Source organism: Chelonia mydas, chromosome 4 (genome assembly GCF_015237465.2).
Source record: "Chelonia mydas isolate rCheMyd1 chromosome 4, rCheMyd1.pri.v2, whole genome shotgun sequence".
Taxonomy (NCBI): domain Eukaryota; kingdom Metazoa; phylum Chordata; order Testudines; family Cheloniidae; genus Chelonia; species Chelonia mydas.
Window position 1 is genome coordinate 122,697,458 of NC_057852.1, and position 576,716 is coordinate 123,274,173.

Genomic DNA, 576,716 nt, shown 5'->3' on the forward strand with positions numbered 1-576,716 from the left:
CTTTTAGAGGGGCCTTAAAATGGGTGTAAGTATGATTTAAGTCCCTTTTCAATGCTAGAGTAGTCTAAGGGGAAGGGAGGCATAGAGTAACAGAGAATCAGGCCCAGTCTGCCATAACACACATTCCTGTAATAGTGTGCCTTAGTAGACTGAGCAGTGGTGGGGGCTCAGGAAGCTTGGGTTCTAGTCCTGGCTCTGCCACTGGCCTGCTGTGTGAACTTGGGCAATTCTCTGTGCCTCCGTTCCCCATCTGTAAAATGGGAATAATGATACTGGCCTCTGGTGTAAAGTGCTTTCAGGTCTACTCCTGAAAAGCACTAAATAAGAGGTAGGTATTATTACTAGTAACCGTCCTAAGCCTTCTCTAAGACAGCAATGAGTGAAAACAGGGCTCTGGAACTCAAATATTTTAAGTACTAAAATGTTCAGGTTTAATTTTCAAATGTAAAATTATCAAAAGCATTTTATAGACATTAACTATTTTATCCCCCCATCAGCCCTGTGAGAGAAGTAAATGTTGTCATTCCTATTATCATAGTATATCAGGGATGGAAGGGACCTCAGGAGGTCATCTAGTCCAACCCCCTGCTCAAAGCAGGACCAATCCCCAATTTTTGCCCCAGATCCCTAAATGGCCCCCTCAAGGATTGAACTCACAACCCTGAGATATAGACAGAGGGAGCACACAGACTAGAGAAGTGTGCATGACTTGAGCAGGCCAAGCATCAAGTCAGCGGAAGAGCAGCTCAAGTTCATGCACTAAGCTAGCCTCATACTGTCAGTTGCACAGTCCATTGAAGGCAGTGGAAAGGTTCCCACGGCCCCCAGTGTGTGTTGGCTCAGGCACATAGGACTAGATCCTGCATCATGAACATTAATAGGAGTTTTTCTATTGACTTGAATAAGAGCACCATAAAGGTGATTAGAACTCCGGTCTTGACTCCAAATCCTGGGCCTGTCTGACTCACCAACAATGTCCCCCCTTACCCCGGCAAGCCATAGAGGCCTATGTTTTTGAAAGTGGCCACTAATTTGGGGTTGCCAAACCTGAGACACCTTGGGCCTGATTTTTTGAGGCAGTGAACTCACTAGGAGCTGTGGGTGCTCAGCACCACTGAAAATCAGACCAAGCATGTCTCAGATTTGGCACTTAGAATCAATGACCATTGCTGAAATTGTTGCCTTCCTTAATGTCTCTGTGTCTTGGTTTCCCCATCTGTAAAACTAAGGTAACGACTTGTACCATAAGTGAAACATGAAATTAAACAGAGTTTAAGACATCCATGGCCACATACAGGGAGAAAACTGTCCTTCCATCCCTGTTTGTAGACCCCTCTTCCTATGTGGAAAGAGAACTGTACTGCTTCATTAGAGAATTAAGCCTCAGAACACCTTAAACCAAAAAACCAGAGGGACTGCCCCAAAGTCAGAGTGAAGCTCAGGTGCTGACATAGTGAAATGCCAGGGAAAGAAAAAAACAAAAATAGATAAATAACAAATAGCTACAATGCAACAAATCCTGAAACTTGGGCAAGGACTGAGTATAAAAGGATGCAGATGGTGAATTGTGAATGGAAGAGTTCCAGAGTTAAAGACCTCGCCTCTATGGTCCTTCAAAGGCCATAACTCAGGACTGTCAGTAATACTAACCATACTATCTCAAATGATATATCAGGACATAGGGCAGCCGAAGTCCCCTTGAGAAGAATGGGGCTATGTTATTTCAGACTTTAAATACTACCAATAGGACTATGGATCATACTCAATAGAAAAGAGGCAGCCAGGGCACGTGGTGGAGTGTGGCTATCACCAGCTCTCGTGGGCATAAACTCTACTTTCTGCTTCTAAGTAAAAAGTTGTTTAAACCATACCATGAGGTAAACAAGATGGATCAGATTCTGCAACCCTCACTTAAGCTGAATAGCTCTTATTCATATAGTTCCACTGAAGTCAATGAGACTACTCATGTAAGTGCTATTCAACAGATGCAGAACTTGGCCTTATTAGACTAAAGAAGTGAGCAAGTCAGATCATGGCCAGATTTTTGTTAATATGTCCTGCTCTTGTTAAAGTGACTGGATCACCAGTTTGCAAGCAGCAGCAGCTGTGCAGCCACCACCAGCATTCTGGGCTAAAAGCACAAACTAACCTGTAGTAATGCAAATAGAATGGACGTCAGAAGGGAGGTGCTGAGCACCTTCATAACCAGTCTACATTGGTATGTAAGGTTGCTCCTGTGCACAGCATATCCAGATAAGAAAAGGCAACTGGATATGCTGGTGGCATGCAGAGAGCTGTGACTACGATCCTGGTGCCCTTTAGGTGTTTTTATAATTCAGGTTAGAGAAGATTTTGAGCTGTGCCTGTTGTGGTCTTTTTTTAAATGTTAGTGCATATTTGTGCACCACTGCAATTTTTTAAACCTCTGGTTACTGTCTGGAATCACATTTTGCAAACGATAGGATCGTAGGATCAAGTCTTTATACAGATCCTAGACTGCCAGGTGCATTATCTCTTTCTTTCCAGTTCATCTCATTGACATATTATCTACTGTGAGATCTTGTTATTGTTGGGTTTTTTACATATGATATTTCTGCATACAATTTTAAATTCTTCCTGGTCCATCTCACTGATGGTTAGCAGAAGATGTACAATACAATATTAAAATCTTGAAATGTAGGTATCACTAGGGCTCTAGCTGAAGGTAAACTGGAAGTTAGGAGAAATGATACATAGTATATTTGTTTATGGCCCCAATTCTGCACTGAGAGCTGTGCAGGCAGACCCCTGCACCTGAGTAGAGCCTAAATGACATTGAAGGGTCTCTGGACAGAGCCATTTCCCTATATGGAGTCCCACTAACATATGGGATTCTGCATGAGCCAACACCTGTCCCAGGGCAACCTGCAGCACAAGGCTGTGCCTACAGGGTTATCAGTGCAGGATCAGGGCCCACCTGAAGATAGGAAAGTTTCACTAATTAAATGTTTATTAATGAAGCATTTTTCCACCTTGTGCTCCTTCATGTTAAGTAACAGGTAACAGTTCTGCTGAGATACCATTTTATCTCATGAACAGAAATAGTAGGTAACTATGCCCTAGTCTATCCATGGCAGGTTACTTTTCAGATGTGTATTCCTTAATTCCTTCAATAAAGAACTAGACTGAAAAAATCTGCTGCAATATTTAGATCTCAAGCCAAAATTATCTGTTTTTCTGTGCATCCTAAAATGCTCTTGGCTTAAGAAGAAATTTTCCATATGGGCAGGCTATTTTCCAACTGCCTTCTGCAGGGTTTCTTGCACCTTCCTCTGAAGCAGCTGGTACTGGCCACTGTCAGAGACAGAATACTGCACAAACTGGATCACTGGTCAAGTAGTGCAGTTCCTATCTTCCTCAAAGGATTAGGGGGAGGGAGCAAGAATACTTTTGTAGTCAGCCTGGGAAAGAAAATTTGTTAAAGTCTCCTGACCTACCCCAGCCTCCACAGGGAGCTGGCAGACAGCAAGTAAACGAGTTGAGGGCATTTGCCTCCTACTGTCCTACATACAGGAGGCCCATCTGGTTGCAACGCATAAAACATACATACGTGCGTAAACCACACACTGCAATACCTCCTATCATTCTAAGCAGAAGCAGGGATGGAGCATCAGTTGCATAAATGAATTGCAAAGTCATGTTTTCCCGTAAACAGCTCCACAATATTGGTTTCTTTTTTGGTAAACTAGATATGTACAATATGCTATAAGCACAGCATAAAACTTCCGCATGTGCTGTTTCTAGTGCTCTGCTTTTGCTTGCTGCAGGATGTGTTTTTACTTTCCTTTTAGCAACACCCCTATGACAGCAACAGCGGTCCAGTCAGGGGATGGCTACAAATATGTGTATTGTATATAACTGTAAAACACAATTTTGGAAATATATTTGCTTATTATATTTATATCAATTATTATATACTGCTGAAACTGTTATTAAATCTATAAAGCCCATTGGAATGAAAGATGCTATACAATAGTTTATTACCTGAAGAATTTGGACAAAGCATAATCAACAAAACAAAGCCTGTTTGATTTAGTGGAATAAGCATCAGCTCTGAAAAACAATGGGCTCATTTTTCACATATGGGTGCATTAAAAGGTTGTCATGTTTGAAATTGAGACTCCCTGGACTCATAAGTTCACATCCCATCAAGTCTGGTTCAGATCTTTCTGGGGCAGAGTGACTGTGTGGGTCTTTGGAGTAAGACTTTAAAAGCTGTTTGTGTGTTCTCTGTCAGAACTCTTAAAGCCAATATATTCAAAGCTCACTCATTTTGGGTTCTAAACTTTAGATAGCTTATGCCTGATTTTTCAGAGGTGCTAAAACCCCACAGCTCCCATTATTTTCAGCTGGAGTTGTGATAGGGTGACCAGATAGCAAGTATGAAAAATTAGGACAGGAGAAAGGGTACTATGCAGGAGGGGTGTGTGTGTGTGCGTATGGGGGGGAAATAAGGTCCTATATAAAATGAATCCCCTAATATCGGGATGGTGCTGATGATATCAGGACATCTGGTGACCGTAAGTTGTGAGAATCCAGCACCTTGGAAAATCAAGTCCAAAATATTTCAAGTTGGTCACTCACAAATCAAAGCACCAAAATTGGAACATTTTTGGCTTCAAGATCCCATGGCCCTTTGTTGTAAGAGCAGAAATTTTACCTTGGTATCTTAAAAGCAAAATCTCCTGTGCCGAATGTATTTGCCTTACTTGCTGCAGCCCTACCACCCAGAGGTGGCTGCATTTGGTGCTGCTGTATGTCTATACTATATAGTTTAGGTACTTTACCATTCTTTGTCATGCAAGGCAGTCTCTATATAACATTCCCTGGATGGTGGATACATTTGTTTTATTTAGCAGTTTTATAGCTCATGCATCTGACTGCAGCGAGGGAAGGAGAGAAAGGACCATGGGGGCTGCTATTCTAACACCCTAGCATTTATCCCCAGTCCCTAACTGAGCTGCAGCCCAGACTTCTCTTCCTCACAGCAACAATAATTCCACCAGCACCATGGGTGGATGGGCCCCTCCTCCTTCACTTGCCTGAGCCCCTCCCCCTTCACTTGCTTGCAACAAGACACACCTCTCCAAAACTATTGGCTAGTTTTCCCCTGCTTATTTGCATAGCCTCCTCATCTCCAATCAGCAGCTGCTGACTGCTTAAAATGCATAAAGCCGGCCACTCAGTGAGGCTGGGGGCTGGGCCACCACGTGCTGTTGCTAAGCTTCGGCTTCTAAATTGTTACTGTAGTGGCTGACCTATCAGGGAGAAGATTCAGATCTGTCAACATTCTGTCTCCTAACCAGAGGGCGCTTGTCTGCCCTGATTGGCTCTACCTTAGGACTAAAGCCCGCCTCTGCCTAGAAATTCTGCCCATGATTGGCTATGCCAGTCGCCTGTCGCCTGTGTGTCAAATGTAGGTTGAGAGAGGTGGTTTATATAGGGGACTTGGAAGTCCCCAGCCTGTGAACTCAGTGCAGTTTTAATGCTCATTGCCTTCCTCAGCTGTTTGAAAGGCAGACACAGAGTTTGGGGGTAACTCAAAGAACACACATAAAAATGGAGCTGAACTCTCTGTTAATTCTCCTGGAAGCAGCTGAGTATTTGGAAAGAAGAGACAGAGGTATTCAGAGAAATGACTAGCAGGCACTTCTAAACATTTCACTCTCTTTGTTGCGTGGGTATTCGGACGCCCTTTTCTCTGAGTCCATATTTCCTTCACCTGCAAAGGTGCCATGGGATTTAAACATGTTTTTGTCAGATGCATTGCGGGGGGGAACAAATGCTATTTTCTCGCAAAATCTTTGAACAAACGAGCCGTGGCTCGAGTCTGTTTGGAGTGTATGTATGTTGCTGCATTCAGTGTAGGTTACATTGTCGTGCATGTTGCCGTTTGTGATTGCATTGCAGTTTCCCTTCCCCCTTGTCACAATGTTTCAAGATGTGCATGATCTAGCCAATTTTTTTTACTATTTACTCGGATGATCCTCCTATTTTGGCACTTTTTGTTTTGTTGTCTTTCTTTTAAAAATTCCGGAATGAAATCCAAACAAATCAACCAAAATTTTTGTTTTTTACCCTAGCGTTCCTGCAAAGGAGGAAAAAATGCATGGGAAAATATATTGCCACTAATGCTGACTTTGTCCCTAGAAGCAGAACATGGCTATGCATCAGTGTTACCCTTCGATAGTGACTATTCCAGAAAGAAAACAAAGGCAGGCACGCTGGCCAGAAAATCCCAGAATAACAGGTAATAGATGTACCGTCATTTTCCACAGTGAACTGGCAACCTTTCCTATATGTCTAGCTTTGTGTGTAGCGCATAGATGCATAAAAATAATAACTAATCCTGTGTCTTAGTTCCCAGTAGTCGCCATTTTCCCCCTGTATGGGCTTGGCTCTGTTTTGATCTCTCATATAAACACTGCCACGCGTACACCATCGCCTTAGCACTCACTGCCTTTCTAAACCATCTGCACTCACGCTTCTTCCCCTGGTTTGTTAATGGGTGTGGGCGCCTTGTTTTCCTATGTATTTTTAAAATAATAATCAAAATCCTGACTTCCCTTGCAAATTCCCTCCCAGTCCTTATTTACAATCTCTTTATTGCTGCGAGATCGAATGCAGCTTCCAGTCGCAGTGTAACGCCGGGATCTTGATGGCGGGGGAAGAGTGGAGGGGAAGGGGAAAGGAGGGAAAATTTATCTCCTAGTGAACTTGGATTTATGTATGTATTTTCAAGTGTTTGAGTGAACTTGACCTTTCCGGAGGGTCTGCTGCACCTTTGCTCTGGTCTGTGCATCGCCTGCACGAGCGAGTCCCTCTGCATGCAGTTGAATTACAGTGCATGGTTACATTATTATCAGCTGCCTTTTTTGTTTGTTTGTTTGTTTTTTCTTGCAGCCACTACCTGTTCTGTGATCACCCTTAGCTCAAGGTTTTCTGCGCAGCCTCCCTGCAGCTTTGTTTGCCTGACCGGGCAGTGCTCAGAGTGCACTGTCTACGTGCAGAAGGCTGTCTTAAAGAGACAGCGCCTCCTCTTTACGTAGGAATTCCTTCTTTTCTTGCGCTTTATGTTCTTACACACACACACACACACAAAATATGCCCAGATGGTTCCCTCCTTCTCCAAAGCATTGGTGCTCTGCTCTTTACAAAACGACTCCTTTAAAAAAATTGTTTGATTATGATGAGCCCTGCAGAATAGCCTAAAATGAACAAAACTTGCACATGACTTATTTTCCAAATGAGAGGAAAGTTAGTCTGATCGGGCCAGTTGTTTGAGCTCAGTTAGTCCAGCATAAATCCTGCACAACCCCAGTGTGGTCAATGGGATTACTGGCAAAATGGGAAAGCAGAAAACAGCCCAGTTACGGATATTAAATTTTGAAAATATGAGCTAAACAAAAATCCAGCATCTCCCTTAGAAACATACAAGATCACAATGAGCTATGCTTGCAGTAACCGCTGCAGGGCAATGTGCTTGAACACAACTGAGGAAATACAGGGTGTAAATCCTTCCCTCCCCATCCCTTCCTCCAAACAGTGCTGATATTTCTGGGGATATAAATTCGGGAGGAGGGGGTAATAGTTAAATTGGTGTACAAAGATACAAGATCTGTTTATTTTAAAGGGGTGTGATCAGGCATCACAGGGGTACCTAGATTTGGAGACATTTTTCATCTCTGTACATTTCTCCATATTGTACAAAGGCAGTTAATTTAAACAGAATTCTTAGGGTTTCTAGTTCTAGAGTTCATGGTCTTGTTCTGATCCTTCTTTCTTGTATGCAAGAGAAAGAAATCTGTATTACTTGTGGAAGCATTATTCCATCATTTCCTTTCTTGGGTTTCTCGCTGTCCACAGCAAAACAATCATTTATTTGAACTGTAAGCTGTTTTTAGGAATTTTTAGCAGAAGCTATGTAATCTATCTATTTCAGCAGAATTGAAAAAACAATTGTTACAGGTTTGGTAGCATTATTTATTAAAGCCAGAACACACATCACTACTGACAGATACCATTGTCTGTCAGATATTTCTCACAGTTTTTTTTCTCACTCTGATTCTTGTCGTGCACACCCAAACACTTTTTAAAAAAATGCATAATGATATTTTTATTATTTTCCTGCCAGCTTTATCGTTTATAGACTAGAAAGGGCTCATTCATACTGGGGCAAGGCAACACCTCTGGAGAAGTAGGGCCACAAATTCAGTCTTTGTGTTTAGTTCACCATGGATATTTGTTCACACCCTAAGGAAAACAGCAACCATCTCCGCTGGGCATACCTGACAATCTCCCTATAACACAGACCTCTGGCTGGAAATAGCTGGATCTTGTGATAAGGTACACTGGCAGTCCTGCGTTGTGCTTGCCTACAACATGCACTTGTGTTTCAAGTTTAAGTAACAGGTAAAAACGGGCATCTTGACTTATGAGCTTATGATCCCAAATTCAAATCACACCACTGCTGTTATTCGTATTGGGAGCACAGGTGCCGGAATTAGGGGTGTTGGGGGTCTGCTGCACCCCTGGGCTTGAAGTGGTTTTCATTAAATGCAGGCTTTATAGTTTGGTTCAATGACTCGCAGCACTCCCACTGTAAACATTGTTCCAGCACCACTGATTGGGAGCTAATTTAATGGTTATTTAGATGTTGGGTCACAGCCTCAGAGTGCACAGAATTTGAATGTAGTGTTCAATTTGATCATGCAATCAAATCTTTATAAGCAATTCAGGAATTAAGAGGGGTAGACAACTGGCCAGAGTTCGGAGGATCCTGGGGTGGGGGCAATTGCATAGTGCAAAATTGCACAATGTTATTTTTCAGTAATTTGGTTATTTCTAAATCCGATTTCTTCCAGCAGTCTCAGCAGGTTTGAAAACTAACCTTTGCATATGTCATTTGAGCACAAATAAAAGCACACAAACAATTGTTTTTAAAGCCTGAAAAGCATCTCTTTCGTGCATGGATAACTCAAAAATCGGGCACAGAATTGTATCAAACTTAAAAAAATTAAATTAGCCTTTGGACTCAGAACAAGTATGAAAAATTTCCTCTCCCCAAACAAGTTACAGGCAACTGGACACACGTGCATATCGGGGAAAGTGTTTCTTCAGCCGTAGCTCTGGCCATTACCAGAAAGCTATAATTAGACAGTCCATTGAAAGAGTTCATAATTTTTACATTTTTTTTGTTTGTTGATGTTTGTTTAAAATATTACTTGTCAATTTTTAATTTTATGTTGATAGAGGAAACATTTTCATGTTACTGTGAAGATGGTAGAAAATGCTGCTTGATGCCATTTTTTGCCCCATCTTTGTATAATATATATTAAATTTATTTATGATGAATTGATCTATAAATTTCCTTTTATGATTTGTAGTTTCTTGCCCTTGAGTCAAGAGCGCTCTCTCTCTCTCTCTCATATATATAACGTTCCCACTTTACACAAAACAGATTTGAAAGGTTTTTTTTAGTAAAACTTCTTTGTTTATATAGCGTTCTCTCCTGAGATTTGGAAGTGTTCCCCTCAGATGATTATGACGAAAATCCCCTAGTAGATGAAATTGGATTTTTGTTTTCCAATCTGAATGGATGATTTGAGAAAGGCGCAAGTTTGTAATTGATTTTCCGGGGTAGGGGAGGTAAACCCAGGTCAGCTCTTCTTGTAATGGTGATAACTAGACAGTATTTGGTTGTAGTGCAGAAAATGTCTCCTCTTGATAGAATAATAACTGTAGTTCCTAAAAGCAATACAGTGGAGCTCGTTAACATGCTTGCTAATATGCTGTTGGAATAAAATCAGGCTAGAAAAAATGTCATATTTAGTAGAGCTGTGCCTTGGAGGTTGTAATGTTAAACTTTCAAATGTCTTTTCAGTGAGTACAGTGGGTGTAATGAAATGGATGTATTGCAGATGTCTGCAATTTGTTCAGAGGGAATATTTCACAGAAGCAGAAAGTCAATGAAGTTCAGAAGCTTACTTGGTTGCAGAAAGTTATTTGTTAATAGGAATTCACTGTAGCTTTCAGATAATTGGAGCTTTCTTGTTTTGTTTCCTGTTTGTGATGCTGACTTAAGAGAGATAAGCCTATACATTTTTGTGTTTATATAAGGGGAAAAACTGGTAGCCTGAACTGACCCCCTTGTGGACAGTGGCCCACATCTCACCACCAGCACATGTAACAACTAGACAGGCATGATTTTCCACTGCCTTGTACTTTGTGCAGTCTCTTATCACTGTGTATAGTGGGTAGCATGACCAGAAAGCAAGTGTGAAAAATCAGGATGGTGATGGGGGTAATAAGCACTTATATAAGACAAAGCCACAAATATCGGGACTGTCCCTATAAAATCGGGACATCTGGTCACCCTAATAGTGGGTGTAAAACGCCCATTGTACCTTTATGTGAGTGTAAAAGACTGCACAAAGCAGCAGACCATCAGGCCCAATGTGTGCTCTGTGCCCATGAAAAGATCAGAAGTTAAGTTAATATGCAGAGTAAAACCTTAGTGCTCAATGCCTGTCTATTGGGTCACAGTTAAATTTACTGGCAGAGCAGGAAATGGAAGTCTGTGAAGTAGCCTGCTTGGCCTGTTAATTTAGGAGCTGATAAAAAGGAGGGAAAATGAAAGCAAAACTTAGGCTTATAAATATCCCCACTGCATCTGTTGAAACTAATCAATATTTGATAATGTTTTTGTATCAATAAATAGAGTTGTGTACAATGTACTCTGCTCTGATGAAGGGATATATGTGCAAAAGAAGGTGTTGGGTCAAAACGGTCTGATGTTTCAAATGAAAACATTGTTTAATGTCTCCATTCTTTTGTTAATATTGCACGTCTGTCACTGCAAACCAGTCTCTGGCCCATATCTGGCAAGCTGCTCTTTGCAGACTAGAGGTGTGTGAAATTGTTCAGCCAAAACTTTCTTAGCCAAAAAGTGCAGATTTGGGTCAACTGAAACATTTTGTGAATTCGTGTTGACTTTGGTGAATTATTTCGGTTGCAGTGGAAAAAAGAAAAAACTCCAGAAATGTCAAAAGGAACCATTCTGACATTTCTGAAATGTCTCATTTTGATTTTTTCCAGGCTAGATTCGTATAGCAAAACCGGTGAATGTGCCCCTCTTATAACCATTAGCCCTATACTTAGAGCACTCACCTGGGTTGTGGGAGTCCCAAGTCTGAATCTCCACTCTGGAGCAGGGACTTGAATCCTAACCACTGGACTATCGAGTCACTCTGTCTCTGGCCCAATGACTATTAAAGTATTTCATTTAAAGTAGCACACCTTCAGCAGGAGAGGCTGAGAGATCCACTCCAGAATAGCCTGTGTGGTAGGGCACTCATCTGGGATGGGGAAGACCTGGTTCACGTCCCTGCTCCAAATCAGGCAGAGCAGGGATTTTGAACTTGAGTTTCCTACAGTCTAGGTGGTGCCCTAACCACTGGGCTAAAGATTATAAGAAGAGCACCACTTCCCTCTCCTCCGGCTGTGAATCTAGCCCTTTCTTTCTTTTTATTAAAAATACCCCAAAAATTTAGTTCAACCCAAAACAACATTTTTCTAACTTTTTTGATTCACTGAAAATTCTGAAAGTTTGGATTTAGTTCAGCCTGAACTGAAAGCCTATTTTGATTTCCTGTCCTCCCCCCTGAACTGTCAGAGAACTGACAATTCAGTTATGTTCCGAGCTCCAGTGCAGATAGACCTCTACACCCAGAGGAAGCAGCTTAGGGATCAGCGCCTATTTTCCTTCATTTTTAAAATGAAAGGCAGAGAATAAAATACCATAACATCCAGACTGTGGAAACAAAACAATCTGCTTTGCACTCTCTAAACTCAGTGTATCCTTCTTGTTATTTTCCCCCCAGGAAAATGAGGCATGAAGGAAAATGGTCTATATTACAGAATGCATTAACAAAATTAAATAATGCTAGTGGTACACTAATAAAATTGTAAGTTGAGCTGTTACCAATGAGGAACTATAGTATATACGAAAGTAGCAGTCTTTATGTGGTTTTGTTTTTGTTTTTTTTTTAAGAAAGTTACCAAATGAGAAGCAATATCAGGCCTTCCTCTTACACCCAGATTTATCATACAAACTTTTGAACCTCATTAGAGTCAAGGCTCTGCATAAGGAACTGCACCAATGTATCTATTTGCAGAATCCCAGCCCTCATCCATAATACTGACAAAATTCTGCTTTGAGGTGGAACTAAAAGAGAAATATTTTTAAGAGATACTATGTGGTCAATTTTTTTAAAAAAAGGGTGGGGGTGAGGGTCAGAATAAATGAATGCAGAACTGAGTGAGGTTGTGCTCTAACCACTCAAATATCAGGTAATTCCAAAGTTAGGCCCTGATCCTGCAATATACAGCCCCGCTGCAGATTGGTGTGCTGGCACCAAGTTCAAGTAAAGCCGATTGAAACCTTCAACTTGAAAATACAACCCTATCTCTGCCCCACGCATGTCTATTACATTGCAGACTCTTATTAGATGATCACATGCTGTGTCTTGAATAATGCATTGTCATGTTTATTTGTTTCAGAGTAGCAGCCGTGTTAGTCTGTATCCACAAAAAGAAAAGGAGTACTTGTGGCACTTTAGAGACAAACATATTTAAATAAATTTGTTAATTTGTGTGTTTTTCCTCCAGTGTGGATATATGTGTGTAGCATCTTGTGGAACTTACCACTCTCTTTGTTCTTGTGTTTTGGCCTGGGCTAATATTTCTAATATATTTTCAATGCTGACAGTACACCAGTAATGCTAGGTGTCGCTCACCATCATTTTAAGCATGCTTTCTACAATGCTGCTCTAATAGACCTGGGGCTTAAAATAATGGTGGCAGCCAGTAACTTATCTGTGGCTCCCAGTGTTTGAACTGCAGTAGTGCCTGGAGCGCACAGACTAGGTTTGACATGACAGAAGAGGAAGATGAGACAGATGGGTGGGGGAAGGGGAGAGGAAGATGAGTTAACAGGAAAGCAGTCAAACTACAGAACATTGTGCAGAGGTCTCTGCTCCCCACCTGCACAGCCAGTGTCAGCTGGTAGGCAGGGTCATAGCCTTTTGACCTTAATTTTGATATTTCTTTACATCTGAGCATTTTAACATGTAGTCTTAACATTGCACTAACACGATATCTGAAAGGTAACTTCCTAAGGGTACCTTTTTTTTTTTTAAAAAAAAAAATAGGAATAAAGATGAGGAGGAGAAAGAGCTTTTGTCTTCACTATTAAGAAACTGCTGGTTTGTAAAATATTGCAGTTAGAGCATGTAAATGCCATAATCTATAATTACTTGGCTAGAGACTCTTCAGGTGCTGCCATCCCTGACTCCAACTACAGAAGAAAACATGCCCCTTAATCCTGTTTGATAATTTGCATTTTAAAAGAATCAGAGCTTAGAATTTCACACCTGGTTAATCACCATTTAACTCCTTGGTACTAGATAATGAATGCTAATGCTGTCTCACCTATATCCAGTTGGGATCCAGGAAGTGGGCAGACTGCTAAAGGACCTCCCCTCAGTCTAAGGGGCGGATCCCAGGTCTGGGATTCCAAATCATTGCAGGGGACAACTAAAGATATAACAGGAACAGGAGTGAGGTCACAGGGTTAAACGAAGGGAACTGGACAGGGACGCTGAGCAGAGAACCCCAGACAGCGCCCACTGCTTCTTGAAGGTGTCAAGGGAGCCAGCGGTCGCTGCCCCGAGGAACTCTGCCAAGATACATGAAAGAACTGAGAAGCAGAAATAGGCCTCACGGCCGCAAGAAACCCTATCAGCCAACCTCCTCTCCCTGGTTTTGTAGATGGCCATTTTGGCCAGGGCTAGGAGGAGGTTGACAAGGAGGTCCCGTGACTTTGTGGGGCCATGGATAGGGAGTGCATAGATGAGAAGGTGAGGGGAAAAGTGCAACCAAAAATGTAATAATATACCTAGGAGGAATTGGAATAGGGGCTGCAACCTGGCTGACTCCAGATATACGTGCGCCAGGGTCTCCCTCAAGCTGCAAAAGGGGCAGGTGTCTGGGAGGGGAGTGAACACTGCCAAGTACATGCCTATGCTCACGGCTCCGTGAAGGAGCTGATGTCCCCGGTGGGCCGCAGGACCTGGGTGGAATATAGGCTGGCCCACCGGAGTACCTCACCCTCCAGAGGTGGCAGGGGGTCCTGCCACTTTGTGTCGGGGCGGGATGCAAGAGTGAGGACGTGAAGAGTGTGGAGCGTGAGCATGTACAGATGTTTCCTTGGCGAGGTCCGGAACCGAACCGGCTGCAATTCATGCAGCCAGCTCGCGGTAAAGGGGTGGGATAGCCGGGTAGGTCCACTGGGCAGGGACCCGATGAAAAGATCCTGAGGGCCTGTGGTGTAGGGTGGGCAGGGCACGCCCTCTCTCAGGACCCGGTCGAGGAACCCTGAGCAGTGGGCAGTAAAGCAGCCCTCAGCTCCTGAAGTATGCGCCGGGGAGTATGAGGCCTGGAGAGCCCCAGGCGTTGAGCGAGTGTCAGGGGATCCAGCCGGTCTCCCTGGTCATAGTCCAGGAGGTCTCAGACTTTGGTGACTTTGGCCAGGACCAGCCTCTGGTGCAGCGAGGGGGACTCTGCCACCTGCATATGGAGCTGGGGGTTGTGTAGCAGGGGCTCCGCGAGGAGATCCACCTCCCCGGTGGCTGCCACGGACCTGGTCGCCAAGAGCAGTTTCCAGGTCCGGAGGAGGTCCTGGTAGAAGACTGGCAGCCTGGAGAGGTCTTTTGGATGGAGCTAAAGGAGCTGCTGGTCGTATTGGAGCCCTCGAAAGCGGCGCAGGAAGGCATGTGCCAGTACACTGCACGCTGGGCTACCTGCACCATAAAGGAGCCTCTTCAGGGCCTGGAGGCAGAAGACATGGACCTGAGTGTGCAGGCACTTCAGGCCCTGTCCTCCCTCCTCCAGGGGCAGGTGGAGGACCCCTGCAGAGAACCAGTGCAGTCCTGGCCAGAAGAATTCCAGAACACCTAGATAGTAGCCATTTCTATTTGCAACAGCTGCTTTGCATCTTAAAGTAGCACAAAGTAGCCAGAGTTTCTGTGGATCTGGCCTCTCTTCTTTCTCCACAGGAAATGTTTGTGGCAAACATTCCCCTACCCAGTCCCTTCTATTCTTCCTTTGCTTCTGGCTCACCAAACACAGTTTTGTGCTGAAATAACAAAAGATATGGATTAAGATCACTTATTTATTTTGGTGCAAGTATGTGTGTAAATCTGCCCTTAGATTTCTTCCCATCTGCCCTCTGGGTTGTGTGAAAAGCAGAGGATACAGGATGAAGGGTCGCAGAAATATTGGTTCTCCCTGGGGCAGTGCTCTGTGCTTCTCAGAACTGACGTGGTGAAAAATAGTAATTACTTATATTGAGCTTTATCCTCTCAAAGAACTATACAACCTTTCCTGATGAACCCTCATCGTGTGGGGAGGTAGGTATTGTAGAACTATTAATAACTCCCATTTTACAACTGGGAAACTGGCAGGTTATGTCAGATCTCAGATTTTTTCAATGCCTAAACCACCCCATATAGCAGGGGTGCTATAACAATTTTTGTAGTGGGGGTGCTGAAAGTAGAAGCCAAGTATTTGGTTGTTGTTACTACTTCAAGCCACAGGGTGCTGCAGGTCTCTGTTTGCTTCCTTCCACACCAGTCTCATGTTGGGGGTGTAACACATGGCTAGAAAGGGTTAAACATCCTGCGAAATAAATAACCCTCAAAAGAAATGTGGAGAGAGAATGTTTGTGTTTTTGTGAATTTACATCTGTATGAGTAGGGTCCACAATGTAATCAACAGTCCCTGTCTGTGCTGTATTCTGATCATTCAGAGATCAAAAGAACATTCTAGCATTTAAATGAATTGTAAACACAGGATATCTCAGTATTCATCTCTCTTTGAAATGTACTGTGAATGGTGGAGGAACAAACAAATTGCCTTATGCTAAGTACCGGTGGTGGACCTTCAAAGTCATGCTAATTACCTTTTGAACGCCAACTTGTCAGAAGACAGGAAATTGTATAAAAGATCCTTGGGTCCTGATTCTGTTCTCTCAGATATGCTTAAGCTTCATCAGGGGAAGTTTGAGTTGCAAGACTGAGGTCCCAGTTATGCTGGTACGTCCTGAGTATGATATTTGGATATTGGACTATAATCTGTGAACTACTTCTGAAAGAACTCTTTGCAACTACAAAGCTCACCATCTATGCTGTGAATCTGAACCTCAATGAATTGAACTCATGTCTGTATGTATATTGATCTTTTAATCATACTTTCTCTCCCTCCCTCTTTTGTTTTTTAATAAATTTTAGTTTAGTTAATAAGAATTGGCTGTAGCATGTATTTGGGTAAGATCTGGAATATTCAATAACCTGGGAGGTAATGTGTCCGATCCTTTGGGACTGGTACAACCTTTTCTTTTATATGATGAAATAAGATTTTCAGAAATCATCGTATTTGACTTAGGCACCTGGATGGAGGCCTGATGCTGGATCACTTTAAGGGAGCTGTGTTGTTTGGACTTCTGAGTAACCAGTGAGATAGTAAAGAAGCTGTTTTATGCTGGTTTGGTAAATCTAAGTATTGGAATATCCACCAGCTTTCTGGGGATTGTCTGCCCCATTCTTTGCAGTTCACCCTAATGGAGTGATCATACCTGGCTCCCCACTAGGACCCTGGTCACAGTGGTGTGGTCGTGCTTGGATACACATTACCACAGGTTTTTGGATCAGAACCACACGCTTGTGAAAAATTAATTTTGATATTGGAGAGCTTAAGGGTTAAAAATCAGTTACAGTGAGTGACTCATGATCAAGATTCTGACAGAAAAAGCCTGGAAGAATTGTGCTCAAAGAGGGAGTTGTCATTTAAGAAAAAAGCCTAGAACAGGAACTGAAAAATCTGTTAATTGCCAGTGATAAAGAAGCAGACCCAGTGAAGATGCTTGCAGTGAGAAACCAGCAGCTAGCACTTGAACAAAAGCAAAAAATAGCTGATCTGGAAGGAGAAGTTGCTGAAAGAAAACACCTGTGTTTTGACCATGAACAAAGAATGGCATATATTTGATTGCAAGAACTAGAAGCTAAGGCAAAAGTGAAAAACTTAAGCTCCAACTCAACAGAATAAAGGAACAACAGGAACTGTACCATCCTGAAAAGCCAGCTCCTCTCAACAGCAAAGGTGGGGATAGAATCTATCCAGTTGGTAACAATGTTGGTATGTTGTTTGACTCTAAGCAGTTGTCTGTGTGTAACCAAATATACCCCAACACTGTCACCTTCTATGTAAATGCTTTTACTGTGAGCTCAGGTGGAGGTAACCCCATAACTTGTGCAGAGAATGTAAAAGTCAATGGAAAATGCTGTTTAGGGCAAATTACAGCTTCTAACATCACTCTTGTTAAAGCAGATCTTGTCAAAGAGGAAGATTACTTACCAAATAGGAGTGTGAATGTTGTAATCCTCTGAGTTTACTGTAAATGTGCCTTTAGCCAGAATCCATCTTGAATGGAATGGTATTAAACATGAAGTTATAGCTGGTGTAAGGAAGCTTATTGCCTAAGGATCTTTTGATTGGGGATGATATTAAAGCTTTGTTCGGTCAGGTTGACATAAATCAGTCACAGGAAAGATATAATCCTGAACCTGTGTCTGCTAGGGGCAAGGATTTGCCTATGTAGGGTTTCTCCAAATGTTTGTCTGAGGAAAATAGCTGTTTGTGCAAAAAAGCAGTGCATCTGTGGAAGAAAATTCTGAGTGTCTGGTACCTCACAAGTGAATCTGGCATTAGATAAGGCTCAGGAAGATGTTTCTCTAGAGCAAATTAAAGTTGGTGACCAGGTTAAAGCCCTAACTGAGGAAGGAAGGGGTACATTGTTGGTGAGTGATTACACTGTTGGCTGGTAAAGCTTGGGAAAGTAAGCCTGACCATGTAAAAGTGATATGCTTAAAGAAGCTCAGCGTAATACGACACTATTTGTGGAAAACAGCAGTTTATCTGTTAAGGGAGGGAAAGGCAAAGAAAGTTTTAGATGAGCGTAGGCAGCCTTTTGAGTTGATGGCTTTGTCTAATCAGCGGTTTGGGAAGGCAAGGTTAGTGGAACATGAGTATCCCCATATCTTACCTATTACCAGTGTGGAGAATTGTGATGGTGAAGGAAATGTTCCTGTGTCTGTTAGGGGTAATGACTCGCCCATAAAGGGAGCTACCCCAATCTCCAAGCAGTTGTCTATGAATAGCCATGAGTGCTGGGACAAAGGAAAGGATATCCCAAGCTATTTGTCTGTTAAAGGGGAATGTTTCTCCAGCTCTTTTCTGTCTGTAAAGCAGACAGAAGAAGCCTGTCAGCCTAGATGGTTGAAAATTTATCAGTTGACCCAAAGTTGATTCTGGATACAACTAAGCCCAAGAAGGAAGTGGTCCTAAGTTTGTATCTGCTAGGGATGATGACACTGCAACTAGGTTACATCCAGTTGATGTCCTAAATAGCTCCCAGAGACCAAGCGATTCTTGTGCTTCTATTTTGCCTGTTGCTAGTGTGTTCCTGGGTAAAGATATGACAACCTTGTCTGATCAGGGTGATGTGATATACCCAGGGCACAAGGAAAGCATGAAGGTAATTTGACTGTTACCTACTGACAGTGTGGAAACGTGGAACAAGGCAGAGAATACTTCTGATCTTGTGACTATGAAGTCGAGCAGGTTACCTGAAAGGGGGTTGTGTGAAAATCCTCCTGATGGGCCAGAGGTGATTCTGGATGTGAGTGAAATTCAGAAGAAGTTTGGTGATTTGTCTGTTGTGCCAAAGTTGGTTCTAGACATAAATAAAGCTCAGAAAAAATCTGTTGCAGTGCATGATATTGCAAAAGAAAAGGAATTTCTTAGTGAAGTCTTTGAAGTCTGTGAAAAGGAATTGTTTCCAGTGACTCTTAATGGGCCATTGTTGATAGTAAACAGTCTCTCTTCTGAGGAAAGTGTGATGGTGCCTAATGGCCAGAGTCTTTCAAATGTGTATGAATCCAATGGGCTTGCTTCAGAAAGACCCAGTGTGGATAGCTTTGAAAAGATTTCAGATGTAATAAAAAATGTTAGGGAGCTTAAACAGCCCTATAAGCTTAATCAGCTTGTTGGGGAGACGTTGTTGGAACATGAATGTCTCCATGTTGATTCTGTAAATAAGCAGTCTGTGACTCAGGTACTGAGAAAAGATCGGGTTACTGGTTTTTCAGCGCATAACAGCCTTATAACTGAACCCACAAGGATGCAGAGGAGAGCAAGTAAACTCTCATCTCTAGACAATTTGAATATGACTTGTAGTCTCTTAGTGGACTTGACATCTGTTTCCATGTGGAAGCAGAGGTTGGTAATGGAAGGACAAAAGAACCTTGAGTCTAACATGCTAGTGAAAATGGATGGTATCTCTTTAAGACCAAGTCCAGCCTTGGAATCGGTGAATCTTGAGGATCTGAAAACTAGTAAACAGGCTAGTGTCTGTGTTGATGCAAATTACCTGACTGACTAGGGGGAGAAAGACTTGCCCATAGCCCTTAGCAAAGAGGATGTACCCAGCCAGCCAATGGATTCTGTTATTCAGGAGTTCAGATTTTGACCCTACTGGACAGGGAGGAAGGGAAGGATTAAACATTGCAAATAAAAGCCACAGGTTAACCATAAAATACCAGAACCCCAAGGAAGTGGTTAAACTAAAAGCCTATGTTAAGGAAGACCCTGAGGTCAAGAAAAAGCTACAAAGGTTCAAAAGGGATATTGAACAACCTGACCTAAAGAATGATTTGCCTAAACAAAAGACTTGGCATAACAAAAAACTGATTGTAAATGTACACTTGTAATAAATTTGATGTTAATGCTAATATTAACTTTTGTGACTGTGGTGCTGATACCAAGAACTGTAAAAATGTAGAATGTGCAGGGTCTATTGGGAAAACCCTTGAACATGTTGTGAGTAATACATAAGAACTCATGGTGTAAAAGCCTTCATGGTTATACTGTTTCATTGACAACACACTTTATGTTAAAAGGCCTGTTGATACTGATATTTTAGTTAGTGCCTGTATCTAATCTTGAAACTGTACACAGCAGAAAAACCACCACAAGCTTGAACTGCTGTACAAAAGGGGAAACTGAGGTACAACTCCTCACAGCCTTCATGGCTGAATGCCAGAGTAAGTGCTCTCTAAAGAACATTAATGGCTATGTTAAGTCAACACATACACCAAACCCTGGAATCACTAAAGTGTTTCACAGAGTATGGACTAAGTTTTTAACTTGGGCCAAAGCGTGCCTCAATCATTTGCCTTACAAAGAATTCAGTGTAAACACAAATGATATCAATGTTGGAAGGTCTTAAAGGTGTATCCAGGAGCTCTGTTTGCTCCCTTCCACACGTTGGGGGTATGACGCATGGCTAGAAAGGGTTAAACATCCTGCAAAATAAATAACTCTCAAAAGACATGTGGCGAGAGAATGTTTGTGTTTTTGTGTATTTACATCTGTATGAGTAGGGTCCACAATGTAATCAACAGTCCCTGTCTGTGCTGTATTCTGATCATTAAGAGATCAAAAGAACATCCTAGCATTTAAATGAATTGTAAACACGGGATATCTCAGTATTCATCTCTCTTTGAAATGTACTGTGAATGGTGGAGGAACAAACAAATTGCCTTATGCTAAGTACCGGTGATGGACCTTCAAAGTCATGCTAATTACCTTTTGAACGCCAACTTGTCAGAAGACAGGAAATTGTATAAAAGATCCTTGGGTCCTGATTCTGTTCTCTCAGATATGCTTAAGCTTCATCAGGGGAAGTTTGAGTTGCAAGATGGAGGTCCCAGTTATGCTGGTACGTCCTGAGTATGATATTCGGATATTGGACTATAATCTGTGAACTATTTCTGAAAGAACTCTTTGCAACTACAAAGCTCACCATCTATGCTCTGAATCTGAACCTCAATGAATTGAATTCATGTCTGTATGTATATTGATCTTTCAGCCATACCCTCTCTCTCTCTCTCCCTCCCTCTTTTGTTTTTTAATAAATTTTAGTTTAGTTAATAAGAATTGGCTGTAGCATGTATTTGGGTAAGATCTGGAATATTCAATAACCTGGGAGGTAATGTGTCCGATCCTTTGGGACTGGTACAACCTTTTCTTTTATATGATGAAATAAGATTTTCAGAAATCATCATATTTGACTTAGGCACCTGGATGGAGGCCTGATGCTGGATCACTTTAAGGGAACTGTGTTGTTTGGACTTCTGAGTAACCAGTGAGGTAACAAAGAAGCTGTTTTATGCTGGTTTGGAAAATCTAAGTATTGGAATATCCACGAGCTTTCTGGGGATTGTCTGCCCGATTCTTTGCAGTTCACCTTAATGGAGTGACCACAGCTGGCACCCCACTAGGACCCTGGTTACAGGGGGGCCTAGGAATTTTACTACAAAGCTCACTTAGCTACATTCATATGTACAGTGCAGTCTGGAGTCACATCATAGCTTAGTGCAGCAACGTTGTAACTTCACTTGTACCCAGGCAGACTTTCAAACGTGTAAGACTTATAACAATTTTTTCTTTAAATTAGCAAAGCATACCCTGCACATCAAGGATTCAGTCTATGCAAAAATTCTTGTTTAAGGATTCCGCTGCTTTTTCTGTTCTGCTACAGTATACGGGTTGTTACCTTTGTCTGCTCCAATAATCCAAGTGTGATTTACGCTGTACAGTCTGTCTTATAGCAGGCTGATTTCTGGAGCGACGTTGGAGCTGATTGGCTGTGTCAGATTCAGGTCAGATTCATCCTAGGTTTACCTCTAGTGACTTCCATAAAGTTACTGTGCAGTAGGGATGATTTAGCCAACACCTGTTTCATCTGCTATGTAAAACGCTTTATGTGAGCAATTTTCTTGTAATTTAAGTGGATATGCTCATGAGAGCTTTGGAAATCTTTTCCTGCTGAAAGATTATTTCCCTGTATGTGTCTCTTTACTGAACAGTTAACACGGGCTCTTACTGGGTTTTAGCCCAACCCCCCTACCATCCACACAGAAAAACCTTTTTATCCAAGTTTGGAGGATGCTTTAAACACAGGCCAGTTTTGTGTAGAGTTTGCTTTAAGCTGTTCTAAGGCCAAAAATCACAGGCCAGTGTCCTTCTCCTCTGCCAGTGCCACCTCCTCACCCTGCAGAGGGGCACCAACAACCTGCAGCTTCACCCTCCATCATGGCCTGGTGCGGAGGTGAGGCCCTGGATGGAAGGAGGGGGTTGGAGAGTGAGCCCATCCCACACTCACCTCATAGTGGCAGCTCCTGTCTCTTCCGAGCCCGTCTCCCTGCTCTGAGCATTGCAACCTGGCACAAGGACTTGCAATGCCACTCAGGTTGGCCCAGCCGCCCCTCCTTCGTGATGGGGGGCGCAGGGACGAAGGGGAAGGGCGGGTAGGCCAAACTTGACTGAGCAGCTCTGTGACCTCGTGTGCTGGGTCACAACACCAGGAGCAGAGCTGGGCCCAGCCCCGGGGACAGAAACCACTACTATGGGGTAAGCGTAGGGAGGGCTCGCTTTCCAATACCCTTCTCCTCCTCTGGGCCTCCTCTCCGCACTGGGCCTGTGACCCGCCTAGAACCTTTTCACAACCCTCCATTCGGGAAACACTGGGTTAGAATCCAGGCTCAGCTTTAACTTGGGTTGGAACCTGCCCACTTTGCCCCTAGGATGCCGGCAAAATCACTGGAGAGCTAATAGTGCCTCAGTGCCCTTTCCACAGTTCTCCCTGAACAACCAACAGATTTTCCTGCAGTTGACTGGGAAAGAATCCTAGAGCATTTCAGCACAAAGAAGCATGGAATATGCCCACAGACACACAGGGGCAAGTTCAGAAATGATGCACACACAGTTATATGGAGAGGTTTTACAGTAGGGATGCCACACTGGTTGGTTTGTTGCAGGGTTGCTTTTTTTTTTTCTGGGAGCTAAATTCTGTCTTTGTTTTGGGGGTCTGTGTATGTAACACAACTACATAATCTTAAGTGATAAACTGATAAAAAGGCAGATCACATTTTTGGTCTACCACTGTTGGTGTGATTATGTTTAAATAGTTTTCACGTGATTAATTTGAGCAGGAAGGAATGTGTATATGTATTCCCATTGTTTCGCTTTATGATATGGTGCACTTAGTTTAAGATTTAAAATATAAAGACTTTTTTTTTCCCAAAAAGATACCAACTCGTATATGATCTGTTCAACTCTCACTAAAATCAGTGGGGAGGTTTCCACAGAAGCCTGGATTGGGCTCAGAGGCCCTGATCCTTCAAAAGTTTACATGTTCCGACCCTTATGTGAGTAGTCCCATTTAAGTCAGTGCATAAATGTTTGCAGGATTCGGGCCATAGTGGGTAGACTTGGACCTGGAAAAAAACATTTCAGGGTCTGATCATCAGTGATTACTAGGACACTACCAAATTCACGGCCATTTTGGTCATTTCACGGTCATAGGATTTTAAAAATAGTAAACTTCATGATTTCAGCAATTTAAATATGAAATGTCACTGTGTTGTAATTGTAGGGCTCCTGACCCAAAAAGGAGCTGTGTGTGTGGGGGGGGAGGGGGGGGGCAGGGGGTTGCAAGGTTATTGTAGGGGTGGTTGCGGTATTACTACCCTTACTTCTGCGCTGCTGGGCGGTGGCGCTGCCTTCAGAGCTGGGCAGCTGGAGAGCGGTGGCTGCTGGCCGGGAGCCCAGCTCTGAAGGCAGCGCCACCGCCCAGCAGCAGCACAGAAGTAAGGACGGCATGGTATGGTATTGCCACCCTCACTTCTCCGCTGCTGCCTGCAGAACTGGGCCCTCAGTCAGCAGCCACCACTCTCTGGCCACTCAGCTGTGAAGGCAGCAGCAGCGCAGAAGTCAGGGTGGCATGATATGGTATGATCACCCTTACTTCTGCGCTGCTGCTGGTGGGGCGCCGCCGCTTTCCGACCACCCAGCCCTGAAGGCAGTGCAGAAGTCAGGGTGGCAATACTGTGATCTCCCACCCCTGCAACTCCCTTGTGGGTGAGGACCCCCAATTTGAAAAACGCTGGTTTCCCCTGTGAAATTTTTATAGTAGGGTAAAAGCACACAAGACCGGATTTCATGGGGGAAGACCAGATTTCACGGTCCGTGACGTGTTTTTCATGGTCATGAATTTGGTGATTACACGATCCTAGCTTTGCTTTCCCTGTGCAGCCAGATGGGTACATTGGTTGCAGTGTTCACATCAATAAGAAATTTCAAGTATGCTGCAACATCTGTGTGGGCGGTTTGCTTAAGAGCCAGCCACATGCTTCTGTAGGAACGATCGATGACCCTGTGCTGCACCTGGTAACTACACATGTCTTAGAATGGACGGTGCTCTTTACACCTAAGGCATGAACAAAGCAACCTCTGTCAGCACACAGTGCACAGAAGCTGGTTTGGTTTCTAGCATACTGTTGGAAAACTGATTCAACAAAATCTGCTTGCATGGATCTTGATGCTGCAGTGTGTTGCACCCTAAAAGCTGCTGCTGCCGCCTTCATATTCATGATCTTCACACACTGGAATAATAAACATCTATTTCCATTCTCAGAGAACTAGAACTACTGGTCCAGGAAATGACTGGTTTTGTAACAGTGACAATAATTTCATCTGAGAAATGTTTTTAATTTCAGTTGTATAAATGTAATTAGTGTTTCTGTCTGAATCTGGTGGGTTTTTGTTCGTTTGTTTTTTTTAAACGGAGTTTGTGATAGTAGATTCAATTATTCTAGAATGGGAAATGGTCCTAATTTCTTGGAAGTTTTATTTTTTATTTTTTTAAAGTTCTAGGTTTCTCATCCATACACAGGTTTAGCAAAAGAAAAGATACATCTTTTCTGCATTAAGACTGATATTCACAATTATTCCAGCTGTTAAATGGTGATTTTTTTTTTTTAAATGCTCCCCTCAGGGTCTCCCAGAAACTAAGTTTTGAGTCTGTTCTTTTGGAATTTCGTCCCTCTCATTCTTACAGTTCTTATCTTTTACCAATTAAATCTTGCAACTGTTTTGTTTGTTCTTTTTTCCCTTTTCTCCATGGCTGAAAATGTTGTGTGGTTTGTTTCTCGTACCACTTGGGTCAGATTAAGAGGCAGAAGTGTGCTTAGTGCCTGAAGACCATTTAAGAAACTTTTCTGTACAAATTGTAGTCTGTGCAAAAAGATTTACCCATGCAAATGGAGTAGTTAGATATTCTAGGGAAACAACTAAAAAGATGTTGACACCTTGAAGTCTTTCGAAAGCTATGTTAAAAGCAACCAATTAAAAACATATATTGCATTAAAATCCATGTGAAGTCTAGGCTTTAGTTTAGTTTATAATCTGTTTTAAATTGCAGGCTTTTAACATCTCTTTTGAAAGCCATATAGGTGACATTTTTAGCTATTCTAAAATCCAGTACTCATTCTAAAATATTTTTTTTTCTATTTTTAATAGGTCATCACACAACGAACTAGAAAAACATAGGTAAGTCATGAAAAGAAAGTGAAATTATCTAGAAAAAGCATCGTAGATGTTAGGACGACCATGTATAGACAGGGATATGGTGTTAGAATGGTGTCCTGAATGAATCATCTAAACTTATAGTTGATTAATACTGTACTTACAGAAGTATAACTTTAATATTAATGATGTTATTGAAGAAGTTGATTCCCCTAGTTGTTTGCTAGCAAACCTTAAGAGTTATTAATACATTAGAAATTGAGTTATCATGATTAAGCTGCATGAATTTGGGGCTAGGGGAGGAGTATGAAATGCAGAATTACTTTACTGTTTAACAACACTTAAAGTAAACTTATGTGTCACAGAGGAAGGATTTAGTCTTGCAACTCCCACTCTATATAAACTGGTGCAAACAAATTTCCCATTAACTCAGCTTCCTTGTAGAGACAGCAGGGTCCATCCAGAGGATTATGTTCAGGGCTGGAAACCAGGGCTAGAAGTGTCTGCAACACTTTGAAAAACTATTACACCTCTACCCCGATATAATGCGGTCCTCGGGAGACAAAAAATCTCACCGCGTTATAGGTGAGACCGCGTTATATCGAACTTGCTTTGGCCCCCCCGTTCCTTGTTCCCTGACCGCCCCCTCCAGAGACCCCCCCATCCCTAATCACCACCAGGACCCCACCCCCTACCCAACCCCCCTGCTACCTGTCCCCTGACTGCTCGGACCCCTATCCACACCCTCCGCCCCCTGACAAGCACTCACCGGCAGCGGCGGGAAGCGGAGCAACGCGGCCCCGGCCCGCTCCACTATGCCACCTCCCAGCTGCAGCGCTCCGCTTCCCGCTGCTGGTGAGTGCGGGGAGGTTGGGGAAAGGATGCCCCCCGTACCCACCTGCAGCTGGAAGCGGAGCGACACGGCTGGGAGCTGGCGGAGTGGAGCGGTCTGGGGCTGGGCTGCTCTGCTTCCACCGCTGCCGGTGAGTGTGGAGGGGATCCCTTCCCCCAAGCCCCCTCCCCCGAGCAGCGCGGCTGGGGCTGGGCAAGGGGAGCGGGCTGCTCCCGGCCCCCCGCTAATCCCCCGGGCCACTCTGGGACTTTGGAGCCCCCCAAAGTCCCCCCCCCCACAGCTCCTGCCTCCTAGACCCTGCGGGGGGAGCCCCTGACCGCCCCCGAGACCCTCTGCCCCCTTATCCAACCCTGGGCCTGGCACCCTTAACATGCTGCTCAGAGCAGCATGTTGGAGCTTTACTGCGTTGTATGCAAACCCGCGTTATATCTGGTCGCATTATATCGGGGTAGAGGTGTATTTATTAATTAAAGAAGTTCACAAAACCCTTTAGGCCCAGAATTTTAAATAGACTCTTCATAACTATAGTAACAGCTACACAAGTGCACAATTTTGGGGTTTGGACTCTATAGAAAAAAGAGGCCATGGATCCTAAGGCAGTTACTGGAGCTGAGGACAATGTATGCAAACAAACTATGGCAGTATAGAATAGGTGACAAATATGGCTCATGAAATTATGCACACAGATTTGATGCATTCTTCAGACTACGTGAAGGGTGATTGATAGTTACTCTTACTGTGTCGCATCCAAAGGGAACGGTGATATTTGTAATGTTGACATTTTCTTCCTGTCCTATCCCAAAATAGGACAAAGTACCTTAATCACAATTTCTTTATTAAAGTTCCTGTCCCTGTGCTTTCACCTTGTTGTTTTTTTCCTCCTTCTTGTCTTTGATCTTCCATTTAATCTCTTAGTACCCTTCCTTGCTCTGTCACTACCAAACTGTCCATCTTTACTGAGTATCCGTTTTCCCCCATTCCTCTTTTATTATCTCAGCATGTAGTTTCCTATTTCTCCCTCTGTTCTGGTCCTGAGCACATTTAAGCAGCACGGGCTGGGGGAGGCATTAGCACTGCATGCAGGTGCAGGAAAGGAGTGATATTTTTTTTTATATGTATATAATATATAATCACATTTCAGTTTCTCACTTTGAGTTCTGCAATGCGTCTTCTCACATGCATGTCAATAGTACTTGCCACTGTGGCATTATCTCTCTGCAGTTTACTTATTTTCACATTGGAACTGGAAGATACAGCTTCTAATTGCATTCAGTTAGGAATATTTAATTGTAGTTACATACTGCAGGTCCTAAAGTTAAACTGTAGTTAAAGCCAGATTTTCAAATAGCCTTAATCCAGCCTGCAAACATGAATGTGTAAAATTAAGAACATAAGAATGGCCATACTGGGTCAGAATCAATAGTCCATCTAGCCCAGTAACCTGTCTTCTCACAGTGACCAATGCCAGATGCTTCTGGCAGTTGGAGATTTAGGGACACCCAGAACATGGGGTTGCATGCCTGACCATTTTGGCTATCTGCCATGAATTTATCTAATTCTTTTTTTGAACCCAGTTATACTTTTAGCCTTCACATCATCTCCATGGTAACAGGTTCTGTGGGTTGACTCTGTGTTGTGTGAAGAAGTACCTACTTATGTTTGTTTTAAACCTACTGCCTGTTAATTTTGTCAGGTGACCCCTAATTCTTGTGTTATGTGAAGGGATAAAATAATAATTCCCTATTCACTTTCTCTACACCATTCATGATTTTATCCCCCAGTCATCTCTTTTTCTATGATGAACAGTTCCAATCTTGTTAATCTCTTTTTATGTAAAAGATGTTCCTTCCCCCTAATAATTTGTTGCCCTTCTCTATACATTTTCCAATTCTAATATATATATTTTTAGATGGGTCAAAAGGCGTGGGCATCCCATGGATTTATATACTGGCCTTATGATATTTTCTGTCTTATTATCTATCCCTTTTCTAATGGTTCTTAACATTGTTAGCTTTTTTGACTGCCCCTGCATGTTGAGTGGATGTTTTCAAGGAACTAACCACGAAGACTCCAAGATCTCTTTCTTGAGTGGTAAATCTAATGATTAATGACCCAATAATTTTGTATGTATAGTTGGGATTTTATTTCCAGTGTACATTACTTTGCATTTATCAACAATGAATTTCATCTGCCGTTTTGTCACCAGTCACATAGTTTAGTGAGATCCCTTTGTAACTCTTCACAGTCAGTTTTGGAGTTAACTGTCTTGAGTAATTTTGTATCATGTGCAAACTTTGCCATCTCTAGGTACCTAAACTCACTCAGTGCTTACATTTTAGGGGAAATAAACGTTTACTCAATGCCTATGTTCCTGCTTCTGGGCATGAGCACCGCTGCCTCGCTCTAGGCGACTGGGTGCCTATCTGCTGCCTAAGCCCCAGAGCAGTTCATGAATGGGGATAGACGTGCTCAGAGGCTGCCTACTGGATTGGGTCCCATTCAGAATCTGGCCGGAGGAGAAAGTGGCGGTGCTCACCTTAAAACTTGTAGTCCAGTGATTAGAACATTCGCTGGGATCTCTTTTTGGCCCAGTGACTGTTTTTATCCAGTCACTGGGCCGGAGAGAGCTAAAGAGGGAATGACTCTGTAGCCCAGTGGTTATGGCACCCACCTGGGAGGTGGGAGACCCAGGATCCCCTGCCCCAGTCACGCTTTCATTGTTTATCCACAGTGGAACAGCTTCAACAGGAGAGACCTAGCGAAGCCCACATCAGAATATCCCATAACCCAGTGGTTAGAGCCCTGCTTCTGAGAGGTGTGGGAGACCCCTGTTCAAATTCCTTCTCACCCACCAGCAAAGAGGGGAACTGAGTCTCTAAAAGTTATAAGGTGGGCACCCCCCTCCTCCTCTGCCATTTCATCCTTCAAGAAATGTCTTCGGCACGTAAGCCTGCAGGCGGCAGGTTCCTGTTTGTAGAACACTAACAAGAGATAGGCGCCTCCCTGCAGCCCTGACTTAAGTTCTGGTCTCTGAGAGAGGGGCTGGGCTTTGCAACACCCTGACTGTGAGAATCTCCCATTGGCTAGCTTAGGCGGCTCCTGACCTTGTGTGCTGACTTCTGTTGATTGCATCCTAAGGTGCCCGTCTCTCTCCATTCATTGTATAGGGAGCCTGGGCGCCTGACTTGGCTTTGTGGATCACAGTGTTGTTCCTGTGTTTTTTCCACTTGCCTAAAAGTTCCATGTTACAATGCCTAAGTCCCTTTGTGAATCCAGGCCCTAAAAATCTGGAGTAGAATCTAGTCTTGTGCATCATCAACAGAACTGTTTATTAAATCGCCGTCAGTTACAGCTTTGGAAACCTACAAAGAGCAATGGGTTTACCCAGGTGTCAGGTGTCATGCGCGGCATCATTTGAAGATCATGAGCGTTCACAAGTATAACAAAAGGTCTAATTTGGTCTGCGAATCCTTAATAGTGATAATGGCATGAGAAATCTAGAACCCAGGTTGAGTGTTCAGGGCTGACCATTAGAAATGCTTCTTTTTTTTAAATTGTATACTGAGCACAGAATCCGTGATGGACAATAAACATGGAATTCCATAGTGCCTTTTCTTACAGTCTGCTTTCAGTGTGTATCCAAAGGGATCAACTTAAGTTTCAACCTTCAGTTTATTGTAGATTGAACTGGGGCCTTAATTGCAGGAGTAATAATCCTTTTCTGAACAGTGAGGCTTTACCTTCAAACTTTTTTTTGGTGTAGAAAGACTGGAAGGATAGCCTTCTTCCCAAATTAAGCTCTCTACTTACTAAGCATTGTAGAGTGTATATGTCCCTGTTACAGCTTGTGAAATATTACCCTTTTTCATTCTCGTTGGCTGGGACTTGTGCATAAAAATCTGTGTCTTAAATTTATTGCACAAAATTCTTTCGGGGTCAATTAATTTTTAATCTGCTTTTTTCCCCCCGAAGCAGATATGGTGGTTTAGCTTGTTGCAGACTGGTTATCCAAATCTGCTCTCAGTTTTAGGGAATTCAATGGGAGTTAGGCATGCTATCTGAGAACAGAATTGGGCCTGCTGTGTTGTGAAATATGCAGTTCGGGTTCCAGAAATAGTGCTAAATGTGAACATTTAACCTAGCAGATAATAAACAATGCTAGTGAAAAGCATAATGCTATCTCTTCATAGCAGTCTAAATTGGATCAGTTCTTTCAATGCTTTTGATCCAGGTAAAGCATCATTTTTTGGCAAGTTTTGTTGTATTTTTTTTTGGTTATTTTGTTTGGGTTTTGTTTTGTTTTTTAATAGATTAAACTGAACTTTGTAGGTATATATATTTTATAGCTGGAGACCAAGCCCTATTAGACAGCAATAGAAGGCTTCCAGGGAGTTCGCTGGTTTTTTTTTTCAGTGTTAAATAGTTACTTTTCCCCTACGCTTACATACATATCACTGTAGCCCACAGCCTGCCGCTCTGGAGATCAAACAATGACAATTATATCATACACAGGAGTGCAACCCAGAAATATACCCTACAATCAATGGCCATAATTATTAAAAAGGGATTTGCAAGAGGGGACTGGCCCTTGGGATGCATATATATATGTCCTAGTTTGTCCGCTCTGGCCCTTGGACCTCTTAAAGCTGGGAGCTGAGTTGCAGATCACATGCTTGCTTTCCTAGATGGGATATAATTGCTCACTGTAAATTCCATTGGGAGGGTGGGGGTAATCACCAGGGAGGGAGAAGAGCTATTTAAATTAAAGGATGATGGTTGCACAAAAACAAATGGGTATAAAAGGCCCAGGAATAAATTTTAAGTTGGAAACTAGAAGAAGGTTTCTAACCATCAGAGGGGTGGAATAACACCCCCCCCCCATAGGAATGATGGGGGCAAATAATCTTAACTAGTTTTAAAATGGAGCTTGATAAGTTTATGATCCAGATTATATGATGGTGGTGCCTGGAGATTTCAGGGGACTCAATGATCCAGGCGGTTCCTTTCAGTCCTTTGTCCCTATGTAGTCATGTGCTGCACAGGAAATCACATATAAAGCTTCCTGCCTCTTTGGCAGAGAAGGGAGACCCTAAGGTCAGGGAAATAACTGGGAGGGGGCTCTCTGAACCTGCTCGGCAAAAAGCCTAAGAGGGAGGCATGCAGGAAGCAGGAACTGGCTAGGGGGAAGCCTTGGCTGGGGATGGCTGTGACTTCCTGGAAGGACTTTAAGAACTGTGAATAGTGATTGGGAAGAGCTACTAGAGGAGAAGGGTGTGTCCTTTCCCGTCCTAGATGGTAGAAACTAGGCTACCCTAAGGGGAAGGGTATGTCCTTTCCCCTCCTGGCTGGCCAAAGCCTCTGGGGGATTAGTGCCCAGTGTGTTTCAGTTGCTTTTGTTTTGTGACCATTTTGTGGGTGGTCCAAGTTATGCTCTGTGACATACCCAGGGTACAGTCCAGACTAATGAGTAGCTGTGTCACCTCTGCCCTCTAACCTGGGGTGCCCTTTATGCTGCTTTGCTGCTATCGCCTCCAGTCTGGACAGCTCACAAACAGCCTCCAGCATGCAAGTCGCTCCCAGCAATGTCTGTATGTGTGCTGCAGCCAACCAGCCACACCTTGGCTCTTACCAGCCTTGGTTATATTGCATGGTGACCCCATGAACCAGGCGTACTCCAGAAATGTATGTCCTTTACTGCCCAGGCCTCTGCTGGACAATACAAGTTTATACAAAATCGGTCATTTTATGAAAGAACAAGGAGCAATGGTCTCAAGTTGCAGTGTGGGAGGTCTAGGTTGGATATTAGGAAACACTGTTTCCCTAGGAGGGTGGTGAAGGACTGGAATGGGTTACCTAGGGAGGTGGTGAAATCTCTATCCTTAGAGGTTTTTAAGGCCTGGCTTGACAAAGCCCTGGCTGGGATGATTTAGTTAGTGTTGGTCCGGCCTTGAGCAGGGGGTTGGACTCGATGACCTCCTGAGGTCTCTTCCAACCCTAATCTTCTGTGATTCTATGAATAGAAATGTGATACACATAGCTAGTTACCCCAAATGGAGTTTCCCAAACACTTCAATTCAAACCCACCAGATTAGCTATAACAATAAAACAAGTTTATTAACTACAAAGAGAGAGATTTTGAGTGCAAGAAATGAGGCACAAAGGCCAGAAATGGTTACAGTAAAAGTAAAGATAAACTGCAACTGTTAAATTCAAAGCAAAGTTTTTCTCACCACACACTCTCAGCAGTCTGACTAAACTTCTTAGGTCAGGACCCCTTCAATAGTTACTTCCTTTGTTCCTTCTGATGCAGTAAATCAATAGGGAGAGAGAGAGAGAGAAGGGTGTCCTTTGGGGTGTCTGCCACTTCTTTTTGTAGTCCTGCCCTCATTCTGAAAAGCATTTCCTCCTGGGAGCAACATGACAGGCAGTTTGTATGGAAGGGAACTCCATGCTGTATCTTTGCTAAGATTACTCCTGGGGGAATTCTGCGCCACTGCACACATGCAGAATTCATGTCCCCCGTGGATTTCTTTGCTTCCTTGTAGAAAAATGACTTCTGATGGGGAAGTAAAGGGAAGCTGCAAAAGTGGTCACCCACCCCTCCCCAGCAGTGTAGTCATGTCATTTTGGGTACCCAGAGCAGCTAGTGGAGAGGTAAATCACTGGGGTAAGGGGGGGCTGGGGATGCCCCGATTAGTGGCTCCTACCCTGTGGTGGGCTCAGCTGCTAGTCCCAGCTGGGCTGAGGGTGGGGGATGTTGTGACTTCCTATTTCCCTGCAAGAAAGGGCTGGGTCCAGGGTCAGGGCCAACCCCAGAAACCTCCGCTAGCTGCGGGGAGCTTCACCCCCCCGCCCATTTCCTGCCCACATTGCTCCTCAGCCACAGGGGAAGGGATCACTGTATTAATTAATTGCGATTGGTTAATCTCACTGTTAAACAATAGAATACCAATTGAAATTTATTAAATATTTTGGATGTTTTTCTACATTTTCAAATGTATTGATTTCTGTTACAACACAGAATACAAAGTGTACACTGCTCACTTTTTATATTATTATTTTTTATTACAAATATTTGCACTCTAAAAATGATAAATAGTATTTTTCAATTCACCTCATACAAGTACTGTAGTGCAATCTCGTTATTGTGAAAGTGTAATTTACAAAGGTAGATTTTTTTTTTGAATAACTGCATTCAAAAACAAAACAATGTAAAACTTTAGAGCCTACAAGTCCACTCAGTTCTACTTCTTGTTCAGCCAATTGCTAAGATAAACAAGTTTGTTTTCATATACAGGAGATACTGCTGCCTGCTTCTTATTTACAATGTCACCTGAAATTGAGAACAGGCTTTCACATGGCACTTTTGTAGCCATGTTGCAAGGTATTTACATGCCAGATATGCTAAACATTCGTATGCCCCTTCATGTTTCCATGCTGATGATGCTCATTAAAAAAAACCCAACCCATTAATCTATGTCTCCTGTTCTGTTTTACCCATATTCTGCCATATATTTCATGTTATAGCAGTCTTGGATGATGACCTAGCACATGTTTGTTTTAAGAACACTTTCACAGCAGATTTCACAAAATGCAAAGAAGGAACCAATGTGAGATTTCTAAAAATAGCTACATCACACGACCCAAGGTTTAAGAATCTGAAGTGCCATCTAAAATCTGAGAGGGACGAGGTGTGGAGCATGCTTTCAGAAGTCTTAAAAGAGAAAAACTCAGATGTGGAAACTATAGAACCCGAACCACCAAAAAAAATCAACCTTCTACTGGTGGCATCTGACTCAGATGATGGAAATGAACATGCGTTGGTCTGTTCTGCTTTGGATTGTTATCGAGCAGAACCCATCATCAACATGTACCCATGTTGTCTGGAATGGTGGTTGAAGCATAAAGGCACATATGAATCTTTAGCACATCTGGCATGTAAATATCTTGCGACACCAGCTACAACAGTGCCATGCAAATGACTGTTCTCACTTTAAGGTGACATTGTAAACAAGAAGCCGGCAGCATTATCTCCTACAAATGTAAACAAACTTGTTTGTCTGAGCGATTGGCTGAGTGGACATGTAGGCTGTAAAGTTTTACATTGTTTTATCTTTGAATGCAGTTATTTTTTGTACGTAATTGTACATTTGTAAGTTCAACTTACATGATAAAGAGATTGCACTGGCAGTACTTGTAAAAAATAAAAATAGTATTTTTCAGTTCACCTAATACAATGCAAATATTTGTAATCAAAAATATATATATAAAGTGAGCGCTGTACACTTTGTATTCTGTATTGTAATTGAAATCAATGTGTTTGAAAATGTAGAAAACATCCAAAAATATTTAAATAAATGGTATTCTATTGTTTAACAACACAATTAATCGTGATTAATTTTTTTAATTGTGCGATTAATCAAGATTAAAGTTTTTAATCACTTAACAACCCTACTTTTTATACATATTATTAATATTCCTAAATGTAAAAGTAACATAGTCTATCATAGCAGAACTCAAAAAGCTGATCTAATACTACTGGAAGTGCTTTGGTGTTGGTCTCTTACACCAAGCAGCATAGATAGAGTAAGTCAAGCATGGTTTTAATCCATTTCTATTGGGAAATCTAAACTCAATATGTTTTATTTGTTGGCTAGAAGCAGGCAGTGGTTTAGGTGTTTTTTTTTTTTTTTTTTTTTTTTTTTTTGCATTTAGCAGTGAAACCAATATTCAATCTTAGGTGCTAATGTGTGACACTTAAAACAGACTTTCAGGTGCGTGGCTGTAGGTTTAGCTGCCTGACTTTCAGTGCTCAAGTTTAAAATTTGGACTCATAACTAGTTCTGTCCTGCTATCACCAGATGTTTCTCAGGATATTTATGAAGCAAGACAATTTTTTGGGGGGGAGGAAGAGAGAAAAGATTGTAAAAGCTGTTCCCTACCTTACCACTCCAGAACGATGGTTCCAATCTTCTACCTGACCACATCCTGTCTAGCACAAAGAAATACCAGTTTCGTGCTGTTAAATGTAAAGGGCAATAGAATGGAACTGCCTTTATATCAAGGACCTACACACTCTGTGGCAAGGTAAATCTAAATTCTGTCGCAAGGCCCTTTTTAATCTGCCATGCTCCAGGTTGGGAGACAAGGAATTCTGCAGCAGTTTGGGGGAAGTATTAAACAAATGAAAGTTTACAGTTTTTTATTTCATTACATTTGAAAATGAATAATAGAATCAGTAGAGTCCTTTGTGCTTATATTGCTATTATGTTCACTTTATTTTACTCTTGCCCCCCTAAATTTTCAGTTTTCTTTGTGCTGGGGACTGCTATATTAACACCTAATTATGTTGCAGAAGCTAAAGATTTTGATAGATGGGGTTTAAGCAGTGTAGGAGAGGCTTGGGACATTGATATGTTCACATCACTGAGGAGGGTTTTTAGCTTCTCTGTTCTTGCTCAGGGCATTACTCAGTCATTGCTTTGCAGAGAGATCTACCAAATGTTGTTCATTCCAGGGGAGCAACACAACTGCCCTGTTCTGACATCAGCATTATAAATATTAACGACTTCCACAGCTCTAAACACAGGCAGAAAGCTAGAGCTGCTTTAGCATTCACTCTGCTTGTATACACTCAGGTTCCCGCCATTTGGGTGACCAAATAGAAAGTGAAAAATTGGGACAGAAGGTTGGGGGGGGGGCGGGTAATAGGCGCCTATATAAGAAAAAGTCCCGAATATCGGGACTGTCCCTATAAACTGGGGACATCTGCTCACCCTGCTGTCATTACATATGCACACCCCATGTGCTCAGACCCTGCGACAGCTAAAACTTCAGGTGCTGAGAAGGGATTATCACGAGCAGGATGGCTCCAGCAGAGAGAGAAGCTCATCTGGGCATATACAGAAATGTCGTTGAATAAAATTTCTGTTTTTTGATATTTAAAAACTCTTCCCCCAAATATGATTTGTTTCTAGTAACTAAAATGTTAGTTATATAAACTGAGTCAGAGGCCTAATCTTCATGTGTGGGTACCTAGAAGCAGTCATCTGATTAAAAGTTACCTGATTTTCAGAGATGCTGGGCACATACAACTCCCACAAAAGCCAGTGAGAGTTAAAGGCACTTGTTACCTCACAAAATCAGATGTTCAGTTAGGTGCCTAACTATAGAATTAATTTTGGGTACCCAGCTTTGAAAACAAGGTTCTGAGCTACAATAGCAGCATAGGTGTATCCTGCCCTCGCTCCCTGGAGGAATTCCTGTTTGTCTGTGACATTTGCCTGGTATATGGATAGCTCTTAGAAGTCAATAGCTGGCACCTAAATATTTAACTTGCAATAATAAGGATATTCTACCTTGCCATGATAACAGTAAAAACACACATGCATCTATCTTATCTACTTATCTATTCTCTAGTTAACTGTGGGTAGGAGAAGGGATTTAATGTGGATATATATTGCCTTCACCCACTGATCACTGTTTCTTCTGGGTGATCATCAAAGCAGGGTGTGTACCTGCCACCAACTTTGTGTTTTGTCATAAAGCAAAGAGGATATTGTTTTCAGCATTTATGGATACTGTCCCTAATTAATCTCCATATCTAACTTGGCCTGTCTTGCCATCAACTCAGTACCACTGATAAGGGAAACTGAGTGTTTCAAAAATGCCTTTTCTTTTTAGTAAAAAAACCCCAAGAAATCCTCTATCATTCTTAGACTAAAGACATGCTGAGAGCCCAGTACTGTGCGTTGTTGATTTAGTCTGTGTTGCAGCTCAGATTTGCTAGCATTACACTTTTTTTTCTAGATCCCTTCCTCTTGGCCACAGTCCAGAGACACAATGTCCTTGTTTAGCATTTTGATGTGGGGAAACACTGATAATTAAAGCAGGTTTCAAGCCATGAACTGATTTGTAAGCAGCAACTTGCTCCAGGATGTGTGTTGTCAGTCGATAAATACCCAGTTGGTGTGTGCTGAGCGACAGTGTGTCTTGTGCCTGATTATGCACAGTGTGTGTGCGTACATGTTGATTGAACCCACACCCTAGGGGGAGTATTGTTTAAATTAATAAAGTAAATTATATAGAAGAATGGAGATGTCATTCTCCCTTACACTGGTATAAAACCAGTTTAATCACACTCTGACTTTAGTGGAGTTTCTCCTTATTTACAGTGGTATAATTTAGGGCAGAATCAGGCCCTGGAGTATTAAGACGTATGTCCAGGATGTGTGTGTGTATATATAAAGTAATGGAATTAAACCTATAATGTACCAGCATCTGAATAAATAGGTCGTGCAATGGAAATCTCATTGCCCTCAAGGGTTTGTTGGACTGGGCCTTCAGTTTCCTTAGGCACCAGACTGACTTATGAAGATTTGGGATTTTCTATTTTGCAGAGTTAACAAATAAATAAAACTAAAATTAAAACAGATGGATTTGTGGAGCTGTGTTACATGGGGAAAAGAGTTCCAGCATGTTAGTGTGCAAAATGAGTGAGTGAAAGGCTATGATGTGGCGGTAAGCCTTTTAAAAAAAAAAACAACTTTGAAGAAATGAACCCATTAAAAGTCTTATTTTTGTAAATGCTTTTTCCAGCCCTCTGTACGCTTATGCATGTATATTTGTGTGTGTATTTTCAAGAGTTTGCATAGTTCTCCAAGAGGCGTTGCTGTTCATCTACCTAAATTATATAGGTGCCATGGGATGTAGGCATGCCATTGGATTTTTTTAGTATACTGAAGAGGAAATAATCTCAGCAAATCCTGTATGAATGCACCTTTTTCATTCAGATGTATTTTTATATTGTACAAGATGTCATTGGAGTTATTGCTCAAAATTTCTTATACTTAAGAGGTATTGGCCTCTTTCCTACTTCTGTTCACCATTTCGGTAGAGCCACTCATAGCCATATCAAACAGTATGGGGGCGGGGGAGGAGTAAAAAGGATAAAAACAGGGAATATCTTTAAACAGAATTTCCTTTTATGCAGGTGATAAATTTAATATACCATCTCAAACCTTCAAAATTAATGTCAGTTATTCACAACAACAAAAGAATGGTGCTTTGTTTCCAGCTGTAAGATAAATGGACATGCAACAAAAGATCTAGGCCCACTTCACACTCTTCTGCAAAAAAAAAAAGTCACAAAGGGTGAAAACTTACTGGTTTGTACAACCAGCAACAGAACCAGCGTTGTCAGACCTTGCAGATTCTCAACCAGGTATGTGCAGTTAACTATATGAAAACAGATTTATACATATATATTTATATAAGTTGATTCTTAGCTGCTGCCCAGATGGGCAAAACCACAAATGGAATGAGCGTTGCCCTATAGTTCAAATTGGAGCCTAACATTCTGCGTATAAGATGGTACCATGTACAAGTGTCAGTAGGATAAAGGTGCAGCGCTGAGATGGTGGGACAAAGATACCTTCAAGCCATTTTTATGCCTTCCATACTCTAGGTTGCTCTGAAAGTCATTGCAGTGCTCAGAGCCTGCTTTAATTTACCACAGTCTTAGCAACTGCCTCTAACTTATGGCAGTACTCGTCATTCCTGCTTGTGCCTGACATACCTCTATACCCCTAGTTTACACCTACCACCCCCCCTTTGAAACCCATACAGGGTGTCATCAAACAACTACAACCCATATAATCAGTGGGGACCCCATCCTGAAAGAAGTCTTTCCTGCATTCCCTCTTTTGGCTTCAAACAATCCCCCAGCCTCTCCAAGTTCATCGTCAGAAGCAAGCTCCCTGCAGACCAGGACATACCAACTCAAAGCAGCACCAGACCCTGCCAAAACAGATGCAAAACCTGAAGACATATTTCTACTGCTACAATGATCAACACTGCCCACAACACACCTTTCGAGATTCATGGGTCCTACACATGCTTATCACAACATGTGGTGTATACCTCATCCAATGCACTAAATCACCCAACACCAATTATGTGGATGAACCCAATCACTATTCTCTCAACAGGAAAATGATAAAAGATAAAAACACCAGATGACCTGTGGTGTGAACACTTTTCACAAAGCAGTCACTCTATATCTGACCTCTCAGTCCTCATCCTTAAAGGAAACCTGCACAACACTTTCAAAATACGAGTGTGTGAGCTTAAATTCATAACTCTGCTTGACAGTAAAAATTATGGTCTTAATAAAAACACTAGCTTTATGGCTTATTACAGCAATCTGTAAATGCACTAACCCCCTTTTTTTGTCCTATGACTACAGGGGTTTTAATGAGCCACTTCACCTTGGATGGTCCCTTAGCACATATTCTAACTACTTATACTAAACCATCTGTTCATTCTTGTATTTAGCTGTGATACTCTGAATACCTTTCCCAGACCTGAAGAAGAGCTCTGTGTAGCTCGAAAGCTTGTCTCTCTCACGAACAGAAGTTGGTCCAATAAAAGATATTACTTCACCCAGCTTATCTCTCTAATGTGCCTCTATTCTGGCATATACAGCCAGGTGTTGTCCCTGTGCTAGGGAATTCTCTGGGGCTGCTCTGCCTCTTTTATCATATTGCTCCAATTCTTTTTCTCCTAGTTTGCTGATGTGTCAGCACTTCACTGTTATTTAGGAAACATGGTGGCGTGACTATCCCTTTTTGTCTCTAAAGGGCAGCCATCAGTGGTACTCATCTGTGAACTGATTGTGAGAAAAACGCTGTAGAGACTTTCTGCCAGGCACTCTCTTTCTAACGAGTCAAGTACATCCCTGACGCAATGCAGTCTGTGTTCACCTGTCCCCAACTTGCTTCAAGCCCATCTTTCTGGATGCTGCTGCCAACTTGCAGAGCTGGGCAAGAATTTATACATTTGTGGTATTACAGATATTTCCCCGTATTTATGTTTGCTAAAAGATGTAGGAATAGTTTCTGGTGTCACACAAATATTCTTCTATAGCATGGACAAGCTTCAGACTTCAAAGGAAAAAGGCCCAAGTCAAAGTTTTGAACCTGGGCTCAGGATAGGTAGTATTTAATATAGTCCCATTTTTTTAAGAGCTGAAGTATGCACTGAATACTATGGAATATAAATTTGTGTACAGTGATCTAAACCAGATGTCACCATTCTTAAAAAGGATAAATACACAGGAGACTGAATGTAATAGGTAGTCAGTCTTTTCTTTGTCTTCTGCAGGAGGTTTTTGTAGTACAGGTATAGGTTCCCAAGTCATCAATCTTCTTGTTTTACTTCATAGCCAGTAGGCAAACTTTGACAATAATGTAATTTAATTAGGTGGTTGGAGAATGAGGTTCCATTACAACCAACCAATCAACTGGATGGTATATATGGTGGCTCTTGTTTATTCAGGGTCATGTTTTAGGGCTTGAAAAAAATACCAGTTGCCTACTTTTTAGAAAACTAAACCTATTAAAGCTAATAAAAATGACAGGGTTTCACCAATGTGGTCCCTGATAAGAATTCAGAGAATGGATAAGGTTCTACACTGTCCCTTCCTATGGTTTCCATTTTTGAGTTATCCTCCTACATGGTTAGCTCCAGTGACCCATCGCTACTTTTGCTCAAAGCTTTCTTTCCACTGAATCCATCCCTTGCTGCAGAATTGTGCTCCAAGCAAAAAGCTTTTGTTTTTAAGAAAAAACAAATTTCTAGTTGTCTGGTTGTGAAGAAAAGCTTGAAAATGTGAACCAAGCATGAACTGATGTAGGGTTGTGTTCCTGAGTCTGTAGACAGCCTGAAACGTTAGCTCAAGAGATGTGAACAGCACCACTCATTTCAGTGGGTGTATACACTGAAGCTAAAAGATCATTTTAATGTCAACATTAAGTTTTTCATTGTTGATCGTTTTAGAAGATTTGTCCAGCCAATGTGCTTATGCCTCAAACCCAAGCCACCTCCTAAACCTTTCCAAATAAAAAGCCCCAACTCATCCTTATCAAGCTGCAAAAACTGTTCACCTTCTTTCCAGATTGTTTCAGCCATGCAGATGCATGGACAATATAGAAATCTGCTGTAGAACACTGAAAATGTAGGGAGAGAATGAAATTAATGCTACTATTAAAGTAAATAACACAGGGGCTACTGCACGGATTGTATGACTGACTTTCAGAGCTATTTCACTACGGTCCACCTCTTTTTAAATTAAATTAAGCAGCTACAGTTTTTCCTGTGTGCTGTGCCAGAGTAACACACACTCCACAGACCTTGCTACAGAATTTAGGTCCAGGGGCCCACATGAGGTCTTGTGTGTGTCTTTAAGGCCTGATCCAAAGTCCTTTGAAATCAATGGAAAGACCCCTTCTGATTTCCAGGGACTTTGACTTATACTCCATGCACACAGAACAACTTGCAGAATTGAGGCCTTAGTGAGCAAAAAAACGGTACATCTACCATAAAATGTGCTACATATATATATCTTTTTGTTGTTGTTGTTGCTTGCACAATAGAAGCACGGAGGTCTGCTATAGATAGAGAACACTACTGAATGTTCAGTTTTTAGCTCTAAGGCACTAGACTGTAAGCAACTATTTCACATATCTCATAGCTATCAGAATGTTCAAGTGCAGCACACTGGGTGCCTTGCCATGGTACAGTGCCTTAGTACTAAGAGTTTCTCTTCCCTCTTCATTAGAGCGAAATTGCTATATAGCTGAAGCATATTGTGAAATTCGAATTCGACTTGGGATTCACTGTAAAATATTTGTTGGAAACATGTATAGGGAAGGCAAAAAAAATAAAAATAATCAGGACTTTTTCTGACTGGGGCCTGGACTCTTTGTGGCTGAATAAATATGGAAAAAGTAGAATGTCATGCTTTGAAAAGCAAAGTTCATACTGTCTTACATTGCAATTAATCTTTTTTTTAATTGTGTCTAGGCCACAACTGAGTTGGTTTCTCTAGAAATATTTCTTATTAGCATTGATTGATGCTTTCCTTTTACTTACAGAATACTTTAAACAAAGATAATTTTATATTTTCATCGGCACAAAATAACTTTAATTAGCCTGTAAAAATATTATTAGAACCATAAATAGGATATATTTGATACCTCTCCTTTAAGAAAAAGTGTTATAGAATTTAATAGGGATTAAGGCCCTCATTCATCAATGCCCTTGAGCACAAGCCTATCGTTGGGCAGATAGTAAAACACACACACAGAGAAAGAGTAAGGCAATTTACAGCAAAACCCTTAGCACAATACATACAGTGTGACCAGGTGTAAAATATTAGTTGCTATACAGAACGATAACTGTATTGATTAAAAAGATGTTAACTGCAGGAGCAGGCATAGTGATTCAATGAAGAAAAGGCCTGATCCTGCAACATGTAAAGCTTTTACTGACTTAACTCTTTAGGATTGGCCCGTAAGTCATTACAGGGTAAACATTCCACGAATGATTTCTAAAGGTGACCTGCATTTTAAAAAAATTATATGAAGTTACATTTAACAAGGAATGAAAATACTACATATTTTCAATGTGACCAAGTTCACATTGCTGTAACACTTCCAAACTCAGTACCTCTTCGTGAATCTCATTTCATTATATATGTAAGCGGGGGAATAGTCCTGGCTTCTGCACTACCCCGGTGAAATGGGCTAGCGAAAGGATCTGAGTCCTCGCTCCCACTTCCTTTACCCAGTGGCCTCCCTGCCCTTGAGGACTCCCCTTCTACTCTCCTGTCTGGCAGAGTCTTCGTAACCCCAACAAGGCTGGGCCCAGTATTCCTGGGGGGCTCGACCCCCAGCCCTCCTGTGGTCACTTAGGACAGGGGCTAGGGTGTCCCCACTCCAGGGTACTCTCTCTGCACTGGGTACTTCTCTGACCCACTGACCATTACATACAATTTAAAGCAAATGAAGTTATTTAATCAACAATTAATTTTAAAAAGAATAAGGGAAAATGAGAAAGGTTAAAGGAAACATTCAACCCGCTCTGTGGCAGGGAACATCCCAAACAGCGTCTCTGGAATGTCAGGGCAGTTCACAGTCTGTTCCTTGTAAGTCCCAGGCCTTCTTCTCAGGCCCTGGCTGTGCAGCAGGGATGCTGTGGGTTGGACACTTGCTGTGCTGGTGGCCACACGCTCTAGGTGGCAGGGCCCTTCTTCCCAGTGTTGCCCCTGCCCTGTCAGGGTTACCAATCCCCCTTCGAGTCTGGCCTCCAGAGCCTCTTGGCTGAGGCATCTCCCTGTGTTGGGCCCGCTGTCCAGGGTCCCCCCTTGCTCTCCTCAGCTGCTCATGACACCCGGCTCCGGACTGCTCCAGCCCTAGCTCCAGCTCCACTCTGTCTAAGCTCCAGCTCCACTCTGCCTCAGCACGGCTGCTGCTCTGCCTCCAGCTCCCTGGGCTGCTTCTTTGGCCCCTCTGGCTCTGGTTGCTGCAGCTCTGCTCCCAGCGCAAGTCTGCTGTCTCTGAGCTGTGCCTCTGGCTTTGGGGCTGCAGCTCTGCTCCCCAGCTCAGCTTGGGCCCCTGCTTTCTCCTTAGCTCGGCCCCAGTCTGTCTGACCCAGGCAATTCCAGCTCACACGGAGGACAGTACCTCCCCGGCCTCCTGACTCCCTGATTAGCCTGCCCGCCCTGTCATTCAGGCTGACCTGGAGCATTGGCCTCTCCTCATTGTTCCGAGGGACTGTCAGTCTCAGGTTCCTGATTCCCCATCGACCCTTCCCTCTTTTAGTACTGGGAGCTAGCAACTAAAACACCCCCACTGAATGTTAGTAAGGGGCAACAGTCCCCTTACATATAGCATAATGTAGGATTGCGGCAGGCTTTACGTGTGGAAAAAATAGTTTAATACCTAAGAGGTGGGACTGGAATTAGGTTGACAAATAAATACAGTACTATTATCCAGAGTTCAATAGTTGTATAGTATTGTTTCCCAGAGCTACATTTTGAGTTCTTTGTTGATCCACATTCTATGCAGTAACTCCATCCTCTGTAAACCAAACTTTTCGATACCAAAAGATATGGGTGCTTTGCATGCAAACAAGGGCAGAATTTGGTCCTTCGAATACACTCTAAGGCTCTGTCTGGACTAGAAAATTGAACCAGTTGGTTAGGACTGGTTTAAGCACAAAAGGTTCATTGTGTCCAATCTTTAATTTAAAACCCATTGCAAATTGGTGTCTCTTGCCCTCATTAGTGCTCCTCTAAACCATTTTGTTTGCAATGCACTCTGACTCCTCCTCAGTCCCACAGGTATCTCGCAGTTCCCAGAAGATTTCCCAGAAGCAGTAGATTTTGGGACATTTCAAAAGTCCCTGTTGTATGTTGAGATAGTGGGAGGACTAGTTGAACCATTTCAGCTAGTCCACATCCACAGTGGCACTAAAATGGATGAGACTGAAACAGTTGGAACTACAGTAGTTCTTAAACCTGCTCAAGAATGCGTGTAAACTAGTGAGAGTACTTTTGTGTGTAAACCTGAAGTGTTTTACCAGTATTCCAGTGACAAAAACAAGTTCTTGGAATCATAGATTTCTCTAACATACACAAGACTTTTCTGCTTAGTCTAATATCCCACTGCTTGATGTGCTAAAAAGACGTTTTTAAGATTTTGGGCCCATGTACACTGGGAGAATTTACTAAACACTTACAAAACTTGTTCAGTTAAACCAATTTTAAAATTGGTTAGAATCAAGGTGTAGATCCAGCCTAAAGGGGCCTGGCCCATTTTGTCAGAACCAGTTTCAAGAGTTGAAGTGGTCTTGAAAGCAGTTTAGTAAAAACAGCTCAGGCCACCACAAACTACCTAAAACCACGTGTACACTGTTGCTCCTACCTGATTTTGAAGTTGATTTAGCTGAGCCAGTTTTTTAAAAGATTTGAAAATTTTCCCAATAATGCTGTCACTCAGTGCATATAAATAACCAAATTGATGGCTGAATAGTGTTTGGAGTTCTTTGTGTTGTTTTTTTACAAAACCTGGGATTTAGTTTAATAATTGTTTTTTCAGTTCTGACACTTTGGTAAGAATAATCTGTTTCATTACAATTATCTAAACCTGACGTTTGCATGAACCTTGTTCACATGACAATATGTAGTTTATTTGTCCTTCGTCATATGCACACACAGTGTGTACTCAAATTTTGATGTGAAACATTTATGGCTGAATTACATGAAAAGCCATCCATGATATGGATTTACAGAATTCTTCAACTGATGTTCCTTGACCAGTAGATTGGAAAGGTACAGCTGTTCATAACATAGATATTGAAAAGCCATGTACACTTGGCCATTGCTTGGGGTCATTGCTTTACCTTTATTTTATGTAAACATGTATGTACATTTGTCAGAATAGTTTAACCTTTTAGCATCAGGAATACGTATATATTGAATACATTAGAAAACAGTTTAAGGAGATCCCAACTTCCAGGCATTAAGTTGGTTTCCAACCAGTTAGAATCTCATTTATGTGGAGCTGGCTCTGAACGTATCCATGCTTTGGAATACTTATCAAGATTATTAAAAGTGAAGACATTTTAAAAATGTAATATACTTATTGCTGTTAAGGTCATTTGTCGTTTTGTATTTTTCTCACTGATCAGTGAAAAGAGTCTAGTCAGTTTCTGTTAGTTTTTCTTTCTGGTTAGTATGCACAAATGCTGCGATCTCTGAGTTGCACATAATACAGAGGAATAGATGCTTTACAAATAAATAAATAGATAAAACTATTTCCACTGGAATTAGTGTGTATTCACTCAGAGAGCAAGTAAGCTTAGTAAAAAGGTTCCATTTTTATATGAGTTTTTCTGGATTAACAATACAAATCCCATTTATTAACAGTCCTGTATATTTCTACATAATTTAGCTACTCTTAATCTATTGATTGCTAAAGTACAGTTTATTTAACTTTTTACTGCACCACTTTGTGTTCTAGTCTCATCTGCTTCATTGCTGCTTCTTCCTTAATCTCCACTTTCCTGATGTATGTGCAAAAATCCTGCTGGTGCATCTAAAGTCTGCTACTTGCACACACAAATGATTGTGTGCAAAGTTAGAAAATTTCCCTTTTGAAAATGTTTCCCCTAGTTTCATCCAAGAAGCAAATTGTTAATTCAAAAAAACAAAACAACCCCAGACACCTTTTAGAGGTTACAGATGTATAGATGATAAATCTCCCGGGTTGAAAGTGTCTGCATTTGTAGAAGTAGACTCTAATAATGTTATTTAACCTTTCAGATTGGTTTAAAGATCAGAATCCGGGCCCTGACTCTGCAAGCTGCTTAAGTATTCCTGTGCAATGGGCTGCCCATGTTTAGAGTTAGGCATGTGCTTGAGCAGGTTGTTGAATTTGGCCCTATTCATGGGATCTTTTCCCATTTTTAAAGTTTAGATTACGAAAGTAAAGCCTTGTATTTAAACCAAAGATCCCATGCACAGACAGGAAGTCTTGTGGTGATCTTTCTCCAAAGACATCACATTTTTCAACAGCGTTCTCCTTTCCTGATTGGCTGAAGGAGGAAAAATTATCTCACATTAGCACTTTTTACGATTATGCCATTTTAGTTCACACTTATTGTATTAATTATTCATATATGTTATATGTTAATCTCTGTGCAGTCAATAAAAAGTAACTAATACGTGTGATGTATCTAGTCAGACATGCAGTACTATAGACGTCATATGTTAATTATCTGTATTTTAATAGTTCATCTGTCATAAAAAGTTAAAAAAAATTGTTCTATGTTTGTCTTCTGTCTTTGTTCATGCAAATTACATGACCTTTTATGCATTAATAAATTGTGTTAGACTTTGTTAAATGTTGATGTTGAACACTTATTCTAAATAGTAATAAAAAAAAGCAAAGTGTAAGCAATTTTTGTTCAGAAGCATATAATTACCATGCTAAGATGGTTGGATGTACTGCAGCATGTAGCAGAATTTAAATGAAAAGTTATATCTTTGCAGAAAATGATTATTTATGGCATATTTGTAATTTTCATTAGTAATTAATTATTATTATTATTACTGCTTCTGGTGGTCTTAGGCAGCTTTAGGATCATCAGTCTATTAAGACTTTAATCTTCTCTCATGTTAAAAAGGCCCATTCATGCTAACACATGTGAAGAATGCTGATTTTAATTTCTCACTGAGATAAGACTGACAGAAAAGGGCACAAGATTACAAACATTGCTTAAGTAATTACTTGGATATCCACGTCATTGTAAAGATACATGGGAACTTCATATTGCTTCTTGTTCAATTGTATGTACAAAAAAGTAGGAAATATTTATTTTTTTAAATGCAGAAATATACTCTTGGAATGTTTTGTTTTATCACTTGGTTTGTTTTAGGGTTCTAAAGTAAAAATATTGAACAAACTGTTTTACTGCCAGCCAGTTGGTGAAAGAAAACACAGAATGCTTTAAAAACACACACAGAATACCAGCTTATAGATGTTTATCTTTCTTTTTACTGATGAACTGGGTGGTGTTTAATGTAGGAGGCAGATTGTTGTAGGTAGAAGTGTTACTTACAAAGGAATATTGTAGTAAACATGACAGAATATGCCATAGTTGTAACTCCTCATTTTCCCCTTTTGTTTTTAGTGCAAACACCATTCTTGATGTATGGTGAAAGATAGAACATATATATATATTTGGAGGGGTATATTTTCCCAGGAGATAGGGCACAGGAATGGGAGTCAGGAGACATAGTGCTCGATCCAATTCCGGTTTAAGTCAATTGAAAAACTCACTCTGACATGAATAGCAGTTGGATTGAGCCTGTTTTCTCTTCCTGGCTCTGCCACTGATTCACTTTGTGGCCTTGGCCAAGTTAATCCACATCTCTGTTTTTGTTTCCCCCCTCTAAAATGGGGATAATGATTCATACTCACACTTGCAAACTGCTTTGAGATCTAGATATGTAAAGCACTACAGAAGTGCTAGCTATTATTTCAAGTGACCTGAAGCTTTGGGGCCTGAAGCTTTGACAAAGGGAGAGGAAAGGAAGCCATTGTTGTTGAATCAACTTCTGTACAGAAATCCAGGCAAGCAGATGGTGTTTGTATACAGGATATGCTATCACAGAGTAACTTTTCTACAACATTCTTCATTTTTAATAATTTCAGACGGGCTAAACTCCGGCTATATTTGGAGCAGCTAAAACAGCTTGTGCCTCTTGGGCCAGATAGCACCAGACACACCACTCTAAGTCTGTTGAAAAGAGCCAAGATGCATATCAAGGTAAAAACAAAAATATCCATCCATACTTTGTTTTCTTTAAAATAGAACCTTCAGGAATATGTATTGGTTGAAAAGGAACTTTTTTTTTTTTTAGTTTTTTACAGTAAATCCACATGTAGTATTTCTGATCTTCCCTATATCCACGTCTTTATTAAACACAGTGGTCAGACGTTTGGCTGCGTGTGTTCTTTCAGTATGCTGTCCCAGCTCTGCACAGATAGCGGAGACAGCAGACTTTGACTGAACTGCCCAATAACCACAGACTCAATTCGTAGCGAAGGAACTTGGTCAGGTTTATTGTTGATGAAGCACGGGATTGGTGTCTTATACTTGCTACAAGTACACTGAGTGCATGTATGCCTGTGACAACAGACGCAGCTCAGTTAATGATGGGACTTTCCGCTGTCCCCCTTGGCTGGCCAAAGACACTCCCTCTGAGGTAACCTCTTTATACACCAATACAAACAAGTTATGTATTCCTTCTGTGGCGTATCTAGGTGTCACCCTCTGACATATTTGGGTACCACACATTGCCTTGTACCTATTGGTTTAATCAAAACATATTGATCCATCATGCTGTCATCCTGACCTTATCGTTAAGATGGGTCAGCGTGTTTCTGTTATCTTTGAGGAATGTACTAGTATCGGGTTTTCTGGTATCACCCTTTTGGAATGTGTTTGTGTGTATATTCTTGTATCTAGCACTACTTAGGAATATATGTTTCTGCAATATCAGTTCTGTTCTTGCCAGATTCTGTGAGCAGGGCCTGCCTCTTGTTCACAACTTAACTTTGCTTTATACCTAGGGTTGCAAGGCATCTGGTTTTTGACTGGAATGCCCGGTCAAAAAGGGTCCCTAGTGGCTCCAGTCAGCACTGCTGACCGGGCCATTAAAACCGGGTCGGTGGCGCAGCGGTGCTAAGGCAAACTCCCTGCCTGCCTTGGCTCCGCGCAGCTCCCAGAAGTGGCTGGCATGTCCCTGCGGCCCGTAGGTGCAGGGGTGGCCAGGGAGGCTCCGCACGCTGTCCCTGCCTCGAGCGCCGGCTCTGCAGCTCCCATTGACCGGGCACTGCGGCCAGTAGGAGCTGCAGGGGCAGTGCTTGCAGGTGTGAGCAGCGCGTTCTGCATAGAACCACCTGGCCACACCTCCGCCTAGGGGCCGGACATGCTGGCTGCTTCCAGGAGAAGCGCAGAGCCAGGGCAGGCAGGGAGCCTACCTTAGCCCCACTGCACTGCCAACCAGGAGCTGCCTGAGGTAAGCACCGCCTGGCAGGAGCCCACACCGTGAACTCCCTGCCGCAGGTCAGAATCCCCTCCTGCACCCTAACTCCTTCCCAGACCCCAACTCCCTGCCCCAGCCCTGAACCTCCTTCCAGACCCCACATCCCCTCCTGCACCCCAACCCCTGACCCCAGCCCTGTGCCCCCTCCCACACCCAAACTCCCTCCTGGAGCCCGCACCCCAGGCCTGTGCCCCCTCCCGCACACATACTACTTCCCAGACCCTGCTCCTGCACCCCAGTCCCCTGCCCCAGCCCTGAGCCCCTTCCCTGACCCCAGCCCTGAGCTCTCTCCCACACCCAAACTCTCTCCCGGAGCCCGTACCCCAACCCCCTGCCCCAGCCCTGAGCCTCCTCCCACACTCGAAACCCCTTGGTCCTGGTCCCAATCCAGAGCCAACACTCCCAGCTGGAGCCAGCACCTGCTCCCGCACTCCAACCCCCTGCTGCAGCCCAGAGCCACCTCCCATACCCTGAACCCCTCATTTCTGGTCTCACCCCAGAGCCCGCACCCCCCAGCCAGAGCACTCACCCCCTCCCATACCCTAACCCCCTTTCCCAGCCCAGTGAAGGTCGGGGAGAGTGAGCGATGGATGGAGGGTGACCGGAGTGAGTTGCAGGCGGGGCTTCAGCAAAGGGGCGGGGCAAGGGTGTTTGGTTTTGTGCAATTTGAAAGTTGGCACCCCTATTTATAGCAGCAACGCTTTTACTCCTACTTTAGCCCAGGCCTCGGACCAGGCCTTAGATGCAAGGCCTTATGTCTCAAGCCCTCTGGATCAAGTATTGTTTCATCTGAAGTAACACTTTAAAAATGACCTTGCAGTCCCAAGCATATAAAATGTTGATTTCTGCTCAGTCTCTGCTGGTTTATACTCTGCCTTATAACCATAATGCACAAGTCAATAATGGCTGTTCTCTGATTTTTTGAAAGGCTGGGGGCAGGCAGGTATGCTACTGCACTGCTGTTAATTTAAAAGACAACCCTATTCACGGCTGAAATAACTGATGGAGTGGAAAAGCTTATTATTAGTAGTAACGCTATGTGCCCTGTACCTTGACGGTCATTAAGAAGAAACTGAAAGATGGCTTCTGCTTTCAAAATATTTTTTTATCTGCTATACTAATTGAGTATAACAAAAATTACTTAAAAAAAAAATCTGTTTTTATGTCCAGTATTATAGTCATTCAGCTGGTTCATTCTAAAGTTACAGCAGAGTTCACTGTGTAATGAGAAAAGTGTTAAAGGGAATATAATACTTTTTAGTAAAAATGTTGAAATATGATGGAAGAAGCCTGCTGTCATACAGCATTGTATTAATTATGCAGCTAACAGGAGTGGAACATATAGTTTTTGTCAAATATTGTAGATGAAGTTAAGCAAAGCCATCCTTGTTAGTAATAAATATATTAGGGAGATCCTCAGCTGGTGTAAATCATTATAACTCCCATTTCCTTCAACAAGGCTACACAAATTTATACCAGCTGAGAATCAGGTCTCTCGTAGTTTAGATTAAAGTGAATGAAAGGCCGTGAATGCTCTTTTTGTTCTGGTCTGCAAGTGATACTACCTGTATTGGGCCTTTGTACTACAGAATTCAAAACAATTTGCTTTGAAAAGTGACAAGTTTGTGTGATTAACCATGGAAACATCATTCAGATGCCAGTAAAGCAATAAATGCCCTTTGCTTGCTTTGTTCCTTGACCACACTGAACATTATGATTAATCTCCAATTTTTGGAAAGTGAATAGTTTTTCTTTTTAAAGAGTTAGACCGAACCTATTCCTCTTGAATGGCCACTGGATTTCTTCTCTCCAGCAGGTGTAGAGGCTTTTCAGATTGTCAGCACTACTTTTCTGAAGACTGGCTGGAACTGTTCTTGTAGCTGCAATGACAGTCACACTAGTGCTTGTCTTCCTTCACTATTGCTAAAATGGCAGAATCACTTTAACAGATTTTGAACATTCCCTTCCCTTCCCCCAACAGACCTATATTTTCACTGAAGTACTGGATAGAGTTTTCAGTCTGACTGTGAATCAAGAGTTAAAGTCAAAGTGTTCCTAAGAGCTCAAGTTTGTGGCAGATAAGTAGCAGCTGGAGAATAAGGAAATCTGATCAGCTGGGCTCAGGTAGTTTGATAAATCAACAAGTGTAGGTGGATTAATCTCTCTTCCAATTGGTATGTTGTGTGTATCTATGTATAATATATATATACAAATGGTGCCTGGCCTTGGACAAGTCTTAATGTGAGGCAAATGTCCAAGATCAACAGTGCACATTATTCCTTCCTTCAAAAGGTCAATACGTCTATTTTATGATGGCTACTCTGAAACAGCAGGATCTTTGAAATCATTCAGGATGGCAACCTGCTGTTTGCTCTACACTTTCACGAAGCACTCCCCTCTAGAAAATCAGGCATAAACAAATTCATATGGTGAGCGAAGAGTACTTCCAGCACCCATGGTCCTTCCTAATAAGTCTCTTGAATTCTGGTAATCATGTGAAGGCATGTAAAGTGGGAGTTTTCTATACATACCCTTACTGCTAATTCCTGCATCATTCTGGACCAACTAGCAAAAAGAATGACATATTTTTGATTGTTAATGGAGTTGGTCTCTGAGGAAAATATATTATATGTACACGTGAAAGGTCTTGATTTGTGGATATTTTTTGCATATGATTCCAAATTTCTTTATATTTACTTCCATGTTAGTGTAGTATCTTCTTCCGTTTTTTCCTCCATAAATGACCTTATGTGACTTGGCAAAAAGGCTCAAGACAAAATGGCAGAAAATAATTGACATGAATAATGCAGCCATCTATATAAGCAACACGGTACAAATGTTGGGGCTGTTTTTCTTTTGAGTATTAACTGATCAGTAACTTCTCTTATTAAAACTAGAAGGGAAATTTTGGGTAGACAATAATTATCTTATTGGCTTTTTGTCTACGACATTTGGCTTTACACCTCTATTTCATAACAAATGTATGAACAGTACATACCAAGGAGAAATTTGGGGGAAAGCAAATAGACCATACAAGTAGAAAATTCACCATTAGCAGACCATTTCCAATGTAATGATATTGCAGTATTGCCTAACTAATGAGAACCTTAAATAGTAAAACTTCTGTGACCTGTGTTACGCAGGTCAGACAGTGATCAGAATGGTCCCTTCTGGCCTTAAAGTCTATGATTAAAACCCCTTTTACACCTAAGGAACCATTACATTGTGACTGAAAACTGGTTCTTGCTTGTTATTTTATTCTGTATTAATCTAATATGGTCTGTTTTTCATTTCTTTTGTTAATGATTAGTAGAGTGATTTAAGTATTTCCCAGCACTAATGTAACAATAATTGGGTCTTAGTCTGAGAAAGCCTTGCCAGTTGCTCAGCTATTTCTAAGGGATATTTTCAAAGCATAGGTGTTCTATTATGGGCCAAACTCACTGCTGGCTTCCGCAGTTGAAACTACTGAAGTCAGTGGAACTAAAGAAAAGATTTTGGCCCAACATATATGTTTGTTTTTTTAAAAAATATTACATATATATGAGAAACAGAGATTGAAATATTTTGAAACAAGTTACTTACATTTTAAAATTGGTATATGTTAATGATTTAATTATTTATTTTTCACCCCCAAAGAAATTGGAAGAACAGGACCGAAAAGCTCTAAATATTAAAGAACAATTACAGCGGGAGCACCGCTACCTCAAACGCAGATTGGAGCAGCTATCCGTGCAGGGCATGGAACGTATCCGCACTGACAGTATGGGATCAACAATATCCACTGATTCTGAACAAGGTAATCTAACAAGAGCGGTCTCCTGGTTTATTAAAACTTTGGACCAGCTTCTTCCACCCTTACTCAAATTTAGTAGTGTCTTATGCTGCGTGCTGTCCCATTGGAATCTGTTCTATTCTGAGTAAATTCTTATGTCATCAGTGGGACTAATTACAAAGTAAGGTTACTACTTCACATGAGTAATGCAAAATCTAGCTGAGTGTATTTATGATAAATCAGTAATCAATGCAAGTATTAAAAATGAAATTTACTCCAATATAATGGATTATTGTTAAGAACTTTTATTGTCTTCTGTATTGCACATTATAATTTTGTATTAAAAATAAGATTGTAAATATGTTTATTCTAATATATATTGGTAACATATTAGAAAATGTATTACAGAGTAGATGTATTGTAGTTAATATAATCCATGACTACAGCACATTTTCCAAATGCTGTTGCCCATCGTACTTGAGACTAAGGGCAAGATCCATAGCTGCTGTAAATCTTTGTGAGTTTATTGAAGTCAATGGACCTATCCTGATTTTCACCAGTTGATGATCCAGCACATGTTCTAGTAGCTCATTTATCAGTTTCTACAAGGGGATGTGAGCAGCACTGTAACAAGGCAGGATTGTAAAGGCAGTAAACCATATAGAAATGTAAGAGTTAGAGTATTGGCAACTATCTAACTGAGTGAATAACAACATAAATTCCTCTATGCCATGATTTTAATGACACATTGTGGGGACTATTCTCTCCTGATTAGTGAGATGAGTTCCCACTAACATTAATGGGAATTTTACACCTGCATCAAGGATAATATCCCCTGGTAGATATTTATCTTCTCTGTTACTTCTTGTATTACATTTTTTATTTTGGCTTGAAGTTATAATGAAGGATATAGTCAGTGTTTATTTTCTTAAGAGGTAATTATGTCCTTTTTGAAGACAAGTCCCAGTCTTGCCAGCTGTGACTTAAGGGTGGCATGTCAAATTTAGCTTTTTTATTTCCTGGTTTTGATTACTTGCTGTCACAAGTTAAATTTATTACTTCAATAATACTTTTTGTGTATAAGTAACTGCAGTGCAGTTTTCTTTATGCCATATGCATGTACCATACTGGTGCCTTGGACTTGATCCTGCACCTTTCTAAGTCAGCGGTAGTATTGCCATTGACTTCACTGGGATTAGTGTTGAGCTCTTGGAATTAGAGGTAGACATCCTCGGTCAGGATGATAAGAGTTCAGTCCAAAAGTGGTCCCATTGGAATGAATGGGACTGTTTGTGAAACAAGGTGCTACTTGTTGTGAGCAAGAATGTCAGAATCTGACTCTTCGTTAGGACATTTCTTCAGATGGCTGCTAAGTCTCTAGTACTGCTTGTCTCCTGGTTGTTTCATGTTCTTCCTTCTCTGGATAATAAGCAGAGCTAGTTGAGATTTTTCAAACAAAAAAACTTTAACTGAAAAACAGCCTTTTCTAAATCAGAAATCATCAGAAAAATGTTTTCAGTTTTTCCACGGAAGCTGAAAGACAAAAAATTTAGTTCATTTTTTCATTCATCAGTTTATCGTCCCCTCCCATAACCCTTTTTTCAGTGGCAAAATCAAAAAAGGAAAAAGGGAGAAGGAAAATTAAAAAAAAAAAAAAAGATTTTCTTTTAATAAAAAATTGAAACTTCAAATAAACAAAACATTGTTCCACTTTGAACCCCGTGGAATGAAAATTTCTGAAAATTACTAAAATTTTGGCAAAAATGTCTGGTTTTTGACCAGCTGTAATAATACATTCAGAGTTTTGTACTGCCACTTAGTATTTGTATTGCATGCATTTTTGTCAGTTTTTTTTAAAATTTAGCATTACATGGTTAGAGTTGTTTTTGTGAAGGATTGGTAAAATGGGCATATCTTCCCTTAAATTATATTGCTTAATAGACTGTTTTATTTCTGTGTAAAGCATTAGTCAGACCAGAAAATGCTTGAAAATTTTGTCCAGGATGATATTCACCACCAAAAGTTTGGGCTTGTGATTCAAAGTATTAGTCATACAATATGGATTTTTCAACTCTATGGTACCTGCCCTTGTTAGTTGTTATTACTTAAACTTGTTACCAAATGATGGATTTTCAGTGGCTTGTGTGAAATGAGTTGTTGGTATCAGTCCAATTCTTAGGGGACAGATATACCACAGCTGTCACTAGCTGTCACCTTTGTTGGTAGTGTCAGCAGAGACAGCTAGTATTAAATTGTCTTGGGAGCTAAACTATTATTTTTCAGCCCTAGAGATGATCTTTCCACATCGTGAGATGGTCTCTTCATACCAGGGTTCGGGACAGTATGAGAGAGCCTTTAGTGCTGATGTCATGTTGTATTTGTTATGTGGATAAATATGTAGAGGATTTAATTCCTAGGGCTGTCGGTCTGGTACTTTTCACTAAGACTGAATTTAAAAATATTATTTGGGAAAACTAAGTGTGGTTTGAGTTTCACATTAGGCTTTTAATAACATGTTCAATATCAGCCCACAGTAACTGACTGTATTCTCTACGTTTCTGAAAATCTGCCTTTTGTATTTCATTTAGAAGTAGACATTGAAGGAATGGAATTTACACCAGGTGAAATGGACAGTATTGGAAGTGCCAGTGATGTTGAAGACCACTACAGTTTGCAAAGCAGTTCAAGTGATGGTGGCTATACACATTCCCGCAGACTTAATGCCAGGCTCTCATAGTGCCTGAGTTACCAATTCAGCTCAGGACCATCTAACTGAAGCACTTATAGAAGAAAATTCCAGAGGTGTCAACTGCCACTCTTCCGGGAAACCCCAACCACAGCACTCTGAAATGGAAGTTTCATACCCACGGTTCCCTGCACTGTAACCACAATATTCGATATTGTAAATCATGGTTTTGCTGCAGAGAACTGTGGTTAGGTACAGTTGTGACTTAAAGCTAGCTTGATGTAGCCATTCTGCAAATTTTAAAAAATCATATCATTCCATGCAAGAAGTATTAAATTCAAACTGTTGGAAGCATATGATGGCATAAGGAAGTTTAATAAGAAAATCATTTTGATTTTGCAGAAACCATTTTCAAATATTGAAGAATAAATGGAATCTATGATGTGTTAGTGATTCAAATCTATAAAAATTCAACTACTTTTTTTTCTTGGTTTTTTTTCTTCATGAAAAATTATTAATGCTTTATAGCAGGCTGTAGAGTATAAATTCTTTTACTAGTTGTGTTTGAGAGAGGCAGACAGAAAAAAATCTCCAAATCTCAGATGATCTTTAGAAAAAAGATCATATTTACAAGTCACTACTGTACTTCAAAATGGAGAGGAAAAAAGCCAGCTCTAATAATGACTTCATGTGGGATTATCTCAACTTTCTTTTGCTTTTTGCATTCAGCATCCAACCAGCAGCAAATCATTCTCACCGTGATAACAGAGCTAGCACAAAGCAACATTGCAGTGTTAACCTGTTATCATGGAAGAGATGACTTTTGAAACATTTCGGTATTTTTTGTAAAGAATACAGAGCTCAAATGAGCCAGATTTTGATAATTTAAACCTCTCCTTACAAGGAATGTTTGCTAATGTTTCTTTTTTCCTATTTATAGCTACCAATACATTTTTATGGAAGGCATGGCTTATAATTACAGTATTCAGCTAGAGGATAATTAATCATTTTTTCTTCTTTTGCACGCTATAATTGCATTTTCTTTTGTTACATAAAGTGCAAAAAAATAAAGTGTATGCTGTAAAACAGCAAAGTTTTATTTAGTACTCATCAAGCTGTTCACAACATATTTACCGAAATTGTAGCAATACTACGAAGCTGTATTTTAATACAACTTTGGCTTAGTGAAGTCATTAGAGCTTGGCTTGCTGGGTAAGAAAAATGGACCAGTCTTTGCATTATCTGTATAAAGAAGGTCTTTTAAAAAAAAAGAAAAAAAAAAGAAAAGAAAAAAGAAAAAAGCTACAAACACTTCTAGAGAAGTGATTTTAGCAAGTGTAGTCTATATTTCCTGTAAGAGATTTTGTATTATATTTTCCTAAATGTTCTCATTTACTTGTATAGGGAGGGGAATGGTACAGACCCAAACCAGAGTCTCAGGGACTCTTCACCCTTGTCATATTGTGCCTTGGTGACCATTTATGTATGTCTCTCCTTTTTCATTGTTTAAAGGCAACTAAGCTTTGTTTCTTTCAAGACCCTCTGTTTGAATGGTCAGTTGTCCATCTTATTACAAATGAAGCACTGAGAGTTATAAATTCTCTCACATCCAATCAGTGTGTCTTTTTAGTACAATTATAAAATTAGGTTTTGGTGAGAGGGTTAACCATTAATTACATTATACTTCATAGAGGCCCTCCCTTTGATTCTTCAGCACAGAGATCTACATTTTGTTAGCTTTTTGAACCAGGGTCTCTGTGAGACCAATATTAAATGGCTATGGAGACAAATGTATTGTATAATGCTATAGGATGTCTAACTGTGGTACCATTTTAATATTCAAATATAAAAAACTCATGACATACTGACCATAATGATCAAAACAAAGATTCAGTTGTTCTTTCAACATTAGACATATGTGCCCTCCCTTTGGCTTTTACAACAGAGAGTAGAAATATGAATACATTTTGTGGCAGCTTACAATCCTTGTTTGCACTCTCGCTTACTGCTTGGAACTTGCCAACAAGGAAAATGTATACTTTAAGGTTACATAACCTAATTTATGGCCATCCGTACTTTGGCTTTGGGGAGGGGGCCTAAGGTTATAAACTCTGGCAGCTGAATAATAAAAAACAACAATTAACCTTTTCTGTAATGCAGGTTTTGGTATTATGTTATACACCTTTGCATATTACTAAAATCCTCATTGTTGGGGAAAACACACAGCAATATACTCATTGTGTGTAGCTGACAAGCAGCAAAAATTACTAGCTCCTTTGGTGCATATGTAACTAATTTCCAAATCTGGAAAAATTAAGTGTTTACTTTAACACACGACTGTTAACGGGGGGGAAAGGCTAGTATATTGTTGCTGTTCATTTATTATATAATGAACACATTCATAAATTGTAAAGTGTTTCCTTTTGTGACAAGCAGCTCTTGCACAGAACCTCCTAATAAAAAGAGATTTGAAACTCACAGAAGGGGAGTAGAGATTTTAAATCCAACATTGTTGTACCTTATGTTGATCTGAAGTTCTCCTTTTAAAGATGAATGTGCTAATTTAATGAGTTCTTCCACGCTGGGTATCCATGGCTTTGTAGATCTTATATTTTCAATAAAAATTACTCCAATAATCTGAATGGAAATAAAAAGGGTTTTATTTGTTTTTACTCTTTTGCATATTATTATGGTAACCATTATCAAGACAAAGAAATATGGTATCATTTTCATGGAGTGTTTGTCTTAATTAAAGCCTGATGTAATATGACACTTTCAGAGATGGGACCCATTCCTGCAAATCCTTCCTCATAGAAGTAGTTCCATTGAAGTCAATGGCACAACTGATGTACTATTTGCATGAGTAAGGGTGTGCAGGATCAGACCAATAGCCCAAACAGTATCATTCCCATAGCAAAGTGCTAACGGCTCTCTCCATCTCCCTTTGATTTCTGTGGCGATGGATGGATTCCTATGATTCTGTTCCAAAACATTATTCTCCATCCTATTCAGCAGTGTTATGATATTACCTTATGGCATGGCAACTAGGGATGAATACAGTTTCCTGTTTTGCTTTGTTTTTTAAATAATTTTAAGGTGGATGTTTGTCATTCGTTTTGTGTGTAATTATTAGGGTTGTGATCAAAATAGTACAGCAAAAAAGGGAGGAGGGATGGGAGAGAGACATTTAATCATTTTCTTGGAGTAACTGCACCTAATCCAATCATCCTGCCATGTTGTGTTATATTGTTTTTAAAATTGAGAATATCACATTTCTAAGTTTCTTTCTTTTGCACTTTCTAAATGTGGAAAGTTGTGAGGTCTACAGGCGTATGGGGCTGGAGCGTCTCTCCCATGGAAGAAGGCCTGGAGGAAATTGCCATGAAATTTTCTTCGCAGAATTTTCTCAAATTGTTCCATAAGGAGACGAGGAGGTTTGACTGCTCTCCTACCCATGGAACAAGGAGGAAATTCTGCCTTCAGAACCTGCAGGTCCCAGGGTATCTGCAAGAGGCCAGGTCCCGGCCAGGATCTGTGCCTCTACACTTGTTCTGGTGCCTATTGTTCATCACCTCCTCAGCTCTACTTGGGTCACGTTGTGAGTATTTTCTGTACCACTGCCTGGGTGGGGCAATGAAAAAGTCAAAGCAGCTTAAGGCAGCATTTATTTTTTTCAGATTCCCCACAAGACTTAGGGGGACAATGGATGTCCCATCCTACCCTCCCCAGGTGTGTTTCCACAAATTAATGCATGGCTAACCAACCTACCCTCCCCTTTTTAGAAGAGTAAGATCTGTGCAAGAACTGGATACTGTATTTCCTTATGCAAAGCTCCTACTGACTTCAATGTGAGTTTTGCCAGAGTGAAGAATGCAGGAATGGGCCAAAAAAAATTAAATCTGTGATATGCCCCCCTCCCCCCCAAAAAAAGAAAAAAAAAAGAGTGATAGGGCTAAAGTTAATGTCTGGTATTTACAAAGATACTAAATGTTAATTTCTTATTGTAAAACTTTCTTCAGATTTGGAAGTATTGTCTGCTAGGACCTGGTACAACTCACATTTAAGTTAAAGAAAAGACTCTCACTGACTTGAATGGGTATTGGATCAGGCATATCAACTGCAACTTAATTTTTTTTGCAAGCAGGTAGTTTGTAACAATCTGGAGAGTACATATGACAAATGGAGAATTTTTTGTTTAATAAATATTTACGTGGTTTTTGTTTTCTTTTTTCCACAAGTTCTATCAAACCAATGTTATTTTAGTATTTTCAGTTAAAATGATAAAGTAATTAATCACAACGTTTTAAAAAACAGTAAGATTGTGTACATGTGAGTTTGGTCTACAAGTGTGCTCTTGTCTACTACACCAATGCTTGGTCAACTGTGGAATACAGTCCCCAGTTCTTTTGCAGTTGTATAAAACAGTATATACGGGTAGGACGAGTGATCATTTGACCCTTTTATCTATGTTAAATCAATTATTAATCTATTTAATTGTCACTGTTTTTTTCCTCAAAGGTCATTTCCATGTGCAAAATAAATTGCTTCTCAATTATGAACCCAGTCAGCACAATCACTGAACAAAGGATATTAATTTTATATACTTGTTTTGTGAAGTCATTACCTTATTAATGTTTAAAAACCAAATTTCAGAATCCTTCTTAATTATATTTATTTACTGCTAGAGGCCAGCGCCTTGTGTTTAAAAAAAATTGTATCAAAACATTCAATCCATCAATAATGTCCTTTCCAAAACTGAATGAATGAGATTTCACCAACAATGAATGTGTGTTAGTGTGGTTAGTGAATGAAAGGCAATATTCCTAATTGATAGCTCCAACAGAAATATCCAAGTTATGTGTACTACGTAACTGCTTAAAATGAAGGTAAAGTATAAGGTGGGACCTACTAGAAAGCATTTGGTCATTTGGGCCTGTCATTATCCTAAATTCTAGAAATGAATCCCAACGAAGATTCCTGGTGACCCAAGTACACCTATAGAAAACTTGGTAGTGAATCATAGTGAAGGCAGTCTAACTTCAGAACTTCAGCCTTCAACTTTGCATAGGTAATGTGGGTATAAAATATGGTAACATTCAATTTATGTGGTTTAAAGGGTCTGTGCAATAAGTCTTAATGGGTGATATTTCACTACATGTGAAGTACAGGGTAGGCACTGAAAAAGAGCCTCCTGCTGTGGAGGTTTATGTTTCTTGTGAAATTCTAGAGGTGTACTGGGTGCGTTCTGTGCCAGAGCCATTGGAATATATATCTGAAAAGGAACGCTTCATAGCTTCTAAGATGTATTATATTGTAAAGATTCATTTGTACACACGTACATGGTGCATGCTACGCTGTGTAGCACACGCTGAAAGAATTGTGTTATATTATTCTTTCCTTGTAATATAAATACAATTTTTATACTTGAGATTTGTGGTGGTTTTCAGTTTTAATTTTTTCTTCTTTCATCATTTGTTTTGTGTGTGTACTTTTCCTTGCAATTCATTTCACACAGGGTTAACAAACATTTTATAAAAAACTCATTGGTAAAAGACCCTTGCAAGTCTTCATGGTGGTGCTATAGCTAGTTTGGAGCTACCACTCAAAGTTCTCGGCTAAATATACTGGCCCAAATAAAAATGCTACCTAATTCCACTTTAGTCAATAGCATTACACCAGGAATTAATTAGGCCCATTATTTTAAAAGAGTTGGGTTTTTTTTTCTTAACATGTATGCCCAGAACTACCCTACAACATGCATACCAATACTGTATTTGTGTGAAACCAAACCAAACTAAAAAAATGAGACATTAATTTCTGCTCTAAATATGAAGAAAATATAACCACTTAAAATCATTCCATCTGTATACAAGGTATAACCAAAATGAGGCGTTAACACAGCATAGAAAGCTGTATGTTTGACTAAAATGTGTTTTTCTAAACTGAGCATAGACCTCACATCAAAAGTGGTAGATATCCTGATTAAAGACTGAGTTTTTGGCCTGCTAATATGAGAATAAAAATAAATACAGCAATTTAACATGCAAAAGCACATTGGTTATATCATTTCATATTGAATTGGTATTCAGCAATATGATCTCACTTGTCTTTGTTCCATAGTGAGTGCTTCTTACCTATATTTCTTGTGCAGGTTTAAGACAGATTTATTTCAATACATAATAATTTAGGTTTTAACTTCTAATGAATCACAAGAAATTTGTCAAATTGCAATTAGCCTTGATTCAGATCAGTTGTATATCAGACTGAGAGTCTTTGTTCTTCTGTAGAATCACTAAAGATTCTTACACAAAACATAACTGAACCTTCACAAACTATTCTTTCAGTAGAGCTTTGAAAATGCAGGTGGTGCAGAATGCGTACAAATGGCAATTTAGCAAATTACTAGATTATAATAAATAATTTTTAATAGAAAAAAGGATTTAATCATCTTAATTTGTTATTTTGACCTCCGCATATTTTGGGGCAGTACTAAGGTTAGGTGAGTAGTGCAGGACAGCTGCGGTAATAATGAGTAATGAAAGATAATGTGACAATACTTTCATAAACAGCATGTAGTTTGTGGATTGTACAGGCCTAATCTTTTAATGTATTTATAATTTGTTTTCTTTACAGTTAGGGTACGTTTGATCTCCCAATTAATGGTGGGCTGTTTCGCTGGTTAAATATTAAAGTGCCTACAACTTTGAAGTATTTATTAATTGGGCAAACAAACATTTTATACCACTGTGCAACTCAATTTAAATTTGAGAAAGAGCCATAGATGGTAGATTAGTCTCATGGTGATGTAGCCAACAATTTCTTTTAGAATAACCAGTTTACAGGGGTTTTAGTGCAATGTTTCAAATGATTTGCTCCAAATTCTATGCTACCTATAGCTTTTGTAATAACCCTCTCAATTCCACAATCCTTTTCAGTTTCAAAGGATACTGGTCCAGGGACTCCTCTGCCCCCAGGTGATTATGGGTTGATGGGTGAGCTAGGGATGGGGGCTGGTACTAAGGTGGGTAAGCAGGCTGGGTCTGGGTCAATAGGGTAGGGGCTTCTTCCCTCTCGTCCATGAAAGGCTCAGCTCCAAGACAGAGTAAGTGGCACTGCAAGAGGCTAGAAAGCCATCTCTACAGCTTTTTGCAGTGCCACTTCCCTCATCCCCCTCACTGTGAGGGTGGGGAATAGCTACTCTGCAATTTGATGCAAGCAGAGCCAAGGAAGCAGAAACAGAAGGGAAGGGGCAAGAAAGCAAGTTACTCTTCCCGTTCTTTGCCCTGGCTCCTAGTGTGTGTACAGAAAACATGTCAACTTGTAATGAACAAAAAGAAAAGGAGTACTTGTGGCACCTTAGAGACTAACCAATTTATTTGAGCATAAGCTTTCGTGAGCTACAGCTCACTTCATTGGATGCATAAAGCCACAAGTACTCCTTTTCTTTTTGCGAATACAGACTAACAGGGCTGCTACTCTGAAACCTGTAATGAACAAAGACCACTTAGCGATAATTAAAATGATTTTTTATTAGCCCAGCTATGGGCTTTACTCTAAACAGGGTCCAAGAGATTAACCCTCCAAGCACGCCAACTTCGTGCATCATGTATGGTAATTACACTAGCTAAACCAGTATCACTGGTAGTAAGAGATAGACAGGGTAAATAGGAACCTGAAGAAGAAATAGAATAATGTAAATGATGCCATAACACCTCTCCCTTTTTCTATTTACTTGTTTTTAGAGCCAAATTTTGCTCCTTACATACCAGTATAAATCAAGAAATTACCTCCAGATTTACACTAGAGTCTGGCTTTCTCAGTTTTTTTAGTTTCTCACTACCATTCTAAATCATATTGGTAAATATCTGTTACACAAAAAAAGTTTGTTTAATCCAACTGCACTAACATTTCAGGTTGGAAATCAGCAAACCCAATATAAAATATGGGCACATATATTCTGTATATGAAAATTTGTATCCAACAGCACGCAAGGAAAATAATAAGCACTGTGATTTTTTAGCAACACCAGAGTCTCAGCATTGAATCTCTATTGTTCCTGTAGATTTTGCTCACGGTTTGGTTGCCAAACTGTTTTACATAGTAAATGTATCATTATAGAATTGTTAGAGACCTCTTAGTAGTGCTACATTTATAATGAAAATGAATCCACATAACAATGACGTGTTCTGCACACCACATTACCAGATAATGGCTAATACAGCAAGGATCTGCTTCAAGAATTCCTTAACTACTGCTGTTTGCCTGAAGTTACAAGCTGATGTGGCTGTGAGCAAGAGTGACGACACTTCTGTTTGAAAAGGACTGCTGGGACAAATGCAAAAAAATAAGTTGCTAAAGTTACAAATAAGTTCAAAATTTTTATTTCAATGCTTTCATTTCAGTTGGTATTAACCATTGTTTTGCATAGTAAACATTTGAAAGCAACAAAAAGCCAAAGCCTTCAATGAGACAATGTAAGAAACAGCAATTGCTCTCACCTAGCACTGAACAAAGTACTTTATTAGAATAAAGAAAAGTATTATTCCTAAACCTACTTTCTCTTTCCGACGCAGAGCATCTACCTTGGACTTTCCCCATCCCCTTGCCTGCTTAGTTTCCTTCTGCAAGTTAAATGAAAACAATACACGTGCCTTGCCTTCATATCTGCTACCTATTTTTATTTACTCACCCTTTTTTCAAAGGCAATAATGATTGACAATTTTTCTTTACAAACTTCAGTGAAGATCATTTATGAGACTTGGAATGGAAATAAGAACACATAGTGGTTTTGCAATTGTATCCTATTAGTCTGGGAGTTTAATGAAGAAAATTCTCACTCCAGATGCAAGTTAGTGACAGAACGGTAAGGAAGGTGTCATTTGGTTCATAAAAATCTACAGAACCATAATTTCAATGGTGTGGGAATTTGCCCACCCACCTCCTTCCAGCTCCAAGATCCTCCAGTTGGTGGAAATTCTGATAATACAATGTCACTGGAAATGGGTCAAGTGGGGTATCAACTTTCTCACACAAACACAATGGTAACAAACATGGAAAACCTAGAACTATTATGTGGATATATATTTGAGAAAATGTTTAGAAGTCAATTGTTTTAAATTGTATTTTAACACATAGCTGCACCATATTTTATGTAGAGTTGCCGTTGCCATTCTAAGCACTGGTCTATTATGTTTCGTAGAGTGAAGATCTGGTCTCTGCATCCCCACCCTTTCCGAAAACCAGACTGCTCTTTTCTGAGAACGCTATCTATTGCCTCTGATATACGCTGGACTATGATCTTACACAATACTTTGCTTGGCACAGATAATAGTGTGATACCATGTCAGTTATTACAATCACTGAGAGTTCCTTTCTTTGGTATCTTCACTATAACCCCATTGGTCCACTTATCTGGCACTTTTTCCCTTTCCCAGACTGATGTAAATAGAGGGTCCAGGATAGACGCTGCTAATTTAGGATTTACCTTGAACAATTCTGCATTCAAATTATCCTTGCTAGGAGCTTTCCCATTTTTTAAGGCTATGATGGCTTGAATGATCTCTTCCTTAGTTGGGATGTCTCTGTTGATATTAGGATCTTCTTCTGCCTCCTAGATGTTTGCTTCCTCTTTAGGTGGCTCCCTGGTCAGCAATTCTTTGAAATGCTCTGTCCAGTGCACTTCTTGTTCTTTCTCAGTTGTTAGTGGGTGGCCTTGTTTGTTCCTGATGAGAGTGTTTATTGGTGTCTGCCATTTACCACTGATAAGCCACATCATTTTGTAGATGGTTCCTTGTTCATGGGCTTCGGAAGGAAACTAATTCCATCACCAGAGTAGCAATAAGATGTACACCTGAAGGCAAGCAAAAGCAAGGCCATCCAAAAACAACATGGCAAAGAGCTGTGGAAGCCAAGCTGAAAAACCTGGGGCACAGCTGGGGAACCACTGAAAGACTTGCCAGAAACAGACAGGAGCGGAGGAGCTTTGTATACCAGGGGCATAACAGGACCATGATGATGACACAGATGCACTCCTTACATAAAAATTAAAAAAAAACCTTGATCTCTGATAATCTTAGGGAACTTAGCCTTGACATTTAGGACTGAAAACCTTTAGTTGTGCCTACACGTCCTTCATGCCTTACAGCTACGGAACCAAGTGAGCTAGGATTAAAAGTTCAGGTTGCTGCTCTACTCTCCCCTCAGGTGTTCTCAGAACTAAGGGCATTGAGGTGTTTTGCTCCGATGGGAGTTAAGCACCGGCAGCCTCAGCTCCCTTTGTAGCAAACTTCTCCCATTTCAACGTGGAATCTAAAAATGACCCCAGTGGGTTCCTTATGCTTTGTCACCCCTCCCCCCACCCGCCAGGCTCCTAAGGCGGAGAGCCCTAAATCAGTCAGCGGCCCCACCTCCGCGAGACGGAACGCGCGCTGGGAAACGCCGTTTCCCTGCCATACCGGGCTGAAGGGGAAACCTTGCATGCTGGGTAGTTTAGTCGATGCAGGCCGCTGCGTTCTCCGGCGAGCGTTGCATTCTGGGTAGTGTAGTCTTCCCCCCCCCCCCGCTCAGTGTGCTGGAGAAATCGTGGCGTACGGCGCTCGCGCCTGCCGGCTGCCAGAGGCCCCCGAATAACTCCGCCCAGTGTTTCCCCCTCAGAGCGGTATCGCGAATCCGAGGCGGGCACCGTGCTCCGCTCCGCCCCCCCGTCCCTTCGGGGTGGGGCAGTTTTCACCGCGTGGCAGGAGTTTGAATCGCTCTCGCGCGTGCCGCGCTAACGATTTCCCCTCGCCTCAGCGCGGCCGTTGGCCCGGCCTTTCCCTCGGGCACGGCGAGGTCACGGTGCCCTTTTGGGCGGTCCTGTTTCTGAACCGGGGCGAGCCGTGTGGTGAGTACCTGGCAGAGGGGTGGCCGGGCTGGCGTTTGCGGCGGCCTCTCGACATCCAGGCCGGCAGGGACCTCTGTTCCCGCGCGGCGCGAGGGGGCGGTGGCTCGCCGGCCGCGAGTCCCTCCCCTGCTGCCGGCTAAGCCGGGAGCGCCCGCGCGCGGTAGCCGCGTCGCTCGCTGCCGGAGTGGGGGGCAGGCCGTACTCAGCGTCGCTGCCTTCGGGCCTGGCGCGGTTATGACTCCCACCCTCCTGCCCTGCCAGGCCTGCCCCGTCGGCTGAGCTGCCAGTGCCTGTGGTGGCGGCCGCTGCGGCTGTTGTCGGGGGTGGGCTGCTTGGCTGAGTGAAAGGGGCCTTCAGACTGACTAATAGGAGTGGGTTTGTCGCTTGTTTTTTAGGAGGGTCATGAAGTCCTGAAGGATTTTATAATCCCGGATTTTTTAAAGTGTCTCTTTGCTTGTTTCAGAGTAAGAGCTGTGTTAGTCTGTATTCGCAAAAAGAAAAGGAGTACTTGTGGGACCTTAGAGACTAACCAATTTATTTGAGCATAAGCTTTCGTGAGCTACAGCTCACTTCATCGGATGTCTACTGTGGAAAATACAGAAGACGTTTGTTTTTATACACACAAATCATGAAAAAATGGGTGTTTATCACTACAAAAGGTTTTCTCTCACCCCACCCCACTCTCCTGCTGGTAATAGCTTATCTAAAGTGATCACTCTCCTTACAATGTGTATGATAATCAAGGTAGGCCATTTCCAGCACAGATCCAGGTTTTCTCCCCCACACCCTCCCCCCCTCCCCCAAACAAACCCACTCTCCTGTTGGTAATAGCTTATCTAAAGTGATCACTGTCCTTACAATTGGCAGGAGAATGAGGTGGAGGGAGAGAGAACCTCTCTAAGTGGTCCCAGTGTCACTAGATGGGACAGAACACCACAACCAGGAGGCCTGTGGGTTATATGTGCACCTACCCCCCCCCCCCGCCACACAATTGACAGCTCTTGTTATTCTTAATCATTCAAAGTGGCTTTACTGAAATCTTCTTCCCTGTTCCCAAACAGGAAATAATTGATGAACATTGGAGTATTAAGAGAAAAATAAAAAGGTTTTAAAGGACACATTTCTAGGGGCTGAAGGAAAAATCTTAAGTAATACTTTGAAGTAAAAGGTAACTGACTTTTTTGTATTTTATCACATTATATAATATTGGTAGATTTTACACTTTATCGGATATCTGTTCTTAAATACCATGTTTTAAAATGTTGCTGTAATTCTAGGATATCTAGTTGTAGGTCTGGATTGTAGGGAAAGCTTTTAATTTAAATCAAGCAGTTTTGCATAAAAGTGCACTACTTTCTTAGGCTGTAATCCTGCAAATATTTACTTGCTTAACTTGACTAACACTGAGTAGTCCCACTAAAATCAGTGGGACTACTCACAGTAGTGAAGTTAAGCAAGTGTTGGGACTTCACTTGGCATCAAAATTGCAAAGCAACTGAAAATATTTTTGTTAAATGGTTATATTTAGAAAGCAATTATAATTCAGGGATGGCTAATTCAGTTTTGTAAATGTGGGAGAATTGATATACACTGTGCAAATCCTATTAGCATGGTATTTCCTTATTTGTGATCTGACACTTGCTTTTTTCTGTGCAGTGCCTTTCTTGTTAAAATCACTGTATACGTATTTTAAACAACTTCTTTTTTTTATTTACCATTGGGCTAGCAGACAGACTCCAGATTTTCCTTGTGTTTGGATATTTTTTTAAGGCTGCTTGTAGATCTTTATATTCATAGCAAAAGTGTTGCTTATAATCATGAACAGTGGAAATCAATTTGTGGAAACTCTGAAGAAAGTTGGTTATCCAAAAGCTGCTCAACTTAATGGAGAAGACTTTGACTGGTTGTTTGAAACTGTGGAAGATAAATCATTTTTGGTATGGTTTTGTGGAAATGTGAATGAGCAGCATGTGTTAGCTGAAAAAGAACTGCAAGCTTTTGATGCTCTTCTTAAATCTGGCAAGCCTATTTTAGAAGAAGAGGCTTTGGATGAAGTTCTTAAAACCTGCAAAACCTTTGATTCAAAATCAAGTAGCATGGAAGAAGGAGAACTTCAGAAGCTAGAGGAAGAGTTTCAAGCTCTTCAGAAAATTAAAAACCTAAACATTCATCGTCGTAATAAGCTTCAAATGATGGCCTCAACAAACAGCCATATGTCACTGAAGTTAAATGATAAAGCAGAAGAAGCAGCTAAAATTCTGAAAGAGGGACAAGGAATTTTCAATGCTGTAAATACTAAGATAAATAATGAACTTCACTCTCTTACTGAAGGAGTTAAGAAGTTGACCTTTTTCTTCACCTTTTCTGACTCAGAACAAGGGTTAGGTCCTCATCCAGTATTTTTATCCCAACTTGCCTTGGATAAATATTTATGTCAGGAAGAGAAAAGCACTGCAGCACTTACTTCATATACAAAAAAACAATTTTTTCAAGGTATATCAGAATTGGTTGAAAGCTCAAATGAAGAAAATTTCCAACTTGTAGATATAAGCAAACCATTAATTTGTGATGAGAACAATGAAGTCTGCAAGGAGAGACTTGAGATGGCTAGGCTGCAGATGGCATATATTTGTGCTCAACATCAGCTGATTCAACTGAAAGCTAAAGATATAAGCATAAACTCAGCTGTACAATGGGCAGAGAATAATCTTCAATCCTTAAAGAACAAGGTAAGCTGTTAAAGAGAATTATGTAATCTAGTGGAAGTCTAAACAAAACCTAGACTTGTTCTGGATTTAACAAAAGAATAACTGACGATTACTCTTTAACTTGAATTGTATTCCTTTAGTAGTAAAAACAAATTTTAATTGTTATGAAATAGCACCAGATTCTGGTGCATTTAGCAAAATATAATTTCTTAGGTATCAAATGGTAGTAGTACCACATTTGCTAGCTTTCTATAAATGTAGTAATTCTAGAAATATTTTTAAATAGCTGGTTGGTCCTTTGATTATGTACAGTTGATTTCATTTGATCGATACTATATGACAGAATGGAGAGCCTACTGCATGTATATAATATATGAATACAAGTAGAGGTTGAGTTTAAAATTTTTTGTTGCATGTTGGGCAAAAATTAAAATAGGAAACATTTTCCTGCCCCTTTTTCTTGTTTAGCATAACTTTTTAATACCTGCCACACCCCATCTATCTTTTGTGTGAAGAATTTTTAAAGTTACAAATTACTGTTTTGAATCTGGCTAATCACAAATAGGATTCTGTTTGACTAAAAAGATTTTATCTTCCTTTATTTATCAGACCATTCAGGATTTTCTGTTTACTTTTTGGAATGGTAGTTCTAGATGTCCCTTGACTTTCACAGAGGAGCCATCATTCCTTGAGAGAAAGAAGTCTGGTGGCTGGGAAAGTGGGGGGAAACAAGGATCAGATGTGTCTGCAAAAGTTTGGCTGACAGAAGGAAACATTTTGTTTGGGAGGTTTGGCATGGGGAGCTAATTTGTAAGGCAGGAGTGTGTGCAAGGGAGCTGGTTTGGCCTGAGGGAATCAGATTGGAGGCCATGCTACACTACTAATGGAAAACACTACATATACAGAACCAAGAGGAAAGGATGGGTTGGATAAGACTGGTATCTCAAAAAATTTTCAAAATAAAACTCCAGTCATTTTGGAATCACCTTATGAAAGTGTGGTGGTGATTTCCCTCCCCACCATACAACTTTAAAACCTTGGTTATTTATCTGGTACCGTAAGAATTGTTTGCAAATGGCATAATGGTTCAGGCTACATTTTAGTCACGGGTATTTTTAGTAAAAGTCATGGACAGGTCATGGGCAGAAAACAAAAGTTCACAGGAACCTTAGTCAATGGGAGCTGTGGGGCCATGCCTGGCTGCCGGCACAGGCAGCATGTGGAGCTACAGGAGCTGAGGGAGAGGAGCCCCCACCCAGTTAAGCAGCAGCTCCAAGCCCTGAGCCCCCTCGCACTCAAACTCCTGCTACTGGAGTTGGGGGGTGGGACAGAGACTGCCCCAGCAGCAGTCAGTGCGACTGACCCCGGGGCTGACTGAGCTGCTCAGGCAGCTCCTGGGCCAGCCAGACGGTGCTGCTGCAGACGTCTTGGAGATCCTGGAAAGTTGCAGAATCTGTGACCTCTGTGACAAACACGGAGCCTTAATAATGATTGATGAGTAGGACTGTGGTTCTGGTAAGAGAGACTGCAAAACATGTTTGTAAAAAGTTTTGTTGTCTTGGATAAGAACATGTCTGCCAGTTCCTACTCCTTTCCTCAGCAGCACAGAGACAGCTAGCATTGTTGTGAACGAGGTCATCAGGCACTACCTTCGGTGGTTGTGATTTTCATTGTCCTGAAAAACTTAGGTATTAAAGAACAGTGTTTAACGCATATACATTGTGATTCACTTTTAATTGTATTTACTTCTCAGACATAAAAAGGCTCACATTGTCTAAGATGAAAAGCTGCCAATTCTAAGTAAAATACAAACACAATAACTGAGCTGACAAATGACCATTTTTTTTTATCTAGCCTTAGAGACTGATATGCTAATGTTTTAGCTTCAGCACCTAGTTTATTATGAAACATTTAGAAAACCAGTCTGAAAATGTGATTAAATACGCTGCATGGTGTGCTGTCTGGACATCAGAGCAGGTATTAATTGACAAAACTCTGAACTCAACTGTTCTGTCTTCTGATTTTACTTCCATAATTTTCTACCACTTTGATTCAACAAATGGTGGCAGATTTAGGGTAGAAATCTGGATCTTCAGTTTTATGCAGTTTATGGTGTAGGATTATGTTGCAGCCTATTCGTGTTACAGAAGTCATAGGGTTTTGAACCTGAATTTGGAATCAGTCGTGTTAGCTAAATAATGGACAAGTTCCATAATTTCTTTGAATTATTTTTGATTCCAGTCTTGCTTGTTCCAAGTTTTTTTGTAATTATTAGATTATGCCAGATTTCCATGTGACCGTAGAGTCATCAGCCTGTAATCTTTCTATGTAGTCTGATCCACTTGATTTTGGAAGTTTAGTCTCTTTAGAGTTTCTTGTTGTGTAAAACATGAGCTATTGTTTTGATCAGTCCTTCTTGTGCTTACTGAAAACAGCGTACTTTAAGATAGTTGTACGCAAATATAAAGACAAAGGTTTTCTTGACTGTTCCATCTAGTGTTACTGGGAAATAGAGGATCCAGTCCCCATACAACCAGCTGTGAGGCTGATGGTGGTTGCAGAAGAATTTCTGAATTTCCAGAACGTATTTTTGGCACCTCAGGTGTATTTTCAAAAGCTCAGACACTGCATCTCTTGAGATTAAATCATCATTATTTGTTTTATAATAGGATTGGGGCACTGTACAGACAAATAAGACATTTATTGTTCAGAGAGTTAGAATCTACATGTCACGTTACTACAAGACACACAAACTGGTTGGGGGCAAGTATAGATGGTGAGAGCCATAACATTAAAATTTAGCTGAAAAGAGAATCTCAAATCACCCACCATTTGCCCAGTCAATGCCAGAGAGAAGTGACTTGTAGCCATCACATTAATTCATGTACAGTATTTCTATTTATGGATGAGTAACTGAGATGAACCTGATAAGTCTTCATGAAAAAGACACAGCTTCTGCTATCAGGAGTGTTGTGAACCCATTGTAAACTAGCTTCCATCAGCTGAGCATGTTAGTTGTCGTATTTGTACCTGAAGGATTTTCACTATGCAAAATTTAATATATATTTTGTTCAGCACACCTTTCTCATTAACTGCCAGCAGCAAATGGTTTAAATTATAACACTTTAATGTTCTAAGCTGGAATCCATTAGTAGGTATTGAAATATTCATATTTGAATCTATTTTTTATCTCTGTAATAAAATATCTGATTACTTTCCACAGTCCTATGGAAATATTTCTTTGGGTCTTTCCTTAATCTTACATCTCCTCAGCTATTTTCCATTTGACTTGTTAATTGTATGATCCTTAATATGGAGTTAAAACTAAATTCTTTAGGGAAAATGGGAAATGCATGGAACATGAATAAAAATGTTAGTCGTCTTTGAATACATTCTTACAAGTACTTTTGCTTTTTGTAGACTTTTGGAAAAGAAGAACACCTTGAGGCTAGAATCTGTAGTTTAAACAGTGAAATTTCAAAAATAAAAAAACAGCTAACTCAAATAAATAATGAAATACTGCCTTCCCTGGTGAAGGAGAATGCACAGCTATTGAACATGCCTGTGGTGAAAGGAGATTTTGATTTGCAGATTGCTAGACAGGACTACTATACATCAAGACAAGATCAAGTATGCAATCAGTTGCTAAAACAGAAAGCATCATTTGAACTTCTTCAGCTAGCTTATGAAATTGAATTGAGGAAACATCGGGATATCCATCGTCAACTCGAAAACATAATACAAGATCTGAAACAGAGCAGCAAGGCCCTAGAACAGAGACTGGAGATGATGTCTGACCCACTTATATCTCAGCATGCAGTACCAAGGAACACTGTTGATTCAAGGGATGATGTCTCTCATAGGTAAATGTTGTACAGTGGTTGTCAAACTTTTATATGAAATATTATGTGGGAGCTAGTAGATCTCAGTGTAAGTTGCCTACCATTTGCCATTATAATCTTCTTGCAATCTCTTACTGAGACACTCTAACTGCAAGAGGCCTTTAAAATTCCTACCAGGGACAAATCCCTGTGGCTAGAGACTTGCTTTTACTTGTCCTGTGAAATTCTGTTTGGATTTGGCTGAAATAGTTCAAATTGCCATTTCCCTGCTTTCCATGGTATTGCTCCGGAATACTTTAGCAGCATGCCAGAATAACTGAGTGTGACTGTTCTAAGGCCAGGCCCATGCTACAGTTGGGGCAGCAGAACACACTGAACTGGGAATACCTAGTACCGGCTAGAGCAGGGTAAAGAGGGCGAGTACCAGGCTGGAATGAACTGCCCCTTGGATCAAGTATGAGGCTCCATCAGCCCAATCCCACCCCTTTAGTTTACCATCGGGGGCAGGATCCTTCCCATCTCTGAAGGGGGTACAGAGCTGGGTTTGGCTCCCCCCAAATACTTCCAGGCCCAACATAGCCCCAGTGACCACCGCCCTACATTGGAATAATAGGATTCTCCTGCTTTTAGCTATCTAGTCCTGTAGCTCAAGTGGTCGGAATGTGGTGGGGTGCTGTAGGTTCAGGATTCAAACCCTGCTGATGAGACACATTGGGGGCTTTTGTTCCAATTGTATATTTATAGACTTATTTTTACCTTTTAAAAAAAACCTATTAAAATACATAACAAAATAACTATATTAAAAGAACACTTTGGTTATGGTGAAGCTCTCAGAAGATAAGAGAAGTTGGATTTATGGTTCCCTGTACAATTTTAATTCTGCTCCCTTGGTAAAACTGCATGTATATTCATAACTTGAGTCTCATGGTATTTGGGTTTTACTTAAAGCCTCAACTTTTTGAATCCGAGTATTACATAAAAATCTCACTTTTCATTTAAAAACAACAATGAAGTCCTCATGGTTGTGCAGAAAAGCTTGAAAACAAGAATAGAGTGCACCTTAAAGGCTCAGAAACCAAAAGGCACATGAAAAGAACCTTTGGTTTAAAAATTAGACATATTTGTAAAACGCATATCTTATGATTTTGGGGGGCATGACTCATGAGTTTTGAATGTTTGCAGTTAGCAGTAACTATGATACTGTAGAACAGTGATTCTCAACCTGAGGCCCAGTCAGCACAGAGCTCTGGCCCATGTGACATCCTCAGGGCCATACAAGTAGTATTGGATGCGGTCCACAATAGTAAATAAGTTGAGAACCGCTACAGTAGAACCTCAGAGTTACGAACTCACCAGTCAACCACATGTCTCATTTGGAACTAGAAGTATGCAATCAGGTAGCAGCAGAGATGAAAAACTAAAAAAAAAAAAAAAAAAAAAAATGTTTAACACAGTACTGAGCTGTACTTGAGTTTTTTTTAAGTAATTTGACAGAGTAAGGGAACTGTTTCTGTGCTTGCTTCACTTAAATCAATGGTTCTCAGATTTTTCTACTCGTGACCCCTTTCAAACAGAAAGCTGCTGAGTCTGACACCCCCTTAAATATATAAAAACATTTTTATATGTTTAACACCATTATAAATGCTGGATGCAAAGCGGGGTTTGGGGAGAAGGCTGACAAGTTGTGACCCCCCACGTGAGAACCCCTGATTTAAGATGCTTAAAAGCAGCTTTTTTTCTTCTGCATAGTAAACTTTCAAAGCTGTATTAAGTCAATGTTCACTTGTAAACTTTTGAAAGAACAGCTATAACGTTTTGTTCAGAGTTAGTCTTCGTTCCTGAGGTGCTCATAACTCTTAGGGTCTACTGTACAATCTTTAATAACATGATTACATACATTTTTTTCTCCCACCTAATGCTATAAGAATGCAACACAATATAGGAGACGTCATTATTTTCTGAGTAACTGCTGTCCCCTCAATGATACAGTCAATTAAAATATTAGCTTTGGACTAGTTCCCTCTTCATATTTAGTCATAAATGCCATGTTGAAAATTTAATGAAGATTAGTATGGATTCATGGCAGGTATGTCAAGGTCCAAAAGTAGATTGATTTACAGAGGTACTGAGAATCTCCCATTTCCACTGAAGTGAGTGTGAACTACAGTTGCACAGCACTCTTGGAAAATTAGGTCGTATTTTATTTGGTGTCAAAATAGGGACTGAGATTTAGGCACCCCAATTTGAAAATGTAGGCCCTAATGTACAAAACTGGCTTTGTTTTGATTCAGATTAGCAGGTACAGCAGTATGAGTGGGTTGGGATGCTAGAGAAGTGCAAGGTAATTTTATTCTACAGATCTATAAACTACTAAGTGATAAAAGAATCTTTAATACTGTCAATTACATTCAATTTTTGATTGTATTGCTAAAATAGTAGAATTTATGGCAACATAGAGCAGTAACAGTGTACCAAATTCAGATGCATCAGTGTCCCAAAAGTAAAGAATACCATTTTAAATAGGTTAGCGGTTGAGTATGTAGAGTTCTACCATTTACAGGAAGGAACATGTGTTACAAATTCACAAGTACTCTATATTTTTAGGGATACTTAAAAATTACTGTCATTAGAGAATTATCTTAAAATTCACTCCTGTCAGAATCAGTTTTACCATCTATTAAACAAGTAATTCCTAAGATTACAGCAACTGAATAGAGGACAAACATTTTTCTGATTTTTTTTTTTCAGTTTTTTTAATGTATTTGAAAGTACTTTGTAGCTAGTTTCACTGCTTACCTTTTTATACAGTCTTTTTTTCTTGTTTGTGTAGGTTTTTTTTCTCAGGGAGAATTATTTTTCAAATATAAGAAAATGCTTGCTAAAGCACAAAAATTGGCAGTGGGACTTGGGTAGGTGTACTGTCCTCAGACTACTTTTAAACTAATTGTTTTTAATAGACTAGATTTCAAGATGACAGTGTCCCTTTAATTGTAGCTTGAAATATTTCCGTCTCCTACCAACCAAGGCTTAAACCAAAAAATTAGGGTGGTCCTAGAAGTGACCAGGAGCAGCTCAGAAGTTAGCAAGACGCATCACTCTGACATTGTTGGGCAGGACTGTACTTGCCTTTTCATCAGAATGACTTCCCAGAGATGAGTGTGCAAAAGCTCTGTCTTAACTAATCAACTGATGGCATAAATGTGTACTGAATTTTTTAAGATGAATGCTGCATCTCAAATTTTTGTCACTGTAGGCTATACCAGCTTTTGGAAGGAGAGAATCCGAAACAACAATTGTTCAGAACACATGAAGGCATTCAACAAATGGCTCAGAAATTAAAGCAAGACATTACTTCAGTGCAAGATCAGCTAGCAGTATCTTCTCAAGAACAATTTCTCTTTTTGTCTAAGCTGGATAGTGATTTAGATGCACTTTGTGACTCTCTGTATTGGGGAGGAAATCAGATCTTGCTTAGTAACCAGGTAAGTCCTTATTATAGAATTACAGCTATTGCTACATTAGTAAGCATATTTTGCAAATGATTAGTTATACAGACAAAAGGGTCTGAACATGTAATGTAATATATTTTTATCTATTTCACGAATTAATACTTCCTTTAGTATTAAAGAAGTAAAAGTAGCTTTTTTCCAAATGTGTAATGATCATATATAGGTCATCATTAGCCATGGCAGTTTAACAACTGATGTATACCTCTTTGTAGGGTATGCGTTTCATCAGAATATATTATGTCATAAATTGCATCTATGAATTTCTAATAGAAAAACTTAAGATGTTTCTTTCCTGCTACTGTGGTATGGTTTGATGGAAATCTATGGGCTGAAATATAATGTTACACTACCACTTTAACAATCTATAGTAATATTTTTTCCTGGCAGCAACTCTTTCTAAGAATGTCTTTGTTCTGTGTTCATATAGTGCAGGGGAGGGCAAACTATGGCCTGCCGGCCGGATCCGACCCATCAGGGCTTTCAGTCCGGCCCACAGGATTGACAGCCCTGTGGTGCAGAGAGGTTAAGGCAGGCTCCCTGCCTGCCCTGGCCCTGTGCCGCTCCCAGAAGCGGCCGGCACCATGTCCCTGCGGCCACTGGCGGGGTGGGGGTCAGAGGACTCCGTGCGCTGTCCTCACCTGCAGGCACCGCCCCCACTGGCCGGGATCGGGGAACCGTGGTCAATGGGAGCTTCGGGGGTGGTACCCACAGGTGAGGGCAGCGTGCAGCGGAGCCGCCAGCCTCCCCTCCCCTGGAGCTGCTGCCAGACATGCTGACCGCTTCCGGGAGCGGCATGGGGCCAGGGCAGGCAGGGAGCCTGCCTGAGCCCTGCTGCGCTCTACTGCCATTCCAGAGCCGCTCGAGGTAAGTGGTGCCAGGCCAGAGCCCGCACCCCTCAGGCACCCCAATACCCTGCCCTGAGCCCCTTGCCACACCCTGCACCCCAACCCCTTGCCATGAGCCCCCTCCTGCACAACACACCCCCTCCTAATGTGATCCTGGCCAGTGACTAGGCTCCATGATAATACAAATAGTAATAACAAGACATTTGCATTGAGTGCTTATAACATAATAAAATGAATAGCCTACCTGCGCTAAAAAAAATTAAGATTAATTCAAGCTATGAAGCAGTGAAAGATGGAAAAATACAGGTGCCAATAATCTGGTTCCAGTTTAAATCTATAAAGTATTATTTTTGTCTAAGTGCGAGGAGTAGTTTGTAGAATTGTAACCACTTTTAATGTGAGTAAAATTGTTCTACCGTCTTGATCCAATACAAAACAGATGGATAGATTCTGATACCCTTGTTCACATTAAGTACTAGCTGTCTCTATTTGTAATCTCACTTAGTTGAGTGGGACTATTTGTAAAGTAAGGTACTACTCAGTGTGAGTAAGGGTATTACAGTCTGGCCCAGATGAGCTCTATAAATCAAATGACATTCATTACCTTGTACCTTTTGCTTCTTTTCATTAGGCATATCCTGTGTGCTGTGCAAACCTGCCTCCAAAACTTAATTTGTTTTATATTTTAGTTGAATTAATGTATCAACAACGCAAATGTAATAAACTTTCCTTTTTTCTTTCTTTCTTTCTGATAGGAACTAACAGAGCAACTTTATCAACTAGAAGTGAACTTAAATAAACTAAATCAGCTTATTATGGATCTTCTTGCTGATGTAAAGGCCAAACGAAAGGTTTTAGAGACAAATACACTGCATCAGATGGAGAGAAAATTGTATGTGTATTTTTTCAAAGATGAAGACTATTTGAAAGCTATTGTGGAGAAGCTAGAGCATCAGTCTCAGGCTCAAACCATTGGTCTAGAGGATTAAACATTAAATGCATCTTTGTTCTACTGTTAAGATGTGGAAATATTTAGTGTAGACTTTTTATGATTCAGTGGAAAAACAAACTGTTTTGATAAACTAATATATCATTATTAGCCTTGTCAAGAACAGACTGTAAGCCCCTGTATAGCTTTTGGCATACAGAGACTTTGGGTTCATACTTCAGTTTTGAGGGTTTGCTTTACAAGAGAGAGGGAATGCATTAAGTATCTAGATACTGCTAGACTACATATTACCCTCTATTACTTAATATGCAGAGTAAAATGCAGATTCCTGCTTCCATGATGTGCTTTTCCTTTGTCTTCAGATGTTATGAAATCCTCTTCATGTGTGAAGCGGATGGTTTTCCTAATAGTAAAATTTTACAGTAATTTCTGTCCTGCGATCCTTTGAGAGGACGTAAGGTGCAGTTGTGCAAAAGTGACAGCATGTTTGGTTATAGACCAAGTGTGTCTGCATTTTTTTTCTACAAACTGTCCAAAATCCTTTGGATTAATTGATTGCTCTTCTTTCCCCTTCTTGCTACTCTTTCAAACTCTTCCTAGAATCTTGACGCTCTAAGAGCAAGAGTTTTGAACTTGCCTTTTTTAGCAGGGTGTCCCAAGGATGTTTGTGTTCAGCAGATAATTAATCTGCTATGATCTGTTTCTTTTTCTGGCTCACTCTAGAATTTGTAGTAATACAAATTTCAGAATGTTTTAATAACTCTGCCAGAATTATTAAATTTTTAATGAGAAAGATTTTTTGACTCCTCAACTGCAACCCCAAGATATGTGTAGCAAACTATATAGGAAACTTACTACAGATTAAAGAAAATTTAATGTGATTGCACACAATTATGATGCCTTTTCTCTGCTGTGTCCATTGGATCTGGATCCTGATGGGAGAAGCAGTTCTTCTTGCTTTCAGGTCATATACAGATATGTTTATAATATGTATTTGGTAAAGGGAAGCAAATTAAGACTGACTATTTTTATAACTGCAGGTAAAACTATTTTTAGTGTATAAATAACATTTTAAATTTGTTTTTAACTGTAAAATTGTATTTGATTACCTTTCATGTTTAAATGAATAAGAGCATAACCTCTGTTAAAAGTATTAAGTACTTTAAAATATTTGACGTTTGTAAGTCTGCACTGTCTTTTTTTGAACCCTGTTAAATGTTTAATCATCTGGACTATAAACAATAAATCATATCAAGGGTAAAAACACTACAAGTTAATGGAATGTGTCCTCCTACACCCTTTATTAAAAAGAAAAAACACAATATGTGCATTTATATCCTCAATATTCAGGGATTTAAATCCACAAACATAAGAACGTTTAAGGTTAAGGGTGGGATTTGGTTGTGAAATGCATAACATTTCTATATATTCTGATCCATGGTATACTGTACCTTTTTGCCTGCCAAATTCTAAATCTAATCTAGGTTTGCCACCTGAGGTAAGACTGACCCCTCCCACAAGAGAAAAAGTTAGTTTACATTTAAAAAACCTCTTCCTCTAGGGAGAAGCTACAGACCTAAGGAACAATCTCTTGACTGTTGTTTTTCTATCCGAGGTAGGAAAAGAGGCTTGGTCATGACTATATGACCATTCTTGACTTGAGACATATACTGGACAGAGGTGACCATAGGCATTGCAAATCTTTCTCCTGAGCTAAGATGAGTGGTTCCCTTTAAAGAGGGAGAAAATACTGTCTGATAGAATTTGATTTGGAAATGTACTAGTCATGTGAAGGGAGCCAAGAGTGGCCAGTGAATAGTCAAGACCTCTGTATGGGAATAAGTTATTTAACCACTACTGAACTTCCAGTTGTATCCACCAACACTATGGAGTTTGAACCCCAGTTGAGAGCTTGAACCCCTAGAAATACTGTAAGGCATGCTATGTAAATATTTGTAGTATCTTGTAAATGGTTCAAAATGTTACCCCTATTGTCTGAATCTCCATGTATAATTTACACTGATAGTCTTTTCTCTACTGACATGAACGATTTTGCTTCTCATGCTCCCCAGTGGCCCATGTGATTACATTCTGTACTTACGTTGCATCTAGATATTATAGAATGTGATTAAATGCAGGTCAATTGAAATATAAGATCCCAGACCAGTAGTAATATATGTGGAGGTTTAAACATCAGAGAAGAATTGAAAATGCTGAACTTTGTGTCTAAATAATTGGCTCTTCTTTCCATCTTTTAATGATGTTTCAGCCTTCTGAGGTTTTTTTGCTTTTAGCCTTAAGACTTGAAAACTGTTTAGAGGTTTGTGCTTTGCTGTAAGGATAGAAAGTAATGAATATCTGCATGCATTAATTTTAGATCTTCATTAGAAAACAAAGACACACATGACATTGATTTGGAGTTCTTGTCAGACTGATTCTTAAAGGCACTGTGTGTTGCTGAATACACCTCTTAAAGGCTGTGACGACCTCTTTTTGAAAATCTGTTGGTATCGTGTATCAAACTGTTTCAATAATGCTTCAGTGCTTATTTCTCTCAAATTGGCAGCTGCCAGTACTCATAAGAAACTGTTTGACAAACCAATGTGCATACATGGTAGTAAGGGAAAAAAATCAGTTTGTATATTGATATTAAAGTCTCTAGGTCAGTGGTTCTCAACCTATTAACCATTGTGGACTGCATACGCAGCTCTCTGAGTTATGTGGGCCGTGTCCACACATATATAAAATATTACCTGTATGGCTCTGAGGATGTTACATGAGCCACAGCTGTGTGCTGATTCAGCTGCAAAAGGTCACAGGTTGAGAACCGCTGCTCTAGGTAGAGGGTGGATATACTAGATATTATGTATGCATTATCCATTCCATTTTCAGCCTTATGTAATATATGCTAATTATTTCATGATCTTAATGTCTCTTGTATAATACACATGTGATATCTTGTATTCAGGGTTGATGAGAAAAATGGAGAGTTACAAGGAGTACATAGGACATGACCTTTGTAAAGTGCCGCTATCAAATATTGCTCAAAGGATTATGTCAGCAATGCAGTCTGTTCCTTTAGAGGAAGCTCAGAATAGCAGAGAAGGTGAACAGAGTGAGTAACTTGTTCAGTTTTTAACTTTGTACTATATTATGTATTTTTGGAAATGGATCATGAAAATGGAAAGACTTAAGGAAAAATTACCTTTCTAAACACTCACTTTGGCATCTTGAGGGGTAAAAGTAGAGTTTCAATGGTTTTACGTAGAAATATCTCCAACACTAAGGCCTTGTCTAAACTACACAGTTTTGTCAACAAAAGTCAACTTTCATCAACAAACCAGTGGAGGTGTGCACACTGAAATGCTCCTTCCGCTGATGTAACTCCCCTGTTATGCCGACATAATACAACCACCTCAACGAGAGGCATAGAACTCTTTGGGATGTAGTTAGTGATACAGCATTAGTGTGGACACTGCGCTTATGTTGCCGTAATTGGCCTTCAGAGAGTGTCCCACAATGCCCATTCTGACCACTCTGGTTAGCGCTTTGGAGTCTGCTGCGCTGCAGGTACACAGACATGCACCCCATCTCTGTTTAAAGAACTGGGAACTTTTGAAATTCCTCTTCCTCTTTGCCCGGTGTGTACTGTTCACACAGCATCTTCCCAGCTGACTATGCTGGCTTTCCACAACAGATGCACTCCTGGCTGGAGTACGCCAGAGCTGTTGGATCTGCTAGGTCTGTGGGGAGAGGAGGCTAAGCAGTCTCGGCTTCACTCAAGCTGTAGGAACTTTGATATCTACGAGCAGATTGCTCGTGGCATGCGGGAGAATGGACTTGAAAGGGACATGCAGCAGTGCTGTGCTAAGATCAAGGAGCTGAGGCAGACGTACCAGAAGGCAAGGGAGGTCAACTGTTGCTCTGGTGCATTGCCGAAGACATGCCACTTCAAGGAGCTGCACACTATCCTTGGCTGTGACCCACAGGCCAAGAACCCTGTGCAATGGGGTTCTCTGGTGCGATGGCAAGTTAGCAGGGAGTTGGAGCAATCAGATTTTTGAATTGCTCCGCTCCGGCACCAATAGTGACTGCTCCGACTCCGCTCCATACTCTGACTCAAATTAATTTTTAACTAAATAAAAAAGTGCATACTGTAATTTTGAGAGCGTTATTTTTACTCACTTTTAAAACAATTTAAATGTCATCAACAATGATGCAAACTAGAATCATTCATAATTCATTCTGTAAAAAATTATTGCAGCAATCAAGTAGTCTTTCATAGCCGACTGCAAATCATTTAAAAAACTTTAAAGCCGAAAACAGTTGCTCTACACAAGTTTGAGTTGTTGGCATGCTCGAAGCAATTCTACAGGCAGCCTCAATGCGGTGTGGGTAGTCTCAAAAACAGACTTAACTTGTAGCCTACCAATAGACTCCATCGCCTCTCAATCTTCCTGAAAAGTTTCTCTTGAATAATGCTTCATTACCATTATGAATTGCAGAAACTCGCCGGCGTCTTCCTTGTTTATCCAATTCCTTTTCGAAGGCATCATCTTCTGAAGAATTGGTGCTTGAATTATCTCCATTTTCCTGTAATGGTTGAAGACATCTCAGGGACTGATGCTTGAACAAGTTCAGAGTGGAGATGGAAGTTTGAGAACAGCCTGCTATTTCTGAAGGATGTGAACTTTCTGAAACTGCAAATTCGATTGTTGACTCCTTTTTGTGTTTCGTTTTCTTCAACCTCTTTTGCAGAGTTCAAATGTAGCAATAGATTTTGGGTTTTGAGTCATCGAGCAGGAGCCCTTCCTTTTGCCTTTTGTATTTCCCTTGAGGTAAAAAGAATCCAATACCGTGGGTCAACATAAACCCCAGCAAGGAAATGAATATTGTTAAAAATATTGTTCGCATTTCTGCATGGAGGATAGAATTCCTTCTGCAATTTGTTCACCATTTTCTTGCAAGAATTTTGACAGTTTTCACTATCCCTTCATTAAAACTCCTGGGATTACATCAACAGCTTGAAGATTCACGGTTGTTTGGTTTGGCTTTGCCAAGAGGTCTCGCAGGTTCTTCACTTCGTCCCATTCAGCTTTTGTTAACTTGAGTTCTCTTGTTCCAGCAGCAGCCACTTGTTCACAATAAGATTGAAAAACGAAGCCGATCAATCATCGCAAATGTTGAACCCCAGCAAGTTACAGTATCCAATGATTGAGTTACCCCATGTAGATCAAGCAGAACACTTTGAGTACTTGGGGTTCGTAGTTTGACAACGACTTGTCGAAATTTTGCCAGTAATTTCTTCGCATTTTCTTTGTTCAGTCCGTCGAAGAGTGTGAATACCACCCCTCATTAGTTGGACTTTTGAGTCGTCCTCCTGAAGCCATGTTGGAAATATGAGGCTAGGGTCATTAACCCATTGCGCAGCAACATCCATGTTGAGTTTAATTTCATCCATTCCTTTAGTTCCTTCATCAGGCAAAATAGTTTCCGTTCTGTCCACATCCCTGTTCTCAGAGGTAGAAATGGTTTCATTGTCCTCGCTGAAATTTTTGATGGCACACATGTTTGCTGCATTGTCAACGCAGATGCTCAGCACTTGCATTTGACCCCAGATTTTTCTAAAATAGCTTTTACTTGACTTTTCACGTATGAAGAATTGTGACGCCCTTCAGTGTCGATTATGTCCAAGATTTTTACCACAGCTTTATCTTTTCCTTCTTTGTAGTATTGAGCATTGATTGCAAGGAAATTTCTGTCTCCACGGGTTGCCACATCCATTTTCAGGTAGCACAGTTTTTGCTCCAAAGCTTTCTTGAGCTCTTTGCAACCAGACTCAGCTGTGTTGACAACTAAATGACAAACCACATCGTGCCCCGTCGAAACACAAAGCTGCCGACCCATTTCACCTGCAGTTTTTTTGAATCCTTTGTTCTTTAGCCTGAATGTAGTGAGCAGTGTTGAACTCAAGCAAACCATTTCCATCAGCCCTTCATGGAAAGTATTGGCATCCATGGTGATTGTAACCTTTGAGGACTTCAAATATGAGTCAAGTTTTGTTTGCTCAGTTATGGGTTTCTTCTCAGATGAAGCTCCGCAAAAAATCTTTTCTCCAGGAGTTTTCAAAGAGCCAGATGAATGTCATTTAGCCGTGTCAGCTTTCTCTTTTTGCTTCATCTTCCTGGTCCTTTTTTGTAACCAGAGCCGCATAGTTTTCAGGATGGTTACGTTTTACATGCTGCCAAAAGTTGTAACTTTTCGGCACTTGCTTCACTTGTCTTGAAGCTACATGGTTTATGCTCGCCATTCACTTTTCCACTTTGCACGTTGCCGATTTCTTCTTTGCTTTTCCCAAAAGCTCAAATTTGGGCTTTTTTTCAAATTCAAAAGTAAAGACGTCGTTTAGATCCTTTTTCCATAAATTGGCTATAAGCCATGGCCAAATCTTCTTATACTGCTACTGCATCCAAATGTTTCTTGTTATGATCTTCAAAAAGCAATGAACAAAAGCATTACATTTGTTTATAATGTACCTGCTCTTGATATCTTAACCACTGAGGTACTTCAAATTTATTTTGGATTTTCTGGACAAAAATGATCACATTTTCTTTTTACACAATTATTAAAGTATATTTTAATATTTTAACATGTTTCTTGCAGTTTACAATACAAGTATTTTTAATATACTTTTTTTATAAATTGCAAGTTTTTTTTTAATATCTCAAACTCTTTAATATAGATATATCAATGAAATTTGGTATGCGCTGTAGCGTTAGTACATGTTATCGCTGTTCTACAACATTAATTGTTGGGAAGTAACGAGGCTACACGTTACAAGGTTGAAAATAAACTGTAACGGGAAAGTGGATTCAAATTGCAAGCACAGTCCTTTAGTAAAGAGAACAGATTTTCGGAAATATGTTTTTGCTTCATCAGCCTGATTAGATTATACCAGATAGAGCAAATAACAGGTTCTATCTTGTATAATGTTTCCAGCCTGATGAAGGAAAAACGTTTCTGAAAATTTGCTCTCTTTACTAAAAGGACTGCTTGCAATTTGAATCTGCTTTCCCATTAAAGTTTATTTCGAATATTCTATCATACAACATCATTAAAAAAAAATTATTTAAACTACAGGCATCGTGAACTGGGGGGGACTGGGCCAATTTTATTTAATATTTTTTAAATCTTCGCCTGTTTAACAGATACAACCATAGAATGTGGTTTAATGCTAAAACATGCATTAAAATGCATAAATACTCTTAATTTATTTTGTATAATTAACCATTTCTGAGAAAACTGTTTAAAAATTTTAAACTGCTTAGATGCTTAGAATGATACAAACAATTTTACTTATTACTTATTTTTAAAATTTATGGTTCCAAAGTTTAAATGTAGTATTAAATAACCAAAAATTATTAACTTATTATGGAACATATTACCGCTTGTAGCCAGGGGCAGTCAACGACAAGCCTTTCAAAGTGTTTTTGAGAGATTAATCAGCAATTAACTTTTCATCACCTCCTTGAAGGGACTGTAGCTCCCTTAGGAAGAATTTTAGGACATGTGTTCACAAATGTTTTTTCTTAAAATGACCTAAGGATTCACCCCCGAAGTTATGTTGGACATTTTCCAGTCATTCTGGATATATCACAAAAATCACTCCTAATTTATGCAAAAGTTTACTGTATATTTATATGCCTGCTGCACGCGACTATTTCAGTAAATGTAAAATTACAAATAACGCTACCAAAAGACAGTTGAACAGATGACATATAAAATAAGTCTGCCAGAGTGATATGGGAGCAGGTACAAATGAACAAATGTACTGGAAACGGGAGCCCGTGTGAGAAATGAGCTTAAGTGGTTAATATGTCTTGCGATATTTTAATATATCAATAAACAAAAATATTTTTTTCAATATACCTGTTTGATATCTAAAATGTTGCGTCTTGCCTCACACTCTTCCATAATCGCAGCACTCATCGCGTCTCGTTGATCAACCCTTACAAAAGAAGTATCAACACATACTTATCTAACTAATCTACGCGAGTACGTACTCGCCTAATGTTGGCACAAGGGTGGGAGCAGTCTGCAGTGTTGCCGGATGTCTGATAATTATCAGATTCTTTAATAAAACATATCTCCAAAAAACTTGGTAATTTTGTATCTGTACATTAAATCTTGATTTTGCCCAAAGTGAGAATAACTGTGATATATAAAATAGATGTTAATATCAATTGTTATACAAGCTGAAACTTTTGGGCACCTTTAGGACTTCCTTGCTAAATATCATTCATTTTGGATTGAAAATGAAGGAAAAAAAAAAAGAAAACTGGAACAGTCAAGATTTTCTGTGCTCTGGCTCTGCTCCAGCTCCGGGCAAAAACCTGCAGCTCCACTGCTCCATACTCGAGCTCCAGGCTCCGCTCCAAAGCCCTGCAAGCTAGGACCTATTTTTGACTCTAGAGGGGTCTATCCAGTCCCAGTACTCAGGCTCTGGCACACATGAAGCAGGAGAGGCAAGCTCTGGTAAGCACCCATTTTGCTTTCATACTGAACGGTGACTGAGGTCTCACTGTTCCTCGGACGTTCCTGTTAACTGCTGGAAATGGCCCACCTTGATTATCACTACAAAAGGTTTCCCCCCCCCCTCCCGCTCTCCTGCTGGTAATAGCTCATCTTAAGTGATCACTCTCCTTACAGTGTGTATGATAACACCCATTTTTTCATGTTCTGTGTGTATATAAATCTCCTCACTGTATTTTCCACTGAATGCATCCGATGAAGTGAGCTGTAGCTCACGAAAGCTTATGTTCAGATAAATTGGTTAGTCTCTAAGGTGCCACTAGTACTCCTTTTCTTTTTGCTAATATCTAGCCTAATATTTCCCTGGCAGCAGATTAAGCCTGTTATTTCTTGTTTTACCGTCAATGGCCATGGAGAACAATTGGTCACCATTTTCTTTATATCAGCCTTTAACATACTTGAAGACTATTATTAGGTTCCCCCTCAGTCTTCTTTTCTCAAGACTAAACGTACATAGGTTTTTTTTAATAGGTCAGATTTTCTAAATCTTTTATAATTTTTGTTGCTCTCTTATGGACCATCTCCAATTTGTCCATGTCTTTCCTAAAGCTTGGTGCCCAGAATTGGATACTCTACTCCAGCTGAGGCCTCACCAATGCTGAGTAGAGCACAACAGTTACCGCCCTTGTCTTAAATACATACATACAAAAGCAGTCAGGTATAGTATATACATGTACTCTTGTTTGTAGGTTGTTGGTCTTGAACTTTTTTTTAAAATGGAGTTAGTTGGGCACTGTTCTAAAGACGAACCAAACCAATAAAAAGTTCTTACTCAAAGGAACATAAAACATTAGGAACTGTACCACAGTCAAATATACCTAAACATGACACAAACGTCATCTAAATATTACGTTGCCATGAGGTGGACTGACAGAGAACATATTACTTATTCCAGGCCAACAGCTGGTAGTGAAGATCTGCTTTTTTGACCCCCACGTTTCCAGTTTTTAACTTTTTTTTTAAAGTATCTTGCCTAAGTAGATTTTCCTTTCCGTAGTCCATTGAGGCAGTAACCCCTGTAATGTGTTCAAACATGTCATGCTTGAACCAAACTCTTCCATTTCTTTATTTGCTTCTTGGGCAGGTGACTGACTCATCTGAGAAAAAGAACACCAATGCTTCAGGAATAATTAAAGCAATATGGAAACTTGTGTTTGGAAAAAAATTGTGATTTGTTAGCAGCAATATCTCTTGACCCAAGCTTCAAAAACTTGATAAAAACCATTGGGCTACTTGCTTAATTGTATCTTATGTATGATGCAGTAGTAGCTGGAAGGTTCATTTGTTATCTAGGATGTACTTTCTAATTCTAGAATGGTAGTGATTTGTACCTAAGCATTACATCGCAACAAGAACCTAAACTGTCCTGAGTTAGCCTAATGAAGTCATGCTTTTCATGTTATTGCTCGTTATAACTTATATATACCTTTCAGTACTCTTAAACTGTCAGAACTATAAAAACATAATTAAGAAAAAGCTACAATAGTAGATTTAGTCATAGCTGTAAATTTATGTAATACAATTTACACAAAGTGGATGACAATCTAAAGATTTCCAGTTTGAGAAACATTAATAAAAATAGTCCCTGGACAAAGGTTGCAGTTCTGACTTGGCCTGTTGTTACATCCTGACAACCCCAAACATACCTACCAAATAAAAGTATACAAATACGTATGCAACAATATCCATAACACTTTTTAATCAGTCTTGCCCTCCAAGACACCAGCCCTCCTCTCAAAGGGATAAGCTTGCTGCCTCTATTCTGTTCTCAAGCTCCTACTTCCTTGGAAACGAGGGACTGAGTTCTAGTGTAGGTCCATTTTTCTGTGTGATATTATGTTGCTCTGCTGCTAGATCTTTGTGATCTCTCTTCTCTTCATATTTAAAATGAGAAATTAAAGGTATTACTTTTATAAAAGAAAATGTAGACAATTCACAGAACTCTTTTGTAGGTGGAAAAGAGAAAGTAGATATAAAAACAGTAACTTGTAAACTTGAGGAAAAACAAAAAATAGAGTACCTACTTCTAATTAGAATTGTCCTACTTACCTAAAACTGAATACTTTTAAAAACAAACTTACAGAAAATACAACTTTTTTGTGAAACCACTTTCAACCTAGTAAACAAGGTCTTGATTATTCCTATTCTATACTTTTAAAAATAAGTTTACAATTTGTGCTCTATTCTGAGAATTTCCTAGGTTTAAGCCTGTTAATTTGTATGATAGATGGAAAAAGAAGTCAATTCTCAAGAACAGGTAGACTCAAAATGGAGAGGAATCACAATTTTCTGTTTTAACTGTTTTTCCTGTAAGACACACACAATTCAACTTCTGAGATAAGCCTTTTAGAACCCCCTCTATGGAGACACTTTTAGACCGTATTTTATTGTAATACATGGAGAATTGAATGTGATTTTGCTAATCTCTTGGAAGTGCCTGTTGGAAAGTTTGTATGTCTCTATTTCATCCAGAAATTATGGGCTTTATGAAGGAATTTACTGAGTGAAATTCTATGGCCTCTGGTATGAGAGTAGATGATCACAATTGTCTTTCTTCTAGCCTTTAAAATCTTTGAAAGCAAAGATAGGTTTATATTGCCATCTAGTGTCATTTTTTTCAGACTGCAGGAAAAAATATACAAAACAGAACTAAGGTTGGATATTAAGATACAGGTGAGAGCCACTGAACAGTGCATGGTCAGGAAGGTATAAGTGGGCAAAACTAGAGATTCCCTTGGAATAAAATCTAGAATGTTAATGGATTATTTTTTTAATTGCATTAAATGAGGTCCTTAGCAGAATTAATGTTTTACAATTTTTTCTCATTTAATATTGTCCACTGATCTTCATCCTATAATGCAACAGTGTAGTATAATTTATTTGATGTTTATTAGCTTTATGTTTTTAGTGTCTGGCCTTACTGAAGGAAAGGTCCCACTTACTACAGTAAGAGTTTTACCTGAATAAATACTTCAGAATTTGGCCAACTTGTTGCTTTTAAATAAATAATAGAACTTACCTATTGGTTGCCTGTTTCATTGTAATAGCAGTTTGATATTCAAGATATAAATAAATATAATTTGCTTTATAAATACACATACTCTGTATATATTATGGTGGAGCTGTAGTGATACCATAGTTAAGGTTGTGGCAACATTTATATTTTGACAAAACTGTGAAATGGTTATTTTTTCAGAAATGTAAAAGTGTATGCGTGGAGCAGGGAAACGCCATTGAAATTAAAATTCATTGTATTTGAATTTTTATGTTGGTTTGGTGCAGATCAATTTAATACATTTGGATACATTACATGTTGATGTAAAAATGATCGATTTTTTTTTTAATAGGATAAGGACTATTTTGGGTGCCTTTTGTTAAAAACGTATAAGTTCCAAGGGATCTGAGTTTTGCCTCACACATTACATCTGCTAAATAGGACAATATTAACTAGAAGTAGGTACTCCTATTTTTTGTTTTTTGTTTGTTTTTTGTTTATGCGTTACTATTTTTTAATTTTGTCTGCATGAAGCAGACGTATTAAGCACTCTCAACACTATCATCAGCATGTGACAAGTGTTGTCTGCATTGTAGGACTTCTATATAATATAATATATTATATAATAATATTGGTCTATGGGAAAGTTCCCTGAGCTGCAAAATAGGAGACCATGAGGTGAAATCTTCTCTACTGAGGGTGCTTTATATTTCCATTACGTTCACCACCCTTATTACCAAACAAGGCTGTGATCCTAACCCTGGAAGGCAGGTAAGTATGAGCTGCTGCTTCTCTACCACCCCCCTGTTCCACATTGATTCCAGTTTTACAAATATGTTAACAGCAAAATTACATAAGGTCATTCTGATATTTGGGAATATAGAACCCAGTTCTGTAATGTGGTAGATCCAAACCTTACCCACTTAATCCCCTTTTATATGCTTTGGTTATCTCCTCAAAATCCATTATAGTGGGAATAGAATCCAGGATTCCTCATCTCTGGTTTTCTACAGCTGTCTAGCAAAGAGTGGTGTAATCCAATGGGAAATTGCCAAGCTGTCCCCCCCCGCCTTACTGTCTGGTCCATAGAAAGGCTAGCTCAAGTCTTAAGGGTCTCGGGATTCTACAGGGCCAGGTTTCAAACCCTTGCTGATGATCCATGTTGGGGGAAGCTGTTGTGAATGTATGTGATACTAGAGGGTTGCACGTTTCATTGTTTCTGTAGCCCAAGCTCATTGTGCAGACCAGGAATGTAAGTTACATACCTCCATGTGCCATCCCCACTCTGGCTCGTGCAGGCTGAGGTCTGTGTACTGTTTAACTCTTTAAGTGCAAATGGTATTTGAGAGGAAAAAACATGCAGTGAGAATCTGTGGAATGTATGGCTAGAATAGAGCCTATAGCCATTTACAGTGTACTGCCACAGAACTTAAATTCAATTGTCATTTAAGCTGCTTGTCTTTTTCTTATATATATATATCTGTTAGTTATTGAACCCAGGGCCAAACATAATTCCTCAAATGTTTGGGCCCATGCTATGATAAATCATAAAATTCAAAAACATAACATAATACACCTACATGTGACATAAATATAAGTGGTGAATTTCAATTAAGTACCTCCAAATAGCCATAAGAAGGAGTGTTGAATAACCCAAATATCTAAAGCAGGAGTATTTTCAGTTCATCTTGCACTCACCCCACCTCATGCCAGGGGTTGTGCACCTCCCCTCCACCTCTCCTCCCATGCCAGAGTCTCTATGTGTCTCCAAAGTAAATTTAGTCTTCCACTGGATTGGAAGGGATGGGCAGATAGCTGGTGCCCTCCCCCACATGGAATAGGCTTTGGGGAAGCAAAGTACTAAGAGGGAGGAAGGAATAAAACCTCTTTCATTCTCCTCTCCCTCTGGCTCCCCCTGATATTTCTTTTCTTTCTGTCTGGGAGATAAATCTTACAGGATATCAACATTTTAAACTCTATTGGGATATGGGCAGAGCTGAGATGGAGGTTGGGGATAGTGTTGGGATGGAAGGTCAGTTACTGAGCTGGTTAAAACAGCTAAGTGAGCTAAGCAGATGCAAAGGGGCTCTGTGTGTCCCTCATTTCCACTTTCCTGTTTGCTGATTCTCTCTGGTCCCAAAAAATCAATAGGGTTCTGCCCAGAACTTTCCTTGAAATTTTGGAATCGATCAAATATGGTGCTCCAAAGTTATTGGGTTACTTACAGACAAACTGAGAAATTCTATCGAGTTGAGTATAGGGCCTTGTTCACTCTCCCAATTTTTTGAAACAATTTAATTCAGCAAACTGGGAAAAAAAAAATTCCATCATGTGCAATGGTGCTGATCCCCACATGGGTCATTAGCAGGGTTGGGATATTTAGATACACGGCACAGACCTCTATCACTTGAGCTAACTGGTAGCTGGTAATGGTAGTAAGTTGTTATCCTCTGGGCCAGCAACTAAAAGGGGCTGGCGTGCACTTTGCCAGTGGGTTTCATGTCTATTTGCTAGACAGCAGAAAAATGCTGAGACTTTGGAATACCAGTTTCAGTTCCAGGTTCTGGAGGGAGATGTTCTCTAGAAGTTATATACCCTTCTGTCCCTGTTCACCCTTTAGGCTTGTCCCTGTCCCCCTTCTGCTCCTGTTCTGTTGGTGTCTATCCTTGTTCTCCTTGGTTCCTATCTTCCTATCAACTACCCTGGCTCCTGTCCCTGTTTCCCCTCTGTTCTAACCTCTCCCAGCCTACCCCTGCTTCTTATCCCTTTGCATTTGATGCAGATTGTTCTTGCTCCTCCGTCTGTCTTGAGCTCTGGTAAGCTCAAGAGGAAAGAATTTCCTTGCTCTCAGTTCTGGTGCCTAGCACCAGAGTGCATCACCTTCCTGCCAGAAGGGTCAGTTGTAAATAAAATCCTGCTCAACCCTAGCAGTTCTTCTGGGATAAGGCATGCTCAAGCACTCTGTGGGGATGAAGCATGCGCAGTCTGGTTGACACACAGGATTTGTGTGCACGAATGGAGCCTCTTGGTGAAGGAGGACTCTTTGGAGAATAAAGCTGCCAGCCTCTAAGGGTTAGAATTGTGTATGAATTGCGATTTTTCAGATGCTTATAACTTGCCCAAATGTGAACGAATGGATTTTTCACAGAAATGGGAAAACGCACATCCTTAACACAAGAGACTGACCTCTGCCAAATGCCAAGCCCTTGCAACAGCACACAGAGGTATTAATGCATCTCAGCAAAGTTGTGCAGGTTTTTTCAACATGGGAAAAATGTATTTTTCCTTATTATTCTAGGAAACAGCCGAATCACTTTAACACAATCTTTTTTAAAAAATTTCAGCCTGAAGCATATAAAGGGCAGGGAAAATTTCAGTGCAAAAGCTTAAAGTTTGGTGAAGTTAAAAGCAACTGAAAATAGGGCCTTTTAAAGGAAAGTTTTTGGAGATCTTAGTCATAGGTATTGCTGCCACTTTTTTTTTTTAAGGTAATAGTGAGAAGATGAATGAGTATAAATTCAGGGGAAAGAAAATCACTTTGGAAAATGAAGAGGCAAGTATATTGTAAAACTAAGGAAAAAGTTCAAAAAATGTACTTTTTATGTTTTATTTTCCATCATAAATTTTATAAACAAACTCTGTGTGTATGATTAGTCACCCATTCAGACAATATGCATCCTTCTTCTAGCTTTCTGTCTTACCTCTGTCATCCAGCTAGCAGCAGGAGTCTTGGTTCCAGTTCTGCCTCCTTTATCAGCTCACTCTAATGACTCCCAAGTTGTCTCTAGCTGTTTCTCCAGGAAGAAGCTGGTATTACTTTTGAGGTGCCATTTCTTTCCACCACTAGTGTAATATGGGGCCTATGTTTACCTTGCTGCTTTGTGGCTCCTGGGGACATAGCTGTAGTCAGCCATACATTCAGAGGCGTATATTCTAACTAGCAGAAAGAGAATTATAGTGAGCAGAGGAGGAAAGGAGACATGCCCAAATTTCTGCTTCCTGTTTCCAGCCAGAACATTTTTTACCCTAGGAGCCATAGCCTGGAACAGTCAGGATTACAGTATTGCCAGCCCCAACTGTTGAGAATTCATGAGTCAAACCTTTCCTTCCTCCCAAAATGACATTTTGAAATAGAGTAAATTAATCATTTTGTTTGTCTGTTCTGCCATTGAGCCTTTACAGGAGAACTGTCACTCACAGTTTTATGTGTAATACTTTGTGTCAATTCAATTCAATTTTACATGCACACAAAGTGAACACAAAAAAATGTAGAACTCGCTGCTTGCTATTTGGCAGTAGAATTCACTCCACTGCATCAGCTGATAGAATGTTTGGGTGTCATGCTAAGGATATTCCCTCTCTTTCAGCCTTAATGGTGTCCTATTGAGAACAGGGGCTCTGGAACAATTTTTATAGTGGGAGTGCTGAGAGCTATTGAACCAAACTGTAAACCCTTCATATAATGGAAACCACTTCAAGCCAGGGGGGGTTCCAGCACATGTGATTGGGAATGCTGGTTGGGGCAAACTCTTTCTAGTGCCCCCCACTCCATTCACTTCAGATTCATTCAGTTTGTCTTCTTCCCTAATCAGATACTATCAGTCTAGGGTGACTAGACAGCAAATGTGAAAAATTGGGACGGGGTGGGGGATAATAGGAGCCTATATAAGAAAAAGACCCAAAAATCGGGACTGTCCCTATAAAATCGGGACATCTGGTCACCCTATATCAGTCAGAACCATTAGCTACATTGATGGCAGACAAGCTACATACAAGAAGACAGATTTTTCTGTTAATCGTGTTTGGTTATCAATGTGTTCCCAGAGTGTGCAGTCTCAGGCTAGAGAATTGGTTTCATAACTTTGAAGCTAGGGAGCATGAGGAATAAGCTGAGGAAGGGGAAATTAATGTCACATTTTTGGTACCCTGCTTGATAAATGAGGCAAAAGAGTGAATGGGCATGGAAAATAAACTTCCATTTGGCCTCTGTAGACTGTCTTTCCAGGTCATGGATGAAGCACTTTAATATGAATGATAGAGAAGCTTGTACAGCAGCTGCTAATACCAGTTTTGCAGTCAGTAGGCTGTTAACTTTGCACTTTCCATGAGCCCTGTAATTCACTTAAATATGACCCCAACAGTGACAACTGAAAAATAATAGTAATTTTTATTACAACTAATATAAAGGAGTAGAGTGATTTTTTTAAAGGGATACATATTTAGTCTTTATAGTGTTTTCTCTTTGTTATATAGTTTTGTTAAATTGAATCTTTCTATCTTAATAGAACTCATAAAATGCATCAGGCAGATTTATTTTAAAATGAAAGTAAGACAATATCAACATATTTGTGTTTTTTCTGCATAAATCATTTTGAAAAGCTTTTCAGGAAATGTTAAATTTATATTTGCTTAATTTTCTGACCTATAATACTAAGGTGAATAATGTATCCACTAAAAAGTTTTTGGTTCTTCCAGGACCTCCATGATTTTATGGCTATATCATTAAATATGAATACCAGCACTGCAAAAAGCAGTAGTCCATTAGCTAGTACAGAACTGACGGACAAAATGTTCTGTAATCAAAACACTAAAATAGTGAGCTCAGTATTGCTCACTTCTAGTATGAGCACTTTTATAAATTACCAGGATGTAGACCTACCAAAATGGGACTATACAGAGAGAAACTCGTCAGTACAAAGAAAGAAAAATAAGAATAGTGAAAATAATAAAATCACCAGTCTTAAAAGGAAGCAGGATATATCTACTTATTGCTCATACAAGATGGAACGGTGGTTACCAATGAAAGAAGATGTTAATTCACATAAAACAAAGCATGATTGGGCTGCTGAACAAGCAGAAAAAACATTTTATGACATCAGAAATTTAGGACATGAGGAAAAAAGCCAGTTAATCACAACTATAAAAGAGGCAGTAGCTCTGGTAGTTACTATGGTATTTCAAGATGGTTCTTCACAGCTGAGCTCAGATCAGGTTAGTGAATAATAATCTGTTTTGTTTTATGAATTTAAGAAAATGTTCATACTAGAGCTGTGAAAAATGTGTGAAACTTGCCTGATTTAGAGTTTTGTTAGGCTCTGACAAGGATCAATAAATGGTTTGAGAGAACTTGGCCAATTTGTGGAGTTTTGAAAAATATTGATGCAAAACCAGGTGAAACATAGAGGTTCCAGGTGAATTTTCTTTTTAGATTCAAAGCAAAACTCATGGAATGTAGAACCATATGGGTGAATATGTTGATGGGTATACAGATCGACTCACTCAAGGAAAGAGGCTTTATTGGGGCTGATTGTACAGAGAAGCCTGGAGTCAACATGGAACGGTGTTTGAGGACTTCAGAAATCTGCATAGGTGATGATTCTTTTGGATTAATCAAGAATTTTATGATTATCAGGCCAACAATTGGTCTGTCTCAGGTGGTTATAGAGTCTTCTAAGGCTGGATACACACTAGATCTAATGTTTGGGTTGAGAGTGCAGTATGGAGGGTTGGATAACCCGTGTCAGATACTTATGGTTTCCTTTGGTTTGAGGTTGGGGTACATGTATTCCAACTGGAGAGGGACCTGATCTAATGATCCTCCTTGAATGGTGGTTGGAACCAGGATGTTTTCAGGTATCCTTAAGGGACATGGTTGATTCCCAAATGACTACTCACAATGGTTAGGAGTTTTTTGTCTTCCACTACTGGTACAATAGCTCTTAATAGCCACCCCCCTTTGCTGGCTTTTCTCTCACAGATCAGTCATCTAGGTATGGGTATACCTACACCTGCCTCCTCTAGAGGAAGTCTGCTACGACTGACATGCATTTGGTGAATACTTGGGGGCTGTTGACAGATCGAATGGGAGGACCGTGAACTGATAGTGTTTGAGCGCAAACTGGAGAAAATGTCTGTGTGCAGGTTGAATGGTTATATGAAAGTATGCGTCTTTCATGTTGAGTGCGGCGTACCAGTCTCCCGGATCCAGGGAAGGTATAATAGTGCTCAGGGAGACCATGCGGAACTTCAACTTCACCATGAACTGGTTGAGTCCTCTCAGGTCTAAAAGGGGTCTGAGACCCCCTTTTGCCTGGGGGATTAGGAAATAATGGGAGTAGAAGCTCTTTCCCCTTAGCTCCTGAGGAATCTCCTCCACTCCCCCTATGGCGAGGAGCGATTGCACCTCCTGGATAATGAGTTGCTCATGAGAGGGGTCCCTGAAGGGGGGGGTGGGAGAGGGGGAAGGAACAGAATTGGAGAGAGTATCCCACTTCTACCATGCAAAGAACCCAGGGATCCTATGTTATTTGGGACCAAGCATGGTAGAAGTGGGATAGATAATTCAGAAAACATGGTAGCATGGTGGGTGCGCCGTCCTTGGGCACATCTTCAAAAGGCCTGTTTAGAGCCTGTTTAGACTGGCCATGACCTTGCCCGAAGGGGGGTTGGAAGTTTTTCCGCCTGCCGTTCCTGCCCCTTCATCTATAAAAATCCTGCCTCAACCGAGGAGGATATAAGCACTGTTGTTGTGGTTGAGACTTAAAGTGCTTGCATTGGGTTGCCGGCGTATGCATTCCCAGCGACTTCATGGTCGCCCTGGAGTCTTTCAAGCTCTGCAGCTTGGAGTCTGTCTGCTCTGAAAAAATCCCCGCGCCCTCGAAGGAAAGGTCCTGTAGGGTTTGCTGCACTTCCGGGTATAAGCATTAAAATATGTTAATTCGCAACTACATATACTATAATATACATATATGCTAAATATTATATATAAATCTTTACTAAATTTGGTGGTTCTCTTTGCTAACCAGGAGGAAATACTATATCTGTAAATATTTTATTTAAGCATTTATATAGCTCAATATAAATGTATTCAGATTCTAAATTTTTACATTTTTATTGTGGTAGAATATGAAAATTTACCATTGATTCTGAAGCCATAAGGGACCATTGTGATAATCTAATCCATGCGTTCTCAAACTTCATTGCACTGCAACCCCCCTTCTGACAATAATGTTACTACATGATCCGTGGGGGGGGGGGGAAGCGTGGAGCCCAAGCCCTGGGGAGTGGGAGAGAGGGCTTCAGCCCTGGGTCCAAACAAGTCTAATGCTGGCCCTGGTGACCCCATTAAAATGGGGTCCTGACTCACTTTGGGGTCCCGACCCACAGTTTGAGAACTCCTGATCTAATCTGATGTCCTATATAGCACAGCCTATAGAATTTACTCAAAATAATTCCTAGAGTATAGCTTTTGGAAAAACAGCCAATCTTGATTTAGAAATTATCGCTGATACATTTCTTATTGTACTAGATGCTTAATTTTGTATTCATGAGTTGTATCAAGCTGCATTTGAATTGAAATTGAAATTCAATTAAAAATACACAGAGCTAGCACTTAATTTTTTTTTTAATTAAACGTGGCTACCTTAAATGTGTTGGATACATAAGGGAAAAAAAGTAAATATATCAAAACATATTTTGCATTTAAAACTGATTTATGAAGCAAAGTATTAACTGTAGTTAATGAATTCTCAGATTGTTTCTGGTTTCCATGTGCCAGATTTTCAGAGGTATTTAGGTACCTAGTAGGATTTTCAAAAGTCCCTAAGCAGGTTAGGTGCCTAACTCCCATTGAAATCTGTATTTTTAGCTGTCTAGCTGCATCTTCTGGTGCCTAAATACCTTTGAAAATCTAGCCACATGCCCTTCAAGTTTTTTAGAATTAGTAGAGCTCATTGTCTCTCAGCTGGTTTTTGTTTTCCAATCTATAAATAATCTTTTCTGCTTTTTCATCTCCCGCTCTGTTTCTCAACTTTGAATGAAATATTCCCAATGAAGTAAATATTATCTCTGCACCTCTTAACTGAAACCAAAAATAACCAATGCAAAACCTTTTCTGCACAACAGAAACTGAAAATACTTATATTTGGAAAAATGTAAATATCAGCATCCACTCTATTATGAAGACCACAAGTATGGTAGATTCTTATTGTAGTACATGGTTTTGTGGCATATTTATAAAGCTTGTATTGATCTTAAAAAGTTAGTCCCCCTCTCCCATTTCTGTATATACTTTAAAAAACAGCATCCTCTAACTCACTAAAATTTGAGAAGGGTGCATTTTGATGCAGGGTGGATTTTTTTTTTTTTTTGTTGCTTATTTAAAAGATGTTAATACACTGTAGTAATGTTAGGCCATACTGCAGTTGTGAACAGGTAAGGTGCTTGAGCAGAAGCTCCCTCTACACAAACTCAGAGAGTCACTGGCAGGTATTTATTGAGATTTCCCTAACTTTGAAATTCACTGCTCTACCTTGGTCCACCAGAAACTTCTGGACAATAAGGCAAAGACCATCTTTTTCCTCCAGGTTTTTGAGAAAGTGTGTGCCAAGAGTTGGAAGGGTTAATTTATTCTACTATTCTCATATTAGTAGTTGGATGTGTATGTATTTATATGTCAAGATGTTATGACTAGTCTTTAATATTATATAGTATTTTATACTGTGTTTGTTTTTAAATGGGATGAGTATCCAGGGTTAATGACTTAAATTGTAAACTCTTGGGTCAGGGACCATCTTTTTTATTTGTGTTTGTACAGCGCCTACGACAATGAGGTTTGGTGCATGACTGGGGCTTATAGGTGCTACCACAGTAGAAATATGTAATAATATTGAAGACTGTCAAGCTATTAAAAAAATGAATTGTGATTAATCGTGTGATTAATCGCACTGTTAAACAATAATAGAATACCATTTACTTAAATATTTTTGGATGTTTTCTACATTTTCAAATATATTGATTTCAGTTACAACACAGAATACGAAGTGTACGGTGCTCACTTTCTATTTTTGAATACAAATATTTGCACTGTAAAAAAACAAAACAAATAGTATATTTCAGTTCATCAAATACAAGTACTGTAGTGCAATCTCTTTATCATGAAAGTTGAACTTACAAATGTCGAATTATGTACAGAAAAATAACTGCATTCAAAAATAAAACAATGTAAAACTTTAGAGCCTACAAGTCCACTCAGTTCTACTTCAGCCAATTGTTTAGACAAACAAGTTTGGTTACATTTGCCAGAGATAATCATGCCTGCTTCTTGTTTACAAGGGAGAATAGGCGTTCACATGGCACTGTTGTAACCAGTGTCGCAAGATATTTACGTGCCAGATGTGCTAAAGATTCTTATGTCCCTTCATGCTTCAACCACCGTTCCTAAAGATATGCATCCATGCTGATGACTGTTTCTGCTTGATAACAGTCCAAAGCAGACTGGACCAGTGCATGTTCGTTTTCGTCATCTGAGTCAGATGCCACCAACAGAAAGTTGGTTTTCTTATAACGCTAGCTACAACAGTGCCATGTGAATGCCTGTTCTCACTTTCAGGTGACAATGTAAATAAGAAGTGGGCAGCATTATTTCCTGTAAGTGTAAAGAAACTTGTTTGTCTTAGCAATTGGCTGAACAAGAAGTAGGACTGAGTGGACTTGTAGGCTCTAAAGTTTTACATTGTTTTTGTTACGTAAAAATCTACATTTGTAAGTTGCACTTTCACAATAAAGAGATTGCACTACAGTAATTGTATTAGGTGAATTGAAAAATACTATTTCTTTTATCTTTTTTACAGTGCAAATATTTCTAATAAAAAATAATATAAAGCCCTGTGCACTTTGTATTGTGTGCTGTAATTGAAATCAATATATTTGAAAATGTAGAAAAACAGCCAAAAGTACTTATAATAAATGTAAATTGTTATTCTATTATTGTTTTACAGTACGATTAAAACTACGATTAATCGGAACTAATTTTTTAATCTAGTTAATTTGTTTTGCATTAATTGTTTGAGTTAATTGCCATTAATTGACAGCCCTAAAAATGTGTGTTTTTTAAATAAATGTAATGTACGTAACACACTGCATCTAGGGAAATGTGGAAATTTCTATATAGAATGCATAAAGGTGCTCAGTAGAAAAATATTACTCATCTTAATCAATTGTACTTATAGGGCGTAGTCTCATCAGTAAGAGGAATTGTTATGTTAATAAAGAGACAGACAGACCAACTTTGTCCTTCCAATGGCTCTTCAATTGTTAATCCAATTGTTTGGGATGCCTGTACCAGAAATGATAAGTTTATTTATTTAAAAATAGAGCACTCTTCTGTTTGGGAGCAACAGGAACAGTCTCATAAGCAGTACATCAGGTGAGGGAACAGACAATAATCTTTGTTCTATATGTGTGTAAATAGTAGTGATGTTGATTGTCACTGTTGTCTAATACTACAACAAATGTCTAAGTAATTCTTCTCTGAGTGCTTATTTGCATGTGTTCCATTTCTGGTGCCGTGAATATGCCCCATGTGTAGGGTGACCATATTTCCCAAAGGGAAAACGGGACACTGTGTGGGGCCCACTCACCCAAGACATGGCCCGGCCCACTCACCCAAGACATGGCCCCTCCCCCTCTGCACCTGGGGCTGTCCGTTCCCTACCATCTTCCCCCCCTGCACATGGGGCTGGCCTGTGCCCTGCCTCCCCTCCCCACAAGCACAGGGCTGACTTGAGTTGCTGGCCCCAACCCTGCCACCACCATGCACAGGGCTCTCACCTGAGCCCAGCCTGCTCCCCATGTGGGGCTGGTGTCATTCTTCACCTGATCCCTGCTGCCTCCCACAAGGCTGGTGTCGCTGCTCGCCTGAACCCTACCTCCCCCCATGCGGCTGGCATCACTGTTTGTCCATACCCTGCCTGCCCCCTCTCCCCCGGCTGGCATTGCTGCTCGCCAGAGCCGTATTCACCCTCCCTTCCACGCCCGCGCACACACGCACATTCCTCTCTGCCTCTCTAGGGGTGCACGCTGAACTTTTGCCAAAAAAGTCACGACGGCTGGGACAGGGCTTAAAAAAGGAAGTCTCCTGGCCAAAACGGGACATATGGTCACCCTACCCATGTGCTAGAGATCAGAATGCTTTAGCCAGCAATGTTGTTTGGTTGCATCTGCTCCGCTGGTGGCCTCAAAGGTATAAAGCCGGGGGGCAAAGTGTCCAACTGGCCCTCAGTTCCTTTCAGCTGCTCCTGGATGTGAGACTGAGCCAGCCAACAATGTCCACTCTTTTTCCAGTTGCATATTTTATTCTGACTTTGTAAATAGTTAATTATTTAGACTAGATATTTAGTATAGTGATGAGTGTAGGTTTCAGCTTTCTCTAGGTTCATTTTTTACCCTGTACGGAAGGTGGGGATGGGTGGGTCTGGCATGATGTTGGGACGGAAAAACCCAGGCTTTAAAGTGAAGGATATGTAAAAGAAAAGTTTAAGAATTGTAAAATCCTTACAAGAGGACAACTAAATCTAGGGACATCAGGATGAAGTTCCTTTTAGAGAAAGCTATAAGGCTGGTCTCTGAACCAGATGGGAGACAGGATCCGTCTAGTCTGGGATTGTCCTCAGGGAAAAGTGTCCCAGTAACTGCCTTTATTTCTGGGGCTCTGCCTGCTCCTACCTCTGTGGCTGCGAGCAGGGATAGGCATCACACCTCTCAGGAGCACAGAGGAAGATCTCTCAAGACTCCCTTAAAAGAAAGAGGATTGGTTCACTTCTTTATGTCTTCAGGAAGAAGAAAGCTCTGAAAGCAGCCCCTCCCTTCTCTTTCCAGCAGGAGGCAGCCTGGAAGGCTTCTCTGGTGTCCATGTTATTGGACAATTGGTTGGGGAGAGGATCATCTCCAGAGCAGGTGATAAGCAGTGTTCAGTACATCATACTTCTGTTGTCCAGATTGGGACTGAGAGTGAACATGGAAGTCTCATTTAATTCCAACACAAAAGATAGTTTATTGGGACTCTAATCGATTCCATGATGGCTCGAGCATACCTACTGCAGGGCAGATTCAACAATAGGTCAGAGTTGATAAATGAACTGCAAAACAAATCTACTTCAAGGACATGTCTCTGGTTTTAAGGTCACATGGCTTCAGGTACTCTGACCCCAATTATAGATTTTTTTTTTCTTTCACAGATTCATAGATTCCAAGGGACCATTGTGACAGTCTAGCCTATCTATATAACACAGGCCTACTAGTGCATATCTTTTAGAAAAACATCTAATCTTGATTTAAAATTTCCAGTGATGGAGAATCCACCATGACCCTTGGTAAATTGTTCCAGTGATTAATTATTCTCACTGTTTAAAAAAAATTACACTTTATTTCCAGTCTGAATTTTTGCCTATGTTCAACTTCCAGTCATTGTATCGTGTTGTACCTTTCTCTGCTAGATTGAAGAGCTCATTATCAAATATTTGTTCCCTGTGTAGGTACTTATAAACTGTAATCAAGTCAACTCTTAACCTTATCTTTTGCTCAGCTAAATAGATTGAGCACCTTGAATCTGTCACTGTAGGGTATGTCTTCCAATTCTTCCGATCATCATGCTTGTGGCTCTTCTCTGGACTTGTCCAGTTTATTAACATCCTTCTTGAATTGTGGACACTAGAACTGGACACAGTATTCTTGCAGAGCCAAATACAGAGGTTAAAATAACCACTCTACTCCTATTCGAGATTCCTCTGTTTATGCATCCAAGGATGGCATTATCCTATTTGGGTAGTGTCATTCTGGGAGATCATGTTCAGCTGTTGATACACTAGACCGTGTCTCTGTTGTCGTAAGGGGTAGTAATGGATGGCTTATCACCCTGATGGCCACAATATAGATATGAGGGTACACATACCTCGAAGTTTTGAACTCCGTCAACTGGTGGAAAGATCCATGTTAGGTCTGCAAGGGATTTCTGTTCTCCTCAGAATTTCCCACTAAGTCAGTAGTGACGGATGTATCGTTGCTGGAGTGTACAGTACAGGGTCAATGGTCTCAAAGAGATGCTTGGGTTCATATCAGTGTCCTGGAGCTCAGAGCAATATGGCTTGCCTGCATGGCCTTTCTACCTCATACCAAATATCAGAGTGTACAGATGAGAATCAACCATACCACCACAATGTTTTATGTAAACAAACATGGGAACCAGATCAACAATGTTGTGCAGGGAAGCAGTCGATCTATGGAATTGATGTATCCTGCACAACATAATACTAACTGTATATCACCTTCCAGGACTATACGACATGCTGGCAGACAATCTACGCAGACCTATTTCTCCGAATCATAAATGGTCCTTAAAGGATTTGGTCATCAAGTCCATTTTCGATCAGTAGTGTCTGTTTGCAGCTGACCAGAACAAGAAATACAAAGTATTTTGTTCCAAGGGAGGACAAAGTCTGAGTTCTCAAGAAGATGCCTTCCTAATCCCCTGGGTTCAGGCCATATTGTATGTTTATTCCCCCAGTTCCTCTGACCCTAGGTGTGTTAAGGAAGGTCAGACCAGACAAGGCCTCAGTCATCCTAATAGCCCTAGACTGGCCCAGGCAATACTGGTTCAAGGAAATCAGAAATCTCTCTGACACCTCCAGTATCTACCAGACTTAATTACTCAGAACAATGGGACAACATTTCATCCAGATTTGTTGTTCCTAAACCTCACAGCATGGAAACTCTCTGGCTAACAGTTCTGTTGATATATACAGCATATTGATTCAGAGCAGAAAGGAGTCTCCGAGGACTGAAAAATGGAAATGTTTTTCATCCATTCAGTAAATTGTTGCCCATGAGAGACATCAGTCCCTCATATCGAGTATCTATTATTCTTAAAAACCTTTGGTTTGTTGCTAAGCTCATTACGTGTGTGTTTGGCTGCTATCTCTGCACATCATCCACCAATTCACGACCATCTCATCCTTCAGTTAAAAAGTTTGTGAAAGGTCTTCTGAGAGTTTTTCCTTCAATAACTTATTTTACGTTACTTTTATCTTGGAATCTTAATGTGGTACTTATCTCCTTGGAGGGACCTCCATTTGAGCTATTAGCCTTGTGCTCATTACTCCTTTTGTCTATGAAGATGGCATTTTTTGTTGCAGTTATATTGGTAGGCCCTACCAGTTTTATGGCCATGAAAAACATGTCACAGACTGTGAAATAAGCCTTTCCACAAGAAATGTGATCTCTCCCATGTTCCTGGGAGCACCCCAGCTGGGGGCTCCTAATTGCTAGTCCCAGCTTGGCTGGCAAGACACAGGACTTGTTCTTCCACAGCACAGCCACTCTCGGGGGGAGATCAGACCCACCTCTGCATACCTCCCGCTGCTGCAGGAAGCTCTGGGGCTGGGCAGCATCCCCGAAGCTTTCTGCAGCCAGAAGAGGCTTTTGGAGGTGGTGGGTCCAATCTCCCATGTACTGTTGGGAGCACCTCAGCCAGGTGCTCCTAGCTGCTAACCTGCGTTGGGTGGGGAGATGAGACCTACCTCCAGTGGCAGCGCAGAAGTGAGGGAGCACAGGGAGATCAGTCTCGCTTCCATCTGAAATCGTGATATTGACCAATTTTAAAATCCTCGGGCCTTGAAATCGACCAAAATGGACTGTGAATTATGTAGGGCCCTATAGATCGGCATGCAGGGTCTGGGAATCATAGAAAATCAGGGTTGGAAGGGACCTCAGGAGGTCATCTAGTCCAACCCCTTGCTCAAAGCAGGACCAATTCCCAATTTTTGCCCCAGATTCCTAAATGGCCCCCTCAAGGATTGAACTCACAACCCTGGGTTTAGCAGGCCAATGCTCAAACCACTGACCTATCCCTCCCCCCAACCCATGTTTTCCACAGTCCAGGCTAGTGCTCTAACCACTGGACCATCCTTCCTCAGATAATTGCAAGCTCTATGGTGAAACCCCCATATATAATTTTTCACAGCGTTAAAGTTACACTCTGGTCACAACCTAAATTTCTTCCCAAAGTAATCTCTGACACTTATTTAAATCAGTCCATTCACTTACCTGTTTTTTCCCAAAGTGTGAGGCTGCATTACATACTCTGATGTTTTCCAAGCTCTGTCTTGTAGGGTTGCCAACTTTTTAATTGCAGAAAACTGAATGCCCTGGCCCCGCCCCTCGCCCGCACCCCTTCTCCAAGGCCCCGCCGGCCGCTCACTCCATCCCTCCTCCCTCCATCGCTTACTTTCCCCCACTCTCGCTCACTTGCTCATTTTCACTGGGCTGGGGCAGGGAATGGGGTGTGAAAGGGGGTGAGAGCTCCAGCTGAGGTTGTGGGCTCTCAGGTGGGGCCGGGGATGAAGGGTTTGGGGGTAGAGGAGGGGGCTCCAGGCTGGGGCCGAGAGGTTCAGAGTGCAGGAGGGAGCTCAGAGCTGGGGCAGAGGGTTGGAGTGCAGGAGGGGGTGCGGGCTCCAGGTGGCTCTGACCTCAGGTGGCCCCAGTATTTCTTGGGGACTGAGGAAGACCGCATGGCTCCCAGGAAGTGATGGCATGCGCCTCCAGCTTCTAGGCGGAGCGGTGGCCAGGTGGCCTCTGCAAGCTGCTCCCGCCCACAGGCACTGAACGCTGCCCGGAGGCGCTGTCCCAAGCGCCAGCTCCACAGCTCCCATTGGCTGCAGCCACGGCATTCCCAGCCAATGGGAGCTGTGGACCTGGTGCTGTGGGCGGCGCCTGCACGCAGAGTCTCTATGGTTCCCCCTCTGCCTAGGAGCTGGAGGGACACGCTGCCATTTCCTGGGAGCCATGCAGAGCTGCTGGGTACAGAGCCTGCCTGCCCACCTTAGGCCAACCAGACTTTTAGCGGCCTGGTCAGCTGTGCTGACTGGAGCTGCCAGGGTCCATTTTTAACTGGGTGTTCCAGTCAAAAACCAGATGCCTGGCAACCCTATCATTTTGTCTAGAACAAAACCATTCAGAGAGCCTCCTAGGCTAGGGAAGTAGAGCCTGAGCCCAGGCTGCCTCCCGATGAAGGATTAGCCAGGGGTGGGGAAGGAGAGCCCAGGCAGGAGTGGGTCTGGCAGCAAGCCCCAGGCAGTGGGAGGTCTGACTGTCCTCTTTATCCCCTCCATCCCACCTCCCGGGTGTGCCCAGCTCTTCTGCAAGAGCTTCAGCCACCAGGGGCTGACAGCTGGAGCTCTTCCCCCCCAAAAAAGGGGGCGGGGGCGGCAGCACAAAACTTGTGCCTCCCTTGACACATTCCCATGCCTTCCTTGGAAGGTGCGTCCCATAGTTTGAGAACCGCTGTACTAGAGCACAGGCCACTTCCGCAGCCTCTGAGAGGGATAACTGTAGCTGATATACGTAGGGCTACTACTTATAGTAGTATACATACTTTCACTAGCCAAAGCATTTATGCTTTAGTTCAGGAATCTCATTCAGATGCCCAGTTTGGGAAGGCTGTGTTGCATTCTCTATTTAATTAGACTTGCAGTACTCTGCTCCATCTATTACTTACTGCTTGGGAGCACATGTAAACAAGCATTCAAAATGGAAAGTAAAGTTACTTTTAGTAACTGGAGTTCTTAGAGATGAATTGTTTACATGTGTTGCATAACCCACTCTCCTTTTCCCCACTACTATGCAGACCGATAGCCTGGACTTGATAGTGGTGCTGGGACTGAGGATGGTTGGTCACCCTTTTATATCACATAGTGAGAAGGCCTCAAGGTCATCGGGGAGCAGGTGTGACCAACAGACACTGCTGGCTAAAGCCTTCCAATCTCCAGTGCATGGGGCATATGTATACAAATCGAAGTGGAACACATGTAAACAACACATCTTGAATAGCTCTAGTTACTAAAGGTAAATAACTTTCCTTTCCAATTTTATTTTTCTTTCTTGCCTATGGATGTTGTACTTCATTTCTGGGAGATTTTTGATGGGCGTTCGTAAAGAGACCATATGAACAGGATTACAGCACAGCTTTTTGAACTGTATTCATAATTTTTTAAAATTTTTGAATAGAGTAGATTTTTTAAAAATAGCATTTAAGATTCCTGAGGATATTCCTTAGCAGCCGGTAGCAATTTTTATAACATTATAGATCAAAAGTTCAGTCTAAATTATAAGATAGTGTTGTTTAAAGTATAAATCTCTCTTTGCTATTGCCACTTAATTTTAAAGATTGCATTTATTTCTTTTAAATATCCATGTTTTTAAATTTAATCAAATTCCATTGTTAAATTATTTAAAAAATTTAATATATTATTATATGTCAGACTTTGGGAGACACAGGACTTAGAATTCTAAAGGGACCAGAATATAATGTTAGTCAATTTTTTAAAATTTATTAGAATTTAGCTAATTTACCCTAATGACTGGGAGGTCTATTGTGAATTACTGAATTTTGTAAATGAGCAAAAAGTAAAAAACAAAACAACAACAAAATCAGATTATAAAGTATAATTAATTTTGACAAAGTATAAGATGGAGGACAGGGACTTCGGTTCTGTCACAGTTCTTGAGTTAACTATATCAAAGGGCAAGTCACTTTATTTTTTTATGTCTCTCTCTCTCTCCATCTATAAAATTGTAAATATAAAGGTGCTAGTTATTACTATTCATATTCTGCTAGTAATTTTAATGTAAATTATTATTGTTTAATACTTACACTGGGCACTGTGCTGTGCAATTCAGAAAAACAGAATAATCCCTTCCTTAAAGCGCTTTCAAAAGTGAAGTTTCAGTAATATGAAATCCCAGCATTAATTTTTCTTTCAGATTATAAATTGTGCAACTCATCAGTGTACTACTGTATACAATAGTTCACCTCTATAAAACCAGCATATCATTTTATTGTGGAATCATTAGCATTTAGACAAAACCTATATCTATTAGTCCACTGTTATTTAAAGCTTTGTTTACTATTAAACACAATCTTTTTTGTCCATGAGAACTCCTTTTAGTGACATCCTAGTTTTGATTCATAGCAAAGTCTACATAAATCTCCCTTCTTTTTATAACTGTGCGTCATAAATTCTTAAATACAGCACAGGCAAAGAAACTGTAACTAGTTTGAGAAGGACGAAAAGTAGTGTGATGTGCTTATGCTTTCCCAAGGGATCTTAGAGCAACAAGCAGGTTATATTTAAATACCACTTTGTACAGTGTTAAAATATTGACAATTTGTTTGTAGCTTTCAGTAACTGTTTAAATCATGGTTTCACTAACGTGCCTGCATAAACTGCTGATTTAATTTATTTTAGCACCATTAGCATGGTTAAGTTTGTTATGGAGATGCCAGTTGTGGCTTGATAAGAATATTGAGTTGAGTTTTGCACTTAAAGTACGGATTTTTAACCCCTTTGCTATATAGGAAGAATACATCATATCCTTCCTAAAATTACACCTCTTTGAATATAGAATTTTCTGAGAATTTATAAGTGAATCTGTTAATTAGTCTAGGAATGGATAAGAAACAGGCCTTAAAATCTAACAGCGGGTGCTATTTTTTTTTTTTAAATTTGGACTCAGTTTCTCTTAATAACAGGTTGTCGAGCCATGTCAACAACCTGTGGCATTCCTGCACAATGTATCCATTCCGGATATTTGCAAAGCCGCCACATGGGCCTCAGACCATACCTTTGCCAAACACTATGCCAATACACACGACCCCAGAGCGGATGCCATAGTAGGCCTTACTGTCCTTTCTGCTGCTACCATGCACATAACTCCAAAGTCCCCCCAACCATAGTGGGTACTGCTCTACTTTCACCTTGAGTGGAGCACCCACAGAGACAGCACTTGAAGAAGAAGAGAAGGTTACTCACCTTGTGCAGTAATTGAGGTTCTTCGAGATGTGTGTCCCTGTCTATGCTCCACTACCCCTCCCCTCTACTCTGGAAAAAAGAGGACTCTACAGTAGAGAAGGAACTGAGGGGGTCATGCTGTGCGCGCACTGAACAGACTCCAGCAATGCCACGAGACAGCAGCTGCGCATGCGTGGCCTGGTTAGGCACTGCTACTGAAGATGTCTAATCAATGGCGCTGGGACGCACCATCACCTAGAGTGCAGCACCCACAGGGACACACATCTCAAAGAACCTCAGTTACTGCACAAGGTGAGTAACCTTCTCTTATGAAAGCATATCAACTAAGTGGTTGTTATTTGAAAAACATAATTTAGGGGAAAAAAGTTAATTTAGTAAAATGAAAATACAATCCTGTTTTCCTATTCATTGCTCAGCAGAAGCAATGGGGAGGGAGAGGGAAACCACATTTATTTCTAATCCCCGATAGCCTATTTGTACAAGAAGTAAGAATCCTTATTTGTTTTAACTAAATAAGTTATATTAATTCATGTTCAACAGAAATGTACATAATGTAAATTTTGCTTTCAGTAATATGAAAAAATGAAATGCTCAGTTAGTGAATTTATTTTTATATCTTATATAGGGAAATACTATTTCAAATACTACACTGTACTGTTGTTTGCTTCAATGCAAAGGATTTTTTGAGAACACTGCTTCATGTTTATGGTGATGATATTAACTGGAAACAAGGTAAGATGTTTTGTGCCTAATTATGCCATCTTTGCATTGGCAAAACTCCCATTGAAATCAGTGTATAATTGATGATAAATATACTTTATTAAAACAATTATACAGTGACATTAATAGTTTTACATGTAATTTTAAAGACAGAATCGTATCAGAACTGACCCTTACCCACTCTTTCTGGACCTGGGCTCAGAGACTTTTGCATTGCTCTGCCCAGATCATGGGCCAGAACCTCTAACTGTTTGCTGCTCTGTCCTGACTGTAGGCAGGAGTCAGAGACTGGTTGGTGCCTCGCTCTGCTTGAGGATCTGGGGCCCAGAGACTCATTTGCTGCTCTGCCTGGACTGCAGGCCAGAGCCATAGGCTGTGCAATGCTCTGCTAATTCCCTGACAGTGAGCAACGCACAGTGAGTGGCCTCCCACTGACCCAGAGTGGGAGGGACTACTGCTAACCCACTACGCAACTGTAAATCTCTGACTGCCAGAGGCTGGGAAGGGAAGATAGGGGTGGATCTCTCCAAAATTGTCCTGTTCTGTATATTCCCTTTGAAGTTCTGGTATCTGCCATTGTTAGAGACAGGATACTGGGCTATATGGACCATTGGTCTGACCCAGTATGGCAGTTCTTATAATTTTGGAAGTCTCCAGGATTCTTTGAGTAGTGTCCTGACGGGTGCTCCACTGTCGGTGTGTCTGCATCCCTGCACTGCTGATCGGAGAATTTTGGTAATAGTATCTATTCCGTTTGTGCATGCGCTGCTCCTCGCCTGGCACAAAACTAGCCAACGTGCCTGGGCAAGTCCTCCTCAGTGCCTTCTCAACCATCCCTGGTTAGAGATGGAGCTGGAGCTGTTCGTTTGCAGATTAACTCTTTTAGAATTGCTATTTTTTATCTTCCCTTGAAGCCTTTTTTCTTTCCCAACTTTGTTTGCATTTTATTTTGGCCTTGCCTTAAAAAACAAACAAACAGTCTTCTGCCAACACCCTGGACAAGGGTATGCCCGGCTCCCCAGGCTTCAAAAAGTGCCTCAGTTGCAAGGAATCTATCCCAGTGACTGACAGACGCTCGCAGTGTGTTCACTGCCTGGAAGAGAAACACATTCCATAGAAGTGTTTCTTGTGTCAGCGACTGAAGCCCATATCCAGGAAAGAGAACTGAGACTCAAACTTCTACTCATGGAGTCAGGCCTTCAACCTCTGGAGTCCTGGCAGGAACCCTCACCGCAACCCTCTCCTTTGAAGGGAGGTGAGTCCAGGGAGACACCTGCGAACCACTCACATAAGGCCTCTAAGAAAAGGTTTGCGAGGCCGCATAGTGAGCCCCAATCAAGCCCAAAACAATCTCAGGCTCAATCAGTATCATTGGTACCAACGGCACCAAAGCCATCTATATCTGGTACCATGGGCATGGTGGTACCGAGTTGACAGAGCAAGTTGGGCTGCCTAAAGACCCAATGGGCACAAGCAAAGAAGCACCAGTACTGCGGGGGGCATGAAAAACATAGGCGTGTGCAGCACAAAGGTGGACAGTCTCAGCCACAAATTCCCACATGACCACGAGTGGGAAATAGATTCAGTGTTCCTCCATGACATATTCCAACAATGGGGGACACCGACAGTAGACCTATTAGCTACTTACAAGAACAAGAAATGTCCACAGTACTGCTTTAGAGTGGGGATCGGACAACGCTCCATGGGAGATGCTCTCCTCCTTTTCTGAGACAAGGGTCTTCTTTACACCTTTCTCCCATTCCTTCTAATACTGAAAGTCCTGTTGAAAGTGAAAAGAGAAAAAACAAACATCATATTGATTTCTCCCACTTGGCCCAGACAGAAATGGTACCCTTACCTGACACGGTTGACACTGTGCACCTATGACTCTTCCAGTCACTCCTTACCTGCTATCCATCCCAACCTGCGGATTCTTTGACTCAAAGCCTGCCTCCTTCATGGTTCCAGCACATAGAGACATCTTGCTTTGAGGTGGTACAGGAGGTGTTATTACACATTAGGAAAGGAGGTACTCATTCTACCTACCTACAAAAGGAAAAGGTTTCAAATCTGGTGTCGGCCCAAAGGTGTCACCCCAAATGCAGCCACCCTACCAGTAGTCCTGGACTACCTGTTGACTCTTAAGAAATCGGGTCTCTCTCTATTAGCTCGCTAAAGATTCACCTAGCAGCAATTGAAACCTTCCACTAGCAGGTAGAAGGGTACTCAGTCTTTTTCTATCCAATTACAAAGAGGTTTCTCAAAGGCATAGCAGACCTCTTTCTCTAACCCAGACTTCCCAGTCCTCAATGGGTCTCAACCTAGTGTTAAAAGGACTGACTAGACCTCCATTTGAACCCATGAACACTTGTTCATTAACTCACCTTTCAATGAAGACAGCATTCCTGATCACCATTACCTCAGCAAGAAGGATCGGGGAGATAGTGGCTCTAATGGCGCATCCCCCGTTCACTGTGTTCTTCTCTGACAAAGTCACTCTTAGACCACATCCAAAGTTCATTCCCAAGGTGACTTCAACATTTCATATAAATCAGCTTATTCGGCTTCCAACCTTTTATCCCAGACCTCATCAGGATAATAGGGAAGGCATCCTCCATACGCTAGATGTGAGGAGAGCCTTGGCCTTCTGTTTGGACAGAACAAGAGCTTTCAGAAAGTCTCTGAGACTCTTCCTCTCCATTGCAGATAGGTTAAAAGGTACAGCGATTTCAGCTCAAAGACTCTTCAAATGGGTCTCGAACTGTATTAAGCTCTGTTACCTGATGCGTAATGTAACACTCCTGTCTTCAATATGCATGCATTCTATGAGATCGGTTTCCTCTTCCATCACCTTCTCCAAGGATATCAGAAAATCTTTATCAGAAATCTGCAGAGCAGCTACCTGAGCATCTTGCACATACCTTTGCAGAACATTATGCCATCCTGGGGGACTCGACTGCAGATGCCAGATTTAGTGCCATGGAGCCAGCATCTATAACAGTCTGGACTCTGAAGCCCCAGTCACTAGTGGTGGGCACTTCTCGGGAGTCACCTACAGTGTAGAACCCGTAGGGACACTACTCAAAAAAGAAGTTACTCACCTTTGTGCAGTAATGATGGTTCATTGAGATGTGTCTCTCTATGGGTGGTCCACGACCCACCCTCTTCCCCTCTGCTTCAGAGTTCTTGTCATTAACTCTGTGGTAGAGAAGGAATCGAGGAGGGTTTGCCTGTGCATGCTGGCTAACCTCCTGGTAGACGAGGAACAGCTCAGGCGAAATGTACAGTGATACCAAAGTTTTCCAATCAGCAGCACAAGGATGCAGACACATCTACAGTGGAGCACCCATAGGGACACACACCTCAAAGAACCATCATTACTGCACAAGGTGAGTGACTTCTTTCCCTAGGTTCTTTGTTCCCTTTTCCTTTGTTCTTCTATGACTGGAAAATTTATGGATTCATGGAAAACTCTCCTCATATGTTTTAATCTCTAAGCGTAGGAATCCAGTTAATATGGCTTCTTTAGAGAAAGGATAACCTGTAATTGTGCTTCTTGGAAGATATCTTCTGACCGGATTCTTACTCATCCACCTGTGTCCCCTCACTATTGAGGAGGAGGCAATAATTTTTTTCTGATGGACTCCTCCTACCTTATAAATATTCGTTGACTATTAGTTACACTTAGAATTTAGGGATAACTCCACTTCCTTGAAGAAACTACAGTAGAATGATCCAGGGAGTACTGAGGCATTGGTAATTGGTCTCAGAATAGGGCTAAACTACCTGGGCTTCAAAAACCCCAACTCTTTGAGATTTAGGGGGTTCCAACTTTCTTTGCACTAGCGAGTGGAAGTAGAAAAGTAGGAATCTGGTAAAACAATACAGTCAGACAAGTAGTATTACAAGTAAATAATTATCCCTTCACTGTAGAAACTCAACTTTGAACTACTGGCATCACCCAGTTTATTCCTCAAATTTAAATTCTCTACCTTTTAAAAACATCTCTTCCCAGGCACTCAACAAAAGTATGAGTCATAGAGTATTGACTGTAATTTAGATCTTAGTTTTATTGTCATAGGAATGTGTCCCCAAAAAAGATGGGAAAGTGCTACTTTGCAAAACCTTTTTTTTAGTCTTTTGCTATAATGTAAATAAATTTGAAATATTATTCTTTGAGTGCTTTCTTATGTCCACTCCGTGTTAGGTGTGTGCACTGTTGCCGGCGATTTTTCCCTCAGTGGTATCCATTGGGCTGGCTCTAGCACCCTCTGTTGCTGCGTGCTTATGCACCGGTAAAAGGGGCACCACCAGCCACAAACATTCTCAGTTCCTTCTTACCGCCCATGACAGTTGCTTGAATGACCCTTCTTGCTTTGGCAAGGCTTCTCCCCAGTAGTTTTTGGACTATAACTCTTAGTTTATCATTGTTTAGAGTATATAGTTATTGTGATTAATATTAGTGTACATAGTTACTGTAAATATTCCCTATCATCAAGGGACATGCCTCTATCCCTGGGCTTCAAACCTTGTGCCTCCTGTGGCAAATCTATGCCCATGAGCAATCTGCACTCCAACTGGTTGAAGTGCTTGGGGGAAACTCATGTGAAGGGCAAATGCCAGATCTATTGGGACTTCAGACCCCATACTAAAAAAGACAGACACATCAGGTTGATGACTATCATCATGGAAGCTCCCCTCACACCTGCCTCAGAGCTGAGCTGCTCTGATTTGGCACCGAGCTCTTCGGTGTCAGTGCAAAGTGCTCCTCCAGAACCAAGCTCTTCCTGGTACCGTTTGACATCTCTGGTGCTATGGAAAAAGCACAAAAAATAGCGCCCCATAGAGGGCGCTCACTGTTGCAGAAGAAGGACAAGTGGGGGGTGGGGAGGAGGAGGGAAGGAATCACGGTGAGACCTGTGCCACACTTCCACTCCTGGCTCCGTGATGGCACCATCAACTATGCCCAGAGCATTGAGTCCGGTGTGGTATCCTCCGCTCACACCCGGAAGCCACCGTGGCACCAGCAATCTGACTGTCCCATCAACAGGGATTTACTATCTCTCCCGGTCCCCCTGCCCAACTCTGATGGGATACCTGCCAGCTCTGATTACTGGAAGGAGCAAGGAGCATCGAGCTCCTTCCCAGCACTGGGCCCTCCAGCACTCTCTAGAGGCAAGCTGTCCCTGACCCTGATGTCCCAACCATCTCTAGTCTGCCACAGGTCCCTGGACCCCCGGCACCACATGGAGGCAGAGGCAGGTACCACTGTGCCATGGTCTCTAAGAGAGGACTTCTCTTCCAAGTCTGAAAGGGAACCCTGTGTGCAACCTCAGGGTCACCACCAGTACCCAGTCAACATGCCACTGGACTTTGGTACTGATTCCCCAGATGGCACCTGGCCAGCAGGTCGCTGACTGATACAGTGGCCTTACAGAACCCCTGGGGCTTTCCCCTCATACCGGGTCTTCCCTTCCATTGCCTCTCCTACTCAGATTTCCAAGAGGCAGGCTTCTGCTTCTGCTCGCCCGGCACCAGACCCTGACTTCTACAGCCAAAAGTTCCTTTACTGAGCCCCTCTCTGCTTCCTCATCATACCCCACTCACAGTGGTTGTTGGTCAGTGAGGACCCAGGGTTCAGAGGTGCATCTGTGTGAGTTCCCTTCCCACCTGGGGAAGAAGGCACCTTGCTCCGCCATCTGAGCACTTGGTCTGGCTGGCCGCTTCTCTCCACTGGCCTCCTCACCAGCTGCTGTTCCTCTCACCAGTCACCGTCTGCTACCTGCCTCTCTGCTGTGACCTCTGTAAGTCAGTCTCTTGAGACTACACCCAACCCTTAGTGACTTTCAGTTCTTAGTGAGCAATTAACATAACAAAAGACTCCTAATGGAGCCTATTTAGCTCTACCTTTGAACTGTGGGGAGGAACAGGTTAAACCAGACTGGCGACCCTTAGGGAGAGTCCACACCTCCTGGCTGGGACACCTGTCTCCACCCCTCTTACTTTCACAGGGGTCTGACGTTTGAGCCCTTGGCTTAGTGAGGTCCCTTCAGCTGAAGGTGACCCCCTCATTTAGGACAGTTAAGCACAGTTCTTCAAGTGCTGTCCCTGTGGGTGCTCCACTTCAGGTGTTGGTGCATCCCGGCACTGCTGATCAGAGATTTTTGGTTGCAGTGCCTGGTTGGGACGCGCATGTGCAGTAGCTGTCTCGTGGTGTCATTGGCGCTTCACCTAGCACTCTTGCGGCCCGACCCCCTCAGTTCCTTCTCAACTATCGTCGGCTGCAGACGGCGCTCCAATGGTAGTGTCAGAAAATAACTTACAAGATGCGTTTACTTATCCCCTTTACTCCTACAATAAAGAGAACAACATTGATAACAACATTTCACTGCCCCTGCTTTCAGTACTAAAGTGATTTGTAACCCAAAACCAGCCAAAGTTGATCACTTTGAGCAACACAGCTCTATCTGCTGGATATCTAGGCAGAATAGGTGTGTTCATGTAAATACAATTTGCTCCTGAAGTCTCTCCCCTTTTCCAGCTAGCTGTTGGGAGAGTTCATTCAGACCTTGCTTATAATTATACCCACCGATTGTGTCAGCAGCCAATGAGAGAGACAGGCAGGGCCAGCTGAGTGCTATCCCCAAACAAAAAGACGCGAAGAAACTGGGTCTTTTTGGAAGAAAGGGTTATTTGATGGGTAGCCTCCAACTACGTATCTCTAACCAGCAAGCTTTGCTGAGGAGATACAACTATTATCTGTGGGACTCCTTGGGTAAATTTAAGGACTCCCTGCCTCAAAATTAAAGGCAGAAGGTCATTGCCCTCTTGGAGGTAAGAATGGGCTGGGACCTCTCTCCAGGCAGCTCTGGATGCAGCCAACTTGGCAGCCAGGATAATGGACTCCATGAGGTGGTGATCTTGACTCCTGTCCTTGGGACTTCCTCACAAAGTCCAACCATCCACGGCCACTCCTTTGAATGTTCCTCGTTATTCTTGGAGCAGATGGACACAAGACTTCACAGCCTGAAGGACTCAAGGGCCACCCTCCAGTCTTCAGACCTTTACGCTCCGACGGCTTCCAGGAAGTTATTCAGGCCCCAGCAGCCTCCTCATTCTCAGCATCAGAAGTTATCAACTGTGCCAACCACTCCTGTCCACCTCAACCTCCCAGCCAGGGTCTCAGAGGTACTCTGAGGGGCCCAAGCGGCCCTTTTGAAGGTGTGCCGTCACTGCTTCAGATCCAACTTCCCTTTTATTTTTGGACTGTCTGTCCCATTTCAGCCTAGTGTGGTCCCACACAACCTCGGACCATTGGGTACAAAGTACAGTGACCGTCAGCTATACCCTTCAGTTTTTGTCTACCCTCCCTATCACCCACCATCCCCGTCCCTCTTCAGGGACCCTTCTCATGAGCAATACTTCGTCCAGGAGGTGCAATCCCCCTTACGAATGGGGCCATGGAGGAGGTTCTGCAAGACTTGAGAGGGAAGGGGTTTTACTCCCAATATTTCCTTATCCCAAAGGCTGGGAGGGGCCTCCAGCCCATTCTGGACCTGTATTGCCTCAACAGATATCTCAAGAAACTGAGCTTCTGCATGGTCTCCCTGGCCTCTATCATTCCCACTCTGGATCCAGGGACTGGTATGGCACCCTCGACTTAAAGGACACATATTTTCACATTTCTATCTTCCATGGCCACAGAAGATTTCTCAGATTTATTGTGAATCAACACCACTACCAATTCACCACCCTACCATTCAGCCTCTCTGCATCCCCTTGTGTTTTCATGAAGTATATGGCAGTAGTAGTGGCCTTGCTCAGACGGCGAGGCATCCAGGTCTACCCATAACATGACGACTGGCTGACCAAGCTTCGGTCAGAGGCTCAAGTACAGAACAGCATCAGCACTGTCCAAGCCATCTGCAGAGCACTGGGTCTGCTGATAAACAAAAGCCAACTCTTGTCCCAGTTCAGAGAATAGAATTTATTAGGGCAGTGCTTGACTTGACCTAAGCCATGGCCTTCCTGCCGGAGACCCGATTCCAGGCCATATTGGACCTGATATCCGATGTCATGGTCCACCCAATTACGACAGCTCGGGTTTGCCTCAAGTTACTGGGGCACATGGCTGCAAATACTTACATGGTTCAACATGCAAGATTGTGCCTCAGACCCCTCCAGATGTGGCTAGCTTCAGTGTTCTCCCCGAGCAGACAACACTTGGACTCAGTGCTAACAATTCCTCCCCTGGTCCTTGACACTTTCCACCAGTCCAGGGAGGCAAGATCAGAAATGATGGGGGTGCCCTTTGTTCCCCCACAAACCGTCAGTGTCTTTGGTCTCAGATGTGTCAGACCTAGAGTGCGGAGCCCACCTCAACAACTTCAGGACTCGGCCTTTGGTCCCAAGAACTCTCCCTGCACATAAATGTAAGGGAGTTCAGGGTGATTCACTTAGTATGCCAAATGTTCCTTCCTCAGATCTCAGGCGAGGTGATGCAAGTCCTGACAAACAATACTGCAGCCATGTTCTATATCAACAAGCAGGGATGGGCTCAGTCCTTGACCCTGTGTGGACATGAGCCAGCACCCACAAAGAAAAATTAGCAGGTGCTTAGCACCCACTGGCAGCCAAGCTACCCTCCCACCTCCCCACTCCTGCCCATTGGCAGCCCTCACTGATCAGCTCCTTCCCCTTCCTCCCAGTGTCTCCTGAACACTGTGGAACAACTGGAAGGCGCTGGAAGGGAGGGGGAGGAGTGAGGATGGGGCACACTCATGGGAGTGGGTGGGAAGAGGCCGGACAGGGTGGAGCAGGGGCAGGGCCTGCAGCTGAGTTGGGGTTGAGCACCCTGGGGTAAATTAGAAGCTGGCGCCTGTGGTCTGAAATCAAGGCCCTTATGTTGGAACTACTTTACACAGTGTTCTTCAAGGACAAGGTCCAACTGTACTCCCACCCGGCCTTCCTGCAAAAGGTGGTGTCACAATTCCATAGCAACCAGGCCAACTCTTCGTAGCGATAGAAGAAAGGAGGAGAGGGCTACCTGTGTCAGCCCAGAGGATCTCGTCCTAGATAACTGCCTGTATTCAGGCTTGCTACAAGCAGGCAAATGTCCTGCCTTCAGCCATCTTAACTGCTCACTCCACAAAAGCTCAGACTTTGTCAGCAGCATTCCTCGTACAGGTCCCAGTCCAGGACATGAGCAAGGCCACAACCTGGTCATCAGTACATACCTTCACATCTCACTATGCCATCACTCAACAGGCCAGAGACAATGCCAGATTAAAGAGAGTGATGTTGCAGTCAACATGTCCATGAACTCTGAGCCTATCTCCTGGGGTACTACTTGTGAGTCAGCTAATGTGGAATGGACATGAGCAAGCACTTGAAGAAGAAGAAAAGGTTACTAACCCTTTGTAACTGTTGTTCTTTGAGATGTGTTGCTCATGTCCATTCCATGACTCTCCCTCCTACCCCTCTGTTGGAGTAAACCGGCAAGAAAGAACTGAGAGGTTGTGTGGGTGGCGGGGTATCTTGTACCAGCGCATAAGCGCGCGGCAGCAAAGGGCACTAGTTGGCCCGACAGATACCACTGAGGGAAAAATCTCTGGCAATGGTGCATGCTGTGCGCACACATCTAACGTGGAATGGATGTGAGCAACACAACTCGAAGAACAATAGTTACTAAAGGTCAGTAACCTTTTTTTATTAAATCAGCAATGAATGATTAAAATAGTTTTTTATTTTTGTAGTGGCTGATTGTGTTGTGTTAGATCCAAGGATTGCTGCATGGCTGATAAACCCCAGTGACACTGTCCCCTCTTTTGAATATTTGATACATAAGCATTTTGAAAAGCCTGTCTCAGAGAGAACAGTGAATATGAATGCAGATTCCTTGAGAAATACATTGGTAAGTAGTTTTTAGAGACTCATAGTCAGATAAACCAAACAGTGAAATAGTAAAGATATTTAGATACTTTGTAAGGTACAGTAGAGAAAAACATACCAGAAAAATACATGCAGGATTTTCTTCTGAGAGCGAAGGGTTATCTTGGTTAGCAATATATGACAGATAATTGGTATAGAATAATCAGGGCTTGTTGTATTCTGTGGGCCAATGGAACCAAATTCCCTATGAGTAGCTCCTAAATCCTGCAGAACAAACCCTAAATTCCATGGCAACATTAATTAATGTTATCAACATGAAATCTCCTTTGTTCTCTTCCTCCCACTCCCTGGCTGCAAGCTGGACTGCAAATCTCACTCCCAGCATCTCCAATGCCCTGCTGCCTCATTGCATGGAATAGTACAGGGTGCATGCATCATAATCTAATTAATTCTCCTTTGTGAGGTAAATTGAAAAGAGAGATGCATTTGCAGGCAGAGTGCTGGTAGGGTGAGAAAATACAAAATGTTAAGCACTTGGCTGCAGCAAAATGGTGAATTCCATGCCAGAAATGCTGAATTTCATGGCATCTTGGGAAAATGTCAAATTACATAGCCATGGGATCATGGGGAACTTTATGTACAACTACACAACATGCACACAGAAAATCTGTGAATTTGTCACAGTCAGTATGATAGAAATTTTGTTTAGTTGCTGCTCTGATGACTAGGAGATTGCTGAGCAATGTTTGGTTGCCGAGTTGCTGGCATTTGTTGTGAATTCTCACTTAACAGAGTGAGAAGGCTGTCATCTTCCACTCTGGAAGAAATATATGGCATGAGGCAATGGTAATTGCCATTCCAAAGCGTGAAAAGCCCCCTGATGAAGCGGGAAGCTATAGGCCAATTTCTCTACTATGTACGACCTATAAACTTCTTGAACATATCCCCCCTCAAAAAAATACGCCCTTTTGCTGAGCCAATTATCTCTGTCAAACAGGCAGGCTTCTGGCCAAAACTTAGTTGTTGTGACCAAGTTCTGGCACTCACAACTCACGTTGAGGCTGGCTATCAAAAAACCCCCTAAAGACTGGTGCAGTATTTGTTGTCCTGTCATCTGCGTGTGATACTGTATGGATTAAGGGCCTGATGCTGAAACTTGCTAAAATTATACCTTGCTACCAAACACTTCACCTGCTGTGGACCATGCTGAGTAACAGATGCCTGCGGATGTACCTGGGTAATAAGACCAGCTCACCTTGTAACATAGACAAAGGGCTACCATAAGGCTCTGTACTTGCACCAACCCTTTTTTATATATACGTAAATGAGATACCTCCAACTAAATCATGAAAATTTGGATATGCAGATGATCTTGCCATGACAATCCAAGGTAGCTGCAAAGATAAAAATGAGAGCCAACATAATCCTGAAACTAGCAGGTACAACCTGGAGTGCATCAGCATCAGTGTTGTGAATATCTGCAGTAGCACTTGTATATTCAGTAACTGAATATTGTGCACCAGTATGGAGCAGATGCAGCCGCACGTGACTTGTGGAAACACAGCTAAATACTGTGATGCGGTGCATCACGGGAACCCTTAAGTCGACTCCAACACCGTGGCTACCTGTTCTGTCTAACATTGCTCCCTCCTGGCTTGGAAAGTAGATTGGGCTAAACAAGACTTAAAAAATAAGCACCATGTGCCAGATCCCGTGCAGAAGGTTCTTGGGTTTGACCTTCCACGCTCATCTTGGTCAGTTCTGAACTGAATTTGAACCAACCATGGTAGATGCAGATATCTAATGAACAAATGGAAAATCAAGGACTCCCCAGTGCGTGAGTGTGGTTCCCCACGACAGACCATCAAACATATCACTACCTACTACCCAATTTATAAATATGAAGGAGGCATTACTGCAATAAATTCTGCTATTACTGATGTCATTTGACTCGATCAACTTCAGGTGAAATTGTAGTTGCTGTTCTACACTAGTCATATGAAAGAAGAATAGAAATGTTTTGTCTATTTAATGAAGCTTTTTAAAAAAATAGAATTCTTAATTGTTAGCCCTGCTGCAATAGAAATGTTCCACAGAAATCATCATTCTGCTGGCAAAACTTTTTCATGAACAATGTTATGTAGCCAAGGGTTTGGGGTCATATTTTTGGCCACAACAGTGTAGTCTGAGCAAAAATTTGAGACCCAGTTTGGAGAGACAAGGCTTCATAGGATGTGTTATTTATTCTGGGAGTTTAGAGAGTTAGGGAGAACTATTCAGATCTCAATCTGTGTCCAGTAGTCTAAATGAAGTGTTACTTTTGATATCACTAAAACAGTCTTGTCTCTTGTATACCCTATAAGAATGCTTTAAAAAATTCCCAAACATCTAGCTTATCTGAGGAATTTTATTGACTGATGCTGTAGAAATCCTTCACTGAAATTAGGTTTCAGAGTAGCAGCCGTGTTAGTCTGTATTCAGAAAAAGAAAAGGAGTACTTGTGGCACCTTAGAGACTAACGAATTTATTTGAGCATAAGCTTTTGTGAGCTACAGCTCACTTCATCGGATGCATTCAGTGGAAAATACAGTGGGGAGATTTATATACACAGAGAACATGAAACAATGGGTGTTACCATACACACTGTAAGGAGAGTGATCACTTTCTCCTTACAGTGTGTATAACAACACCCATTGTTTCATGTTCTCTGTGTACATAAATCTCCCCACTGTATTTTCCACTGAATGCATCCGATGAAGTGAGCTGTAGCTCACAAAAGCTTATGCTCAAATAAATTCGTTAGTCTCTAAGGTGCCACAAGTACTCCTTTTCTTTTCACTGAAATTAGTGGAACATTTAGATTGAATGTGCAGTAATAGACATGTCTTGAAGTTCTTATTAGGTATCCTAAAACACTCATGTTTAAAAAGTATATTTTTGTACTGCAAGGTGCATGCAATACTCAGACATAATGGGAGTTTTCCTCTACTTCCTCCCATTTATTGTGTAGCTGTCTTGTTGCCTTCTGAGGGTTTCCACCTTCTGGCTACTACATTACTTACTCTTCTTTGTCTTCTGTGCCAGTCCCCTCCCTTGCTTGTGACTGCTTCTGTACTACATCATTCTATGTGAACCACAGCTGCATTTCACTCTCCATCCCATGGCGCACACAGAAGGGAATGAAGTGGTGTAGCGTAAGCAAAGGGAGGAATGAAATAATCAAGTAGTGTGTCATAGGAGGAAAAAGTGGGCAGGTTAGTAAAAGACAGAGGAATGCAGCAAGTAGACGAGAGCACATCCAGGAAGAAGAAGGGCAATAAGAAATTGGGGGAGTATGGTGAGTTAATAATATGGAGAGAACACTGGGCATGGGAATGGGATGTACAGAATGAGAATATCATTTAAGAAAGAGAGCGGAGTATAAGAAAAGAGGAGAGGTAATTGAAAATGGAAAATACTCCCAGGAAGCGGGAAAGAGAAATGGGCAAGAGATTCTACTCTTTCCACAAAAAAGAAAAATGTTAAAATTTTAGTGAAAAATATATATATATATAGAGAGAGAGAGAAGACAGAGTAGAGCCAAGCAAGAGAAGGAAATAAGAAATTAAAAAAATTAAAAAGGTAAATGAGATAAGTACATCTTGTTGCATTTCCCACACGTCTCTTATTTTGGTGGTTAGGAGTAGGAAGTGATAATAGATTGTTAATTTTACCCTACCCTACCTAATTTTATTTAACCTTAACTTTAGTCTAGTCAAGCAGTCAACGGAAGGGAAACATTTTACAACCAACTAGATTAACTGAGAAGAGTTTTCATAAATTCCATGCCAGAGTGGCAAGTAATTTTCTCCTCTTCACCCAAGACCGCTCTCACAGCCTCTCAAAATTTAAAGCTCTGCAATGTAATCTGATGATCAGCACTATTGGGTTTAATGGAAATGAACTGTATAGATTGCCTAATTAAAAATATTGGACACTTCTGCAAGAGATGAGGTGACAACAGTTACCTTGAACTAGTTTTCATGATTAAGAACTTTTTGTTTGTGAAGGCTCATTCACAGAATGAAGATCTTCATTTTAAGGAGGAAAGATCAGTTTAGTTAAAAAAAATAAAATAAAGGATGATGCTGTAGAAGAGATGAAAGACGCTAAGTCTGTCTGTACACTTGGAGCTAGGAGTGTGATTCCCAGCTCATGTAAACATACTCATGCTAGCTCTGCCTCAAGCTAATGGGCTAAAAATAATAGTGTAGACACAGTAGCATGGGCAGTGTTGAGTGCTTGCATGGGCTAGCCTCCTTGAATGTGTACCAACCAGTTCCAGGTATATTTGTACTTGGGGAGGCTAGCCAATGCAGAAACTACAGAACCCAAATCACCAAAAAAGAAAACCAACCTTCTCTTGGTGGCCTCTGACTCAGATGATGAAAATGAACGTGCATTAGTCTGCACTGCTTTGGATTGTTATCGAGCAGAACCCATCATCAGCATGGAAGCATGTCCTCTGGAAAAGTGGCCGAAGCATGAAGGACATATGAATGCTTAGCATACCTGGCACATAAATACCTTGCAATGCTGGCTACAACAGTGCCATGTGAATGCCTGTTCTCACTTTCAGGTGACATTGTAAATAAGAGGTAGTATTATCTCCCATAAATGTAAACAAACTTGTTTGTTTTAGCGATTGGCGGAACAGGAAGTAGGACTGAGTGGATTGCTAGGTTCTAAAGTTTTACATTGCTTTATTTTTGAGTGCAGTTATGTAAAAAAGATTCTACATTTGTAAGTGGCACTTGCATGATAGAGATTGCACTACAGTACTTGTATGAGGTAAATTGAAAAATACTATTTTATCTTCTTTACAGTTCAAATATTTGTAATAATAATAATATAAAGTGAGCACTGTACATTTCATATTCGGAGTTGTAATGGAAATCAATATAATTGCATGGCTATTGAGAGGGAAGCATAAGCAGTCATTTTATCCTCCAAGATGGTCAGCACTCTGCTGGTCTCCTGACAGACTTTAGCACTAAAGGCCTACTCCTCCACATGGGTATGGTTAAACTCCTGGAGATAAACAGAAATCCCAAATACCCTGGAATTCCAGCTATTCTGGATTTTCTTCAGGACAGTATAGACAAGGGACTACACTTATGCCTTTGTTTTTTATCTATCAAAACATGCTTCTTGGTCACTATTATGTTAGCTTGACAAGTCTGAGTTGGCAGCTCTATCCATACAGCAATACACTGTTCCATGATGACAAGTTGGTTCTAAGGACTCCAGAATCTTTCTTACCAAAGGTGAGATTTCTCTTTCCATACCACACAGGAAGAGATCCTCCCATTGTTCTGTCCAAAGCCCCAGCATCCTACAGAAAAGCTGTGGCATATTCTGGATGTATGTAAAGCACTTAAGAACTACTTCAGGTGCAATGAATTGATGAGAAGATCAAGCTCCTTGTTTGTATTCTTTCACCCAAAGTGCCAAAGCCTTTTGGCATTCTACCAATCACTGGCCAGATGGATGAAGTTGTGTGTAATGGAGACACATGGCATCAAGTTCACCTATTCCTGAAGACCTCTGAGATCTCTACCAATATCATCTAGCAGAAAGGATGTATGCCTCAACTGAGGAAATCTGAAGGTCTCCAATCTGGTCTTCTGTCAACAGCTTTGTCAAACATTGTAAGATGGATTTTCTATCCCCTGCAGAGGCCTCTTTTGGAATGAAGGTTCTGCATGTGGTGATACAAAAATAACTTGCCATGTACTTTCAAACAGAGAGTTCTCTATTTCAGTCTGTTTTTTTGGTCCTTTCTTTCTTATAATTCATTGCTCGTTACTTCCTAAGCATTGTATAATTGAGATGTTGGGCTACAGAATGTCGTGGCTTACCTGGTGATCTCTTTTTTGCTAGCAGCATCTCCCACAATTCTACCCGTCCCTGATGAGATTCCAGTAGCCAAAGGACAACATTTATTTTATGTCTACAATTTGTGGGCCAGATAGCCTACTGTACGTAGTTCACTGACTGGCACTATTGTTCCTAATCATATTGTAAGAGTTTCTACACAGCTTTGGAATGACTCTTCTGGTGTGCAGCTGGAGAAGGGAACATATCCAGCATGAGCTATGCTGCAACTCTGAACTGCCTTCATTTTTTCGGAGAGGAGGGGAACAGCCCAAAGTCACAGAATTGTGGCAGATACTGCTAGCAGAATGGAAATGATCAGGTAAGAAACTTTCCATTGTGTAGACATGATGGTAGAACTTTTGAAAAGGGACTGCTCAGTGCAACAAAGATAAGACTATTCGCAGGACTTCAGGCTGGGGACTTGCTGTATATCTAACTGCATCGCAACAGAGTGGGGAGAACACTCCCATGGACTAAAACAGGAAGTAAGGCACGGGGGAGGAGCATGGCTCCATCCCATAATGCTCTCGATAACCCAGTTAACCCTATCATGATCACTTTACTACAAGAACTTTAACTTTAGTATCAAAAGCCCAATGTTACAATATTATCTCTTAAAAGTAAGTACACATCTTCAATCTTCATGCTCAGATTGTGTTCCCAGGTGCGGTATGTAAAATAAGGAATACATTAAGTTCCGAATATTCCAGATCATTACTTCCGCAGGAGCTCTTGAAATGTGATTATCAGTGGCCTAAGAATATTACTAGATATGCAAGAGTTAGCATCAGTAGATGCACAAGGAAAAATGCTTTCATGTTGGTTAGTCACTTAGTATTGAAGTAATAATCTTACCAGTTTTATATTAGTAATTGAGTATTCTTGATTTATTTATTTTTAAATCAGCACCAGAACTTGGTTCTAAACTTGAAGATACTTTACAGCATAATGATGGATCTGGCTGATGAATTACAGGTAAGATTTTCATAGCAAAATATACCAAAAAATTGTACCTACATAGTGATATGGTGAATGAAAAAAACATTTGTGATTTACCTTTAATTAAAAGTAAAGTCACAGTCTATATATGGAAAAAGACAAGAAGGCCTCATATGTTAAATATTATTAGACACTGAATCCACAAGTGGTGCTGTTTTCAGTAACAGAGGCACTCCCATGATTTATGGCCATGTGTGCTAAGTGGGGTTCACACAGATTTTGAAGCAGTGAGAGCTAATGAAGGCTGTTTCCAAATCATAGTGTATACTAACACTGCAGTTGCCTCCCACCTGGTTAAACAGACTAGCATTAGTTCTGTTTGAGATAGCGCGCTTAAAATAGCAGTGAGAAGGTTGTGGCATGGGTGGTGACTCAGGCTAGCTATCTGAGCCCAAACCCGCCTGACCTTGTATCTGAGCTCAGATGGCTAGTCCAAGCTGCTGCTAGTGCCATAACATCCTCACTGCTATTTTTAGCTCTGTGGCTAGGGTGAGTCTCTCCATCTATGCTGGGAGGGATGCTCCCAGCTGCTGTGTAGACATAACCATAGAATTTGAGGCCAGAAGGGATCACCAGATCATATAGTCTGACCTCCTGTATATCACAGGCCATCAACACCATCCAGCCACCAGCCCACCCCAAGCCCAAGAACTGAAATTAGACCAAATTATCAGGAATCTAAACTACTGTGTGCCAGAGGCAGAGAATAGGAGGGACCAAGGTGCACCAATGCCTGAGGCCCCTGTAATGGCCTGTGGTTGGCATCAGAAGATTATGCCAAAAGTGTTCTCAAGGTGATTTTATTTGTTTAATTTATAAGACCACAAGAGGCACCTATTTCATCTTTCAGTGCCACTAACATTTAAGTACATGCACAGTCAATATAAATCAAAGGGAAATAAGTAAATAAACCTATAGCCAAATAAAATGAAAAGAAATATTACACACTCCTTAAATGTAACCTCCTTAAGCAAGCTTTCTCTCCCCAAAAGGTATCTTAAAAAGATGAGCCTTGCAGTATATGTCTTGAATATCAATAAATACAGACTATTTTGGACCAAGGAGGAAAAATTCCAAAAGAACGGAGCTCTCACAGAAAATGGCCTGCCAGAAACCCTCTCTCTCATACTTAGGAATGTAGGAATTGCCATACTAGAACAGACCCATTTTATATTTAGTTCAGTATCCTATCTCTGACAGTGTCAAGCACTAGATGCATAAGAGTAAGATGCAAAAAACACTAGTAGTACGCAGATATGGGATAATCTGTGCCCTGTGAAAACTTTGACCTAACCTCTAATAGTTGTTAGAGATTGGTTTAAACCCAGAGTCATGAGGTTTTATATCCCTTCCAATATTCTTCATTAGTCTTTATTGTTATAACTGAATATTCTAATTATCCACATAAATGTCAAAACTTTCTTTAAATCTTTCGGAGTTGTAGGCCTTGTGGCAATGAGTTCCATGGTCTAATTTTACAAGATGAAATTCAGAAAAGACAAGTGTAAAGTACTACACTTAGGAAGGAAAAACCAAATTCCCCAATAGAAAATGGGAAATAAGTGACTAGTCAGTGATACTGCTAAAATGGATCTGGAGGTTGTAGTGGATCATAAATTGAATATGAATCAGCAGTGTGGAGCTGACAGATATACTGGGTATACTAACAGGAGTGTCATGTGGAAGACATGGGATTGTTCTGCTCTACATTGTGCTGGTGAAGCCTCAGCTGGCGTATTGTCCAATTTTAGATGCCACACTTAAAGATGTGGACGAATTGGAGAGAGTCCGGAGGATATCTACAAAAATGATACAAAGTTTAGAAAACCTAACCTATGAGTAAAGATTTTTAAAATAGTGTATGTTTAGTCTTGAGAAAAGAATACTGAGGGTGGGGGTAACTTGATGGCAGTCTTCAATTACACTGAGGGCTGTTTTGAAAAGGATGGTGATCAATTGTTCTGTATATTCTGTATGTTCTGTATGAAGCATAGGACAAGAAGTAACGGGCTTAATCTGCAGCAAGGGAGATTTAGATTAGATATTAGGAAAAACTTTCTAATTATGGCTACATCTATCCTTGCACGCATACTCAGGTACGCTTCCACGTGTACCCCATACCTGTACTGAGTGTCCATGTATGCTGTACATGTGTATACCACCATCCACACTGCCGGTGTTTGGTATGTGATGTTAGCACTACCATTTCAGGGGCATATCCCAGGTTTCTGTGCATCAAAGGAGAAGCTCTAGGAACTGCCTTGCTATGTGGTATTGGTGCTGTCCTCCACCTTCATATATTTGCCGATGGCAGTTCCTGTTCACCTCTCCCTTCTGCCAAACTAGGTGGAAGATGTGGAGCAAGTGAATGATGATGTGGTTCTGCTTCTGCTCCGTCTTGGGGACATAGTTTTCTCCAGTGCAATAGGCAATGTGATGGGGCAAGGCCAGATGGCTATAGAAAAGTAGTGGGAGATAGCTATATTAGCTCCAGGCTAAACAAATCCCTGGTACCAGGATAAGTGAAATGGCAGCTGCTCCAGGTCAATTAAGACACCTGGGGCCAATTAAGAACTTTCCAGAAGGCAGGGAGAATGTTAGGTTGATTGGGACACCTGAAGCCAATCGGGGTAGCTGAAACTAGTTAAAAGTCTCCCAGTTAGTCAGGTGAGTGTGCATGTCAGGAGCTGTCAGGAGTGTGCATGTCAGGGAGGAAGTTGTGCTGTTGGAGAAACTGATTAGCACACACCATATCAGGCATAAGGAAGGAGGCCCTGAGGTAAGGGTGAAGTGGAGCTTGAGGAAGTGAGGGCTGCTGTGGGGGAAGTAGCCAAGGGAATTGTACATGTCATGTTTCTAAAAGGTCAGATACCATAGCTGATACTATTAGAGTCCCTGGTCTGGAGCCCGGAGTAGAGGGTGGGCCTGGGTTCCCCCCCCCCCGCCTTTGCCCCCTGATTAATCACTGAGACTGGGAGACAACAGAGACTGTGCAAGGAAGGATAACTTCTCCTCCTTTCCCTCGCTGGCTTATGATGAAAATGGCTCAGTAGACTATGACCCTTGTCTCTAGAGAGAGAAGGGTTACGTGGAGGGTCACAGTGAGCCTCTGAGGCTACCGAAATCTGCCAGGAAACGCAGAACCCATGGAGGCAAGGACAGAGCTTTGTCACAGCAATCAGTGAGAGATACTGGATGGAATTGTGCTAGAACTTTTTGAAAAGCCAAAGACAGCTGACCAAGCAGGTGACTGACAATCCACTATGGTCCCATGGAACAGATATGGTGTCTGCTGCTATTGCCATGGTATGCCCATGAGTAGACTGCCGCTACTGGTCCAGGAGAATGAGCACGATGTGGTAAGATCACGTGGTTTTGGAAACCTGGGATTAGGAGCAGTGGGTTCAGAACTTCCGAACGAGGAAGCAGACCTTGATGGAGATGTGAGAGAGCTTGCTCCAACCCTTCAGTGCCAGAGCACTTGATTTTGGAAAGCCATACCAATACAGAAGTACATGGCTTTTGCCTTGTGGAACCTGGTAACACCAGCTGGCTTCTGGTCAGTTGCAAACCAGTATGGGTTTGGGAAGTCTACTGTCAGGGTCATGGTTGTACAGATTTGTGAGACAAATAGTACTGTCATCTACCCACGAGTGGTTGCCATAATCCAAGTACTGGACATTATAGCTGGATTTCAGAGAATAAGGTTTCCGAACTCTGCAAGGGCCACTGATGGCATCCATATCCCAATACTTTGCAAAAGGAGCGAGTGAGTATGTGAGCCAAAAAGGTTACTACTCAATCATTCTTCAGGGCTTAGTGGACCACAGAGTTCATGAACGCTGTTGGAAACACAGTAAAGATTCATGACACCAGGGTGCTGAGGAGATTGGGATTGTACTTTGGGGGAAGAAGGGACTTCATTCCCTAGAAACTAAGCAGTACTCTACAGTGGGTTTGTGCCAACAGTTATTCTGGAAGACCCTGCATACCCACTCTTAGCTTGGCTCATGAAACCGTACCCCTGACATCAATGACCCTGGAAAAAGGGAACTCAACTACAAATTGCATAGATAGCGAATGGTCATGAAGTTCAAGTCTGGGTGGCTGAAAGTTCGATGATGCTTACACACCAGTCTGGATGCCAGCGTGGCCAATGCTGTTCTCATAATTGTGGCCTGCTGTGCCCTTCACAGCATATGTGAGGGTAAAGGCGGGTACTTCCATATAGTGTGGGCACAAGAGAGGACTTGTTTGCAAAGCGTTTAGACAGCCAGATCCTGCCTGCTTGCATGGTGGTCCTGGTTCTTGGAGGGCAAGAAAAATCTGGGATACCTGATGTGCATGCATTCTGGAACAGTAGGATGTAGTGGGTGACTTCTGCATTTTTGAGGGACAATATCACACCCTATGGAGCTGCTGGAGTTGCACAGGAGTGACCATAGGCACATATTTGGGTGTGAATGTACCTTTGTGGAGGATAGGTCTATCAATGGCTATTGTCCAAGATGGTCAGGGATGCAACCGCATGCTCTGAGTGTCCCTAAACCTCTGACTGCCAGAAGCTGGGACTGGATGATGGGATGAAAGATTTGATAAATTGCTCTGTTTATTTCCTCTGAAGCATCTGACACCAGCCACTTTCACAAGACAGGATACTGAGCTTGATGGACCAGTGGTCTGACTCAGTATGGCTGTTCTTATGTTTGTGAGGGTTTGGTTCCCTGTAACTGTGTAATTAGCCATTCATTTCTGTAACTATTGACTCTTTATGGACAGTTGTGGCAGGGCACCTCCACAGCATTAACACTATGGGGCTTGAGTTTTTGCTGTGGAGTGTGTTTACTCAGTTCTGTTGCCATCATTATAAAATGCTTTGGTGTTAATGTTAACATCTGTTTTGAAGACTATATTAAAGGGAGCACTCAGTCAGTTTCAATGACCTTCAAAACAATTCTTTAAGGGTTTGGGAGGGGCTTCAGAAATTCTTTTAGCATTTGACTGAGTGCAGAGATAACAGCACTTGTCAGCTATTATGCATGAGTACACCCAAGGTTGAAAACTGGCCTTGATTTCCTGAGAGTGGGGGAAAAGGGTCACTTCATCACTGTTCAGCATCTGTTGGCTTTACTGTCACTTTAATTGTGTTTCCTCCTTGTTCTATATATGAACCAAGCAATAAAGAAGTTTACTTAACCTGTTTTGTGTCTTCTGTTAAAACTATTAGTGTGTTCTGGGCACAACTTTAGCTATCCCTCTGGTGTATTCTTTGGAATTCTTATTTACGGAACTGTGGTGGCGGCGGTGAAGTGGGCATGGGAGGGACAAAGAATTCTTTGCAGTCTGATGGCACCAATGAGTTACACAAATCAAAACTGTACTATGTATCATGGGGCCCTATCTTGAACCTGAATAAAAAGTTCCCATTTGTCAGGAAGGAGGATCCACACATAAGAACATAAGAATGGCCATACTGGGTCAGACCAAAGGTCCATCCAGCCCAGTATCCTGTCTACCGACAGTGGCCAATGCCAGGTGCCCCAGAGGAAGTGAACCTAACAGGTAATGATCTAGTGATCTCTCTCCTGCCATCCATCTCCACCCTCTGACAAACAGAGGCTAGGGACACCATTCCTTACCCGTCCTGGCTAATAGCCATTAATGGACTTAACCTCCATGAATTTAGCCAGTTCTCTTTTAAACCCTGTTGTAGTCCTAGCCTTCACAACCTCCTCAGGCAAGGATTCCACAGGTTGACTGTGCGCTGAGTGAAGAAGAACTTCCTTTTATTTGTTTAAAACCTGCTGCCCATTAATTTCATTTGGTGGCCCCTAGTTCTTATATTATGGGAACAAGTAAATAATTTTTCCTTATTCACTTTCTCCACACCACTCATGATTTTATATACCTCTATCATATCCCCCCTTAGTCTCCTCTTGTCCAAGCTGAAAAGTCCTAGCCTCTTTAATCTCTCCTCATATGAGACCCGTTCCATACCCCTTATCATTTTAGTTGCCCTTTTCTGAACCTTTTCTAATGCCAGTATATCTTTTTTGAGATGAGGGGACCACATCTGTGTGCAGTATTCAAGATGTAGGCATACCATGGATTTATATAAGGGCAATAAGATACTCTCTGTCTTATTCTCTATCCCTTTTTTAATGATTCCTAACATCCAGTTTGCTTTTTTGACTGCCGCTGCACACTGCGTGGACGTCTTCAGAGAACTATCCACAATGACTCCAAGATCTTTTTCCTGATTAGTTGTAGGTAAATTAGCCCCTATCATATTGTATATATAGTTGGGGTTATTTTTTCCAATGTGCATTAGTTTACATTTATCCACATTAAATTTCATTTGCCATTTTTGTTGCCCAATCACTTAGTTTTGTGAGATCTTTTTGAAGTTCTTCACAGTATGCTTTGGTCTTAACTATCCTGGGCAGTTTAGTATCATCTGCAAACTTTGCCACCTTACTGTTTACCCCTTTCTCCAGATCATTTATGAATAAGTTGAATAGGATTGGTCCTAGGACTGACCCTTGGGGAACATCACTAGTTACCCCTCTCTATTCTGAAAATTTACCATTTATTCCTACCCTTTGTTCCCTGTATTTTAACCAGTTCTCAATCCATGAAAGGATCTTCCCTCTTATCCCATGACAACTTAATTTACATAAGAGCCTTTGGTGAGGGACCTTGTCAAAGGCTTTCGGGAAATCTAAGTACACTATGTCCACTGGATCCCCCTTGTCCACATGTTTGTTGACCCCCTCAAAGAACTCTAATAGATTAGTAAAACATGATCTCCCTTTACAGAAACATGTTGACTTTTGCACAACAATTTATGTTCCTCTATGTGTCTATTTTGTTCTTTACTATTGTTTCAACTAATTTGCCTGGTACTGACATAAGACTTACCGGTCTAGAATTGCTAGGATCACCTCTAGAGCCCTTCTTAAATATTGGCGTTACATTAGTTATCTTCCAGTCATTGGGTACAGTAGCTGATTTAAAGGACAGGTTACAAACCATAGTTAATAGTTCCACAATTTCACATTGTCAGAACTCTTGGGTGAATGCCATTTGGTCCCAGTGACTTGTTACTATTAAGTTTCTCAATTAATTCCCAAACCTCCTCTAGTGATACTTCAATCTGTGACAACTCCTCAGATTTGTCACCTACAAAAGCTGGCTCAGGTTTGGGAATCTCCCTGACATCCTCAGCTGTGAAGACTGAAGCAAAGAGTTCATTTAGTCTCTCTGCAATGACTTTATCGTCTTTAAGTGCTCCTTTTGTTTCTCGATCGTCCAGGGGCCCCACTGGTTGTTTAGCAGGCTTCTTGCTTCTGATGTACTTAAAAAATATTTTATTACCTTTTGAGTTTTTGGCTAGCTGTTCTTCCAACTCCTTTTTGGCTTTTCTTATTACATTTTTACATTTAATTTGGCAGTGTATGTTCCTTTCTATTTACCTCACTAGGATTTGACTTCCACTTTTTAAAAGATGCCTTTTTATCTCTCACTGCTTCTTTTACATGGTTGTTAAGCCACAGTGACTCTTTTTTAGTTCTTTTACTGTGTTTTTTAATTTGGGGTATACATTTAAGTTGAGCCTCTATTATGGTGTCTTTGAAAAGTGTCCGTGCAGCTTGCAGGGATTTCACTCTAGTCACTGTACCTTTTAATTTCTGTTTAACTAACCCCCTCATTTTTACATAGTTCCCCTTTCTGAAATTAAATGCCACAGTGTTGGGCTGTTGAGGTGTTCTTCCCACCACAGGAATGCTAAATGTTGTTATATTATGGTCACTATTTCCAAGCAGTTCTGTTATAATTACCTTTTGGACCAGATCCTGTGCTCCACTCAGGACTAGATCGAGTGTTGCCTCTCCCCTTGTGGGTTCCTGTACCAGCTGCTCCAAGAAGCAGTCATTTAAAGTATTGAGAAATTTTGTCTCTGCATTTTGTCCTGAGGTGACATGTACCCAGTCAATATGGGGATAATTTAAATCCCCCACTATTATTGAGTTTTTTATTTTGATAGCCTGTCTAATCTCCCTTAGCATTTCATCATCACTATCACTGTCCTGGTCAGGTGATCGATAATAGATCCCTACTGTTATATTCTTATTAGAGCATGGAATTACTATCCATAGAGATTCTTTGGATCATGTGGATTCATTTAAGATTTTTATTTCATTTGATTCTACATTTTCTTTCACATATAGTGCCACTCCTTCCCCTCTCCCCCCCCCCCCATGACCTGTTCTGTCCTTCTGATATATTTTGTACCCCGGAATGATTGTGTCCCATTGATTGTCCTCACTCCACCAGGTTTCTGTGATGCCTATTATATCAATATCCTCCTTTAGCACAAGGCACTCTAGTTCACCCATCTTATTATTTAGACTAAGGAAACTGTAACCTTTATTAAAAGCGACACATGAAATGTAAAAGTGAAACTTGTTTTTTTAAAGGAACTGCACATGAAATCACAAGTGGTCTGGCTTCCTGAGCACCATGCATGCTACTGTCTCTAAACCCATCTCATTGCCTTTCTCCTTCCCCTTCCCAACAAGGGGGGGAACAGGTGCAGAAAATTGTCTGGAGTAGACAACCAGGGATGTCTCCTGTGCAGGGTTTGGGGCTTCTGGGCTTCAGGGATTGCTGGGCTTCAGGGATTGCTTCAGGTAACGGTTCGTTGTTCCCCTCCTGCATGTTCAAGGGGTTTCCTTGTTAGGGGTTTAAGGTAGTAGTGGAGGGTGTTGTGTCCGGAGTCCTGCAGGCTCCTCCCAGTCACTTGCGGGTGTGGGTCCTCTGCTTCAGTAGCACCCTGGGCAGCAGCTAGAAGAGGAGGAGTAGCAGAGGTGGAGTCCTAGAAAGTAGCAGTAGTCACAGCAGCAGGTGGGCCCCAAATTCGTTTGGCCATCAGTTGTACTAGTGACTGCATCGGCATGCTTCCATTCTCTGTGGGCAAGCTCCTGTTCCCTTTAAGCCTGCTCCTGTTCCTTTGGGCATGCTCCCTTGCCCTGTGGCAGGGATTCTGTGTGTCCTCCTGCTGAAGAACCTGACCCTCCCATGCCAGGAGAAACTCAAATGGCTCCTGGTCCCTCCTGTCCATGCAATGAGCATGTACTCTAGAGCAGTGGTTCTCAAAGCCGGTCCACTGCTTGTTTAGGGAAACCCCCTGGCGGGCCGGGCTGGTTTGTTTACCTGCCGCATCTGCAGGTTCGGCCGATCGCGGCTCCCACTGGCCGCGGTTCGCCGCTCCAGGCCAATGGGGGCTGCGGGAAGGGCAGCCAGCACGTCCCTCGGCCCGTACTGCTTTCTGCAGCCCCTATTGGCCTGGAGTGGCTAACCGCGGCCAGTGGGAGCTGCGATCAGCTGAACCTGCGGGTGCAGCAGGTAAACAAACCGGCCCAGCCCACCAGGGGGTTCCCTGAACAAGCAGCGGACCAGCTTTGAGAACCACTGCTCTAGAGTCTTTCTCCATCTGCCTCTGTCATCTCTGTGGTGATATTCCTGCCCTCCTAGCAAAATGGTTTTCCTCTCAGCAGCTGAAGGGCCTTCCAATTCTTTTTTTATTCATTTTGAAAGAAGCTAAGAAATCCCCACACATAACATAACTTTGTTATAGAAGGCCACAATGTCTGTACTTTTTTGCATTTCAAGAATGCGACTGTTAGACTGTTCTTTGTTCTCAAACAACTTTTGCAGCTTCCAAAGAAGGAGCCAAGGCTAATAATGGTAAGATACATCTAGGAACGTTTTAAAAATATTATGATGTTTACAGTGTCTCAAGGGGGCAGTTGGAGCGGAGTTCAGTTTCTTCCAAGAGTTATGTTACCCGTTGTCAATTTCTTCTTTAAAGGCTGGTCATCAGAGATGCCTTTTCAGTCCTTGAAGGAGAGCCAACAATCTATGCCAGAGAAATGTTTCTGCTAATTGTCACCCCTCTACATATTGCTGCTTGGAGGGGTTTGGTCAGCTATGAAGTTGGACCAAGTACATTTGTGCTGCTGTTGAACTTCAAAACAAGCTGGTATTTCTGCTAAACCAGACATTTGCTGAAATGTGTTTACAGGCAGGGCCGGCTCCAGGCACCAGCGAAGGAAGCAGGTGCCTGGGGCGGCCAATAGAAAGGAGCGGCACTCCATCAGTTATTGGGGTGGCACGTCTGGGTCTTCGGCGGCGAGTCCTTCATTCCCTCCCTTCCACTTCAGCAGCAGCTCAATCGGGATTTTTTTTTCCCTGCCACTTGGGGCAGCAAAAAAGCTGGAGCCGGCCCTGCTTACAGGATTGGGAAGGCAATTTGACAGGAAACTGATGATATTCTAAGCCTGCAGATGGAGCTTCCATGGAACAGGAGAAGCAAACCCCTCCCCCCGCAATTCCCGCCCCTCGCAGCATCAGAATATCCAATCCCGGTGTCCCCCGAACAGTGGTGAAAGGCTCAGGGAAAGAAAGACACACACCACAACTTCTTTTTGTTCCTTGAAGCTTCCAATCAACACTGCAAGCCACTCACCTGTCCATTGCAAAAGGACATGGCATTGTGTTAGTGCTACCTCCAGAGTGCATCTCTCACCCACCCACATTTCTCATGGCTTCTGCATCATTGGAACAGTTTAAAAAAAAAAGTAATCTTCAAAGAGAGTGAGGACTGCTGTGATGTTCCTCAGACAACCAAAGGATTCCCTTTCCCTTCCTGTACCTAACACACGTGCACCTTTGTGCCGCGTGGCTCCCAGTTGTAAGGTGACAGGAAGACTGAGGTGAGGCAGGGTTAACTCAGGTAAATCACTTAAACTCTTTTGTAATCTTCAAAGGAGCCAAAGACTGCTGTAACTTTGGACAACCATCAGGTTTCTACAACTGTCCTATCCTCAACTGGGCTCTTTCCAAACCTGCCCTCTCCCTTTTCGCTGGTCCACAGGGCCCCAGGACTATCACTGACAGCATGCTGGCTGAGAAATGTACAGGCACAAGGGTAGTTTAAAAGTCTTTTTTATAGCCTCTGCCAATATGTAATAGTGGTTCATACAAATTCTATAAAATCATTGCTTTATAGCTGCCTCTGCTTGGGGACCATTTTGGGGTGATGCAGAGCCAGGCGCTGGGCTTAAAATCAGGTATATCGCATTAGAGCAAGAGGGGATACTGGCAGGGAAGGTGGTGGTGGGGGGTCTACTGTAATTTACCAGTCTTTGGTGCTCATTTCTGCCATGCCTCGGGATCCTCCTCAGGCTAATTGGGGGGCTTGCTCAACTGGCTTCTCTGGGTAAAGGTGCAAAATGACACGCTCCTCTTCATCTGGGTCTTTCAGGTATTCCTCCATGGTCCCTTGCTGCCTCCTTGCCTTGCCCTGGCCCTCATCAGCATCCTGTCAGATGATGAGGTTGGCAGGGTTGAGGAGGGGGCTGACCCACTTCAGGCTCTGTACTGTGAACCCTGGAGAGCACCCTGTCCAGTTCATCATAGAAAAGGCACGTATGACGATCCCATCTGGAGTGAATGTTGGAGTCCTTTTGCTCTACGGTACAGAGCCTCAGGTGCTTCATGTGTTCCTAGCATTGGGCTGGAGTCCAGAGAATGACGACTTTCTCCAGCCTCTGTAACGTTTCCTGGTACAGGAGAAGACGTAGAGGATGGTATTCTCTGACCACACATGTATCAAGACTGCTGTGTGCTTGGCAAAGCAAGTGGCTGCTCTCCAAACATTATCCATGGTCACCTGTACTGATCAAAGGAGTGCAGTGAAAAATCATTCTCAAGTGGTCAGCACAACTTGCTACTAGTGGTGACAGCAGGGCAACAGGGACCTTTTATAGATGTGGGTAAAGGTTAGGCAGAAAAGGGTTCACTGCATTGTGGGAATGGGGCTGGAGGACCACTGACAATTTTTCTTCTTCTAGTGCTTGTTCATGTCCATTGCGTTGTAGGTGTGTGTGCTCGCCACATGCCCTGGTACCGGAAGTTTTTTCCTCAGTGGTATCCATAGGGGACCGGCTCAGGTGCCCTCTGGAGTGGCGCACGTATGCACCGGTATAAGGGACGCCAGCGGCTCCCCCTCCCTCAGTTCCTTCTTACCACCAGTGATGGTGCTGGAATGTCTCCTTGCCTTGGCAAGCTTACTCCTCTCAACTGTGCCTAGTTGTGAACTTTTTGTATATAGTTGTTAAAAACTTTGTTGTTAAAAAGTTTTATAGTTCCCTTAGTGTAGAGTTAGTGATAGTTTGTTAGTTCCAAATGGGACTTAGCCTAGGGACGGGCATACCCCAGTGACTGTTGCAAGAAGCCCATGCTAGTCAGTGATCACCATAGAAGCTGTCTGAAGTGTTTAGGGGAAATCCACGTTAGCGACAAGTGTTGCATCTGCAAGAGCTTCTTCCGCGGACCAAAAAGGAGCGGGACATTAGCCTCCGAGCACTACTTATGGAGTCGGCCCTTGCACCGGCCTCAGAGCCGACCAGATCGGACAATGCTCCTAGCACCATGGCTCAGTGTGGAGTGCGCTGCTGACACTACCCTGGCATGGCCTTGCCAGCATTGGTTTGGCACGCTCATGGACCTGGCAGTGGCAGCCCCATGGCCACTTCCCAGCCGCCCAGACCTACTCTTGCGGGATTACAGTCAGCTCCTGCATCCAAACCTTGCCTCTCTCCACCTCACAGCTTGGATGCTGGGTGGCTGAATCCAGAGGAACAGGCTTGCTCTAGTCAGGTATAGCAGGTTCTCTTGGAAAGCAGAAAACCCTCCATTAGAGTGATTTACCTGTCAAAGTGGAAGCATTTCTCCTGCTGGGTGTCGGAGTGCAACATCTCCCTGACCCAGTCATCTCTGCAGTCCGTCCTGGATTACCTGTTCTACATAAAGCACCAGGGCCTCGCCTTCTCTTCGATCAAGGAGCACCTGGTAGCCATACCGGCCTTCCATCCTCACATTCAGGGTAAATCGGTATTCTCGCATGAGATGCCGATCAGGTTCCTGAAGGGCCTTGAAAGGCTCTTTCCGCCAATATGGGACCAGGTTCCCCAATAGGACCTTAACCTTGTCCTCTCCAGGCTCACGGGGTCCGCCATGGCTTCTTGTTCCCTTTCCGACCTGTTATGGAAGGTCGCATTCCTTGTAGCGCTTACCTCGGCAAGGCGTGTCTCCAAGATTAAAGCCCTCACTTCAGAGTCCCCGTACATGGTATTTTACAAAGACGAGGTCCAGCTGCGGCCCCATCCAGCTTTTCTGCTTAAGGTAGTGTCTCACTTTCGTGTCAACCAGGATATCTTCCTCCCAGTGTTCTGCCTGAAGCCTCATTCGACCAAAGAGGAGAGGTGGCTGCACACTCTGGATGTCAAGCATGTCCTGGCATTCTACCTGGAGCACACCAAGCCTTCTGCAGATCGACCCAGCTCTTTTTCGTGATAGCTGACAGGATGAAGGGCCTTCCAGTGTCCTCTCAGAGAATTTCGAATTGGATTACCACCTGCATCCATACTTGTTACGAGTTGGCTCAGGCTGTGCCTCCACTGATTGTGAAGGCCCATTTGTCTAGGGCGCAGGCATCTTCGGCTGTCTTCCTGGTGCATGTCTCTATCCAGGATATATGCAGGGCCATGATGTGGTCTTCACTACACACATTCACGATGCATTATGCCATCACTCAGCAGGCCAGAGATTATGTTGGCTTCAGCAGAGTTGCGTTGCAATCAACACATCCATGAACTCCTACCTGCTTCCAGTGGTACTGTTTGGGAATCACCTACAATGGTATGGTCACGAGCAAGCACTCGAAGAAGAAAAGACACTTACCTTTTCGTAACCGTTGTTCTTCGAGATGTGGTGTTCATGTCCATTCCATGACCCACCCTCCTTTCCCACTGTCAGAGTTTCTGGCAAGAAAGAACTGAGGGGGCGGGGAGCTGGCGGCACCCCTTATACTGGTGCATACACGCACCACTCCAGTGGGCACCAGAGCTCATCCTCATCCACTGCGGGAAAACTTCTGGCACCAGTGCATGTGACGAGCACACTCACCTACAATGGAATGGACATAAGCAACACATCTAGAAGAACAACAGTTACAAAAAGGTAACTCTCTTTTCTCCCTCCTCCTTCTAACAACCTTTTATGTACTTGAAAACGGTTACCATTTTCCCCTCTCACTCTTCTCTTCTCCAGACTAAACAAATCCAGTTTTTTCAATCTTCCCTCAAAGGTACTGTTTTCTAGACCTTTAATAATTGTGTAGCTCTTCTTTGGACTTTCTCCAATTTGTCCACATCTTTCCTGAAATGTGGCACCCAGAACTGGACACAATTCTCCAGTTGAGGCTTAATCAGTGTGGAATAGAGTAGAAAAATTACTTTTTGTGTCTTGCTTACAACACTCCTGCTAATACATCCCAAAATGATGTTTTCTCCCCCCTACCCCACAGTGTTGTACTATTGACTCATATTTAGCTTGTGATCCACTATGACCCCCAGATCCCTTTCTGCAGTACTCCTTCCTAGGTAGTCATTTCCCATTTTGTATGTGTGCAACTGATTGATTGTTCCTTCCTAAGTGGAGTACTTTGCATTTGTCCTTATTGAGTTTCATCCTATATACTTCAGGCCATTTCTCCAGTTTGTCCAGATCATTTTGAATTTTAATGCTATCCTCCAAAGCGTTTGCAACTCCTCCCAGTTTGGTATCATCCACAAACTTTAAGTGTATTCTCTATGCTATTATCTGTGCATATAAATGTCTCAGCATGAATATGAATTTACATTACAGTGAGTATTTCTCTTTATATATCACTTCGAAGAATGAGACACGTGCTCATCATTAGCATAATTGTACCTCTCCCAGGAAGACTACATGTTTATGGGCCAGATTGTGATCCTGTTATTCACATAGAGTAGTAGTTCACTCCACATTCGGTCCCATTTACTTAATAGTACTACTTGTGGATTCACGTAGTACTCATGGTGAATAACAGTATCTCACCCTGGCCCAATTTCATAATTAAAATAAGTTTTTATATTGAAAAGATTTTGTGTTCTGCCTTACAGGTTCAAGGCTTGTGGAAACTCTTTTGCACTTTGGAGCTTCCCTTGATAAAAATTTTGGCAGGTAAGAAAATGTGAGTAAAATATAAGATTGTTCAACAATTTTTTCAGACAGCATTTTCTAGTTTGATTTATAATGCTTGATAGTTAAATAGAACATTGCACCTTTAAAGTGCTATATAATCATCATATCATCCTCACAACACTTCTCTAATGCTATTTTCCTCATTTTACAGATGGAGAAACAGAGCTTCAGACCAAAACTGTCAAATTTGGGTGCCTAAAGATAGGCACTCAAATCCATATTTAGGTACCTAGAAAAGCGTACCTCTGAAAATCAAGCCATTTTTCTAGGTACTTAAATATGGACATATGTGCCTAATTCTGAACTTTGCACCCAAGTTTAAAAAATTTGTCCTTTGTGACTTACTCAGGGTCACATTGCAAGTCAGTGGCAAAACTGGGAGTAGAACCCAGGAATTCCTGGTTCCCAAGGTGGTGCTTAGTTCATTATACAACACTATTTTTTAATATTATGGCTTGAATATAGAATTGATGCCTCTAAGGTTTTTTCAAAATTATATTTTGTTCTCAGTTATATACTTGTATTTACAGTGATGGAAACCCATAAAATACATGTGAATAAAGAAGAACTAAAAAGAACATCAGAGATTCTAGGGGTAAACTATTGTATTTCCTTTTTTGAAATTGTGCTACATATAGTGTGAGGACCACTCCCCCATTGACCGGGAGAGGACAAGATTATAGTTAGAAAATTATTTTAACATTCATTTCCATTTTGACTTTGTAATATGTTCTCCAATTAACAGTCTTGTAGCCCGTAGGCTTTTGTTGTATGAAAGTTCAAATATAGGTGTGGGTCCTCTGATATATTGTAGCTAATGATGAGTTAACTTAAAGTTGGGATAACTTTAAATTTATTTATAAAAGCAAGACATAGATCTATTTGCCAAAACCCTTTATACGGCAGACAGTTTATTGTTTTATGGGTAAATTGGTTTTCTGATTTGAGTGTCCATTCACCAAACCTCTTTGTTCCTATCTTTGTTCTTATCTGTTAGTATTCCTGCTTTTGGAGTAATACTTTGGTAAGAAGGTATAACAAAGCCTAATAGGGTCAGATTTGACGACCAAAACAAGTATTTTCATAGGTTTGCCTCCACATAGGAATTGGCATGCTGCAGTATTGCCATCTCCAAAATTAAAAAAAAAAAATCATGAGTCAACCCCCCTGCCTTCCAACATCATGAGATTTAAAAGTAAATATTGTGTTTTAGTCTTTGATTTTTTGAATTCCCCTTGCCCAACCTTACTGTATGTGTGTGACAATTAGTGTTGGCAACTCTCCCAAATTTATGAATTACAGTGATTTTAGCTCCTGTTGCCTGAGGGTGCGGAGTTCCCGCTTCTCCCTAAAACCACAAAATTCTGATCTATTAAATCTCCCACCCTCACATCTGCCCATCCCCTGCAGTCGAGCAATTAATTCTGCCCCTCATTCCCCACATCAGTTCTGCTCCCTGACCTCCCCTCGGGTTTTTCAGCACCCTCTCTCAAGGCTAGGGTGTGAGTCTCTACTGGGGCTTTTCCATCCTCTTATTCCCCTCTTACTAGGCTTGGTGTTGCAGGGAAGGTGAGGATGGGGGAATATTAGGAAGTAGACTGACCCAGAGTTCGCAGAAGGGGCAAGGGGAAGAGGGAGCAGAACCATCCTGAGCTGCCAGGATGTTTCTCCTGTTTCCTCCCCACTGTCTCTCCTACGAGAATGGTCTCAGCTGCTCCCTCTCCTCTACCCCTCCATTCTTCTGGCACCTGAGAGAAGGGGAAAGAGAGATATGGCTAACTCTTGCAGCAGCTCTGATTGGAGAATGGGGAAGTTGGGGATGGCAGCCAGTCAGAGGGTGTTTTCCTCCCAGTAAGGACTGAAATTTGCTAAAGGGGTGGCACATCTTGCATCATAGTGAGACTGGCTCCAGTCTCAACCAAAAGCATGTTACTTGTGAGAAAATCGCAAGAGTTGGTAGACCTTATACTAGATCAGATCTGAGATCCAGCTGGTTCAGTATCCTGTCTGACAGTGGCCAGTACCAGATATTTCAGAGAAAGGTATAAAATCCCTGCAATGGGCAGATGTGTGATATTCTGTCATATAGCTTCTCTTCACATTCATCACAAATGGGTAATGCCTCTCACCTGTGGAATCTGTGGGTGGTTCAATGTTGATGCTGAAGGTTCCAGGACTAAGCCCTACCCTTCAACTCAAGCCACAAGAGTTTCTGCCTTTGGCAGTGGAACAAGTTGGCGGTTCAATTTCTCATCACCACTCTGTTGTATAATTGTAATTTTTACTTGTTTTAATGCAGTGGTTACTACCTTTCAATTTCTGCCTTTGCTTTCTCTCTCAAGAATTGAGGAATCACTAGAGTTTTGAGTTTCTAGCCCTCTAGTTTCTCCAGTGCAACCACCTCTCTTGTGGGTTCCCTCTGGCTCCCACCATAGCAGCAGTAAAGCCCTGCAAGCATCAGGCTAAGTCTAAGAGTTTCTATAGGCAGCTTTGAGGAGCCTCAGAGATCAAGTTATGTCTTCCTGCTGCAAGCTCCTGACCCTTCCTTTGCCAGCACAATGGGCTCTGAGTCATTTAGGCATGCAGAGGCCTAGACCACCACCCAAAGCAATGACTCCACTGTAGGAAAGCTTGATGAGTTGTATGAGGATTCCAAGGGAGAGGAAAACTCCTCACAGCTTTCTGGAGTGTGCAAAACTTGCCCACAAGAGACCAAGTTCCAAAAAGCAAGTATCCCCTTCATAAGGCAGCAACGCATATTGTTAACAAGCAAGTGGTTAAAAAAGAGGGTATAAAGTCTTCCTCTTTTGCCTTCCCACCCTGAAGGAGTGTTCGCTGGGGCGTTTCTCATACACAGGAGCTCTCACTGTGCTCTCTATCAGGCTCACTGCTCCCAGCTCCCCCAGCCCCGCCGCCCAATATCTGGGTATACAGAGAAGTCTGTTACATTGTAGTCTGATGCAGAACTTCACAGGAGTAACAGGAATTATGTCTGTCTGGTTTTCAGCCCATGTAAGCTGATAGACTCTGAGCCCTTTTCCCTACCTATCAGGTGAACATAAGAATGGCCTCACTGGGTGAGATCAAAGGTCCATCTAACCCAGTATCCTGTCTTCTGCCAGTGGCCAATGCCAGGTGCCCCAGAGGGAATGAATGAAACAGGTAATCATCAAGTGATCCATCCCATCACCCATTCCTAGCTTCTGACAAACAGAGGCTAGAGACGCCATCCCTGTCCACTGGCTAATAGCCATTGATGGACCTATCCTCAATGAATTTATCTAGTTTTTTTGGAACCCTGTTATAGTCTTGGCCTTCACAACATCCTCTGGCAAAGAGTTCCACAGGTTGACTGTGTGTTGAATGAAGAAATACTTCCTTTTGTTTGTTTTAAATCTGCTGCCTATTAATTTCGTTTGGTGACACCTAGTTCTTGTGTTATGAGAAGGAGTAAATAACACCACCTTATTTACTTTCTCCACACCAGTCATGATTTTATAGACCTCAGTCTCATCCCCCCTTAGCTGTCTCTTTTCCAAGCTGAAAAGTCCCAGTCTTATTTATCTCTCCTCATATGGAAGCTGTTCCATGCCCATAATCATTTTTGTTGCCCTTTTCTGAACCTTTCCAATATATCTTTTTTGAGATGGGACGACCATATCTGCACGCAGTATTCAAGGTGGGGGCATACCATGGATTTGTATAGAGGCAATATGATATTTTCTGTCTTATTATCTATCCCTTTCTTAATGATTCCTAACATTCTGTTAGCTTTTTTGAGTGGATGTTTTCAGAGAACGATCCACAATGACTCCAAGATCTCTTTCTTGAGTGGTAACAGCTAATTTAGACCCCATCATTGTATATGTTTTGTTGCGATTATGTTTTCCAATGCTCATTAATTTGCATTTATCAACATTGAATTTCATCTGCCATTTTGTTGCCCAGTCACCCAGTTTTGAGAGATCCTTTTGTAGCTCTTCGCAGTCTGCCTGGGACTTAACTATCTTGAGTATTTTTGTATCATCTGCCAATTTTGCCACCTCACTTTTTACCCCTTTTTCCAGATCATTTATGAATATATTGAATAGGACCGGTCCCAGTACAGTCCCCTGGGGGACACCACTAATTACCTCTCTCCATTCTGAAAACTGACCATTTATTCCTATCCTCTATTCCTATCTGTATCCTATCTTTTAACCAGTTACCAATCCATGAGAGGACCTTCCCTCTTATCCCAGGACAGCTTACTTTGCTTAAGAGCCTTTGGTGAGGGACCTTGTCAAAGGCTTTCTGAAAATCTAAGTACACTATAGCCACTGGATCCCCCTTGTCCACATGCGTGTTGACCCTCTCAAAGAATTGTAGTCGGTGGGAGGGGGTCTTTCTCATCCCTCCTTCTCAACATATACTCTCTCCACATTAAAGCATACGGAGTACTTCAAGCAGTCTGTGCCTAGAACAGAGTCATATAATGTATCATGCAGCTGCACTACTGCAAGATAACAAAGAGGTAAGAGAGAAATCCCTTCCCATATTCAAAATATCTCCTCATTACTGAGTAAAGCCCCAAATGGTAGTAGGTTTCTCAAATGGTTGCTAGGGAGTTTAATAGTCTTCAGAGTTCTGGGTGGCCTAGTGGGTAGTGTACCCAGTTTCCAGTCTCACCAGGCTTTCATTCCAGTTCTTAACCCTTGTATATGGCTTAGCTTCATCTCAGGGATTTCAACATCCTTACCTTCTCCTTACTAGAAGGGGAGTGGGGTGGAAATGAGGCTTATGCCCCTCCTGCAACAAGGGAAGTTGGTAGGGGAGCCCAGGCCCTCCTAGTCCACTGGGCTCTGACACAGGGCCCTATAACAGAGTTGCCTCCTGGCTCACTTTCTATCATTTGCCTGTCTCTCATCTCCAAATCTAATATAGGATAGCAAAAGAAAAGCACTAAACCTTCATTTCCAACCTGGCTCAGCAGGCAGTCTTCTTCCTCACAGGGAGTCTTCTTTGGCACCTTTATTCAAGAGCCCTTAGGATAGGTCTGTCTTACTCCCCAACCTTCCTTTTTGGAGCTGATTTGCTCCCTTTTAAGCTTCCTCTCTAGTTGGAACATGCTCTTCAGGTCTGGAGGGCATGTGGGGCCTACCACGGCCCAGTACTGTCATATTGTCAGGGGCACCAATTAGGGAGGGCGGGTGGGGGGGGGGGGGAGGCTCCTGCCACCCCCGAGTTTCATACATGAGGTGTACTACCAGGCAGAGCTCTTAACTGCACAAAATTAGTGTGGAATGTGAGTTCTGCAGAAAGGTGCTTCTCCCAGCTTGTGCCCTGGGGCAGGGAGTCAGTGTTTTGTTTACAAGCAGAGGCAGGGTGTTTAAGATAAGAAAGGGCTGGTAATTAAATTAAGGCTCTGGAAGTGAAGTGGTTAGATGAATCCCTGCAGGGGTAATTGAAGAGAGAACGCAGGGGACTCAGAATACAGCTAAGCCCTCTGAGCCAAGTTTACATTCCGAAAAGAGGGAGATGTGAGGGAGGTAGATGAAAAGAAGGGGCCAAAACTCAGGGAACGGATAGCAGTGGTACAGAGAAGTTCCCACTCTACTGTGGTACTTATGTGGCCCCATCACCATAGTATCTGAGCGCCTCAAATCACAGCCCCTCGGTGAGGTAGAGCAGTGCTGTTATTCCCATTGCACTGAGAGACACAGACTAAAGACCAGATTTTCAAAGGTATTGAGGCACCTAGTGGGGTTTTCAAAAGAGCCTAGAAGGTTAGGTGCTTTGTAAACCCCACTAGATGCCTAGCTGTATCTTTGGGTATCTAAAAACCTTTGAAACTCTGTCCCTAAGGCACTGACCTGAGGTCATACAGGAAGCCCATTGGGGTCGGGGAGCAGAACCCTGGTCTCACTGGACCAGCCTTTCTCTCTGCTGCAAGCTGCAAAAAAGAAGACTCAGATGGGAGCAAAACCAAGAAGTCCAGTTCTCACACTCCAGCAATTGGTCCGAGGTGATTGGGAAGGATGTCGTGGTTGATGGTATGAAAAGCAGCACAGAGGTCAGGAATGATGAAGAAAGAAAGAAACAGAAAGAATCAGAGTCAGATGAGAGGAGAGAACTTAACCTCCAATGGGTAGCATGTTGTGCCCCGGGCTCGGTTGTACAGCAATGGCTGCTGTGCAATTTTAGATTTTAATTGAAAACCATTTTGTTTTGTCATTTTTTGTTCTGCGTTTAAGAAAAGAAAGGAATGAGAAAGTTTCATATGAGTATCAAATGTAATTCTACCTCAAATTCTTAGGGTTTCAGCTGTATTCAGGCCAATTCCAGAACAAAGAACAGAAATTGCATCCACAGAGTCCATAAAGTCGATGATTATTGTCATGGTTTGTATTATTCACTGGGCACCATCTGTGTGCTCACCACAGTTCAGAATATGCCAGAAACTGTAGTCCCTGAGCCAATGCATATAAAATGTGTAACTCTGGATAAGATGACTCAGATATTTAAGTACAAAGTGTATAGTTATTGAGCACATGTTAATATCTATGAATGGAGATGCTGACAGCAATAGAAGTTTTTCTGGATTAAGGACTAGAAGATTTGACCCTTCAACTTTCTTTCAAGAGGAAGAGCTGCCCAGAGCTTCTGTGCCTGTTTATTTTCCTTTCCTTTCCTGTCCTGCTGTGGCCCTGATAAACCTCAGAAATCTTAATTTTTTTCCTCAACTTTAAAACATGGAATTTTCTTGGTGTTTCGTTTAAAACATTCTCCTGTGAAAACTGCAACTCAATCACTGTAGTGTTGTGTTTAAGACACTTCTGGAAAGTACCTAGCCTTTAAACAGAAGTGAAAGCAGCGTTGCCAACTCTCATGGTTTTGTAATGAGTCTCATGATAATTATTGTTTTCCTTAAAGTCCCAGCTCCTGGAGTCAAGTGATATGTGATGATTTCAGCCTTCATTCTTAAAGAAAAATGAAGTTTCTAGCCTTTGTGGCTGTGGAGAACGCTTCAAAATGTGACCCCAGTGCACCCTAAAGTCTCAAAAAGCAGAATTTAAATAAAAAGGACATCAAATCTATTATTTTTGCATAATCTCATTATTTTAAAGCCAATCTCATATTGTTTGGTGAGCCTGATTCATGATTTTTGAACATTTGGGGTTGGCAATACTATGAAAGTGACTTGGAAATGTCAATTTCATTCCTATTTTAAGTCAGTTTCTAGTCTATTATTTGTAGTGGGGTAACACCCCTAGAGCCCCAGGCAGGTTCAGAATAATCTCATGGGGCCTTGTCCTAATAGGATGTTTCCAAAAGTTAAAGGATCTGTTCCAAGCTTGATGAACTGCAAAAACTACAGGGACACTCCTGGAAAAAGAAAGGGTTACTTACCTTGTGCATTAACTTAGGTTCTTCCAGATGGGTGTCCCTGTGGGTGTGCCGCTACCTGCTCTCCTTCCCTCTACTTCGGAGTTCATATATACACTCTGTGGTGGAGAAGGAACTGAGGACGGTCTGGTAGCACCGCACTATGTAGCTCCCAGGAGTGGCACAAGTCTGGGAGAACGCATGTGTAACCCAAAGGGGCACTGCTACTGAAATTCTCCGATCACAGGCAAAGGAACGCACATTCACCTAAAGTGGAGCATCCACAGGGACACCCATCCTGAAGAACCTCAATTACTACACAAAGTGAGTAACTCTCTCTTAATAAAGAAAACCTAGTTGGTGACCAGCAAGTTTCTCATCATCTAGAGATCTGATTTGAGTGTAAGAAGTCTTGGGTTCATATTCTGGTCAAATCCTTAATGTGATTTGTGACAAGAACAATGGCTCTAACTCTGTAGCTATAACAAAGGCATGTTACACCCATGAATAGCAGTCAATCATCGTAAACAGATACCCTGTGTATCCAAGTTAACAGGTATGCAGTTGTTTGGGAATGTTAGAAAAATTGCTAGCTGAGAATGCAGAGGGGCCTTGTCCCTTACTGGCAAAGCCAGCATAGCAGTTCATAAGTCACTGCCAAAACCAATGGTGTTGAAGAAGGGACTGTTAGCCAAGCAGAGGGGAAAATCTGGAGCAGAGGCTCCCAAGGAAACCTATAAACATTATTTTTTCCAAACCAAGAGAATTCTCAACATGACTAAGACAAAATGTTTGCAGTGTTGTAGCCATGTTGGTCCCAGGATATAGAAGAGACAAGGTGGGTGTTATAGTAAAACACAACTTTGTCCTCCAAACCACCATCAAAACGGCCAGAAGGGTGTGGAGGTAGTGCATGGTAGTGTGGCTCGACCTGGCTAATGCCTTTGGGTCCATGCCCCACCACCACATCTTTGCCACACTCCAGGAGTTTGGGATGCCAGAGAACTTCCTTCGTGTGATCCGAGAGGTGTACGAGGGATGCAGCACCACCATTCGCTCGGTCGAAGGGGAGACTGCCGAGATCCTGATCCGGAGCGGAGTTAAGCAGGGCTGTCCCCTCAGCCCCATCATCTTTAACCTTGCCATGAGCAATCTCCAATGGCACAGATGGCTTCAACCTCCACTGTGAGAGGGTGAGCGTCCTGGCTTATGCGGATGACCTGGTCCTGACCGCGGACGACCCAGAGAACCTCCAACATATGCTAGATGCCACCAGTCGAGCTGCCGATTGGATGGGGCTCCGCTTCAATGCAAAGAAGTACGCAACTCTCCACATCGACAGCAGCGAAAGGGATTTGGTGCAGACGACAGGGTTCCAGATCCAGGGCAAGCTCATCATCCCCCTGGCAGAGGGGCAGGCGTACCAGCACCTCGGCACGCCGACGGATTTCCGTGTCCGGCAGACATTCAAGGACACCATCAAGAAGATCTTGCAGGATGCCGCCAAGATGGATGCCTCCCTGCTAGCACCGTGGCAGAAGATAAATGCCCTGAACACCTTCCTGATCCCCCGCATCTCGTTCGTCCTAAGGGGATCCACCATGGCGAAGGTACCCCTCAACAAGGCAGACAAGATCGTCCGGCAGCTGGCAAAGAAGTGGCTGTTCCTTCCCCAGAGAGCCAGCAACGAGCTGGTCTACATCGCCCACAGGCATGGCGGTGCCAATGTCCCTCGCATGGGCGACCTGTGTGATATCACGGTAATCACCCAAGCCTTCCGTCTGCTGCCGTGTCCCGACTCCATGGTAAGGAACATCGCAGCAAACGCCCTCCATGACACAACAAAGAAGCCACCTTCCTGAGCGGTTCCCTGGATGGCGAATTCGGACAGGACGGGCGTGACATCGCTTCACTGTGATCCCGTGCTCGCAATGCCACGCGTCGCCTGGGGAAGCGCATTGGCTGCCGCTGGGAGTGGTGCAAGGAGTGCCAGGAGCTGGGAGTCCTGGTGCTTCAGATCAGGTCCGACGACAACACCATCGTCACCCCGAGCACCCAGGGCATGCTGGAGAGGACCCTGAAGGCAGCCATCCACTCACTGTACATGGAAACCCTGAAGTGTAAACCGGACCAGGGTACAGCCTTCGAACTGACCAGCAAGTGGGACACCAGCAACCACTTCCTCGCTGGGGGCGGCTTCACCCGTTTCGCCGACTGACAGTTCATCCACCGTGCCCGGCTCAACTGCGTCCCGCTCAACGGAGCCGTCCGCCACGGGAACCGAGACAAGCGTTGCAGGAAGTGCGGCTACGCCAACGAGACCCTGCCCCACGTCCTGTGCAGCTGCAAGCCCCACTCCAGAGCCTGGCAGCTGCGCCACAACGCCATCCAGAACCGCCTGGTGAAAGCCATCGCACCGCGCCTGGGGGAGGTCGCTGTGAACTGCGCCATCCCTGGTACTGACAGCCAGTTGTGACCTGACGTGGTAGTCACCAACGTGGCCCAGAAAAAGATCATCCTCATCGATGTCACGGTCTCCTTTGAGAACAGGACCCCGGCCTTCCGTGAAGCCCAAGCTCGTAAGCTGGAAAAATATGCCCCCCTGGCCAACGCCCTGAGAGCAAAGGGCTACAAGGTGCAGATGGATGCCCTGATCATCTGAGCCCTGGGCGCTTGGGACCCCTGCAACGAGTGTGTGCCACGGACCTGTGGGATCGGTCGACGCTACGCATGGCTCATGTGGCGCCTCATGGTCTCGGACTCCATCCGATGGTCCAGGGACATCTACATTGAACACATCACCGTCCACCGACAGTACCAGGAAGTGTGAGCCGGTACGACATCGTGCATCAACTATGGGAAAGGGACTGAGAGACTTTTTCCATTGGACCATACGAACTGGAACCATAAACTCACTGAACATTTAAATTGGAAAAAATTTTGAAGGAGACGGTAGTTAAGGTGGTTAAGGACATTGAAGTCAATGGTAAATGGGACAAAATACAACATGGTTTTACAAAAGGTAGATTGTGCCAAACCAACCTGATCTCCTTCTTTGAGAAAGTAACAGATTTTTTTAGACAAAGGAAACGCAGTGGATCTAATTTACCTAGATTTTAATAAGGCATTTGATACTGTGCCACATGGGGAATTATTACTTAAATTGGATAAGATGGGGATCAATACGAAAATTGAAAGGTGGATAAGGAATTGGTTAAAGGGGAGACGACAACGGGTCCTACTGAAAGGTGAACTGTCAGGCTGGAGGGAGGTTACCCTTGGAGTTCCTCAAGGATCGGTTTTGGGACCAATCTTATTTAATCTTTTTATTACTGACCTTGGCACAAAAAGTGGGAGTGTGCTAATAAAGTTTGCGGATGATACAAAGCTGGGAGGTATTGCCAATTTAGAGAAGGACAGGGATATCCTACAGGAGGATCTGGATGACCTTGTAAACTGGAGTAATAGTAATAGGATGAAATTTAATATTGAGAACTGTAAGGTCATGCATTTAGGGATTAATAACAAGAATTTTAGTTATAAGCTAGGGACGCATCAATTAGAAGTAACGGAAGAGGAAAAGGACCTTGGAGTATTGGTTGATCATAGGATGACTATGAGCTGCCAATGTGATATGGCCGTGAAAAAAGCTAATGTGGTCTTGGGATGCATCAGGAGAGGTATTTCCAGTAGGGATAAGGAGGTTTTAGTACCGTTATACAAGGCACTGGTGAGACCTCACCTGGAATACTTTGTGCAGTTCTGGTCTCCCATGTTTAAGAAGGATGGATTCAAACTGGAACAGGTACAGAGAAGGGCTACTAGGATGATCCAAGGAATGGAAAACTTGTCTTATGAAAGGAGACTCAAGGAGCTTGGCTTGTTTAGCCTAACTAAAAGAAGGTTGAGGGGAAATATGATTGCTCTCTATAAATGTATCAGAGGGATAAATACCGGAGAGGGAGAGGAATTATTTAAGCTCAGTACCAATGTGGACACAAAACAAATGGATATAAACTGGCCACTAGGAAATTTAGATTAGAAATTAGACGAAGGTTTCTAACCATCAGAGGAGTGAAGTTTTGGAATAGCCTTCCAAGGGAAGCAGTGGGGGCAAAAGATCTATCTGGCTTTAAGATTAAACTCGATAAGTTTATGGATGAGATGGTTTGATGGGATAACATGGTTTTGGTAATTAAATATTCATGGTAAATAAGCCCAATGGCCTGTGATGGGATATTAGATGGGGTGGGATCCGAGTTACCCAGGAAAGAATTTTCTGTAGTATCTGGCTGATGAATCTTGCCCATATGCTCAGGGTTTAGCTGATCGCCATATTTGGGGTCGGGAAGGAATTTTCCTCCCGGGCAGATTGGAAGAGGCCCTGGTGGTTTTTCGCCTTCCTCTGTAGCATGGGGCATGGGTCACTTGCTGGAGGATTCTCTGCTCCTTGAAGTCTTTAAACTACGATTTGAGGACTTCAATAGCACAGATATAGGTGTGAGGTTTTTTGCAGGAGTGGTGGGTGAAATTCTGTGGCCTGCGTTGTGCAGGAGGTCAGACTAGATGACCATAATGGTCCCTTCTGACCTAAATATCTATGAAAAACATACCCCCATACCTCAGTGTCTGTACTTTGACCCGTTAAAATTTTACCCCAATCGGGGAGATTGCAGATTATGTATTCCTTACGCCACCTGTTCCTAAACCAAATTTTGCACCCCTTGATAATCTGTACCTTATTCCCTGATAACCAGAAACTTCTATGCTTAAACTCTGTACTGTTTTCTTTTTACTTCTACATCATCTTAATAAAATTATTAAATCTTTTATTGGTCCAACTTCTGTTGGTCTTGAATCTGAAGAAGAGCTCTGTGTAGCTCAAAAGCTCGTCTCTTCCACCAACAGAAGTTGGTTCAATAAAAGATATTACCTCATCCACCTTGTCTCTCTCAAAGACAAAGTGAACATTTGTGCATGAGTTATTACAATTCCTGTACAGTCTTGATCTTCTTTTTGATCTACCCTTTGCACCCAGAGTCTTACATGGCTGGTAGTAGTCATAGCATGGCTCATGTCGCAAGCTACACATCTATTTCCATTCATGGACAACTTACCTGTCAGTGCCCTGTCCAGAAAAACATACCCACTCGTAATTCACCAGCTGCTGAAAAGGATTCAAACCCACCAGATGTTTAAAATCAAGAAAGAAAAGGAGTACTTGTGGCACCTTAGAGACTAACCAGTTTATTTGAGCATGAGCTTTCGTGAGCTACAGCTCACTTCATCGGATGCATAGCATATCGTGGAAACTGCAGAAGACATTATATACACACAGAGACCATGAAACAAAACTTCCTCCCACCTCACTCCCCCGCTGGCAACAGCTTATCTAAAGTGATCCTCAAGTAGAGCCATTTCCAGCACAAATCCAGGTTTTCTCACCCTTCCCCCCCCCCCGCACACACACATACAAATTCACTCTCCTGCTGGCAACAGCCCATCCCCCTTTGAAACCCCTCTTTATAATGCGCATGATAATCAAGGTGGGTCACCTCCAGCACTAATCCAGGTTTTCTCAACCCCCCCACCCCCCCCCCTTTTTTTTTTTTCCCAAAAACCACACACACAAACTCATTCTCCTGCTGGCAACAGCTCATCTTACAATGTGCACAGCAATAATCCAAGTTTAACCAGAACGTCTTGGGGGGGGGTTTGCAGGAAAAAAAACAAGGGGAGACAGGCTACCTTGCATAATGACTTAGCCACTCCCAGTCTCTATTCAAGCCCAAATTAATAGTATCCAATTTGCAAATGAATTCCAATTCAGCAGTTTCTCGCTGGAGTCTGGATTTGAAGTTTTTTTGCTTTAAGATAGCGACCCTCATGTCTGTGATTGCGTGACCAGAGAGACTGAAGTGTTCTCCGACTGGTTTATGAATGTTATAATTCTTGACATCTGATTTGTGTCCATTTATTCTTTTACGTAGAGACTGTCCAGTTTGACCAATGTACATGGCAGAGGGGCATTGCTGGCACATGACGGCATCCACCAATGTGATATATGCCGAATTGCTGAATTGGAATTCATTTGCAAATTGGATACTATTAATTTGGGCTTGAATAGAGACTGGGAGTGGCTAAGTCATTATGCAAGGTAGCCTGTCTCCCCTTGTTTTTTTCCTGCAAACCCCCCCCCCCAAGACGTTCTGGTTAAACTTGGATTATTGCTGTGCACATTGTAAGATGAGCTGTTGCCAGCAGGAGAATGAGTTTGTGTGTGTGGTTTTTGGAAAAAAAAAAAGGGGGGGGGGTGTGGGGGGGTGAGAAAACCTGGATTAGTGCTGGAGGTGACCCACCTTGATTATCATGCGCATTATAAAGAGGGGTTTCAAAGGGGGATGGGCTGTTGCCAGCAGGAGAGTGAATTTGTATGTGTGTGTGCGGGGGGGAAAGGGTGAGAAAACCTGGATTTGTGCTGGAAATGGCTCTACTTGAGGATCACTTTAGATAAGCTGTTGCCAGCGGGGGAGTGAGGTGGGAGGAAGTTTTGTTTCATGGTCTGTGTGTGTATATAATGTCTTCTGCAGTTTCCACGATATGCTATGCATCCGATGAAGTGAGCTGTAGCTCACGAAAGCTCATGCTCAAATAAACTGGTTAGTCTCTGAGGTGCCACAAGTACTCCTTTTCTTTTTACGAATACAGACTAACACGGCTGTTACTCTGAAACCTAAAATCAAGAAGAATTTTTTAAATCCATTACAGAGAACTGCTCATGCAGGGGTAAAAATAGGCATGACTCTGGCCATAATTTTATCACCACAGTAAAGATTTGCAAAGAGCCAAAACTTTATTGTATCAGTCATTTCCTGTCGGTGGTCATTCATAGACAGTTATTGCCAGTGGCTAGGATTGTTGGTGCCATGCATGGAATTTCACAAAATGTGCCTCCAGAAATTCCTTCTGAGGATATGGAATCACTCACATGATGCGATGCAATGCAAAATTAAGCATCTGTAACAGGGTCAGTCGTCTCCTGAGCCCCGCTCATGGCTGAGGATGCCTCAGTGGTTCCCTGCATCAATTTCTGCTCTCAAGTAGTGCAGTAACTTCATATGCAATCTCTTCTCTATCAAGAATACCGCTCCTTGGGGCTAATTTATTATAAAAAGAACCTTTGTGAAAACTGGTCCGTAACAAAAGTCCTAACACAAAATCAGTTTCTCACTTCCAGTGCAAATAGTCATTAAGTTCACCTGACATCTCAGCCTTTTATGACCCACATCCATACACCAGTACCTTTGGCCATATCTGGACTGTCAGCCTTCTTCTGTCCCTCTGGCCTTGGGCAGCCACCTCAGCCTCTAAGCTAGACTGCAACCCTGCTCTTCCCCACAGGAACCCCCACAGCCTCCCTGCTGGGACACTTCCACAGCCCTCTCACTGTTCCTCTAGGTTCAGCTGTCTGGCCCTGGAGATGTCAGTGGGTAAACCCTTCTGCTGCTCCCCTGCCTTCAGCCTTCTCTGGCCCTTGGCTCCAGCTTAGAGCAAGTGGGCAGCTCCCTGTGCTGCTCCCTGGCCCTTCAGCCCAGGCTCTCTGGGATGGAGACACCAGACAGCAAGCTCCTCTTGCTGCTCTTCTGCATTCAGTCTCCACCCAGTAACAACATACAGTCTCTACCAGTGCTCATTTCCTACTCAGTCTCCTCCTTCTAGGCAGCCCTGACTCACTAGGTCTTCTTTTCTAGAGCGCTATTTTAAGTCCAATTGGCCAAACTGGAGCGTGCAGGTAAGGCATGAGCGCACTGGCCCTGTTCCCTCTTAAAGGGTCAATATCACCCCATGACAGCATAATTCCCAGGTCATATCCAAATGTCCCTTTGTGAGCAGTAGTTACAAACATGTTGAAAGACCATTGGTTTTCACTCTAGACTCTTGCAGGGACAAGCCTTGCAGGCTGGGCAGCATACCTGCAAGACAAACTTCCAAAATCTTTGAGTACACATCCTTTTAATTCACGTAATTCTGTCAGTGTTGTGTCCGATCAAAAACGTACGAATGGCCACACAGGATCGGACCAATGATCCATTGAGTCCGGTATCCTGCCTATGACACTGGTCAGTACCAGATGCAAGAAACCCTACAGAAGGAAGTTAGAGAATATCCCAGAGGGGAAATTTAGTCCAATAAGAGGTTTGCTTATGATCTGAAGCATGAGTATTTATATTCCTTCCAAAACCAGGGAATAATCAGGAGTCAAAGCTTCTCTGTAGCAATGGAAATAATGTTCTGGGCAGAAAAAAATCTGCTTTTTCCTCTTTTCGGTATCTGTGTCTTTAAAAAAGAGAGAGCTGAAGTCGTCCTCCTAGTTCTACATTGGCTCACAAGGCACTTGTTTGGACTTGATAGCCCAGGAACCTCCATTGCATCCGCAGAGGTCAGACCTCTTAAAGCAGACTCCTTCATCTGGATCTGGGCCACCTACTGTTACAGCCTGGGCATTGGAAGAGAAGTGTTGTTCAATGGGGATTCTCCATTATCCTCATTGCCACATTTTGGTATCCAGTCGACTCAACCAAGAAATTTCATTCATCTGCTCAGATTACATTTCTGATGTGAAGGGAAAATCTCTGGGGGCAAGAACTGTGTTTTGTACAGTTCCCTGCACAATGCAGCCCAGCCCTGACCTCTAGATGCTATCATAATAGAAAGAAATAATAACAATAAAGTTCTGGAAATCTTATCTACAGTAGAGTTGCTCCAAGATGGTTGCTTGGAGTCCTAAAACCAAGTATCACAGAAAAGTGGGTAACAGCCTTAGGAGCATTCTTTAGTTAGGCATTGAATTGAGTATAATTAAATGTCAAGATTAATCAAAATGACAAATTAAATAAAACTGTGGCTGATTTCTCTAGTTACCATTGCCTTCAAAAGACAGGTTTTGGCATTAGTTCTTCTGTCTATAAAAGAAGTACATTGCTGCTGTTGTGAGGAAAAAGTTGTTATAGCTCCAGAAATCATTCTGCCCATGGTAAATTCTTTTTCTGCAATTCCTGGGAAATAGTTCTTCCACCATTTTGCTCTAATCCAGTGATTCCCAAACTTAATTTGTTCACTTACAAGCTTCTTAAAATATGGTTGTGAAGTGATTTGATGGAACATCAAACTCATGTATCACCAGAGATAATTGTATCAGTTTAGGGAACCATTTTCTAATCCTTGGCCTTCCTTTGGAAGGCTGTGGCATAAATGGGCATTCCGAGACCTCTAAAGATACATCTCATGCATACAGAGTACACATACCAATTGTATCCTGTTTGTCTCATTCACTCCAAAGTAGAAAGGTGTTAAGACCTCAAGGTTGCTGCAGGCAAGATGTTAAGATATGTGAAACCATATACCAAGGGACTCAGGATGACTTCTTCAAGGCTCCTGGTATCACTGTCAGAAGAAGGAGGCTAAGCCACATCTGAGGAAGATTGGCAAAGTAGATTTCCATTCCTCTGCCGCGGCATCCTTTGGTAGGAAGGTGCTGTTGGCTTGGTTCTCAAATAATTATTTAAATTATGAAGCATTTACTATATGGGAGGTGGAACTTCTATTCCTATTGTTCTACTGTTTAATAATAATTAAAATTCTGCTTTATCCTTTCCTCTCCTACTTCTGTGAATCACTGCTCTTTACTTTCCATATGTGATGAACTAGTAGCTGAAGGCCCGTGCTGTCACACAGGTGTAATTCGTAAGTTGTATGTGTGGGGAAAAAAGCCAAAAGTGGCTGAAAACTTAAAAGATGGACACCGAATCAAAGTGATGATTGAACCTGGTGATATTCTAAACAAAAGGAACTCGCCATGCTTGCAGCTGTTTCCAACAGAAATTCTAGGCTTCAGAGTGATGTTTGGGGTTACTGTATGTGCTGGTTGTATATGGATAGTTATGTTGATTTGGCTGAGTAACAGTTGAGCACGTGGATGAGGCAGTTGGCCAAGTAATCCACCATCTGTGCAGTCTCCCTCATACAATGAAATTGTTGCATGCTAATTGGCTATAGAGTTAGAATGGTGATTGGTTGAGTTAAGCTGTGATATCACAATGGTTTGGGACTCTTGGCATAGCATAGATACATGCCTTACTATAGCTGTACACTGCACAAGTGTAATATGTAAAGTCAAAATGGCTGAGAACTTACAAATTGCTTGGTAACAGACTGTGAAACCTAGTGATGATTGAACCTGGTGATATCTGAACAAAAAGAGCCCTCAATGATGCTTGACAAACAGTGACAATCCTAGAATCTTGTTATATGGATAAGGACAGAAGCTGTGCAGCAGAAACAAAAAATTCTTTTCTGATAATTGTCTTTCTGTTTGCAGCTTTTCTCCTCATTCAACCCATCCGGATAGTCTAAATGACTGGAATACAAATTAGAATTTTTCTCCAAAGGGGGACTGTGACGGGGTGATCCACTCACTGTCAAGAAGGCAGCGTCTCCTGATTGTTCTGGGGAATAGCTCACCAGGTCAATGTCCCTTCCTGCAATTGCATGCCATCTCTCCACGGATCTGCGGCCCCTCTCTCATCCCACTAGCTGCTGCAGCATCTTTGTGATTCAGCCTTCTGGCCAGGTCACTAAGTTGGTTCCCCTTGCAGAGTATCACAGTTTTTCCCTGCTAGCAGTCCTAGGCAGTCTTAACATTCACTATCTCAGTGCCACTTCCTCAGTGGCTAGCAGGGAAACCCAGGCCTGCCCTCTACTCTGGTTTCCGGCTCAGTGACCCTCTAGCCAGCAGTCAAGGCCTGTTCCCTTCTAGACTTTGACATTTCCCTGAGCCCTGTCCTACCTTCCTGGTTTCCCTCCTCTGGGTTTGCCAGCCCAAATGCACCTCCCTTCTCCCAGGGAGTGACTGTAGACATTCCCAGCAGTGCCCCTCTGCTGCCAATTTCCTGTCTTTATTATCCCCGCCCAGCTCGTTTCCCCTCAGCTGGGCTTCCTCATTCGGTCAGGGGATTGCTTAGCCACCTGATTCCTCCTAGCTATGGCCTGTTGGGTTAAATAGCTCCCTTCTCAGTCTGCATTAACCCTTTCAGGGCAAATGTGGGGTGAACACCTCATCACAGAGACTTAAACATTTTTTTTTTGGCCTTAAGGTTAGGCAATATAATTTAAAGTTGTTGTTTTAATGCTAGTGATTGGTGGTTGAAGAGTTTTTACAGCTTTGTAAGAACTTTTCTGTGGCCTGAGTTGAAGGGTGGAGATTAGTCCTGAAGCCTTCAGAAACAACATAAAATCACCTCCAAAGTCCACAGGCATTACTCCCTTGTGATGAATCAGAAGAGAAAGTGATAATTTTGTTTCTGTTACCAGGTAAACTATTTTTCAGTTTGCCTCCATATTAGGGTTCATCCTGTTTTATAGAGATTAGCTTAAGACCTGCAGCATGAGATTCAATATCACTTACAATTTTTCATCAGTAATTATATCTCTGGATATTCTTGTTATCCATATAAATATCCAGTCCCTTTTTGAATGTTGCTAATTTTTTGGCCTCAGCAATGTTCTGTGGCAATGAGTTCCACAGTCTTATTGCACAATGTATGAAAAAAGTATTTTTATCAATTTTGAATTTTCTACACTTTTAATTTAATAGAATGTCCCTTGTTCTTGTGTTGTGAGACAGAGAAGAGAAGTTCCTGATCTACCTTCTTTATACTATTCATTATTTCATATACTTTTATCTCATCCCCTCCCATTTGTCTTCTTTTTAGGTAAACAGTTGAAGGTTTTTTTCAGTTTCTTCATATGAGAGTTTTTGCATGCCATTTATCATTCTTATTGCCCTTCTGTGAGCATGTTCCAATTCTGTAATATCTTTTTTTAGATGAGGTGGTAAGTGCTGCAACAGAGTATTGTGGATTCGGCCACACCATTGATTCATATAATGGAATTGTAATATTTTCTGTATTATTCTCCATCTTATTTCTTATGCATCCAAAAATCTTATTTGCTTTTTTGACTGCAACTGCTCATTCAGCAGAGGTCTTCACTGAGCAGTCCACATAATAATGCCTAGGTCCCTTTCCTGAGCTGATACAATTAATTTAGAAATTTGTAAAGTGCATGAGTAGTTTTAATTTTGCCCTCCAATTTGCATTCCTTTGCATTTATCAACACTGAACTTAATTTGCTATCATGTTGCCCATTCACCTAGATGGTGTAGATCTCTAACGTTCTTCACAGTCCTTTCTGGTCCTGACTAACCTAAATAACTTGGTCCACTGCAAAGTTTGCTAGTCACTACTCATTACTCAGCCCCTTTCCAAATCATTAATAAATTACGTTCTCAAACCAAACATAGCCAAAAATGGTGACACATACAGTGATCAAATTGCAAGTAAGTAAAATAGTCCTGAATGCTTGTTAAATTAGACTGTAACTCTAAATTGAACAAAGTAGTGCAAGTGGAATAATTATGATGTACCAATTTTATAGTTGCGATTGAAAGAGCTTGAGCAGGAAGCCCATCGAGCTGCTGGACAACAATTCCTATTGACCAGCAGTAGTCAGCTGAGAGAGGTACTGTTTAGATTGCTACCTTTCTTTAAATTATTAACACTATAAAATATTCATGGAGACGGATTATAAAGCAGTAATGCTCACAACTTTGGAAATCTTGTCCTTATTGTACTAGTTATGTCATTTTATGATGATGATGGAGGATATGTCATCAGCTTTCTCACAAACATAGCGTTGCCCCTTTTTGACTTGAGCAAAGTTTGGGGTCCTGGGGATGTTCCAACTGGAAGAAGAAATTGATGGAGACTGGTATTTTCTTTGATGAAGTCTTGTTTATTTCTTACAAGGAATGTACAAAGTCCTGTGACTCTGAATGCAGAAGGAACCAAGAACAAATGGAGCAATTTCTTAGCTTAAGTCCCTAAGCCTCGTTAGCCAACACCAGATCAAAAGCTCTTTCACTAGCTTTTTCCAGCGTCACACCATGCTTCCAACCTCCAAACTGGCTTTCTTATCTGTTCCTCTCTCTCTGTTCTTGTCTGTTCTCTGTTTCTGTGTGATCTGCCTTCACACACAACCACACATCCCAAAAAAATATTTAGCTGAAAGTTCCTATGCAGGGTCACCAAACACCATTTGTCTTAGATGGGGGCTTATGCTTGCTGTCATGTTAACTGAAGGGTGAGTTCATATCTGTCAATCTCAATGGGGTTTTAACTCAATCCATAACAAGGTTTCACCCAAGTCATAGCAATAGCAATATATTTGACTCATCTGTTTTAGGCATCTTTAAAATTAAAGATCTGTTTGATTTTGATAAATACAACAATTTTACAAATATCTAACAATTTTTACCCAATTTGTTCCCTCTTTGCTACAGAATGCTTTTTGTTTTCTATAGAGTTTAAGGCCAGATACACAATAGTAATGCTCCATTATGTTTCAATTTTCAAACGTTTTCATCACCTTGAAATATATATTTTTTGTTAATATAGGTATTGTTCGAAAAACTAAAGCTCCATATGCTGTGTGAGAAAGTTCCCAGAACTGAGATGCAGCATCTTCAATCCACTTCTGAAGTTGTGGTGAGAACTGAAAGGTTTTTTAAACATATACCTAGTTTAGAATTCGCTAGCATAACAAAACTCCTAAGTATTTATTTGTTGTTTTTTAAGTTTTAAACTTGATTCAAATTTACGGTCTAGTTTACTTAGTTCAGAAATTGTCAAACTTTTTCATATGATGGAGAGAGATGTCTTATGGATGAACTTACTGCTATTCATGATCACATTACATCCCTGTGGCTTCTACAGCAATAATGTAAGGAAAAGTACTATTAAGAAAGTGTTTAGTGTATTTCTAGCTGTCTTTTGATGCAATTTAACATCTGAAAACCAGGAGGAGAGCTGGCAGCCAGCTTTCCAGGCAGCTTTCTGCTGACCACCAGTAAGTATTCTTGGGAATTGCCTCTGGACATTGGGGTCCCTTGTCCTAGTTTAATTCTATGGCTCTCGTGTGTCTGGAACATTTGACTAACTGTATGCATGAAAGGCTGGGAAGGTGAGAAAAATTGATTGCATAACTTGGAAAAATTACACAGTAGAAAGACATTTAATGGAATGAAGTTGGAAAGGCAAAAATATAGACAGGCTTGGAAGGATTAGATTTTAATCAGTAAATGTTGGTAAACATCAATTTTACCAACCACACACAAATGAAAAAATATTTCCATTGATAATAGAAATTTACATCTAGGCAAAGTAAGAAAAATGCTGCTTGTGAACTTAGAGTTTGATCTAAGGATATTTACTTTGTATATTTTGATATCTGATATTAACAATTTGTGTTGTAATAGTTATGAAGCTTTAACTTTTTGAATCTCAAAGTCTATTGTTATTAAACAATCCTGATCTTCCCTTTTCTGATCTCTCCATAATTTCCTGCAACTGTGAAAATTTATATTGATAAAAGAAAAATGCTTAAAAATAACCATAGATATTATCCGTTGAAACTATTAAAAAAAAAATCAAATGATGGAGGCTCAGATAGAGCACACAGTGAGTGCAGTGCAAGAAAGAGAAAGTAAGAAAAGAAGAAACACAACTGTAAACTATGCAGGAAAAATTACATCAAAATCTATTATAGGAAAGATAAGAAAAAGTGAACTCAGGAACAGAAAAAAGGCATAGCAAAAATGAGAAACACAGTAAATTACATTTTACAATTATTAAGTAGAAAATTGATTGACAGTTTATTACAAATAAATATTGTACTTAAGAAACCATGCATACCTGTTTAATGCTCTCATTTTACAGGAGTATAACCTTGGGGGTCTGTTATTACATTGGTGGTTTTCATCCTTGTTATTTTCAATAATAATAGTGAGAGTTTATAGGAATACAATTTATTTATTATTGCATCAGTAGACTTGTCATTTGCTTAAAAATTTTCCTTCACTTTCTGAATTGTCATAATCTCATTTTAGTTTTCTTGTGCCAGAAATTAAAAAGAATTTTTGTCCAATGTAGGTACTGTTTATCAATAATAAAAAGGCTAGTGAAGAACTCAGTTGCTCCTGATATTTGCAGGCTTAATATAGAAAAGATTCTGATTATAATTCTATTTAGCTACTACAAGGCTTTTCAGTGATAATGGAGTACTCTCTAGCTTTTTGGTTATAAAATTCTTAAAATTCCCCAGAACCTTACCTTGGTATTGCCGGGAAGATACACCTAATGGCAGGTATTTTTTCACCTGTAGAAGGGACTCTCTTGAACTTGGCAGTGGGCTGCCTAGGTATATTTTAACTTTCAGGATTCCTTCCTTGGTTTTTAAAAATATTTATTCACAGGCACAGGCACTGGAACAGACTACTAGGTAACAATACTCACAGGCACTCATGGAGGCACTGGAGAGATTTTGGCACCAAAGTGCTCCCTATAGATCGATAGCTTGGAACTCTGCCAAAAGTCCAGTGTTTTGCCTCCATTTGGTAGAAGCACCTCACTCTGCTGTTTCTGCCTAGTTTGTTGAGAGAATCGTCAGACTCAGATCTTGGAGACAGTCTGTTTCCCGCTTTTTCTGTCATCTCTCTTCACCCTTCCACCTCTGAGGACACAGACTGATCTACCTCAATGGTGGACCAGTTAGGAGTAGGCAAATGCAACTTGTCTGCCAGTGTCTTCCTCCAGCTGCAAGATATACCGCCTGAACTATTAGCATGGGCTATCTCATTAGTGGGTGCAGCAGCTTTTGTTGGTCCCTCTCTGGAGATGGCACAATTGTTCAGCCCTGCTAAGTGAACAGCTCTGTGGGATGACATTTGATGCCTGTGGCTGGAATAGGAATCACCCTTTTTTTTTAATGTACAGCCTTCTTCACATGAGGCCTTTTCACTAGGGCTGTCAATTAATCACAGTTAACTCACGTGATTAACTAAAAAAAATTAATTGTGATTTAAAAAAATTAATCACGATTAATCAGTTTTAATCGCAGTGTTAAACAATAGAATATCGATATAATTTAATAAATATTTTTGATGTTTTTCTACATTTTCAAATATATTGATTTCAATTACAACAGAATACAAAGAGTACAGTACTCACTTTGTATTTTTTATTACAAATATTTGCACTGTAAAAATGATAAACAAGAGAAATTGTATTTTTCAGTTCATGTCGTACAAGTACTGTACTGCAATCTCTTTATCATGAAAGTGTAACTTACAAATATAGATTTTTTGTTTGTTACATAACTGCACTCAAAAACAAAACAATGTAAAACTTGAGCCAGAAGTCCACTCAGTCCGACGTCTTGTTCAGCCAATTGCTAAGACAAACAAGTTTGTTTACATTTACGGGAGATAATGCTGCCCCGCTTCTTATTTACAATGTCACCTGAAAGTGAGAATAGGCATTCACATGGCACTTTGTAGTCAGTGTTGCAAGGTATTTACATGCCAGATATGCTAAACATTCGTATGCCCCTTCATACTTTGACCACCGTTCCAGAGGACATGCTTCCGTACTGATGATGCTCATTAAAAAAAATGCATTAATTAAATTTGTGACTGAACTCCTTCGGGGAGAACTGTATGGCTCCTGCTCTTTTACCCGCATTCTGCCATATATGTCGTGTTATAGCAGTCTCAGATGATGACCCAGCATATGTTGTTCGTTTTAAGAACACTTTCACTGCAGATTTGACAAAATGCAAAGAAGGTACCAATGTGAGATTTCTAAAGATAGCTACAGCACTCAACCCAAGGTTTAAGAATCTGAAGTACCTTCCAAAATCTGAGAGAGACAAGGTGTGCAACATGCTTTCAGAAGTCTTAAAAGAGCAACACTTCAGTGTGGAAACTACAGAACCCAAACCAACAAAAAAGAAAATCCTCCTTCTACTGGTGGCATTTGACTCAGATGGTGAAAATGAATGTCTGTCAGTCCGCACTGTTTTGGATTATTATCGAGCAGAACCCATCATCAGCACATCCTCTGGAATGGTAGTTGAAACATGAAGGGACATATGAATCTTTAGCACTTCTTGCAACGCCAGCTACAACAGTTACGTGTGAACGCCTATTCTCAATTTCAGGTGACATTGTAAACAAGACGCGGGTAGCATTATCTCCTGCAAATGCGTAAACAAACTTGTTTGTCTTAGCAAATGGCTGAACAAGAAGTAGGACTGAGTGGACTTGTAGGTCTAAAGTTTTACATTGTTTTATTTTTTGATGCAGTTTTTATATACATAATTCTACATTTGTAAGTTCAACTTTAATGATAAAGAGATTTCACTACAGTACTTGTATTAGGTGAATTGAAAAATACTATTTATTTTGTTTTTTACAATGCAAATATTTGTAATAAAAAATAAATATAAAGAGAACACTGTACATTTTGTATTCTGTGTGGTAATTGAAATCAATATATTTGAAAATGTAGAAAGCATCCCAACATATTTAAATGGTATTCTATTATTATTTCACAGTGCAATTAATTGTGATTAATTTTTTTAATCTTTTGACAGCCCTACTTTTCACCTGTTTCTTTGGCCTTTCATCAGCTCCAAGAATCTTCTTCAACCTTTTTGGGGTATGATTATTGCCTCCTTCAAAGATGAGGTATCTGCATTTTTCACTACTTGTATGATCTCTCCATCGGATCTCAGTGCAGACAGAAGGTGATTTTGGGCTCACGGAGAGAGAGGTTCTTTAACAACATGAGTTTGTGAACAATTAGGACAAGATTCTTTTATCCCATTCACAAGATTTGACACCTTGGGGCCAGGCTCTGTTCACTCGCAGAGTATCTTACTTCTCTTAGAGCAACAAACATCAAGCAGCTACTTCAGACCCTACTGAGATCCAACTACAACAATTTGGTAGGCCCTTGGTCTCCTAGGATTCAGATACAGTTTGACTCCTGTTTAGATGTAGTTAAGTGAGTGATTATTTACATGAGGCCTTTTCACCTGCTTCTTCTATCAGTGTGAGTTCACTTGACCTATTCAGTCCTTCAGTTCATGATATGGAGCAGGTATAGAAACCTGACCAAAGGGAAATCTTTGTCTGAAATTCCTGAATTCAGGATCACTATGAAAGCCTGCCTGGCCAATTTGTGGGTGCACATGGATACACTTTCCTGTTGGGAAAAATGGTTCCTCTCTGGAATACAAGAGGAGCACTGTGGATAAGGGATAAGACATAAGATGCCTAGTGACCCCCGCAACTGCCACTGCCACTCTGAGTTAGTTTCTCAGACCTGAAGAAGAGCTCTGTGTAAGCACAAAAGCTTATATCCTTCACCAAAAGAAGTTGGTCCAATGAAAGATACTACCTTATCCACTTTGTCTCTCCACTCTGAGTGACAGTTGCACAGCTGTAGCTTATGTAACAAAGTAGCACCCTCAACTGTCAGTTGAGAATGGAAGTCTTTTGGACTGACTTAATTGAGTGAAAAATTGGAGTGCAGTGCTTTCAGCTTTTCAATATATTCATGCGGAAACTCGACATTCAGAACTGTCTCCAAGGAAATGAGAACTGAACAACAATTTGCAGCAGTCTATATTCCAAGATAGGGGATACCACAGACAGAGTTTTCTATATCAGTCAAAAACAAAAATGTGGACTACTTCTGATTCAGAAGCTGGGAGACAAAGTCATGGAAAAACCTGTCTTCTGTGTCACAGGAACATAGGAATTATCATACTGGATTAGATGCATGGTTCATCTAGTCCAGTATTCTGCCTCCAACAGTTGCCAGCACAGTATACGTAAGAGGAATGTGTGATAAACCTCACAATATGCAGGTATGAGGCAATCAGCCCCCCTGCAGGTGTAATCTAATCCATAATAGTTAGAAATGTGCGTAAACCCTAAAACATGAAGTTTCATCTCCTTTACTAACATACTCTGTTAGTTAGCATTAACTATAATAAATCTGGATGCTCTTGTCTGTATAAATGTCCCAATCCCTCTTTGAATCTTGTTTAGTTCTTGTCCTCAGCAACAAGTCCTTGGTAATGAGTTCCACAGTCTACTTAAGTGTTGTGTAATACTATTTCCTTTGATTAATTTTGGATTTGCCACCTTTCAATTTCATTGGATATTTCTTTAGTCATATATTATGAGACATGGAGAACAGATTCTTCTTTGAGTGGTTGCACATGTGCATTCTGCTCTTGGTGTCTCTGTGCCCAGCGCACGGTCATAGGAAACTTTTTCCCTCATCAGTATCTCTTGGGTGGCTCAAGCGCCCTCCACTGCTGCACACCACTGCATGCAGGTATAAAGGGCAGAACCACCTCTGGTCCCCGATTAGTTTTTTTTTTCTTACTACCCGTAACAGTCATTGGAATGCCTGTCAATTGCTAGAGCAGTTTTCTCTCAACCTTTATGTACATGGTCTAGTTATTGTTAGTTGTTACTGTAAGTTTTAGTAGTTTAAACATTTTGCTTTTATTGTTTTTCCCCATTTTGGGGTTCTGTTGCCAGTACCGAGTCGTGCCCTGATCACTAGGCTTCAAACCAGGTGCTTCCTTTCAAAGCCTATGCCTGTGAGGAACCTGCACAACAGTTGTTTCAAGTGCTTGGGCAAGGCATATACGAAGGACTGATGCCAGATTTGACCAGAGGAAGATCTCCACCCCTGCAAACTCTGTAAAGCAGGGGGAAAGGGAGTCGACTAGAGTGCAAGAGAGAACCAAACATTCCTCCTCCAAATTAGTGCCTAGGACAGCATCACTAATTGACCGTAGTGCAAGAATGGGCACCGTTGAGTCCCGTTCCAGAAACTACACTGTCAACTTCAGCATCATCGTATCGACCAAATATGATCTCAGTGCCAACTATGCCAGAGTGTGATGTTCCTCTAAGGTATTATCTGGACCAGTGATCTGCTAGGTCACTCCAATCTTTGACTTTGGGAGCCAGCCTTACCCTGCTCTGAGAACCCCCACTCCTGGGCTGTTCACACAGAGCCTCTAGCATGTAAGCTGCTCCTTGGATTCTGCAACTGTATGACACTAGCCAATATCTCCGGTCCCAGACACAACCCTGGGAATCTCCACCTTGCAGTGTCCAGTTATGCCTGTTGGATGCTGCAAGCTTATATGAGTTTGTCAGTTTAACAAAGAAATTGATATGGACCAGGCTTGTTATCCCAAGGGGAGTCTCTGACACACTTCAAACCAAACACACTGCTTCAGGTAGAATAAACAAACAGATTTATTAACTACAAAGATAGATTTTAGGTGATTATAAGTCAAAACATAACAAGTAAGATTTGGTCAAATGAAATAAAAGCAAAACGCATTCTAAGCTGATCTTAACACTTTCAGTATCCTTACAAACTTAGATGCTTCTCACCAGAGTCTGGCTGGTTGCCCTTCAGCCAGGCTCTCCCCTTTGATCCGCTAGCACTTCAATCACTTGCTGTTGGTGGTGTCTGTAGATGTAGGTGGAAGAGGGAGGAAGAGCATGGCAAACATCTCTCCCTTTTATCATGTTCTTTCTTCCCTCTTGGCTTTGCCCCCTCCCCGTCAGAGTCAGGTGAGCATTACCTCATCGCAGTCCCAAACTGACCAAAGGAAGGGGGGGTGACTCACTTGAGTCCAACTAATCCTTTTGTTGCTGCTGAGGCCAGCGTCCTTTGTTTCTGTGAGGCTGGGCTGGGTTTGTCCCATACATGCCTTGATGAGGTGCTGTTAGAGAGTTTTTGCCTGGACTTATTTTAAACCATGAAGACACATTTTCAGCCTCATAACTATATACATGAAATTACAACCTATAACATTACTGTAACAACAATTACTATAACATCACTATAACAACAATGTTCAGTGCATCATGAGCCTTCCGAAGACACCTGACATGACAAACTTTTGCAAGGGATACCACAAAATCATTTAAGGATGAACATGGGGGTATGCTGGGTGTTCCCGCGAGGTACGGAGAGTCATACACAGGCATTCACAGCAGTGAAGAATTTACTCTGCTTCTTGATGCCAGACAATCCAGGAAGTTTTTGGAAAGTGTATGGACAATTTCCTGGTGCAAGTGCTGGAGGAACCAACTAGGGGCAGAGCTGCTCTTGACCTGCTGCTCACAAACAGGGAAGAATTAGTAGGGGAAGCAAAAGTGGATGGGAACCTGGGAGGCAGTGACCATGAGATGGTCAAGTTTAGGATCCTGACACAAGGAAGAAAGGAGAGCAGCAGAATACGGACCCTGGACTTGAGAAAAGCAGACTTTGACAAACTCAGGGAACTGATGGGCAGGATCCCCTGGGAGAATAACATGAAGGGGAAAGGAGTCCAGGATAGCTGGCTGTATTTTAAAGAATCCTTATTGAGGTTACAGGGACAAACCATCCCGATGTGAAGAAAGAATAGTAAATATGGCAGGCGACCAGCTTGGCTTAACAGTGAAATCCTTGCTGATCTTAAACACAAAAAAGAAGCTTACAAGAAGTGGAAGATTGGACAAATGATCAGGGAAGAGTATAAAAATATTGCTCGGGCATGCAGGAGTGAAATCAGGAAGGCCAAATCACACCTGGAGTTGCAGCTAGCAAGAGATGTTAAGACTAACAAGAAAGGTTTCTTCAGGTATGTTAACAACAAGAAGAAAGTCAAGGAAAGTGTGGGCCCCTTACTGAATGAGGGAGGCAACCTAGTGACAGAGGATGTGGAAAAAGCTAATGTACTCAATGCTTTTTTTGCCTCTGTCTTCACGAACAAGGTCAACTCCCAGACTACTGCACTGGGCAGCACAGCATGGGGAGGAGGCGACCAGCCCTCTGTGGAGAAAGAAGTGATTCGGGACTATTTAGAAAAGCTGGACGAGCACAAGTCCATGGGGCCGGATGCGCTGCATCCAAGAGTGCTAAAGGAGTTGGCGGATGTGATTGCAGAGCCATTGGCCATTATCTTTGAAAACTCATGGCGATCGGGAGAAAAAGGCTAATGTGGTGCCCATCTTTAAAAAAGGGAAGAAGGAGGATCCGGGGAACTACAGGCCAGTCAGCCTCCCCTCAGTCCCTGGAAAAATCATGGAGCAGGTCCTCAAGGAATCAATTCTGAAGCACTTAGAGGAGAGGAAAGTGATCAGGAACAGTCAGCATGGATTCACCAAGGGCAAGTCATGCCTGACTAATCTAATTGCCTTCTATGATGAGATAACTGGCTCTGTGGATGAGTGTTATTCCTTGACTTTAGCAAAGCTTTTGACATGGTCTCCCACAGTATTCTTGCCAGGAAGTTAAAGAAGTATGGGCTGGATGAATGGACTATAAGGTGGATAGAAAGCTGGCTAGATTGTCGGGCTGAATGGGTAGTGATCAATGGCTCCATGTCTAGTTGGCAGCCGGTATCAAGTGGAGTGCCCCAAGGGTCGGTCCTGGGGCCAGTTTTGTTCAGTATCTTCATAAATGATCTGGAGGATGGTGTGGATTGCACCCTCAGCAAGTTTGCAGATGACACTAAACTGGGAGGAGAGGTAGATATGCTGAAGGGTAGGGATAGGATACAGAGGGCCCTAGACAAATTAGAGGATTGGGCCAAAAAAAATCTGATGAGGTTCAACAAGGACAAGTGCAGAGTCCTGCACTTAGGACGGAAGAATCCAATGCACCGCTACAGACTAGGGACCGAATGGCTCGGCAGCAGTTCTGCAGAAAAGGACCTAGGGGTTACAGTGGATGAGAAGCTGGATATGTGTCAACAGTGTGCCGTTGTTGCCAAGAAGGCCAATGGCATTTTGGGCTGTATAAGTAGGGGCATTGCCAGCAGATTGAAGGACGTGATCGTTCCCCTCTATTCGACATTGGTGAGGCCTCATCTGGAGTACTGTGTCCAGTTTTGGGCCCCACACTACAAGAAGGATGTGGAAAAATTGGAAGATGTCCAGTGGAGGGCAACAAAAATGATTAGGGGACTGGAATACATGACTTATGGGAAGAGGCTGAGAGAACTGGGATTGTTTAGTCTGTGGAAGAGAAGAATGAGGGGGGATTTGATAGCTGCTTTCAACTACCTGAAAGGGGGTTCCAAAGAGGATGGATCTAGACTGTTCTCAGTGGTAGCAGATGGCAGAACAAGGAGTAATGGTCTCAAGTTGCAGTGGGGGAGGTTTAGGATGGATATTAGGAAAAACTTTTTCATTGGGAGGGTGGTGAAGCACTGGAATGCGTTACCTAGGGAGGTGGTGGAATCTCCTTCCTTTGAAGTTTTTAAGGTCAGGCTTGACAAAGTCCTGGCTGGGATGATTTAGCTGGGGATTGGTCCTGCTTTGAGCAGGGGGTTCAACTAGATGGCCTCCTGAGGTCCCTTCCAACCCTGATATTCTATGATTCTATGAAAAGTCCCCTCCTGTCCCACTTCTCAGCTTCTAGAAATTCTGCTTGACCTTTAACACTACTGATGCTGCTCCTAACTACTAAAAGAGGTAGTATTCAGGTTTCAGCCATGTAGAAATCAGTCAGTATTCTAAATGCTAAATTAAGTTTGTTAACATAACAAAATTTAATTAAATAACTAGCACACTACTAAGTCAAATTCTTTATTTATTCTCCAGTTAAATAAACTGCAAGATCTTCATCCATTGCCTAAGATAATTTTAGAATACCGACAGGTGAGTTCATTTTTCATAAAGAACATATTTGCATTGAAAGCAAGAATTAACTGAAGAAAAATATAGCTTTACTACACCGCTTGTCTGAGAATCTTTTGGCTAGCATATGATTTCACGTATTTCTTTAAATCTTCATATTTCTGGAGCAGTAGGTAAATTCTTAGTATGAGTTCAAAAATAGGTTTGGTTTGCACGAGATTTTTTGCAGTTAACAGCTGAAGCCACATTTTTTGTTAAATGTTTGTTGCACAAACAATTTTAGAAAACTTCACTAACAAAATTGGTTTGTTGATACAGTGCACTGCCAATGAGAAAATCTGGAACAAGAAAAGAGCTCGAGATTGTAAGGGGCTACATCAATGGACTTTTTGATATGTTGCTATTTCTTATTTTTACAATAGTCTGCTGACAATCCATCACAGCATTAGTTTAGTATGCCCATTTCAGTTAACAGTTGGGTTTTCAATGGATGTGTTTCCAGAGTAAAACTAAAAAATCAGTCTTTGGCTTCCTTGTGTCATCCTTTGTTTCTGCATCTCTGAGTGCCAAACTCTAAAACTTTCACACTGCAACACCTGCATAGCCAAATATTTAGACTAGAGCCAAATATTCAACACCATTAAAGTCAGTGTATTGAACCATTATTGAATATGTCTGTCATCCTCTCTATTGAAAATGTTTTGCGGTATCTACACATTTTCTATAGTTGTCAATGGGTTGAAGAGTATGAGTTTCCACTTGAAAACCTCTTATAATTTACATAACTATATATATATAGAGAGAGAGAGAGAGAGAGAAGTACTAAACTCTTTTTCTAATTTAGGTTCACAAGATAAAGTCAACCTATGTGGATGGACTACTTTCATGCATGAAAAAGGTAAGAATGTAAAAAAGCTCCCCCTGTAAATTTGAGTATTCTATATAAGATGCTTTGAAATAATTCTGAAGTTTTTTAAAATTATAACATTTTTATTAAAAATATAATCCTTGTTTCTACTTATATGGAAATATTGATAACATAGTATATATAAGCTTTAGAGTAAAATTTCATTTTCACATATTGACTTCTGCAACAATTTACAACATGCTTTTATATTTGGATTTTTTTTTTTTACTTGACTAAAGGGATTTATTTCATCTACATGGAATCAGACAGGAACTGTGACTGGCAGACTTTCAGCCAAGCATCCTGTAAGTGAGTGTTTTAGAAGCCTTTTTCATTCAAAGAAAGTGTGGTGAAAATGCATTTCATTGTCAGCCATGTCCAATAGAGGGCTCCAGATTAGCTAAATGGAAATATACACTCCCTTTACATAATTTTGCTTCATGCTCTTTAATATGCATGAAAAATTCCAAACTAGTATTCCTTTGGCTATCAGAGGGATCAAAGAACTAGTAATTTCAATATTGTATGTAGATGGGAGAGAGGAACAAAATATATAGTTAAGTGGGTACTGTACTTTAGACAGAGATTACATTAAATAATATTGACAACTACTTTTAGAACAGAGTATAATATTCATTGCTTAGCATTTAGGTTACCTAAAAGAGACAGGGATATTACAAATCCTCTGTTCTGAGCCATGTAGCCTCTGGTTCCTGATATAGTTAGAGCAATTAGTGAAAACTTTTGACCTGAGGTACAGCCATTGTGCTCTGCAAGGACAGCAAATCACACCCACACCTTGTAACATAACCCTTCATGCCTTTAAACCCAATACATAAGATGATACTTTTTCTTTGAATTTCTGTCTCATTAACTTTGTTTCATTTCAGTGTCTGTATATTTATTCTATTTATTTTTTCTTTTCTTTTTAATTTTCTACCTTAATTCTTTACTCCTTGTAGCTAGAGCTGTAATGAGTGCCAGATCACACCCATTATATAAACTCCTGTTTTCAGTTGCTCCTAATTTTCCAAAACTTTTGTCTTTTTGGATTGCAATTCTGAGGCCTGGTCTCTGCTTCAAGGTGACTTTTTTATTTAAAAGGCTTAAGTAAAACTCATCTGCCATTTGTTTAGATTGCAGAGAGTGACTGGATTTGACTTTTGAGTCTGACATGTATTTGGTTTGTGACATTGGTCAAGTTACATAATTTCCCTTTTCCATTTGTGAAATGGCAGTATTAAGGGGAGTTGGGATCTTTCTACTGAATAGGTCAGCCTGCCATTGAGCCAGTATCTGCATCCTTCTGGGGCTTGCACGTCTTAGGTCATGTCAACTTCACTGGGTCAAAAAATGATAAACCAAAAAATAAATATGTATCAGATCTTATCAGTATGAATGTTTAAAGTTAATGACATTTTGCTATTTCTGACATTGTAGTGTACATGTACAGTAAAAAGGAGAAAAGGCTAAACCTGGTTAAATGTATTTAAAATAATGTGCCACAATTATTGCTAATAGCTTTGGGGAATGTAAAGATTAAAGAATGAGGGAACTAAGGCAGAAACCTAAAGAGAGATCAGCACTTAACACATATATTTAAGATGTGCTAATTGTTCTTACCTTTCTTATGTTAATGCAAGTGGGTCTATATTTCATTTTACATTGAAACCTAACTGGTTTTCTAACCTAATTCTGGATATCTTGAATTACTAAATCATATTAAATGTGATTACTTCTTATGACATTGATGGGACCCCATAACTACCTAGATAGACAGAAACTTTCAAGAGACATTTATACAAAACAAGTACCTTAGTTCTAATAGTACTGACATGTCTTTTAATAAATAAAACTAATTTGATTTCTGTTCATGCCTTTTTTTGAGGCAGAGGAACATGGTTGCTTATAAGTGCACTGTGTATATGAAGTTTTTAAAATGTTTCAGTATGACTTCTCTGACATTACAAAGTATCTTGTGCATGTTTCTTGCACAAGATTGTATTTTTAGACATTTTCATTGTCAGCATTAGATAACATGCCATATAAATTGGCTGTGGGTATGTGGCAAACAGAAGAAGGTTATGCATTTTTAACCTGAGCTCTTCAAAGTGTATAAATGGAGGGACAGGAGGAGAAAATAGTGTTTTTACACTCCAGCATTCAAAATTATCGTCATTTTACGTTATTTACATTATACTTTTCATGATTTTGGTTTATAAATGTTTGTGAAAAAGCACTTGTCTGACATACTACAGTCCGACAAATGAACTAGCAGAATGCTAAAAGGTTGATTATTCTGTCTGTAACACAGTATAGTTCAACTAAACATAACATTTTTCTTTTGTATTTCACAGTAAACTGATACTTGCATCGTAGTATGTATTAACACTATGACCAGAATTTCCAGATTAGGGCCAGAATTTAAAAAAACACTCTGCTGCCCTTTAGGCACCTAAATAACAGTCAGCACTCTTCAACTCTTATTGAAAATATTGAAATTATGGTCCCAGTTGTTGGTGGCTGGGCACTTTTGAAAATCTAGCCAATATCTTCCCTCCTGTTTCAAATAAACAAAACAAAATTTTTCTTATAGTTTTCATAAATATACAACTAAATATTTTTGCAATGATTGTCAGCTTCTGTTTTCACTATTATGCAAAAATATTGAAGGGACGACTATACAGGGTCTAATTTTGACCAGGATCTCACAACGTGCTCCCTTATGTGAGGTTAGTCTTACTGCCCTACCACCATGTTCTTATCAACTGTGCAAATTGCACCATTACTTATGCTGGCAAACTGTGCATTTAAAGAAGGTTGAGTTTTAAAAATCTGATCCATTTGTGTTTTCTGTGTGAAGAGTATAAGGCACAAAAGAAACTGATGGGCATTTTGTGTCTCATGTTCATATCTCCCATCATGAGCATGCTTGAGATCATCACAAGACATTAGTCAGGACTTCACGGCAGCTTTAATATTTCAACAAGGAACAGAGATATACTCCTTTGTTTTTCAGGCCAAGTCTAGCTGTCCCCCCAAAAAATCCCCAAACCCCAACACCCCACTAAAAAAGTAAGGAGTAACAATTTAATGAAGAATTTACTTGCCTGCATTGTCTCTTCCTACGGTTTGTGGTTGGTCAGACATGCTACCAGTTCGTGGTGGTCCCATTTGGCCTAGTGACAGCACCAAGAGTGTTTACAAAGTTCATGGCAGTAGTTGCAACCTCCCTCAGATGTCAAGGTATCCAGATCTATCCCTAACTCAGCGACTGGCTCAGCAAGGGCCGCTTCAAAGAGCAGGTGCAGCTCAGTGTCGCAATGTTGCGAGTCACTTGTCAAGCTCTGGGCCTGCTGATGAACAAAAATCAACTTTGGTCCCTGTTCAGAGGATAGAGTTCATAAGAGCCGTCCTTGACTCCACACAGGCCAGAGCATTTTTACCACAGGCCAGGGTCAGGGCAATGTCAGATCTGATCCAAGTCACCGCACACCTGCTCACTACAGCTCAGGTCTGCCTCAGACTCCTAGGACACATGGCTGCGTGCACCTATGTCGTCCGGCATGCAAGGCTGCAGCTAAGGCACCTTCAAATGTGGCTGTGATCGATCTATTCCCCAGCCAGACACCCTTTGGACAGGCTCTTCACGATCCTGCCCCAGGTACTCACCTCCCTTCAATAGTGGTCCAAACTGGATCCAGTGTTGGAAGATGTTCCATTTGCGACTCCTCGACCCACAGTTTCTCTGGTGTCAGATGAGTCTGACCTCAGTTGGGGTGTGTACCTCGGAGCTCCCAAGATTTAGGGCCTATGGTTGCAAGAGTTGTCGCTTCACAGAAATGTCAGAGAGCTCAAGGCCATCCGCCTGGCTTGCGAGGTATTCCTTCCCTATCTGTCTGGTCGCGTGATGCAGGTGCTGACAGACAACATGGCCTCCATGTTCTATGTCAGCAGACGGGGGAACCCACCCATCAGCCCTTTGTCAGGAAGCCCTTTGCCTGTGGGACTTCTGCATCCAGTATGCGATCTACCTGGAAGCCTCCCGCCTCCCCGGTGTTTGGAAGACACTGGCGGATTACCTCAGGAGGTCCTTCTTTCACTACAAGTGGTCATCAGGATGCTCTTCTAGAGGTGGGGAGCTCCCCAAGTGGGCCTGTTCGCTACCAGGCAGAACAGAAAATGCCACCAGTTTCACTCTCTGCAAGGCCTTGACAGTGGCCCACTATCCAATGCCTTTCTCCTGTCATGGTCGGGCACTCTGATGTATGCCTTCCCGCCAATCCCTCTGATCAGCAGGGTCCTTTCCAAGATCAAGAAGGATAAAGCTCGGGTCATTAGGATCGCCCCGGCCTGACCTCATCAGCATTGGTTCGGCACGCTCGTGGACTTGACCGTAGCAACACTATGGCCTCTTCTCAACCGTCCAGACCTGCTCTCTCAGGATCACGGGCAGTTGCTGCACCCGAATCTCACCCCTCTCCATTTCACGGTGTGGATGCTGGGCAGCTGAACTCTGAGAAGCAGGCCTGCTCCAGTCAGGTCCAGCAGGTTCTTCTGGAAAGCAGAAAGCCCTCCACTAGGGCTACCTACCTCGTAAAGTGGAAGCGCTTCTCCTGCTGGGTGTCAGAGCGAAACATCTTTCCGGTCAGCATGTCTCTGCAGTCCGTCCTGGATTACCTCCTTCATTTAAAGCATCAAGACCTTACCTTTTCATTGATCAAGGTGCACTTGACGGCCATATTGGCCTTCCACCCTGACGTCCACAGTAGATTGGTATTCTCACATGAGAGGATGATCAGGCTCCTGAAGGGCCTCAAGAGACTGTTTCCTCCAGTCCAGGATCCAGTTCCCCAATGGGATCTCTACCTGGTCCTTTCCAGGCTTACCGGTCCTCCTTTTGAGCCTTGGGCCTCTTGCGCCCTCTCTCGCACCTGTTGTGGAAGGTCGCATTCCTTGTAGCGATTACCTCGGCGAGGCAAGACTCTGAGATTAAGGCTCTTACATCGGAGCCCCTGTACACAGTGTTCTACAAGGATAAAGTCCAACGGCGTCCCCACCTTGCTTTCCTGCCAAAGGTGGTGTTGCACTTCCATGTCAACCAGGACATCTTCCTCCCAATTTTCTGTCCAAAGCCCCATGCATCCAACAAGGAAAGGCGTCTACACACCCTAGGCATCCAGCGTGCCCTGGCTTTCTACCTTACGCGTACTAAGCCCTTCCGCAGATTGACTCAACGCTTTGTTGCAATGGCTGACAGAATGAAGGGCCTCCCAGTGTCGGCTCAGAGGATTTCATCCTGGATCATTACCTGCATCCGTACCTATTATGAATTGGCGTGGCTGGTGCCTCCACCATTAATAACTGCTCACTCCATGAGGGCTCATGCATCATTGGCCTCATTTGTGGCCCATATCCCCATTCAGGACATCTGTAGAACTGCGACATCGTCGTTGGTGCACACCTTCACAACGCATTATGCTATCATCCAGCAAGCCAGGGATGACGCTGGATTTGGCAGAGCTGTGTTGCGATCGACTTATCTGTGAACTCCTACCTGCCTCTGAAGGTACTGCTTGGGAGTCACCTACAATGGAATGGACATGAGCAAGTATTCGTAACTGTTGTTCTTTGAGATGTTGCTTATATCCATTCCATGACCCACCTTCCTTCCCCTCTGTTGGAGTTCCAGAAGAAGGAACTGAGGGAGGGAGGGGGCCGGCAGCACCCCTTATACCAGCGCATATACGCACCACTCCAGAGAGCACCAGAGGCAGTCCCCTATGGATACAACTGAGGGAAAAACTTCAGGCGAGCACACACCCCTACAATGGAATGGATATGAGCAACACATCTTGAAGAACAATAGTTATGAAAGGTGAGTAACTGTTTTTTCTTTTGTGTTACAGTAAGCTGAGCTGCTCTATGATTCTTGCCCAGTGAATTGTGAGATAACTTGTCTGTCCCTCTGGACACATGGAGGGAATTTTGGGAAGGCATTGGAAGACTATCAGCACTCAAATGATTTAGTCTGCATCCTGAGTGCATGGCAGGTTACTCTCCAGAGTGAAAGTGGAAACCATGCTAATCCACACCCCACCTGTGCCAGCTAACCATTTAAAAATCACCATTTAACTTGGGTGAGAGGCTTTTGTGTGTGGATGGGAGAAGGAGTTAGGGACAGCACCCAAGTAAGAGCCAGAAATATCCCCTGTGTAATATGGTTGATATTCAGGCAGTGAAGAAATTTTAATGGGGCCATTGAGCCCAAAGATGGCATTTGCATGGCTAAACTCTGTCACTGAATTCACTCAGAAAGTAGAGATGTAATCCATCATGCTGACAATTATTTCCTTCCAAACGTCCACAAACACTGGTCTGGGAAATCAGCAGGAGAGATCTGTCCTTCTGTGGGGAAGGATCACAGACTTTAAAGCATAATATTAGTGAGTATCCATAATTCCTCATATAGTGCTAATACATACATTTCACAATGATATTAATCACCAATGTGTCACCAGTTCACATATGATACCTTATGTGACCCATTTTAGATACAGTTATGACAATAATGAGTTAGCATACACTGGGCTGGTCAAGCCAGCTGAAACTCACAGCTACGTACTAGGAAGTCCCTTGCCATCTGGCAGTGAGATACTCTTAAGGTTACACCTCCCCTCTTACAAAACTGGAGGAGGGTTAACCACTGGCTGCCCTGGAGGCAGCAGGTCAGAATCATCTTTCCTGGACAGGGCATCTGCCACCATATTTTCTTTCCCCTTTATATGGCAAATCCCGTTTTGTCCCCTTTGTCTGCTCATAGTATCCAACACATCATATAAGAATAGCCATACTGGGTCCGACCAATGGTCCATGTAGCCCAGTGCCAGATGACAGACATAATATCAGTGTCCCCGTAATTTCACCTACAGTGTTGTTCCAAACATTTCACAGTGAAATCAATGAGCAAACTATATATTACATGTCACCTTTTAAATAAATACGACACCAGGATGTGAGGTGTAGTGAGTATGTCAGAATTGATAAGAGTGGCCAAATACAGTGTTGTTGTAGGCATGTGCCAGGATATTAGAGAGACAAGGTGGGCGAGGTAACATCTTTTATTCGACCAGCTTCTGTTGGTGAGAGAGACAAACTTTGGAGCTACACAGAGCTCTTCCTCAGGTTTGGGAAAGGTACTCAGAGTATCAAAGCTAAATACAAGATAGAGCAGATAGTTTAGCATAAGTAGTAGTTAACACACATTCTGAGGGACCATTCAAGGTGATGTGGCCCATTAACATTCTTGTAGTTATAGGACAAAAAGGGGGGGGTTAAGGGTTACAGATTGTTGTAATAAGCCATAAATCCAGTGTCTTTATTAAGACCATGATTTTTAGTGTCTAGCAAGGTTATGAATTCAAGCTCCCAGGCTCATCCTTTGAAAGTGTTGTGCAGGTTTCCTTTGAGGATGAGGACTGATAGGTCAGATATAGAGTGATCGCTTTGTGAAATGTGTTCACCCACAGGTGATATGGTGTTTTTGTCTTTTATCATTTTCCTGTGTGAGTTCATTTGAGAGCATAGTGGTTGTCTGGTTTCACCCTTATAGTTGTTTGTTGGGGCATTTAGTCATTGAGTGAGGTACACCACGTGTTATGATAAGCAAGTGTAGGACCCATGAATCTTAAAAGATGTGTTGTGGGGTGGCATTGATCGTTGTAGCTGGGGCCAGAGTTACACCTTATGAACCCCAAGGCACAGCATCTGCAGCACCGCTGCTTCCTGCCTATGGCTGATCTTCGTGTTGCACACAGTTTTAGAGAGGTAAGGTGCCCCTAGAATGCCGGCGCCCCAACACACATGCCTACTGTGCCTAACTGGAAATCTAGCCCTGGTTGTAGAAGTATTGTGTTTGTTGTTTCTGGCAGGGTCTGGTGCTGCTTTGAGTTGGTGTGTCCTGGTCTGTGGGGAACTTGCTTCTGATGATGAGGTAGGAGTAGTTGGGTAGTTGTTTGAAGGCCAGAAGAGGGGGTTCAGGAAAGATTTTTTTTCAGGATGGGGTCCCCATCGAGTATGGGTTGTAGCTGTTTGATGATACACTGTATGGGTTCAAGTGTGGGGTGGTAGGTGACAATTAAGGGTGTGTGGTCGGAGTGGGTTTTATTTCTATATTGAAGCAGGTTCTCTTGGGGTATTTGGGTGGTCCTTTCCATGATGCAATCTACTTCTCTGGTGGAGTGTCCTTGTTTGGTGATGGTAGTTTCGAGTGTGTTAAGGTGTATATCCCAGACTTTCTCCTCAGGGCATATTCTGTGGTATCTGAGTGCCTGGCTAAAGATAACAGATTTCTTTGTTTGTTTTGGGGTAGTTACTAGACCTATGAAGGTAGATGTGGTGATCCGTGGGTTTCTTGTACATAGCTGTCTGTAGGATTCCATAGTGAAGTAAGAGCAAAGAGCAAAAAGAATGATAAAAGATTTAGAAAACATGACCCCTGAGGACAGGTTAAAAACCTGGGCATGTTTAGTCTTGAGAAGAGTGAAGTGGGGATCTGATCAGTCTTCAAATATGTTTAGGACCATTATAAAGAGAACAGTGATTAGTTGTTCTTTGTGTCCATTGAAGATAGGACAAGAAGTAATTGGCTTGATCTTCAGCAAGAGAGATTTTTCTGTCTATAAGGAATAGGCTACCAAGGGCAAACACTCGTCGGGGATGGTCTAGGTATACTTGGCCCTGTTTCAGTGTGAGGCGGGAGATGGACTAGATGATCTCTCAAGGTCCCTTTTCAAGCCCTACATTTCTGTGATTTTGTGACTTACAGTAACTTTCCACTAGCCCGTCCCCCAGCAGCTCCACAACTCTCCAATATTTCTTTTTGGCTTTCAGTGAACTAGACTTTACCCTGAATAGATCAGCATGCTCGACAGTCAGTGCATGTGACTTTTTGATGTTGTTTTTTATTTTGTTTTTTTGTTGTTTTATGCAGTAGTGTTCACATTATCTCCCCCTCCCCCCATGACCCAGTTTAGTTTAACTTTGTTTCTTCTATTTTTCCTCAACGCTGGTGTGTCTGGAGTTTGATTTCTTCACCTGCATTATAAATATACAGTGCATAGCTGATTCATTTCTCACTAGCAACAGAAAGCGATGTATAGTAATATAGCACATCCTTAAACAAGAGTGCATTTTGGAACTGTGATCTTTCTGTAGGCATTATAAATGTTTATTTACAACTGGATGACTGAATACATTTTGTATTTGTGAAAAGCTAAAAATAAAACACTTTAACTCTTCAGTTAAATTCCTTTATTACAGTACCATACTATTCCTAGTTATCCTCTTTTCATTCTGATGCAGATAATCTGTGTTTATTATAAATAGAGCTAATGGGGGTCCCTTTTCTGAGTATATTTTTATAACTAAATAAATTCTTTTCTTGAATGAATACATATGTTAGTCTTACCTTCCATTTCTTCATGCTGCTGTTTTTACTTAGTTTGCTGCTAATCTTCTTATTAAATGTACTGACTACATTCCTAAATTAACAGTGAAATAAAAATTCACTTGCTATTTTCTCCATCTATCATAAGATGTGACTTTCAGCCTAAGAACATTTATAGCAAAAGAAAGTCATAACAGATGTTAGGAAGATTTCAGTATGGAATGGCATATTAATTGAAATATGGATATACAAGTACCTTGCCTTTTATTAAGATGATAGTTGCTATTCTATCATGTATCACTATTGCAGTGATTCTGTAAAACAGATGCAGCTTTGATAACTACTCATGAAAGGTTGTATGATTAGTTTTTCCATGTTCCCTTGTTTTTTTTCTTTTTCTCGTGTCTTCTCTCATGTTCAGGATGGAGAACATGGCAATGTTCTGAAAATCTACAAATATATTTCAAATTATTTATTGTTTTTAATAAAATCACATCTCCAAACAATATTTGAGAACTAATGTAAATGAGTGAACAAGCTGAAATTTAGCCAAGCATACATACTGTTCGACAAGTGCATACTGTATGATTAAAAGATCCTGTGGTCCTTGCTATGGAAGATACCTGCTACAGGTTGCATCTGCCCCGGGTACGTATGCAATGAAAGACCTGATAATAGCATAAAAGAGTGTAGAAAATATTTGCCTTATGGTAGTGGTGTTATGTGCATTTAGAATTTTTGTAAATTTATAGCCAGTTGATTTGCTGATTTTCATTTAGTGAGAGGAGAATTCTCACTTCCTTTTTCTCCCTCTTTTCGTATTGTCTTTTATCCTGTATACTTGGGCTAGTCATGTGGCTCCACTGAGCATAGAAAATAAGATTTCCCTAATCACTGGGAATCCAAGTACAAACCCTGTTCAATCCAGATTAATGTGGCTGTCTTAGACTCAGGAGCCACAGAGCGGGTGAATTTTGCCTAGTGAATTTTGCAAGGGCTGATCTATTGGAATTTGATAAAGAGTTTGTTAAAGATGCCAATGTAAATGGCAAGATATGTCAAGGGTGCAGGGACACTAATGCCCAGATTTCTCTGATCAGAAAATATATGGTTTTGGAAGCTGATTTCCACCTAGGGGAAAATGTAATACTCCTTGAATTAGGAAAATTTGAAGCCACTGTGCCTTTTAGCCTAAATAGAATTGGAGTGGGAAAGTTTAAAAGGTACTTCAAATATTAGTATAAAGGATACCATTCTGGTGGATATGTTAAAGGGTAATAATAAAGGTCTTTGCGTAAAGCTGTTAAAATTATAACTCTCAGTAAGAAAGAGTATAATTGTGAGTCCCCAAACACTGACCTTGTAGAAGGAGGAGAAGCCTCCGTAACCTTAGTGGCAGCTGGTCTTCAGAGCAGGGAGTTGAGAAATCAGCCTCTTTGTGTAAGACAGCTTTGGATATAAACAAAAACGCAGCAAAGTTTGCCACAGAGCAAGATGCTGATTTTCTCTAGAAAGTATAAGGGAGGCTATCTGCACTGATGCCCCAACAGAGAAAACAGGGGTAGGCTCTTTATGTAGGAGGGCAGAGTGTACACAGAAGCCACAGTCGGGAAGAATTGATGTCCTGGGGAACCCTTGAGTCAATTTATAGTTCCCCAAAGGCATCATGCAGAGCTGCTACACTTAATGCACAATTGCCCATTTGCAGGTCACTTGGGAATACAGAGAACTTATGAGGCTTAAGAAAAATTTCTGTTGGCCCCATATTCAGGAGTTAAGTAGTATTGTAAAACTTGTGACCAAGAAGTGGAAGAAACCAACAGGTTGCCACAAAGCTCTGTTGCAGCCTTTGCCTGTGATTAAAGAATTACACTTTACAGGGTCATCATGGATATCATTTCCTAGGCCATCCAAAACTGGGAAAAGATACATATTAGTTGTCAATTTTGCTGCCAGATATCCAGAGGGCAGTCACCTGGCAAATATGGAAGTTGAGACGGTTGCAGATATACTGTTCTCTATATTCCGCAGGGTGGGCTTTCCAAAGGAAATCCTATCAGATAGAGGGTCAAATTTTATGTCCCTGAATATTGAGTGAATTGTGGAAGAACTGCGGGATAAACCGTTAAAGTCTGCCCCTTACTACCCAGAGACAAAGAGGTTCAATGGAATTCTTAAGTCCATGCTAAGAATGTATGTGGACAGAAAAGTTGGAGATTTCAGAAAGTGATATTGGAGGTTCTTATGGCTGGCCCTGCTATAGTACCTTTCATAAGGGATTAAATGTGTTTTAAATCTCATCTGAAATTTTTGCTAAGGATGGTAACAGATTTTTTTTTTATGATAATTAAAACAATATAACTCTCCCTATATTTTTTCCTAGGCCTCACAGGGGAAATGAGATTGCACAGACTAGATATTAAAAGGATATAATTAGTATTTGGAAAGAACTAAGCCGTACTGTAACTTTGTTGTTTAACTGTTGCTTATGGAGAGAAGTCCAAAGGCCAAAGCCCTCTTAGTTCATTGTCTTTGTCTGTTATGAGCAGGGGGTGAAACAGAAAGATTAAGAAATCATTCTGAGAGGTATGTCTACATCAGCTGCTTGTCTGCGTAATATTTCTATTCTTAAAATTTTATCAAGTGGGCACCTAGACATTTTTTCATTTTAGAACTGAATTATAGTAGTTGTTTGGGAGGGCAGTGGCTCTATCCTTGTTTGAGTTCTTCTAAGCAGTCCTGCTGAATCATGATACTGCTGACTTAGTTTAATTCAGTATTGATCTAAAGAGGCACTTCACGAAGGAGGAAAGAAGGTTACTTACTCTGCAGATCCACATGACTCTTCATTCTCTCTTCTGTAGAGACTTTTTTGGGATGCCTTGAGCCAGAAAGGAACTGAATAGGGATACAGGGGGAACATTTTATAGACTGAGGCCATAAATTATCTAGATACTTGCACGTGGAGAAGTGCCCCCTACTGGCTTCATTGTTATCAATGATTCTGTAGTTTATGAGCATGGTGTATGACTCCTACAGTGTGACTCTGAAGAAGCAATATATAAGAACTAACTGGTAAGTACTTTTTCTTGCCTTTAGGAAACACAGTAATCCATATATTTAAAATATCTTGCCAAGAAAGTCGCATTGAAAGGAAACATATCCTTTTTAATACTGCTTCTTTTGGAGCAGAAAAGAGAGGGGTAGAAATACACATCCATAGCATCACAACAGTTGTACAGTTAAAAGACTGTAGCACATTTTAGAAAGTCCTCATATAATAAAAGTTTTAGTTAGGAACAGATGCACGATTTCTATGCACAGTTGGAAAGAATTCTAGAACACTCAAGCGCAATAGTTAGTATTTACTTAAATTTAGGCATAGACATTCATCAAACAGTGATCAATGCTTGATTTAAAGGTATTAAATTTTTCTGTTGTTTCAGCTACAGGAACCAGTAGGCTATGACTCTCTCTTCTTTTAAATTCTAAAAGTTTAAAGATACATTGTACATTTGCACGATTATCTGAAAGAAAGAATACACTTTGTATGAAGATAAGAGTACTGTTATGCACAGCCTTCATGTAGTTAGACACACACGTTGCTTATCCAATATTGATATTGTGAAATGGGCAAGTAATGTTACAGTATAGCCATTAAACTTTGTGCTGTACCTGCTTTAGTATGTCTTGATAAATAAAGAAAAAAATGGGGTCTTTATTGAAAAACACCATGGAAATTGGCACATAAGTGACACTTCTACCATGTTCATTTGAGGCATCTAGTTGAAAGGCTTCTTTTAACATTATCTAGAGTTAGCAACAAGCATTTTTCAGATAAGTATGCTGTGACATCAGCTTCACTAAAATAATGGTAGATTGTCTTAACAGGGATGAGAAATTGGACTGACTTTGTCTAGGCATATTCTTAGACCTTTGGATCAAAGCAATTCAGTGTCATATTTTTTAGCTGATACAAAACAATGCATCACTCAGATGTGCTGACATGTTGATAGAGAAAGTCAGGACACACATGCCATTTATTATAGTAGATCTCTGTTCTTTGAGTATCCCTTGCATTCAAAGCATATTTTAATTTTGGATCATGTTCCTTTTTATTTATTTGTCCCAATACTATGTAGTCACAAGATGACTATGACTGCATTAGTACAGCCAAAAGAGTCTTGGACTTTTTTATGTACATGTTGTCAAGTTCTAATGTGTTTACAGTTCTTTTTGCTGTTTTAAACTTTAAAAGTATTTGAATTAAGGTTTTAGTGCTTGTGAAAGGAGCTGGATTTACATTCTTGGAGACTAAAATGCTCTATCCACCTTCTTTTGTTATTGTTGGTGTTTGTCTTAAAGTGAATCATAGAATCATAGAAATTTAGGGCTGGCAGGGACCTCAAGAGGTCATCTAGTCCAGCCCCCATCTGCTGAGGCAGGACCAGGTAAACCTTGACCATCCCTGACAGGTGTTAGTGTAACCCAGGGGTCGGCAACCTTTCAAAGAAGAAGAGCCATTTTTTTGTTTTTGGCTTTGACCAAAGTATTTTGAGAGCCGCATCACACACAAAGCTACTTGTAGAGTTAGAATTTATCAACTAATAATAATTGAACATATTAAAGTTATTACTACTCACCAATAGTTTCAATGCGACTAGAATCTAGGTGCTTCAACAAGGACTGTACCAGTCTGTCTACAGCCTGGGTATGTAGCCACAGTGTTAGACCATGGTGGGTCCATGCCGCTGCATCTGCACTGCTATCTTTAGCCAGGGTAGCTGGATTAAAGCTAGCAGAGCTGCAGTCATGCTTCTGATGGCAATGTAGGCACACCCCCTGTGTTTGTACAGCACCTAGCACAATGGAGACTTGATCTCAGTTGGGTCTACTGAAAAGTTACTAACATACAAATAAGTTTGGACCCATCTCTCCTGCAAATACTTGCATTCAGATTTGGGTATGTTAAAATGCATTTGCTACAGGGCGTGCAGTGATGTGACAATCCCTCAAATGAGGCTCTGAATAAGGCTAGTATCCTGGAGGGGGGTCACAGTAATGTGATGTCACTGTACAATGTGTGTGCTCCCTGGGCCCTGAGTGGTCTCTGCCCTTCTGAATCATGGGGTGCCAGGAGCATTGTGTACCTGAGATGACACAATAACTATGCCCATGCTGCAGTGGATTATATGCTTATGAGAACCTCACCCTGGCTTTGTATCGGACTCCGAAACCCCTGCATGCAAACCTCCCACCTCTTCTGATGGGTGCCAGTCTTCCTTGATTAAAAAGCAGGGGATTGGGGTGCAGGAGGGGGGAGTGGGGTCTTAGTTTGGGTGCAGGAGGGGGTTCTGACTTGGGGCAGGGGATTGGGGTGCGGGAGAGTGTGTGAGGTGCAGGCTCTGGCTGGGAGGTGCTTATCACAGGTGGCTTCCAGCCGGAGGCGCAGCAGGGCTCAGCAGGCTGCCTGCCGGCCCTGGCCCCATGCCACTCCTGGAAGCGGCTGGCTGCTGTCATGGCTCTGTGTGCCTCTGGCGGGGGGGAGGTGGCTCCACGCGCTGCTCCCACCCCCAACACCGTGCTCATAGCTCCCATTGGCTGGGAACTGGACAATGGGAGCTGCGGGGGCGGTGCTTGCAGGCATGGGAAGCACATGGGGACCCGCTGCTCTCCTTTCCCAAGGGGGATGTAGAGACATGCCAGCAGCCGGCCACTTCTGGGAGGGGCGAGGGCCGGCAGGCAGCCTGTTGAGCCCTGCTGTGCTGTCGGCTGGGAGCCGCCTGTGGTAAGCACCTCCCTGCCAGAGTCTCCACCTGGCATCCCTTCAAAAAATGGCTGCCCACAAGGGGACAGCCAAAGAGCCGCATGTGGCTCCGGAGCTGCAGGTTGCCAACCCCTGGTCTAACCTGTTCATAAAGAAACCCAATGACAGGGATTCTACAACCTCCTTAGGTAACTTGTTCCAATGCTTAACTATCCTTTACAGTTAGAAAGTTTTTCCTAATATCTAACTTGAATCTCCCTTGCTACATACTAAACCAATTATTTCTTATCCTATCCTTGGTGAATATGAAGAACAATTGATCACCATTTTCTTTAGAACAGCCTTTAACATATTTGAAGACTGTAATTGGGTCCCCCCCACAGTCGTCTTTTCTCAAGACTAAATATGCCCAGTTTTTTTAACCTTTCCTCATAAGTTAGGTTTTCTAAACCTTTTATCATTTTTGTTGCTCTCCTCTGTGCTCTCTCCAATTTGTCCACATCTTTCTGAAAGTGTAGCACCCAGAATTGGACTCACTACTCCACAGTGAATGAGCAAACTGACAAGAATGTAATGAGAATTTACATAATTAAAGCAATTGAACAAATGAAGCATTGAGAATTCTATGGTAATTATAACCAAATTATTAAAGGTTGTTATTTATTATTACCACCATAGCACCTAGGAGCCCTAGTCAAAGACCAGGACCCCATTGTGCTAGACACTGAACGAACAAACAAAACAAAAAGACAGCCCCTGCCTCAGAGCTTAATTATGTGAGAATTGCCTTTATGGATACCCACTGTAAGTTCTGTGCATACCTTTGGCAATTTTGGAAAGCAGCTTGCATAATTAAGGCTAAGATTATATCACGGAGGTCATGGAATCCATTATTTCCAGAGACCTCCATGACATTTTCTACTTCAGGCCCCGCAGTTTCCAGCTGCCACGGGGAGGAAGGGCCGGGGGACAGGACCCCAGGACTTTCAGCTGCTGCGAGTGGCAGGGGGACCCCAGAGCCACAGCTAGGGTGACCAAATAGCAAATGTGAAAAATCGGGACGGGGTGGGGGGTAATAGGTGCCTGTATAAGGAAAAAGTCCCAAATAAAGGAATGTCCCTGTAAAATCAGGACATCTGGTCACCCTAGCCACAGCAGTGGTGGGTGCTGGACTCCCCCTCCCCATTTTGTCATAGTCATTTTTAGTAAAAGTCAGGGGCAGTCAGGGCTTCCGTGAATTTTTGTTTATTGCCTGTGACCTGTCTGTGACTTTTACTAAAAATAACTGACAAAAATCTTAACCTTATGCATAAACTATGTAACATAGCAAACTGCATAATTAATATAGTGGTGTGGTCTGTGTGGAAACTACAAATCCTAGCATGCTTTGTTGCATCTTGATCTCAAAAGCTTGGAGCATCATGTGATGGGATCTGTAACACTGAAATAATAAGATGAGGGCAGAAACACAGCTAAACCCTATTTATGTATTTGGGATGATCTTTTTATATATAGTTACGTAGTTTGGGGTTGTAGTTGGAGATAAATAGTGCAAAGCTTACAAACACCTACTGTGATACAGAAATCAATACAGAGGAAAACATTTCTATTTGTAAAAAACAGACTGGTAGGCTCCATCACAAATTTTGGAATCACAATACGTTTTAATCAGTCTTCTAGCCAACAGCCCAAAACTTCAACCGAAAAGAAAAATGTAATGTTTAAATAGCTCATTCATACTTGGCAAAATTTTCCAATTGGCACCAATCTTACCTCTAAAATTAAGGAAGTCATTTTTCTGCTACAGAATTTGAGTGTACACAAACTGAATAAGTGTGCATATAAAATGTATATGCATAATTTTAGGGGCTATTTTTAAAAAAATTTCGTGCTCCATTTATTTGCTGCTATTTCTCCTTAACATACTACAAGGCTAACATATGAACAATAGTTTAGAACAATTAAAATTAGTAGCTCGGAAATGATTTTTCACACAATCCAAGATAATATGAACTAAAATATATTCACTTGTGGCCAAATTCACCGGTGGCCTTTTGCTAATGCACATCCTGACAGATAGCTCCTCAGGGAACTTTAGCCTTTTGAAGGGAGATTTATACTATTGTAAAGTACCTGTAAACCTTTTCTGTTCAGAGAGAGACAGGTGACCAGCACAGTCGCAAATGTGAGCTATTTTGACTGCTGTGTAGGTTTTGTTAAGCTAGCTGGGGATGTGCTGCTTCACTTTGTTTCCTAGACCAATGGTTTTCAACCATTGTTTCATGAACCCCTGAGGGTCCGCAGACTAAAATTTCCATAGGGGTCCACACCTCCATTTGAAATTTTTTGGGGGTCCGCAAATGAAAAAAGGTTGAAAACCACTGTCTTAGACATCCGCTGCTGGTGGTGCTACTTTGGAGCTCTGGTGCAAACTAAAACTGCCCACTCAGTCCCTTATGGAAATCCTACTTGGTGGTACAACCACTTGCCCTCTCCCAAGTGAATGCCCCTGGAGCACAGCAGCAAAGGTTGATATAAGCAAGTGTAGTTTGCATCTTCGTGTCAACAGGATGAATTTGGATTTGTAAATGCCTTTGAAATTATATTGCACACATCTATAATGTGGCATAATAGAATTTCATTAATATCTTCCCTTTGAGGGCACTAGATCTTTTCAGTGTGAAAACTGATGAGATACTTCACTCATTGAAAGATTCCTGGGCCATACTCTCACTTGCTTCAAATAGAGACCATCACCTGATTCCTTTTTCCATCAAAGAGACAGTGCTTGCAGAAATGGAGACCTCCTGCCTGGGCTACTATTTTATCCTACTCTGTGCCTGCTTCCAAACAACCATTTTGATGGGTTGGTCAGGAGTTGCACAATGACCAGACTAAAGGTTAATAGATTTGTCACCCTTCTGCCAATCAGAGTTGGCAGCAAAAAGGGCCGGGTTCAGTATCTAGGGGTTCCTTTTCAACAATACGACACAAAACCGGCTCGAGCTCCCACCCTGTGACCTGGGACAATGACACACCACTGCCTTGGTGCCTCTAACAAGCTTCCCTCTTACAAGCTCAGAGTCTGAGAGTAGCAAAAAAACTTTTAATAAAAGGAGGGAAGTAACTGGGCATTAATTTGGGAAAACATCGCACAAAGGGTTCATAAACATAAACCATTAGCAAAAGACCCATCCCCAAGTAAGTTGTGCAGTGCCTTTTCCCTCAGATTCTTAAATCCAGCAACCAAAAGTCCCTTTAATATGCCCGTCCTTTCTCTGCACCCCACTCACAGTTGTTCTCCTTGGTCAGTGCAAACCCAGAGTTCAGAGGTACATTTGCAGAGTTCACTCCCACCGTGAGTGGAGGAGGGATAAGAAGCACCTTACTCAATCCACTGCCTTGGCACTTGCTCGCTGCTCCTCTTCATTGGCTGCCCTGCTGGCCAATCACCATGCCTCTCTGCCGGGCTCTGCTCCTCTCCGCCAGCCGCCCTGCTGGCTGATTGCCACGGCACTCTGTGGGGCTCTGTTCCTCTCTGCCGGCTGCCTTGCCAGCTGATTGCCGCACCTCTCCACTGGCTGCCCTGCCAGCTGATTGCTGATCCACTTAACACAGCTCTCAGTGATTTCAGCTGTTAGTGGGGGAGCCTCACTGCTGGTGCACACTGGACAGTCTCTTGTATCAGAGAGACTGTACCAAAGCAGGTCTAATGCTTAGACCTAAGTGTCAGTGATTTCAGCTCTGGGATGTGTAACAAGATTCTCAGTTGAGTCTAAATTAACTCTTGTATTACACAGTGAAGAGCAAAAGGGTCAAACAGTGTCTAAGACCCTTAAGCAGGGCTCACATCACCATGTACAAAGCGGTTCCCACCTCCGCTCAACTCACTGGGCTTTGGAACCCATGTCCCCTGCCTAGTGAGTGCCATTTAGTTGAGGGAGAGTCCCTCAATCGGGGTATGCCAAGTACATTTCTGGTGCCCTTGATTCACACAACAAGGATGTGAACTCTTGAAGGCTAGACAGGTTTTTCCACCCCATTATGGTTAAACTTCTTAAGGACCTAATTTGTGTTTTGCCACTAGTAAGGGAACTACCTTCCCCATGGGAACTTAATGTGGTTTTGGCAGGTTTAATGAAATCGCTCCCGCCCCCCCACCATTTGAACCCATGGGAAGCTGCTCCTTATTGCACTTATCTATAAAAACTCTTTTTTGGTAGCAATTACATCTTCTAGAAAAATTGGAGAGGTACAGGCTCTCATGGAAGTATGGCAAGAGACCACTCTGGCTTAACCAGAAGATCTTCAATGATCTAAAACTCAAAAAAAAAGAGTCCTACAAAAAGTGGAAACTTGGTCAAATTACAAAGGATGAATATAAACAACAAGTATGTAGGGACAAAATAAGAAAAGCCAAGGCACAAAATGAGATCAAACTAGCTAGGGACATAAAAGGAAACAAGAAAACATTCTACAAATACATTAGAAGCAAGAGGAAGACCAAGGACAGAGTAAGCCCTTTACTCAATGAGGGGGGAAAGACAATAACAGAAAATGTGAAAATGGCAGAGGTGCTTAATGACTTCATTTCAGTTTTCACCAAGAAGGTTGGTGGCAATTGGACATCTAACATAGTGAATGTTAGTGAAAATGAGGTAGGATCAGAGTCTAAACTAGGGAAAGAACAAGTCAAAAATTACTTAGACAAGTTAGATATCTTCAAATCACCAGGGCCTGATGAAATGCATCCTAGCATACTCAAGGAGCTTACTGAGGAGATATGAGACATTAGCAATTATCTTTGAAAAGTCATGGAAGACGGGAGAGATTCCAGAAGTCTGGAAAAGGGAAAATATAGTGCCCATCTTAAAAAGGGAAATAAGGACAATCTGGGGAATTACAGACCAGTCAGCTTAATTTCTGTACCTGGAAAGATAATGGAGCAAATAATTAAGCAATCAATTTGCAAACACCTAAAAGATAATAAGGTGATAAATAACAGTCAGCATGGATTTGTGAAGAACAAATCGTGTCAAACCAACCTAATAGCTTTCTTTGACAGGGTAACAAGCCTTGTGGATGGGGGGAAATCGATAGATGTGGTATATCTTGACTTTAGTAAGGCTTTTGTTATGGTCTCACATGACCTTCTCATAATCAAACTAGGGAAATACAACCTAGATGGAGCAACTATATGGTGGGTGCATAACTGGTTGGAAAATTGTTCCCAGAGAGTAGTTACCAGTGATTCACAGTCGTGCTGGAAGGGCATAACGAGTAGGGTCCTGCAGGGATCGGTTCTGGGTCCGGTTCTGTTCAATATCTTCTTCAATGATTTAGATAATGGCATATAGAGTACACTTATTATGTTTGCAGACGATACAAGCTGGGAGGAGTTGCAAGTGCTTTGGAGGATAGGATTAAAATTCAAAATGATCTGGACAAACTGGAGAAATGGTCTGAAGTAAACAGGATGAAATTCAGTAAGGATAAATGCAAAGTACTCCACTTAGGAAGGAACAATCAGTTGCACGCTGTGATACAGGAGGGCCAGGGAGCAGTGGGAGAGTGCTAGAGGGGAAATATATAAACTCAAGGCTAATTAAGGCGGGATTCCCCGTAGACTAGGGAAGGTGGCTGCAGGTTAATTGGAGCACCTGCAGTCAATTAAGGCCCTGTTAAGAACCTAATAAAACCCCCTGCTTCAGGCAGACCGAGTAGGAGGAAGGATTGGAGCTTGGAGGTGTGCTGTGAGACTTGGAAAATCAGAGAACCGAAGTAAGGGGGACCCTGCCCCAGTAGGGGAGGGAGACTCCCTTCCCCAGCATCTAAGCACTGCAGGTACCCCACCCAAGGGGGAAGAGGGTAAGAACCCACAGGAGTTGAGAGTGGCTGGGGCTCAGAGTGAGGAGCAAACCCAGACCCCTCCCCCGCTTCCCTCCTTTACCACCTTCCTGGGACTCTAGTGGGGCCATCGATGCCCCAAGAACAGGGGCAAGGGGTGGCATCTTAGCTCCCCACCAAGAAAAGTGCAGGACTCACCAGACTAACATCGGCCATCTTGTCACACACACATACAAAATGGGAAATGACTGCCTCGGAAGGAGTACTGCAGAAAGGGATCTGGGGGTCATAGTGGATCACAAGCTAAATATGAGTCAACAGTGTAACGTTGCTGCAAAAAAAGCAATCATTCTGGGATGTATTAGCAGGAGTGTTGTAAGCAAGACATGAGATGTAATTCTTCTGCTCCACTCTGCACTGATTAGGCCTCAACTGGAGTATTGTGCCCAGTTCTGGGTGCCACATTTCAAGAAGGATGTGAACAAATTGGAGAAAGTCCAGAGAAGAGCAACAAAAATGATTAAAGGTCTAGAAAACATGACCTATGAGGGAAGATCAAAAAAACTGGTTTTGTTTAGTCTGGAAAAGAGAAGACTGAGAAGGGACATAACAGTTTAAGTATGAAAAACATTGTTTCAAGTAGGAGGGAGAAAAATTGTTTTTCTTAATCTCTGAGAATAGGACAAGAAGCAATGGGTTTAAATTGCAGCAAGGGTGGTTTAGGTTGGACATTAGGAAAAATTTTCTAATTGTTAGAGTGGTTAAGCACTGGAATAAATTGCCTAAGGAGGTTGTGGAATCTCCATCATTGGGGATTTTTAAGAGCAGGTTGGACAAACAGCTGTCAGGGATGAAATAGATAATATTTAGTCCTGCCTTGAGTGCAGGGCACTCAACAAGAGGACCTCTTGAGGTCCCTTCCCAGTTCTATGATTCTATGTACAGCCCTGGCAAACACTGCTGGCCAAATGACTCTGATTTTGAGCATATGAAGTATGTGTGTACCATAAGTGGAATACATATTTACAATACAACTCAAAGAACTCCCATTACTGAAAGATTAGTAACTTTTTTCTTTTTTATTGTAAAATAGGAAAAGGTGAACTAAATAGTTTTAAAATTTGTTTTAATAAATTAACATACAGAGTCTGTAAACAAGACAAAAGATGTATTTGTAGACTTATAAATAAATGTGCATAGCTATTAAAATAAGAATTGAAAATCAATTGCTGCATATCTGCGAAGACCTGAGGTTAGGATTCTGTGTTTCTCACCTGTTGACATCACAGTGAAGGCCCCAATTCAGTAAGGCACTTAAGCACATTTTAGATTCAAATGTGTGATTAGTTCCATTGACTTCAATGGAAGTCATGGACGTGGAAGTTACAGGAGTAAAATTTATAACTTAGTGTTATTTAATCTGTAGGGACAATACTTACAGATTACTGGAAAGCAAACTAGCCATATTTTGATTGGATTGGAATGTTATTTTTTCAACTTTTTAAACAGAATTCATAAGTAATTCAGCAACACTTAAAGCTGTAAAAATTATATTTATGTTTCAAAAATAGAAAGGCTTATGGCATATGTGGCCAACAATCATTGACACTGCAAATAAATGTCCAGGGATTTTTGATCAGGAAAAAAACACCCAACCAAAACTCCGCTAAATTATGTACTGACTAATACATGTTGTTTTCTTATGAACTTAGTAAAATTAAACAGACTAAGAAAGTAGCTGTGGGAGGGTTACTAAAAAAAAATCTGATTTATAATAGCAATTGAACTTCAAGGTTATATGGAATCAAACTATAGAATACTGAAGCTTCCAGTCAGTGAACACAGATTAATGTGGTCTGCTCTCTCTGGTGAAAACCTATTAACGAAAGTGATTTTCTCTAGATTATATAAATCTAATGCAGTCTGATACCATAGGGTAATATCATGTAAGACAGCTTCACCACAAGTCATGCCAAGGGAGCCAAAATCTCTCCAATAATGATAATTTAAACACATACGATATAAACACGTTGGGATTGTGAATTTAAACAAACTGTTCAGCACAAAAAGAAACATCACAAATAAAATTCCAGAAGTAGAAAGTATTCTTACATATAAATACCCCTTACTCTTTTCCCTGTGATTTCCTACATGGCTTTGTTCCTAGAATTATAAGATAGAAATAGTGCCTAATAAATATGAGCACTTCTTGGTTATGATACATCATTGTGGAATATAGTACTATTCTAAAGTACCACCGGATATTCTAAAGCACCAGGTAATCTGTAAGTAAATTAACCAGGAGCTGTGAGGTAAGCATCTTTTTAAGGCTGACTAAAGGCACGTAGCAAGTGTTTCAGCCCTGCTCTCTTGCCATACTGGGAAGATCCTTTGGGTTAGAGGAACTCAAATGTGTTCTGACAGCTGTTTTTAACATCTGCATGATCAGTTCAGAAGTCAAGTAGGATTAGCCTTCTTTGCAACCCAATGATTTTAGTACCAGAGACTTTTTTTTGTTCATTCCCTGCGCTGTTTATTTGTGACCTTTATAGAGAGTTCACAAGAGAGAAAAAGCTCCTTGAGCCCTCCTTCGCTACAATGCACACCCATAAAAGGGCTATGGACAGTCTGCCCCTTTATTAGAGGGTTCTGAGTAAGTGGAAAGAACTGGAATGTTTGGTGATATAAGAGAGCATATGAGTAGTCCCTACAGTCACTATTTTCCAGAACATTCAGACTTCACTGGAGGTACTTGCATACCTCAGAAGTGTAAATATGTACAGACATTCAGTTCAAATAACCATAGTTAGTGGTAAGTAACCTTTATTCACTTTCTCAGTGAAATACCTATAATCACCTCTGAGTATCTGACCTCATTTACCCAAAATGTTTATGGCTATGTGAACTTTCTTGCGTATATTTGTATTCTTCTAGTACTGGAAAAGATAATACAGGGTTGATCTAAGCTATTTCCTTTTAAATCTGGAGAAATATTACTTAGAAGAAATGAAGATGAGTTTTCTTTACCTGTGAACCTATTGCCTGTAAATCTTACCTCCTGATTCTTGCATGCCTGTAGTAGAGTCATGGTACTCTGCATGAGAAGTACGAACTTAATATACTACAAGTAGGATTTAAATAGTTTTTATAGTTTAGAGGGATATTTTTATTGTCTGTTACGTTGATTGACAACCCTTTCATACTGCAATAAATTTAAAGGCTTGATCATCTATATTTGAAAGCAAGAACAAGCTAGAAAATCAGAAATTTTGAAATCAGAATTTTGTAAATGCTGCACATAGCACATGCATGAGAAACAAAAATCTAATCTCTACTATCAAAGTGCGGATTGCTATCTTTATTGTAATGAATCTAGAAAAGAGAAGAAGGATGTAGTGAGAATTCTTTTTCAGGAACTATACTCATTCCAGTTTATTCTGTCTGCAAAACACATCTACAGCCTTCTGATTTTCAGTGTGATAAGTATCGTTATATAATCATCTATTAGAAAAGAAACATCGTATCTTGAAGTCGGGACCTATTAATGGATTAGTAATCAGTGCTTCAACTTGAACAAAGTGACGATGTGTTTACTGTTCTAAACACTAAGACTGGAACTGGTTGAAAGGTTCTTGTCCTCTATCCCTCAGGGATGCAATTACCCCATCTAAATGTTTAAAATTATTTTTTTCTATATTTCATTTTTCTAATACTTTTCAATTGTCCAATATTTTTTCCATTTTTCAAAATTTAAAAGCATTTTCTCAGCATTAGTTTTTCTTGCAGCTTTTAGGCAAGTTGTTTCTCCGTATAACCACCGTGATATGTGTAACATTACTATTTACTGTTAACCCCATATTTTATGGTCATAGTGATCACAAGTACTTTGCTTCTAAAAAGTCAGCAACGTTTCCCAGATACTTCTCCAGGCACTTTGTCCCTTGAACTCTGTGAATAGAAGCATTCTCTCAGGATTGGAGCACAGAAGTGAATTATTGCTTACCATGGTGTTACTGAAGATAGACAGAATAGGGCAGAGGTCATTCTGCTGGCTTGCATGAGACCTTGTCATTGGCTCTCCAGAATGATGAGTCTGATCACTTACTGTCTGTGGAAGATGACTGAGACAAGATCTCAGTGTAGGCCCTATTCACTTTTCCAGTACAGAAAATCCAGCTCAAACAGACTGGAGATTGAATAGCTCTAGTATCTAGGGAAGGATTTTTGTTGTGTGACAGGCACTCAACAAGCTCCACAATCTCTGAAATACTCCCTGTTTCAGGAGTACCATCTCTCACTGGGAGGAAGAGAAACATATTGACATTTATTCTGGATTTCTTCATTCATCCTCATGTCTGCAGGCTTTTCTTGACAGGGTTTTTATTGGCCTGATGGTGAATTTCCTGCTAGTGCATGCTGTCACTCTTCCTGAGTTAATTGCACCTCTGCCCCTCTTGTGGCCTCCTCGAAGGCACCTTACTTAGGTCTCAGGCCTACAGCTGTCACCTTCCTTGGTGCGGGATCCCACAATCCTCTCCCTGCAGGCCAGGGTCTTACACTGCAGGCTCCTGATGTTCACCGTGATCACCTCAGCAGATCTGACTTCAGTTCAGCACCTGAAGTTCTGTTGTCTCTGGGCAATGAAAAGTTTATCCAGTGGCACAGACAGCTTTCATAAAGTAAAGTTCTATTTATTCAGAACAAAAGGCATTTCAGAGAAAATGCCTCTCAAAAACAATAAGCAGCTTATATGCATGCTTAGCTTACCAGATGGTCAACTATCTTCCACATGGAGACCCTAGCAGGGATTAAGTACTTAAGAGCCAAGCTGCATGCAAGACTTCCATTGTCTGTTGGTAAAGGACTGTAACCTATCAGAGTGTTGTAAGCCAGTATGTTGTAGTCTTCTTTCAGCCAAGTCTCATGGAGTGTTACTTAGCGTGGGTTCTTCTTCACTTATTCTACTTTTTCATGCTTTTACAAGCTTTTCAAACCGAGGGAAAGGAACTTAAATACCACAGTTCATTGATAGATCTTGCTCCCTTCTTCTTGATAGGTGGAGCCATAATCCTGATAGTTACAGCTCTTTTGAATAAGATGGGTGAACAGGGTTATGACCAACTGCATTACTTGTGAGTAATCTTTCCTTTTTGAAAACCAGTGTCCGTGGCTTTGTCCTCAATGAAAATGTATGCCTTTAATTTGTTAGTAGCCACTAGGTGGCAACTACACACAAGTCAAACCAGCTACTTGGTACTGCATATGCGCACTAGTTCCAAGTCTGATGTTGTTACCATGGTGACTTTGATCACTGCCATACTTCCCCTATTTTTTGTACTGCATACTCTATCTCTCTAAACCTTACAGACATGACCTTGGGAAATGTATCTTTTTTTTACTGTAACCATTTGTCTCACAAAGTTCCTGTAGAAGTGTTAATAGCCACGTACTATTTTTATTCTTCTACACTGAGAAAGCTACCATGACCAATATTCAAACAATAGAATTTTTCAAATGGTAAGTCTTATAGTACATATTTTTCATCTTTCTGTAGTATAATCTCTCTAGAATAGCATTTCCCAACATAGGAGGTGCTAGTCTGGTTTAGGATGGCCCGGTTGGGGAAGTCTTCATTGTCTCCCCGCTGCAAATGTACTGCTGCAAGTGGAGTGCAATTTCCCTCCCTACTTCAGCAGCAGCCATGATCCGTAGTGAAGGAGCAGTTCATAAGTACAGGTCTTCAGAATCAGGAAGCAGCTCACCGGACCAAACTTTACATCTTTTCTCTCATGACACTTAGCTGAGTGGTGGGAGCATGTCTTGGCTCCACAGAGCAACCAATAGGTGCCCCTCTGTGATGGAGTATACAAACCCCTAGGGTTGCCAACTTTTTGACTGAACAAAACCGAACACCCTTGTGCCGCCCCTTCTCCGAGGCCCTGTCCGCTCACTCCATCCCCCCTCCCTCCGTCGCTTGCTCTCCCCCACCCTCACTCACTCATTTTCACCAGGCTGCAGGGAGGGTCCCTTTTCGACCAGTTGTTTGGTTGAAAACTGGACATCTGGCAACCCTAACCCCACACTGGACAACAAGGGGTTAAGGAGCTGTTCTGGGCTTAGGCAGCTCTGCCATGGCATAACTGCAAGGCATGCACAGGCTGGAGGAGGAACCTAAAAAGGGGACAGAGCAACTTTTGTTACTTGTTGGCAAACCAAGGAAGAAAACAGACCTTCAGCCCTCAGCTCCCGAGGAAAGGACTGACTGAAGGCAGGAGCTTCCCAGACCACCGCTGGCCAAACGCCCCTTCCTGAGGGAAGGGAGGGCCAAATTCAGATGCACCTTGAGAATAAATCCTTTCCCTCTATTTCCTATTAACTCAGTTTATTTGTGTTAATTCCCCTTACTTATTTTGTTCATGGAGGACCTTAGAGATTCTCAAGTGACCTGGCTGGAGGGTCATGTCACAGGAAGAGGCAGACTGCCACAAAGACAGATCGGCTGTTGGCAGAGATACCCAGCGGGGAGAGAGCTACTACATCACTCCTGGCCATAATGAAGTGCCAGAAATGAGTCAGTCCTTTCGCACCCCCACTTTGAAGATGTAGGTAAAGACAGCCCGCCAAAAAAAGGGGGAAGAAGAGAGAGCAAAACTTCATTTAAAAAAGACAGACAAAAGAGGAATAAAGACAAAAAATGAAAGACACAGAAACTCTGCTGGGAACATGGTACGCAAAGTTCTGGACAGTGTCTGTCCACCAGTCTGTCACAAGGATCTCCAACACAAGTGCTGGGCAGCACTGCTTCAGAAGGACAAAAGTACTAAGCATCAAAATGTGTTCTCATATGTTCCCTTGTAGGGTTTGGGTTCTTATTGGAGAGTTCTCTGCATGAATTTCACCAGAGCTCTGAGAGAGTAAAATACCCTGAAAGGGATAGGAAACAAGGGCAATATCAATATGTAATTATGTTCTGACAGTGGAACTAGCAGAGCTATCACTAGTGCTAGCATTGAAAGTGTGAATCCAATCCAGGAGAACAAGATATTCAGAGAATACGGTAGAAGATGTGACAAAGTTCCTCCTCTATCTTGGTGGGTCTTGCACTTATTGGCGGATTTGCTCTCCTTGGAGCTTCACGGTAGCCCTCAGTTTGGCTGTTTTCGTGAACCCACAGTCCAGGTCAACTCCTCCCATGTCTGACCAGGAGTTGGGAGGTTTGGGGTGAACCTGGGCCAGCCCTCTACTCTGGGTTCCAGCCCAGGGCCCTGTGGAATGCAGCTGTCTAGAGTGCCTCCTGGAACAGCTGGGCGACAGCTACAACTCCCTGGGCTACTTCCTCATGGCCTCCTCCCAACACCACCTTTATCCTCACCATAGGACCTTCCTCCTGGTGTCTGATAATGCTTGTACTCAGCCTTCCAGTAGTATGCCTTCTCACTCTCAGCTCCTAGCGCCTCTTGCTCCCAGCTCCTTACGCGCGCACCACAAACTGAAGTGAGCTCCTTTTTAAACCCAGGGTGCCCTGATTAGCCTGCCTTAATTGATTCTAGCAGCTTCTTGATTGGCTGCAGGTGTTCTAATCAGCCTGTCTGTCTTAATTGTCTCCAGAAGGTTCCTGATTGTTCTGGAACCTTCCCTGTTATCTTACCCAGGGAAAAGGGACCTACTTAGCCTGGGGCTAATATATCTGCCTTCTATTACTCTCCTGTAGCCATCTGGCCCGACCTGTCACAAAGACTTCAAAAGCATGTTTTGTTGCTGGTAAACTAATTTATTTTTGCTGAAATAGTCAAATCATGGGTTAATAAAATGGAACTTTGCTGGAAGTATACGGAAATTTTGGCTTTCCTTGAATATTAGGGAATGTGGTTGAATTTCTGTGGCAAGGTTTCTGAAAGTAATTGAACCTGGCAAGATTAAAGCAGTGGTGAATATTTTCCTTTGCTTGCTTATAAAAAATTGATTTTATTAACACTTGTGTGTTAGTACAGATCAAAGTGTTAAATGTATAAGTGTGTATTCAGATGTTTAAACTTCATGAAAACTAGTGGAATGTTACTTGTATTGTTTTCACTTACCTGTTTCTGTTATAATGTGACAGCAAACATTTACATTGTATGTACCCTGTAACTAAATAACCCCTCAAAGAAATCTTGTGGAATGCCAATGAAGGACCTAAGGCCTTTAACAGAAAAAAGCTAATTTCAAAGAAATGGCCATTATGTATCATGGTTGGAAGTCAAAAGACTAAGTGCATTCCTCACATACCATCAAAGGAAAAGCTCAGGTGTATAGAGACACTGTCAGCTTGCTTTATGTGTGAAGATACTATAAATACGGATTCAAAGAATACCTCTGAACGGTTTTGACTATTTCAGGGAAGTGTACCAGATGCAAAGTGGAGATCCCCAGAGACAATCTGGTTACCCTGAAAGACTTTTGGGAAACTAATAGTCTATTACATCACTGCCACCATTTGGAGTTACAAACTGTGATTACCAGCATTGTCTTTGGTGTAAGATCTGGAGTACCAATTGATCTGGGGTAAGTGACTGGTCTCTTGGGATTGGGAGAAACCTGATGGTGTGATTTTTTGTTTGTTTGTTTGTTTTAATAGCATTTTATCACAAAGTTGTTTGTCTCGGTGGCAAGATAGACTGGAGAGGCTAAGGGGACTGACTGTGATTCCATAGTAAGACTGTCTTGCCCTGAGGTAGGCACTCACAGTTCTGAGCCACTCCAGGCAACGTGACACTAGGACCAGAGAATATTTCCTAGCAGTGTCCATTTGGTCCATGCATGCACCCTCACTCTCCTTATGCTCTTCACTGAGGGTATAAAGGGGGATGCCGGCCTGTCACTGTTTTAGTTCCTTCTTACTGCTTGTGGTCTAGGAGAGAGATTCAGTGTTTGTGCTGACTTCTACAGTGGCAGAGAGCATACCAAGGATCTCCGGCTTCAAGAATTATATTGACTGCCAGAAACTGACACTCATGAAGCTGGTATATACACAACTGCGATGAAGCAGAAATCCAGCAAGCCCCAGTTTAGGCAAAGACACCAGCCTCCACTAACATTCTGCGTGAGCTGTCCTGCAAATGTCAGAGAATGCACAGAGACATAGGCACCAACTCCATAGTGGGCTCAAGCACCCACAGCAAAAAAAAATAGGGAGTGTTCAGCACCCAGCAACCACAGCTGTTCAGCAGTGCCACCAATCAGCTATTAGGTGGCTGCTGGAGGTGCTAGGGGGAGGGTAGAGAGCAGCAAGTGGGCAGGGAACCTCAGGGGATAGGGCAGAACGGGAGCAGGAAGAGGCGGAGCAAGGGCAGGGCCTCGGGGGAAGGAGCGGAGTGGGGGTGGAGCACTCACCTGGAAAAATAAGTCAGTGCCTGTGCGCAGGGAGCTTGCTCAGGGGCAGTCGTCTTCTGTCTCTCAGCCAACTCTGGCTCCTAAATTGGTGTTTTGATGAAACTCTCAAGAGCCAAGCACAAGCAGCCCTGTTGGATTTAGACTAGTCTCATGGTTCTTCCCCTCACCCCCTTTTGGAGAGTGAATATCCCACTATCTATTAGCCTGGACAGAGATCACCCCAGACAGATGGGTATTAGAAATTGACTCATCTCATGAGTAGGTTCTTCTGCAGGAGGCAGAGTCACTCCTTCAACTAGGGATTATAGAACTTGTGCTTCCAGCAGCAAAGGGGAAGGTGTTATTCTGGAAGTACTTCCTCATATCCCAAAAAGACAGGGGGGATGAAGACCCGTGTTGGACCTCAGGGAACTGAACAAGTTTATCCACCATGTGGAGTTCAGAATAGTGACCATGTCCTCAATTATCCCCTCACTAGATCCAGGAAATTTGTTCAGACCTCTCCATCTCAAAGACATCTGTTTTCACATGAACATCCATCTGGCACACAGGAGATTTGTGAGGTTTGTCTCCGATTAGCAACCCAGCCAGGAACTGGTGCTCCATTCGGATCCTCAATGGCACCAAGAGTTTTCATCAAGTTACTGTTAGTGGTGTCAACTCACTTACACCAGCAGGGGGTGGCAGTGTACCCCTGCTTTGATGATTGGTTCTGTCATGGGGCAGGTGTGCCCCGTCCCCTTTTTGGGATGGGGTAAGAGTTGTTATAGACCTGCTGCTAAATCTGCATGATCACTCTGGGTTTCGGGGTAGTGTGGCCTAATGTCCAAAGTCAAAATGGCTGCCCTCTCCTTCCAGGCTGTGTGGCCCAATGGCCGAAGTCTAGATGGCTGCCCTCAGGTGTGGGCTATGTGGCCTACTGACCAGGGTCTATATATCTGCATAGTCTATCGGCCAGGGTCAATATGGCTGCCTTTCTGCTGGGGTGGCCTAGCAGCCAAAGTCAGTATTGCTGCCCTCTTCAGCAGGGCTGATTGGCTTAGTGGCCAGTCAGGGAAGTGGGCCACCACTTAGGGATGGGAGGCAGCCAGGTCAAGGGGCCCTGGAAGTGGCAAGTGTGCTCACCACTGAGTCAGTGGGGAATCTGATCAAAACACACTGATGCCACCAGCACAATGACTAGTCCCTGTGAGCTACTTCCTACCCTGTCCTGGTGCATTGGCCCAGATGTCTCTGGGCTCCTTGGCCTAGGCAGCTTTCAGCCACTCCAACACTCTTTGAGTGTTCATAGATGCTTGGGCATCTACCTGGGTTTTGGCACCTCTTGGTTCCGCCAGCTGGGGCCTCTGCAGTTCCCAGGCTGGAGCCTGCAATGTGCATCCTCCCTCCTCGGTAGTCAGCCCTGAATGAGCTGGGCTGCTCCCTTTTATGCCTGGTCTCTAGCCGGAGTTTGCCCAGCAGGGCTGAGGGGTGTGGCCTCCTCAGCTGAAAGGGAGGAGTTAACCCCTGCAGTACCAGTGTGGGGCAGGTGCGCCCTGTCACAGGCTCCTACAGGTAATATTTTACCAGGTAACTCAGGAAGTGACCACAGTGCTTCTGGACTTGTTCAAGAGGCTAGGTCCCAGGGTGATCCTTGAAAAGTCTACCCTGGAACCAATGTAAACGATAGTTTATCGGGGCAATGCTAGATACAGTATTGGCCAGGACATACTTATCAAGAAAGAGATTGTCTGGTATGAGCAGACTCTCACAGTAAATTCAGATGAACCCCAGGACATCCGTGTCGTCTTACCTGGTCCTGTTGAGTCATATGGCTGCAAAAACATACATGGCCCATTTGCAAGACTTTACTTCAGATGCCTGCGAGGATGGCTACAGACAGCGTATGCCCCAGGCAGACACAGCCTTGACTTTCTAGTCATGGTTCCTTGAAAGGTCCTGGACTTCATCTGGTGGAAAGATAGGGGTGTATGGATGTGTGTGGGGGCTTCCTGTTTAGTTCCCCACTGCTAACAAAGACGATAACAATGAGTACATCCTTCACAGGGTGAGGGGCACACATGAAGGGGCAGGTAGTGCAAGGGACATGGTCTCCTCAAGAATCTATGCTCCACATCATCATATTGAAGTTTAGAGCAATCAGGCTGTCCTGCAAACAATTTCTCCTTCACATTCACAAAGCTGGTTAGAAAACCATTCCCAGAGAGTAGTTATCAGTGGTTCACAGTCATGCTGGAAGGGCATAATGAGTGGGGTCCCACAAGGATCAGTTCTGGGTCTGGTTCTGTTCAATATCTTCATCAGTGATTTAGATAATGGCACAGAGAGTACACTTATAAATTTTGCGGCCGGCACCAAGCTGGGTGGGGTTACAAGAGCTTTGGAGGATAGGATTAAAATTCAAAATGATCTGGACAAACTGGAGAAATGGTCTGAAGTAAATAGGATGAAATTTAATAAGGACAAATGCAAAGTACTCCACTTAGGAAGGAACAATCAGTTGCACACATACAAAATGGGAAATGACTGCCTAGGAAGGAGTACTGCAGAAAGGGACCTCGGGGTCATAGTGAACCACAAGCTAAATATGAGTCAACAGTGTAAAGCTGTTGCAAAAAAAGTGAACATAATTCTGGGATGTGTTAGCAGGAGTATTGTAATCAAGACACGAGAAGTAATTCTTCCTCTCTACTCTGCGCTGATTAGGCCTCAACTGGAGTATTGTGTCCGGTTCTGGGTGCCACATTTCAGGAAGGATGTGGACAAATTGGAGAGAGTCTAGAGGAGAGCGACAAAAATGATTAAAGGTCTAAAAAACATGACCTATGAGGGAAGATTGAAAAAACTGGTTTTGTTTAGTCTGGAAAAGAGAAGACTGAGAGAGGACATAACAGTTTTCAAGTATGTAAAAGGTTGTTACAAGGAGGAGGGAGAAAAATTGTTTTTCTTAACCTCTGAGGATAGGACAAGAAGAAATGGGTTTAAATTGCAGCAAGGGAGGTTTAGGTTGGACATTAGGAAAAATTTCCTAACTGTCAGAGTGGTTAAGCACTGGAATAAATTGCCTAAGGAGGTTGTGGAATCTCCATCATTGGAGGTTTTTAAGAGCAGGTTGGACAGACACCTGTCAGGAATGGTCTAGATAATACTTAGTTCTGCCATGTGTGTAGGGGAGTGGACTAGATGACCTCTTGAGGTCCCTTCCAGTCCTATGATTCCATGATTCGTAGCCAGTCAGTCTAGATGTTTTGAACAATATGATGATAGTCTGTTCCATCAACAGGCATGGAGGGGCATGCTGCTCACAGCTATACGTGGAGGCCATTGTCCTGGTGCATACCTCTGTAAATTGCCCTATGATCCATCTGCCAGGACTTCAAAGCACCCTGGTGGATCCCACGATCTGAGAAGATGGTGGAGGTGGCAGCCATGATGGTGAAGCTTACTCCTTTCCCTTCTTTCAGTTAGCAGTTGTCCCCCCAAAGGTCTAATTTCTGATACTCTAATTTTGGTTAATTCATTTCTGGTCCCCCACTTTTCTTGTTCACCAGGCATCATCTTAACATAATCCTTGAGTTATATTAGTGGGCCTTTTTGATTTTTTTTCTTTTTGCACATTTCCCCATCAACATTTGTTGTTACAGGTTATTTTGAAACTTTTTGAATTTTCACTCACTTCTACTTTTTTACAGTTGAGCTCACAATTAGGGTAAATTTGTAGGCCCAGTTATTACAACATAATCCTCTTGCGTGTCCTTTCACAAGGACAAAGTATTCATGAGGCTGTACTTGAAGGTCATCCCTAAGGTAGTGTCAGACTTTCACATCAACCAGTGTATCCACTTACCTGTGTCCTACTGTAAACCACACACCAGTAAGAAGAAGCGAAGTGGCATCTGGCATCTTGCTGTCTACAAGACCTTTCCATAAAGGTGGCAATTTTGTACCTGATCACATTGGCTAGAGGGTAGAGGAGTTAGGGGCACTCACGGTAAACCTATTGCATTAATTTAGGCTGTCAAAATGGATCTCAGGATGCATAATATTTTGCTATGAGCACTACAATGATTTACTGGGGGAATTCAGTGCCACTGCACAATGCAGAATTTTGAAGAAATTAATGTTGGGCATGCAGAATTTCCTTTTCTCCCCACAGAAATGGGCTGCAGAGATGTTGACCACCACTAGGGTCTGCTGGACTCGGCAGAGCTCAGCTTGCAAATAGAAGACAAGGCTAGGGGGAGAGGGAGGGAACTGGAGGGTTCCCAGCAGCTGCAATTCCCAACACACCCTGAAGGAAGGTCTGTGCAAGGAAAAGTCTGGAAAGTCTGAAAAGCAGGAAAGTCTGTGCAAGCCCAGAACCCAGCATCAAGCCATTTCTCCCTCTGGATCCCTGGGATCTAGGAGGGTAGGATTGGTAAGTGTCTTGGCGGAGGTGGGGGGTACAGCTTGCTCTGGGGAGGAGAGGGCATGGCTGGCCTCTGGAGGGAAGGGGGTGTGAGTGTCTGAGATGCTGGGGGTGAGGGGATGTGTGTCTGGATTTGGGGGGGCCCTGTGGCTGGCCTCTGGGGAGGAGGGGTGTGAGTGTCTGAGCTGGGGGCGGCTCATGGCTGGGCTCTGGGGGGAAGGAGGTGAGAATGTCTGGGCTGGGGCGGGGGCATGGCTGGGCTCAGCTCTGGGGAAAAGTGGTTGTGAGTGGCTGGGCTCTGGGAGGGAAGGGGCAGAGAAGCAGTAACTGGGTTTTCATAGGGGTTTCTTTAACTCTCTTCTCCTGGGGGAATTTTTGTATGTGTCTGTAGTGTTACAGACATACTTGCTGACAGGTTTTTTGAAACAAATTACCAAAATAATTGAAACTGGTGTGATTATAAAGTGTTATTTTGACAAATAAAATTTGCAGAATTTTAAAATATTGTGCACAGAATTTTTAATTTTTTGGCACAGAATTTTTAATATTTTGGCTCAGAACTTCCCCAGGAGTAGTAATGTCCTTCTTGAGGGCAGCATGAGAGCACATTCAATAAGAGCCCAAGCAGCCTTGGTAGCTTCCCTCAAGGATGTCCCTATTATTGACATCTGTAGAGCAACGACTTGGAGTTCTGTATACACTATTAGCTGCCTTGGATGCTTCCCTGGGCAGGTCAGTTCTGCATTTCATTGTGGCATAGGACTCCGGGTACCTGCCTCCTTGAGAAGGACACTGAATCACCTGAAGCACTCAAAGAAGGTGTCAAGCTTCCTTCCCCACTCTGAACTCTAGGTACAGATGTGGGGACCTGCATGAAAACCTCCTAAGCTTACTTTTATCAGCTTAGGTTAAAACTTCCCCAAGGTACAAACTATTTTACCCTTTGCCCTTGGACTTCCACTGCTACCACCAAACTTTATCTGGGTTCCTGAGAAAACGTTGTTTGGAAATGTCTTTCCCCCCAAAATCCTCCCAACCCTTCACCCCACTTCCTGGGGAATGTTTGGTAAAAATCCTCACCAATTTGCATAGGTGACCACAGACCCAAACCCTTGGATCTTAGAACAATGAAAAAGCATTCAGTTTCCTTACAAGAAGACTTTTAATAGAAATAAAAAAGAATCACCTCTGTAAAATCAGGATGGTAAATACCTTACACGGTAATTAGATTCAAAACATAGAGAATCCGTCTAGGCAAAACCTTAAGTTACAAAAAAGACACACAGACAGGAATATTCATTCTATTCAGCACAGCTATTTTCTCAGCCATTTAAGGAAATCATAATCTAACACATACCTAGCTAGATTACTTACTAAGTTCTAAGACTCCATTTTTGTTCTGTCCCCAGCAAAAGCATCACGCAGACAGACACAGACCCTTTGTTTTTCTCCCTCCTCCCAGCTTTTGAAAGTATCTTGTCTCCTCATTGGTCATTTTGGTCAGGTGCCAGCGAGGTTCTTTTAGCTTCTTAACCCTTTACAGGTGAAAGGATTTTTCCTCTGGCCAGGAGGGATTTTAAAGGTGTTTACCCTTCCCTTTATATTTATGACAGAAGGAAACTTGCCTTGTAGTAACTGGAGTTCTATGAGATGTGTTGTCCCTATGTGCAGTAGATTATCTATCTTCCTGCCCCTCTGCCTCAGGTCCTACTGGTGGAGAAGGAACTAAAATGGCAATGGAGAAGCAGCCCTCTTTATACCATCGGTGGAGCACACAAAGGAGAGTGGGGGTACACGTGCAGACCAAACACACACTGATAGGAAAAATTCTCTGGTCCCAGGTTATGGAGTGCATGTGCAACCTGAAGTGTACTACACATAGGGAACCACATTTGTTCTTGTATATAAAATATATATTTCTCTAGAAAGATGATTGAGCAGTCTACTGAAATTTGTAGGCTCTTTTTTAAAATTTTATTTTTACACATGGCTATCACTATTCTTTATCTGGCATTTCCATGTACAACTGCTGACATTTTAAACTAATTCCAGAGTTCTCTTGTTAATCATCCAGTAGAATAGCTTGCTTTTTTGATTCATAGATTCATAGATATTAAGGTCAGAAGGGACCATTATGATCATCTAGTCTGACCTCCTGCACAACGCAGGCCACAGAATTTCACCCACCACTCCTGCGAAAAACCTCTCACCTATGTCTGAGCTATTGAAAGTCCTCAAATCATGGTTTAAAGACTTCAGGGAGCAGAGAATCCTCCAGCAAGTGACCCATGCCCCATGCTACAGAGGAAGGCGAAAAACCTCCAGGGCCTTTGATCATCTAGAAACAATGAGGAAGTGCCAATGGTGGATTCTTTCATGACTTGCTTTTTCTTCCCTGTTTAGAGCCTCAATTCAGAGTAACATGACAATATTATAACTTGGGAGAGAATGGTTTTGTTTCTGTGTTACTTCTTACAATCCTGTGGATGTCTCCATCTAACATCATAGGACCATAATCACATGTCAAGATAGCATTTATGACATGGTTACAGTATTGTACTCGATACATAAATTAATAGGCTGTGCAAAGTGCTACTAGAGAAGTTATAGCCATATTCCTAAGACACATCAACCATCCACCTCTGAAATAATAAATAATACTTTTAGAGAACTGTCAGACTCAAGTAGTGAGATGATTTTTATGAAGAGGCTTCTTTTAAGTTCCTTATCTTTGTTTCTCTACCTTCTTAAATCTCTAAATGCTCTTAAAAATCAGCATTAACTTGCACACATTTTCCAAATTCTCTTCTGAAGAGTTATTTAAATTGTAATTTGCTGACTATTTTACATGAGAAAATAGGTGCAGTATACATTTTTCTTGCCTTGGGATTGCATGAATGGAATTTTAAGAGACATTAGTAAAACTTCTGAAAACACTAAAATTAGCATGATGAACACTCTACTTGCATTTGGTTTTCAGTGAGAATAGGATTGTAATACAGCATTCTTTTACTTTGGTAAAGTAATTTTTAAAGGAAATTTGTATCATTTTCACTTTGTGCAGGAATTTGGAAATTCACAAGTTCAGGCTCTCCAATCAGCAGGAATAACTGAAAGTTATTGTTTTTAAAGTTTTTGTTTACAAGTGGCATTCCTTAACATAGAGCTGGAATCACACATCTTGCTGAGCAGTGTCACTCGCCTTGTGAAAGCCCAATGAAAAAGAATATAAAATAATATTCAATATTGAATTGTCAGAAGAAAAACTTTTAAGCCAAATTTTTCAAAAATGGGTAGGTAAACTCTTAAATCTATACCTAGAAATATTTGAATCAGTGATCTGATTTCAATCAGTGATCTGATTTTCAAAAATGCTGAGCATCCAGCAGCTCGCACACCCACTTAGACTGTCCACATTATTCACATTAACAAGCACATAGACACCCATTTACTATACTTGTTTTGTGCACATAAATGTGGATTATGTGCACACAATTTATATAGCTGTCATTTTGAAAATTTATCCCTGGTATCACAAACCACATTATTTTACATCAGAATGGCTATCAACACAAATGTTTAGAACTGCTACTTTCAAATCAAGAATTAAAAAACAAAAAATTAAATTTCAAAACTTTTATTCGTGGTAATAAGTGTTTCTTTCCTTGTCAGTCTGCACATTAGTGGGCTGAGAAAAATGTTCTTAGTTTTCCTGTAATGTGAAAAAATAATGGACTTAATTTAGTAATGCACTATATATTTGTGTGTGTTGTTTAGGCAGAGGCCTATCTTGTACACATTGACAGATTGACAGAGCCAGAAGAGTACCTAGAAGTCACCTACTACAGGACAGGCCCAACAAAGAAAATAACAGAACGCCACTAGCCATCACCTTCAGCCCCCAACTAAAACCTCTCCAACGCATCATCAAGGATCTACAACCTATCCTGAAGGACGACCCATCACTCTCACAGATCTTGGGAGACAGGCCAGTCCTTGCTTACAGACAGCCCCCCAACCTGAAGCAAATACTCACCAGCAACCACACACCACACAACAGAACCACTAACCCAGGAACCTATCCTTGCAACAAAGCCCGTTGCCAACTGTGTCCACATATCTATTCAGGGGACACCATCATAGGCCTAATCACATCAGCCACACTATCAGAGGCTCGTTCACCTGCACATCTACCAATGTGATATATGCCATCATGTGCCAGCAATGCCACTCTGCCATGTACATTGGTCAAACTGGACAGTCTCTACGTAAAAGAATAAATGGACACAAATCAGACGTCAAGAATTATAACATTCAAAAACCAGTTGGAGAACACTTCAATCTCTTTGGTCACTCGATTACAGTTGCCTAAAAGTGGTAATTCTTCAACAAAAAAATTTCAGAAACAGACTCCAACGAGAGACTGCTGAATTGGAATTAATTTGCAAACTGGATACAATTAACTTAGGCTTGAATAGAGACTGGGAGTGGATGGGTCATTACACAAAGTAAAACTATTTCCCCATGTTTATCCCCCCCCCCCCCCCCCCCCCCCCCCCCCCACTCCCCACTGTTCCTCAGACATTCTTTTCAACTGCTGGAAATGGCCCACCTTGGTTATCACTACAAAAGGTCCACCCTCTCCCCCTCCCCTGCTCTCCTGCTGGTAATAGCTCACCTTACCTGATCACTCTCATTACAGTGTGTATGGTAACACCCATTGTTTCATGTTCTGTGTGTATATAAATCTCCCCACTGTATTTTCCACTGAATGCATCCGATGAAGTGAGCTGTAGCTCACGAAAGCTTATGCTCAAATAAATTTGTTAGTCTCTAAGGTGCCACAAGTACTCCTTTTCTTTTTGCAAATACAGACTAACACGGCTGCTACTCTGAAACATTTAATTGTGAATACCCTCATAGTGGTACTGGGGGAAATCATTTTTACTTTTTTCTATTTTATTCCATTATAAGTGTACATGGATTGCTAAAATTTTAACTTAATTTACTTTTTAATTTGATTGCATACCTTTTAGTTTTAAAAAAATGGTTCTGAGTTCAAAACTGCATAGGGAGTGACTTTTCTTATTTTGAAATTGTACATCCCTGCTCCCAACATTCTTGAATCCTCCAACATATAACTTTGGCACATTCATCTAACCACTGAGTTATGTACAGATGTATTATATGAACTGATAACAATTGGGTTGACACACATTATCATATGCTAGATGTTACATGTCATGTATTGTCAGATGCTGCCTGTCCCGGTGATGGGAAATAGTGTTACAAAATAACAGGAGGAAGTTATCACGGATGTCATGTTTCACACTTCACTGATAGTCCTTACTGGTTGCAGTGATACCTTTCATTGGTAACTCTTACAGGCTGTGAATCCAGGTCTCTAAAAGTGAAGGCTAAATTATTATCCCTTTGACACCTAGCCCTGCATTGTCTTCTTTACTGATAAGCTAGACAGTTCTCAGCTTTTATACTTGTAGATTTGCTGTACTTAATAAACAACCCTTTCCATAATTTATTATAAATTTAAAAATGCAACTATAGTAGGTAATGTAAGCTCATGATGGTATAATATCTGAAAATAATATTTGAGATAAAACAGGTTAAAATTTAAAAAAAGCTTTTTGTCTGAATTATTATGTTTGGTGGTTCATCCACAAATCAGGATCAACATGTAAGAGTCTTTCCAGGATAAACAATTCCTGTAGAATTCAATTTTATTCCCAAAAGCAAAGACAACTGTGTTAGAACATCTTATAACTTTGGAAAATCTTAGATTTTTACTTGAATCCTATCCTTACATAAAGCATGATTCATCCAGATATCTATTCTCATTGTTCAACATTTCACAGTACGCCAGAAATATTATAGTAAAGAAGGGCAAAGATCCACAGGTGTCTTTCTTGTTCAGTCACAGAAAAATTGACAGCAATGTATGCCCACTTGCTTTTACCAGGTGATGGTTCCAAAGAAAAGGGTGAAGAAAAATGTGGAATAGCAAATAAAATGCTAAATATAGGGCAAAACTTTGTCCTGTGTTGCAGAGGTGTGCTAGTAGAGGAAAAGAGTGTTCAGAACCCTTAATTTTCCCAGGGCTTAAATTCTCATTGAGTATTTCCCAGAGCCACAGGTCTCGGGCCTTCAGCCCTGCAAGGCACACCGGGGTTCCTGAGGGTTTGAAAATATTTACCAGAGCTCTGCTCTGGACATCTCCGGCTGAATTTAAGCCTGGCCCAGGCCCTTCCCATCGGTGTATCAGCAGAGAGGGATTTTGCTCTAGATTTAGGGTAAGATTCTGGCTGACTGCCCTGGCTGGTGCATCACAGTGCTGGGGGAAGTGATCTGCTAGCTTGGGGGTTTGATCAGCCTTTCAGTGTGTAAGCCGTAGTCTGCAGCTAGGATGAATATTGTTTCTCTAAAGGAGCAGAAAGGTGTACCCAGCCATGTGTTTCCCCCACTATTCCAAGTTGCCCTGAAGCATCCTGTTCTGCGCTGACAGATTGGCTCCAAGTATATACAGTACACAGAATGGCTACTTGGGTTAACTAAAAACATATTTTTTAGATAAGCAAAATAACAATTCTATGTATTATGATATGAAAGAGTCCAGATTTAACCTCGTGCTCTAATTTAATGATTCTTAAGCCAACATGAGTAACCTGCATATATGGCAATCACTCCACCCAAAACTTACCTCAAATCTCTCTTATCATAATAATGCCTTCTCTTCTCTTAAGCTTTTTAGACTTTCTCAATTCTCCATCATGTAAGTCTTTATAGCCTTCTTTTCTACTTAATATGGCTTTCCAGACCACACTCAATTTTCATAGTTTTGCTGTGCTTGCTTCTCTTTCTCATCTGTCGATACAATAATTTAGTTACCCTGCTTAACTCCACTTGACTCTCTAACACTCCAATTCCATACTTGAAATTTTAGTGTACGTTTCATGACGTACATGTGAGTGTATGCCATACATAATTATCATTTCCATTAATTGGGTTTTTATGTCATATAATTCAAAATCTTAATTTTACATTATGTACTGAAAAATTAAGTATATGTATATTGTCAAAATATAGTTCAAATATTGTTTAATATAAAACAAAATATGTTAATGTTATATAATCAAATTAATATTTGACGTTCTGCTAAATTATACTTTTAAAATATATTTTCAATTCCTGTAAATTTTTACTTCCTGTTATTTTATTTACAGAATATCCAAGGTATCTCCAAGCATCCAGTTCAAATTATTAAGAAGCAATATGTAAAAGGTAAAGCTAAAAGTTTTTGTTTATGTAGTTTTATAAAAGGACATGCATTTATCTAAGTAAGTGTTTGAATAAAAATATGTGATCAAGTACTATTAAGGCATACCAACATCTCAAAAATGAAGAAAGACTACATTCTAACTGTGTAGTTCTAATACAACATTATCTTTTAAACTAATCTTTCTGCTGCTTCTTGCAGGTACAGAATGTGGGTTTGCTGCCTCTTCCTTGATTTATGCAAGCAAGTTCATCAATTTAAATATTCTCTGCTCTCCTGGCCAGTCCCCCTACCTTCAGTTTGTGTTCTTTTCCCACAGTTTGGAGCTTGCATAGTTGTAATGGAACCAAGTTATCCTGTCTTATCTTACTAAGAAGTTTTCCTGTGCTTTCATCTCAGAAAGCTTCTCCTAGGGAGGTGCCAATGCTAGATTGACTAGGTCATATAAATCAAACTAATGGCTAAGGACCAAAATATCCTTTGATTGCTTGTCAGATGGATGCTATAAACTGGATTCAAGGAAGATAGTACAGACAGGGCTGTAAGTCCTAGGGAATCATGACCCAAGTGATAGAGAAAGGACTCGACCCTCAACAGTGAACTGTAGTGTAAGAAAGACTTGCTTACATAACCTTTTCTTCCCGCAGGTAGCTGCACAGGACCACTGTGTAGAACTGCTGCTGCTGCTTTGTTGCTCTTGGTTTTTGGAGGGAGTAGTGGTTGGCTTTGCACTGGAGGCTTTGGAATAGGATACAGTTCAATATAATGAAGCAAAAGGGTTTATATAAGTGCAAGTGAAAGGAGGAGCGGCGTTTGGAATAACAATAAAAACCTTAAAATGATAAGAGTCTATCTGAGATGAGAAAAAAATCTAAATTTCTAAAGCTGGCAATTTGTTTGTAATTTCCCATGTTATTTTTAACTATGTCATCTGTACAAACAGTGGATACATATGCATGCTACCCAATGTGTACTACAACACATAGGCAGACCTAGACTGAGTCTGCCAAAATTCATTAATGATGCTCATGGATCATATGTAAGGCGACAATTTAATCATGAGTATTTTTAGTAAAAGTCATGGACAGGTCATGAGCAAGAAACAAAAAATCACGGCCCGTGACCTATCCACGACTTATACCATAAATACTCCTGAATGAATCTTAGGGGAAGGGGCACTGCTCGGGGGGGAGACCTGGGGGCCAGCAACTGCTCTGGCCACCGCCGTGGAAGGGGGAGCCCTAGGGGGCCAGTGGCTGCTCCAGACACGACATGGGAGGAGTCCTGGGGGGCCAGTGGCTTCTCCGACTGCCACCGGGCGGGGAGGCCCTGCAGGGGCCAGCAGCTGCTCTGGCCACTGCCAGGGAGTGAGGAGCCCCGGGGCCAGCCGCTGCTCCGGCTGCCCTGGGACTGCTGCTGGGAGCCGCCAAGCTGCGGCAGCTCCAGCCGCCCCTGGGACTGCTGCTCAGGTGGTCCCAGGGCTAGCCGCAGCGGCTGGCTGTGGGGCCACCCAAGCGACTGGCTGCAGAGATGCTTGAGTAGGGACCGGTGTGGCTGTCTGCAGGGCCGCCTGAGCAGCTGGCTCTGGGGCCCGCTGATTGGGCGGCCCTGCAGTCAGCCACACTGGCTGCTGCAGAAGTCACGGAGGTCACAAGAAGTCACAGAATCTGTAACTTCCGCGACGTCCGTGACAAACACTGAGCCCTAATCATATGTACTTTGCAAAACTACGTTTTTTTCAGGTTTTCCTTCCCTTTGCAAACTACTCCAGACATTCTCATTTCCTCCTTTGCAACTTTTACAGTCAGTTGGTAACAATCAGTAGTAGAGGAAATATACTATGCTTCAAGCATTGTTGCCTTTCCTACACCAAGTGGAATAGGATTCCAGTAATGCATTCACTTTACTTGTCATCCTGTCCTTTCTTCTGTAAAGACTCAGCACATGGAAATAATTTCCTAGGAAATTGTGTCTGCAGTAGGAAATTAATTCATTATTTATTTGTAGAGTACAGGGTAAGTGCTGTTAGATGGCTTAACTTTTCAATTCCTTGAATTTGTGGTGGTCTGTGCTTAGCAACCTTGCCTGTTTTACAGCAAAGTTTTATTGTTGTTTTATTTTGTTTCTGTGATGTAATATATGTTTCTCCCATCTCCTCTCTAGGAAAAGAAAATGAAATAGTAACTATTTCTCCAAGAACATTGTTTGTTTCAGCTAAAGGATATACGTTCTTAGCAGCAGGTAAGAAAATTTCCATTATAATTGTTTATTATTAACAAACGTCCTGCGATATCTGCTGCTAGTCCTCTTTTGGATGCCACTACATCTTCATTGACCTTGTGAAGAAAAAGCATTGATGTTAAGTGTAGTTATCTTCAAGAGTGGCCCATTCCTCACAAGCAGAGTCTGAATGTCTGTATTATAAGCAGTGCTGGTAGCAACATCTATCTGTAAAGCTACCTAATACTTTTCAGCATAAGCACCTATAACTTTGCCAAACTTTAATCATTCATGCAGAAAGTTTTCATGCCTTGGGCAAGGTTAATTCTCACTAGAGCTGTCAATTAATCACAGTTAATGCATGTGATTATTTCAAAGCAAATTAACTAGATTAAAAAGTAGTCAGTTAATTGCAGGTTTAATCACACTGTTAATAGTAGAATACCAATTTAAATGTATTATAAATATTTTGGATGTTTTTCTATTCATCTCATAGAAGTCCACTCAGTCCTACTTCTTGTTCAGTCAATTGCTAAAACAAACAAGTTTGTTTACATTTATGAGAGATAATGCTGGTTGCTTTTAATTTACAGTGTCACTTGAAAGTAAGAACAGGCATTGCAGCTGGTGATGCAAAGTATTTACATGCCAGATATGCTAAACATTTGTATGTCCCTTCATGCTTCGACTTGTAGGCGCTAAAGTTTTACATTGTTTTGTTTTAAAAGTATAACCTTTTGTGAAAAAACATGAATTCTATAAAATTCTGTTGCCATGTAACTGAAAAATATAAGAATGGAAATAAATATGGAAAGGGTGTTAAAAAGTATAATAATAGAAAAGTTGCAAGGGTACTAATTAAGAGTTTTATTTGCTAGATTTTTCCCATATTGAATTAAGAATCCTTGCACACCTATCATGTGATCCAGAACTTCTGAAACTATTCCAAGAACCTGAAACCACTGATGTGTTTACTACACTGGCTTCTCAATGGTAAGAGTACATTTACACCATCTGATGTAAACTAGGCCAGTGGTTTTCAACTTGTCATCCGCAGACCCCTGGCTGTCTGCAGACTATGTCTAAGATTTTCAAAGAGATCCATACCTCCATTTGAAATGTTTTAGGGGTCCACAAAAGAAAAATGGTTGAAAACCAATGAACTAGACCAACAAAATGACAAAAGTACCTTCAACTTTTGTATTACTGTATATTCATAGTGAAATCTTGTATTTAGAAACAATACTTATTTTCTTGAAAATTTGTTACTTTTTCAAAAGATTGGGAGCTGACAAGCATACCAAAAGGATTTCAGAATTATGAAAGGGTATTAGAGTTCCTCACCCATGTCCTCCAAAGCAATGCAGGGGTTCTATTCACCCCCTTCTCCTCCACAGCTCTCATTACCATTGGCTAATATATGAATAATCTGTCTCAAGACTCAAATAATACTGACCTAGATGAACCTGATGACTAGAACTGGTCAAATAACTCATTGCAAATAACATGTTATAAATGTTGACAATTTTTTATTGCATAATTATTCACAAATACATTTTAAAAGGATCGGCTCAGCTGTTGACCTAAATTAGCTTCGTGAAGGATTACAAAACATCTTTTCTCTCTGTCAAGTCTCCTGATGATAATATTCTCTCTAATTACATCACAAGTATTTTGAAAACCTTAGACATCTGCTAAAGGTGTTGGAAAACAAAGTTCTACCTGTACAGAAAACAGAGAGGACAGCACTCATGGGATTCTTGTGGCTCCAATCAGGGCTTATCTACTTGTTGATACTTCAGTCTCCTGGCAGACCCTCAGAGAAAGAGCAGTGTTTCACTCCTTATTTAATTAAGTCCTTCTCAGCCCTGTCCTTGGGATTATTACTCTTTGTTGATCTCCAGAGAATGAAGAAAAAATGGTGTATTTCTAGTAACTGCATTATTTAAAGTGTATACTTATTAGTAAGGCTATGTTTTAGTCACAGGTATTTTTAGTAAAAGTCATGGATAGGTCATGGGCAGTAAACAAAAATTCACGGCTCGCGACCTGTTCATGACTTGTACTATATACTCCTGACTAAATCTTGGGGTAGGGGTAGCCTGGGGGTGCCACGGGTGTTCGGGAATGGGCGCTCGGGTGGGAGGCAGACAGCGCGCGGCCTGGGACCCCCACTGGTGCTAGGGAGGGGTGGCGGGTCTGGCAGGTTCCCTACGTGGCTCCACGCCTCCCTGGAAGCAGTGACATACCCCTCCCTCAGCTCCTAGGCAGAGACGAGGCCAGGCAGCTCTGCACACTGCCTCCACCCCGAGCACTGGCTCCGCAGCTCCCATTGGCCAGGAACCACGGTCAATGGGAGCTGCAGGTGTGGCACCTGCAGGTGGAGGCAGCGCACAGAGTCCCCTGGCCATGGCTCCGCCTAGGAGCCAAGGGATGTTGCCACTTCCAGGGAGCACCTCCCGAGATAAGCACCACCCTAAGCCCTCACCCCCTCCTGTGCCCCAACCCTTAGCCTCCTCCCACATCCAAACTCCTGCTGCTGCTGTGCGGGGAGGGCAGCCCGAAACTGCCCCAGCAGTGGCCAATGCACCTGGCCAGGCACATGGGCCACTGCAGAAGTTATGGAGGTCACAGAAAGTCACAGAATCCATGACCTCCATGACAGACTCGCAGCCTTACTCATTAGTTTGTATATGGTAGTACCTAGAGACACCAACTGAGATTGGGACTCCATTGTGCTAGGCACTTTACAAACATGCAATAAGAGATAGTCCATGCCCCAAAGAGTTTACAGTCTCAATAGACAAGATAGACAAATGATTGGAGAGAGAGGGCGTAGCGTACAAGCAGAGTGAACAAAGTGATGGTCTGCAAGCCTTATGTAAATTACCCTTTTTTTTTTGTTTTTCTTTTTTTTTTAATTTGTTTGTATGGAATTTTGTTGGGAGCAAAGGGGGGAGAGAGGCCATCCACTGTAAAGGGTGTAAAAACCAGTCAGGCACTGATAACATCATCGGAGTCCATCAGTCCCAGCATCTGCTGATTTTCTCTGCTACTGAGTTTCTACTAAAAGAAAAGGTGGACTTGTGGCACCTTAGAGACTAACAAATTTATTTAAGCATAAGCTTTCGTGAGCTACAGCTCACTTCATCGGATGCATCCAATGAAGTGAGCTGTAGCTCACGAAAGCTTATGCTCAAATAAATTTGTTAGTCTCTCAGGTGCTACAAGTCCTCCTTTTCTTTTTGCGGATACAGACTAACACAGCTGCTACTCTGAAACCTGTCGTCATGCGAGTTTCTACTGTTTCCAGATTTCTGCAGAAGCACACTTCCAACCCTCGTTCTCCCTTTCTCTGGAGTATTTACCAAAGAACTCTGAAGTAGTGGAAAGAAACTGAGGGCAGATGAAGTTGCGGTTTCCCACCTTACGATTCTTGAATCAATGCAGGTGGGATGGGTAGCCCGATGGTACAAGACTCATGGATGCACAGATCCCCAGGAGTGGAGCTCTAGAAAGACAATCGACTGATAAGAGCACACTTATTAGAAAATAATTGTTAGATTCGATTTTGAGCATCTCCTGATATAATTAACTGTGACATATTATCATGTCATTGGAACCTCTTGGAATTAAATCCTTATTTCATTTTGGAGGTATATTGTAAGTATATGCATGAATATGAATGAAATTTTGTCTCAGTTCTAGGCAGGGCTCCAGATATGTTATTCTCGTCAGTAATCTCACAGCTCTTGGCAGCTTCCAGCCTTGTATAGTTGCTACACAGGAACTTCAACTTCAATGAAATGTTACAGTCAAATATTTTTATCAGATATGAGTGTGATGATGAGTCTACAAAACTATTACATAATGATTCTTCAAACAGTGGCTGCCTTCTCTTTTCAACTTCAAGAAAACTTTCTGTTTGGAAGCAACTTTATAATATACATATTATTATGATCATTATTAATTACAGAAACCCCCAGTGACTTTAACCAGGATCGGGGACCTAGTGTACTAGGTTCTGTATGAGCACACAGACTTTCTGTAGTTTTCTCTCCTTGTTGCTGGTTAAGAAGTCTTCTATTAAAAACAAAAACTTTTAGAATATTTTGTCATTCCTAATTCTTATTCAGCTCTCGTAGTCAGAATCCTTAATTTATGACATATGTTTAGCTGCTGTGGAAACGATTATGATATTGCAAAGAGACTTATGGTTTCAGATGGGTTATAAGCTGTATGGATCCAAACTAACATTTAGGGACATATTTTAAAATTCATGCCCTACATTCTGCCTGGAAAACATTGAGTATCTGAATGTGTGCAAATATCTAATTTCCATACACTAGGGTACAGTTTGTGTATGTGGTGGTTCTATGTAAATACATCGCAAATAAAACAACAATCTAAAAAACAGTGAACAAAATAGCAAAGACAAAAACACTGAGTACACTGTGTTTAAACATAGCCAGTACAAACACTGGTAAAACAAAAACATCTAGTAGATAAAATATTTTTCCGATTATTAAAACCTTACAAAGGTTAGAAGACACAGTGTTTGCTTATTGCATATTAAGTGCAGTAATCAAAGAAATAAGCAAATAAATAGTTTTTATATAAAACTAAAATTAATTAAAATGTAAAGATCTTGTAGAAGGAAGTTGAGTGCAGGTTAGTTGTGATTTGTAGTTACACAATCAAAGACACTGTTTTGCCCTTTGATGGCTCTTAAGCAATGATTAACTGCTAACACTACCCATATGAGAAAGCACCATGATCTACTAGAAAGAGATACCTGCACCTGGGCCAGGAACTCCTCCTATATTTCAAGTCTTGCTCTGCCACTGGCTCTGTTTGGTCCTGGAAATAACTTGATATAAATATTTTCTCTGATTTTCCCCCCTCTGTAAAATAGGGATGATAATACTTAGCTCATAGCAGTGTTATGAGAGCTAATTCATGTTTATACAGTGTTTCACCTTTTTAAAGTGCTATATAAGTTCTCAATTTTATAATTATATATGTCAACGTATCACAATCATCTTAAAACAATAAATGAGTTATTTGAATTTTCCCTTTAAGATGATTATGATTCAAACAGAATAATTTCAATGCTAATAAATTAAGACTTAATTATAGATCCTATGAGGTTGACTTGTCCATGAGAGGCAATAGGAGGCACATTCATCCTCCCTGCCTTCCCCACAGGCCCACTGTATCTCCCCAGCAGTGTGCCTGAAAAGCTCTTGTCAATTTCGCTTTTTCCCTGATGGCTGAAAGTGAAATTGACAAGATCCTTCCAGGCAGGCAGCAAGGAGCCCAATTTTCAAAGGTTTATAACTTTCAAGGCCAGAAGGGACCATTGTGATCATGTCTGACCTCCTGTATAACACGGACCATAACATTTCCCCAATATAACTCCTGTTTGAACTAGAGCATATATTTTTATTTTAAAAAAAAATCCAATCTAGATTTTAAAATTGCCAGCAATATTCTGGATGGAAAATGAAAATTTTTTTGTCAAAATGAAATTTACCTGTATCAAATTTGGTTTTACGAAAAAGGCATTTTCTGTTGAAAAATAGTTCCAGTGGAAAATTCCCAACCAGCCCTTTTATCTCTAACATAGACAATCACAAATACATTGCCCTAGTGCACCACTCATCATCAAATACAGTGAAGTTCAAGGTTTTGGTCCTGATCTTCAAAATCCTTTATATAATTGGTCCAAGCAACCTGCAAGATCACCTCGCTCTCCATAATCATGATCCCCCATGACAGTTTCATTTCTCTGGAAGAATAGAACTGTCACCACAAGACTGAGACTCGTAAAAGGGAAAATGAAAGCTTTCTTGGCAGCTGTCCAAGCACTGTGGCGTTTACTGCCACAAGAGATCCAAATGACAACCAACTCAGAGTAAAATGTAAATCTGACTTCTCTGACCTAGCCTTCCCACAATAAATGAATAATAAGCAATTTTGTTTAAAAATTCCACTGAGAAGAAGGAAAGAGAGAGTATGAATTAAATCTGGGAGGCACTCAAATACTAAGGTAAAGTGCTGTATAATTCCTAGCTAGACAGAGGGATCAATAGTTTAAGTCTGTCAAAGATAGACTGGGATTAAAGAATAAATGAAGTTAAAAGTCAATGAGTCCTTTTGGTGTCCTGTGGCAAAGTGTTTTTTGCTGGCTGCGTTGTGGCTGTAGATCTCTGATATAAAATGGAGCTTTGTTATGCTTCTCAGCTGGGGAGCAGTTCACCACCACAGGATGTGCTAGTCCTGGTCTTGGCATACCTATTTATGAAAGCACTTAAGCACATACTTAACTTTAAGCATGTGCTTAAGTGCTTCCCTGAACGGGGCCATCAGTACGTGACTGATATGTTCCCCTGAGTCAATCCACTGGAATTCACCTTTCTGCTTTGGTTATTTCCTTTTAACTTGTCCAGAACTACTGAACAAAGTTCTTTCTGCTGCTTCTTTCTCTGGTGTCTGACTAGGTCTCCCACAGTTCTTTCAAGAATTGCCCATATAGATTTGTGGAAAATGAACTATTAATAATCTTCAAAGGCAATGTGTTTGAGCATAACTGGTTAAATAATGATTGAAGCCCTTCTCTGCTAAATCGGACATCAGGCTAGAGGCCAAGTCAATAATATTGCATAAATGTGTGAACTGAGCTTTCAGGTATCAGCCTTAAATATTTTGTTATGCAGCAGAAATGCTGCTTTCGGACCTCATGCTCTAAGACATTCATGTGCAGAAACCAGCAAGGCCATAACAGGTTTGAATCCACTGAGACAATCTCTACTCAGACTTGTCTACGTATACCACAAACACCCTAAGAGATTTATGAAAAACCTTTGTCCTGTCTAAATAGTAACTAAGAGACCATTTAATATATATCCTATATAACCTAGCCTCGCCTGTAAATCATAAGGTTTAGAGAAAAACTCTACTAAATAGTAGTTTTACAGATGTATTAAGGTGAAACTCCAACACTACCTTAAGTCAGAAATTTAGAATGAGAATGCAGAGCCACCTTATACTTATGCAAAAAGAAAAGGAGTACTTGTGGCACCTTAGAGACCAACAAATTTATTTGAGCATAAGCTTTCGTGAGCTATAGCTCACTTCATCGGATGCATTCAGTGGAAAATACAGTGGGGAGATTTATATACATAGAGAACATCAAACAATGGGTGTTACCATACACACTGTAATGAGAGTGATCACTTAAGGTGAGCTATTACCAGCAGGAGAGCAGAGGGGAGGCTGCGGGGGGGGCGGGGCCTTTTGTAGTGATAATCAAGGTGGGCCATTTCCAGCAGTTGACAAGAACTTCTGAGGAACAGTGGGGTGTGTGTTGGAGGGAATAAACATGGGGAAATAGTTTTACTTTGTGTAATGACCCACCCACTCCCAGTCTCTATTCAAGCCTAAGTTAATTGTATCCAGTTTGCAAATTAATTCCAATTCAGCAATCTCTCGTTGGAGTCTGTTTTTGAAGTTTTTTTGTTGAAGAATTGCCACTTTTAGGTCTGTAATCGAGTGACCAAAGAGATTGAAGTGTTCTCCAACTGGTTTATGAATGTTAAAATTTTTGACGTCTGATTTGTGTCCATTTATTCTTTTACGTAGAGACTGTCCAGTTTGACCAATGTACATGGCAGAGGGGCATTGCTGGCACATTGGTAGATGTGCAGGTGAATGAGTCTCTGATGGTGTGGCTGATGTGATTAGGTCCTATGATGGTATCCCCTGAATAGATATGTGGACACAGTTGGCAACGGGCTTTGTTGCAAGGATAGGTTCCTGGGTTAGTGGTTCTGTTGTGTGGTGTGTGGTTGCTGGTGAGTATTTGCTTCAGGTTGGGGGGCTGTCTGTAAGCAAGGACTGGCCTGTCTCCCAAGATCTGTGAGAGTGATGGGTCGTCCTTCAGGATAGGTTGTAGATCCTTGATGATGCGTTGGAGAGGTTTTAGTTGGGGGCTGAAGGTGACGGCTAGTGGCGTTCTGTTATTTTCGTTGTTGGGCCTGTCCTGTAGTAGGTGACTTCTGGGTACTCTTCTGGCTCTGTCGGTCTGTTTCTTCACTTCAGCAGGTGGGTATTGTAGTTGTAAGAACGCTTGATAGAGATCTTGTAGGTGTTTGTCTCTGTCTGAGGGGTTGGAGCAAATGCGGTTGTATCGTAGAGCTTGGCTGTAGACAATGGATCGTGTGGTGTGGCCTGGCTGAAACCTGGATGCATGTAGGTAGGCATAGCGGTCAGTAGGTTTCCGGTATAGGGTGGTGTTTATGTGACCATCGCTTATTAGCACCGTAGTGTCCAGGAAGTGGATCTCTTGTGTGAACTGGTCCAGACTAAGGTTGATGGTGGGATGGAAATTGTTGAAATCATGGTGGAATTCCTCAAGGGCTTCTTTTCCATGAGTCCAGATGATGAAGATGTCATCAATGTAGCGCAAGTAGAGTAGGGGCATTAGGGGACGAGAGCTGAGGAAGCGTTGTTCTAAGTCAGCCATAAAAATGTTGGCATACTGTGGGGCCATGCGGGTACCCATAGCAGTGCCGCTGATTTGAAGGTATACATTGTCCCCAAATGTGAAATAGTTATGGCTGAGGACAAAGTCACAAAGTTCAGCCACCAGGTTTGCCGTGACATTATCGGGGATAGTGTTCCTGACGGCTTATAGTCCATCTTTGTGTGGAATTTTGGTGTAGAGGGCTTCTACATCCATAGTGGCCAGGATGGTGTTTTCAGGAAGATCACCGATGGATTGTAGTTTCCTCAGGAAGTCAGTGGTGTCTCGAAGATAGCTGGGAGTGCTGGTAGCATAGGGCCTGAGGAGGGAGTCTACATAGCCAGACAATCCTGCTGTCAGGGTTCCAATGCCTGAGATGATGGGGCGTCCAGGATTTCCAGGTTTATGGATCTTGGGTAGCAGATAGAATACCCCTGGTTGGGGTTCCAGGAGTGTGTCTGTGCAGATTTGTTCTTGTGCTTTTTCAAGGAGTTTCTTGAGCAAATGGTGTAGTTTCTTTTGGTAACCCTCAGTGGGATCAGAGGGTAATGGCTTGTAGAAAGTGTGTTGGAGAGCTGCCTAGCAGCCTCTTGTTCATGTTCCGATCTATTCATGATGACGACAGCACCTCCTTTGTCAGCCTTTTTGATTATGATGTCAGAGTTGTTTCTGAGGCTGTGGATGGCATTGTGTTTTGCACAGCTGAGGTTATCGGGCAAGTCATGCTGCTTTTCCACAATTTCAGCCCATGCACATCGGCGGAAGCACTCTATGTAGAAGTCCAGTCTGTTGTTTCGACCTTCAGGAGGAGCCCACCCAGAATCCTTCTTTTTGTAGTCTTGGCAGGAACGTCTCTGTGGGTTAGTATATTGTTCAGAGGTGTGTTGGAAATATTCCTTGAGTCGGAGATGTCGAAAATAGGATTCTTGGTCACCACAGAACTGTATCATGTTCGTGGGGGTGGAGGAGCAGAAGGAGAGGCCCCGAGATAGGACAGATTCTTTTGCTGGGCTAAGATTATAGTTGGATAGATTAACAATATTGCTGGGTGGGTTAAGGGAACCACTGTTGTGGCCTCTTGTGGCATGTAGTAGTTTAGATAGTTTAGTGTCCTTTTTCTTTTGTAGAGAAGCAAAGTGTGTGTTGTAAATGGCTTGTCTAGTTTTTGTAAAGTCCAGCCACAAGGAAGTTTGTGTGGAAGGTTGGTTTTTTATGAGAGTATCCAGTTTTGAGAGCTCATTCTTAATCTTTCCCTGTTTCCTATAGAGGATGTTGATCAGGTGGTTCCGCAGTTTCTCTGAGAGCATGTGGCACAAGCTGTCAGCATAATCTGTGTGGTATGTAGATTGTAATGGATTTTTTACCTTCAAGTCCTTTTGGTATGATGTCCATCTGTTTGCATTTGGAAAGGAAGATGATGCCTGTCTGTATCTGTACCAGTTTTTTCATGAAGTTGATAGATTTCCACTCCATACGGTTAAATTCAGTGCCTTGCATAATGACAGGTTTCAGAGTAGCAGCCATGTTAGTCTGTGTTCGCAAAAAGAAAGGAGTACTTGTGGCACCTTAGAGACTAATAAATTTATTTGAGCGTAAGCTTTCACGAGCTACAGCTCACTTCATCGGATGCATTCAGTGGAAAATTACACAAAGGGTCATTACACAAAGTAAAACTATTTCCCCATGTTTATCCCCCCACTCCCCACTGTTCCTCGGACGTTCTTGTCAACTGCTGGAAATAGCCCATCTTGATTATCACTACAAAAGGTCCCCTCCGCCCCTGCTCTCCTGCTGGTAATGGCTCACCTTACTTGATCACTCTCGTTACAGCGTGTATGGTAACACCCATTGTTTCATGTTCTCTATGTATATAAATCTACCCACTGTATTTTCCACTGAATGCATCCGATGAAGTGAGCTGTAGCTCACGAAAGCTTATGCTGAAATAAATGTGTTAGTCTCTAAGGTGCCACAAGTACTCCTTTTCTTTTGCGCACACAGACTAACACGGCTGCTACTCTGAAACCTTATACTTATGGAACACTGTGTAGAAAGGCTTAGATATCAGAACTTGGATTATAGTTACTATCCTTGCTGATTGAGCCACTAGGAATGCTATCTTAATGTGTGAAACCAGAAAAATTCCTTTAATCACAATACCATGCTTCCTTCCTGGATAAAATGGTGAGATAAGCCTAGGAATCTCAGTAAATATTACTTTTTCAGGGCCTTCTCCAAATTATACAAGCTATTTGAGGATAACAGCAATTACTGAAGCTCCTTAAACAAACGTATATAGTGTAATATAACTGCAAAAATAAATCTTGTATTACCCTGAAATGCATATTTCCATTTCAGACCCTGGTGTCAGAAAGATAATTATCTCTGTAGGTAATCATTTTCAGGAAGTGACTAAAGATCTAGTCATGTCCCCGTATATATGCTGTTCCATATGAAGTTCGTTGGTCTACTCTAAAGAAATCCCTACGAAACTGTAGCCTCGGAAGCACCTCCTGGCAATTAAAGAAGATAGATTGTTGGAAAAGTGTGGTGTTTACTAGTCAAGTTCAAGTACTTTTCAGCTCTTCCAAGTTCACTTTCATTTCAGAGTTTTATCATCTGAATCTGGGAGCAAAGAGAACGTTTTCGGAGTGCTTGTGTGTGCAATAAATTCTTATCTTCTACAGATTAAAAATAGGATGAGAATACAAAGTTTAACCATTTCTATTATAAACCACTTAGTACCATGAAGACAGAAGGACATATTAATGAAATTCCAGACCTATATGTGGTATGCATTGAAAGAGAATTACCTGAATGATGTAGCTAACTGCCAGTATTCTAATATTAAAATAGATTATCCCCAGTAAATAGTATATAATTTAACCTACACACATTATGATGATAACAATCTCTCTCCATATGTACAATGATGCATTTGTCCTTCACTGCTATTTATCTTTGATGCTACAAAAACAATGTTATAAAATATTAAGACTGAAAGTTTAATGACTTAACCAGATTCTGGATAGGACTGATTAGTCTGTGGTAGAAAAGGCTTAGGTCAGGATTCAGTCTTGAATTTCTTTTAGTGTGATTGATGTGACTGGCTTCCCCTTTCTCAAAAACTAACAATAACAAGAAAATTGGCGTATGATTCTGAATGGTGAAATTGAAGTTGTTTATAAAAATGAAAGAAGATATAATTTTGTGGTAATATAAAGTGCTCAAGACTTAGGGTAGTCCAGGACTGAGAGAACTCTGAAGGGATTGACAGTGACCCAACTTTTACTGTTCCACTTTATGGTTTGCATTTTATAAAAGCCAAACCCACATGAAACCCCTTCAATGTACCCCTTTCCTCCCAATCTGTTTCTTCCTATTCAGGCCCTGAGCCGCCTCTCTTTGCCATTCCTTGCTCCATTGATGGGTAAGTTATAGATTTCCTGCTTTCTGGGTAATGATGCTTCTTGCACCGTGTCCCTTCAGGTAGGGCCACTGCTTACTTAAATCCACTGGGTCTTCAGAGAGGTCAGGAAAAGGTCTGTCCCCTTCAAAGGCATCCAGAAAGAAGGGATGCACCCTTTCCTTGTATACCACTGCTAGAAGAAGTAGCAGAGGAAACAAGTGCTCCATAATTAGGATAGTGCATGTAAGCAATGGAATCCAAGTGGATCTATAAAACTCCTCTTTAAAGTTAGTTATTTTGAAGAGTGTTTCTTTACATCTTGTCACAGGATGAGCTTGGTTGGCTCCTTAAGGGGACGAAGTTCACCTCACTTCTGTGGCTATCACCTCTGCCAAAACCAGAGGAATCTGAGAACTTGGAAGTCATGGGAACTGTAGGCTGCTGACAGAGCATGTTGGGTATAAAAGGCTTGCTTTTCTCTGTCTGAGGGAGGTCAGGGCAATGGTCAGACATGCAGTGAATCTCTCTGGCAAGGAGGAGACAAGAGACAAGTGTGCTGATGTTGCTGAAAGGAAAGGGCTTAAGGAAGAAGCCTGCAAAAGTAGCCTGGAGAGGAGCTGAAGAAAGATCTATTGAGGAACCTTTCATGAAGGGGAGAAAACTGTTGAAAAAGGGACGAGATGTTCACCCAGACCCTGTTGAGTAGACTGTAATGCAGAGATGTAATGTCTTTTTTCCTTTTTGGACTGCTATATTGTACTCTGGGAGAGGGAGGATTTTCGTTCAGCTGAAGGGTTAAACCACCCAACTAATAAGATAAATTGAGGCACTGGCCATATCTGATAATGGGAAGATTGTCATTTAGTCTAGCAGGAGCTACAATGAGACACCGTGACTGTGTACCTTCTCCCTGCTGGTTCAGGCTACTTCCCGATCCCCCAGAAAAGCAGTGGATTGTGGTGGACAGTAGTTCTACCTAATGCAGCCCTAAAAATATAATATAGAAGAGGAATTGCCTTGCACTTCCTGAAGACCTCTGGAAAGTCAGCAGCAGCAAGCAGAAGGGACACAGAAATGAGGGAGAAGCTGTGAGGGGGTAGAGGGATGTGAAAGGGTAGGGTGCCAGGGCTCTTCAAGTCTGGAGCTAGGCTCATTGTATCTATATTTAGGTAGATTTTGGCCTACCCTTATTTCAGGTGAATTAAGGGTTTTTCAGGACCTTTTGCACAATCCTAGTTGTTGCCCTGATTCCTCTATATAAATTTACAGTAGCATATATTAATGGCAGTCCTTAGGCTGATTTCCACCTACTGTTACTTATAAGTATAAACATCAGTCACAAGGGGAAAGAAATTAAGACTAGTCCTAATTTTAATACTTAAAAATTGGAAGCTAAATTTTAATAACAGTAGATAATAAAACAGGAATGGAATATATACATTTTACAAAGGAAAAATTGCTTTTACATACAGGAAAATGTTAGATAATAGCTACAAAGCCAACAACGATTACTTGTGCTTACCTACATATTTTTATAAATATATTACCAACAGACTCTCGCAGTGTCTCACATTACTCAGGAGATGTCTGGGCTTCTGTTCAGGTAGTCTAGGGAATCAAGCAATCAGACTTTTCTTCACTGTCTTATGGATGAGACATATCAGCCTAGGGCTCCATCTTTGTCGACAGGCTTTTCAGGCAGTCACAGACTATTCCATGTGCTGCTTATACATAAGTTAGAGCACACTGTTTCCTGAATGTGGTTGCCCAATTTCTCACTGTTCTCAGTGTTGAGCTCCAAACTACATTTATTCTGAATAGGTTTTAACAATTTGCTCATTACTATTGTATCTGAGCACCGGCTTCCAGTAGTGCATTAGGGCAATGTGACTACACTTCTGTCACATGTTGCTTGCTCTCTCATCCTCTTCCCATAGAGAGAGGAGTGGAGTGTCTTATTTTGGTAGATTTGTTTTTTGTTTTTTTGATAAATATACCTGTTGTTGTGGGTTCATGTTAGATAAGTGAAGGTCACAGAATTGCTCTTTGCACTGGGAGCAGAAAGTGGTGAGGTTTGTGATAGTCCTTAGTTCTAGTTCATTCCACAGTCTCAGACCTCCCCCAGAGAAGGTTCAGTTCCCACACAGATGAGCTTTATCTTACCGTTGAGAGTTCCATTACACCAGCAAAGTGAAGTTGTCAACCACAGTATTTATCGCAGAGTTTTAAATGGTCTTTAGGTATCCTGGGCCCCGGCCATGGGGAGCTTTGAAGATAAGGACTCAGACCTCATTTGAAATTCTATGGGAAGCCAGTGTAGAGAGAGGAGGACACGGGTGGTATGCTCACTGTAGCCTCTGTGACTGAAGAGACCTGCTACAGTATTAGTTAGAGTTTCCTAAGTGCTAAGAGTTGATGTCCAGTTACATTATGCTGTTGTAGTCCAGCTGTGAGGTGATGAAGGCATGAATAACTCAGGCCAGAATGGGACAGAGTCTCCTAGCCAACTGGAGAGGGTAGAAAACTTTACTCCTGGCCATTGCAATGTGAGAGCTCAGTGAGGAGTCTAAGACTACTCCTAGACTATGGACTGAATTGATCAATTGTGGATGTGAACATTGTGAAAAGAGACTGCACTCAAACTACTTTCCTCTGCCCACCAGTGTCAGTATCACCTCTCTTTTGCTCTAGTTCAGCTTCAGCCAGATGTTCTTTATCCATGAAATGATCTCATCCAAGCACTGGGCCATCTTGGTGGTGGTCATGATGTCATATGTGCTGGGGGATAGGTAGAGGCAGAACTGTGTGTCATCTGCATATTGCTGCCACTTAACTCCTTGTCATCTGACCAGTTCACGTAGTGGATGAATGTAGATGTTGAAAAGGACCAGAGAGAAACTTGATCCTTGTGGAGCCCCGTAAGTTAGGGATGGAGAGATGTAGTTTCCCATCACTGCTCATTGGATGCATCACTCCAGGAAGGACTCAAAACCTTTTAGTGCATTACCCGGGATTCCTGCCATCTCCATCAGGCAAAAGAGCAGTATCTCATGGTCAACAATATTGAATGCTGCAGAGAGGTCCAGGAGGATGAGAATGGATTCTGCCCTCTATCTATTAACAGGAGATCATCAGTTCCATTAAAGTAGTTCCAACTCTGTGTCCTGGCCTAAATCCAGATTGTGCCGGGTCTGGGATGCTGGCTTCAATTAAATGAGCTTGTGGTTTAATTTTTGGTAGCTTCTCCATGAGTTTGTTCAGGAAAGACAAGTTTGACACTGGTTGGCTAGGACTGAAGTATCCAGGGTGGGTTTCTTCAGTGTTGGTCAAGGAGGAAGGGACGATTCCTTCTCTGAATGAGGCATTGGTTATTTCAGTTAGGAGTGGCACCAGCTGTTCATGACTCTCTTTCGCTTGCTAGGGTGAGTTCCTTTATTTCCAAAAGATGGAAAGAACTCATATCTCAGTTTTCTTGGAGCTGCAGTGAAGTTGTCTTTCAAGCCACTGGACATAAATAGGGCTTGAAATCTAAACCTCACACTAGTAAAACAATATGCAATACATATCTCTTCCCTGCGCCTCTGTACATTGCAATATTGCAGTGGTTTCTAGGATCCTTCCTTTGAAGAAATAGGAGAGAAGTTGGCTTATGTATCATATATGTAACCCATAGACCTTGTGTGATTGGCACAACTTGTACAAATTGGCTGGCCAGGCCTGATGTTATTGGTTTGAAATTGGAGTTTTCCTTCTCCTGGGTGTGCTGCCTGCCACCGCAGACAAGCTGCACCTACCTGATAGAGGCATAGAGAGGTGATGTGACCTGCCCAAGATCACCCAGCAGGTCAGTGGCAGAGCAAGGAATGGAAACTAGGTCTCCTGAGGCCCAGTCCAGCACCCTGTCCATTGTATCATGCTGCCTCCCACTCGAACACCCACTAACAGTGTGGCTCTGAATTCGCCTTCCAGTGGTTAGCCCATGTATAGAATTTGATGAGTCTGCTGTAGCCTTTGAGCTATGAAGCCTGAGGGTTTTTTAGCTCAGGCAGTAGAGGTTCATTTTAAATTCAAAGGTCTTTGGTTTGATCCTAGCTGCTGCAAGGTCCATCGAGGGGCATCACATTACATATACTCTAACCTTTTCTTTTACGAACACTGGAAAAACTGATTATGTGGTAGTAATTTAATCATTTTTAAATTAGTTGAATACCCTCTAGTCATTTCTTCTGTTGAGACAGATTTGAAGAAATAATTCCTACTGTATTTTTTTAACCTAAGAATGATTTCTACTTGCCCATTGTCTCTATTGTTTTATAAGCTAAGTTTAATTTCTGTTCTAGTTTTTATTTCCAAAATATCTTTAATTCTGTATCTTGTGTTATTTCTATTTTGTTTATATCAGACTCTTCCATTCAGCACTGCTGTTAATGAAATGAGAAATGGGGTACAGGTGAGGTGCTGCTAAAATATAGTACTGAGGGGTACAGCTCATGGCTCTTAGAAGAGGTGGTTTGAAAACTGCTGTGATTATCTGTTAGTAGGATTTTGTGCACGGTCCAGATTCCTCTCCCATTTTGTTACCAGCAGCACTGATTGGGCAAGCCCTTCTGTGTTTAGACAGAGATTAAAGACAAATTACTCGTTATTTGTGCAGAAGACAAGAATTGTGGCTGGAATAAGCAATTGAAAAATACAATTTAATTGTGATGCAATTTATTATTTATTCACTTATGATCCCTTCCTTCCTCAGGGGCAAGGATGAGTGGGGAGACATAATGAGTCTAGGACAGATGGAGTGAGAGGTTAGGAAATAAGGTGGCCACGTTTCACATGGGTGTATGGATGGGGAGTTCTGAGGACAGTACAGTCAGGGATAAGAAAATTTTAGTAGCCAATAGAAGAGAAGCAGACTCACTCAGCAGACATGTTGTGATTGACCACGAGTGGGAACTTCACGATTCGATAGTACATGACATCTTTGCTCAATGACGGACCCTCACCAGAGACCTATTCACTTCACAGGTGAACAGCAAACGCGTGACATATTGCTCCAGGGGAGCCCTTGGCCACAGCTCCCAGGGTGATGCCCTCTTACTCCCCTGGTTGGACCAACTCAGCTACGCCTTTCCTCCAATACCACTCTTTCTTTGAGTACTACACAAGATTCAACAAGACAGAGCCATGATAATTCTGATCATCCCACAGTGGCCCAGACAGTTCTGGTTCCCCAGTCTTCTCTATTGATCACAGTAGCAGAGAGACTCAAGGGACAGGCCATCTCCACCCAGAGAATCTCTAAATGGATTTTGGGGTGTTTTAAATTCTGCAACCAATTATCCGGTCTATGTCCCCCTACAGGAGTACAAGCTCACGCCATGAGGGCTCAGGCTTCGACCTTGGCCTCCCTTCAGAATGTGCCACTCATTGACATATGTAGAGAGGCATGTGGAGTTCTTTATATACCTTCACTGTGCACTACGCATTAGTACAGGACTCAGCCATGGATGCCTCCTTCAGCACAACAGTCCTCCACACTACTATACCATCCTCATCCTTACACCCTCATTCAATTTAGGTACTGCTTGTTAATCACCCTCAGTGGAATACAAGAGGGACTACCACTCAAAAAAAGAAGAGGATGTTACTTACCTGTAATTGGAGGTTCTTTGAGATGTGTAGTCCCTATCTGTATTCCACTTCCTACCCTTCTTCCCCTCTGCTACTGATCTGCTGGATTTGCAGTGGAGAAGGAACTGAAGACATGGTTGGTCTGCCCCATCCTTTATCATCTTGGACAGAAGCACGAGGTGAACCAGGGCGCATGCGTGGACCAATGGACACTACTTTCAAATTCTCCTAATCTGGAGACATAGAGAGCATGCATAACTCCTCAGTGGAATACAACTACACTTCAAAAGACTTCCAGTTACAGGCAAGCAACCTCCTCTTTCAGCTATATTTATACTGAACTGGAGTGGCCTCAGCCAAAAAGAGTGCAGAAATGCTGTGCAGTTACTGACTAGGTAGAGCATGTGCAACCCTTTGCACTCTGGTTTATTACGGCATTTAAATAATCCACGTTCTCAAGTTTTTGTTCCACCCAGCTGACCAAAGAAAAACATAACCTAATTATGTTTCCAAAATATTTAAGGGCAGATACTGCCACCCTTACTCATGTGGATTAGTTCCTTACTCCAAAATTAGCTTAATTGATATCAATAGGTCTTCTTGTGAACTGTAGTACTACTCATTGTGAGCAATAGTGCTAGGTTCTCTGGCTCTTAATAATTAGATATTTTGATTATATAATTGTGGGCTAGATTTTGGCAGAGCCCTACAGTTGTAACAGTGCAGAACTGTGTGGCTCCAAAAGAAGGCCCGGAAGCATTCTTCTGGAAAGATTTCATAGGATTGTATTTGAGAGAGAAGATTTTATTCTGAATGTTCCATAACAGAAACTTTAATTCTTGTGGGGGATAGCTATAGCTTATTGTAATAATGAAAAATGTTAACAGAGTTACTACAGCTATTAATGAAGACATGGGTATGTTTTCAGAAGTGAAGCTCTGGAAGAAAAGAATGGAAGATATCATACTCTGCGAGTTAATGTTGTGCCTGATCCAAGCAAGCCTGATCTTAAGTAATCAAATTTCTCCGAAAAACAGTTATTCAGTCTGTTATCCTCATTATTGTTCCTTAGATTCTGTGAAGTAGAATTCTTCCTGGAGCTCCCCAGCTCACAGGGAGTGCAATACCCTTAAGAGGTGCAACATACTTTCCGTCACACACAGCTGGAGGGGATAAGATGGAGCCCTGATGCCACCTATACCTTGCTCCTCTGCACCTATTGCAGCACAATGCACCAATGGGAGAATAATAGAAAGCAGCAGCTGTGTATTCCTCTGGACTGCAATTCTATTTTCCGTTCTCCCTACTCCTGTTATGTATTCACTTATCGGGTAGGCAGAATCTGGTCCTATTTGAAGGTGCTGCTCCTTAAATCTGTTGTATCCATGTCCTCAGCTAATAATTCTGGTTTATGAGTTTATTTAAACCAGTATATGATTTGTAATCATGCACATAAATTTGAAGCATCTCAGGCTGGTTATCTAAATAACTGTAATGATAACAGATTGAATCATTGTTCTGGGTAAGTGTGATTATTTAAGACGTTGCATACTTGGATCAGGCACAAAGCACTAACCCTCAGAGTATCAGATCCTGCATTCCTTTCTTATGTAGCATCACTTCTGAAAACATACCTGTTTCTTAATTAGTAGTTACAGTAACTGTTGGAATTTTTATATTAGTGTAATAAGCTATATGTACTCTTCACAGGAATGTAAGTTTCTGCTATGGAAGATTTTGAAATCTCTCAGCTACAAGCCTAAAGAGATTAGTGGGACTATTGTAAATATTATATTTAATGGTTTTTGAAATAGTTATTTCACCTTTGAAATGCCTACTTTTCATATGAGGCAACTTTGGCACCAAAATGTGCTATGCTCTTTCTTTCTTTCTTTCGAAAAGGTCAGATTTTAATCTATAATATACTGTAGTCATTACCACTGAACTTGGAAAATCCAATATTACAATTGCAGATCTAACAGATTTTTCCACATATGTATTATCACAAATACAGTGTGAGAATAGAACATGGATATAGGTACTGTACAAAGACTGGATTCTCACATCATTCTGAAGTGTTCAAAAGTTGTGATCTTAGAATTCTGAAATCATGTTACTGAAATCTTGTAATAGACTTACAGTGGCTGTGATTAATTGTATTTTTAAGAAACATATTTAAGGCTGTTTTCAAGACACTACTCATGGTGTTTAAGGTACTTAATTAAATTGTTAATGTGTTGTATACAGTGTACACAATAAAAACTATAAATTATAGGGCAGTGAGGTAAAGCATAATGATCTTTTGATGGAAGAGATCTGGAATTTGCACATTAATGAGCTATAAACCCAAAATTCACAATGACTTGATTTGCATACTTATAATATATCTAACATACCCCTTTATTATTATTTATTGTCTTGCTTCAGGGAGTGAAAGAATATTTTTCTAGTAGCAAAATGGCCTTTCATCAATACATGTATGACATATTTGCAAAAGAGAGAAATAAGCAGTCTCCTGGCTTTGAGGGTGAACTGGCAAAGTTCTCATATGTCCTAATGAGTGATTGATTATGATGAAGTTTAGCAGACATAACAACACCTGCCCTATACTGTCTTAAGTACTCCAAAAAGATGAGAGTTTCTTCTTAGTAGTTTTTGTGAAGTAGAGGCATTAAAACACTCAAGCATGGATGGCCTCACTCTATTCAGTCAGCTGTAGCAGTTAGGAATGAGTTCTCTTCAGCTCCTGATAAATTGCACAATTAGTTAGGGACATTATGGTTAGAGATGAGCCTGAACCAAAACTGTGAGTTCAGATGAGCGGTCATTGCTCACACATCTCTCTATAGTGGACAGAATCTGAACACCCTTAAATTTGGGAAGGTTCAAATCTAGATTTTGAACCCTCAACTCCAGGAGTGTTCAAATTCTGGATTTTTAGTTCAGATTCTTATAGAAACATAAGGTTTAGATCTTGGGTTCTGGTTCAACCACATCTTTAATTACAGCATGAGTTTTTCAATTAGTTTTCCTCCAATATTTTCATTGGATATTGCATCCCAAAAGTAACTGGTAAATACTAAAATATATTCTTTCTTTGACCTTCTCAGAATCAGAGTTTTAAAGATATATTTAAGCCCTAATGATTTCAAAACATCCAAGACTGTTGAGCTGGAATATTTTAACAGCTTTGCTTTTGCAGCAAAGCAATTTCTATCTATTTTAAAAATTCTCTTGCAAGAAGCAGTAGTTGATATTAATGAAATGTAACAGTTGTCTTGCTTTGCATTCTGACAGACTGTCTGGATGGCAGCTTACAGCAATTTCACCATGTTGCTCACAATTCCCTTGAAGATATGCAGCTGTGACATTTGTTTAGACTAGCAGATAAGGCACAGGGGGAAAGTCTTTGAGAAGAATACTTGCTTCTGTTTTTAGATGAGTTAAACAATAGCATGAGTGAAACCATTTTTTTTAACCAGAAGTTTAACAAGATAGCTTAATTTGATGTCAGGACTGGAGGATTATTGTTGTTGTACAATACTTAGTTTCCTATAATTGATCTAAAACTGTTGAAAAAGAAGCTATAATTTTAATAATTTTCTCCATTATGCATGCAACAAAATAAGTGGGCTTTGCGATAGAATAGGACAATTCCATCCTAACAGTCCTTTGTCCCAGCATCAGTGTATGACTCTACTAATTCCACAGACAGATATGTATAAAAGAGGCCATTTTACTATATTCTTATTCTGTTGCTTCTTTTGCTTTAAGAAAATAGCATGTGTTGTATGGGAACAGAATATAGTTTGACATGCTGACTTGACTATAGTTCATTTTATTTCATTATTCTCAGTTAACCCTTTTTTCTTCACCTTTTAATGCTAAGGTCAAGCTGTATCTTGCTAAAATTGAGAATGAATAGGTCTGGTTGGGCATATATTACTGGTCCATGTCTTTTTGAAAATGGTCTGAAGTGTTAAAGCACAGCTGGACAAAATTTATAAACAGCTGCATCTCAGGACTGCACACATCAAATTGAGATTTACATTCTTGGATTTTTTGGTAAATGGAAGCTGATGAGCTAATGCGTGTATGCTGTATACTAATACTCTGAATTAAGTAGAGTAGATGTCAAATAAATTAAATACAACATTTAGAAAACACAGGTGTAGCATGTGTAATTTCTAATCTTAAGAGCTAGAAAGCCTTTACTGCTTGATCTGGAAGTAATGGAATGTTTCTCAGTCATCTCTTCACACAGATAGATGAACTACTCTGCTACCGGAGTTCTGACTCCAAACCCAATCCCTTTCAAGAACATCCCATTCCAAACACTCCAGTTTTCCTTCTGCCTGTAGTTCAACAGAACGTGGGCTTCTTTGGTGTCTCATTCCCAAAATAGGAAGCAGGGAGAAAGCAGATGTATTATGCCATCCATCTGAGTTTGTTCTTTCATTCCTGCCTTCAGCCTCTACCATGCTCTGGGTTTGGAGATTCAGCCAAGATCATCTTTGCCCATGGCACAGGCAGCCTCCTTTGTCTCTGTGGGAAGGCCTCTGCAGAGTTCCTGTATGAGTTGCCTCCTTGTATCAAGACCAAGACCAGAAATGATTTGATATAGCCCTTTCTGGAGTTGCTGTATTATCTCCCAGAATGGCTTCCATTCCTCCTTCAATGGCTGAAGCCTCCACAACAAAGCTAGTTAATTAGGTGTAGCAGGCAAAGAAAATGGTCCAGTAGTGTTGATCTGTTTACAGTGTCAGAGATGCAATCTCTGAGAGATGCTACCTCACCCAATTCATGGAACCACTCTTTGTTCTTTGACATGATGTTTCACTATTCTTTCAGGTCCATTGCCCACCCCAATGGTGTTTACACTGGGACCTGAGCTAGTGTTTCCCACTTCCTTTCATTCTGTATTCACAGCCACAAAGAGTGAGACAGAATAATTCCCCAGTTAGTTAATTCATCCAAGGACCTGGAAATAGATCTTTCCTACTCAGATCAGTTGGCAGACCTGAGACAGCTATAGTGGTGAGAAGACAGCCACATTCCCACTCCTGCAGCAGTGAAGAGGGGGAGACGAGCACTCTCAAATTTCTCAGTTAATGTCAGAGAACCTAAAGTTCTTAACTGGAAAAAGTCCAGAACTCTTGACCTCCCAGCAGAGGTCTCTGAGTTCTTGTTTGTCTCAATGTGGAGAATAACTATTTCTTAATGCACCCTGATCTCCTAGATGTCAATGCCCTTGGGTTTAGCTTGATGGTGAAAACCTCATTCTCAAGGTGGTTCACAAGTTTTACTGACTCCCCAAGGAATGCTTCAGTAATTTATGCTGGCAATAGACATAATATAGGACATAGCCTTGGATCTAGTCTCATTATCTGCATCTCTCTTGACCCACAATTTGGTAAGAAGAGAGCTGGGCAGTACAGGAGGAGATGAAGTTGTTGTGAAATATTGAAAGCTAGACTTTATGCCCATTTTAGAGATGATTTAACAATAAAGAAATCAATCCTGATACAATACAGGCCAAGGAAAACATTTGAACCCTCTGCTAAAGTAGATAGGTTAGGAAGGACAGGGGACAGGCAGATGGGTGAAGATCAGGAATAGTTAAGTAGTGTACAGGAAGGAAGTTCATAGATAGATATCAGGCTGGATTGGGAAGAGGAAAAGAGGGATTGAGGGAGGAGATACAGAACCACCTCTACCACAGAAAGGATTACAAGAAGCTGGGAGCACTGCAGCCTTTTAATCAGAAAAGCTGTATTCGATACATCACTGTAGCAGAAGGTTGAATAAAAGGGCTAAATTAAATTGAATTAAATTGAATCCAAATTTAAACAGTTTCCTAGGGAGACTATGGTTATACTGGAATACGTGCAATCTTGGTTCCTTTATCTCCCAGATACCATGGTTAAATTGTCTAATGGAAGACATTTTTCATCTGTGCTACATTAGTATCTTGCTTTAACCATGAAACTGTATATCGACTTTCAGAAAATGGACTTTTTGGCATGAACCTTACACTAGCAGCAGGATGGACTAGATGATGATGTAACATATTTTTTCCATCTCTGTCGTCTGTCATTCCAAGGTATATAGTGGCTCATATATTTTATCCACTGTAAATGTAATCCTATCTACATCATTTAAGGAATAAATTTACAGTATTTATCTTATGCAATCAACATAACAGTATCCACATAAAACTGGAAGTATTTCTAAGCCTTACAGCTGTCACCAATTATTTAGAATTCCAGCCAAAACACAATCTCATGTGCCAACATTCCAGACATACACATACAATATGACCAACCTTTAACCCATAGTAAACAGCAACAGCTGTTTAAAAACCCCACACATATAGTATACATTTCACTCTTATTAAATAATAGAAATATATTTCTTAGAGAACTGATATGCAGTCATTACAGTCATACGTACATTTGTGCTAGAGTAGTTCAGAGCAATGCTCTGAGTCTGACAATTTATATAGCCTCCAGTCAAGTGACATCATGTGCAAGCAGGAAGGAGGGTGGAATAGCATGTGGTTTCAGAGTAACAGCCGTGTTAGTCTGTATTCGTAAAAAGAAAAGGAGTACTTGTGGCACCTTAGAGACTAACCAGTTTATTTGAGCATGAGCTTTCGTGAGCTACAGCTCACTTCATTATTAGTGATAATCCAGAAGTAACATGAAGAGTCAGCATTCGATCTGGGTGTGATGAGACCTCCAATAAAAACACCCTTCTGAAATAATGACTGTTATTTTCAGTTTAAAAAAAGTATTAATGTTGAGAGCCCAATATTGTCTCCCTGTATACTCTAACAAGAGGGCAGGTAGTTTGAGGATGTCTGTGCTGTTCCTTTAATTCGGTAGCAAGAAGCCAGGCATCATGGGGCTGTTTCCCCTTCTGGAGGCTGCTCCACACGGCTGATGACAGCCTTCTTTTATAACAGTTTGCTCCTTTAGCTCAAGTGAAAGAGGTCTTTCAGTGCTATGTATGTGAAGATTCAAACACTGCTGATGACTGGTGTGTGTGTGTGTGTATGGGGAGAAATAATATATAAGATATGTAATTAAACACTGTATCATAATACACACATGCAGGGAGGCAGAATTAAGGTTTCACAGGTAACTATTATCCTTTCGGTCATTCCCCAAAGTTCATGACCATAGGATGGGGATGTCGATCGACCTGTAAACTGAGAGCTTCGTCTGAGAACTCAGCTACTGCTTCACCACCATGGATCAGTACAGTGCCCGCATCACTGCCGCCGTCACACCAATCTGCCGGTTGATCTCATGCTCCCACAGAGATCTTAGGTACAAGCGGCGGAAATGAAATTTCTCCACAGGGTGGCTGGGCTTATTCTCTGAGACAGGATGAGGAGCTCAGCGATTTGGGAGAGCCTTGGAGTAGAGCCACTAGCTCAGGCACCTGATAAGGATGCCCCCTGGGAGACTTTGTTTCAAACTCTAACGGGCACATCCCACTGGGAAGAGGCCCCGAGGCCAATCTAGGACATGCTGGAGGCATTATATCTCCCGGTTGGCCTGGACGTGCTGAGGAATCCCTTAGGAGGAGCTGGAACCTGTTGCGGAGGAAAGAGAGGTGTGGTCCTCCCTACTCTCAGTGCTGCCACTGTGACGCTCACCAGGAAAAGCAGCATAAAGAAAAAGAAGAAGAATGTACCTATTATTCTTGCATTTCCTAACTTTTGAGTGCTTAATTTTGCAATCTTAATGTTTTAAGATAGGGGTTTTTTGTATGTAAAATATAATATGAATCCTTAAGTTATTGTGAGGACCTTAGAATAGATGTAATTGTTGAAATGATTTTATACTGCAAAATTGTATTTAGTAGTGATGTTACATGTTGTGTTAATATTTGTTTCCATGTTATTTTTTTAATTGTTTGTATCTTGCTTAATGGGAGTTGTTCCTTTAAACACAGAGTGATACACTTAATTGCAGAGTATTTTCAGGGACTGTCTCTTTGTTCAGTGTTTGTACAATGCCTAGCGCAGTGGTGTTCTGGTTCATGACTGGGGGCCTAGGACTATGGTAATACAATAAATAAATAAATATAAATATGAGACTGAGAGCAGTGTGGAAGGTTTTGCCTGTTTCCAGAAAGTGGAATAATTTTTCTTGTGTAAGCTCCAAAAAGAAAATAATTTAATTTAGTCAACTTATCTTTCAGGAAAGCAAGCCTCATTATTGAAAGTGTAACATTTGGGGGGATTTGCTGTCTGAGGGCTTTGCTAGTGAGCTACAGTCTTTCTCCTGTAGGTTACCAGTCTCAATCTAGCCCAGCTCACCAGGTATTAAAGCCTGTTCCCATTTGGTGACTCATATAGGAGAGCAGTTTGGTGATACTCCATCCCTGTTCCCACACCACCAAGCTTTGCCTTAATTGGCAGACTTAGCAGAGAGGCCAAGAACTGCATGAGTGGGCCATGGAAACTGATCTATCCCAGTTCTCCATAGAGGTAGAGTGCTTCAGATCAGGGCTGAGGCATACTAGCATGTTGTTGTGTGTTCAAAGTTTGTCCTGCTACTTCCCTGTATGTACGACATTCACCAAAGCTGTCACACCAGTCCCTTTCACCAGCATACATTTTTTTTAAGTTGAAGTGTATATACAGTTCAGTTAGTTATAAAATGCAAATAGCCCATTACGAGACATCACACATAGAGCTCTACAAATCTTGGCAGCTACACATAATCACACAGGGGCAGCTCTGTAATCTTTTCTGTTGTGATTCTTTTTCAGCATGTATCACTCACAGCTCCTTTGACAAGGTCTACATAATGCTGCCAATATCCTTTTTTATTATATTTATTGCAGTCAGCTTCTCAGCTGGAGAACCTTGCCCAGGAATGCTGAAGTGTCTTAGCACATCTTTCAAAGGTTGATTTCCATTCATTGTCACATGTTCCCAACATCTTCTCTCAGAGTTGTTCAGCTTTTTTTGTTTTGTGGGTATTTTTGAGCTTTTTTGTTTAACCACAGTGCATTGAAATATGCATCTTCAGATTCCCTTTTTATATTTTGTGGGGGATGTTCAGGTTTTCCAAGGAAATGTACGTCAGAATTTCTTCATTGTTTTGTTCTTACTTTTCTGATCTAGAGCTAGGTCTCATATCATCATCAGTATGTTGTCTGCCTCATTTCCCATGGTCTATATAAGAAAAAATGGTATTCCTCATTATAAGTCCTGATGCACTAGAAACTGTTTGAGATGGCCTATCCATTCTGACTACACTAATGAATCAACAACGTTAAAGCTTTTGGGGGGAATATTATTGTCACTGACCTTGAAAAGTAACAAATTATATATGCTGGTTTTAATTCTTCTTTCTGACATTAATGTACTTTTAAGGCAGCTTGTTCTTCCCCTCCCTCATTGATACTATAGAACTGCCCCCTCCATGTCAATTTCTGTTGGATTTAGGCATCTTTGCTGAAGCTGCTCTGTTTTTGGCCTGCAGCCCATGTCTCAGAAGAGCCACTTCTTTAAGGAGTTTACATTTCCTGGCCCTGCCTGCTATTCTCCTTAACTGTATTCTGCACTGGGGATTTTGCTGACCTCATAGCCTTCTTAGAGTGCTTAGCTCTTCTAGTGAGAGCTGTAAAACATTAACTCTGTAAGTGCCTTCTAGTACAAGGACTCCATTCTTTTTTCTATCTAATAGGTGTGTATCAGGTAACATAGGAAGCAGTATCAAGCAAAGGAAGGTACTCCACAAGCAAACTGTTGTTGTGGAAAGATATGCAGGCAAGGATGGACATCTGAGGATGAGAACACAGATGGGGAAATGTTGTACGTGTTGGAGATGGACAGTTGAGAGAAGAAGTGGGGGTGGGGAAGGATGTGGATGATGAACATGAATTTGACAATGGAAGAGGGATAAAAGGAAAGACAAGGTAGAAGAGGGGAAGAAGAGGAAGAAAACCAGGAGACTGAAAAAAAGAGGTAGAAGAAGGAAAAAAATGGAAAATCCAAACTTTTGGACAATGCAAAGTTGAAAATTGAGGGGAAGAAACAAAAGAAGGCTAAGTATAGAAGGCTTCATGTCAAAAGTAATCACAATTTGTGTTTTCAGGGAAGGACCCCTGAATCTCCTTGCTAGAGTTCAGAATCAAAGCCTCCAACAAATTCTTTTGAGTTCTCCTCTGCACTGATCTCTACTCCCTTGACATGTACTCATCCCACCTGCCTTCTCCAGATACAGACAATTCTGATTTAACTGCAGTCTGTCTTCATCTGAATGTCTAGGGTTAACAGCTGAACCCCATTTGGGCCTAATCAGCATCTTCCCTCAGGCTCAAGTTTATTTAAAAAAATGCATCTAGACCACACTGTTGATTACTGTGTGGGCCAAATTCAGACTTGGTGTATGAAGATGCAACTCCATTGGCTCTGTCTGTTTTGCATTATACCACAATTCAATTATATAATGAAGTTTTCATGCTATTTGCATATATCATTTTCTTAGAGCCTATAGTTACGGTATCATTATCCCAGTTGCAAACAGCACTAGCTTACCCTGGATACCATGACATTGCATAACATGAAAGATGAAACTCAAATTAAAATAAGATTCTTATCTAGAAATAGATTTGTACAATACCTCCTACAACAAATCATATTTGTTAATGTAAAAATAAACACATTGCCAGTAGAAAGGAGGTTAAGGGGAAAAGTCCATTAGGGATTTCTCACCTGACAGCTGCATTTAGGAGAAGCTGACCCACCAGTGTCATTTCATTCTTCAAAGGAATAACATCCCCCTGCCAACCTCACACCTCAGGAATGCTACTCTGAATTACAGAAGGAATCAAATATGCTATTAATAAAACCAAAAATTGTGAGGATAGGCAGGGAGACAAGTTATTTTCATTTTTAGGCATGACAAACAGTATTTAATTGACTCATGACTTGCCATTTGCTCAAACATTTGTGAATTATGCTGTCTCTTGCTTTATTATGCCCCATTTCTATGTGTGATACACACACATTTAAACTTGCATAGACTGCTAGACTTAATCCCTTACTGCCAAATACTGGAATTCCCCAGTCTGACACACAAATACAAGTGTTGACTCACCATATTATTTTTAGCACTATATTAAAAGGAATGACATCAAGTACTAAGATTTTAATCACTTTGGGGACAGCATATCCATATCTCCTGAATAATAAAAGATGAGAAAATGTTAAATTTAACAGTGTGTGACTGGCATGAGTGCAGACTGCATGGACTGTTTGAGATAAGGCAGCCAGCAGAAGTGATATTGATGAGTCTTACTAATAGGAGACCTCATGTCAGCCAACCGCTACAAAATCTTAACTGGGCTGTCATGAGTGAGCACCATTATTTCAATGAGAATTGCAGGTTGTGTGGATTAGTTAAGTCTGACTGTGTGTGTATGTATGGATATATGTGTATAATTACTGGTAAATTAAGAGGTATTTGTAAGATGTCATAAATCTAGGTTAGGACTGTCAAAAGTACCCTAGTGACTTAGGAGCCTTGGTCCCATTGACTCTCAAAGAGATGACTTCTAAGTACCACATCACTTTGAAAATGAGGTTGAGGCTCCTAAATCCCTAAAGCACTACTAAAATTGTACCTCTAGTTTAGTGTCTCATAAATAACATGAAATAGGGAAATGCAAGACGTGGTTCCTCCATAAAGGACCTACCTTTTCCTTGCTGCATAAATCATGAGATCAAAGAAGGCAAAATAACTTTTAGGACTGAAGGCTTCAATGATAGTTTTCAGTTTGGAGTACCTGTTTTTCCCTTTTAAAACTGTGAATAACCCTAAACAGTGGGAGACTTACATATTTTCAAGAATACGCAAAAAGCAATCCATTCCCAGGAGAAATAAATAAATATTGGGGGAAGGGGAGGCAGGAGGAGAAAAATATCACAGCCAAAATGGCTTCTCATTAACTCACATAGAGCATTTTATCTACAATCTCTCCCAGAAAAAAATGAGTCAAAGTAGTTTCCTCAGACTTCAGTGGTAGACTTAGACAATTTTGAACCAGAAGTACAGGTCCCAATCTTGCAAATATGTAAGCATGTTCTTAACTTTACTATCATAAGTAGTCCTGTTGATTTCAGTTGGACTACTCATGGTAGTAAAGTGAAGCACATGTATAAGTGTTTGCAGGTTTGGGACCTTAATATGTTACTTAATTCAGGTGACTAATATCAACCAACTCAACTTGAAAATGCAGTGCAAAACCTTGCTGTGAATTTTTATCTAACTATCCAAACAATGTAGAAATCTGCATTCCGGATCTTCAACATTTTCACTTGTAAGGAAAATCCATGCAAATTACTGAATTTTCACAGAATCTCAGTGGAATCAAAATAGGCACAAATATTTTTCACAGTTCTAGTCCTCAGTCAAACTTTTCCAAACTTCAAATATTTGGGTTTGATTTTTGTTCAGAAAATCAAAGGGTTGGGTCAGTTCTTATTTGATCTGAACCAGTTCATCCATCTCTAATAATAAATTAATCTTTTAAGAGCAGAGGTTTTTCCAACCAAACCATTGGTGGAAAAGGGAGATAAAAGGCCAAGATTAGCCTGGTTCACTAGAGACAACATCCCCCACCAAATTATATGACAAAAAAGCTGTGGATTCAAAGGCCAAGATTAAAGCCTCCTTGAGCTTCTGTTTATATGCTACATGTCTGCACTTATTAAATTACTGACTTTAAAATGTATTTTCAATTATGTTTGGAATATATATTTGCTTTTAACTAGAAATAGAAGATGAAAACCATATTATATTTGTGCTTAGGAGGGGTATTCCACGTGAACAAGTGAAGCATGCAGATAGAGAACAGGCAAAGCGTGTTGTCTACTCAGTAGTTTATGGAGCAGGTAGGGATCTGTATAGAACTAGAGACAAGTTTATTCTCACTACTGTTTACATTTTTAGATGATTAACTAGAGCTGCAATGGATTTGAGTTAATTTAAATTTTTTAACACTAGCCATGCACTGAATTTCTGAAAGTGAATAAAGTGATCTCAGAAATGCATCTTGATTTTTTTGACTATCATAAAATAGTCTACTTAAAAATCATTCAGAATAATATAGCAGCATTAACATAATATGAAAGTTATTCCCTGGCTAAGTTGATGCATTGACTTATTTTGCATTTTGACTTTTAAGTACATCTGAGCTACTATAAGGAGACTCATGAGTCAATGTAATTCAAACATCTGTCTTTACCTACCTAAAATTAGTATAATTCAGTGTGGAATATCCTCTGCATACCAACGGTGGATGTACACATAGAAGATGAAAGAAGTTGTTATTGAATCAAGGTCAGAATTTGGCCTTGAATGGTGTATTTTTATTAAACTCTCTGTACTGTACCATAAGTATAAAGACTATTTACAAAATATTGTAGGAAAAATAAGGTCCCTGCTCTTTGGAGCTCAGAATCTAAGTCAGACAAAAATATAAATACCACAATTCCTTTAATATTGGTAAAGTTTCTGTTTTAATAAAATGGGCTTCTCCTGTATACTTGACTATCATGATCTCATATCACTATGTGAAGGATTTCCCGTTATTATCCCATTTATTTAATTATTTAATCTATCTTTAGATGTGCTGATTTTTTCTTAATCTACTATAAACTACAATTTATATAGCCTTCCTAAAGGTGATCTGCAAAAGGAAAAATAGAGTTTGTTTCCATGTTACTTCTATACAATGTAAAAGGAAGGTCTCCCCCCTCAAAAGATTTTGGTTGAAACAAGTGAAGATTCTGAATAAAAATCACTTCCCCTCTCACTTTCTTGGAATTTGTCTTATTAATAAATATATTATTCCAAAGCTTAGATTTCTAATGTAAAGAATAAATAGAAATAGCTTTCAGGCATTTCTACATCATGAAAAAAAACAAAGGACCCAAACCCAATTTTTATTCCTTTGCATGTCACCTTTAATATTTATTTGGCTGATAGACTGACAAATGCTAGTGCTCCTAAAGGCAAATTTACTAACACAACTCATTGATTTAACTGTTTAATAAAGCATTGAAATAAGAAATCTGGTAGCAGTATAGACCATAAAACATTAAAAACTAGAGCCGTACAGTAATATACACTTGTATGTGACTTAGAATCATAGGGTTAAGGGACTGCAAAGGTTATGTTGTCTAACCCGCTGCCAAGGTGTGGGATTTGTTGGGTCTAAAACATCCAAGACAAATGGCTATCCAGCCTCCTTTTGAAAACCTCCATAGGAAGTCTGTTCTATTGTCCTACTGTTTTTACAGTTAGGAAGCTTTTCCTGAGATTTAATCTAAATCTGCTATGCTGTCATTTGAGCCCATTGCCTGTTGTCCTGCCCTCTGTGGCAAGAGAGAACAACTTTTCTGCGTCTTTTTAATGGCAACCTTTCAAGTATTTGAAGACCACTATCTTGTCCCCACTCAATCTCTTCTTTTCCAAACTAAACATACCCGGTTCCTTCAACCTTTGCTCTTATGGCTTGCATTCCATCCCTCTGATCATCTTTGTCATTCACCTCTGGATCCTTTGCAGTTTCTCCACATCCCTTTCTATACATTGGTGACCAAAACTGGACAGTCCTTCAGCTGAGGCCTAACCAGTGCTGAGTAGAGCGGAACTATCCTCTCCCATGACTTGCATGCTATGCCTCAGTTAAAGCAACCTAAAATTGCATTTGCCTTTTTTGCAAGAGCATCACATTGCTGACTCATGTTGAGGTTGTGATCCGCAACAACTCCCAGATCTTTCTCAGGAGTGCTGCTCCCAAGCCAGTTATCCCCCATTCTGTATTTCTGCATTTGGTTTTTCTTCCTGAAGTGTAGTACTGTACCTTAAATTTGTCTATGATGAATTTCATTTTGTTGTCTGTACCCTAGTTCGCCAATTTATCCGGATCCCTCTGAATTTTAGCTCTATCCTCCAAAGTGTTGGCAACCCTCGAAGCTTTTTGTCATCTGCAAATTCGATCAGTATGCTACATCCAGGTCATTAATAAAGATGTTAAACAACACCAGACCCAGAACGGATCCCTGTGGTACCCCACTTGAGACCTCCCTCCAATCTGATATCATTCCATTACTAATTACTCTTTGTTGGCAGTTGTTTAACCAATTACGTATCCACTTAATGGTGGTTCCATCAAGCCCACATTTCTCCAGCTTACTTATCAGAGTGTCATGTGGGACTATGTCAAAAGCCTTGCTGAAGTCCAAGTATATTACGTCCACCGCATTCCCCCTATCCACCAAACCAGTTGCCCTGTTGAAAAAGGAAATCAAGCTGGTTTGGCATGATTTGTTCTTGGTAAATCCATGCTGGCTGCTAATGATTGCCCTTTCATCCTCCAGGTATTATCAAATTGAATGTTTTATACATTGCTCTAGTAGCTTCCCACGTATTGAGTCAGACTGTCTGGTCTGTAGTTCCCCGGCTCCTCCTTTCCCCCCTTTTCAAAGATGCAGTCACATGTTATTTTTTATGAGAAGACTGAAGCAAAGTAGGCATTGAGGAGCTTTATCTTTCTATCATCTTCTGTTACCAGCTCACCTTCTCCACTGAGCAGCGGAGTCGCACCGTCCTTGATCTTTCTTTTTTGTCTCACACTTCGTAGTCTTCAGGAATTCTTCCACCATTTCAGAGAGCTCTACATATTTACAAATTTAGTTATGTTTGAAGCGCAACATCGCAAATGAAGAAAACAAAATGGTGATCATATCATATATAGTTCTTTTCTGGTTGTTGAGCCTTTAGATTACACTTGGGTCACATTTTCAAGGTCTTCCATGAGAACTAGATATGTACTTAAAAAACAAAAACAAAAACCCTGAGACATTCACCTAATCACTTGCCTCCAGAAGCTAGTACTTTAACACACAAACTGAACAGCATGAGAAGTGACAACACTACAGACTTCCTGTCTACTTTGAAGCAATTCACTTCACCTGTCTGTGCCTTGTTCATCTGTAAAAAATATAATGAGGGGCACCAAAGTATCTGTTAGTTAATTAATTCATTAAATCCTAAATTAGGCCATGCCTGTATGTACAGCACTGCAGCGATACAGCTGTATGGATACAGCTGCACTGCTACAGCGTGTCTGGTGAAAACACTCTATGCCGACAGGAGAGAGCTCTCCTGTTGGCATAATAACACCATCTCCATGAGTGGCATAAGCTATGTTGGCAGGAGAAGCTCTCTCATTGACATAGTGCTGTGCACATGAGTGCTTACGTCAGTGTAACTTATGTCGCTTAAGGGGGTGGAATATTCACACCCCTGAGCCACATAAGTTTTGCCAACATAGGTTGTTGTGTAGACATAGCCTTTGTTTGATATCCCTCTGTGCAATATCTAAGTGTTTGGGTGGACGAAGGGGAGACAAAAAAATGAAAGAATTTGTATTTTCAGTCTTCTAAAATTATTTTTTTTAAAGTGTAAAGCTATTGTTGACACTTTCTGTCCTTTTCAGTTTTTCATTGCTATTGCTGATTAATTTGCATGTTTTCATATGTGATATTTTAACCTATTTATTAAATGTTCTTTGGATGGGAAATGTGGCCAGCTTAGACATTTGTTACAGTTCTCTTGTGAAGCCACAAGCAGATTCCTAACTGGTATAGAGAGACTGGTAATTCTGAACAATGTTTTCTGAACAATGAATGAGAAATTTTGGGGAAGTGGGTGAGAGTTAAATTAATTGGTCGTCAAACAATAATACAACAGTGGAATAATTCCATTAGGAGTCATCCCAGATGTCTTGCAAATTTCTGATTTTTGCACTTTGGCTAGATTTGTTCTTCTAGGCATCAGTGCAGCTCCTGACATAGCTGAGTACAAAATACTAGAGAATTATTATGAAATGCATATCAGACTGACAGTGATGGCATTTGGGTGGCTGAAATCTTACTTCTCTCAAAAACACCATCTAGTTTCTCTTGACATTATTACTGTGACGACTAATATTTTATATCTCTAGTTCTTCAAGACATTGCCTTTCAGCAAATGTTATTTGCAGACACAATGCTGTCAGTAATGTTGATGTATGGTTTTATTTGCACTTGAACTACTTGGTTCATAAATTTCTTTAAATTGTACTTCTTACCTTTTAATCTCATAGCATGGAAAACTTTGATCTCATTTTTCTCTCATACTCCTTTGCTTTATCTTGTTATAGATTCACTTTGATATAGTTTTACTTATAACAAATATCTAGATGCTGGGTAAGTCTTGTTGCGACTTTCTCTATGCTTCCTTTAAAATCTATCCTTTCTTTTCCATCCCTCCTGCTAAAACCTTGGTCCATGCCTTGGTCATCTCTTGTTTCAATTACTGAATTCTTCTCTTTTGCTTCCCTGCATTGCATTTCTCCAGCTTGTCCAAAACACCCTACCTAAAATCATTCAGCCCCATCACCAGCATCCTCACATCTCTGCATTCACTTCCCTGCTTATTCAACATTAAATTCAATCTTCTAATCCTCGTATCAAGGCTCTGCATAAATCTACCCCTGACTAGTTTATGAATAAAAGTGAACAAAACTAAGAACCCTACAGGATACACGTTATGAATCTAAAATACAGATATTATCCTAAAATTTGTATTTAAGCTATTAAGATGTAATATGCAGTGGGGAAAACCTCTGCTGAGTTACACCCAAATTCAGTAAGGTATTTCAACGACGAGTTTAGTCCTTTCTTAATCAGTTAAAACACTTAAGCTTAAAATGAAACATATACTTAAGTAGTTTGCTGAATCAGGACCTTAGTATATGTGACCATCCAAATTTGTGAAAATAACTACACTGGTCATATTCCACTAGTCAATGTACAGTTCAGTACTAATATTTATAATGAAGCAATATTTAAATGATTTTCTGTTGTACATTATTGTGCACAAGGTAAAGAACGTCTTGCTGGATGTCTGGGAATTACTCCTCTTCAAGCTGGTCAATTTATAGAGAGTTTTCTGGTGAAACACAAGAAAATTCATGACTTTACAAAGAAAACCATTGAGCAATGCCACAATGAAGGTAATAAAACCTATAAGATACATTCTTGTTTACCGTTCAGCTGCTATGCTACATTTTACAATGAGGACAGAGATTCAACTCAGATAATGCTTGTAGGATGAGAGAAAAAGTTGAAAGAAATGATGAAAATATCCACCCCGATGAATGTGGTCTGCCCTGTGTTATGCTGGCAAACTGGGAGGATCTGGTTGGATCCACCACAGCTGCAGCTTCCCAGATATTGTTATTTACCAGGAAAGCTCTTTATCATTTGTGAATGGCAAGAAGTTCCTTTCTTTTTTAATATGGATCTCAAAGTCCAGTTATCTATATTTATACTTTGAGATTAGTTTATTGCAATGCAATGTACATACTACCATATTGTCAAACTAGTAAGAAGTTGCTGCTATGGCATAACACAACCTGCTTAGTAAGCACTGTTTCACAAAGAGAGCACGTTACACCTATCTCCTGTGATCTGCACTGGCTACCCCATGATTTCTTGGTGAGCTTTTGGGTATCCAAGGCTATAAAGCCCTAAAAGATATGAACTCAAAACACCATCTGTCTATCCCATGTCATGTCACAGTAGATGTGATCATCTGAAGAGTCTAAGCTAATGTAAGCAGAGGAATAGTCCCGCTGTTGTGGGGAACTTTCCTGGCTTCTGCACTACCCTGGTGAAGTGGGCTAGCGAAAGGATCAGAGTCCTCGCTCCCACTTTCTTTACCCAGTGGCCTCCCTGCCCTTGAGGACTCCCCTTCCACTCTCCTATCTGGCAGAGTCTTCGTAACCCCAACAAGGCTGGGCCCAGGATTCCTGAGGGGCTCAACCCCCAACCCTGCTGTGGTCACCTAGGACAGGGGCTAGGGTGTCCCCACTCCGGGGTACTCTCTCTGCACTGGGCACTTCTCTGACCCACTGACGATTACATACAATTTAAAGCAAATGCAAGTGTCATAAATATAAAGGGAAGGGTAAACACCTTTAAAATCCCTCCTGGCCAGAGGAAAAACCCTTTCACCTGTAAAGGGTTAAGAAGCTAGGATAACCTCGCTGGCACCTGACCAAAATGACCAATGAGGAGAAAAGATACTTTCAAAAGCTGGGAGGAGGGAGAAAAACAAAGGGTCTGTGTCTGTCTGTGTGATGCTTTTGCCAGGGACAGAACAGGAAAGGAGTCTTAGAATTTAGTAAGTAATCTAGCTAGATATGCATTAGATTATGATTTCTTTAAATCCTGAGAAATTAAGCTGTGCTGAATAGAATGGATATTCCTGTCTGTGTGTCTTTTTGTAACTTAAGGTTTTGCCTAGAGGGATTCTCTATGTTTGAATCTAATTACCGTGTAAGGTATTTACCATCCTGATTTTACAGAGGTGATTCTTTTTTACTTCTATTAAAAGTCTTCTTGTAAGGAAACTGAATGCTTTTTCATTGTTCTAAGATCCAAGGGTTTGGGTCTGTGTTCACCTATGCAAATTGGTGAGGATTTTTACCAAACCTTCCCCAGGAAGTGGGGTGCAAGGGTTGGGAGGATTTTGGGGGGAAAGACGTTTCCAAACAACACTTTCCTAATAAATAAACCCAGATAAACGTTTTGTGGTGGCAGTGGAAGTCCAAGGGCAAAGGGTAAAATAGTTTGTACCTTGGAGAAGTTTTAACCTAAGCTGGTAAAAGTAAGCTTAGGAGGTTTTCATGCAGGTCCTCACATCTGTACCCTAGAGTTCAGAGTGTGGAAGGAATCTTGACAGCAAGTTATTTAATCAACAATTAATTTTAAAAAGAATAAGGAAAAATGGGAAAGGTTAAAGAAAACACATCACCCTGCTCTGTGGGAGGGAACATCACAAACAGTGTCTCTGAAATGTCCGGGCAGTTCACAGTCTGTTCCTTGTACGTCCCAGGCCTTCTTCTCAGGCCCTGGCTGTGCTGCAGGGATGCTGTGGGTTGGACACTTGCTCTGGTGGTGGCCACACACTCTTAGGCTCTAAGTGGTAGGACCCTTCTTCCCAGTGTCGCCCCCGCCCTGTCGGGGTTACAATCTAAGCCTGGCCTGCAGAGCCTCTTGGCTGAGGCGTCTCCCTGTGCTGGGCCCACTGCCCAGGGTCGCTCTCCCTAGCTGCTCACTGCATCCAGCTCCGGACTGCTCCAGCCCCAGCTCCACCACTCGATCTCTGCACTGCTGCTGCTGCTCTGCCTCCAGCTCACTCAGCTGCTTCTCTGGCCCCTCTGGCTCTGGTTGTTACAGCTCTGCTCCCAGGACAGGTCTGCTCTGCAGGCTGCTTCTGTGACTGCTCCCAGCACTGACCTGCTTCGTGGGCTGCTTTTCTGGCCCCTCTGGCTCTGGTTGCTGCAGCTCTGCTCCCAGGGCAAGTCTGCTGTCTCTGAGCTGCTTTTCTGGTCCCTCTGGATCTGGCACAGCTCTGCTCCCCAGCTTAGCTTGGGCCCCTGCTTTCTTCTTAGCTCGGCCCCACTCTGTCTGACCCAGGCAAATCCAGTTCACACGGAGGACAGGACCTCCCTGGCCTCCTGACTCCCTGATTAGCCTGCTCGCCCTGTCATTCAGGCTGACCTGGAGCATTGGCCTCTCCCCATTGTTCCTGGGGACTATCAGTCTCAGGGTCCTGATTTCCCATAGACCCTTCCCCTTTTAGTACTGGGAGCTAGCCAACCAACACACCCCCACTGAATGTTAGTAAGTGGGCAACAGTCCCCTTACACTAACAATTTAGTGGCTGTCTACACTTAAAGCATTGCCGTAGCGCAGCTGCCCCGGGAAAATGTTACTTATGCCAATGTGAGAGCTTAGGTACTCCACCCCCCAAGAGGTGGTGGTTATGTCAATGGAAGAAGCCCCCTGTCAACATAGCACTGTCTATGCTTGGGGTTAGGTCGGTATAACTGCGTTGCCCAAGGGCGTGGATTCTCCACTCCCCTGAGCGATGTAGTTATATCAACATAAGTTGGTAGTGTAGACCAAGCCTTAGATTTGGGTTGGTGGCAGGATGTCCTTAGTGAGAGGGTTTTCACTTTAGAATTAACTTTTTGCTTTTGGTCCATCAGAGCACTAGACTCAACTGTTCTTTTCGCAAACTTTCTCAGAGGAGAAAGTTTGTTGCAGGATGATAGGGTAGTGTAAATGTCTGTCTTTTCAAAGGTTGATCTGGTCTGTTTAATGTCTGTGTTGCTACTTTTGGTAGTGCATCTAGAGTGTGTGATAGGCATAACTGAAAAATCTAAATATATAACAATAAATATTTAGTGTTCGATGTAGGCAAAGTTATTGACATGTTGACTTTCTATGCTTGGTTTTGAATTTGTGTGCATATGCACATGCATGAAGGCATGTAGAGCTGTTCAGGAAAAAAGTAATTAGCAACAAGACAAGGCTGTTCCTAGGAGCATTGGTACCCTTTGGTGCAAATGGCGTTAGATGCCTCCCCAACAAGTTGCTTAGTCATTTACTTGGTGCTTCCTTCCTCACACCAAACTACCTGATCTCTTTAGATGTGTCACTTCATCCTAAAGTTTCTCTAAGTTCTTCTTTGAGTACTTGCCCATATATATTATTACTCCTGGGGGAATTCTGCGTCACTGCTTGCACGCAGAATTCATGTCCCGCACAAATTTCTTTGCTTCCCCGCATAAAAATGACTTTCTGATGGGGAAACAAAGGGAAGCTGCATGAGCGATCATGTGCCACTCCCCAACAGCATGGGCGCATCGTTTTGGGCACTTGGAACAGCCAACGGAGAGGTAAATCACTGGGCGGAAGGGCAGGCCTGGGAACTCCCCAGCTGGTGCTGGGTCAGACCCACCCCTCATCTGCCCAGTCCCTGTGCATCTGGGACCCCATACTCAGACTCCGCCCTGCTGAGCTTCACCCCCCCACACACCCAGAACCCCCCCCCCACTGAGCCTCCCACACCCTAGCCCCCACCCCGCCTAGCCTCACCCCCTGCACCCAGAGCCCCCATCACCCCCACACCCGGCCCTTCCCGGCCAGTTGCTCCTACCCTGCGCTGGGCTCAGCTGCTAGTCCCTGCTGGATTGGCGGCAGGGTAGGAGTGCATTTCCCCTGCACAGAGCAGCTGGGGCTGGACTAGGGACAGAGCTGGATCAGACCCACCCCCAGAAGCTCCCCCAGATTTGCACTCCTTCTGCTTCCTGCCCTTATCATTTCTCAGCCATGCGGGGAGGGGTCACTGTACAGGGAGCTGCTCCCGCATCTGCCTACTCCCCAGGCATCTGGACCCCTGCCATTCCCCTCATCCCTGCATCCAGACCCTCACCCCTGCACCCAGACCACCCTCTGTTGAGCACCCCTCACTTGAATCCCAACCCTGACAAGTCCCACCCCCTATGCACCTGGACCATCCCACAAGCCAGTCCCACCCAGACCCCCATCCTACTTAGCCTGAACCAGCTGCACTTGTACCCCCCCGCCAAGCCCCAGTCTCCCAGCACCCAGTCTCCCCACAACCAGAACCCCACCTACTGAGCCGCAGCCACATTCACCTGGACCCCCCCTGCAGAATCACATTGCCCCTGTACCCGAACCCCCCCCCCCCACAAGCCCTAGTTCATCCAGATCCTCCCCGCACCCGGACCCACCCACTGAGCTGCTCGCACCCAGATCTCCCACACAGAACCCTCTCACCCTACACCTGGATCCCCCTACATACACTAAGCCCCTCCACACTTGGATCCTGTCAGATTGAGCCTGCCTGCCCACACCTTGTACACCTGACACGGGGCTGCTAACCCTGGTGAGTTGCTTCACCTGCTACTCCTGAGGTAATTCTGAACCAAAACATTAAATATTCTGTACCAAAAAAATAAAAATTCTGTGGACAGTATTTTAAAATTCTGCAAAATTTATTTGTCAATAAATAAATGTGGAGGCTCCAGCATGGCAGTGGGGAGCACAGGCCACTGGCTGCATTGAGATGGGAGACCACACTGCAGCCTTCCCCCCCACCAAGACACAGACCTCTGGAGCGGGCCCAGACCTTGCGCTATGTCAGGGTCAGGTGCACCCTCACTGCTAAGTCTGTATCCCAGAGGGGAATGGGCTGCAGGGTGATCTCCCACCTCTGTGCAGCCAGTCGCCTGTGCTCCCCACTACCATGCTGGAGCCTCCACATTTATTTATTGACATAAAATCTGCAGAATTTTGCAGAATTTTAAAATATTGTGTGCAGCATTTTAAATTTTTTGGTGCAGAATTCCTTCAAGAGTAATATTATATTTCACTGTTGGTCATATGCGGCCCATGCGGTTAAGATTGGAGTCTTTTGGCCAGCAGTGTCTGCTGGGGCCATTCATGCATCCTGAATGTCCTTGCACTCCCATACTACAAGCATAAAAGGCAGTGCAGGACCAACCACCACTCACCACCTGGGGCTCCAGTCGGGGAGCAGGGTTGGGGCGCAGGGGCTTGCCCCACTTTGGCATCTACCCACCCGCAACCCCACTCCCTGGCAGGAGCACCAGGTGGAGTGAGGCAAGCCCCTGCGCCCCAACCTCGCTCCCCGGCAGGAGCGCTGGGCAGGTGGAGCGGGTTGGGCCATGGGGGCACCTATTTTTCCGGGAGTGCCCAGTTGGCCAGGGCCCTTGGGCACAGCTCCATTGGCCCAGTGGTTATGTCACTGCTTCGCCTCTCTCATTACTTCACTCCTAGGGTATGGATACTCACTAACGACAAATGGGGATGTGTAGAGGGCACATGATTTAATACAAGGAGAGTCTGCAGCTGTTGGCCCAAAAAACCCCATACTCCATGGTCCTGCAGCCACAGATACTAAATACAGTTCAAGAGCACAAATGCTGGCTGACTGCATCGAAGAAATATGTAGAATTTTTGGCTCTTGAATTGGATTATGGCTTTGTAACTCTGAGGCTGAATTTTTATGGGCCCACAGCCATCAAGTCTGTTTATTTAAGAATAGGTTCCTTAGGCTCTTTTCTGCTGGAGCACATCATATATCAATAAAATGTAGTATAATTTGACATGAACAGGGTTCATTCTGGGAACAGAGGTCTTATTCAGCAAGTATCTCAAAGAAAAAAAAAGAGGACAGGTTTTACAATTTTACAGTAATTTGTAATGAATAAGAAGATGATGAACCAATTCCTTCACTACCCCAAACAATGACTTATGAAAATTTAAGTTTAATAAAATAAATATTATACGATTTGTAAAAGTGCACTGGTCTGTTCGGTGCATGCATACATCCTAGCTCACATGTCATACTCCTCAGCCCTGTCAGAAAGGAACATTCTGGGACCTGTAGTTTCCCCCAGCTGGAGCACATGACCAGGAAGGAGTTATGGGGCTGAAGGAGCATGTGACTGCTTTCGGAAGGGGATTATATAAGAAGAAGCCTGATCTCACTCTGAGAAAGTCAGGGTAGAGACATGACCTGGAGGGAGACTCTCCAAAGTGTAGGACTTGAGAAAATTGTCACTGTAATACAAGAATCACTGTAGTCACTCACCAGAAGGCCAGTCCTGAGTGGCTCTTGTTCAACAACGAAGTTTCAGATGCCCATCCCTGCCAAAAGACATCCCTATTTCCATTCAGTTATGTGTATAAGAGACCAGGTAGATAAGAGAGAGATCTGCTTTGAAGCTTCATTGCAATTAATAGAATAGATTTTGAGGCACTTAAGGCATTACCCACTGCAGATAATCAAGCAACAAGAAAGTTATTTGCCTGTCTGGTAAGTGGACATGATGTAATTTGGCGGGTGCTTGGAGTCTATCTAAAAATGGATTGCAATACAGTCCTGCCATAAGAAACGCCTGCTCTGGAAGCTTCCACTAATGAATAGTATTTCGTAAATTGGAGAGAGTCCAGAGGAGAGCAACAAAAATGATAAAAAGTTTAGAAAACCTGATCTATGAGGAAAGGTTAAAGAAACTGGGCATGTTTGACCTTGAGAAAAGAAGACCAAAGGGAGGAATGATAACAGTCTTCAAATATGTTAAGGGATTTTATAAAGTGGACAATAATCAAATGTTCTCCATGGCCACCAAGGGTAGGACAAGAAGTAACTGGCTTAATACAGTTTCATGACTGGCCAGGCTATGGTGTGACAGTTGTGTGTGTTTCTCTTTGATGCAAACCTGCCCCCTTTGTTGATTTTAATTCCCTGTAAGCCAACCACCCTCCCCCCTTCGATCACAGCTGGCAAAGGAAATAATTCAGTATTGTTTTGAAACCATGCATTCTTTCTTTATTAATTAAAAAAAAGGAGAGATAAGTGATAAGGTGGGTGGGATGGGGTGGGGGAAGAGGAAAGGACAAGGGCACATTGCTTATTGTAGCCACACTACAAATCAAAACTGTTTGAATGACAGCCTCTGTTGCTTGGGCCATCCTCTGGAGTGGAGTGGCTGGGTGCCCGGAGCCTCCCTGTCCTCCCCCGCCCCCCGCCCCGCGTTCTTGGGCGTCTGGGTGAGGAGGATATGGAACGTGGGGAGGAGGGCAGGCGGTTGTACAGTGGATGTAGCGGGGATCTGTGCACTTGTTGGCTTTCCTGCAGCTCCACCAGATGCCTGAGCATGTCTGTTTGCACCCCCATTAGCCTCAGCATTACATCCTGCCTCTCTCATCGCTTTCACTTAATGCTTTCCTGGACTCTGCCACTGAATGCCTCTGTAAGCAGTGTCAGGATGAGCTCCACCCTGACATCTGGTGGTGAGGTGTGGCAAGTTGTGGAAAAGAACTTCAGGGGCTGATCTCATTTGCATAGTCACACCCACCCCGCCTAGAATGAGGCCATAGCTGCCCAAATGGTCACTTTGGCTGCTGTGGGATCCTCAGTGTCTCTGTTATTGGGGCAGGAAGAATAAATTGTTATTACCCTGATTATGGGAACTGTGCTTGGAACTGTACTTGGCCTTTTGTTATGATGGAGGGACTCACCATCAACTAAGTAGCACTCGCTAGGCAAGGGTCATGGGTTCCAAAACTCTGTGAATTGAGAGAGGCTGGGGACAAGTATTAATACTTGGTACCATGGGCCCCTGGGTGAGGGCCTTACGTGCTAATTGCACTTCCTCCTCTCTCCACTGTGGAATATCAGAGCTAATTTTGATTCCATTAGGAGTCTAGTTACAGGCTGCTGAGCTCACTTTGGGCTAATGGTGCACTAGCACTGAGGCTCCCCTACTACAAGCAGAATTCACCAAAGAGCTGAACTGACTAAGAGCTGAAATCACTGAGCATTGTGTTAAGTAGTGGGGGAGCCTGAAGATATATTGTGGAGCAGTTTGCGGGACGGTTGGAGTGCCTTGTGGACAGGCTGGTGGAGCAGTTCATAGGACGGCGGGAGCTGCTTGTGGGACGCGGAGCGGAGCAGTTCGTGGGACGGTGGGAGCTGCTTGTGGGCTGCAGAGCAGAGCCGAGCGAAGCAGTTCGTGGGGGTGGCTGGCGGAGCGAAGGCCTATGGAGCTGTTGGGCGGTCAGCTTCACATCATGTAAGGTGCCCCTTATCTCTCTCCCCCCCACCATCTCCACCCAGGTTGGGAGGTAAACCTCTGCAGATAAACTTTCGAACTCTGGGGCTGCCCTGACCAGGGACAGAGACTTTTGGGTCATTGGACTTTTGGGACTTTGGGGTTGCTGGACTCAAGAACCAAAGGGAAAGGACATGCCCCAATTTGCTTGGGGTGGGTTTTTTTTGCTCATGGGTTGTGTTACGAATCCTGTTGGTGGTGTTTCCCCAACATAATGCCACATTGTTTCTCTCTGTTATTAAAAGGCTTTTTGCTACACTCAGACTATGTGCTTGCGAGAGGGGAAGTATTGCCTCTTGGAGGCGCCCAGTGGTATATATTTGTCCCAGGTCACTGGGTGGGGGCTCGAGCCAGTTTTGCATTGTGTTATTGGAATGGAACCCCTAGATACTGAACCCGGCCCTTGTTGCTGCCAACTCTGATGGGCAGAAGGGTTACACCTCCATGCATTCAGCTGTGCCCTATCAGTGCGGGAGGACTGCATGATCTCGGAAAACATGTCATTGCGAGTGACATCACACATGGCTGGGCAACAGAATTCGGTTTCCAGGCAGCCATGGTAAGGCAAAGGGTACACAGGTTTGGCTTCAAACTCCTTCATAACATGTGGGAATGTTTTCAAACTGCAACATCTTCCTTTCCCATAGCAAGCAATGCCAGTTGGGTTTGCCATTTAAAAGGAGGGGCTGCGGTTTTTGGGTGGATGTGCCCCTACCCCTCCGCATGGCTATTTGGGATGATCCCTTTTAGCCAAGTGCAAACAGCCCAGCATGAACGGGGTCCTTTTACTGTTCCCTTACAAAAATTCCCCTATTTCAACCAGGTGACCATGAATGATATCACTCTCCTGAGGCTAACATAGAAAGATAAAGACTGAATGTTGCTTGAATGCGACAAAAACCCGGGACCATTTGCTGCTATGCTTTGTGCTGCAGTGATTCCATACTACTTGCTACTGGCTTGGCGTGGTAAAGTGTCCTACCATGGAGGACGAAATAAGGCAGCCCTCCCCAGAAACCTTCTGCAAAGGCTTTCAGAGTACCTCCAGGAGAGCTTCATGGAGATGTCCCTGGAGGATTCCCGCACCATCCCCAGACACGTTAACAAACTATTCCAGTAGCTGCACTGCCTGCGAATGCATCCCAAGTCTTCAGGGCAAATCAAACATTAAACACTATTGCTTTTAAACCCTGTACTGTAATTACAAATGTGCACTCACCAGAGGTGCCTTCTCCGCCTTCAGGGTCGGGGATCCCGCCTTGGGAGGTATTGGCTCCAGGGTGATGAAAAGGTCCTGGCTGCCAGGGAGAATGGATTCACCGCTTGCCTGCTGCGCATTCTCCTCCTCCTCCTCTTCCTCATCCACAAAATCCTCCTCTGTGTTACGTGAGACTCCCCCCTTGCAGGTGTCCACGGACAGTGGTGGGGTAGGGGTAGGGGTAGGGGTCCCCCCCCCATAGAATGCCATGCAGCTGATCATAGAAGCGGCATGTATGGGGCTCTGACCCAGAGCGACCGTTTGCCTCCTTTGTCTTTGGTAGGCTTGCCTGAGCTCCTTGACTTTCATGTGGCACTGCTGTATGTCCCTGTTGTAGCCTCTGTCCATCATGCCATGTGCGATTTTGGCATGTATATTAGCATTTCTGTTTTTTGATCGGAGTTCTGTCTGCACAGATTCTTCTCCCCATACAGCAATCAGATCCAGTGTCTCCCGTTCTCTCCATGCTGGAGCTCGTTTGCGATTCTGGGGGGACTGCATGGTCACCTGTGCTGCTGAGCGCGCCATGCTGACCAAAGAGGAAATGAAATTCAAAAGTTCCCGGGGGTTTTCCTGCGTACCTGGCTAGTGCATCGGAGTGGAAAGTGCTGTCCAGAGCAGTCACATTGAAGCACTCTGGGATAGCTCCTGGAGGCGAATACCATCGATTTGCATCCGCACTACCCCAAATTTGACACAGCAAGGTTGATTTTAGTGCTACTCCCCTCACCGGGGAGGAGTACAGAAGTCAATTTTAAGAGCCCTTTAGGTTGACGGAAAGGGGTTGCTTGTGTAGACGCATTCATTATAAAATCGACCTAATGCGGCTAAATTCGACCTAACCCTGTAGTGGAGACCAGGGCTCAGAGACTTCTGCAGGCTGAAAATGATCTGGGAATGTCTGAGGTTGCACAGTTCTTTCTCTATGAGGTGGAGCTTGGGAGAATGCCCATGATAAGGACTGCACAGTTTCCAGTGTGGCAGTGCAAGGATATTATATGGATAAGACATAAAGGCCCAAGGAAAACACTATGGTGTTTAGGTTTGTAGGAGACCCAAGACTCCATTTCTGACCCATAGAATTCAGAAGAAGAGGCTTTAGGGGGATAGATAGATGATCCCTTCCCACTGTGTTGTGAGTCAGATGAGGAATAAGAGAATTCTACCTCTAAAGGAGGGGCTGCTGAGGCAGGAGTCCTGGGTGTAACGTTGGAGCGGATGTTGTGCGGGGGAAGAGGTCAGTATTGATGTAACAGTGGACATGCATACCAGAGGAATGTTAAGTTCAACCAAAAGTTTACAACACTCCAGCTCCTCCAGAACTTCTAGATCCTTTGGAACCACACATTTTCCTGGCACTGATTTAGGTGGTATGGTGAATTGGGCTCAGGTATAGCCGAATGGGGTACCCAGTGTCAATGTACTCCATGTGTCATAATAGTAATCAGGGCCAGGGAAGAGGTTGCCACTGGTTCCCAAGCACTTGGTGCCAAGTGCTGGGGCCAGAGCAGAGCCATGGCCCACCCAGGCCCACGTGTGGCTACGCCCCTGGGGCGAAGTTGTAGATATTTGACATTTTCTTTTTCAGTATATTATCCGAACTGTCAAAGAATATATATACTCACCCCAAAATTCATAACATACTTTTCAATACAAACATTTTATAGAAAAAATCAACAGATTTGCCATCTATTGTTACCAGTCACAGTGAAGAAGAGTGCATTGTCATCAAATGTGTTACTTTAATAACTGCAACTGTAATGCTGTGTCAGGAAAATTACTTTTCTCAGAACAAGGTGGGTGAGGTAATATCTTTTATTGGACCAACTTCTATTGGTCAGAAAGACATGCTTTCGAGCTTACACAGAGCTCTTCTTCAGGTCTGGGACACTTACTCAGCTAAATATAAATGGAACAGATTGTTTAGCATAAATAGTTAAGACATATTTCAAGGGACCATTCAAGGTGAAGTGGCCTATTAACACCCATCCAATCATAAGGAGGAAACAAAGGGTGGGAGAAACAGCTGGTGGGGAAGGTTGTTAGTGTGTGCGATATTTTTGTAATAAGCCATAAATTCAGTCTTTATTTAGTCCATGATTTTTAGTGTCTAGCAAAGTTATGAATTTAAGCTCCCCTGCTCAACTTTTGAAAGTGTTGTGCAGGTTTCCTTTGAGGATGAGGACTGATAGGTAAGATATAGAGTGATTGCCTTGTGAAAAGTGTTCACCCACAGGTGATATGGTAGTTTTGTGTTTTATCATTTTCCTGTATCATTTTCTCAGAATAGCATTTTCAACCTCTTTTTATAACAGCATATAATTGATTCAGACTTCTACTCACAGAAGACATGCTGTTCCTTGTTTATTCTTTGCAATGCTTAAAAAATTACTATCACCAGAGATTTTTAGAGACAAGGTGGTTGAGGTAATATCTTTTACTGAACCCAAATTTCTGTGATGAAAAAGACAAGCTTTCAAGCTACACAGAGCGCTTTTTCAGGTCATCACATCCTCCACCAACAGAAATTGGTCCAATAAAAGATATTACCTCACCCACCTTGTCTCTCTAAAATCCTGGGACCAATACAGCCACAACACTGCACATAACCATAAGCTGTCATTTCATATCATAACTGCATTAATAAGTTAGTTCTACTAAAGAGTAGTGGATTACTGCAGATATTTAAAGCCATAAATAACTCCTAAACATCCTGTTTGATGAAGTGCTACTCAAGCAATATATTTTTGATTAGATCTACTTAAAATAATATAGCTTTCTTTTCTTGAAAGATGTGTCAAAAAACATTCCCACTTCTGTGATAATGAATCCATGTATATAACCAGCAAAAGTCCCATAGCTAAAATCCTTGGCTGCGAGCCAATGCAGAGATGGAAGACACCTGTCTCTACTTGAGTCCATTATGAGCTGTCAGCTATGATATAACCAGTATAGCTATACCAGCAAATCCTCCTAGAGGAAGTGCAATTTTTACTGGGAAGGGTTGTTTTGCTGGAATTGCTTATACCAGTTTCCTGAATAAAATAAGTTATATCAGCAAAAGGACTTTTTGGCATCTCAGTCTATACTAGGGCTTTTGCTGGCATTGGCATGTTGGTTAGGGGTATAATTTTTTTTCCCCACAGTCCTATCCGACATACCTATACCAGCAAAACTTTTAAGTGTAGACCAGGCCTGAGCAACTTCAACCTCTAATGATTTGAACTGGAATTGAGTGTGCTTAATGCCTTGCAGGGTTAGAGTAATGGAGATATCAGTGATATGTGGTTACATCCACATTTCACTCTACCAGTCAGACTACTTTTGAATAGCTGGGAAACAAATGTTGTGCATCAAGTGACTTAGACTATTTTCAGTATTCAGTAATATTGGCCAAAAGCATCAGGCAATTGCTGACAAATGTATGTATGACAAATGGAAGATTTGTTTCAAATCTCATATTTAACCACTCCATTAACGCTGTTTTCTATTTTACATCTCAAAAGGATATGTGGTTTCCATCATGGGACGTAAAAGACACTTGCCTAATATCAATGCTCGAGACTACAGACTACGTGCTCAAGCAGAGAGGCAGGCTGTCAACTTTGTTGTCCAAGGTATTTAAAAAAAAAGTTTAATTTCCTCTGGCTGGGTGGAGGTTGAGAATTGAAGTCAACAAACAAGAAATAATAAATGGGTGGCATGAATTAATTTTGTGTTTTACAGCTTTAAGTGACAGAAGTATGAAACACTCACTAGCCTGTAGAGAACAAGAACACAATGGTATACTACAATACTGTATGGTAGCTAGCTGTATGAGGTGGAAGATTTTCAAATGCAGTTTTCCTAAGGCTGTCTCTTTTTGGTTTCTTTGTCAGTTTGTGACTGAGGGCCTGTCTACACTTACAGCCCTGCAGTGGTGCAGCTGCAGCAGTTAGTGAAGACACTACCTATGCCAACGGGAGAAGCTCGTATTCCACCTAACAAAAAGGTGATAGCTATGTCGACAGGAGAAGCCCTCCTGTTGACATAGCGCTGTCTGCCCTGGGAGTTCAGTCTGTATAATTGCATTGCTCAGGGGGGTGGATTTTCCACACATCTGAGAGATGTAGTCATACAGACATAAATTTGTTATGTAGACCATGGCACAGAAACAAGGGTTTCAATGGTTTTACTACTAAGAAATTCAAATTTTTATTTTTTCAGATTTCTGTTTTTTGGGAAATACCTATTATAAGGGACGTTGTATTGTTTTATTATTATTTCTGTTGAAACCAGGGCTCATTCTTCATGTGTAATGTGCAGGAAGAAAACATTAAAGAGTTAAACAGGTGTTATCTTCGCAATATAAATTAGCAAACTTGCCAAACAAAATGCAATAAATCCACATAATTTACTTATGTCAGTCTGCTGAGTTCAAACCTCATTTGAAGTAACGTGGTGTCTTTAAATGACCCTTGCTGCTGCTTTAAGAGGTTGCATTAAAAATCTACAGGTTTTTACTTATGTAAAGAGCTGATGTTGGTATGATTTGCATAATGTTTGCAAGTTAGAGTGGAGCTGTGAACCCTATCATGCAAATGAAAAATGTTTTTTAGACATGTTTATGAAGGTGCTTCTCATGAAAGTGGCTTCAGTTTTCCTTTAGGAAGGAACAATGAGTTGTTGGGTTTTTTTGCCCTCAAACTTTCTTTTAACGTTTTGTTTTCAAAATAGGCAAATTAATTATGTAATATTCTGGACTATTGTCCGTTGGCAGCTGCATCTTACAAGGAGGTGTAGAGCATCTGTGACTGAAGTCAGTGGGAACTGAGGACACTCAGCACCTCACAGAAGACATTTGGTGTCTTGCAGGACTGAACCCCAAATTTCAGACAACAAATTTGGGTTTTTCATTATTGAAACACCAGAAGAGAATTTTGTAGAATTGGTTGAAACTTGGAATTTCCATTCCACAGGACATTTCAAAATTTTCTTTTCTCCTAAATTGAAATGCAATTTGAAATGACCGTATTGTAGCTTTCTATCGACTTTACCATTTTGACTAAATATATTATATTTATATTTATTTATTAATATTCAAAACACTAAAGTAAAAATGAAGCACTTAGACCTCATCAAAATGAAATGTTTCAGTAATTTATTGTCAAAAATTTCAGTGAAATTGATATGTTCCCACAAAACGTTTCATTTAGTTGAATCAGCATTTTCCAGTTGAAAACTGTTTGACTGGAAAGCTTTCAGCTATTTACAGAATTCTGATAGGTATTTCGGAAGGGTGTTAAAATGGGTTTATAATTTAAAAATATTCAATTATTTTTAATAGTAACAAAAAATTCCTTCTACACTGAGATTTTAATTTCAGAATTTCAGCTCTGAGATAATTTTTAAAAACCATATTAAACTCCTCTATTTATACTACTATAGTTACTGTGGTAAAAGATACAGTACTGATTTCATATAGTAAGGTAGCATCTCATCTTGGTGACAACTTATGCTTAAAAGACTATATTTGTTATGGCACAAATAGTGAAAGGAATGTATGGTGTACCAATTTGAAATGGCTGTCATTGGCTTTGACACTATTATTTTTTGAAGATATTTGTCTTATTAGCCATTCCCTAGCTCAACTTTCTTAACTGAGCTTCTGTCGTCTTTTCTAACTCTATTCCATAGATTTATTATAGCTTTAACTCATGAAACAGTGCCTTACCATAGCTAAAATCTAGGTTATTTAGGCTATTAAGCGCTTTGATTTTTCTCGTGGATAAGTTAAGAAACTCCTTTTCTCTCTCTCCCATGCACGCGGTATGTATATTTGGGATGATTCATGTTTCAGGGTGTAAGCCAACCTTTAATGGTAATTCAGAAAAGAATTTCTTGGGGGGGAGTAGGCTATTCCATAACTTCCTACTAGAGGCTTTCTTGCATCTTCCTCTTTTGAAGCAGTTGGTACTAGCCACTATCAGAGACAGAATACTGTGTTTCGCTTGACCATTGGTCTGGTCCAGTCTGGCAATTCCTATGTTCCCATATCAATATTAAAGATTAATTCATACCTTCATTAATAGTATTAATAAGCATTTTTTATTCTTTTGTAATACTGAATCTTTGTTAACTTTATGGAGTCAGTTTCAGACCTGCTGTCATTTTGCATAGTTCAGAGGACTAAAGAGCTCTTCCTCCCCGCCCACCCCCATATTTTATATTTAAAACAGATCACTTTCTTTTGTAGGATCTGCAGCTGACCTTTGTAAAATGGCTATGGTTGAGATTTTTACCTCTGTTGCCATTTCTCCAACTTTAACAGCCAGGTTAGTAAGCGACGTTCTTTTTCATTTTATGACAGAAGTAGCCGAGATAAAGGCATTTCTGGGATTTTATTCTTTATTGTTCCATGTAATACGACATATTGTACCTATACTTTAACTATGACTTTTCTTTCTTATTACTGTATTCAGCTAGATGAATGTTTAGTATGCATCTGAATCGTTTAACAAGCAAGGGCTGATGCTATTACTTTATAAAATTTACTGGAAGATTTTTGTTTATATTTTTGTGCTCAAGTAGATTTCTGTGTAATTCTATCCACATATACTGTGCCTGGTCATCAGATATAATGGGGACCCACAACTTCATTTGAAATCATTGGTGTTCAGCTTTTTTAAAAATTAAGCCCACTGGTCATGTCTTTACTTATTCTGAATTTATTCTATCAAGTTGATTGAATGTGATGTAAATTACTAACACATTCAATGGATTAGGGAAAATAACATAGTAGCCAGGACACCAGAACTGAAGCGAACTGTATGAACAAATTGTGCTTCTCGGCAGGCAACTTTTATTTATATTTATTTATTACATTTATGTGTATTTTATGTCATAAAGGGAAATATCTTATAGAATGTAAGGGAAAGCTAATGCATCACAATTTCCTTTTGTTAGTATAGCTATGCACAGTTGGGCAATAGATCACAGGACAGCCTCCAGATTCTTATATATCACTCGCAAGAAGAATAGAACCTAATGTTCAGTCATAAAAGATAGAACTATTGGTACAAAAAGTCACTAAGCGTTATTATTATTATTATTAGCTCTAATAGAAAAAAGCTGTCAACGTTCCTTCCCCACTCTGAACTCTAGGGTACAGATGTGGGGACCTGCATGAAAACCTCCTAAGCTTACTTTTACCAGCTTAGGTTAAAACTTCCCCTAGGTACAAACTATTTTACCTTTTGCCCTTGTACTTTATCGCTGCCATCACCAAACGTCTAACCGGTATATTACTGGGAAAGAGTCCGTTTGGAAACGTCTTTCCCCCCAAAATCCTCCCAACCCTTACACCCCCTTTCCTGGGGAAGGCTTGATAAAAATCCTCACCAATTTGCATAGGTGACCACAGACCCAAACCCTTGGATCTTAAGAACAATGAAAAAGCAATCAGATTTTTAAAAGAAGAATTTTAATAGAAGAAAAAATAAAAAGAACCACCTCTGTAAAATCAGGATGGTAAATACCTTACAGGGTAATTAGATTCAAAACATAGAGAATCCCTCTAGGCAAAACTTTAAGTTACAAAAAGACACAAAAACAGGAATCTACATTCCATTCAGCACAGCTTATTTTCTCAGCCATTTAAAGGAATCAGAAGCTAACGCATATCTAGCTAGATTACTTACTAAGTTCTAAGACTCCATTCCTGTTCTGTCCCCGGCAAAAGTATCACACATACAGAGAGAGCCTTTGTTTCTCCCTCCCCCCCTCCAGCTTTTGAAAGTATCTTGTCTCCTCATTGGTCATTTTGGTCAGGTGCCAGCGAGGTTATCCTAGCTTCTTAACCCTTTACAGGTGAAAGGGTTTTTCCTCTGGCCAGGAGGGATTTTAAAGGTGTTTACCCTTCCCTTTATATTTATGACAAAAGCCTTGAAGGCAAACATGGGGGAAAAAGAAATGAATCCTGGTCTTTCATAATGCTGTGGTATGTGGTCAAATAGAACTTGAGGAATCTGAAGTAGAATTTCTGATAAAAGCAGAGAACAAAGGTTTGCAAAATGTCAAAGTTTTTATTGGAATATTTTTATGTGATATTGGGATTTTTGTAAATAACATATCAAATCATTCAACAGGACTTTTCATTTAATCAAAAAAACCCAGGATTTGGCCCCATAAATGTACTTTACAATAATATAATACTTAGATTGTGAGCTCTTTGGGACCAAGACTGTCTTTTTTGTTTTGTATTTGTACAGCACCTATAACCATGACTAGGGCTCCTAGTTCTATGGTAATGCATATAGTAATATTAAATAATAATATAGCTCTTTACATTTAAATATATTTGTTATTCCTTAAATATTTACCCATACATACATCTCACAATGATTATGAGCATGAATATTAATAAGTTACAATCTTCAGTAGAGACCTCACATGCTACCCTTCATGGGTAAATACCATGAAAGTGAGATATTTGGTGTAGTGTGTTTGTCAGGTCTGAGATATGAGCTGCTTATAAAGAACAATGAACCCTTTGCCTCTTGGCACCAATAGGCCTCTGTATCACACCTCCTATCTGACATTAACACAGTAAGGCTAGCTGCTGGCTATTTTGCAGGTGTCAGTTCTGAGTGCTCTTTCCTGGACAGGGTGTCTGCTACCACATTTTCTTTCTTTCTTGTGTGCACAGTCTCCATCTCATATTCCTATAGTGCTAGACTCCATTGCCATAGCCTAGAGTTGGTACCTTTTGGTTATGTGTAACCACACCATACCAAGAGAGTGTGGTGGATCAACCTCAGCCTGGACCAGTCCACACAAGAGATCCACTTCCTGGACACTACAGTGCAAATAAGTGATGGTCATATAAACACCACCCTATACCGGTGTACTTACCTACATGCCTCCAGCTTCCATCCAGGACATATCAGATGATCCATAGTCTACAGCCAAGCCCTAAGATACAACCGAATTTGCTCCAATCCCTCAGACAGAGACAAACACCTACAAGATCTCTATCAAGCATTCTTAAAACTACAGTACCCACCTGGGGAAGCGAGGAAACAGATTGACAGGGCGAGACGGGTACACAGAAATCACCTACTACAGGACAGGCCCAACAAGGAAAATAATAGAACATCACTGGCCATCACATACAGCACCCAGCTAACACGTCTCCAGCATGTTATCAACGATCTACAACCTATCCTGGAAAATGATCCCTCAGTCTCACAGACCTTGGGAGGCAGGCCAGTCCTCGCTTACAGATAGCAAATACTCACCAGCAACTACACACCACACCACAGAAACACTAACCCAGGAACCAATCCCTGTAGCAAACCTCGTTGCCTACTCTGTCCCCATATCTACTCTAGTGACATCATCAGAGGACCCAACCACGTCAGCCACAGCATCAGAGGCTCATTCACCTACACGTCTACTAATGTTATATATGCCATCATGTGCCAGCAATGCCCCTCTGCCATGTACATTGGCCAAACTGGACATTCCCTACGGAAAAGAATAAATGGACACAAATTGGACATCAGGAATGGTAACATACAAAAGCCAGTAGGAGAACACTTCAACCTCTCTGGCCACTCAGTAACAGATTTAAAGGTGGCAATTTTGCAACAGAAAAACTTCAAAAACAGACTCCAACGAGAAACTGCTGAGCTTGAATTAATATGCAAACTAGATACCATTAACTTAGGTTTGAATAGAGACTGGGAGTGGCTGGGTCATTACACATATTGAATCTATTTCCCCATGTTAAATATCCTCAGGCTTTCTTGTCAACTGTCTAAATGGGCCATCTTGATTATCACTACAAAAGTTTTTTTCTCCTGCTGATAATAGCTCATCTTAATTAATTAGCCTCTCACTCCACCTTTTCATGTTCTCTGTATGTATGTATATATTTATCTTCTAATTATATGTTCCATTCTATGCATCTGATGAAGTGGGCTGTAGCCCATGAAAGCTTATGCTCAAATAAATTTGTTAGTCTCTAAGGTGCCACAAGTACTCCTGTTGTTTTTGCAGATACAGACTAACACAGCTGCTACTATGGAACAAAAAGAGTTAGGCACCTAACTCTCTGTTTTAGGATCCAAGTCCTAGCTTTGGCTCCACCGTGATGCATAAAACTTCTGTTGAGCCCTGTAGGCACCTAAACTCACTCAAGCCCTAAGTTTTTTGCAGTAGTTCCCTATGTGCCTCTGTTTCTGCCTCTGGGCATGTGCACTGCTGTCTCCCTGTAGTGGTGTCTTTTCCATGTGCTGCCAGTTGTAACTCTGCCACTTGCTTTTCCACCACTGGTTTTTCATTTGTTGAAGTCTGGTCTGGACCATTTCTTTTGTTTGATGATATGCAGCCTTTCTAGCTGCCAAATCCTTGTTTGCTATGTAGTCTCGATGGGTAGTATGTAGTGAGTTCAAGAGTTCTTTGATTGCCTGCAAACTTGAGTCACTGCGTTAATTAAGTTTGAGTTAATTAAGAGCATTAATGACAGATTTATGCTGCTCAACACTGGCCTTGTTAAAGGTCATTATGCTTCTGTCATCAGCGCATTTGCCCCAACAATGATCCATCCAGATAAGGATAAGGAGGACTTCTATCAAACCCTTGATAGCATCCTCAGTTCAGTCCCAGTTAATGGTAAACTGATCATTTTAGGTGATTCCATCGTCACAAAACTAACATTTGTACTTTCTGTGACCTCCTATGTGTCTCCCCTTTCAAGATGTGAATTACTGCATACGTTTTCCTTAGAATACTTTATAAAAAAATCTCTTGACAGAAGGTTTAATCTGTTTTGGCATGCATGGAATCTATTATATAATGATATTCTGGTGATGATCACTGATTGCATCTGTTGAGGCACTGGGAAATGAATAGGTACTTAAATTGTTTGTTTGCTTAATACACATCAGGTTTTGGTGTGAATTCAGGCTTGCGTGCATAGGATCCTTTGTTATCACCCAACTCCGGCCCCAATCCTAGTGCAATTTCACAGAAGGTGGGAAGAATGATGATGTAGCACCACAAGCACTAGATGGGGGATCATGGTAATTTTCCTGTTAAATCTCCATAGCACATAGGACATTTGGTCAGTTTTGAAAGGGTGTTGTGGGCAGGCCTTGTACCTCCAAAAGAAGCACTACTGTGGTAAAGGGTATAATAGAGTGTACTGCTGGGAGCACAGGAATGAAAGTCTAAGGTCAGCTCAGGAACTGTGAAGGCAAGCCTGAGTCAGCCCTGTTGTTGCTCCTCCACAACAGCTAGTATGGACCACCTGCCTCTGGTCTCTTCTCTGACAAGTGGCCCTTCGATCTAGTGCCAGCAAAGAATTTCCTGTCAGAGGATTTATCTGGGGTGAGAGAGAGACTCTCTGTGTTACAGACTTGTAGCGGGAGCAAGAAAACCTCATTTATCAGACATCTTCTTAGCTGCAGTTTAAAGGGCTGCTGAAAGGAAAAGAGATCAGGTGTGCGCAGGCCAGACCACTAGCTCTGCAGGGATAGGTCGAAGGGAGTTCATTGCTAGGGCCAGCATTACTGACTTCTGACCTTTTCTTTGCAGTGCTCCCTTTATATCCTAACAACAGCACCCATCGGTGCCCCTCAGGATCCCATCCACGCTATAAATGCTCCCAAATAAAGCTAGCCTGGGCTAGTGGGTGTGTTGGAAGTGTGTCTCTCTCTTCTTCCCCTCAACAAAACCACCCCATTGCCAGATTGCTTGTGTGGTGGATAGGAAGAGAGGGGTAAGCAGCTTGCTTTTCCCCTTCGGCAGGAATAGGTCTTTCTGGTGCCCAGGTTCTCTGAGAGGGTTCACAAGTGCTGTTTGAAACAGCTGTCTTGTGTCTTCTTTCTGCAGGCAGTGCTGTTCTTCCAGGTGCCCTCTTGGTCACACTCTGCTGTTGACATAGAAAGCAGTTTTTCACGCATTGCAGGGCTTCTAGGACAAAAAGGGAGCAGTGCTCTCAAAACCCTAAAACAAATATCTTCTAATGAACAAGATTAGTGATTTACTGTTTCCTGAAATTTGATCTTTGTGATTTCAATATCTTTTTAAGGAAAAATTAATACCATATTTAATGTTTCAAAAAGCAATTGTTTTGTTTTAGTATTAAAAATACGCCTTCAAAATGTTACACTGGTCTAGCTGCAGAGCATGCTGCACTTAATCATTCTTTTGCAGTATAGCCAAAGAATTAATTAAGCAAATGTAAGTCTTTAAATCAAAATCTTAGGGAGCATTTAATATCGCCTGCAGAAAAGGAAACACAGTTAATTTGAGCCTAACTTGTAGTAATGAAACTATCCCATCACTGATTCTGGCAAAAGAGTGATTCCAGTCACTCCTGTTCCAAGATTGTACTGGAGAAGATAGGCTGATTAGCCTACTGGTTGGTTATTTAAACTGTCGAAGCTCGAATCCCAAATTATTCTCTCAAAATATCTCACACACAGCTACTGTGATTACACTCACCAAGCCTGCAAAATGCATATTCACACTGACTAGAACTGAGGTATTTCACAGCTAATCACTTGTGTCTTTTTGGTACTGTATCAAACACACTGAATCTATAAACAGCTGTAATGATTTTCTCTTTGAATTATACTCATGTAGAATTTAATGCCCCATGCTATATGGAGCACAGTGCATTATATAAAAAGGTTTGTACATTGACAACTCCACAAAACAAAGACCTGTACTACATAGCTTCAAGAATACAACGTGCAATTTTGAGCTTATAAAAAGACAGAGGGATGAGAGTAGAAGGAATATCATATTAGTTCATAAATCACAGAAGGATTAGCAGAGACAGTTGAAACCAGGAAAATGGTGTATAGTCTTCCACCTCTACACAGTACCAAACTAGGAAATTGTGTAATGTATTAATAGCGTTACCTAGCATCTATGCAGACCCTTTCATCTGAGGGTCAAAGGGTTTTACAAATGTTAATGTATCAAACCTCACACATGAGATAAGTGAGTACTGTCCCAGTTTTACAACTGAGTATACTGAGGCTCATGCATCATTTAGCAAGACACTCACAAAAGAGACTAGGAAGAGAACTAAGATCCGAACTTTTAGCTCTGTGCTGCAGCTGACATAGGGTATGTCTGCACAACAATGTAAGCCTCGGGTTAGTGGGACGTGAGTCAGCTGAACCCTGTCAGGAAACACTGGGCTTGAGCATCTATACTGCATTTTAACTCTAGGTTAAAGATTTTCTTCTCAGACCTAGGGCTCTGGCATCCACTCTGCAGTGCATAGACTCGAGTCAAAGTAACCCTGTCCCATACATTGGGGGTATCAGAGGCCAGGGGAGGTTAAGCCTCCCCTAACCCAGGCCATGGCCTCGCCCATGCTCTGCCCCAAGGCCCCGCTTTTGCTCCCTGTCTTCCCCAAAGCCAGCAGGGGCTCAGCTCAGGCTAGGGGTCTGGAGCTGGGGGCTTGGGCTGGCTGGTGGCCCAGGATGGCCGACAACCTGTGGCAGCTCGGGCCAGTCAGTGGACCTGGGGTCAGGCGGGCTCTCGGGGCTAGCCAGACAGGTGGCGTGGGCCAGCCGACAACCTGGGGGTCGGGCTGGCTGGCACGGCCGGGGCCAGCTGGCTGGCAGCCTGACAGTGTTTTCCCCAGGAATTGAAATTAGGGGGGTGTTCTAATTTACAGAGGGGTGGGAATCAGGGCCGATGAGGGGTGAGACCATGAGGGTGAAAGTGGGCTGTATTGCACCATAGTAAAAACTGAAAAATGTTTCATTACCATTTTATTAGATTTAACTCATGTTTTAAAATCATCACACAAATTAAAGTTGGCTACTCAAGCCTTCTATGAAGCACTACAACTACAGCCTTCTTGGTTTCTTGTTATAATTTTGCACAACTCTATTAATGAACTTCTTGAATGCAATGTGTTCATCTTTGGTGGCTTCTCGTGTGTCCGGAACTGCCATTCCTTCAATTGATATGCTCATTAGTTCATTCACATGATCAGGCAGAAGGCGACTTCTTTCAGAAGACAAAATTCTATTCAATGATGAAAAAGAAAGCTCAATTGTAGCTGTTGTGACTGGGAGTAGCAAGAGATGAATTCCTACTTCTTTCATCCCAGGAAACAGCATAAAAATTGGGTAGAGCCACCAGTGATGTTAAAAAAGAAGTTGAAGTCAAATCTTTATTCATTCATCGTATAATATTCCACTCTGTGTTCAGATTCTCTATTCTGTCCTGAGCACATGGCAGCCCCATTGCTGGTAGTGCCTCACTCCACTCAACTGTCTGTGTGTTACAGGACAGAGATCTGTAAAAGCTACGTAGAGGTTGAGTAGAATCTAGAAGTCGCTGTTGTCAGATTTTTAAGAAGCAAGTCTGTGTACTTTTTCACTTGTCTTAACAAACATTTCTTGTCCCCTTCACTTAAGGATTCAATATAAATGCCTTCATTAGTCAACTTCTGGACTGAAGTCTTTGCTTAGGGTTCTTCCAGTACTTTTTCAATGGATAGATCTCTGATTGATCCAAATGTAGCTTCTAGACAAAAATCTACTACTGTTGTAGCAGATGCCCGGGTGGCATTGTTCAATGACCCAAGTGGTTTCAACAGTAGACTTACAAGAGAGAGAATGGCAAAAGTAATCCACCAGCCTCACTACTTAGATCCATCCCATCTTGGTAGATACTTTCCAAAGCCAGTAATAAAGGCTGGAGTAATTTTAAGACAACAGCCAAGGATTGTTCATGAGAAAGCCAGAGGCTTTTCCCAGGTTGGACTAATTTGAACTTCAGTCCCAGTGTATCTTCTATATTTTCCAAGATATTCAGTCTTTTTGGACTCTTGCTGAAAAAAGAACATAATGAACACATTAAATTTATAGCTTTTTAAATGTCTTTTGAAGAGTCTGCAGCTCGTACTAGTGCTAGTTGGAGTAGATGGCCTCTGCAGTGTGTATTGGAGAGATTAGGGTTACACTTTTCTCTGAACAAAGCTTGTACTCCACCATGTCTTCCAGAGAAATTTGCAGCTCCATCAAATGCACAAGCAGCCATCTGTTTGGCGTCCAATTGACAAGCATTTAACTCTTCTAAGATGTGGGTTGTCACAGATGCAGCCAATATGTCTTCTATAATTGAACATCTAGAAATGCATCTACTGGCCTACCACTGACATCAAGATAACATACACAATGACTTAATACTTGATGCCCATTTTCATCGGTGCATTCATCAGCCATGTGTGCAAATTTGAATGTGGTGAGAGTGTTCTTCACTTTTTCAACTGTTGAGTCTTTCACTGTTGCATCACATGCGTCTAGCCAGTCAGTTGAGTTTCTTGCAGAAAGATAGTGAGCATTTGCTGGTCTTGTTTGGAACCAGTGTTCAACTTCAGGATGAACAAGCAACAATGCACTTAACAGTGGCCTCCAGTTTGTAGTGTGTGGTATCTCTTGCTTATACAGAAAGTATGGTGCCACAGTCATGTTTGTTCGCATGAACTGTGTTGTGTCTTGAGCATTCTTAACAGCCTCATTAACACTCACCAGTGTTGTCCTTGGTCAGTGGATACTCAGAGTTCAGAGGTACTTTCACGAGTTCACCTCCCAAGTGGAGGGCAAGAAGGCACCTTGCTCGTTCCTCCAGCTGCTCACTATTCGCTCTGGCCCTGTTGTTCGTTGTGCCACTGTTCACTCCATTGCTCTGTTGCCAATGGCCCTGCACTGTCACCTTCTGCTGCCACCTGCCACTGTGACCTCTGCAAGTTGGTCTCTTGAGGTTCCACCCAGCTCTCAGTGATTTCAGCTGAGCTCTCAGTGAGGGAACCTTGCTGCTAGTGCAGACTGGGCCATCTCTTCCACAGAAACACTGTCCCACAGCAGGTCTAAGCACTGAAACCTGATTATCAGTGATTTCAGTTGTAGTGGTCACTTAACAAAACAAGAGACTATCTATGGAGCCTAATCAGTTCTGTCTTTAAACAGTGGAGAGGGGCAGGTCAAATAGTACTTGTGACTCAGGCAGACCATCAAGCAAAACACCTGTCCCCACCCTCTTTTCTGATGCCCTCAATCAGCACAGGCTAAGTACAGTTCTACTGGCCTTTACTAATATAGTAAGAATAACAACATTTCATTAAACACCCCCCCCCTGCATTCAAGTGATTTGTAACCCAACCCCAGCCAAAATCTATCACTTGACAGCTCTGTTTGCTGGATAACTAGGTAGATTAGGTGTGAAAGTAAATACAATCTGGTCCTGAAGCCTTTCCCCCCAGCTGCCAGCTCATCACTAGCTGTCTGGGAGAGCTCATTTAGACTTTGCTTACAAATCATAATTTGAAATTATTAGGTTGGCCAACATCACCAAAATGAATGCACTGACATTGGCATAAAAACAACAGCTGTATAAGGAAGCTAGTCTATGTTCATACTTTTCAAATCTATTATACTTTTTCAGATACACATTTTATCATACACTTTATATGCTTTTAAAGTGTGTATTTAATGTTTCAATTTCAATTCAAATGTCCAAACAATCACTAAATTGACAACACTGCACGTAACTAGTTTACAGAACTAGTTGTAACTGGGAGGGGGGTTGGGGAAATTCGGGGCGGGGTAGGGAAATCCCTGCTTGGGGAGGTTTGGCTGGGGCTCCTCTGGCCACAGTGTGTGGGGGAGCTTGGGGCTCTGGCTGGTGAGGGGACAGAAGGGCGAGGTAGGGGCAGTGCCTCAGGTGGAAGGGGTGAGGCCAGGGGCTAGCCTTCCCAAAGGGGTAGTTCACGCGCCACCCACGCCCTATCCCAAAGTGCCTAGCACCCTCCCCCACCCCATGTCAACACTCTAGTCCTATGAATGAGTTGCACTATGGGAAAACTCTACTGCCCATCCTGTTTCCTAGCTGTGGTGATGTTATTGGTGGGACTCAGGTGCTCAGAAGGAGCATCTGAGTACATAACCTGCAGAATTAGCGCCTTTGGTGGCTGTCTCAGTAGCATGAGTGCAGTCTGAGAAGGCTTTATAGTGAATTACCATCTAATCTGAGAATTGGGCTCTCCACCTTTTGGCTGAGTCCCATTAGCAGGAAAATGCCCCCATGCACCTGTTCTGAGGACAGCTAGGCCATCAGTCTCCAGGGCTGTCAAACTATTAAAATTAACCCTTGCAGTTCTTAATTTTTAAAATGGGATGTTCAGTGAAGGTGTTTTTGTTTGATTTTATTTATTTATTTTTGTCTCTTTGTTTTGAAGTTTGACGTAAAATGTAGGTTTCAGAGAAAAAACACATGCATGCCCCAGCCTGGCTGCTGCCGGTTGAAGAGCAGTGAAGTATATCCCCAGGACTGGGGTGCAGTGTGCTCCAGCACTGCGCAGGAATCCTTATTCCTGCCCCCACCGCATCCCAGAAGGCAGTGATAAGGGATTCCTGAAAGGCTGTGGGGAAGTTTTGGGGCTGACTCCCACTCACTGCTCTCATGGTGTATGCTGTTCAGGAGCCTCTGCACATGCAGCCCCAGGGGGGGCCCAGGAGTAAGGGACAGAGAATAGAGGGGGACCAGAAGCTGCCTGCCACCTGTCAACTTTGCTCCCTGCTTTGGGCAAGCTCTGCACAGCAGCCAGGAGGAGCCAGAGCCACAGGGAGGTTTTGGGGCTGGCTCCCACTCATCTCCCTCACAGTGCATGCTGTCCGGGCACTGCTGTGTACACAGCCCCAGGGCAGGCAGGGGGAGCCAGAGAGTGGAGGGGGACCATGCAACTGCTCTGCAGGGAGGGGGAGAAGCCGGGATGGGGATCATCCCACCCCCGGCCATACTGAGCTGGAAACTGGGCCCTTCCCCTCCCTGCAGGGCAATAGACTGTGCCACAGATTGTCAGCATAGAGAGGACCAAGGAAGTTGCCCCAGGGAACTCTGGAATACATCTGGAGGACTTGTGGGACCCGAGTCAAGCTGGGGCCACATGCAGACAGGAAAGCCATAGGGCTTGGACCCTCCAACCCTGCAGGGTTTTGGGACCCTAGGTTCGAGCCCTAGGTTAACCCAATTGGTGTGTGAATGCAAGCGGGGGGGGGGGTTTGGCTTGAGCTCAGGCTTACATTGCTGTGTAGATGTACCCATAGTGGATGGTCATGTGGCTTACAGAAAGCACTAGGTTGCAACATGAGAAATATGGGTTGAACTCCCAGTGCTTCCTAGGTCTTTTGAATTTTGTTCCTTTGAAATCAGTTTGAAAGCAGTTTTACTGCTGATCAAAGTTTGAGTGTTTTAAAAAATCACAACCTTATCGCTCTGTGCTTCATATCCCTGCTGGTAACATGGGGATAATGCTATCTTTCCCTTTAGATTGTAAGTTTTTCTGTGAAGGCACTGTTTCTTATAATGTATAGGTACAATGTGCTGAAGACAATAGGGTTCCAATCTTGGTTGGAGCTCTAAGCACTACGGTAATAATAATTATAATAATTAATAATTACCAGTATAACACATACTTTCTGTATTTATTTAATCAATAAAGTTAATAGTTTTCATTTATTGTATTACTTTACAATATACCCAGAAGATTTACAAACAAAATTTTTACAATTCTTTGTGATTTGTGACCTTTAATATTTCATTTGAATGGTAGAGAGGAAGCTAATATAATGATTTATCTATTTATTGGAAATTATAACATTTCATCTGGCTGTGTTCTCTTGCCACAGACTATATTGCCCTCATTCATTTCTTTCAGTATTCTATGCCCCAGTTTTGTTAGAAATATGTTAATCTGTTTCACTCAGCCTCTGATCATGGTGTGTAAGTGACTAATAATTTAAGATCTATTATTAGCTCTCCCCACACTGTTAGTCAATGTCATATTATTATTTAAAGCAGTGTGAAACTATTGATGGCTATTTTATCTAAAGCTGTAAAAAGTTAAACCTAGTAACCATTCTGATGTTTCAGCCATTTCTAAGAAAAAAGTCACTTGACAAACTGTTAGCTCTTAATCAAACTGTGCAATAAGCATTGAATTTAAATGTAATATGTGGATTGCACAGCAATTCAGAAATAGCTGGTACTATTTTATGGTCCTTTTTAAAGAGAGAGATAATTAAAATAGATAATAAAGTAAATTGAGCAGGATTAAAATATGATCACATATAACATTACCTTCTACATTTGGCTTATGAGTGGGAATTTGGCTCAAGGAAAATCTATGCCAGATTCCATGCACTCTACAATGGAAATGATTCAGTAGAATTTATTAATTATTGCTATTGCGATTGTATCCTTGTACAAGGATTAGCGCCCCATTGTACTGAGCGCTGTACAAACAAATAATACAAAAACAGTCCCTGCCCTTGAGAGCTCACAATTTAAGATTTAGACAATATGTAACAAGTAAATAAACAGAAAAATTGGAGGGATGGAGGTGGGAGAGAAAGTAAGAGTAGAAATGGATATATTGCCTAAGTTAGTAAGTACAGTAGTCACAGGTGGTTGCCAGATGGTAGTGATTGTTACTGTGATGCGTACAACATATACTATGTAAGTTGTTTAGTCCTCTGTGATGGATAGTGTTCTGCAGAATTCATACCTACTGACTTGCTCAGGGTGCTCTTTGATGGGGTGTATAGATGTTATACACTGTGAAGATAAAGAAGGGGTTCGTGCAGGATCAAAGAGACACAGGAAGTGGTTCAGTTAAGCACACCTGCAGCTACTATAAAGACTTCTGCTTTAAGGCAAAGTGAGCTTGGAAGATGGGGTACTAAGGAAGAGAAGAAAGCTCTCCCTAGGAGCCGTAAGGAAAAGGCTCAAGAAGCTGTAAGCCAACAGATCCTGGCAATGGCTGAATCTGTGGAAGATAAATGCAGTGTTATTATAGCAGCGTCAGTCCCAGGATATTAGAGAGACAAGGTGGGTGAAGTAATATATTTTATTGGACCCACTTCTGTAGGTGAGAGAGACAAGCTTTTGAGCTACACAGAGCTTTTCAGATCTGGGACAGGTACTCAGAGTGTCACAGCTAACTACAAGATCAAACATATAGTTTAGCATAAGTAGTTAGAACATATTTTAAGGGACCATTCAAGGTGAAGTGGCCTGTTAACACCCCTGTGGCCATAGGACAAAAACGGGGATTAGTGGGTTACAGATTGTTGTAATAAAACATAAATCCAGTGTCTTTATTAAGACCATGATTTTTAGTGTCTAGCAAAAATATGAATTTAAGCTCCCAGACTTGTCTTTTGAATATATTGTGCAGGTTTCCTTTGAGGATGAGGACTGATAGGTGAGATATAGAGTGATTGCTTTGTGAAAAGTGTTCACCAACAGGTGATAGGGTGTTTACTCTTGGGGGAATTCTGCATCACTGCATGCCTGCAGAATTAATGTTCTGTGCAGATTTCTTTGCTTCCTCACAGAAAAATGACTTTCTGATGGGGAAACAAAGGGAAGCTGCATGAACAGTCACATGCCCCTCCGCAACAGCATGGGCATGGGTGGAGCCCCACTCTGGGGAGGCTAGCTCCAAACTCCGCCCCTTCCACCCATGCCGGAGCCATAAGACCCCCTGCAGCCAAAGCCACAAGTCCCCTGCCCAGAGTAGCCCCGTGCTGGCTGAAGCCCTGAGCCCCCCACCTTCCACCTGCCCGGAGGAGCCCCAGGCCAGCCGCTGCCCGGAAACGCACCCCCACCCCCCCGCACTTGGCTTGAGGAGGCCCGGGCCAGCCGCAGCCCGGAGTGGCCCCTGACCCTGCACGGACGAGCCCCAGCTGGGCTGGCCGAAGCCCCGAGCCAAGCCTCCCGCTGCCTGGAGGAGCCCGGGGCTGGCCGCAGCCATGCCAAGCTTTCCATCCCCGGAGCCAACCCACCCACCACCCAGGGGAAAAGCATCTGTAGAAGACACTTTTTGATATGATCCATGCAGGTTTTGGGAGTGGCTGAGGAGGCAGTATGTGCCTCCTCCGCTTCACCGGAACCTGCATAGGGCATAATAAAGCAAAAACTTTACTGCCAAACCCCGCAACTGGGGGTCTGGTGACCACAGCAGCACTGGAGGAGGCAGAGCCTTCCCTGGCCACTTATACCCGCTGCCCATGAGCATGGGCATGTCATTTTTGGCACCCAGAGCAGCCGGCAGAGAGGTAAATCACTGGGGTGGGGTGGGGTTGGGATGCCCCAGGTGGTCCTGGGTCTGACCCACCCCCGATCCGTCTAATGCCCATGGATCCAGATTCCCCAGACCCAGACCCCTCTGCCGAGCCTCATCCCCCACACCCAGAACCCCCCTACGAAGGCCCCCGCACTGAAACCTCCATCCCGCCAAGCCTCATCCCCTACATCCAGAGCCCCCCTGCACCCAGAACCCCCACCAAGCCCTACCACCCCCACACCTGGTCCTTCCCAGCCCTACCTTGACCAGTGACTCCTACCCTGCGTTGGTCTCAGCTGCTAGGGGCAGGGTAGGACCCCACTTCCCCTGCACAGAGCAGCCAGGGTGGCTCAGGTCTGGAGCTGGGTCAGACCCACTTCCAGAAACCTCCCCCAGCTTTGCAACCCTCTCCCCCACTTGCACTATGTCAGGGTTGGGTGCAGCCTCACCCCCGAGTCTGCATCCTGGAAGGGAACAGGGGCTGCAGGGCAATCTCCCACCTCTGTGCAGCCAGTCACCTGTGTTCCCCATTGCCATGCTGGAGCCTGCACATTTATTTACTGACAAATACAATTTTCAGAATTTTGCAGAATTTTTTAAATTTGCGCAGAATTTTTTTTTGGTGCAGAATTTATTTTTGATTCAGAATTCCCTCAAGAGTAGGTGTTTTTATCTTTTATCATGTTCCTGTGTAAATTCATTTGAGAACAGAGTGACTCCCTCCCAGGGGGCAGGGATAGCTCAGTGGTTTGAGCATTGGCCTGCTAAACCCAGAGTTGCAAGTTCAATCCTTGAGGGAGCCATTTAGGGATCTGGGCCAAATATTGGGGATTGGTCCTGCTTTGAGCAGGGGGTTGGACTAGATGACTTCCTGAGGTCCCTTCCAACCCTGATATTCTATGAGTCTATGACTGTCTGGTTTTATCCATACAGTTGTTATTGTGGCATTTAGTGCACTGAATGAGAACCCACATGTTGTGGTAGGCTTGTGTGTATCTGGAAAGGTGTGTTGTGGGGGGTGTTGATCATTGTAGTGGTGGAGATATGTCTGCAGGTTTTGCATCTGTTGTTCTGGCAGGATCTGGTGCTGCTTTGAGTTGGTGAGTCCTGCTCTGCAGGGAGTCTTGGCAGACAACTGGTATCTCTGTACACCGATTAGTAGTTTTCACTACAATTAGTTGAAATACACCATCCTCTTATCTTTCTTTTGGAGTGAGGTACAATAAGCACTTGCAGAACTTTTTGTTCTGATTTTTAAAATGGAAGAAAACTGGACAGAAGGATGAACCATTCAAGAACCACCTTCCATACTGTTTTCACCCACAAGAAAAAAACATTAAGAAATCCACTCTGTGAACCTGAATAAAGACCTGTTGGGACTCCTTAAACAGCTGGGGCCAGCTGAGGACAGAGAGAGAGAGACAAATACACACACTTTAGATAAGATCCAATCATAGCCCCTTCCTTGGATTTGATTTATTAATAATTTAAATCCCAACAAATGTAAATTTCTTGCCTGAGCTTACTCCTGAATGTGGCTATATCTATGGTTGTTCCCTGTAGGCCTTCTTTGTCCCTGGCTCCTTCCGATTTAGCAGGACATTCAGAGTTTCCAGGGTTAGAGCTAACAGGCCTCACTTGGTCTGGCTGTCAATAAGGCTAGATATTTTCCCTGTTTCTTAGATGAAGGAACTGAAAGTAAGCCGCTTGCATAATGCCACACAAAGTCAATGGCAGAACCAGGATTAGGACATGGGAGTTTCAAATCTCAATTCTACGTTCAATCAACTAGACCACAATGCCCCCCATTCTACTAGTGTGTCAGCATGTAGATACTTGCCTTGCACTTATATGTCAAAGGTTTCTTTCCTGAAGAGGATTCCAGTGTCTATGGGCTGATCTACATTGGGAACACTTTGCCAATGTAGCTCTGCTGGTATATTATACTGGCAAAGTGTCCCATTATGGATGCACCTGATACCTACAAAACTGTTCTTTTGCTGAGATAGCTTATTCAAGCCACTCTGGCTCTTCTGAGCAAAATAATCTATATTAAACACACAATTTTGGAAGTATAACTGTTTTTAGACTAGGAGGTTTTGCTGGCACAGCTATGTGGATCATAGATCATATCTTGGCCTGATCTACACTACAACGTTAGGTGGATGTAAGTTACCTTGCATTGACCTCATTGGGTCAACGCTCAAATTTGTCGTCTTCTGATGTAAGCACCCATTTTGGTGACACATAAGACCACCTCCCCAAATGGCATTGAGTCAGGGTCAACGTAGTGTGGTCGATGCAATGTGAGTGTTGAAACAGTGTGACACATGTCAATGTTAACAGTCCTCCAGCAGCTGTTTCAGAATGCCTAACACTTACCAGTCTGGTTACAATTGTGAACTCGACTACCCAGGGGTTACAGAGGCTGAAAGTTGTTCCTCCTCCCCTGCTTAACTCCCCCCCCCACCCACACACACACTTTTCTCAGACCGTCCAGTTTAGCGAGCACATCCAGCAGCTCTCCTTTTTTATGCAACTGACTATGCTGGCTACAGGCTCCACATGTGCTCTTGTCTGGAGTAGATATGAGGTATTGGATCTCTTGGGCCTGTGGGGAAAAGAGACTGTGCAGACACAGCCATGAAGCAGTCATAGAAGCATGGACATCTATGAGCTGATTGCATGGTGGATGCAGGTAAAGTGGTACAACAGGGATCAACAGAAGTGCTGTGTGAAAGCAAAGGAATTGTAGCAGGCATACCAGAAGGTCTCATCACATTACAGTGACTGACTATTAAAGTGCACCTTAAGGCCTCCCTCAGCTGCATATCTCCATGTTGAGCTCTTCAAATAGGCCCTGTGTCTTGCTGTGCAAACTCTGCAGACAGCTGCTCCACCTCTGCTCTCCACTCCAGCGACAGCTTTTCCCCCTTGTGTCCTGCATATTATCTGTGAGGCAAACAGGCAGCTATAACCATTGGGATATTTTTCTTACTGAGATCCAATCTTGTGTAAACAACGCCAGCATCCCTTCAATCTACTGAAAGGACATTCAACAGTCATTCTGCCCCTGCTGAACCAGTAGTTAAATCTTTCCTTGGTGCTGTCGAAGTGGACGGTGTATGGCTTCATGAGCCAGGATCACTATTGGCATTTCAGCATTGCTATTGGTAATCTGCTGGTTGGGAGAGAATGTCTCTGTTTGCAGCTTTCTGAACAGTCTGTGTTCTTAAAGATGCAAACATCAAGCACCTTCCCTGCCCAGCCAATACTGATGTCAGTGAAACATTCCCTGTGATCCACCAATGTTTGCATATCCATAGAAAAGTAGCCATTTCTATCGATGATAATCTGTGGCAAGGTGGGCAGGGATGTGGCACCATCTTTCTCCCCATCACACTTCAGGAATCCCATTGCTGCAAATCCATCCACTATGTCCTGCACATTGCTGAGGGTCACAATCCTGCAGAGCAGGAGACAATTAATGGCTGTACACACTTGCATGACAACAGCCCCCACTGTGGATTTTTGAACTCCAAAATCATTTCCCATTGACCAATAGCAATTTGGCATTGCAAGTTTCCACAGTGTGATCGCCACTCGCTTCTCCACTGTCAGTGGAACTCTCATTTTGGTCCCTGGGCTGGGGTGAGGTTCACACACAGATCCAGGAATGTGGCCTTTCACATCCAAATGTTCTTCAGCCACTGCATTATGATGTGATCCCACCAGTCAAAGCACATTTCTCAGACCCAGAAGTGGTGCTCCCCTATCTGCACTGCTCCATGAATGCCACCAACAACCTTGAACTGGTTTTCACTATGTCCTACAGCAATCTGTCCTCCATGAAATCATCATGCTGTATGGGTTTGTGGGTTTAAAAAAAAGACAAGAAGATTATGGGATTGAGAAAGTTGCAGACGGAAACTTGAGGCCTTGCTCCCAGTTACTGCTGCATGACTCATTTCTGCCCCATCATGCATGGCCACTATTTCCCAGAAGATAGTGTGCTGGACTATTGTGAGTTGCATACTGGGATACCTACTCATGACACAGACGCTCCTGGTGAATACAGCAGTGCCAAAGCAAGGAACCATGTGTGCACGCACATAAGTGATATACTAACCGTGGCAGTTTCATGCCAATGCAACTAGTATTGAGCAAAGTTTGTTGTGTAGACGTGGCCCTTGTCACACCACTGACCAACATAGTTATGCTGGCAAAAATGTGTTGTGTGGACCTGGCCCATATATTTCAGAAAAGTAACTAAAGAAACAAAACAAAAAACTGCCTTCTTCATTTAGTAAATAATACATTTATTTTCTAGGAATGATTGCATTCAATTTAATGTTGGCATCTAGCATATGGCAACAGTTATATGACAATGTGAATTGAATTCTTTTGTGCTAAGACAGGAGCATAATATTAATGAAATCTAAAGGCTCTGTGACTAACATTAAATTCTTTTTTTTTAGGTTTATAGCCCAAATTCATGATGAATTATTGTTTGAAGTGGAAGATTCTCAAATTCAGGAGTTTTCAGGTTAGTACAATCTAAAACTTTTTCATTTCTTTTCTTATCAGAATACTTTCAATTTGTGAATATAAAAAGTTGGCACAAAAGCAGGAACCATATTTCTCTTCATGATTTACAAAACATGTACAGTGCAGGCCTTTCTGAGGTTTTCCTAACACCGTCTATGTGATATACAAAATCTTATATACTGCAGCTTATCCAGAATTAATCAAAACACCATTGATTTGAATGAACGAACCCTGAGAAGAAAAATAAAAACAGTGTGGAGCCTAAAAACAGTAAAATAGTAATCGTTTCTATAATGGTTCAGAAGACCTGAAAAGAAAATGGAGAAAATAAGTCTAAAAGCAGTGATTTAAATAGAAGAAATGAACAAAAGTGGTTGAAATTTCCAACAAATATAAGGTTAAATAGTAAGGTGACCCAATGCAAAAGAAATACTGAAATCCTTAATGTAGTTAGTGCATATTAGTTTCCTGATTTTTTTCTGCTTTTTTTACTCTGAGAACTTTATGATGGATCTTCCAGGCTAAGGATCAGTTGAGTTCATGCCTAAATTTGTATCCTGTAACCTGGCATACTTCCAAGCATTGTTTCCTAATCTAGAGATTGATTCTGCATCTGGTTCAGATTTAGCTAGCCAAGAAGGGCACTCATGAGGCTGCAGAGTCTCTTCTCCAATGAGGAGTGGTGAAATTATTTCTGTGAGGCACTAAATGTTTGTTCACAATCTTCAATCTAGTTCGAAGCTGAACAATACCCTCAGCTAAGATAATCGGTATAAGGTCATGAATCGTTTCTACTAATTGGCACAATAAATATTTTCCACTGTAACCTAAGTCTCCCAGATAAAAATGACGTTAACCTTTCTCTGTTGTGTTAATTTAAACAAGGTAATTTGCCTTATGAGTCTCACTTCATCATGATTCCCCTTATGAGTATTAGTTCATAAGGAGAACAGAGACTGTCCACCTAATCAAAACAAAGAACTTGAGAAATATTTAAGCCTACTTTATGGGGGCAATGTAATGAATTAGGTTAATGTATTAGTGTTTGACCTCTGAATACAGGAGTTCAAATCTGGTTTGAATTATAAAACCACTATATCATTCAGCACAGATTATAGAAGAGGATAGTGGCTGAGATACCAGAGTTTCAGAGTTGCACACAATAGTGCAGTCATTGGCCGAGATCTGTGGGGAAACGTACAGACCTTTCCTACTCTATTTTAGGCCTGTTTTCATTAGCAGTAAAATTATTCCAGTAAGATAAAAAGTATATCTATCACCCAGAGATTCTGTTTTTATTGGGTTAAATTGTGATCTTTGTTACAATAGTGTGAATCTGTAATAACGCTAGTATGATCAACGGAGTTATATCAGGTATGACTGAGAGAAGAATTTGGCCCATTGTGTAGAGAATAGTCTTAAATTATCTCAGTATAACTAACAAGAATATAATTTTTTCACTAAAAACAGGAAGAAAACTATTAAATTGTTAAATATTTTCTAAAATGTGAAATGAACTCAATGATCATAAAAGTGAAGGACTAATGGCACTAAATCTCGGCAGCTGCAGCGTCTAATGCTTTTAAGATTGTGCAAGCTTCTTCCACAGTCTACCTCTCTGCTGATTATCAATCCCCATGTCATCCCAGTCCTGAATCTCTACTGTTCAAAGGTTGATGACTGTGTGATATTGTACAGTATTTTTAATATCATGAAGTTGACACACATATTTTGAGGATTTAGATAAGGCCACCAGACTCATTTTCAGATGTGACCTCATTCATGTCTTCACATGTGAGAGACTAAAGTATTAATATTCTTTGTCACTGAAGCCAGAGGTGGTTTCCTAAACCTAGATTGTGCTGGAGTCTCAAACAGCTCCTGGTTCATGGTATGGCTGGACCCACAACATCTCCTCCCTCCTCCTTCTCACTGTTCATGACAGGGGTGTCTGTCAGGGCTTCTCCAAGGTATCCAGGATGGTCTGCAGGGTGCTGGTGGTGTCTCCACCAAGTGTGGCATGCAGCTTGTGGTAAAAATGGGAGGTCTGCAGTGCGGCACTAGACCAGGGCTTTCGCTTGATCTAAGGTAAAGAAAAAGAAGCAACTTTGCGTGCAACCATTGTGGAATAATAATGTCCTCCTTATCTCCACTGGCCTCTGTATTTCCTCCAAGACCAAATGGAGAATGAGCAGATAGTTATAATTCCTCAGACCTCACTAAGGAAGAAAGGGCCATGTCAGATTCAACAGATATCTCTCAACTTCTCAGAAGCCAAAGTTTTTTATACAATTACATCAAAACATTCAGCTAACTCTCTGAACTTGTCTAACTATAGAGGATGGTTGGGAAAGAAAGCAATGTTTTAAAACAGGAAATAATGAAAAGCACTTCTTATCAGTGAGAATATACCAAGGTAATAAAATTGGTTGCTAACCATGTTATGTCTGTTAGACTTTCTAAATCAGAATCATATCTTGGAGATTGGTGCCTAAAATTGATCCTCCATCAGCTTTCTGTAAAAAAACAAAACAAAAAAACCCTCCCCTGTCCCTCATTTCTCATAAAGGATTCACTGACCTTACAGGAACTACTGTCCACAGCTCTGACATGAAGTGTGGCACCTCTTCTAAACCCCTAACTGCTGCCATATACTCCTCCTGTGCTTCTAGAGAGATTATGATTAGGTTTATTGATTTTTAAAAAGTCTCCAGGCACAAGAATTTAAGGAGGATTTAAAAAGTACAAGATTTAATTTCTTTTGCAACAGAGTTCGGGGTTTTTGTTTGTTTTTAAGATGCATCAATTGATATACTGTCTTTTCTATCTCAGAATTTGGATTACAGGGTACTAGTGGAAAGAACCCTTTATATTTAGTGGCGCCGCTTTAAATTCCTATCTTTCTTCTTTTCCCTCTAATTTCAAAAATTACTTGGCACTCTAACATAATTATGAGGTATAATCTTTATCAGATAGCAATAAAATATATAGAGCCTTGCAAATCCGTAGATATCCACTTTATATTCACAGATATCTGCACCCGCGGATGCAGATGCGGTTGTATTGTTTGCCATCTTTGCAGATTGCAGATCGGACATGGATATAATTATTCAGATTCAGCTAATGCCAGTGAAAGTTTAATTTGCTTCTATATCGCATTGTCAGTTCATCAGCGAAAACTGAAATCATCACAGTGTCACCCCTCTGCACTTCCTTGCAGTTGCCTCCGGAAAAGATCCCAAACTCTGTATTTGAAAAGCCAATGAAAAAAGAAATTCAAAAGAAATTAAGTGCTGCTGCATACAGTTTGAAGGGAAAGGAGAAAGGCAAATCACCGGTTTGGAATACATTCAGATTTCTTATTCATGAAAACTGAGATATTATGCCTGGATGTGTCGCATGTGTTGTGTGCAAAAAAGTCTGTGCTTTTACTAGCCATAAAACCGGTACTTCAAACTCACTTAAACATAAATGTAGTCCGGAATTGGGATCCAGTTTGCTGAAGATATTCCCCAAGAAATGTCAGTTTTCAGAGTAGCAGCCGTGTTAGTCTGTATTCGCAAAAAGAAAAGGATTTTTGAATGCATCCGATGAAGTGAGCTGTAGCTCACGAAAGCTTATGCTCAAATAAATTGGTTAGTCTCTAAGGTGCCACAAGCACTCCTTTTCTTTTTCCCAAGAAAAGTGTCACTATCAGACAGGACATGAAGAGAACCGTGACTCAGGAATTGCTGAAGTTTGTAGCAACAGACATAAGACTTTTCAAGGTAGTCAGCGGCGAGGGATTCCTTGCATATTCTCAATCTTTGATTGACATGGGTGCCAAATGGATGCACATGCGCTAATACGACATTCCACAACATTACCCTCAATCTGTGGACAGATGATTACAGAAAGATTGCCTATTTGGGAGTAACTGTTCATTACACAGACCCGCAACAGTTGGGAATGGTGGAGCAGGTGCTTTGTGTGACTCAGTTTGACAGCAGGAAACCAAACACTGCAGAGAACCTTTTATTCTTTTATGCTGTTATTCAAGCACTCAGAAGATTTGATATACACAGCATTACCAACCAGATGGTTTTTGATATGGACCAGGGAGAAAATGTAGTGGCAGCCCTGAAGTCCTATGTGTGAATAAGCTGCTCAGCACACATTATAAATACTGTACTTGAGCACACTACCAAACCGGCAAACCAGAAAGAGGAAGCAGTAACCGAACTGATTCACGCAAGCCAAAATCTCGTTAATTATTTCAGGAGATCTGGACTTCAAAGCAGACTGCCAAAAGTCTCTGAAAGGAGATGTAGAAACATGATGGAACAGCAAACTACTCATGTTTAAGATAATCGAGGAGCAGTGGGACAGAATATATGAAATTTTGACAGAAGAGGGGTATACTCAGCTCACTGATAGCATTGACCACAACACCTCGAGCATCTTAATAGAGTTCCTGCAGCCTTTCAAGAAAGCATCATATGCGCGAGAGCAACCATCACAGCTCAGTCTCCACTTGGTGCCAATTTTGTACAAAAGGCTGAAAAAGGATCCCCATTCTTCTGTCACTGATGAAAATAGTCTACGTCAACTCAAATCCAAAGCCTTGCAAAATCTCATTGAAAAGTTTGAAATCTAGCCTATCCACAGAGTAGCGGTTTTCCTGCACCCACAAATGAAGAGGATGAAAGTTTTCACTGAAGAGGAGAGAGATGAAGTTTATCACAAGCTTGTCTGATTGCAGGAGAAAAATATTCCTGCAATGAATCTTATCCTTCTTTCGTCAGCTACACAAACACCATCACCAAGAGAGACAAAATGGTCACATACAGAGTTTGAGGATTTGGATAGCGAGTGTGGAAATGACGATGATGAAGTATCAAAGTATATCACCCTGAAGCTGACGAAGAATGAAGATGAGCAACTGCTGGAGTGGTGGAGACAACACCTTCTTAATTGAGTTGCATGGTTTGTGCATTCCATCCCTGTATCCAGCACACCCTCCGAGAGAACCTTCTCAGTCTCTGCTTACACAATTAATGAGAATCATACTTCATGTAAGCCAGAAACTGTGGCTGATTTAATGTTTTTACCAGTAATATTTCAAAGAAAATCAATTCTCCCAGGGAAGACATTTGAGAGGAAGTCCCTCAATTCAGGACTGTTATACGTCACAAGCTAAATAGGTGTCCAACTTTTTTATTTTATAGTTCAGTTTGTAATTTTGAGCATTATTGACTTGAGATGTTTATTTTATTATTTTTTATGTAAAAGGCTATTTGTTCTGATGCATGTTATATAATAAGATTGATGTTTAAAATAGTAGTAATAACAATAATAGTGTGCCCATTTATTAAGCCATATAGCTTTCTTATATAGTACACATTCATTCACACAGATGCTCCTCCTAAGAGGCACAGTGAGATAGGGTGCTGATGCGGGTACAGGTGCAGATGCGGATACATATAAAGGTGGAGTGCAGATCGTGGTCCAGATACAAGTCAATTATTGAGGATGCAGATCCAAATTTTTGTATCTATGCAGGGCTCTAAAAATATAATCCAAGTTTTTTAATTGTTTTGGAACTGATTGTTCTTCAGAATCCAGATATCAGTAGATTTAGATTCATATCAACTCCTTCAATTTTTCGTACTAATACTCAGGCAACCATGTCTTCTACAAGCACAGAAAGCAGTAAATGACAGATTCATTATTTTCAAGATCTGGGGTGCATAGTAAATATGGAGAAATGTCTTTGATACCAGTTCCAAATCTGTCTCATTTAGGGGTTGATTTTGACACCTGTAAAGTAGTTATTGGCCCTACCTCAGAGAGTAAAAGTACATAACATCAATGCACAAAATGTTATATTTGCATCTCAGCAAGAGATGTAGTAAAAGTGTTAGGTCTGATAATCTCTTGTATAAACTTAGGCTGAAATCCTGGCCCCACTGTAATATTCAGTGATTTCAGCAGCGTATCTACCACTCCTCCCAGTTTAGTGTCATCCGCAAACTTGCTGAGGGTGCAATCCACACCATCCTCCAGATCATTAATGAAGATATTGAATAAAACCGGCCCCAGGACCGACCCTTGGGGCACTCCACTAGATACCGGCTGCCAACTAGACATGGAGCCATTGATCACTACCCATTGAACCCGACAATCTAGCCAACTTTCTACCCACCTTGTAGTGCATCCATCCAGCCCATACTTCTTTAACTTGCTGACAAGAATACTGTGGGAGACCGTGTCAAAAGCTTTGCTAAAGTCGAGGAATAACACGTCCACTCCTTTCCCTTCATCCACAGAACCAGTTATCTCATCATAGAAGGCAATTAGATTAGTCAGGCATGACTTTCCCTTGGTGAATGGAGGGATGGTCCAGAAGTTAGGACATTAGCCTAGCATTTGGGAGACGGCTTCAATTCCCTGCTCCCCTACAGATGACCTTGGGCAAGTCATTTAGCTTCTCTGGCACGGATTTCTAAAGGTATTTAGGTGTTGCTGTGCTATGCCTGACTATTTTAGGTGCCTAAATCTCATTTCCAAAAGGGTTTTAGGCACTTAGGAGCCAAAGTCTCATTGATAATTGATGGGATTTAGACTCCTAAAAGTCTAAATCCCTTTTGGAAATGAGATTTAGGCTCCTAAATCTGTTAGATGCTGATACTGAATGCAGCAATGCCTCAATACTTTTAAAAATCTGGGCCTCTGGGCCTTGTGTAAAATGGAGATAATAGCATTTCCTTCTCTCACAGGGGTTTTGGGAGGATAAATACATTAAAGATTGTAATTCCCTTTGGGGTCTACTGATGAAATAGGTATAAAAATAAAAACTTGGTATTATTACTTATTATTATTATTGTCTTCACTCACCATATGCGTACGTTCCCGACATAATGTCATCAACAGTGCAAGGAATTTTATTGGGGATTTATGGGCTGTAGGAGGTGAGGATAGTACACCTCATAAGTTTTGGCCAGCAGATGATTTTGAGTCTTTTGAACTTCGTGTACTGCTGTAAAGGGTATATAGTAAGTTGATTTTCCTATAGTTTGGACAGAGACACATGGTGTGTGATGTCACATACTGGACAATTGCTGTATTTGGGTATGGGGGGCACATATTCTCCAGACATTGCCCAACATTCACAGATCCTTCTGTGTGTATATATGCAGTATATTTCTGCATTCAGGGGCCTAGCCAAGCCTTAATTTCAGGATCCAAACAAGAGGTTGTTTTGCCATTCATTAAAATATCCAAATTTGGCTAGGTCATGTTCCTCCTTGATAATTCATGTAATCAACAGGGATGTGGTGTACATTTGGCACTAATTCTTATTTGCCCAAATAGAGGAAATGGCAGTAGAGTTGTTTGGAAACTATCAGACAGGTTTTCCCATTAGATAATGCCAATTCGTCAAAATCAAAATGTTCTATGAAGACAGTTCGATTTTGGTGAATATGCTGACTGAAATCAAGCATATTACTAACCTGTCTTTCTTCTTGCCAGCTTGCACCCTGGCTCCTCAGCAGTCTTCCTGGCATGGTGTGTGTGTGTGTGGGGGGGGGGGGGGGGGGGGGGGGGGTGTGCTACCAAACTTCTAGCTCTTCGACAGCCCACCTTGCTGCCTGATGGGGAGCCGACAGCCTGGAAGCCCTGCAAGTGCTGGTGTCTCCCAAGCTGCTAGACTTGCAGCTCAGCCCAGAGTCCCAAGGCTTGCTGGGGCTGTAGCTCTGGGGCTTGGGACCCCAGTGCTTTCCCTTTCCTAGAGAATTTTGAAATTTTGGGGTTTGTTTCAAACTGGAACTAAACCACATTTCAAAATATCAAAAACTTCCGTGAAACGGAATTACTTTTCTCCCCACAGCTGTCAGTGGCAACATACTTACACATTTCAGCAAATAAGCAGTGGTCACCTTGAATGTGTTAATGCCTATAGTGGGAGTATGCCTGTTTTGGAGGAATACAGAGTAATCTCCTTACAATATAGGGATAGTCAGGTGGTTATGACTGTAAGGTCTGATCTTCTGCTGCATATTCCATATCTGCCCAGCAGATCTGAGAGGTGAGCTTTATCTTTAATAATTACTAAGGAGTGTTCCCTCTATAGAATCATAGAGTTTAAGGCCAGAAGGGACAACCAGATCATCTAGTCTAATCTCCTGTGTATCATGGGCCACCAGCACTCCCCAGCACCTGCACACTAAACCCAACATCAGAAATTAGACCAAAATATTATAGCCCACAGGCAAAGAATAAGGAGGACTGAGGTGCACTAGTGCACAAGGTCCCTGCAATAGCAGGGAATTCATTAAGTGACATATGTATACAAATAATCCTGGGAAGTGACCTGCACCCACACTCTGTAGAGGAAGGCAAAAGCCCCCCAAAGTCACAACCAATTTGGCCTGGGGGAGAATTCCTTCTGAACCAGGCAATCAGTTAGAACCTGAGTATGTGAGCAAGAACCAGCCACCTACATACCTGAGAGAATGCTTGGTGCCACCTCAGAGCCCTGGCCCACCACGCCCAATGTCCCATCTCCAGCCATGGCCATCTCATATGCTTCAGAGGAAGGAGATTGAAATCCCTTCCTGACTCCTGCCAGTGGATAGCTGAAACCCTGAAGGTAATAGGAACCCCATAAGATATAAACGGGAAGTGAGCCCCAGGACTTCTGAGCTCTGCCTCCTCCCATCACAAACAACCCCGTCACATACAATTGCACTCGTAAATTTGGTCAGTTCTCTTAAAATTAATTAAGTTGCTTGCCCCCACAACTCCTATTCATACCTCATTACACCCATTACTGAGCAGTGCAATTAATCTGAAGGGCATTTACCACCAAAAATACCTTCTGTGCATTTTTGTGTAAACGTCTCTGTTTTACTTCCTTATCTGTGGTGTGCAATAGCACAAGTTAATATAATTGTATGGCAATTTTTAGAATTAGGTTCTGTCTGTGCATTTTTGGTAGAAGGACTGAATCTAGGAATTCCTTGTCCTTGCATTTATTTTTATCTGGCAAGTACAATACATGTCGATTTGGGTAATATTTCATACATTTCAAAAGGTAAAACATTTTCAACAGAAATAATTGCTTTAAGTGTAAAACAAACAAACCAACACATACCAGAAAAATCAGACTGAACATAGCCATCTCCTTTTAAAGCGCAGTTGGTTTGATGACTCAAGACTTTGTCTTTAGTTATCACAAGTCCAGTGTCTTGGATTTATTTAATCTGAATAAAAATAGTAGGCTTATGACCAAATTCTGTAAATCATTATTTACTTAGCTATAATTTGATGCACTTCTTGGGAAACTTGCCAACTACATAAGGAAGGACTTAGAGGAGAGGAAAGTGATCAGGAACAGTCAGCATGGATTCACCAAGGGAAGGTCATGCCTGACTAATCTAATCGCCTTTTATGATGAGATTACTGGTTCTGTGGATGAAGGGAAAGCAGTGGATGTATTGTTTCTCGACTTTAGCAAAGCTTTTGACACGGTCTCCCACAGCATTCTTGTCAGCAAGTTAAGGAAGTATGGGCTGGATGAATGCACTATAAGGTGGGTAGAAAGCTGGCTAGATTGTCGGGCTCAACGGGTAGTGATCAATGGCTCCATGTCTAGTTGGCAGCCGGTGTCAAGTGGAGTGCCCCAGGGGTCGGTCCTGGGGCCGGTTTTGTTCAATATCTTCATAAATGATCTGGAGGATGGTGTGGATTGCTCTCTCAGCAAATTTGCAGATGATACTAAACTGGGAGGAGTGGTAGATACGCTGGAGGGGAGGGATAGGATACAGAAGGACCTAGACAAATTGGAGGATTGGGCCAAAAGAAATCTGATGAGGTTCAATAAGGATAAGTGCAGGGTCCTGCACTTAGGATGGAAGAATCCAATGCACCGCTACAGACTAGGGACCGAATGGCTAGGCAGCAGTTCTGCGGAAAAGGACCTAGGGGTGACAGTGGACGAGAAGCTGGATATGAGTCAGCAGTGTGCCCTTGTTGCCAAGAAGGCCAATGGCATTTTGGGATGTATAAGTAGGGGCATAGCGAGCAGATCGAGGGACGTGATCGTTCCCCTCTATTCAACACTGGTGAGGCCTCATCTGGAGTACTGTGTCCAGTTTTGGGCCCCACACTACAAGAAGGATGTGGATAAATTGGAAAGAGTCCAGCGAAGGGCAACAAAAATGATTAGGGGTCTAGAGCACATGACTTATGAGGAGAGGCTGAGGGAGCTGGGATTGTTTAGTCTGCAGAAGAGAAGAACGAGGGGGGATTTGATAGCTGCTTTCAACTACCTGAAAGGGGGTTCCAAAGAGGATGGCTCTAGACTGTTCTCAATGGTAGCAGATGACAGAACGAGGAGTAATGGTCTCAAGTTGCAATGGGGGAGGTTTAGATTGGATATTAGGAAAAACTTTTTCACTAAGAGGGTGGTGAAACACTGGAATGCGTTACCTAGGGAGGTGGTAGAATCTCCTTCCTTACAGGTTTTTAAGGTCAGGCTTGACAAAGCCCTGGCTGGGATGATTTAACTGGGACTTGGTCCTGCTTTGAGCAGGGGGTTGGACTAGATGACCTTCTGGGGTCCCTTCCAACCCTGATATTCTATGATTCTATGAAGGGCACATGTTCAAAAGAGGACTACGATAATTGGAAGGAGAAAAGGAGGAACTGGCCTTCACAAGAAAGTTACAGTTTCCCTTCTCTAAGAATTTTATTTTTCATACTCTCTCATGGATGAAAGATTTTTGAACAGATTCTTCAATGGAATTGGTTCAAACAAGCTTTTGTTCCACCTACAGCATTCATTCCTTCTCTTCGCACCTATTTATAACTTCTTCAGTAAGTATATTTATTCTGGTCATTACCAAGAGAATGCCACTAGTTGTTAATATTTCACTTCCTCTGATTTCCTCCACCTCATCTCACCCCCAAAAATGCTTTTGGGTAGTGACAGAGTACAGAGCATAGTAAACATGACATTACTGGCATTTGTGAAGAGAGCGGGAATAAAAATAATCTGTGGGATACTGTAATTCCTGACTGTAAACTATACTGTATGAAACAATATGTCAAATTGCAGAGGTTGGAGTCGAATTCTACAGACAGAATTGAAATGACAGGATATGTCTGCCTGCACAATAACTTTTTATTGTTATTATTTAGAATGCCCAAAGATGTATTCGATGATTCACATCAATGAGCAAAAGAGAGTCCTTGCCCCAAAAGTTTTACAATCGAAATGTTAGATATGACACAGTGAGGGAAGTAATGAGCAATAGGAAGAGGAGGAGGCAAGGAATTACAAAGAAATACTGTAATATGATTACATGGTTATTTAGTGTAGGCATTTAAACATTGTGGTTCACTTATGTTGCCTTGTAATGTATAAACAGATAAGGAATTTATTATGGGTATGGGGAGGTGACTTTTCAGAGGAATTTTAAAGAGGAGAGATGGTGATTTGGAGAACCAGAGAAGGAAGGGGGTGGTATGAAAAAGGGAACAGAGATGTCTGAGAGAAAAATAGATGAAGGGGATCATTGAGGCTGGCATCACTGGTAGAGCTAAATCGAGGTCAAATAAGTGTGAAGGGACAGAGTTATACAGGAACTTGAAGGCGAGAATGAGAAGCTTAAATCTGAAGTGATTGAAGTAGAGGAACCAGTGGAAACATTCAAAAGTTGTGGGGCAGCTCGAAGGGCTAGGAGGATAAGTGTAGTGATTGTGGTCAAGTGGACAAATTAATCAAGACACAGCGATGGACGTCTCTTGCAGTTCTTCATGTCTGTCAGACAAAGAGTGAGTCTAAATTCAGTCCTCCAGTACATTCTAACCAGGTAGAAGAATAAACTCATGGAACTTGGTTCCTTCAGGAGTCCAAGCAATAAATCAGCACCCAGAGATACGAACACCATGCAATCCAGCACAGTTTTGTATAGTGTACCCCAAAATGGTTTACGGATTTACATAATAAATAACAGTAGAAGAAAAAAGTTGAAGTATGATAGGCAAGGGAATGTTTTTTCAGATCATATTTTTAAGAGTCTGATTTTATAAGACAGTGATATAGCAAGACCTAGATCCCTGAAGTTTGAAGGGTCTCTGGCTGGACTCTGTAGAGCAGGGATTGGCAGAGAGGAGGCCAGTGCTAGATGAGAAAAGGGAATGAGAAGCAGAGCTGAGAGAAGAAAAGCTGTGAGGTAGACTGAGCAAGTCCACAGAGGCTTGTTTTAAATAGGTTGTAGAAGTGAATGAGGACCCAGTGAAATTGGGCATTCTGGACTCCTAATTTTGTAAATAAACGGGCAGCAGCATTCTGGGCATATGAGAGGTTTCAGAACTCAAACTAGGGAAGACAATAGAGAAGGGTATTACAACAGTAAGATCTTGTCTACACTACAAAATTAGGTCAACCTACAGCCACCGCAGTAATTCAGTTGGCTGTTGGTGTCCACACTACCCTCCTTCTGGCTGTGGAGCGCATCCTCTTGCACTGACTAAAGTGGGGCACTGACAGTGGATTGTGGGGCACTGACAGCCATGCAGGGCTCACAGCTGAAGCCCCACATCCACCCTGGGGTGATAGTCCCAGCTGTGAGCCCCACACAAGCTCAGTTTCACAGCACAGAGCCTACCAGTGATGAAATTGACATTCTTGTCAATTTCATGCAGCTATTGTCTCTGCTCAGAGATGCTGCACTCTTGAGAGCTCTGGGAGCTCTGTGGAGAGCTGGGAACCCAGGCTCTCAGTGCCCAGCAGTCTGGCTGGGAGCAGGGAGCCTGGGCAGCAGCCCACTGGGAGTCGGGAGCCTGGGGGGGCACCAAGGCTCTCAGCAGACAGAGGGGAGCACAGGCAGCAGTCCACTGGGAGCAGGGAGCCAGGAACCGGGGGAAAGCAGGGCTCCCAGCAGAGAGCCCAAGGAGCAGCCCACTGGGAGCCAAGAGCCCGGCAGGAGAGAGGAGCCTGAGCAGCAGCCCACTGGGAGTGGGTAGCCGAAAGCCCAGGGGCAGCCGGGCTCTAGCTGGAGCCCCTCACCTGCCCTGGGGTGACAGCCCAAGCTGTGAGCCAGGCACAGGGTTCCTAGCAGGGAACCTACCAGCCTTGCTTGTCAATTTCATGGCTCCAGCAGGGAGCCATGAAATTAACAAGAATTTTAGCCAATAGCCAATGTAGGTAACACAATGTCTACACGGATATCGCATCGCCCTAACTACACCAACTTTAGCCCTGTGCCTCTCGTTGAGGTGGAGTTATTATGTTGGTGTAGTAGGGCACTTACATTGGTGGGAGCAAAGCTGTAGTGTAGACACTGACATAGTTAGGTCGACATAAACTGCCTTATGTCGACCTAACTCTGTAGTGTACACCAAGCCTCTGAGAGAGAGAAGATTAAGCATGGATTCGGATTTCACTGGACATAGACTAAAGACAGTGTTGTGCACAGACAGTGTTGTGGCGGTGGTAACAGCAACAGCCCAGGTATCTCACATGGAGGATTGTTTAGCTGGCATTGGTCTCTTTGGTTCATAGAATAAGAGAGCTCCAGTCTTTAGTGACACAGCCTGTCTAAAATGTATTATTGTTTTTGTTAGTTTTGTTTTAGACCCAGTTTCACATATTTAAAATTTAACCATACTTTATTAGGAAAGAAATGCCAAGCCATACAACTTTGAACTACAGCAATCAGACATTCTCTACATACTTATGTCTCTTTGAAGTGCTGTGCTTTGGTATTTCTTGAGTTTCAAACTTCAAAAATTATTTTTAATTGAAAATATTATAGATATTAGAAGATATTTTTAAAATTGTCTCTAAAATTGCTAATTTCATTTAAATTGAATATGAGTTTTATTTAAAAGTAACTGGACTCTTCCACAACAGAAAAGGATTTCCATTTTATTTCTTTGTTTGATATACAAGAACAATTTGAGTAATTTTTGAATAGTCAAATGTGTATTCAATCTAGGAGTAAAGACTGTATTCAGCATGGCACAAATAAAGTATTTTCTTTCTATATAATAGTTCTAAATTAGAAATTAAAGATGAATATATTCAAACTTTTATGCCTTTATTATAGCACTTGTAAAAAGAACAATGGAATCCCTGCAGCAAATCAAAGCCTTAGAAATGCCCCTAAAGGTATGGACAATTCTGGATTGAATTACATTTACCCTGAGGACTCTATCATATTGGCTTTTACAGGTTACTGTTAATTATTTCAAGAACCTATAGATAGTTACTTTGGAATTCACTTCATGAGTTTCTTTTTCATATCTGCAAGTACTATAGACTTAAAATCACAGTAGAAGCTCTAAACACAACTGACTGAAAGAAACCCTTCTCTAAATTTCTAAGGCCATGTCCAGATTCTGACATTTATGTCAACATTGTACTGTGATCGCTCTAACATCTGTTTCATTCATTGCTGTGGCATTCCTGTTTAGAGTGGAAGAATGAAAAATATGAGAAATCATTTATATCCTGCAAAGGCTTTCTAAAATGTGTCTCAGACATCCTGTATTGAAAATCTATTCCAAAACACCTCTCCTCAGTCAGTTTCAGTTAGATCCAAACCACAAAAAGTACTCAGTAATTCAGTGCTGCTTGGTATATTTAACAGTTTCTTCACAGCAAAAGTCCAGGTTTTGTTTTATGAGTTAAGCTACCGACTCAAGTACTGGACATCTGACTGCTTCAGAAGGCATGTTTTCCAAGCCATGATTCATGTAAATGGCAAATACAATGTACAGAAAGTTTAAATAACTGCTTACATTGTATCTGGCTTTCCTGTAGACTGAGAACTGTGGCTGGTGCCAGATGCTTCAGAGGGAATGAACAGGGCAATTTTTGAGTGATCCATCCCCTGACATTCAGTGCCAGTTTCCAGCAGCCATAGGTTTAGGAACACCCAGACCATGGGGTTGCATCCCTGACCAACTTGGTTAATATCCATTGATGGACCTATCCTCCATTAACTTATCTAATTCTTTTGTGAACCCAGTTATACTTTTGGCCTTTACAACACCCCCTGGCAACAAGTTCCACAGGTTGACTGTGTGTTGTGTGAAGACATACTTCCTTATGTTAGTTTTAAACCTTTGCAAATTAATGTAATTGGTTCTTGTTGTTATGTGAAGGGGATAAATAACATTTCCTATTCACTTTCTCCACACCATTCGTGATTTTATAGACCTCAATCATATCTTCACTAAGCCAAAAACTCATTCAACAAAGTTATCTTCCTTGTTGAATTATGTAAGAAGATATGGATTTTAGTCAGTCACAGCCCAAAAAATTGAATCTGTTCCCCTCACAGATTATGCTGAAATCCCAGTGTGGGTTGGCCAAGATTTTTTTAAAGTGAATAGTGATTTTGGGTGCCTTAGTTTTTGTTTAAAGAAAAGGAGTACTTGTGGCATCTTAGAGACTAACAAATTTATTTGAGCATAAGCTTTCGTGAGCTACAGCTCACTTCATCGGAAGCATTCAGTGTAAAGTACAGAGGGGAGATTTATATACACAGAGAACATGAAACAATGGGTGTTACCATACACACTGTAAGGAGAGTGATCAGGTAAGGTGAGATATTACCAGCAGGAGAGCGGGGGCGGGGGGGGAAACCTTTGTAGTGATAATCAAGGTGGGCCATTTCCAGCAGTTGACAAGAATGTCTGAGGAAGGGGGGGGGGGGGGAGGGAGGAAGGGAGGGAATAAACATGGGGAAATAGTTTTACTTTGTGTAATGACCCATCCGCTCCCAGTCTTTATTTAAGCCTAAGTTAATTGTATCCAGTTCACAAATTAATTCCAATTCAGCAGTCTCTCGTTGGAGTCTGTTTCTGAAGTGTTTTCGTTGAAGAATTGCCACTTTTAGGTCTGTAATCGAGTGACCAAAGAGATTGAAGTGTTCTCCGACTGGTTTTTGAATGTTATAATTCTTGCCGTCTGATTTGTGTCCATTTATTCTTTTATGTAGAGACTGTCCAGTCTGGCCAATGTACATGGCAGAGGGGCATTGCTGGCACATGATGGCATATATCGCATTGGTAGATGTGCAGGTGAACGAGCCTCTGATAGTGTGGCTGATGTGATTAGGCCCTATGATGGTGTCCCCTGAATAGATATGTGGACACAGTTGGCAAGGGGCTTTTTGCAAGGATAGGTTTCTGGGTTAGTGGTTCTGTGGAGTGGTGTGTGGTTGCTGGTGAGTATTTGCTTCAGGTTGGGGGGCTGTCTGTAAGCAAGGACTGGCCTGTCTCCCAAGATCTGTGAGAGTGATGGGTCATCCTTCAGGATAGGTTGTAGATCCTTGATAATGCGTTGGAGAGGTTTTAGTTGGGGGCTGAAGGTGACAGCTAGTGGCGTTCTGTTATTTTCTTTGTTGGGCCTGTCCTGTAGTAGGTAACTTCTGGGTACTCTTCTGGCTCTGTCAATCTGTTTCTTCACTTCAGCAGGTGGGCACTGTAGTTGTAAGAATGCTTGATGGAGATCTTGTAGGTGTTTCTCTGTCTGAGGGGTTGGAGCAAAAGCGGTTGTATCGCAGAATTTGGCTGTAGACAATGGATCGTGTGGTGTGGTCAGGGTGAAAGCTGGAGGCATGCAGGTAGGAATAGCAGTCAGTAGGTTTCCGGTATAGGGTGGTGTTTATGTGACCATCGCTTATTAGCACCGTAGTGTCCAGGAAGTGGATCTCTTGTGTGGACTAGTCCAGGCTGAGGTTGATGGTGGGATGGAAATTGCTGAAATCATGGTGGAATTCCTCAAGGGCTTCTTTTCCATGGGTCCAGATGATGAAGATGTCATCAATGTAGCGCAAGTAGAGTAGGGGCATTAGGGGACGAGAGCTGAGGAAGCGTTGTTCTAAGTCAGCCATAAAAATGTTGGCATACTGTGGGGCTATGCGGGTACCCATAGCAGTGCTGCTGATTTGAAGGTATACATTGTCCCCAAATGTAAAATAGTTATGGGTGAGGACAAAGTCACAAAGTTCAGCCACCAGGTTTGCCGTGACATTATCGGGAATACTGTTCCTGATGGCTTGTAGTCCATCTTTGTGTGGAATGGTGGTGTAGATCGCTTCTACATCCATAGTGGCTAGGATGGTGTTTTCAGGAAGATCACTGATGGACTGTAGTTTCCTCAGGAAGTCAGTGGTATCTCGAAGATAGCTGGGAGTGCTGGTAGCGTAGGGCCTAAGGAGGGAGCCTACATAGCCAGACTATCCTGCTGTCAGGGTGCCAATGCCTGAGATGATGGGGCGTCCAGGATTTCCAGGTTTATGGATCTTGGGCAGCAGATAGAATACCCCTGGTCCAGGGGTGTGTCTGTGCGGGTTTGTTCTTGTGCTTTTTCAGGGAGTTTCTTGAACAAATGGTGTAGTTTCTTCTGGTAACCCTCAGTGGGATCAGAGGGTAATGGCTTGTAGAAAATGGTGTTGGAGAGCTGCCTAGCAGCCTCTTGTTCATATTCTGACCTATTCATGATGACGACAGCACCTCCTTTGTCAGCCTTTTGGATTATGATGTCAGAGTTGTTTCTGAGGCTGTGGATGGCATTGTGTTCTGCACGGCTGAGGTTATGGGGCAAGTGATGCTGCTTTTCCACAATTTCAGTCCGTGCACGTCAGCGGAAGCATTCTATGTAGAAGTCCAGTCTGTTGTTTCAACCTTCAGGAGGAGTCCACCCACTTTTTGGAGTCTTGGTAGGAAGGTCTCTATGGGTTAGTATATTGTTCAGAGGTGTGTTGGAAACCAGTCGGAGAACACTTCAATCTCTTTTGGTCACTCGATTACAGACCTAAAAGTGGCAATTCTTCAACAAAAAAACTTCAAAAACAGACTCCAGTGAGAGACTGCTGAATTGGAATTAATTTGCAAACTGGATACAATTAACTTAGGTTTGAATAAAGACTGGGAGTGGATGGGTCATTACACAAAGTAAAACTATTTCCCCATGTTTATTTCCCCCCTTCCCCCCCCTTCTCAGATGTTCTTGTCAACTGCTGGAAATGGCCCACCTTGATTATCAGTACAAAAGGTTCCCCCCCCCCCCCCCCCCCCCCCCCCCCCCCCGCTCTCCTGCTGGTAATAGCTCACTTTACCTGATCACTCTCGTTACAGTGTGTATGGTAACACCCATTGTTTCATGTTCTCTGTGTACATAAATCTCCCCACTGTATTTTCCACTGAATGCATCCGCTGAAGTGAGCTGTAGCTCACGAAAGCTTATGCTCAAATAAATTTGTTAGTCACTAAGGTGCCATAAGTACTCCTTTTCTTTTTGCGGATACAGACTGACATGGCTGCTACTCTGAAACCTTAGTTTTTGTTTGTTTAACCTGAGACACCTTAAAGGTACTTGATTTTCAGAAAGTGCTGAGCCCTCTCAAATGTCAGCCTCGCTAAAATGTTTGAAATGGAGTACCCCAAAATGGAGGCACCCCAAGTCCCTAGTCACTTTTAAAAACTTGGCCATACCCCCTGTTTGCAAAAATTGAGTATGTAACAACAATTATTCACTGTTTGAATATTCCTCGGGGCAAGTATTCACAAGCCACAACCTCAATATATAGAAATGACACTAAGCTGAGGGGAGAGGTAGATATGCTGGAGGGTAGGGATAGGGTCCAGAGTCACCTAAACAAATTGGGGGATTAGTCTAAAAGAAATCTGATGAGGTTCAACAAGGACAAGTGCAGAGTCCTGCACTTAGGATGGAAGAATCCCATGCACTGCTACAGGCTGGGGACCGACTGGCTAAGCGGCAGTTCTGCAGAAAAGGACCTGGAGATTACAGTGGACGAGAAGCTGGATATGAGTCAACAGGGTGCCAAGAAGGCTAGGGTGACCAGATAGCAAGTGTGAAAAATAGGGACAGAGGTTGGGTGGGTAATAGAAGCCTATATAAGAAAAAGCCCCAAATATCGGGACTGTCCCTATAAAATCCGGACTTCTGGTCACCTAAAGAAGGCTAACAGCATATTGGGCTGCATTCGTAGCAGCATTGCCAGCAGATCGAGGGAAGTGATTATTCCCCTCTATTCGGCACTGGTGAGCCACATCTGGAGTATTGCGTCCAGTTTTGGGCCCCTCACTACAGAAAGGATGTGGACAAATTGGAGAGAGTCCAGCGGAGGGCAGCGAAAATAATTAGAGGGTTGGGGCACATGACTTATGAGGAGAGGCTGAGGGAACTGGGCTTATTTAGTCTGCAGAAAAGAAGAGTAAAGGGGGATTTGATAGCAGCCTTCAACTACCTGAAGGGGGGTTCTAAAGAGGATGGAGCTCGGTTGTTCTCAGTGGTGATAGATTACAGAACAAGGAGCAATCATCTCAAGTTGCAGTGGGGGAGGTCTAGGTTGGATATTAGGAAACACTATTTCACTAGGAGGGTAGTGAAGCACTGGAATAGGTTACCTAGGGAGGTGGTGGAATCTCCATTCTTAGAGGTTTTTAAGGCCTGGCTTGACAAAGCCCTGGCTGGGATGATTTAGTTGGGGTTCGTCCTGCTTTGAGCAGGGGGTTGGACTAGATGACCTCCTGAGGTCTCTTCCAACCCTAATATTCTATGATTCAATTACATACAAAAATGTGTTAAAAGAACATTAAGGTTGCAAAGTCAATCACTGAAAAGTTAGGAAATGCCAAGTTTAAAATTGCCCAGGCACTCTTATTTACCCCTCCTTCAAATACAAAGATGAGGGGGTAGGAGGTGGAACATTCAATGACACTGAAAGGGAATGAGTTTGTAACTGGTACATGGAAATACTTGGTTTACACAACACATAATTAATCCTTGGAAGTCATTGCCATGAGGTGGTATTGATGTAAGAACTTAGGAGGGTTCTAAAAAGGGATCAAGGATGATGCAAACATCTCAAGTTACATAAGAGGATATAAATCTTCATGTTTCAGGGCATAAACAACCACTAACTGGCAGGGGTTGGTAAGAAAAAGTTCCTATGGGCAAAATGTTACACATCTGCCTACAGGCACTGACTCCGTGTGTGCTCCGGGGCTCAAGCACCCATGTGAAAAAATAGGGGGTGCTCAGCACCCACCAGCCGCAGTGGTTCCAGGGCCAGGCTGGCTGCTGATCAGCTGTATGGCGGGTTCTGGGGTGGAGCAGCAAGCATCTGGTGGGAGGTGCTCTGGGGAGGCAGAGAGGAGTGAGTGGTGGGCATGCGGGCAGGGCTTTGGGGGAGGGGGCAGAGCAGGTGCAGGAAGAGGCAGAGTGAGGGCAGGGCCTTGGAGGAGGGGGCCTGAAGGGTTTCTTATACCTCCCTCTAAAGTATCTAGTTCCAGACACTGTCAGATATCGGACTAACTGGACTACTGCTCTGATCAAATATGGCCACTCCCACAATAGCTTGGCATTTCCCAAGTAAATGACAAGTACATCTAGAACAGGTGAAAGGAAATCCATGCTCAGACAATATGTAGTCAGGAGTTGGGTTTCACTGAAATTGCTGAGCGGAGTTTACTGAAAAGTTAGGAGTATTTTTATGACCAAAAATATATGTAACTATATCTGGTTAAAATAAGAGTAATCAACATCTCCTGCTTCAGGGCATCCCTGTGGGACTCAGAAAGACCTTCTCCCTCTAATGCACAATAGGCTAGGAGCATTATGAAGGTGTTTCACCTTCCTCTGAAGTATCAGGTTTGGATCAGTGCCAGATATCGGATTTAATGGACTAATAGTTTGAGCTGGTAGGGTAGATCCTGTGCTCACTAAAGCAAAAATCTGTTTTTGTTGTTGTCATATTTTATCTTGTATAATGAGAATAATGCTTCTGAGATGTGAATGATGAAGATGATAAGCTTTTATAAAATGCCTCAGCATATACCTAGCGTCTATTTCATATATATTTGTATGCTCTGTTAATCTGAATATTGCCCCTTTAATATGGAGAAGGAAATGTCACAAAGTAGAGCACACACAATTTTAGTGGAGAGAGGTTTTTTTGTTTGTTTTGGAAGGACAAGATACTCTGTATCTTTTAAGTGGCTTCTTCTCCAAAATGTACAGTTCCTGTTAATGAGGATTAACCAGTACCAGTGATCACAAATTAACTGAAGTAAACAAAACTGAAGGCCAGAAAAGTAAATGGTAAAGAATGGTATCTTTATGATATTCCTGACAATGATGTAGCTCCTAAACCCCCCCCTCCCCGATTTTGGGGTTTCCTTTTGAATTTAGTGAGATGTGTGGGCACATTTAAAGACAAACTGTGGTCCTAAATGTTATAGCTTTTTAATTAGGAATTGTAGTTAATGATAATTAAATAAAAATAGACATTAATTAAAGATATTTCAAATTAGTGAAGCTCGTAGCCTAGATCAAGAACTCCAAAAGGAGAAGCAAAAATAAGAATATTCTCACTATATGCTTTTTATTTATTTGTTTAAATCTTATTGACAGGTCCCCTTGAAAGTGATTCTTACCACTGGAAAGTCATGGGGTTGCATGACAGAATTACGGGAGATGTAAAACAACAGTCATCAGGGATGTTATTCAGTATCAGTACACATCATTGGCCTATACTGATTCTTTACTGAATCACTAGGCAACAGCTCTGCTGGATCTTTCATAAGCACCTAATACTCTGCATGTGAATTTTTTTACTTCATTTTGTCTGTAGCCCTAGGCAACAGCAGTAAGATAAAACTGGTTTTTACCAGTTCATTGTGTTTCCTTTAGCCAAGGTAACCAGCAGGGAGCTGCTTTTGTTCAGAGCTAAATTACCACATGTAAGAAATGAAGCAAGACAACATTAACCCTTCGGGAACATAATATATATTTAATTCATACACATATGGCATGTTAACATTAAATATTTTGTCAGATGCCTTTATGAATGCAGGATAGTTGAAATAACTCAACTACACAATTTTAAACTTACCAACAGTTTTATTCAACATGTTATTGTATAATTTGTGAATGACGTGTCTGTTTGGCTTTTATGAGGCACTGTATTAGCTTTCTTCAGACAAAAATGGTTATTCAACCTTAAATCATCGTTAGGTTTTTTAAGCAAAACAGGTAGACAGATCCTGGATGCCTAAATGCTTTTCAAAGAGCCAGGCCAACAGTGCAGGTAATTGCTGCTTGAGTTGGTTTTTTTCAAACTCAGGGTATATGAATTTACCCAGTATAGAATATGTGCTAGAGTGAATGAGGAATATTGTAGGAAAATTCACCTAATTTATTTAAAATACAGAAATATTACTAGATAATTGTTTATGATAAAGGTTTAGGTCCAAAATTGGGCTCACCTTTCTGGCTTAATGCTTAGATTTATGGTTGATAGCTTAGTCTTGTTTAGTATTGCTTGTTCTGTAAATCTGTTGTTTTATGCAGCATTACTAAAGACCCAATCCTGTCTGGTCCTCCTGAGAAGTGCAGACACCATCAAGTCCCACTGACCTAATTAGAAGTTAAGGACACACACACAGCCTTCCAAGAGATGCTCAATACCTCACAGGATTGGGCCCCAAATGCTTAACGCTTCAGTAGTGTCATTTCAGCTTTAGATTCCGTGCAGTGAAACAGTTTATTGTAGTTTTAATTTGTATAATTAAAATTGAACAATCTTTTTATTGTGTTAAAAGGCATTAAACTATGAAAACAATCAGCTTCATAGCCATCATTTTATTTCTCATGTTACATATTAATCATGCTTAACCTGTCAGCCAAAGTGAGTCAGCGAGTTGTTTCTAAAAACTGATTCTAACTGTTTTAAAATTAGCAACTGGCTTCTAAACAAGTTAGAACCTTCTACCTTTTAATTATAAGCCGGATCTGTGGCTGGGGTAAATCCGCATAGCTCCACTGACTTTGATGAAGCCGTGCCAGTTTACATGAGCTGAGGATTTGGTTATATTTTCAATAACAGCAAAGAAGTTGGGACAATTTTATTCTCCTTTATGCTGCTTTACATATTGGTGTAAGTATATTTGATCTACAACACTAATTCTACATTACACATTATGAACACATTTAATATAACAGCAAGGTAAGTTTCAATTAAAGAAGAGAAAGGCACTTTCATGCCTGCTTCTATGCTGCTTTTATATCTGGAATGCCCTCTGAATCAGTGTGTCGTGCCCCACCATCTTCTCATTCAAATTTCTTTGGAAGACCTACTCCTTCCACGAGCCTGCAGTCCCTAAACCATGTTGATCAAATGCTGCCTTCTTAAGCCCAGCATTATATGACAGAAGGAACAGGAGAAAAAGAAACTCTAAGTCAACATCTTCCTCTAGCTCACCAGCGATGATGATGATAATTCTTAATAGATTAAGTCACCTATTCCTAAATTAACAATTAAAATTGTGGAGCAAGTGTGAGAGAGACATTGAATGAGGGCTGGACATAGAGAGAGAGATGGTTTCAACTCCTAGGGCACAGGCTACTAAAGCAGCTAACTTGGCTTAGTTCCCTGACTCCAGGAGAGGATTCTCAGCAGAGAATCCTAAGAAGAGGGAGGGACCTATCTCTGGCCCATCAGCTAGGTGCACCAAGTCAGTGGCTTACGTGCCTCAGTTCTGCTCCTCTCTCAGTTCTGCTCCTCTCCTCAGCAATTCAGTCATTTCACTCCTGGCTAGTTCAGGACTACTGCAATTCTACTGCAGGTTGCCTAGGGGTTAAGTGTTGCAATGCTGAATGGAGCAATGCCTAAAGAGTACCTTTGAGAATCTGGGCATTAGAGCCCTTCCGCACTCACTGCACCTTGTAAGGATATAGACCAAGTGTATGGTGGCAGTATTATTTGACACAGTATCTAATTATCTAAGATTGTGCTGCATGCCTATGCACGAGGAAGTAGAGTAAAGGCTGTGTGTGCAACCTTATAATCGGCATTTCGTGACATCTGAATGCTTGATTGTGCAACCTTAGCAGTCTCTTGATATGGGATTTTTAAATACTGTAGAATTCCCAAGGCTTTTTAAAAGAAAAAGAGAAGAAAAAATACATATATTCTGGAATTATTTGGCTAGACACTACTGGGAGCTTCCTGCCCAGTACAAAGTGTACACTCAGTGAGTCAAGGGTTTTTGTGGATTAAATGCATACATTAGGAGATTGTATTGTATGAAGCACCGCTCCAGAGGAGACCTTCCTTCTAAATGTTGCTGAGATCATGCTCTTCTTAAGCACTGGGCATAAAGGAAAGTGCAATTTTCAAAGTCTTTTAACTTGGTCAGATTAAGGCCAGGTATCACTGTAACACTCAAAGGCATTGGGCAGCAAGTGGTATTGCGCTGTCAAATTTCAGATTTCCACTCTCACTCATTTCAGCTGCAGTGCTGTTCCAAAAAAGTCAGAAAAATTTATTTATAATGAGGGAAGTATATTTTCCCCACTCTCCTTGTCTTTGAAAATGACCGAATAATGCTCGAAAGTGACCAAAAAAATTCACTTTTGGGCAGAGACTAGATAGGGAAAACTTCAGCTTGTTATGTGAAAGTTTTAGAAAGCTTTTGGAATGGGCTTAGAATGGAAACACATAGGCAACTTTAGTAGTATATGTCATTAGTGCTCTAGCTATAATAATAATAATAATCTATTATGTATTAGTATGTGATCTATTCCTGAGTTAACAATAAAGGACTAAAAGCAATTAATTCTGTGCATATTATTGATAATTCTGCATTTATATTGCCCCTTTCATCCCAAAGAATTCCAAAGTTCTTTTCAAATTTAGCAAACCAATATCCATATTATGGAGGTATCATTTCACTTAATTGGAATGCACCTCTGGGGTGAAATATAGTAGCTATTTAACAGCTTACAGCAGCTGAACACAATAAGTTTAGAGCAGGAAGTTAAGGATACCAAAATATATTGAAACTTCAAGGAAATTTAAGATGAGCAGAACATCAGCAAAGTGGAATTCATCCACATTATTAGGGTCAACTTGCCTGTTCTTATTAAAAGTGCCATGGGATTTTCAGTTATCACAAGTGGGCAGAACCTCACTTTACATCTCCGCTGAAAATGGCACCATTAACATCACAATATCCCACTCACAGGACATTGGTGCAATTGTTCTATACTGAGTCATAGGAAAGATTACCATCTACCTTTAACTGCCCACACTAACTGAAGTACCTAGTCGTTTGGAGATCTCCCATTCAGGTACTCACCCAGCCCAGTTGTGAGATCTTACTAGATCACAGCACAAGATGGTATAGATTCACCTTAAAGGACAGACTCAACTGGGATTTTTTAAAATTGACTGAATTTTAAAAATTCAGTTTTCTGATTGAGCATCGTTTAATAGCATGTCCTGATTTTACATTTCTTTTAAAAAAATTGTTAAGGAACAACAATAACAACAAAAAAACATTAAGGTTAGAGCACAAGCCAACAAAAGTCACATTATGCTATTTTCAGGTTCACACTCAACATCTTCAGTTTACTCTGTGAATTGGCTGAGGCTCTAAGGTTGCAATCCTCAGCCTCCAATTAGCATTTGCAGGCTATTTTCAGTCCGGGTCAAACCCTTACATTATTTAAATATAGTTTTTAATTATTTGAATACTTGTAAGTCATTTAATTATATTATCATTTATTAATTACTATTAATAGTAATTATTATTATAATGTTTGTGGGCGGTTCAAGAAAATTGTTTGTTTTAATTTCTAAAATTGTGCCTAAGTCCCATTTTCAGAATTGATGTAGGAGCCAGAGTTTCACTGAAAGTAAGTGGAACTTAGACTCCTAAATGCCTAAGAGCTTGTCTACATGGTGTTTTAGTCTGCACTAGAGGGGTATAAATTCTAGTGTGCACAAGTGTGTTGCAGACTAACTAGCCATGTGGACCCTGGTGGCTTGCACTAGAAGTTCCCTAGTATGTGATAATGTACTCCTGTTGCAAATAGTGCTATGTTAATGAGCACTAGATAACTTTTAGTTTGTGCTAGCAGGGTCCACATGGGCCAGTTAGTGCATGAAGTGCTAGTGCGCACTAGAATTTACTGCCCTCTAGGGCAGATTAACACGCCATGTAGACAAGCCCTCAGTGACTTTTGAAAATGGGACCTGGGCTTCTATTGAGAGTCAAGTGCCTAAAAACCTTTGAGGATCTGGGGCCTAAGCACTTTTTGAAATTTTGTTCCAGTCTCATGCACAAGCAATTTAAAAAAATCCAGTCAGCTCAAGTAGAATCAGTGCCTATACTAGACCTCACCTTAACACACCAACTGATGTATTGTCCCCATTGTTGTAGTCAGTGTTGTAGCCATTTCGGTCCCAGGATAGTAGAGAGACAAGGTGGGTGAGGTAATATCTTTTATTGGACCAACTTCTGTTGGTGAGAGAGACAAGCTTTTGAGCTACACAGAGCTCTTCTTCAGGCCTCGGAAAGGTATTCAGAATGTCACTGCTAAATACAAGATCAAACAGGTGGTTTAGCATAAGTAGTTAGCACATATTCTAAGGGACCATTCAAGGTGAAGAGACCAGAGCCCTGCAAATCCGCGGATATCTGCTTTTTAGCTGCACCAGATATCTGCAGACCATTTTTGCGGATCGCAGCTCAGATGCAGATAAAAATTTTATATCCTCACACGGCTCTGCAGCACACACTCACCCGAACGGAGCGGCTGTCACCCAGCCCTCAGGCTCCAGGTCACCTCTCTGGATCACGCAGCAGTAGGCCAGGCATTCTGGGGGTTGTAGTCCCCAATTTGCTCGGATGGAGGAGGTAAACTACAACTCCCAGAAGGGAGTGAGCCAAGCGCCATTTTGAAAGAGGTGTGGTTGTTCTTTAAACTAGCTGGCGGCAATGGCTGCATGCATTAGAGCCGCCACAACTGCGTAGGGTGTCCGAACCCACCACTGGGAGGGCGGTACTGAATAGAAGCGTCCAGGATTGCAGCCTCCCTGCCTGAAGTGGGGAAGGAGGTATGGTGGGGGGAGAGCCGGCAGCAGGGCAGGAGGTCTCTGGGGAGCAGTGGGGCTGGAGGGGGGGATGGTGGTTGGGGGTTTGGCATACCCTGTGTCACTGCTTCGGAGTGACCTGTGTAGCTGTTTAGAGCCCTGAAAATCCCTGGATATCTGGAGATGTGGATCTCCACAGACAATTTTTGCCGATCGGATGCTGATACACCTTATTGTATCCACGCAGGGCTCTAGAAGTGACCCATTAACACCACTGTCATCATAGGCCAAAAAGGGGGCTTAGTGGGTTACAGATTGTTGTAATAAGCCATAAATCCAGTGTCTTTATTAAGACCATGATTTTTAGTGTCTCTGAAAGTTATGAATGTAAGCTCCCAGGCTCGTTTCTTGAAAGTATTATTCAGGTTTCCTTTGAGGATGAGGACTGATAGGTCAGCTAGAGCGTGATCATCCATAGGTGATAGGGTGTTTTTGTCTTTTATCATTTCTCTGTGTGAGTTCGTTTGAGACTGTAGAGATTATCTGGTTTCATCCACATAATTGTTATTGGGGCATTTAGTACACAGGACGAGATACACGACATCTTGAGATAGGCATGTGTAGAACCCATGGTTTTGAAAGATGTGTTGTGGTGGGTGTTGATCATAATATTTTCTCTTTTATCTATCATTTTCCTAATGGTTCCTAACATTCTGTTAGCTTTTTTGATTGCTGCTGCACATTGAGCAGATGTTTTCAAAGAACTATCCACAGTGACGCCAATATCTTTCTGGAGTGGTAACAGCTAATTTAGATCCCATCATTTTGTATGTATAATTGGGATTATTTTTCCAATGTGCACTGTTTTTGCACTTATCAACATTGAATTTCATCTGCCATTTTGTCACCTAGTCACGCACTTTAGTGAGATCCCTTTGTAACTCTTTGCAGGCATCTTTGGACTTAACTATTTTGAGTAATTTTGTATTGTCTGTAAATTTTGTCACCTCACTGTTTACCCCTTTTTCCAGATCATTCATGAACATGTTGAACAGCACGTGTCCCCAGTACAGATCCTTGGGGGACCCCACTGTTTACCTTTCTCCTTTGTGAAAACTGACCATTTATCCCTACCCTTTTTTCCCTATCTTTTAAGCAGTCACTGATCCGTGAGAGGACCTTCCGTCTGATCACATGATTGTTTATTTTGCTTAAGAGTCTTTGGTCTTTCTGAAAGTCCAAGCTTGATCACCCTTGTCCAAATGCTTGTTGACGCCCTCAAAGAATTCTAATAGATTGGTGGGCATATTTCCTTTTACAAATGCTGTGTTGACTTCCCCAAGGTATCTATGCTCATATGATAATTATGTTCTTTATGATAGTTTCAATGAATTTGCCTGGTACTGAAGTTTGGCTTACCCCAGCCTGTAATTTCCAGGATCACCTCTAGAGCCTTTTTCAGAAATAGACATTAGATTAGCAACCTTTCAGTCATCTGGTACAGAGGCTGATGTAAGCAATAGGTTACATATCACAGTTAGTAGTTCTGCAATTTCATATTTGAGGTCCTTTAGAGCTCATGGGTGAATACTATCTGGTCCTGGTGACTTCTTATTGTTTACTTTATCAATTAGTTGCAAAAACTCATCTTTTGACACCTCAGTCTGGGACAGCTCCTCAGATTTGTCACCTAAAAAGAACAGTTTGGGTATGGGGATCTCTACCATATCCTCTGCATTGAAAACAGATGCAAAAAAAATCATTTAGCTTCTCTGCAACGGCCTTCTCTTTCCTGAGTACTCCTTTATCTCCAGGGAGATAACATAAGTTATTTATTGGTTGATAGAGCTCTGTTGATACCATACTTAATAATTTCAAACATAAGTTAACCAAGATGTCTAGGGTTTTTTCCACCCTGAATGCTTCGTTTAATTTATCTTATTATAGACGTTAAAGGACTGTCTAAATAAACCTTGATTATATATATTCTAGACCAATGAAGTCCATTAATATTGCTACTCAGTAAGATGCAATCGATGAGACCCATATTAGGTAGAAGACACATCGGTAAAAGTTACATTTGAATAAAATGCTGCTTGTGTTAACTGAACTGCATATTTTTATAGAAATAAAATAACTAATCTTTATTCATAATTAATTATGGCATCTGGAACACTAGATACTCAGTCAAAATGTCTCTCATGCAGCAGCATTCCAAGTTTGAGACATTGTCTTTGTGGAATCAGTGTTCTTTTGGAACAGTATGCAGTTATATTCCAACTTCCTTTCACCACCTTATTTGTATTAACTCGAGGGGGATGGAGAGCATGAATTACGGGCCAGATCTGTAGATTTCACCCTACATGGTAAAAGGTACTGTAAATATTTGCCTATTGGCCTGTATGAAATATTATCCTAACTATTTCCCTATTAGCATGTGTGCACTATGTTAAATTAACAGTACATTCTTCCTCACCTCAACAGAGATTTTTCCATACTTGAAAGGAAGAATTTTGTACAGATTAAGCTCATGTCCTGTTTTCCCTTCAGACTTCTTTATACATGCACAAGATATAGAAAAATCTGTGTAGAGGCTTTGGTGACATAATGAAATCCTTTGACACAAAGACCTGATGGAGGAAGAAGCCAGCTCCATGAATATTTTTGTAGGGTATTAGCATATTGAAGTGCTTTGATTAACTTTCTTTAAATGAAAACCAGACACAGGAATTACCATGCTCATTTCATAGAAACACATCTTTATTTTTTTTATTACCCAGATATGGCGCCATTTTTCTGTTGACCCAGATTTTCCTTGATGCTGTAGTATTCATTAGCAAGATGTTAGACTATACTACTATGGAGTTGTGCTTTGTGGAATGTGCAGAGTCTATGAAGACAAAAATCCGTAAAGAAGATAGAGAATTTGTGAAACTATGTAAACTGCAACTGGTCAATCTTTGAACAGAGGTGGACATACCTTCTCAGAAACAATGACCATCAGCATGTACAGGTTTCAGAGTAGCAGCCGTGTTAGTCTGTATTCGCAAAAAGAAAAGGAGGACTTGTGGCACCTTAGAGACTAACAAATTTATTTGAGCATAAGCTTTCATGAGCTACAGCTCACTTCATCGGATGCATTCTGCTCAAATAAATTTGTTAGTCTCTAAGGTGCATCAGCATGTAGTACACCTAAATAGTTCGGTTTCAGAGTTAGGTGGAAGAGTGACAGCAACATAGCTTGCTTCTGCTGCTTAAAAGCTAGTATACCAGTCAGCATGTGTTTGATATAGAGTACAACTATTGCAATTGAATCAAAATTAGAAAAAAAAAAATCAGCCCTATCTCTAGTGGATGGAATTCTTTGTGTACGTCACTGAGCAGCAGTATCAGTTGTTCAACCATGGAGTCTTACAGGTGATCCAAAATCTCAAACATTGCGTTAGAACAATGCACAAGAGGAACTGAAACAAGACTAGATGGTGGGATAGGGCCTAAAGGAAATGTGTTTGCTCTAGAAAAATGTAGAGAGAAGCTGACATTTCTGAGACTGATATGAAAAGGATAAAATGTTCAGATCTAGCAAATGCAAGAAACCCTTCATCCTTGTGAAAATTTAACACAAATTCATTTTTCACTTTTTTTAACATACATCCTTTCAAAAGCAAGGGACAAGAATTGCCATTTCATGTTTACCAGTGCACAAATTGAGAAATACCCATTTCATATCTGTCATAAGAAAGCCTGACTGAGAAACCCTCTTCACATGTGTAACTTTTACTCAGGTCAGTGGGAGTGAAAGGATTGCAGGGATCAGGCGTTAGATAATGTGTAATTTTTCCCTTGTGTCACACACACTCTAGAAGAAAAGGAGGACTTGTGGCACCTTAGAGACTAACAAATTTATTTGAGCATAAGCTTTTGTTGCCACAAGTACTCCTTTTCTTTTTGTGAATACAGACTAACACGGCTGCTACTCTGACACACTCTAGACTAAGCAATGTGAAAGGAATGCTTACATTTATGTATAGATTCATTCTTTCAATGAAAGCAGTGGGAGAAGTGTGTGTATGACCATATGCAAGAGTAGGCAAGTAGGAGTAGGCAAGAAGAAGTTACCCACCTTGTGCAGTAATGATGGTTCTTCAAGATGTGTGTCCCTGTAGGTGTGTGTGTGTGTCCCTGTGCTGCTGATTTGGAGAACTTTGGTAGCAGTGTCTGTTAGGCCCGCACATGCGCTGTCTCTCCTCGTGCTGTGCTACAAGGCTAGTCAGCGCACACAGGCTAAGCCCCTTGAGTTCCTTCTCTACCGCAGAGTCATTAACAAGAATTCCAATGTAGAGGGGTGGAGAGTGGGTTGAGGAGCACCCATAGGGACACACATCTTGAAGAGCCATCATTACTGCACATGGTGAGTAACTTCTTTTTCTTCTTCGAGTAGCGTCCCTATGGGTGCTCCATTGTAGGTGACTCCCGAGCAGTATCTCTCCTGGAGGGCTGGGGCTTTGGCGTCGAGTCGGTAGTTACAGTTGACAGTACTGTGGAACCAAAGATGACATTGGAGGCAGAGTCCCCAGTAATCGTAGTGTTCTGTGAAGGTATGGACTGATACCCACATCGCCGCTCTACAGATTTCTGAGAGGGATATTCTTGAAGAAGGTGACGGATGAAGAGATTGACCTTGGGGAATGCGTGCGAATAGTATCTGGAGGGGTCACATTGCAAATCTGATAACATTGTCTAATGTAGTCTGAGAACCACTTAGAGAGTCTCTGGGCTGATATCACTGAGCCCTTGGATCTTTCCGCCATAGAGAGGAACAGCTTCAGAGACTTCCTAAAAGCCTTCATCCTATCCAGGTAAAAGACTAGTGCCTTCCTGACATCTAGTGTGTATAATACAGCTTCCCTGTTGTCATGGTGAGGCTTGGAGTAAAAAGTCAGGAGGTGAATCGCTTGGTTCATATGGAACAGAGAGGTTACCTTAGGGATGAATTTTGGGTTTGGCCTGAGCATAACCTCTTCCCAAAAGAATACCGTGTAGGGGGGATGTGCCATCAGAGCCACTATTTCTCCCATCCTCCTAGCTGAAGTGATTTCTATCAGGAAGGCCATTCTCATTGACAGGTATGTAAGTGAGCAGGTGGCTGTAAATTTGAAGGGAGGCCTAATCAGACCTTTCGATGGCAGGTTTAGGTCCCATGTAGGTGTGGGATGTCAGGATTGTGAGAAAAGGTTTACTTTACCCCTGAGGAATTGTTTAGTGATTGGGTGTGATAGCACTGAGTACCCTTCTACTTCTTGGTGGAAGGCTGCTATAGCTGCTAGATGGACCCTAAGCAAATTGAGAGATAGTCCCAGTTTTGTTAGAGTCAGTACATAATCTCAGATCTTTGGAAGGGTCACAGATGCCAGGGAAATTTGTTGGGAGTTGCACCAAATCTGAAACCTGGACCACTTTTGCAGGTAAGTACAGCGTGTTGAGGACTTTCTACTTGTAGTAATACCTCTTTTACCTCCTTTGAGCAGGAGTTCTCTGAGCATTGGAACCATGAAGGAGCCAAACCTTGAGGCAAAGAATGCCCAGGTTGGGATGTAGAGCATGTCTTTCATTCTGCAAGAGGAGGTATGGAGTGGATCAGAGAGAGATGGGTAGACACGTCATGAGTTGTGACAGGTAAGGATACCAAGTCTATCTTGGCCAAGTGTGAGCAATCAATATGATGTGCACTCCTTCCCTTCTTATTTTTAACAGGACTTTTGACAGTAAGGGGACTGAAGAAAAGGCATAAAGAAGGCCCCTGTCCCAGGGAGGAAGGAGAGCATTGCCTAGAGCGTGTTCTCCTATCCCTGTTCTGGAGCAGTAGCGTGGACATTTCTTGTTCAGATGAGTAGTGAACAGGTCTGTAGTTGGTGTCCCCCAGCATCTGAATAGGTTGTGAAGTACTGCTGGATTTATTTCCCATTCATGATCATGAAGTAACTTGCTGTCACAGAGACCCCCTTGGGACTGTCATCTGATGTGATGAGATTACCTCTGAGCCCGTTTTCCCTGCCAACTTGGGACTCCAGAACCCTGTCTTGTTGAGCCAGACACGCTAATCTGCTGGAACCCAGACTCAGGGTCTGAACCACGCCCCAAAGTTGCAGGCTTTAACTGAAAACCACTCAGCAAGTTACCTGTCTCCAACATCCAGACAGCCAGTTCCCAATGGGACCCAAACCCCAAATAAATCCATTTTACTCTGTATAAAGCATATACAGGGTAACCTCATAAATTGTCTGCCCTCTATAACACTGGAAGGGAGATATGCACAGCTGTTTGCTCCCCCAGGCATTAATCACTTATTCTGGGTTTATCAATAAACAAACATGATTTTATTAAGTATAAAAAGTAGGATTTAAGTGGTTCCAAGTAATAACAGACAGAACAAAGTAAGTTACCAAGCAAAATAAAACAAAACATGCAAATCTAAGCCTAATACATTAAGAAACTGATTACATATAAATCTCATCCTCAGAGATGTTCCAATAAGCTTCTTTCACAGACTAGACACCTTCCTAGTCTGGGCCCAATCCTTTCCCGTGGTACAGTCCTTGTCATTTCCAGCAGACATCTTAGGTGGAAACTAGGGGTTTTCTCATTACTGGAATCTCCTTTGTTCTGTTCCACCCCTTTTATAGCTTTGGCACAAAGTGGGAATCCTTTGTCTCTCTGGGTCCCACCCCTCCTTCTAAATGGAAAAGCACCAGGTTTAAGATGGATTCCAGTGTCCGGTGACATGATCACATGTCCTGTGAGAGCCCTAGTCTCCATTCTTCCAGGGCTGGCCCGCACATACCCCAAAAGGTTTGCAAGTAAACAGAGCCATTCACAGGTCATTGATTCTGAAGCACCCTTAATGGCTTCCACTTAACATGTTTACATCAGTAATACGAGTTTATATCTTATTCTCCTAACTCCAGACATAGAAATAATACATGCATACAAATGGGATGGACATACTCAGTAGATCATAAGCTTTGTAATGATACCTTACAAGAGACCTTTTGCATAGAGCATATTCCAGTTACATCATATTTACACTCATAAGCATATTTCCATAAAACATTATGGAGTGCAACGTCATGGTTGGTGTCCCCCAGCATCTGAAGAGGTTGTGAAGTATTGCTTGATTTATTTCCCATTCATGGTCGTGAGGGAACTTGCGACTTAGGCTGTCCATTATCAAGTTCTGTGTGCCCGGAAGGTAAGCTGCTGATAGCGTAATGTTGTGGGAGATGCACCAGTTCAATAGCCTTATCCCTCTGGCCAGAGGGAGGGTGTCCTGGCTCCTCCTTGTCAATTTATGTAATAAGAACATAAGAATGGCCATACTGGGTCAGACTAAAGGTCTATCTAGCCCAGTATCCTGTCTTCCAACAGTGGCCAATGCTGGCTGCCCCAGGGGGAATGAACAGAACAGGTAATCATCAAATGATTCATCCCCTGTCACACATTCCCAGCTTCTGGCAAACAGAGGCTAGGGACACTAGCTAATAGCCATTGATGGACCATGCATGCTTTGGTGTGTGTTCCCTCGATCAGTGGGAGGAAATGGGCACAGGTGTTTCTGACTGCCCTGAACTTGAGGAGGTTGATGTGAAGGGATATCTCCGTGGGCAACCACTTGCCTTGTGTTGTAAGGCTGTTTAGATGTGCACCCATCTTATAAGGGATCCATAGGGGTAAGACGGGGGAACTTGCACAAAAGGGATCCCTTTGCAAACATTTTCTGGGCATTTCCACCAGTCCAGAGATATTTGACTTTGATAGGCAGTGACACTGGTTTGACTAGTCTGTCTCTGTTTGGTCTGTACGCCGAGCTGAACCACATCGGATGACATTGCATGTGAAGCCTGGCATGTGGTACTACTGCTGTGCCCACTGCCATATGCCCCAAGAGTTGGAGGCAATGCCTGGCTAATATTTGGGGGCTGATTTGTATGAGGAACCTGTGCTGAGGTATGATCACATTGACCTGTAGTGGGTTGAGGTCGGCCCCTATGAATTCCAGCCACGGCATCTTCTTACTGGAGTGCCCTTCACTCCTATCTTTGGAAGTCGGTACCATTGATTCGGTGCCTGTCCCCATCAGGTCCTTAGGTGCATCAATGATAACTGACGCTCTGGATCTTCGTGAGCTGGGGATACCAGGCTGGGATTGTCTTTGGTGCTGATGGTACCGATGATTCTGAGCATGCCAGAGAACTTTTGTGGGAAGCTCAGGGCTCACTCTTGGGGACTTCCCACTCTCTTTTTCAATGACTTATGCAAGGGGTTGGTGTCTGATTTCTTTGACCACAGTCCTTAGATTTTGAGGTCTCTCTGAGGACAACTCATGTTTCCCAGGCGATTCTCAGCACATCTCAAGGGAGGATTGGAGGGATGCCTCCATGAAGATGATCTTCTGTCTTAACTTCCTGTCCTTTCGAGACCTGCGTCTAAGTTGTTGGCATTGAGCACAGTTCTGTGGGATGTGGCATTGCCCGAGGCAGCGTATGCAGCGAGAGTGCTTGTCTACCACAAAGATGGCCTCTTTGCAGCAGTGGCAGTCCTTGAAGCCCGGTGAACTGGACATACCCCATTGGGGGAAGGGGACCCCAAAGAAAAAAGGGAGGAAATAAAGTCTCTTCTTTTGTGTGTGTTTGTTGTTTTTTTGATTGGGGTAGAGAACATAAAAAGAAAGATTACAGCTAAGATTAAGGACACTAACTAACTACTAGGAATGCTAAAAAAAAGTTAACGATTGCAAATGGACTGCAAATAGCTCCTTCACTAGCCAGGGGCTGTTGAGAAGGAACTGAGGGTGGCGGGGGGGGGGGAGGGTTAGCCCACACTCACTGGCTAGCCTCGTGGCAGGGCAAAAGGAGAGACAGCACATGTGTGGACTTAATGGACACTGCTACCAAAGGTTTCAGAGTAGCAGCCGTGTTAGTCTGTATCCGCAAAAAGAAAAGGACGACTTGTGGCACCTTAGAGACTGCTACCAAAGTTCTCTGATCAGCAGTGCAGGGGCACAAACACATCTACAGTGGAGCACCCATAGAGACACTACTTGAAGAAGAAGCAGTGGTGTACTATGATAGGTGGATGTACATATGCTTTTATGTGCTGTTAGACAAGGCATTGAAGCATATACATGCTTCTAATCAAAAAATGCTTATAATGAGCCCAGTGCTTTCTGTGTTTAAGAATGTTTGCTCTGAACAGAAAGCTAACCTTTGCACTATCTGTGCAGTAAAGATCCATGAAGAATGCTATGTTCTTACCTTCAAGATTTAGATGATGCCTACTGATTAAGTTATATTGAGATGAAAAGAATAATTTCATATCTGCGTTGATATAGTCTCTAGATTTGCGTAGCTACAGGACAAACCAGATGGCAATCCAGTGATGGATATAGAGAAGTTTTTCTTCAGGACCAACAGGGCTAGAAGTTTTTTTTATGGAAAGTTTAGATATTGCAAAATATAGCAAATGCTGTAGAAACCTAAATCTGCCCCCAGCTTCATATTGTTTCTAGTGAGGAGTCAGAAACAACCACTAAACAGTGGGGATGACTTTCCTACTGCAGGGAAAGCTATTTCATAAGATTACTTCTACAAGTACTTTTGAACTTTAAAAATTGAAAACGAATCTTACTAGATTCAAAACCTCACCTGCCGAAACATTTTTATAATTGGCAGGGAGTGTTTGTTTTAGATTTTTTTTTTTTAACTGTTTGGTGTGTTTAAACAAAATCCACAGTTGTCCTAAGGAAAATGACCTCACTGAAGGAGTTTAAAAATGCACTCTTCCGAGCAATTAACTACGGAAGTGCTCTTCAGAAGCGCTTTGTTTTGGCCTACCCCTGCTCCTGTTAAAGCCAATGGGTGTTTAACCTGAATTCAATGGGAGCAGTGATAGGCCAGTGCTTAGCCTTTTGGAAAATTCCATGCTGAATACACTGCAGTCTCCTTGTTGCCTTGTTGTTAAATTTTTGTGTAGGCCAGGCTGGCTCCAAACATATTTGTGGGCTCCCATGAGGAATGATTGTAAAAGACAGGAGATGACACAGAAGTTGTCTGTGACACAGCTGCACAGGTTTCATTTACAATATTTACAAGTTTAAATTGCAGATGGAGGTGACTGCCGTTATACGGTTGCCAGGTGTCTGGTTTTCGACCGGAAAGCTGAGTCAAAAAGGGACCCTGGCGGCTCCAGTCAGCACTGCTGACCGGGCTGTTAAAATTTCAGTTGGCGGGGCTGGCAGGCTCCTACCTGGCTCCGTGTGGCTCCCTGGAAATGGCAACATGTCTCTCGGCTCTAGGCGGAGGCACAGCCAGTAGGCACCATGCAGTGCCCCTGCCCTGAGTGCTGGCTCCGCAGCTCGCATTGGCTGGGAATCGCAGCCAATGGGAGTTGGAGTGGTGGCGCATGTGGGCAGAGGCAGTGTGCAGAGCTGCCTGGCTGCGCCTCTGAATAGGAGCTGAGGGTCATGTCACAGCTTCTGGGGAGCTCCCAAGGTAAGTGCCGCCTTGAGCCCGCACTCCTCACCTCCTCCTGCACCCCAACCCCTGCACTCCTTCCTGAACCCCCTTCCACACCCAAACACTCTCCCAGAACTCACATCCTGCATCCCAACCCCCTGCCCCAGTCTGGAGTCCCCTACCACACCATGGACCCACCCCAGAGCCTGCACCCCCACTCCAGAGCCTCTACCTCTCCCATACCCCAACCCCCTACCTCAGCCCTGAGCCACTTCCCACACTCTGAATCCCTCAGCTCCACCCCCCCCCAGCCTGGAGCCCCCTCCCATACCCTAAACCCCCTCATTTTGGGCCCCACCCCGGAGCCTGCACCCCAGCCAAAGCCCTTACCCCCTCCCGCACCCCAACCCTCTGCCCTAGCCCAGTGAAAATGAGCCAGTGTGGGTGGGGCAGAGGGAGTGGGGATGGAATGTGCAGGGGGCAGGGCCTCGGAGAGGGGGCAGGTCAGGGGCAAGGCCTAGGGGAAGGGGCAGGGCAGGGGCAGGACAAGGGTGTTTAGTTTTGTGTGATTAGAAAGTTGGCAATCCTATGCCATTAGGGTACCCACAATGGTAGCCCTAGGGCAAAAAGAATACACACAAGTGCACATAAAATAAATTCTAAAGGAAAAAAAAACCACAGACTAAAACACAGTGGGTAAAAACAGCTAACAAAAGCCAAAACCAGCCAAGTGCTGCTCCTACTAAAAGGGAACTGTCGCACTAGCTGTCTGTTCACATTGCTGTCTTGAACTACCGGGGCTTGAATTAAATTTTTGTATGAATTTGGGGCAAATATAAAAAACTGTTTTTAAAGTTTTAAAAATAAAAAAATATGAAAAACTTTAATACTTTTTCTTTACAGGGTCATTATTCATACTAGTCTTGCTAGTCCTTCCCTCCAGGCAGAGAGGCACAGAGACTAGGATCAGGACCAGCTGTGCCCCCAAAAGACCGGGACAACCCTCAAAATTGAACCACACACACATCCCTCCCTAGACTAAACTGGACCAGATTGGACCAGACCCACATTCCTCCCCAGACCAAAACCATCAAACTGGACTAGATCCCCTTCCAGCCTCAACTGGATCAGATCCCTCTATGACCAGACCCCTCTCGACCTGAACCACCCCACTGCCTACCAGAACAGGGCTCCTCCCAAACCTTTATTCGCGAACCAGACCGCCCCCGAATCCGCAGCCAGACCATTCTCAGGCCCCCAACTCCAGAATCACCCCTTGCTGTTGATTTGCCCCTGTTCTCCTCTGAACCACACTGAATCGAGCCAGGCCACACATGGCTACAGCTTTGCTGAGTGCAGCTCCCCACCGGGCCTAGAGCATAGGCGAGCCAGGGGAGCTCAGGTCTCCCCAGGGGCACTGGTAGGGGGATGTGGCGGGGAGGGCTGTGGGAGGTCCAGTCTTCCCCGGGGCGCTGATGAGGGGTATGGGGCAGGGGTGCTGGGTTTCCCCCAGGGGCGCTGGTGAGTGTATGGGGCAAGGGGATGGGTCTCCTCCAGGGACGCAGGTGGGGGGCATGGGGCGCTGGGGCGCCAGCTGCTCTGCGGGACTGAGGCTGAGGAGACTTACCTGGAGCAAGGAGCACCCACTGGTCAGGGTGCCCATCTGCTGGGTGCCAATGCTGCCTCCTGCCCAGCATGGTCTGGGATCCCCAACTCTCCCCGGCCTCTGCGTTCAAATAATGGCAAGGCTGGAGCAGGCGCACGGGGTGGGGCAGCTGCGTGTGCAGCATCCTCCTGCCAGCGCTGCCCCCTTGGCCTGGCAGGGGGCCCAAGAGCCCAGGGAGGAGGCGGTGATTGTGCAATCTGCACACAGGTGCCACGGGGGAGCCCAGCTGACTACACGGCAGCTAGAAACCCCTGACCCAGGCCTGCCAAACCCCCTTCCCCCAGCTATGAAATGGTATTAGCTGCTGGAGTGAGGCAGGGCCGGGCACCCCATGCTGCTGCCCCCTCGCTACCTCTGACTGCTCTGTTCAGGGCAGAAGCTGCTGCTCTCACCCTACAAACCTGCTCTGGGGTGATGGGCCCAGTGTAGGGTTGCCAGGCATCCAGTTTTCAACCGGAACACCCCGTCAAAAAGGGACCATGGCGGCTCCGGTCAGCACCACCAAGCAGGCGTTAAAAGTCCGGTTGGTGGCGCAGTGGGGGCCCAGGGCTAAGGCAGGCTCCCTACCTGCCCTGGCTCTGTGCTGCCCCCGGAAGCGGCCCCTAGGCACTGGAGTGGCCAGGGACTGGGAGGCTCTGCGTGCTGGCCCGGCCCCAGTGCCAGCTCTGCAGCTCCCATTGGCCAGGAACTGCGACCAATGGGAGCTGTGGGGGGGGGGGGCGGTGTCTGCGGGAGCGAAGGCACTGCACAGAGCTACCTGTGTGTCCGTGTGGTCCTAGTGGCCGCAGGGACCTGGCGGCTGCTTCCTTGGAGCTGCAGTAAGTGCTGCCAGGACCCTGCACCCCCCCCCCCCCCACTCCCACACCCCTGCACCAGCCAGACCAGCGTCCTCTCTTGCCCTCATCCCTGGCCCCATCCCAGAGCCCGCATCTCCAGCCAGAGCCCATACCCCCTCCTGCACCCCACTCCCCTGTCCCGGTGAGTGCAGATGGGAAAGAGTGAGTGACAGAGGAAAGGGGGGGGGATGGCGCAAGCGGAGGGGTGGGGCCTCAGAGAAGGGGAAGGGCCTCAGAGAAGTGGGCCGGGCAGGGGTGTTTGATTTTGTGTGATCAGAAAGTTGGCAACCCTAGCCCGGTGCCATGGAGCCACTGGCGCCATAAAAAAAACCCGGTACTGCTTCTTGCTCTACAACACGGGGTCATACTTCCACCCCCAAAGCCGTGCACATTCCTGGGTAGTGCAGCCACGATGCTGATGTATAGAAACAATTTTTTTAGGGCACCATATTTCTACTACATCAGGAGCAGCAACTTCAACCATTTTGCTGTTCTCTGTTTAGCAAAATGGTTGAAGTCAGCTGTTCTGCTCAAGCTTCTTCGGATCAAATCCAGCTGGCCTTATTTACATGAATAGGCTTAGTGAGTAAATTGAGCAGGATTTGACCTTTAAGGACTACCAACAAGGGAGCAGTTAAAAAAAATTGACTTGCTATAGCCATCATTTTTCATTAAAAGTAATATTTGATCACATATTTGGCAGTTCAGCTGTCCCACTTCAATTGAGCCAGGGATGGCAGGTTCTAAATTTGGAGGGCAAGAGCCCGTGTAGATATGCTCCTGGGTTTCTACTGCTGCTACTCAAGGCTGTGGCCAGATAAACTGGGACATAGGACAAGTGACAATGACTCAGGGGCAATCCAGTATGTTGTGGTCTTCTCTTCTCCGCTCCTACATCCCTTGTGCTTCTCCGCAGGATCTGTTATTTGAAGAAGGCTAATTCATCTCTTCTCACTCTTTCCTGTTTCTTAAAATCCAGCAGAGCGAAAGGAGCCGGACTGGGGTCTAAGTAGTGCAGTTGGTTGTTCAGATCTCCCTTTCTGTGCCTTGGCAGGTGGAACCATAATGCTGACAGTGAGGCATTATGGGATTTGACAGGACGTATTCTTCCCTTATTGCCCATCAAACCTCTGCAACACTAGCCCCCATTTCTGAGAGGTTGCGGGAGCACAGTTCACTGTTGGGACTCTGGCTTTAGGTGGCTGCTGCAAACACTGCAGCTTCATTGGAAGCAGCAGTTGAAAGGGAAATGCTTGCTGCTTAAGCAGAGGTTAGTTGCCCTTTTGCGTCCAATGTGCTTGGAAAATACTGAACTGTCCCCATTCAGCATTTTGAATCTACAGCTACTTTGCTGCAGTTCCAAACAGAATCAAGCACAGAAGAGATCAGAGCCTTAAAGGAATGAATGACCTAATTTTTTTAATAAGGAAAAATAAAATAGTACAGGCAACTCAAGTCGCCTTCTTCGCGCCCACCACGCCCCAACCTCCTATTGCAGGCTTCCAGCACCCCAGTTGTTACAGGCCCATATTAGCTACAGAATTGATGTTCACAAGATTTACTGGGGCCCTGAGCACAAAGAACATTTGGGCTCCCCACAGCCCTCCCTGCCATGGGCCCCCACCTCTGCTCCTCCCCATCCTGGGGCGATGGTAAGAGCTGCCAAGGGAGTCCAGGCCACTGTGGGATGCCCTGGACCCTCCACCTGCACTGGGCGGTGTGCCCTGCGGGGGGCAAGGGCAGGGCCAGGGTCTGTTCTTGGGCTTCCCGGTCCCCTCCGAGGGCTCCCTGGGCTCCCCACAGCTGCTTGAGCTTCCTGGGTGGCTCTTACTGCAACCTAGGATAGTGGTCCCCAAACTGCCCCCTCCCCGGGCCCCCCAGGGGGTTCGGGGTAGAGCTGAGGGGTGGGGCTGGGTCAGCCTCCACGGGCGAGTGCGGGGAGAGAGCCACCCAGTCCTGCTCTTCCCCCAGCTCTGCTCCAGCACCTGCAGACCAAATAACGGGGGGGGCACAACCGAAAAAATTTGGGGACCCGCCCTGGCCTAAGGTTACCATACATTCTGTTTTGGCCCCGGATGGCCCAACTTTTATGGCAACACTGGGCAAGAGCAAACTGTATAAATGCCCAGTTTTGCCAAAAAGGGGCTTGCAGCCGGGGGGGGGGACGGGGGGGACGGGGGGGACGGTGAATGGCAGGGCTCGGGACAGCCCTCTGCAGGGGAGGAGGGGGCTTGGGCAAGTGGCTCGGGTTGGCTCCGTGGGGAGGGGAAGGGGGGCAGAGAGAGGGGGCTTGGTCCAGCTCCTTGCGGGGCAGGGAGTGGGCCAGTACCAGGTTTACAATGGTGTCAGGCCCACACCGGGAAGGGGCCCATCATGGCCCCATCTAAGCCATCCACACGGCTGGGTCTGGGCCACTCCAGCGCCCAGGACTTGCTGTGTGAGCAGCTCCCAGCCAGCAGGTCCCGCTCGCCTTTAGGCGGCTCGCTGCCCAGCAGCCGAGCTGGGCGAGTTCTCAGGGGTCATTTCCCAGGGGTCTGCCCCTCTCCCCAGTGTGGCTCCGGCTCCGAGTGGTCTCTGTTGCCCACCACCTGTGGCGTCCTGGCTGCCTCCCTGGGACCAAGCCGCTTGGGACTGGTGCAGAGGCTGGGCTGGTCTTGGCCGGGGGGCGTGGGGAGGGTTAGATTGGAGAGCTTGGCCGGACCCCGCCAGGCAAATGGGTCCTGAGGGAGCCTAGTTGGGGCAGGCCCCACTCCGACTCCGGCCCAACTGATCACGTCACTCCCAAGGGGCCGGAGCGATCCTCACCCCGGGACCAGGGGACATAGAGGGGTGCTGGGTTTGGGGTTGTGGGGGGGGGCAGAGTGGCACAGCATGGGCCCTCCCCAGAGGGGAAGAGGCACACTGGCAGCCCAGGACCGTGTGTGTGTGTGGGCTGCCAGTTTGTAGACAGTGCTCTCATGCTGGGCTGGGCAGAGCGGGGCCGCCCCAGTGCACTGTGCCCCATTGCCATCGCTGGCCCCTTGCTCTGGGGACTGACCCCTTCTGTCCCCCTGTGCCATGCCCCATTGCACCCATGGGGGGGGGGCACAGGTACGTTTGGTGCCAGGCCCACAAAAGGTTAATCTGGCCTGGATGGTTGGGGGTGGGGGGGGGGGTGGAAGGGAGGAAGGGGGGGGTCTCGGGCCAGCTCTGCACGGGGGAGGGAAAGGGACAAGGGCTTTGGCCAGCACCACATGGGGCTCGGGCGAGTGGCTCAGCCAGCTCACGTGGTGTCAGGGCGGCAGGGGTGGGGGAGTGTATGTGTGTGAAATATACTCACTCTACACCAGCTTCATCTTACAGCCTGGCTGCGGGAGGGGGAGGGGGGCGCTCAGGGGGGAAGAGGAGCAGGGCTGAGGGGTGGGGGGGCCGGGGGGTGCGGCTGGGGAGCGCGGAACGAGCAGCAGAGGGAGGGGCCAGAGTGCTGGTGTTCTTGCAGGGTCACCAAATGAGCCACCGCAGTAATCTGCCACTGGATGGCCAATCCGATCAGCAAACTAGAAGGTTGAAAATGGGCAGACTCGCTAACGGTTCAATTTCCCACCTGTACAAGTTCAGTAAGGAAAACTTAAACTAAAGAAAAGCAGCTGGCTCCTACCTGTGTCTAGACTATCTATAAGTTATAAAACCTGCCTGGAGGGGTCAGTCAGGGTTTCAGCAGTAAACATCCAGTAGCCTCCTTTGTGAGAAATCTGTTTCAACAAGCAAGTCATTCAAGGGCCTTTGCATCCAGAAGGGTAGGGCTACAGCTTGGACTAAAAGATGTGGAGTCGTTTTGGTGTGGCAGTAGTGGTGTATTTTTTCTGGATGAGGCCAGTACACAATGGTCTGAGGCAAAGGACAAATTCACCTTTACTGAACATTAGCCTCTTCCTTCTACTAAAAGGGAAGGGTGCCAAAGTTTAACAGCAGCACCGGGGAAAAAGGGGCAATCCTCTAGTGAATGTAGCTGGGGACGCTGGGAAATATGCCCAGCTGGGTGCCAATACTCTGGGAAGGACTGCAAGGAACCAGTGACCATTTCTGCCTAGGTATATTCTCTCAGCAGTGCTCCAAACAGGGTCCATAGGTCACCTGCTGCTAGATTTATCAATGGCCCACTTGGCCAAGGCGTCCATGGGCCAACCCTTTCTGCATGGTTGTAGTTTTCTATCTGGCCCCCTTAGCGCACACCTCATGGTGTGGTAGAAGGGCTCTATGACTGTGTGTGTGTGAGCGAGCCCTGCCCTCCTCCCCCAAGTCATGCTGGCCATAGACTGCGTTAGCTGCGACGGAAGTGCCGGGCTGCCATGGACAGGAACAAGCCAAAGGCAATTGCTTCTCCTTTATGAGGAAACATGTCAGTAGTACTACTACTAATGATGCAGTTGTGAAAAAGGCCCTACTGAGCAACTCCGTGCTAGGTTGTTGCTAGGCTTTCATTTCAGTTACATTTACTTGCTCTGAGGGGCTTAACGCCAACCCCGTTTTAGCGCCGTTTAGCTTTGTTTCCAAGGAAGAGTGGGTGGTGAAAAAAACGAACGCAGCTGGCAGACGGCCTGCTGCTTAGGGCTGACCAGCTTAATGACTCCCTTGCTGTTTAGCCGGTGTTTGTGCACTGGTCTTCATTTTAATGTTCATGCCAGCATCCTGCACTGTGCACCGCAGTGCGGTCCTGAAGTCCCGCTGTGCCGAAAGGCTGTGGAGCTGGCAGTGCATTTCATGGACATCAGTCAAACATTCTGCCGTCATTGCCCGACAGGCTATGAAACGGCACCATGCCAAGGATGCCACTTGACACTGACCGTATCCATTTACGGTTCAGTGAGAAAGGATGGTCCAGTAGTTAAGGCAGTCAGCTGGGACCCAGGTTCAAGGGCCTGTTCTGCCATAGACTTCCTGAGTAATGTTGGGCAAGTATTAGTTTCAATGGGCATTAGGTGCCTATGTACACTGAAGCTACGGGCCTGTTTACTCCACCTGTAAACTGGGGACAGCAGTGCTTTTGTACCACAGAGGGATGTTGTGAGACTAAATCAAAAGTGTTTGGCTATTAAGGTAACAAGGGGTTGTACACTGTCTGTAATACTTGGAGCCAGAACTAGGCATTTTAGCGCCTGGGGAGAGCAGGCATATTTGTGCCCCCTACCCTTCTTTTTTGCATCATTTTTCCCCCCTGGGTGGCTGCCCCGCTCTGACCATACTTATTTCTGCAACACTCAACATGTGGCACACGCCCCTGCCGAGCGACTGCAAACTGTGGAGGGGCAACGTGGTTATTTTAAAACCCCTCCTCCTTGGCTAGTAATGGGGCAAAGGGAGCTGGCGCAAGGGCTACGAGGCCTTCACAAATTTGGATGTTGAGCCACCTGTGCACCTGCCTCCTGCCTGACCTGTCCATAATCACAGCTGCGCTGTGGCTCAGGTTGGGCCTCAACAGCAGCTGAGCGGCAGCTGCTCAGGTAAGGAGGGATTTCCCTCCCTCACACCCCCCCCCCCCCCCCCGTTACAAATGTGTATGTTATGTTTTGGTCAAAAACCCACAAGGTGAAAATCTTTCACTTGTCAAAAACCAACCAGAGCGTTTATTTGAATTTTCAATAAGCCCATGAACAATTTTTTGATGTGTAATTTTTTTTCACAAAAATAAATATGTTCTTTTAGTTATGCCTATCAAAGAGAGAGTGCGAGTGAGTGAGAGAGAACATGCGTTTCTGTTCAAGGTTAGATAAACCTTTGGGATAGTTTTTAATCCTGTTCTGAACTTGCCTGTCCACCCCCAACCTACGTTAATGGATTTCTTTTTACATATAAAGGCTTAGACCCCAGTTACAGGTTAACCACCACATTTAATTTGTCAAAGCATTTTTTACAGCCTATGTCAGAGGAAAGATACTGCTCCAGAAACTGAAAAAACGGGAGTCTCCTCCTCCACAACTAAGTCAAAGGCCTTTTAGGGTTTGTTTTTGGGGTTGTTTTTTTAGCACAGGTACACACACACACACACACACAAAAAGTCTTGCCCTGTGGGCACAGCTGATAATTGCCCCTGGGAGGGAATTTGCACAGCTGGAATCAGGCTAAACCCTAAATGGCCATATGGAGACCTCAGACACAGCAGTGCAATCGCCCTCCCCCATGGTTGTACACTTGTATAATACAGACACAGACCAGGGGGCAGCTTTTTATATCACATCCTCAATACACTTCACTGCATGGCTCCAACCAGCTGCTTGAATGCAAGCTCAGCAACAAGTCACGAGGGCGATGAGGTGATTTAAGCGGGAGCATTTAGACAAGGATTTCATCTAGGCACAGCACTGGGGGGGGCCTGGGGGGGAATCTACAGCTCATTTTACCAAGGCAGCAGGAGCACTAAGGCAAGTAACTGCAGAACCCACTAAGTTGGAATCACCTCTTAGGGTTATGGCTACACTGCAGCTAAGAGTATGCCCCGGGCCCAAACACACAGACTCTTAATACTACCTCCACTGGAGCTAGTGTGCTAAAAATAGTCTAGACCCTGCAGCACCAGCAGAAACTTAGGCCACCCTCCCCCCCCCGCCCCTGGGGTTGAATGTGGACAGCTAGCCTGAGCCTCCACGTCCACAAAGCTAGTTTTAACACCATTAACCAGGCTGGGTGGCATACTCCCTACTGCAGTACCCATACCGACATGTCCCTGTGGTAGGAGACACTTGGACCAACCCCACTGAAAGGGCAGTGTGCTGTTGAGTTTCTCCTGGCATTGTAAATCGGCTTTTAGGAGAAGTTTTCTGTCACCTCAGTGGGGCTCAGTTTAGCTTATTTGTATTATACGGTGCATTGAGCTCTGCCCGTGTGACTGAGGGGTGGGTAGAGGCTGTGTGGTTTTTCCCCCCTAATTCACATTTCCCTACAGGCAAGGGGTGTTAGGAGGATAAATACATTGCAGCTTGTGTGGCACTCAGGTAATAGGGACAGGGGGTCAGGTAAGTATCTAAGGTAGAAGGAGATAAAACAGCTTTTTAACCAACTACACCAACCTAAAAATGTGAGGATTTGTAATGGGTATGGTGTCTGTGCTAGTTTAACTACATTAAAAAATAAATAAAAAGAAAAGAGACATTGAAGAGAACAAGAGGGAGGGTGGTCTTGGGGGTAACACTAGCCTGGAATGCAGGTGATATAGATTCTATCCACACGTAACCTTGGACAACTGGTTTTAACCCCAGGTTCTCAGAGTATATAGGTGCCTAACTCCCATTGAAATAATGGAATTTAAAACCTAAATACTTCTGAGGATATGGGTCAAACTCTCTGTGCCTCATAGCCCTGTCTCCAGAATGAGGATAACACCTCTTTTTTCCTCTGTCCTTTGTTCAGAATGTAAACTGTTCAGAGCAGGAACTATCTCACACCCTGGGTATAAACAGCACCTTGCACCATTAGGCTCTGATCTCAGCTGGGGCTTTAGCTACATCTGTGACTAGTTCTAGTATTGAGCACAAATTCTCAAGCAGTTTCCACAGGCATCTGCAAGAGCCTCAAGAAGCAACTCCTCTTAATTACCGTACTGTATGCGATTCCAAGCCAATAGTCTGTCAAATGCAAAGCTTGTCTTGGCAGACTAATGTGTGTGAACACAAGGCCTAGTTGTGACTGTCTATTTACCAAATACATATCTTCAGAAGAACACATTTCTAACTATGATGGGATTAGTCAGTGAACCATGAGTGCCTGGGGATGGTAAAACGGAGGCATGTATGACACATGTATTTCCTATTTGCCAGTGGGGGGGCAGGGGGGGTGAAGAGAGAGAGAGAGAGAGAGAACTGGTATTTTTACTGCAGCATTTCCACCACTTACGAAAGCTTACGAATTTTCTGAAACTTCATGTACTCTAAGAACAGTCAGTAATTTCACTGCAATGCAGTTTAGAAATAACTTATGTAAGTTTTAGATTTTATTCATTCACACATTTACAGCAGTTGCTTTCATATTACAATTCTTTCATCTTTTCAGTTTTCACTTATAAAAAATTAACCGAATAAACCTTATTTATCCAAATTTATCACAGCAGGTCTGGTTAATTTTCACAGTTACAACGGCCATCAGAAACAGAACTTAAGTACCTACAAGTCATTCATTCACAATATCGAACTTGGTTCTTCTTAAAGACACACTGCATTCATTTCAGAGCTGAGTGGATATAGTGTGTCAGTACTCTGCTAACGGAAGATTGAGTAGAGAGATCACTATATTGAGTAGCAGTTTATAGGCTGGGACTCCAATGCCTAAAGATATACTGAGGAGTAACTTGCATGTACAACATTTCTTGACACATGCTGTAGTAACTGGTTTGTTTTGATATGGACAGTATGCGAACGTTTACCAGCAGCATTGATTATCCTCATTGTGTGCTGGCACAGAAAAGTACATTCCTTTAGTCTATCTGCTGCTATTGTTGAGTCAGAGTTGTAGCGTAAAACTGGATTAGGAGACTGCAGAAACAGACACACTGCTCTATGCTACTTTTGACAGTGCTCTCATCTATCTGCTGACAGGACAACCCTCTCCAGCTAGGAATGGTGGATTACTTTAACTTACTTTTAAGATTCTACCAAGAAGATACTGCATTGTATAAAGACTTGGGGTGTTTCTATTGTCTTCAAGTTGGATGATCGTGTATCAACAAGTTCATTTCCAATCTGACCTCAAGTCTCAAAGACCAATGGCCCATGATAGTACTTAATTCTGATCCCCAGTTACAATAGCAGCACTTGATTGCCAGCGTGTTCATTACTATGTCTTCATTTACTACTTTCCCGTTCTCCTCCCCCCGTCTTTGCAAACATACTCATTTTCTTTACAGTGGTAATTATTGCTGTTTTAAAGTATGTTCATAGGAGAATACGTCTTTAAGGTTTTGCAGCCGCTTCCTGTTACAAAGTACAGCACTTACCATGCTGAACATAGAAAACACAAGACTTATTTCACATTGGTCTTGTAGAGGTATGAAGAGATGCAGAACAGGAGACTGTTGAGGGGAGTCTGAGTTTCCATTGAGGAGCATGTTAAATCTGATAACCCATGATTTTTACTAGGAGAGCACTCGCTTGGACACTAACAATTCTGCTAATCTAGCCCCAATTTTTTTCAGTTGACATTGAATGGATATTTCTGCAAATGCATACTACACAATCTGTTTAACACTACAAAGAAGTGATTTTACCTTAACTGCATTAGTTTCAAGAAGATTTTTTAGCCTTAATAAAATAACGCAAGCACACAAACTGCTTAAAGATAACAGCCCAGTCATAAGAACAACCAAAACGCAGTGGATGCTTTTGTTATTAAAAAAGAAAAGAAAAGAAAAAAATACATACAAGGCAAATGTCTAAACTTAGCTTTGGCTAAAGGATATTGAAAACAATATTAGTATATAGTCATCATGCTTACAGCTGCTGATTTCACATTCAAACATGTGTTACTTATAAAGAAATTTACAACTGCATTATGTATTTGTTACACTGTTGATTTAATTAACTTCCACCTTTTACTATTTAAACTTTAACAGTAAACTCTTTCCTCTTCAAAAAACTATCCATGTTGCAAAACAAAGCAAGCATTGATTTGTACACTCCAAATGTTGACTTCTAGCTTATTGTTGACTTCAAGTTATTGTCTTTTAACTACACTCTCAGTTGTTTACATTGCATGCTAGCTTATTTTAATTTCAGCTAAAGATGCTTAGAAAGATAATTCAGGTAAGTCTTTTAGTGGCAGAGAGGGAAAATACAACATCTATACATATCCCGCTCACTGAGGAGAGGTAAAAACCTCTGGCTACAAACACAAGGGTATGAGATTTCTTGATCAAGGTTTGGTGTGAGTATGGTTTGAGAAGAAGGAAACTGATCCTTTTGCATTTTCAAACTGATTTAATAATTGCACATCCATTAATTTTTCTTTATGTGGCATAGTGTATGCAACCCCAGGACTCCAGATGGCTTGGAATCAAAACACCTTTATTAGACTTTAAATAGAGTGCATATCAATAGCATTAAACCAGGCTCTAATGAAATGCAGGCTTAGCGCAAATTTAAAATTAGACTGTTAATTCAAAGGTAACAGGAGCTGGCTCTTGCCTTTGTGTGTCTAGCAATTCTGAACACCTTGCAGAAAGGATTAGTTATCCAGTCATCTGCATCTCAGCCATAAACTCTGGAAAAATTAAAAGGCAGAAGATACAGATCATGAACTGATACGGTTCAACGCTACAAAGGACAATAATAAGGACAGTGACAGCCTTCTGTAAACATCTAAGCAACTGACTTTCATTGATCAGATTTTTTTATCCGATTGCCTGATTCTGCTCCCAATGAAATCCGTGGGAATTCTGCCACCCACTGCAGTGGGAGCACAAGGATCTAAGGGCCTGATTCTGCAAGATGCCGAGCACTCTCCATTCCAACTGAAGTCACAGGGACTTGAGAGTGCTCCTCACTGCATGGGTTTGCACCCTAGAAGTGTGCACTTCAGAATAGCAGCCAGCCAAGGCCTAATCCTGCATCTCATGTGAGTAATAAGAATACTTGGATCTCAAGGAGTTTTGCAAAAGTGACCTGCCTCAGGTCACCCAGCAGGTCATTGGCAGAGGCAAGAACACAGCCCAGGTTTCCTGACTTCCAGTCATTTGCACGGTCCATGCTCTGTCACTGATGTGCATAAGGGCTGCAGGATTGGGCCTCTGGACGTTAATATGTTACTCATGCCACTTGATCCTTTACAAGGAAGTTGCACTAATTTTTACATTGATAAGCTATTGTACTCTACTTTCATATGGCGTTTCAGTGACCATTCAAATAAATAATTTGTTGTTGTGACATTGCAAGATCACATATGCATAGAACATTGTTACGGTATTTTACATTTTAGTTAAATTCTTGTTTTCATTTCAGATAAGCACTTTTAAGAACCAAGCTTCATCCTGCAACTGTACAATCAACTAATCAAAAACTGTTCAACCCTTGACAAGATTTAACTACATAAAATGCCAGGCTGTTACACAAATACTCATTTTAAAATCATACAGGCAAAGTAATGAACTGATGTAGATATTTGCTAATTAGCAATTTTAAAATCAATTTACTTCTACAAATTAATCACAAACACAGTTCTTGGAATTAAGTTTCATTCCCACAAGTTATACCCAATAATTTTGTTCCATGGATGCACTAGGAAGGAGAAGCTTATTCTACTAACACATGTTGGACTCTGTGCATAAAAACAGTATCTGGAGCCCACAGTCCTGTGTGCGAATAGAGACTGCAATACAATTATGGAGAGGGGAACCTAGGAAGCATTAAAGTGGTATTGAAAAATAATATTGTACATACCCTGTTGCAGTAGCAACCTAGGGGAAAGCCCGGCGTCATCCCTCTCAGTGCAGAATTCTGAAAGCTCCCATGGCAAGAAGCACTGTGAAGCGCCTGTCAAAGCGGAGATTAAAGCGGCCATTTCTAAACCTTCTGCAGGTGCTGACCATTTCACTAGAGGGGGAATGGCATGAGTTTGTGACAATATCAGTTGAGGAGGCCTGGAGAAGATTAGAACCCACTTTCCATACTGCTTTAACCACTTAGCATCACTGAATGGAGCTGAGCAGAGTCAGGGGCCTAGATTCCTGCTGCTCAGGGTTAGATGTCAATAAGACATATGGTTTATAGGTGGCACTGCTCAGAGCAGGCGCCAAGGGGCCGATTCTGCCCCCCAGTTTAGCATGCACACACAACTCCTGTTGTTTCAGCGAGAACTGCCCAGGTGTCTCCCAAGGAGGGCTCAGGTGCTAATGAAGTCAATATTAGACACATGTGAATCAAATATTTATTTTTCCCTTTAGTGATTTACAATTTTAAGAGGACTATGCAATATATTAGACCCTGATCTTGCAAGGAGGGTTTAGCCAAGAGGATCCTGGTCCTGACCCCGACCCCAGTTGGGTCTCCTGCAGGAATCCACACACATGGAGCTCATGGTAGGATCAAGGCTGCAGGCAGGAAATCTATGTTTGGCTGCTAAACGAATCACCAAAACAGAATCCTGACACTAAAATAAAAATTAACTAGAAAGCTGCAACCGTGACGCTGACAGTGCAGAATGGGGCAGAGAGCAGGGATAATCCATTTGCATGCATGGGAAAAGCAGACAGTGGCACAGCTGTTGTAAAATACTAAGTTCTATTACTTCTTAAAAACATTCTCCAGCTGAACTCAAGGTGGTTATGAACTCCAAGCCTTATGATGAGAGAGAGAGAGAGAGAGAGAGAGGGAGACACACACACACACACACAGAATCTGTGATTGTTCCACCACACTGTGCATCAGTCTGGAGGGCTTGCATGGAAATACTAAAATGGCAGCCCCTTTTCTCCCATTGACAGCCTGTTCATAGACAGGGAATAGTAACAGGTGTCTAAACACTGTTAAAAATTCAATTTTAATGTAGTCTCTTATTTAGTACATAAATTAACTCTCTACAATGTTAGAATAACCCCCCTGGAAAGATCCTGAAAAGGTTCTTTCAATTGCAGACTTAGATTGAGGGTTTCTCAGGGCAGGGACGGTGTCTTTGTATAGCCCCTTACACACTTACTGCTGTATACCAGTGTTAAATAACAACAGCCAGTAAGAGGAGGTTACTTACCTGCAACTGGAGGTTCTTCAAGATCTGTATTCCACTGTGGGTTACGCACACACACCGTGTGTCCGGAGCTGGAGAATTTGAAAGTAGCATCTGTTGGTCAGCGCATGCGCCCTGGCTCACTTCATGCCTCTGACCCAGGGAATAAAGGGCAGGATGGACCAAATCGCCTCTCCAGTTCCTTCTCCACCCCAGATCAGGGAAGATCTGAAGCAGAGGGGAAGGAGGGCGAGATGTGGAATACAGATAGGGACCACACATCTCAAAGAACCTCCAGTTACAGGTAAGTAACCTCCTCCTTTTCTTCGAGCGATGGGCCCTCTAGTATTCCACTGAGGGTGATTAACAAGCAGTGTCTCAGCAGGAGGAGGGTGCGAGGAGGCAGACACTAGGGCTGAGTGAAGGACAGACATTCCAAAGGAGGCATTAGGAGAGGAGCCCTGGACTAGGGCATAATGTCCTGTAAAGGTGTGAATGGAGCTCCACATGGCTGCTTTACCCCATCAAGGTGGGGCCCTTCATGACGCGATGCCCTAGTCGCTGCTTGTGCTCTTGTGGAATGAGCTTACCCCATCGGGTGGGGCGGGAAGGTTCGATAGTTGATAGCAGAATAGGATGTAGTTAGAGATCCATTCGGAAACCCCCTAGGTGCAGAACACTTGTCCCCCGATTCTTTCCATTGTAGCGACGAATAGTCCTGGGGATTTCCTGATTGGTCTTGTTCTGTGTAGGTAAAAGGCCAAGGCTCGCTGCACATCGAGGGTATGGAGTCTCTGTTCCTCCTAGGAAGCGTGTAGTTTAGGGAAGAACACAGGTAAGCGGATCGACTAGTTCAAGCGAAACTCTGCAACAACCTTGGGGGAAATCTGTACAAAATGCTAGAACTATTTACAAAACTAAATCCTATTTTAAAGGCCAAAGCTGAAGCTACAGACAGAGAGGTTCTGACCCAGACCATGAGGCAACAAGAAGGAACTGGAGAGGTGCTTGGTCTGCCCCGCCATTTATCCCCTCGGTTGGAGGCACGAGGTGAGCCATGTGCAGACCAACAGACACTACTTTCAAATTCTCCAGTTCCGGACGCATGGTGCACATATATAACTCACAGTGGAATACAATAGGGACCATCACTCGAAGAAATGTTCAAGCAGAATGAAGGAGGACTGGTATTGTCACAAGAAGTCCACCCAGCAATATGGCTTCCAGCAGCAGTAGGTTCAGAGCAAGCTGCATTTTAATACATAATGCAAAGCTGGGAGTTTTCGTGGTGAGAAGTGTCACCTCACATGTGCTCTGGGGTTCTTGCAATGAGAAAAATGGATGTAACTAATCTTTTATGAAGCCATTTAAATGTATAAAATCTGAGACTATGGATGGATAAAAACACAAAGAAGTCTTTGATCTTGCGGTCTCTATGCAGCCTGGGAGACTTGCCTGGGTAGGGACTGCAGGAGTTGGCCTTTTGGCCCAAACTGGGCCCTCTGACGGGAAGGGATAAGCATCAGTAGTCTGTAGCCTGAAGTCCACAGAGATTCTACAGGAAATAGAGGGGATTATCGGGCTCCAAGGCTGCGTCCATATTAACATGCTTGGGGAAAGTTTCCCCAGAAATGCAGGTCCAACAACTAAGACTGCACTGACGGGTCCAGTGTTTTTAACCTCTGAGTTGTCTAACCATACTCAAAGGAGATCTAGCAAACAGCAATAAAGATACCCAAGCCTTGTCTACACTAGCACTCTCACTCCTGCTACCAGAGGTGAAGCTACTGTAGCAGCTGGAGAGTTCCCAGTGAATGCCAGCACAGACAGGGCTTAGATTAGTAGGAGTTCCACCAGTCACTCTGGTGTCATGGTTTGGCAAAACGAAAGCAAGACATTCAGCAAGAACTACTTCCGTTTGGAGATAAAGCTAGTGAACAGGACAGACAGCAATGGCTCCTGGTGTTCTCACCAAACAAAATATTCCAAAATGCATTTCTGACAAAGCAGGGGTGACTTCACACAGGCATTAAGAGAAATAAATTTGCACAACAATAAATCTCTGAGAGGCAGCATCTTGATTCCGGTCATTACAACTTCGGTGCCCTGCCCACCTGTTCAGAAGTACCGAGTTCCCATAGCGCCTTCCAAATTGCATATTGTAAAAGCATTATCTCGCTTATGCAAATCAAAGGTGTTATGGTCAGAGATACAATAATAATGTTACATTTTAACTGTTTTGTTTTTTTTAAAGAAAGTTGGTGACTTAACTGTGTTTCTGTCTCTGTGGGAGTTTAGGACATTTGAACCAGTTTTGGCTTATGACATAGATATGAATGAGGCATATTACAAAGGCACAGGTATCAAATAAAACCAAGAACATTCTTTTAATTAGACACCCCAATAAAAAAACAACAATTAAATTTATGTATTTTCCCCTTCATTAAGAGACTAGTTATTTTCATTATCTGGAAAGATTTTAGTGCAGTGACTCTACAGCAACTGAAAAAAAATTAAAAAAGGCACAAACTTTTTTTTCTTTCACGTTTGCTAACACTTTATAATGGTCTATTTTTACCCAGGTTAATAAATCACTGAAAGCAGCAAGAAAATATTATGCCAATTTCTGTACACTATACAAAAACCCCTACCCTCCACTTCAGGAGAAATGTACAGCACTGAAAGACTTTTAAAAATATATAGTAGCCCGCAAAGAAATTGTGTTAATTAAGCTCTTGGTCTCCTGACATAGTGCCCTCCATTATCTACTTTCTCCCTTTATTATTGGGACAATATACCTTAGGGCACTGCCATTTTATGTATGGTATAGATTGAGGCAGGCAGAAATCCAGGGCTGAGAGTGTGAATTGCTTAACAGAGTAATAGGACAAAATCTTCTGACTCGGATGTGCCTGCACCTACCCCTTTGTACCCCCGACCCTGCTCGCCCCTTGACCTGGCATTGCGTATGGAGGCTGGAATCTGTTCTCCCACCCTGCTAGCTAGAAGCAAGAGCAGACAATGAATGAAAAGGGTGGGCTCAGGAGACTAACCTCACACCCTCTCATTAGGCTCCAGTTTCTCTACTGAGAAAGCTGCCTTTCTCCTTAACACTTGCTAAGTATGTGCAGGCTTCTTCCCGATTGAAAGAAGCACCCATGGAGATGCTCCCACCCTTGGTAAGCAGGAATTGCACAGACAGTCCTGAGTTTGACTCTCCGGTCTAACTGGCCAGTACCATAGGCTACCAGCCAGTTAGGAACTAATGAACTGTGGACCCAATTCCTACCTTTACATTGATGAATTTCAGTGCAGGAAAGACCCTGGACTGGAAGTGAAAGGCTAGCATTTTGGTTTCCACCTCACAATATAATTCACATGTGTGTTCTGTCCCACTTCTTATTAGTTAAGCCTTCTGTCTGGTCTTCCTTTCTTTCTTTCTAGTACCCTTCTTACTTGTCTCCACTATTTGATTTGACAAGGATAAATTTGTTTCCTCCTCTCTGAAACTCTCCTACCTAGTTGCTTCTACTATAGTTACAAGTGTTAGTAACATACGTTCAGTCCCTTATCAATTTCATCATGGTTTTTTTCCCCACACCGCACACACATAATACTTCATAGAATAGTAACTTTTTTTTTCAGGAACTTAACTTAAAGGGGGTTTCCCTTTAAAGGTTATAAGATAGTTGAATCCCACCACCCACCCCAAATTAAGTGCAACCAGAAATGTTTTTAATATTTCTGATACCACATTTTAAAAATTAAAACCTACTGATTTTCCCCCCGACATAATTCATGCAAAGTTGTTATTTGTTTAAATAAGTTATAAAAATTGGTATTTCAGGCTAGAAGAAGCTGTAGTCTTGGTTATTCTTTTGTTGGCAGGCACTGTACATACATATTAGGTACAGACACATGCCGAATCTGCTTTGCATTGCTTTTTGCATTGTACAATTCACAAATCTGACATCATTAAAGCAGTTAGTTACCTTTTATGGAAGGCTGCAGTGAGGCCATCTATAATTATTAAACAGCAGCTGGTTAAGATAATATGTATGCTCCCCCCCGCACACTCCCAAAATGCAATTATCTGTCACACATTGCTTGTCTGAAGTGTTTAGATTTGGTGCTCACATTAATGTGCAAATGTGTTGCCATAGGAACTGCAGCCTCCATTATGCTTCAATGACACCATTCAGCAAAAGCCAAAACAAATATAAAATTTAAAAAAATTAAAAAAAACCCCAAACAAACAAAAAAACAAACAAACCCAGAAGGCAGCAAAGAGAAACTCCAATGCACATGCAGAAGTCTGGCCCAGGACTGCAGGTTATGCATGGATATAGAACAGCGCAGGAGATATTTAAGTTTGATCTTACTTTACAATATGTTACAATGGGGCTCAGAGTTCAAATGGTTCAAGTCTGTTTGCTGGCTTAGGAAGGAAAATGAGAATGGAGAAAAAGTCATGGTTACTGGATGCACCAAGGTTCTTTCAGATATTTGGCAGAATGAGGCACATCCAAAAAAAGTGCAACACCAGTGCCTGGATGGCAGTGCTGTGTGTTTGAGTGCGTGCACACACTTCCTCTTCATGCATTGTAGCAAGCGTTTTTTCACATTTTCTTTGAAAACTATTAACCAGTAATTTATCGTAAGATGAATGCATATTTTAGTTACTGGTGCATGAAATACTGAGAAATGCATTCAAGTAATATTTCTGCACTTACTGTATTATGAATGTCATCACTACATTATCTTACATTTGGAAAAAAAAATACTATGTACACCAGACCAGTGGTACTATTATGTTTGTAAGTTTCTGTGCTTTATGTAGGTACCCGGGTAAGATTGGAACAACAGGCTGTAGGTCCACTCTGACCTGCCAGGTCATTAACACTGTATGCATTAGGAGAGCAGTACTTCCAGCCTCAGCACCACCACCTACAGCATGCGAGGAAGGATCCTTATTTTGTACAATCAAGCTGCACAAAGCAAATTAAAAATGAAATGAGGGAACGAAACAAACAATTGAAAACAAAAACAATGAAAAAGAAAATAAGGGCAATTTTGGGGGGATGGGAGAAAAAACTTTTTTTTTTGCTTTTGTTTTTATTCTTCGCGCAGCTGCAGGCGGTAGCGGTGGTAGCGAAGCTGGAAAAACATTCTCTCTAGTATGGAATGCGTCATCCCAGGGAGGGTGTAGTGTTCAGTGATGCCCACATGTTTAAACCCTAAGGATTCATACAGCTTGTGGGCTGCCATCTTGACAGCTGTGGTTCCCAGGACAATGGAAGAATAGTTGTTGAGCATGGCAAACTCCAGCACTTTGCGGCCCAGGGCCTTGGCGATCCCTTTACCCCGGAAGTTGGAATCTACGGACATGCGGCGCAGCTCCAGGGTGTTGTCTTCCTCGTTGCCTCTCGCAGCCACGATTCCCACCACATTTCCGTCCAGCACAGCTACCCAGAAGCAGGAGCCTACAGAAGATAAAGCAGAATCTGAAGCTGAAGAATGCAACTGCCCTTCTGCATAAGCTTACCTGGGCTTAATACATCACCTTAGGCCGACACAGAGCCAGATTATAAAGGTACTGAAATCAATGGGAGTTGGGCACCCAACCTACTTAAGTGCTGTTGACAATCCTACTGGGCACCTATCTGCATATTTAGGTGCCTAAATACCTTTGTGCATCTGGCCCAAAATTGCTTTCTTAAGACTGATAAGAGATTGTTATTGCCCAAGAGGGAGACGTGTAAAAAAAATCTCCTCCAATTTGAAATATAAGACTTCCTATTTGAGACCAAAATTGTAAAGGACATTAGACAATACACCAGTGTAAGGTGACCAGGGGAATTTGTCCTCAACCTGCACCAAGATTTAATTCTCAGGTGAAAGCCTGAAAATATGTCAAACTCAGGAGCTCACTTCTCCTAAATCATATGGGAAAGGTGAAGTGGAACCATCCCATATGCCACCCTGCCCTATTAGAAGGTTATCCATTATAAGGGTGTTTCACTTATTTCAATAAAGCACACAAAGGGAATTTATTAACTCTCCCTAACACAACAACATTACATATCTTTGGTTTCTTGGAATGGCCTTAGTTAGAGGGAGCTCTGTGTCAAAAGCAGCTGCAAAATGAGCTTCTTTATTGTAGGTTTTACTGCAAAATTCCTTCTTTGATATAGCCAGCATTGTCAAAGGACTCTATTTCCATGGGACATGTGAATAGCTTGTGTACAGTACAAGTCAGGATAAATCCAACATAACGAGAAACTTCAGCCTAATGCAGTAACTGAGTAGCCCTGCAGCCAACCGAATTCAGCTGTGGTCTCAAAGCTAAGCAGGGCTAGGTGCAGGGAGTACTTGGACAGGAGATCAACAAAAAAAACCCAGTAGCTGGAGGAAGTTATATTAGTGATTTAGTAGGCAGCATTCTTCCCCTCTCAATCAGTAATGAACCAGAGCCCGTCACAGTGTTAAGGAGTTACTGGGCATATTGTTGCCTTTCAGGTGAAATGTAAAACCAGTCATGTCATTTAGTGTCCTACAGTGCTTTCCTCCCAGAGCATGGATGTTGATCCTAAGTGGATGTCAGAATTCCCATTGAGTACTTGCAGTCTGTCTACTTAAAATTTCCATGGCATTGTCAACTGGAAAAAAAATTACCTACCTTTCTGTAACTGTTCTTCGAGATGTGTTGCTCATGTCCCTTCCATTCTAGGTGTGTGCGCGCCCATGTGTGCAGTTGTCTGAGATTTTTGCCTTAGCGGTATCCATAGGGTCGGCTGAGGCACCCCCTTGAGTACCGCGCTCATGTGCTGGTATATTAGGCGCCAACGACTCTATGTTCTCTCAGTTCCTTCTTGCCAGAAACTCTGACAGAGGGGTAGGAGGGTGGGTAATGGAATGGACATGAACAACACATCTTGAAGGACAACAGCTACAAAAAGGTAGGTAACCGTTTTTTCTTCTATGAGTGCTTGCTCATGTTGATTCCATTCTAGGTGACTCACAAGCAGTAAACCTGGAGGTGGGCTTGGAGTTCACAGTCTAGTGGCTTGTAGCACCCCTCTACTGAAGCCAGCATTGTCCCGGGCCTGCTGGGTACGTGTGTAATGGGATGTAAACGTGTGGATGGATGACCAGGTGGCCGCCCTATAGATGTCCTGGATAGGCACCTGGGCTAGGAAAGCTGTTGTAGAGGCTTGCACCTTGGTTGAGTGGGCGGTGACAATCGCTGGAGGGGACACCTTTGCCTGATCGTAGCAGTAGCAAATGCAGGCAGTGATCCAAGAAGAAATTCTCTGAGTGGCCACCAGATGACCTTTCATCCTGTCGGCCACTGCAACGAACAATTGCATTGACTTGCGGAATGGCTTGGACCTTTCAATGCAGAAGGCTAGTGCCCTCCAGACATCTAGGGAATGCAATTTTTAATTTGCTTGGTACAGCTTTAACCATGTATAAAATAGCTGTCAGGTGAAGCGCCGCCAGGTTCGGATGCAGAAGACTGCGTGGTTTTGGGACAGCACTTCTGGCAGGAGCGGTAGCTGTAACAGAGCAGCAATTGAGAGGTCCAGCAATGTGCCGAACCAGTGCTGGTGCAGCCTAGCTGACACTATGAGGATTACCCCGCCCTGTTTGATCTTCATGAGGACTCTGTGAATTAAACGGCATTGGGGGGAAGGCATATAACAGAGCCCATGATCATGGGAGCAGAAAAGCATCCGGCAGGGAGCCTCTGTCAATCTCCTGAAAGGAACAGAAAACGTGGCATTTCCTGTTCTGCTTGGACGCGAACAGGTCCACCTGGGGAGTCCCTCACCTCTGGAAGATGATGCTGATCACTTCTGGATGGAGGAACCACTCGTGTCGAGACGAGAAGATCATGCTGAGGCGATCTCCCAAAGCATTCCTGGCCCCGGGAGGTGTGTGGCTACGAGAAGGATGTTGTGTTGTATACAAAAGTTCCAGAGCCTGAGGACTTCTTGGCAAAGGGCAGATGATTTGGCTCTGCCTTGCTCGTTGATATAGAACATAGCCGCTGTATTGTCTGTCAGCACCTGGACCACCCTGCTTTTTATGTGAGGTAGGAAGGCTTGGCAGGCCAGGCAAACCACTCTGAGCTCCCTGACGTTGATGTGTAAGGAGTGATTGTGACTCGACCAATGACCTTGCATGTTGAGATTGCCCAGGTGGGCTCCGCATCCCAGATCTGAGCCATCGGAGACAAAGGTCACTGACGGGGAAGAAGCTGTGAGGGGAACTCCCTCCAACACCGAAGCAGGATTCTGTCATTATGTGAGTGATGACAGTACGTGGTCTGGGACCCTGACCACACAGTCCACGCTGTCTCTCTTGGGGATGCAGACCAATGCCAGCCACGCCTGCATAGGCCTGAGACGGAGATGCGCGTCCCGGACCACAAGTGCAGGCCGCCACATGGCCTAACAATTGCAGGCATGTGTGACCAGTGGTGGGAGGGTGAGCTTGCGTACATGAGATCAGGTCTGCCATGGCTTGGAACCTAGCCTCAGGGAGCAAAGCTCTGGTCTCAGTAGAGTCGAGGACCCCTCCAATGAACTCTACACACTGCAATGGAATTAAAGTTGACTTTTTCTCATTTATTAACAGCCCCAGATGGAGCAAACCAGGTTGAGATGATGCCCCACCTGATCCCGGGAAAGGCCGTTAATTAACCAGTCATTGAGGTACGAATAAATTTGCACCCCTTGGCACCTCAGCGGCCACTGGTGATATGCACTTTGTAAACACTCTCGGGGCTGACAAGAGACTGAAGGGCAGCACCGTGAATTGAAAATGGCAGTGACCCAACATAGAACGGAAAAAACACCTGTGACCTAGGAAAATGGAAATATGCATTCTTTAAGTCAAGGGTAGTGTACCAGTCTCCTGGATCCAGGGAGGGAATAATGGAGGCCAGAGAGACCATGCGAAACTTCAGCTTCTTGAGAGACTTGTTGAGGCAGCACAGGTCCAGAATGGGTCTGAGGCCCCCTTTTGCGATTAGGAAATAGTGGGAGTAGAACCCTTTCCCCTTCATGTCTGGAGGGACCTTCTCTACCGCCCCCAGGCTTACGAGGTTCTCGACCACTTGAACGATTAGTTGCTCGTGAGAAGGGTCCCTGAAGAGAGACTGGGAAGGGGGAGTAGGACAGAGGGCTGGCCATGAACTGCAGGGTGTAGCTTGAAGATATTATGTCGAGCACCCAACCGTCTGAGGTCAGCTGCGACCAGGCCGATCGGAAGGGGCGCAGGCGGTTGAGGAAAGAGCAGGGGGGTGGATCCTGGGAAGTGACTGGGTCGCTATCCTCGGGCGCATCCTCAAAATGCCTGCTTCTGGCTTTCAGAAGAACCAGGCTGAGCAGAGGAACAGGTCCTTTGTCTCTGTCCTTCTTTCTGTAGGAGCTGGACCAAGGGATACGGGGAATGGAGGGTGGCATGGGAATATTTAAGGCCATGGAGCCGTGCATCAGTCAGCTCTGAAAAGAGCCCTGATCCCTCTAACAGGAAACTGAAGGATAGTCTGCATCTCCTGGGATAACCCAGAGGACTGTAACTAGGAGCTGCACCTCATGACCACCGCAAAAGCGACTACCCTGGCTGCCAAGTCCGTAGCGTCCTAAGCCATCTGGAGGGTGCCCCTCATCACCACTTTTCCCTCTTCCACCAAGGTGGCGAACTCCTGGGTTCAGTCCTGTGGGAGGCCCTCCTTGAACTTGCTGATGGAGCCCCACAGGCTGAAGTTGTATGTGCCTAGTAGGACCTGATGGTTAAACACCCAAAATTGCAGGATGGCTGTCAAATAAATTTTCCTGTCAAACAAGTCCAGCCTCTTGGCATCTTTATTTTTCGGTGTGCTGTTCACCTGGCCCTGTCTGGGCCTTTCGTTGACAGCAGACATGACCAGGGACCCCCGTTGGAGGGGGATGCACAGGTATTCAAATCCCTTTGCTGGGACATAGTACTTCTTTTCCTCCTTCTTGGAAGTAGGCGGAATGGAAGAGAGGGTTTAACCACACAGACTTAGCAAGTTTTAGGACCCCTGGGTGGACAGGTAATGTGATCTGGGCTGGGGTGGAGAAGGGCATGACATTAAAGAGGTTGGACTCCTCCACTAGCTCTTTGACCTCCAAGTTTAGGTTGGCAGCCACCCTTTTGAGCAGGACTTCAGGTGCTCCTTGAAGTCATCAGGGGGCTGCTTGTTTGCGAAGGGCCTGCCACCGCTTCATCTGGAGACGATGAAGACAACTGTGCCACAGTGAGAGGGGCAGCTTCCCTTGGGGATGGCTCTTTGGGCATCGGGCCCCACTCTGTCATCCCTGCGTAGGATTCTGCACCGTGCTCCGACTCCGGTGCTGGCTGTGCCAGGGGCAGCTTGTCCGATGCAGCCCAGGAGGAACGGTGGGAGTATGGGACGGGCATAAAAGGTACATGCCACGGGTTCCAGTACTGCCACTGGGCGGGCCACTGCCCCTGCCTCCACCGCAGGAGCCATGCCAGTCTCGCAGCCTGGTGGTGATTCACCTTTGTTGGTGAGGGGTTGAACTGTCCTTCAGACTTGGACCATTGCCCTTCCAGTGATAAGGGCGAAACTGTAGATTCCGCAGTCTGCCGACTTACCCTCGTTGGCGACTGGCAAGAAGAGGGTGAGGAACTGTCCCTGCCCAAAGAGCAGTACTGGGGAGCTGAAGATCGGTGCCGCATCTGAGAACAATCCGGCACTGGGGGGGGGGTTGGAGAGGATTGACGCCTGGGAGACTGCCTAGGTGATGGTGATCTGCGCCGTGGCAATCTCTGGTGGGAGGCCCGATGGTACTGTGTGTACGAGGATCGGCGTCGTGACTCACGTATCCTGTGCCTCGCAGGTGGACATCTTGGCGTCAGGGACCTGGGTCTTCTGACAGGGAACCGAGGCTGCGGTGATGGGGATTGACGCCTGTGGTATGGGGACCGGGGATGCTCCGCTGCTTTAGGGGACAGTCCCATAACTGGCTTGCCCATAGATGCCATGGCCTTAGCCAGGTCCATCGCCTGGCTTGGAGTCTGCGGTGCCGACCGGCCTACTTGCTTTGGCAGCCAGGCCAGCTTCGGGCAAAGATGGCCTTATGAGGGGCTGGGACCCCTTGCTACTCCCTGGAGTCGGAGGTGGGTCCCTGGCTGGGCTAGGGGGTCCGACCACACTGGTGTCCCCAAGTAGCTCCGGGGTGGGCACGTAGCCTAACACAGGTCCTTTGCCCAAAGCCCCCTTTTTCTGCAGTGCCAGCGGGCCCGTTGACTTTGACCGCTTCTTAGGCGCCAGTGAGGGGGAATGGTGCTGGGCGGATTCCGGTGTCGGTGGAATGCCAAAGTGCGCACAGATGCCAAAGTGCCGAGTATGGAGTCTGATCGAGAGGGCTCCGAGGCAGGACAAAGCACAGCCTCCATGAGGAGGGCCCTTAAGCGAATATCCTGTTCCGTTTGAGTGCAAAAGTTTTTGCAGATCCTGCACTTGTCCTTTCTGTGGGACTCCCCCAAACAGCTATCGTGAGGGTGACTAATGGGTATTGGCTGGCTGCACAATGAGCATGGCTTAAAGCCTGGGGTTTGGGGCATGCCCTGCTCCGAGGCAAAGTCCCAGCTGGGACTCCAACTCTTAAACTACTACTGTAACACTTGACGTAATGGTCTAACTAAGTACCTAAAAACTAAAAACAAAGGAGACAGAACCATGGACTGGAAGAACCACTAACACTCTTGTGATGCAAGACAAAATGCTCAGACCAACTCTCAGGGGCATTAAGAAAGAACTGAGAGGGCGTAGGGTCGGCGGCGCCTAATATACCAGCGCATGAGCGTGGCACTCAGGGGGGCACCACAACTGACCCTACAGATACCGCTAAGGCAAAAATCTCCAACTGTACACGTGGGTGCCCACACACCTAGAATGGAATAGACATGAGCAAGCACTGGAAGAAGAATATTATTTCTCACTCTTGTGCACTGCTGAGCTGTGTTTTACTCTACAGGTGACTTCACATGAATGGTGAGTGAAATAATCCCTAAGAACAGTAAACAGTAGCATCTATGTGGATGAAATATGCTGTGCAAGGGAAAATCATCATAAAAAGGAAGTGTTAACCTAATAAGCAAGCAGGGAATGTCCCCTAACGCCCCTACTTTACTTGCGCTATATTGATGACATCTTCATCATCTGGACCCATGGAAAAGAAGCCCTTGAGGAATTCCACCATGATTTCAACAATTTCCATCCCACCATCAACCTCAGCCTGGTCCAGTCCACACAAGAGATCCACTTCCTGGACACTACAGTGCTAATAAACGATGGTCACATCAACACCACCCTATACCGGAAACCTACTGACCACTATTCCTACCTACATGCCTCCAGCTTTCACCCTGACCACACCACACGATCCATCGTCTACAGCCAAGCTCTGCGATACAACCGCATTTGCTCCAACCCCTCAGACAGAGACAAACACCTACAAGATCTCTATCAAGCATTCTTACAACTACAATACCCACCTGCGGAAGTGAAGAAACAGATTGATAGAGCCAGAAGAGTTCCCAGAAGTCACCTACTACAGGACAGGCCTAACAAAGAAAATAACAGAACGCCACTAGCCGTCACCTTCAGCCCCCAACTAAAACCCCTCCAACGCATTATTAAGGATCTACAACCTATCCTGAAGGATGACCCAACACTCTCACAGATCTTGGGAGAAAGGCCAGTCCTTGCCTACAGACAGCCCCCCAACCTGAAGCGAATACTCACCAACAACCACATACCACACAACAGAACCACTAACCCAGGAACCTATCCTTGCAACAAAGCCCGTTGCCAACTGTGCCCACATATCTATTCAGGGGACACCATCACAGGGCCTAACAACATCAGCCACACTATCAGAGGCTCGTTCACCTGCACATCCACCAATGTGATATATGTCATCATGTGCCAGCAATGCCCCTCTGCCATGTACATTGGTCAAACTGGACAGTCTCTACGTAAAAGAATAAATGGACACAAATCAGATGTTAAGAATTATAACATTCATAAACCAGTCGGAGAACACTTCAATCTCTCTGGTCACGCAATCACAGACATGAGGGTCGCTATCTTAAAGCAAAAAAACTTCAAATCCAGACTCCAGCGAGAAACTGCTGAATTGGAATTCATTTGCAAATTGGATACTATTAATTTGGGCTTGAATAGAGACTGGGAGTGGCTAAGTCATTATGCAAGGTAGCCTATCTCCCCTTGTTTTTTTTCCTACAAACCCCCCCCAAGGCGTTCTGGTTAAACTTGGATTTATGCTAGAAATGGCCCACCTTGATTGTTGTGCACATTGTAAGGAGAGTGGTCAGTGTGGATGAGCTATTGCCAGCAGGAGAGTGAGTTTGTGTGTGTGGTTTTTGGAGGGGGGTGTGTGTGTGGGGGGGGGGGTGAGAAAACCTGGATTAGTGCTGGAAATGACCCACCTTGATTATCATGCGCATTATAAAGAGAGGTTTCAAAGAGGGATGGGCTATTACCAGCAGGAGAGTGAGTTTGTATGTGTGTGGGGGGGGAAGGGTGAGAAAACCTGGATTTGTGCTGGAAATGGCCCTACTTGATGATCACTTTAGATAAGCTGTTACCAGCAGGAGAGTGGGGTGGGAGGAAGTTTTGTTTCATGGTCTCTGTGTGTATATAATGTCTTCTGCAGTTTCCACGATATGCTATGCATCCGATGAAGTGAGCTGTAGCTCACGAAAGCTCATGCTCAAATAAACTGGTTAGTCTCTAAGGTGCCACAAGTACTCCTTTTCTTCTTCACCTAGTAATTGCTTTCCTAGAAACAGCAAGCAAAGCATGTCTACAGCTATCGTCCTTGGGTACTGCTCTTATGGTAAGAACACTACCTGTTGCCGTACATCAACACATTGCCAGAAATGCAGAGAAGCACGATAAACTTGACCATTGGAATGACGATAGTGGACACTTGCTCTGAGCATGCCCACAGAAGACCCCTGGCAACAATGCAGCAAGGTCTAAGCCTTCCATAAGCATTGTCCCCCTAAGTAAATGTTTCCACCAATAACAACCCTACTTAAATAAAAGACAACACAAACAAGGACTCCAGCTTAACTTTGACCTCTCCTCACACAGTTGTACTGATTTAAATATAACTCCTCTTCTCTGACTGCAGGCTCACTACAGGGCTTACATAAAAACACACTTTTTAATAAAGCCAAAAGATGGAGCACGTACGTGAGCATGCTCAGTACCTAGATAGACAGGCACCCATACATCTTAAAAATGAAAAACACTTCCCAAGCCCAGAAAACATTAACCAACCCATCCCCTCAACCCACACCTGAAGACATCCCCTCTGTCACATCTTTTCCTTGGAAAGCAAGCAGGGCTTGTGGGGTGAGCCAAGCATCACCAAACCCTGGCGCTGGAGGACCAAGGGGGGAAGCGTGTTTCAAAGCCAAGGACTCACCACTGACAATGCTCTAGCACTGTTCCTGACTATTATTATCAAGTTTCTTAGGATAGTGCCTAAGGACCAACCAAGAACAGGGCCCCATTCTGATAGGCACTGCACAAAACACAGAGTAGCAGATAATCCCTGCCCCAAAGAGCTTGCCATGTGACTAGACCAGACAGACAGGGTGGGAAAGGAGTAGAACAACACTGTCATGTTAGCACTACAAAATAAATATAATTGGGGGTGGGCCACAGACGGAAAGAAAAGTGGAGAGGAAAGGAGGTAAGGGGGCTCAGGAAGGGAAGATCTGGAGTGAAGCTGAGGTGCAGAGACTGGTCCAACCCTGCCCTCAAAGAGCCAATCAGTACAGGGCAGAGAAAGTTGAGTCAGAACTGTAGTAAGTTCTCTGAATGTCTGATGGTCCCTGCTTGGGTGGTATCTGCAGCTGCTCCTACTGGCCAGGGTCTTTGTCTGGTTCCACTCTGAAGTTTGTCCCTCCCCCCGGCCAATGCCACATGGCTGAGGGGAGGGGGTCCTCCCCTGCACAATTCTGGGTCCCAAAGGGTGCTCCCAGCTGGGCCCCATTTTACCCCTTCCCAGCCCAGTGCAGTGGTCCCGGCTTTGGCTGCTTCTGTTTCTCTCAAGTGCCTCATATGACATCAGGGGTTGCAGTAACACACGACTGGAAGTGCATCTCTCAGGTAGCCTGGATCAAAAGTATTTAGGGCTTTAATAATCAAACCCATCACAAGCTTCACTCAGAAACCTGTCAGTAGCCAGTGCAGATCCCAGAGTAAAGACATAATGTGCTCTCAGGGAGGAACAGGGAAACTGAAAAGGATGCCCAAGCTGCAATTTCTGAATGGTTCAAAGGTGTTGCCCAATGGAGAAAACACTGCAACAATCTAAACTTGGAGTGGCAAGAGTATGGATTAGACCGGGGAGGTCTGCATCCAAAAGGAAGAGGTGGAATCTGCTTGTTAGATGTTGATGATATGACGAAATGCACATGACCACTGTTGCAATCTGAGAACCCAGTAGCAGCATGAGATCCACCAAGAATCCCAGGTTTAGAAACTTAAAAACTTAGAAACAAAGGATAGATGTGCCTTGCTAATCAGAGGTACTGAAATAATTTCCTCCAATGACCGGAATGCTTATTGGGTGGGAGAAGCCAATGGAGATACTCCAGATTTACACTGATTCACATTACAGTAGTATTTGGCCCCAAGAGCAAAACATGTTAAATTTTGTATTAATAAGTTTGATCAAGGAATTAATTAGGCAAGGCTGAAGTGGATAAATTCTCCAAATGATATTTCAGTGACGGCAAAAAATTCTCAAACCTAACTGAAGAGCTCACTGTATTCTATATGAAGTAATTCCTACTTTAGCATTTAGGGCCTAATCCTGCAAAACATCCTTATCCGTATGAGCAACCCCACCCCCACCCCCCCGTGGCTTGAATAAGGCTAATCAAGCAATAAGGACAATTCACAAGACGGGGGGGAGGTGAGAGACTAGGTCCCAGGTTGACTTCCCTGAATCTTGGCAACACATCAGGTCAATTCTGGGAGTCGACACGAGAAATATGATTCACTGGGAAGTAATAAGATGTCCTCTGCTCCCCCAGCAATTCAGATTGCTGCCTGCCCAGCAAACTGACCCTTGCCAGCCCTGGAACCAGAGCCATCAGCATGGCAGTAAATGATGGTGCCACTAAACCAGACTACAAGGCTAGTTCCAGATCAAATGTAGTTTGTTGTTCTATCAACACAACGCACCCCCTTTCCCTCCACTCCACTAAACTCAGAATGGAAACTGGGCGGGAAATGGTTTTCCATCCTGCTAAAGTGTTCAGATATTTTTTTAAAGTTTCCTATTTCAGATCAAGAGATGGGCAGGGTGCAAAAAAAGTGTTCAGATTAGCCAATAATCCAGTGGTTAGGGCAGTCACCTGGGATATAGGAGACCCAGGTTCAAGGCCCTACTCTGCCAAATTCAGCAATTCCATCCTAAACCTGAGAAGTTATTCTCCACTGAAACATGCACACATTCCCATTAAGTATCAATTTTGACAAATCAACATTTTCCAACAAAAAAATATTTGGTTGAAAAATTCCCAACCAGCTCTACTCTCAACACAATGACATATGGCACAGTTAGGTTTACAGAAAGACTAGGATGAGGGATGGCGCCTATGTCCATGACACAAATGCCCCTTTAAGATTTAGAGACACGTAAATCAAGTATCCTCTGAGATTCCTGCTTTGTTTTTAGCAAATTACTGCAACAATTTTAAACAGGAAAAGAAAATCTATTTTTAAACCTGGGTTATGAAATTGCTTCCCATTACTTTTTTCCAATGCAGGTCTGTTGCTGAGCATAATTTGAAGGGGAGCAAACTGGTGGCAAACTGCTGACCTGAGATCCACCCTCCAAATAAGACACTGGCTCGGAGAGTGAACCATCACATTTCAGAACAACAGGAAAACTCTACCTTTTCAGCCTGTCTCTTAATGGTCAGTTTAGCCTGGGCTGATTCACAGGCCTATCACTAATTCTTCTTGGTGACTCGTCCTTCCGTCTTGCTGAATTAGTTCTAGAAGCACTGCCACTAAACAGAATCACTACCCTCAGAAGTTCAAAACTGAACATTTTTGAATGAGGACTGGCAAAGGCATTCAGGGGGAAAAGCCTCCTATTCCCTCCCTGGTGACATTTTTCGTCCATGGGGTGGAAAATGTGTATCTCCTTCCCCTGTTTATTCTGAAATTACAGGTATGAGTCATAGGCCTGCAGCCTTTCTGCTTTTCATACATTTTTGTCTGGACTGAAATAAAATAGCTAACAGATCTTTCTTGGCAGAAGTAGGCAACAGAATTAATAGGGTGCTATTAATACCAGGAGTTCACATTTTATTCTCGCATAAATTGGTTTTTGCTGTTTGAAAATAATCATGACTGGAGAGATGAATAAACACCTTGTCAGTGACAAGCCTCCATTGCGATAATTGTTCCTTTTTAATTTTCCTCAACTTCACCCTCATCTACCTTCATAGACTTAGAGAGACAAGGTGGGTGACGTGACCTTTTATTGGATCCACTTCTGTTGGCAAAAGAGACAACAGAAGTTTGTCCAATAAAAGATACTAACTCACCCATCTTGTCTCTCTAATATGCCTGGACCAACAAAACTACAGAAACTAACACCCACAGGCTTAGCTCCTTTCCATCATCCACCACTTCCACCCAGCTTCAAATACCGTCAAAATTCTTGATCTTGCCCACTTATTGCAAGAAAATCTCCTTAAACTAGCCCTTCTTTACAAACATCTCTAATTGTGTTCTTTAACCACCTTCCTCTACACATACCATTGCTTTCTTCTTCTCTTCACTGTTTCCCTGATATAATGGCCATTCTGGGGCGATCATATGGTCAGTGCCTTGAAAAACAGCAGGGATTCCCAGGTGTCCATTACACAACAAAGGGCATGTCTAGAGTGCAATCACAAGGTGTGATTCAAGCTAGTTCGGGTATGTCTTCTCAAGCTGCAATCTAGCTAGCTTGGGTCTTGGAGCAGTGAAGCCGTGGCAATGCATGCTTCAGCACGGGCAGTACAAGCCAGTCTGGAACCCAGAATAATTACTTGAAGGACTAGCCCAGGCTGAAGCCCACAGTGCCCCAGGTTTGCTGCTCAGGGACCCAAGCTAGCTAGATTAAAGCTATTTCCGGTATAGCTACGGGAACTGCAAACACATCCCATGATGGCAGTACAGACATAAGTAAAGGAGGAGGATGGATGGCCCAGCAGTTGAGGGCGCTCAGGCAGGACTTGGGAGATCTGGGTTCAATTCCCTCTTCTGCCACAAGACTTCCAGTGTGACCCTGGGCAAGTCAGTTAGGATCTCCTCTGTAACATGGGGGTAATGACACTACCCCGTCTCACAGGGGTGTTGTGTGGTTAACTTCACTAAAGATGGTCAGGCACTCAGATACTGGGGGCCAGATAAGTTCCTAAGTTAGATAAAAAGCTCAGGTTTTAGATAAGACCCTTCTAGATCAGGGGTTCTCAAACTTCATTGCACTGCGACCCCTCTGAGAACAAAAATTGCTACACGACCCCAGGAGGGGGAACTGAAGCCTGAGCCCACTCGAGCTCTGCTGCCTTGGGGGTGCCAAAGCTGAAGACCAAGGGCTTCAGCCCCAGGCAAGGGGCCTATAACCTGAGCCCTGCTGCCCGTGGCTAAAGCCCTGAGGCTTGGGCTTTGGCCCTGGGCCCCAGAAAGTCTAAGCCAGCCCAGGCAACCTCATTAAAATGGAGTCGCGACCCACTTTGGGGTCCCAACCCACAATTTGAGAACTGCTGTTCTAGCAAATGCTAACTACCATTGGCCAAATTTTTATTGGTGTAAGCTGGTCTAGTTCCCTTGACTTCACTGGAGCAGAGCCAATTTACACCAACAGAGTATGTGGCCTGACCATAATTCTGACCATAATTCCAAGGGCTCCAAGAAATTTGCTACCTCTAACATAATAAGCTTTGTCCTCTACCCCTGTGATCAAAGAACTCAATGGACCAGAATCACTGATATGCTCCAGCTGCTTTGCGCCACTCTGGGTTTACTGCTGCTTCGCATCGCTAATTTAACTGGCCACTTAATCCAGGTTTATGGCTCCTTTCGGCTGCCAGAGAAGCACAAAGCAGGCCCAGAGTGTACTGGTGAATCTAGAGCCTTATTTCTTCCATTAATGTCAGCTACATCACTTCAGGTAACTACTACCCACAGTCTTTCTGTCCTTCCAATATCTCTGTGCCAGGAGGCCCTGTCAGACAATAAAAGCACCTCATGCCTTCATCCTATTCTCCTTCAAACCTCACCTCCCATATCCCAGGATAATTAACCACCTGCCCACTCGTACATTCCCAAATACGTTCAATGTGCCACACCTCTCTCAAAAGTCCCTTCAGACTCCTTTGAGAGGTCTTCCCTTTCTGACTACAAGCCTGGTGCAAGTTCTCCCCACACAGCCTTCTTCAATATTCTCAGCATGGTTCACTCTCCTGTCACTACGGACTCATGATTATTTCTGCTCAAACATGGCTTTCCTGCCTTTACTTCCTTGTATCCAACGTGGAATTGAGATCAAAGGATCACCACCTCCAGCTCAGCACAATTCCCTGAAATTCTAACCTTCTCACCCTCCTGGTTTCAACTCCAGCCACTACAGCAACCTTTCTGTAGCCCACAATACAGCCTCCTCTATCCTCCTCCCCTGCCACTAAGCTATTTGAATATACCTGCCCCTGTTTATTCTAAAATGCAACACACTTTTAATTCTAATCTCTCCCCACCCCAAGGAAAAAAAAACTATTATACCCAACATATGAGTGAATTAACCATAACACAGCCCTTTTCAGCCCATCCCACCCTAAGAGTTATTTACTTCATCATAATATCCTTCATTCAGTAGATCCAAGATAAGGCAATTCCCTGATTGTTAAGGTGTGACGTTTTGGGGTCCACCCAGACCACTAAAATGTTCTGTCACTGCCCACGCTTTAACTTCAGGGGTCTTTATGATGGGCAGCTTTGGTTCAATTCCCTGACATCAACAACCTGCCCACAAGCATAAGGTTTCACCCTGTCTCACCAGCCTAATTACATCTTAGGGTGACACCAAGAGCTCTTCCAGTCCTGGGTTTCCCCAAACACATCTCTCCTATGTTCTTAATTACCAGACACACAGAATGATCCTCTCTGGTTTGTCACCCTTGAAGGTGTGAAACCAGCCCCCAAGTTATCACATCATTTTGGCACACACACTCCACACGGTTTGCACATCAGAGATCTGCTTGGGATAAAAACAAAGTTTATTTAAAAGAAAAAACACATATTCCAAGATGAAATAGTAACAGAAAGCAAACACAAGTTACACAGAAAACAAAACCAAGAGACAACTTCAGCCTTTACACTTGCATATTAGATAAAATCCCTTTTCTAATAAGTTACCTTTTGTCTTAGAACAGTTTCCGAGGATACCCCCCAGCTATGGGAGGGATCCCGTGCTCACAGACATCATCCTACCTCGAGCTATCCCCCAAGTTCTGGATAAAAAAAAAACAACAACAAAAACTGCTCAGTTCCAAGCCAGTTTTTAAAAAGCTTTTTCCTCCCCTCACATTTGTCCACGGTGACTCTTGGTTAGTCAGAGAGGGGAAACTGCTTCCCGACTTGATGTTGGACAGTCAGGATGTTCTTTTCCATTTTGAGTTGTCTCAATGTCATTTCACCGTCTCTAATGGTCCACCAATCTCTTCTCCTGGGCTGGGCAATGGATAGTTACTCAAAGTCAGTTTCATGTAGATAACTAGTTTAGGGGGTGCCCTTCCCTGTTTGACATGGAACTGAAGCTGCACCAGTTTTCTACACACAAATACATACACTCCACAATCAAGCCTGTATACGTATCCACATAACAATTACTCCACTTAGAACATTACAAGCTTTCAAAAGACACCTTATTGTACTATAAAAACCTATCCAGTTACACAGTATGCAATCAGTTGGTTGTACTGCTTATTTGGGGGGGTTTGGCCTTCTGTTCGCCCCTTGGGGTGTCTGGACTCTAACTGTCACATAGGGGCATCACTGAGCTCAACTTCACCGTCCTCCCATAAGGAATACAGAGGTTAGTTTCTGCTCTCATTTTCTGGACAGTCACATGTCTGTAAATCCTATTACAGTCACACCCAAAACATCCCCACATGTGAACTTTGCCAAAAAAAGGGGTTACTTAGATCTTCACCCTCTTTTGTCTTTACTGCAACTCCCAGGCTTCTCAAGAAAATGTTCTGTAGTATCTGGCTGATGAATCTTGCCCATATGCTCAGGGTTTAGCTGATCACCATATTTGGGGTCGGGAAGGAATTTTCCTCCAGGGCAGATTGGAAGAGGCCCTGGAGGTTTTTCGCCTTCCTCTGTAGCATGGGGCACGGGTCACTTGCTGGAGGATTCTCTGCTCCTTGAAGTCTTTAAACTACGATTTGAGGACTTCAATAGCACAGATATCGGTGTGAGGTTTTTTTTGTAGGAGTGGTGCGTGAAATTCTGTGGCCTGCATTGTGCAGGAGGTCAGACTAGATGATCCTAATGGTCCCTTCTGACCTAAATATCTATGAATCTATAAGTCCACATATTCAGCCTCTCTAAAAATGTACTAGCTCACCTTCTCATTCATACTCAAAAACACAAACACCCGTCCAACCCCAGCTCTTCATTGATCCCCAGCTTGCGTATTCAGTAGTAATTCTCCAGACTGCAAGAGGGTTCATGTTTCCTTCACTTAGGAGGGAAAAAATCAAATGCACAAATACAAAATGGGGAATAACTGGCTTGTAATATTGCAGAAAAAGAGCTGGTGTTATAGGGGATCAAAAATTGAACATAAATCAATAGTGTGATGCTGTGGCAAAAAAACAAATGTTATTCTGGGATGTATTAGCATGAGTGTCATGCATAAAACATGGAAGGTAATTGTCCTGCTCTATTTGACACTGGTGAGGTCTCAGCTGAAGTATGGGCACCACACTTTAAAACAGATGTGATCGAACTGGAGAGAGTCGAGAGGAGAGCAACAAAAGTGATACAAGGTTTAGAAAACCTTGTATGAGGAAAGGTTAAAAACCCATGTTCTGTCTTAAGAAAGGAAGCCTGAGAGGTGACCTGGTAACAGTCTTCAAATAAGTTAAGGCCTGTTATAAAGAGGACATGATCACGTGTTCTCCATGTCCACCCAGGGAAGAACAAGAAGTATTTGGCTTAGTTTGAGGCAAGAGAGATTTAGGTTAGATATTAAGAAACAAAAAACTTTCTAAGAATAAGAACAGTTAAGCATGGGAATGGGTATTCCACAACCTCCCTTGGTAACTAGTCATTGGAGGTTTCTAAGAACAGGTTAGAAGCCAGGGATGGTCTAGGTTTATTTGGTCCTGCCTCAGCATGGGTGGATGGATTAGACCACCTCTGGGATAAAGCATCTCTATGACTATGACAAAGCAAATGAACATTCTCGATCAGTAGGTACCATGCTGTACCGCCACTGAGGATGCACAAGTTACAGCAGTATAACAATGTGTCTCTACCTATTTTGCACTGCTATTCAGATGCCTCTTCATTCAAATCAAAGAGCTTTGAATTCAGCAGAAACTAACAGCTAAAAGCTACATTAAAAGACATATGGATGGTGATTTATGTCACAACTAAAAAAAAATCTGAGTTAAGGCTATGCAACATCCTTAAAAAGAAGATCTTGGACAGTCCTGTTTCAAATATTTATTGCTAACATGTTTATACATCTTCCTCCATTTGGACATCTTTTGAGGTTGATGGTCAGCCAGAGGTCACTGGAATTACAGCGCATACCAGTGGTAGGTAGAGAGGCAGGTTGAATCATGTACTGCTGGCAGTGTATTTAGCAGTCAAGACAACCTCCAAAAAGCAGCCACCCCCTCTCTTAAAAGGCCACATTAAGGTATCTCCAAGGTTCACCACAGTACAATTTTGCTTGAGCTGTATTTAAGTCCATGGGTCACAGGTCAATTTAGAGAGCATGTAAATATTGATATACGTTATGCATCAGGAAGTTGGTGTTGCTCAACAGGCCAAGACGGGGGTCATAACAGGATAAGGAAAGAAAGATAAAGCAGAGAGATGGCTCCTTTTATCTTATGCCTTCTTACAATTATTTTCACTATCTTTGGTGTGCTAGAGACCACTTGTTTTATTTTAACGTTTTACACTCTCTTGTTGGTTGTTTTTCCTTTTTACAATCACACCTTACTGTATCCTTGGCAATAATTTACGCCACCCTGCTAGCATGTAACAAACATCTACAGCAACTGAATCAAGTCCCAGTTCTACTAAGCATCTGAACTTTTGCTGGTTCTCTGGATGGTCACGAGACAGGCTGTATTGTAAGGAGTGGAACGAGGCAGTCATAAAACCAGAGCATGAACAAGGGCAATTTCAGCGGTGTAGAAACCACACCAACCAAATGACAGAAAGACTAACGTTCTAAACATTTTATATTTGGTTTCTTAGCTTTTGAAAGGCTAGTATTACACTAAGACATGACCAGCACATGCCATGGCAGCCTTTCTAGTCTACTGCTTAGATTTAAGAGTGATTTTCTGCTTCGGGGAATTTTTTACTTTCCCAACAGATTGTGGTTCATCTAACCCTGCCTTGACCCCCATCCCTCATTGCTGATTCCCATCTCAGATTACTCCAGTTCCCCCTTCCAGAACACAGTGTAGTTTGTGAAACACCTTCCATTTATACTCCTCTCTCTGGCTGTACAAATCCACCCACCGTGTGTTGCACAGCGACAGCTCTCTCCCACAAGCCATCAAGGGCGGTGGATGAAACCAAAATTATTTATTTTTATTGCAGTTTCTTCTGCCTCTTTAGATGAATGAAAGAGCAATGGGCGGATGGGTGGGAAGATTGGAACCAGCAGTGGAAGCAAAGAAGAGAAGTGAGAGGGAGAAGTGTAAGAGGAGAGAAAAGTGAGATACCACACAGGAAAAGTACTACAGAATGTAATAAACTTAAAATCAATTTCTTAAGGTTTTTTGGGACATTTAATAGGAGTCTACAGAAATTACCCTAAAAACTAGTAAAATTTAATAACAAATTATGTCTTTCCTATTATAGGATGATTGGGAAAAAAAACTATAGGAAAGTTATTTTCTTTTACATTTTACCTGAGGGTGTGTATATATGTGTTTTAAATAAGGGCAGGGAGAACCTTCTGTAGTATTTTTGGTGGAACATGGTCCAGTGGAAACATGAGAAATTCCCAGAGGTTGGAAATCCTTCATTCCCAGAAATGGACAAATTAAGCTCTGAAAGTCAGGGGTTATGTTAGTATTTCACATTTCCATTTTATTTAAAGGAATCAAGCTAATATTTTACAAAATTTCTCCTTTGTATTTCACTTATTCTCTTTCTGGAAACCCCATTGATTCCTACAGAAGTAGCTGCTGAGACAATGGAATAATCTAACCTGTGAGGAAACCTTATTAATTTTAAGCAGGGGAACCAACAGAGCTCCTGTGAAATATTGTCAGCTTGGAAGTCAAGTCATGTCCAAAAAGGAAAAAAAAAGGAAAAAAAAGACAGACTGACAAATACTTTCAGATGCTGTACCTGAGCCTGACAGCTGCTGCCAAGTTTTGCCCATTCAAGAATGGAATTTTCAAAAATACTCACTACTGGACTAACCTTTCTCTTACAGGCAAAGCTGCCATCAACATCAATGGGAACAGATTTAGACCAAAATGGAGCACTTCTGAAAATCCCACCCTAAAACCAGATTTTTCTTAAGGGCCAGATTGCCAACCCCTGACTGACACTGCTGATCAGTTACTCACACAATCAGACCTGACGACTGCAGTATCGCGACTTGCGTAAGTAAACTGCTTGCCAATGCAAGTAAGATGTTCACAGCCTGACCCCAAATGCTTTTCTCTTCCCTGCTGTTGTGTGAAAGCTCCACATGGACAGGAGAAACTGATTATACAGGGAATAAATGCTGCCAAACGTACAGAGTATTCAAACAGAAAAGAGAAATCAAGTTTCTTTCAGTTTGGTAACCTTAGCTACTACTTGTAGTATATAAAAGGAACAGGAGTACTTGTGGCACCTTAGAAACTAACAAATTTATTAGAGCGTAAGCTTTCGTGAGCTACAGCTCACTTCATCAGATGCATACAATGGAACATATAGTAAGAAGATTATATATATACACACACACACACACACACACACACAGATAAGTTGAAAGTTGCCATACAAACTGCGAGAGGCTAATTAGTTAAGATGAAATATTATCAGCAGGAGAAAAAAAACTTTCTCCTGATGATAATAGGTCATCTTAACTAATTATATATCTTCTTACTATATGTTCCATGCTATGCATCCGATGAAGTGGGCTGTAGCCCACGAAAGCTTATGCTATAATAAATTTGTTCGTTTCTAAGGTGCCACAAGTACTCCTGTTCTTTTTGCGGATACAGACTAACATGGCTGCTACTCTGAAACTTGTTGTACATGAAGTATTTTCAGACAGAAATATGATTTAAGTGGACAATGTCCCTTTAATGGTGTCTGTAAATTAACGATTATGTTCCATTCTGTTTTAGCAGGTCTCAGTAGCATAAACAATCAGCAGATGTCCACCTACAACTCAAAACCAGTTGGCCAAGCTACCTCAGCACACTGTACAATATGATATACTACAAATATAATTTACCTGAGACAGCCAAAGGGGAGGGCTGCAAGGGAATTACCATGAGGGAAACATGGAAAGCAAAGTGAACACTGTGTGTTCACTGGAACCCGGGAGAGCACACAATGACTGGGAAACAGCATCTGTTGGAGTTCGAGATGGAAGTTAACGCCAGCCTATAAGGTCCCCTGCCTCCCCCTGCTGCCGCGTTCCACTCAGGGAAGGTCCCATCCAGGCACATAATTTCATGCAGAAAGGGGGGTTTCAAGCTCCTGTATGGCACTATCCCCCTTCCTGTCTTCTGTCAAAGGTGACCTGTGGGTTTGAACAAAGGGAAGGGGTGGGGGAATGGCTAGGGCCTAGGGAAACGCATGCCATTCCTGCCCTCTAGCTCTGCAGATTCACTGCAAGAGATAACACCAGCCAAGGAGTTCTATAACAATCTTTTCCATAGAGCAATCTCCATCCAGTAATCTTCCTCCTACACTCTGTAGGGAGAAAATATCACCCTCTGGGCTCCCCAAAGGACAGGGCCTGTAATGTTGACAAGCCCTTGCGCAGTGCGTGTTTGGGGGGGGGGTCTCTCTCTGCACCCCAAGTCTTCTGCATGTCCACTCATAGACCTGTCACAATCTGGTCCCTAGTTAGTAAGATGAATTAGCATGTCTCAAAATCCCTTCTCCAAAGGCCCACATGCTGATCCAATACAATGATTTTGCATTGCTAGGTCGTGACATTTCAGTGCAACAAGTTGCAACATGATGGAGCCTTAATTATATCCCCTTGGGCAAATACTAACTTAGAATTTTTGAATTCCAATTCCATCTCTGCATGAGATTCTGGGCAAGTCACCTGGCCTGTCAGCTGCTCTACCTGCAAAGCAGGTGTCGGAACAATCACCTACCACACAGGGGTATTTGAGGATTAGATATATAAAGTTTGTAAGACACTATATAAAAGTGCTGTGGTGAGTATAATTGTCTTGTTTCTCAAGTATCTGTTATTGACAATCACAAATTGTCCTTCACAGCCTGGGAGTTTGTCAATATTTAGAAATGACCAGGTGGCAAAGGAGGTGTATCTCATCTTTCCACCAGATCCTTTATAGATAGCTTTAAGGTGAGAAAGAGACAGATACCATGGCAGGAAGTGAGCACAGAGGAGATCCCTAGGCCAAAGCGTTCTGTGCAGAGCCATGGAAGTTTGTGGTGCTATTTAAATCATTTTGACCTTTTATGTTGCAGATATGCTTAAAAAAGAATAGAGCAACTTACCAGTCCAGGCAAATTTCTCCATTTCTCTATGATTAAAGGGACATGCCAGGCAGATTAAACATATGCCAACCAAGAAAGCAGAGATTTCTGGGGAAAGCATTGTCTGTTGCAAAATAAATGAATGCTGCTGATTTTACAAGTTTCAGGCATATATACAGGACATCTACCTTCTGTCTGGTCACAAAATCTAGATGCTCTTGTATGAAGAGAGCCACCAAGGCTAGATGGCATTTGTACCAGTTGTAGATGATTGCAATTGTGTAACTAATCAGCATGAAGGCTTACATACATTTTTACAGGGCATCTCTTTTTCTCTTTCTGACATTCAAGTTTCTCCATTCTCTGGGCCTGCCCTTGTATTTTTCCTCTTGATTTCAGTAGGGCCAGCATTTCTTTCACTCTTAGTCACAAGTCTATACTGGACCTAGGCTGAAAGACATTATTGTGGAACTTTCTGTCAACTAAAGAACTTTACAATAGTTTGTAGCTGCCTAGCATTGTTGCTCAAAACGTGCTACATTTCAGAGATCCTGGATACCCAATAGGACTTGCTAGTTGTAACACCGGTTAGCATCCCTCTCAATCTGACCAGGCCTAAATGGGGAGACACAAATACCTAAACTGAAGGGGACACAAAAATTATTCAACATGAAATTAAGAATGTCGTGGGATCCCTTCCTTTATGTAAATAACTCCGTATAACCTCACTTTCATGATTCCTTATTTCTGATATAAATAACTCTCAGCAGTAAGAATGAAGGGCACTAAATCGGTCACATCCCTTGAATCAGGCGACATCTGAAAGACATGCTTTGGAGAGCTGCTGTCTAGATGAAATCTAGAAAGAGATAGATGTAGAACAGAAGGATCAGCCTCCAGCCAGAAATGGAGCTCAGCTAGCTATCCTTGTTCCTTCTTTCTTTTTCCTTTCCCTTTCTCTTTGTCTGTCTTCATCTCAGGATGAACTGTCTGGTGGTAAACAGTTTTTACAAATTTAATTAAACTGTAAAAAGATCACATGCTCATTTGTCTCCCCCCTACCAGGCAAAACGTCTGAAATTTTACCATCAAAATGAGCAGTGCTCAGAGCACACAGAACTCCTGTAAGAACTCCCTTCTCATCTAGAAAAAGACAGGCATTTAACACCTCATCCCCCAATGATCTTCCCCCATAATCTCTGCTCCTATGCATTCCACTTCCAATCAGTCCTGGACAGGTCACTTCATGTGCATTTTTAAAACAGAGATCAGAATTTTAATGCAATCAGAGTGAGATTTCATAAAAACCTCATACACTGAAAACAGATTTACTATACATCACACGTAGCCAGGGAGTTGGGACTTGAACTCTTGTCCTTGCTCCTCAAACACAGGCCTCTGTCACTTGAGCAAAAGGAAAACTGTTAACATGCTCTGGGCCGATATCCTCTATGGGACAGTTGCCAGTGTTCACCATCACTCACCTCAATCATACCCAACATCCCCTACATTACAAGTATTACAGCCAGTGCATTGCAAGATTCAGTCATCTCCCTGCATATCAGAAAACTGCCCCAAGAGAGTCCAATCCAGAGGCAGAACACTAGCGCTGCTCTCATGGTTATATTTTGTCTGAACCTTTCTTTTCCATGTCAGCATCTGAGCCCAGGCCTCCTGTGAAAACTCACCACATAGTGTCATAGAGTTTGTTGCAGATCCAACTCAGGTGTGAGTAGCTTGCACAATACCTGGCTGTGCTATTTATGGCTTCAGCCAGTCACGCTAAGTCAATCACTTTCTTCACCTAGAAGTTCATTTACAAGCATTTTAAATATGAGAAAGGAGATTAACAGCAGAGGTTCCCAGGCATTGCAAGACAACCACTCTAACCTAAGTCTTTAAGAAATGGAATAAATATTAGCCAGAAATATATATCTATCATTCATATTTAATCTTCAACTAAGTATTGAGAAAATATTAAGTGAATGACTCTTTAAAAGAAAAAAAACAGAGGGAGGGGGTGGGGAATGTTATCCTTCAGGGACCCCTACGGAACTTGGAACTGTTGCACTTGGGTCATCCTTATGAATTCTACATATTTTTTCATACAGTGATGATGCATTTATTTAACCTGGCTTTTCCTTTGGCTTGCTATTTGGGAGAGGATTTATTATCAGTGCGGTTGAGCAGAAAGTGAGGGTGGGTTGGATTTATTGCAGTTGTCAGAGAATCAACCGAACATTACTTGCTCCTCTTCTCAAACTGCCCCCGAAGTAATTAGCATACTTCAAGAACATCTTCCCATTTTATCTAATTTGTTTTGTCCCAGGAGTCAGTCTCACTCTCACACACAGACAGAGAGCTAATTTCTCAAGATTTCAGATTGTGTGTTAATCTGTAAATTACAGTTATTAAATACTTATTTGCCCAGAAAAAACCCCACACATCACAGCTGAAACTACATGTGTCAAGGCTCATTCTGTAACTCTTTGAAGCGGCAAAGGCCAAATCCTACCCACAAACATCTTCCAGCTGAAGACAATGGGAAGAACGCAGAATTGGGAGATTTATAGCAGAAGACACTAACCACTAGGTTAAGTAGCCCTAAAATAATGGAAATGCTGGACACAATTCTCCTCTAAGCTTCACACTCCTATATGTCCACTGACTACAGCTGAGTTACTGTAGTAAGTGAAAGGAAAAGTGGGCCCAAAGACATTACTTAGACTAGACCCTTGAATCATAGAATCATAGAATATCAGAGTTGGAAGGGACCTCTGGACGTCATCTAGTCCAACCCCCTGCCCAGAGCACGAGCAATCCCCAACTAAATCATCCCAGCCAGCCAGCAATCAATGCAATCAGCCCAGTGCCAGCATATCATTTCTGCATCTTACTATTTAGTTGTTTGATGAGGGCCCAGCCCTGCATGATGCTGAGTGTCCTCATCTCACACTGATAACAATGGGAGGGAATGGTGCTTAGCAACTTTCAGGAACTGCTCAGCACATACCAGAATCAGGCCCCTAACGAGACAGCTGGAAACATTTTTCAATTGAAAAGATGTAACCAGCAGAGTGGAGATAAGGCTCTGATGAAGCACTGATTATGTGAAATCTAGAATTGTAAATAGCAGGAATTTTAAAACGTGCATTTTGGCCTTTTTGTTGGTCATGGTATGGCAGATTATGCCTTTAAAGGCCTGGGCTGTAGGAAAGGGAGTGCAAAGCCGCACCATCTCAAGGGAAGCACCAAGAGGCAGCCAAATGGCCCAGGTACCTTTCTGTAGAGGACAGCGTATTCTGCAACACCCCGTTAAAAGGTACGGCATACTCTCCACACCATAGCGGACCAGCTGCGCTGACCAGAACATAAGGGAATGCACATAAGTTACTCCTGGAGAAATTCTGCGAACAATATGTTAAAATTCAGCAAAATTCTGCAAATTTTGTCAAAATAACATTATATAATCATGCGAGTTTCATTTTGGTAATTTATTTCAGAATACCTGTAAGCAACTGTGACTGTAACAATATAGACAACAAAAAAGATTCCCCCAAGAGTAGAAAGTCAAAAAAAAACACTCTACCTAGTTCCTGTTTTACTGCCCCCTCCCCCTCCAGAGCCCAGCTATGAGGCCCCTTGCAGCCCACACACCCGTACCCCCTCCCACCCAGAGTTCAGCCACAGGGCCAGACACCCACACAGAGTCCAGAGATGGGACACCGCCCAGCCCAGACACCACACCCGTCCCACAGAGCCTAGCTGTGGGACCTCTTCCAGCCCACACACCCATACTCCCTCCCCCACAGACCCCAGCCACAGGGCACCCCCAGCTCAGACACCCTCATCCCCTCCTTCCCAGAGCCCAGGCGCGGGGTGCCTCCGAGCCCAGACACCTGCATCCCCTCCCTTCCAGAGCCTAGCCACGGGGCGCCCCCCAACCCAGACACCCACACCTCCCACCCCCAGAGTCCAGGGATGCTGGGTCCTGGGCTTATATGTACTTTCCTGTACGTCACCTCTTCCTTCAGGACGACCCGGAAACTGCAGCTGCCTGGAGCCCTCCAACTCCCCCTCTCCTTCCTCCCCCATACAGTGTCCTGTATTTTTTGGAAGCTGGGCTCTGCCGGGTCCAGCAGCCCCTAGTGGCAGCCAGCAGTTCTTCAGCACCAATTCTGCAGAGGAAAAGGAAATTCTGTGCAGAACATTAATTCTGTGCAAATTCTGCACTCTGCAGTGGTGCTGAAAGAATTTAATGGAAAACCAGAAGAAATCAGCAATGTAGTCCACCAAAAAAAGGTACCACCTATCAGCCAGCCAGAAATAAATAACTGCAGCCTGTCTGCTGAGAAATGATTAGAAAACCCTCAGGGGCTGGTTCACACTACAGACCTATGTCGGTGTAACTGTGTCACTCAGGGGTGTGAAAAATCCACCCCCTATCGCGCCCTTGTCCCATGTAGACAGCACCATGTGAACAGGAAGACTTCTCCCATTGACATAGCTACTGCCTCTCAGGGAAGTGGATTAACTACGCTGACAGGAGAAGCTCTCCCGTTGGCGTAGTAGTGTCTTCACTAAAGCCCTGCAGCATTGCAGCTGCCCTGGTGTAGCTGTGCCGCTTTAGCGTTGTGTGTAAAGACAATCCCTCATTCTAACAGTTACAGGAGGGAAAGCTGGGCTCCCCAAGCTGTGGCAGAGAGTGGAGCTTGATGTTCCACCCACTCACAATTTAAGACGATGGCACATGAACCATAACGTTTGGGAGCCGTGGATTGGCAGAGCATGCTTCCTCCCACCCCTTCAATGAGCAATTGAAGTTAACCAGTAAACTGAAGATGCTTTAAATGTAGGCTTAAAAGCCTGCTGAAGCATTTGATAAAGCATGGAATTCCAAAATGTACAATATTGGCCAAATGCTGTCATCAGTACCAACTATATAACCTCAGTGAAATCAACGGGGCTGCATCAGCAGGAGGGAAGGCAGGCTTCATCTCCAAAAGTCTACCAAAAGGGGGGGGGGGAATTCAAGATTTTGATCATGAAAGGTATAAACAGAAGGGTCAAATAAGGTAGACACCTGATTTATTATAACTTAGTTCTGCAGAAAAGATTTGACAGTTTAGAGATCTGATTCTGTATTCCTTATGCATCCAAAATTCTCAGTGAAGCTAATGAAGTGCAGGGTCAGACCCTCCGTAAATAAATAATTTTTAGATAGGTGCTTAAAAAAAAAAATCTAAATCTAGCCACACTTCATATGTTACATTCCAGATATAAAACTATCTTCCTAGTACCAATTCTAGAAGGCAGCTGCTAAACATTGGATTCTCATGCTATTAGTTTACAAAATAAATTTTATGTTGCTGTTTTGGGTTTTTTAAGTGAACTATATAAAATGAACATTGTTAATGCCTGGTTTCTACCATCCTGTATAAATCTACTACTGTGACTTTATTGCTTTCTGGATGTATTAAACATAGATGAGCATCATTCAATTTCCACAGATTGAAAGAACTAGGAGAGAATTAGAGAACATCTAGATTTATTTGTAAACTGACTGGTTTTTATTACAATGTGTACTTTTACTGTTATAAAGACAATAAACAATAACCAAATGAACTAGTCTTAGTTTAGAAGATGGCTTAATCATCAAAGAAAAACCTTGGACAAAATATATCAGTCCAAATCCTGTTCACTTTATTCACATAACTTATTCTGGTAACACTAGGACTGGCCAGAAAGCAAGAATTCCAGTTCGTGAAAAACTGGGGTTTCAGAATTTGTTTCCATTCCACATCAGGGTGAAACCAAGACCTTTTTAATTTTTTTTTTTTTTTGAGGAGAGAAAGACAAAAATCATACAAGAGACCCAGCTCCCAGTGCTTTAGGAACTCACCTTGGATGTGGGAGACCCACGTTCAAGTCCCTGCTCTCAATGTCAGGCAAAGAAGGGACATGAACGTGGGTTTCTCATATCCCAGGTCACTGCTCTAACTATATGGTCAGTCTCGCTCTGCCCCAATGAATATTTATTTATATGAAGTGGAACAGCTCTAACATGAGACAGAGAGAAAATGACTTGATAGCCCAGTGGGACTTGAAAGCTCAGTAGGACTTGAACCTGGGTCTTCCACATCACTGATGAATACCTTAACAACTAGGCTACCCTCTCTCTCCCACTGCTTTAGGACAGAATAACCAATCACTAATTCCAGCCAGTTAGAAACAAACTAAATATTTTGCGTATTAAAATAAGTTAGAACTTTAACATTTTTGCTGTTGTTCATTATTATGGGCCTTACTCCTGTTCCCACCAGCATCAGTAAGAGTTCTGCCATTAACTTTAGTGAATGCAGGGAGGGGCCCCTCTATATTTTTTTGTTAATTAAATGGTCTCATTTTTATTGGGTGTAAATTCTCTCAACTTTGACAAGACTCATATACATTTTATTGCACTCACTGATCAGCCCTCCAAACAAATATGTGCAAACAAGTACCACTAACCGAAAGAATCATGTATTTACCTGTAAAGTGTTTGAATGACCTGGACATGATTATTTTTTCCCCCTCCCAATGTGGTAACTGGAAAAACACCCATTGACTTGAACTGGTTTCAGATCAGGACCCTAGTTACTACAGTAACAGGTGCTAGTTAATAAATAAATGACACTTTAATGGTATACAGCAAACACCAGGGCCCTGAAAAATCTTTGACATCAACATTTATCTTTATTAGTTTATCAGCTTTACTTTCTTGAGTGTTCTGAAGTTTTTTGGCTGCTTCACTGCAGAGGGAGAACCTACTGTTGCGTTTTCTTTAATCTAAAAATGAAAAGCTCATACTGCATTGTATGCCAGCTTGCATTTCTTCCTGCAGTTAAACCAAATTAAAACAGGATGACATCTTTCAGCTAATACAAAACATAAGACTGCCCCCAGCCTCTATTCTCTATTAATAATCCATTGGAGTGAACAACCATCAGTGATGTGGAGTTATAGCAGCTTTAAAACCCACCTTGAAGGATGTGTTACTCAAATGCCTCTAACTGCCAGTAGCTGGGAGTGGATGACAGGGAATAGATCACTAGATAATTGCCCTGTTCTGTTCATTCCCTCTGAAGCATCTGGCATTGGCCACTGTCGGAAGACAGAATTCTGGGCTAGATGGACCTTTGGTCTCACCCAGGAGGGCTGTTCTTATGATAGCAGTGAGAAAAGAAAAGGCTCAAGCCACAGATTCAGTACAAACTACAAAATAAAAATACACAGCTGGTTTCCTAGAACCAGTCTTGGGCAATGATTTTCCCCCCCTATTTCTGGCACTGTAGCTCAGAACTGCAACCTGTGTGTGTGGACACATACATACACCCACCATGAAATACAAGCAAGTATTAAATAGGCTGACAGTTAAAAATCAACCACACCCAACACTCAGATCACACATTTCATACCATGGAGTTATACCAATATGTGCAGCATCGCATATCAAAATATGGAGTCTGCCACAATACACTGTAGAAAGGAGAAACCTAGCTGGATTTGTATAGTGCAGCACTATGATCCTTTGTTGCATTCCTCTCAGATACAGCCCCAAGAGAACTGCTTCTCATCCTGGAGGGCCCTCATCTGTGTGTTTATTGCACAGATCAGTACTGTCCCCCCCTCTGCTTCGATATCGATATGAACCCCCTTTGGAGACACAGACAGGACTACAGGCTTCATTGGCTACTACCTACTGATGACACCCAGCTCCACATCGCCTCATCTGCAGACACAAACACATTAACACAAGAACACCTGGATAAAGAGTAGATGGTTCAAAGTAAGTCCAGGAAAGACTGAAATGATGCTGTCAGAAAGGGGAAAGCACTTCGATGAGCTAACCAAGACAACAGCCCCTCCCTCCTTTGAAGGACCCACCTTCTGTTCACAAAAGTACTACATAGTCTTGAGGCTAATCAGGCTCTTTACTAATCCTGGTCCCCCAGGTAGGAAGAGTGATGAGAACTGCAGTATTCTGTCTACAGCTTGCAAGGAAAACATGCCCTTCCCCTTTGTGGGGAGGAGCTAGCCAGAATGTGCTATGCTAGTCACCTCTGCAACAGGGAGGTAGAAGCCGTGCAGAAACACCAGTTTATGCAATTTTGCCCACCTCCTGAGCAAGACAATCCACTGCACCTTCCAAAGGCTCCCAGTTTGCTTCCTGTGCCATTTCAAGGCCATGGACTTTAAGGTCTTCAAATACTTAAACACAGCCCACAAGAGTGACTCTCCATTCTCGACCCACCAGTGCACACGTACTCTTCCAGAACAATGGAGCTGACAATGAAGCAATCAGCCAAATACACAGCTTTGTACATTAGAGGTGCTTCCTGGTGGAACAACCTACCAAGATAAGGCTGCAATTCTTAGTAACAGTATATGGTGCTCAGTTATCATGATGATGAATACAAATAAAATAAAATGGATAACATAAGGCAATGCCGCCAACAAGCCCTGAGTATGTCAATACAATTCTTTCTTCTGGCCTGACTTTTCAAGGTGCTGAGCACTTGCAGTTCCTGTTGACTTCAGGACTTCCTGGGAGTGCTCAGCACTTCTGAAAATCAGGCCACTAATGTCCATTGATAAGCTCAGTAACATTGCAGGAAATAGTAACACTGGTTTCTTATGGAGAATAAACCCAAGGTCTCTTCCATTGAAGCTGAAAACACCCTATGAATTCAATTCATTAATTGTAGCATCCTTCCTTGGTTATCTCTCAACTTCTTTGATCTCTCTCATGCCATGCTGTAATCTAACACCCTCTTGACTGCAGTCTGCCTGCTTTTCTGGATCCGTTGTAAACAGTGAGTCCCTGGGGGATTGTTATATTCATACCTACCACATACAGCCAATTCCATCCATGGTGTAAGATTATTTTGGTGGAGTTGCATCTGCTTATGCCAGGGCTGAATTTAGCCCATTTATTCAACAACTTGCTGATAGGAGCATTACAACAGTGGTATGATTTAACAATGCAGCAAATCACTCAAAGCTTCACCTTGTTCTGTCGTTCGTGAATTATGTGACTCGTGAACACAAAGCCTCCTGCACTCCCAAGTACTTCTATCTCCGCCTATCTGAAATAGCACCACAAAAAGTAAAGAACCCATTGAGCAGTTTCTCTGGAAAGCATGGGCCCGATTTATCCCTGCAATACGCCAATCTAACTCCCATGAAACCAATGGAGTTACACTAGTGTAAATCTGGAGTAACACAAAAAGTGAATCAGGCCTACGTGCATATTACTGCTGGCTGTTTTTGAGAATGATGTGCCACCCTTCTTTGAGCAGATCAGGCCGAATTCATCCCTGCTGTAACTCCACTGACCCCTCTTACACCACGGATGACACTAGCTCATTTATTTTAAGCGTGATGTCATTCAGGAGAGAATTCTGCATCCATAAATACATGAACATCTCTCAGGCTAGGCACAGGCTACAGATCTGCTCTGTATGACGCACTAATATTAAATAAAAATCTCGGTTGTCGATTAATCGCAGTTAACTTGTGAAAAGAAAAGGAGGACTTGTGGCACCTTAGAGACTAACCAGTTTATTTGAGCATGAGCTTTCGTGAGCTACAGCTCACTTCATCGGATGCATCCGATGAAGTGAGCTGTAGCTCACGAAAGCTCATGCTCAAATAAACTGGTTAGTCTCTAAGGTGCCACAAGTCCTCCTTTTCTTTTTACGAATACAGACTAACACGGCTGTTACTCTGAAACCAGTTAACTTGTGGTTAACTCAAAAAATTAATTGATTAATCAGTTTTACTCATACTGTTAAACAACAGAATATCAACTGAAATGTATTAGATATTTTTGGATGTTTTTCTACATTTTTAAATATATTGATTTCAATTACAACACAGAATACAAAGTATACAGTGCTCACATTATTTTTATGACAAATATTTGCACTGTAAAAATGATAAAGAAATAGTATTTTTCAACTGAACTCATACAAGTACTGTAGTGTAATCTCTTTTTCGTGAAAGTGCAACTTACAAATGTAGATTTTTTTTGTTACATAACTGCACTCAAAAACAAAACAATGTAAAACTTTAGAGCCTACAAGGTCCACCCAGTCCTATTTCTTCAGCCAATCGCTCAAATAAACAAGTTTGTTTACATTTACGAGAGATAATACTGCCGGCTTCTTATTTACAATGTCACCTGAAAGTGAGAACAGGCATTCGCATGGCACTTTTGTAACCGGCATTGCAAGGTATTTACATGCCAGATATGCTAAACATTCGTATGCCCCTTCATGTTTCGTATGCACCATTCCAGAGGACATGCTTCCATGCTGATGATGTTCATTTAAAAAAGTGTGTTAATTAAATTTTGACTGAACTCCTTGGAGGAGAATAGTATGCCTGTTTTACCAACATTCTGCCATATATTTCATGTTATAGCAGTCTCAGATGATGACCCAACACACATTGTTTGTTTGAAGAACACTTCAATGCAGATTTGACAAAATGCAAAGAAGGTACCAATGTGAAATTTCTAAAGATAGCAACAGAACTCAATCTAAGATTCACGAATCTGAAGTGCCTTCCAAAATCCGAGAGGAACGAGGTGTGGAGCATGCTTTCAGAAGTTTTTAAAAAGCATCACTCCAGTGTGGAAACTGCAGTACCTGAACCACCAAAAAAAGAAAAATCAACCTTCTGTTGGTGGCATCTGACTCAGAGGATGAAAGTGAACATGCATCGGTGTGCACTGCTTTGGACAGTTATTGCGCAGAACCCATCATCAGCATGGACGCATGTCTTTTGGAACGGCGGTTGAAGCATGAAGGGACATATGACTCTTTAGCGAATCTTGCACATAAATATCTTGTGACGGTGGCTACAACAGCGCCATTTGAACGCCTGTTCTCACTTTCAGGTGACACTGTAAACAAGAAGTGGGCAGCATTATCTACTGCAAATATAAACAAACTTGTTTGTCTGAGTGACTAGCTGAACAAGAAGTAGGACTGAGTGGATTTATAGGCTCTAAAGTTTTACATTGCTTTATTTTTGAATGCAGGTTTTTTTGTACATAATTCTACATTTGTAAGTTCAACTTTCCTGACAGAGAGGTTGCATTACAGTACTTGTATGAGGTAAATTGAAAAATACTATCTCTTGTTTTTTACAGCACAAATATTTGTAATAAAAAATAAATATAAAGTGAGCACTGTACTCTTTTGTGTTCTGTGTTGTAATTGAAATCAATATATTTGAAAATGTAGAAAACATCCAAAATATTTAAATGGTATTCTATTATTGTTTAACAGTGCGATTAATCATGTGGTTAGTTTTTTTAATTGCTTGACAGCCCTAATAAAAATTACACATGGAAATCCCTGATCAAAAGTGAGATCAACCCTTTCTTTTGTCATATGCTCAGACCACACCATTATGGCCAAAAGGTCGTCCTATAAATCTAGTCCAATTATTCACAACTTTGTAATGTTAATATAGCAACATTTATAATCAAGTTACATGTTGACAGGATTTCATTAGCAGTAGCTTCAGATTAAAGATCAACCAAGATATGTGAGGACTTGAGAGAAGTATGTAAAACAAGTCAATGTGGGATAGCAAATACCCAGGTGTATCCACGCCTCTCCACTATACCTAATTATGTGAGTGAGGGGAACACAGAATGCAATTAGAGGCAGCAGGGCTGCTGAAAGGAAACACTTTTCTATGCAGAGTATACTCAATCCGTGGAATGCCCTTCCCTGGGATATTTGAGGCTGGCAGCTGAGTAAGCATTGAAAGAGGACCAGACTCACGAATGAGATTAGCATCAGCTGTTACACTAGCTAGGTTTATGAGAAATAACGATCTTAATGAATCAGAGCATAAATTTAACAGCATTTAGGATCAGGAAGACTTCCCCAGTCCCATGCACTATGACGGATTTTTGCCTTCCTCTAAAACATTAGGCTTAGACATTATGGTGTCTCATGCTTAGGCATGGTAGAATGAACATTCACTCTCAGTCACCGTCAAAGACAGGATACTGAATTAGTTGGACCAACTGTCTCTTCTTGTGTGCCAGGACCTGGGCTCTCCTGAAGGAGAGAATAAACACATTGCAGGGGCACTGATAAGAATCCAAAGCAGTCCCATGAAGATATGTTTATTCCAGCATTGCAGTAAAATGCTGTATGGTAATGCTGAAACAAGATTTCTATATAAATCCCCCATCTGTCACTTACAGGCCTGGTCTACACTACAAACTTATGTCAACCTAAGCAGTGTTAAGTTGACCTAATAATGTATGTGTCTACACTACCGAGTCCCTTCCGCTGACCTAAGTGGCCTATAAAGTCGACTTCTGTACTCTACCTCCATGAGAGGAGTAGCGCTTGATTCAACATCCATGGAGATAGCGTAGACACCGCATTGTGTAATTCGAATGAATTATCCTCCAGGAGGTGTCCCACAGTGCTCCGCTGTGACCGCTCTGGAGAGCGGTTTCAACTCCACTGCACGTCAGCCAGGTACACAGGAAGCAGTTGCTTCCCTGTTAAAGCCCCTGCAAGTGTACCAGAAGACAAGGGAGGCGAACAGTCATTTTGGTTCTGCCCCACAGAAATGCTGCTTTTATGAGGAGTAGCATGCGATTCTCGGCGGCGATCCCACTACTACCCCAAAACGCTCCATGGATACCTCCCAGGAGCCCCGCGTGACCTCGAGCAACAATGAGGAGGACACTGTTGACAAGGAAGAAGAGGAGGAGGAGGAGAATGTGAGGCAGGCAAGCGGAGGATCCATTCTCCCCGATCACCAAGAACTGTTTTTAACCCTGGAGCCCATCCCGTCACAGGATCAGTTGGTGGCGGAGCGAGAGGCTGGGGAAGGCACCCCTGGTGAGTACACATTTCCAATCAAACTCGAGGGGTTACATGCTGTTATTTTTTATGTTTAATGTGAACAAAAAAGTATGTGTAGTGGAGGCCACTCCAGCTACGCAGAGGGCGCTCTCCGAAAAAGACTGTTTATGTGCACGGGGACGGCCCGGGAATCCTCCCCGGAGATCTCTAGGAAGCGTTGATGGAGGTACTCTGCAATCCATTGCAGAAGGTTTCTGAGGAGGGCTGCCTTATTTCGTCCACCACGGTAGGACACTTTCCCGCGCCACTCCAGTATTAACTCTGCTGGCATCATTGCGGCACACAGCACTGCAGCATCAGGACCAGATCTGTACCCAGATGCTTGCAGCATACGCGCCCTTGCCGCCTCTGTTACCCTGAGGAGAGTTACATTGCATAGGGTCACCTAGGGGGAACGGGAAGTTTTGAATGCTATCCCTTAAACCACAAACAATTCAACAAATAATCTGCCCCGTTTGGTGAAATCTGGGTCACACAACTACGTTTTCCCAAAGCTGCCGTGGTTGTGGTTGGAAGGGATCACCGTATATTGCAAGTAAAGGGGGGGGGGGGGGAAAGGGAGGGAGAGTGGCGGCTTCCTGTTTTTCTCCCTTCCCTCTGCCCAGCTCGGTGCCGCTTTTGTAGAAAACAAACTATTTGGAGTTTACAGGGGATAAAATGCACTGGAGGGGACAGTTTGGTAAGGAACATCACAGATTACTCTGTCACATTACTCTGGACCATTGCTGAAACTGGTTTTCAAAGCCTCACGGAGACAGAGCCCCTCGATGTGCTTTTCTTTTTGCCCTGGTGTCTGGCAGCTCAAAATTGGCTGCCAGGCGATCTCAGCATCACCAGCGGTTATTGTGCAGTCTGGAAAGAAAGTCCCTGCTTGCAGCTTTCTGAACAGACCTATGTTCCTAAAGATGCGTGCGTTATGCACCTTTCCCGACCATCCCCTTTTGATGTCAGTGAAATGGCCCCTGTGATCCCGCACCGCTTGCAACACCATTGAGAAGTACCCCTTTCGGTTTATGTACTCTGATAAGGTGGTCTGGTGTCAAGATAGCGCTAGGCGTTCCATCTATCGCCCCACCGCAGTTAGGGAACCCCATCGCGGCAAAACCATCCACTATGTCCTCCATGTTGCCCAGAGTCACTACCCTTCTGAGCAGAACTCTGTTGATGGCCCTGCAAACTTGGATCACAACAGATCCCACAGTAGATTTACCCACTCCAGATTGATGCCCCACTGACCAGTAGCAGTCTGGCGTTGCAAGCTTCCACAGAGCTATCGCCACTCGCTTCTCCACTGTCAGAGCAGCTCTCACTTTGGTATTGCTGCACTTCAGCGCTGGGGAAAGCTCTTCACACAGTTCCTGGAAAGTGGCCTTACACATTCAAAAATACTGCAGCCACTGCTCGTCATCCCATAGCTGCATAATGATGCGTTCCCACCAGTCAGTGCTTGTTTCCCGGGCCCAGAAATGACGCTCAACCGTGTCAAGGTGAGGTGTGACTGTTGCCAGCAACTGCGAATTGCTCTGCTCTAGGTCTTCCAGCAGGACTCCTTGCATGGCAACACACTGTTCCGTGTGGCAGCTCCTACATCGGCTGTGCAAATACTGCAGGATAAGGAGCGAGGTATTTGTAATGCTCACAACAAACAGTGTATAGCTGAGCAGGGTCCATGCTTATTGTGCTATGGTGTCCGCGCGGGTAACCCTAGCTTACAAAAAAAGACAAAAAAGGCTTGGCTTGTTTGCTGTTGATTTCAGGGAGGAAGGGAGCATCATGGGAAGCTAACGCAATGTTCCCATAACCACCAATGTTTTGGTCCCATAAGTCATTGCAAGGCCAACCCAAAATTCCACCTGGCTACGTGCACTGTGAGATAGCTACCCACAGTGCAGTGCTCCGTGCGTCAATGAAAGCCCTGCTAGTGAGGATGCACTCCACTGACACAATGAGCCTAGTGTGGACAGGCAAGATTGACTGGCTTAAATCGGAGGCTTGATGTCGACTTACATGAAGTCGATTTAACTCTGTAGTATAGACACGGCCACAAAAACGTGAAAAGAACAAAAGAAGAAAACCTCCACAAAATGTTGGCCCCGATTCAGCAATGCCCTACCCTAAAGTAAACAAGTAATCCCATCTCTATTCAGAGGAGCACAAAGCACGAGCTTGACTCTCACGGACAACAACTGGATTTAAGCACTTTGCTGAATTAGGCCTTTAATCTGAATTTTCTCCTACTTCAATCTCAGCCCAGAAGTGAAGTTTTTGGATAAACATTTTCAGAGCCTTTCTCCTGAATGAAAACCAGGGCCTTTGAGATGCTGAAAGACACAGCTTGATGTGACCCTCAGAACACCTGCAGGTTCTGAACCAAAACCAGATTTTTCTTCCAGACCCATTAAGTAAATCTAGTTGACTTCAGAGGCAGGAGAAGTTTGAAATGACACTTTAAAGAATACATCTTTTAAACAGTTTGGACTTTTTAATTCCACCTGACGACTGTTAAATTGCCCTTTTCTTACATCACTAACATTCCCTGGTTTTCAGCCTTACAGCATTTTATAAAAGTGTTATACCACTAGCTTTATAAACTCAGATAGTGCCACAATGGCTTACTCTTTAGCTAAGCCCGTTTAAGCCTGGTTAGTGCTTGGACGGATTAGTGCCTGAAAATGGCAGGTGCTCTACTTTGTTTTTTGTCTCGCTGGTATCAAAAGCTGCACAGAACTATTTTATTATTGACATTATTTTCTTTTGGAAGACTAGATAGTCAGGGGCTTCTCCAGGGCTCCACTAGTAGTGTTATGCAGTGTTTCTCATGCTGTTACCTTGTTCTCTGGTGGAATCATTGAAAAGAACAAAATATCCACTAGCCTACAGCTCTACTGCAATTGACTGATTTTTCTACATTTCATAAGCTAAGCAAGGTTTGGCATGGTAAGTACCTGTTAACCTCATAAAACCAACAACCATCCCATGAGACATGTCTCTTATGCAGTCTTGATTTCAGTGGTTATTTTACATGTCCTATAGAACCACTTCCTATAGTTCTGGTTGCACTGATCCTTCTCATAGGAACTGCCATGCTCTATTGGACTAGTGGTCCGTCTAGTTCAGTGTTCTCTGACAGTGACCAGCACCAGACACTTTAGAGGAAGGGGCAAGAAACTCTGGCTGTTTGCAGTTAAACTGTCTCCAAGGAAAGTGTCCTCCTAACCTCCATGTGTTAGAGGCTGCTTTATGCTCTGAATCATGAGGATTTATATCCCTTCTAGACCTCTTGGTTGTCTATTGTTGGGGTAGTTTTTTTTTAAATATTTATTATAACTCTGGATGTTCTCATTTTCCACATAAATGAAAAGGCACTATAATAAGCATCCTCAAGTATCTGAACATTGTAAACTCCAAGGAAAGGAAGACCTTTCGTGGGAGAGGTGGGGGGAGGGGAAAGCAGGGATAAACTTCCTGGGCTCTGGAACAGTTACCCTAACAAAATGTGGGAAACCTCCACAGTTACAAAAATTTCAAAACAAGTCCAAATTCACTGGAGAACACGACATGGGGATGGACAAAATGGCCTAACGGAATTATAGAAATTAGAGATGCAAGTGGCCTACAGTATGACACAGTTGTAGTGTAGTCTATGTTAGCTGACTAGTAGGACATAACTTGCTGATCATACACTGAAAGCACTGGGGGATGGGGAGGGAAGAAAAAGAAGGACAGGTAGAAGATAATCCAAAGACTTAGTAACGAGTCACCAATAATTCAACACTACTACCAAGTTATTACATAATAGCTGTTCAGATCTCTATTGTATGAGATGCGTGGTGGTGGTCACTTTCTAGTGGACAGCTGTTCCATCATAAAACCACCACCAGGACAACTAGCAGTGAGACCTACAACTGCATATGCAGAAAGGTAAGTACTCACACCCCTGGAGGTGGCTTCCAAGTCAGATTCAAAAGTACATTGATGGGACAGAGCCGGAGAAGCTTCCATACTTGCAACTTGTGATTCTGGTTCTCTCTCTTTGTCTCTCTGAGAGAGAGAGAGAGAGAGAAAACTCTGTTTCCACTGATATAAGTTAGGTACCTCACACAAGCCACAGTCACTTTAACAGAAAAGAAAAAAGAAAAAAACCTGCCTGATGGTTGTTTGCTTTATATTTCAGGAACTTTTATAGTGTTTTAAATCCATATTTTCCAATAGTAAAGTCCTGTTCAGTTGATTTTTTAAAATACACAAAGCTAAATGAATCTTTTCTGTGACCCATTTTTTAAAAATTCATATTTTTCTACTTGCCGAATTAGGCTTAAAAAAATATCAAACCCTAACTTGCTGTTAAATTGTAGGAGCTCTCACACCCGTAAGAAGGCAGAATTGTCACTTCCTGCCAGGTATTTCTACACTTTCCATTCTTAAAAGAGATGTTGATCACATTTTATATTGATGATACCTTGAAAAATTGCTTATAAAAAGATTAAATGATTAGCAGATGTTTTAATAAATGGTTAATCAACTTATTGTGAGAGTCCAATAGGTCAACAGGCTGCTTATAAACATGTCTTATAATCATCTAACAGAGTATGTCTATACAGCAAAGGCTATGCATGGACTAGCCTGCCCGAGCTAACTTGAATCCAGCTAGTGCAGGTAACAGCAGCAGTGAAGACAGGGCAGTGCAGTCTTCAGAATCGGCAGTACATGCCTGGCACAGCTCCTGGACAGATACGCCGCTTGCTAGCACGTTCTGAAACCCATGTTGTGCTACTGGTACCCACACTAGCTGGATGCAAGGGAGTTCAAGTAGGCTAGCCTGCACACAGCTTTTGCTGTTTAGACATACCCTTATAGCCCTGGTCTACACTTAAAATTTAGATCAAACTAGCTATGTTGCTCCGGGGAGTAAAACATCCACACCTCAGAGCACCATAGTTAAACCAACCTTCCCCCAGTGTAGATGCAGCTATGTCAATGGTCAATGCAGATTACCTACACGGACACAAAAACCCCCTTCTGTCAACACAGGAAGAGTCTACACTACAGAGCTACACTGGCAGAGGAGCAGCTGTACCACTGCAGTGCCCGTAGTATAGATATGCCCTAAGCCTAAGAATCACATGCTTGTAACCATCTACGACACATACCACTCATATCTGTATCGTTTATTAGAGCATTATTAACTGTTTTATAAATGTTAAATTATTCATATAAAGCATAACTGAGGCTTTTTAGTGATTTTATTTTGCCATTAGCAAAAGTTGTATCATGATTGGCACTGAATAGGAATAACAGATGTGTGTGTGGGGGGGGGGGAAACATTTTTTGCTCGTTTTAGATCAGAAGATTACAGAATGATCTCACTAAGCACTTGTCAGAACAAGATTCCTGAGTAATTCCTTGCTTCTTGCAAGAAAAAACTAAAACTATGCTATGAACCACTGGTGAACTTTCCACTTTATTCCTTAGATCTTTAAAAAAAAAAAAAATCACAACAAAAGGCTTTACAGTGCTCTCCTAACTACTACAGAATCAGGTATTGACAAAATGTTCGGCTATGTTGCTCTCCCCTGCAGCAGTCTGGGGTTACATCTGATGATGTAGCAGTACACAGCTTTGTTATGATTTTTAAAAAAATCTTCAGTAATACTGCAATACAAAAAGAAATCCTGTGTTAGAGACAGCCATGGACAGTACAACCAGGGTAACAGTACAGCCAAGATTTTAAAAAAATAAGTGTCTAAACTTAGGTTCCTAAATCTTTATTTAGGCATCTTATATGTAAATGGTGCTGAGTACCCACTCATTACCTCTCACTAAGGTCAATGGGAACAAATAGCGTTTGGCACTTTTGAAAATCAGAATTCTTATTTAAGTACCAAATAAGGATGTAGGGCCAGATTTTCAAAGGTATTAAGTAGCCTAAAGAAGCAGATAGGCACCCACTGGCACTTTCAAAAGCACTGAGATGCCTATCTGGCTCTTAAGGGTGCAGATTTTCAAAAACAGGCGCTAAAAGTCAGACTCCTAAATCCAAAGTTGTGTCTCAATGGGTGTCAGCACTTCTGAAAATTCTGCCACTTATTTAGGTACCCAAGCATGGCGCCTCATTTTAAGACCCTCTTTGAAAATCTTAGGCTAGGAACCTAACTTTAAGCACCCATTTTGGCAATTATTCCTAGGCAAGGGGATGAGAGGAGGGAGAAGAGGACATAAACATGCAACTGGGAAAAAAGAGCCAGCCACTGGTTGCAGCCATTGATGCCAATGCTTCACGTTCAAACTGGGGATTATATTTCCACACGGCCCCTTAGGATGTACATTAATACACACAAGAGAAGCTAGCTAATAGAATGCAGCCAGAAAAAATTATGAGAAATCAAAGTGTTTTTAAAAGCTACTCTAAGATGTAAAGCAAACAGAAATGAATGATGCTACCGTAATTTTACTTTTAAAATGTCCTTGAGTTGCTTTTGTTTGAAAGTCTTGAAAAAATAATTACCTCTGAGTAACTGCTGATGTCTACTTTACTCCACTTGCAACATCCAGCATGACAGTTTAAATTAATGGCACTTTTATATATGGGGGGGCTATTAAAAACCTTATAATACTGATACACATGGCTTGTTATTGGATTCAAAAAATCACAACCCACCAATCCTATTATTAATTTAATATATTCTTGCATTATATATATATATATACACACACACACACACACACACACACACAATTATGGGCTATATATTTTAATCCAGGTTTTCTAGTAACACAAAAATAATTTGTTATTGCATATTGCAAAATGTACCATGAGGAATCTAATGTTAATACAGGAAACTATCAAAGATGGTACATCTCAAGTGAGATCTGCTTTTAGTTTATGGATATACATATTCAAGAGCAGAATTCTGCACATTAATACCCTTCCTGTTAGCAAAAATGGAACAGACAGACAATGCTGAGGGATGGAGCTTGATAATGCACTTCTGTCCCATTTGCACATATGCAATCAGGCTCTTGAAGAAACCCAACACACTAGTTAGGTAAAACGAACAGATGACATCAAATTTTGCAGTATTTCAACCTTTACTTTGGGGACTTTATTTTTTCAAGCTCAGGTGGGCAATTAAAAAGATATGGCATTTCAAAGGAAATAACACTTTAACGGTGGTAGCCATGAGAGTTTCTGTATCTAACACACCAATGAAGTTATACAACAATCTCGGAGGAAATCCTTACAACCAATTTGTTAACATGGGCAAAAACATTTTTTTCTCAGCTGACCCATTTTTGTTAATTTTTTTTCAAAGAAAAATACAATACATAAAACCTGTCAACCTGAGGCAGACACCCACACAGCATGGAAAATTTCAGCCCAAACAGTTTAAATTGGGCAAAGTTATAAGCAACTGAAAACAGAGCCTTATAATGGAAAATATAAGGCAATTTTAACTCCAGGTGTTCCTACCTTCATCCTCTTTAATAAAGCAATTGTGTGAGGGTTTCAAAATAGTTTTAAGGATCTGACTTCTCAACATAAAAGACCCTCTAGGGTCCTCTAGGACCCGGTGGGGTAGGAGGGTCCCAAAGCCCAGGCTCCAGCCCACACCCATAAGTCCATACAGCATTAAAACAGCCCCACAACCCAAGTCAGCTGGCACAGGCCGTCGTGGGTTTTTCTTTGTGGTGTAGACATACCCAGCATAACTCTACTGTAGGCAACAGGGCTACCTACACGTGCAAATGTTTTCAGGATGGGGCCCTTCATTTAATATCAAGGGGCCAGGTTCTGAACTCTCTAAACTGGTAAGGAGGCAAATGGTGTTCCAGCGGCATAAACCCATTGTAAGATGAGAGGAAGCAGGCCCAAGAACTACAGCATAAAGCACAGAATTCTCTGATCTCTAGCTAGACAAGAGGCCACCAAAAAGAAAATTCCGAGATAAAATAAGTTACCAATACTCCTCTGTGTAACTGACCCACTCCTTCGTTAACTGACAAATAAACTCACTGGACAAATTTCTGATCTCAGCTAGACTAGAATAAAGTCACAATACTGGCAAAACTTCTATCAAATTCACTGAAGTAGGACAGGGGCCTACCTCTCTGGGGCTCTGCCCTGTGTAGCTGTGCCACTCAAGGAAGAGCCCTGGAAGAAATTGTACTTGAGTCACCACTTCTCCCTTGCTCCTTTTCTTGCATACAGGGTGCAACTTACCTTCCCCCTTGTGCCAGCCTAACTCTGCCCACTGGTGCATTGAGGGCAGCGGTACATGCTCTGCCCATTTCCTTGGGAGGGAAAAGGGTGGAGGGGACAGGGAATGCAAGAGCTGTGTTCAGCACCAGACCTGGATTCAGGAGGGTGGGGTCTTATGTCCTCTTACTCTCCTGCCTGGACACGTAAGACAAGATCACAACCTAGCCCACTGACTGAGCTGGTCACTCTGAAAGCCTGCACCAGTTTCGTTAAATAAATTCAGTTAAAATGGTTTAGATAAACCAGAATAACTCCTGTCATTTCAATCTAAGAGTAGCTTACTTCACTTTAGATTAAACCTGTTTCTGGTCAATCTAATAGGAGTCAGAGTAGCAGCTGTGTTAGTCTGTATTCGCAAAAAGAAAAGGAGTACTTTTGGCACCTTAGAGACTAACAAATTTATCTGAGCACAAGCTTTCGTAAGCTACAGCTCACTTCATCGGATGCATTCAGTGGAAAATACAGTGGGGAGATTTATATGCATAGAGAACATGAAACAATGGGTGTTACCATACACACTGTAAGGAGAGTGATCACTTAAGGTGAGCTATTACCAGCAGGAGAGCGGGGGGGCGAGGGGGGGGAACCTTTTGTAGTGATAATCAAGGTGGGCCATTTCCAGCAATTGACAAGGACGTCTGAGGAACAGTGGGGGGTGGGGGGAATAAACATGGAGAAATAGTTTTACTTTGTGTAATGATCCATCCACTCCCAGTCTTTATTCAAGCCTAAGTTAATTGTATCCAGTTTGCAAATTAATTCCAATTCAGCAGTCTCTCATTGGAGTCTGTTTTTGAAGTTTTGTTGTTGAAGAATTGCCACTTTTAGGTCTGTAATCGAGTGACCAATCGAGTGTCCACATATCTATTCAGGGGACACCATCATAAGGCCTAATCACATCAGCCACACTATCAGAGGCTCGTTCACCTGCACATCTACCAATGTGATATATGCCATCATCTGCCAGCAATGTCCCTCTGCCATGTACATTGGTCAGACTGGACAGTCTCTACGTAAAAGAATAAATGGACAAAAATCAGACGTCAAGAATTATAACATTCAAAAACCAGTTGGAGAACACTTCAGTCTCTCTGGTCACTCGATTACAGACCTAAAAGTGGCAATTCTTCAACAACAAAACTTCAAAAACAGACTCCAACGAGAGACTGCTGAATTGGAATTAATTGCAAACTGGATACAATTAACTTAGGCTTGAATAAAGACTGGGAGTGGATGAGTCATTACACAAAGTAAAACTATTTCCCCATGTTTATCCCCCCCGCCCCCCGACTGTTCCTCAGACGTTCTTGTCAACTGCTGGAAATGGCCCACCTTGATTATCACTACAAAAGGTTTCTTCCCCACCCGCCCCCCACTCTCCTGCTGGCAATAGCTCACCTTAAGTGATCACTCTCCTTACAGTGTGTATGATAACACCCATTGTTTCATGTTCTCTATGTATATAAATCTCCCCACTGTATTTTCCACTGAATGCATCCGATGAAGTGAGCTGTAGCTTACGAAAGCTTATGCTCAAATAAATTTGTTAGTCTCTCAGGTGCCACAAGTCCTCCTTTTGTTTTTGCGACAGGAGTGTGTTCACAGCCTTTTACACCAGTCCGAATCAGTTAATAAGACTCCATATATTAAGTTGCAGCCACTCAGAATACAGAAAAATCCTAAATACCCAGGCTAATGTCAGATTTTAACACATTTAACCAGAATTCAAATGATAAAAAGGCTAGATTTACTTGGCTTAAAAGTGATCATCCTTTTTAGTGGCAACTACTTAATTTTCCATTGGTTTTCCAGTCTAGATCCCAATCTTTGAAGAATCCTGAGCCACTGCAAAAATATACAAAACATCAAAACTGTGAAAGAATGTTACAGTTAAAACTTAAGAAGCCACTGTGAAATTGATTAGGCAATAAAACTGTCATACCACAAAAGTACTGTACACAAAAATCCAGCTGTGCACATCTTATTTATGTTAAGAACTACTAGAGGCAGGGTTCAATTTCAAATTAACTTCTCACTGTTGCAACTACTGATTTAAAAACTTAATTACATCTTAGAGCCCACACATGACAACATTAGACTCAGAAATTTTCTAAAGACAGATAAGTGAATCTATCATTAAATGTAAGGCTAGTCACTTCCAAAAATTCAGCTCATCCATTTCCCTGACAGGCAATAAAGATTAATTTCTTTACACTAAAATCCAAGTCACTCACAATTAACAATGATGCCCTGTCATCTGTAATGTTTTCCCCACTACTCTTTCTTAGTATCTGGGAAGAGTGTGTCAATGCTATCATTTCAAACATGAAATGTTAGTCTTTTCACATTTTTAAAATTAGAAAGACAAGATTACTTACAGCATCAGGGTGTTTTAATAATCTGCTCTTATGCACTAAATCCCCAATCCAGGAGCGTACTAAACATATGAGTATCCTATTAAAGTCAGTTGCAGTCAGTTGGATTACTTGTGTGCTTACAGTTAAGTGTGTGCATAAGTGCTTTGCTGGATCAGGCCCTAAATAATGGGGCAAGTAAGAGAGAAAACTGAAAAACTGAGTTTTGTCAAATCTAATTCTGCAAAACTCCAGTCAGCATTATGTATTTATCTGTATATACAGAGCCCATCTCCAAGTATCTGAGACCTAGAGAAAACTTAAAAACCAGCAATAACTAAAATACATTTGGGACCAGTGGATCAGAAAGAAACAGCTATTCTACAAAACATGTAGAAAGAAAAAATAACTCAACACACCAATAATGCAAAGAATTGCTGAACACTGGGTCTTCAAGCCTGATGAGTAAGTAATGCATCTATACCAAAGGTCATGAAATAGCAACAGAGGCAATTCACTTCAAAGCTTCCGTTAGTAATTACTCTGGCTGGGATTTCAAAACACATTGGAAGCTGTGTCCTTTCTGGTTAATGTCTGTAAAAGTGACCCCATATACTGCCTACTGAGTCCCTACAGATCAGATCTTTTGGGTCATTTTTAAACAGTGTTTTGTCATATTTGTTCACTGTGGGCTATTGCTATATCTGGCCTACAACTGCCATATATACCACATCTGTACGTCTCACTGTACAACCGGGCTCTGCTCCTCATTAGGGCCTCCAGGTGCTAGTGCACTACAAATAAATAATCCTGATCCCATCAAAGTTAATAGCAAAACTTCTTCAATGGCAGCATGATCAGACATTATGGTTCTAGCAGTTTCAAGACTGGCCATCTGTCCTTTTTCTGATGTACCTCTGTATGAAACAAGCAGTGTCCCCATATCCTCCACGTTCAAATTCAAAAATAGCAAGCACTTACATAGGGATTATCCAAGGAGCCAAAGGGAGTTAGGCATCCAACTAATTGAATTTAATGGGAGTTGGGAACCAAGTATTTGAAAATCCCAGCCTTAACGTTTATCTGTCTTGATGTTTATGTTCCACTCAAATATTAGGATTCCATTTTTTTGTGTTTTTTCACTCAGTCCTGAGGACAGCATGTATTCCCTCCATACCTGCAGAGAAAAGTTTGCAAGTCTGGCGATGATATAGGAATATTTTAATGGAAAAATAAGGGGATTTAAATCCAGTTTTAAGCAAAATAATGGAGAACACAGAAGACTCTGGTGAGCTTGTGAAACTTATGGGAATTCACTCACACCTTGGTTTCAGAAAAGGTGTTAGCAAATTATCTATGTAGTTGCTGTCAGTACTGTACAAATTGTAACAGGGAGCCAGCACTTTTCATTTGAGAGCACTGTAATAATTTGTGGCTTGTGTCCTAACAGCAGATTATCAGGAATAAAATACTTGTGGTTGGAATTTGTATATCATCACTTCTGCATGTTGTGCAAACTGATAGAATATAATTGGCTTAGCATACAACTGACTTACTCATCCACACTCCAAGCCACCTCCAGGATGTAAGCAAACTTTGCAATCTCAAAAGCCTACCAGATTCAAGGCAGTGCTGGAAAAGTGACAGTTCGTCTTGATATCTTAAATCAAAGGGAGGGAATGTGAAACTGAAAGCTGTATGTTTTGGGAATAGGAGGGAAGGGTGAATTTGATGCTCATGAAAACGGAGGCCAGCTAGCATTAGATAGGGTTCCACATTGAAAAGGGAGGTGCATTGGAAGCTTCCCCACACATATAATAAAGCTTGCACCTAGTAGCTTCACCACTAAGCCTCAATCCTGACCTGCAGTTTCAATCCCGTTCTGGCCCTGAAGCTCTCCTCAGCAGAGGCTATGAATTGTGCCAAGTTGTTCAACACTTCTGACATGAGCAACCCTTTAATAAGCAGTACTGATACTATAAATCTGGCGTAAACCTGCCATTTAAGGCACATTTGAACCCTGCCTACTCGTGTTTAAATTCTGACAGATTAAACCAAGAGGGAAGTCCATGAGTTTATTCCAAAATTGAACGACCCATGATGTCAGTAAATAAAGGCAGAGTTTAACACTGTAAAAATCAGATGCATCTCATTCATAGCGAGAATGTGATTGCACTGATTACTTGTTCTCTGCAGTAACGTAAAGCAAATAACTACTGAAGTTTCTCATTCTTCATCTGAGTACATTTTCTAACTTAATTTTCTATACATACTAATGCTGTAAATATATTCATTGAGATTCATAACTTGAGCACTAGCCATACAACTCACAAGCGTTAATGAAAGATGCATGTCTAAAAACACTTTTCAAATCCAGATTATACCCTTTGTCAAGAATTCCAGATCACTTGTCAAAAAAGCTGCACAAGAGCCCACACTTTCTTTCATTAATAACCACTGCAGAGGTTAAACATTTTTCAGTTTTAACCCTTATTTTTAAGGTAGCACCTCCTTTAATGAAGTTTGACATTTTAATTACATGCACACTATACATCAGCCCCAAATCAGTCAATTGCTAGAAAACACTGATCTTCCCAATTTAAATTAGACACTGTAGAATCAGACATAATATTTGTGAGAACCAGTTAATATATTTAGATGAGAAACAAGATCTGAAAGAAATTGTTCAAAGGCGTATTAATATTTTTATTACGGAATGAACAATTTTTTTAAAGAATACTGAATGTTGGAAATGAAGAGAAAAAATGTACTTGGTTGTTGTACTATAATATGTTAATCCTCTAGAAATGGCCAGTAGGAGGATCTTGCACTTGCAGAACAGAAATGTTGCAGGGGGAAAATGAAAACACATTAAAAAAAAGTCTACAGTAGCAATAATAACCTGGCTTCAGAAAGTTACTGGCCATTAGCTTTGCACTCCTAACCAGTCACTAATGAAATATATTTGTAGCCTCAAACATTAATCACCCATATTAGGTATCAAGGGGAACTCAAATATCCCCATATATTGGTGCCTATCATAAATTAAAACAAAAAAAATATATAATTTAAAAACAAGGTTTTCCCTTTCCTCTGTTTCTTTGACAGATTCCTGTGACAATCCACCTTCTATTAGTGAGCATTTAGGAGACCCTAACAACATATTTACGTAACAAAAAATAAGAATTATATAACACACAGTACACACACTTTATGAAAATATAGATGCATACACCACATGTGCAGATAGACAGTACCTCTTTACCTACCTGCTTCATACCTCTTCCAGAACACTTGTTTATGGGAAGTTCTTCTTGAATGATACATGAAAATATACAGACTAACTAAAATGTGTGGCTCCCAAATCTGAAGTGGTGGTATGCATGTGGGTTCTTCTAAGCAGTTTTGCTAAAATTCCTTCCATCTCCCTGTCCCACCCCGTGCTGGATGCTGTCAGCTGGAGGATGCATGGGCAACTTATCGAGTCCAATGGATATAATTCTCATTAAATAGAACAGACTGGCGCAACTACCTTTAACACAAAAGTGCATCACAAGGAAACTATAGGTCCAGCATGCAGTGCTTCCCCATGATCCCAGCTACTATGCTAGAATGCGGAAATTGAGCGAGCACTGCATTCTGGAACCTGTAGGCTCCCTGGGCTGTATATCCGTATTAAAGATTAGGGTTTTTCCTCATATTTTGTGCAGCCAGCAGGTTGCATTTTGGCCATTTGTAAGATTTCTCAGTGCTGTTGACATGAGAAGAGCTATTAAAAGGCCATTTTTCCATGAGCAGGATTTGGTGAATGTTCCCTCCATGGAATTAATACTCACCTGGTGGTTTCATGTAATAATTCTCAATATCAGACATGTCCGTATGCAGCGCGCACTCGAGATAGCTGAGGATAACTTTTCTACTGAAGTAGTACCTCATACCCATCAGAAAGATGGGCAAACAGCAGGTCAGCAGCAAGGACTTGGTCACAACAAAGCATATTACTATGGAGATAAGGAAGAGAAATAAACGATACCTGTCAGAAAAGAGAATTTAGTGTTGATTTCGGAATAGAAACCCATTTTAAAAAAAAAATCAGACATAACATACATTTGTACAATATAAACAAAAGCTAATCAATTTACATTTTCACAATAATGTATTTTAGATTAATAGCACATTTTTCATTTAAGAACAGCCTGTAAAAAGTTTTATTTAAGACTCCCAATTCACAAGTTACTTTAAAAAAATTCAACTATAATAATTATATCACATTTGATGAAGGATTTTGCAGTGTGTTTCTGTAAAAGCTCCCATCCAACTTGCCACAGTTGAAAAATCCTGCAAATATCATTGCGTCACACAAATATCAAAGACAGATGGTGTATCTATTAAGATATGTCTGCGATTGCTGCTCAGACAAGATTTGACTGCATCACCAGTCCCTGCAGAGAAATCACAGCACTAAAACCAAGATGTCCACATATGACTTTCCATTTCTACAGCACTACAGGGGACAAAGCACAACTGTGACTAAGGAAGATATTTTGCGCACAACACCCAGTAGCTGCGTGCTTATTAATTAATTTATTATTTTGGTCACTGGAAGTTATACAGGTTTTCCAGAAGGTCCCTAAGGGCCAGTCATCCCAAAACCTTACACTAGCCTGCTTCAGTATCAGGAAGCAACGTAATGCAGGCCTACCGAAAATAAAACAGCAGACAGCACTGAGATGGCTGCTTGCCCCATCATCACTTACCACTTTGAAAGCTGTGAATCTTAAGCAAGGATGTTTTTAGATCAATCACATAGGCACACAGAGAGAGGCGGGCACAGACTTCATTGTTCTCAGGTGCATTTAGTATCTTACCAATAATTACAAAAAGTTACCTGACATTCTTTATCATTCCCTTCTCTCTCCCTGGCCCAAAAGGTGAAGGAACCAGCCGCCTTGCCGCATGCAAAGGGCAAGGGCATGAGAGAGAAAAAGGGTCCACATGGTGTTTTCTTTGGGGGGGGGGGGGGGGCTTTTGCATTGACGGCAACTGACATTATCTTGCAGAGGTAATTTTTTTTCAGCTATTAAACCCTATCAAGCAGCAAGTAAATATCGGAACAATCTAGTTTCCTCTCGGCTGTCAGCTGGCCAAGGCAGGGATCCCGCCTTAGTTTACGTTTTATGAAGCTTTGTAACTTGCATCAAACCCGAAGATGCAATGTTTAAATAAACATATAAGGCACGCGGCTTTGAATTAATACTAAACCAGCAGCTCTTTGCAATACGCGCTGGTTACAAACAACGTCTCGCCCCTCGACCCCGCTGAGGTCAGGGCCCCGCGCGGCTGCATGCAGCAGGGCGACCCCAGCCGCCGCCTCTGCAGCCAGGAGGTGGCGCGAGACCTCCCGGGTCCAACGTCCCGCAGCGGCGGCGTCTCGCGCCCGAGCCCGGCGGTCTCTAGGTAACGCTGGAACCCGGCTGCAGCCGCTGCCCCGCCCAGGTGCCGAGAGAGAGCGGGGAAAGCTGCGGGCGGAGAGCGGCGGCGGCGCCGCTCCCATTCATCGCTTCACCTCCCCCCTCCCCAGCGCAGCGCAGCATCCCGGCCTGGAATAACTGGAAAGGCGAGTCTGTCTGCGGCGCGCAGGGACTCGCCGCCGCCGCCTCCCGCACCGGCGGCAGCAGCTCCCAGCCCCGCTCCGGCCAGGCTGCGCCGAGAAAGCGCCGGGCGCACCGGCCCCGGGCAGCAGACCCCCGCAGGCTTGCAGAGAGGAGCACCCGCCGCCCCGCCCCACACTTCTCCCCCTCCCCCCCCCGCCCGCCAGTGCAGAGAGACGCACACAATACACACCCCTGCACCCCCTTCCCCAACAAGCTGCAGGGACCCCCCCTCCCCTTGCGCGCGCGCGCACACACACACACACACACACAGGCAGAAGCAGAGCTCGCAAGTCCCTGCCCCCGAAACCCAGTCCAGGGATACCTCTCCTAGACACCCAGAGCCACCGGAGCCGGCCGCGCGCCCCTCTCCCTCTAGAGGGAAGCCCCTTGGACACGCAGCCCCTCAGACCTGCAGACAACATCCGCCCCCAACTTATCTCCCCGGAGGACGCTCCCCACCCCTAGCCAGTAGCCACGCGCACCCCATGTGCAAGCAGGGAACCCCCACCCACACGTTGCTCGCAGGCTGGCTGCTGCCCGCATGCGGAGTGCAGGCTGGGTGCATCGATCGGTGTTGCACACTCCGCTCTGCAGTGATCTCCAAAGCGGGGCTCAGGATCCAGTGCTTCGTTCCTGCTCCTCGCAGTCGCCCGAGGTAGAGATCCGCTGTTTGCAATATTGCGACTTTTTAACGGGCCTGACTTTTGCACCATGACGGGATAAGATGCTGAAGCTGCGGCTGTTCTTTCCCTCCAGCACCAGCAGCTCTGAGACAGCAATTCTGCACCAAATATTAATAGGATCGATGCAGGGATGGGTTCTCCATCCTTCAACACAGATCTTATTACCATTCTTCCTTTTTATTACAATTGCTGAACAAGTGTGCCCCCTAAAAAAAAAGTGAATATACTTACTAGCGAGTATCCCATAGAGCAACTGAATGAGGGGCTGGTGTTTTAACCCTCTAAATGCGGTGTTAGGAATCCTTTCCATGATTCCTTCATAAAATATACGGCGCACCACCTCTTGCTCGGAAGGATGAAATTCTCGTATATAAACGTTGTCTTTCTTGAAATCCTCTTCCACACCACTCAGAGAAGCTGCGGAGGAGGAAGGTGAGCCGGATAAGGAGGGCCACATCTGGGAGGAAGACACAATGATCGCATCTTTTTTGGATCCTGAAATTGATTCATGATCTTCCGCCACAATCTTAGTCTCACAAACCATTTTGGGAGACGAACAATGCATGCAAACTGGCCGAGAAACAAAAAGGAGCCCGGCTTTAAATAAGAAACAAAACACGCCAAGCAGTAACTGAGAGGAGCAGCTTTTATGAGTGCGAAACAAACGGAGCTGCGTGGAAAGCGAGAAAGGAGGGCCAGTGCATTTTGGAGAAGTATTTATAATGCAGCAGAGCCGGTGCAATTCGGAATCAGGGGGTCCCTCAGGGTCCTAGCGTCCTTTGTATTGGCTGGCAGGGGTCACCATGTGATCTCCAGGGGTGGGGAGGAGAAACACCTCCTTTGGCTTGCGTTTTATTGCTCATTACTACAGCATGCATTTCATTTCCTCTTCTTTTAACTATCCAAGCCCTGCTGGGGTATACAGATACTACGCAAATCTGTCAGAGGTGGACCTGTCTCCTTGGCGAGGGGGAGAATATGATTGACTTTGTTTAGCAAGGGCTCTGACTGAGGTTCAGGTTGACACGTTGCAGAGTTCGCAGCATAAAATGTCTGGCATTTAGATAATCTAGAATTCTTCTTGAAAACTACCTGCTCCTTAAAAGACTACCAATTCCTGTTTGTTTCAGTAAAATCTATGTAGGAAAAAGATGCACAGATTGTTCTAGAAATAGTGACTATCTGAAATCTATCTCTCTGTATATACATGCTTGTATACATTTACATGGCTGTATGTATATAGATTCTTGTGTATACATGCGCATATATAGCCAGTTATCTAGAACATCTGTCTAAAAATCCACTGATCTATACCTATATATTCATTGGTTTCAGAGTAACAGCCGTGTTAGTCTGTATTCGCAAAAAGAAAAGGAGTACTTGTGGCACCTTAGAGACTAACCAATTTATTTGAGCATGAGCTTTCCTGAGCTACAGCTCACTTCATCAGATGCATTCATTATTCTGCAGCATGGAATCTCATTAATGGTCTCAAGAAAGTGGAAAACTTGAGGCTGATTTGGCACCTAATCGTAGTGATTCGAATTTGGTCTCAAATTATGTATAGTTTATAATGCAAGTGCGGTATGTATTTATTAATAAGGCCTTATATCAAAAGCGATAGGGGTGACAAACTAATGACAACTTTGAATTTTCGTTAGGGAACATTCTGGTTTCAAAATGCATTTGCTTACTTTTTAAAAATGTAACTAACACCTGGCTAAGTTCCTGCTGGAGACCACATTCAGCTGGGGGGGAGTTCGCTTTTCTTGAGTGGGAGAGCGAGTCACTCACCACTGCGGATAGTTTCCCGGGATTAATTCTTTCTTCCCTCCCTTCGTGCATATAAAAGCAGCACTCTCCACCCCCAGTCCCTATTTCTAAAAATACATCGCTTAGCTCCACAGAAGTAAACAGCGATCTCGAACCCACGTGAACAATATTCAGAGGGATTTTGGTGTGGCAAACATTAGGGGATTGCTTTCCTCGCGCGATTCTTCCCCCTCCCTCCCTACCTCCCTCCTTACAAGAAAACAATCAAAAGAAACATTTTCAGTTGTCATCAAATAACACACACACACACAGACACAAGCTTAGGTCGCGCTGAACTTTTTCTCCAGCAGGAATCCCGTGCCTTGCACTACGGCGCGGCATTGTTTCCGCCGGGCGCCAATAAAGGTGAGTAACGTGCCCCAGCCCCCGCGGTAGCCAGCCCCCGGAGCGCACGCGGCCGGCAGGCTCCGGCGCTCCACTCCCAGGATGAAGCGCCCTCGCGCCTCGGACTGCCAGGGCAGCGCGTTTTGCTCCTCGGGCGGCTACACGCAAGGTGGGGGGTGGGGGTCTCCCTGCCCGGGACAACCCTGCGCCCGTTACTCGGGCTGTGCATTGGCCGGAGCCTCCCCTCGAGGCTTCCTGGAGAATTAGGGCTCGGCGAAGCCATTCAAACGGGCGGACCCGCCAACTCCAGCAACCCACAAGGAGCTGGGGCTGGAGGAGGGGCGCGGACCCGCAGGAGGAGGAGGACTCTCGTCTCCGCAGCGCCCAACAGCTCAGTCTATCCCGGTTTCAACCGGCCGGGACAGCATCGCTGGTCTCCCCCCACTCCTCCAGCTCCCTCCTCCGCTTGAAGCATGCGCCTTGCAGCTTCAGTGCAGGTAGCGGCTTAGCCACTGGCTTGCGCGCAGCGCGGCTTGGCGAGGAGGCGCGTGGGGAAGGGGCTGGCGACAGCGCTTCCCAGCTTCATTAATGCGGGCGGCGAAGAAAGGAGCAATCCGCCCGCCTCTCCCACTGGAGCCCAGGCTGCTGGCATGAGCTGCCTTCTCCCCAGGCTGCCGGTTCCTGCTGGGTTTTACTGCAAGAGGCTGGAGCACCAGGCGCTGGCTACAAACAGTGGTGCAGGGGTTGGACCCAGAGAGATTTGAAATTTAAGTGCCTGCGAGTGGAGCTGCTCTTCCGTTAACAGCCATGAGATCAAACAATAGGAATAATGCCTGGCAATAAAGGAAATGTTTGTGGTTTGATAACTCTTGAATTATAATCGCCCTGTGTTTATACTGCTGAGAATTTACTAGGCAACAAGACAAGCACAGCGGCTGTTCAGTGTATTGATGAGATCAGTAACTGGTGAAAAGCTAGGAAACAAAGGTAGGAATAAAATGCTCAGTTTTCACAGTGAGGCCAGGTAAATAGCAGGGTCACCCAGGGAACTGTACTGGGGCCAGTGCAGTTCAACATATTTATAACTAAGCTGGAAAATGGGGTCAACAGTGAGGTGGCAAAGTTGGTGGACGATACAAAATTACGCCATGGTAGTTAAGTGCAAAGCTGACTGCAAAGAGTTGCAAAGGGATCTCACAAAACTGGGTGACTGAGCAACAAAATGATTGATGAAATTCAGTGTAGATTAGTGCAAAGTAATGGACACTGGAAAACATAATCCCAACTATACATATAAAATGATGAGGACTAAGTTAGCTGTTACCCCTCAAGAAAGAGATCTTGGAGTCATCGTGGATAGCTCTCTGTGAAAACCTCTGGTTAATGTGCAGCAGCAGTCTAAAAAGCTAGCAGAACATTAGGAACGGGCTAGATAATAAAACATAAAATATGGTAAAGTCACTATTTAAATCCATGGTACGCCCACACCTGGAATACTGTGTACAGTTCTGGTTGTCCCATCTCAAAAAAGATATATTAGAATTGGCAAAAATGATTAAGGGGATGGAACAACTTCCAGATGAGGAGAGATTAAAAAGATTGGGACTTTTTCAGGTTGGAAAAGAGACGGCTAAGGTGGGCTATGAGGGAGGTCTGTAGAATCAAGAATGATGTGGAGAAAGTGAGTAAGGAAGTGTTATTTACCCCTTGACCTAACACAAGAACCACAGGTCACCAAATAAAATTAAGAGGCAGCAGGTTTAAAACAAACACAAGGAAGTACTTCTTCACACAACACACAGTCCACCTGGAGAACTCATTGCTAGGGATTGTTGTGAAGGCCAAAATTGTTACTGGGTTCAAAAAAAGAGCTAGATAAGTTCATGGAGGATAGGTCCACGAATGGCCGTTAGCCAGGTTGGTCAGGGACACAACCCCATGTTCTAGGTGTCCCTATACTTCTGACTACTGGGACTGGATGATGGGGTGGAGCACTCGATAATTACCCTGCTCTGTTCATTGTCTCTGAATTATCTGGCACTTGCCACTGTCAGAGGACAGGATGCTGGGTTAGATGGACCACTGGTCTGACCCACTATGGCCATTCTTATTTTCTAAAATCTAAAGGCAAACACTGAGCTGAAGTATTCTTCTTTTTAATTTACAGCCCTTTAGGTCTTGTCCAGACAGGAAGGTTAATCTGCAGCTTTTTGCTGCATCAGGTAATACACTTTATGCAAGCCGCAGTAATAAGGTGCACACAAGATGGTGTGCCCTGTCAATGTGCATCTTTGTGTATGCATGGCAATTGTTTGCTGCTGACTATGGGCATGGTATTCTTGGAGAGTATCCTGTTCCTAATGTTCTGTTAGCTTTTTTGACTGCCTGCTGCTGCATGATGAGCGGATGTCTTCAGAGAACTATCCACGATAACTCCAAGATCTCTTTCTTGAGTGGTAACAGCTAATATAGACCCTGAAAACTACAGACCTCAGGCAAGATCTTTAAATATTGTTTAAAATATACTTCAAAGACATAATTTTCATCTATCTAGGCTATGTAGAAGTCAGAGGTCCATATATTTTTGTTTGATCTCTTCTAGTCAGACATTTCACTTTCCTGAGACAACTAGCAGTGTGCAATTGTTTAATAATTAGCCAAGATACATAAAAATCAGTAGTAAGAACCCATCCCATTCCTTTTTAAGAAGAATAATGTCCTGGATGTATTGTAATCACTGAAGCTTCCTCCCTCCCATCCAGCCCAGGACTCCCCTATTTTACCTGTCCGAGGGCTTGTGTACATATAGAATTATTCCTGATTAACTCTATGTGTGGACATCCTTATTCCAGAATAGGAGTTAATAGAGTTAATCAGGAATAATTCCATGTGTATGCAAGCCTTTAGCACTTACCCAGATACTACAGTGATGAGAACCATGTATCTCACAAACACTGATTAATGTATTCTCTCAACACTCCTGCAAGTACTACTACCCTCATTTTACAGACAGGGAACAGGGGCACAGAGATATTAAATGACTTGCCCACGGCCACACAATGAGTCTGCGACAAAAGCAGGCATTGAACCAGATCTCTTGAATCTTGGTACTGGCATAACCACAAAACTGTTCTTTCTCCTTTATTTTAAACCTAGATTTTCAGATTTCACTAGAAACTGGAGGAAACTAGAAGCTCAACTCTGTTGCTGAGCTGTGGAAAAGAAAGGGAGGAATTAGTGAAAGAGCAGTCAACCGTGACTGACTGAAGCAAATGTCAATGAAAAGTCAGGGCCCAATCCTGCTCTCATCCTGCAAAACTCCAATTGACTTTAAAGGGAGCCGATTTGGGCCCTAAGAAAAGAAGGGAAATTGTTAAATGTTTGGCAAGCCAACTGCTTTGCCAGGGGCGTTGAGTATTTTAGAATGCAGTTGTCATCCCAAGTCACTAAGCATTTTCCTCTTCATTTACTTCTGCTTCTCCAGAACCTAAGGGTGTATCTAACCAGATGGCATGACCTTCCCATGAACCTGATGGATCTAGCTAATTTAATTAAGATGGACATTCTTTTTAGAGTCCTGGATTTTATTCAGCTGCTGTCAGCCCTTCTCCCTGTTTGGTATAAGAAGACAATTTTTATGGATGTTTGCTGCATTCCTGCGGAAAGGCAAAAGCCCCAGAATCAGTCTGAGTAAACTACACACGGTTGAGAATTGGAGAGATCTGAATATTCTACACAAGAAACTTTACAGTTGGGTGGCCCTATTTGTGACTGACTCCACTTAGAAGAATTAGAGACTAAACATATCAAGCTGGTAAGCACTGGAAGTGTTTCAGATTTGATCTGTGGTAATGGGGAGTCACTTGCCATAACACTTTGCAGAGCATAAGAACGAAAGAATGACCATACTGGGTCGAACCAAAGGTCCATCTAGCCCAATCCATCTAGCCAAGCTACCAACAGTGGCCAATGCCAGATGCTTCAGAGGGAATGAACAGAAGAGGTAATCATCAAGTGAACCATTCCCTGTCGCCCATTCCCAGCTTCTGGCAAACAAGGTAGGGACACCCCTACAACCCAATCATAAGAGAAACTCCGAAGGCATGGTACTTGATCACAAAATCTTTCTATCCCATCCCAGAGAAATGCACTACATGCATACTCTGTGAAACTTTTAGGTGTCAAAGATGGGAGTCAAAGGGACTGAGCCAGATCAAATCTTTTCTTCTAACCCAGACTACTGCAACCTTTAAACAAATGAAACTTCCTCTGCTAGAAAAGGGCTTTTATATGTTCTTCCTTAAGGAGAGGTATACTCCAGGGTCGGTCCCCTTTCAACCAAATCTTTAGTGAGACAAGGTGGGTTAAGAAATATCTTTTATTGGACCAACATGGTCTCTCTCTCACCATCAGAAATTGGTCCAATAAAAGATATTACCTCAACCCTCCTTGTCTCTCTAATATCCTGGGACTGACACTGCTACAACTACACTGCTGGCACAATTTGTTTAGTGGGGGGTGCTGAGAGCTACTGAACCCTGTATATGATGGAAACCACCTCAAGCCAGGGCGTGCTGCTGCACCCCCAATACCAGCACCTATGCTGCATAGAACCAAATTTTTGTAAGCCATTGCTCGCAGGCCTGCAGACATCCAGTGGACTTGAGGAGAGAGGCTCTGGTGTGACCTGCAGTGTAGAACCTTGGGCTGAAACCCCTGGTACAATGGCTAGGTCTCAGTAAATACAAGCCACTACAATAATTTTACCATTCAGATTTGGTGATTAATCAATTTAAAGCAGAAAGAGCACAAAGTTCTGTGAAATGCAGAAAATCTACAGCCTCCTTCTCTCATTACCTGGGACTTCTCCTGGGAGGCAGTTTTGTGTTGTACCCTTAATATCTCCATCATCAGAAAATCAAGGAACATATCAAGATTTACAAACCTTTGTTCTTAACTAGAAAGAGCTATATCTCTCCAGAATTCCTCAGATCCATGACTTGGCTCACAGATCTGAGAATCTTCTCATACTTTCACTAAAAACTTCTTCAAGATACTGAGCACACACTAGCATTTGGCCGGAGAACCTGGGCATGGACACTCTGATAACCCACTTGTCAAGAGTTCTTATCTGTTGTGTCTCTTCTGGAACCTCTGGAGGCCATATACGCTGAATTTCATCTGCGTAGGGTTGGGAAGGAAGAAAAATGTAAATTGATCTCTGACTTTGTTAATTTGTGAGATGGGCATATGAATACAAGACAATTTTCTGTGTCTCTGGGGCATAAAAATTTCTTGCTTAATCCTAAAAAGGGATTATTTAGGATATGTCTATACAACAAAGAAAAATCTGTGGCTGGCCTGTGCCAGCCGACCTGGGCTCGGGCTATCAGGTTGTTTCATTGCTGTGTAGACTTCCGGGCTCTTGCACAACCTGCACAACATTTCCTGGTACTAAACAATTAAAAATTTTAATAGCGGCGAAAGGCCAAAGCAAATCTGAAATTTTAGTTCAATGGTTCCGTGTACTTCATTGAGAACATTGTGTTGCTTTTAATGATTGATCATTAAATCATCTAGGGAGCTCTAGAAAAGGATGTGTTGGGTTTTCATAGTTTATTCCTTATATTCACTCAGTGTATGGCAGTGGTTTTCGACCTTTTTGCATTTGTGGACCCCTAATAAATTTTGAATGGAGGTGTGAACTCCTTTGGAAATCTTAGACATAGTCTGCGGACCCCCAGAGGATTACACTAGATGACCCTTGCGTTCCCTTTTAACCCTATTATTCTATGACCACAGATTGAAAACCACTGTTCTATAGTTATGACAACCTTTCATGGACCCCGTAAACGTAGTCCACGGCCCACAGGTTGAAAACCACCGGTAAAAGGCATTCTGCAACACTGCTGAGTACGCCCAAGAGCTCTTGCCACATCACTGCACATTTTGTCTCAATTGATATATAGAAGTTTCATTTTAACCCTTTATAACCCCCTTATTTACTGCTATTTTCTCCACAGACATTTAAACTGTTCTTTGGGCATTTGGGAGCATGGTAAATAGGATATGTTCAGCCTAGTGCCCCCAATGTCTAAAAATCAATGTCTAATTACAATCACAGTGTATAAAAACCCTATTCTAACCAATTCTGAAATGCTGTTTTCACTCCCAATGTACACAGCTTTGCTTATGCAATTATAAGACAGTATTTGCAGCGCCACGTTTTTTCTAAGAGTACTGGCATGGAACAAACAGCATTTTGGAGGTTCATAAAGGGTTAAAACCATATCTAATGAAGGACGAATTCTCTCTGAAGGGTACGCCCCATGCCATTCTGGTTTTGGATTACACACATGGCTATACCTATGGTTTGCCCAGTCTCCTCCCATTCAAATAGTAAAGTGTGTGGCTGCAGCTTTGCCTCCGGCAGTGATTTAAATGCCCACATATTTGTCAGCATGGAATGTAAATATGGCCATGGGGAAAGCACCTGTTTTTAACCCTATATGGTCAAGGCTCAAGTCAGGTCTGATTTTTCACAGGTTTTTCTGTCATTCACTTAAAATGATCACTGGTGTGACTGTTCTTTGTATTTACAGAGCACCTTTCAGGTAAGGATCTGAATGAACTTTACCAATTGACTGAATGAGTTAGGGAGGGAAGCTTTACAGTACCCATTTTACAGATGACTAAACGAAGAGGTTAAGTGACAACATGTCTATGCAGAAGTGATTCCAAGTCCCTCAATCTAGACTAAATTTGATATGAAATGTTATGATGAAGCTAAATGAAGCATTTTGTTCCAGGTCAAACTCATGTTTTGTTCAACTCCAGACAATTTTTTTTTTACTTTTCAATTAGCTAAATACTTTGAAAAATTTCGTTTCTGGCTTGATTCAAAATGATTTCCCCTTCACCCCCCACCCCCCACCCGCCAGTTTTTCAGAATTGTCAGCAAACTGAAAACCCCATTATTCACACAGCTCTAATAAGAACCCCACAGTAGGGAAATAGGGCCAATCTCCCATCCCGCTACCCCCTGATTTCTAATAGAGATCCCTGAAGAATAAGTTTTAATATCCCTTCTGAAATGTTTGTTTTCATTAATTATAACAACTCTGGATATTCTTTATAGCAACATAAATGCCCAATCCCTTTTTTGAATCTTAAATTCTTGACCTCAACGACTTTCTGTTGCAATGAATTTCCCACATTTTGATGTCACTGAATAGCCTCTTGGTCTTGTGTTACTGGGTGCAAGCAAGGTAAAGTGGATTTTTAAACCATACTTAAGTTAACACATTCTCACTGGGTGTATGATGTGCAAGGGAGACTCAGTGAACAGAAAGTTGGGAAGAAGTTTTTGGGATTATGGTAAAATCAATCACAGGTTAAGGTGAAATAAAGCAACTTTAATTTATGCCCCTTGTTTTCACCATACAGGGAAGAACAGGAATAACTTGCTTGCAGGGACATACTACACTTACGTATCTACTGTCTCTGTTATTGATCAAGATCACTGCAGGGATCCGGAAGAATTTCTTCCCCTCCCCTTCCCTCCCCATATACAGCACTGCACAGCTGGCTAGATGCATTATGGGAACGCAAAATACCAGAATAGGTGGATCAGAACAGTGTGATTTTTGAGTATAGTGACTTTTATGTCTCATACGCAAGTCCTTGCTGAAGAATTAGGATTCCTAGTTTTCCTTGTGCAGGCAAGGCCTCAGAAGTCTAAAACTGACATCTCCTGTGAAATAGCTTAATTTAGCTGCACATGTACCATTGTTTTGCTTACAACAGGGAAAGTGGAGGTTGGCTGCTGACATTCAGGTGCTACTTCTTTTTCACGGTGTTGTAATTGTAGGGATCCTGACCCAAAATGGAGTTGTGTGTGTGTGTGGGGGGGGGGTCGCAAGGTTATTATAGGGTGGAGGTTGCGGTACTGCTACCCTTCTGCGTTGCTGCTGGCAGCGGCAGTAATGGGCAGCTGGAGAGCGGTGGCTGCTGGCTGGGAGCCCAACTCTGAAGGCAGAGCCGTTGCCAGCAGCAGTGCAGAGTAAGGACGGCATGGTATGGTATTGCCACCCTCACTTCTGCGCTGCTGCCTGCGGAGTTGGGCCCTCTGTCAGCAGCTGCCACTCTCCAGCCACCCGGCTCTGTCATGGTATGGTATTGCCACCCTCACTTCTGCACTGCTGCCTGCGGAGTTGGGCCCTCTGTCAGCAGCTGCCACTCTCCAGCCACCCAGCTCTGTCATGGTATGGTATTGCCACCCTGACTTCTGCGCTGTTGCCTGCGGAGTTGGGCCCTCTGTCAGCAGCTGCCACTCTCCAGCCACCCAGCTCTGTCATGGTATGGTATTGCCACCCTGACTTCTGCGCTGCTGCCTGCGGAGTTGGGCCCTCTGTCAGCAGCTGCCACTCTCCAGCCACCCAGCTCTGTCATGGTATGGTACTGCCACCCTGACTTCTGCGCTGTTGCCTGCGGAGTTGGGCCCTCTGTCAGCAGCTGCCACTCTCCAGCCACCCAGCTCTGTCATGGTATGGTATTGCCACCCTCACTTCTGCGCTGTTGCCTGCGGAGTTGGGCTCCCAGCCAGCAGCTGCCACTCTCCAGCCACCCGGCTCTATCATGGTATGGTATTGCCACCCTTACTTCTGCGCTGCTGCTGGCAGGTTACCCCCTTCAGAGCTGGGTGCCTGGCCAACAGCTGCTGCTCTCCAGCCACCTAGCTCTGAAGGCAGCGCAGAAGTAAGGGTGCCAATACCGCGATCCCCTATTTGCAACTCCCCTGCAGCTTCCTTTTTGGTCAGGACCCCCAATTTGAGAAATGCTGGTCTCCCCCCCCCCCCATGAAATCTGGTCTTCTGTGTGCTCTTACCCTATACTATACAGATTTCATGGGGGGAGACCATATTTCACGGTCCGTGATGCATTTTTCATGGCCGTTAATTTAGTAGGGTCGTATTAATAACATCTCTGCTCCTCCTCTAGCTCTCTTGGCTTGGCCTGAGCCCCTGTCCTGGCTGCTCCTTTTGTATTAATCTACCTCTCTTGTCTTTGGACCTTCTTCCACCCAGCATGGAATCACCTCCCTTGTGTATGCCAAGCAAACTTCCTTCAGCTCCCTTCTCAAATCTTGTGCAAAGTCTTTGCTGCAGTCTTACTCCACCTCCCTCTCATATTGGCATGCCAGGTGCTATTTCAATCAGATTTGTCTTGTCTGTGTCCAGACTAGACTGTAAGCTCCTGGGAGCAGGGTCTGTGTTTTGTGTATTTGTAAAGAGTCAAGCACATTGCTAGGTTCAATAAATAATACTCTGAATATATTAGGGGTTTCCTCTAGCACCCATCACAATAGTACTTAAACACTTGTACTATGGGTGCTCCTAACAATGCCTAGCCTTTATCTAGTGCTCCTCATCAACAGATTCCAAAGTGCTTTACAAGGGAGGTCAGTATCATTATTCCCATTTGACAGGTGGGGAAACTGAGGCACAGAGAGGTGGAGTGACTTCCCAAGGTCAGCCAGCAGGACAATGGCAGAACCAGAAATATAGTTTGGCTGACCTGAGTCCAGTGCTCTATTTGGTGTTATATGTACAGGTGTATTATAATTGTATATAATGTTAAGCATATTATGTGACTGTCAGTAAAGGTAGTGTTAAAAGTCTATTTTTATGCTACACTGTGACACAAATTTTGCAACTATTTCCTTTCCAAGCACCCACAGTATGGCCTAAATTCTCCCCTACCAAGGAGCAAGGTTCTTGCCCAGCCTGTAACCTGGGCTGGTCCTAGAGGCCAGCGAGCAGGGCAGCCACCCTGGGCACCAGCTTCCAGGGGGACTGGACTGCTGTTCCACTTGGCTTTTTTTCCCCACAGCTCTGATGGGCCAGCCATTTTTGCTCTGCTGATTGGCTATTTTCCCCCACCTCTCTCCACTGATTGGCTAGTGGGTTTTTTTGCTTTTGTTGCATGGCCACTAGGGTGAGGGTGGAGGGGTGGCTGAAATTGTTTTCTGCCCTGGCTGGTTGAGCAGCTCCTGTCCATCTTCTGGCACACATCAGCTAAAATCCGTTTTTTCCCCCATTGCTACCACCACCATCTTGCTGAGCAACCAGCAAAATCCTGAAGTCACTTAGGGTATGTCTACACTATGAAATTAGGTCAATCTTATAGAAGTCGATTTTTAGAAATCGATTTTATACAGTCGATTGCGTATGTCCACACTAAGCGCATTAAGTTGGCAGAGTGCGTCCCCACTACTGTGGCTAGCATCGACATACAGAGCGGTGCACTGTGGGTAACTATCCCGCAGTTCCTGTAGTCTCCACTGCCCATTGGAATTCTGGGTTAAGCTACCAATGCCTGATGGGGCAAAAACATTGTTACAGGTGGTTTTGGGTACATGTCGTCAGTCGCCCCTCCCTCTGTGAAAGCAATGGCAGACAATCGTTTCATGCCTTTTTTCCATGCAGACGCCATACCACGGCAAGTATAGAGCCTGCTCAGCTCAGCTCAGCTCACCATCACTACTGCTGTTGTGTCCTGGGTGCTGCTGTCAGCAGATGGTGCAGTAGGACTGCTAACCGTCGTCATCCACCACTTCTGCTGCAACTCTGCTCTCCTGCAGATACCATACCATGGCAAGCATGGAGCCCGCTCAGCTCACCGTCACCACTGCTGTTGTGAGCATTGTAAACACCTCGCACATTATCCTAGAGTATATGCAGAACTGGGCTAAGAGACGCCAGCACGAGGAGGATTTTGATGAGGACATGGACACCAATGTTCCTGAAAGCACGGGATGTGGCAATTGGGACATCATGGCAGCAGTGGGGCTGGTTGATACAGTGGAACGCCGATTCTTGGCCCAACAAACAAGCACAGACTGGTGGGACCGCATTGTTGCAGGTATGGGATGATTCCCAGTGGCTGCAAAACTTTCGTATGCGTAAGGCCACTTTCCTGGAACTCTGTGAGTTACTTTCCCCCACCCTGAAGCGCAGGAATACCAAGATGAGAGCTGCTGTGACAATTGAGAAGCGAGTGGTGATAGCCCTGTGGAAGCTTGCAATGCCTGACTGCTACAGGTCAGTCAGGAATCAATTTGGAGTTGGCAAGTCTACTGTGGGGGCTGCTGTGATCCAAGTAGCCAATGCAATCATTGATGTTCTGTTATCCAGGGTAGTGACTCTGGGAAATGTGCAGGTCATACTGGATGGCTTTGCTGCAATAGGGTTCCCTAACTGTGGTGGGGTGATAGACAGAACGCATATCCCCTTCTTGGCACCGGACCACCTTGCCAACCAGTATATAAACCACAAGGGGTACTTCTCAATGGTGCTGCAAGCACTGGTGGATCACAAGGGACGTTTCACTGACATCAACGTGGGATGGCCGGGAAAGGTGCATGATGCTCGCATATTTAGGAACTCCGGGCTGTTCGAGCAGCTGCAAGAAGGGACTTACTTCCCAGACCAGAAAATTACCGTTGGGGATGTTGAAATGCCAATAGTTATCCTTGGGGACCCAGCCTACCCCTTGCTCCCATGGCTCATGAAGCCGTACACAGGCAGCCTGGACAGTAGTAAGGAGCTGTTCAACTATAGGCTGAGCAAGTGCTGAATGGTGGTAGAATGTGCCTTTGGACTTTTAAAAGCTTGCTGGTGCTGTTTGCTGACTAGGTAAGACTTCAGCGCAACCAACATCCCCATTGTTATTGTTGCTTGCTGTGTGCTCCATAATATCTATGAGAGTAAGGGGGAGACGTTTATGGCAGGGTGGGATGTTGAGGCAAATCGCCTGGCATCCGATTTTGAGCAGCCAGACACCAGGGTGATTAGAAAAGCACAGGTAGGCATGCTGCGCATCAGAGAGGCTTTGAAAACCAGTTTTATGACTGGCCAGGCTTTGGTGTGACAGTTGTGTGTGTTTCTCCTCTATGCAAACCCGCCCCCTTTGTTGATTTTAATTCCCTGTAAGCGATTCCCTCGTTTGCGATTCTGGGACTGCATGGTCACCTGTGCTGCTGCGTTCGCCACGCTGACCAAACAGGAAATGAAATTCAAAAGTTCCTGGGGGTTTTCCTGCGTACCTGGCTAGTGCATCAGAGTTGAAAGTGCTGTCCAGAGCAGTCACAATGGAGCACTCTGGGATAGCTCCCGGAGGCCAATACCGTCGATTTGTGTCCGCACTACCCCAAATTTGACCCAGCAAGGTCGATTTTAGCGCTACTCCCCTCGTCGGGGAGGAGTACAGAAGTCGATTTTAAGAGCCCTTTAGGTTGACGGAATGGGGTTCGTTGTGTGGACACGGTCATTTTTAAATCCACCTAACGCGGCTAAATTTGACCTAACCCCATAGTGTAGACCAGGCCTTAGGGTATGGATACACAGCAACTGGGAGTGTGCTTCCCAGCATGGGTAGACAGATGCACTAACTCAAGTATAGTCCCATCCACCCTCCTGCATACATACTCCGGCAGCTAGCACACAGAAGCACCCTCCCAGCTGTGTGTAGACATACCCCAAGCTTGGGACGTTAAGGCTGCTTTTGCAAATGCACTTTTGCAAATGCATTGCCAACTCTTGCAATTTTATCGCAAGTCTCATGATCTTGAGGATTTTGTCAAAGCTCTAGCTCCCAGAGTCATGAGATTGGGAAAGAATCTCATCTTCCATTAAAAAAAAAAAGAGAGAGAGTAACTCTCTGCCCCTCATAGTTTCTGAGAAAAGCTTAAAAATGTGACCCAGGTGCACCTAAAGGCTCAGAAACTAGAAAGCAAATAAAACGAGCCACAAAATTACAGTATCATTTCAAAATCTCATGATTTTTAAGCTAAGCTCATCATATTTTCAGGCTTGACTCATGATTTTTGAATGCTTGCGACCAGCAGTACTGCTTAGCAGAGTGGGTGGACCCTTCCCCCATGCCTAGACTACAAACACTGGTGGCCCAACCACAGCCTGAAGGCGGGATCCAGCCCATGGGATGATTCCGAATGATTTTCAGCTGCCTGCAGTCCGGCTTCCTAAGGCAGCTGTGAGGCCTTTGCCAGAGTCTCCTCCCTGAGTTGGGAGGGTAGCTGTTTTCGAGTTTCTGCTGTGAGCATATCTGTGTATTGTGTTTGTCATAAATATAAAGGGAAGGGTAACCACCTTTCTGTATACCGTGCTATAAAATCCCTCCTGGCCAGAGGCAAAAGCTTCTACCTGTAAAGGGTTAAGAAGCTAAGGTAACCTCGCTGGCATCTGACCCAAAATGACCAATGAGGGGACAAGATACTTTCAAATCTGGAGGGGGCGGGGGAAAGGCTTTTATCTGTCTGTCTGTGTGATACCTTTGCAGGGAACAGATCAAGGATACAAGCCCTCCAACTCCTGTAAAGTTAGTAAGTAATCTAGCTAAAAAATGCTTTAGGTTTTCTTTGTTTTGGCTTGTAAATTTGCTGTGCTGGAGGAAATGTGTATTCCTGTTTTTATGTCTTTTTGTAACTTAAGGTCTTGCCTAGAGAGATTCTCTCTGTTTTGAATCTGACTGCCTGAAAGATTATCTTCCATTCTGATCTTACAGTGTTGTTCTCTTATCTTTTTTGTGTTCTTCTAATAAAGTTCTGATTTTTAAGAATCTGATTGGGTTTTTTGGGTCTTAAAAATCCAAGGGGTTTGTGCTCATCTTGTTTATTCTCAAGCCTCCCCAGGAAAGGGGGTGTAAGGGTTTGGGGGAATATTTTGGGGAAATAGGAATTCCAAGTGGTCCTTTCCCTGTTCTTTGTCTAAAACACTTGGTGGTGGCAGCGTTTTACCTAATCCAAGGGCAAAGACTTTGTGCCTTGGGGAAGTTTTAACCTAAGCTGGTAGAAATAAGTTTAGGGGGGTCTTTCATGCGGGTCCCCACATCTGTAACCTAGAGTTCAGAGTGGGGAAGGAATCTTGATAGTGTTTATGGTGGTATGTGCTTTGTGAATTTTAAATAAAACATGGTGCAACACTGATCCATGTGCAAGGGTACAAGTCACTGCAGAGAACTGCAGGCAAGAAAAGAAAAACTGATGCAGAGAATAGGACATTTCAAACTAAGTTGTCAACATCATCCATCGAGGAAACAGCACAGAGGCAAAGAAAATGTATCCATTTCCTTCAGGAGTTAAATGCAGAATATGAAGGTTTTCTTCTCTGTTCTCAGTTTCAGTGGCTGGGTGCAGGAAAGTGCCTTCTACATTTTTTTTCAACTTAGAAAGCAGATCCTTGCATTTCTGAAAGAAGAGAAAATAAGCAAAACCATCCCGTTTAAGAGCACTTGAAGGACCCAGCATTTCTTTGCTTACTGTCCCCTTCTTAACAACTCATCTCAATATGCTCAGTCTCAGGCTGCAAGGTAGAGATCAGAATATTTCTGCTGTTCGGGACCATGTTGACACCTTCCACAGAAAACGTGGAATTTTCAACGCATCCCTTCAGAAGAACAACATCATTCAATTTCCATCATGCAAGGAATTCCCAACTGAGATTGATTAAGCTGATTTTTGCAGCTTCCTGGAAATTATATCAGTCGAGTTCAATATCAGTTATGCAGATTTTGAGAGTTTGAGATCCAGCATTCAACTGTAGTACAACAATCTGATGGAGGCACCACCTATTGCCTGCCCACATCTGAAGGCCCCTCCCACAGCCTAAGAGGAGGAGCTACTGAACCCAGGGCTCAAATAATGACGGGGGACAACAAATGAAAAACAGGAGTGAGAGTGACAGGTTCAAAATCAGGGATCCAGAAGGGGACACTGAGTAGAGGACCCCGGACGGTGCCCACTGCTCCTCCTCTAGGGAGCCAGCAGACAAAGCCCAGAGGAACTCTGCCCAGGTATGTGAACAAAGGGAGGAGCGGTAATAGGCCACACAGTCGCAGAGCACAGTCCAGCATCCTCCTCCTGATGGAATAGATGGCCGATGGAGATACCCCTTGAGCAGCAACAAGATCTTCAGCTAGAGCTGTTTGAACTGCAGACTGATCCTTTTTTTCTTTCCATGAAGAATGAATTGCATGGAAACGTCTGGAAACATGTTCCTCAGGATTGGTTTCCCAATTTAAGACTATGCACTGAAGCTGTGTTCAGTGTTCAGATGCACATACATCTGCAACAGTGCAGTCTCAGTAAGGAAACATATGAAGTCAAAACATGGCAACCAGCTGGAGAGTGAAACCCTTGGCTGCTGTCTCCAATTTACCACTATGAATATTGATGTCAACCCTGGGACTCTGGTGCGAAAAAATCCTTTTCCTCAAGGTTCTCACTGTGAGGTGAGCTATTCTCTTATTTAATGTAATTTTATTACAGTACTTCTTAACCCCATTATTGCCTTACTGGCTAAATCCTCCTAACTTGAGGGAAAAAACAATCTGATTCTAGAATCTGGAATTATATTTCTGTACCTGGCCCGCAGTGGTGCCCCCAAGCTAGCATCCAGCGCACAGCACTGAAAAGATTGGACCAAGTCTGCAAAATTTAAAATGAATGAAAGTAAATTTTTGCAGCTGAAAGGAATAGAACACAAGATGAAAGATAGAGCCCTAATAATACAAAGTCAGTCTGAGAGTTTCAAGCTTAATCAGCGAAATCAGTTCTCTCCAAACAGCTGGAATGCCTAAAACAAGTGTAAAGAGAAGTATAGCTTTCACAAACAAATCATCAGCGACAGTGTACAGATCATCATAAACATAGGAAGGAGAGATCAGGGACTCTCAACACCAAATTCATTGATCATGTAAGTGGATGCAACTTCATTCAAGTCAAGGGAGTTATGTCTGCTTATTTCAGCTGTGAATTTGTCCTTTTGACATCAAATGATCACCAGTGGAGCAAAGTGATTTCCTGCAAACAGTACATGATGCTCTCTGTAACTGAATTTATATTAAATTATATTCTAGAAATGCAGTCATTCCTGTTTAAATAGTGTTGTAATTCACTCATGAGTAACGAGTACAAGCTTTGGAGGAAGGTGGATGCATAGTGGATCTGCAGTCATGTCATCTCATGCAAGAATTCTTGTCAGTTCTGACAGCTAAACGGGGAAGGAATGGGGCAATACTTTAGTACTGCCAACCCTACGTGTTCTAACATCATGTGTCAGGACACAAGAAATCATGAGACTGGCTTAAATAAATAAATGGTGGGTTCTTTTTATCTGCCTTCTGAGCCTTTGAGATTCACTCACTTCCTGTTTTCAAGCTTTTCTCCACAATCAGGAGAACTAGAAACTTCCCTTACAGAAAAAAAAAAAAAAAAAAAAAAAGGAAAGACAAGAAAGACGAGAGACTCATGCAATCTCTTGATTCCAGCAGATGGGGCTTTAAGAAAAACACCAGCTGTCATGATAAAATTGTGGGAACTGGCAGCACAGATATTTGGGTGGAGAGTCTTTTACATGCTGCAGGATATAGTGTAGGGGATTTGGTATGTGACACTTTTTTATTATTATATGTTGGGTGCTAACAGGCTGCTCCACACCGTACAAGACACATAAATACAGACATTTCCTGCCCAAAGGATGTTACAATCTAAAGACTAGAAGCACTGGGAAACCTAGAGGAGGAGTTTTACTCTTTCGAGTCAGAACTGACCAATGCCACAGCATGGTGCTAGGGGGCAGTGTGGGGCTGGATGTGCCATCTTTCAGATAAAACTGAGGTCTTCATCATTTGTGACCATTAACAATCCCCTGGCACTTTTACGAGAGTGAAGGTGTTAGCACGAGTGCCCTGGACAAGTTCCAACAAGTGTAATTATAGCTGTCGACAGTGATGAGCATGGTATAAGAACCGACACAGGAGAGTATATAGAACAGAATAAATTCTCCCTGTAGTTTCAGCTGGATACAGTGGGACCGCTCCTTAGCTGCGGTAAATTGTCCTGGAGTTATGATCATTTACACCAGTTGAGGATCTGCCCTGGTATTCCTGGCTTCCAGTTCAAAACAAGTGTGTCCTGTGGTTGTTCACTGTCAAACAGTTGCTGTGTTTATGCCTATCAGTTTGCTGAGTTTGTAAAGTAGGTTTGCCTTCTTTTAGGATGAGAATTGCAATATAAACATACACGGCTATAATTATTTTGATAGCATTTGGCAGTATACAAGCTTATTTGAAAAAGCAATCACTTGATTGAAAATCTACTCAAGGAAGCTGTGATAGAAGAGCTTGTCACAACCAAAAAGGGTCTCTGATGGTGTTCAGAAATGTCATGCACCAGAGAAGCAAGGAAGGGGATAATACAGGCCTGAGAAAGCAGGATGCATCCCAGCTAGAGCTGTTGATAGCTGTTATATAGGTTACCCTGAAAGAAGGGAGAAGAGGGGGTGAGGAAAAGATGTTCTCCTGGGTTGCCTGGATGAAGACATACTCTGTCAAGCCTAAAACCCCCAGCCCTTATCACCAGCAGATCCCTCTGAATCCTCACCCAAGGAAATAGATGAGATCCCATCCTGAAGGTCAACAGATTCAGGCTCTTTTGAGCCACGGGGAAATTAATTCTAAACTGGAGGGCCCCTGGTAGAGGATATCCTGCAAGCAGCTCCCTGGATGTCAAACCTGAGGGGGCTTGGAACTGAAGACTTCTGCTGATCTCTCTGCAGCAGCACTGCAATTATACAAGATGCCCGTTGATATCTTTTGGACCCAATCCAAGTGAGCCTCTTTTCATCTTGGATTGTATCTAATTTTCTCTACCACAAAGGCTGGAGTGTCTTGGTACCCAGAAGGGAAAACTGGGGTGGAAACAGCGAAAAGGCAAAGTCATCTAGCGGCAACACCTAGTACTGAGTTGGTTAATTCCACTGAATTTAAGAGAGATTTTTTTTTCCTATGGGTAAACACCACAAAATTTGGGTGGCTGAGGAAAGGTTGTAATTACAAAGGGTCACTCCACCCAGTTCCCTTGAGAAAGCTCAGAGGGCCAAGATGTTGAGGAGCCTGCTCTTCCAAGGATGCATACTTCACTCGAAGATGCTAAAATTAAATCTCGTGTCTTTATCTCAAGTGCCCTGAGCTTCTCTTCAATACTGTGCAGTGCTGCTGGGTTTTTGACATTATATATAAAATCATTTCCCCTCTCTGGCTAACATACAGCGCTAGATATTCTTTTCCCTTTTCTTCCTGCAACAAGATTGCTCCAAGACCCACTGACTCAGTGGCAAAAATATGCATCTTTAGCAGAGATGGCTTCAAGCTTCACAATTCTAATAGTGAATTTGAATTATACAGCATTCTGGTCCTGGCGACTGGTATTTGGAGCTAGGCTCCGCTCTGCTTCTTAGTGTTAATGGTGCATAGCAACACTGGACTTTGAGACAGTCAAGGCGTAATTTTATTACTAAAAGTTACTGTAGCTGCTGAGAAAATAATAGCATTTAAATTATTTTTGTCTCCCTGAATTTAGGACTATAAGTATAGTGACCTCACGTCGTATGACTGTGGATTAATCCTCATGTTAGGAATTCTCAGTGCAACCGTAGCAAATAGTCCCAATAAACGAATGGCTTCAAGGGTATTAACATGTATTTTGCCTTCAGGACATAGACTGCTTGTCACCCACAGCACATGAGAAACAAAACATCTACAGGGAAGAACAACAGTATGCATCTATCTTATTTCTAGCCACAAGATTCTCTTAATGGCCAGTAGGGTTCTAGCTTTTAACACCTGGGTATTAAATGGAACCCCAGTATTGGATATGATTATTTGTTTGCTGGTTTGTTCTCTGAGTGCTGCAGCTACCAAAATAAATCCTATCTTGCTTTCTTTGATGGCTTCCCTGGATAACAAATGAAAACAAACAGCTGTATTCAAGGGTTTAGTTACCCTGGACAAGAATTCAGACAAATTTTCTTTCACTGGCAGGACTCTTTCTGCTACAATATGAAACGCTTTACCTGTTGAATGACTTTCTATTCAGCCTTGGTTTTTCAATACAATTTCATAGGTTTCTTCCCCTACCCTTTGCTGTACACAGATTGTGCAATCTGTAACAAGGGCAAATTTATCTGAAAATTAAAAGCAGGTATCAAATTGACTCTAACTGCTTCTTTCTTGTGATCTTGTTACCAGATCTTATGTTCAGAGACCATATCAACTGAAATAAAATCCTTTTTCGTCTTAGCTCCATGTAGCTTTACATTGAGACATCGTATATTGAAAGCAACACTCGGTGAGGGCATCGGGGAGGGGAGGTCGGCTGTCCATCCGTTTGTTAATATATATGAATTTAGCCCTTATGAAATGGGTTTGATTCTTTGGGCTCTTGAAGTCCTCTCTGAAAAACAAAGGCCCTGGTAGTAAAAACTATAGCACAACAGCTATAGCCTTGAATCTGGAGCTGGAAGGATAGTTAGCAGTGAGAAGGTAGTTGTCTTCTTGCTCCATGGCCTACCAGCTGAGACTGTCAACAAGGGTGTCAGTTGTGGTGGGGGTATTTTACTTTTTGATGCACACTGGTTCATCAGGATTGAGCTCCCCATTGTGATAAAAACAAGCAAGAAGACATGGTGCCTGCCCTGGAGAGCCCATAATAATAATAATCTGGCCTGGAGGCAAAGTTCTAGTGTAAAGGTGAAGGGTTCCCGTGTCACATGTCCATTCCCCGAGGTATCCTGTCCCCAATTTAAAGGATAACTATCCAGGGCCAGGATTTGATTGATTTTGATCTCACATCTGTTTTTTCCCCAGTATGCTGAATTCTTTATATTGCGTTTTTTGGGTTTTTTTTGAAATAGAGCTTCAAATTCTTGCTCTTGAAAAACAAATATTAACATGGCAGGCAGCAGCCCAGCTGCCACCAGTAACCCTACAATAACAAACCTACTCTGCAATAACAACCCAGTCTGGGTGCACGATGGAGGCAGGGGTAAATCAGCTAGGAAACAGATTTCAGTATAGGGTGACCATATTTCCCTATGCTGAACGTGGGACACCTGGTAAAATTACTCATAGTCAAGCAAGTTCAATGGCAATCAATCAGAACTATGCTGTACAAACATTCAAATTAACGTCAAGTTGACTGAGCCCCTGTTAAAAAGAAACACTGTGTAGTTGGATTCTTTTTATTTACTTTCTTATCTTTAAGGCTTTAGGGTTCATACAGGGAGAGGTCACACACACACACACACACACACACACACACACACCCACCCCCCCTTTCAGGACAGACCCGACCCTCCCTGCCCGGTGCTCTCCGCCCTCCATGTCTGGCTGGGCCCCTGGGACAGACTCGGCTCTCCTGGTACCTGGCGCCGTGTTTTCCCAAGGCAATACATGCGGGGGTGGGCTTGCAGGGTCACATGCCCCCCTCCCCAGAATTTTGCCAGGGTTCACACCAGAATGTGGCCAACAGCAGCTTTCCTGCACTGTGAGAGAGGGAAGGGACTGAAGCTGCTTCCAGCCGCAGGGGAGGTGGGGGAAAGGGATGACCTGGCCCATGTCTTTGCAGAACTCATTTCTCCCTGCCTGCCCCCTGTCTGGAAGCAGCTTGTCCCTTCCTGCCCGCACAGTGTCAAAAGCTGCTGCTGGTCACCAACATAACCCAGCCACCTCCTATCCCCTGGCCTGGCTCCAGGGTGAGCAGGAAGGGATTAAGCCCTAAGGATGCATTGTGCACCAGGGCCCTGGAAACCTGACAGCAGGGACTTCAGTGAACCCGGCCAGAAAGATGGCTCAGCAGAGGAGGAGTGATGGAGCAGCCCCAAGCTTCCTAGGGGCAAGACCCAGGATGTTGGTGGGGGGGAGGGGGCAAAGAGAGTGCTAAGCCCCTGCCCGGGGGGCTGCTTTGGAGCCTGCAGGGCCAGGATGCGAACAGGCTGGAAATTGCTTCCCCCCCGCCGCTCCAGAACTTAGCTGAGGGGCGGAGAGGCTTCCCCATGCCAGCGCTGTGAGGGTTTTTGCACATGCAGGACTCGGCTACTGCCAACACCCCGGGCCGGAGAGTCTTGGGCTTTCCTGGGGTGCCAGCCCGGCCAGAGGCAATGGGGGAAGGAAGGAGCCTGCTGGTCAGGCTGTTGATGAGCTGATCATTCCGAGCAGGGGCTGGTTCTCTGCACAGCACGAGGAGTGGGATGAGCCCCGCTAGGGGGGATCTGGAGGAGCTGCCGGGGATGAAGGGGCGAAGCAGGGAGAGGAAAGAGAAAGGGGGAGCACGTAAAGGGCTGATGAATGTCCAGCAGAGGTGACACGTAACTGGCCACTGCCTGGCACCCACCCACACTCACCAGCCACCGCAGCGCGCAGCCAGTGCCGTCCAGAAATGGGATGGAGGATGGGCCCTGCTGGCTGAGAGCCGGCACGCAGTGGGGGCTGCACTGATGGACCAGCAGAGGGAGTGGCTGGCCCTGTGTGCTGCAGCTTTGCCCCACCACCAGCCTGATGAGCCCCAGCGTGAGCCATTGGTCCCCCGCCAGTCACTGCTGGTGGGCGGCTGGCTAGCAGGGATCCACCCAGCAGCAGGACCCGCCAGTACTGATGTGGTGGGGGGAGACAGAAAATACGGGACAATTTGCCCATTTTTAAGAAAAAGTCAGGACACCTGCAGGAGGGCTTAAATATGGGACTGTCCCTTTAAAAACAGGACATCTGGTCACCTTATTTCAGTACCAATCTTCTAAAGAGTTATTTTAAATAGAGAAGGGGAAATGGTTTTATATATATTATAAGACCAAAAACCCAGCAGCACTGTGCAGTACTGAAGAGAAGCTCAGAGCACTCGAGATAAACACCCAAGGTTTAATTTTAGCATCTTCAAGTGAAGTATGCATCCTTGGAAAAGCAAGCTCCTCAACACTTTGGCCCTCTCAGCTTTCCCAAGAGAGCAGCTAGCATCTGCTTCTAAATACAATTTCTGTATTGGTAGCTGCAGTCTGTTGCTGGTCAGTAATTGGTTTGCCAGTTGATCAGTTGCTCATCATTGCCTGAGTGTTCTGAGGCTGAGAAGCACAGATCAGTTCATTACAGCAGAAGGCAAGTATGCAATATTTTGAAAATACCCACAAATAGAGTTCTTCCCCCCCCCCCCAAGACGTTCCAGCAGGAGAGTGGGGTGGGGGGAGAGAAAACCTTTTGTAGTGGTAAACACCCATTTTTTCATGGTTTATGTGTATAAAAAGATCTTCTGTACTTTCCACAGTATGCATCCGATGAAGTGAGCTGTAGCTCACGAAAGCTTATGCTCAAATAAATTGGTTAGTCTCTAAGGTGCCTCCTTTTCTTTTTGCGAATACAGACTAACACGGCTGTTACTCTGAAACATGTATAAGCAGTATAATTCCAGAGATCTTGGAGGTCATTCTTTGGACAAATGAGTTTGATTGATTGGGGGATCTGCTGGAAACCTTTGAAAGTACTTAACTCCAGGTTCTCCAAGTATTGAGTGCAGTGAATGTATGAGCTGTCCAGCTAGCTTATATAGAGAAACACTGCACTCCACATTCCAAAAGACTAGAGCACAGGAAGGAGAATGCCAGCAGCCACTAATTGGATTGCTGCTTCTTTAAAGCCAGCTGGTATTTATTTAACAGTGCACCAGGCTTGGGGAAACCAACTCCAGACTTTAAAGCCATTCATCCAAACAAAATGTCACATCTTCGCAGCACACTTGGCAGGTAGGAGATCCAGAGCATGGCGAAGAGCCTGGTATAATCAACCTTCATTTAACCAAAGTTCAGCAGATGAGCACTGAAGAGTTCAAAACATTCTGCAAACACCTCATGTGAAACAGATACCCACATAGCACTCAGCACCTAGATTGTTCAGTGATAGCTGCTTTATGAATTCTGGTATAGACAGAAATATGGAAGAGTTATATGAAAAGTACTACATGCATTTCCCAGTTAGATAAACTGAGATGGGGAGAGGTGAAGTGACTTGCCTCAGGTCACATAACAAGGAAGTGACAGAACCAGGAACAGAACCTGAAGTCTTGATTCAGACACCCTGGCCCCAGTTCTTTTCTCAGCTGGAGGAACTCTGAATGTAGTGGTCAAACTGAAAACACATTTGATCCTTTTGATTTTTATTTCTGTTATACCTTTAACCTTGGGCTATAACCCTGTAACTCCATTGATTTCAGTGAAATTTCTCCTGATTTCACAGAATCAGGGAAATGTAGAGATGGAAGAGACCTTGAGAGGTCATCTAGTCCAAGTATACCTAAACCATCCCGGATAGGTGTTGATCTAACCTGTTCTTAAAACCCTCCAATGATGGGGATTCACAACCTCCCTTGGAAGCCTGTTCCAGTACCTATAGTTAGAAAGGTTTTCCTAATATCTAACCTAAATCTCCTTTGCTGCAGATTAAGTCCATTACTTCTTGTCCTACCTTCAGTGAACATGAAGAACAATTGATCACCATCCTTTCTGTAACAGCCCATAACATATTTGAATTCTGTTATCAGGGCCCTGTTCAGTCTTCTTTTCTCAAGACTGTAACATGCCCAGTTTTTTCAGAGGTCAGGTTTTCTAAACCTTTTAGCATTCTTGTTGCCCTCCTCTGGACTCTCTCCAATATGTCCACATCTTTCTGAAAGTGTGGTGCCCAGAACTAGACATAATACTCCAGCTAAGGCCTCACCAGTGCTGACTAGAGCAGAACAATTGAAACTATTGTTAATTACATGAGTTTGTTGCTCTGCATTTTTTTTGGATCTTAGAAACTAACCTTGGTGTGGATGCTGCATACAATTAAGCTGTGATCTCCCACACAAGTTGCTTTTTCAGCCACACCTATTCCATACTCTTACCAGTATTACAGATGCCTCAAATGTGCTAGGAATTAACCAAACACATAGTAAGAGCGCTCCTGCCCCAAAGAACTTGTGATGTAAGTAGATAAAAGGCAGGAAGGGAAGTGACTCACCCAACAGTCAGTTGTTGTGAACTAGGAATAAAATTTAGGGCTTCTGTAACCTAAGCCAGTGCCTTATCCACAAGCTCATGCTGTCTCTAGAGGTAGAGCTAGGGTCTATAGTCTACCAGCACAGTATACCATTCTGTGCTCTAGTACAGTGTTTCCCAAACTTGGGACACTACTTGTTCAGGGAAAGCCCCTGGGGGGCCAGGCCGGGCCGGTTTCTTTACCTGCCGCGTCCGCAGGTTCGGCCGATCGCGGCTCCCAGTGGCCACAGTTCGCCGCTCCAGGCCAATGGGGGCTGCGGGAAGTGGTGGCTGTTACGTCCCCCGGCCCACGCCACTTCCCGCAGCCCCCATTGGCCTGCAGCGGCGAACCACGGCCAGTGGGAGCCGTGATTAGTCGAACCTGCGGACGCGGCAGGTAAACAAACCAGCCCGGCCCGCCAGGGGTTCTCCCTGAACAAGCGGCGTCCCAAGTTTGGGAAACACTGATCTAGCAGATAATTCTGTTTACTGCTTGCCCCATGTTATTTTCAGCAAATCTCCTGAAAATAGTTCACTCCCCATAACTTGATTGGCTATGCACAGCAGGGAGTGTACTCAGCAATTTACCAGTGGGATTTTAGTTCTTGTTTTGTACAGTAGAACCTCAGAGTTATGAATACCAGAGTTATGAACTGACCAGTCAACCACACACCTCACTTCAAACCAGAAGTATGCAGTCAGGCAGCCGCCAAAACAACAAAAAAGCAAACAGTATGGTACTGTGTTAAACATAAACTACTAAAAAAATAAAGGGAAAGTTTTCTGACCACTGGGGGAAGGGAGGGGGAGCTCATTGTGCCTACCAAGACCATTCCATGTGCCCTGCCCAACCTAGAATGTCTCACTGTACATTAGCCACCAGGAGATGCTATAAGCAATGCAGATACTATTCTCACCTGGAATCATCATTGTCATCATCTCCTTACTAAGGTCAGGAACTCAAATTGACAAGAGTGCATCCAATCTGGATGTCCTGCACATTTGCACAAGGATGCTACTACAGACACTGCTGAGCCTGTTTGACTAGAGGGAGGCTTTAAAGATTAATACACAGGGATTCCAACGCCAATCAGATCTGCAAATTATATCAGTTAACTCGCAATCTGCTCTTGGACCCCATTCCTCACTACAACTCCCACTCGATAAAACCATCTTTTGCCTTGAGATTTTCTTTCTATCCATCTCTCTGGGAACTGGGCATCAAAAATCTGTATATTAACATCTGTTGTAAACCCAAATTCTTGTCATCTCAATTTCAGTGTACAGACAAAGAATGACTCTCCATGGTTATGTGAGTCTCTTTTCAGTTGCCTCAGTTCATCAACAAGCTGCTACAACCAACCCAGTGTCCATCTGTTATTCATACAATGCCAGCTATGTATCATCCTGAGTCACTTTATATTAGATCCAGCTGTTCTGGGTGATACGCTATTTGACTGTTCAGCACTTATCTATTAAGAGTTCATCAGATGCAAGGTTGACACTGTCTAGTAACTTAAATGCTGTATTTTCTTGTGTAGGGGGATTTAATCCACCTGTTTTAAGCACCAGCACCTGAAGGACCAGTTGGTTCCTGCTCAATAGCATGAGGTCACCGTAATGTCTCCAGACTTCCGGCAGCATCAATCAATCTGGCCCTGAAGATTTAGTGAGTTGGTTAGCTTGGAAGGTGTAGTTCACTGGCTTAAGTATCAAGTTTAGGCTGCCTGGAGCCCTAGGAACCATGGGTTTAAATCCTAGGAGGATCCGCTAATGCTTTCCACTTTCAGTCTAAGGTGATATCAGTGGGATGCTTCTAGAGAGAAAAACTGGGTATTGTGCAGCAATCCTGCTCCTAGAGGAAGGATGCAAAATGCCCGAGAGAGTGCCAAAAGGGCAGGGGCTGTAACTGACCACTGCACACATTAATTAAAAAAAGAAGCAGCTACCTAAGGAGACAATGAAATACAGGGACATGCACGTGTAACCCAAACACCTTCTGGGTGGGGTGTTCTGTCCCATCTAGTGGCACTGAGACCACTTAGAAAGAGAGAGAGAAACTGAGTCTGCTCTACAGCCTTAACAAACAGCCAGTTGGCTTTGGACTCGTGCACTAAGCTCCTGAGATCCCAGGTTCAATGCCACCTGCCGACAACCAGGGTTACACACAAACCTAAGGCTGGGTCAACCCTGAAGATTTTGGTAGTTATCACGGTCAGGGGCGTGATTTGTACTGACATAGCTGTGCTCCTCCTGGGCTTCCTGCTGCTCCCCTCTCTGGGGGGCAGAAGTGGCTTTTTCCCACCTTCCCAGCAATGGCTTTCTGGGGCAACTTCCTCTAGTTCATGTGCTTGACACCTTCTGTCAGCTCAGGTGGCCTGGTGGGAGAAGCAATGATGGGTTCCCTCTGCTCTGGAGAGTGGTTGGCCTGCTCGCGCAGGCCATGCCTGCTGCTGGTGCAGAAGATATGAATGAGGGCAGAATCAGACCTGCAAACTCTGGTGTCGTCTTTACCCAAATCCAAAGAGCGGGTAACGCTAGCTCAGGGTAAACACACAGCTTCTGTCTTATGCTTCATCCCCCTGATCGCTTTGTGTTCGAGCTGGTCTCAGGGTAGTGCCAGTGTTACCTATCTCTTGCCTTCTAGCACAGCTACCTGGGGTCTTTCCCACATGTTCTTCTGTAGAAGCTACAGACAGGCATGGAGCTGAATACTCAAAGGGCCTCTTTTGGGAAGATTGCAGAAGATGGGGGTACCCAGTTTGGGGGCCTGAGACAACAAGGGGAATTGTCAGAACAGAATGTGGGTACTAACGCTTCAAAAACCTGCTCTCAGCATTCACTGCTGACAACGTTGTTTGATGCCTCAGCTCAGCTGGGTACCCAGCTCCTGGGATTTCCAAACCCTCCCTACGGTGTGAGGCTGTACTGCTGTTTCTTCCTGTTTCTAAATAGCCTGCTGCTGTCTTCCACCCCTCTTCCAACGGTATCTGACAAACACAGGGTGGGTCTCTTGTGGTGTGCTGTGACAGTACAACAAACTCATCGGCTCCTCCAGTGCTAGAAAAGCCTCATTAATAGATTGTGGGGGAGGGGAGGGGTAACTAAAGTTGCCTTAAAGCAGCTTTTCACGTTGTGTGCCTGAATGTGGAGCTTTATGTATGTCAACAAAGATAGCTCTGACAGAACCACTGTGGCAAAAACTCCAGTAAGAGTCTTGTGACGATTTCCATACCTGCCCCCTCCTCCCCACCCCACAAATTTTTTTCTGCAGGACAGGGGAAACAGGGCCCTGTGTGAACAGTGACTGTGTCTGGAGGACATAAGATTGGTTTTAGTCTGGGGACATTCATAAGAATGGCATGTTTAGATGAATCTACTATCTTAGTGAAACTGATTGTGGAGGAACAGCTGGTCCTGCTAGAAAAGGAAGTCAGATAGTGAGATGCCAGCTGACAGACTAAACAGAGTGGGCCTGGCTTTCCTCCCACTTACAGCGGCATAAATTACGAGTAATCCTAATTAAGTCACCATTTGTCTCGGTGTTAGTAAATCCATTTTAAAAAAGAGGCTGGACCAACCTAGAAGAAAGATTCAGAGGAGTAATGCCCTGGCTACTTTGGGCCCAATCCTGAGACATGGCTGCAGGGGTCAGCACCTCTCAGGACTTGGCCCTTCTCTCCTAAAACAAGTTATGTGTGTAGTTCAGCAGATGAAAACACTCATCGAGAACTAGAGAATCCTGGGAACCCAACTGATAAAGAATCATGCCACAAACAGCGATAAGGCTCGTGAACAACATTTTCCACAGCAAGGACGCCTCCTCGTGCCTGATGAATCCTTCTGGAGGGGATGCAGCAGATAACATCGGGCAAGGCAAATCTCTCCGTGCCACGCTAAAGGCCTTTCACAGCAAACGCAGGAGTGCACCAAGCCCGGCAGCAGCCCTAGGTAAAGTGTCTGCTGATGTGCTGGCCTGCGTGGGGTGTGAGAGACGCCAGAAGTGACATAAGAAACAACAGCCAGGTCCTTGTTGCTGAGGCCAGTGGAAGCTTTCTATGAGAAAACATACCCCTGTGACAAAGTTACACACAGCCTTCGTAAAAGACAAAGGTCTTCAAAATAAAATCCAGCCCCTGGATTTCCAGAATCAAATGAACTTTTGCTATTTGTATTAGAGTCGTGCCTAGATCAAGGTTAGGGCCTTGGGCTAGTCACTGTATAAACACAGAGTAAGAAGAGACAGTCCCTGCCACCGAGAGCACACAATCTAAATCGACAAGGCAGACAAAGGGCAGGAGAAAGGAAGTATTAGTGTTATCCCCATTTTACAGGGGAACCTGAGGCAGAGAGAGATTATGTGATTTGCCCAAGATTACACAAGAAATCTGTGATGGAGCTGGAGATTGACCCCTTCCCCCGAGCCCAGTCCCTGAACCATCAAATCATCTTTAAAATCCTCATCTGCTCAACCTACCAGCACAAAATACCCCCCAGTGTTCCCAGTGATATGGATCCCCCAGGACCTAAAGCTAGATATTGCAGGAACCCAATCTGTACTGAGTGGGCATACAGCATCAAAAGAACTACAGCAATAAATAAGGAGCTGGTGACCAGCAGAACCATTATTGCCCGTTCCCAGACATTCAACATAAGGGGAGAATTCAGGTCTGGTGGGAAACTTCATTGAGTTCAAGATGTACCTCTCACACCAGGTTTCAATCTAGTCCATGGAGTATTTGCCAGTTGGGACCAGAAAACTAAAAGATTTTTCAGACTAAAACTGTGTAATGTTATTTACCACACATCTCAGTCCTGACACCCAAAAACCGGAGCTGCCTCGCTGCCTAGTCGTTAGGATACGAGAATGGCGATCAGTAGGTCTAATGTCTTGCTGGGGTTTGCAAAGGTATCCTAGGAAGTCATCTATCCAACTCTAATAGGCTCTTAGTTGGAGCTGGACGCTTATCTCTCTTAGGCACCTTCGAAAATCCCAGTCTCTGTTCTAGACTGTGCCTTTGGCTTGCTGTGTGACCTAGGGCAAGTCACTGAACCTCCCTGTGTCTAAGGTCATTGCTCCTATACTATGATGAAAGGTGCCAGAGTATTGGTGCCAATTCAGACATAAGGGACTCTCATCCAGGACAAGAATCAGATGGGTGAAAGCTTGCCCCTTAGACAGATGGTGGCTCAGCTTTAATACACTGTCAGCATTCAGTCCCAGGCTGTGCCAGTGCAGATATGCATGAGAGGGAGAGGGTGCAAGGAAACTCTCAGCCCCTTGCAGGGGCAGAGCACAATGGTGTCCTTGCATCCATGGGGGGCAAGGACTCCCTACGGCTAGTGTGGCTGCCTATGCTAGCATCTCCAAAGGGTTCTGGGAAGGGGTGGGGCCAGGGCTCCTCCCTGCACTGGAAAGTGGAGCTACCCAGGTACTGAGACGCAAGGATATCACACATGGAGCTCCGGGGGTCAGTTACAGTGCCTCCCAGAGCCCCCAGTGAAACGGAGCACCTTTTCCCTGCCCCCAAATGGGTGAGTATATGCCAGAGGCAAGACTGTGGGGTGTAGTGCTAGGACCAGCATTGTCAAAATTGTTCTGATATGTTTACTGCTAATATTATTGTTTGGGTTAACTAGCCCATTGCACAACTGTGCTTTGGATAATCCTGGTTGTAAGTGTACACACTGCAGCACTCCATGCAAAACAATGTCTGAGTGTAATCTGCCCTAACTGTGCTCCGGAGTTGGGTGGGAAACCAGCTTCCTGTCCCATGAAAATTTGAGATATTGAAAAAAGTCCCCAATTGGCACAAAAAGTGAAAATCTTGAAAATGTTCAGAAGCTGGAAAAACAAACCAGTTTTGTGTTCATCAAAATACTGCATTTTGATCATTTTGAAACATTTCATTTTGATTTCAACCATTTTTATGTATTTTTTTTATTATAGGTTAAATTTCAAAATGACACGTTGTTTCAAATGGAAGAACTGGAATTTTTCCACTTAGAAAATATCACAACAAAATGATGACAATTGCAAAAGAAAAATTTCAGTTGAAAAATTAATTGAAACCAGCTTTCTCAGGAAAAATTTCAGTTTCAATGAATCAACATTTCCAATGAATATTGTTTTGTTGAAAAATTCCTGACCAGCTGTACTGGCAAGCTTATTCAAACAGCTGCCATCCAATAAGATCAAGACTAGGCACCTCTTGTCAGACTCTGTCACCCTCGCAAGCATGGGAGGGACAGCTGCAGCATAAGGAATGAACTATGCAAGTTCTCTTATGTTTCCCAGATTTGGTTGCAGTCCACCATGCTCCTGACTTCCTCGAGGAATCGTCTTGGTTTTTGCCCTATGGCTGTGCTTCCAAATGGGCTATCTTCATTTGTGCTGCTGTTTCCCAGCCTGCCCACCCTGTGTGAACCTGTCACTAGGATGAGCACAGGAAATTGAGAGCGGTGAGTGGAACTAAGGAGTGTGCATCAGCCCACTTGCATGCCCAGCTGCCTCAGGTCAATGCCCCATCAGCCAGTGACGACTACAATATTCAGGGGAAGCGAAGCCACAGATGAGGCTGCCAGGACTGTGGTCAGTGGTGTGGGGAGATGTAGCAAAGTTGTCACTCTCCAGCGCACCTGCTTGTGGCCAGATTTAGTGCTGCAGCAACTTTGCCTCAGTTTCCCCAGTGTTTGACCTACTCCAGCTGCAGGAATGACCTGGCCCTCTGGTCAGACCACTTTATGGAGTCCAACCCCTTCTGGGGGCCTTTTACCAAAATGCAACAAAAATATGAAGACAACCAACCCTTGGGCTCAGCTTGCTGTCTCTACCTCACAGGCAAGCCTTGGCCACTACAGTCTGTCACTATGCTCCTGTGCCTCAAACAAAACCTCACCGTCCAGGGGCTGGCACTTTCCTCCCCTTACTCAGGGGGTCAGGCAGGCTGCAGCTCATCAGGGATTCTAACTCCAATCAGGCTCCTGACCATTCACAGGACAGCCTGTCTGCTTTACTTCCCCCACCAGCCTCCATGGGCTGGAGTTCCCCCTTTTCCTTCTCTCAAGCTTAACAGCCAAGCCAGAGGTGACAGGAGGTAGCTAATTCAGCCTCAGAGGGCTGGTTCCCTTTCCCGTTAGGGACAGGGTTTACACACTTCATCACAGGAGGCGTTCAGGGGGATGGTAGCACTTGCAGATTTATTTCTGAAAGACAGCTCCAGGAGAAGGTTTAGTTAGTGCCTGAGGAAAGTTAACTACTCAGTAGGAAGAGGTTACCTTTAACTAAGTCATATATTATCACTATGCAAGTTTTACATGACACTAATCTTTTAATGAGCTCCAAGACAAAGCAGATATTTCAATGTTAATGATAAGAAGAAATCAGTTCCCCGTACAAGGTATGATTGTGCCTTGCTGGGGAAAAGTTGTATTTTCTATGCATATTTGGGCCCTCTATGGTCATAGAATCCCAGAATTGAGTCCAGTAGGATTATAGACTTGCTCCAAACAATGACCACAAGCAGCCTGGAGAGCAGGGATCCCAACCACATCACAGAGCAGAGGAGAAGCAAATCCCACCTAAAATGTCAAAGAAATTAGAAATGGAAAAGAACTGGAGATGATTTAAATCCATCTCCCTCGAAGTGCAGGATTGGGCCACATGCTGTTGCTCCCTAAATTCGCCAGTACTTTGTGAGGGGCAAGTTTAAATGGCTTGAGCCACATTGCAGGCCCAGAAGTAGCTCTCCCAACTCTTGTTCCAGAGGACTAGTACTACCTGAAAAAGTCGGCACATGGAGCAGTGATCCCACAAAGTGCAACAAGAGACAGTAATTAGAGTCGATCATTTTTTTAACCTCCACTGGGTTGGAATTAGTTACTGAATTGATTCATGGGACACTCCAACTATATGCTTTATTATCAGGCACATATGTTCTTTTAGTCTCTCCTACAGCTGGTCCTTTGCCTCAACTCTGCCTCCCAGGTTTCCTCGATAACACAGTTCCTTTAGGGGCTGCCAGACTGCCAGGGACTGTCCTGACCATGACTGTCCTCAGGGTTTTCCTCTGGTTTTCAGTATTCAAGAGGGGATCAGATAACAGGCATCAGGGTTAACTGCTTGAACCTTTAACTAGCTAGGGCTGCTAAGGCAGAAATAGGGAGGGCCTGGGCACCTAATGAGGGATTACCGCACTTTGGGTACTGTTGCCAAAAATTTCACCTAATTTTTTGAGTCCCGCTTGAGACACCTATAGTAACATTCCTGTCCCAGGAGCAAGATCTTCTCTTGGGCTAAAAAGAGGAGGACAATTAATATAGGCCAACATGTTCAGAAATGGCCACTAATTGTAGGTGCCTATATTTTTGAAAGCCCAGTTTAGGACACTCTTACTTGTATAGAATGTTCCCTCCAAAGATCTCAAAGTGCTTTACAGACATTAATGAAGTAAGCTTCACAATGCCAAAATGAGGTAATGAAGTATTATTAGCCCCATTTTAGAACTAAGAAAACTGAAACTCAGAAGTATTAGGGTCTTGCCTAAGTCAAAGAGACAGTATTTGGCAAAACTGGGAAGAGAATACAAATCTTCTGGCTTCCAATCCTGTGTGATAGGCATAAGATAATTCCTTCCTCCAAAAGCTAAATGTAAACATAGCTTTTTCCCCTCAAGCTAATCAGGTGGTTCAGGCAAATATTTGGAAAGACAAGCAGATGCTGCAAACCTGCAGCAGAAGGGAATGAGTGACAACTTGTCTGTTAAGTATCACATGAAAGGTTTAGGTGTGGGTTACCCATCAGATGAACAAGGCTTTGCTTATGTCTTGGACCTTACATGCTAATGGTAGAATGTTCAGTTGGGCTCCTGCACATGAGACTTGTGTGTCAAAGTATGACCTCGATTCTGGTTGGCACCATCCATTTTGTGTGCTAACTGTCATTTTGTGTTCCATGTTGGGGAAAAACTGTCTTGGCCTGACAAGATCAGGCTGCTTTAGACACTGCATGTTCATGTCCGCAGGGGGCTCAGAGACAGCTAACAATGAAAGAGCCAGCAAGGGCATCAATATTTGATGACTCCTCCCTTCTGGAACAATGGCTTTTCTACCAGCAAAGCTAGTGACTTTGAATGGACTCTACACAGAAGCCTGTCTGGGAGCTCGGGGCTGGAACTCCCCAGTCTAAGCTCTTAGCTGGGAGAGCTGCAGTTTCTCCACCTGGCTAATGAGGGGAGATTTTATTTAAGGAGGGGTCCTCTCTGGCTGGGTGTTGTTTCCTTGGGGTTCAGGATAGTTATTTTAGGATAGTCCCTAAACATGTATTCTGGGATGGGGAGTTTTGCCTGGACCCTGGGGGCCTTTTTGTAAGTTAATAAAGAAGCAATTGTTGAGACCTGATGTGTGTTGTGCTCCCGCCACGCCCTGAGCAGCTGTAACATATTGGCGACGAGGTGCCCTGACTGACACGTGCAAAGCACTGTACATGGATGCAGTGCTGTGTTGCTCCTGAGGAGCTGCTTCCCAGGACTGCCTGTTTTCCTGAGAGGGTAGAAGGGGTCTTGCCTCCCTGACAAGCCGGGGAAGTGCGGAGGTGCAGACTCTGGGTTCTTCAGCCACACAAGGGAATGGTGAGTCATGGCAGGGTGGATGAATTTGACCCTCATAAGGAAACCTGTACACACTACATAGAATGTGTCCGCTGTTACCTATTGGCTGATGGTGTCACGGACTAGACAAAAGGGAAGTTTATCCCCCGGAGTGTTGAGGGTTGTGAGACCCGCGGACTCATTCATAATCTCCTGGAGCCCAGGACTCTTGAAACAGTGACATTTGATAGTTAAAAGTAGCAACAGATCATTACAAACCAAAACCGTCTGTTAGTGTCCTGCGGTTCAAGTTTAACTCCTGTGTCAGGGCACCTAATATATCCATCTCGCAGTTCGTGGCAGATCTATGCCAGCTGGCAGCCCAATGTGAATTTGGAAATGGTTTGGCGGATATGTTGTGCAACTGCACTGTTTGTGGCATCAGGAATGAAGTTATGCAGTGGGGGAGTCTTGCATAGCCTACTCTAACACTCCAAAAGTCCATGACTATTGCTCTGGCACTGGAGACGGGTGCCAGAGGCACCCATGAACTTTCACCAATCCCTGCAAAGTGGATCAGCAAGTTGGGAGATAGGAAAGGGACAGACAAGATATGTCAGGAAGGTCCAACCTCCAGATCGGCTATGCTAGAGGGAATAGGGAGTTCTACTGATGTGGGGGGATCATTCTCACATGGAGTGCAGGCATAAAGATTCAGAGTGTCATTGTAAAATGAAGGGATATTTGGCTAAGTGCTGCAGAACTAGACGCAGGGAATGTGGGGATACCTGGTAGAAGAGGGAATAGGACATACCATGTGCAAGAAGCATCAGCTGGGGACCCTGAACCGGAAGAGGAGGAGCCAGATGAGGTGTATGCTCTCTTGAATCAGACAGACTCTTGTAAGTAACCGATCCTGGTCAAGCTACAGTTGAATAAGCAGAAAGCTTGACACAGGGGCAGCAGCTCTGGTGCTGGGGCAAGAGACCTACAAAGTTGTTGCTGATGTGTGACCCAGCTTGACTTTGTCCCCTACCCAAGCTATACTCAAATCCTTCACCAGGGAGAAAATTCCTAAACTGGGGAGGGTCGAAATCAAGGTGAGGTATGGGGCCCAGAGGGCTTATCTCTCTCTCTTTGTATAGCTGGACCAGGGCCAAAGCTTTTTGGATGGAATTGCTCTCCACTTTGAATCTGGACTGGAAAAGACTCCTGGGACCTTTGTATCACAAAAGTGCAGGAGTGATCAGTGACCTTTTGGAAAAACATGAGCAAGTAGTTAGAGAAGAGCTGGGAGAACTCTGGAATCTGAAGGTAAAAATAAATATAGATTCCATTCCATGCCCTTGGTTTTGTAAGGCCCACTCTGTTCCTTATGCTCTACAAGCCAGAGTAGAAGAGGAACTGTGATGTTTAGAAACTTCAGGGATTATACAGAGTGAAATTCTCCGAATTGGCTGTACCTATAGTAAAAGCTGATGGTTCCATGCGTATATGCTGCAATTACAAACAACCTGCAAACCAGACTACCCACTTGGAGCACTATCCCATTCCTTGACTAGAAAAGCTTTACTACAAGCTGGCGGGTGGAGTCTCATTTTCTAAGCTAGATATGTTGCATGCTTACCAACAGTTAGTCCTGGATGAAGACTTGCAGGCTGTGGTCACTATCAATACACATAAGAGACGCTATAGGCACTCACACCCACTTATCATTCAGGATTTCCTCTGCTTGAGCTATCTTCCAGTGGGTCACGGAAGGATTATTGGCTGGATTGTGCCATGCCATGGTATACCTCGACAATGTTTTTGTGACAAGGGAGACATAAGTGGAGCATCTAGAGAGTCTAGAAAAAGTCCTGCAAAGGTTAAGGGAAGCTGGATTGTGACTCATGCACTAAAGGTGTGTTTTCATGGCCAAGGAGGTGGTTTATTTAGGCCATGGTGTTTTGGGGAAAGGACTGTAACCATTAGAAGAGAAGGCGAAAGCCATCAAAGAAGCTCCAGCTCCGAAAAATGTGAGTGAGCTCAAGGCGTACCTTGTCCTTTTAAACTGTTATGAACGATTCATAGCAAATCTGCAAGTGTGGCCTGTCCCTTTCATGCATTGCTCAAAAAAGGGTCAGAGTGGCACTGGGGTAAGGATCAGGAGATCACCTTCAAAGAAACCAAAGAGTTTCTGAAGTCAGCCAAACTCCTGGTGCATTTTGACCCCAAGCATGCCCTGTTACTTACTTGCAATGCTTCACCCTATGGTGTGGATGCAGTACTTTTACACTGAATGGAAGATGGGATTGACAGGCCCATCTGCAATGCCTCATGCTCCTTATTGTTGGCAGAGCAACGGTATTCCCAGTTCGATAAGAAAGCTGGCTATTGTCTTTGCTGTCAGGAAGTTCCATCAGTATCTCTATGGGCAACAAACTATAACAACTGACCATACACCACTTTTACGATTTCTGGAGGAGGCCAAAGCTGCTTTCCCTTTGGCTTCTGCGCACCTGCAATGTTGAGCTTTATTGCTAACAGCCTACCAATATCAGCTGATCTATAAGCCTGGACTTGCAACTGCTAATGCAGTTGGCCTCAGTTGGCTGCTGGTGGGTAGAGCACCAGAAGACATTCCTGTACCTCAAGTGGTGCTCGCTTTAGCCAGAGTAGAAGAAGCTCTACAAACAACTAAGCAGATCACTCAGTGGACTAAATGAGATCCTGTTCTGTCTCAGGTCTCATTTTGTACAGAACGGATGGCTTGAGTTGATGGGCTCTTCGGACATACATCCTTATTTTCACAGGCCTTGGGAACAAAGTCTCCAAAGCGGGGTTCTCCTCTGGGCATAACGACTCTTAAACTTCCCCAGGCAAGAAAGTTAATATTGGAGGAAGAGCACAGAACTTGCCATGGGAAGACCCGAATGACGCTCTGGTCAGAAGTTACATCTGGTGGTCAAGCCCAGAGAGAAAGAGAGTGAACAAACAGTACTGGGCTGTGCCCATAACAACAGTTATGAATATTGCCTCTGGTAGCAGACCTATCACCATGGCAATGTCCAGGAAGGCCTTGGATGAGACTATACATAGACTATGCTTGTCTCTTCCTTGGGTCAATGTTCCTTGTTGTGCTGGATGCACATTCTAAGTGGATGGAAGTAATTTTGGTCAGAGTAGCTACCTAATTTATAACTATTGAGGAGCTTTGTTTCTTATTTAGAACACATGGACTCCCTGAGTCTGTGGTCTCTGACAATGCTAGTGTCTTTACCAGTGAGGAATTTCAGGCCTTCTTGAGGGCTAATATGATCAAAAATATCACATCTGCTCCCTACTACCCATCCACAAATAGGCTGTTCAGTCCTTTAAGAATGGACTTAGAAGGGTTACTAGACCAGGGTTGCAGACCAGGTTGTCTCAGTTTTTGAGTAATTAGAGAACAACCCCTCATGCCATAATGGGGGTATCGCCTGCGGAAGTACTTATGAGGCAACCGGTATGTACCAGCTGGAGTTTCTTGAAACCTTGCTTGGAGAAACAAGTGCATCAACATCAAGAAAATATGAAATACAATCATGACCATCAACAGGGCACATACTTTTTGACCCTTGGAGTACTCATTCAGGGTCACAATTTTGTGGAAATGCCCAAATGGCTGCCTGGCACGGTCATAAAAGCTACAGGAAGCAAAGAACTTGAGTCAGGCTCAAAGAACTCCAGCCAGAGGATCAGCATATGCTACTTTTCCTGTGATTCACCCAAGTTCAGAGTTGGGGAGATAGAGTCTACTCCTGTTGGAGCATGTACTGGAGTGGACCTCTCGAGGGACTCTCAGTCTCTTAGAATTACGGTGTCTGTAGCATTTTCTCCTCTCCTGGGTATGCCAGGAATATCCACTACTACTCCAGTCTGCCACCACTCCATGAGACAACACAAACCCCTAAACTCTTGAATCTGTAGATAGTGGGTGACTTGGGCAGAATAATCACCTTTTTCCTTTTTTGCCACACAAGATCAGGCAGTCTGCCCAGCACCTCTAGTTAGAGTTCCAGTTACTATATTGAGCTGTTGATTTTCCTATCAAGAAACTTATGTTGAACTTTAAGGGGGAGGGATGTTGTATGTTCAGGACAGTTATTTTAGGATAGTCCCTAAACATGCATTCGAGGGTGAGGAGTTTTGCCAGGTTGCTGCGGGCCAATTGGTAAGTTATAAAGAAGCAGTTGTTGAAACCAGACTTCATGTGTTTTGCTCCCTACATACCCTGAGTGGCTGTAACAATGGGGGAGGCTGACCAATGCCAGAAATAAAACAACCAAGCCCAGAAGACAGGAAGGGCTGCCTGGCTATGGACTCTGGCCAAGCTTAGGGCTCAGAGGAGTTGGGAGTTCTGACCAGGGGACTTGCGTTCAGAGGTTTGTTGTTTTCCAAAGGTCTCTAACACTCTACTGCTCTTCAAGAGTAAAAGTCTCTGTGGTTAAGAAATTCCTCTGCTAAGGCTGCAGTATCTGCCTTACTGTCACATTATCCCTGAGAGGGTTAATTGAGAAACCAGTGCCCCCACAGCTAGATGGACTCTGGAAGAACATGTCTAAGCAACTGGGGGCTAAGAAGGGATGTGGCACCGATTTCAGAGCCTATGGTGACGGAATAGCAGGGTCCCTCTGCCCAAGGAGGGTGTCAGACATGGAGGGCCTGATCCTGGGAATTTGCCCGAGAGACACAGAGCGAGAAACAGTGACCAGTCAGTACACAGATCCAGGGGATCTTAGAAGCACCTGGGCCAGGGCTGGGGTCCATTCAATGAGGAGGATTGCGCCAGGTTATAACAGTATGGCCAAGGTCTTCCATCCAGGTTCCCCAGTCACTGTAGTAACAATGATCAGGGCTGCCTAATGGTACAAGAGAAAGTTTGGAAGTGTGAGTCCATTCACTTTCTCTCAGTTATATGGCATGGTGTTATTCTTGGCTGCCTAGCTGCCTGGAGGAAGTGATATCCAACAGTTCAAAAGGGCAAAATCTCTCTCTGGGAAGGGTTTAGGGAGAGTCTAAAACCTGAATGAGAGTGCATTCATTTCATTGCCTTTACTCTCCCTATTAAGGAAATGAGCAGGCACTTCCTTATAGCCAGGTTCTGTAACAGTGGTATAATAGTCAGCTTGTAGCTCTTGAGAGACTAATCCGCATGTATCTGAAAGCACTATCCTTCCAGCTGGAGCCCTAAAAGTCCCTGAAGAAAGGCTAGATAAACTTTAGCTGTGATGTATTTTGTAAGCTGAGGTCAGTGATATTAATAAAAAGTTAATTCATACTAAACAAAATTTATTCCTGCCGCATAACAATCTTCCCCCTTTGTTAGTCCCATAAGTAAGTACGGTAAAAGCTAGGGTTTTGAAGAACGGAACATCAGGTATTTGTTTTGATTTTTATGCTCTAGGGCTGAATCCTGATTTACCCATTTGGATTTAGGCCTAGGTGATATATTTCCTGCAGGAATCCAAAGGCATTATTCCATTTTTTCAGGTGCAGCAAAACTCTTTTCCATTTTATGCAATCAGTCAGCCCATTGACATGTAAGGAAATGATGTACTGCCTTCCCATTGTGTATAACTCCTTTCCTTTTCCAGCAAATATTATCTACTTTTTTCCTAATCCCTCCTCCGTCCAGGGTAGCACTGTATTGTATCTTATTTCATATTCTGTTGGTCAATTTCTCTTGACTGTAAGAAGGTATGAAACACGACTGAGTTTCCCACCTCTGTAATTTTCTCCATCAGATCAACTCTTTTGGTCCCATTAGAGAAGTCCAAACGTAATACGTTCAACAGCATAAACAGGGCAACTTGTTTTTACAACTGTCAAAAGACTTCCTCAAAATACACCTTAGAGCACCGATATTCTGAGAATTTAGTAGTCTGTGGGTCCCTGGGGGGTCAGGAGCAATATTTTTAAAAAGGCAAGAGCAGCTGGAACATTACTGTAACTTGCCAGGATTTGATGAAAAGATGTCAAGTATTTGCAGAGATGAAGAAACAAGGTTCACTCTATGAAGATTACTTTTCTAATTTCTGGAAGCAGAATAAGACTCTGATTTCTCTACCTGAGGTAAACAGTGACTTAGTTTGTTTGAATGTTTCTTCTTTAAATAAACAGTTATACTAACTTCTTTACTCTTCTCAGGTTTGCTCTTTTGGCAGCTCTCTGCATGTGTAGCCAGCTTTCTGGTTGCTTTTACACGAAAGTGTGATCCAAAGCCTGTTGCAGTTAATGGGAGTCTTTCCATTGTTTTTAATGACCTTTGGCTCATGCCCCAAGACATCTTTAAGAAAAGTTCAGTTTGTTTCCAAAGGAGGCATGTGGCTTAAATACTGTGATTTGCTGACATATATGGGGTGCATGGCCACTCACCCCGGATTTGGCAGATTTAAAGCTCTTGGAATCTTGCTGTCCCAGGAGATGCCGTTGTATATGCTGGTTGCACGTAAGAGAGGGCACAGTCAGACCTTCAGGTAAAGTTTTTTCTCCTTTCAGTCATTCTGCTAATTAGTTGTCTATATGATCTGGGAATTAATTCCTTGGCAACTGTAATGCTCAAACTCTGTACCCTTTATCAGCACTCAGACATCTGCACAGTTTCTGACACTCCTGAGGATTATAGCACTGCACTAACTCCTTTTGCCTTACCTTTTTCCACAGTCCTGGGAATTCTGTGGCTCCTTGTGAGAGCCATAGACTTCTGTACTTCTGCTCTGTGGCCCTGTGGAGAGAGTCACATTATATTAGTGGTTGTCTAAGGAGTATGCTACACAGTATTTCGCTGAATATGTATCCTACTTCCATGCTGACAATGCTCTGAATTACTATTTTTTTTAAAAAAAAATCATTGATGTATGTGTCATTTTGTAAAGAAAGAAAATGTGGGAGTGAAGATGACCTGGAGAGAAATCCTGGCTCCATGGAAGCCAATGGCAAAACTCCCATTGACTTCAGAGGGGCTAGGATTTCACCCTTGGAGAACTCCTGTGCAGGGACATAAGAACATAAGAATGGCCATACTGGGTCAGACCATCCAGACCAGTATCCTGTCTACTGATGGTGGCCAATGCCAGGTGCCCCAGAGGGAGTGAACCTAACAGGTAATGATCTAGTGATCTCTCTCTCCTGCCATCCATCTCCACCCTCTGACAAACAGAGGCTAGGGACACCATTCCTTACCCATCCTGGCTAATAGCCATTAATGGACTTAACCTCCATGAATTTAGCCAGTTCTCTTTTAAACCCTGTTATAGTCCTAGCCTTCACAGGTTGACTGTCTGCTGAGTAAAGAAAAAGTTCCTTTTATTTGTTTTAAACCTGCTATCCATTCATTTCATTTGGTGGCCCCTAGTTCTTATATTATGGGAACAAGTAAATAACTTTTCCTTATTCACTTTCTCCACACCACTCATGATTTTATGTACCTCTATCATATCCCCCCTTAGTCTCCTCTTTTCCAAGATGAAAAGTCACAGCCTCTTTAATCTCTTCTCATATGGGACCCGTTCCAAACCCCTAATCATTTTAGTTGCCCTTTTCTGAACCTTTTCTAATGCCAGTAGATCTTTTTTGAGATGAGGGGACCACATCGGTACGCAGTATTCAAGATGTGGGCGTACCATGGATTTATATAAGGGCAATAAGATATTCTCTGTCTTATTCTCTATCCCTTTTTTAATGATTTCTAACATCCCGTTTGCTTTTTTGACTGCCGCTGCACACTGCGTGGACGTCTTCAGAGAACTATCCAAGATGACTCCAAGATCTTTCTCCTGACTCTTACCTTAACCGAAATTAAAAGCTATGCTTGCTTTTCAGAGCAGATGGGAGTTTTGCCATTGACTTCAGTGGGGCCAGAACTGCACCCAGAATTCCCAAGGGATGACTTGATGCAATTAGACACGTATTGGGCCAAACTGAAAAGCAGCTGGTGCCGGGAAAGGTAAAGTACACTCTCCTCCATGAGCTAAACTGACTTTGTGACAGCAACTGCTCATGCCTGTAGAAGGCTGTGCTGAAGTTCCTATCCCAGTAGCAGCTTTAATTCTCCCTAGGAATTCCATGGATAGAAGCCCCTGTGGGAAGCAGTTGAATTGGTGCTCTGCTAGTTATGCCTCCCTTTTGTCCAGCACCACCCACTTTTGGGGCTGCACTTGCCCTTTATCCATTCTCACACATCCTCTGCATGAGGTTGCGGCACTTTCTGCCAGTACTACCTGGTCCCCTGGCAGAGTTTCCACCACCAGGGTCCTCAGCCAGAGTTTATGACTGTATAAACTGGGGATTGAGGAGGTGAATTCAATCCACAGGGCCTACTTTCATACTGCATCACTGCAGCATTTACATCAATATAATTCCATTGAAATCACTGGTGGAGGACAGGAACAGTGAACAGTCAGGCCCACTGTATGAAAAGTATTTTCAGCTGTACCTAAATGCAGTGTAACAAGAACATCCTTTATTCATTCACTGTATTTTTCATGTTTCTTATCAGTTTCATTATTAGAGCAAAAGGATGTGAAAATGGAAGTCCAACCACATAGATGTTAATACAAACCAGGTGAAATGGCTGGTAAAATGGAGGTGAAAGGGCTCAATCTGTGCAGTGCTGAGCATATCCTAAGAGATGCTGAACCCACTCAACTCCCAGTGAAGAGGATGCTCAGTAGGATTTAAGGGTGCTCAGAATTTCTGAAGAGACGCTTGGCACCTTGCAGGATGGTGTCTTAAAAGGGTGAAGAAGCAATCAGCAGAACAAATATACATAAAGACGAACACGTTTAGGGCACGTCTAGCTTAGGAAGAGATGCTGGGGTTAGCTAACTGACATTTTCCCTAGTGTAGATGGACAGTAATTCTTTTAAACTGTTTGATCAAGGTCAGAAAAAGGTCGTGGTTAGGACAAGTTTATAAAATATGTTTGTTAACAGGGACTGCTTTTTCTGGCCTAGGTAAACCCTTAACAGAGATAGCTGTTTTATTGGGACAGCTACCAGGGAGCTGAATTAATTTAAAATAGTGAATGACAATGATTGCTGCTGCAATGGGACATCATTTGCAAAAAAAAAAAAATCATGCCATGAAGATGCATGAGACAAAGGAGTTAGATGTGGTTTAATACGATGCTAAATAAGTGTGAAATTTTTAAACATCAGTCTCTTAAGTCCAGAAGTTTCCAAATCAAGATTACAGGTCTAAAGGAGTAGGACTTTATGTTGTGAGCAGCCAACTAAACTCCCTGAGACTATTTGCTGAGTAAGGTACTACAGAGCATGAGAGAATCTGGCCCTTAGCTCTTTACATTTTTTGAAAGCCAGGTACAAAGTGCTAAGTATGACTAATACTATATTTGAGTGCATCCAAAGTAGGAAACTCAGAAGGAAGTCAATGAGTTTGCTAAGAAATAAAAGGGGATAATCAAAGGGGTGAAGGAGGTTTGCAGAGAAGATGATGCATGATTTCTTTGCCTCCCTCTTCATCCCAAAGGACGATTAAGGAGCAGTCGATCTCGGGTTACCCTTCCCAGATGTTGATGGTAAGGCACTGCCAGATGCAGAGGTGTTTAAAAAAAACAAACAAACAAACAAACTGATAAGGGGATGACTTGAGGGACTCAATGTCAGTGTATCACCAAGATTGGGTGGCAGGCACCTAAGAGTTCTGAAGGAAAGAACTAAAGACCAAAGTAGATGACCTACTAAAATTATGCAGTTTATCACTAAAAACACCCACTATCTTGAGAACTGGAGGCTGGCCCAGGTTGTACACATTTAATTTTTTAAAAAGTAAGTACTAAGTGTGATTCCTGGAATTAAACTGTTCAACTTTACTTCAAGGAAATACATTATAGAAAAATATTATAAATGTTAGTACCAACCAGCAGAATTTCTATAAGTGGAAATCACATCTCTCTCTTTTGCTAGAATTCTTTCAAAGAGTTAACAAAATAGTGGATAAATGAGAACCCAGTGGGCTTTCAAAAGGCTTTTGATAAAGTCCAACACAAGAAGCTATTGAGGAAACTTGGCAAGCGTGAGGTGAAAGGTAAAGTCCTGTCATGGATTAAAAACTGGTAAGAGATAAGAAGCAAAGAGTAGGAACAAATGGTCAATTCTAAGCAACGGAAAGAGATTAATAATAGGTTGCTTCAGGGACTAGAACTAAGGCTGGTGTTGTGTGTATTTATTAATAGCTATCCAGGAGGCAAAGACATACTGATGACACAAAATTATTCAGGACAGTCAAGACCAGGAAGAAGTACTAGAAACTCAGGAAAAAACTAATTCATGGTCCAATTTTGCAAGGGAATTGAGAGTACTCTGGATGCCTTAGGAGATATTCTGCAGCATGGGGCCCTAAACTAGGTAATTGGGCAACATGATGGCAAATGAAAGTCACAGTAGACAAATGCAAGGTAACGGCTTCAATGGAGATATGAAAATTTACACCAACTGAGAATCTGCCTCTAGGAGTCACTGCTGGCAGCTCAGTGAAGATGGCTGGTCAGTATGCAGAAATTAGTGAAAAAAGCAGTTATACTAAGATAAAGTTAGGTAATAAAGCTCTCTTCTAGGATAGAGATGAAGTGAATATAGAAAATAATATAGGCCATTCTATAACATGGTAGTATAGTCTCACCTACAATATTGCGTCCAATCCGAGCAGAAGTTCCACAGTGGAGTTGCCTCTGTTTACACCAGGGCTGAAATAGGTCCCTGATCTCAAAGAAGACGTAGCAGAAACTGAGACGGTACAGAGAAGGTCAAGGCACGTGACTAATGGAAGAGGAGGAAAGTTGACAATTTTTTTTATGAGGAGAGTAAAAAGACAATTTATAATTTATTTAATAGAGACAGAGTATATCAAATACAGGATGGGACAGAGAAGGCAAAATGGACACTCCTATCTACCCTTTCCCATGGTACAAGACCTAGAGGGCACTCTAAATGAAAAGGCAACAAACCAAACAAGAATACAAGGAAGCACTTATTTATACCACATATAATTAACTTGTGATTAACCATATAATTAACCTGCATAACCTGTTCATAGACTGTAAGGCCAGAAGGGACCATCAGGATAATCTAGTCTGACCTTCTGCACATTGCAGGCCACAGAACCTCACCACCTCTGTAATAGACCGCTCACCTCCGGCTGAGTTACTGAAGTCCTCAAATCTTAATTTAAAGACTTCCGTTTACAAAGAATCGACCATTTACACAAGTTTAAATCAGCAAGTGACCAGTATCCCACGCTACAGAGGAAGGCAACTGCCCCCTCCGCCTAGGGTCTCTGCCAATTTGACCTGGGGGAAAATTCCTTCCCGACCCCAAATATGGTGATCAGTTAGATTCTGAGCCTATGGGCAAGAGACACCAGCCAGACACCTGGGAAAGAATTCTTGTTGTAACTCAGAGCCCTCACTATCTAGCGCTCCATCTGTGGCCACTGGAGATATTTGCTAATAGCAGTCATGGATGGTGCATATGCCTTTGTAGGCAGTCTCATCATACCATCCCCTCCACAAACTTATCAAGTTCAGTCTTGAAACAACTAAGGTTTTTTGCCTGCACTGCTGCCCTTGTCCTGTTTCAGAACTTCACTCCTCTGATGGTTAGAAACCTTCATCTAATTTCAAGCCTAAACTTATTGATAACCAGTTTATATCCATTTGTTCTTGTGCCAACATTGGCCCTTAATGTAAATAACTCCTCTCCCTCCAATGTGTTTATTCCTCTTCTGTATTTATAGAGAGCAATCAAATCTCCCCTCAGCCTTTGTTTGGTTAGGCTAAACAAGCCAAGATCCTTAAATCTCCTCTTGTAAGGTAGGGTCTCCATTCTGCTGATAATCCTAGTAGCCCTTCTCTGTACCTGTTGCAGTTTGAATCATCTTTCTTAAGCATGGGAGACCAGAACTGCACACAGTATTCCAGATGAGGTCTCACCACTGCCTTACATAATGTAATAACTCTTCCCTATCTCCACTGGAAATACCTTGCCTGATGCAAGGCCTTGGATTGCATTAGCCATTTTCATGGCTGCGTCACACTGGCAGCTCATAGTCTTCCTGTGATCAACTGGTACACCCAGGTCATTCTCCTCCTCTGTTATTTCCAACTGCTACACCCCCAGTTTATAGCAAAAATTCATGTTGTTAGTCCCTAAGTGCATGACCACTGCATTACTGCTGCAGGCCAACAGCTTAGTAAGACTCCAGCAAGGATTAGATCTTTACCTGGAAAATGTAGCATATGTAATTGCAGGATGAAATGACAAAGGGTATAAATTCTCATTCCTTAAGCCACAAGCCAATCACTATTTGGGGTAGGAAGAGATTTACTCCTGAGGTGCATAATGTTGGAATTAGGTCCAGAGTGGGGTATGCTTTCTTTTGAGGTATCCTTCATTGGAGAAATTATAAAGGATAAAATGGACCATATTTGATATAATAAAATAAATAATAAATAACTAATAATAATCCCTTGATCTTCTTTGTCCCTCCCATCTAGGGATCTCAAAACACTTGACAAACATTGATAAATTAAGCCTCACAACATGCCTCTGAAGTAAGTCTTATTATTCCCATTTTACCGATGGGGAAACTGTGGCACAGAAATGTTATTACACGACTTGCCCAAGGTCACTTAATAAGTTAATGGTAGAGCCAGAATTAGGCTCTACAACTCCTGACTTTCAGTCCAGTGCTCAGGTGTAAAAATTCCTGTGTTCCTATGAAAGTGCAAGGCGTTATTTGTCCTTTATGTAAGGGAAACTGAGGCAATTCTTGAACTTTACATGGGGCAAGTTAAAGTAGTGACTGTAGAGGTGCTGCTGGCCAGATGGAAAGAGAATGTGACTAGGTTAAACCTATGAAAGATAAGCAGGGACAGATTTTTTTTCTAAATGAAAATTAAATGGTCAGAAATTGATTTCCTAAATGAAAGGGTAGGGGATTTCCATGTGCCTGTCAATTGCACTGGGTTTTGCCGTTGCATGTGGGAGCCCCACTCCCTCTGATCAGCACTCTTCTTTACTTGCAAAAAGAAAAGGAGTACTTGTGGCACCTTAGAGACTAACAAATTTATTTGAGCATAAGCTTTTGTGAGCTACAGCTCACTTCATTGGATGCATTCAGTGGAAAATACAGTGGGGAGATTTATATACCTAGAGAACATGAAACAATGGGTGTTACCATACAGACGGTAACAAGAGTGATCAGGAAAGGTGAGCTATTACCAGCAGGAGAGCGGGGTTATGGGGGGGAACCTTTTGTAGTGATAATCAAGGTGGGCCATTTCCAGCAGTTTACAAGGACAGTAGGAGGGGAAATAAACAAGGGGAAATAGTTTTACTTTGTGTAATGACACATCCACTCCCAGTCATTATTCAAGCCTAAGTTAATTGTATCCAGTTTGCAAATTAATTCCAATTCAGCAGTTCCTCACTGGAGTCTGTTTTTGAAGTTTTTTTGTTGAAGAATTGCCAGTTTTAGGTCTGTAATCGAGTGACCAGAGAGATTGACATGTTCTCCGACTGATTTTTGAATGTTATAATTCTTGCCGTCTGATTTGTGTCCATTTATTCTTTTACGTAGAGACTGTCTGGTTTGGCCAATGTACATGGAGAGGGGCATTGCTGGCACATGATGCCATATATCACATTGGTAGATGTGCAGGTGAACGAGCCTCTAATAGTGTGGCTGATGTGATTAGGCCCTATGACGGTGTCCCCTGAATAGATATGTGGACACAGTTGGCAACGGGTTTTGTTGCAATGATAGGTTCCTGGGTTAGTGTTTTTGTTGTGTGGTGTGTGGTTGCTGGTGAGTATTTGCTTCAGGTTGGGGGGCTGTCTGTAAGCAAGGACTGGCCTGTCTCCCAAGATCTGTAAGAGTGATGGGTCATCAGTCTCTAAGGTGCCACAAGTACTCCTTTTCTTTTTACGGATACAGACTAACACGGCTGCTACTCTGAAACCCTTCTTTACTTGCCGCTCTGAAGTGTGTGCTGGAAGAAAAATGGAACAGAGTGCTGGTCAGGCCCAAGGGTCTATAACAAACTGATTCTTTTCTTGAGGGGATTAATCTCTGGAAACTAGAGGATTATTTGGAAAGACCTTGGATTCTCCCATGATAGTATTAGAAATTAATTAGGTGCATGCAGTCAGGTAATTAGGCATATGCAATTAGGTAAGACCCAAGTGCCCAATGGTTGTTCTCTTGAGTTATATAAGAATTGCCAGACAAATTGGTTCCCTTTTTGATCATGTGATTCCCATTTTGACAAAGGCCTTATTCTGCACAATGCAGGAACTTACCAAATAATAATAATTATTATTTCTTTAGCACCATTGATATGCAAGGCACTTGGCAGGCAGGTAGGAAGACATGGAATCTAATTTCTGGCACATCTTCAGTCCTTTTGTGTCATTCCTGGCATCACAAAAAGACCATAAAAGGGGTTCCAAACACATAGCTGAATACTCCTCTTGAAACAGGACATTTAATTGCTTAGGTAGAGCACAGTTCTCCACTAAAGGAAAGACCGTCCCTAGGGGTTGTGGGGCCCAGGGCAGAAATGACAAATCCGTCCCTTCGGGGACCGACCCATCACTTCCGGGACTGACCGCGCCGGCCAATCGTGCCGGCCCACAGGGTCCCCCAAAGCACACAACCCAGAGCAGTCACCCCAATTCGCCATACCCAAGGGATAGTTCTGACTAAAGGTATCACTATATTATCACCAACATTAGGTAGGATTTTCAAAATCACTGAGAGTTTACCAGTGCCTTGTGCTTCTGAAAATCGCACCCAACAACCATGTAATACAGCTGAAAACCTGTACAAAACCTGCAAGGGTATTTTGGTGAATAGGCTCAAAATGCATAAAAACACACTGATAAGTTAGCACACATTCAAAGGTGCAGCTTGCAAGCTCAAACATGAATCAAATATAAATGGCCGTCAGATGCCATTTGTCTCATTCTTATCAGTTGTAGTTCAAGAGACAGATTAAATAATTCAGTATTTAATGGGCTGAGGTAATGATACGTATAACTTCCCTTTTCCTGCATCTCAGTTCCAGCACAGGACAGAGTTCTATCTTTTCAGAACTCTTCAGGGGAAAAAAAGTATTAAACAGAGGGCTTCCAAAAGTGAAGTAAGCTAAACCGAATTAAGGCCACTTCAATTCTGAATGAGAGTGTCCATACACAGGTATAAAGCAATTGAACTAATCCACTTTAAATTCACACCTTTAATGAATTCAGATTAATTTTCCTGAGTGTCCTGTGTAGACAACCCAAGAATTGAACCTCTGAGCGAAGATATGCAAAGCCCTGAATGTGGGTGGTAATAACAGCTGCCAGTCAGCCTCAGAAGGTGTGTACCATACAGATTCTTAGTGAACAAAACACTTAATAAAAACACATTTCCAAAAAATATTAGAAATACATTGATTAATGTTCTTAAACAAAACTATTAGGTAGTAAATTTATTTGTGTTCTTTATGCTGCTCTTACATGTATTTCAATGAGAGATTCTGATAAAACAATTATGCTTTTGTACTTTGGCAACCACATACAGTCACATTCCATTCTGCTCTCGCAGGGATAGTTTCTCTCAGTCTCTATAGGGGGGCCTCAAAATGCATGTGTGTCCATCACCTGGATTCTCCAGAGCCTGAGGAGAATGGCAGTGTCTCAGCAGAATCTCCTCAACAAACAACAGGCGGAAAATCCATAAAGCCTGCCCGTATCCAAACTGATATAGGTATTGGAATGCATCCGACACAGACACATCTCTGGTCCTGTGTTGATCAGCTGCTGAGTACACAGGGCTGTCTCCACCTCCTATATTTACAACTTTTCCCCTGACAAGCTCTGATTGGCTCAGTTCTCAGATGTGGAACCTGCAAGATTGCTTGCCTTCAGTGGAAACCCTCTGTGCAGCTTCAGAAACAGCTTCCTGAATATGTCCAGTAACTACCACCCACCTACTCCAGATGTCTTTAAACCCTTCTAACTAAGATGACCTGCCCTGCTCTCTGTATGCATGGAGAGACAGACAAGATTCAGCCAAAATCCTTGTCTCCTCCGCACTGCGTCTTTCCTTTTATTTGGACATAAAATAATCAAATGCTGGTGTATAAGCACATGGTTTGTAAGTGCACTTCAGAACTGCCAAGAGATGGCCAGCCATGCCCATCAGATTTTTATCGGCAGTCTACCAGTTAAAAGACTGACCAAATTTCTCCTCCAGTGAAGATTCTGAATCCAAACAACACCCATAGCAGACTGTATTTACGAACCATTGCAAAGACTTTCTATCATAAGTGGCACTCAGAATTCAAACACCCCTTTGATTCCCAAACTCCTTGCAATGCCCCCCCCCCAAACATCTATGCCAGGCAGAGTTCTGACCCCAGAGTGCTAGAGAGTGTGTGAAGTTAACTAGGGACTTCACTATTGCTATTGATTTTATGTGGAAGATACTCAAACACTGTGGTGATAGGCAGCAGTATAAAATTCTAAGTTAGTCAGGCCTGGTCTACACTACATGGTTAGGTTGATGCAAGGCAGCTTACATCAACCTAGCCGTGGATGTGTCTACACTTAAATTTTGCTCCTGCCAACATAACTGCCCTGCTACGCCGACTTAATAACACCAACTCCCCAAGAATCAAGGTCCATGTAGTTAGGTTGAGGGAGTGTCAGTGTAGACATTCCATTACTTATATCAACTGTTACTGGCCTCCAGAAGCTGTTCCACAATGCCCCACGCTGACCGCTCTGGTCACTGTTGTGAACTCCACTGCCCAGGGGCCAGGTGGACAGGAAGCTGCTCCTCCCCTTTAAAGTCCCATGAATTTTTTAAATTCATTTTCCTGGTTGCCCAGCTTGGCAAGCACACCTAGCAACTCTCCATTGGGGTGAGGGCTCTGGGTGCAGGTTCTGGGGTGGAGCCAGAGATGAGGGGTTCGGGGTGCAGGAGAGGGCTCTGGGCTGGGGTGCAGGAGGGGGTGAGGGCTCTGGCTGAGGGTGTGGGCTCTGGGGTGGGACTGGAGATGAGGGGTTTGGGGTACAGCAGAGGGCTCCAGGCTGAGGCAGGGGGTTGGGGTTTTGGAGGGGGTATGAGGCTCTGGGCTGGGGGTGCGGACCCCAGGGTGGGGCCACAAATGAGGGGTTGGCTCTAGCTGGCGGTGTGGGCTCTGAAGTGGGGCCAGGGGTTGAGGCACGGGAGGAGGGTTCAAGGTACGGGCTCTGGGCGGCGCTTACTTCAGGTGGCTCCTGGGAAGCAGTGACATGGCCCTCCGGCTCCTAAATGGAGGCATGACCACATGGCTCTGCACGCTGCCTGTTCCAGCAGGCACCACCCCTGCAGCTCCCATTGGTCATGGTTCCTGGTTAATGGGAGCTGCTGAGCTGGCGCTGGGGGTGGGGGCAGCGCACAGAGCCCTCGTGACCATCCCTCTCCCTAGGAGGCAGAGGGAGATGCTGGCAGCTTCCCGGGAGCCATGCGGAGCCTGGCAGGGAGCCTGCCTGCACCGCCAACTGGACTTTTAATGGCCTGGTCAGCGGTGCTGACCAGAGCTTCCAGGGTCCCTTTTCGACTGAGCGTTCCAGTTGACTCAGGATGACATGTTCCAGGAGATCCTGCAAGCCTGTATTGTATCAGAGAATGAGACCAGGGCCTGGAGGATGAGCCCTGCAGACAGCATGGAGAAGGAAAGAGTGGAGAGGAGAAAGGCCTGGCAGTCCAAGCAGGAAAAAGGAGAGGGAGATGCACCAGGACATAACGGGGTTTCTCAAGCAGCAAACAAATGCTGCTGACTCTGGTGGACCTGCAGATCCAAGATTCCTGTGCTTGCCTCCTTATGCAACTGATACACAACTAAATATCAGGACCTCCCTACACCCCCCCCCACATTCAATGTGACATCAGGGGCTGCTGCACTTTCCCTACCACTCCACCCTGGGGGACATTAAAGGCAACCACAGCTACTCATACACTGAAGTGTGAAATACATGGTTCATGTATGTGTACCTGAAATGGACATGACTGTTCTTTCCCCTTCATAAGTTGTGTTTCCTTAATTTATTAAGTTTATGAAGTTCTAACTATTTTTTATTTGCCTGGTTCATGTTACAGAACAAAATTCTATTTTTAGAACATAATTTATCTTTATTAGTTCACAACTTAAGTTGCCTGGTCTGAGCAGGTCTGACATCCACCAATTTCCTGTTATTTCATTTTGTCACAGAACCCATAACATCATTCTCAGACAATATTAATATTCTGGCTCACTGTTAAAGTAGTCTTTCAAAGCCTCCATGAGCCCATATAGCACCATGTTGAGCTCTTCTTATAGCCCCTGTATCAGGCTGTTCAAATTCAGCAGCGAGCTCCTCGACCATGACAGAGACTTTTCCCTCTTGCTTCACAGATATTATACAGGACACAGCAGGCAGCTATAACCACTGAGATCTTTTTTTCACTGAGATCCATTCTTGTAAGTAGACAATGCTGGCAACTCTTCAAATGACCAAGGGCACATTCAACTGTCATTCTGCACCTTTTGAGCCTGTTTTTGAAATGCTTCTTGGTGCTGTCAAGGTGGGCAGTGTACAGCTTCATGAGCCATGGGAGCAAGGTGTAGGCTGGGTCATCCAACATCACTACTGGCATTTCAACATTCCCAATGGTAATCTGCTGGTTGGGGAAGAAAGTCCCCGGTTGTAGCTCTCCTGTGTTCCTAAAGATGCGTGCATCATGTACCTTCCCTGACCAGCCCATATTGATGTCGGTAAAGCATCTCCGGTGATCCTTCAGTGCTTGCACAACCATAGAAAAGTAGCTCTTTCTGGTGCTAAAATAGGGATGTGTATGCCATCTATTGCTCCACCTCAGTTTGGGAACCCCATTGCTTCAAAACCATCCATTATGTGTTGCATATTGCTCAGAGTCACAGAGCTGCATAGCAGGAGGCGATTAATGGCTCTGCACACTTGCATGACAACTGCCTCTGCTATGGATTACCTGACTCCAAATTGATTCCCAACTCACCGGTAGCAATCTGGCATTGCAAGTTTTCAGGGTACAATCGCTGCTCACTTCTCAGCTGTCAGTGTGGCTCTCATTCTGGTGTCCCTGTGCTGGAGGGCTGGGGCAAGTTTGGCACACAGAGCCTGGAATGTGGCCTTGCACATCCAAAAGCTCTGCAGCCACTGCTTGTCATCCCAAACCACCCCTCGGTGCTTGTTTCTTGGGCCCAGACCTGGAGCTCCATTGTCTCCAGCTGCTCCTTGAATGCTGCCAGGAACCTTGAATGATCTCTTTCTACGTCCCACAGCAATCTAGCCTCTGCATCGATATAAGCAGATATGGACTATAAGGTGGACAGAAAGCTGGCTAGATTGTCGGGCTCAATGGATAGTGATCACCAGCTCGATGTCTAGTTGGCAGCCGGGACCAAGCGGAGTGCCCCAGGGGTCGGTCCTGGGGCCAGTTTTGATCAACATCTTTATTAATGATCTGGATGATGGGATTAATTGGAGGATTGGGCCAAAAGTAATCTGATGAGGGTCAACAAGGACAAGTGCAGAATTCTGCACTTAGGAAGGAAGAATCCCATACACTGCTACAGGCTGGGGACCGACTGGCTAAGCAGCAGTTCTGCAGAAAAGGACCTGGGGATTACAGTGGACAAGAAGCTGGATATGAGTCAGCAGTGTGCCCTTGTTGCCAACAAGGCCAATGGCATATTGGTCTGTATTAGTAGGCGCATTACCAGCAGAACAAGGGAAGTGATTATTCCCCTCTGTTCGGTACGGGTGAGGTGACACCTGGAGCATTGCATCCAGTTTTGGTCCCCCGACTACAGAAGGGATGTGGACAAATTGGACAAAGTCCAGCAGAAGGCAACGAAAATGATTAGGGGGCTAGGGCACATGACTTATGAGGAGAGGCTCAGGGAACTGGGGTTATGTAGTCTGCAGAAAAGAAGAGTGAGGGGGGATTTGATAGCAGCCTTCAATTACCTGAAGGGGGGTTCCAAAGAGGATGGAGCTAGGCTGTTCTCAGCGGTGGCAGATGACAGAACAAGAAGCAATGGTCTCAAGTTGCAGTGGGGGAGGCCTAGGTTGGATATTAGGAAACACTATTTCACTAGGAGGGTGGTGAAGCACTGGAATGGGTTACCTAGAGAGGTGGTGAATCTCCATCCTTAGAGGTTTTTAAGGCCCGGCTTAACAAAGCCCTGGCTGGGATGATTTAGTTGGGGATTGGTCCTGCTTTGTGCAGGGGATTGGACTAGATGACCTCCTGAGGTCTCTTCCAACCCTGATATTCTATGATTCTATGATAAGCTCTCCTGGGGAGGGTGCACACTGCCAACACAAGGAACATAGTGTGCACATGCACAAGTGATGTAATAACTGTGGCGGCTGAATGCTGATGTAACTTAGGTCGACATCATTTTGTAGTGTACAGATGGCCTCAGACTTAGGGTCCTACCTTACTCAGGCATTTTTGAAAATGTACCCTGAATATTTGTATTAGCAGCTCGTTGACTTTATTTTTCAGTTTCTTCAGAACTCCTATGTGTATCCCAGGCAGTCTTGTGGACTTGTTGTTCTTTAACTATTTTTATTCCAATACTTTGTCTTTCAACACTTTAGTCTTTGACAGTGCATTTTTAGTAACTGAAAAGAGTAGATATGCCTCCAACATCCAATTATCTTTTCTAATTTCTATTTTACATTGAACCTACCAAAGTTTTATGCTTCTTTCTATTGGTCTCACTTGGGCTGGATTTCCATTTTCTGATGGATGACTGCTTTGGCTCAGCCAACTTTGCCATTTAACCATCCTGAATTTTTCTATTGTCTTTGTAAAGGGGTTCACTCACTGCAGGAGCACCATCACAGTCTTCCTGTTTTCTTTTTTGTTTAGGAGTCTGGCCACCCTTCTATGACTCAGTTATGGCATACTTAAGTTATCTATATGCTGAGTCTAAGGATGAATTACTGGCCCTATTAAAGTCAATGGGGTGTTACCATGGATTTCAATAGAGACAGGATTTCACATTAATGTTTTTAATTTCCTCACTTTAGATTTAGTGTCTTTTTAACTAGCTTCTTTTTTTTAATCCATCTTTCTGAAGTTTAGTGTCACAATGTTAACTCTTGATATTGTCCCTTCCCTAAAGATGAACTTAATTATACCATAGTGATCATCACGTAGGGCTAGGTTTTCAAAGATGCAGACAGACACACTGGATCTGCAAAAGCACCCAGGCAAGCACCTATGGCCTATAGAGTCAGGCACTTTATTTACATAGGTGCTTTTCAAAATCCCACTAGGCACCTATCTGTATATTTGGGCACCTAAATATCTTTGAAAATCTGGCACTGACAGGCTAGTTACTCTTTCAACCAACTCCTGTGTGTTATATTTAGGACTCAGTCAAGAATAGCTTCACTTTTTGTGTGTTCTAGAACTAGCTGTTCCAAGACATGATCATTTAACGTATCAAGAAATTGCTTCTCTAAAACTTGTCCCAATGTGACATTTGACTTGTTTGTATGTGGGTAGCTGAGATCACCCATCATTGCCTTTTTTAAGAGACTTAGTTGGCTCTCTGCTATCCCTAAAAACTGTTCAGTAAATATGCTTTTCCTCCTCAAGGGACTATAGTACAACCCTTCTAGTATATTTTTATTCTTATGACTTAGTGTTGCCAATTCTTATGATTTTATCATGAGTCTCATAACGTCTGGGTTTTATCTTTAAGCCCCAGCTCTGGGGAGCAACTGATTAAAGGAGAATCTCAGATTTAATTTGTTTAAAGTAAGTTTCTAGTCCTCAAAGTTAAGGGCGGGAAACTTGAAAATATGAACCAAGAGTAAACTAAAGGCTCACAAATCAGGAGTTGTTGTTTTGCAAAATTTGTAACTTTGGTTAAAAGTATCACTCTTCTATTTACCGTGTCACACATTTTTGCCTAACTGGAGCAGAGATATTAATAGAAAATAATGATAATCTCTGCAAAGTAAAATACTGTAAGATTTCGGTGCCAATTTTCCTTGGAGACTGAAACCACAGTCTCTCACATAGCATTTGTCTAAATGAACTCTTTGTACGCAGCATGAAGCTACGCTGTAAGCCTATAAGCCTTCCCGGGGAAGTGCCAGTACTATAACTATTTGGGAATGCAGGGCTGTGTCAGAATGAGGCCATGTTTCCAGAGCTGGTGTTTATGTATGTGGAGTGTAGCGATGTTCGTGTCCTAGAAGTATTTTAGAACAATGTGGAACTTTGTGTTTTGGTGGAAGAGAAAGTTAAAACAAATCCTCGTGGGGAACTCTCCATTTGGGGCTTCCAGACAACAACATGCCAACAGCAGCACTCCGGGTAGAAAACGTGATTCGGCACAGGAAAAGCTGACTTAGGAAGAAAAGAGGAAGTGAGATCCAGGAGGTCTGGAGACACAAATGGGCCATTCAGCATGACCAATGGACTCTTATCCTTTACTGAGTAAACTGTTGCAGAGCCCAGCCCAAAGGGATTTATGGGCCAATCAGGAAAGTTCACTAGCAATAAGAGAAGTTACTGGAAGTGACTGTTTGCAGTAAAGCTCTGCACAGCTCCTACGCTAGTGCTTCTACACCTCTGTGTCAGACCCTTCCCAAGAGAGTGCAAAAGGAACACAGAAGTGAAAAATTTAGTAGGGAGCTGCAATGTAATACAAGGGATATTCAGGTCACAACGTCTATGTGTGAAGGAGAGCAAATCAGTAAAATAATAAGTATGCTGAGTATAATAAACAATCAGTGGACCATCATGACAGCCTGGTGATGTAGGGTAAGAGATGTAGGGCTTAATTAGACTCTAATGCAAGTGGAGGCAACACCAGTGATGTTAACTAAGTTGCCCCCACTTATGCTAGCACTGAATTTGGCCCCAGAAACATAACTCAGCACTGAATATATCAAAAGAGACAGCATCCAGCTCAATTAGACTCTGATCCTGACTGGGGCTTCGGGGTGCTATTGGAATCAAAATAATTAATAATAATTAGGCAAAGCTGTTGTAAGATAAATTCTATTATCATGTCTGATCAATATAAAAAATATGAGAAATGACAATATCTGACAACATCTTTGAAATCCCCTGCTTTGTCATGCTCTGAAATGAGCTCATTTCCTGCGTCCCAACACAGGGTGAAATTCCCACTGAGTTTGCTGGGAGCAAGATCTGGCCCAGACGATCAGCAAAATGGCAGCATTCTCCAAAAGGGACACTATCTAGCTTCATTTTCAGGGACTGGGTTCTGAAGTGGATGCTAGTATTTCCAGACGTGGCTGAACGTTCATTTTTAATATGTGCACCATATTTTTATTCCATCAGCATTTACGTGCAGCTATAGTTCTCCTTTAGTACATGAGCCTAAGCATGTTCCATTCATCCTGGTTTTCAGAGGACAATCCCTTAAAAAATAGAAAAATAAACAAGCCCAGTCCTAGTTGACTGTAAGGGAAGTGGGGGAGAGAGTAAGAGAGAGAGAAATATATTTTAATGTGTACACTGTAGTTTTGGGATGTGCTCTAATTCCATTATGATGGATACTATAAAAGAAGATAGAGGGATTGTCATAAATATAAAGGGAACGGTAATCACCTTTCTGTATACAGTGCTATAAAATCCCTCCTGGCCAGAGGGAAAATCCTTTCACCTGTAAACGGTTAAGAAGCTAAGGTAACCCCACTGGCACCTGACCCAAAATAGCCAATGAGGGGACAAGATTCTTTCAAATCTGGAGGGGGGGAACAAAGGGTTTGGTCTGTCTGTGTGATGCTTTTGCCGGGAACAGATCAGGAATGCAGCCTTACAACTCCTGTAAAGTTAGCAAGTAATCTACCTAGAAAATGTGTTAGATTTTCTTTTGTTTAATGGCTGGTAAAATAAGCTGTGCTGGAGGGAATGTATATTCCTGTTTTTGTGTCTTTTTGTAACTTAAGGTTTTGCTTAGAGGGATTCTCTATGTTTTGAATCTGATTACCCTGTAAGGTATTTACCATCCTGATTTTACAGAGGTGACTCTTTTACCTTTTCTTTAATTAAAATTCTTCTTTTAAGAACCTGATTGATTTTTCATTGTTCTTAAGATCCAAGAGTTGGGTCTGTGTTCACCTGTACCAATTGGTGAGGATTATTATCAAGCCTTCCCCAGGAAAGGGGGTGTAGGGCTTGGGGGGGATATTTTTGGGGAAGACATCTCCAAGTGGTCTCTTTCCCTGTTCTTTGTTTAACACTCTTGGTGGTGGCAGCATACAGTTCAAGGACAAGGCAAAGTTTGTACCTTGGGGAAGTTTTTAACCTAAACTGGTAAGAATAAGCTTAGGAGGTCTTTCATGCAGGTCCCCACATCTGTACCCTAGAGTTCAGAGTGGGGAAGGAACCTTGACAGGGATCTATGAGTGTAAATATATTAATATTAAGGCCCAAGTTTAGCAAGGTACTTAAACACATGACTAGTCCCACTGAAGTCAACGGGAATACTCATATGTTTAAAGTTAGGCATTTGTGCAAGTACCTTGCAGAATCCGGGTTTGGGAGCAATTTGTATTTTAAAATATAAAAATTGGTCTTTGTCCATCAGATGAGTAAATAATTTGGATTTCGCATGAAATGTTATATGCAGCCTAAAGGCTTAGATACTAGAGTGATTGGTGTTATAGAAAACCCTCTAGAAAGAATGAGTTCAGGGAGTGTTAGGAATTCCATGTCCTCGTTGATACACTGACACTTCTTCGCTTAAAAGATTTTCTGGTAGAATGTCTGATTTTTAATATAATGTCTTAAAATTAAAAAACACCTGAAAATTTGCCAACATTTAATTTCACGGTTATTGCTACTAAAATCAAATACTTTGTGCAAACAGAACATTGCAAGGCCTGCACTCAGCATTCTATAAATACTGTTATTACCAGGACAACAAAATGCTCATTCCTAAATTGGATGGAGTGAACTCTGATATTTAAAGTATGCTCTCCTCTTCTTGCCTGCTCCCTCTCTCCCCACTCGCTCTCGACTCTCAGATTGAATCTCACCATTCCTTATCTTCTATTATAGTTGATTATTTTTAGACCCTTCGTCACACTGAAAGCATGGTGATAATAATTATATAGCCTAAATGTGTCCATATTGGTTTATAATCAGTGATGAACTGAATATCCCATCTTCTATTGATGTTTAAAACTGACTTGGGAAGCCCCTTTAAAGAAGCAATATATGTCATTCATCTCAAACAATAAAGAGTAACTAATCTGGTTGCAAATGGTAGTGATGTTCCATTGTATAGTGCCTTTTAGCTAGAAAGATCACAACAGCGCTTTACAACTGCGCACACTCACCCCCTCCACTGAAGTGCTTTGGAATGGAAGACAGCAGTTGTTTAACAGCAACAGAAGAGTTTGGGATAAAAGGTGAAGAAAAACATCATGTTTAGTGAAACTTCAGATGGAATTTTTAAGTACACTAATCATCTTTGAATATTGCTACCCCCTTTGAGCCTAGTTCCCTCTGCATTCCCTATACCAGCTGCTGAGAAGATGAAAGAATACAATAAGCGCTAGGTAACATTCTCTAACTACCTAAGGCACTATGGGAATGTTTTTTAAGAGTGACTGCTATAAGCAGAATGCAAGTGATGGAAGAGGGAGATTGTAGGAGAGGGAAAGGAGAACTGAGGAGGAGAAGGAATCTGAAAATACAGGCCTTCCCTTTGCTAATTACAAGGGTAGAAGGCAGTACAGTGTCAGAAGCCATTTTGCTGCAAGATGTGCCAAGCTGTACCTCAGCACAATCTTTCCCATCAAGAGGTAAGACCATGGCTATGTGAAAATAGCTTGAAAAAAATGTGGGGATTGGAATTTAGTCTCAATGCCAGACTATGACAGATCAGCTCTAAACCTGCTAACTTGATCACACTGGCCCAGGCACATGATCAACCCAGAGCTCGCTCATTTTCTGCCTATAAATGATAAAAATGCACCTGTATTGACTTTATGCTACGTTGAAGAGAGTTAACTAGCTGCAGCAAAGTATTCTGAGGACAAAGCCACTGCAGGTGTGAAGTTAATAGGATCTCAATTTAGTGGGTAGTGGGTGAACATAAACTGGAAGGACAAAGGGTGAACATGGAGTGAGAGGGTTGTTGAAGGAAAATGCAAAGGCTGAGCCCTCTAATCCAGGAAAAAGGCAAATTTAACTCTCTCTCTCTGTGGCAGTCTTTGTTACAATGGAACTCAACCCACAGAGCTATGTATAATCAATGATCCCTTGTCAGATCACTCATTTCCGACCCATATGTTGGACAGCAATAAGATATTGCAGAGCTAATTCCAGCCTCACCCTGGTGTAAATTAAGATTAACTCCACTAAGGTCAATGAAGGTACATCTGTGCAAACCCATGTAAGAACTGACTCAGATCCTGATGTTCCGTTCAGCTAGGGCTGCAACTTAGTGTGATTATTTGATCAAACCATCGCTTGTGCTCCAACCCAGAACACAGCTATTCTCAAACTAACAACCTGAAGTTCTGGGCAGCAGTACATACATTTACATAACCAGTGGGCAGAAAGTAGTGCAACCACAACAAGCTTCTGCATTATTTCAAGTAAGAATAAGTGAACCTTGTGAAGGTTGTGGGGTTTTTTGCAAACTAGATCACAAAGCTAGTTTGAGTTTGCAAAAGTTTTTTCTTGTAATTATGATAATGGAGTCTTTTCCCAAGGGTAATCTATTTAAAAAAACAATCACCTAGCTAAAGGAAATACCCTACTATATATCTGGATAGGAATGCACCCCTTCCCTCCTACAAAGCTAGGCTGGCACAAGTAAATATTCTGTATTGTGGATTCAGAGGCAGTAGCTTCTCCATAGCTAAGATTACATAAGATCCATATTAAAGCGCTATTTTAACATTTCCTATAGCTTTGGTTTGGAAATTGGCATATTTCCTCTCAAGACTACAGAGAATATTTCTGGAAAGTCTCAAAAATATATTAAGCCATTTTTGAGTTTACACTCAAAACCTGGAATTTTGTCTAACATCTTTTTGTCTCCCTCTAATTCAAAAAGAATTGTTACTGCTCCTTCAAACTTCCCATGGAATTAAAGCTCTGTGAAAAGTCCTGGGTTTGCTATAAATAGATTATAATTAAGCATGTGGTTTTTGTTGTGCGTAATTTGGATCCCAATTCTGTTCCCACTGATTTTAGTGGGAGGTTTGCACCATTAACTCCATTGGAGCAGGGTCATTCACTATTGTCCACATTTTAAAAAGTGGGCACCCAAAATTAATGGCCAATGTGAGTCTGAGTTTGTGAGGTTCTGGATGCAGTTTTTGTGCCATATGTGCATTCCATTTCAAGAGGGTAGGAAAGATCAATTTCAAGGACATCTGTTAGCAGCATGGTCACAAGCATGATGTGACCCAGGCCCTCACCAGCCCCTCCACCCCCGGTATGCCAACAAGATGCAAATGAAATGCCCTGGAGCAACTTTGCAAATCCTTAGTTTTTCCTGTAAGCTAGAGGATTTTCTTTTGACTCTCTAGCAGACTGGGTTTCATTAAATCCACAGTCCATTCTTTAAAAACTTCCATTTCTTTAATCAAGACTTCAAGTCTGCATTTTATAGATTCGTTTTATTAGTTTTATTAATTCATTTAGTTGCACATTTCTGCTGTGAAGTACTTTCACACGTCAGAGAGTCTAGTGTATACCATACACTTGGAAATAAGGGTCTCTCAGGGTTTTTGGAGGGAGGCAATGTTGGGAATGTCATCATTAAAAAACCCCAATTGTTCCACCTTTACCAGACACCTGCTCTGTTATTGCATCATGATATATTGTACCCATTTTTTTTTAAGATGGTGAGAGGAAAATGGTAAAAGGAAACTACAGCTTGCTATTGGTTTGAAAAGCTTCTGAGATAAGCTTTCCTCAGGTCTCATTCAAAATGTCTCTTCTGCTGACAGCTCTCCAGTGCCCCCTCATGATTACTGGTGTTTGATAGCATGATAACAGCTTGACCTCAGTGCTGTTACTCACATGAGGAGTGTTACTTACATGCATACATGTGTTCAAGAGGGGGCCTTAAGAAACAAAAACCACCGCAACCTTGCAAGTGGTCCTTTATACTGTGCTTTCTAAAAAAAAAAGTATGTTTTCAAGAAGTACAGTCTCCGTTATAATCAAAGGAAATCAAACAGTGTAGTACAACTGATGCATTGGAAGGTGGTTCAGTTTTTATTTAACATTTATATTGCAGTCGGGCCTAGAGACCAACCAGGTGGGGGCCCTGTTGTATTAGGTGCTGTAGAAACATATAGTAAATGACAGTCCCTGCTTTAAAGGGCTAGTCATAGTAATTATTGTTTTTATTACCCAAAGAGACTCTAGCTGTTCACAGAAGACTTGGAAAGACGTGGGGTAAAATCCTGGCTCTCCTGAAGTCAATGAAAAAGCTCCCATTGACTTCAATAAGACCAGGATTTCACCAATGGTCCCTGCCCTCAAAAGAGCTTATCAAGTAAATTGTAGCTACAATACAACCAGTAGGGAACAGATGGGAAAGGAAAATTACAAGAACTGGCCCCAAGGTTATTCAGTTTAGGCATGTGCACAGCTTGGTGGTTTAGTCAAGCTTATGTGTGCGTGAAACAAAAAATAAATTCAAATCCCTCCTTGAGACCCACTTCACTGATGATGTCTGCGAGAAATCAGCCAGTTAACAATGGCTAGGGGAGCTGGTTTCAAATTTTCAACGTTGTTTCTCAAAGTCTCAATAATAACAAAAAGGGATGACATTTTTGTGAAACTTTTTGAAAGAATTAAGTCTCTTTTTTTCAACCAGCTGTGATAGTTAGGCTGAGAGGCTGCTGGATATACCCGACCTGTATCCCTTAAAAAAAACATTGGTAATGTATGTAAAATATGTATAACAAATTGTAAATACTTTTTTTGTTCCCTTGCCACCCCAACCCTTCACATATTGCACCAACCAGCAAAATGAACAACATGGAACTACCAGCATCCCAAACACTTTGCTTGTACATTGTATCCTACTCCTATTTCTTTTGTCTGTTGCTTGTCCCTTTAGAGTGGAAGCACTTCAGGGCAGAGGCCATCCTTTGCTATGTATTGAGTATGACCATGACACAAATCATCATTGTATAAGACAATATTATTGACTCACTTACTGTGGGCATTGCAGAACAAGAGAGTCTTTGGGAGGGATTTCATTTAGGGACGAGCAGTTTGATAGGCCAGAGTTGGGAAGATGTTCTGTGCATAAGAGGGGACAGGGAAAAGGTGCAGAGATTGTGAGCAAAGTGAATGAAAGGGTTATCAAGGCTAGAGATGATTCAGACCCTATCCCTAAGAATGGTGATACTGTGATCAAAGGAGGGTGTTATGTGTGGGGAAAAAATAAATCAGGGACAGATTACAGGTGTATTCCATAATACCATGTCCGGATTACAATGACAAATAAATCAAGCCATGGAAAAGAGAGCAAGGGTATCCTGAGTGATAGGACTTAATGTCATTGTAATCCAGACCTACCCAACTAAGAAAACTAAAACCCTGCTGTTATATATGCTGATGAACTAACAATTAGTGACATTTTCATGTCCGACATATAGCAGGGTCGTTTTGAATGAATCATCCCAACTTTAAATTATCGCTAATGCTTTGTAAGATTTGGAATAATATCAGTGATGATAACTGTTATCTTTATCTGACGTTAAGGGTGTTTCACTAATAACTAACTCTTGTTAACCTGCAGAGAGCAGTGTGTGTCTGAATACATTGTTCTTCAATGGAGTCATGTGCTTGAAATGTGAAACATGCCTTTTGTCCTTGTGGACCATGATGACTCCAGTGTTATAAGAATCTGTGATTTTTGCACCAGGAATGCAGACATACCTACTCAGGTTTGCTTCTAAAGATATTTTGGGAAATTGACAGCTTGCTCACATAGAAGTGATTTGTGTTGTGTTTGCTTAATGGGCCGAGACACTGAAATTGCTTTTGCAGTGGAAGTTTACAGAACAGTGCAGTAGCTGTGCTAAATGTGTGTATAACCATGGCAGAAATAATCCCCTGGCTCACTCGATGAGCTTTTCTGTCTTTGTTGAGTTTGCCAGTGAGTCCAGAGAAGGAAGAACAGATAACACAATGGGAATAATTAGGTAGGCCTGAACTGTAGGAAGCTAGAAGGAAAGCACTGGCAAACTTAGCGGATAACAGAAGCAATAGCTGAAAACCGTTTGCTGCAGCTGCTGCTGTAGTATAGAGCAGACAGCTTCCTGGGGAAACTCCTTTAAACAGACAACGCAGTAAAGGAGAGAGGCACTGAAGGTAGACCACAAAGAATTCCACAAACTTCTTTTAGAAAGATCAATACTGATGTATATATACAGCAAGATTATGAAGTGGGAGATTTAGAAGGCAGAATAGGGGAAGTACACATTGGGTATAGTGTTCTCCTGCCTTTTTATCCTGCAGACCATCTTAGGTCATCTCATAGACTCATCTGTCCTGCCAACAGACCAACTCCCCTACTTGGCTGTCAAGATATTTCAGAGTAAGAATATGCAAAAATCTTGTAAAAGAAGAATCACTGCAGCAGGCCAGTCATGGGAAACCAGGTGATGACTTGCAGAAACCAATAAGCTTGAGAAAACGTTACACTCTCTATATCACAAGCTAGTTGAGAGAAAGAAATAAGAGCTGAATATGGGCCTGGGCCTGCAGCCCTTACTCATGGGAGTTGCCCCCACTGGGCCAAATTTCCCCAGGGTGTAATTCCATATACTTCAGTGGAATTATAAGAGAGATTAATTTGGGCCACTGGTTTCCATGGGGCTACAAGAGTGGTTCCTAGAAAGCAGATTGAAAGGGAGTATTTAAACAGCAGGTAAAAACAAGGAACATAGACATTCCTTTATTGGATCTAGTCCATTATCCTACTTCTGCACCAGATGCTTCACGTGAAAATGTAAGAAACCCCATGGGGTACAGCTATGGAATAACCTGTCTGTAACAGGGTGGCCTGCCCCTAATTAGCTCTGCCCTGCTACATGTGGGCAGAGTTGTATCTAAGAAGGAGGCTCAGCAGCAAGGTGCTGACTGTGGAAGAGAGTGGCTGAGCTGGGTTGTGGCTGGAGCGGGAACCACAGGAGTAGCACTAAATACGGTGGTGGACCATGGAACCAGGACCAGGGTCCAGGGGAGTCTTGGGGCCAATGTTCCAGAAAAGGACTGGGGAGCTGAAGAGGAGCCCAAGAAAGACAAGAGGCTGAAGCCCAGTGACGGGTGTAAAATGTTTCACTAGTGCTTAATTTTGTTTCTAGTTTTGAGTTCTACTGAGGGGCCTAGGGAGAAGCCCTGGTTACTCTGCAAAGCAAGTTTGCAGTAGCTGGCCGTGTTACTCCTGTAAACCTTGCAAGTGAAATATGATCCCTTTTCAAGTCTTTCACCTCCATTTTGTTTGCCAGGCAAACCTCTTGTGGAAAAGTCTTATAGAAAATAACAAACTTTCTCCAGGGTTCTTAAACCATCTTGTAGAATTAATAGAGAATTATATCCTGGCTATAGAATGCTATAGGCTGGTTTACAAGTCCTATAGACAGGACAGTATTCTCTGTGTGAAATGACCCAGGTTTTCAGAGTAATATCTGTTCATTCTCATTGTTTAATTCCTATTGAATTCAATAGCTCCTTTCCAGAAGTGACTGACAGGTTACTGTCGGGCTGCTCAGGAATGGAGGGGCTTCTACTTTTTTTCCTTAATGAAACAATTAGCTTTGAAATATTTATTATCATAATTACATACCTATAAATTACGTACAAAGGGAGATATGGGGAAGAACGCCAAGATTCGCTTTGGGCTACAAGCAGTGTCCGAATTGCTAAACATTTTGGCAAAACTGGAGGATGAGGCTTTCTAAGCACAACACCCGCAGGGCTGTAAACTTCAGTCTCTTAATGGTTGCTTGCCACGGTGGACTAATTTGGGGAAATAGGTTCTCTGGAGAAGACACTTCCTTTGAACTGATAACATTCAGCCAACACTCCTTTTTGAAGTGGACTTGAAATAAATAGTGCATTCTTCTGCAGGGTGGTATCAGTTACGGCTGAAAGGGAAGCCAGGCTGAGCTCCTGGAAGGAGGTAAAGCCAATATAGCCTTTTATTGTCTATGAGGAGGGAGCCCCGCCTCCCACATAACCTCTAGTTTTTCACCTGTGCAAATGAAAGTGCAAGGAAACTATTCTCGCCAGCTTGTGAATGTACTCTACTCTAGTACACTTTGTCATGCACACGAGTTTCTCTGTCTGGGTGCACATTATAGGAGGACAGAACAAGCTGGATAAAACTACCTTTATACTGACCAAATGAGTCACATAGGGAATATCACAGGATAAAGACTATACCCCAGAGCAAGGCCCGGAAACTAAGATCACTCTAGGTCTCACATTCATAATGACTGAATTTGTCCATCCTTAGGGAATCCCAGATAACAAGAGTCAGAGAAGCACAGAAGGATTTATGAAGAGGCTGTGCCCCTGCCATAAAGACTCATACTAGATTGTTTCTTAAGGCTTTGTGTTATAGACACCTCTATGTAAGGGCAAAATTCTGTGTTCAGGAACATGAATATAAATCCAGAGTAATTCCACTGAAGTCAGTAGAGTACACTGGATCTGTGCTGGAGTGAGTGAGTGAGGGCGTGCATGCCCACATGATATAGCTTGAATGTCTACACAACACCCAAGTACCTCAATAGTACAGTCTCCCCAGCTTTTCTAGGCATGAGACAACAGTTTCCATAGTCTCTTTTCTAACCAGTTACTACATTCAGGACAACTCCATTCCTCATTGAACGGTTCTCCCTTGGTATCATCACCTCAGGAGCACCTCTGCTGGTGTCTCACACACCCATAAATAATGCAATCAGAGAGGATTATTGTAACATTTAACAACACTCTTTACAAGGCCAAAATCCTACAGAATATGAAACAAGATAAAAATGGGTGTGGAGAAAAGATATTTGGCTGCAAATCTGTTGAAGCGCATTGCTCTGGGTTGGCTTTTGCCGCATCTTTGTCATAGACTCAGACTTTAAGGCCAGAAGGGACCATCATGATCATCTAGTTTGACCTCGTGCACATTGCAGGCCATAGAACCTCACCCACTCACTCCTGAAATAGACCCCTAACCTCAGGCTGAGTTACTGAGGTCCTCAAATCATGATTTAAAGACTTCAAGTTAAAGACTGTGGCCAATGAGAACTGCAGGGGTGGCATCTGCAGACGGGGCAGTGCGCAGAGCCGCCTGGCCGCACCTCCACGTAGGAGCTGGAGTGGGGACATGCCACTGCTTCCGGGAGCTGTTTGAGATAAGTGCCGCCAGAGCCTGCACCCCTGAGCCCCTCCCGCGCCCAACCCCTGCCCCAGCCCTGATCCCCCTCCTGCCCTCTGAACCCACTGATCCCAGCCTGGAGCACCCTCCTGCACTCTAAACCCCTCATCCCCAGCCCCACCCCAGAGCATGCACCCCTAGCCGGAGCCATACAATTTCCATACCCAGATATGGCCCTCAGGCCAAAAAGTTTGCCCACCCCTGCTCTAGTAACTACATTTTTACTACTGGCCATTTCTAAACATTAGGCTTTTACCCATATTGCTCTCGCATGGGAGAATTGTTTTAATAATTTTGATAACAAGATTGTTCAAGACAGTTAAGATGACACTGTTGTTATTGGGTACCTTCATGTTCATCAAGTACTCCTGGTACACTGACTGGGGGGAGGGAGCCTCAAATCACAAATCAAGGCAAGTGAGGGTCTTTCTAATGGCTGGATATTGGTAGGTAGCATTCCAGAGAGATTCATTCAGAACAAAGCTCCAATATGTGCATAATTTATGGCATGAGAATACAATGAGATAAATTACCATGGTGTTATCTGAATCCCAACATTTGCCATGCTGCATTACACAGGCTTTAAATAATCTTTCAGGATCCACGAGACCATACTTAAAACCTTACTTTGAAAGAACTAGGACAGCAAACGAATTCTCTGGTTTGAGTCTTTTTTTTTAAATGAATGGTTTCAATTCAAATTCAATCTTTAAAAACTCATTTCTCTAGTTGCTCTTCTTTTTAAACTTGATATCACGTTTTTTGTGAAGCACATTGGTGCTTGCAAAGAGTGATTTAAATGACATTTTACAGGGGGGCCAGCAGTCAAACCACAGATCTGAATACCACCCCAAACCTACAATTAACTCCTCAGCCAAAAACACCCCCAAAGTCAGAAGATTTGATGAATAAATTTGAATGGGAAAGATGCAGCTCAGGCCCATCTCTATTAAATTTGCCAGACTGAAGAGTCTCACTCACTCCACTCAATTACAAAGTCATTTGTGATGCAATTAGCTGCCTGATTGCCAGCGCTGACCTTCAAAGATACACAAGGCTCAACCTGAATTGCCTAGATAATGAGCAGGAGAATAATAAAACAAAATAAACATTTAAAAATAATCTCTTCTCTTTATCTACTGAATTTCCCAACACTACCGGCATCACGAAGCTTCTAAAGGCAATTTAAGTGTGTCTCTAAACTATCCTTTTCACTTAACTCAGGTTAGTAGGAATGCTTGGGATCTCACTTATAGTATACACCAGGAGTAACCCCATCATCAATCGAGCTACAGGGCATAAAATCTCTGATCAGTCAGAATCAGTCCCTGTTTACCAGGGGGTTAAACATTCTCAGCACTTGAGGGACACAGTCATATGGATTGCCATATGTTTCTTATGTAAACCCTATGGCTAAAAGTAGAACTGACTTACCTGGGATTTCTCACTGCAGGCAAAATTCAATATTTTGAAATTTCTAGAAAACTGGAAATTCCAAAATAATTGGAAACACCACCATGAAATGTACTCTACAACAGCACCCTGGCAGCTGTTGATTGAAATCACTATAATAGCAGTGGAGTACTTGTGGCACCTTAGAGACAAACCAATTTATTTAGTCTCTAAGGTGCCACAAGTACTCCTTTTCCTTTTGGGAATACAGATTAACACAACTGCTACTCTGAAACCTATAATAGCAGTGAAACTGACAAGAATGTCAATTTCAGTCAGCAGCTCCCAGGGTGTATGACTCTGGGGCAGGCCCCCCGGCCCATACTCCCTGGGCAAAGGACCCCAGGGTCTTCAGACTCCAGACTTGCAGCCAGACTTTTCCCCAGGGTGCCTGCTCAGGATTCAGGTAGCACAGGGAGCTAGCTTGCCTGACAGTCTGGAAGGATTCCTGGGATCCTAGGGCAGTCTGCATGACAGGGCTCCCTTGGAGCCATAGATCCTGGAAGCCCATTCCAGGACTTCCAGGTTCCTGGCTTTATGGCAAGGAGACTTGGCTTGAGCTGGGGTTCTGCAGGGTTCCAGGCTCCCTGCCTGATCTGGGAATAGACTGCCAGCTGGAGCCAGGGCTCACAAGGCTGTCAGTCTCCCAGTTCCAGAGCAGGGAGCCTGAAACCCAGGCTGCAATGCAACAAAAAATAATGGACCCCAGGCAGTGATGAGCTGCCAAAAGCTGAAGAACCGGTTCCTTCAGTCGCTCTGGGTCTTCGGCGGCACTTCGGCAGCAGGTACTTCAGTCGCTCAGGGTCTTCAGCAGCACTGAATGACCTGCCGCCAAAGTGCCACCGAAGACACGGAGCGAGAGACGGACCCGCCGCCGAAGACCCGGAGCACTGCCAGGTGAGTAAAAATTACAAAGGGATTCTCAGGGGAACCTCCCCAGCCAACAGCTCAGGCGGGCCGGGCAGGATGGGCCCCTGGACCGGATGTGGTCTGCGGGCCGGAGTTTGTCCACCCCTTTAACAACTGGTTCTAAACCGGCTTCAAAATTTATCAACCGGTTCATGTGAACTGGTGCGAACCGGCTCCAGCTCACCACTGACCCCAGACCATTTTCACAAGCCATTTTGGGGTTGACTAATTGGCTTTTCTGATGAAGCTTTTGTCAAAAAATTTCTGCCCAGCTTTAGCGAGAAGCTTCAGAGGGAAAAGAGCTCTCTACTCCCTCCAGTCATGACAAGGGGACAGTGTTGCCATAATCAGCTTCATTTGCATAGGCTGCCTATCCCACAATTCCTCTAGTGACGCTTGGGAGGTCCCCATAAATATACATGAATTTGGATTTGGGCAGGGGGTGGGTGGGTAGTAGGCTCCCAGAGAAGCTCAGAGAGGGAAAGAGCTTCTATCTCTTGTTGAAGAGCTCATTTCCAAGCAGCTAAGACTCTACTTGAGAGTCTGAAGTGCTCCCCACTCATGGTGACTTTGTTGTGAGAGAGGATGCAGAGGACTTGTAGCAAGAGATGGCATCAGTGGACTCAGGTGAGGCCCTATCTACTGAGCACCATAATAAAGGTGAATTACTAAGCTGGCTAGGTGATGATGCTACCAGGTCAGACCAGGCAAGTGACTCCTTTGGGACTAGAGACAGACCTAACAAGAGACACCTGGACTATTTCTACTTGCTGATCCAAACCATGAATGGAGTTTAATGGGGAAAGTGTGTGGCCAAGAGTATGACCTGCAGGACATTCTCGCCAGCAGGTTGGAAGGGACATAGATAGACTGCTGCCAAGGAAGGTGGGGTTTTTTACTCTTTATTTCCATATCTTTTCTGTTGCTGCTTTTTGCTGAGTTTATGACTATGTTCCCTGTCCCCTAATAAAGATTCCTTTGTTCGTAAATAGTCCCAGAGTGTTTGTGAGTGGGGAAGTTGTGCCTGTTAAGGACACCATGGGAGGGAGTGTTTAGTTTTCCCCAGTTCTGGGTGGGGACTCAACCAGTTTAGTTATTAAGAGAAACCCTAGATACAGTGAAAGCTGTGTTATCTGGCACTTTACCAACCGCAAAGCTCTATAAACCGGCATTTCTGATCTTCATTGAAAGTCTGGTTTATAGGCTGGTTGGCACAGGCCCGGCAGGCTCCATACCTGGCTTTGGTGGCTCCCCAGAAGCAGTGACATGTCCCTGCTGCTCCTAGATGGAGGAACGGCGATGAGGGGTTCAGAGTTTGGGGTGTGGGCTCTGGGAGGGCTCGGGGCAGGGAGGTGGGGCACAGGAGGGGTTTCGGGGTGCTGGATCTGGGTGGTGCTCACCTTGAGAGGCTTCTCGCAAACAGAGACATGTCCCTGCTGCTCCTCGGCAGAGGCACGGCTAGGCAGCTTGGTGCACTGCCCCCACCCCGCTCCAAGTGCTGACTCTGCAGCTCCCATTGGCCGGGAACCGTGGCCAATGGGAGCTGTGGGGGCCACGCCTGCACATGGAGATATCAGGACATGAAAAACAATTGATCACCATCATCTTTATAGATATTTCCCTTGGAGTTTTAAATAAGGTTTTGTCCTTATCTATCTCGTCATATTGTTTGTTAATGGAAGAGAGCAATTCATGTGTGTGTGGAGGGTGCCCTAAGAGCTATTCCTGTATTGCTTTGATTTCTAGTAGTCAACCAGCCAGCTCCGGTTGCAGCCTGCAGGCTCCAGTTCTCCCATAATTACTTCTGAGTAGGGATGATCAAAGTTTTGGAGAAATTTTTTTTTTTGGCAAAAAGATTGATGATTGGTTTGTTTTATGAAAGATTGTGGTGGCAATACTAGAGAAATTTTTCATTTCCAGAAAAATCCGTGATGAAAAAACAAAAAAATGTGTATATCAGAAACCAGATTTTCAGTTAATTAACAATTTCAATATTTTTGATAAAAGTTTCCACACAAACATTTTAATGTCTCTTTTGAAAAAATGGTCCAATTCTGAACCTTTCAAAATGAAAAAACACTTAACAATTTTCCATTTCTCCCCCCGAAAAAGTACCTTTTCATTTTCCAATCAGCTTTATCCCTGTGATAGTTCCTCTCTTGTGCCTCTGGCCACTCTCTTCCACAGAGACCAGTGCAGAGATCTTTAATCATTTTCCTGTCCCCAACTAATCATTTGGAAAATGAGGCTGTATAAACATGGGTTGAGCCAACAGGAGGGATTTTAGTCTGGGAGCGTGTGTAATTCCCTGAGTAAATTAATGATAGAAAGGGAGATGTCATTTGATTAGTAAGTATCCACAGAATCATAATTTCAATAGTATTGTCAGGCTGTCTGCCAGTGTCACGGGTATCACCCCCTGCAGTGTTGAGGGGGGACTTGCTGCCCCCCCATGCCCCTAGCTCTCAGCTCCAGGTTCTTCGGTTGGTGGAAAGTTTATAATACGTATTGTTGGAAATGAGTTGAGTCGGATATCCCTCAATAGCCCTTTCTCCCACAAACACAATGGGATCAAACACGTCAAACCTAGAACAATCATGTAGATATATATTCGAGAAAACATTTAAAAATCAACGTTTTGTAATTATACTTTAACACAGGCATGTCAAACTTGCAGCCCTCACAAGGTTAACCTGTGACCTCCACTGACAGTACGGTGCTATCAGTTAATGCTCAGAACAGGATACCTGATTCATTTTTTTAGCGTTGCAGACTACTAGAAATGGAAGAAGTGCTTCAAGTTGATTTGCAGCAAAAAGAAGTGGTTCAGTGGTATTAATTATCAGCTTTTTTTTGTTATGCCAAAAGAGTTGTAATAAGGCACTGGTTAAGACATCAGCATCCAGCCAGAAATTACTAAGAGTCCTTGTGGCACCTTAGAGACTAACAAATTTATTTGGGCATAAGCTTTTGAGGGCTAGAACCCACTTCATCAGATGCATGGAGTGGAAAATACAGGAGCAGGTATAAATATATGAAAAGATTGGATTTCTCACACTTGGTAAGGCAACTCCCACCACAAATGGTATGGACAGAGTTACATAACAAAACATAATTAATTGCAATCCCCAAATTTATCACAAAATCCTTTTTTATTTATAACTTTGGTCTTGATCATTTTTTACCATCAATGGGGAGCTGAAGAGAATTGACTCGTAGCTGAATCTTCGGAGAATACTGCCGCGGAGGACCAGGTTAAACACAATGCTCAGTGCCATCTTAAATGCTATAAGAAGTGCACACCAAATCCAGTTTATGGAAGGTAGGAGAGGAAGTACATCGAGTATCAGGAAAAAATGGAAAACGTCATGACAAGTGCCAGCTGTGAGCTAAACCTGCCTTATAGTAGGTCCCAAGGGCTACCTATTGAGAAGAACACCTGCATCTTCTGCAGAAAGCCAGAAACCTGAAAATATCCATTAAATATCCACAGTTTCAACAGGTGAGAAACTATATGAAGCAGTCATTCCCAGCAAGAATGTTGCATGGAAAGTAGAGTTAAGAGGATGCATTGACCCAAGAGACACACATGCATACAATATTGCATAGCACATCAAGTGGTACACCAAGAATGTCTGTAATGTGTTGGGTGAAAAAGTAAAAGCAACAGAAACAAATACTAATTTTACTACTGAAAACCACGTGACTCAGTTCATAAATTGCCTTGCAAAGGCTTTAATGAATGGGAAAGTGGTGGTGATGGCCAATATAGAGGCTAAGTACAGAGAAATATGTGCTTTTAGGGATCAAAGAGGAACAAATGCTGAGCAGAAAGGCTCTTAAAGCACTTATTGAAGATGAACTGTGAGATATGGACGTAGTTTTTAGCTAACGTATCCACAGACGTGAATCACAGCGAATATCCTTAAAAGCTGCAAAAGACCTGCCACTATGAAAAGCAGAAGAAAGTGCTGATGTCAACAGTGCTGATGTCCAGCTGCTAAATTTTTAGAGAACAGCATTCTATCCTGTAGTACATGGGAGTTTCAGGGATCTGATGCCCCAAACCTGACAAAATAACACTGTGTGACCTGTGCTGCTACTTTAAGTGGTGCATCGGTGGTCGCAGTGACCTCAACACCAGCAGGTTTGCTATTTTATTTCAAATCATTTTCTATGAGTGTAGTGGCCTTTCAGAGTAGCAATCATAGATGGTCAGGCTGAGGTACAAGCTCTTAACAAACCAGAAACTGTTAATATCTGCTGAGATTTTGTTGAACCCTGAAGTATGAGGCTACAGAGAAAATACTAGACCTATGACTAAGTCCACCTTGTGTTTGACATGTATGCAGAGGAATCAATTAAAAATATTACCAGAAAGAAGACTTCATGGTATTGCACCTGACCAATACAAACTCATTGACTCCTCACACATCTCTCGTGTCAATATTAAGAAGCTACTGCCTCATACTTGCACGAAGGATGAGTTAACTGCACTCCAGAATGTGAAGAACTGCTCAAAGAATTTTGTCTCTGGAGATGGTCTACAGCCATTGCATGATGGAAGGAATCCACAGCTCTGTGGAGGCAAGCCCTGAATGAGGGCTCAGAGTTGACAATAAGAGCCCCAAAGAGCACTGTCAGGGTCCCTAGGGAAGGCAGGCAGTGGGGAGCTCCTGGGAAGAAAGCTGACATAGGCCTCCAGACCAGAGCATCTTACAGTTGAAGACTGGCTCCTGGGAAGGAAGTAGGAAGGGGAAGAGTATTCTGTGAAAGAGGAGACCCAGGAAAGAGGAACAAAGAGGGTTCCCCCTTAGGAAGGGCCTGGGAGAACCTGGCTGGTAGTCCCCAGGGAGTGGAACAGAGTAGTCTCCTGTGTGGGGATCCCTGAGTTAGGACCTACAATGGGTAGAAGAAACCCACAGAGAGCAGGTTAGGCTCCTGTGAGCGAAGTCCTGAGATAGCGGCTTATAAGAGGGAATAGGGAGACCCCAGAGGTAAACTGCCCAAATCCTTGTGGAAGGATGGCAGTGGGAGAGTCCTGCTGAGGAAGAAGCAGCATCTCAGAAGCTTTGCAGTGGCCAGGAGAAGGGGCCCAGAAGCAGAAGATTTCGATAGCCCAGGAGGCAAAGCAGAATAATGTATTAGCTTAGACTCTAGAGGTTTACTTTGGACTTTCACTTGCACCTGTCTGTTACCCCAGAAGGGACTGAAGTTTTATGTGACTTGGCCAGACCCTGGAAGATCTCATGAGAGGCAGACAGCCTGCAGGAGGCACTGAAAATGAGGATATTGGTGATCATAAACCCTGATGCAAGGGGACGCTCTAATCTAAGGGTAAATGTGCCCCCATCACAAGGCCCTGGTACACAATCTATGATTTTATCAGAGGCACTGGGATCAAGGAGGAATACTGTATGCTAGCATCTACAGTGTCCATAGGCTGTCCTTCCATATTAAAGATGATGGTGGCTGCAGGGTGCATGGTAGACCTCTGTGGACTGCCTCTGGCCCAGGAGTGAAACTTTGGCCCACCCCAGTCTATTGCTCAAATTCACACGATAGATAGTTCTGAGTTTGTGGGTGGCCTCCCCTGAACTGCCAAAGAGCCCAGCCCACTGCAAAACAAAACCAGCACAAAACAAGGTTACAGGTTTCCCCCCTTTTTGTTTTTGCACTCGACCTTCAGCTCTGCTGGGCTGGAAGCAAACTGCAGATATATTTAGTGCTTTCTTATGCCACTGACATGTCTCCAACGAGGAGGAGCTTCCCTAACTTTGTGTGTCAAGGAGCAAGGACAAAGGAGGATCAAGATTTCTGTAAACTCTTGATAAAAATTCCTTGCTCCAGCTACATGTTTAGTGTTTGGGGGCAATTTGCTCTGTCTATAGATTATAACACAGACTTCTAACGCCCTGAAAGAAAACAGCAACAGTTCTACCCTCTCACCTGCTTCAAGTCAGTTCAGCACCCAAGTATAGAGGAGAGCTGAAATACAGCACCAGTGCAGTGGAAGGGGAGTTAATCTATACACAAGAATGGTTTCCCCAGTGCTAACAGGTGCCATATAATACTGGGCTAGTAGGAGGATGAATCTTGCTTGGGCTTTAGTCCAGTTGGTTTCACATATACCAACTATCCCTTTTTAAGAGGGACCATTTTATACTCCTCTCCCACCAGAAAGCTCCTGTTTTTCTTAGACATTCTTTTTAAGTTTCAAGCACTGGTGGCTGTGGGCACTATTTTAGCTCCCAAAGTGGTCTCAGCCAACTGGTAAATGTAGGGTAATGTTTGTCATAAACATTATCAGCCACAGCTACTTGAGAAGCAATTAAGGGGAAAAGTCAGCCAACAATCCATTATGGGATACTTGACTAAACAAGTGATTATGGACTCTGGTAATTTTGACTGCATAGGGAAGATGGTACCCAGATGGAGACCTTGAACATTCAGACATACAAACCACAGTGCTGAACTGACAGATAATTCTAGCTGTGGTTAATCAAGGTAACTACGAGGATTCAATAGGATGCTTAGATTTCTTTACCTAGAGCTCACAGCTCAGATATTCAAGCACCAAATTATGTTTTTTCTACCCAGTATGGACAAACAGAGGATACTCCTAACAAGTTTATAGATACTTGTTGGTCCAAAAGGCCTAATTTCACAAAGCTGAGAATGAGTGGAAATGATCAGGAAGAAAATTAGACAGAAAAATATGAATGAAAATCAGAAGTTCCTTAAGATGAGTTTATTAGATAGCCATGACTATACAATCAAGAAGGAGGACAACTTGGGCCAAAAGCCCATCCTGGTTCAGTGGCAACGTGAAGGCCACAAGTAGAAATAAAAAACCCAATGTATAACAAATTGGAGAAAGGAAGTAGATAGAAATTGATATAAACTAAAAGTTATGAAGTATAGAAAATTGATAAGGGAAGCTAAAGACATCAAGGAAAAATCCATGGTTTGCAGTGTTAAGGACAATAAGGAGTTTGAATATATCATAACAATGGTATTGGTCCTTACCTAGTGGAAATGGTAAAATTGTTAACAATTATGCAGAAAAAGTAGTGTTCAATAAATATTTCTCTTCTGTTTTTGGAAAAAAGTATGATGATATACTCATCACAGGAGGATGATGAACTGCTTCATTAGCGACTGAGAAGGAAGCTAAACAGCATTTACTAAGGATAAAACTCTTAAATCAACAGTTGTGGATAACTTGCACCCAAGAGTCCTAAAGTTGGCTCCGGATCTCTCTGGCCCACTGATGTTAATTTTTAATAAATCTCAGAATACCAGGGAAATTCTAGAAGACTGGAAGAGTGCTAATGTGCCAATTTTCAACATGAGCAAGCAGGATGACTCAGTAACTATAGACTAGTTAGCCTGACATCAAGCTTTGGATTTTTTGACCATGGGATGGTGTTCCAAGAAGGAGGAGTGATAGGCAGAGACGGGCTCCACCTAATGAAGAGAGGGAAGAGCATCTTCGCAAGCAGGCTGGCTAACCTAGTGAGGAGGGCTTTAAACTAGGTTCACCAGGAGAAGGAGACCAAAGCCCTGAGGTAAGTGGGGACGTGAGATACTGGGAGGAAGCACGAGCAGGAGAGCACAAGAGGTGAGGGCTCCTGCCTCGTACTGAGAAAGCGGGATGATCAGCAAGTTATCTTAAGTGTCTATACACAAATGCAAGAAGCCTGGGAAACAAGCAGGGAGAACTGGAAGTCCTGGCACAGTCAAGGAATTATGATGTGATTGGAATAACAGAGACTTGGTGGCATAACTCACATGACTTGAGTACTGTCATGGATGGATATAAACTGTTCAGGAAGGACAGGCAGGGCAGAAAAGGTGGGGGAATTGCACTATATGTAAGGGAGTAGTATGACTGCTCAGCGCTCCGGTAGGAAACAGCAGAAAAACCTGAGTCTCTGGATTAAGTTCAGAAGTGTGAGCAACAAGGGTGATGTTGTGGTGGGAGTCTGCTATAGACCATCAGACCAGGGGGATGAGGTAGATGAGGCTTTCTTCCGGCAACTAACGGAAGTTATTAGATCGCAGGCCCTGGTTCTCATGGGAGACTTCAATCACCCTGATATCTGCTGGGAGAGCAATATAGAGGTGCACAGACAATCCAAGAAGTTTTTGGAAAGTGTAGGGGACAATTTCCTGATGCAAGTGCTGGAGGAACCAACTAGGGGCAGAGCTCTTCTTGACCTGCTGCTCACAAACCAGGAAGAATTAGTAGGGGAAGCAAAAGTGGAGGGGAACCTGGGAGGCATGATCATGAGATGGTCAAGTTCAGGATCCTGACACACCGAAGAAGGGAGAGCAGCAGAATACGGACCCTGGACTTCAGAAAAGCAGACTTTGACTCCCTCAGGGAACTGATGGGCAGGATCCCATGGGAGAATAACATGAGGGGGAAAGGAGTCCAGGAGAGCTGGTTGTATTTTAAAGAATCCTTATTGAGGTTACAGGAACAAACCATCACGATGTGCAGAAAGAATAGTAAATATGGCAGGTGACCAGCTTGGCTTAATAGTGAAATCTTTGCTGATCTTAAACACAAAAAAGAAGCTTACAAGAAGTGGAAGATTGGACAAATGACCAGGGAGGAGTATAAAAATATTGATTAGGCATGCAGGAGTGAAATCAGGAAGGCCAAATCACACCTCAAGTTGCAGCTAGCAAGAGATGTTAAGAGAAACAAGAAGGGTTTCTTTAGGTATGTTAGCAACAAGAAGAAAGTCAAGGAAAGTGTGGGCCCCTTACTGAATAAGGGAGGCAACCTAGTGACAGAGGATGTGGAAAAAGCTAATGTACTCAATGCTTTTTTTGACTCTGTCTTCGCGAACAAGTTCAGCTCCCAGACTACTGCACTGGGCAGCACAGCATGGGGAGGAGGTGGCCAGCCCTCTGTGGAGAAAGAAGTGGTTCGGGACTATTTAGAAAAGCTGGACGAGCACAAGTCCATGGGGCCAGATGCGCTGCATCTGAGAGTGCTAAAGGAATTGGCGGATGTGATTGCAGAGCCATTGGCCATTATCATTGAAAACTCATGGCGATTGGGTGAGGTCCCGGAAGACTGGAAAAAGGCTAATGTAGTGCCCATCTTTAAAAAAGGGAAGAAGGAGGATCCTGGGAACTACAGGCCAGTCAGCCAGTCAGTCCCTGGAAAAATCATGGAGCAGGTCCTCAAGGAATCAATTCTGAAGCACTTCGAGCAGAGGAAAGCGATCAGGAACAGTCAGCATGGATTCACCAAGGGCAAGTCATGCCTGACTAACCTAATTGCCTTCTATGAAGAGATAACCAGCTCTGTCGATGAGCAGAAAGCAGTAGACATGTTATTCCTTGACTTTAGCAAAGCTTTTGACACGGTCTCCCACAGTATTCTTGCCAGCAAGTTAAAGAAGTATGGGCTGGATGAATGGACTATAAGGTGGATAGAAAGCTGGCTAGATTGTCAGGCTTAACGGGTAGTGATCAATGGCTTTATGTCTAGCTGGCATCAAGCGGAGTGCCCCAAGGGTCAGTCCTGGGGCCAGTTTTGTTCAATATCTTCATTAATGATCTGGAGGATGGCACCCTCAACAAGTTTGCAAGTGATACTAAACTGGGAGGAGAGGTAGATACACTGGAGGGTAGGGATAGGATACAGAGGGACCTAGACAAATTAGAGGATTGGGCCAAAAGAAATCTGACTGAGGTTCAACAAAGATAAGTGCAGAGTCCTGCACTTAGGACGGAAGAATCCCATACACTGCTACAGACTAGGGACCGAATGGCTTGGCAGCAGTTCTGCAGAAAAGGACCTAGGGGTGACAGTGGACGAGAAGCTGGATATGGGTCAACAGTGTGCCCTTGTTGCCAAGAAGGCTAACAGCATTTTGCACTGTATAGGTAGCGGCATTGCCAACAGATCGAGGGACGTGATCATTCCCCTCTATTCGACATAGGTGAGGCCTCATCTGGAGAACTGTGTCCAGTTTTGGCCCCCACACTACAAGAAGGATGTGGAAAAATTGGAAAGCGTCCAGCGGAGGGCAACAAAAATGATTAGGGGACTGGAACACATGACTTATGAGGAGAGGCTGAGGGAACTGGGATTGTTTAGTCTGCAGAAGAGAAGAATGAGGGGGGATTTGATAGCTGCTTTCAACTACCTGAAAGGGGGTTCCAAAGAGGATGGATCTAGACTGTTCTCAGTGGTAGCAGATGACAGAACAAGGAGTAATGGTCTCAAGTTGCAGTGGGGGAGGCTTAGGTTGGATATTAGGAAAAACTTTTTCACTAGGAGGGTGGTGAAGCACTGGAATGCGTTACCTAGGGAGGTGGTGGAATCTCCTTCCTTGAGGTTTTTAAGGTCAGGCTTGACAAAGCCCTGGCTGGGATGATTTAGTTGGGGATTGGTCCTGCTTTGAGCAGGGGGTTGGACTAGATGACCTCTTGAGGTCCCTTCCAATCCTGATATTCTATGATTCTATTATTCTAATCCTGGGCAAAATAATGGAAAAGCTGATATGGGACTTTAATCAATAGAGAATTAAATGATGAGAATATAATTGATGCTAGTCAGTGTGGTTTTATGGAAAATACATATTGTTAAATCTGATTTTTTGTATGTAAATATAAGTTTGGTTGATAATGGTGACTTCATAGATATAACATGCTTAGACTGTTATAAGGCGTTCGGCTTAGTATTGCACAACCTTCTTATTAAAAAATTTAGCACTATACAATATCAACTGAGCACATGTTACATGGTTTAAGAATTGGCTGACATAGAATCATAAAAGTGTAGGACTGGAAGGGACCACAATAGGTCAGCTAGTCCAGTCCCCTGCACTCAAGGCAGGACTAAGTAATAACAACTAGACAATTCTGGACAGGTGTGTGTCTAATCTTTTCTTTGTTTCTTGCCCTATCCTCAGAGGTTAAGGAGGTTAACAATTTTTCACCCTCATCCTTGTAACAAGCTTTTATGTACTTAAACTGTTATGTCCCTCCTCAGTCTTCTCTTCTCCAGACTAAACAAACTCAACATTTTTCAATCTTCCCTCATAGGTCATGTTTTGTAGATCTTTAATCATTTTTTTTGCTCTCCTCTGGACTTTCTCCAATTTCTCCACATCTTTCCTGAAATATGGCGGCCAGAACTGGGCATAATACTCTAGTTGAGGCCTCATCAGTGTGGAGTAGAGTGGAAGAATTACTTCTCATGTCTTGCTTACAACACTCTTGCTGATGCAAAAAAAGTGAACATCATTCTGGGTTGTAACAGTGTTACACTTTTGACTTATATTTAACTTGTGATCCACTATGATCCCTAGTACTCCGCAGTACTCCTTCCTCAACAGTCATTTCCCATTTTGCATGTGTGCAACTGATTGTTCCTTCCCAAGTGGTGTACTTTGAATTTCATCCTATTTACTTCAGACCGTTTCTCCATGTTGTCCAGATCATTTTGAATTTTAATCCTATCCTCCAAAGTACTTTCAACCCCTCCCATCTTAGTATCATCCACACACTTTATAAATGTACTCTCTATGCTGTTATCTAAATCATTGATGAAGATATTGAACAGAACCAGACCCAGGATTGATCTCTGCAAGACCCCACTCAATATGCCCTTTCTGTGAACTACTGCAACTATTCTCTGGGTATGGTTTTCCAACCAGTTATGCACCCACCTTATAGTAGGCTATATTTCCCTAGTTTGTTTATGAGAAGGTCATGTGTTACAGAATCAAAAGCCTTACTAATGCCAGATATACCACATCCGCCGCTTCCCCCCATCCACAAGGCTTGTTACCCTGTCAAAGAAAGCCATTAGATAGGTTTGACACTCTTTGTTCTTGACAAATCCATGTTGACTGTTACTTATCACTTTATTATCTTCTAGGTGTTGGCAAATTGATTGCTTGATTATTTGCTGCATTATCTTTCCAGGTACTTAAATTAAGCTGACTGGTCTAATTCCCCAAATTGTCCTTATTCCGCTATATTTGCCCTTATCCACTGGAATCTCTCCCATCTTCAATAGGTTTTGAAGATAATCGCTAATGGCTCAGATACCTCCTCAGTCAGCTCCTTGAGTATTCTAGGATGTATTTCATCAGTTCCTGCCAACTCTATAATAGTAGTCAATGTGAAATCTCTGAATTGGGGTGTTTCTGGTGGGGTTCTGCAGGAATCAGTACTAGGCCCAACACTGTTCAATATTTTTTATCAATGATCTGGAAATAAATATCAAATCACTGCTGATTAAAATATGCAGATGACACAAAGATTGGCAGAGTGGTAAATAACGAGGACAGAGCAATCATATAGAACCATCTGGATCGCTTGGTAAGCTGTGCCCATTCAAACAAAATGCATTGTAATACAACATTGGAGGTGGGGAGGCAGGATAGCTCAGTGATTTGAGCATTGGCCTGCTAAACCCAGGGTTGTGAGTTCAATCCTTGAGGGGGCCATTTAGGGATCTGGGGCAAAAATTGGGGATTGGTCCTGCTTTGAGCAGGGGATTGGACTAGATGACCTCCTGAGGTCCCTTCCAACCCTGATATTCTATGATTCTAACCAAATGTAGTCATAGCTAGAAAAAAAGAATGCAGTCCATACTTACAGGATGGGGGATTGTATCCTGGAAAGCAGTGACTTTGTCCACTATACTCCTAAATCCTTTTCAATCAACTCAGCCTGCACTCACAGTGCAATGTTGTGGGGGGAAATAGCTAATGCATTTCTTGGATTTGTAAGAGGGAAGTAGTGAGTAAGAGAAGGGAGGTAATTTTTACATGGGTATAAGGCAATTAGTGAAACGGTCCTGGAATAGTGTGTCCATTTCTGGTGTTCACATTTTAAAAAGATTTTGGAAAAACTGGAGTGTAGAGAAGAGCCACAAAAATGATTTGAGGCCTGGACAAAAGGCCTGGTCTACACTACAAACTTAGGTCAACAGAAACCACCTTACGTCAGCCTAATAACATATGCGTCTACACTACCAGGTCCTTTCCGCCGACTAAACTCGTCTGTTATGGCAAACAAATTACCTCACCTCCATGAGAGGCATAGTACTTAATTCAATGTTGATGGGTCAACAGAGAGGCAGTGTAGATGCAGCATTGTGTAAGTCGACTGAATTGGCCTCCAGAAGGTGTCCCACAATGCTCCTCAGTGACCGCTCCGGTGATCATTTTCAACTCTGCTGCCCAGCAGACAGGTACGCAGGAAACAGCCCCTCCTCGCTTAAAGCCCCAGGAACTTTTGAATTCCTATATCCTGTTTCATCAGCATGGAGAGCTCACCAGCCCAGCTGATCAAGCCAACTCAATGCCCCAAACATGCTCCACCCTGTAGTACACAGGAGGTGGTGGATCTTATTCGTCTGTGGGAAGAAGAGTCTGTGCAGGCACAGCTACAATCCAGCTGAAGAAACGCAGACATCTACGAAAAGTTCGCACGAGGCATGGGGAAGAAGGGCTACACCCAGGGCGCGCAGCAGTGCTGCATGACAATTAAAAAATTGCGGCAGGCATAGCAGAAGACAAGGGACGTGAACAGTCATTCTGGTTCTGCACCTCAGCCATGCTGCTTCTACAATGAGCTGCATGCGATTCTCAGCAACCATCCCACCATTACTCCCCAATGCAGCATAGATACCTCTAGAACTCTGAGGCCACGTCTACCCTACTCGCCGGATTGGCGGGTAGCAATCGATCTATCGGGGATCGATGTATCGTGTCTAGTGTAGACACGATAAATCAATCCCCGATCGCTCTGCCGTCAACTCCGGAACTCTACCAGAGCAAGAGATGGAAGCGGAGTCGACGGGGGAGCGGCCGCCGTCGATCCCGCGCCGCGAGGACGCGAAGTAAGTGATTCTAAGTCGGTCTAAGATATGTCAACTTCAGCTATGCTGAAGATACTAATTATGCTATTCTCGTAGCTGAAGTTGCATATCTTAGATCGATCCCCTCCGCCAGTGTAGACAAAGGCCACCTCAGGCAACAACAAGGAAGAGATTTTGGATGAGGAGGAGGAGAATGTGAGATAGGCAAGAGCGGGATCCATTCTCCCAGAGAGCCAGGAGCTATTTTTAACCTTGGAAGCAGTCCAGCTAGTCACAGGAGAAGGCACCTCTGGTGAGTATGCAATTCCATTCAAACTGTAGCAGTTACATGCTCTTATATTTTATGTTTAATCTGAAGAAAAAGTGAGGGGCAGTGGGTGTCTGATTCCCAGTGGCCACTCCAGCTATGAAGAAGTTGACCCCCAGAAAAGACTGTTTATGTGCACAGGGATGGCCTGGGAATCCCCCAGGGAGATCTCCAGGAAACTTTCATGGAGGTTCTCTGCAATCCCTTGCAAAAGGTTTCTGGGGAGGGCTGCCTTATTTCTTCTAGCATGGTAAGACGCTTTCCCACACCACTCCAGTATTAATTCCGCTGGCATCATTGTGATACACAGCATTACAACATAAGGATCAGGTCTGCACCGAGACGTTTGCAGCATCTGCTCCCTTGCCACCTCTGTTACCCTCAGGAGATTGATATCACCTAGGGAAGAGAGTGGCAGTTTTCATTACTAGTGCTCACACCACAACCAACAGAGCATGTAATCTCCCACCCATGGTGATTTCTGGGTCCCTCAACCACGGTTTCCCAAACATGCTGGTGGTTTGGGTGGCAGGGATTGGCATTGACCTAAGCATCTGCAAACCCAGGATGACTGCTACCAGCAGCATGAAGGGAAGGGGCGGGGGGGAGGGTGGAGGGCTTCCTATGTTCTCTTGTAGCTGCAATCCTCCTGCCCCCTACACTACCAGGGCCCGCCTTGGACAAAGAACACACTTTGGGAGGCTCAATACTGGTCCCTGGTGTCTGCACATAGTCCATGTTGCTAAGGGGAGGGGGCACTGTCCACCTCTGCACATAGTCCATGTTGCTAAGGGGAGGGGGCACTGTCCACCTGTGCTCCCGACACAGCTTGCCCACAAGTTGCAAAGCAAAGGCCCATCACCCATGCCCCTGGGCCATACTCACCATGGCTGGAACAGCAAATCAGTTCATTGAATAGCTAGGGATACTAATTATGTTCTGGCTTGCACTTCAGTAGAATAAGGGGAGTGATTTTTAACTAGCAATTTTTTACTAAACCCTGGGTATGCACTGACAGTGGTTGCCTTGTGTTTTGCATGCCTTACAATGGAAAGCTTGGCTTTCAACTCATCCTCCACACCAGCACAGAGCCTTTCCCAGATTAGAATACAAAAAAGAGAACGCATGATGACATGTTCAACGAGATAATGAACGCCTCTGGGACAGCCAACACAGCTGACACAAAGCTAAGAGCCTGGAGGATTTCACTGTCTGAAAAACTGGACATGGAGAGCAGCCCAGGATCACAAGCGTGGCATGCAGGATGAGATGCTGCGGATCATGAAGGACCTATCAGACATGTTGAGGCATCTGGTTGCACTTCAAGAGAAACCGCTTGAGGAGGCCATATTCCTAATCCCCCTCCCTGAAACGTTCCATGAAGTGGGGCAGGGGACTTCTATTCAACACTGGGTGGATGGATGCCTTGCTGAAATATATACTTTAAACAGAAGTAATTGGGCTCAAAACAGGGTGAAATTCTATCGCCTCTGATAGACAGGAGGTCAAACAAGATGATGGGTCCCTCCTGGCCTTAAAACCTATATTCAAACAAAGGCTATGCCTGGCCTTAGTGCTGGTGTGCGTGTGGGGGAAGGGTGCAAGAAATACTTTTCCCTTTCAGCCCTCATGCAAAGCCAGAGACAGTAGTGGTCCCAGAACTTGGGAGAGCACATAGCTCCCCTGCAAACTACCCACAAGGGGGAGGGCTAGCAGCAGGACCATTATGAATTATTTGTTTTACAGTCATGCCTAGAAGCTCTAGTCAGGGACCAGGACTGCATTGTGCTAGGTGCTATACAAACAGAATGGCACTGCCCCTCCCTCTGCACCAGCCTGCAGAACTGGTCAGACACCAGGGGAGTACGCGCGGGGGGGGGGGGGGGGCGGGCAGACTATACCATCCAGAGGGGAGATCCAGCCAGTGCAAACTCTGTGCTCCAGGGAGAACCAGAAAGAATTGTGCCAGCTGAGGGCCAGTATCTGATACAATCTGGCCCTAAGAAGTTATCCAAATACATGACTAACACCTTTATCGATTTCCCCAGAATCCCCTAATGAAGTTTGTGTGTTCTTTAACCAGGCTGAATAATCAATCCCCTCTGGTGTTAATGGTCTCGTATTTCTTTGGAGTCCGTCTAATCAAGCCTGCTGATTTGCCCCTACCAGTCCAGCTTTGGAGGACACATTTGCACCCCAGAGAGAAGGACTCAGCTCCTCCACCCAACGGCAGGGATGGAACACTGATGTTGATGTCACTTTACATTCCCTGCCCCGCACCCTTAGCCTTGTCCTTTCTGTCCAACAGGCTCGCTGAGTTCCTCATTCACCCTGCTTTATAGGGACGATTACTATTCTCTAGTCTAACAAACCAGTTGTCCACAGACTGTTAAGACAAACAGCAGGGAACAACACTTGTAAATCGCAGGTGGCACGGAGAGGTTCACCTGCGTGGCTGCCTTTATATTATACAGCCTACCCAGTTTCTCATTAAATACTTACAGATCCAGATCCAGAGTTTGGATGTGTCCAAAATGGACTAGTAACTTGTCTAATAAACTGGATTTGCTACCAGTTTGCTCCTTCTGTCAAACTATTGCTTGGCCTATCCCTCAAACAGGCATAGCCTCTTCATTATATGCTTTTAGTATTACAGTGAGGGGAAGGGGCTTTGTCATTTTCATTGGTTTCACATTAGCTGTACATTACTAAAAAAAATAGGCACCGCAAGCTTACAGGTAATTATGTGTAAAGAAAAAGCCCACACTCATTACACAAAACACACAAAGACAAGTATTTCCAAAGCACACAGCTCCCGGATTATGCACTACCCCAACTACCAAGATTTCAGAAAATTCTTCCCCATTCGATTTCTCTGAAGGTACTGGAAGGCCTGCACCTGTAGGAATCACCATCTCCACCTCCCCTCCTTACAGGGACAATAGAGGGGTTTGATAGAAATGGTATTTTTCCTAATTAAGGGCTTGATGCAGGAATTACTGGGTGAGGTTTTACGGCCTGTGTTATTAGGCAGATCAGCCTAGGTGATCATTATGGTCCTGGTGGCCTTAAAATCTGTGACTCTAATATATTGGCTATTCCTCCCTTTATTCAACATCAGTGTATCTGTGACCAGACTGAGCCCTTCCCCTTCTTGCGAGCCTGTTCAGGAACCAGAATTCCCAAGGCCTCACATTGCCCTACTTACACATTCACTAGCCGCTAGAACATGGTACTTGGCAAGGAAACTCATCCTGCACCCTATCATAGGTGTAGGAGGTGTCACTTCTATCCTCTGCAAACACAAGGTCTGAAACATCTGGTGTTGGTGTATGGCATAACCTCTATTGCCATGATGTACGGGGTAATCCCTACTGTGAACATGGCTATAAAAGCCATCGGTTAATTTGCTTTGGAGCTTGAATTAATTGATCTTTCACATATATAACATTATCCTCTTTGAAATGACAGTTATTGGAGGCGGGGAGAGGGGCTTGGATTGTATTTTGTTCACTGTCCCTGTTGCTAAACGTATTTTGTGTGACAGAGTACCTGTTAGTGGCTTTCATGCCTAAAGAAATCTCAAAAGCCTTGCTTATTGTTTGTTTGTTTGATGTGCATAACACCAGTTGTGCACTGGGCCTTGGGAGATTGGATTGGCTTCTGATTACTTCCTCTGAATAGATTTTTCTATGGGTACACATATGAAATGCTCTTGAGGTGCCTCATCTAATGTACACCAATCTCACAGTGCAGTGAGCTCAGCTGTGCTATGTACCAGCTGACACAGTTTAGAAAATAACCATGGAGCCTAAAAGTTCCCCACAACAAGTAATGGCTTTGGCTGGAAAGACGTCTGAAGAACAGAGAAAGGTAATGCCTATCAGTCAGAGACACACTAATAGCCCAATCAAACTCCCAGTGAAGTCAAGGAAAAAAGACTCCCATTGATTTAAAGAAAGGCTAGATTGGATCCTTCACAAGCACATTACACAATGAAAGATTTATTGTTTTGCCTTAAATCTGAAAAGATTGCTTGCCCTTTCACTGTATGTAATGTTATAAAATATGGCAAGATGTCCTGGGTACCGGAATTTTACCACTAATAATTAAATATGGTACATGCAAGTCATGTAAATAAGAAAATTTGCACTCCTGTGCTTTCAAAGAAGTTTGTATTTGTGCAGTGTAATGTTGCTATCTTATATTCAGCATTAAAGGATAATCTGTTCTGATTTTCTTAAAAGATAATCGTAAAAAAAAAAATAGAAAAATGCTCAGTGAGTCAACTGGAAGAGTACTCCATTCACCCTGCAGACATGTAGATACTACTTGTAACTCCAATAAAATCCTCAATGGAATTCCTCCTGAGTAGAATTCGGGCCATAGCAGACAGATTTACTGCTATAAATCAAGCTGGAGTAGCCTCAATTTTAGGTTCTGTGTTCTCTAGTGGAGTTTGTACAGCAAATATTTCCTTATTAATCAATCATTCCAATCAAGATGACTGAAGCCAAATATGAAAGAGAAAATCTTTATAATGAAAAGGCAAAAGGCAGCTGCTCTGGGACCTGATAAATGAAGTATTTCTTTGAGGAGAGAAAATGTGTGGACAGCAGACAAAGGCATATTAAAATAACCTGTTATGTACAGATATGGCAGTCCTGCAGAGACAGGCTTTGAACAGAAATGGATTCCAATAGGAAAAGCTGCACATTCAAAGCTTTCACACATAGCCAGTGCTTTTCTCCCCAGTGACTTCTTGGACAATGCTCTGTATCCTCTTCCTCGCAAGGACAAACATACATACAACACATCCTCCGACTCTCCCTTTAGGCCCTATCTATGCCAAGAAAAAGGAGTAATAACTTGAAAACAGTAATAACTAAGGGTATGTATCTAGGCTTGCTCAACTATGGGCAGAGGTTTAGTGATGAGCCCACCTAACTACCCCACTGTAAAAACTACAGAGCCTTGTCTCCACTAGGATTTTACAGTAGAGCATCCTAGTAACACACACTTTTTGGGAGGGTGGAGGGCAGTGAAGACAAAGCCTGGGAATGCTTTGCAAGCCACAGGGGATGGTTTCTATTATATGCAAAGTGACAATTAGAAGCAATAGAACTGCTAATCTGTTAATTGCCATCTTCTCAAACATATTATTTTCCAGTTGGGACTAGCTCTGTAATTACTTTAATTACTTTCCCAGCTAGGAGGCTCATCACGAAGAAGCTTTATACCCTGGCTTTGCCTACATTAGGAATTTGCCAGAATTCTAGCCTTCAGTGACCAGCTACCACTGTAGACCTTGTGGACAAGGAGAGCTGTGATTTGTACCAGAGCAGCTTACTCCTGCTTGACACTGAAATAAGCTGAATCAGTCACAGTGTTTGTCAATACTAGGGATTGGCAGAGAGCCAACGTGTACATATTATTTTCTTCAAAAAGTTAAGAAAAGCAAAAAAGAAAATCACTTTTATGTAAAGTTTTGGATATGTTTTGAGGGATTTTCCACAGGAAAAATGAAAACTGAGATTTTTTTCAAATGCCAGCTACTAAAACATTCCAGCTTTCATTTTTTCAGCAGCCTTCTTTCCCCCCACCCCACCCATCTATGAAATGGATCTTCTTGTAAAAGATTCCATTTGGTCTAAAAGCCACTTATCATAGAAGTCCGTTTCAATTAAACTGGCTCCAACTTGCACTGGGTCCAGCTGCACCTGGGGGTGGCCATTCATGGCTGATTTCAGGGCAGCTCCCAGCAGACACAAGATCTGCGGCAAATATCAGTAGTGAATTTGCTCTCCACCAGCATTGACAACTACAGTTTACGAGAGAGATGAAAGATCAGGATTCCTGGGTGCACAATCCTCTCTAATGTCCCGAGTTGGGCAGGAAATCCCACTATATGGCCATTTTTCAGACCTTGTGCCACTATCCCTCCCAGCCAATTTGCTGCTTTGCAATTTGGTGACCATAGTAACATCTTCTCTAGCCTCCTGAGCTCCAGGGTACGTAGGGAATCACAATGCCACAGACAGACAGTAACTCTAAGACAGGGCTTGATTCTCAACAGTGGCAGTCTGTGTAAGTGCCAGGAAATCTATCGCCTTTGTGCTCTGAGGAACTGCTCCCTGCTTACACCCTAGTGGCTCCCCAAAGTGGATGGGAAGTGGCAAGGCAATGACCCGACACCTATGCCCTGGCCAGCCACAAGGGGGAAATAAATTGCATCACACGCATCCTTTGCGCACACAAGGGGCGTGGCCTCTCGGGGCTCCTGTGGGGCAGTGAAGCTCTGCATCACCCCGTCTGATGCACTGCATTTCAGTGGCACGACCTAGCCATTTAGCTGTGGGTTCCTTAGGCTGAGAGGGAGAAAACCAAAGCTGGCAGCTAATAGTCTGAACACAGATTTGGGAACAAAGGACTTTACTACCAGAGGATTATTTAACAGCTTTTGACCAACAGTGTGTGTCAATCATGCCCCCGAGATGCAGCGCAGGATAATTGCTCTGTTCAACACAACTAACCTTTAACAGAGAAGGGAAATGGTAGAACTCTGCCTGAGAGAGAGAGAACACGCCACAGATATGATAAAATTATCCTGATTAAACAACTAGACCTATCTAAGCACGAGGACCTTGTTAAGATAAAGGAAAGCATTACTGCGCACTAGAGAGGAGAGAGCATTTTGTTCTGAACAACTCCAACCCATGTCTCGTCCTTCCCTAGAAGGATTTATTTCAGTCCAGATATAATTTACCCTTTGTCCAGACCTCCAGAATCAAACTGCATTGCCAGACTAATGCTACCAGAGAAATCCTGAGAGCGCCAGCGCAGAACTGGAAATGGACCAAAAGCCTGTGCCATCGCTTCTGCATTCATGAGATCTGAAAAGTTAAACCACGGAGCAGACCCGCTGGAGACAAGACACGGAAATCCTTGAAGAGCCAGAGGAGTGAAGGGACACTCTCTCACCCTGGTATGAAAGAAGCTAACGAGCTCCTCTGGGTCTGTTCCATGCCAACAAGCCACGCCTGCAACACTTATTCAGCTTGGAGTGGGAGGAGCTTAAAAAGGGGAACTCACCGCAGGAAGGGCAGTGAACAGAAAGAAAGTTGCTCTGCCCAGGGATTGCTGGAGGCAGACTGAATCCAGCCAAGGAGGAGATAACCGTGAGACTCATGGCTCCCAAAGCCATCCTGGCTGACTGTATACAACAAGCCCTAGGAAGAGGGGTAGAAGCTAAACCCTGTGAGGAGGCAATAGACTCCGTGAGACTGACCCCTTAGAGCTGACTCTCTAGGGGCTGCCTCAGAGACTGGTTCTTGTTCCAAACAGATCATCCCCCTTTTGCAGGGGAAGGGGAGGAATAAGAGCCAAGCCCCAGACTGTGGGCAGTGGCCTGCAGAGAAGTCCCCCCAAAGACTGCCAACTGGGGGAATGGAGGGGGTACCCAAAGACAGTGGGACCCAAGGGCAGGGTCCAGAGAGTCCTTCCCTCCACCCCCCACCAAATTGGTGGAGAATGCAGGCACATTACGCTGGATACAAGGGGTCCAAAACAAAAAAAAAATCCAAAACAAAGCCTCTGAGGTGATAGAACTCAGCTGCTCCACACAAGATTTCTGGGTCACCTGGTGCACCTCTGGGCCCACGGGGAGAGGCTGATGTTGAATCATGTCAATATTTAATGAACCTGGAGAGACTGCATTTCTTTCAGCAGGCGTCCACCTTCCTTGGCACTTTGGATCCTCACAAGTGCCTGGTCCTGGGCGGGACCACTTGGGGACTCAGAGGAGCCAGGTCACCATGGGCGTCCTCGGGGAGATGGTTGCACCAGATGTCTACCAGGGAGCGGTGGTCTACAATCACCCACCTTTACTTATGTTGGGGTGAAGGGCCATCAGTTGTGCCACTCCTAGTTGGACCGCATTTATTTTTCCTCGTTTCCATCCTTTGCAGGCCCACTCCTCCAGCAGTCCAGCAGACTCTGTTCTTGGACCACCATTTGATGGCTGTGATGGCCTCTCTTACTATAGAGAGAGTCCAGGGCTAGCCTACTGGCATTTTAATAATAGCTTGCAGGAGAACGTGGGCTTTGTGGTGTCCTTCCAGGAGTTCTGGCTGGCCTGGCAAGGGCAGAGGTGTTCCTTTCCCTCGATGCAGCATTGGTGGGATGTGGGGAAGGTTCATACCTGGCTTTTCTGCTGCGACTCCACCCAGGACGCCAGTCAGCTGAGGGATGTGGTGATAGAGCAGCTGGAGTGGGAGGTTTTGGAGGTGGCATCTGGCCGCCAGCCCCAAGCATCCATCCCTCTGTGGAGCATGCTGGGAGAAGTGGGAGGAGCTCCAGGCCGTCAAGGACCAGCAGGCTTAGGGCACCTTTGTTCGATCCCACATCCGTCTCCTTTGGTAGATGGATCATGGCTCCCGCTTCTTCTATGCCCTTGAGAAAAAGAGGGGAGCTAAGAAGCATGTCACCTGACTTTTGGTGGAGGATGGCGCCCCCCTCAGGGATCTAGAAGAGATGCATGGGAGGGCCTGGGCCTTCTACACCAATCTTTTCTCCCTGGATACGACCAATGTAGATGTCTGCAGAGTGCTCTGGGATGAACTGACTGTCAGCGCAGGCAACTGGGACCAGCTGGAGCTGCCTCTCGCACTGACTGAGTTCTCAGAAGCGCTCAGTCTCATGTCTACACGGGCTGACCACCATGGAGCTCTACCGCGTGTTCTGGGACATCCTCGGCATCATCTGGGCCAGGTGGTTGTGGAGCAGGGTTCTCCCCCTGTCATGCAGGCAAGCTGTGCTCACCTTGCTGCTGAAGAAGGGAGACCTCCGTGACCTTCGAAATTGGCATCCCATCTCTCCCCTCAGCACAGCCTATAAAGTCATAGTGAAGGCCATCTCGCTGTGACTGGGGTCCATGCTAGCAGACATGGTCTACCCCGACCACAGCTACACCGTCCCAGGCCGTACCATCTTTATCAACTTGTATTTGGTCCAGGACCTCCTGGACCTTGGGTGTAGGGATGGCCTGTCATTCGCCCTCCTGTCACTGGACCAGGAGAAGGCATTTAACAGGGTGGACCATGGCTATCTCCTGGGCCCTTTGCAGCCATTCAGCTTTGGACCCCAGTTTGTGGGTTTTCTCCAGATGCTGTACACTTCTACAGAGTGTTTTGTCAAGCTCAACTGCACCCTGACCGAACATGTCAGCTTTGGGCAAGGGGTGCGTCAAGACTGTCCACTGTTAGGCCAGCTTTACACTCGGGCCATCAAGCCCTTCCTCCATAGGAGGTTGATGGGGTTGGTGCTCCATGAACCAGAGTTGTGAGTGGTCCTGTTGGCGTACTCTAACAACATGCTCCTTGCGACCTAGGGCAGGTGGAGGCTTGCTAGGCAATCTACTCAGTGGCTTCCTCTGCCTTGGCCAGCTGGGTCAAGAACTCTGGCCTGATGGTCGGGGACGGGTGGCAGGCAAGCTCCCTCCCACCCGTGCTTCAGGCCATCTGGTGGAGCGTGGGTCCACTGCTCTATCTATGCATTTACCTTTCCACATCCTTCTGGAGAACTGGCAATATTTGGAGGGTAGGATGGCTGAATGGCTGTGGAGGACAGGACCGCTCCAGTGCTTTTCCCTGCAGGGGAGGGCACAGGTGCTTAACCAGCTAGTTCTGTCCATGCTCTGGCACCGGCTCAACACCCTGAGCCCAGCCCCAGGTATCCTGGCCATCTCCAGGAGTTAGCTCTGGAGTTCTTCTGACCAGGACTGTACTGGGTCTCCACAGTGTTCTGAGTCTTCCCCTGGGGAAAGGAGGACAGGGCCTGGCCTACCTCTGCAGTCAGGTCCATGTCTTCCACCTCCCGGCCCTGCAGAGACTCCTTTATGGTGCACGTAGTCTGTCGTGGAGCGTGTTGATGCACATCTTACTCCGCTGTCTCTGATATGACCAGCAGCCGTTTTTTCCTCCATCCAAGGGGTCTTCCACCAGACCACTCCAAGCTGCTGGTCTTTTACCAGGACCTCCTCTGGACCTGGAAGCTTGTCTCGACAACCAGGTCCATGGTGGTCACTCAGGGGGTAGATCTCCTCTCACAGCCCCTGCCACACAACCGCCACCTGCACACCGAGTTGGGGTAATCCCCCTCGGTGCACTAGAGGTTGATCCTGGCAGGAACCACAAGGATCAGAGGGTCCTGGACTACGACCAGGGGGACTGCATGGATCCCCTGGCATTCAGTCAGCAGGTGGCGCTCTCCACCCCTTATCCTCCAAAGCATGTACTCCAGGAGGTGAGTGCAGCCTTACTGCCCAGCTCTCAGGCTTTCCTTGAGCACCCCCTGAAGGAAGGTGCTCCCCACCTGTCCCTCACCCCGGCCCTCCACATTGTTTCATTGGGCCCCCTGCTCTGCAAATTCCCTTGGATCCCCACAGCATAATCCTGCTGGCTCTGATATGCAGCTGGTTCATTTCTGAACCACGTCAAGGGCTCATGCTCCATACATTTCATTTCCTCACTCTCATGTCCCCCCGACACTAAGTGGAGGGACCTTTTACCACCTGTGGAGCGTGAGGAACCCTGGTGGGCCAGCCTGTATTCCACCTTCATTCCATGGCCCACTGGGAATATCAGCAACTCCTTCATGGAGTCATGAGCATGGGCATGTACCTGGCGCAGTTCACCCCTATTTCTGATGCCTGCCATTTCTGTGGCATGAGGGAGACCCTGGTGCACATTTACCTTCAGTGTGCCAGGCTGCAGCCCCTTTTCTGGCTCCTCCAGAACCTTCTCTTAAGGTTCTGACTGCACTTTTCATCTATGCACACCCTGTCCGTGGCCCCATGAAGTCACTAGACCTCCTTGTCAACTTCCTTCTGGAGCTGGCCAAAGTGGCTATCAGGAGGAGGATGCAGGATGGGGAGGTGCTCAGTGACTGTGGGGCCTATTTCCATTTCAGCCTTGTTTCACACCTTTGGGCAGAGTTCACTTGCTCCCTAGACACCTTTGAGGAGCAGTGAGTGCTGTCCAGGGTTCTCTCCTCAGTGTCCCCCTCTGGCTCCCTGATTTTGTACCTGTGACCCTCACTCCTGACCCTGTTATTCATTAGTTGTCCCCCATCATTATTTGAATCCCAGGCCCAGTAGCTCCTCCATGTAGGGTGGATTAGGGGCCTTCAGATGCAGGTGGCTTGTGCCTGCCTCCCTCCCAGACTTCAGTAGATGCTGCACCTACATGGAGGGGTTGATATTAATCTCATCAACGTCTATGCCCTGACATCAGGCCCGGAGTAGGTGCGCTTCTTTCGGCAGGCGTCCGCCTTCCTCAGCTGCCTGGAACCTTGCGAGTGCCTGGTCCTGGGTGGGGACTTTAATACCACCTTCAAAGAGTGGGACCACTCAGGGACCATTCAGGTGCCTGACTGTTGCAAGCATCCTCGGGGATATTGTAGGCCACCACTCCCTGGTGGACGTCTGGTGCAACCAGCCCCCTGACGATGATTCCACCTTTACTTATGGTCCAGGTGGAGACTGATCCGCTGTGCTACTCCTGGTTGGATCACATTTATTTGTCTCATTTTCATCTTTCACGGGCCCACTCCTCCAGCATTTGGCTGGCCCCGTTCTTGGACCACCATCTGATGGCCGTGACAGCCTCTTTCACCATGGAGAGGCCAGGGCCAGCCTATTGGCATTTTAATAACAGCTTACTGGAGGATGTGGGCTTTGTGGCATCCTTTGGGAGTTCTGACTGACCTGGCAAAGGCATGCCTTTCCCTTTGCACAGTGGTGGTGGGATGTGGAGAAAGTCTGCGCCTGGCTCTTCTGCTGTGATTACACCCAGGAGGCCAGCTGGCGGAGGGATGGGATGATAGGGTAGCTGGAGCAGGAGGTCTTGGAGCTGGAGAGGCATCTGGCTGCCAGCCCCGGAGATCCATCCCTCTGCAGAACATGCCAGGAGAAGTGGAAGCAACTCTGGGCCCTCAAGGACCATCAGGCCCGAGGTGCTTTCATTCAATCCCACATCAGTCTCCTTTGGGAGATGGATCACGGCTCCCACTTCTTCTGTGCCGTAGAGAAAAAGAGAGGGGCCAAAGCAGCATGTTCCCGGTCTTCTAGAAGGGAATGATACCCCCTCCACAGGTCCGGTGGAGATGCGTGTGAGGGCTAGGGCCTTCTACACCAGCCTCTTCTCCCCAGAGCCAATTGACGCTGATACCTGCAGGTGCTCTGGGACAGACTCCCAGCAGTCAGCCCGGGCAACTGGGACCGACTGGCACTACTTCTCACTCTGACTCGGTTCTCAGAAGACCTCCATCTCATGCCCACAATAAATCTCCGGGCACAGACGGGCTAATCATGGAGTTCTACTGTGTGTTCTGGGAGATCCTCAGCCCGGCCTTTGCCATTGTCTGGGCTGTGTCTACAGGGGAGTGGAGTGCGCCTGCTGTCGTGGAGGTGAGCCATGCTGATGTGTCCCACCCCTACCAGACCTACGCTGTCCCAGGCCGTACTATGTTTGACAGCCTTTATTTGATCCAGGACCTCCTGGAGCTTGGGTGTAGGGATGGTCTGTTGTTTGCCCTCCTGTCCCTGGACCAGGAGAAGGTGTTCGACAGGGTGGATCCCAAGTATCTCCTAGGCCTTCTGCAGCCATTCAGCTTCAGGCCCCAGCTGGAGGGTTTTCTTCAGGTGCTGTATGCCTCCATGGAGCGTCTGGTCAAGCTCAACTGGAACCTGTCAACTTTGTGCAAGAGGTGCGTCAAGGCTGTCTGCTCTCAGGCCAGCTGTAGATTATGGCCATTGAGCCCCTCCATAGGAGGTTGATGGGGTTGGTTCTCCATAAGCCGGAGTTGTGGGTGGGTCCTGTCAGTGTATGCCAATGACATGCTCCTTGTGGTCCAGGAACCGGGCAGCCTGGTGCAGTTGGAGGCCTGCCAGTCCATTTACTCAGCAGCCTACTCTGCCCGGGTCAACTGGGTCAAGAGTCTGGCCTGATGGGTCAGGGATGGGTGGCAGGCAAGCTCCCTCCCACCTGTGCTTCAGGCCATGCGGTGGAGCATGAGTCCACTGCTCTATCTGGGCATTTACCTTTCTGCCAGCCATCCCTTCCCACTGGAGGGCTGGCAAGATTTGGAGGACAGGGTGGCTGAGCAGTTGCGGAGGTGACAGGACTGCTCCAATGCCTTTCCCTGCACGGGAGGGTGCTGGTGCTCAATCAGCTGGTCCTATCCATGCTCTGGCACTGGCTCAACACCCTGAGACCAGCCCCAGGAATCCTGGCTCAGCTCCAGAGGTTGGCTCTGGAGTTCTTTGGGCCAGGACTGCACTGGGTCTCTATGGGGGTTTTGAGTCTTCCCCTGGAGGAAGTAGGACAGGACCTGGCCTACCTTCGCAGCCAGGTCCATGTATTCTGGCACCAGGCCCTGCGGAGACTCCTTGGCAGTGCAGGTAGTGTGGCCTTTCTCCACCGCTTGTGTGGGCTCTGTCATGCCCAGCAGCTTTTTTCCCCTTCTATCTGAAAGGTCTTTCAAGAGACTTCTCCGAGCTTCCGGTCTTCTACCAGGACCTCCTCTGGGCCTGGAAGCTGGTCTCGGCAACCAGATGTGTGGTGGTCACCGAGTGAGTAGATCTCCTCATAGAGCCCCTTCTACACAACCCCCAGCTTGGTGTGCAGGTTGCAGAGTCCTCCTCAGATCACAAGAGTTTGGTCCTGCAGGAATCACCAGAATCGGAGACCTCCTGGACTGCGACCAGGGAACTGGGTGGATCCCCTAGCACTTGTCTGGCACCTGGGGCTGTCCACCCCTCATGTTCCCCAGTGCATACTCCAGGAGGTGAAGGCAGCCTTAGCGCCTGCCTCTCAGGTTCTCCTTGAGCGGGTCCTGAGGGAGGGTGCTCCCTGCCCACCCCTCACCCCAGACCTCCAGACTTCTTCATCGGGCCCCTGCCCTGTGAGCCCCCTCCCTTCCACAACCCAAGCCAGCTGCGCACCCTGTAGCCAGTTCGCTTTCGAACCGCACCTAGAGAATAATTCTACATGCTTGTGTGCCACATGTTTCACTTCCTCACCCTCGTGTCCCACCCCGACACCAAGTGGCAGGACCTACCACCACCTGTAGAGGAGGAAGAACCCTGGTGGGCCAGCCTGTACTCCACGCTGGTCCCACAGCCCACCAGGGATATAGGTTGGTGGCTTCTTCATGGAGCCATGAGCATGGGCGTGTACCTGGGGCAGTTCACCCCCATTCCTGATGCCTGCCCCTTTTGAAGCGTGAGGGAAACCCTGGTGCATGCTTATCTAGAATGTGCCAGGTTGCAGTCCTTATTCCAGCTCCTCCAGAACCTCTTGTTGAGGTTCTGGCTGCACTTTTCCCCACACCTTTTCATATATGCACACCCTGTCCATGGCCCCACGAAGTTGCAAGACCTCCTCATCAACCTCCTCTTGGCACTGGCCAAAGTAGCCATCTATAACATCAGGAGGAGGATGCTGGATGGGGAGGTGCAACCGTGGGGCCTGCAACCGTGGGGCCTATTTCCGTTCCTCCCTTGTCTCACATAGGCGGGCTGAGTTCCTCTGGGTGATGTCCACTGGGTCTTTAGACAGCTTTGAGGAGCAGTGGACCCTGTCCGGGATTCTTTGCTCAGTGTCTCCCTGTAGAATCCTAGTTTTGAACCTTTGACCTCCACTCCTCACCCTGTTATTTTTTAGTTGTCCCCTGTATTTAGTTGAGTCCCAGGTCCAGTGGCTCCTCCCACAAGGCTGGGGGAGGGGCCTTTAGAAGCTTGTGCCCGCTCACCTCCCAGAATTTCAATAAGGCCATCTGTGGAAGGTGAGGAACCCAGTGGACCAGTCTGTATTCCACCTTAGTTCCACAACCTGCCAGAGATATCAGCTGGCGGCTTCTTCATGGATCTGAGCGCATGGGCATATACTTGGCATGGTTCACCCCTAACCCTGACACTTGCCTTTTTTGTGGCATGAGGAAGACACCAGCGCACATTTATCTGGAGCGCACCAGATTGCGGCACCTTTTACGGCTCCTTCAGAACATTCTCCTGAAGTTCTGGCTGCACTTTTCCCTGCACCTCCTGAATTATGCATACCCTGTCCATGACCCAATGAAGTCACAAGACCTCCTCATCAGCCTTCTCTCGGCATTAGCCAAAGTGGCCATTTATAAAACAAGGAGGAGGATGCTGGAGAGGGAGGTGCTCGGTGACCGTTGGACCTATTTTTGCTCCTCTGTCCAATCATACATCTTGGCAGAGTTCCTCTGGGCCACGTCCGCTGGCTTCCTAGACACCTTTGAAGTGCGGTGGACACTGTCCAGGGTTCTCTGCTCGGTGTCCCCCTTTGGTTCCTTGCTTAGGGCCCTATGACCTGACTCCTGTCCCTGTTTTCTTATTAGTCATTCCCCAGAGCTATTTGAGCCCTACGTTCAATTGCTCCCTCCCTTAGACTAGGAGAGGGACCTATATAAATGGGCGGGCTTGTGCCCGCCTGCTCCCAGATCTCAATAGGAGCTCCACACATGATGGAACCAGAGAAGTGGTATAGGTGGGTAATAGAAGTGCAGCAGCTCACCAAGATGGGTCTGGAGGATGATCCTGAAGCCTTTTTAATCACATTCAAGAGGGTGGCACTAGCAGCCCAGTGACCCCCAGAATGATGGGCCTTAATCCTAGCCCTATACCTGATGGGTTCAGCACAGCTCACCTACCATACTCTGGACTCGGAACAGGTGAAGGATTAAAAGCAAGTGAAGTCTGCCATTTTAGACTATCTGGATATTTCAGATGAAACCTACCGCCAATGGCTTAGGGCAGAGAGATACCAAGGGGGCCTGACTGTGTATGGTAGTACAGTGGTTGAAGGAGCACTGCTGGAAGTGGCTACGCCCAGAGGAACACCCGGGGACCCAAGTGGCTGAGGCCATTGTAACAGAGCAAATTAGAAAGACATTGCCCATGGAAGGCAGGGAATGGGCATTATGGCATCGCCTAGGGACACTGTCAGAAGAAGTTAGGTTAACTGTGGACTTTGTAGAGGCAGAAGAGTCACTCAAGGTAGAGTCACACCAGACATCAGCAGGGGTGAGCCAGTGCCCACCGCAGACCCTTTCAGGGGATGCGTCTAAAAACAGGTCCTCTCAGGCAGGTAGATTGCACCTTAAGACTGAGGCAGGCCTAAGAGGGCTAGGAGGCCAAGCACAAGGGCCACGCTGCCCATGAAACCACCCGGTACCCGAGACGATGGAGGCAGGCCTCACAGGTGGTGGTCTGGCCAGCATCAGGCCTCCCTATAATTAGGCAAGAGGTCAGTGACCCAGCCCAGTAACATGCCATTCTTGTGGGCAGACAAGGCACATAAAGAGAGTGTGTGCTCACTGATGGAATGTGTGTATGCTCAGAGCTGGACAGGAATTTCATGGTAGAACAAAGTAGTGAGTCCCTTTGATTCCCTCAGGGAACTGATGGGCAGGATCTCCTGGGACAATAATATGAGGGGGAAAGGAGTCCAGGAGAGCTGGCTGTATTTTAAAGAATTCTTATTGAGGTTACACAGGAACAAACCACCACGATGTGTAGAAAGAATAGTAAATATGGCAGGTGACCAGCTTGGCTTAACACAAAAAAGAAGCTTACAAGAAGTGGAAGATTCGACAAGTGACTAGGGAGGAGTATAAAATTATTGATTAGGCATGCAGGAGTGAAATCAGGAAGGCCAAATCACACTAGGAGTTGCAGCTAGCAAAAGATGTTAAGAACAACAACAAGGGTTTCTTCAGGTATGTTAGCAACAAGAAGAAAGTCAAGGAAAGTGTGGGCCCCTTACTGAATGAGGGAGGCAACCTAGTGACAGAGGATGTGGAAAAAGCTAATGTACTCAATGCTTTTTTTGCCTCTGCCTTCACGAACACGGTCAGCTCCCAGACTGCTGCACTGGGCAGCACAGCATGGGGAGGATGTGACCAGCCCTCTGTGGAGAAAGAAGTGGTTTGGGACTATTTAGAAAAGCAGGATGAGCACAAGTCCATGGGACCGGATACACTGCATACAAGGGTGCTAAAGGAGTTGGCAGATAGCTCAGTGGTTTGAGCATTGGCCTGCTAAACCCAGGGTTGTGAGTTCAATCCTTGAGGGGGACATTTAGGGATCTGGGGCAAAAATTGGGAATTGGTCCTGCTTTGAGCAGGGGGTTGGACTAGATGACCTCCTGAGATCTCTTCCAACCCTGTGATTGCAGGGCCATTATTTTTGAAAACTCATGGCGATCGGGTGAGGTCCCAGAAGACTGGAAAAAGGCTACTGTAGTGTCCATCTTTAAAAAAACGGAAGGAGGAGGATCTGGGGAACTACAGGCCAGTCAGCCTCCCCTCGGTCCCTGGAAAAATCATGGAGCAGGTCCTCAAGGAATCAATTCTGAAGCACTTAGAGGAGAGGAAAGTGATCAGGAACAGTCAGCATGGATTCACCAAGGGCAAGTCATGCCAGACTAACCTAATTGCCTTCTATGACGAGATAACTGGCTCTGTGGATGGGGGGGAAGTAGTGGATGTGTTATTCCTTGACTTTAGCAAAGCTTTTGATACGGTCTCCCACAGTATTCTTGCCAGCAAGTTAAAGAAGTATGGGCTGGATGGACTATAAGGTGGATAGAAAGCTGGCTAGATCGTCGGGCTCAATGGGTACAGATCAACGGCTCCATGTCTAGCTGGCAGCGGTATCAAGCAGAGTGCCCCAAGGGTCAGTCCTGGGGCCGGTTTTGTTCAATATCTTCATTAATGATCTGGAGGATGGTGTGGATTGCACCCTCAGCAAGTTTGCAGATGACACTAAACTGGGGAAGAGGTAGATACGCTGGAGGGTAGGGATAGGATATGGAGGGCCCTAGACAAATTAGGGGATTGGGCCAAAAGAAATCTGATGAGGTTCAACAAGGACAAGTGCAGAGAGTCTTGCACTTAGGACGGAGGAATCCCATGCACTGTTACAGACTAGGGACCGAGTGGCTCGGCAGCAGTTCTGCAGAAAAGGACCTAGGAGTTACGGTGGACGAGAAGCTGGATACGGGTCAACAGTATGCCCTTGTTGCTAAGAAGGCTATCGGCATTTTGGGCTGTATAAGTAGCGGCATTGCCAGCAGATCAAGGGAAGTGATCATTCCTCTCTATTTGACATAGGTGAGGCCTCATCTGGAGTACAGTGTCCAGTTTTGGCCCCCACACTACAAGAAGGATGTGGATAAATTGGAGAGAGTCCAGCGAAGGGCAACAAAAATGATTAGGGGACTGGAACACATGACTTATGAGGAGAGGCTGAGGGAACTGGGATTGTTTAGTCTGCAGAAGAGAAGAATGAGGGAGGATTTGGTAGCTGCTTTCAACTACCTGAAAGGGGGTTCCAAAGAGGGTGGATCTAGACTGTTCTCAGTGGTAGCAGATGGCAGAACAAGGAGTAATGGTCTCAAGTTGCAGTGGAGGAGGTTTAGGTTGGATATTAGGAAAAGAAATTTCAGTAGGAGGGTGGTGAAGCACTGGAATGCATTACCTAGGGAGGTGGTGGAATCTCATTTCTTAGAGGTTTTCAAGGTCAGGCTTGACAAAGCCTTGGCTTGGATGATTTAGTTGGGGATTGGTCCTGCTTTGAGCAGGGGGTTGGACTAGATGACCTCCTGAGGTCTCTTCCAACCCTGATATTCTATGATTCTAAGTGACCCTATGCTAAGCTGTGCATACAAGCAACTGACCCCCATAGATGGAGAAGTGACAGTCCCAGAGAGGCGATCTATTACCACACTTTGAACTCAGGAAGAATCAAATAGGGGTGCTGTGGGACCAGCTGCGAATACCGCACTGGTACTACTGGGCTATGTTGCAACTGGCACAGGACGTGCCCTGCACGGGTTACCCAAGAAGAGAAAAGACGTTGGCCTGGGTCTTAGCTTGATTCTACCAGCCAGATGTGCACCATGAAGTGAGAGAATATTGTTCCTCCTGTCCAGAATGTCAACTAGCTTCTATAGTCACTAAATCTGAAAAGTTAATCCATGTAGCAGACCCGCTAGAGACAAGACACTGAAATCCATGAAAAGCCAGCGGACCTGTGAAGGGACAAGCCCTCACCCTGGTATGAAGGAAGCTAACGAGCTCCTCTGGGCCTGTTCCACGCCAAAAAGACACACCTGCAAGGCTTGCTCAGCCTGGAAGGGGAGGAGCTTAAAAAAAAGAGGAACTCACCACAGAAAGAGCGGTGAACAGGAAGAAGGTTGCTCCACCCAGGGGTTGCTGGTAACAGAGGGAATCCAGCAAAGGAGGAGATAACCATGAGAGAGACAGCTGCTGAAGCCATCCTGACTGATGGGTATACAACATGCCCCAGGAAGAGGGGTAGAAGCTAAACCCTGTAAGGGGGCAATAGACTCTGTGGGACTGAGCCCTTAGATCTGACTCTCCTGGGGCTGCCTGAGAGACTGGTCCTTGTTCCAGCCCGATCTCCACACACACACTTACAAGGGAAGGGGAGGAACAAGAGCCAAGCCCTAGCCTGTGGGCAGCGGCCTGCAGAGAGGTCCCCCCAAAGACTGCCAGCTGGGACAGTGGAAATGATACATAAAGGACAAAGGGACACAGGGGATCCAGGGAGTCCTTCCCCATCCCGCACAGGACCCCACTGATGCCTAAGAATCATATCCCAGGAATCAGAAGGGAGAAACGTTGTGCATTGACCATTGAAGACCTAGAGTTACTACTTTGATCTATGACCCTGATATCCGTGGTCATCTCTCCAACCCGTCCAAGACCAACCAAAAACTTAGAGAGATACCTGTGATGAGCACAACTTCCCTGTGCACATAAGACTGAAAGTTTCAGCTGAGGCATAGTTCATTCAGAATGATTAACTGGATCATCTGCTGAGCAAATGGAAGTGCACTGTAAAAGGCACCATGTTATCTATGTGGTCTGCTCGTTTAACGATACAACAGAGCTTGTAACATGAGAAGGTCTGTAAGAGTCTGGCTGCTAATTTAATTCAATTCATTCACTGATGATGGATCCATATGTTCACTATGTGCCATATTTAGAGGGGCTTTTAATGGCAATCATGCAATGACTTGAACCATAACATCTATCATTTGGGCTGGTTTTTTTTACCACAGTCAGCGGCTTCTTGCAAGCTGCTACTTGCAACTTAAAACGTTCAATGATTTTTCCACTTAGGAATTTTCCTGGGGTGTCAGGAGAGGGAACAAGGTTGGGATCACCACGGATGGAGTAACCAGTGAGTGCAGACTAGCAGCAGAGCTGAATTCATCTCAAAATGCTTCTTTGTTGGGAGCCATATTCTGCTCCCAGTTTTGAAGCTATCAACCTTCAGAAACTCCATTGGCTCCAATGGAGACCCTGTGAATTTATGCCGGTGTTACTGAGATTGCTATCTAGCCTTTTGTGAAGCTTTTCATAGGTCAGTTGGTCTGGTAACATTAGTACTGGAGGATCTGACAGCAGAAATCTCACTTTCAGAGTTGCAGTTTGAATTATTTGATGGTGATTTACGCCATTTGATTATTTGTGCTGGTTTTAGGGGAGACTGAATTCATAGCTGATGAGAATCTGGCCCATCACTGCTTTGAGCTGATTTACTCTGTGGCGATTTCCAAGGCATACTGATGCATCATGTGATTAATTCTGGTGAGCAATTTAAACTCCAGTCTTTTGTGGCTAACTTGGAGATTAGTACTAGAGATATAATTTCTGTATAACCTTCTCCTCCGCACTACTACATTTGTGACAGCATTAAAACAACCATTTCTTGGCTGAGTTTAACAGTTCTCTACCTAATCCCAACTTCCCTCTCCCACTTACACCTCAAAATATTAACCTTGCAACTACTGCAAACTAAATATTCTCAATTAAAATTTTTTTACTCTGGTTCCTTCCTCTGTAAGTGGGTCCTCAATTCTGTACCAACTTACTCCATTTAAAGACCATTACTTTCTTTAACATTGTTCGCTCACATTGGTACAATGACCTCATTGTGCACAGAATCACTGACTGGTGTATTGAGAAGCCATGGATTTTGCTGGCTTGAGAATCCATCATGAGATCTGGAAATAACAATAGTTAATGTTTGCAAAGTGCTTTGAAGATGCAAAGCATCATATCTTCATAATCTTCAAAACATCCCTTTCAGGTAGAAGAGTATTATTATTATTCCCATTTTACAGATGGGCACAGAAAGGGGAAGAAAATAGATTAGAACTCTCCAGATTCTCAATGCCACTTTGCATATTACACATGATACAATCTAGAATATTAAGATTTAATGTTAGGTTTTAAATTGCCAAAAGCAACCCATGCTCCTCCTTAGCCCTGTGAACTCCTCCTCCTCTCTTTCCACCTCCCAGCACAAGCGTGACAGCTGCCTTGTGGCCGACACACTGGAGGTTGGACCAGGGACCTCCAAAATTAAAAGCATAAGCTGCTACATCTTGAGCTAAAGCTTTTGATCTGGGGCCTGTCACAACTCATATCCTTTGTGGATTGGCACAGCGTGGCACCTGTAACATACACTCATCAGTGGATTACATCAGGGGTTCTCAACCTTTCCAGACTACTGTACCCCTTTCAGGAGTCTGATTTTGCATACCCCAAGTTTCACCTCACTTAAACTACTCGCTTACAAAATCAGACAAAAATACAAAAGTGCCACCGCACACTACTGACAAATTGCTTACTTTCTCATTTTTACCCATAATATAAATATTGTGCTTACATTTCAGTGTGTAGTATATAGAGCAGTATAAACAAGTCATTTTCTGTATGAAACTTTAGTTTGTATTGACTTTGCTAGTGCTTTTTACGTAGCCCGTTGTAAAGGGAGGCAAATACCTAGATGAGTTGATGTACCCCCTGGAAGATCTCTGTGTATCCCCAAGGGTATGTGTACCCCTGGTTGAGAACCACTGAGTCACACAAGCAATTTCCTTTATTCCATAAGAGACCATACCCATCTCTAGCTCCAATCTACTGTGTCCTCATTTCCTCCCTCAATCCATTTCAGCTTCCATGACTTCTGATATCTTTACAGTAAACAGAAGCACCTCAGATGTGTCATGTTTTTGTTTTTTCACTTTGTTTCTCCTTGTCCCTATATGGCAGCAATAACTTAATCGGATGGCACTGATATCATATAAGTCATCCCTCTTCCTCAAAATACAAATACACACACACACACACACACACCCCACAATTATCTGAGCTAGCAAAACCTTGATCATTTCCAGCAGGGCCTTTGCCTTCTTCATGGCACTGAAACCTGCCCTCCTATATGCAGTCAGTGATCTTCTGTCATTAGACCCTTGGTTTCTCTGTCTTCATCTCAGTGGTACATTATATACTATCATGGCCGGACACAGTCTGTCTGCTTCTTTGGCTTCTTAGTTTGCCTGTCTTTCTTCTACCTAACCACTAGGGTTTGTGGTAGGTAATAGACCTCCACTTCTTGAACACTATTATGTTGTCTCCCAGGGTGCGGTCCTGGATTCTGCGAGGCACCATCCCAGAATGCCATTTCTTTTCTTGTGCAAACTGTGTATATTGATACCCAAGTCTGAATTCCTTATTGCTCTTTCAGGCTTTTCTTTGGTTTCTGCTGGCCCATACGCTCCGACTCCTGCCTGAGCTGTATTTCCACAACGGATATTCTTGTAGCGGATAGAGAAAATCCATTCACTCAACTTTTCCATTTCCTACCTCTATTCTAATCTTGTATCCCCCATTTACTGAACTGGAAAGGAGAGAGTTTAGGGTCAAAGTCAAACTCCTTCATTCCTCACAGCAATCTGCCTCTTAAAATTCCTAATCTCACAATTGTAATGACTTTTGCTTCTTGATCCTTCAGTGAAACCATAATCCTGCATTTAGGCCCTTAAATCTCTTACCACAACCACCACTTTAATGTCACAGAATCTGGGCTGTGATTTCAGTACAAGCCTGGGGAGGTGGTGAAAATGGGCTGTAAAAGAGAGCACTTGATTGTTCAAAAATCTCTAATAAATTGCCAGTGCGGCATGTCTACGAGTCATTCTTGAAACAAGGTTTCACTAGAAGCCAGTGTGTATCATGGCATTTGAAATGACTGGGAGACTTCCAAGTCTCTGTTGGGAGACTCCCAATGCCCCTCATCCACTGGCAACACACAAGTGGATTTCTGGCTACGTTACATATCATCGAGCTTTTCCCGCCAGTGCAAGGATCCCTCTTTAGCAGGCATATTGTTGATTTAGATTTCCTTTTCTTTTAGGACTAGTTATATAGAAATGTTAATAGTACACCTTAATCAACAAAAGAACGTTATTCTTGCCTGATAGTGGAAATAAAGGTACTAATGACAACTATCAGTTTAACATGTTCCACTTTAACAAAGAAAACTAAGTGGCAAATGAAAGTAACTTTGATCAGTTCATTCAACAATGTAAAAAACATTTTCTATCCACTAATGCAAGAGCAAGCAGAAGCTTTGCAGTTGGGTTCTTTCAAGGTAGAGGCCCCCCAGTGAGTGGTGATAATTCTGAACACTCCCTGCATGCCCACTCCTTTGCTTGCCAATGGAGAGGGTTAGAAGCAGCAGGGCATGAGGGAGAATGGGTGAGACATCTATGTTTGCATATGGCATATGTGCCTCAGTGTGCTAGTGAGGTTCTAAACTACACCATTCCTGCGGTACCCTTATTCCTGCCACAGGGTTCTCATCACAGACCTGATCTCTGTGGCACTTGAGTAAACAAGGAGACACTCCACCAAAGCCAATGGAGTTACACTAGTGTGCAACAGAATCTGGCCCCACGAGTTACTTTATTTATTTACTCTTTTGATGTATATGAGATGTTATTCTGCAAAGAGGCACCCATCCTGCACTCTGACCGATTACAGATAGGAGAGCGCGGGTTGTTTCACCAATATAACAGACTGCTCATGCTCAGTCCATCAAGGAGAAAGAGAGAGAGAGAACAGCTGACAAATCCATGCTCCTAGAAGTAAATAAACTCCCCACACAAGCTTCCCCCTCCCATATGTTCTTAATCTAAACCATTTAAGTTGTTCCCTGCAAAAGCATCATTGTGACATGTGCCTTACAAATATGTGTTGCAATAATATCCTTTAGGGATGGTGTGAAGACAGCTTTACCACTTTCTGTACGGCAGACTTGGGGCATGTGGGTAGACAACCAAAGTCATCTGAACGATGCTTGCATGGGCACCAGGTCTACTCTGATTCACCAGGTACGCATAGTGCCTGTCAAAAATGAGTTCTAGTCAAAAAGACCTGGGCAGACTTGCAGAAACATCAGTGGAGAACCCCAGTGAGGAATGCCAAAAGATTTTGTGTGTGGGAACAATGGGGAAATATAGAGGAACTTAAAATAAATTGCATACAGCAAAAAGCTAAGTTGGATACATCCCAAGTGCTACTCTGACACATTGCACCATTTACTGCTAATATTTCTGAAGGCAATAAACTGTAGCATTTCTTCTCTTTTGATTTGGTTCCTGATATGCTAATTCTCTTTAGAGAAGCAGGCAGGTCACTTTGCTAATTTACAATTCTGATTCCACTAAGCTTTCCCCTGCAAGCTAGCAAAATGTATTTGGAATGCTTGAAAGATAAGCTTAAAAAAATATTTTCACCGTTGTCTATGAATGCTTACTATTAAAATATAGTGTCAGTCTTCTGGCAAACGCTTAAAGGGGAAAGCTTACAAAATGATTCCACCTTAATGAGGTTGCTTGTTGAAAAGAGATCTATGGATAGGTTGCTTGTTTAACGGATGGGTTGCCTGTTTAATGGATGATATTTGGAAAGTGTGGTTTAATGGTTAAAGCCCAGGACTGGATGCTTGGAGAGTTGGTTGTGTTCCCAGCTCTGTTACACATTTCCTGGGTGACATTTGAAAACTCCATCGTAAGTGGAGCTACCTAAACTGCCATGTGACTGTAGGATACCCAGCACCACACATCTTGAGTCTTATTTTGAGCACTCACCGCTCCTGTTGGCCTCCATAGAGGTTTTGTGGTTGCCTATCGCCTCTGGAAAAAAAAAAATCAAGCTCTGAGCATACAATAAGGCTACGAATACATTAAGGGTCTGAGTCCCCATTTCTGAAAATAGCCCCAGACAAAGAGCATCACACAAGAAGCCATTTGCTCTGCACAAGGAGTAGTTTTATTGGTCCTGCAAAACCCAGAAACTATGCCGTGTATTGCTGAGTGCCACCTTCTGACCCTTATCTGGTTACATAGATTCAGACATCTGTTTTACAGAGCATTCCTGCACAGATATATTCCTATAAAGGAAACAGAATCATTCCAGTTAACTTTATAGTCTTTGAAATGAGTCGGCAGCTTTGCTGCTTGCCGTCTTTTGTTCTTTACACAACACACAAGAAGAAGGAACCATAAGGGCACAGCAGGGTTCAAATAACCGTGTTGACTAACCGTACACAACATACAAGGTACATGCACACTGGTGCTCTGGCAGGCTTCTGAAACACTGACGGTAGTGAAGGCGACTAGAGAGTTCACAAACTATTTAAAGGGTTACTACCAATTCCTATACACTGCACTGCTCTGCTGTTCCACTTGCAGTGGTTTTATTTTGGATCCCTTCCTTCTCTTGCCATTGTCCCACAGGTGATTCCTGTGTGGCTAGACTTTCTGGCTTTACCTCTGCCATCTCCTGAGGCAGTCATTGCCAGTTTGTCCGGTATTTGCATATGTTATGTTCACAGCATACACAGAGAAGTTAGAATTCAAAAACCTAAGAAATAAAGTTGTAGTACACTGCAAACTTCCAGCAAGGGTACTTTCTTTCTTTCCGTCCTCCTTTCTTTCTTGTTAGATTAAAAACAAGGGACGGACAAAAAGGAAAAGGAAAAAGAAAGAAAGGAAAGTTCCTCCCTAAAACAGGTACAACTCACCCCATTATTCTAGGCTGGCTCTCTGCAGAACTGACTCTGATCACACACCTCCTACAGAACTCCCTACCTTGCAAGCAGGACCAGGAAAACCTTTAGGATTTAAAGTAACTGCTTGTAATTTTTTTTTTTTTTTTTTTTAAAACACAGTTGAATATACCACACTTCCCTGTGTATTCCTCAATTACCAGACACACACACAGAAAAATCACAAGTTTAATCGGATTTCACTGTGGCCAGTGGTGCCTGTCAGGGAGAGAAAGTGACACCCGACCTTTGTCTGGTTCCTTACTGATACTGTTTGGGTCACTCCCAGCAGAAGCACTTGCACACTCTCTCCCTCGCTCAGCCACCATCTTCTGGCACCACCAGCACCTCCTCCTCTTACTCTCGGCAATAAAACCTACAACCATTTTAACTGACTTCAGGGGCCACATCCTGTAACCATATCAAGCTTTCATCTGGTGATTGATTGGCGATCCCTCGATTTTGAGGATGATCTCTGTTACGGATTTACATAGATGACTCAGGAGTCTGATCCTGGAACCGCAAATCCGCCCACAGGAGGTACAGACATTTTGTGGCAGACCAGAAGCCTGCTGGGAGAAAGTTATTTCTTTTTCCTTCCTCCTCTCCCTCTTTTCAGCTTTGAGGTCAAGGCACTTCTCCTCGAAGCAGACCACTGTCTGTTGGGAGGATATGGCACCATTGGGGTGGGTTGGTGGCTTGCTCTTTCCAGCTTGCGATGTCCACTTCAGTTTTCTTAAGATACGCTTTCAGTGTGTCTTTGTAGCGTGTCCTCTGACCACCAAGGGATCTCTGACCAGGGGTGAGCTGAAAGTAGAGGGCTTGTTTTGGGAGGCGAGAGTCTGGCATCCACACACAACGTCCAGCCCAGCAAAGTTGGTGCATGAGGATCATTGCTTCAATGCCGATGACCTTGGCTTCAGCAAGGATTCTGGTGTTAGTGTGGCGATCTTGCCACTTAATGCAAAGGATCTTCTGGAGGCATTGTTGGTGGGACCTCTCCAGACTCTTGAGGTGCTGTCAATAGGTCACCCAGGTTTTGCATCCATAGAGAAGTGTAGGAACAACAATTGTCTTATCAACCCGGATCTTGGTGTCCTGCCGTAGGTCATGGTCCATGAAAACACGTCGGAGCAATTTCCCAAAGGAAGCACTTGCACACTGGATCCTGTGCTGGATCTCACCATCGACTTTTGCATTTTGAGAAAGTTGGCTATCAAGGTAGCAAACGTGCTCAACTGTCTCCAAAGTCTGACTCTCAGTGGTGATTTGTGGTGGGTCACGTGCAAGGCCTGAAGCAGGTTGATAGAGCACTTTAGTCTACTCAATATTGAGTAAGTCCTAGGCTTCAGTAAGCTTGTGCAAGAAAATCCAATATGGTCAGTGCGCGCGAGGATGACAATCATCAGCATACTGAAGATCAGTAATGGATGCCCTGAAGACTTTAGACTTCAAGCCGAGACGTCAAAGATAAAACAGCCGCCCATCTAGTCTATATTGAATGTCAACTCCACTGGGGAGGTGATCTTCAACGAGGACCAGAATGACTGCTAAATAGATGGAAAACAGGGTTGGGGCAATAACGCATCCTTGCTTAACCCCAGTTTTAATGATAAAAGGTTCCATCTCAGGGCCATTACAGAGAACCGTGGCAATCATCTGATCATGGAGAAGCCTTAGGACCTTAATAAATTTTGGAGGGCAGCCAAATCTGGCCAGCACTTTCCACAGGGTTTCGTGATTGACAGAGTCAAAGGCCTTTGTCAAATCGATGAAAGCCATGTACAGATCCTGAATTTGCTCCCGAGACTTTTCCTTGATTTTACAGGCAACGAAGATCATGTTGATTGTCCCACGGGATAGTCTAAAACCACACTGAGATTCCGGCAATATTTCCTCAGCAAGGGGAAGTAATCAGTTGAAGAGGATACAGGCAAGAATTTTCCCTGCTGTAGATAGCAAGGCAATGCCTCAATAGTTTCCACATACTGATTTATCTCTTATCTTTATCAGATAACAGTTGATCAATGTGCCTCTTCATTAACTCCCCTTTTACCTCTACCAAATGTGTCACTGGTCCAAATATCTGCTTTACCACACCGTCCCCCCAATCCCCTTCACCCACCCACTGAGTCTTTTGAGTGGTAGACTGGAGTAGATGTACATGTAAACAAGAAAGTTGCAATGCAATATGGCAGGGGTCTCCCATCATTTGGGTCTAATGTTCATTTCAGCTTCTGCACAAAATACTGTGCCAATCAATTTGAGGATGGGTGATAAGCAGCTGATCTAGTCTGTTTCACCCAATATTGCCATAGAAATGTCTGACATTCCTCAAATTGTGGAATGTTATCTGAAACAGCTCCTTAGGTAACCCACAGGTTACCAACATATTGCAAAGCACTCCATTGTTTTTACAGAGGAAGTTGTCATGCACACCACCTCCGGCCTCCAAGAATAAGCATCAATGGATGACTAAAAGTACATGTACTTTTTTTTCCTGCAACGACCATGTGCAGCTCCGTAGCTCACTTCAATGGGTGACACGGTGCCATTTCCGGCCTGTTTCAGTGGCTGTTATAGAAGTCACAGTAGCTGCTTTCCATTTCTATCTCGATCTGAAACCAGCCACTAAAAATAACTTCCAGCCACCTCTTTCATTCACACCACTTCTTGGTGCTACTCACATATAAGCTCCTTGTTATTACTTAGTCTCCATAGCAAACGGCCATTGTTCAAGGATAGTGTTTCAGGAAACTGGAGTTAAGGACTAAGGTGCTCTTTGGTTATGTGATTTGGCCATTCTGGCAGTGTATAGTGCATCATCTTAACCAAAAGAGGGTCTCTTCTTGTTTCCCAAGCGGTTTCCTTACTTGGATTAGCGAGGTCATCTAGGAAAGTGATTCTATACACAGAATTTACTTCGGTTTCCCCATGTAAAGGGGCAAACAGGACAGTGCATCTGCATTAGTATGATTTTTCTGGTGGTCAGTAATAAATGTCACACTGATAGGCAGCTAAGAGCAAAACCCGCTCCCGTTAGCCGGGGAGTGCCTGCCTGTAGGCCCAGTATTTTCATCAGTAGTTTACAAATCAGTGATGAGGGTAATTTTCCACCCCGCCCCCCTCAGGTATTGGAAGAATTTAACCTCCAAAATGATGCCCAATGCCTCTTGTTCTGTTTGTGAATAGTTTCTCTCAGCCATTGATAATGTTCTGTAAGCAAATGCTCTGGGTTTCTCACTCCCATCTTTACCTACATGTGCAATGACAACCCAACTCCTCCGGGAGAGACATCACACCCTAGTGTCATGGGAAGCTCCAGGTTAAAATGTGCCACTAGACTGGAAACTGCAGAGTTCCTTTTTTGCTTCTTCAAAAGCCTTATTTTAATTTTCTGTCCAAATCCACATCATCATTTTTCCATAACAGGGCTGCCATCAGGCAGGCTGATAGTGAGTTTGGAATGGATTTTCCACAATTGTTTCTGGGCCCGTTATACTATCTAAGCTCCAGACATTCTGTGGTCTGGTGCATTCTCAATGGCTTTTGTCTTCTCTTTTAATGGACCTGCTGCTTCTGCATCTATACAATGCCCCAAGTAAGTACCCTGATTTTGGAAAAAAGCACACTCAACTTTAAAACCAAAAAAATTACAGTCTTTTTAGAACCTCCTCTAAGTTTTTTTTTTAAACGTTCCTTTGAATTACTCCCAGTTATTGTCATCCAAACAGAAAACCACCATTTACCCCCTGCAGTACCTGATCCATTATTCTTTGAAACCCAGCAGGTGAACTGACTACCCCATAGTCAATCTTTCAGACCTAAATAGCTCCTTGTGTCTGTTCATGGTCAATTTTTTGAATCTGGCTCCAATGCCACAGATCTGTAGGCTTGGAACAAGTCTAGTTAGGTACACCTCTCTCTCCCTGCCAGTTTTGCCAATAAATCTTGTGGTTTTGGAATTGGATATTGGTTCATTTCCAGCCAGGGGTGTATGACCTTATAGACCCTACAAATTCTTGTGCTGCTGTCACACTTTGGGATACACACAATAGGAGCATTCACTGAACTTCACAGGTGAAATTATGCCCTGCTTTTGCAGTTTATCTAATTTCTTTTCTGCAGTCTCTCACAGAGTATATGGCATAGAAGTTTAGCCATCAGGAACTTGGGCATGGCCTTGTCAGACACAACTAGCCTTGCTCCTATGCCTTTTACCACACCCATGTCTGTACTAAATATGGCTTTATATTTTTCTTTCAGTTTTCCCACTCTGTCTGGTATGCAGCATACTGCATTCGAATCCCATTTAAGCTTGGATAACCAGCGTCTGCCCATTAGTGGAGGGCCATTTCCTTCAGTTACAATTAACTAATGGTAAATAGATAAGTTACTGTGACAGGGAAACTGCCAATACTCCTATCTGCCCTTTACTATAGTTCTCTAAAAGCACATTTAGCTTCTTTTAGTCTTACTCCAGGAAATGTTCTTCGGTGCACCCCTTCGGAAATCACAGACATTGCTGCTCCTGTATCTATTGTTGGCAGTGTTGTTATAGCCTTGTTGGCCCCAGGGTATTAGAGAGACAAGGTGGGTGAGGTAATATCTTTTAGTTGATTTGATAAAAAAAAATATTACCTCATCCACCTATTTCTCCTGCATCTATTTCCATTCTCAATGTCACATCATTTTCCTTTACATTAGCATAATTGGGGGATATGTATGTTCGTTTTCCACCATAACAAGCTGCATCTGAGTCTGACGCCTCCACAGTCACATAACTAGTTTGGTGGCTCCTACTTGTAGTGCTGCCTGATTTTAGAGGTTAGTATGTTATAAAATAGGCTCGCCAATTGATCTGACCAGAAGATAATAAGATTCTTGTCCCGGTGTCAGACTACACAGAATTAAATGTAGTGAGTTCAATATCTTGTAGGGACCCTCAGGGGGTATGGCAAGAACACTCATGCTGAGGACAAAACATGGCCTTAGAGACTTATTAAAATAAATGAAAAAGGCTGTCAAAGCTCCAAACCAAAAGGGGCATTCTTTACAGAAGCTTCCTAGATTAGCACATACACCCTTCCTTGGGGAGCTGGGGGTAAGAGGCAAAGGACCGTCTGCATCCCTGACATGCCAAATGACTCTGATGGTCCAGGTTCCTCTGTGCTGTGGAGATTGATGGTGAATAATAGAGCTAAAGTGTCAAATACCAAGTAGGTAAGTTAACAGACAGCCAAGAAACTCAAAGGCTAAAGGAGAAAAAGGCTGACCCGACATGGTGGTTTGCCCTGTTATAGGGCCGGAGGACTATCCTGAATATTCATGCTAATAACCATGCCCAAATCTAACTTCCTCACCCACATAAGATTGAGGTACACTTATAGGGTAGCATATTCATACATATTGTGGCAAATTGCTGGCACGATTATGAGGGGTCCCACACTTCCTCTTCTTGTGGGGGGGGGGTGTTAAGGGGCAGGAAACTGCACCCTGAACTAGGGTATCTACTGTCCCACTAGTAACCCAGAGAAGGGTAGTGGAGAGGGAGGGACCCGGGCCCGCCCTCTTCTCCAGGTCCCAGCCCAGGGGCCCTAGGGATAGTGGCAAACCACTTGAACTACTGCTTCCCTCCGCTGGGCTACTTCCCTCTCCTGCTCTTCAGCTTGTGGGCTTCCTGCCCTCTCTCTGCACAAGCTGGGTGTCTCTTTACCTAGGGTCTTGGTCTTCTAGCCAGCCATGGCACTTCTCCAAACTCTCCTCTGCTCCAACTCCTTCACCTGGAAGATTGAAGCAGGGGGTTTTTAATCAGGTGACTGGCTTCAAGTGCTCTAATTGGCTTCAGGTGCTTTTAATTAATCTATAGAAACCTTTCTTCTCTCTACAGAGAATAAGGCTTCTCCTCATCCTGGGACTTACATCTCTCTCCTATATCACTCCCCTGCTGCCTTCTGGCCATGCTGTATCACAATATTAATTCCAATTAGATCATTCTCAAACCTATTATTTCTTGCCCAAAGTGGTTTATGGTTGTCACTTCCATGTTTCTGTGGTGTACCCTGTGATTACCATTAAGTCCAGACTTTCTTAGGTAAACATATCTAGTAATTCAATACAAAAATGCAAACCAAATATAATAAAACAAACCAGTAAATAAGGACAGAATATAATGAAGTCAGCCAGCAGGTTAGCCCTATGGACTACAGTAGGCATAGGCGCTAATTAGCAGGTGCTTAGCTCCCCACTACCACCCAGCATCTCTCCTCTGCTGGTGGCCCCACTGATTACTCCTCCCCCTCCCTCCCAGGGCCTCCCATCTGCCGCGAACAGCTGTTTTGAGGCATGCAAGTTGGAGGGGGAGGAGTGGGGGCAGAAAGAGGCAGGGAAGAGGTGGGGCTAGGGCAGAGTGGGGCTGGGGGGGTTGAGCACCCCCCGGGTACAGGGGAAGTCAGCGCCTATGACAGTAGACACAGATTCCTTCCTCTCCACATATCCTCTGGTGTACTGTGATGCACTGTGGCAAGCCCAGCTGGCATGTCCCCATTACCCCATTTATTGCACTGCAGCTTGTTAAAGAAACCTTGCTCCTGCCAGTAGGATGTCCCTAAACAGTAGAAACAAGGCTCCCTCCATTTTGTTTGAATCTTCTGAGTAGTGCTGAGCAGTTTTGTCCTCTTTTTCACCCCTTGCTGAGGGCCTTCTTCCCAGGCCTGGCACAATGGGGCCAGATTGTTTTCAAGTTTGGCACACTTTTGTAGATTTTAACAGAGCAGTTTCCACAGCTTCCTCGAGTGGCAGTTCCTTCTTATACCCAACATTCAGCAGCCTCCCTCTCTCTGAATTCAGCGTGTTTTACTTCAAAAACAAATTGATCTCTGAGAGCCTCTTTCAGAAAATTACCAAACCAACAAGTAGCAACAAGAGTTTTTTCAGGCTTGCCAAAAATTCAGAGATGCTTTTGCCTTCTGTTTGGCTTCTCTGAGGAAACAACGTTCTGTTAAATTTATGATAGGCGCATAATGCTTTTTTAAAAGCTCTATTCTGTACTTCTCCAACTCACCAGGTTCTTGTGTAAAACAAGTCTTTAAGCACTGAAAATGTGGTTTTTACCACCAGTGTTAGGCAAATATCAGTATCTTCTAGAGCATTTTCATAAAAACATTGCTCAAGTCTGAGTATGTGCCACAAAATCTTCCTCCGTTTCATTAAACTGGAAACTGTCCATATTGCCATACGTAGCAATTTTATATCTTTTTTTTCCATAATCCCATTCTTGTCACCAGTTACTGTTATGTTCCCAGCATACAAACAAAGTTAGGTAAAAATACTCTTGCTGGAAGGTTGCAGCATAACACTACTTAACATTTAGAACCCTAACACACAAGACCCCAGATACAGAGACAGACAAGCAGGCTGCTCCCTAAAACAGAGAGGCACAATCCAACTCCCTTTACTCTAGGCTGGCTCTTTGCAGAACTGACTCTAATCACGTTTCCCTAGAAAATCCCCTAGTCTGCAAGTGGCACCAGACTCTTGAGGACTTAAATTATAGCTTACAATTTTAACAGTTTTCAATATAGCACACAGGTGAGACAGACTGGAGGGTGCAGGTGGGGAGGAGAGAAACTGACTGAGTGTTTGGCAGGGAAGAGGACTGGGTCTGAGAGCTGGAGGAGGCAGGCAAACAGACTGGTGGCACAAGACAACTGGAATCCAGGGGGAATTAATTCAGCCTTCATTTATGTATGTATTAGGATATTGTCTTTAATTACATGATCACTTACTATTTTCTCTAGAAAACGCCTGCCTCACTCTGTGCACAGGATGGAGCTACTCTAGAGATAATCAGGGTTGTGTAGTAAAGGAAGCTATTGTCTGTAGGACCCCTGCCTCTCTTGCTGCAGAATTTGGAAGGTGTGTGGTGAATGAGGCAGGGAATGACTGGAAAATAAAGGACCGTCTCATGATTAAGGCAGTTGAATTCTATCCTGGAGAACTGGATTCAATCCCTGCCTCTGCCACAGAGTTCCTGTGTGATGCTGGGCATGTCACTTAAACCAAACTTTTCACAGATGGCCATGAATTGCATGCTCCTCATTTTCTCAGTGCCTGACTTGAGACCTTGGGATCGGATTTGCAGAAGCAAAGAGCACTCCCAGCAGCCACTGAAGTCAACAGAAGCTTTGAACATATAACATGCTACATAATGCTAAATACTCTGGAAAAAAATCAGATCCCAGGTATCTCAAATTGGGTACCCAAAATTAGCGGGGTGGGGGGGGGCGGGTTTTAATCTTAATCTCTCCCTCAGCCCCTCATCTGTCCAATGGGGACAATATTCCCCCCATCTCCCGGGGTACTGTGGAGAGAAATTAATGTTTGTGAAGCAATAGGATAATCTAATGATGAGCACCATACAAAAGCCCATGAGGAATTCATAACTCTGACTTCAAAGCAGGGCTTGAATAGGGTATAGTAAATAAGGGCTAGGGTCACATACTGAATAATAAGGAGAAAACAAAATATTGAATACCAGCTCGCTAACTGAGCCCTGTCCATCCTGCGTGAATGAAGCAGGGGTCTTGTAGAAAAACAGTATGTGATCATGTATAAGGGGGCCAAATTAAAGTTGCACAGGAACTAATTCTGGCATTTCTTAACTTTTGATTGCTTGACTTTGCAACTGCTCTTAATGTAGTTTGTGTGTGTGTAATATATATTAGAGATCTCATAAAGAGCACTCCTGTTAACAATTGCCTTCCACCTTGTGTAGTTATTTGCACAAGTGAAAAGTGAACATAAAGTGCATATAAAATACTTCCTTCCATTCTAATTTCATAAGCTTTCACCTCCCCAATTTTCACTGGTGTGGATGCAGGGCAGTGGAGAATCAGACCATCAGCATCTGAAATTGGGAACTCGGTTTTTGGAGGTCTCCAAAATCAAGAGGTCACATTTGGAAGTTTGGGTCTTAACTTCACTGTGCCTTAGTTTTGCCAGTCGTACGATAGGTACAGTAATATCTATTTTCCCAGGGGGGCTTGAGGCCTAGTTAATGTTTGTTTGTAAAAGCCTTTGACATCCCTGGATAGAAAGCATTATTACAGCACAAATTATACTGTCTCATTTCAAGTCCCCAATCCTGCAGTATTTATTCTTATTTCCTGTTCTCATTACCCTACAGGGTGCATGCAGCTCCCCACACAAAGAGTATGGCAAATATAAAAGCCAAAGCATACATTAATTCTAGGCAAAATGATTAATTACTGATCTACCCCAAATTACCTACTATTGCTTTATGTTATAGAATAGGAAAATCCCCCTCAGATGACAACGCACTTGGTCACTGACCACTGATAACTACAGAGGGGAAAAATTAACGCATCAGTGTCAGATACTTAATCAACGAAAGAAAGAGTAAAAGAAAATGAGAAGGCCAAAGGCAGGAGCGTAAGAAAGGAAAAGATAATTTAAGAGAGATTGGCAGTTAGTTATTGTATCTTTAAGACTGAATTGAACTATTCAAAAGGGTCTCAGATTCAAAGACTCCGCTATTACCTTCTCTATGAGTCAGCCTCTTAAGAGGCCACAGTTTGTATTGTTTCAGAGGAACAGCCCTGTTAGTCTGTATTCGCAAAAAGAAAAGGAGCACTTGTGGCACCTTAGAGACTAACCAATTTATTTGAGCATAAGCTTTCGTGAGCTACAGCTCACTTCATCGGATGCATACTGTGGAAAATACTTATTTCCACAGTATGCATCCGATGAAGTGAGCTGTAGCTCACGAAAGCTTATGCTCAAATAAATTGGTTAGTCTCTAAGGTGCCACAAGTACTCCTTTACAGTTTGTATTGTGAGAGCCATAGACTGGTTATTAAACATGTAACGCTACTTACCCTGTAATGTATTTTTCAGCCTGTCTTGTTACATGCTGGGTTCACCAGACTAGACTGTCTTTGCTGTATGGGCAGGGCTCCTGGGGAGCTAGCTGGGTAAATTATGGGAAGCATTTAGCAGGGAACAACATTTTAGAGAGTCGTAGATCCAGGAGCATTTATTTTACTTTATCCAGCACAGCACTAGATTAAATGGCTGAGGCTGCAGAATAAACCACCAACTCACATTGTGACTTATCACACTGCATCAAAGTCTAACCAGTGCATGCATACTGGGCCAGGGTAGATCTCTCTTCCAATCTTGCCTTGACAAGGAGCCTGACAGCACAGTCTGGAGTTCCAGATTCCTGCCTCCGTTAATGGAGCCACATCCTGTTAGGCTGCAGCATCATTCTCTCTTGACTTTCAGATTTCTGGGAACCTAACCATGCTAATAGTAGAATCTTTCCAGCTGAGAGAGAGCTGTATTCTCCACAGCACAGACAGATTATGATTGCATTTTATTTTAAAATCCCTTCCTGCTGGAGCAGCATGAGGCGCAATAAAAATGTAAACAGCCTGAAGTTCCCCCTAGTGTGAGAAATAATTTAAGTCGGCTACCAGAGAAAACTTTCCAAGGTAAAGAGTTGTGCTCCCTGGTGACCTCCAGTGGTGTCACCCTATAATTGCATTTGCTCCTTATTTGCCTTTGAGCTCCAAAAGAAAGGGGGTGGGAAGGAGATTGAGGCCAGGTCTACGCAAGGATAGATCTAAGTACAACACCTGGATTGTGAACTCCCCAATGGCTACTTTGGCCCATAATAAAGGTTGGGATTGCAAAATTAAATCAAAGCTGGGCTAGGTTGTCTGCCTCCAGTCTCTCCCTGAAACAAACACACACACACTTACTTCAGGGGTGTTCAGATACGGTTGTTTCTTTTTTTTCAGATCCATTGATGTACTCTAAAATATGTTTTTTTCATGTTGCAAGAGCTTGAATATTTGTGTAATTAACAAATGAAGAAAAGAATGAGAGTGAGTTATTGAGAAATTCTCCACCAACTACCCCTCTGTCTAGCCATTATAGGATGGTAAATTTCCTGTGGATGTCATGGGGGAAGTGGATCTGGAGGAACAACTTGGAGGAGGCAGGGACCACCACATTGCTGTTTGGATACAGAGATTAGAAGCCATGAAGATCTGACATTACTAAGTGAAGATGGCATGTTTGAGAGTAACTGACTCATTTAAGTGACTAATAAGGAAAAGAGCCTTGGTTATTATGTTGTGGAGCAAATACATTCATCCACTTTAACGGTAAAAAGAAGGATTATGCTTAATTCATGCACCTTTTAGCTCCTACTGATGAGGATTCAGGGATTACTCCAAAACATACCGCCTGAGTAAGCACTATAATGTATCTTCTCTTGTAAAACATGCCAAAGGTTGTGACAAATTACCTGCAAGCACATGTTAGAATAGGAAAATGATGCACATCCAGAGTAGGCTGCATCCCACAGGGTTTGCTTTGAATAAGGAATTGACAAAGTCATAGTGATGCTGTGCAGTTTACACACGCTTTCTGATACATATCGTGACCTACATTGCTTCACACAAATGATCTTTTCCACTCTTTGAAAAGATCATTTATTCAAATCCAAATGCACTGAACTGGGGGGGTTTAAATGGTATTTTCTGGTGTAGCACATGGCATCGGACCCTGGAATAGCATTTGAAACACCACCCAGACTCTGATAGAGGGGCCTACAACAAAAGGGTTTTATATTCTGTGTGAACAGGGATGTAACGTGGATAACTCTAGGCCCTCTTCTGGGCGTACTTTATGGACATCAGTGAAGTGTCAAACTTACACCAGAGGAAGTGAAAGCAGAACGAGGACCTCCATTTTTGGGGAAAGAAAACAAGCTGGGAAGAATTGCCCAACACCTGGTTTTTCATATGAAACAGAGAAGTGGCAAGACATTGCTAAGAGCTAGTCAGGTAAAGAACATGGTCTTTGGTTTACACAGCTTCCTCCCTATGGAATATAGAACCATAAAAATATCAGCCCAACCAGCCAACTGCCAAGGCAGGATGGGTCTGTATCAGATAGTCTGTTCTCCAGTACTTTGTCCAGACTAGTTTCAAATGATTCAAATGGGACCTCCACCATTTTCCTTGGGGAGGCCGTGCCTCGGAGTCAGACAGCTCCCTGATCAGACAGTGTCTTGCTATATATTCCATCTAAGTGTACCTCCATTACACTATTCCTAGTTACAGCCCCACCCTGCTGGACTACCCGAAACAAGTCCTATTGTCTCGCAATATATGCAGAAGGTTCTCATTCCTCCACCCCCATTCCTAGCAGTTAATGAGTCAAGCTACACAGGGTTTTGTTCTCTAAAATGTTTTCTTAAAAAACAAAACAGGCCTTCCACCCCATTGCTGGCTGGCCTGTGGTACTCTCATGCTCCGCTTTGAGTGCGAGCAGTTTTCAGCAAGTGAAACCTGTCCAGTTAATTGGCTTGAGAACAGATGCCTTGTTTCAATAACCACTTGAACCCTGCTGGCCATTCCAGGTAGTGCATCCCTGTTATGCAGCTGAATAGATCAGGGACTGCCAGGAACCATAAAGCTGGCCTGACCAGCCTGTTGAGGGTTCCCCCTGTGTAGGCAGAGTGGAGCTGGTGTACTCCACTCTTGTCATGGACAAAGCATGTCATGCAGGAGAGCCTCTATGTGCTCCACCCACTGGGGGGTGGATACCAGCCAAATGTAACTTAGAACAGCCCTGATGCTCACTTGATTGATTCCTGGGGGCAAACCAGCCCCTGGCTGGCCCAAGACTGGGGGGATACAAAGGTTGTGTAAGCCACAGATGCCCCCATCACTTCAGGTGCCAGGCCAAGCACAGCTCGTCTGGACCTGGGAACAGGGCCTGAGAGTTTATTAATTCTCTATTCAGAGAGAACAGCAGCCTGGCTGTTGGGATGGTGTGACGGGTGTCGGTCGGTCCTCCGAGCCCCTAGGGGCGATGGAGAGCAATGGTCTCTGTAGCAGGCCTCGGCCCCACCTCCCGGGCGTTGGGGAATTAGCGGGGAGGTGCGCTGGCCGGAGTCAATGGCGCACCCCTCAGGCAGGGGAGCGCCGGCAAGAGAGTCAATGGCGCGCCCCTCAGGCAGGGGAGCGCCGGGGTAGGGGAACGCAGGCCCACCCAACTCCACTGCGTTCCAGCCCAGGGCCCTGACAGTGGCGGGAGGCGAAGGTCCCGCCGCTGGGTCAGCGGGGCAATCCGCACCCGCTGACCAAACACACCCACCCCACGGTGTAGTTGGGCTCCTGGGCTACTTCCTACCCGGTCTCTCTCAGGCGGGTCGCTCCGGTCCCTCCATCTCCTCCGGGTACTCCGCTGCGGGCAGCCCCGGTTCCTCCGGATAATCCGCTGCGGGCAGCCCCGGTTGCCACAGGCCTTCCCCCCCGGTAAGGCTCTTCCTTGCCCAGGGGTTCGCCTGGGTCAGCAGCAGGATTGCAAGGGAGCAGCCTGTGTCTGTCTCCCTCCCTAGTGCTCTCCTCACCGGGCAGAGGGCCCCGCCCTTTGTACTTCCTGTCCCACCCTTCCCCTTCCGGGGATTGGCGGACGCTTGGCCTGGCCCCGCCCACTCAGGCCCAGAGGGTGGCTCCTTACCCTCTGGTTCGGAGGGGAGCCACCCTGGCTCCCTACAGATGGATAAGCCAGCGGCAGATGGGTTAAACCTACAAATTCTTGTCATTTGCAATTGCCAGGACCCTAACAGTTAAAAAAGGAAGCTTGTGGAGGGGAAAACCCCTCAACAGCTTGGAAACACTGATGCATTTTGCATTCAGACTGTGCTGTGTGCAAAACATGTATCCAAATGTAAGCAGGGTCTGAATGAGTTCTCCCCTGACAGCTAGCTGGGGAAGGGAAAAGGCGTCAGGACAAGACTATATTTACATGAACACACCCACTCTGCCTAGGTATCCAGTAGGTGGAGCTGTGTTGCCAAAGTGATCAACTTCAGTTGGTGTGAGGTTACAAATCACTTTAGTAGGATGGGCAAGCATACCAAACATCTTGGCATGGCCATGGATTTTCGCATCCAGCAGACACCTGAGATACCATTGCGGAGATCTTACAGGATGTGGCCAAGATCAACTCCTCCCTACGGGCACCATGGCAGAAGTTCAATGCCTAGAACTCCTTCCTGATCTCCCGTATTTCATTTGTCCTGAGGGGATCTGCAGTGGTGAAGATACGGCTCAACAAGGCGGACAACACCGTAAGACAGTTAGTGAAAAAGTGGATGTTCCTTCCCTAGAGGGCCCGTAATGAACTGGTGTACATCTCACACAGGCAGGGCAGCGCCAACGTCCCTCGAATGTGTGATCCGTGTGATGTTGCAGTGATTACTCATGCCTTCCACCCTCTGACTTGCCTGGATGCCATAGTGTGGAACATCACAGCGAGTGCTATGCATGATGTCATCAGGAAGTGAATCACCAGGACCCCTCTGACCAAGATGTTGCCACCAACCTGAGCGGCTCCCTGGACAGCAAATTTGGGAGAGACAGGGGAGACTTTGCTTCGTTTTGGACTCGTGCCTGCAATGCTACGTGATGGCGAGAGAAGCACATCGGCTGCCACTGGATGTGGTGAGGAATGTCAGGAGCTGGGAGTCTTGGTACCACAGGTCAAGAATACGGAGCACACAATCATCACTCCGAGAGCTAGAACTATGCTGAAGAGGACTCCGAAGGATTCCATCCATTGGCAGTACCTGAAGACGGACCAGGGCAAGGCCTTCGAGGTGAAATGCAAGTGGGATGCCAGCAACCACTTCCTCCCTGGAGGCAGCTTCACCCAATTTGCCAACTGGAAGTTCATCCACAGGGCCCGGCTCAACTGCGTCCCACTGAACAGAGCCGTCCGCCACAGGAATTGGGACAAGCAATGTAGGAAGTTAGGCTATGCCAATGAGACACTACGGATGCAGGTGGGGATCCAATTCAAAATCCTCTGAGAGGACACCGGGAGACCCTTCATCCTGTCAGCTACCACAATAAAGAGGTGGGTGGATCTGTGGAAGGGCTGGGTGCGCTCCAGGTAGAAAGCCAGGGTGTGCCTGACATCTAGAGTGCGCAGCTGCAAGCCCCATTCCAGAGCCTGGCAGTTGTGACAATGCCACCCAGCATCACTTAGTCAAACCTATCCCGCCACCTGTGGGGAAGGTTGGCATGAACTCCGCTATCCCTGGAACGGATAGTCAGCTACGACTGGACATCATCACGAAAGAGGAACAGAAGAAAATCGTCCTGGTGGATGTCACACCCCCTTTGAGAACAGGACCTCGGCCTTCCACAATGCCCGAGCTCAAAAGGTGGGGAAATGCACCTCCTGGCTGATGCCTTGAGAGCTAGGGGTTATAAGGTTCAAACACACAGGCTGATCATCAGAGCCCTGAGCACATGGGACCCCAGTAACGAGCAAGTATTGCGGGAATGTGGAATCGGTCAGCGCTAAGCTCAGCTGATGCAGCAATGGTATCAGATGCCATCAGGTGGTCAAGGAACATCTATTTAGGACACATTACCGGACATCAGCAGTACCAGGAGAGATGCGCTGGAGTGCCATTGAGAAGTGAAGTCAGGAAAGTAACAGAAATACTTTTCTGATGGATTGTATTTACTGAGGGACTACCTGTCCTAAATTCTCAATTCCTGAGGGACAATCTACACTCATTGCTATATTTGCTTTCCACAAGCTACTCTTAGTATGACTTTTGAGTGATGTACCTGAATTTTGGATGCTAATATTTTAACTATCATTAAATTTATTAACCTTACATTTGGAATATTGCAGATTATATACTGTATGTATTTGAGTTTTAAACTAAACTTTGTACTTTGGGATAATTTAAGCATTATACCCAGATGTAGACTCTTTCCTTAACCTGTGCATTAGATAATTTTAACATTCATTTCTCATGGCAGGGGGCTGGAGAGGATATGCGGCTCACGGCAGTGGGCTGGAGGGGGGGATGGAATCAAGGCATATCCTCTTCTCCAAGGCCCCGTCCCCACCTCTTCTCCGCCTCCTCCCCAAGTAGCGAGCGCGCTGCGGCTCCGCTTCTCCCCCTCCCCCGCAAGGGCCATCAGCTGATCGGCGGCAGGGAGGGAGGAGGAGGAAGAGGAGGGGCAGGAACCGAGCATGCTGGGGAAAGAGGCAGGGGAGGGGGGAGCTTGCCTGCTCTGCAGCAGCAGCAGGGGGCGGGGAGGGCAGAGAAGAGCAGGCCCACTGAATGCATCCGATGAAGTGAGCTGTAGCTCACAAAAGCTTATGCTCAAATAAATTGGTTAGTCTCTAAGGTGCCACAAGTCCTCCTTTTCTTTTTGCAAATACAGACTAACTTGGCTGCTACTCTGAAACCTATAGTATCTGGTTTCACTTCCTGCACCAGTAGCTCTAGTTCCTCCATTTTGTTACCTAGGCTCCTCGCATTAGTGTACAAACATCTTAATTACTGCTGTTTGGCCTCGCTCACATTCTTTACCTTATTAGGCACAGACATTCTACGGCCAGTATCACCTATTAGACTGGTATGTACAATACCCTTCCTCCTCATGTCCATTCTCCTACCCACGGCTGTATCCTTTCTTACTTCGTTTTCTTCCCTCTCAATGTTAAAATCCGGCATGGAGATTACCTGGACATTTCCGAACCACCTCCCCCAGATTCCTAGTTTAAAGCTCTCTTGATCAGTTGTGCCATCCTCCATCCTAGAAGTCTATTTCCCACCTTACTCAGGTGAAGTCCATCCTGAGAGAACAGTCCTCTGTCCATGAATGCTTCCCAGTGGCCATACATCCCAAAGCCCTCCTTATAGCACCACTGCCTGAGCCATCTGTTGATCATCATAATCTTGTCACACCTTTGATGCCCTTCTCTAGGAACAGGCAGAATCCCACTGAAGATCACCCGAGCCTTGATTTCCTTAAGCGTCTTCCCGAGCCTGGCATAGTCTCCCTTGATACATTCCAGTGAGAATCTAACCGTATCATTTGTTCCCACATGAAGGGCAATCAGTGGATTCTTTCCCGCTCCAGTTAGGATCCTCTTCAGCCTCAGGTCCACATCCCGTATCTTAGCACTTGGCAGACAGCACACCCTTCTGTTCTCTGGATCAGCTCTTGTTACAGGCCTGTCTATTCTTCTCAGTAAGGAGTCCCCAATCACGTAGACTTGCCTTTTCCTGGTGATGGTGCGATTCTCCAGTCTATCCCCTGTTCCCACTGGCTGCAAGTCCTCTCGATTCCTATTGTCCCTTGCAATCCTCTGCAACCCATCCCATATCCTCCTGGGGCTCATAATTGGTGTTATCTCCATTGACTCTTGCCCTCTTCCTATAGGACTAGCTGCTCTTCTCTTCTTCCTTGCCCTCTCACCTTCAGTGACCACTTGCTGTGCCCTTTCTTCATTTTCCAACTCCGCAAACCTGTTCCTGAGCTCTGTTTCTCCTTCACTAGCCCGTCTTTTCCTCTGCCTGGTTCTCTTAGTCACAGATGTCCCTGCAGGGAGGTGTGGGCTCTGCCTAAGAGTCCTGGACATAGTTTAACCTGTGCCTCCCCAGATAGCGCTAATAAAGACTCAGTTGGGAGTCTTTTGTTTTGTTAAGTGATCACTAGAGCTGAACTCACATGTTGTGGGACAGCATTTCCGTTGAGCCTGCTTCAGCGGTCAAGTTCCCCCACTAAAAGCTGGAAATCACTAAGAGCTGGGTGGAACCTCAAGAGACTGACCTTCAGAGGTCACAGCAGCGAAGCAGATAGCAGCTGAAGGTGATGTGTGCATCAGCCAGCGGCTGGCGGGGCGGCCAGAGGCGCGGTGAGCGGCTGGCAGGGCGAGCAAGTGCCTTCTCTTCCCATCTCCCCCGGTGGTGGGACCTGAACTCACACAGATGCACCTCTGAACTCTGGGTCTTTGTTGACCAAAGACAACCACTGTGAGTGAGGTGTGGTGGAGGGAGAGCGACACATTAAAGGATTTTTTGGTTGTTGAACTCAAGAACCTGAGGCAAAAGACACTGAGCAACATACTCTGGGGCAGATGTTTTGCTCAGGGCTGAATCGTGCTTGCAGCATTTTCCCAAACAGCGCTCGGTGACTTCCCTCCTTTCATTAATAGTTTCTTTTCTACACTCAGACTCTGCTTGCGAAAGGGGAACTGTTGCCTCTTAATTGTGCCCAGGGTGTGTGTGTAATGTTCCCAGGTTACTGGGCGGGGGCTCAAGCTGGTTCTGTGTTGCATTGTTGAAAAGAAATCCTTAGATATTGAACCCAGCCCTTGCTGCTACCAAGTCCACTTGGCAAAAGGATTACACAAGTAAAGTATTTCTTCATAATAAATTGAACTAAGAACCAGGAATAGAACACTTGCCTCCTAAATCTGCCACTGCCCACTGAGTGACCTTTGGCATGCAACTTTACCTTTCTATGCCTATGTTTTCCCTTTCTGCCTGCCTTTCTATTTAGATTGTGAGCCATGTGAAACATTGCATGAACAAAACATTTGAAGATGGGAGCATTTTCGTTCCAATTGCTTTTATTCGCTACAAACTGTGAAAATGCTAAATTTTTAAACCTCTCGAATTTCATTGCAAATACACCGCATGCTGGTAGCGCTGAGAATAAGCCCAGCCCCACTTACTGCAGAATTGTGGGATCCCTGAAAAACTAACATCTCTTACAGTTCGGAATTGTATTTGAATAATAATTTTTCATTAACAGTGGCTGCTGTCATCTCTCTCCCTGGCTCCAGTCACCAGCATTTTTCTGAGAGAGAGTTTGGTGGGATTATGCACCATCTTGAGTTTGACATAGAGTAAAGCAGGTGCCATTCAAAGTCACTCACCCCAGTTTTCCTGCGGTCCAGTGCTAGGCCTCTCCTGAGCAAAGCCTGTCAGTGGTGGCAGACCAGTACAGAGTTGTTGGCAATGGCCAGCGGGGATGAGACTGTTTGTGAGCCGAATCAAAATTTTAATTCTGGTCTGGAAGTAAAGGGCTTGTGTCTACTACTGCACAGCGGCATCCAACATAGACACCATCTTCTGAAGAAACCCCCCTCATCTGTGATGTTGTCTGCATTGGGGCTCAGCGGGATGTGGCAAACCCATTTCCCTCTAGCTTACATCGCGCTTTACCAATCTAATAAAACACGTTAATGGGGCAGGGGGGACATAAAATATTCATTTGATAACATTTATCGTTCAAGTTCTTCTGCTTGTAAATCCAGCATGACCACAGGATGGAGACTAGGGCCATGTCTACACACTAGAAGCATTTTACTGGTATAGCTATAAATATACCATACCAGCGGAGTGCTCTGAAAATGGATGCAGCTACACTGGCAAAGCTGTGCTTTGTGCAGCTACGCTGGTGGAAGAGCAGTTTTGCTGGCATAGCTGGGTCTGCCCTAGGAACATCTGTCAGCATAGCTACGGCAGTCTGAACTCACACCCTGACAGAGATAGGTATGCCAGCAGAAATCTGTAGTATAGACCTGGCCTGGATTAGAACCCCTGACAACAGGTTCCCTGGTTGCAATTGCCCCAAATGGTGCTGTTTTGTGGTTAATTTTTAAAATAATTTTACTGGGAGAGCAGATTCCTCCTATTCTCCTTTCCTCTGTTCCTCTTTAACAGCTCAACGTTGAGCTGACCTGGATAAGGAGAGCTCCCTTTGTAGCTGGTTAATGACAGTCTTGGGCTGGCCAGAGGTTGATGGGCAAGATCTTCAGCATGTTTAAGTTGTCACAGCTGCAATGAAGTCAGTGGGGGTGATCTACTGGGAATCAATAAAGCTATGCCAGTTTACACCAGCTGAGGATCCGGCCTATTGCAAAGGTCTGTTCCTCGCCGCCGCCCACACTGTTCAAATTGCTGTCTGACATCAACTGCCAGCCTAGCACTCTGGGTCCCTACCATCCTGAGGAAGTGAGGCAAAAACTTTCATTTTAATTAACCACATTTCAGCTATATTTCAGATCTCAGATGTGGCAAGAAATGCATCTCACTAGCAACCTTTTGGAGATCTGTGCCAAGCGGAACCAAAGCAGACAAGGAGAATGGTCTGGATGTGTTTGGAATAAAGATCCGAGAACAGGAGGAAAAACTTTAAATAGACAAAACCAGAAGAGCTCCTGGGGCAAGTGGATTCTTTCCAGTACTTGGACTGTTGCCAGGCAGATGGGTGTGCTATAGAAGTGCAGTACATGACATGGTCGACATTGTAGACACTTCCTCAGAGATAACCCTGTCGGAAAGAGCATGCCAGCTAAGCCACAATTTGGGACCCAGCCCCAAACAAAGCATTTCAAGTTTTTCATGCACTGTGCTGCCTCCGATTACTCACTGTGTGCTACAAGCTGCAATAGAGTTTGAATACTGACCCATCAACTGTACCGATTTACCCAGGATGTTTGAAAAGGCACTGGATTCTGGCTGCCAGCACCAGCAGGCCTGCAGCCCCAGCAGCCAGAATAAACTAAGGCGATTGAAGTCCCACCCTCTCTCCTATCCTGCTTTCCAATTGGCCAGACATCTTGGGGGAGGAGCAGCACCAGGTGAAGAAATTATAAATGCAGTGGACTGGAGCACCAGGGAGTGGGGAGATCCTGAGATGGTTACAGCGAGTTAGTATAATGGCCTCTTCTGCAGGGACATGCCATGCTATCAGAGCTGATGCTGGAAACACCCACAAGTGACTTCTTTTAAGCTGGTATCCTGTGGGTTTTCCTCTCTGCTTCCACAGTGGCTCCTGCTGCAACCACCCATGGGGTCTATTCAAGTAGCTGCCTCATTTATTCTTCTTTGCTCCCCCTGAGAACATCCGTAGTCTTAGACCTGCTGTCTGATAATAGAGACAGGGCAACACGGGCAATAGCAATCAATGGCTAGAGTACCAGGGAGTGATCCAGGGATAGAGAAAGGACAGAAACTGTAGGAGACAAAAGGCAGCATACTGGGGAAACAACATACGTAGTTTTACCCCTCTGATGTGTCCCATGTAAGTGTCCCATATTGCAGAAAAAAGGCAAAAACTCTAGGGTCTCCGCCAATCTGACCTGGGAGAAATTCCTTCCTGACCCCAAATATGGCAAATCATTTGGACCCTGAGCATGTCAGTAAGATCGACCAGATACCTGGGAAAGAATTCTCTGTAATAACTCAGAGCCCTCCCCATCCAGTATCCCATCTCCAGCCATTGGAAATATTTGCTGCTAGCAGTCACAGATTGCCCACAATGGCATGTGGTCTGTCTCATTATGCCATCCCCTCCACACATTTAGCAAACTCAGTCTTGAAACCAGTCAGGTTTTTTGCCCCCACTGCTCCCCTTGAAAGGCTGTTCCAGAACTTCACTCCTCTGATGGTTAGAAACCTGTCTAATTTCAAGCCTAAACTTGTTGATGGCCAGTTTATATCCATTTGTCCTTGTATCAACATAGTCCCTTAATGTAAATAACTCCTCTCCCTCTGATGTATTTAGAGAGAGAAATCATATCTCCCCTCAGCCTTCTTTGGTTAGGCTAAACAAGCCAAGCTCTTTGAGTCTCCTCTCACAAGGTAGGTTTTCCATTCTTCTGATCATCGTAGTGGCCCTTCTCTGCACTTGTTCTTTCTTAAAGATGGGAGACCAGAACTGCACATAGTAATCCAGACGAGGTCTCACCACTGCCCTGTATAATGGTACTAATACTTTCCTATCAGTATTGGAAATACCTCACCTGAAGCATCCCAGGAATGCATTAGCTTTTTTTCATGGCTGCATCACACTTCTTAAAAATTGCTAATCTAGTACCTATTAGCAATTCCCCAGTCATAGGGTATGACCCCCCAAGTTTACAAAGTCATTAAAAATCCTTGTTATTGGGCTTGCAATTGCATCCTTTAATGGGACTAAATTGCGGGGCCTGGATAATCTCCATCCAAGAATATTAAACTGTTTGACTTCCACCTCAGCTATGGTAATTTCTACTTCCATATCCTCATTTCCATTAGTCACCTTGCCACTACTCCTAAAGTCCTCATTACTCTTATTAAAAACTGAGGCAAAGTATTCATTCAGGTTTTGGGTTGTGTCTAGATTATCTTTAATTTCCACCCCCATCCTCAGTGTTTAGTGGTCCCACTTCTTTCCTTGTTCTCCTTTTATTTAATATGGCTATAGAACCTTTTACTATTGATTTTAAATTTCCTTTGCAAGGTCTAACTCTGCTTGGCTTTTGGCAGTTCTCACTTTTCCCTACACTTTCTGACCTCCATATTTGAAATGGAGTGGAGTTGCACTTGTTTATGCCAGGTCTGAATTGACCCATGGAGTCTAATCTTACCTGCCTGCTTGGAAATTCTGACAGTATTTTACAGAAATATAACCTTGCAGTGGCGCTAAGCAAATCAGAGAAGTCTGTTCTGAAGGGGCCAATGCTGAAAAGACAAACAAATGGAATAGTTTCACTAGTAATTTACTGAATAAATAATGTCCCATGTCTCAGATGGAGAAATTGGTTTGAAGAAATAAAGTGCCAACTAATGAAATACCACAAAGTCTCCCACAGACCAAAACAGTAAAACTTGCGAAAAGAAAAGATTACTTTGAAAAGAAAAGATTACAGCCAACTTTGAAAGAGCTAAACAACTCCCAGAAAGTTTCTCCAAGTACTAAAAAGAGGAAAAGCTCTGTCAGCCATGACAGCTAATGCAAGTTGTAATTCTCCAGGGAAAAAGGGTAAAGGGGGGGAGGGGACAAAAAACAGAAGGTGGTAAGAGAAAGTAGTGACTAAAACATTTTGTAAAAATATGTCAAGAAAAACATCCTGGATAATGAACATGGGGGAGGAAGGAGGAAAGCATGATACGAGTAAGGAAACAATCAGAAATGAATTCTAAAATGGGACGGGAGGAAGCAGTGTTCTGATTAGATTAATGAGATTTCAAGCCATGTAATTATATTCCAGCAAACACAAAGATGGAGACTCTACGGTCTCTTCTAGAAAGCCAGATCAATCCATCACTCCAGAACGCCCTTTCAAGCAGCCAGTTCAATCCATCACTCCAGAACGCCCTTTCAAGCAGCCAGTTCATTTTGCCTGTTGAAATGCAGTAGAAGGCAGGGGAGGTTTTTTGGGTTTTTTACCAAATAGTATCAGCTGCAGAGGGAGACGATTGGGGTAGACATTCTGGGGAGGGGAGGGGAGGGCCAAGGTGGGGGGGGGGGGGGCAGAGGACAGGCTTTACCAGATCAGATCCTGAGCCACAAAGTTGAATTGGTGGGCAGGGATGATGCTTTTCTAAACTGTCCCTCTACTCCATGCTAGCGCCCCCGGTGGCTGGGCTGGACCCTTCACTCTGGCAGACGCATGGGGCTGAGCTCGCCTGGCCCTGCCTCAGGTGTTCCTAGGAGACAGCAGTTCCTGTGAAGGCTGCACAGTAAAAAAGGCTTGGAAGCGCAATGCCATTCGCCAGGCCACCACAGCCCCCTCCCAGGAACCAGCACCCCTGGGGTCAGCTCCTCAGCATCCCCCCACCCCGTCAGCACCCCCAGAGCCAGGTCCGAGTCCTCGGCATCCCCCATGGGCAGCGTGCGAGAAGTCCTGGAGAGGCAGTGCTGTCCTCACCAGCTGACAGCAGTAGCAGCCTGAGCTTCTCCGCCCCTGCTATTCTCTATGGGCAAGGGGAGAAGACCCGCCAGCTCAGCACAGCATGGCCTCAGAGGCCACAGCAGCAGCCGTGCTACCAGCCAGCAGATAAAATTTTACCAGATGTGGTGGGAACAGGCAAGGGGGCTTCACCCCTGTCTGCTATGCCCTTGTGGTGCCCCTGAACACAAATAGGGATTACAAAGAAACTTGCCCTAAAATGACCGGTGCAGCAAAGCCAAACAGTTTCTTTGTACCATGGCACTAAAGTATTAAAACAAAAAGTCCAAGCCAATTTTTATTACAGTATTTTGAGCAAGCACATCCTATTTTAGTTTTATCAATGTCAAAGTGTTGGCTGCAACACCCACTGGGCTCCCTTGTCAGAACCAATACAGAGATCCTTAACAGGGGATACGACCACCCGTCAACGGCTGTTCACGCTGATCAGAGGCTCATTTGACTTTGTTCTCACATCTGCTCAGCACATGAGACAGGTCAGGTTTGTTGTCGGTCCCCCTTTCTCCCAGGGACTGTTTCACAGCTGTCACAATCTTCATTCTAGAGATGGAACTTTCTTTGAAAAGCCAATTTTGTGCTGCTGTTCCTTTTATATAAGCATCTTCAAGGAACTGAATCATAATGGCAGCATTGCTCATATATGCCAGGTCTTTTGAGTCTCTGCTTTGTACTGCTTCCATAGCATGAACAGTCGTGAGCAAAGACAGAGCTGCGTCTCATCTCATCAAAGCTACCGTTCATATAGTCATGGGACCATAGAGCTAATGGTGGGGTTTCTGTGTTTATTAATGGAGGCACTATTGCTTTAAATACCTGGAGTAAGTAAAGCAAGGATGGGGAAGTCTTATGTAGTGCAGCTCTAGACCATCTTTCAAGTTTAAGAGCAGAGAGTATGTTTAAGACAAAACAGGTAGTGAGATTTTTGAAAAAAGCTTGGGTCCATGCATAGCTATGCATTTGCGCATCCATAATTGCACACATACAAATGGGTGTTTAGACAGATTTATTGGTATGCCCAGCTGCAGTATCTTCATGTGCATTTTTTCAGTTACATTGTATATGTATTTTTTGTGCACAGACTGCAAATTTTCAAAAATATAGTTTCTTAAAACCATCCATCCCAAGTTTCTATCAAACTTGTAACTTTAACAAGGGAAATTGTTTGCATTTTAACTGGGATTGCTGGAGAAGAGGGGTGAAACGAAAGATGGGCCTAAGCACAATATTTTGATCCAGACTGCAAACAATTCAAAGTTTGGGCGTTTTAGGATCCAGGGATTTGGTTTGGAACCCTCTCTAGCTGACACAAAAGCGGGAAAAAGATTTGGATGAAGGAACTTTTCACAATCAAGTAAGCTCTGAAAAGATCCTTTTGAGTAATTCTAGTAAACAAGGAAATCCCTGTACAAACCATTTGGAAAGGGCTTTAAGTCTGGCATTGCATCTGATGAAATGAAAACATGATTGCTGCTTTCCAGTTAAATATTCAGAGTTAAAGGCTTTTGGCCTGATCCAAGCTCCAATGACCAAAACTGGTCTTCTTGGGTAGTGTGCAGACAGATTTAACAGACCAGGAGCACCACTTCTGGGTTTGTTGAGAACCAGGCCAGCAAAAGAAAAGCTAGAAAGAACCAAGTGGGAAGCGAGCAGACTCTACGTGGATGGCGGTTAGGCGAGTGACGTTCTGCGAGCGCTGCTTGTCATGTTTAACGGTATTGTCATTGCTTCCTTGTACGCCCTCTGTTTGTTCTGTCCCTTTGTTGTCTCATCTTCTACTCAGAAGTTAACTGTTTATCTAGATAGTGTGCAGAAGCTGGGCTGTAAAGTTACAGCACACTAGGGAGCTGTGCAAGAACTGACTATATGGACCCTACTACCATGCATTAAATATTCCCTGACCTACTACAGTTTCAAAAGCAGAGGAGATCCAAGTGCACCAAGGATCTTTTAGCGTAGGGTAGCAGCGTCCACATGGACAGTTCTTGCACAGCACACAAGTGCCCTGTAGATTTACACCCCTGCACTAACTGTTCATCTAGACGAGCCCTTAGACTGTAAGCACCTTTGGACAAGGGCCCTGTTTTAGATTGGTTTGTAGAGCACCTATTCCAATGAGGTACTGCTCTATGATCGTGGTCCCTAGGCGCTACTGAAATACAAATAATAATAAAACCACCAAAAGCCCAGGCAGCCATTTAAACAAACGCAGTAGATTGCTGGTGAAAACAGATCATTTCGTCATGCACAGTTGCACGAAGTCCAGCCCAGGATTCTATTTAAAGGGGTGACTTCAGCCCAGTCTTGAAGTGCTGAGCACCCTCAGCTTCTACTGAAGTCCAGGGTAGTTGAGGGTGCTCAGCAACTTCCAGAAGTTGCCCAGCCCCTAGCAGGGTTGGGCCCGAATGGATTGTAATTCTACAAATCGTAATGCTTCTGGGTAGAGGGACACACATTTATTATCAAGGTTCTGCATATATTGGATTAACCCAGAACATGATGGTAAACAAAAGAGAAGTCACACATTACATCATGAGGTGGTTTATGTTTTACAGGAACAATTTTTGAATAGCTTGCACGGTTCCTGACTGCCCTGTTCTGAGGGCAAAGAGAAGGGTTGTCAGTCTGGCATATCTGAAAGTTAGTTTGCCAAAACCTGGGGTTGAGCAGGTGGAGGAAGGATGGGGAGGAGAATACCCAAACCATCCATTTTCTTGTCCTCTTAAAAGGACATACTGACTTTCCATTCCTGTATTCTTACATGCTTCCCCGTCTCTCTGCAGCTTTCCCCTTCCTTGCTTGGAGGCATGCAGAAGTTTGAAAAAGATTTGGCACATGCTCTAAACTTCCTGCTCACACAAACAGGGACACACACGTGCCTGAATTAGACATGGCCAAGGAGAGCACCTGGTATGACAGGGACAGCAAGACCCTGAAACTTTTGATTAAAATTGAAAGAGGAGTTGGCAAGCTCCATGAAGCTTCAGAGCTGTCTGAAGTGATGACTTTGCACTCTGTCAGAAAGCACTGACTATGCCATTCTCAACACCATTTCTAGTGGCTTTCAGGAAAACAAATGCTAAAGCCAAGAGAAAGATTGTTTGTTAGGTCTGATCAAGCTGAACTGCTATGAAAGGGGCTTCTGTGGGAGAACGCTAGCCTGAAATGAAATATTCACAATATGGCCAGCAAAAAAGTACGTTGATAATTAACACTTTATTCCCTCTGTTTGAGAAGGCATTTTCCAACCTAGCGGTGAAATCATGGCCCCACTGACGTCAACAACGAAACTCCCATTGATGTCAATAGGATTTCACCCTAGAATTTAACAGATGGTAAATAAATAAGACTGGCTCAGCTTAAACTCAGAGCCATCCTCTGCCCTCACTCATGCACACGCAGTGCCGCTGATCTCTTGCCAGTCGGCTTGCATAGGTATAACCCAGGGCAGAATTTGTCCCATGGACTGTCAATGGGTCAATCACAATTAGATTCAAACATGTTGCACTGGCAGAGGGACAATGTCATAGTATCTCTACAATGCCACCAGGTGGCAGTGCTTCAAAACGTTACTGTTATTACTGAACATAGCCGTTGTTTAGTAATAAATTATTACTTTTTGCAGCATGAGAGGTAAAGAGGCACAGTCAACTTAAAAAGCACATGTTGAAAATAAACATATTCCTTAACCCATCTTAACACCACTTCAGATTATTAAAAGTACAATAATTTAAAAAATCCCAGTTCACCTGTCACCATTTAGACACTCCCATATGATGCTGATGGCAGGCATATAAATATATAGGTAGACTTCACATTGCTCTTCTCTTAGGCAATGGAAAATCGGTTGTCAGTTTCACTTATGTTTATAGTCTATTTCATTTGCAGATTCTCAGTGTTGCAAAGGTTGGGTTTCAAACACTGAAGTGGAGAGTTCATTTAAGAAAACAGTTTTCGTTGTATTTTTAAATTGTGGAAACATTTCTATTCTCACTGTCCCTTTAAATCTAAGAGGGTATTGCCCCTTTAAAAGGTCAGCAGAAATGATGTACTGTAAAAGAAGTGTTCCCACCAGAGACATAAGGAGTAAAATATTTTCAGTGGTCACAGTCTAAGCACATAGCCCCTTTAAGAGAAAACTCTGTACTAAGATGGCTGGAGCAAGAGGTGCATCAAATCAGTAGAAGGTCTAGAGCTGGCAGCCAGACCACACTAACTCCGGAGGGGTCTGCTGCTGTATATACATCTGAGGCATCCCTGAACTCCCGAACTTTATGAGGGGCAAAACCCCTATATGAACGTTGTTGGACTTAGTTTTCTTGCACCTTTGTGTTGGTTATGCTTGAACCTCAGGAAAACATATGCTGTGTCCAAAGCACGCAGTAAATGGTGAGCCTATGGTTAGAGAGGAAGGTTAATCCAAAGGTTAAGGCACTAGCTAGGATTTGGGCTCAATTCCATGCTCTGCCACAGACTCTCCATGTGACCATGAGCAGGTCATTTAGTGTCTCTGTGCCTGAGTTCCTCAACTGTGCAATTGGCATATCACTTTCCCACCTCACGGTGGAAGGATAATTAATTACATTAAAGATTGTGAGGTGCTCAGATCCTATAGCGATGGGGGCCACATGGGTGCCTAAGACGGACAGTCTGCAGACCGGCTATCACAAAGGGATTCAGCCCATTTGTCACAAGTAAAGGCTTATTCATCCCTGTGCCAAGGGTGAGCACAAGGCCCATAGGCATGAGTTAAGTCCCCTTTGAGGGTTTAAATGGTGCATAAGCCTTGAGCTGTCTATTCACAGGAATTCAGGTCACCCTCTAGTAGCTGCCCATGGTCTGTCGGTGAGATAGCCCCCATAACACTGGCAGCACTGAGTGTGGTGTAACAAAAGACAACTGTGAGGATGAATGATGGCAGCGTGGTTGACCCCATCGCTATCATCCTACCACCAGGAAGGCCTCTGAGGGTCCTGACCTCTCAGCGTTTACCTGGCAGCTCTCAGTCTCAAGATGGTTGCAGATTCACTGGAGAAAACCTTTTGTCACCCCTCTATTGTCTCTGCAGAAAGTCCAGAGAATATTCTATGCAGAGATGTAAAGAGAAGCGACATCTAACCTCACCATAGCATTCTTGTTCTGGTTTCACCTAGAACCATGACCAAATTGCCTGGTAATCTGTGTAACAGCCTCCACTAGGGTCCGTGGATACCAGCCTTTGCCACGTAAGAGGGGCATAATCTTTTGTAATGGGAATGGGAAAATAAAGACCCATCATCTACAACACTCTGGTGCGTCACACCCTCATTGCAGGCTGTACCTCACTGTGCATCAGCCAGTTCAGAGAGAGAACAAGCTCTTACTCAGATCTTCTGCTGAAGAAAATGGTTTGATGTTGCCATAGGGAAAGGCTCTTCACATAGCACCAGCCAAGAGAAAACAACATTACAGAGTGTCTCTCAATTGGCCCTAGTGGACAACTGTGCCCATAATTACAGAGATGCCTGAAATCCATCCCTGGCCACTTCTGGCTTGGGGGAATTGCAAGCCTCAATAACCTGGATGAGTGGCTATAAAAAGGGAGTTACTGTGAAGAACTGGCAGCACACCAAAGTGTTATGCAATTGTTTAAGGGAGGAGGGAAGACATTAAATCCAGCCATTGTCTTACTGGGGCAGAGCCCATTCTGTAGCTACTCATTGCTTGTTTAAACTTTTAAATTAAAGTTAACACATCCATATATTTCTGGCGATGCATCTGGCTAGTTTTGTATAACATGCAGCATAAATATCACAACTTTCTACTAAAAAGAGACATCTGGTTAGGTTTCTAATATTTTTGCCAAGACATTATCCTCTGCCTTTCCCAAAAGAACTTGGCCCATCAGTGCACCCTGACATTCTTCCTGAGCACCATCAGAGATTTCAGAGCTTAAGTTGCTGAACAGTGGGCAAGTTCCGGTCCCCCCAAACATTTTCTAAGCACTGGATTTCCTGAGCAAAAAGGTTTACGATGAAAATTAGCAAATGGTAGAACTCCTCGCACTTGCACTGCTACTGCTCAAGGACTGTTTGTGGGTGTATGGGTCTCTTAAGAAAAGCAGTAAATCTTCTGCAAAATTTTGGCATTTGTGCAGTTTTGCTTTTGCTAACCTGTCTAAAGAGATGCAAATTTGATTCACCCTGTCAGTGTGTGGGTTTAAATCATCTGCTTGGGGTGCTTGTCTCTTTAAGAGACTGCCCTGTCTGTAACCTCCTGAGCCTGCCTCTGCAAACAATCCAGGCAGTTGCATCTGGGCAGCACAGACTAGATGGGGAGCTTGTCTTCTGGAAGTGTTTAACCTGGATAAGCACGTCCCTGTTGTCATCCAAGCAGAATCTGCTTGGTGTGTTCCCCAGCTCATGCAGAGTGGGACCCTGCACTGGTGGAGAGATTCCCAAGCTGAATGACCCCCTTCTCACTCACAAAATCCCTGCATCTGTCTGCCCAAAATCCATGCAGCCCCTGGATCACTAAGAGAAGTGAGCCTGGAACCTTACTAAGCAGCATACGATTTACAGCAGATCCACAGGTGAAATCTGCAGAGACAGCCCCCTGTGCAGTCACAGTGCAATGCAGGGAGGGAAAGAGAGGGGAGCCAGGGGCAGGAACGCAACTGATTGTGCTGTACTGCTGTGGCTGGAGGGGTAGTTGGCTACACGGCCCTGTAGACAGGAAGTCCCTCATTGCAGCTGGGCAAGGGCTGGGGACCAGTATCAGTGGGGATCCCTAGCCCCACTCCCTTTTCCAAACTTCTATTTCATACCCACCAATCCTTCTGGCCAGGAGGATGGAGGAGAATGTGTGGAGCTGTTCGATTTTTCCATTACTTTGTTCCTTCAGGACAGGAGTGGAGCATACATGCCTCTAACTGTAAGAGGGTGGAAGGCAGAAAGAACTACTGTTTACTTAGGTCTGCAATAGCATCGGCAATTCCTGGGCCAGCCCAAACTAGCTGTAGAATACAAACGCTATTCCCAGCACTGCATGAACATTCTCACGCGTGTACACAGTGATCCCAGCTCCACTGGAAGTAGCAGGGCTTGCCAAATAAACTGGTTGACAAACTTGGATTGGAGTCTGCCTCCTTTGGGATCAGTGGGTGTTTTGCCATCCATGCCAGTGTGAGAAGATTGGAGCATGGCAGTGAGAGAGGAGTAAAACAAACCCAAACTAAATACTTGCTAGCATCTCTTTTTCCAAGAGTATTGTGATTAAAGATGAATTCCCATGTTGTTTAGTCTGAGGTTGACCTGTTGCCACATTATATCAGACACATCATTTGAAATTTATATTTGGAGGGATGGAAAAAAAACCAAGAGCAAAACCCTGAGGGCCTCATTCAGATTCTAAAATACAAGATCTATGAAACTATAATATTTTGCACTTCTGTAGCATCTTCCATCTGAGGATCTCAAGCGATACAGAATGAGAACTCATAACCCCCCTGGCCAGAAAAGCTTGGCTATCCGTCATTTTACAAATGTGCACAACCACGGCACAGAGAGGTCCTGTGACTTTAGGCCACGCAAGTAGTGTTGAGAATAGAATGCAGATCTTGACCCAACCCTGTGCTTTCAAGTCCCAAGAGCATCTGTGACAGTTACTACAGTTTTGTTGTCTACAAAGAGATTTGGGAGTCTGGCTAAAAATCTGATCTTGGCATAGGTTTCCCTGAGTGAGGTTTGTACTGTATGGATGGGATAGATTCTCTAGGGGCCCAGGAAGACTGTTGCTGAGACTCTCATGGGACCCAAGTGGGACACCTAGGGGTAGGTCTGAAAGTGAGCTATGGGAATTGCCTTAAAAAGTCAAATAGGAAAACTCTGGCTAAAGAGAGCTTTCAGGGATGCTCAATATTCAACCAGGGAGAGAGTTATCCGAGAAACCAAGACCGATCAGCAGTATGCATCCGATGAAGTGAGCTGTAGCTCACGAAAGCTTATGCTCAAATAAATTGGTTAGTCTCTAAGGTGCCATAAGTACTCCTTTTCTTTCAGCTGTTAAGAGCTCTCAGTGGTAGTCCAAGATTTTGGAATATCTATTATCTGCTTGTATCTCTTGCCAAAATCCATATTTATATACATTCTTGCTAAGCCTGTTTACATCATGTTTTTGTAAGTTTCTCTGCTGCGGGCTTGTATTAAAAAGTTCTGTTTCTGTTAAGCTCTGTGCTGAACAAGAGTCAGTAGGGGAGCTTGAACTGAAGCCAAGCCTCTTTCTACTACAATGCGTTATTGTATCGTATGAGCACATCTCTTGCCTGTGAGCGTATGTCTCGCTCAAGCTGGAACCTAGGCTCCGAGTCCCTCTTCGCTCGCAGAATTCAGAGCCTGAGCTCCAGCCTGAGCAGGACCATCTACACTGCTGTTTATAGTTCCATAGCGCAAGCTCAATTCAGTTGATCTGGGCTGTGAGACTTGCCGCTGAGAGATTTGGGAGGGTTTGTTATTTATTTTTGCTATGTAGACATACTCTTAGTGCCCATGGCTCAAGCAGAATACTTGTTAACTTGTTACCGCCAGTAAAGATATCTATGCATTATACATTTTCATTCTAGAAAGGCGGAACAAAAAAACATGAAAGTCTGAAATTCTCATGTTAGTTACATATAATTTGCCATTGCTTGTAAAACCACCAACTTCTCTCTCCATTCTGATTATTTCTAGCATTACAGTATCTCGTAAAGGCCCAAGCTAACACAGGGGACCCATTGTGCTAGGTTTTGTATGTTCACATAGGAAGATGGACCTTGCCCCAAAGAGCTTACGATCTCCTTAGATAGGACCAAGGCAGTGTTACTAGCCTCATTTTATTGATGGTGACCTAACGCATAAGAAATTATGTGGCTCGCCTAAGGTCACATGGGAAGTCTGTGGCAAAGCCAGGTGTTGAACCCAGATCTTCTGACCCCCATTCAGTGACCACCCTTCCTCTCAAAAGTAATCTGTGATCTGGAGTAAGTGTGGTCTGGGTGTGCAGCATTGCACTTGTTCATTACTTTTACCTCCCTCATTTATACTAAAAAAGAAGAATCATTGAGAGTGGGGGCTTTTCATTATGTTTGTAGCACTTGTTTCACAAAAAACTGTTTTCTTATTGCCTGTGAGTGTTCCAGACTTGAATCGATGTGTTGTCTGTATTAATCTTTAACTAGCCTACACACCAAATGGACTGATCAGACAGCTTTGAGAGGAAAGAGGAGAGAAAATACAGCCATAAGGCAAAAAAAGCATGTAGGAGTTTAGTTTACAAAGCAGTCAAGCAGATCCATGGGCTATAAATCAAGATTAAGTTAACATGCCTTGGTTTAGAAGGACCCAAGCATTAAATAAAATAAAATTAAGTCCTTTATTATTTGAACACAATAAAAGAAATCTGCTGGCTGGTGTGACAGCAGAACATTGCTGGGAGGGTTATTTGTTAGATCTGTTTTGTTAAGGACCCAGTGGTTTGATTCTTAACATCTCTGAGTAAGCAATGTTCACACCAGGAAGCTGTTTGATCTCAAATCCTCTTAGCTTTTAGGAAACATCTGAAGTTGAGTCCTTTGCCATCAGGTTTCTGAAGCAATTCAGCTGGGTTTTGATTTGGATTGTGGGGAGGATGCGTGACCCCTGAGAGTTCTGGGCTGCACTGACCAGATTCCACGAGTAGCTGGGGACGCACTGGTTTGGCATTAATGGTGATCTTCAGAAACCAAGGGAAAGTGCCATGTGATGTTTCTTAAGCATAAGGATGAGAGCATATCATTTGGGGCTGATTCTGCCCCAATAGAATGATGGCCTCGCTACACTGTCAACCCACAACAAATAGATTTCTGCTGCCTATAAAATGGAGTAGAATTTCAGATGCTTTAGATATGTTGGCCAGTTGTAACTGGACTGAAGATTTCCTCTCATTTTTTTCCTCCTTGGTGCCATAGTAATGTTTTATAGCAGGTTCTTTGTTCATGTACAGTGTGACATTGCACCCCATAAGGAAATGGAAATATGCTTATGAATGTATATATGACATAACTGGAATATGTTTTATGCTACATATGCCATGTAACATATCTTTGCAAAGGTTATGATCTACTGAATCTATTCCTCCTATTTGTATGCATGTATCATTTCTGTGTTCTAGGTTATGAATATCGGCTGTGTACTTCCTTGATTTCTAAGTAGCTTTAGTAAAGCATTAGGTCAGCGAGAAAGGAATGTGCAAGTTAAGTGCCCAATCAAGAAACACTTAACGAACAATGGATCTTGGAATGCTCCAATCCACATAAGAAGTCTACCTGAGGACATTCAAGGCAGCATGTGAACCATGGCTGCTACCTGTAAGTTCTGAGTCATGCACAGAAGTGAAAATAAGCTGGTACGGCCCGGTATGGTGTACCGGCAAGAGCCGGTATGCGAGACCGGACCGGCTTCCCCAGGTGGCAATTTAAAGGGCCTGGGGCTCCCAGCAGTGGCTGGAGTCCCGGGCCCTTTAAATTGCCACTAGAGCCCCGCTGCCGGAGCCCCAAGGTAGCAGAGGTGGCCGGGACCCCCAGGGCTCCGGCTGCAATTTAAAGGCCAGTTGAGGCCCCGCCCCCTGCTCAGGACTCTTGAGTACCAGTAAGTCCTTTAAGTTACTTTCACCCCTGGTCATGCATGGACATGTGACTTGCCCATGTGACTCCAAAACTCCATATTGTAGCAGGGATTCTACACAGAGGGAGGGGTGTCCACCCACAAGAGAAAGTCTATTTAAACCCTGGGCAGACCCCTCCATTTTGTCTTCAGCTGGGTCAAGAGATATCCTTTGGGGGTGGAGAGGCTACCTGAAAGAAACTGGAACAAAGGACAGTAACCACAGGGATTCATAGATTCCTAGATGCTAAGGTCAGAAGGGACCATTATGATCATCTAGTCTGACCTCCTGCACAATGCAGGCCATAGAATCTCACCCACTGCGAATCTCACTCCTGCGAAAAACCTCACCTATGTCTGAGCTATTGAAGTCCTCAAATCGTGGTTTAAAGACTTCAAGGAGCAGAGAATCCTCCAGCAAGTGACCAGTGCCCCATGCTACAGAGGAAGGCAAAAAACCTCCAGGGCCTCGTCCAATCTGCTCTGGAGGAAAATTCCTTCCCGACACCAAATATGGCGATCAGCTAAACCCTGAGCATATGGGCAAGATTCATCAGCCAGATACTACAGAAAATTCTTTCCTGGGTAACTCAGATCCCACCCCATCTAACATCCCATCACAGGCCATTAGGCCTGTTTATCATGAATATTTAAAGATCAATTAATTACCAAAATCATGTTATCCTATCATACCATCTCCTCCATAAACTTATTGAGTTTAATCTTAAAGCCAGGTAGATCTTTTGCCCCCACTGCTTCCCTTGGAAGGCTATTCCAAAACTTCACTCCTCTGATGGTTAGAAATCTTCGTCTAATTCCAAGTCTAAACTTCCTGGTGGCCAGTTTATATCCATTTGTTCTTGTGTCCACATTGGTACTGAGCTTAAATAATTCCTCTCCCTCTCCGGTATTTATCCCTCTGATATATTTATAGAGAGCAATCATATCTCCCCTCAACCTTCTTTTAGTTAGGCTAAACAAGCAAAGCTCCTTGAGTCTCCTTTCATAAGACAAGTTTTCCATTCCTCGGATCATCCTAGTAGCCCTTCTCAGTTCCTGTTCCAGTCTGAATTCATCCCTCTTGAACATGGGAGACCAGAACTGCACACAGTATTCCAGGTGAGGTCTCACCAGTGCCTTGTAGAACGGTACTAAAACCTCCTTATCTCTACTGGAAATACCTCGCCTGATGCATCCCAAGACTGCATTAGCTTTTTTCACGGCCATATCACATTTGGTTGATCATAGGATGACTATGAGTTGCCATACTCCAAGGTCCTTCTCCTCCTCCGTTACTTCTAATTGATGCGTCCCCAGCTTATAACTAAAATTCTTGTTATTAATCCCTAAATGCATAACCTTACACTTCTCACTATTAAATTTCATCCTATTACTATTACTCCAGTTTACAAGGTCATCCAGATCCTCCTGTATGATATCCCAGTCCTTCTCTAAATTGGCAATACCTCCCAGCTTTGTATCATCCACAAACTTTATTAGCACACTCCCACTTTTTGTGCCAAGGTCAGTAATAAAAAGACTAAAATAAGATCGGTCCCAAAACTGATCCTTGAGGAACTCCACTGGTAACTTCCCTCCAGCCTGACAGTTCACCTTTCAGTAGGACCCGTTGTAGTCTCCCCTTTAACGAATTCCTTATCCACCTTTCAATGTTCATATTGATCTCCATCTTTTCCAATTTAACTAATAATTCCCCATGTGGCACGGTATCAAACGCCTTACTGAAATCTAGGTAAATTAGATCCACTGCGTTTCCTTTGTCTAAAAAAATCTGTTACTTTCTCAAAGAAAGAGATCAGGTTGGTTTGGCACGATCTACCTTTTGTAAAACCATGTTGTATTTTGTCCCATTTACCATTGACCTCAATGTCCTTTCTCCTTCAAAATTTTTTCCAAGCCCTTGCATACTACAGATGTCAAACTAACAGGCCTGTAGTTACCCGGATCACTTTTTTTCCTTTCTTAAAAATAGGAACTATGTTAGCAATTCTCCAGTCATATGGTACAACTCCTGAGTTTACAGATTCATTAAAAATTCTTGCTAATGGGCTTGCAATTTTGGGTGCCAATTCCTTTAATATTCTTGGATGAAGATTATCTGGGCCCCCCGATTTAGTCCCATTAAGCTGCTTGAGTTTCGCTTCTACCTCAGATATGGTAATATCTACCTCTATATCCTCATTCCCATTTGTCATGCTACCATTATCTCTAAGCTCCTCTTTAGCCTTATTAAAGACTGAGGCAAAGTATTTGTTTAGATATTGGGCCATGCCTAGATTATCCTTAACTTCCACTCCATCCTCAGTCTTTAACGGTCCCACTTCTTCTTTCTTTGTTTTCCTCTTATTTATATGGCTATAGAACCTTTTACTATTGGTTTGAATTCCCTTTGCAAGGTCCAGCTCACTTTATCCCTACATGTTCTGACCTCAATAAGGTAGCTTTCCTTGCTAATCCCTCCCATCTTCCACTCCCTGTATGCTTTCTGCTTTTTCTTAATCACCTCTCTGAGATGCTTGCTCATCCAGCTTGGTCTACAACTCCTGCCTATGAATTTTTTCCCCTTTCTCGGGATGCAGGCTTCCGATAGCTTCTGCAGCTTTGATTTAAAGTAATCCCAGGCCTCCTCTACCTTTAGATCCATAAGTTCTTCAGTCCAATCCACTTCCCTAACTAATTTCCTTAATTTTTGAAAGTCAGCCCTTTTGAAATCAAAAACCCTAGTTGCAGATTTTTGTTAATCCTTCCGTTCAGTTTGAATTGAATTAGCTCATGATCACTTGAACCAAGATTATCCCCTACAACCATTTCTTCTATGAGGCCCTCACTACTCACCAAAACCAAATCTAAAATGGCATCCCCTCTAGTCGGTTCAGCAACTACTTGATGAAGGAATCCATCAGCTATCGCATCTAGGAAGATCTGAGCCCTATTATTACTACTAGCACTCGTCCTCCAGTCTATATCTGGGAAGTTAAAGTCTCCCATGATCACGCAGTTTCCATTAGTATTTACTTTATTAAAAACATTAAAAAGGGCTCTATCCATATCCAAATTAGATCCCGGCGGTCTATAGCACACCCCAAGCACTATCCCAGGGGAAGCTCTAATAGTTTTCTTCCCCAATGTAATTTTTACCCAGACAGACTCTGTCTTATCCATTCCATCGCTTCTTATTTCTTTACATTCTACCTCATCATTGGTATACAATGCTACTCCACCACTTTTACCTTTATTTCGGTCTTTCCTTCAATATCTGTAGTCCAGTCATGACTACTATTCTACCATGTTTCTGTTATCCCTATAATATCTGGTTTCACTTCCTGCACCAGTAGCTCTAGTTCCTCCATTTTGTTACCTAGGCTCCTCGCATTGGTGTACAAACATCTTAATTATTGCTGTTTGGACTCGCTCACATACTGTACCCTATTAGGCATGGTCATTCTACAGCCAGTATAACCTATTAGACTGGTATCCACACTGCCCTTCCTCCTTATATACATTCTCCTACCCAGGGCTGTATCCTTTCTTACTTTGTTTTCTTCACTCTCAATGCTAAAATCTGGCATGGAGATCACCTGGACATCTCCCAACCATCTCCTCCAAATTCCTAGTTTAAAGCTCTCTTAATCAGTTGTGCCAGCCTCCATCCTAGAAGTTTATTTCCTTCCCTACTCAGATGAAGTCCATCCTGAGAGAACTGTCCTCTGTCCATGAATGCGTCCCAGTGGCCATACATCCCAAAGCCCTCCTTATAGCACCACAGCCTAAGCCATCTGTTGATGGTCATAATCTTGTCACACTTTTGTTGCCCTTCTCTAGGAACAGGCAGAATCCCACTAAAGATTACCTGAGCCTCGATTTCCTTAAGCGTCTTCCCCAGCCTTGCATAGTCTCCCTTAATACTTTCCAGCAAGAATCTAGCCATATCATAGAATCATAGAATATCAGGGTTGGAAGGGACCCCAGAAGGTCATCTAGTCCAACCCCCTGCTCAAAGCAGGACCAAGTCCCAGTTAAATCATCCCAGCCAGGGCTTTGTCAAGCCTGACCTTAAAAACCTCTAAGGAAGGAGATTCTACCACCTCCCTAGGTAACGCATTCCAGTGTTTCACCACCCTCTTAGTGAAAAAGTTTTTCCTAATATCCAATCTAAACCTCCCCCATTGCAACTTGAGACCATTACTCCTCGTTCTGTCATCTGCTACCATTGAGAACAGTCTAGAGCCATCCTCTTTGGAACCCCCTTTCAGGTAGTTGAAAGCAGCTATCAAATCCCCCCTCATTCTTCTCTTCTGCAGACTAAACAATCCCAGCTCCCTCAGCCTCTCCTCATAAGTCATGTGCTCTAGACCCCTAGTCATTTTTGTTGCCCTTCGCTGGACTCTCTCCAATTTATCCACATCCTTCTTGTAGTGTGGGGCCCAAAACTGGACACAGTACTCCAGATGAGGCCTCACCAGTGTCGAATAGAGGGGAACGATCACGTCCCTCGATCTGCTCGCTATGCCCCTACTTATACATCCCAAAATGCCATTGGCCTTCTTGGCAACAAGGGCACACTGCTGACTCATATCCAGCTTCTCATCCACTGTCACCCCTAGGTCCTTTTCCGCAGAACTGCTGCCGAGCCATTCGGTCCCTAGTCTGTAGCGGTGCATTGGATTCTTCCGTCCTAAGTGCAGGACCCTGCACTTACCCTTATTGAACCTCATCAGATTTCTTTTGGCCCAATCCTCCAATTTGTCTAGGTCCCTCTGTATCCTATCCATGCCCTCCAGCGTATCTACCACTCCTCCCAGTTTAGTATCATCCGCAAATTTGCTGAGAGTGCAATCCACACCATCCTCCAGATCATTTATGAAGATATTGAACAAAACCGGCCCCAGGACCGACCCCTGGGGCACTCCACTTGACACCGGCTGCCAACTAGACATGGAGCCATTGATCACTACCCGTTGAGCCCGACAATCTAGCCAGCTTTCTACCCACCTTATAGTGCATTCATCCAGCCCATACTTCCTTAACTTGCTGACAAGAATGCTGTGGGAGACCGTGTCAAAAGCTTTGCTAAAGTCAAGAAACAATACATCCACTGCTTTCCCTTCATCCACAGAACCAGTAATCTCATCATAAAAGGCGATTAGATTAGTCAGGCATGACCTTCCCTTGGTGAATCCATGCTGACTGTTCCTGATCACTTTCCTCTCCTCTAAGTGCTTCAGGATTGATTCTTTGAGGACCTGCTCCATGATTTTTCCAGGGACTGAGGTGAGGCTGACTGGCCTGTAGTTCCCAGGATCCTCCTTCTTCCCTTTTTTAAAGATGGGCACTACATTAGCCTTTTTCCAGTCATCCGGGACTTCCCCCGTTCGCCACATGAAGGATATCATTTGTTCCCACATGAAGGATAATCAGGGGATTCTTTCCTGCTCCCTTTAGGATCCTTTTCAACCTCAGGTCTACATCCCGTATCTTAGCACCTGGAAGACAGCACACCCTTCTATTCTCTGGATCAGCTCTGGTTACAGGCCTGTCTATTCTTCTCAGTAAAGAGTCCCTGATCACATAGACCTGCCTTTTCCTGCTGATGGTGCTATTCTCCAGTCTATCCCCTGTTCCCTCTGGCTGCAAGTTCTTTCCATTCCTATTCTCCCTTGTAATCCTCTTCAACCCATCCTGTATCCTCCAGGGGCTCATATTTGGTGTAGTCTCTATTGACTCTTCCCCTTTTCCTATACGACTAGCCGCTCTTCTCTTCTTCCTTGCCCTTCCACCTTCAGCAACTACCTGCTGAGCCCCTTCTTCATTTTCCAACTCTGCAAACCTGGGATGTGAGTGATTGCTGGACCAAGACTTGAAGGAGACTAGTCTGTAAAAGGAAGCTTCCTGGAACACCTCTGAGGGTGAGGTTTTATCTGTATTCAGTTTTCTTACTGTATTAGGCATAGACTTGCATGTTCTATTTTATTTTGCTTGGCAATTCACTTTGTTCTGTCTGTTACTACTTGGAACCACTTAAATCCTACTTTCTGTATTTAATAAAATCCTTTTTACTTATTATTTAATCCAGAGTATGTATTAATACCTGGGGGGCGGGGGGAGAGAAAACAACTGTGCATATCTCTATCAGTGTTACAGAGGGTGAACAATTTATGAGTTTACCCTGTATACATTTTATACAGGGTAAAACAGATTTATTTGGGGTTTGGACCCCATTGGGAGTTGCGCATCTGGGTGTTGGAGACAGGAACACTTCTTAAGCTGCTTTCAGTTAAGCTTGCAGTTTGTGGGACACGGTTCAGACCTGGGTCTGTGTCTGTGGCTGGCAAGTATGCCTTGCGCAACCAGGCAGGGCTCTGGAGTCCCAAGTTGGCAGGGAAAGCAGAGGCAAAAGTGGTCTTGGCACAACAGTTGGCAGCCCCAAGGGGGTTTCTGTGATCCTACCCGTCACATACAGTAGCTGCCAATTGTGGCATTATGTTGCTGCTTAACAGCATGGACAGTACAGGCCAAATTCTGCCTGAGTGGCAAAGCCATAGAGGTGGGAATGGAGAGGAGCTCCAATGCAATGGTTCCTTGAGTCATTCTGCCTGGGCAGGGCAGATGTAGGTTGAATATCCTGGTATCTTCTGGGCGAGAGGCCTTTTCCCTTCATCTCCTGCCCTCTTCTGAGACTGGAGCTGTGAGAAGCATGATCTGCATAGCACCTTACCACACCATTACAAAGCAGTAACGTGCACTGCCAACTAGTGCACCTGCTACCTATCCCCTTGAGGGTCGTGGGGGGGGAGGGGGGGGGTCAGGGCTATGACCGCCTCCCAACTCTGCTGGCGATGTACTCCGGGGCCACATAGCAGCAGGCGGCTTGCTGACCAAGTCACAGGCTATTGCTTCAGGGAGCACTAGCTTAAGTTGCTGGCTTGCTTCCATGTGGGTGCACTGGAGGGAAGGTGACTCTCTGCACACACACTCCCTCCTCCCCAAGCCAGCCATGCTAGGGCAGCTAGAATAGCTCGAGAGTTCCCATTTAGACACCTAAATGTCCAGATTTTCAAGAGCTCAGCACATTGACACAATAGGAGCTGCTGGGCTCCAAGCACTCTTGAAAAATCCCAGCCTTTATTTAGGCACCTAAATTGGAGCTGAGCTCTTTTGAAAAATTGGCCCAGACTGTGGGTGCTGAGCACTTGAAGATTGGGCCCCATATGTTCAGTGTCTTTCAAGATTCCATATTTAAAACATTTTCTTAAATAAAAACAAAACTGCCTAATTGTGTTTTCCCCTCCAATGTTTAAAAGTACACTAAGAATAATACTGCAGTAAGAACCTTAAATTCTGCATTGTAAACTGCAGGTTTTTTGCAACAGTGTAAGTAAGGGTAATTTTAAGGCAGCTGTAGTCATGACTGATTAGCACAGGCACGTTGCATAGAAAGAGAGGACATTGCATAAACTGAGGTGAGCACAATTTTCTAGGTCATTCCCTGAAAAGTAGCACTGTGGGGTTTATTACATCAAATACATGGGTAATAGTTTGTGTGTTGTCTACAATATCTAGATGTTCTTCCCGTACCCAGGGAGGCCACTTTATGAAGTAGTCCCTTCCTCCATAACACACTACAGGCTTTTTCTATCTCCAGGAAGGTTATCATCATGAATTCTTTGGTTCTCATGTTTTGTGCTTCTGTCTCTATCCTTATAACATGGTCAGTCGCACTCCTACCTCTTCTGAGCCCACTTTGAGTTCCATCTATGAACCTATTTCTTTCTCGGTGTGCTACTAATCCCTCTGTTACCATTCTATGGTTTTACCTAAACCTGCTGTGAGGACAATTGATCTGTATGCCTCAGGTCTTGAGTGCAACTTACCCAGTTCCTCACTGGGACAATAATTGCATGGCCTTAGGTATTTCACCTTTTTGCCATATATATGTTATTATATAATTTTAGTGTCACCCTCCAGCTTCCTTCACTTCAGTGTTTAAGCATTTCAAAGGTTATTTCATCCTTGCCTGGTGCACTGCTTTTGCTCACCACCACTTTTTGGAGATCTCGCATACTAAAATTTTCATTTAAAATAACCTCCACATTCTCCCCCCACCTATACATCATGTCATAATTAACCTTAATGAATCTTCATTTCCTCTCCTTAATTTCTATACTCTCATCCTCATCACTACTGGCCTTTTTATATAGTGGCCAGAATTTTCGCTTATTACTCCTATGCCCTGCAACTACAAGGCTTGTATGATGTGACTGTTACAAGGAAAATGAATGGAATAGAGTATGTTTATATACCTCTGCTGTACTGGTATCTTTAGCTTTCCCACAATATATTCTCCGGCTGTCTTTGTGTCATTTTATAGCCCTTTGTGAAACTTCCTTAAGTAGTGAGGACTTATGAAATATTAAAAATAAGTAAGGATTTTTTTGCTGCCTTGTGTGCCTTATTCCTCTCCTTAATTACCTTTGCACATTCCTTGCTCCACCATTGACCACTTTTCCTATATAAGTAGGATCAGTATCCTAAGAATAGCTAGACTGGCTGTCTTTATGATTCCCTTAGTAACATTACTATAGAATTCCTCAATATATACATTGCTTCACTTTTGTTTCTAAAAGCGTTTCCAATTTGGGTTGTTTGTTTGTTTAAGATTTTCAAGTGGGGATATTGTCCTTGCCTTTGGAATTTCCTTCTCCTTGATATGTACTTAATATCAGGAAGTAGTAACTAACTACTCCCTCCTCGCTGTAAATTTCCCAGATACATTTACTTGCTATGGTGCTAGAAGCAAATTTCCAGATCCAGGCATGAGAAGCTTCCATCAGCTGTACTGAGCCTGGTAGGTGCTCCATCATTTAATATTGATCAATTATTCTTTTTAAAGAATTGCTCTAAACATTTTCTTTAGCTCCCCACTATCTGTTGTGACTATTCAGATCACCACAGACAATGAATGAGCATATGACATCTGCAATTCTTTCAGGTCCATAGCCTCTTGTTTCCTGCCTGGATTATAAACACGACAAGCTCTTAAAGACATAGGATTGTTTTAGATTGGTAACAGTAGCATTATCCTTAATATTTAGCTTTTTAAATCTACTTCAAGGTAGTTCAGTTTCTTTTTAATGAAGGTGCAGACAGAGGAATAGGAAAGCGTGGGGCTATCATGTCTATATATGCCATGTCCCAGGATTTTATAGCTTAGTTTTTCCCCTCTTAACCAAGTCTCTTGCATGCATATCATATCAGGCTTTGTTTTCACATCACTAATATTTCTTTAATTCCTGCCCATGTGGTATTAGGCTCTGGGCAGTCCAGCCAAAAATAGTCACCATCATTCTTTCAAACCTTCAATATTTCCTTCACTCAGGAAAGTTTGAAGGTATTCCACTAATAGGTTGCTAGCCTGTACAGCAGCTATAATTATATATTTCTCATTTTCTGTTTTCATCTCAAACAAGCAAGAATTACTTCAATCATATGTTTAATCACTCTCTGTTTCTGTAAGTAGTATGTCATCTCCTTTTACCACAGTGTCACTTCCTTCCCATTAGTTTGTTGCTGGCTGTTCCCTCTCCCCATATCAGGTTTACCTTTTTAAAAACAAAAAAACAAACAAAAAACCACACAGGGGGGAAAGTATCTCCGAGCAGCTTCTGCATGAGATGTTAGTAATTTTGTTGGATAGATATCTATCTCCATCCTCTGGCTTGCTTTGCCTCAATGCCTGCTCCACATGCTGAGCTGTGTTTTTCTCCACAGTTGTAACATTTTTGTTCTATTCTTTCCTCACAAGGATTGTATGAACATTCACCTCTACAATTACTGCACTGTGTTTTTCCTTCACCATTATTTACTATGTGACCAAATCTTCGGCACCCACAGTCTGCATTCCTTCTCCTGTGAGATGCTGTCAGATATCCTGAAGTCACTCTGTCTGGTAACATTCTTCCCTGAAATGTGTCCAGCACAGCTGTGGAGGACTTGCTAACACCTCTTCTGCTAATTAGCCTCTTAGCAGTTTTATCTTCATCTATTGCTTGCTTTATTTCTTCCTCTGCCATTTCAGTTAGTACATCATGTACTACCCCTCTTGTTTCTGTGAGGAATTTGGGTAGCTGACAGGTTATTTTTATTTTATCTAGCACCCTTGTCTAAAGGAGCTTCCCTACTTGCTCTTCATTTTTACAATCTACTAGCAAGTCTCCACCAGATAGTTTCTTAGCTCTTAATGTATCTCTAGCCTTTTTTTCCCCTCTGATCCACTCTGCAGTCCTCAGGGGTTTAGATCCCCTATCTTCTTGTCCTTACCTAGGGATTTTACTATCACATAAGTTTTCACCATTTCCCTTTCTTGCTCTCCTATTTGCTGCTCTTTTTTCTGGTTCCAGAGAATCTACCCTTTTCTTTTTCCCTGTTTGCATCTAGTCTTCCTCAGCGTTTTCCCTATCCTCATTGTCGAGTCTGGTTTCAGTATCATTTGTTATTTCTTCCATCTCACTCTACTTAGCCTGCCAGCCAAAGCCTTAGCCTGCTAGCTTGCCACAGCTCAGCCAGCAGCCCCATCCCAGCCCTTCTCTCACCACATCCATCTTCTGCTCCAGACTTCCTTTTTTTATAGTCATCACCCAACTCCCTCCTCAGCTGAGCTTCATCCTTAACTTAGTCTGGCCCATCCTTCAGGTGCAGCCAGTTGGGTTAATTGAAGTCTGAGACCCACATTAACCCCATCACAATTGTATATTCAATGTTGTTTCAGTTTTGAAAGGATAAATAAACTCCCTCCATGCTTTGGTTGAAACTTTGACCTTGCTGTATATCTGATGCTCCAAAAATGCAAGGAGCTAAAAGGACTTTGGAGGAATGGAACTTAGTTTGCTGATATCATCAGCTTAGCTACCACATTTCAGGCAGCTCAATGCACTATATTTTATGCAAGTTATTTTGAGTTAATTTGCAGAATTTACATATCATTTGCATTTGACCACAAACTTCAGCTTCTTGACGATATACCGTTCCCCAAGCAATGGCAGAAACATGGAGCTGCACAAAACTTGTCATCTCTGAGTATCTAGGGGTGCTGGGATAGGTAGGAGGAGCTCTAGAAGGTGTCTGGGATTGCCAGGTCTGATGGGTGGGTGCTAGGGTCAATGGGTGCTGGATGAGCTGATTGCTGCTTTGTCTGGGGTAACTGAGGGGTTGAGTGCTGTCAGGGGGTGACAGCGGTAGGTGCATGGCTGCTACGGTGTCTGTGCTGGGGGGTAGGTCTGGGATCGGGGTACTCTTGGGACTGAGTGAGTGCTGGAATAGGTTGGGAGGTGTTGTCTGGGAGGGAAAGGGATCTGGCTGGGGTTGTAGGCTATGGCTGGGTTACTGGAAGCAGAGATTGGGGTTTTTCTGGAGGAGCAAGGAGTCTAGCCAGGGCAGAGATTGTGAGCTCCTGAGGAACACCCCACCACCACCACCACCACCTCCTGGAGCCACCTCTTGCAGCTGCTACCTGCGCTCTGCTTGGATCTAGCAGAGGGAGCAGCCACAGTGGGGGAGACAGGCACGTAATCTGGCTATCTGTAGACAGGCGCACAATGACTTTTAGTGGCATCAGAGGAAGTTACAGGTGAGATTCAGGCTGTGTGGCAAACAGGTGTGACAGTGCTGCCAAATGTGTGATACACAGGAGACTTGTCAGTGTGGCATCACTATCCCAGGGTCTCTGCTGAGACGGCTCTTGGTGGCTTTAGTTTCCCAGGTCCCCAGGGGAGGGGGAGAGATGACCCTGGGCTGGGTCCTCTCTCCCCCTTGCTGCAGTGCTTGCTGAAGCTGCTTCTGCTCCTGCCAACTTGAGTTTCTCTGCACCTGGGGATAAATTTCCAAACAGGAAAGTTACTGGCTCTGGGGGCGGGGCACCTGTAGTGCCCCTGGAGGAGGGGTGGAGACAAGCCCTAGAGTCCTGGAGTGATGGAGGGGAAAATAGGGGACCAGGCAGTCTGATGATGGTACACAGGACAGAAAAGAACCCTCCTCCCAGGGCTATGCAGGTTCTGCAGGGCTCGGAGGAGCACATAGGAGTTGTCATACTGGGTCAGAGCCATGGTCCAGCTAGCCCTGTACCCTCCCTGCATCAGGGGCTGGCACCAGCTGCTTTAGCGGAAGGTGCAAGAAACCCTGCTGAGGGCAGTGAGGGGATAACCAGCCATCATGACGAACCCCCAATAGTTAACGAGTGGTTTAAGCCCTCAGGGAAGTAGTAAAATCTTACTTTTTCCTGCTAAGGTCAGTGGATACGAGCCTGACCACTCACAGGGAGTAAGAAAGTGCCTTTGTGACAGTTGCTTTTCAGAGCAGAATTGCCCTTTTCCTAAGCAAAAACAAACAGCAACCCTAATATTCTGCATAGTTCTGGACCAAGCCAAGCCATTACTGGCAGCAAATGTGCTCTCATTGCATAAAGGGCTCATGATTATGTGGTTTAATGATTTCTGTCAAGGGCCGCTGCAATTAAACCATTCATGGAAAATTAAATTGAATAATTGTTTCAAAACACAATATGTTTCACTGTCATCTCAGAAGGGAAACTAAGGTCTTTATGGGGCCATAGGTCTTACAGCTCTTATAAACAGGGACTCTGTTGTTTATTTTGAGTGTTTCCTTTTAACAAATGTGCCTCCCATTTTATAATTTATACTCAATCAGTATGGAGCAGAGATTCAGAGCCACCTTTCCAAGTGCTCAGCACCCACCATCAGGGCCAGATTTTCCAAAGATCTTAACTCCCATTTAGGCACTTAAATAAGAGCCAGATTCCGGAAATGCTCAGCCCTCAGCAGCTCCCATTGCAACATTTATGGCCTCCAAGTCCACGTCTACACTAGAAACTTGACAGTGTAGCAATGTCGGTTAGGGTGGGATTTTTTTAACTTAATTTCTACACCAGCAAAAGGCCCAGCGTAAATGTAGTTACACCATCAAAAAAGCCCTTTTGCCGGTATAGCTAATTTCGATCAGGGAACCAGTCTAAGTAATACTGACAAAAGCACACTTACCATTATAAGCTATATCTCCACTAGGAGGTGTGTAGCTATACCAGAAAACCCTTTCCAACATAGAGTAGGCCTTCTTTTGATGCCTAACTAGGAGCTGGGCAGTTTTGAAAATCTAGCCCTAAAACAGCTTTGGAGACAGTGGATCAAGTTTACTGTTTAAAGTTCAAAGGTAAGAGTGAGTCACAAAGAGGACAAACGAGTTGGAGAATTAAGCTGGGAGAGCTGGTGGGGCACAATGCCACAAATGTATTCCCTCTGCATGCTTGGGAGCTCTGGAAGGGATTGTGCTTCTGCGAGGTGTGGTGCTTCTGCAGTGTAGCCTCCCAAATCCATGTCTATGGTCACAATTGGCAAGTGGGCATTAAGGACCTGATCCAAAACTCTTTGAAATCAAGGGAGTCGTTCCATTTGTGACACAGAGGCCCACTGGTGGTTCACTGGTCTGTGTCAGCAACTCTTGCCAAGCCTGACATACTCACTACATGTCACACACAGGTGTCATGACAGTTATTTAAAAGGTGACGAGTGCTATACAGTTTGAAATCTGATAACACACTGGTCTTTTATGTCACTATGGCATGTTGGTAACAACTCTGTCGGTGACATGATGGATACCCTCTGATATTATGGTGTGACGTTATTGACTTGAACTAGGACCATATAGAACATTGTTGCAACCAAGGTCTTGTATAAAGGGGGCACCAAATCTTGTATAAAGGGGGTCAAATAAGGTGCCTAAGACAAGGTTATGGTCTGCTGGTTATGATTGTGCTATCTATATGCATGTATCATTTTTGTATTTAAAGTTATAAGTATTGGCTCTATACTGTCTGTAGTTCAAACTTGTGCTATGCTTCTGGGTAACACCCCAGACAAGTTGGTGTCAGCTCTGCCTAGCCTGCTTGATGGCCCATTAAGGACCATCAGCTATACAACTGACCCATTGAGAGAAGGCAGACACGCCTTGGGACTCAGCAAGGTATGCAGGAACATGCCTATGGGCAGAACTCTGAGGTATTTCCAGGCCATGTGATGGACAGCCTGTCTTTGGAATAAAGAAAGAAAGACCACATGGCAAGAGAATATAAAAAGCTGCTGCAGCTCCTCCATCTTGTCTTTAGTCCTGCTTCATACCTCGGGAGGGACTTTGCTACACTGAAGCTTTGAACCAAGGACTGAAAGACCCATCCCAGCTGTGGATGTTTGTACTCCAGAGACTTGATTTGAGCCTACAGTTTATTCTACCACTGCTGCAAGCCTGAACCAAGAACTTTGCCATGACTGTATGTAATTGATTCCATTTAACCAACTCTAGCTCTCATCTATATCTTTTTTGTTTTATGAATAAACCTTTAGATTCTAAAGGATTGGCAACAGCGTGATTTGTGGGTAAGATCTGATTTGTATATTGACCTGGGTCTGGGGCTTGATCCTTTGGGATCAGGAGAACCTTTTTTTCTTTTACTGGGGTATTGGTTTTCATAACCATTCGTCACCATAACGAGTGGCACTGGTGGTGATACTGGGAAATTGGAGTGTCTAAGGGAATTGCTTGTGTGACTTGTGGTTAGCCAGTGGGGTAAAACCAAAGTCCTCTCTGTCTGTCTGGTTTGGTTTGCCTTCGTGTGCACAGAAATCCCAGCCTTGAGCTGTAACTGCCCTGTTTTAAGCAATTTGTCCTGAATTGGCACTCTCAGTTGGGTCCTGCCAGAACCAGCATTTTTACATATGGCCTGGAGACTGTAAACAGACAAAGGTGACAAAACAAGTTTCTTCTGTATAAATGGGAAGGAAAATATTATGGCAGATGCCCAGTCCTGGAAAGAAAGTCCTGGACCTGCTGCCTCCGGGTTAGCCAGTGGCTAACCCTCCAGGCACTTTGTAAGTGGCGGGGGAGGTGTGACCCTAAGAGAATCTGAATGCCATAGGGCCATGGGCTCACTAGTGTCAGGTAATGAGTTGCAACTGGCCTGAGCAATTCAGTGGACCCCAACTCACTGTGGTTATAATCTGTATCTAAAAGGTGTCATGTAATATGGCTCTGGAAAACAAATAATTTACTGATCATTAACATTCTTGCATGATGTATGTATGGGGTGTGTATTAAGAGTTATAGATGTCAGAATTATGACTAAAATGTGTTTAAACCAGGGATGGTAGGGGGAGTTGGTAAACAGGTTGCCCTAGACAAAGGAATGTGTATTTGCTTCTCTGACCAGCCCGGTCATCAGGCAGAGACAATGAAGGTACATTTACATGTCAGGCAAACAAAGCTATCAAATTAACAAGTGGGGTAGGAGACAGCATGGCAGGTAGACCCCAGAAGGAGAGAGAAGCTTAGTCTGGGTTTTACCTTCCAAAGAATACATTGCAAAGGTTTACTGGTCTATAAAGATGGGGAGGTGGTGGGGGCAAACCTCAAGTGATAAGCAATTGAATCAACTGATTGTATACAATATCACTGTATTATAGAAGTGTATAGACTAAGTTATTTTCTGAAAGACATACTGGTGATTAATGTCATTGTGAAATGTATGTATTAACACTATATGAAGAAATACGGATACTTAATTATCTTATGCTTTAAAGTTTGTGACCAAACAGGTTTCCTCCCAGACAGGAGAGATGGCAGCTATCTACCTATCTTCAGTGAGATTAAGCAAGGTGTGACCAAAACCAGTAGAAGCCCCATTTACATAAAAATCAGCAAAGGGAGGGGAAGTCCACAGGCAGGGAAGAACAGCATGATGTCATCCTGCCTCTTGAAACATGGTCATTGAACTTTGGAAGATATAAGCAAAAAGAGAAGCCATCTTTGGCATCCATCACTAGACAGACAAAAAGGGCCAGAGCTTTTGCAATCTGAGAAAAGATGGGTCCTTCAACAAACGGGGACGGGTGAAGTCTCTGGAAACTGAATATACATGAGAAACCTACTTAGGCAAAGATCTTTCACATAGGAAGATAAGGAAAGCCAGCACTTCGTACTTCTGTGGAAAGTCCTGACAAGGGAAAGTCAGCCATAGCTGGAAAGAAGAATGACTGGTGAGAGAAACCATCTTGAACAAAACCTGTACCTTGCTAGATTAAGTTTTAGAGGTTTAGGTGTGTGTTTTCACTTTTATTTGCTTGTAACCATCTCTATTTTTTTTCCTTTTAGTTGGCATCACTTAACCAAAGGGGGTTGGATTAGATGACCTCCTGAGGTACCTTCCAACACTGATATTCTATGATTCTATGATTAACCCAGGGCCTATTGTTAATAAATTTGTTTTATTTTTTCTATAAACCAGCTCAGTGCTGTGTTTGCAGGGAAGGGTATATTTACCCTGGTTAAGTTCATCAGCTGTAATGTGCTTTTGTCTCTTTAAAGGAACAAACAAACCTTATTATTTCTCTGAACTGTCCAGAAGAGGGCTGGACACTGCAGAGCACATGGTTGGAGGACCATTCAGGACTGGGAGTGTGTAGGGTCACCCTGCTGGTTGTAACCCAGGTTGGTGGAAGCCGGGGTGGGGCTGTAGACAGGCTGTTGGGATTGGAGATGCTGAACCAGGGCTGGCTGCACAGCACACAGACACTCAGGGGGTGACCTGCATGCCTGTCTTCTGGCTGCTGCCATTGAAGTTATGAGCCACAACAGTAGGGCACATCAGGCACCCAGGTTTACAGAGCAGGGGGGGTGACAACCCCTCATTGGTCTGAATTGCACCCCACACCCCGTGACACCATAGACTTTGATGTTTTTTGGATCAAACTCTAAATGGGGTACAGGAGGGATGGGAAGCCTTGAGAGAGATTAACTTCTTTCTAGTCCCGATTGAAAACAACCCCAGTCCAAAGGAGAGAACGGAATATAGCAAAACCCATGGCAAGCCATCACTGAAGGAACTGACAAATCAACTGCATCACACCCACCCAAGGGGCTCCCCAGTGGTTCCATTCTTACCTTGCTGAGCATTGCAAGGCTGGTGTTGGGGAAGTGCTCCTCCTGCCTGAGGGATCTCTCTGGTGGGGTTCCATCCTGCCTCCCCTCTTGTTAAACATGTCCATGAGGCAGTGGCAGGGTGGGTGGGGTTAGGGAGGAGGCAGGGGTAGCAGTCCCTTCCTCAGTGTGCTGATGACACATAGCTTTATGTCTCCATCTCTGCTGCCCTGGCAGGACTCAACTCAGTGTCTGAGGGAACTGCAACTCAGTGTCTGAGGGATTGGGTCATGGATGAGGATACACTGGCCGGGACTCAAGCCACACCTGACTGAGGTGATGCTGCTTGGAGAAAGCAATCGGAGAGATGGTGGGGATAATTTCTGCCTCGTTAATTGAGGATGTGGGGATGGCTTTCGCTGACTGGCTTTGCTATCTGGGTGATCTGGTTACTAGCCTGCTACTAGATTAGGTAACAGTGATGTCAGCCATAGTACTTTAGGAGGTTGCACCTCTTTCTTTCAAATGCAGGCTTTGCAAATGTCATCCCTAATCTATTCTACAGAGGTTCTTACATCATGCTCATCACCATAGTATCTGAGCAGCTATCTAATACCTGGATCTTATAGAGCGCTTTTTATCAGCAGATCTCAAATCGCTTTACGAAGGAGGGCAGTATCATTATCCCCATTTTCCAGGTAGGAAATTGAGACACAGAAAGGTGAAGTGACTTGGCCAAGGTCACCCAGCAGGCCGGTGGCCAAGCCAGGAATAAAACCCCAGGTCTCCTGAGTCCCAGTCTAGTGCTCTATCCACAAGACCACACTGCCTCCCAGTGCACCCTTGAACTTCTGCCTTTGCAACCTCAAATTTAGATGACTGCAGTGCACTCACATGGGGCTACACTTCTATCCATCTGGAAAGTACAGCTGGTTCAGAATCCAGTGGCCTGTTTGTTCTGTAGTTGTTGTTTTTTCATGAGCAAATTAGATCTGTGCTCTTGCACCTGCACTTGCTGCATCTTGGTTTCTCGACTGAGCAGCTATTTTGATCCATAAAGCCCTAAATGGCCTGGGAGCTACCTGTCTAAGAGACTGCCTCTCTCCTTGTGACATGCTGCCTTGGTTGCAATCAGCAGAGGCGCTTCAGCCCCAGTTTCTTTGGAATGAGAGATGGAAATGAGGAGTGGGCCAGCCTCCACTAGGACCTCTGGAACCCTCTTAACCCCTTGGTCTGTAGCAGCCTGCGTTTGTTAGCCTGGAGCGTGCACCACAAGGACTACAATGTTCATCTTTTCTCCTTTGCCCATACAGAAATTGGTAAGGCTGGGTCATACTGGAGTGGGACTCTGGCGGGGATTTGTTCTATATATGTTATTGCAAGGTTCCTAGATTTGATAGCTGGATAATTTCCAGGTTGGTTTGTTTACACGTATTCATAAAAGATTGTCAAGGGACTCCAGAGCATGGGATGGGCACTCTTATTGCAGAGCAGTAAAAATCCAAGTACATAACTGAGGTGGCCTTCTAGTAAAGCTGGAGCTGTATTGTGCCCTGCACGTTTGGGGCTACGTCGGGAAAGTCTGAAGACAGGCAGTTGCCTAATAACAGTGGTCTCTTGCATTGTAGTCAAAGGCACCCACCAGCGTAGATAAATATAGGTTTAATGTAGACAAAGACTAATTTATATACAATTAATGTCTGGAGGGGGAGATACTTAGAACAGAAAACAGGAAAGTTGTCAAAGGGCCGGATTCACCTCTCACACACATTTTACATTGGTGTAACTCCATCAGTTTCTAAGGGGTTACCCCTGATTACTGCCCCTCTACATGAGAGTAGAATCAGGCCCAAGAACAACTCAAAGTTACCGCAAACTCTGCTGACCTAAGAGAATGGTTCTTTTTTTTCCTTTCAAATATATCCAGAGGGTAAGAGGCACAAAGGATAAAAGTAGGACGTCTGAGGATTAGCAACAGCAGACTATTGAAAATGGCTGAACACCTGAATAAATCCTGCTTCTTGGTTTTGAGTATGGAGGAAACCAAAGCGGAGCAGGAGGAGAGAGTGAAATGGGAGCCAAGTTCATGAGAGAGAGGGACTATTAAGAACTAGACTGCCATGAGGTGATAGTGTAGGTATACAATAGTATAGATATAAGATTATTTAATGAATACAAATCTCCTCCAAATCTTGGCAGGTTGATGCCTGGCTGGATTCCAAAGGATCTGGATGAGCAGAGGTGACAGAATCACTCAGGATGGCTGCAATATAAGCTGTTTCTGGCAGCACTTGTAATGCTGTGTCCATGCTGTAGTCTAGCATTTGCTTTATAGTAGACTTCAAATTATTTGTGTATCACAATAGCATCTAGAGTCCCCAGAGAAGATCGTGCTAGGTGCTGTACAAACAGTACATCGCAAGACAATCCTTGCCCCACATTGCTTACAATCCATATAGACAAAGTTTTGGAGAAAGGAAGTGTAAACCTCATTTTACAGAAGGGAAACTGAGGCACACAGAGAGAAGGTGACTTGCCCAGTGTCACAAAGGCAGCCTGTGGCAGAGCCAGGAACTGGCCCCAGCTCTCCTGGTTCCCTGTTCAGATCCTTAACTACAAGTCTAGCCTCCCTTCATAACTCAAGCTTCAAAACTGGCCAGTCAGTTTGCTCATGTTGTTGGAACCTTAACTTCTGCATTATCCAACTTCGAGTGAGTTTTAATTTGAGCCTCATCTTAGCCTGGCCTTCAATTATGTGCCCACAAGATGTAACAAACTTCACTTTGAGGTTCAGGCAAAGATTTGTGCTGCTGCTTATTTTAGCCTGGCTAGTGCTACCATCTCTAATCAAAACTCTGCTCCCCCCCGCCCCAAGGTTAAAAACACAATCCGAGAAGCACCTGCCACTCCTGCTCGGTGAGAGCCTATACCGATGTGAACATCAATGCTGCTATCTTAGGGCCCAATGCAATGCCCAGTGGGAGTCTTCCCATCAGCATTAGTGGGCACTGGACTGCACAAAACTAGGTACAGTAATGAGGATAGCGCCCCTCGGAGTTTTGCCATTGATTTCAATGAAGCAAGCTTTCCCCCATATGTATTTGGGGACACAGCCACAGATAAATGGATGAGCAAGTTTAGCATGTAAGATATTGTTCTGAGGAAAGGATTTAGACTGGGGATGAGAAGCTGGCAGAAATAGAGCTGTGAATTATTGATCTTCCATCCCAGGGCTGCCCACTGGAGATTTCATTGCCTGTTACATCAATAGCTGCTCTTGGTTTTGAAAAATTGAAATGTTTAAAGAGGTTGTGTTACTCCGAAGAGTCACTGTTTATAATTAAAGGAGGCGGCATTGTAAGTTTTCAGGACTAGTTTGCTGTTAGACCATCTCATTCCAGGTGGTTTCACTGTATAATCAGATCCAGCCTGAGCACTTTGGGGCAAGCTTGCAAAATTATCATTGCTCCCCCATCCTGTTCTAAAACTCAACCAGTCCCTGCCCACAGTGATCCCACCATTCTACAGGAGAGTCCTAAGGGCCTGGAGACTCATTACTAAGGTGCTGCTAGGTTGGGATACATCCCAGTCTTAACCATCTCATTGTACATAACTGTGTGTCGATGGAGAAGATCTTTATGTACCCAGCAACCTCCTGCTGCAGAAATGGAGCCCAGCTGCTTATTCCTTTCAGCCCTAGTCATCACCTCACAATTTCTCTTTTCGAGGATACCTTTACAAGGGCTTGAAACTCACTATTTAAAAAGTGAAAGCTGTGATATCCACAAACCAGGGAAGATGATGGCTGCAGATTTCAGGAGGGGGCAAAGGCCACCTCTGGTAAATTGAAAGAGAGCTGAATATAATAATTATTGATTGTGTTTATTATAGTACTGCCATAACATCCCAGTCAGGATTGAGCTAGTTGCTGTGGAAATGTAAGAGGCCATGACAATTTACAGTCCACAATCTTTTTTGACTAAGAACAGATTTAAGTATTGTGATGTATGGAATAAAAAACTTTAGAGCCAAATTTTGCTCTTACCTACACTAGTGTAAATTCAGAGGAATTCTACTGAGATTAATGAAGTCACTCTGGATTTGCAGCATATAACAGAGACAGGAATTTAACTCTTATCTTTGCCATCAAATTCTATATGAGGGACTAGGGGAAAGAGAAGTGGTTTCCTAGCAACGCCAGCTAGATGGGGCATGCCCACAGGCCTCTCTACTATGGTCAAACAATCTGAATTATTCATATGCAATGTTACTTCAACTTCCGTTTTCCTTGAGTAGACTTTGTGATGCAATAGGTTGACCAAAAACACCTCAGCAAGTTGAAGAACCAAAGCTGGTGCTCTAATGGGGCCTTTGTCATCAGTACACTGGGCTAAAACAATCCGTTACCATGACTTGCTGACTCATTTGTCATGGTAAACTGAGGCTGATGAGGAGCACAATTACTACAAGCCTGAGCTCGAAACATCTTCCCCCTTGCTCTAAGCCAGGCCCAGTTCAATGAGAGCCTGCTGCAGCAGCGTGCCCAGGACCAAGAACAGAGGGTGCTCAGCACCTCATAGGATTAAACCCTGACAGAGCAAGACTTTGAGAGTGGCAATATCCATGAGCAGCTCCCCATTCGTTAATCCCCATTCTCCAGTTAGCAGAGAAGTCTCTCACTGTTACAAGTCACTAGTACCAGGAGTTCAATGCCCGAGAAGAAATCAGACAAGGGCAAATTAAATGAAAATACACTCAGCGAACTTCCTGCAAGGGCCAAGGCCTTTGTATTTCATAGCAAGTGTGCTACAAGGCCCTGATTCAGCAAGGTACTTAAGTGTGTGTATGACCTTCAGCATGTGTATAGTTCTCATTAACTTAAGTGGATTATTGATGTGCTGAAAGTTATGATTCACAGCGTTTAAGACGATAAGGGACTGTTAGATCATCTAGTTCAACCTTCTGTATATTACAGGCCCTTAAATTTCACCCAGTTACCCCTCTATTACGCGTGACCTTTCGTACCTCACTGAATCAGGGCAGGAAAGTGGAGCTTTATGTAATGGCCTTGGAAGGCAAAATACATCAGCCTTCTCAGGGATGGAATTTATGGAGCGTGTCTGGTCCTGTATGGCGTGTATATCCTCTCACAGCTACAAAGAGGAGGACAGGTCTACAACTCCTAAGCCAGTGCTGCTCTCCCACATCATCTTCTCTGGGATATGGGGCCTGGGGTGGAGCACGGGAACTGAGAGGGGGAAGATAAACTGGCGAGGTAAGCTGCAGAGACCAAGCTCCCCAGGGGATAAGCCAGAGAAGGGGCAAAGTTAAAGTTGCACAAGGAAAGCCTGTCCTTTAAGCTTTGCATTGCATCCTTGTGGGTATGTCTACACTGCAATTAGGTCTACACCCATGACAGCTGACTCGTGCTCATGGGGCTCGGGCTAAGGGGCTGTTTAATTGCAGTGTACATGTTCCAGTTCGGACTGCAGCCCGAGTTCTGGGACCCTCCCACCTCGCTGGGTCCTAGAGCCCGAACATCTACACTGCAATTACAGTGTAGACCAAGCCCCGCAAGCCTGAGTCAACTAGCACAGGTCAGCCACACATGTCTAATTGCGGTGTGGACACACCCTTAGTGTTTGTTCACTGTGGTTGTTTGGTATGGTTTGGGATCAGTGGGTGATGACCTCAGTATAGCGATGGAGCTCAGCTGCTTTGTAGATATGGCTAATTAATCGTTGCAGACATACCTTATCCTTCGGGCTCAGAAGAATAATTCCAGGGAGGAAATATTTGCCTTTAGATGACGCAGCTTGCATTGAGTGTGAGGTATTTAAAAGAAATCCGAGGAAAGTTATCCCTCAAATTCCCCCAAAAGTACTTCACCTGCCTCTCATGTTCTGCAGGTATCTTTACAGTCTACATTCTCAGGGGCTGATTCTCCAGTGCTCTGCACCTTGTAAAGTCATGCACACCAGTGCAAAGCAGGGGTAAAATGCTAAATGTTCTGAAGTGCAAGCATTTTACACCTACTTTGAACTGGTCTAAATGACTGCACAAAGTAGAGGGCACCAGAGAATGTTATTCTCAGAATACTTTTCAAGAGCAGAGCGGAAGCATCACTAGTGAGGACAATCCATGTCCACATCTCTTTTGATTTATACCACTAACACACAACTGCCCTCTGCCTATGCTTTCAAATGTTCTCCCCCCTGCACTGGTTTCTATCCAACCTCACTGCAGTCTCCTGGAAGAGCAGTCAAAACATGAGACACAAGATGTGGTTCAAAGCAGAAGTGCCAGTCTGTGCTATAAATAATGTATGGTAATCTTTCTGTAGTGACTAATTTTGTTTCTGAGTTGTAAACAGTGTTATCTTTTTCATTCCTGGCTTTTGTTGTGCTTTCCCCGCCCTGCCCCCTGTCCATGCCCCCGCCTCAACCCCCATTGAATTAAAATGATGTAAACTGTAGGTTTCGAGTGTGCTTTTCTCCAAATTCAGCTACTTGCTGAGTGTAATCTACATATAGTAATTATTGACTTCACCCAATTTAACATCACTTACAATGTAAAACTCTACATGGTGCCATAGGTACGGTACAGTTGTATTATGCTGGGAGTTGGCTGAAGCCTGATTGGTGGGAGAGCAGCCCTTCATTCATGAAAAAGAGTAATTAAGCTCTTTTCTGGAATAAACAGCTGAAACCACAGGAACCACTGCCCAAAACACAGGCCACCCCCCAAGCTAGAACAGGAGTTGAGTTATGAGGTCTGAGGTGTTTTCCCTGGGGTCTGAATGCAAATTCAGGGGTCTGAGTATTGTTTGATGGAGCTGCGTGCATGAGAGGGAAGGAGCAGAATACAAAAACCATCACAGAAGCACACAAGAGAAAGCCGCAAGGGACCCCCAGAGAGTCAGAGAAGGACTTTTGGTACATCCCTGGGAAAAAGCCAAGAGAAAGCTTTTGGGCAGAGAGCTAGCTGGAAAGAGGCATTGAACTGTGAGCAAAGAAATTGCCTCCTGTTTAAATTTCTACTGTGTTCATGAAAAATAGGACTTTGTAAATAAACATGATTGCATCAGAGACATACCTGACTCTAGCCCATTTTTCCTTCTAAAAAGAAACAACCTGCAAAACCCTAACTATTGGTTAAACACTTGAATCAAAAAAGTAACAATATGAATTCCATCAGAAATCAGACCAGAGTGTTATTTTTAAATACTGCAGATCTAGCAGCCTATGATTGAAAAACATACAAATGACACTAAGAAATGGTGCAGTTGTGCATGAATAATTGGCTAAGATACATGTTTATGCAGGTCTGCTCTTTAAAACAAACAGCAAAGGTGGAAGATTTGTAAAGTTAAGAGCCACCATCAGCCCATTAATCTGTTTGCATTGCTAACAGAGGCAGAGAGCCTGCTGAAATGAGATTCCAGACAGACAAAAAGTGATTACTTCAGGAGTTCAGACGTGCAGCTGAATATCGCAGTTTCATGTATAAAAGATCCCCAGAGTGAAAGGAGTAAACAGCTCATCATAAAATCTAAATTGTGGCTCGGTGCATTAATAATTGTATCAAGCGGGCTAAGGGTTCTGAAGCAGAGACTAAGTGCTTGAGAAGGCAGCAGAGCCTTTTGCAGAAAAACACATACTAAAAGCCTGGCAGATAATAGGTCTAAAAATAAAATCTAACAAAGGCTATACCAAGCGAATTGTATTTATTTGTACAGAGATTGTTTGCAGATCCCACGGCATGCAATGGATCTCCTGTCTCCCACCTCATCCCATTCTCTTACCTTGCCTTAAACACTTGCTTCAGCTCCAAGCCTCAGCATTGCCAGCTGGGGAAGTCTAACAACCTTTTTCTGTTGATTGTCCACAGTGGTCAGTGTGGAGCAACAGGAACTCCTTTTTGCTCTTCCTCCCTGTGCTGACTCACTACCATCCTTTGCCATAGCAGACACTGAACTAGCAGGATGTCAACTGAAGTCAAGCCTCCCATCTACAAAAATGTGGATGCATGAACAGTGGTACATGGATCTACCAAAGTGCCAGGGTTGCTGTGCTGGATTACCATGGAAAGCAACCACAAAAGGGGTGTGAACATGGCCAAAATGAGTCTCTTTACAAAGCCTACTGATCTTTGGTGAATCGTTTTTGGTGTATACACACAGCTCTGCTCAGAAAGCCATATATGCAATGCTTGGTGTAAACTGTGTGTGTGCCTGTTCCTTGCTAAAAGTTTCCAACTCCATTCCCTATGCTACATTGCAGCTTCTCCATTTAGCACATTCAGGAATTTAGCTTCCTCCTAGCTGAGGACACTATACATGAAATTAGACAGTTTTAAAGGGCTCTTGACTCCACCCACAACCTCTTCCACCAATCACAGCCCACATCCTCCTATAACTGCCTCCCAAAATGAAATGCTGAATGATTCTAAGCATTTTAGAGGGAGTCAGTATTTAAGACTTGAAATGGCAGTTGCCTATTGGATAACAAAGGCTATGTCTACACTACAAGATTAGGTTGATTTTATAGAGGTCGATTTTTACAAATCAGTTTTATACCGTCGATTGCATATGTCCCCACTAACTGCATTAAGTCAGCGGAGCGCGTCCTCACTACCGTGGCTAGCATCGACTTACGGAGTGGTGCACTGTTGGTAGCTATCCCACAGTTCCCGCAGTCTCCGCCGCCCATTGGAATTCTGGGTTAAGCTCCCAATGCCTAATGGGGCAAAAACATTGTTGCGGGTGGTTTTGGATACATGTTGTCAGTCGCCCCTCCCTCCGTGAAAGCAATGGCAGACAATCATTTCATGCCTTTTTTCAGTGCAGACGCCATACCACGGCAAGCATGGAGCCCGCTCAGCTGAGGTCACCATCACCACTGATGTTGTGTCCTGGGTGCTGTTGTCAGCAGACGGTGCAGTAGGACTGCTAACCATCATCATCCGCAGCAACTCTGCTCTCGTAAATGAGCTCAGTCTCAATACCAAATTTCTCCATGTTGTCGTCATCCACCACTGCAACTCTTCTCTCCTGGTGCCATGAATCCACCTCGCACGTCCTCGTCATTCTGTATAGATATCTATTCTCGTGGCATCCGTCGTCATCCACCACTTCCGCTGCAACTCCGCTCTCCTGCGGACACCATAGCACGGCAAGCATGGAGCCCGCTCAGCTCACCGCTGCTGTTGTGAGCATTGTAAACACCTCACGCATTATCCTGAAGTATGTGCTGAACCTGCAAAAGCAGGCGAGGAGGTGACAACAGCGCAATCTCGATAGTGATGAGGACATGGACACGGACGCAGACTTCTCTCAAAGCACGGGCCCTGGCAATTTGGACATCATGGTGGTAATGGGGCAGGTTCCTGCCGTGGAACACTGATTCTGGACCCGGGAAACAAGCACAGACTGGTGGGACCGCATAGTGTTGCGGGTCTGGGATGATTCCCAGTGACTGCGAAACTTTCGCATGCCTAAGGGCACTTTCATGGAACTGTGTGACTTGCTTTCCCCTGCCCTGAAGCACAAGAATACCAAGATGAGAGCAGCCCTCACAGTTGAGAAGCGATTGGACAAGAGAAGACTAAGAGGGTCCATGATAACAGTTTTCAACCTCGTAAAAGGTTTTTACAAGGAGGAGGGAGAAAAATTGTTCTCCTTAACCTGAGAATAGGACAAGAAGCAATGGGCTTAAATTGCTTCAAGGGAGGTTTAGGTTGGACATTAGGAAAAACTCCCTAACTATCAGGGTGGTTAACCACTAGACTAAATTGCCCTGGGAGATTGTGGAATCTCCATCATTGGAGATTTTTAAGAGCAGGTTAGACATATACCGGTCAGGAATGGTCTAGACCAGTGGTTCCCAAACTTGTTCCGCCGCTTGTGTGGGGAAAGCCCGTGCCGGGCCAGTTTGTTTACCTGCCGCGTCCGCAGGTTTGGCCGATCGCGGCTCCCAGTGGCTGCGGTTCGCTGTTCCAGGCCAATGGGAGCTGCAGGAAGCAGCGCGGGCCGTACTGGCTTTCCCTGCACAAGCGGTGGAACAAGTTTGGGAACGACTGGTCTAGATAATACTTAATCCTGCCATGAGTGCAGGGGACTGGACTAGGTAACCTCTCGAGGTCCCTTCCAGTGCTACGATTCTATGGATTATAGAACATGAAACAACAATAATAATAAATTAAGGGTACTTAACACCTCACTGGCTTGGGCCCCAGATATCCCACTGCTGCTCTCTTACTGTTCTGCAACAATATCAGATAGACAGAATCCCTCTCAGCACATCCACAGCCTACAGCAGACAACTTCAATTGATATTTTGTGTGTCTCCGCATATGCCTCCTTGATGAGGGGTTCTCCTTACCACTCATCCCAGATACAGGCTGATTTCCAGGGTGCAGTTTTACAGCACGTTTTTCCAATGAAGTTTCCATTTCTGTTAACTGGATCATTAATCATCATTTACACAGATTCCCAAAGGGACATTGTCAACATGAAAAAGCCCATTTCTGTCTGAAAAACCTTGCACTTACAAACAATACCTAGGATTTCTCTATTTTTTCAGTTTAATTTTGTGCATTTGTCAGCAATTTGTGCAGAATCAGCATCACTGCTTTGTTGATTGTCATGTGCCTTTCTCATTTGATGCCCCACCATAATCATGGCAGGAATTTTATCAGGAAAAAATATCAGAAATTTTATTTCTTTGAACTTAAGACAAAATTTAAAACAACCCAAGATGCCAGCATCTTTTTAATGCCATCAACCACCACCATCATAATATATAGCCGTCCATTTCCAATGTGATTTACAGATGTGGTATCTAGTTAGGCGATGACTCACTGGTGTGGCACCTCCTGCTGGTTGTCTTGGGAATTAGCTCTTCCAGCCCAGCACATGTCCCTCCCAGACCCCAGTGCCCCTTTACCTTGGGGTGCTGCCCCTGGCAGTGCCCCCACACTCTGGGTCTCTCCACCCAGGGGAACCCCCAACCCTCTATCCCCACCTTGTCTTAGTGGCTACTGCCAGTCATCATCCAGCCCCCTTTCCCTGGGGCAGACTGCAGCCTGTAATGGCCACTCATCACTGGCAAGGGGATAGGACCAGCTGCCTCTGCCTGTTCCTGGGCTGCACCTCTGCAGCCCCAGTACCTTTCTGGGCCTTTAAGAAGGCCTGCAGCCTGAGGGTTTACCAGGCTGGAGCTCCCCAGCTCCCTTTGCCCTTCCCCAGTACTGTTCTGCTGTAGGTACCTTGCTCCCAGACAGCCAGCCCTTTCCACTCCAGGGCTAGAGTGAGACTTCTCCAGCTTCTAGCCCACAGCCCTCTTATAAGGGCCAGCTGTGGCCTGATTGAGGCGTGGCCCCAGCTCTGGCTGCTTCCCCCAATCAGCCCAGCTGTTCCCAGCCACAGCCCTCTCCAGGGCTGCTTTAACCCCTTCAGGGCCGGAGCGGGGTGACCACCCCACTACATGACAATTTTAACAAATGCAAAAATAAACAAACATAACTGGAAATGTGCTGATGTTTATTGACAGGAAAATACAAAGGAGGAGGACAAGGAGGAGATGGAGGACTAAGAAACAGAAACCTACGGGGAAAAGACTACATAGACTGATAGGAGAGAGAAAGGTGGATAAGAGGTTTGTCAGCCCACTTCCCATCCATGGGAATTGGGTGTCCTCTTAGGGGCTTTGAAAATCCCACCCTAACCATATTATCAGACAAATATAGAGGGAAATGGCGAACTAAGTGAGACTAACAAATGAGGGAAACACAATAATTATCAGGGATGTGCAGCAAACAGTAAAGATATTAGCCCTGAAGTGCAGACATGTGGGAGGCAGTGCGCCCATAGGGACAGTAAAAAGAAAAGGAGGACTTGTGGCACCTTAGAGACTAACAAATTTATTTGAGCATAAGCTTTCGTGAGCTACAGCTCACTTCATCAGATGCATTCAGTGGAAAATACATAAATAGGGACAGTGAAAGACATAAATACACACATCCATAGATGCTGAGTGCCGGATCCTCAGAACCATATAGTGCCTAACTCCCCGTGATTTAAATAGGACTTAGGTACCCAAATATCTTTGATGAGCTGGGCCTGACACACTAATGCAAACCATCACAGTAACAAAGCCACAGAGAACTGAGAAGCAGCAGCGTTTTCCTACTGTGCCTACATAACAGAACAATTCACATGCAATCAAAAAGTGACCCCATGATGCTGCTCCATTAAAGTCAATAAGGAACTCCCACTGAATTCAGTGGGAAGAGTAGGCTCCTTAAAAGCAATACATAAGACCATACAGCAGAGGGAGTAAGAAAATCCCCATAGAGCTGTCTCAGGACAAAATATGCCTAAATAAAGATAGAGCACAGCAAAAGGGCCAAATGCATTTTAATAGGGCTATAAGCTTCATGCTTCAAACCATAAGACAGCCACTGACTGAGGGGCTTTGGAAGAAACTTCTCTTATAAGCATGTTATTCTACAATCTATCATTACTGGCATCCTTACCCCTTCCTTGGAGACAAGCTACAGGACTAGATGACCCTCTGGTTTGATCTGTTATGGCAATTCCTATATTCCACTGGGCTGAAGACCATGTTGTTACAGGCATTGCTATGGTGATTCTAGAGGGTTCTGCCTCCTGCTATAATAATACTTAGAATTTCTATACTATAGATATAAATGGCCCACCTTGATTATCATACACATTGTGAAGAGAGTGGTCACTTTCTTGCTGGTAATAGCCCATCCAAAGTGAGTTTGTCTGTGGGGGGGCGGAGGGTGAGAAAACCTGGATTTGGAAATGATGATGATCACTTTAGATAAGCTATTACCAGCAGGAGAGTGGGGTGGGAGGAGGTATTGTTTCATGGTGTCTGTGTATATAATAATGTCTTCTGCAATTTCCACAGTATGCATCCGATGAAGTGAGCTGTAGCTCACGAAAGCTCATGCTCAAATAAATTGGTTAGTCTCTAAGGTGCCACAAGTACTCCTTTTCTTTTTGCACATACAGACTAACACGGCTGTTACTCTGAAAAAAATTTCTATACTGTCTTCCATCTGAGTGTTTCAAAATATTACACAAAACTTCCCTGTGAGATAGAGAAGTATTACCATCTCCATTTTATAGCGAGGGAAACCGAGGCACAGAGTGGGCAAGTGAGTTGCCAAAGGTCACACAGCAAGTCTGTGGCAGAGCCAGGAAGAGAAGCTAAATCCTCTGAGTTCCAGTCTCCTATGTCACGTAAATCACTAGTAAATGTTGTCTCCAAGTCTACTTAGGTAGTTCCTTTCCATAGCCATGATTTTTCATGGATCATTGTAGGGACACGCAATGAGTACTGTCTTGTAACAGCCAGATTGTGACTCAATCTGCATGCCCATGCAAGGGGAGACCCACGTTACACCATCCAGCATGCCATCCAGATGCTGGGTCACTCTTCACCTGATTATCTGGGAGCAGGTGGGCAGGGAGGGGAATGGGTGGAATCTTGACTCCACTACTTGCTGGCCAGCACAGCTGAGCTTCTGTGGAGGGTGTAATTTATGGCTAATCTAGGCCAGCAGCAGATTACCGCTGCCCTGGAGCAATGAGGAAGCTATGACCCTGAGGGGGGTCTCTGAGTCACAGCACCACCTGGTGGGGCTGCTTTTGCATCACGCCTTACTCAGGGCTGTGTCTAAAGAGAGTCTACCCCTAATCACTGAAGTTGGTTGATGGGGTCCCAAACTGTGGTGCTATAAAAAACAAAACCAAT

The 576,716-nt window shown here is 43.3% G+C and overlaps 4 protein-coding genes and 2 long non-coding RNA genes across 12 annotated transcripts; 4 read left to right on the forward strand and 2 right to left on the reverse strand.

The window, feature by feature from the left end:
- The first annotated feature begins 5,415 nt into the window (after positions 1-5,415).
- MXD4 (MAX dimerization protein 4) lies at positions 5,416-61,784 on the forward strand. 4 transcript variants are annotated; one of them, XM_007055977.4, is made up of 6 exons: positions 5,416-5,662; positions 6,190-6,289; positions 25,579-25,608; positions 48,499-48,613; positions 53,535-53,694; positions 56,259-61,784. In XM_007055977.4, the coding sequence occupies exons 1-6, from the start codon at positions 5,599-5,601 to the stop codon at positions 56,405-56,407; spliced, it is 618 nt and encodes a 205-aa protein (XP_007056039.2). In that variant the 5' UTR covers positions 5,416-5,598; the 3' UTR covers positions 56,408-61,784. The 4 variants fall into 4 exon arrangements, with proteins under 4 accessions (XP_007056039.2, XP_027674147.1, XP_037754152.1 ...); XM_027818346.3 differs by having other exon boundaries at positions 5,457-5,662; positions 6,193-6,289; XM_037898224.2 differs by lacking the exon at positions 25,579-25,608 and having other exon boundaries at positions 5,460-5,662; positions 6,193-6,289.
- On the reverse strand, positions 57,246-66,751 carry LOC119566145. The gene is made up of 3 exons (XR_006290221.1): positions 65,841-66,751; positions 64,559-64,681; positions 57,246-58,993 (listed from the first exon to the last, which is right to left on the reverse strand). It is a non-coding gene; the product is annotated as an uncharacterized LOC119566145 (long non-coding RNA).
- Positions 66,752-67,066: 315 nt separating this feature from the next.
- HAUS3 (HAUS augmin like complex subunit 3) lies at positions 67,067-80,355 on the forward strand. Of its 4 annotated transcripts, none has more exons than XM_043544807.1 (6): positions 67,104-67,238; positions 68,300-68,406; positions 68,895-69,967; positions 73,367-73,809; positions 77,042-77,270; positions 78,898-80,355. In XM_043544807.1, exons 3-6 carry the CDS (start codon positions 69,056-69,058, stop codon positions 79,129-79,131), a joined length of 1,818 nt encoding a protein of 605 aa, XP_043400742.1. In that variant the 5' UTR covers positions 67,104-67,238; positions 68,300-68,406; positions 68,895-69,055; the 3' UTR covers positions 79,132-80,355. The 4 variants fall into 4 exon arrangements, with proteins under 4 accessions (XP_037754146.1, XP_043400742.1, XP_037754145.1 ...); XM_037898217.2 differs by having other exon boundaries at positions 67,205-67,238; positions 68,968-69,967; XM_037898216.2 differs by having other exon boundaries at positions 67,207-67,238; positions 68,965-69,967.
- POLN (DNA polymerase nu) lies at positions 68,300-271,097 on the forward strand. The gene is made up of 21 exons (XM_037898583.2): positions 68,300-68,406; positions 82,060-82,213; positions 96,138-96,669; positions 101,688-101,884; positions 110,947-111,053; positions 120,797-120,954; positions 127,758-127,826; positions 142,904-142,964; positions 143,516-143,580; positions 162,846-162,929; positions 163,865-163,954; positions 173,947-174,003; positions 174,827-174,880; positions 175,129-175,194; positions 216,970-217,027; positions 219,186-219,263; positions 220,121-220,235; positions 249,646-249,728; positions 254,771-254,902; positions 268,175-268,285; positions 270,904-271,097. Exons 2-21 carry the CDS (start codon positions 82,065-82,067, stop codon positions 271,095-271,097), a joined length of 2,460 nt encoding a protein of 819 aa, XP_037754511.1. The 5' UTR covers positions 68,300-68,406; positions 82,060-82,064.
- A 4,598-nt stretch (positions 271,098-275,695) lies between these two features.
- Positions 275,696-322,927, forward strand: LOC122465622. Its single transcript, XR_006290599.1, has 3 exons — positions 275,696-275,734; positions 290,295-290,362; positions 322,805-322,927. It is a non-coding gene; the product is annotated as an uncharacterized LOC122465622 (long non-coding RNA).
- Positions 322,928-345,221: 22,294 nt separating this feature from the next.
- On the reverse strand, positions 345,222-400,773 carry NAT8L (N-acetyltransferase 8 like). Its single transcript, XM_007055975.3, has 3 exons — positions 400,161-400,773; positions 397,429-397,593; positions 345,222-348,453 (listed from the first exon to the last, which is right to left on the reverse strand). The coding sequence occupies exons 1-3, from the start codon at positions 400,492-400,494 to the stop codon at positions 348,086-348,088; spliced, it is 867 nt and encodes a 288-aa protein (XP_007056037.1). The 5' UTR covers positions 400,495-400,773; the 3' UTR covers positions 345,222-348,085.
- Between the last annotated feature and the right edge of the window lie 175,943 nt (positions 400,774-576,716).

Excerpts from the sequence above, each read along its gene's own strand:
- MXD4 (XM_007055977.4), top strand. The coding sequence starts at position 5,599 with ATGGAGCTGAACTCTCTGTTAATTCTCCTGGAAGCAGCTGAGTATTTG. Across the intron at positions 25,609-48,498 it reads AACGAACTAGAAAAACATAG|ACGGGCTAAACTCCGGCTAT; the intron begins GTAAGTCATGAA and ends TAATAATTTCAG. Across the intron at positions 48,614-53,534 it reads GAGCCAAGATGCATATCAAG|AAATTGGAAGAACAGGACCG; the intron begins GTAAAAACAAAA and ends TCACCCCCAAAG.
- HAUS3 (XM_037898218.2), top strand. The coding sequence starts at position 69,056 with ATGAACAGTGGAAATCAATTTGTGGAAACTCTGAAGAAAGTTGGTTAT. Across the intron at positions 73,810-77,041 it reads AGGGATGATGTCTCTCATAG|GCTATACCAGCTTTTGGAAG; the intron begins GTAAATGTTGTA and ends TTGTCACTGTAG. Across the intron at positions 77,271-78,897 it reads AGATCTTGCTTAGTAACCAG|GAACTAACAGAGCAACTTTA; the intron begins GTAAGTCCTTAT and ends TCTTTCTGATAG.
- POLN (XM_037898583.2), top strand. The coding sequence starts at position 82,065 with ATGAGAAAAATGGAGAGTTACAAGGAGTACATAGGACATGACCTTTGT. Across the intron at positions 82,214-96,137 it reads GAAGGTGAACAGAGTGAGTA|TTTTTGGTTCTTCCAGGACC; the intron begins ACTTGTTCAGTT and ends TCCACTAAAAAG. Across the intron at positions 111,054-120,796 it reads TGATATTAACTGGAAACAAG|TGGCTGATTGTGTTGTGTTA; the intron begins GTAAGATGTTTT and ends TTATTTTTGTAG.
- NAT8L (XM_007055975.3), bottom strand. The coding sequence starts at position 400,494 with ATGCATTGTTCGTCTCCCAAAATGGTTTGTGAGACTAAGATTGTGGCG. Across the intron at positions 397,594-400,160 it reads GCTCTATGGGATACTCGCTA|TAATATGCTTTGTTGTGACC; the intron begins GTAAGTATATTC and ends TTATCTCCATAG. Across the intron at positions 348,454-397,428 it reads TTATTACATGAAACCACCAG|GCTCCTGCTTCTGGGTAGCT; the intron begins GTGAGTATTAAT and ends TATCTTCTGTAG.